The 508483-nt window shown below is 41.7% G+C and overlaps 10 protein-coding genes and 4 long non-coding RNA genes across 33 annotated transcripts; 7 read left to right on the top strand and 7 right to left on the bottom strand.

Moving 5' to 3' along the window:
• Nucleotides 1-20918: 20918 nt before the first annotated feature.
• On the top strand, nt 20919-31346 carry LOC308475944. Its single transcript, XR_013985566.1, has 3 exons — nt 20919-21019; nt 22783-22941; nt 30783-31346. It is a non-coding gene; the product is annotated as an uncharacterized lncRNA (long non-coding RNA).
• A 7089-nt stretch (nt 31347-38435) lies between these two features.
• AFF3 (ALF transcription elongation factor 3) lies at nt 38436-281554 on the top strand. Of its 8 annotated transcripts, XM_081002935.1 has the most exons (22): nt 38436-38929; nt 41610-41822; nt 90629-90749; nt 93955-94743; nt 155334-155378; nt 172804-172890; nt 187075-187114; nt 190611-190662; nt 213076-213127; nt 222330-222370; nt 254652-254817; nt 256406-257431; nt 259532-259656; nt 263503-263704; nt 264567-264694; nt 267712-267775; nt 269745-269881; nt 271227-271298; nt 276924-277017; nt 277423-277472; nt 278484-278698; nt 279964-281554. In XM_081002935.1, exons 3-22 carry the CDS (start codon nt 90651-90653, stop codon nt 280083-280085), a joined length of 3606 nt encoding a protein of 1201 aa, XP_080859061.1. In that variant the 5' UTR covers nt 38436-38929; nt 41610-41822; nt 90629-90650; the 3' UTR covers nt 280086-281554. The 8 variants fall into 8 exon arrangements, with proteins under 8 accessions (XP_080859061.1, XP_080859058.1, XP_080859059.1 ...); XM_081002932.1 differs by lacking the exons at nt 38436-38929; nt 41610-41822 and adding an exon at nt 42642-42721; XM_081002931.1 differs by lacking the exons at nt 38436-38929; nt 41610-41822 and adding an exon at nt 51233-51904 and having other exon boundaries at nt 222333-222370.
• Nucleotides 94103-200595, bottom strand: LOC308475955. 2 transcript variants are annotated; one of them, XR_013985578.1, is made up of 3 exons: nt 200510-200595; nt 129727-129814; nt 94103-94227 (listed from the first exon to the last, which is right to left on the bottom strand). It is a non-coding gene; the product is annotated as an uncharacterized lncRNA (long non-coding RNA). The 2 variants fall into 2 exon arrangements; XR_013985579.1 differs by lacking the exon at nt 94103-94227 and adding an exon at nt 102266-102354.
• Nucleotides 151464-166974, bottom strand: LOC308476005. Its single transcript, XR_013985633.1, has 2 exons — nt 166713-166974; nt 151464-151570 (listed from the first exon to the last, which is right to left on the bottom strand). It is a non-coding gene; the product is annotated as an uncharacterized lncRNA (long non-coding RNA).
• On the bottom strand, nt 219387-234131 carry LOC308475857 (uncharacterized protein). Its single transcript, XM_081003335.1, has 4 exons — nt 233716-234131; nt 220648-220874; nt 220102-220229; nt 219387-219833 (listed from the first exon to the last, which is right to left on the bottom strand). Exons 1-4 carry the CDS (start codon nt 233781-233783, stop codon nt 219807-219809), a joined length of 450 nt encoding a protein of 149 aa, XP_080859461.1. The 5' UTR covers nt 233784-234131; the 3' UTR covers nt 219387-219806.
• A 248-nt stretch (nt 281555-281802) lies between the features above and the next one.
• LOC308475932 lies at nt 281803-286842 on the bottom strand. The gene is made up of 2 exons (XR_013985554.1): nt 282585-286842; nt 281803-282435 (listed from the first exon to the last, which is right to left on the bottom strand). It is a non-coding gene; the product is annotated as an uncharacterized lncRNA (long non-coding RNA).
• Nucleotides 286843-290910: 4068 nt separating this feature from the next.
• Nucleotides 290911-340928, top strand: REV1 (REV1 DNA directed polymerase). 2 transcript variants are annotated; one of them, XM_081003644.1, is made up of 23 exons: nt 290911-291150; nt 298474-298537; nt 299205-299337; nt 301243-301411; nt 303520-303669; nt 303957-304645; nt 306105-306212; nt 307374-307487; nt 321304-321424; nt 322455-322583; nt 323510-323664; nt 324806-324925; nt 325457-325677; nt 327483-327655; nt 328983-329085; nt 332815-332962; nt 333185-333375; nt 335343-335576; nt 336096-336207; nt 336325-336539; nt 336718-336868; nt 338283-338385; nt 340286-340928. In XM_081003644.1, the coding sequence occupies exons 2-23, from the start codon at nt 298481-298483 to the stop codon at nt 340395-340397; spliced, it is 3708 nt and encodes a 1235-aa protein (XP_080859770.1). In that variant the 5' UTR covers nt 290911-291150; nt 298474-298480; the 3' UTR covers nt 340398-340928. The 2 variants fall into 2 exon arrangements, with proteins under 2 accessions (XP_080859770.1, XP_080859769.1); XM_081003643.1 differs by having other exon boundaries at nt 321301-321424.
• Nucleotides 340929-341857: 929 nt separating this feature from the next.
• On the bottom strand, nt 341858-372664 carry EIF5B (eukaryotic translation initiation factor 5B). The gene is made up of 24 exons (XM_081003645.1): nt 372486-372664; nt 363095-363220; nt 361939-362023; nt 360780-361440; nt 359662-359888; nt 359342-359492; nt 358220-358315; nt 357618-357704; nt 356384-356470; nt 355273-355571; nt 354340-354447; nt 354000-354110; nt 353111-353178; nt 352738-352879; nt 351522-351653; nt 350325-350507; nt 349597-349758; nt 348859-348990; nt 347733-347864; nt 347544-347620; nt 347290-347454; nt 345207-345345; nt 343663-343824; nt 341858-342636 (listed from the first exon to the last, which is right to left on the bottom strand). The coding sequence occupies exons 1-24, from the start codon at nt 372518-372520 to the stop codon at nt 342529-342531; spliced, it is 3675 nt and encodes a 1224-aa protein (XP_080859771.1). The 5' UTR covers nt 372521-372664; the 3' UTR covers nt 341858-342528.
• Nucleotides 372665-374008: 1344 nt separating this feature from the next.
• On the top strand, nt 374009-380397 carry TXNDC9 (thioredoxin domain containing 9). Its single transcript, XM_081003651.1, has 5 exons — nt 374009-374396; nt 376257-376466; nt 377416-377534; nt 377969-378223; nt 378777-380397. The coding sequence occupies exons 2-5, from the start codon at nt 376290-376292 to the stop codon at nt 378892-378894; spliced, it is 669 nt and encodes a 222-aa protein (XP_080859777.1). The 5' UTR covers nt 374009-374396; nt 376257-376289; the 3' UTR covers nt 378895-380397.
• Nucleotides 380398-382901: 2504 nt separating this feature from the next.
• MRPL30 (mitochondrial ribosomal protein L30) lies at nt 382902-387472 on the bottom strand. The gene is made up of 5 exons (XM_081003652.1): nt 387355-387472; nt 386405-386488; nt 384976-385122; nt 383182-383255; nt 382902-383081 (listed from the first exon to the last, which is right to left on the bottom strand). Exons 1-5 carry the CDS (start codon nt 387406-387408, stop codon nt 382946-382948), a joined length of 495 nt encoding a protein of 164 aa, XP_080859778.1. The 5' UTR covers nt 387409-387472; the 3' UTR covers nt 382902-382945.
• MITD1 (microtubule interacting and trafficking domain containing 1) lies at nt 387407-394613 on the top strand (the record flags this gene model as incomplete). 3 transcript variants are annotated; one of them, XM_081003646.1, is made up of 7 exons in its annotated part: nt 387585-387926; nt 389899-390000; nt 390120-390256; nt 390337-390423; nt 391623-391738; nt 392614-392674; nt 392761-394613. In XM_081003646.1, 7 exons carry the CDS (start codon nt 387806-387808, stop codon nt 392854-392856), a joined length of 720 nt encoding a protein of 239 aa, XP_080859772.1. In that variant the 3' UTR covers nt 392857-394613. The 3 variants fall into 3 exon arrangements, with proteins under 3 accessions (XP_080859774.1, XP_080859773.1, XP_080859772.1); XM_081003647.1 differs by lacking the exon at nt 390337-390423 and having other exon boundaries at nt 387579-387926; XM_081003648.1 differs by lacking the exons at nt 390337-390423; nt 391623-391738; nt 392614-392674; nt 392761-394613 and having other exon boundaries at nt 387407-387926; nt 389899-390015; nt 390120-390257.
• Nucleotides 394554-397444, bottom strand: LIPT1 (lipoyltransferase 1). 2 transcript variants are annotated; one of them, XM_081003650.1, is made up of 2 exons: nt 396807-397444; nt 394554-395843 (listed from the first exon to the last, which is right to left on the bottom strand). In XM_081003650.1, the coding sequence occupies exon 2, from the start codon at nt 395833-395835 to the stop codon at nt 394720-394722; it is 1116 nt and encodes a 371-aa protein (XP_080859776.1). In that variant the 5' UTR covers nt 395836-395843; nt 396807-397444; the 3' UTR covers nt 394554-394719. The 2 variants fall into 2 exon arrangements, with proteins under 2 accessions (XP_080859776.1, XP_080859775.1); XM_081003649.1 differs by having other exon boundaries at nt 394554-396069; nt 396807-397439.
• Nucleotides 397445-402004: 4560 nt separating this feature from the next.
• On the top strand, nt 402005-446529 carry TSGA10 (testis specific 10). 5 transcript variants are annotated; one of them, XM_081003822.1, is made up of 20 exons: nt 402008-402481; nt 408392-408508; nt 410810-411025; nt 412593-412658; nt 419118-419285; nt 420449-420604; nt 422049-422222; nt 422372-422449; nt 424253-424404; nt 424829-424944; nt 426880-427034; nt 428015-428070; nt 428341-428509; nt 430648-430758; nt 432273-432458; nt 433465-433674; nt 438000-438202; nt 438918-439022; nt 440396-440530; nt 441267-441416. In XM_081003822.1, the coding sequence occupies exons 1-20, from the start codon at nt 402422-402424 to the stop codon at nt 441394-441396; spliced, it is 2763 nt and encodes a 920-aa protein (XP_080859948.1). In that variant the 5' UTR covers nt 402008-402421; the 3' UTR covers nt 441397-441416. The 5 variants fall into 5 exon arrangements, 4 of the variants coding, with proteins under 4 accessions (XP_080859948.1, XP_080859950.1, XP_080859949.1 ...); XM_081003824.1 differs by lacking the exon at nt 441267-441416 and adding an exon at nt 443560-446529 and having other exon boundaries at nt 402009-402481; XM_081003823.1 differs by having other exon boundaries at nt 402009-402481; nt 419145-419285.
• A 2710-nt stretch (nt 446530-449239) lies between these two features.
• Nucleotides 449240-506208, top strand: CRACDL (CRACD like). Of its 4 annotated transcripts, none has more exons than XM_081003950.1 (11): nt 449240-449656; nt 474006-474082; nt 475052-475220; nt 480140-480275; nt 481083-481244; nt 481928-481996; nt 485778-486005; nt 487925-489569; nt 497640-497839; nt 500440-500587; nt 502552-506208. In XM_081003950.1, the coding sequence occupies exons 2-11, from the start codon at nt 474034-474036 to the stop codon at nt 502692-502694; spliced, it is 2949 nt and encodes a 982-aa protein (XP_080860076.1). In that variant the 5' UTR covers nt 449240-449656; nt 474006-474033; the 3' UTR covers nt 502695-506208. The 4 variants fall into 4 exon arrangements, with proteins under 4 accessions (XP_080860076.1, XP_080860075.1, XP_080860074.1 ...); XM_081003949.1 differs by lacking the exon at nt 449240-449656 and adding an exon at nt 449664-449883; XM_081003948.1 differs by lacking the exon at nt 449240-449656 and adding an exon at nt 465847-466172 and having other exon boundaries at nt 497643-497839.
• The last annotated feature ends 2275 nt before the right edge of the window (nt 506209-508483 follow it).

Here is a 508483-nt window from a genome sequence, read left to right as displayed (position 1 = left end):
ACTATTGCAATGTCCCTGTGATGACAATTGCCATGGAAAAGTAGAAAAGATGGTCTATCCTTCTTGAATGGGACCTGAGGTCCCCTACCTTTCAAGTGTCTCTGCACAACTGATACTAATGACCATGCAACAGGGGCTATTAGGTTCCATGCATACTGGGCCACCCCTATACAATTTTGCAGAGGCTTCTAATTATCATAAACCCAGCGCTATCAATAGGTGCTGGGACGCATTTGCTACTTCCTTGTGGTGTGTCCACGGCAGGGGTAGGCAACCTAAGGCCTGTGGGCTGGATGCGGCCCAATCACCTTCTCAATCTGGCCCGCGGACAGTCCGGGAATCGGCGTGTTTTTACATGAGTAGAATGTCCTTTTATTTAAAATGCATCTCTGTGTTATTTGTGGGGCATAGGAATTGGTTCATTTCCCCCCAAAAAAATATAGTCTGGCCCACCACCTGGTCTGAGGGATGGTGGACTGGCCCATGGCTGAAAAAGGTTGCTGATCCCTGGTCCACGGCGTCTGAGCATCATGTGGTTGGGAGGCTGGGTGCACATACATACAGATAAACTGCAATCACATAATCCTAATCTGAGAAAACTTGATTTATTTTGAAATGGTCAATGGATGTCTATGTAATTGGTCTAGTTCAGTGTTTCTGGATTATCTACTTTTGGGATTGGGATGACTGTAGTGGCAATCTGCCCATTCTTAACGGAAATGACTAATGTTCTAAGACGAAGGTTCAGGGCATGTGTAGTTACGTCAGAAGGCTCCACTCTTTTTCTCCTACTTGACACATTGTTGGCCTCTAATATGGCGAACTGAAGCAGAACAATTTCCTCCTCTTCAAATCAGAAACGTATTTAGAGCAGCAGCAGCAGCAGCATGCCCATATAGATGCTAGGTATTTTCAGAACAAATTGCTAAGGTTAGCATTTAAGGTAGCGGACCTATATTAACCAACCAGTGCAGCAAAGGTTTATGTGAGTGAGGATATTGATACCTCCTGCAAACTAGAAATCATGCAGTTTAATACCAAGGTCTCGCCTCAGCTCTGTGTTTAGCCAGATGTAACAAAAGTGAGAGGTTAAACGCAGTGCAACAGGCTTTGCTTTCTGCATACTCCCATGTCGAGGGATTACCACAAGGTAAAAAGTAGGTCTTGAAGTGTAACTGTGAGCCCAGGAGGGACCTGGGCTGGTCACTGCAGATTAAAGTCCATGAAAGCTTATGCCATAATAAACCTGTTTATTTTTAAAAAATGTTCCCCTATGCTGCTGCATCGCAACAAACCAACACAGTTTTATACTGCAGATTTGTGGTAAAAGTATTGGAGGTGAAAAAACTGGGGTAGAGCAGGGAATACAGTCATACCTTGGGATAAATGTGCTTCAAGTTAAGTATTTCCGGGTTGCGCTCCGCGGTGACCCGGAAGTAATGGAGCGCGTTATTTCTGGGGTTTGCCGCGCACGCGCATGCACAGATGGTCAAAATGACGTCATGCGCAGAAGTGGCAAAACACAACCGCAGACGTGGGTTGGGTTCGCTTCAGAATGCGAACGGGGCTCCAGAACAGATCCCGTTTGCATCCCGAGGTACCACTGTACTGATAAGATTAGGGCTTTTTTCAACTGGAACTCACCAGAACTCAGTTCTGGCACCTCAAGTGGGCACCATTGCCATTTTAAGAAAACAAGGGAGGCGTTCAATTGTGAGTTCTGGCACCTCTTTTTCTAGAAAAATTGCACTGAATAAGATAGAGGAAAGGTTATATGTACTGGTTGTGTGGCCGAGGCTTGTACATTTAAAGCACCCCCCCCCCCAAGAAACCTGGGAACTGTACTTTTTTTTTAAGGGTGCTGGGAATTGTAGCATGATGAGGCCTAAGCTGCAGCTCTCAGGGTTTATTATTTTTTTTTAGGGGAAGGGATGTGTTTTAAATGCATACAGTTTCTGTAACGGCTACCAATCATCACCAGGAAAAAACAAACTAAACATAATGGAGTGCGAAGAGGAAAATGGCATGGCAGTGTCAACTTTTCCCTTTTCTTGCGAGGAATCCTATTTGGAACCAGGTAATTTCCCTTAAAAAAAGGGGAAACGTTGACAGCTATGCTTCGCACACAAAGCTGTAAGATTTATTAGAGCTGAGGCCTGGCTTGGAACTGTGATCGTGCCTCTTGCTTGCCTGGCTAGAGAGAGGCGGCATGTGCGGGGCGTGAGCTTGGGTCCAAAAGCCTCCTGACCTTTGCGTGGCTGGAATGCATGCTACTGTGCAAAACTTACTGTACAGTACTTGCTATAGAACGGCCTCAAGGCCACGACCGTCAAAGCGGAGGAACTTTCGACGTGCGCGAAGGCTGCAGCGAAAGAAACATCTCGCAAGGCTGGCGATCTGGCGCAAACGCTTAAGAAACGCCGCTAGTCTGGAGAAGTTTTCTTCCCAGTTTAATTTGGGGGCGGAGTTTCCTTCTGCAGCCTCTGTTTGGAGCCCACGTCGGTCTGGAGAGGCGTTCATTTTACCCGGGGGCTGCCTGCCCGGTGTGAAGGGCTTAAGAGCCGCCTCGCTTTGCTTGTATGGCATGAGTCATTTGTCCCCGCCGGGGGAGCCGGCCTGCTTTCCCTCACGTAGGAAGGGTTGGAGAGGTTCCGGGAACACGAGCTGGCCGCGCACACGTCGGACGCGCAGCGAGGAAGGCAGGCAGAAAGTAAGAGAAGCAAAAAACAAAAACACCACCTGGGGGGCCCCGCCGAAGCAGGGAGACACACAAACACACACAGGATTTCTCGCTGGGGGTTTAGCTTAGGACGTCTTGTTCCCTTGCTTCGTTTGTTTGCCAGGAAGGATCTCACACACAAACCCGCCCGCCCCGTCTCTCAGTCGCGGTCCAATGTCTACAAAAGTGTCCATCACCTCACGCTGGAATTGGGAAAACAACTGGTAGGCAGCAAAGCGCGCGCTTCGATTCCAGAAAGCTCCCCTCTTATGGGGAAACGTCTGAAGAAGGGCAGCCTCCGACTCAGCAGGTGCGATGCGAGGCTGTGGATTTTAGATGTGCTAGTGGCCAGAGGTAATATCTCCTCCAGTTGACGAGTCCACAAATCGAAAGGGAAACCAGACTCAGGCTGCAAATTCTGTGTCATCTACATTAGGAATAAGCCTCGCTGAACTCGAGGAGACTTACCTCTGAGGGGACATGCGCATTTATTTATTTATTTATTTAATGAATTTATATACAGTGGTACCTCGGGTTAAGTACTTAATTCGTTCCAGAGGTCCATTCTTAACCTGAAACTGTTCTTAACCTGAAGCACCACTTTAGCTAATGGGGCCTCCTGCTGCTGCCGCACCGCCAGAGCACGATTTCTGTTCTCATCCTGAAGCAAAGTTCTTAACCTGAAGCACTATTTCTGGCTTAGTGGAGTGTGTAACCTGAAGCGTATCTAACCTGAAGCATATGTAACCCGAGGTACCACTGTACCACCTCAGGGCAGGTCTCAGGGCAGTCCACAGAATAAAATAAACATATAAAACCACAAAATACATAATAAAAATAAAAACAACAACCCATCGCCCCCAGACAAAAAAGCACGTTTTAAAAGGGTATATGTCTTTTTTTTTTAAAAAAAGGAAAGCGCATCAGTCATTAATTCAACAGGTAAGAGCTTTCCCCATAACAGATTCTGTGAGCTGGAAAAGATAACACCTGTTTAATTTCTGCCTGTCATAAAGCTATAGAATATACAAGAGTACTTGGGGTGGGGCATGACGACTACATACTACCCTCATTTTTTGTGACCAGGTGACGAGATAGAATTCAGGCATTTGTTGACTCGTCTCGTCCTGTCCTCTGCATTCTAACAACTGTCGCCGTAACTGAATTTGGAAACCTAGTGCCAAATATGTGAAAACAAGGATGGATGAAAACAGTTCAGTGGCAGCTAGCTATAGGGTGGGGAACCACCACCCCCAAGCTGTTACTGAACTCCAGCTTCCATCAACCCCGGCCAGCATGGTCACTGGCCAGGGATGATGGACATAGTAATCCGGCTCAGGAGCAGCAGTGCTGTGGAGCTGCTCTTCTGACACCTGCTTGGCTGCCCCTTATCACTTGAGGAGGTGAAATAATAATGGTTCCAAAATGTTGCAGCAACTCAACGAAGCATGGTTTGTGTGTGTGTGTGGTGGGTGAACTCTTGCAACCAAAAAGGTGAAAGGGAATCAAAACTCAAGAGCCAGTGCTGAAATAATAATAATAATTTAGTATTTATACCCCATCCATCTGGCTGCATTTCCCCAGTCACTTTGGGCAGCTCCCAGCAGAATATTTAAAACACAATAAAACCTAAAACATTAAAAGCTTCCCTAAATAGGGTTGCTTTCAGATGTCTTCTAAAAGTCAGATACAGTGGTACCTCAGGTTACAGACGCTTCAGGTTACAGACTCTGCTAACCCAGAAATAGTACTTCGGGTTAAGAACTTTGCTTCAGGATGAGAACAGAAATTGTGCTCCGGCGGCGTGGCGGCAGCGGGAGGCCCCATTAGCTAAAGTGGTACCTCAGGTTAAGAACAGTTTCAGGTTAAGAACGGGCCTTCGGAACGAATTAAGTTCTTAACCCAAGGTACCACTGTAGTTGTTTATTTCCTTGACATATGATGGGAGGGTGTTCCACAGGGTGGGTACCACTACCGAGAAGACCCTCTGCCTGGTTCCCTGTAACCTCACTTGCAGTGAGGGAACCACTAGAAGGCCCTCGGAGCTGGACCTCAGTGTCCGGGCTGAACAATGGGGGTGGAGACATTCCTTCAGGTATACTGAGTTGAGGCCGTTTAGGCCTTTAAACGGTTGTGGATTTACTGTAAGTCCGCCATTGTTGGTGCTGCTATTATTGAATCATTGATGGAGATTATTATTTCCTAAACCACATAATCATCACAGATGCACTGTACTTTTAAAGGAGGCATTTTCAAATACATCTTCCCTTAAAAAACAAAACAAAAGGAGAAGCTCACGTAATAACTACTAAATCAGAATTATATATGTGATTTACACAAGCTGTGCTGTAAGCCTTTAATGGCAGTTTCTCTTGTTTAGTTCTGTCAAGGTCTCTGGAATATTTTGCAATGAATCATGTATTTGCTTTGACAAAAGCTTGCCTAATAAGGATCTAAATAATGACACATGTGCAACTTAGCTTCAGCATACTGGAAAGGTTTCTACAGGCCCTGGGGTGTTGGTTCTGACTCATGCATGCCCTATCACATTACTTGGGGGGGACTATATTTCCCTGCCTACCAACTCCATGCCCACTTGACCTTTGGCCTTCATGGCTGATAACAGGATGGAGAGGGATTGACCAGCTTCTCTGGCAGGGAGTGATAATGAACCTCTCCTTGTGAGAGAGGGCAGCCCCAGCTATCCCAGAAGGCATCAGCCAGGAAGCTAGACAATAACTTTATTGACCCTCTTAAACAAGAACAGAACAGATTGCAGAAACTCCTGATGCCACACAGCTTAAGGTCTCCATCTGCACTATAATTCAAAGCAGTGTTACACCACTTCTGTCATGGCTTCTCCACAAAGAACCCTAGGAACTGTACTTTGTTGTGAGTGCTGAGAGTTGTCAGGAGACCCCTATTTCCCTCAGAGAGCTACAATTCTCAGAATTCTGTGGGAAGATTAACTGTTTTTGTCATTGGCATCCGTCTGCCTCAAGTGATAACGGGGAACTCAAATCACGTTTCAGCACCAAAGTGACCCCCTGGGGCGCAAGCCTGACTGTGTATGGAAGTCCTGGGCTGCCCAGATGACAAGACCCCACTCTCGGCCTTTCTGCTGTGACCCAAACAAAAGTAGAGCAACACGTTTGGCACCAGCTTGGCTGCAGGTGGTGTGCAAGGTGCTATCCAGCCATCTTAAGCACTCCACTCCAAATCCATGAATGGTTTACTCCCTAGTCTTTTCTCCCGGAGATATCCTGCAGGGCAGGATTAGCAACAGAGTTTTAACTTTCTTGCCTTCCCAAGTTAACAAACCCCACCTGCCCCTCACTTTCCTCTACAACTTGTCCAGAAACCACCTTCTTGACCATTGGACCTTGTATTGGTCTCATCCTCTCAACCTGCCAGAGCCTGTCTTTGCTTGCAGAGGAAGTCCCTAACTCACTGAGGGTTTGAGAGACATCGGCTACCCTCACCTGGTTTAACCGGGCAGTCAAAGCTGTTTCCCCGGGGTTTGACCTAGTCTCATGCTGTCAGCTTCTGGGAGCCACTGGTGAGAGGTGAGTGCAAGGTGGGGACCAAAGGTGGACAAGCTACCTCAGAAGAAGCATGACGTGCCCCCCCCCAGAGGTGCTACCCCTCCCCTAATACCCCCATACACCCCAGTTAACTGTTAATGGACTGGTGATTGTAGCTCTGTGAGGGGAATAGGGGAACCACTAGCATCACCCTTAGCAAATTGTAGCTCCCATGATTTGTTTGAGGGAAGCTATGGCTTGTTGAAAGTGGTACAATAAAAGCTTAAATGTATAGGGCAAATGGGTGCCTAAGTCCAGTGCCATCTAGTGACTAAGTAGTAGAATGACACTATCTGACTTGAAAGAGATGCTTGCCTAAGGGTGCTTCTAGGAACCCCTTGGACCCCAAGGATTCAGTTAATTATTGGCAGGTTGCAAATATCCTCTTCTTAGGTAAGGGGCTTGAGTAAGTGGAAGTTGGGCCGTTCCATGCTTTATTCCTCCTGAAGGTCTGGTTTCGGTACAGAAACTACACTTATGGATGACCTGTGTCAGGAGAAGACAGACACAGGCAGTGCAACTCCCCTACTCCTTTGAGCGCTTTTATTCTAGGTCTCATGGGTGGAACACAAGGGTGGGGCAGGCGGAAAGAGAATTTCTCTGGCTCGTTGTGGGAGCCTCTCTTCCCTGCTTTCTGTGCTCCCAATGAAAATCTCCCCACTTCCTGTAAATAAAGAAAAACCACAGATGTCGCTAAAGTAACACTGAGTTTTGCCCTCAGTGGGATTTACATATTGGTAAAGTTGGGATTGGGCTGTTAGCGCTTGCAGATGTAATTCTGTGGTTGCTCTTACTTCTTTAGTGATTACATGACAAGTAGAAATTGGTAAAGTTTTCCCTATCACTCTGTCTGCAAGCTAGGAAAATGCACCTGCTACTTTTTCTCCTTTCCACACAACTGTATAAGACGCTAGAAAACCCTGCCAGCAAAAATAAATACAGTGGTGCCTCTGGTTATGAACTTAATTCATTCCGGAAGTCTGTTCTTAACCTGAAACCGTTCTTAACCTGAGGTATCACTTTAGCTAATGAGCGCCTCCCGCTGCTGCCGCTGCACCACCGCCGCGCGATTTCTGTTCTCATCCTGGAGCAAAGTTCTTAACCCGAGGTACTACATCCAGGTTAGCGGAGTCTGTAACCTGAAGTGTTTGTAACCCAAGATGTTTGTAACCCAAGTTACCACTGTAAGCCCTATTCTTCCACCATCATCATTTAAAACATTCTGTGGTCACATCATCTATTCTCAGGCACCACCCCATTGGAGCCAATTCCTAGGGACCAAGGTCCCTTTGGTCCCCCAATAAAATATTTGAGGGGGCTGCCCCCACTCAAGTTGAGGGGCATTGCCATTCAAGTGGTGTGCATGCACTGTGTCATGTGATCAATTATGTAGGGCGGGCCTTACCTGCCCCTCCCCATATTTTATTCAAGTGGGCACCCCTGTACCATCCTAAGACCTGGATCACATGAAGCCAAGCTGAAATATATCTACCAATTTCACCCTGTGGTTTAAATTATGAAAATTGCTTATACTAACCATGTATGAAACAAACTGCTGTTTGAAGCCTCTAGTTACAGAGGCAGGCTTTTAAAAAAGTATCAGAAGCCATGTGAAATCTCTTGAACCACCATTTGATGAACTTCTAAAAAAAGAAAAGAAAAGAAAAAGAAGTGTGGAGGGGGACTTGTTTTCCTTTCCTCGTGAAATGGTAATGTGATATAGCCCCCCTGGTGGAGCATAAGAGTTTAAGTCCTTCATGCTCCAGATTTATAGTATTCAGCATAAGAGACATGACATGGCTGAGTGTCTGTCCCTTTCTATTTGGGGAGCAAGGGATTGCTTGCTATGAATATGTATTAATTCAGAATGTGGCAGCTAGACTGGTGACTGGGAGTTGCTGCCAAGACCATATAACATCGGTCCTAAAAGACCTATATTGGCTCCCAGTATGTTTCCGAGCACAATTCAAAGTGTTGGTGCTGACCTTGAAAGCTCTAAACGGCCTTGGCCCAGTATACCTGAAGGAGCGTCTCCACCCCCATCATTCAGCCCAGACGCTGAGGTCCAGCTCCAAGGGCCTTCTGGCGGTTCCCTCATTGCGAGATGTGAGGTTACAGGGAACCAGGCAGAGGGCCTTGTCAGTAGTGGCGCCCACCCTGTGGAACGCCCTCCCATCAGATATCAAGGAAATAAACAACTATCCGACTTTTAGAAGGCATCTGAAGGCAGCCCTGTTTAGGGAAGTTTTTAATATTTAAAGTTTTATTCTGTTTTTAATGTTCTGTTGAAAGCCGTCCAGAGTGGCCGAGGAAACCCAGCCAGATGGGTGGGGTAGAAATGTTGTTGTTGTTGTTGTTGTTGTTGTTATCCATGTGTTGTTTTGAGTGCAAAGTAGGTTATTCCAGTGGATAACCCTTTTTCTATCAGGAGTGCTGCATGAAGTAATGAAAAAGCCACCCTATGGAATGTTTATCATGTCACCCTAAGCCAAACCATGGCTTGGCAAGAATACAGGAGTGTGTGGGCTTCAGGAAGAAGGCTCTGCCCATTCCCCAGACTTGGGCATTTTGCTGTAGTGCTGCACTGAGATACTGGTAATCCATGGTTTGGCTTAGCATGCCATCCAAACCTGAGCTAATGGTTTAGCTCTCCCACACACAAAAATGAGCTAAAAACCTTGGGATAATTCTTGGCTATAGCTCATGGTTAGCAAGGAGAGAACTAAACCACATGCTTATGTTCAGACAACACACTAAGTCAAACTTTGCTCCAGGAAGAAGTGAAGCAGCTGCTATCTCCTCAGCTGAAGGAAGCGACTGTAGGTCATAATGTGTAGGAGTTTTTTTTGGAAATTGCACGGGGCGAAAAGATGGCTGCTCCCCTAGATACAACTTCAACCAATTTTAGGAAGCAGCAAATGATCTGTTTCTTTCAGCAAGCCTTTGAATGCAAAAGTTTGGATTTACAGATGGGTAATGTTTATTTAATGGCATTTAATTGTTTTATTGTGTTTTAATTTTATTGGTTTTTTCATGTGTGTAATCCTTCTGCTGAAGGGCAGGATTTAAGTTTTAAAAATGACACAATAAAAGAAAAACTGATTGGAAATCGAAGTATATCACACTTGCTGATTCATGCCTGTTCAGATACTTGTTAAATGTTCTGGTCATTTTGATCTCATTCAGCCTACCTTAAATCACAATGGGGGGAAAGGATAAGAACTGAAAAGCAATTTGTGCTTTGAAGAGTGCTATATAATGATCATCGCAGTTTCAAAAGGTTTGCCATACCAAGTACAGCTCAACAAGTCTATCCTTTTTTTGCCACAGTAATTTGCTTCAGAAATTAGCTGAATAAAAAGGCTGAAGTCTACTCACATATTATAGATAATGGACAGTAAGTATATGAACAAAAAACGGGTCCTGTCTTTCAGGATTGCAGGATATAAAGGCAGCATCAGTTAGGTACCAGCTTCCCAAATTACAATGTTTTTCCTTGTCATCTAACTAATATTTTTTCTAAAATTTTGTTAAGCATTCTGTTCTAACTGACATTATTAGAAGGCATTCTGTTATAGCTGAACACATTTTCAGGTATGAAGTTTTTAAATGTTGTTGTTGATGATGATGATGATGATTATTACTGTTTTGCTGTTTTATTTTAATTTAACTGCTTTGTTAGCCACCCTGGGTTCTTTTGGGATGAAGGCTGGTCTAGAAACTACGGTACCTCTCGTCCACATAGCTGAGAATTGTCTACACTTAAATATGTTGCTTAGGAAGCTATTGAGAACTGAAATGAAATAAATACACAAATGAGTCCAGAAAATCAACAATTCCCCCTGTGTGGACTGGGATAGACTTGTGTGCTTTGAAAAATAAAGCTGCTCTTCTGGGTGTCCCTCCATTTTTCTGTCCTTCTGAAAAGCAATGGGGCCTCTTTGGCACAGTTTCCTTTTCTTTCTATCAATATATGGGCATCAACATTATCCCAAGCCATCAGCATTACCCATAAAGCCCAATCCCATATGTGAGCCCTGACTGACAAGGCAAAGGAGATGTCAGGATGTCAGAAAACAATATTGACTGAGTTGTCCTTGAGCTCAAAGGAAGGTGTCTGCCCATCATTCTATGAGCAGATTGAGGGAGGGGGATAACATTTTAAGCGTGAATAAAACTTGCCTGAAGTTTAAATGCAGGAAGGGGTGAGGAGGGGAAAACCTGTTAACCAAATATTGGCAAATGCCAACTTAATTTTGAAGGCCCCCAAATGAAACAACAACACACAATATTCTAAAAGCGCCACAAGAGGTCACTACAATCACTAGGAATGGTTTGAGTGCAATTTAAACCTACTGCTGCAGAATCACGTTTTTTTCTTTGTAATAGAAGGGTGACAGAGAATCATTTTCCAAAATCAGTTGCTTTAACAGGAGCTTGGGCCTCACCTATCCTGTGGCGATGAACTGCTAGATAAAGATTCTTACACTGTTAAATTTGCCACAAGAAGTCTTGTATGTAAAAACATGCTCAGGCAGGCCGTTGTCTCCCCCGATACAATCACCTTTGCGAAGGAAGACATTTTAATTAAAAGGATTTACAAGGCCAGCCCTGTGGCCCAGCTGGTGACCGCTGAGAAAGTGCCGGTTTAAGAGGCCATAGCAAACTAGACTGTGCTCTGTAACCCAAAGTAACGTCCAATATCAAAAGACAGTAATGTATACCATCAAGACTTGATTAATGTGTTTTGGGATCCTAGTATATTTCTCAAAATTGGTCCTCCCTTTCCCTCAGAAGGAACACATTCAATAAGGTACCACAAAATAAGACTTGTGGTATCTTAAACAAAACTGAGAGTTTCTTTTGATTGGAGGGGTGGGTTGATGCCTTTCTAGCTGTTTTATTTGTTTTAGAGGGGGTAGGTGTGCCTGGAGTGTGTTTTTTGGGGGGAGTCATTTGAACCCCCCCCCCTTTTCTTCTATGCCATGGGTATTTGGTGAGGACCATGGGAGTTTTTTATATTTCCAATTGTGCCCCTAGCCGTGAAAAAGATTGAGACTCTTAATATAGATTAATAGGTGTAAGAGGAGCCTGGATTTTCATCATTTTTAGCCTGGGCTATAATGAAACATATTATATCCCCCAAAGAATCATGGGAGCCATAGTTTAAGGATGCTGAGGATTGTACCGGTAGTTCTGTGATGGCTACATTTCACATCCTGTGATTCTTTGGGGGAAGCCGTGCCCTTTAAATACGCTTTAAGTGTACAGTGTGCTTGCAGCCAAAATAAGCTTTTAATGTGAATTCAGTTCTGCAAGCATTACGATCACTAAACACTGCAACAATGCTGTTACGTAAGTGACGTGGGTTAGCAATGTAATATATAACAAACTTAACACTATTTCCCATTGTGTTTTAAACAGGTTTAACCATATGCACTTTCCAAAATGTAGCATTACTCATTTACATATACTAATTCAACTGTATGCCAATTTCACATTTTTCTATCATTGTCCAAACCCATCACCCAACACTTAAGTATTTGGATTGGAATGAGTAAACGTGTGATTCAGGCTATGGGCGCTGCCTCTAGGCCAGGGAGTGACTAACATTTTGCAGGCCAAGTGCAGAAGTGGGTGTGGCCAAGCAAAAAATTTATTAGCTTTCAAGCTGTTTCTAATCCTATCAAGCATTTGAAATAATTCAGTATCCATTGTTAAATTAATTGCTTCATTAATTAATTAAGAAAGGACAGACGAGGTATAAGCACCCCCTTCCCCCAAGCACAGGATTCTGTGTAGTAATTGTCCATCAAATCATTTATAATCATCATCAGTAATTTATCTCCAAGGTTTGCAGTGCCAAACGTCCCAAGGATGCTGATCAATGGCCACCTCATTCATCAATTAGCATCTGTGATAGGCTTGTATGGTAACCACCTACTGGCCCAAAGGCAGTAGTGTTTTTCAGGGGGAATTTGGAAGTGAGGACTAGTGTTCTTGAGTGCCAGACTGAAAACTATATAACAGAAACCAAGAAATAAAACCAGGTTTTGTTTCATCTTAACTGGAGTAGCCTACATACACAAGAGTATCTTAGTCCTACTGAAAGGAACAAAAAAGATGCACAGTTATCTGTGGAGATATTTTAGCATCTTTATATTGCTGCTGGCTTGCTAAGGTGAGAATTCTTATGCAGAAGATAACTAACTGGACTTTTTTAAAAAGGGGTTCTTCTACTTTTAACACTGGGAATGGCAGGAGTTGAAGAAGAGAGAGATCAGTGACTCTTCGTTTACCTCATGATTTCTGGTTAAGAGATTATGCAAACCAGAGAAGGGGTGTCCTCTGTGCTAGACAGAGATGAGCACGAGATTCCCCATGAGCCACTGAGGCAGGGAATCATTCTGTGTGAGCCCTTATCTGAGTAGCGGTGAGTGTGAAAAACTATGAATAGATCAAGACCAAGTAGCCTTCCTGATCATGTAAAGAAGCCTGCTGCCTGATAGGTGATTTACAGTGCTGTTGTACAATTAAAAGCACTGATAGGATATTTCTCTCTGTTCTCCTCCCAGAGCTACAATTACCAGAGTGGTATAAAATCAGTCTCCACAGGAAACTCTGGAAATTGTAGCTTTGTGAAGGGAATAGGGGCCTGTTTCACAACTTTCAGCATATTTAACAAACTATAGCTCCCTGAATTCTTGGGGCGGGGGGAGCCATGGCTGCTTGAAGTGTTATCATAGGACATTAAATAGATGGTGTGAATGTGGCTCAGGTCAGATTTAAAGATTGGGAACCATAAAAATGGAGAGCAGCAGCCTTGTAGTTGCCCAGAAACAGTTGGATTCAACCACTGTTTTCTTCCCCCACTGTAGTGCGATAGGGTGAGATATATTGTAGTTTTATTTAAATTCTAGTAATTACTTTTAAATTTGTTCCTATATCTGTAAATTGTGGTATGCAAACATTATGCAAATTGATTCCCTGTTTTGTCTTATCCTTTCAGTGAGGCAAATGTGCTTTCTTGGCAAAGCATAGCTGGCTGCCCTATACAAGACACAACGAAAGATGCATATGAAACTAGTGGAAAGTTTTGAAGACACTGCACAAGTTTAGAATGTTTTAATTGTTGCACAATTTAATTGTTGCACAATTCTCAAACTGCTTTGAGAATTCACCTTTTGCTGAAAGTGTGTAAGTTGTCTACATAAACAAACGACAAACCAACAAACCAGTACTAAAATATCAAAGGCACTCAGCAAGTTCAGTCAGTAAACAAAAAATTCAGTAAGGCTACTGTTTGTCAAAATATTATCTAAGAGACAACTTTTTCTCTTTTGCCTTGTATCATTAAGGGGAACACAGAATTGTTTGCTCGTTTTTTCATTTATGTCTCACCTTTCCTTCATGGAATTGAAGGTACTGTGCATGAATATCCTTCTCCCCATCTTATCCTCACAATGACCCTGTGGTATGTTAGGTTGAAAGACAGTGACTGGCCCAGAGGCCCCCAATGAGCTTCAGAGCCGAGTGGAGATACGAAATTTGGCCCTAGTCCAAAACTCTAACCACTACACCATGACAATGACAGCAATGATGATCACAGCCAGAGCAATGACTACTCTTCTCCTTGGGATGGCATATTATGCCCTTCGGATGAGCAGGGCCTGAGGAGCTGGTCTGTCTGGGGAGCCAGCGTGGTGTAGTGGTTAAGAGTGGTAGTCTCATAATCTGGGGAACCGGGTTCGCGTCCCCGCTCCTCCACATGCTGGGTGACCTTGGGCTAGTCACACTTCTCTGAAGTCTCTCAGCCCCACTCACCTCATAGAGTGTTTGTTGTGGGGGAGGAAGGGAAAGGAGAATGTTAGCCGCTTTGAGACTCCTTAGGGTAGTGATAAAGCGGGATATCAAATCCAAACTCCTCCTTCTCCTCCTCCTCCTCTTCTTCTTCTTCTTCTTCTTCTGTTTGCCCAGATGGGTGGGGTATAAATAATAAAAATTAAAATTGGTACTGTCTCCTGCACTGAGCTGAGCTAGTAGGCTTAGTCAGTCACTTGAACTGGGGCTTTTCCTCACTAGCCACGAACTTTAACCAAGAATGTAACACACCAGCCCACAGGATAACTTTCAGACAGGCATGACACAGATTTTGTATCACAGCAAATTTCAAAGCAAAAAAAGGCAGAGAAATTATGTTTGAGCATATTTTAATTGACACATTAGATTATATAGCATGCAAATAATATCTTTCAAAATAAAGGATGGCAGTCTATGTTAGGAACATCTGGTTCCACTGTGTTGCTCTCCACTAACCGATGTAAACAGCAGCATGTGCTATTCATAAACATCCTTCATCTTTCTTTATTTTCTGGATAAGTACATGCATAGCAAAGTGTGTCTTTGCATGTTCTGGAAGATGTTAAAACTGTTCACCTTACCAAAGTTTCTGAAAATAGTATACACCATGGACCTCAGAATTACAATGGCTAATTTCCCTCCCCAATTGACAAAGGATTGCATTTCATTGTAAATTAGTTTGCAACAAATGGAAGCCATCCACTAAATTAACCCAAGGACTCAACTGAGAAGTGGGATGTTTGGTGGATTTGTCTTTGTGGATACTTTTTTAGCACTCCCTTGTCCATTTTCAAATAGGAAGGAAAATTCAAGTACATTTTATCCTAACTTGCTAAATCTCTCCAGAATTTAGGGACATGTTATATGGTAAAGGGGTTGTAAAAATGACTGTAGAACAGCTGTGCCTTAAAAACAATTTCCAGAGGAATAGTCCTGTTAGTCTTGTGGCAACATAAAGACCAACAAATTAATTACGTTTAAACTCATCCTAGCTCAGCTATTGACTTCTAACCTAAAAGGAAATTTTATATGTAATCCCAGAAGTTATCCTAGAATCATAGAAACTCTATAAGAACAAGCTGGTTGACAGTGAGTGCCTGAATGTGAAGTTCAAATTAAATAGTTGCAGAAGGAGTCTGCATAGTTTATTTACACTGCAATATAGTGGAGCAATATACAGGGACGCGGGTGGTGCTGTGGGTAAAACCTCAGCACCTAGGATTTGCCGATCGCATGGTCGGCGGTTTGAATCCCCGCGGCGGGGTGAGCTCCCGTCGTTCGGTCCCAGCTCCTGCCCACCTAGCAGTTCGAAAGCACCCTTAAGTGCAAGTAGATAAATAGGTACCGCTTTATAGCGGGAAGGTAAACGGTATTTCCGTGTGCTGCGCTGGTGCCGGTTTGCCAGAGCAGCTTCGTCACGCTGGCCACGTGACCCGGAAGTGTCTGCGGACAGCGCTGGCTCCCGGCCTCTAGAGTGACCTGAGCGCACAACCCTAGAGTCTGTCAAGACTGGCCCGTACGGGCAGGGGTACCTTTACCTTTACCTTTATACTGGAGCCCTACTGAATTTACTAAAATAAAATGATGTGATAGCTGCTAACTTGGGCTGTTTTGAAAGGAGATTCGGCAGATTATGGAGGAGAAGGTGGTCAGCAGCGACTAATCACTATGGCCATATTACCATACCAGAATCGGGGGAAGTAGAGCTCTGAATACCAACTGCTGGGAACCATAAACAAGAGAGTACTATCACACTCATGTTCCTGCTTGTGGGAGGTTGCTTCTCAGGGGCACCAGTTGCCCACTAGGTTGCTAGACTAGATTATGGTTAATATCTCTAGCTGGAAATCAGAGGGAATTAAAAGAGCACATTTTTGCTTCTGTATCAGTGTTTCCCAAACTTGGGTCTCCAGCTGTTTTTGGACTACAGTTCCCATGATCCCTGACCACTGGTCCTGCTAGCTAGGGATGATTGCGTTGACATATGCAATGGTTTAAACTTTTTATATAGGCAGCAGCTTTAAAAAAAAATATGCAGTTGTTTTAATTATTCTTATATATGCAATTGTTATATATGTGTGTGTGTTTTTGTCGCCTTGTGAAATTGCTCTGAGATGCTTCATAGGAAGCAATCGAAAAGAGAAATAATTACGGATAGATGTGGGAGCAGGTAAATGATTTTTTAAAAAAGCTTTTCATGCTTCTGATGCACATAGTTTGTGAAGAGGCTTTAGAACATCCTATGGCAACAAACTACAGATACTCTTACTTTGAGAGTTGGCCTTAAAATAGCCTTACCAAATACCCAACGTATTACAGAGGCCAGAAGTGATTTGGCATTCTGCTTCCCATCCAGTCTCACAAACTGCATTAAAATTCACAAAGCTCTCTCGGCAGTTCCTTTCCTTTCCTTGTCTTCCATTGTTCTGCACTCAGCTTTGGTAGAGAAAGCATGGCTTAAATAAATAATAAACATTACCCATTTCTCCTTAATTACCAAGATCTGCTTCTTTTATCGACTCTTATAAACATGCTAGAAGCCTTTGTCCCCAGCATTGCTTAAGAAACAAACAAACAAAAAACCCAGTGCATTTTTAAAGTCCTTCTTAAAACAACTACCATTTTGATAGGTTTGGCACACCAGCTTGATTCAAAATGGCATCCAATTGTATCCAAACATAGATGAAAAGCTGCTCTTTGATCTCAGGAAACCTTTGTACAAGATTTGGTTGCAATATCCTAAAAGGTGTCCAAATGGACAAACAACTTTCCAAAATATATAGTAGGAAAGAAAAAAGAGTGAGGTGAGTAACAAAAAATGAGCAGCATACATGCCTACATGTCAAATGAGTGTTGCTGGGCACAGTTTTAAATTATAACTGTGCAGGAATTAAGCACCCCTGGGTGGTGGTTACTTGACTTGGCACAGTTTGCACAGTGTAACAATGATGCTGCCATTATCTTTTCAAAAGTGAAGCCATAGGAGCATTGTTCAGTCCGCAGCAAGAGTCCTTTATATTTCTGCTAATGTTTGGTTCACAGACAGGCAGTGAGTTGTTGGTGATCTGAATAAATCAGATGGGAATCTGTGCTGACGCTTTCCAGGAACTATGGATGTTACTGTCTCCGGACAATGTCTGTAGCTGGAATTGTGAAGGAATGGGACTTTCGGCCATTTTGTGTTTGGTTATCAGTTGTTTAGCTTCAGTTGTAAATTGGTTGCTTTTTGTTCTAGAGGCTCTTCTGCATAGGAAGGACAAGTGTTTGTGGGTGAAAGTTTTGCACAAGAGGGCGAAACAATCAGCCTAGGACACCTGGCATTTAAGGAGAAATAGAAATTCAGCTTAACCCAGGGGTCTACGGCTTCTGCCTGAGACAGAGAATACAAACGATACCCCTATGGCACTAAAATAATAATACTGTTATGTACTGAAGTTCTCACCCTGGGCCAGCAGGGGGATACTGTAGATCGTTTTCACTCAGGTCCACATATGCAAATAAGGAATTGAAAGTGACTTTCATTGATTGGATAGTTACAGAAAGTTGTTACTGTTGCGTTGTAGTGGAGCTGTATATAAGCAGGCTGGCTGAACCCTTCAGTTCAGTTCTGTTCTGGCCTGTGAATAAACAAGAGCTGTTTGAAGAATCACTGTGTCATCTGATATGTTCACCCACAACTTAACAAATACAATATAATCAGTTTTTTACAATTTGATCCCCTTTTATTGATTGTTCCCCTTCTGTGTTTCTAGCTCCCTGATACAGGACTCTTGGACTAGACTGGATTTCCTCTGTTGCTGAACCCTCAACTGTTTCCTTCTAATGTTGCTCCTAGATCATGTTTTGGACTCAGATTAGTTTCTTGTGCCTGGTCCTGGTTTATCTTTGACTTGGCATGCTTATCTTCTCCTACCATCGTTTGCCAATTGTGTATGGGATTCTGTGGCTTATGGCCTACCTGCCAGAACAGAACACTAGTTGACTGGGTATGTGATTTCAACTGTTTTCTTGTTTTACTATTGATTGACAGTTTGCATGTGTTTTATCAGTAGTGTAACCTGCTCTGGGATCATTTTATAATTAAAACCGGGTGGCAAATCTTATACATTATAAATAAATTAAATGTTGTTACTGCTAGCTGCCAGACTTGAAAATCTGTATGTGGGACAATAGTATAGCAAGGTTTCAGACTTTTTGGAAGAGCAGTAGAGTCTTTCTGTTGGAAGAACAGTAGAGTCTTTCTGTATTAGACAAAAGGCCTGGAATCATAGAATTGTAGAATTGGCAGGGACCCAGGGGTCATCTAGTCCAACCCCTGCAATGAAGGAATCTAGTTCCATATATTATTTCCCACAGTGTCTATGGGAAGCCCACAAGCAGAACATGTTGGCAATATTGAACGTGGTGTCTTATAGCAAAGTGAAGTTGAGGAAATTTCCATTTGTTTGAAATGCATTCCTATTCTGTGTGAGAATGTAGCCTTATGAGGCTTTGCCCTCGGGTGGGAAAAATATTGCACCCGGGAAAGGGAGATGGGAGTCAACAGACACTCAAGGAATAGTTTCGGAGAAAAAGCTTTTATTTCTACCATCCATGAACTGGTAGAAGGAGCAAGTGTGATAACTCACAAAAAGCATGCACGAGTTCACAGTCATATGCACAGAGTATATATTCCCCTTCTAGTTCCCTCCCCTTTCTCCTCCCTCAGGAGTCCTGCCTTGAGTTCCTCTGAGCATGAACAGAAAGCTGTCTTGGGACTATTGGACTCTTGGCACCCTTCCCAGGAAAGGGGAATGAGAGCGGTTCAGCATGTCCAAGAAGTTGCAACTAGAATGAGATAAGATTCGTTTCTCAGGCCTGCTTTGAACAGAGCCTATTCATTAGCTTTTTGAAGCCTCTTGTGCTGATAAAAGTAACGGTTTTTCCTATGTACCAGCATCTTGTGAGAATCCACAGAAAAGCTGTAGCTGTGGATTTTTAGAAGACAAAAGGAATTTTGAACAGTTTTGAGGCCTGGTTGGGGGGGGTGACTTCGGGCCTAGGTGGGGTCACCTGTCCTCACTTTCCTTCAAGAATACAGCAAGCAAGGCTCAGAATTGCGAAGACCAAGCTATGGTATACAGTGGTACCTCGGGTTAAGTACTTAATTCGTTCCGGAGGTCCGTTCTTAACCTGAAACTGTTCTTAACCTGAAGCACCACTTTAGCTAATGAGGCCTCCTGCTGTCACCGCACCGCCGGAGCACGATTTCTGTTCTCATCCTGAAGCAAAGTTCTTAACCTGAGGTAATATTTCTGGGTTAGCGGAGTCTGTAACCTGAAGCATATGTAACCTGAAGCATATGTAACCCGAGGTAACACTGTATATGTGCCTGCTGAATTGGTCTTCTCCTTCCTTGCTGTTTTTAAAATTTCTTTCTTTTCTGCCTGAGAATGGCTTCAGTAACTCAGGAAATAAATGATGCTATGCAGTGGCTAAGGTGAAAAAGGGAACCTGGACATCTTAGCTCAGTAAGCATGATAATGAGTCTACCAAGGAAGAACGCAATTTAAATCCTCACACGACTTCTACAGTAATGGTCATTAGTACTGAGTTTCCAGACTATTGCATACCCAAGATAGAGATAGAGTTACTGAAGTAACTCTTTTTCTCAACCTTCTGCTCTCACACGTAATAGGAAAAAATAGAGCAAAGAAATTTACGGACTTATATCCTCTACACACATAGGGATGTGTAACCGATACCAGAATTATGTGGATATCAGAAAATATTTGAGGAGCCACATAAGCAGTTTATAGCGGGGCAGCTAAACCTAAAATTGTATGAAACTAGTTGGCTCACTTTTATACTGGACCTTGCTAAATATTCTTTGGTATACCAGCAAGCAACAAATTACATAAATAAATTTAAAAAGCCTTTTTATTTAAAAATAAATAATTTTAAAAAGCCTTTCCTCCCAGGAGATCAAAATAGTATTCATTGTCCTCCCCTCCAGTTTATCCTCAGTTTAACCTCAGAAGGTTAGATTTTCGAACTCCCATTGAGCGTGTTTGCTGAGCAGGGATTTGAGTTATTCCAACACTCCAACCACTACATAATGCTGACTGTAATAGTAGTAGTAGTAGTAGTAGTAGTAATAATAATAATAATAATAATAATAATTTGTATTTATACCCCGCCCTCCCAAGCCAAAACTGGGCTCAGAGCAGCTAACATCAAATGTATGACACATTAACATAAAATCAGGCAATCAGTTAAAGAACATCCTAAAATCAGATCAGGATCAGAATAAAGTCCAATCAGATGGCAACCAGCAGATTAGGGTTGGGGACCTTAAATACTCACCAGGCCCAACTGTTTGTGCTGAACTTTTATGGGCCTGTGAGAAAAATTGGGAGGCCACTTTCATGCAAGTTCTTATGAAAGGGGAGGGGGAGTCAGACTGAACCCTGATCAAAGGCCTGTCGGAACAGCTCCATCTTACAGGCCTTGCGGAAAGATGTCAAATCCCTCAGGGCCCTGGTCTCTTGTGGCAGAGTGTTCCACCAGGCTGGGGCCATGGCCAGTCTAATCTCCTTGAGGCTCAGGACCTCCAAAACGTTATTATTTGCAGACCGTAAGGTCCTCTGTGGGGCATACCAGGAGAGGTAGTCCCATAGGTGCTGACTGTATGGGCAGAAGGATGACAACTGTGTACTTGTGCTTTAAATTTTGTACTTATCCTGCCGCAGGGCTATGGTAGCCAGCACATACCTTCTACAGTGCGGAATGGGCACCCAAATGATCACAGGACAACAAACACTATTGTGGTTGTCATTTCTGTATCCTACTTCCAACACATTCCAGTGATCGAGATGTAGGTATATTTTGGTGTGGGCAAACACCACAGGTTAGCAAATGGCAGTTCCAAATGGCTTTGGAAATCAAAGCCACATTAGCTGTTTCATCCATTAACCAAGCATGGCATGACCTCTTTTATTTCTGGGAAAGGCAAAGGATCAGCTTGTGACACCTGGAACACATGGTATTTCCAGATGTCATTTCCAACCAGTGATGGCTCCAGATTTTGGAGGGCCCTTGGGCCAGGACCCTCCCCCCCCCCCCCCATTCTGCCTCCTCGCTGCCATTAATCCACAGCTGCTGCTTCCATTCCTCCTAATTGTTTCTACCTGCTTGCTTGCCAGGCAGAGAGCCAATGAGCCAGCAGGCAATGGCATTAGCTGCTCCTTCTCACCGTAGCTATTATCTGGCTCAGGACGAGAAGTGGCTCAGCAAGCAGCTTGCAATGCTGAAGAGGAGGGGAAAGTCTCAAGTGCTGTTTATCCATAGACTCTGTGCTGGGGTGTGGGCTTTCAGCAGATGCCGGGGACCTTGTTTCTGACACTGGTAGAAGCTCCATCCCATGTCCTTAACAATCCCATGATGCTGCTTGACAGGTTTGTAGTAGTTCTCTCGTGAAAGAAACAGTGGATTTTGCAATGGATCTGACTTGGTATAAGTGAGTGAAGATCTACATCAGGAACAAAGGGGGGTGGAATAAAGATCTATATTGGGACCTGCTGCCTCTGAGGAAGCTGCCACCTGAGGCAGTCACCTCAGCTTGTCTGATGGCTGGGCCGGCTCCTTCCTTGAGCTTTGATGGTCCCCTCTGTCAAGGCTATTGCATGAGAATGGGTGTTTGTGGTTTGTCTGCGAAGCAGGAGAGGAATGAATTTGCAACAAACACTTTGTCCAAGGTCCCAGAATTAGGTACAAGTAGCCCTGCTGCTCTTTATAATAAAAGCTTTGGCTTTCCATAGTTTGGGGTTTTGCTTTTCCCCACTTTAAAACCATAGCTGCCTTGCTGTATTATCATAATTGTTTGCCTAATTCATTTAGAGGCTGACAAGTCAGCAGCAGAAGAAAATAAAGGCATTTGATACTATTGCCTCTTAAGATACTCTAAATGCTTAGGCCAGTGCTGACCTACATACTTCTAAATACAGAGTGGAGGATGTTTATCCTGGAAAATATTCTGACCCACTTTTGAACTACAATAATACCAACATGATTTGTGAAGAACTCGGCTTGTTCTTGGTTTTGCAGACAATTTGTTAAGATTTTTTTTAAAGTAGCAGTAAGGTAACAATATGAACTGTTCAAAAATAGTGAACCCTTTTTTTCTTTTAAAAATTGTTGAGTGCCAAAGTACTATTAAGACTTTTGATTCCCCTCCCCAAAGTTACTTACTACAGTGGTACCTTGGGTTAAGTACTTAATTCGTTCCGGAGGTCCACTCTTAATCTGAAACTGTTCTTAACCTGAAGCACCACTTTAGCTAATGGGGCCTCCTGCTGCCGCCGAGCCGCCGGAGCACGATTTCTGTTCTTATCCTGAAGTTCTTAACGCGAAGCGTATATAACCTGAAGCGTATATAACCCAAAGTACCACTGTATTAGAATAGAAAGTAGGGTAGTCAATGAACTGCCCTCCACGTCTTGTTGGACTACAGCTCCCATCAATTCTGCCCATTGGCCATGCTCGTTGGTGCTGATGGTAGTGGAAATTTGCCCTGATGCAGAGACTTTTTCCTTTGGTTATTGTTAAATTAAATTAAAGTCTTATTTTTTAATTTCACAGGGGTGATCATCCTGAAACATGCAAAAGAATAGCAGTCACATTACAAGAAGGAAATACATCTCTTTGTTACAATAAACACTCCTGTATAATCCTGAAAAATTAGTTGAAGGCCAGTTGTCTTGGTGAACATTTTACAGCACCAGGAACATCAAAGTCAAGGTAAGTAAGAACACTTACAACCAAAAGAAGAAGCAAAAGTTTCAGTAGTATAGCCTACAATACCCAGGCGAGTGATATAGTTTTAAAGGCAGGATGGAAAATGAATGGTTTAATCTGATCCAAATTCTGGTCAAGCTTTATTCCTTACAAAATTTGTTACATTAATGTAATATTTCTTCAAAGCAGGGAGACTGCTGGAGGAGACCTAAATACTGTTGTAAATGGCAGTTTGTGTTTATATTACTTTTTTATTTTTATAAAAGGCAGAATTCATATACGGTAGCTCTTTGGCCTTCTTGATGTATAGAGGCACCAGCGTCCAAGTTAGTATGATTACACATAAAACTCAGTTTAAAAATAAGCGGTTATCTCAAATAGATTATCTACTGGTATCTAGCGGTCTAAAAAGCACATATAATGCATACATATGTTGACCTTGAGGTTTGGCCCAAGCAGGCGTGATGATAGTGCAAGCATCTGATCTGGAACAAATTGAAAAAGAGACATAATAAAGAAGAAATTAAATAGCTGCCTTTGAAGCGAATTAATATGGGAGTTCTGATTAGTCAAGCAACACAATTTTTTTTTTAAAAGCTACAATCCTTGAAAGAGAAATCATTGTAAAGAAAATAGAGCAATTGGAGAAACTGCAAAATAAAAAGCCAAGTGACTGAATTCAAATTCAACTTATTGCAGCAATGAGTCATTCAGTAGTCCGGAGAAACTCCTAGAGCTCAAAAGGCACTGATGTGCTTGAAGCATACTTCTTGGGGGAAATGTAATGTGAGAGAATGGTAATAGTCCGAACAACGGAACAATAAATAATGTTGAGGATAGGATCACTGCCAGGACCTCCAGTCAAGCAGGCAAGAAGGAGGTAAGTTGTTAAGTTTCACTCACACAAAAAAACCCCCACAAAAATCTAGCTCTACAAAATATTGGACCTAAACCTGCCTCCACGTTTATCTTGGCCTCTTACTTGCCCTGATACATCTTGTGACTGCATCTGTAAGAGTCACAGCACCACTTAATATGGAGACATATTAGAGAGCACTTGAAACTTTGCAGCATACTTGCACTGCTGAAATAGGTCTTTGGAGACAGTAATGTTTTTGTGTCTGGTTGGCTGCAGTGGGAGAGAGGAAGTGGTTTCTGCCCAAGGGTGAGAGCCTGTTGGTGGGACCTGCTACTATCTCTTGGGTGAGAAACAGGAAGGAAGTCAGTGTACCCTACATTATGGGTGTATGTGACCTGATTGATGGTTTTTGTGGGCTGCAGGGTTAACTGACATTCTTATTATATTCATTGCCTAGCAGAAAACTTAATTGTAAATGTGAGTGCGCCTTTGTTTTTAAATTACAATACAAAAAGGCATCCTTGTAAGAGTTGATCCTAAACTCGTAGCACATGTTGAAAGAATTAAGATGAAGCATATTACAGATGAATTTTAAATGTGATTAATTTTTGTTCTTTCAGTTTTATATTACTTTACATTGCAACCGTAAGTTATTTTACAAGGGACGTGGGTGGCGCTGTGGTCTAAACCACTGAGCCTCTTGGGCTTGCCGATCAGAAGGTCGGCGGTTCGAATCCCCACGATGGGGTGAGCTCCTGTTGCTCTATCCAGCTTCTGCCAACCTAGCAGTTCAAAAGCACACCAGCGTGGGTAGATAAATAGGTACCACTGAGGGGGAAAAGTAAACAGCATTTCTGTGTCCTCCGGCACTCGTCATGGTGTTCCGTTGTGCCAGAAGCGGTTTAGTCATGCTGGGCACATGACCCAGAAAGCACTAGCTCCCTCAGCCTGAAAGTGAGATGAGTGCTGCAACCCCATATTCACCTTTGACTGGACTTAATCGTCAAGGGGTCCTTTACCTTTACCTATTTTACAAGTGGAAATTAACACGCACACACACACTTTTATAAAAAATGTGTGAATGGAATTGCCCTTTGGCTTTGTTGTACTGTACATTTCCAGCAAGTTATGGCAGAGGGGAAATTAACTTGGAGTATGGGTGGGAAATTAAATGATCCATGGTTGATTTCTAAAAGAAAATTGACACTGGGCATGAAGGATGATTTGAATCTTCAAACCATAGAATTGTAGAATTGGAAGGGACCACCAGTAGGGTTGCCATATTTCAAACAGTGAAAAGCTGTACAGAAAAGTTGTTGAGCTTTATGGGGGCAAAGTTGTTGTATTCTAGATATGTATGGCGACCCTAAGAAGAGGATCATCGTGTCCTTTATCTCCATAATTCAAGATGTATGACGTTTAATGGAACTGGCTTCATTCTTCTTCTTTGGCGATCACTCGTAGCCGATTAAGATTGTCTTCCATAAACACGGTTTTAACAATGAGTCCATAAGTGACTGTGGAGGCCAATTCTGAACCCACACGTCCTTCCACAGTGGGGACATTGGTTCCTGGCCGGGAGTTGATCACAGTGTGGATTTGCCAAGCGTGCCTTCCTCTTAGCACGTTTCTCCCTTGCGTTCTGAGTTTGAGTGTCTTCAAAGTCCATGACACCTTTGGTAAAGGCTGTTCTCCAACTGGAGCACTCACAGGCCAGTGTTTCCCAGTTGTCGGTGTATAACATTTTCAAATGGCTTCATCTTATGCTGGTGAAGATGTTTGCAGATAGATAGATAGATAGATAGATAGATAGATAGAGTAATACTATATTTTGGCTGATCTTCTGCTATTGTGTGTAGTATGTGTGTAAGAATAAGGTTCTAGTAGACTCAAAGTTGCAACTCAGCTTCTGCTTCTTTTCCAAGACAGAGGATGGCATTGTAGCACTGCTACAACACTCTTAAACTCTGCAAAGGCACCCCCAGAGTGAGATCTTCATTTGATAGTTCTGGGCGCACATTAACAGCTTGAGGTTTTGCATTTTGCTTTTCATCTCTTCGGTGAAACAGATGAATGGTATAATGGAAGTGCTTCCTAAGAGGAAGACATGAAATCCTTACATTTATAACAAAAAGTGTCATAAACCTCATTGTAATTCAAGCTTGAACTGTTCACCCTGTGCATGTCCAGAAACTCATTCTCTAATAGTAGATGCAATGATCTCTGGAGGAAGATTTTCCATCTGTTTCCTTATGATGCTAAGCTGTTAGTGGTGTTCATTATTTATTGCATTTACTGATTTACGTTAAGCTATGATTTTCCTCTTTTCTAGCATTAAGTATTCATCTCAGTAAAAATGGGATGTGCATGTTAATAAAGATTGATATTAAAAAGGGAGGGGGGAAGAGAAAATACTGCCTGTATTTGGGGTAAGATTCTTTTGTTCCATCTGTGAGGTTGGCAGTGAAACTCAGAGTCCTTGGCATTGGACAAACGGTTTAGGAGCAAGTGGCTTGATGATTTTGTCTAAACGTAACCACAATCATACTTTAATAAGACCGAAATTAATCATAAAGATGATTAGTATAGTGATAAATCAGCATGGACTGAATTGGCAATGTTTGCACAGATGTTCTCAATCTCATAAGTAGCACCACTAACTTTAAATAATGTTACTCGTGTAATAAACAGATGATCTATGAGTACTATGATTTCAGATGCAGGCAGTATAAGCCTGTGTTGCACGGCTTCATATTTCCACACTTCCTGAATTCAGTGTTAACAACCGCTTAGGTGTCACAAGCTAGTTGCAGAGGCTTCTTACATTACACAACAAGGAAATAGGAAAGATTGTTAGAAAAGGGGTCATCTGGGCTGTGAATTTGCATGACCCATCTCATTCGAAAGTGTTTTGGAGGAGGTGAATCTGAATTTCAAGATGAATTAGCCACCCAAAGCTGTGTTTGTTGGTACCAGTTTACAGAACTGTCTGTACTGAGACTCTCACAGTTCATTACCCATGTCAGTGAATGCATATACTTAAAGCGTTCCTCTGCTTGACCATTATCACATGGTTCACTTGGCAGTATTAAAATCCACTTTTCATCCTGTACCTGCAAATGAAAAACAAAACTTATAAATGTAGCCACTAGGATAGGTAGATAGATAGATAGATAGATAGATAGATAGATAGATGAATGGATGGAGACATATATATAGTAACATTTCACTGATATGATTGGCTGTAGCATTAAAAAAGGTATTTAATGCAAAAATGGCAATCTATATATTGTGGTGTCCTATGACCATGTTTTTCTCTCCACAAATAGAGCAGCACTAACTATATCCAAGTAGACAGCTAATGGCTAACAGGTCACATTCACACCATTCATTTAAACAGTGCTGTTTTTCTAGAAAAAGAGGTGCCAGAAGTCACCATGAACACCTCCCTCATTCTCTTAAAATGGCAATGGCAGCCACCTGAGAGGAACCGGAAATCGCCTGAGAGGTGTCAGAACAGAGTTCCTGTTCCTGTTCCTGTTTTTAGGAACAGAGTTCCTAAAAAAGCCCTGCATTTAAAGCACATTTAATACACATTTAAAGCACATTTAATACACATTTAACGCACATGGCTTCCTTCCAAAGTATCCTAGAAACTGTAGCTTGCTAAGGGTGCTGGGAATTGTAGCTCTGGGACAGTGTGATTTAGTTGTATTTTAGATGTGCTTTAACTACATAGTGTGGGTGTTAACTAACCTTAAAATGTGGATCAATACCCCAGGCTCTGTAAGATAAGATTAAAAGTAAAGGTAAAGGACCCCTGACAGTTATGTCCAGTCACGAACGACTCTGGGGTTGTGGCGCTCATCTCGCTTTACTGGCCAAGGGAGCTGACGTTTGTCCGCAGACAGTTTTTCCGGGTCATGTGGCCAGCATGACTAAGCTGCTTCTGGTGAAACCAGAGCAGCACATGGAAACGCTGTTTACCTTCCCGCCGGAGCGGGAAGGTATCTACTTGCACTTTGACATGCTTTCAAACTGCTAGATGTGGAAGACAGGAGTGCCTGGTGTGCTCTGGTCCATGGGGTCACGAAGAGTCGGACACGACTAAACAACAACAACAACAACAGGACTGAGCAATGGGACCGAACAACGGGAGCTCACCCCATTGCGGGGATTTGAACTGCCGACCTTGCAGTTTGCAAGCCATAGGCTCTGTGGTTTAGACCACAGCACCACCCACGTCCCGTGGTGTAATGTAATGTAATGTAATGTAATATAATGTAAGATTAGTCACATCAGTTAGCACTTAAATGGTCCCTCTTTTGGTTCTCACCTGTCCTAAAAGGCTCTTATGCTGCCCCAAGATTCTCTTGGAGAAATATGCAAAAAAAAACCATACAAATGAGAGATTGTTATCTCATTGCACTGCAGCTAAAGGAGCAGCTTTCATGTATGAAACATTATGTAAATTAACCGTAGCAAGTGCTCTAAGTATTAGTGACTGGCTCAATATAAATATTTGTGTTTTGTTAACAATAGAACAGAATAGTTTATCATGTTCTTGCTTGTAGTAGCTTTCTGATGTCATGGAGGATTTCAGATAAACTTGTTATAATTTTGATCCTGTGGTTGTTGTAATAGAAAAGTTGTTAAGATTAAAATCTCTGTCAATATGTACTACTGTGAGAGCCACGAGGATCAAAGCTTGATGAAGAATGAATACTTTTTTTTTTTAGCCAGACAAATGTAAAAATGATATCATTATACTCTGCTTTTTTTCTGGGGGGATGCAGGGTACGCATACCCCTAAACATTTTGTAAATCTAAGTTTTTGTTTTTTTTAAATGATATTTATTAAGATTTTCAAAAATACAGAAAGTGAAGATTAAAGTACATTCAAAGCCTTATTTTCATACATCCACTTTCCGGGACTCCCCCCTTCCCCCACCCCTACCATATTCCCCTTTCATATTGTTGGCTCCACAAGCTCTCAGTTCTAATTGAAACTTAATTTGTTTAGACCGTTATTCGAATTTAAAATTTATACACTCCTCATCAATACCCTTAATAAAAGACAAAAGTTCTCTCCCCAGGGCCCACCCCATTTTCATTCCACAATTTCCCTTTTTTTAATGATAAGGACACCCCACACAATAGAAATATAAGAAATAAGAAATAAAAAGTATAATAGATGAAAAAGAGCCAATTCAGAAAAAAAAGTTGACAAGCCTTTGGATTTTAGTTCTCCCCCCCCTGTCCCCGGTTTAATTTCCCCCTGACCACCAAACCATGTTATCTGCCTGGAATTCTTAAAGTCCATAAATCACCTATTTCCCCCAACTCCCTGCTGGCTTTTTCTTTTTATAGTTATTTTTTAAGACATTTAACTTCAAATCTTTAATAAAACTCCCCCCATTGTTCTTTCCAAGTTGTAGTCCAATTTCCTCTTGTTCCGCTGCTGAAACGTTCTAATTCAGAAGTTTAGTAACTCTGCAGGGATTATTGTTATTCAGGAACAAAAACTTGCGTTCAGTCCCTTCCTTTCTTCAATAGAAAATTCTATTGTCTCCTTTAGCTGAACACCCTGTAGACAAAATATTATTTCCGTTTTGCAGCTTTCCCAGAAGATAACCAGTCCTGTAAAATTCCAATGGTATTTTTCCACTTACGACCATCTTTGTAATGTCCCGAAACTCCTCTAGGGGGATTGTTGTAACTTTGTTTTCTCTAGTCCAAAAGTCCGATTGTTATCCATGTTTTCGCCATTTTGTATCCAAGTTTTAACGGGTTATAGCAAATTGTAACAAATTTAACCAGCAAAGTTCTCATAATAAAATCCTCTCTGCTTTCCGACTTTGACAGCTACTTTGACAGCTGTCAAAATCTCCGACTCTTTTCACCAGGCTCTCTCTTCAATCACCCCGGTTCCCGGGGGGGGGGTTACGTTTCCCTTCTCCCTCAATTCTTCCTCCAGCACAGTTCTTGTAGTTCCCCATCGTGGAATTCTTAGTTTTTATCAGCAATACAAATCTTTTTGGACCTTGGTTTCCCCATCCTTGTTTTGGAAGGTTTACAGTAGGGAGGGGGACTGACTTCCTTTTTGGATCCCCCCCCCGCTCGTGTCCAATCCGAAAAAAAATTCTTTTTTTCTCCTTTTGAACCCGGTTTCCAAATTACTCACGGGTTGTTGTTGAGAAGTCCGAATTTTCAATGGAAGAAGTCAGCGCTCTCCGCCGGATGGCATGCGGCTTCGCTCGGCAGGGATAGCAGAGGACTCAAAGCACCACGCTTCTCCCCGGCACCCGATCCGTAGCCTTTAAAAAGGCTCCTTCACGAGTCGGGAGGGCGCTAGCGGTGCCAGCCGAGTCTCCATGTCCACGGCCTCCGTGGCCGTGGTTTTTAAGGGTCCCCGCATCGCCGGTGCGGTAGGACCCAGCCCCTGCCGAGCAGGCTCCCTCCGGAGCTCGGAGGGAGTCCGCCATTCGGCGATGGCGCCAACCCGGAAGTCATTTTGTAAATCTAAGTTTGGCCTCATTGAGGGGCAGTATTTCAATATGAGTAGAATTTTTTTTAACAAAAAAAGCACTGAGTATACTAATCAAAGAAAATATTTGCTGTTAAAAGTTTGCCACATAGAAAAGTACTTGGAAATCATCTAGGTCAGTGTTTCTCAAACTTGGGTCTCTGAAAACAGGGAGACTACAACTCCCATCATCACTAGGTAGCAGGACCAGTGGTCAGGGATGATGGGAGTTGTAGTCCAAAAATAACTGGAGACCTAAGTTTGGGAAACACTGATCCAGACTGGATTTTCTGTGGCTCTCCAGATACTGTTGAACTCCAGTTCCCATCAGCTCTAGCCAGCACGGCAAATGGCTAAGGATGTTGGTAGTCGTAGTCCATCAACATCTGGAGGGTACCACGTTGGCGACCTCTCTTTTACTATACTGAGACTTGCCCATATCCATATCTGTCTCAACAGGTCCATGTACAGGGTGAGTCCTTTAAAAGAGGCCCCGTGAGTCGGCCAATTGGTGCCAAAGAGGGACAGAACTTTCTTTATGTATGCCACAACAGCAGCAAGAATACTTATTGCAAAGTATTGGAAGACACAAGACCTACCCACCTTGGAAGAATGGCAGATGAAGGTGATGGACTATATGGAATTGGCGGAAATGACTGGCAGAATCCGAGACCAGGGAGAAGAGTCGATGGAGGAAGATTGGAAAAAGTTCAAAGATTATTTACAGAAATATTGTAAAATTAATGAATGCTAGAATGTTGTTGGATAGAAACTAAGTGGTCTTTAGCTGAAAGGTTACAAGGGAATATGAAAAAAGGGTTTATTAATATGTAAAAACCTAAAATTACAATTTTTTTATGATTAATGATTAGGATATATAAAGAGGGGAGGGATTTGCTGAACGAAATAACTGAACTGGAATACAAAAAAGGAAGGTGTGAGGAGGTCCTGGAAATAAGCAAATGAAGGTCAAGTAATGGAAGGAATGAATTGTTTTTAAATATTTTTACTTTGTATTTTTTTCTTTTTTGTGTGTTTTGTAAAATTTTGAAAACTTTAATAAATATCTTATAAAAAGAAAAAGAAAAAAAGAGGCCCCGTGGATACAGAGTACACATGTTCCATGGGGCCTCTTTTAAAAGACTCACCCTGTATATTAATGAGCAAAGAAAACTCTAGCGCTAGTAGGCCTAGAAGCTCTGGGTTGATTCATGTGGGAAGAGGTGGTCCTTGAGGTATCAAGAGTCCTGAGGTCAACCCTCAAAGAGCTATCGGGTACAGCAGACAACCTTTCCACTTTCCTAGGCTTATAGGAAAAAACAGCTGAGGATGCCATGGGGTTTTCTGAATGGTATTGGGGGAGAAATCTGATCTCATCATTTAAAGGTGAACTTACTTAGGCACTTTCCAAAATAATATGCAAACTGAAACAGCCATCGTTTGGAATTTGCATGTTTCCGACTGTTGCAGTAACATTCTCTAACCAATTAATGTATACAAAACTACATATAATAGGGCAAAGTGTGTGTATAAATGCATGTATTAGCAGAAATAAAATACAGAAATGCATTATATATTAGGAAACATTGCTTTATGGCAGTGTGTTATACAGTGGTGCCTCGCAAGACGAAATTAATTCGTTCCGCGAGTTTTTTCGTCTAGCGAATTTTTCGTCTTGCGAAGCACAAAATCCCATAGGAATGCATTGAAATTCAATTAATGTGTTCCTATGGTCAAAAAAAGTCCAAACAAAGCCAAATTTGGTACAACAAGACTTTATTAAGTGCTCTTTAAAGTCACACATACTGTAAAGAGCATTTCAAAAACTGAAGGAACAATAAATTCAAAAATTGAAGGAACAATAAAAATCATAAAAATGCAGAAAAAAACCACACAAGCTTCCAGATTCTTGCAAACCCCTACTCAACTGTTCCCCCAGCCACCCACCACACAGAAATTCAAACCCAGATTTAAAAAAAACAAAAACAGCAGAGTGGCCCAATGGTCACAAAAAATCATAAAAATGCAGAAAAAAAACACACAAGCTTCCAGATTCTTGCAAACCCCTCCCCAACACCAAGTCCTTGAATTCCAAACACCCGAACCCAAAATCCAAAAACCCCCAAAAAAGTTTTAAAAGTTTAACTTACCAAATGGCTGCAAAAGAAGTTTTGGAAAAGCTTCAAAAATCGCCAAAGTCTTCAAAAACCTCAAAAAAGGCTACCACACCGCGTGCTATGAGTTGCTCCTCAAAGTCAAGTCGCAACTGCACCTCTTCAAGCAAAGGAAACAAACTTGCAAGACGTTTTCGTCTTGCAAAGCAAGCCCATAGGGAAATTCGTCTTGCGAAGCAGCTCAAAAACCGCAAAACCCTTTCGTCTAGCGAGTTTTTCGTCTTGCAAGGCATTCGTCTTGCGGGGCACCACTGTATTAGGCAAAATTGAATACAAATGTGTATATTAAGATGAATTTTAATGAGAACTTCAAATAAAATCTCAAGGTAATGTGGAAATGGGGAGAACCGAAGACTAGAAAAATAAGAAACTTAGAGAAACCAAAACTGGCAGATTCACTCATTTCCAGGTTTTCAAGAAACAGGCCCACAGGAAGGCTGCAGAGTGCAGACCACAGAGAGATGGTGTGTAAAATGAATGGAGCACCCATTGGCCACCTTGAAAGGGAAGCATAACAAAGAAACGTTGCACCCAACCTATTTCACCAATTTTTTCTTTTCCATTTCACAATTTTTGAATGCTATTTCTTTTCTCATAAATGGACGGAGAACGGCCAAGGAAAGAAATATTCACCGCAGTGCTACAAAATACAAATTCTTTAAAGGAAAGAAGAAAACACCCAGGTTCATAAACTATTGTGGGGGCATATTTCTATGGAAATCAACACTAAGCAGGGAAGTGAACTAATAAGAACTGAAACAGCTTCTTAAACAGTAGCACAGTTCATGTACTTCTGAATGGCGCAAGGCAATTTGCATCTGCTGTTTCTATTTTTCTGGATCCAAGTCACATGTGGCCTTATCCATAAAGATTTATTTACGCATTACTCTCACGGGAAGAAAAGTCTGCTACACTCCTGGTGCATCTTGGATTCCACAAATGTAATTTCCTTAGAAAAAGGCATATTTCACAGAAAGGAAGCCTTGAGGGGACAAAGAGCTTTATGTTATTACGAAGCCAGAAAAATACAGTAGAAGTATGAGCCAGGTAGTCACCACAACAAAGACAGTCTGTCATGAACTGTTTTTCCAGCTTCGCGAGGAAATGATCTGACTGACATATTAGATCAGGCTCCTTATAACTGAGTGGACTTGTGCTGGCTGTCTGATTTCAGACTCACACATTTTTAGCTTTCAGCAACGAGGCAGTCAAGTGAAGTGTCTTAACCACTTGATTGCAGTAACAAGATGGAATCTAGTGGGGTTCATTATGAGTTAACAACTCATGCATCACAAATTAACTCAGAGCATCTTTCTCTCTCCCCTTTTTGAACACCTGATAGTCTGGTGATCAAGTGACAACATTAACATGTTTTAGTGTGTCTTCCACTGACTGGTCATTAATGAGGTAAAAAAGTTAATTGCCATACAGTGAAACTATCCAGTAGCTGTTACTAATGGGAAAGATATAGTTGTACACATGAGTTTTGAGAACTAGTTTCAGCAGCCTTCCATCTCAGCTGTCACCAGGAGTGCTCTCAGTGATGGACTTTGGGGTCTTAAATTGCAGTGGCGCTTTGTGCAACATGCCAACTGCAACATTTGGCACCCGCCGCCTCTCACCTTCCAGTCTACTTCATAGTTGCAGCACCCCCAAGGCTCCAGGGCCAATGCAACCGAACCAGTCGTTCTCCCCTAAATCTACCTTTGGTGCTCTGCTAAGCATTGCTCCCACATAAGCCCCACAGGAAGGAATCAGGGAGAAATACTTGCTGCAGGGCATATCTAAGCATCTAGCAAAAATAAGGATTGCTTTTCAAATACTTCCTTATCCAACTTTTCAGATAAGTGGTAAAGGTACAGCTATCTTGCATATTTCAGGCAGCAATCCTAGCCCCACTCACCTGACTTTAAGCTCCACTGAATTCAATTCTGAGTAAGTATGGTTAGACTTCAGGTAAAAAGGTAAAGGACCCCTGGCAGTTAAGTCCAGTTGCAGACAACTCGGGGGTTACGGCACTCATCTCGCTTTACAGGCCATTTGTCCGCAGACAGTTTTTCCGGGTCATGTGGCCAGCATGACTAAGCCGCTTCTGGCGCAACATAACACCGAACCCAGAGCAGTACACAGAAACGCCGTTTACCTTCCCGCTGGAGCAGTACCTATTTATCTACTTGCACTTTGGGGGGTGCTTTCAAACTGCTAGGTTGGCAGGAGCTGGGACTGAGCAACAGGAGCTTACCCCGTTGTAGGGATTCGAACTGCCAACCTTCTGATCGGCAAATCCAAGAGGCTCAGTGGTTTAGACTACAGCGCCACCCACTTCTCTTTGGTTAGACTTCAGAGGTGAGCCAAAATTAATAAACTGGAATTCATCCCAATCTGATGCAGGTTTCTTTTCTAACACCTTTTACAGGTTAGATTGACCAAATCTATTTACCAAAAATAAAATTCGGAAAGCTTAACTTCAAAACGTTAAATGTGTGTGTATGTGTGTGCATACTGAAAATAAATAGCTCGCCCATATGCTATACAAAGCTAGTTCTTAAATACAATAATTTCAAAACTCAGCATGACAAGGATAGCTACCTGTGGCATCAAAGCAAGAAAACAATGCAAATCTGGCATTCTATCATCCAAGTAGACATTGGGGTGAAAATTACATTATTGCGGGGGAATGCAATGCACACAGTTATAAGAACTCAAAGTTAGCCTGTTTAAAAACTTGTTTAAAAGGTCCTCTTGTGTATACAAAGTAGATGCATTAGAATGCAAAGTATGGAATTTGAGCCCACAAACTTGGGGAGAGGAGGCATAAATATAAATTAGCTGTTTACTGCATAGATAATAATCAAAGCTAAATTCCAAACTAATGTTGAGCTAAAGTGGGAGAGGCATACAGAATGTGCCGCCGCCTTCTTTTGGACAAATATTTTGCCCCACTTTGCAAAAGCGTTCAGATGTGTTGGCAAGAGTCGTGAACAGCCCTCCCTTGCCAGGGCAACTAGGTCTGCACTCCTGGCCCCAGTTCTGTCATTCTTAGGCTGCAGCCCTGTGTACACATACCTGGGAGTAAGTCCCCACGGGGCATACTTCTGAGCAGACACGGGTAGCATTAAAGTGTTGGGGCAGGATGGGGATGCTGGTGTGGACACACACCCAGCTCCTCATCCCAAAGCAGTGCAGATGAACAATGCCCATATCCAGATGTGCCGCTGAATACAGATGACTTCTATCCCCACTTCGGAGGAATGTGTGTTTGAACACACATCAGAAATGATGCACATCCCCATTCACATTACAGTGGTACCTTGGTTTTAGAACAGCTTAGTTTATGAACAACTTGGATTAAGAACTCTGCAAACCCGGAAGTAGGTGTTTTGGTTTGTGAACTTTGCCTTGGAATAAGAACATGTTTCATAGAATCAAAGAGTTGGAAGAGACCACAAGTGCCATCGAGTCCAACCCCCTGCCAAGCAGGAAACACCATCAGAGCACTCCTGACATATGGTTGTCAAGCCTCTGCTTAAAGACCTCCAAAGGAGGAGACTCCACCACACTCCTTGGCAGCAAATTCCACTGTTGAACAGCTCTTACTGTCAGGAAGTTCTTCCTAATGTTTAGGTGGAATCTTCTTTCTTGTAGTTTGGATCCATTGCTCCGTGTCCGCTTCTCTGGAGCAGCAGAAAACAACCTTTCTCCCTCCTCTATGTGACATCCTTTTATATATTTGAACATGGCTATCATATCACCCCTTAACCTCCTCTTCTCCAGGCTAAACATGCCCAGCTCCCTTAGCCATTCCTCATAAGGCATCGTTTCCAGGCCTTTGACCATTTTGGTTGCCCTCCTCTGGACACGTTCCAGTTTGTCAGTGTCCTTCTTGAACTGTGGTGCCCAGGTGCTTCCTGTTGAGTGTGTTCCATTTGTAAATTGAGTCTCCCGCTGCTATGGGAAAGCACGCTTTGGTTTAAGAATGAACGGATTAAGTTTGTAAACCAAGGTACCACTGTATGTCCGAACTAGTCATGCAGACCTATGCACAACTAAGGCTCGATGGGCGCAAAAGGTGGGCGGGCAATGAAACTGTTAATTAACTTCTCAGTTAATTATTTCCGGTACTGATACAAGCTCTCTTCCCTGTGGTTTTTAGTGGCTTCCTCCAATAAGAGATCCAGGATATACAAGCTATTACAAGGAGAACGTTTTCAATCAGTTCCCCCCATCCCCATTTTTTACAAGACAATATAGAATTGATTGGTGTTTCTTCTTCTTTTATTTATGTTGACATAATAACTATTTCCTTCTCATTTCCTGCTGTCTCTTTTTTCCACCAGTCGTGATGGATGCAGTGCGAACAACATTTGCACAGTAGATTGCTAGCACTCAGCTCTCTTCTACAAATCTCTCTCCCAACTAGTAACTAGCTGATGATTGCAGGGGAAGCAAGTGTACCAGAACAATGAACACCAGGTTTGGAAATAAGAATTTGGCTGTTATAACAAAAATAGTCATTGTGAGTGTTAATCACCAAAATTGAATTTTACTGTGTACTGAACTGTTCACCAGTTTGACACCTTGAAATTGAACTAATCAATTTTTCGTGCAGGAACACCAGCTTCGAAATTGCAACCCTTAATATTCCCGGAATGGAAAGAAAAAAACACAAACCTCAGATTTTAAGACTGGATTATATTGTGTTTGATAGAGTTAGCATGGCCGTTCTACTGATGAATTTCTCCTCGACTTTCACACTGCATTAGAAGATGATGCGCACTTGATTTCTACAGTGCCAGTGCAAAATGTGGGTGGTTTTTTGTGTGTGTGGTCACAGTAGCTTAAAAAGTCTGTTAGGGGAAGCATTCTTTCCCTAGCTAATCAGTATTTTAAAAATAATATTATAAGTGGCCAATCTTCCTTTGTTAGGGAGATTCCTTGTTTATGGCCTAGGATGGGTGGTTAACAGTTTCTTCAACGGGAACTAGTGGCTGGGACATACAAAGAAATCTCTCTTGAATTTCTGGAATGGAAAAGCTGTAAGAATTGGGGTGGTGGGGGAGTGACACATCTCACCTGTAAGGGAAGTGACATGTGTATGTGGGAAGAAACAAGTGTTGAGGCAGATTTTTGAAGAGAGAGAGAGAGAGGGAGGGAAGGAGGGAGGGAACTGATGACAAGCAAGCTAGAGATTACAGGGAATGCATTAATGCATTTCACATCTCTGCTTTTAAAAAAATAAATAAATTGCAAGAGCAGGGCCATCCCACATAAGGAAGGTAATTAATCTTCCCCGATTGCGACAACAAATCACGCTGGTGCTGCTATTTGATATTGCACTGCCAGTTGATACTTCCCCTGAGGTAATTAGTGGCTGGGGCAGAAGGAATGTTGGGCTTTTTCATCAGGCATGCGCTGAGGAGGGAAGGTTAAACCGCCTCTCATGGTGTGGTCCCATTACTGATCACCCACCTCTCCGTCGCTATGCAGGCACCTTTATCCTAGGTTTGATCTGTAGCATCTTCAGTTAACACGGCTGAAGCAGAAGGGGACAGAAAGATTCCTCTGCTTGAGACTCCTTGAGAGCTGCTGCCAGCCAGAGTAGGCAATACTGGCTTCATACATACCACACATTTAAAGCACATCTCCACCCCCATCGTTCAGCCCGGACACTGAGATCCAGCGCCGAGGGCCTTCTGGCAGTTCCCTCATTGCGATAAGTGAGGTTACAGGGAACCAGACAGAGGGCCTTCTCGGTAGTGGCACCCACCCTGTGGAATGCCCTCCCATCAGATATGAAGGAAATAAGCAGCTATCCTATCTTTAAAAGACATCTGAAGGCAGCCCTGTTCAGGGAGGTTTTTAATATTTAATGCTGTACTGTTTTTAACACTTGATTGGGAGCCGCCCAGAGTAGCTGGGGAAACTCAGCCAGATGGGCGGGGTATAAATAATAAATTATTATTATCTCTCTTGCCCTCCACCAAGAATCCTTGGAATTCTAGTTTGTTAAGGGTCTGGGAATTGCAGCCTCAGTGAGGCATAAATTCTTTTTTTCAAGGGGGGGGGTGTGATTTAAATGTATAGTGTGTACACAGCCAAGGTTTAAGAGTCTTTGCTTTCCTATGATGTGGATATACTGCCTGCTAGAAGCATCTGCTGCTTGCTTCCCTTTATGTTCTCCTTGTATACTTGCAAAATAAAGCAAACATTACAAAAATGCCCAAAGTCCCCACAGCACTCTCTCTTCCAAAGGAACCACCCAGGCAGTGTTTCTTATCACTCAGGGAAGCAGGGAGCTCACAACAATATAAAACCTTACTTATCCATTATTAAACATTATTTTAGATAAATCATTGTCAACTTGAGCTAGTGATCTCTTCCAGATGTGAACGCTCCAGTGCATATCAATAGATGAAGCTACTCTGCGGAAAGGTACGTTTGCCAAAGAGCTTCCCTTTCCATGGTGGAAACCGTAGCAATCTGCATGAAATCTGTGTGTATCTGAAGTGAATAATGTGTATTAGTTAACTATATTCAGGTGACTATTCAGGTACTGTGCTGAGCAGCCTTATCCTAAATATTTATGCTGATACCTATCTGCTCTGATAGATTTGTTGCTAATCACCAATATATTTCCAAAACTTTTGTTAATTGGTTTGTGCAGGCAATCTTAGGATGAGGCCCTTTTTTGCTTTATTTGAATCAGGATAATATGGAAGTGTCCACACATCTCCCAGACTCTTATATACATATACAAACTGGGCTCTGTCTGAAAAATCATGGCTGGAAACCGAGGTTGTATGAGTGCAGCCCAGAAAAATCTGGTGGAAATTGCTGATCAGCTTTTTGATGGAGATTCTGAAGCAATGGGACTGAATCTAGTCTTCTGCTCTTTCTCCCAGAAAACTCATCATGAGTTTATAGCACTAGGCTGTACATACACAACTTAGTTGTTGAATTAGGTTGGACAATTGTGGATACACAACATCTTTTTCCAAACATAACTCCGTTCAGCTAAGGAAAAATATGCACAACTAGGAAAACATGCTTCCATCAACATGATTGGTGATATTATACATATATATATCTGAGAGAGAAAGAGAATAACGGCAAATATATTGAATAACAAAATGGAATTCAATTTTTATTTTCCAGACCACTCATAACATTTGACAGAGACTATGCAAGGTATTTGACTTGATTTTATAAAGCCCCCTCTGCATTATGAAACTGTCACAAAAATCCATTTAAGTCTCAGGTTTTAATATAGATTGGCTACATTTTCAGATAGCATTTGATATGGAATATTAGAAAGCAATGGAAACTGTCAAGAGAGTATTCTGATGGTCATAAATATATCATTACTATGATGACATACTGCTGAATAGTTTTAATTGTTTTTATGAACACATTTTCAAAGCCCTAGCAAGCAAGTAACTACTCTATTTGAACTTATAAAAATAATGTTCATTATTCACTCCTCCTTGTATCTTTAAAACTGGTCTTAAATCTGAGTTTTAGTGGTCCTCACTTTCAGACAATTGAAACTGGTCTGATTAACTCCAGATTTTATAACTATTCTGAGTTCCAGTTTTTAAAAAAGTTGTTATTTTTCTAGCTAATCAATATTTTAAAATATCAATAGAGGCCATGGAAGAATATCTGCATATATGAATTGCCAGGTTAAGAACTGTTGGCAAAATGTCAACATTCCCCTGGTTTTGGACAAATTATTGGTCATGTCTAATGTCTAAGCTTCATTTTAATGGGATATTCAAACACATGCTTAGCATTTACTGAAATCAGCCTAAAATTGTATGCAAATCCACTTGTAAGAGACTTTTTTTAAAACACCACAATGTAGCATCTTGCCCCATGTCCCATTACCACTGGGGAGTGTGCTGTTGTGCTCAGGTCCTTCTTTTGGGTTTCACATACATCTGGTTGACTACTATGATAAGGTAAAGGTAAAGGTAAAGGTAAATGACCCCTGGACAGTTAAGTCCAGTCAAAGGCGACCAAGGGGTGTGGCATTTGTCTTGATTCAGACTGAGGGAGCCAGCATTTGTCCACAGACAGCTTTCCAGGTCATGTGGCCAGCATCACTAAATTGCTTCTGGCACAACTGAACACCATGACGAGTGCCAGAGCACAAGGAAATGCCGTTTACCTTTCCACCTCAGTGGTACCTATTTATCTACTTACACTAGTGTGTTTTTGAACTGCTAGGTGGGCAGGAGCTGGGACGGAGCGATGGGAGCTCATCCCTGTTATGAGGATTCAAATCACTGACCTTCTTATTGGTAAACCCAAGAGGCTCAGTGGTTTAGACCACAGTGCTACCTGTATTCCCCTGCCACTATGATAACAGGATGTTGGAGCAGATGGGCTCTTGGCCTAATCCAGCAGGCTTTTTTATGTTAGTGTACTATTCGTGTAATTCATGTATGCCTGTGCGATCTTTGTTATTGACATTAACTAGTTGCAACAAACCATACTTCGTATCATGAGCATAAATAGTGGTGCAGGAAACCCAGAAATGTCTTTCTTTTCTTAAACTAGCCAGTGGTATGGCTCTGTTACTGTCATTCCAGGGTAACCGCAAGCTGTAATTTTAGTACAATATTCATGGGAATCCTGTTTTTTGATTGCTCATCTTTCCCACACTAATGTCCATTTCTTCAGCTTCTTCATATCCATTCTGGCATTTCACATTTTGTGGACCATTTATCAGTTCTGCTGTGAGCGAGCCAGAAAAAAAATGGGAAAATTCGATGAGAACTTCCCTAAGATAACTTCATTCATTTGCAAACTGGAGAAAAGAAGCAAGCGTAATAAAAAAATCTTGGTCAGCCATTGTCTCCAAAATAAACACACAGAAGTGTTGCCAAAGCAGCTTTCATATTGCTACATGAATTCTAGCCAGCTCATATGCAGCCATCTAATGCAGATTATTCCTGCCAGGAGCATAAATAATCTTAGCATGGTGTGTGTTTTGTAAGGGTCATTGCTGGGTTAGGGGGAGAACACACAAAAACATACCAAGTATGGTGGCAGATTTATAGAACCCCCTCTGGAACATCTCACGATATGCACTTTGTCCCCGCTACAGGTTTTGGAAGCATCCAGGGGGTAAAGGCCTCAATTAAGACAGTCACAGCCTGCTGCATTTTTAACTTCTAACAATGCTCGGGAAAACCATCTGGAAATAGTCTGGATATATATAAAGAAACATTTGAAAACTGCAGGATATGTGGGAGCCTGGCATCGCTGTAATTATATGGATGAAGAGGTGAACTAATCATCACCAAATTTTAAAGGAAAGGTGAGTATATTAATGGCTTTCTCTTCTCATATTTTAGTGACCATAAAATACACTTAAACTGGTTCAGTGATGGGAATCCCGAGTTTAAATAAAGGAATTCAGATGTACATGATCCCCATAACAACTGAATCATCCACTAGTTTAAGTGCATTTAAACAAACAACTGTTTACTGAACACCACAGTTTGATAGGATGTGTGAAGAAATTAAATGTAAACCTATGATGTGTGTGTGTGAGAGAGAGTGAGTGAGTGAGAGTGCATGGGGTATATGTGTTGTGCCTAAACTTTCAGGGAGTAAAGTAAAGGGACCCCTGACCATTAGGTCCAGTTGTGACTGACTCTGGGGTTGCGGCGCTCATCTCACTTTATTGGCCGAGGGAGCCGACGTACAGCTTCCGGGTCATGTGGCCAGCATGGTGAACCAGAGCAGTGCACAGAAATGCCGTTTACCTTCCCGCCGGAGCGGTACCTATTTATCTACTTGCACTTTGACATGCTTTCGAACTGCTAGGTTGGCAGGAGCAGGGACTGAGCAACAGGAGCTCACCCCATTGCAGGGATTCGAACCATCGACCTTCTGATCGGCAAGTCCTAGGCTCTGTGGTTTAACCCACAGCGCCACCCCCAAAATTGTAGCCAGCTAGTAGTGGGAAATAAACTCGGCCTGCAAAACTTCGTGCATTTCCACCAAAGTCCTCTTCCTCTTCCATCCTTCTGTTCTGGAATGTTGGGGAACCTTCTAGACTAGTATGGAAAAGTGCCTGTTTTGCATACAGAAGCTCCTTGGTTCAATACCTGGATAGATGCCTTCTGAAAACCTGGAGAACTGCTGCCAGTCAGTGTAGACAATTATGAGCTAGATGGCCCAATGTACTGACTCAGTAAGAGAGAAAGAAAGGTAATAGATTGATACAGAGCGAGAGAGAGCAAGAGAGCCATTGGAGACTAAAGGAAATGAAGGCTGCTTGCAAATGGGGTGACAACCATGATTAGACCTACATCTTAAAAGATAAGCTATACTTTGATGATGAAACCCCTAGCTCAATTAGTTTCTAAAGAGATGAACAGCATAATTAAACTCTGAAATCAAACAAGAAAGATGAACTAATTTTATATGGAGATTAGGTACAGTACTGAAAAACAGTGAACTGGAAATGTTACTGGAAATGTTGTATCATGTAGAACGTCCTGCTGTGAATTTTATCAGTTGTCTTTATTGCATCTGTAATCTTGCGATTGAATATTAAGTGGGTACTTCACGAAATGTTCAGCAACCTTTGTTTAGAAAATGCAGTGCAGCGCCGTTAACTCTCGTGAATTGAAAACGTATTCCTTTGCCACTCTGTCATCATCTCTGTCATTGTCTGCTGAAGAGCTTTTCACCGTGTGGTTATTTATGCCAGTTTCTCTGATGTTCTAAAACTGCTGTATAATATCCCAGTAAGTTGTTGCATTTCAGAATCTTATTAGGCCTTCACTTGCGGGCATTTTCTTTAAAAACCATAAACTTCAAAGAGAGGAGCTGAAATGCAACAGAAACAGTAATTTTGCTCTTATAACCAATATATCTCTGATTGCAGATCACAGTACACATCTGGCGCCTGTCATTTCCATAACAATGCAACCATTTGCAAGATATTTGATAGGGGTCAAAAAAGCATGTTGGTGCTAGCCACAGATAGCAAATTAAAATGGGCTATTTGTACCGCCCTGAAACCTCGGGGTATAGGGCGGTATATAAATTCAGTAAATATTAATAATAATAATAATAATAATAATATGCTGTGTTGGTTATTATATAAGAGAGAATTATTTGCACTGGAATGCAGGACAAGTACATATGCAGTGATCCTGCAAAGCTGATGTTATTAACCTGCTTCTGCAAAAAGCCCGCATTCATTTTGGAACTGGGGTGCATTGCTTTGGAGGTGGGGAGAAATGGCTCACATACAGTACATCATACTAGAGCAATGGTACTTTCCAAGTTGCAATAAGGTAGGGCTGCCATACGTCTGGAATTTCCCAGATATATCTGGAATACTGCAGTTGGAAGCAGTGTCCGGGTGGAAATTGCCCAAAAAACTTTGCCCCCCAAAAGCTCAGCAACTCTCTACCAACCCTATAATCAGGTAGATCACAAGTGGCAACTTAGATCAAGCCCTTGATGAGAACCAGCGAAGGCTTGAAATGAAGTTTTGCTAGTGCCTTCCAGTTTTAGCCAAATGATATATTAAACCAATTTGAGGTCACACATCTCGACAAAAAGAATGAAACATGACTTATCCATAGGAGGAAGAAGGCATATAAAAGAATGGCATCCACTATTCCCCAGGCATATCTATTGCCTTCCCTAATTTGTACAGTCATGTTTAACACTTCAGTAGACCCAGCTCATTGAAGCAAATCTATATGCAGGCACACTGTTTTAATCTTAGATTTAAAATAATCCTAATTAATTTCTTACCTCTCCGCCTCCAACATATCCACCTCTTGCCTCTTTAAAAATTAAGGTAAATATCACAATTTAAAAAAGAATAATTGCATTGAAACCAGAACAAAGACGGTAGGATATATTTTGAGTCACAAGCGAAAGCTAATAGATGGCTAGAATTTCCATCTTTTTACCATAATCCCTATAGATTGAATGTGATTCGTCTTATTTTTAAGTCATGCAGTGCAATCCTTTACATATCTACACAGTAGTAAGCCCCATTGAAGCTGCAAGCTTAAACGCACTATTGTAAACCATAGAGTTTGCTTCTGAGTAAACATCCATAGGATCGCACTGCGTACATTCATATACTGATGGACAGCTATTGTTGATAACATAGATGATCTGAAACACATTGCCCCCCTATTGTTGGTCAATAACTGTCAACAACAGCTGTTCATCAGTACAGGAATGAAGACACAAAAGCAAAATCCACTTTTTAAAAGTAAGGAAGATATAGAACTATTTCCTATATTCTTCTCTAAAGCAAGGGTATTCCTGTATTCTGAAAGCAAGCAGACTATTGATTTATGTCCTGCTGTATCAAGGTCCCTTAAAGCACTCGCAATAGCAGCAGAATATATAAATGGGCCCGCAAAAGAGGCCAAGGAACTACATACCTAGATTCTTGATCTCAACAGAAACTCATAATTATCAGACAAATGGTTCTTCTGCATACTATCTTAGGGAGTCAATCCCCATTTATCTAGCAACAGGATTCGCTCAAAATGCTGTAATCCGTTGCCCCAGAGTCATTGGTGGTAACATTGATCCACTCTTCTTTTAAAAAGAAAGCATGTTAACTAAGCAATCCTATGGAGGTGAGGGTGGGAGGGGAGTCTGTGGTGGAGGAACTGCTACTTCCTGAGTCCTGCCAGGTTTCTCCCCCCACCCACCCCATACAAGCTTTATGTCCCCTCCCATCAGTTTCAGTGAGAGGGAAAATAACTGCGCTTCAGCGTTTCTATAGTTCGTCTCCTTTGTTGGGGCCAGTGATGAGGGAATCAGAAGGCTTTAGATCCAGAGCCTTTCCAGTACAGTGGTACCTCGGGTTAAGTACTTAATTCGTACTGGAGGTCCGTTCTTAACCTGAAACTGTTCTTAACCTGAAGCACCACTTTAGCTAATGGGGCCTCCTGCTGCTGCCACGCTGCCGGAGCACGATTTCTGTTCTCATCCTGAACCAAAGTTCTTAACCTGAGGTACTATTTCTGGGTTAGCGGAGTCTGTAACCTGAAGCGTATGTAACCTGAAGCGTATGTAACCCGAGGTACCACTGTATGATCTTTTTCCGCCCATAAAATCCTTGAGAGTACCAAGGTCAAAGGATTGGCAATGGTCTCCTTAGGACAGGTCCAAGAAGAATGTGAATTGAGCTATGAAAGTACATTGCCTAAGCTCTGGTCTTCCAGTTCAGGTATAAAATGGAGAATGAAGTTCTAGTTTGGGTGAAGGTGTAGTGAGTTACAAAATCATGAGAAGATTATTAAATGTTGACATAAGAGATCACAAAACTGGCTCGGTTTGTAGAGTAATAAAGGGGTATCTAGAGGTTTATATATGTTCTGTATACTGTATATATTTAAAGTGTTACATTCCCCAAGCTTCAAACATGGTATCTGGCACAGAATTTTGCATGCAAAAATCTTTAGCTTTCAGGGTGGGGAATCAAGTTTCTAATCTTTAGGGTTGTAAGGGGGACCCGCAACCTCACATGGGTAATGTATTGCAGGTTCAGACACCAATCTTGAACTGGAAAGAACTTCTACAGGCTTGTGGGTGGAGTTTACATTTAATAACTCCTCCCACAATCATTTTCAGCCTACGTGACTCATTTGGCCACATCTTAAATACTCTTCTTTAATCCCTATTTGCCATATAACAACCAAAGCTGAGCTAGCAGAGCTGAATTTTGAATGGTTTGAATATCTAAATTCTGAACCTTAATTTTGGAAGCAGAGCAAATCATGCAAAATAAGCAGATATATGTACATTAAATTAAATTGCATGCTTTTAATTCCAGGCAAAGCCCAGAATACTAACAAACAGGAAAAAATAAGACAATGCATCTTTAATACAGATTAAAATACTGAAAGTCTAGTCTTATTTTTGCTAGTAATTGTGCTAGGTTACAACTTAGGATGTAGTCCCATGTTGCTACTCAGCTGCAGAAAAACAATGTGCCCAGATACAACCTCAGAAGCAGTTTATTTGACAATTGTAGGGCATGCTGGGATACTTATTTCCTTAGGAATGGAGAACTAGCAAAGCAATCTCAATGGAACATGCATCTCCGTGACCAAATCCCTTAATTACATCCAGTGAAATAGCACCTGTGGCAATTAACTTGTGTAACTCCAACATAGTAATTTTAATTGGCGGAGGAGGAAATGAACTACACTGAATGTGTTGTTTTACATGGTCATCCAGAAGTGAAAAAATCCAGCAGCACTGTTAATTATATGGACAGAGCAGTGCAAATGTGCTACCTTAGGCTTAGACAGAAGCATCTATTGTCTCCCATGGACAAGTTATCATAACAAAAGTTGAGTTGGACTCATAATTTACATCCTACTTAAATGAATTTATCTGTCTTTCAGCTCTAGATAAAGTTTATCTAATTCCATTTTGCCTTGGTGTATATTCATGAATTTCAAATACCTTTTACCTCATTCAAAAGAACCCTTTGCATATGCTTAAGGTGTGAATCGCTTAACCTGACTGTACAAACATGGCACACACAAAGAGCAGCATAACACTTTACAAATGTTAAATGTAACTAATACCTTGGTGGCTTTCAAAGGGTCTCCACACTTCTTTGTGTAACAAACTGCACTTCTGGGGCTAGTTTGCTTTACCACACTAATGAATGCTTAATCCCTTGAGTTCTCTCTTTGGGTTTGAAAATCAACATTAACTATTATCCTGTGTAATCGTGAACACAGGTGTCTGAGTGCCCATCAGTATGGAAGCAAAATGGGGCCACCCAAAAATGTGCAGTGCTTTTTCCATACTGTAAATTAAAATAAAATGAATTTCTTTAAATATATATATATACCTGAAAAGAGCCTCTGAACTTCTAAGTGTACATAAAGCTAGTGGTTGTTGAGTCTAGAGATTGAGAGTGAAAAAGAGAAATGATTGCTTCTAAACAGAGGGGCTATTATCACAAATGGGTCATTTAGACAACAACAACAACAACAACAACTTTATTATTTCATAGAATCATAGAGTTGGAAGAGACCACAAGGGCCATCGAGTCCAACCCCCTGCCCATCTGACTGGGTTGACCCAGCTACTCTGGACGGCTTCCAACATATATGAAAATATAATAAACCATTAAACATTTAAAAAACTTCCCTTTACAGGGTTGCATTTAGATGTCTTCTAAGGGTTGTACAGTTATTTATCTCCTTGACATCTGATGGGAGGGGTGTTCCACAGCGTGGGCACGACTACTGAGAATATCATAAATGGGTCATTAGCAACAGTTTACACCACCATCAGCAGCAACTAGATTTTCCATGGAATGGGTCAAGCTACATTAAATTCCATCACACTATAGTGTGGTGAAGAAACAGCCCAGAACAGTGTTCTGCAGACAGGGTACTGGTTCTCAGAGTTTCCTGTTTAGTTCTATGGAACAAAAGTAATGGTCTGTAGTATGGGTCAAAGTTGGAAGGGGGCAAAACTTGCTTCTTACTACAGACAATGGTATCAGTAGTGTTGGGAAGAAGCTTAACACACATAAACATACACACACACTCCCTAATAGGATGTGTTTCCTTCCTCACACTCCAGTTATGTCCTTGAGCATATGCCTTAGAAGCAAATAGTAGTCACCTATACCTATTGGAGAAAAGGAAAGAACTGAGGGTAGGGCCAGTGTTGTGGTAAGGTCAAAACCTGTTGCAGTATCTTAAGTGATGGATGAGAAGGTGAGAAATGGGTGAAAAGGTGGGTAGCAAAGTGAGGTTGGGGGACAGACAGAAATTCCCCATCTGTACCCTGATAGGTATTTAACCTGCCAAGAAATACAAAGAAATGGCTTCATCTGGAGCCTAAGGGTGTGTTCACATTGCCACTTTCTCTGCATTCGGTGCATTTTCACTGCTAACTTTCGAAACTGTGTTCACCCAACGTCAGTCACAATCCATACGGATCCTGTGGCTTCGTGACAAATTCTGCTACCTGATGTGTTTTGTCTCAAACAAGCTTCAATCCAATTAGGAAACTAGATGTGCAGTAATTGGTAATGTAAACACATCCCAACAGCCATTGCACAGGTGCAAATGAGCATGTAATCACAGGGGGGTGGCTGTGGAGGTTGCAGGGACACCAGAAAGGCTGTGTGTGTTCCTTGAAGACATCCCTGCCCCACTCTCTGATGTGAACAACACTGTGCAAATGGGGCAGTGAATGAGGAAGGCTGACCTTGCTGAGTTTCAACCCACTAATGGGAACATACCCTTATAGGCCCTTTCCCCCAGGTACTATTCCCTCAGGTGTTTAAGATCTTATCCAGGATATCAGGTTGGTTAAATAATCTGAGTTTGGTTAGATAAACGAGCTTTGTGTCTTTCTTTGTCTTTTTTTGTTGTTGCAGGAGTATCTTTCAAGGTCCTTACGTGAATTATCTGGGTCCACTGCTGCTTTATAAAAGTGCCTTTACACATTTATTGGAAGAGGGGAGCAGGGCTGGGTTGGCCACGCTGCTAATGCTCTCTCCCAAATTGCCTTTTCCCCTCCTGTGCTTTAGCCCATTGCACTCGCCAGGGTTAACGTTTGCATACATCAGTAGGGGCTGCTTGCCAGACTCTGATCATACATCACCATAAAATAGGGATGTGTGTTGACTTGTGTACCTTTGCCCTTTGGGTTGAACTCTGATGTTGGCTGATTCTCTCAGTGTAACCCCTCTGGCCTCTAGAAGACCTTTATACTTCTGGAAGGAATGAAAGAGAGAGACTGTAGAAATTATTATTGTGTAGAATGCACAGGAGACTAATAAAATAAGGTTGTGCAGACCCTGTTGCCTAAAAGGACCCTCAAGCATATGACAGGTTAAAGCTAATAGAGAAGGCATACGCACATTCATTTTACTCATTACCGGAAGATTCCATTGTGATATATAACATGACAGTCAGAGAGAGTATCTAGTTTAAAGTGTGCGCTGTGAAATGTGCTTGATAAATTAAGTTGCGTTTATGCTTGTTAGCGGCACTGAATAGTAACATGCAGGCTCACACAAAGGTAGATGGAAATGCTGCATATCAAATGTAAGTGTTAATCCTTCTGTTATGATCAGTCAAGATGACGACTTTAGAGATTCTTTCACAAGTGAAGCACCGCAAAGATGTTAATCCTTAATGCTGCAATGGCACATAGTATCACTGAACTCACTTGGGGCTGCTTTTGTAAATCTGCATAAAAGCAAAATCGACACCTAAGTGAGATAATTAAGAGGAGGCACTTTTTCATTTCCTTTTGCTGGAGGCAGGGGTGTACAACCTAGGGGGTCGGTTAGGTGAAACCCCTGCTAAGGGCACAGGCCAAGGGGGACGCAAAAAAATCATGCCCCTTCAGTCCAGCTCAGAGTTGCCCAGAGCCCACCCACTTGTCCACACATCAGACAGCAAGTGGTGGAGCAGAGCGGACCTGATCCCGATGGCTGTGCAGGAAATCACTGGCGGAGCATGGAAGTCGAGGAAAAGCAGACTTTTTGAGTTCTGCTCCATGGTCTCCTGGCTTCGGAGGCACTGATACAGCTCTTTGCCAAAGGTGCAAGGGAGCCAAGGTATGAACTTGAATGAAGTCCAGCTGGGGCCCTTGGAGGTAAGATAGCTTGTTAGCTTTGCAGTTTTATTTTGTAAGGATTTCAAGGTGTATGCTACAACCAGGCCTTTTTTTTTAAAGCCAGAAGTCACTGGAACCCAGTTCTGGCCCCTCTCAGGTGGACACCATTGCCATTATAAGAGAACAAGGAAGGCATTCGTGGTGAGTTCTGGCACCTTTTTCTAGAAAAATTGCATTTGGTACAACCGGGGGTTTGGTTTGATATATCCACTATTTTCACGGCTCCTTCGTCAGCTGTGATAACCATCTGCATAGTGGGAAACGGTTTGCTGTAAAGCATAGATTTGGAGTCGGGGTTGCGACCCCTCTGGACATTGTTGAGTTACAAATCCCATAATCTCTGGACCATTGCAACCAGGGCTGATGGGAGTAGGAGACCAACAACACCTGGAGGGCCACAGGTTCTCCATCCCAAATTGCTTCACCTGATCACAGTCAGGGGTATTTTAATTTGTAGCGGCTGCGTACTTTCTGACTCAACTGGGTTTACACATGTGACCATTCCTAAAATGCTGATTTGAGGAATGTATTGTATTATTAGGTGATTGGTTGCTATGGGACTATGGCACTTGGGAAAGGTGGGTTCTGAATGGCTGAGCTGAATATTAAATCCCTTTTTGTCTGTGTGTGATGCGTCAGGCGTCTATAGTCTCCTTAGCTTTTCAAAGCCTATTATTGCTCATTTATTTTAGAAAAGGGCAAATTGTTAGGCAGGAGATTCATTTTTATGGAAGTGGGATGTGCAGAAATCTGGAAATATTTGGACAGGGAGAGACGCCTGGAAGTAGACGCAATTACTCCTGACTGGTGCTTTCCCTCACCTCAGAAACAAAATAAAAAAAACCCACAACCCTTTCTCCTTGCTGAAGGAACCAAATGGCCCCTGTCTGAGACTTCTGCCTTATCCCCACGAGAAAGGAGTAGGTGCCTGTGGGGCGGCGGGGGAGGGGATATGGGCATATTTACATTATTATTCTGACAGAAAAGTGAGAGAGCTTCAAGTAAGCGGTGCTGATTTCTCCTGAGCATTTGTGGCATTGTTTTGCTATCACCTCTGGTTCTGAGCACACCGACGCGCAGCGGATTTCCGTTGCAGTTAAAGAAAAAGCGAGCGAGAAAAGAAAACCGCGAGGGTTGAAGCGCGGAAAGGAAACAAAGCGGGGACAGAGAGGAGAGAGAGAGAAGCAGAAACCGGGCTTCTCTTGTGTTTTTTTGTTTTGTCTGTGCGTTGTTTTTTTTTAAAACCACATGGCTCCTCCAGCGAGGAGCTAGCCGCTGAGGGCTGCTGCTGCTGCAGCGTTCCCAACGAGGGCGCCAGCTTGAGCGAGTCACACGCTGCACACATCCCCGCGCGCTGGAGAGCGAGAGGGCGAGAAGAGCGCGCGCAGGGGAAGGAAGGAAGCGGCCAGAGAGAGGCGGCTGAGGGGAAAGGCGCTCCCGAGGAGCGAGCAGCCGCTTGCGCGGGCCAGCGGTGGCGCTTCCCTGAGAGCGAGGCGGGGAGACGGTTTGCGGCCGCTGCGTCTCCTCCTCCTCCCTCCTCCTCTCTCAGGGAAGAGGGAGGGGCGCACGGAAGCCCCCCTTCTTCTCGCCCCTCGCCCACCCGCGGCGCTGCTAAGATGCACCTTGGGCGCTGCGCGGTTGCAGCTGAGCAGCGATGACATATCCTTCCTCCGACCTCACCATGGACAGCTTCGACCTGGCTCTCCTGCAGGAATGGGACCTGGACTCCCTCTGGTGAGGATGCCGTTTTAAACTTGGGTGTGCGCGCGTCTGTGTATGTGTGAAAATCGGTGTTGTTGAGGGGTGGCTGGGTGAGGGTAGATCCTCCATCTCACTTCTGCCCCAGAGTTTTAGGGGAGAGCAGGAGGCAGGGACTCTCCTTTCATGACGAAGCGCCACACCTGGAGGCAAATATTGATCATCATAATAAAAGGGTTCAGGGTATCCCATTCTTACCCTCTCCAATAATTTCCGCTTGTCTTTCCTTTTTGCAGGGAACCCCCCCCCCCTGCGCGCCCTTTCCATCCTTCAGAACTCACTTGGGTCTGTGCCTCATGTCGTCTCTTGTCTCTACACCCTGCAGATCCTGTCTCTTATCCTCTCCTTTCATTTTTGCATTTCAGTTCTGCTCTCCCCTGCCCTGCATCTTCTAAACCACAGCTCTACTAGCCTCCTCCTTCTCTCGCCTCCTTCATCGTGATTGTTTTGCTCACTGCACCCCTCTGCTTTCCCGCTCCCACCTTCTTCCTCACCTCAGTTTGGCTCTGCCTTTCACCATCCCAACTGCTGCCTCTCAGTCCATTCATTGCCCCCATTTTTTTTCTTTCTTAAGCCCTACCTGCCCTTTCAACCTCGACTGTTCCTTGTGCCCATTCCTGTAGAAATTACTGCATTTCCAAGAAGCATTTGGCAGCGGCCAGAAAGCATTTCTAGAAATATCGTTAATGACTCCAGGTGGAAAGCGCTTCTTCCTCTTCGCCACCTTCCAAAGCGCTTGCAGTCCAAAGTCCGGAATGGGTCCAGTAGTTGGCAGCTGATGCCATCTAGCATATGGATTATTGCTCCCTAATTTTTCAGTCTGCATTTGTATTACTAGTACAAGAGTACTTGTGTCAGCCATGAAGATGGTGTGTGTGGTACTACTTTGTGCCACTATCAAGTGCCACTTCAGACTGTGCTGGTTTTTCTGTTGTATACGGCCTTTACAGTTTAATCTTTTTTATATGTGCTTCAAAAGACAGTTAAGTACATGCACGAGTTGAAATGAATGGAAATGGTTGTACTATGTTATATCTACGTTCTGGGTTTTGTTAAGGCCCACAGGTTTGTGTGCACATTACAGCTAGTTGGTTCTTTTTTCTCAGTTCAGATCAAAGCTGGTTTTCGGGAAGACGCATCAAAACACAGGATAGATATGGATTGCAGCTAATGTCGTGGACACCACTTCTCAAACCAGTGGTGGGAAATGAACTGGATGTAGAGTAAAAGGCAGTGTGCTCACAGCCACAATGTGTGTTAGTTTAAATTTTTGGTCGTGTGTATCTTAAGTCACCCATTGCTTGCTACAGGAGAGTTCTGTTCCTTCCCTGCTTGTCCTTCCTTTCAAAGGATGCTGTTCTGGTGCTCCTGTTACGCTTCGTGGAGTGTAGGAATTTGTATGATGGTGGCTGGATGATGATGAGACTGACTTTCTGGAAGAAGGGAAACCTTTGTAGTCTTATCTTTTGTTGTACTGGTATGTTTAAGAGTTGTCGAGTGGCCAGACTAGGACCTTGGAGGCCAGGGTTCAAATCCTCACTTGGCTATGAAGCTTACAGGGTGACCTTGGGCCAGTCAACCAACTTTTAGCCTAAACTTAATTCACAAGGTTGTTGTGAGGATAATATGGAGAGAGGGAAAACCACATGCCACCTTGAACTCCTTGGAGGAAAGATGGGATAGAAATGCAATAACAAAATAAATATGCAGTAATTCATTTCCTTAATGGTACACGTGATCTACTTTCTGTTGATATAGAATGTATGTAGTATTTGGTGATGCGTTTCTTCCCATAGAACATATATCAAAATGATCTGGGCAAACAAGCCTGATAGTGAATTTTCCCTTTTAAAAAAATGATATTGTGATCATGGCATGCATGCTTGTTTAATGTTGGATCTTTTAAACCCAGACAATGGCTGCAATCCTGCACCAGTTATATAGAACTAAAGCATTTATTTCAGAAGAAAACCCCTTGAACTCCTTGGAATTTTAAACAGCAAATGTAATACACAATATGTTACTAGCCTGAAAAGTTAGTCATTATAGCTTTCCTGATGGAAATACTGTGGCTAACATTATGTGTGTTTTTCATTGAGAAATACCCATTCTTGACTTACTGCTAAGCTATAATGATTACTCCTAGATTGTTTTCTGTTTTAAAACTCTCAGATCCTTATAGACTGTAAAATTTAGAGGGGTTTTTTTACTCAACAAGAAGAGGAAGGGATAATAATATTCAGGTTGTATTGCTTTCTGTGGTCAGAAAGGTGAGGGGAGAAGAAAAATTGAGGTGGCAATTCTATATCCACTTACCTGGGAATGAGTCCCACTGAACTCATTGGGACTTATTTTTAAGTAGACATTCATATAGGACTGTACTGTTAATTTCCTTTACAGTGGAAATTGTGTTCTTTGCAGACTGTATTTACTATTGAAAGTAACATAACAAAACTAGTCAGGAGGCTAGTTGAACTCGGAAAGTATCTAAACATAATTTGCTAAGTAGTCTTGGGTATTATCTGTCAGTAATTCAAATTGTTTGATGGTTCTTATGGATTTAAAATGATGCTGGTTGCCTTATGTGAATATCACGTATCTGCCTAGACAGCAACCCAATGGTGACACTTAATAGGCTATTGCTCATGATTGGTCTGCAAGTGTATTCAAAATTAGAGTCTCTTTGTATTTCATCTAATGTCACTGATTTTTCATGCCTTGTGCCTATTGTACTCTTTCATATATCACATAAAATCTATTAGTTTCATGATCACTCATCAGGTTATAGGTCACGGCACTGAATCACCCTATTTTGAACTGATCACTTTATCTTAGCTTTTACCACAAAAACAGTCAACATAGATGCAATACAGAGGTGTATGGTGTGAGTTACTTGGTTTGTTGTGGCAAGGCCTAAAGATAATTTATATTCCGCACTCAATTCTAAAATTGTCCAATAGATATATACATATGGTGTGATTTACCCTTTTATTAGAATCATAGAGTTGGAAGGGACCTCAAGAATCATCTCTCTAATCTATAGGCAGCTGTCCCATTCGGGGACTGAATCTGCAACCTTGGCAATATCAGCACCGCACAGTTGGGCTTGGCTTAATTGCTGATATTATATAAGCAGCATTTTATCACAAAACAGGTATCTTGATCAATGGTTTCAAGACTGCATACGTCAGAATAGTGACATGATAGTAATAGTACTGTCAGTGGATATTGTCCAGTAGGGCTGGGCATCATATCATCCAAAACTGTTTTGAAGTCCATATCGTGATATCAGTTTGATACTTCTTGACCAGGCAATATATTGCGAATGTGTGTGTTTGTGCACTCTCTCTCTGCAAAAATCACGATGCAGGAAAAACCATGAAGCCAGCCAATGCCTCTAACGTAGCTCCATCGTTATTTCAGTCATCGCGATACGTCCCTATCACGATGTTTAGCTGGTGATATATTACAATGTTGAAAACCAGATGTTGCCCAGTGGAATCTCGATATAATAGGGGCGGAGAACCATTTTCCTACGAAAGGCCACTGACTTTACAGGAAAAATAATTTTTGGGTCTGCAGTTCATCATGGAGTGCACTAGAAGAGCCCCTTTGTCTCTGCTATCCATGTCTCATTCTTCTCTTTCTCTCTCTGTACCACCCCATGCCTATACGCCACATGAAATCAGGCTGAGACGACATGTGCCCATAAGTCACAAGTTCCCCACCCCAGCTTGAAAGCACAGATACTGATAACTTTGCAGTTTCACCACAGGGCAGTCTGCATTGAGAAGCACAGGCTTGTTTGTGATTGCAGGAAGTGCATACATGCAACACTGTCTTTCCCTCCCAATGGTGAGCAATCTCTTGTTATTGAAATTTACAGGATTCCTGCCTCCCAGGATGTGCTCCCTCACCAAGATAAACGACATGGATCTAATTTTAGGCTCAATGGCTTTGACAGACTTTTGTTGTTTTTTAAGCACAGTTGCTGTCCATCCCCAAATATAAGATGGGAAAATACACACTTAGGCGAAAGTCATTTTGTGGCAGAGGACAACACTCTTAATGTCTTAATTTTCTGTGTGGCAAGAGCAAGCCTTATTGTGCTTTGGAATGTATTTATGATTATTGGGTACTTAAGCTAATGACAGAAGAGCTTAGAGCATTAGACGACTGCTTCACTTAAAAAGGAAAGCTGTCCAAATAGCAACCTTTTATAGTGCTTTGTAGTCATGCGTTTATGGAATACGGTGCGATTCTATATACATCTACTCACGCACACAGCTTTATTGCGGTCCATAGATCCATGTCTACTCATAAGTAAACCCCATTGAGTTCAAACCCCCATTGAGTTCCAGGTGGGTGACTGTAGGATGGCCTCCTCAGTCATTAGAATTATTTCTGGCCTCGTTAACAGTAGTTAAAATGTGATGAGGGAAACTAATAGCAACTGAAGAATTTTCAGTGTTGGTACACGCCACACAGGGATCAACTACATGGATATCTTGTTATGTAGCATACATCAATATTATTGAACGTGTCCATAACATGCACCATATTGCTTGATGTTCAAAATGTTGCTGATCCCATAGCTAGATAACTCCCATAGATGGCATGTTATTTCCCTGATAGGTTGCCAGTTGCAGAGTATTATGTAAAAATGAATTGATGCTGAAATGGCTGTGTTTTCCAGTTCTGCACAATGCATAAGATGAATGTTGTATTCCCAGCTGTATTATAATGATTTTAGATGCCTTTCCTTTGAGGAAAATCTATACTCGTAGTTCACTGTTGGGTAATGATGTAGTTAACGCTAAGTAATTGTTACAGCAATAAAATGCTTTATGCATTTCCTGTATGCATTTTTTTAAAGTGTATAATGTACAGTTTGTTTACAGTTAATTCACCACATTCTGCATTGACACACAACTAATATCTTAGTTGAAAAAGCGCTTTTACTATTTGGTTGCATCTTAAGTACACTTTACTACAGTTGTGCAAGCGCTTTAGAGAGTTGTTGCAAATCAGATTGAAATTCCAGACAAAATTGGTTTGAGGTTCTAGACAGAAATGTAATAGAAGCCTTGCTGTCTGAAGATTCCCTCTTGAATAAGGCTGCTGGTGCTTCCAGATGAGGGCTTAATACTGTAAATAGCTTCTTCGGATATTGAAAATGGGTCATTGGCAACATGTTTTGTTTTTTAAAAAACTTAGTGGATTTTCTTCTGAAAGGGTGAACTTAAAGATTAAATGGGGAAAGGTACAGGCTGGCATTTTTGAGGCCTACATTGTCATGTGGAAGCTTGCCTGCGTGAGGAAAGGAGCAGCCAGCATGGTAGGATTCTTGCATACCACTGCCCTCCTGACAGCAGCCCTGCTGCCACTTATTGGAACAGTGCAGAGGCACGGCAGGGTGGCAGCATGGTTGGGTCTGTATGGGAGCCTCCTGCATGAGCACCAAACACCTGGAATGAACCAGAGGCGGTTTTAGGGCAGTGTGACTGGTTTCCCCACACACTGAAAATTGTAATGTTCAACTAAGTACTAGAACAATCCTTACTAGTGAGCAAGCTCCACTGAACTTGGTAGAAGCTGTGTTTCGAGAAAATATGGGAAAGAATTGGGCAGCATGTATTTCTTTCTGAGTACGGCTTCTATCTAATGGATGTTAGAAACCTCTTGAGATAATCTTCTGCAGTAAGTAAAACTTCGGAGCGTATGAAAGCAAACATTAAAATTTTCTTAAATTGCTTCACTCTTTGCTGTAATCTCTCCTGCTTGTAATAACAGTTAGGATGTTATCTGCATGAGGCTTTTCTTTTTCTGGAATGCACATCCAATTGGTGTTTACCATCTGCAGCTTAAGCAAACCTATGTTAGTCTTTTGCATGACAGGATATCACAGTGGGGCCAACTGTCTGGGTTGCACATTACAGCAAGCCAAGGTTTATCCTAGGCTAAAGCTCATCATTAGTGAGGAGAGAGCTTAATTATAAGCCCAGATTTGGAAAATAGGCTAAGCCAAAAATTGGCTCAGCTCAGCATGGTGTGGCAGTAAAAAAGGAAGAACAATGTGGCTGTGAGCAGGATTCTCTCCAGAAGCCCACACATTTGTGTTGTTCTAGTAAGCCATGGCTTTGATTACTGCGGCATGTGAACCAGGCCACTTTATTAATAGACTGCATTCATATGTACTAATGCTAAACCATAGTTTTGTGCTGTACACAAGCAGAGGGGTGTGCTCACTTCCATGCAACTGAAAGGAGGACCCCAGCAAGGTTAATTTCATTTCCCATGATTCCTGTCTTGTTCTTTCAAACAACCTAGGGGCTGTGGTTTAAAACAAACTATGTTGAGTCAAACAAGGCAGCTTCACAACCTGCGGTTTGAATTTTGCTTGCTTTGAAACTAACTAGAGTTTGGTTCAAACCATTGTCTCTGGTTTGTTCCTAAGGACAAACCAGGAATCATGGGAAATCAAACAAACTATGGCAAAGTACTCCTCCAAAGGAGAGGGTTGAGGAAGCATGCAAGTCCGACCGGCACTTCATTCAGTCTTCTTTTTGCTTGTGTGTGTGTAGTACTAAATTGTGGTTTGGTATTATATGCAAACATGGCCCTATATCAGTTAAAAACGCTTTCAGAGATAAGGACCATATTGTTGTGTGGTTTGAAATAATAAATGCCAAATCTCTTTCTCTCTCAGGGTCTTGTTTTTCACATTTTTGTTTTGATGTTCAAGCACTTAAATTGCTACATAGGAACCTCATGTTTAGATCTTCTCAGCACTCCCTTAAAGCTGCTTTAGATTTTATGCACAATGATGTGATATAATTCTGCAGCGCAAATCATACTTAAAATGTTCCTTCTATGCAAAAAAGTTCCCTGCTTAGAGTAAAATTGCACATCAGGGGAGCTTCATGGCCGAGCATGGATCTGAACCTGACTTTCAGGAAAGTGACTGTACCACCATATATGCATGTTTGAAACATAATGTTTGTGATCTATAATGTCAGACTCTTCCCACATGTGCAAAGTTAACCTTGGCTAAAATCAAGTGTAACAAAGTTGGGAGTGCTAATAACTAGTGAGTATTTGTGTGCATAGGTGGTGCATAGGTGGGAATATCATTAGTCCAAATGTAGAATATACCTTGCTCAATGTGCAAATCTGCTGTAAGAGAATTATAATGGCAGATGTGACACAAATGATCAGTGGCCCCACCAATCTTAGCCAGCCTTCTTACAACCAGTCCCAAGAAAGGCAATGCCTGTCACCTTTCTCATTCTTAGTGTTGCCTTTGAATAAGTCAGTAGGGAGGAGGACAAGACAAAATTAGTTGGCCCTGCCTGTCATTGGTTGTGGTTCCTCCTATCATTAGATCCAGCTGCACCTACTATTGCCTTCCCTTCCTTTTGTGCCCCCAGTACCAATGGGTACCACCCATCACTGCCAGTGATAGAAGGTTAAAATGAAAACACTTTGAGTGAGTTGGAAACATAACAAGAATTGCTCACTTTTATTAGACTTACATACATTTTTTGTGGTAGAAAACCCTGTTGAATATACAGGTTCTTATTTCTGAGTAAATATGCATAGGATCAGGTTGTTAAAAGTGAATCAATTTAATTATCGGCTTTGGAAGAGAACTTCATTGAAGGACAGGCTGAAGCTGCCATAGATTGCAAAAAACTAAAAATAAAAATGGCTTTGGGAGCTTTTACCAACTCCTGTTGCTCAGCTGTCCTGGCTACAGGAAGCTGCTTTTTCTGGCTGACAGTAATATTAAAATATTAAAAGCACTTTTTTTTCAATCAAACACAAGTGAAAAATTCTTTCATATTAGTAATGGACATCATATTTGCCAGTGAAATGAAAGATGTTGTTTTAATGCTGTTAATGACTATAAAGCAGGAAAAGCAATGTCTAGCATGCTTCCTTGAGGCTATTAATTATTTACTTCCATCCTAGATATTTCCACGAGACTTTGCATCTTACAGATGTCTTCCTTTCCCCACTTTGTTTCTGTAACGCACAAATATTTGTTATTTGTTATTATTGAAAGGGCAATGCAGACTCCCTACTGAAGTTTTTGCAATGAATTTCAAACTTTATTTTTTACGTTTACTTTTGCTGTTCAAACCACTTCCCCAAGTGCTTAGTCACAATGGCAGAACGTATTCCATAGACAAGCCTTTTTAAACATGCAGTATAAACTAAAAAATATATAATTTATCCCAAGCCACAAATAAATTAGTCAAATTTCAATTTATAGCTCAAATATATACACATTTCACACTATTTTAAAAAAATCTATTTGAAGTACATAATTGATTTGGTAAGTCGCAGTTCAATCCTAACCATGTCTACTCAGAATTAAGTCCTATTAAGTTAATGGAGTTCACTCCCAGGTAAGTGCGTTTAGGACTGCAGCTGCAGTTAATCATTTTAACAGAGCGATAAAAACAAAAATAGCCACATATGTGTATAGATTTGATTAACTTGCTCATTCTTAGCTTATTACCTAAGCAATAGCTGCTGCATATTTTCCATCTGCTGACACTGATTTTTTTTATATAAAAAAAACCCTTTAGAATTTAATATGAGAATGCCCTTCATATAGAAAGCTGTATTATATCATAGATAAAAAGCGACAGGGAATTCCCCCAATTTTTATTTGTTGAGGGTTAACACATTAACAAATAAAAATTGGGGGAATTCCCTGTCACTTTTTATCTATGATATTATACAGTTCATGATGGCTGGGAGTTTGTTAAGAGGGAGATAGTAAAAGCACAACTTCAGGCAATACCAATGAGACGGAAACATGGAAGGTGCCTAAAGAAGCCAGGGTGGCTATCTAAAGAACTTTTAACTGAGTTAAGATTAAAAAAGGATGTGTACAAAAAATGGAAAAGGGGGGAAACCACCAAAGAGGAATTCAAACAAATAGCCAGCACGTGTAGACACAAAGTCAGAAAAGCTAAAGCACAGAATGAACTCAGGCTTGCTAGAGAGGTTAAAAGCAACAAAAAGGGCTTTTATGGGTATGTTCGTAGCAAAAGGAAGAACAAAGAAACAGTGGGGTCACTCAGAGGAGAAGATGGTGAAATGCAAACAGGGGACACAGAAAGGGCTGAACTCCTCAATGCCTTCTTTGCCTCAGTCTTCTCCGATAAAGAAAACAATGCCCGACCTGAAGAATTTGGAGCAAATGATTCAGCAGAGGAAACACAGCCCAGAATAACTAAGGAGATAGTACAAGAATACTTGGCTAGTTTAGATGTATTCAAGTCTCCAGGGCCAGATGAACTGCATCCAAGAGTATTAAAAGAACTGGCAGATGTGATCTCAGAACCACTGGCAGTCATCTTTGAGAATTTCTGGAGAACAGGCGAAGTCCCGGCAGACTGGAGGAGGGCAAATGTTGTCCCTGTTTTCAAAAAGGGGGAAAGAGAGGACCCAAATAATTACCGCCCAGTCAGTCTGACATCAATACCAGGGAAGATTCTGAAGCAGATCATTAAGCAAACAGTCTGTGAGCACCTAGAAAGGAATGCTGTGATCACCAATAGTCAGCATGGATTTCTGAAAAATAAGTCATGTCAGACTAACCTGATCTCGTTTTTTGACAGAATTGCAAGCCTGGTAGATGAAGGGAACGCAGTGGATGTAGCCTACCTTGATTTCAGCAAGGCATTTGACAAGGTGTCCCATGATATTCTTGTAAAGAAGCTGGTAAAATGCGGTCTTGACTATGCTACCACTCAGTGGATTTGTAACTGGCTGACTGACCGAACCCAAAGGGTGCTCATCAATGGTTCCTCTTCATCCTGGAGAAGAGTGACTAGTGGGGTGCCACAGGGTTCTGTCTTGGGCCCGGTCTTATTCAACATCTTTATCAACGACTTGGATGATGGACTCAAGGGCATCCTGATCAAATTTGCAGATGACACCAAACTGGGAGGGGTGGCTAACACCCCAGAGGACAGGATCACACTTCAAAACGACCTTGACAGATTAGAGAACTGGGCCAAAACAAACAAGATGAATTTTAACAGGGAGAAATGTAAAGTATTGCACTTGGGCAAAAAAAATGAGAGGCACAAATACAAGATGGGTGACACCTGGCTTGAGAGCAGTACATGTGAAAAGGATCTAGGAGTCTTGGTTGACCACAAACTTGACATGAGCCAACAGTGTGACGCGGCAGCTAAAAAAGCCAATGCAATTCTGGGCTGCATCAATAGGAGTATAGCATCTAGATCAAGGGAAGTAATAGTGCCACTGTATTCTGCTCTGGTCAGACCTCACCTGGAGTACTGTGTCCAGTTCTGGGCAGCACAGTTCAAGAAGGACACTGACAAACTGGAACGTGTCCAGAGGAGGGCAACCAAAATGGTCAAAGGCCTGGAAACGATGCCTTATGAGGAACGGCTAAGGGAGCTGGGCATGTTTAGCCTGGAGAAGAGGAGGCTAAGGGGTGATATGATAGCGATGTTCAAATATATAAAAGGATGTCACATAGAGGAGGGAGAAAGGTTGTTTTCTGCTGCTCCAGAGAATCGGACACGGAGCGATGGATCCAAACTACAAGAAAGAAGATTCCACCTAAACATTAGGAAGAACTTCCTGATAGTAAGAGCTGTTTGACAGTGGAATTTGCTGCCAAGGAGTGTGGTGGAGTCTCCTTCTTTGGAGGTCTTTAAGCAGAGGCTTGACAACCATATGTCAGGAGTGCTCTGATGGTGTTTCCTGCTTGGCAGGGGGTTGGACTCGATGGCCCTTGTGGTCTCTTCCAACTCTATGATTCTATGGAAGCACAGAGCAGAAACAATATCCTGTATGCACAAATATTTCTGTAAGCAAGATATATTCCTAAGAAAACATTTTGATCTAAACCGTTCTTCTTTTGCTGCTCCACTAACTGGCCATTGCATGTAGCCTAGAAGGAACTGCAGGTAATTTTCAGCACCGAGAGGCACAAAACATCTATAGCTCCAGAATTTTGTATTACAGTAGCTGACTTTCTTTACATATTAGAACTAATAGAAGGTGATTCAAGTTTAAAAGCTAATTCTGATTTAATCTTGAAGGATACAGAATGTAAACCTTTCATATTAAATAGTTGAATGCCTTAAAGCAATCAGTTACATACCCAGAATTAACAGCAAAATCTTGAAAGAAAGAAGCACCTCTTATATATTTCCTGACTATCATGTCGTGTGTGAGAAAGAGAATGCAATTGCTTGCTTGCTTACAAATGCATTAGGTCAAGTCCTTAGTCTTGTGTTCACAGCAAACAGACACTAGGAAATCTATGTAATATAAATGTCTGGCTGTAGGAGATTCCATACAAGCTGATTACTAAATGACAGACTCATGATTCACAATGCACCAAATTCCTTTAATTATTTCGTAGTCTTATATCCCCTTGTTTTATGAAACAGTCAAATAAATGCTTCCGTCTTAATTGATAGTAAGGCAGAGCCTGCTGCCTAAGGATCTCTAAATTTCTTTTCAGAAATAAAACCATGGTGCAATTGAGGACATTCCTGATTTGGTTTTGTGAAGGTTTCCAATTTGTTGGACAGCTCTTAATTTAGCATTGGCAGACAGAGACTACTGCTGTCAGAATGTATTTTATTGACACTTTGTTAGCTGTGCTCTCTCCTGACCTTTGACGAAAAGCCACAGCTGCCATATCTCCTCCAGGCCCCAGTGAAAGAAAGGAAAGAAGGTATGCTTTTCTTTCTTGTTCTTAAAAGGGAAATGAACCAAAATAAGAAGCTTGTGAGTAATCAGAATTGTTACCGCACACAAGAAACTGAGGTTGTGTATACACAACATTTTATTCTAGAATCAGTGGAGACTGACTACTTGTTTTATTTATGTAACCCACGCACAGTCTGGATGCATTGCATATTTTTTGCCCGTGAAACTGGTTTTTGAGCAACCATTTTCATTCTGAAAATCATTGCAGTATGCATTAGCCCAGCAGAGTATCCATTTGAAAACATGAAAAGAGATACAGGCAGTCTTGGGAATGTGCATGTGTGTGGACACCTGGCCAATGACATTGTGGCTGTGTACATACCAAGACCACAATCACCGCTTCCTTCTTCATTCACCTGTGGCATGTGCAAGGAGCAAAAGGTGTGGGTAACAGACCCTCCAAGTGTCCCTATTTTATAAGGACAGTCCTGGATTTACAAAAGCCATCCCAGTTTCTGATTTGATCTTGGAATGTCCCACTTTTCCTTAGGGCATCCCCATGTTGGGCCATATGGTAGGGTGTCTCTAATTTCATCAGAGAAATGTTGGAGGGTATGGGATATCTTAATAAAGGGGAGAATTTTCAAATGCATATCAAGTAACCACACCCACCTTTGCGAAAAGCAGAATCTAGAATCAATCTACTTTGACAGTAGCATGTTGAGGATGAGCACGAACGATTCTGGGTTGTAATCTGAAGAGGCAAATGAGTTTCCATGTGATTTTCAGCATGTTTGTATCTGCTCTCTTGGTCAAACTCAGAGTATTGTGACCTGACCCCCATGTCTTCTCTATTCACACATGGGCATAGCCAAAATTTTTTTTGGGGGGGGGCAGCCAAAGTTGTTGAGCTTTCCTTGGGAAATCAAAGTCACAGGTAAAAATACCCCACGAACAGGACATTGCGGGGGGCAGGCTTCTGCTGGGGGGGGGTGTCAGGGCAGAATGTCAGATAATTGAGTACTTTCAATAATATTTGTGGATCTAACCTGCCCCCCTTGGTTATGCCCGTGTAAGCTAAAGGGACCCCTGGACCATTAGGTCCAGTCGTGACCGACTTTGGGGTTGCGGCGCTCATCTCGCTTTATTGGCCGTGGGAGCCGGCGTACAGCTTCTGGGTCATGTGGCCAGCATGACTAAGCCACTTCTGGCGAACCAGAGCAGCACACGGAAATGCCGTTTACCTTCCCACTGGAGCAGTACCTATTTATCTACTTGCACTTTGATGTGCTTTTGAACTGCTAGGTTGGCAGGAGCAGAGACCAAGGAACGGGAGCTCACCCCGTCGCAGGGATTCGAACCGCCAACCTTCTGATCGGCAAGTCCTAGGCTCTGTGGTTTACTCACAGCGCCACCTGCGTCCCGTATGCCCGTGTAGTCACATATAAAGTGGTGTTGTGGGAATCAAAAGGGGCCCTCAGGAAAAGTGCTTGGGGTGGCTGTGTACATGCTGGGAAAAGGGAGGCAGTAGCAGTACAGTTCAGCTCTCCTCTCCTGTGTTCATCTTTAGATGTAAAAACCAGACACCCCTCCCTTTTTTAACATGAATGACACAGACATGTTGCTGAGGCTTCAATCCTCTAGTTATCATGCAGCAAGCCCCACTGACCTCAGGGGGGTTTACTTCTGAGTAGGCATGGCTAGGACCTTACTGAAAAGCATCAGTCTTTATTACATGTCATAAAGGGGTACGTTGAATAGTCTGTCTTAGGAAACATGCCTAACACATAGTTTAGAGTGGAAATGCCTGGGATAATAACATAGGCAATGGTCTTTAGATTATGAAGTCTTCAGGGCACTTACATTTTTAATTAAATTCTTTAGTCAGTTAATTGTTTTTCTTTCAAATCATGTTTATATGTTTAAGATAAACATTACTGATTTAGTGCATATTATATGGGAGCATATTTAATCAAGATAATTTCCCTCACCTAATTAACACAAACACAGTATTTATTGTATCGAAAATAATCTTAAATATGTTGCCTGATCAAAAGATGTGTGAATTGTTTACTTTAATGCCATCAGCAGTCAACACCCTTTTCACAGGTGTCAAGTCTGATTAAAATCCAATTAAAATCTAAATTTTCAATCAGCAATTAATGAATTGCTTGATTAATAGATTAATTTAAACCCACTATTGCTTTCTGTGCTGCTTTAAACCTAGCCTGAAACAAGACATTCAAGGACCTTTGACAGTGAGGGAGGAAATGGAGTCTGGTATTGTGAATAAAAACTTCACTGCTTTATGAGGCTAGAACAATGTCGTTTCCTTTGGGAAATTAGTTTTCTCCCACATGTTGAAGAAGGACAAACAGAAAATTAAGGATGAGCTGCAGTAGATCAGAAATCACTTTCTACAGAACTCTGCACAAAGGAGCAAGTTCAAGATGTAGCCAGTTTATGGCGTCTTCAATAAACGCGTAATATTTAAATAGATAAGTAAGTGGTTTCTCAATAATCTTCCTTTAAAAACCCTCTAACCTCAACTGTTGCATTCTTCACTGTCTGAGTAACAGCTCCAACTTGCTTTACTATAGAGCAGGAGATTTTCAGTGCCCACCTCTTATTTTAATAGGTACACAACTAGTGAATGTCGGATCAGCTGATCATACATCTAAAACCACCTATGTAAGGAGTATCCAATGTACTACATTCCAGATGTTTTGCACTACAACTCCCATCAGCCCCCATCAGCATAGCCAATGGTCAGGGATGATGGGAGTTGTAGTCCCCATCTAGGCAGCACCAAGTTGGCTATTCCTCACCTGTATTCTCAGTCACAGCTAACACCACCAAGGGCTAGATCAAACATGATGTGATACAGGGCTCTAGTGCAACAATACTGCTTCTCCTCACTATGAGGGCTAGTTTATTTAAGACCAATCCTGCAGCAATACTTTCTCTCTGATGTGTGAGATTTCAATATGGGGTACTTTTCAAGCAAGAAACTCTCTCTTATCTGAAATATGAGATGGGATAATTGCATGACAAAACAGTACACTCCCCCCTCCCCCAAAGTACAGTGGTACCTTGGTTTAAGAACAGTACAGTTTAAGAATGATTTGGTTTACAAACTCCACCAAACCGGAAATAGTGTCTTGGTTTGAGAACTTTACCTCGGTCTAAGAACGGAATCCGAATGGTGGAAGGGCACTGGCAGCGGGAGGCCTCATTAGGGAAAGCACACCTCGGTTTAAGAACGGTTTTGGTTTAAGAACGGACTTCTGAAATGGATTAAGTTCGTAAACTGAGGTACCACTGTAACTAACTCCTTGAACCAGTTATGAGATGAAGACCACAAGGACCTATTTAGCACAGAACTCAGAGTGATGAATGGCTGCTTGTGCAGGCAATACTTGGAATAGATTAGATTAGATTAGATTAGATTAGATTAGATTAGATTAGATTTCTTTCCTGCTCTGTCCCAAGGCTTTTGGACATGTTATATAGCATTCTTATTTATCAAGAAAGTTTAAGTAAGCTAGACTGAGAGAGAGGAATTTGTCCAGGGATCTGCAAAACTGTGCAAAGGATTTAGCTTCCTTCCCCGTACTCAGAACTGGCTTTCTGCCTCCTGTACCACAAAAGCTATAGTTGGTTATAGCGACAGCGTGAAGCAATGGCTTATTTGGGCTGATTCTCATATATGTGGCATAGTTCCCTCTCACATCATTCCAAGGGGAGAATCTCCACAACCTGCTTAATAGTTAGTTTTCTACTATTCTGTATCCAGGGAGGCTCTGTGTTCAAACCAAAACCTGCCTATAATTTTGACATGGTTTGCATTTTTTGGTACAGAAAGTATTGGTTTAAAGTGTAGAGATGTTGTCTATTCTAAGTGATTCAAGAAGGTTCTGGAAGCTTCTCTGTGTGATACAAGCTGGTGCAAGCTGGAAGTTTCTACTCTGCCTAGAAAGGAGCAGAAGGTTCCTGACGTTTGGGTTATTCCTTCAGGAAAGCTAAGCTGGTTTAAACTGGTTCTGTTTCACTCAAGGTCATGCTGACTATAATGATAGGCCAGAAGGAGCCTGGGTCTCACTTTCTGTCTCTCCTTCTGGTGTAGTGTTCTGTACATAGTATGCTTAAGTGCTAAGGTTTTAGTCTTACTGTAAGTTTAAGTCTGCTGGATTTCTTATGGTCTGTGTTGATCATGAAGATGTATGAATTTGTGACCGTAAAGCTTGTTTACCTTCAGTAGTAAAAAAAAAGCTCTGCTGGATGAAGTTGATTGTCTTGGGTTTAATATTTTGAACCCTGCAATGTCTTTACTGTATATTTTTACTCTGCTAACTGTACGTTGGGTTCTGCTCTAGATCAGTATGGAGCAAAATCAATGACAAATTTTAGTTAGGTATGTAACTTTTTCCGGCTTCATATATAGTAAAGAAAATAGAATACGTGTGATAGACTGTATATCATGCAGCACATTCTTTTTTCTTTTTTTTTTAAATGATATTTATTAAGGTTTCCAAAACAAAAGTTACATATATAAAAAAAAAGAAAAATAGAAAAAAGAAAAAATACAAAATACAGAAAAAATAAAAAAGACTTAAAAAACAAATCAATCTTTCCATACCTTACATTTCATTTACTTGTTTCCCTGACCTCCTCACGCCTCCCTTTTTTTGTATTCCAGTTCAGTTACTTAATTCAGCAATTCCTTTCCCTCTTTGTTTTTATCTTAATCCTTTAACTTAATATATTATAGCTTTAGGTTCTCACCTGTTAACAATCCATTTTTACATACACCTTATAACATTGCTGCTAAAACCACTTAACTTCATTCTGACATCATTCTAACATTCATTAATTTTACAGTATTTCTGTAAATAGTCTTTAAATTTCTTCCAATCTTCTTCCACCGACTCTTCTCCCTGGTCTCGGATTCTGCCAGTCATTTCCGCCAATTCCATGTAGTCCATCACCTTCATCTGCCATTCTTCCAGAGTGGGTAGATCTTGTGTCTTCCAATACTTTGCAATAAGTATTCTTGCTGCTGTTGTGGCATACATAAAGAAAGTTCTGTCCTTCTTTGGCACCAATTGGCCGACCATGCCCAGGAGAAAGGCCTCTGGTTTCTTCAGAAAGGTATATTTAAATACCCTTTTCATTTCATTATAAATCATCTCCCAGAAAGCCTTAATCCTTGGGCACGTCCACCAAAGGTGAAAGAATGTATCTTCGGTTTCTTTACATTTCCAACATTTATTATCGGGCAAATGATAGATTTTTGCAAGCTTGACTGGTGTCATGTACCACCTGTATATCATTTTCATAATATTCTCTCTTAAGGCATTACATGCCGTAAACTTCATACCTGTGGTCCATAACTGTTCCCAGTCAGCCATCATTATGTTATGTCCAACATCTTGTGCCCATTTAATCATAGCAGATTTCACCGTTTCATAATAATAATAATAATAATAATAATAATTTATTATTTATACCCCGCCCATCTGGCTGGGTTTCCCCAGCCACTCTGGGCGGCTTCCAAAAGAATATTAAAATACTATGATACATCAAACATTAAAAGCTTCCCTAAACAGGGCTGCCTTCAGATGTCTTCTAAAAGTCTGGTAGTTGTTGTTCTCTTTGACATCTGGTGGGAGGGCGTTCCACAGGGAGGGCGCCACTACCGAGAAGGCCCTCTGCCTGGTTCCCTGTAACTTGGCTTCTCGCAGTGAGGGAACCGCCAGAAGGCCCTCGGTGCTGGACCTCAGTGTCCGGGTAGAACGATGGAGGTGGAGACGCTCCTTCAGGTATACTGGACCGAGGCCGTTTAGGGCTTTAAAGGTCAGCACCAACACTTTGAATTGTGCTCGGAAACGTACTGGGAGCCAATGTAGGTCTTTCAAGACCGGTGTTATATGGTCTCGGCGGCTGTTCCCAGTCACCAGTCTGGCTGCTGCATTCTGGATTAGTTGTAGTTTCCGGGTCACCTTCAAAGGTAGCCCCACGTAGAGCGCATTGCAGTAGTCCAAGCGGGAGATAACCAGAGCATGCACCACTCTGGCGAGGCAGTCCGCGGGCAGATAGGGTCTCAACCTACGTACCAGATGGAGCTGGTACACAGCTGCCCTGGACACGGATTTAACCTGTGCCTCCATGGACGGCTGTGAGTCCAAAATGACTCCCAGGCTGCGCACCTGGTCCTTCAGGGGCACGGTTACCCCATTCAGGACCAGGGAATCCCCCACACCTGCCCGCCTCCTGTCCCCCAGAAACAGTACTTCTGTCTTGTCAGGATTCAACCTCAATCTGTTTGCCGCCATCCATCCTCCAACCGCCTCCAGACACTCACACAGGACCTTCACCGCCTTCACTGGTTCTGATTTAAAGGAGAGGTAGAGCTGGGTGTCATCTGCATACTGATGAACACCCAGTCCAAACCCCCTGATGATCTCTCCCAGCGGCTTCATATAGATATTAAAAAGCATGGGGGAGAGGACAGAACCCTGAGGCACCCCACAAGTGAGAGCCCAAGGGTCTGAACACTCATCCCCCACCACCACTTTCTGAACACGGCCCAGGAGGAAGGAGCGGAACCACTGTATGACAGTGCCCCCAGCTCCCAGCCCCTCAAGACGGTCCAGAAGGATGTTATGGTCGATGGTATCAAACGCCGCTGAGAGATCCAGCAGAACTAGGAAACAGCTCTCACCTTTGTCCCTAGCCCGCCGGAGATCATCAACCAGTGCGACCAAGGCAGTTTCAGTCCCGTGATGAGGCCTGAATCCCGATTGGAAGGGATCCAAATGGTCCGCTTCTTCCAGGCGTGCCTGGAGTTGTTCAGCAACCACTCGCTCAATCACCTTGCCCAAGAATGGAAGATTTGAGACTGGGCGATAGTTGGCCATCGTGGCCGCATCTAAAGATGGTTTTTTAAGAAGCGGTTTAATAACCGCCTCTTTCAGCGGGTCTGGGAAGGCTCCCTCACAGAGGGAAGCATTCACCACCCCACGAAGCCCATCGCCCAGCCCTTCCCGGCTAGCTTTTATAAGCCAGGATGGGCAAGGATCAAGGAGACAGGTGGTTGGTTTCACTCGTCCAAGCAGCCTGTCCACATCCTCGGAGGTAACAGATTGGAATTGATCCCACACAATTTGACTAGACAGGACTCTAGCACTCCCCCGCCCCGGCCCTGCTCCCACGGTGGCGTCTACCTCTTCCCGAATCTGAGCGACTTTATCTGCAAAAAACTTTGCAAAATCATTGCAGGAGATCATGTGGCCCGTATTGGGCCCCGATGTAGCAGGTGGTTCCGCTAAATTGCGGACCACCTGAAAAAGTCTCCTGCTGCTGTTTTCTGCAGATGCAATAGAGGCGGCGAAGAAAGCCTTCTTCGCCGTCGCTACCGCCACTTGGTAGGCTCGACACTGAGCTCTAACCTGTGTCCGGTCAGCTTCAGAATGGTGAGCGGTGAGGGACTGTCGCTCAGCTCAACTGATCCCCAACATTGTCTTTCCCTTCATACTGGCGTCCGATGGAGTTCGGAGTCAGTTCTGTACCAGGCGGGGGGACAGATAGTCATAACCAATGCCTAAGCAACCACTCACAGATTTTGTATTTTAATAAAGTTGTGGCCAAAATAGTGCCAAAAACCAAAACTAAAATTACGTGTGAATTATTTCAAGGGGTGACTTGGGGACCTCCACACGCAACAAGTGCCATCTTTCAAAACAAGAAAAAAGTACTTGATTATTCATGGCCTTACTTTCATGGTTTTCACTCCTGTCAGCCTCTTCAATCACCTGTTCCAAATGAATAACAATAGTGTAATATAATTTAATAATAATACATGATGATTTAGCACAGATGAATAAATAATAACAATTCTGTTGGAAACATGGGGTTGAGGTTTTCTAAAATGGTGGTGTTCCAGCAGTCTTCTCAATTATCAGGAATGGTTTCTTACCCAACCCTCTTTTCTGAGCTAGGATCCTTTCCCTGGCTTTGATAGAAGCGTGATTCGCATGCTTGTTTATACAAGACCGAAAGAGAGCTGAAGAACAGTATTTTATGTTACTAGCTAGTTGTTTTCAAATGCTTTCTGTGCCAAAATTGTTTTCATCCAATTTATAGCTAAACATGTGGATCAAGCTTCTATTTACAGCCAAGAGAAAAACATGTTTATATATACTCTGGGATTTGTTACTCCCACTATGTTCATAGTAATGACGCCTATGCAATGGTTTTTAGGATCACAGCGTTGCAATTCTCTGTTTGTTTATTCATAAATAAGTCTTACAGTGCTCACTGGAGCTTGCTCAGTAACAAGTGTGCTTAGGTTTGTAACCTTAATTCTTTATACTATCTAATATTTTTCTCCAATCACAAAACCAATATTTCCATGAAGAGACAGCAGTTAATGATGACCAATGAATTATGGGCCACAATAAGCATTATATGAAGTTTTAACATTTAACCTCTGCTAAGTACATAACTTAACAGAGGTTAGTGGGCTATTGACCTAGCTCTAAATTGTATTACATGCATTTCAAGATTATGTATCTTTGCCTGTATGGATCTATATACACTATGATGTGTGAAACAGCTGAGAGTCTAATAGCAATATGAAGAAATAATTTGAAAAATGGACACTTTGCAGCTCAATGACTTTATGAAGATGTTCTGAGGAATTATAATTTAAAACTATATTATTATTAAGTTTGATTTTTTTTGCAGTTGCGGAGATTATGTAAAAACAGTTAAATATGAAGCTAATTGCAGGTATAACCTGACCAGCAGTTGATGTATCAACTGATATTAGATGGGAAATATAGATTACCATTTACCAAGTGGTCATTTACCATAGTGCGTATGTAACTACAAAGCACGAACAAATGGGTTGTCTCTACTATCCTGCTAAGTGATGATAGTGGTACAATTCTCACCACTTACCAGAGTGGCTTACTCAGTAGTGGCATGTATATGGTAGTAAATAACCACTTTACCATGTTGGTTTATTATCTTGCACCAAAGCTTTATTCCCAAGATCCTAATGTTTAGACCTGTTTTCTTCTAAGAAAGCTGGAGAAGCAACAGGGGAATTTAACACCTGGAGGTCGATATACTCTTATTCTCAGTAGTACTGCTTTCGCAGAATTACTTCTCTAATTAATACTTCATGGAATTATGTGCTATTGAAAGACGGCGTGTATTTTTAGATGCTTCTGCATCTTCTTGCTCACACATTCTTTTGAATCTGTGCTTTCCCGCATCTCCCCTAAGTTTTTTTTTTTTTTAAAAAAACCAAAAGTGTAAAAAGCCATCTTTCAAAGAGTTCTGATAAGTGCTTATTCTCAAGGGTAGCTTAATGGATGCAGAATGGATAAATCCACATGACAATCCACTTTAGAATATGGCATAGCTGGCATTCTCTCTCTTCAGATTCATTGGGAATACAGAAGTGCAGCAGATGAACTACTATATAGCTCAGGTCAGTGCACTGCACACAGCTTCACTGTGTCCTGAAAATGACCCTCTTACCGACAATCAAGATGCACTCCACTGCACATTGCCTCCTTAGATGAAGGCATTGCCCTACAGGATCTTAGTAGAATTTGTGAGGTAGTTCTGCAAGTCCTCCTTCCCATGAAATATAGCCCATGTGCAATAAATGTGGGGGGAAGACTTGCTATTGGGGGAGTCTTCAGTATGTCATATTTTTGTAAGTATGTTTTCTTCCATCTCTGTGAACAAATCCCTGTTGGAGTCCTTGATAATTGCTCATTTTGCCTCCCATATCACATTTACTAACTTAGCAGTATTTGCTACACAGTCTAATAGCAGAGTTTAACTTTTACACTAATAAGGTGTTATATTTCTCTCCGGTCTCCACAAATGACAGTTTGCAGCCTATGTGAAATAAAAAAATCATTTTTGCCTATTCTCTATTCTCCTATGAAAAGTCAGTTCCAGTGTCCACATTTCATAAATTCCTGACGTGTTAGAAATTAAACTAATAATAATCTAAAACTTCCTGTTACAACCAATAACCTTTGCACTGAAACCAGTTCAGCAGTTTTGATGTCTTGAAATATAATTTTTCATGAAAGACAGTGGTTTTTATCACAGACATGAACAAGCAAGTGACCTGGGGCATAAAATTGCTGCTCAGAAGAAGAGATATATTGCCACACAAAATGCCAAGATATCTACTTGCAACAATTACAACAATGATCATTTCACATCTTTTATGCAGACAGTTTTAATCTGCAAAAGGTTAAGCATGTGACAGTTACTTGTTCCTATGTACAGATTAGCTGAATAAGATTTAACCTTTAGAAGTTCTTAAGCAGCCACTGCTCAAAATTGGACAGTTTCATTGAAAGCCACCCAGATATAAGTGATCTAATGTTTAAATAGGAGACTCTAAAATCTTTTGATTTTCTTTTAGTTTTGCATGGTGATTATAACTTAGATTGGCTCGGTGTCCTTTTTAATTTGATTGTTATATGCCACAAGGCAAGATGCAAATAATTGAACAGCCTCATTCTTTCCTTTCAATAAGGCTCAAAGTCCCTGTTAAGTGGTGCTCTGAGCTTCTTTCTTTCAGTTTTTGGTTTTCACCCTTTAACCAAATGCAGTTTGAGGTGGGTTGTCTTCAACTGGTAGATAGGTTGCTCCCTGACCTTAGGAAAGTCACAACAGCAGCACTGCCACTGTGCTAATATATAGTATACAAAATTGAAGAAGTGAGGCCCCAAGTGCCTGTTTGAGCTAAATTTTGATTCTAGGTATGAAAAGGCCAGAGACTACTGTTTAGCAGCAGAAAGGCTCATGGAGATAGGCTGATTCATTATTTCAGTCTGATTTCTTTTTTCCCCCGGGCCAAAATTTGCCCCCTTTCCCCAAGCTGGATCTTAGACATGCAGTTTGGAGCATGGAGAAGGGGCAGTTGACTTCATGGATACTTCAGTCAAAGGAAGGGGTTTTTTTTGTTTTGTTTTTAATCCTACCCTTTTGCTGGTTTTCAACTTCCAATAGCACCTTTAAAGCTACTTTTCACTGAAACAAAAATCGAGGAAAAGTGCCGTTTGTGCCTCAGAACGTGCAGTTTGTGCCTCAGGAAAAAAAAAATGATGCTATCCTATTTCCCATTGTTTTAGATTGGCTTATAATTATTAATAGGAGAAACAAATCCTATGAGTAGATGAGTCATAAAAGGACAACAAATGTTCAAGCAAGTGTTCTTTCTAAAATGATCCGATTGGAATTTCTCTGAACTTTGAATGTGGAGAGGTCTCCCATGCTAGTCTATTGATGTAGCAGAAACATCCTGCAGTGCAGCCTCAGACATGCCCATTCAGAGGTAAGTCCCATTGAATTCAAAATGACTTTCACATACCACACTTAATTGGGAGTAAGCGCCATTGAACTCAATGGAACTTGCTTCTGAGTTAATATGGTTAAGACTGTACTTTAGGTATTATGGCACTTCAGAGCCTTACCAGCACAATCATATACCGAATTCCTACTGGTTTCAATGGGGCTTACTCCCAGGAGAGTCAGTATAACATTGCTGCCTTACAAATTATTTTGGTATAAGGTTTCATAGACCTCGTGCTTTGCCATATATATGGAATTTTGTTATCCAGAAATTTCCTCAGTCTACCTCCCACCCTAAGATCAGCAGATGGTGGCTAATAAATAATAATAATAACCTAGACATTAAATAAACAATAGAAACCTGTTATTAATGTATTAAAATTTATAAGCAGCTAGGGTGCAACCATAACCACACTTACACAGTACAAATATTATTTACACTAATAGATTTACAAACATTCCTTTCATACATTTTAAGGTTTCTTACAGTTTTTTGCCTAAATACACGGCAGTAAGAAACATAATGCTCTGATTATCTCTTTTAATATGCATGCAGGAGGTACATTGCATTAGATTCCTGTAACTGCATAGAAATAATTAAGTCTCTCTATTAATTGCGATTATCATCTATGTAAATATTATATGTAAATGAATTAAAATAAATGTTTGTCCATTAAATGAAACAAATTTGTGTTGTAAAAAAAAAAAGATGAAGCGTTTTATTCCTAGTTGCCCTTGCTATGCTCCCCCCTGCAGATAACGATATTTCAAATCTTGTTTCATAAATATGCATGTCATGTTCAAGATCCCATTTAAATGCATGCATGAGTAAGAAGCACTGAATTTGATTAACTTTATTAGCAATAAATAATGAAGTGTATTATTTTATGTTAACCCCTATCTAAGGGCAAAATACTGCAGACTCTTACATGTGTGTGAGTTGTGATTCGTTCCACCGATGCTAATATCATTACCCTATAAGTAAAGCTGTTTTAAATTTGAGTTAGCAAGCAGCACCTGTATTACAGAGCAGCTCTCAGATATCTTGCTATCTGGATAGGCAGTCATTTATATCCTTTAGAAAATGTATTTATAGCTTTGACTAATTGCTTCTTGGGACATGGAGCCTTTTACGTTCACACCCTTTGTTAAAACGCATCCAGAGGCAGGCTGAGCAGAACAATTTTTCAACTTTTTAGTGTCATTTTTATAGACAAATAACACTTGTAAATGATGGATAATAGCCAGCAAAATGCTGCGTTGTACAAAATGTGCATGAATTATGTTTGCTGCGAGACAGAAGGTTAACTTGCCCATGAACTAATTGGGCTGCTTTATGGTAAATGTGTACTGGTGTATGTCCATTATAAACAAGACTCTGACCAGCTGAAAGAGGATTTCTCCTTATCCTGGGAATTACTCATTATCTCATCCTTTTTTAACTGCCTGGTTCAAAAGTGGGTGGGGAGGGAGGTCTAATCATAATGTATCCTTAGGAATTACAACAAAGAGAACAGAGCAGCTGGAGCTTAATAATGTCACATATTAACACAACAAATTGGTGTCCCAGTTCTTCAGGCCCTGTGCCTTCAAAACCCTTGCTTACTTCAGAAGAAAAAGAATATACCAATGATTTGAAGGACTACCTGTGCTAGAGGGATATGTCTGCTATGTACTGGCTGTGGAGTGGTTGATTTCTGGCCAACCACCACCCAACATTTTGCTAATTTGCACTTTCTACATGCCCACCCATTTATTCACTCTGGATAGCCTGGAAAGGGAACACTTTGAAGGCTCTTCTCTGACACATGTTTGCACACCCCCATTTGGTGGGATTCCCGCTTTTTCAACCACCCAGGTTCACTATTAGAAGGAATATCAGTTTGGAAGCCAAGTAGGGCAACTCAAGACCAGGTAAAGACTCATAAAGGTTTAGGTGACTCCCTCCATTCACAGAAGTAATAAGGTTTGTACAACAAAAATGAAGATTTAAGTACCCCAAAACGGTCCAAGGACCTGTGAACATATAGAATATAGGGGCACAAAAAGTAAAGGTAGCCAAGTTGGCCCATCAGAAAAATGCCACGATTCATATTAGGGGCAATGCATTACTTTTTCAAATCCCCCACAGCTGCAGCTCACCACCCCACCTTATGCAATTTTCTGATGGGTCTGCCTGGCCCTTGGGAGTGACTTTGCAGTAGGCAACAGAGGGAAGATGCAGTATCAGATCCATCCAGAACTAGATTTGGATGAGACCTTTCTTGGAGCGGGATCCCATTACAAACACATTCTGGAGACACCATGTGGATTTAAAGCACCCTGAGATAAACCACTAAGATTATAAGCCAGGCCAGATGTCCCACTCAGGAGACATACACAACTGAGTGGACCTGATGTATCCTGACCAGCCTCACCTCCAGACAGTTCCACACCCCTCACAATCCCCCAGGAACCCCAGGCGAAGAGATGACAACAAAAACTAATCAAAGTCCAAAGCAGAGGGCATAGTGTGGAAAATCTCATTTCAGAGTCCTCTTCAGGAACTGGAATCCTTAGCCCAGGGGTCAGCAAGGTTTATCTTACCTGGGCCGGATCGGTCCCGTGGAGATCCCTCCGTGGGCCGGATCGCGCCCCCCCCCATGATTTTCAGCGTCGTGGAAGTGAGTCCCCGCACCGTGCTGCGCCGGTTTAGCACAAGTAGGCAGCTCAGTTTGGGGGCGTCTTGTGGGCCAGTCAAACAACCTCTGCAGGCCCTTTCCGGCCCATGGGCCTTAGGTTGCTGACCCCTGCCTTAGCCTAAGTATGAGTAGAATTGGGTCTCCATTATTTCACCAGGAAGAGTGAGGCAGCTCGGCTGTTTACAACAGTTGTTGTTTCAAGGTCATGATGTTTAAACCTCTTGAGTTACTGCCATTTGCCCTTCACCCTTGATCCCCAATTAACCCTTTTGGCACTGCTGGACAGCTCCTCTGGCCTTTAGCACTCTAGTCTCTAAACTAGCCTCTGATCCTAAATTATTATCGCTGACGTTGCTGGACAGCTCCCAAATCCTTCAACTGTTTGGTGTTGTGCCTTCTGGTTTTCACAAAACGTGGCTTGCCACTCGCCTACCTAGCCTGGAGTGGGGAGAGGTGTTTTGTGAGGAGAACCCTGCTCACAGTTTTCTAGCTACAGTACAAGCCATTCAGTGTTATAAGTAATGAAGAATTCGGAAACAGTTGCTACAGTTCAGCGGCATTTCATGCAAACCTCATGGTCTCTGCCATTTTCCAAAGGCACTGCAAGAGACACAAACAAGTTATATTTTCTCCCAGTTATTGAATCTGGCTTCTTTTTTCCTGGCTATTCCCCACCCCCACCCCCCAGTTAAGATTCTTTTCAGCAGTGCCATGTTCTCTAGTGTGTCTTTCCCCTTTCTTCCCTGGGCTTGGCATGCCTTTAATTTTTGAGAGTTATTGCATTATTAATCATTTTGGAACACACTGCTGTTTTAATATGCCATGATAGTTAGTGCTTCAAGATAAAATATAGGCTTTTAATGGTTTTACAAATAACATGCCAGTGCATTTGCATCTACTATATTGCTACTTTTAAATATGCAGTGATTTCCGCCCCCCTCCTCTGCCCCGTATAATGGAAATCACATAAACTAGATAGAAGTGATTAGCTAGCATGTGAGAGTGGTAACCTACTCTCGACAGAAGAAGCACATTTCATTGCCACAGAACCTGTGGTGCTCCTTCCATCATGATAATTTCAAAACTGCTTCAGAACAATCCCGGGCAGTGAGGGGAATAGATTGTGGCTTTGGGCAAGGTATATCATGCCTATGGCTAAGTAAGAGCAGCTGTTCATCTCCTTGGGCCCACATAGAATAGATAACCTCCTTCCCACCAGTCCTTGCAGGTTGTGCAGACTGTAGAGAAAACTGCTACTGTCAATCATACACATATGTCACCGTCGTGTTAAAAGCTATGCATTCTGCTAACTATTTTAAATTAATGTTGATGCTTCGGAGAGTGTGCATGATACTAGACGCTTTGCTTCAGTGCTGACAGGGCCATCTGCTGTGTATATGTGCCTGCCTTATTTTGGTTACCTCCTGCAATTACTGGAATTAGTTTAACATGAAATCCACTTGAGTTGGGAAGGAAATAATAACTTTCCTGGAGCTAATACCATCCAGATTGAAAGTGAACAGCATATGTCTCAGCCAAGCAAGCAGGTAAAATAGTTGAGTGGCAGGGCTGGCAATTTATACTCCATGCTTTTTACTGATTGACTTGAAAAGGCTGTGCCATTTTCTCTGTGATTTAAGCCTTTAGGACAGGCAGCAAAGTAAGGAATGGATTGGAGAGAGACTCAGATAGCAATCCTGTATGCATTTACCTAGGAGTAAGTTCTCTTGAATTCAGTGGGGCTTGCTTTTAAGTAAACATGTGGAAGGCTACACTCAGAGTTGTGAATTCAAAGAAATTGTGAATGATTGTGAATGATTACCATATTTTCCCATGTATAAGACTAGGTTTCCCCCCTAAGAAATAATGTCAAAAATTAGGGGGCATCTTATACACAGATAGTGCCGAAGGTGGACTGGCGATTGGTGGTTGCTGCAAAAATAGGGGGTGTCTTATACATGGGGGCGGAAAAATACGGTAACTGTGTCTGTAGCATCTTTGCCCTTTCTCTCAATAGAGAGCACATTACATAATGTTCCTATATTGGGAGCTGATGGAATGACCTCACAAGCCTCCATAATGGAGTGGAAGCTGCCCAGAGTGGCTGGGGAAACCCAGTCAGATGGGCAGGGTACAAATAATAAATTATTATTATTATTATTATTATTAGGTTTTAAGAAATACACAGAATATATTATTTTGACTAGGTTTGCTATCACAACATTTAAGGAAACCCTTGTTTGCATTCAGCTAGCTGTTATATGATGTTGAAATTGCAATTTACATGGGTTGATGAGTTTTAGTATGTTATAAAAGAAACATGCATTTTTAATAAATATGAATATTTTGGGTGTATGCTTAATCTCCAGTTGAAACAATTGGATTTTAAAGTGCTTAACAGGCTAGATCATAGACTTAGTTTACACTCTATGCAACCTCTATTACATTTGGTGCAAGCACCATCCAAAGCCCTGAGAAGTCTGATCCATGAAGAGTATTGATCAAATTTAATATATATTGGCCTACATTTTTAAAAGAATATTTCACTGAAGTTGCATTAATGTATCATACTAATTGACAACAACAACAACATGCCACCCATCTGTTTGGATTGCCTCAGCCACTCTGGGTAGCTCCCAACAAAATAATGAAAACACAATAAAACATCAACCATTAAAAACTACCCTGAACAGGGCTGCCTTCAGATGTCTTCTAAAAGTCAAATAGTTGTTTATCTGTTTGACAGCTGATGGGAGGGTTCCCTGTAGGGTTCACATCTCGTAGTGAGGGAACTGCCAGAAGGTCCTCAGAGCTGGACCTCAGTGTCTGGCCTCGATGATGGAGGTGGAGATGCTCCTTCAGGTATACAGGGCTGAGGTAATTTAGGGCTTTAAAGGTCAACATCAACACTTCGAATTGTGCTTGGAAACATACTGATAGCCAATGTAGGTCTTTCAGGACCAGTGTTATACGGTCTTGGCGGCTGCTCCCACTTACCAGTCTAGCTTCCGCATTTTGGATTTGTTGTAGTTTCCGAGTCCCCTTCAAATGTAGCCCGACGTAGAACACATTGTAGTAGTCCAATAACAATATACACAAGTACAGTAACAGTGTTTCTTTACTAATGGATTGTGACTTATTCTTTAAAGGAAAAATACTTTTGTCAAGCATTTCTGACTAAACAAAAACCTTTTGAACAATAAGGTTGCATGCCAATTACAGTATGAAAAATATTCAGATTTTTATTTTTTAATGCTCAAAATCATGCTAGTCTACTTAAGAACTTTCACTGCCTCTTATAGTATTAAATAGTAAAAATCATAATTTTCCCCTGAAAGACATTGGACTTCCCTTTTTAGGACACAAACTGTTAGTGCTCATTGAAATATATTATGTTTTGCTATGTTTCCAAAAATAATTGTGTGAGTTTGGGTAACATTTTGTTTAACCAGCTGGAAAACAATGAGGATTTTGTTTAGTAGTAGCCTTTACATTTGACTTGGATCAGAACTTAAAATTAATATGGGCTTTTCTCCATTTCCCTGATGATTGAAATACGGCACATGGTATTATTATGTTTCACAACTTCCTCTCACAATGTAAGTGGTTGGAACCCTTACCTTGTTAATGTTTAATGTTTCTTAAAGTGATATTTAAGCATACTTTTAATTAAATTTGACTCTTTTTCAAATTTAATTTCCTTCTTGGCAGGAACGTTGCTGTAAAATGCCATGCAGGTAATTTGAAGTGTGGCTTTCACTGCCTTGCAGTTGTACTTTTCCTTCCTCAAAATAACTGCATCAGATTCTGCTCCCATGATAACTGTTAAAAGGATCTTGAGCTGGAACTCTGTTGGAAAGTCAAATCACAATGGCACATGCATGTTGTCTTGCCTGTGATGCGATATTGTTTGTGCTTAGTGTGTGAAGGTTCATTTCTTTTAATAGTCAGTGCATTTAAGGAAATAGCACAAAAGACAGAACTGGGCTAGGTAGACCAATGGTCTTGTTAAGATGCAAGTTAACAAAATAACCCCCATGATGCTGTTTTGTTCTGACAAGGCATCACTTTGTCTGTTTGATTCTATTAATTCGCATACTATTTTTAAAAGCATGACCTCAGATTTCATTGTGCAAATGCAAAGCCATACCCTCCAACATTTCTCTCATGAGAATTGTTGTTGTTGTTTAGTCGTTTAGTTGTGTCCGACTCTTCGTGACCCCATGGACCAGAGCACACCAGGCACTCATGCCAGGCACTCATTAGAATAGGGATGTCCTATTCCATTGTTGTTGTTGTTATTATTATTATATCTCACCTATCTGACTGGCTTCCAACATACATTAAAACATAATAACACATTAAGCATAAAAAAGCTTCCCTAAATAGGGCTGCCTTCAGATGTCTTCTCATGGTTGTATAGTTACTTATCTCCTTGGCTTGGGGGAGGGATCGCGTAACTCACACCCTCCAACATTTCTCTGATGAAAATAGGGACGTCCTAAGGAAAAGCGGGACATTCCTGGATCAAATCAGAAACCAGAACGGCTTCTGTAAATCTGGGACTGTAGCCAGAAAATAGGGACACTTGGAGGGTCTGCAATGTGACTCTGCCATGCATCTCTAGAGCCAGTAAATGCCCACAGGTAATTAGATAAAAAAAAAAAGAAATAAACATGAGTTGTGAAGAAGTTAGTAGTGGCCACAAACTTGGATGGCTTTACAAGAGGATTGGACAGATTCACAGAGGATAAAGGCAATCAGTGTCTACTAGCCATGATGGCTTTGCTTTGCCTTCATGGTCAGAGGCAGTAATGTTTCTGAATATCAGTTGCTGGAAACCACAGGAGAGGGGAGTACAGTGGTATCTCAGGTTACAGACGCTTCAGGTTACAGACTCCACTAACCCAGAAATAGTACCTTGGGTTAAGAACTTTGCTTCAGGATGAGAACAGAAATCGCACAGCGGCAGCAGGAGGCCCCATAAGCTAAAGTGGTGCTTCAGGTTAAGAACAGTGTCAGGTTAAGAACGGACCTCCGGAACGAATTAAGTTCTTAACCCGAGGTACTACTGTATTCTTGTGCTCTGATCCTGCTTGCAGGTTTCCCACAGACATCCCACAGACAGCCTCTTCTTATATAGTTATGTCCTACTGAAAGTCAAACTAGAGCTAAATTTGTCGCTTACATGTAAATGCCATACAATATAGCGTTGATGCCTAAATGGTGTTTAGCGTGCTGTTGATTTTGAGTTTATAAATGCTGTAGTCTGATCTCTTTCTTGTTGGTGTAAAATGTTTTACACCAATATTTTACAAACTATTGTTAAAAAGGTTAAAGTATTGTTTTGGGTGCAAGTAATTTAAACACGAAGTGTGGAGGAGGCAGTATGGATTGTATCTAGTCAGCATATGCATTTATTAATGCCATGTGAGGAATTTTATGTAGCGAAGTGGCTCTGAAGTAACCCAGTGCCTTTTTTCGAAAGCAATGCACGTTTGATATTACATAAGATAAATGGGTTTTGCTAATTGAATCAAAGGATACACTTCCATACAAAAACAGATTATAAAACAAGGCTGGAAAATAAATATAATTTAAGTAAAGATGTCTTCTAATTAGTAATTGTTTTTGCTGTTAAACAAATTTTCAGTGGCAGAAAGTATCTTTTTCATTATAAACCTAATAATGGAGATTGTAATAATAGGTGTAAATTAACGTGGTGGGAAAACATTTACAGTGTAACATTCTAAATTAAATATGACATTAGCAAGTCTAATGTTTAAATGCTGTATAATTAACATTTGTTCAACTCCTGACAAATTAGAGCAATATAGACTTTAGATGACTTTATTTATGGCTCAGGATATTTTTCATGCCTGTTTCCTTTGATAAACACAGAGGCAAGTTTTATTTCTTTGCAGGATGCTGTAGCAAGACATGTGCTACACTGACAAAGGGGAAATCAAAATGCAGGAGAACTTAAATATTAACCAGAGGCATTTATTTTGCAAGTAGTATGTCATGATTGTTAAAAGATTTAGTAGCGTCATCACTGTAGCTGTTCATTGCTGTATTAGAAATAAAATACTGAGAATGGTTTATGCATAGCAGGTACAGAGGTAATAATATCCACTGTGCAATAAAATATTTGAATCCCCCTGTGTGCCTCCTCAGTGCATACATTGCTCCACTAAGTGCTTTGCATTGATGTTTGCGTCTGCAAATAAATATTACCAAAATGCTTTCTTTTTATAACAGCAGCTAATAGAAGATTGAAAGCCAGGCACAGAAGCAACGAAAAATTCCCAAACAAACAAAAAGCAGTTACAGATTTAATATGTGACAAAAGGATATCAAATTTTGCACATTAGAGTCCCATAAGGATCCATGCTAGACAGAAGGCTTAACAGAGATGGAGTAAAATATGGTCATCTGTTTTATCTGGAGGCATTATTTTTAATCAGGATAATGCAGGTGTTAGCTTGTACCTCAGCTGACCCGACGGAGGGGTTCTTAGGGCCTAGCTTTAGGCTCTGATTTTCTCTGGATGGGCCTTTCAGTCTGCCTCCCATCTCCAGTACACATCAATAGATATAATGGCAGCCCCAAATGACCTGCTGATTCTGAAGTGGGAATTTCAAGGGGCTTAAGCATTGTGAACTACCTAGGACTGGGGATTGTATGGAGGCTTCAGAGCGAAAGGGGGAAGGAGTTGGTTTTTGTTAGTTCCCCCTCGGTCTCTGCTGCAGAACCTCCTGCCACCCCACCAAATATTCTCTAGAGCAGCGGTTCTCAACCTGTGGGTCCCCAGATGTTGGACTACAACTCCCATGATCCCTGAGCTTTGGCCTTGCTAGCTAGGGGTGATGGAAGTTGTAGTTCAACAACATTTTGGGACCCACAGGTAGAGAAAGGCTGCTCTAGAGGGTTGGGGGACAATTAGCAACAACACAGGAGGTGGTGCAGTATGGGTTGCAAGTGTGAGAAGGAATTGGGAGAAATTGCTTGGGTTCAGCCAACCCAACACTCCTTATTACAGCTCAGCCAGTTCAGCCAAAGCTGGCTGAGCCAAGGTCAAGGTACCGTATTTTTCGCTCTATAGGACGCACTTTTTCCCCTTCAAAAATGAAGGGGAAATGTGTGTGCGTCCTATGGAGCGAAGACGCCATAGCCCTGCGACCCTCTCCCGGCTGGAGAGGTGACATGCGGCTGTGGCAGGAGCCTCTACAGCCACGCGTCACCTCTCCAGCCGGGAGAGCGCGCGGGGCTAAAGAAGCACCCAGCGACCCTCTCCCGGCTGGAGAGGTGACGCGCGGCTATAGAGGCTCCTGCCATAACCGCGCGTCACCTCTCCAGCCGGGAGAGCGCGTGCGGGGCTAAAGCAGCCCCCTGCGACCCTCTCCCGGCTGGAGAGGTGACGCGCGGCTGTGGCAGGAGCCTCTATAGCCGCGCGTCACCTCTCCAGCCGGGAGAGCGCATGTGGGGCTAAAGGTGCGTTTAAGGTGCGTTCAGGCGGCTACCTTGGAAGCCTGGAGAGCGAGAGGGGTCGGTGTGCACTGACCCCTCTCGCTCTCCAGGCTTCAGGTTCCTTTCGATCTGCTCTTTGGGGCTGGCGGGGGGAAGCCCACCACCAGCCCCAAAGAGCAGGTCAGGGAGCAGCGGAAAGGCGCAGCGGAGAGGCTCCTGCCATAGCCGCGCGTCACCACTCCAGCCGGGAGAGCGCGCGCGGGGCTAAAGAAGGTTAGGTCTATGACTCTGTCCATGGTTTGTGTACAAGAGGGAGAGGCAGATATTTATTAAGTAATAATAAAACATTTTAAAGGGAATGAAAATAAAATATTTTTTTCTTCTTCAGGTCTTCATTTCTGTAGGCAAAGCCATCAATTAAAATATCAACCTCTTAAGAACTCTGTGTACCTACACATTCACTAAGGATAGAACTCACGGTACAATTAAATATCCCACTAAGGGCACATCAAAATTAAGAGCACTTAATTGTATACAGCATTGAGCTGTATGGGTATGTAACATTTCAAACCCACGTTTGCTTTGCTTTCAAAGCATTTGTATGCAGTCTATAATACAGTAAATCTGTCACACAGAGTCTGCCCCATACCAAGAGCTTTTTAAGTCAAGCGAAACACAACACAGCATAATATGGACATCATTTTCTTGATTAACTTTGATGAACCTCCAGTCATTATCCATTATAGTAACAGTAAATTGGAAATGCTGCTTTGTTAGTGTTACTTGTATAGGCAGTTTTGATGAGTCATAGAATTTATGGCTACTGGCACTTGACATTGATAATGAAACGCCATATTTTGCCTTTCCTTGGAAATAAAATACGACATACAGCTGCAATTATGCATCCCTTGGTTTATGCAAGAGGATAGATAGTTCTGTGTCGTTGTTGCCTTTATAATTTTTTTACTCCAGAAGTAAATGAACGAAGTCCAACCATACAGGGCAGGACAAGCAGCCTCTATGCAAAAAAAAAAAGGGAAAGAAAAAAGACACAAGTCTGACACCAGGAAAGGCAATATTCACAAGACAGTGGGGATTATTTCAACTTCCCAGGACACATTACCAGCTTAAAACACAGAAGGTTGGGTGTTGTTTTTTTATCAGCTCAGATTGAAACTGGTTTGGAGAGAAAACACACCAAAATTCTCAAAAACAACAACACAGGATAGATACAGGATGGATTACGGCTCACATTGAATGTACATCACTTGCCAAACCAACATTGGGAGTCCATTGGATGAAGAGTAAATGTACACAGCTCTAGTGTGGCCATTCTAGAGCAAACTTCAAAGGGAGTCTGTAACATGAAACCACTGAATTACATCAAGAGGTTCAGCGCTATCACTTGTGGCCTGAACCAAGACTGGAGGATCATTAGCATGTGTTAATTGGCTTACTAGTGCCAGGGTGTCTGCATTACCAACTGTTTGTGAGTTGTCACTATTAATTAGGTACTTATCACCCTCTGTGCTTTTCTGCATTCCCTCTGACCTCAGTATTTTACAACCATCTCCCTCCCCACCCAAAAAACCCTCATTTATTTGTATACCCATAACTCGGGATGACACTTCATGCATTTTGATTTTAATTAGTTTTAAAATACCTGTTTTAGCTGAATTTCATTGATATTAGATAGATGATACATACGTACATACTGTACATACATACATGCATACATATATACCCACCCACACAAAATCGAGTGGTATATAAATTTTGATGCACAGAGAAAGAAAATGCACCTGATAGGCTGAACTGTAGTGCATGAAAGCTTATAACAAAATGAACTGGTTAGTCTTTAAGGTACTGCAAAGTGTTTATTGCTTTTGAGCCAAACTGATAACCCTTGAGTGTGCACATATCTGTGATTATAGAACCAGTGTTACAAACTGAGATATGAAAGCTAGGAGCTAGATGGCACCTTAAATCTAGGTTGTGGGCACCGCAATGGAGTGTCTAGGTGCACTTTTTTATAACAAGAATGCAAGCTGAAAATGAATGAACTGCAGCTAAAATCTTATGTTCATTTTTCACATGGTGTAGTCCTCATCTGAAGACATATTTCTCCTGCCCGTCCTCCTAATATTCTTATGAGGATACCTTCTCCAGTCCTCAGAGAGTGGCTGGAAGTGGGGAAGCAGAAAAGGTTCCTCCTTTCATTCCAGCAGTGGCAGTTTTAATCTGAAATCTTAGGTGCAGTACTGTACCCAGAGCTCAGAAACTGCTCGCATTAATGAAATTCCCTGTCGCGCCTAGAACAATGGGAGTTTCCAAAGCTGTATAGAACTACTACCCCCCCACCCCACCCAGGGCAAATTAAAATTGTATGAAGTGAACAAAATTACAGTTTTGTCTCTCTCCTTACCAAATGGGGTTGCTCAAGAGAGCCTGTGAATAGCCAGTTTTCTTTAAAGGAGAGCACACTAGAGACTCGAAATGCACAAATATACCCCTTTCTGTGCTTATTGACAGGTTGAAAGGGAGTGACAGGGAGCAGGAGCAGGCATAAGCAACACAGGTCCCATGGTGGGCTCAGCACAAAATATACCCATTAATGAATCCTAGGAGACATTCCAGGGTAGCAGAATCTTTGACCTTCATGACTCTCAAAGAAGCTGCCGCAAGTTCATTAAAGGAGGGGGGAGGAGGTGAAGCTGAGAGGGATTGGGAGACTCACTAGGGGTGTTAGAAAATTGCAAAATGGCCTTATGACATGAATTTGAATTTATTTGTTTTTTGTTTTGCATAGTAGAACTCCAGTTAAAACCTCTGAGGATTTATCCTCTTGTGATCTGTTGAGACAATTTAACCTCCTTCTAATCATGCCACTAAACAGGTTAGTTGTGTTGCTCAGAAACATTTCAAAAAAGGTTGCATCTTGAAAGTGTTGCGTCTTCTTGAATTATAAAATATTTGGGCGGGGGGAAACAGATAAAGAAAATATATCTGCTTTCCCAAGGTGAAGCTTGCAGGATTCATGCACCGAGTATTCAGATCGTTGGAACGTGTTTATTACCATCCTAGAGTAATTGTGAACACAATTAAAACCTTTTGTCCTCAATCTGGCTTCTGTCCCTGTGTAAGTGGCTGTTACCAGAAGACTCTGTGTGATTGTATTGATGTTTATATGGCCAGTTTTCATGGTTAGTACAAATCATAAAAGCTATGGAGGATGAAGCGTAAATGAATCCAGCTTCAGAATTGCTGGGAGCTAAAGTTTTAAAACTCATGCTGCAAAGTGAAAAATGAAATTTAACCAGGCATTTTGGTGAAGGAGAAGTAATTTATTGGATGTAAGATGAAAAGCTGTGAGAGTAAACATCAATCTCATCTTAGACACATGTCAGTGATTGATGTTTGCTCTGCACTGCAGCCTGGAGGTAAACTCTTTGAAACAGCATAGTAGGTACTTTATCTGTCTGAGGGAAAGAACACAGTTTGTTAAGTTGCTGCTTTTTTTTTTTTTTTTTGAGACCCTGCTACATCTTCATGTTCAATCAAAGGCAAAACAGTAAATCAGAGTAATTGCTTTGCCCTGTGGCATTTCTGTTTGTAAATGGAGGAAAAAATACTGCAGAACCCTCAAATTAACTTCTGTTTAAACTAGGTGAAAAGTCCAAAAAGTCACTTGCAGCCCAAGTATAGCATTTTATTAATCATGTCACCAGTCCATCAAAAGCTAGTGCTTTGTTTTTCTTGCACGGCAGCTGATGCTTTTGTTTCAAAATGCTTTTTAGCACTGAGGAATGTAAAGCTGTCACTTCTGGGAAATCATAACAAGCCATTAGCAACACAGACTTTATAAATAGTCATCATTTATTTATTTTTGTTTAGCTGAAAATGACAATGGTATGAATAAACTGGCCAGAAAAGGTGTTGGATATGACGATATAATGAGAAGCAAGTCTAATCTACAACTTACTAAGTGCTTGTGCTATTCAATAATATAATTACCCAACATTACTGCATTGATTAAAATGATTATTCATATGAATATATGAAGCTACCAAATACTGAAGCTTATTGATCCACCGAGCCCAGTACTGTATTGTCTACTACTTTGTGAGGCAGTAGATCAAAGAGAGAGGTCTTTCTCAGCCTTGTTACCCGGGGCTAAACTAAATGCTACCACTAAAATAAAATAATTACTTCCCAGGCTATTTCATTTGGCCAATATTGTGAAAGTACATTTCCGTTTCTGAGCACAATTCGAAGTGTTGGTGCTGACCTTTAAAGCCCTAAACGGTTTTGCCCCTGCATACCTGAAGGAGCAGCTCCGCCCTCATTGTTCAGCCTGGACACTGAGGTCCAGCTCTGAGGGCCTTCTGGCTGCTCCCTCACTGCAAGATGTGAGGTTACAGAGACTCATTTTCTGCACTGTGCAAAGCACTTCATAGACCAGCTGTCAGAATAAGGCAGTTTCACACCTTCATCTTGGTCAATCCTTTTATGAAGGGGCTGAATTCAGTGTAGCAGAACAGCATTCATGCATTTGTATTCACAACTTGCAGCCATCACAGCACGTTCATGACTTACTGTACTATGAATGTAGCCCCCACCAGCTCTGTGATGTCTTAGTGCACAGCTACAAGTCATATCAGCCCATATGTGGGAGACTAACAACAAGAATGTCTTGGTTGGGGTGGTTGTTTTCTTTCAATCCTCCAATTCTAGTTGGTTGGCAAAAAGGATAACAATTGTGGCTAGGCTAAAGTAGCTGATAGTTGCGTTTGTACTTTCATGACCACAGCTGATTAATGGAGATCAGAAGAAGGTGCATTACTGTGAAAATATCTGTGGTGTATAGCTTTAACAGCCCATTAGGGCTCATTAATGAAAAGAGAACTATAGAATCCAACTAGAGTGATTTCATTTTTAAGCAGCATTCTTGTCTAACACCCTAAGGCACTGAAGCCCTTTAGATTTTGCTGGACAACGGCTCCCATCATCCTTGACTATGCAGATTGAGACTGATCGGAGTTGGAGTCCAACAATAAAAGGGGAGGGAACACCCTGCTCTAAAGAGCTGTCATACAAGGAAATGTTTTCATCATTTCTATTTAACCATAGCTTTAATTATTGTGCACTTTAAAAAGGACCCTCCCTTTTTTTCTTTGTCAAAGATGCTTTGACACTTACCCTGTTTCATTTCACCTGTTCGACATAGGTCCCCTAAATATCTCATCCCTCCAGAAACTGGGTGAGTGTGTGTGTTTGTGTGTATGTGGACTTGAATTTCCTTATTGGAATGGCATCCATCACATTCCTGTTCTTGCTTCCTTTGTCACCTGTTTCCTAAGTCACCCTTCTCTATATTGTTATGGCCACCCAGGGTTTGTTGCCTTAATTCTAGTTTTCTGCTTTTCTTTTGGTGCAGTGTCTATGACCCTGACAGAAATATGCTGCGCAGGAAAGAATGGGAAAGGAGAAATCAGGAGACCCAGCACGAAGATGGCATATTTAATAACAGCTACTCCCTCTTCAGTGAGCCATACAAGGTATATATATATATTTCCCCCCAATTTTCCTCCCTGTTGTTTGATTGTTGCTCAAAGCAGGTAAGGCAGTTTAGGAGAACCCAATTCCCCAACTTAAAACAGAATAATCTATATTCAAAGTGTACCTTACAGATGCTTGTCTAACCTTTTTTTGAAAACCTCCAGAGAAAGCCAGATGACAGCTTATTCTATTGCTAACCCTGCCTTCAAAGTGGGGTGCTTAGAAATTTTTAATTTTGTAGTCTCTTCCATCTTACCATCTATGGACTTGTAAAGGGGGTCGCCTACTCCTTTATCCAAGTCATTCATGATAATATTGAATGTCACCATATCCGACAACCCAAAACTGTTGTTTGTTCTTGGGTAGAGCTGCTGGCTGTTAATGAACAAGCTAAGCCATGTTGTCTGGAAGTTGATGCCACCAGAACACAATGGCTGGTTGTGAGCCGAGTCAGAACCAGAGGATGTGGCTTGAGGTCCTTCATGCCGGAGTGAAAACAAAGCCTGGTCCTGCTTGGACACCTCACTTCAACTCACCTAACTGATGGGCCACCCGCCTGTGCTGCTCTCCCAGCTGAGCTTGCAATACTGCCTTTTGGTCTAATAATTGACTGGGATAGCCAGTGTGGTGTGCCTTAATGCTCAGGCGGTGCTGGCTGAGGCTGATGGGAGTTGCATCTCGAGGACACCATGTTGGCTACTCACATACTAGACTCATTTCCTTTCTCCTCCCCGCACTAAATACATTAGCTGCTCTGTGGTGGCAGGTCGTTCTAATCCAATAGTGGAGAATCTCTGGCTGTGGGCCTAATTAGGCCCATCAGCCGCACACATACCCCAACTTGACCCATGAGACTGTTTTGGCCAAGCCATTTCCACCACCTGCTCTCTAAACCTGATGTCATTTATGTCAGGTGCAGGGCAGGTAAATGCATGGCCGGGCCAAAGGGCGGGTGGCAGATACCACCAGCCAACTGCACCTGTGTGCAGAACTTTGCATGTGTCAGCAATCAGCTGATTGTCAAGGCAATCAGCACTATGTACAGCACTATGCAAAAATGGGTCACCTAATGTCATTCTGATGATGGCAGGTGACTGACAAGAAACACCCGGCCCCCCAAATCTATCAAATCTATATCAATATATTTCTTTTTAGGAAACCACATGAGGGATAGGTCATAAGTCTTGCTACAGTTCAAATTTATTAGCAAGATTTTCCTTGCCCACTCAACAAGTTATTTTATCAAAAGAGAGTAGGTTCTTCTAGGGTTTTATGTGTGTCCTAATAAAACTGTATTGTTTCCTAGTAACAACTGAGTTTTCTTCAAGTTGCTTGCCAATTAGTAATTTCAAATTACAGAGCACTGTAATAATTTCGTTCAGTAAAAGCAACCACATAAATTATTTTGTATGTCCTACTTTAATTGGTCATTAGCTATAGGCTGCAGGATATACTTTTTTGTAGTGTGCCATAATGAACTGGTCTCACAAAGCATGCATTAATATTGATGTCTCATTGAGTTTTAGATGTTTATTTTTCAAAGTACGTGAAAGGTGGAGCAGCGTTACATTCAAACGTGTTTCAAAAAAGTGTTTTAGACTTAGATCAGTACCTAGTTGTTGGCACCCGTCTGTATCAAGAGACAACAGAGTGTGCTTCCTGGGATGAAGTGAAACCACTGTGTTAGCAGCACCAAAGTAACATTACATGGTGCGCAAGCCTGGGCAGTGTGTATGGAGATCCTGGGGTGCCCAAACGACAAGATCCCCCTCTCAGCCTCGCTGCTGTGGTCCAAAGGAAACAGAGCAATACATTTAACCTTGGCTGCCAGAAGGAGGCATACAAGGCACCATCCCAACCATTTTAGGGACTTCACTCCAGATTTGCATAGGGTTTGCTCCTTAGCTTTTTCTTCTCCCAAAGATGTCCTGCAAGGCAGCAGAGGTTTAGGACCAGAGTTTCTCCTAGAGGGGCTACCTTCCCAGGTTGACAAGCCTTCTTGACCGTTGGACTCACTATTGACCTTGCCCGCTCAAATCTGCTGGAGCTTGTCATAACATGCAGTGGAAGTCCCTAGCTCACCAAGGTTTTGAGACCCATCAGCTACCCTCACCTGGTTTAGCTGGCCAGTCAAAGGCGCTGCTGGGGTGTGGCTGCTGTCACATGCTGACAGCTTCTGGGAGCTTGCAATGGTCAAACAGAAATATTCTAGCTCTAGTTACATTTCATGGAAATCACTCAGTATAGTTAACAATTGTCCATATGACATCACAATATTCTCAGAATTGTTGGAGAGGCTGTGGAAAAAGGAGTCACCTTTTTTCAATAATGGTGGGACTTCTCACAGGTATTAAGATTCTGGACAATGGTGGACCTAATATTTGACAACACTCAAATATCCCATTTCAAGTCCACTGCATATTTGTTTACTAAATCTTTGGGTTGATCAACTGAAAGGGTTCAACTTTCAGGAACTCTTGACATCGATGCTGGTGGCTGCCAGAACTTCAGTTGTCCTAAAATGGAAAACCTTACAGGACTTGTGACTCACACTGTGGTATAAAAATATGTGGAGTTTAGCACTAGCTGAAAATAACTCATAAATTACATTTTTTTCAAAGGCTCGTAGGATCCTGAAAAATATTATGCTGTTTGGTGGGATTTTGTCATATATATACCACAAATACATACACACAGGACTTCCTCTCAATGGTATAACAAGAAATGTGGCTTTCCTAATGGTATTAAATACTCTACTTTTACCTGATTTATCTCTTCCAATTATACTTTGCTGCTGTTTGTTTGTTTTTTATTTGTACTTCTACTATTTTTATTGTATTGCTTGGACTTCAATTAAAAAAAAAACCTTTTTTCTGCTTCCAATATGATATGCTTGGAAAAAATGTATTAAATACTAGTGATACATTTGTAATATGCATAATATATACTCTGAAGCTCATGTAGCTTTCCATGTTCAGAGTAAATTGAAAACCTTTTTGCGTCCTCACAAAACAAAACATTTAATGTGATTCTTCATTTAATGTGCTTCTGAACTGTTGCATATTCATGACGATTTCCTTTGCTATTCTTTAAGGTGCCACAAGATTCTTTGTTATTCTTGATGCTACAGACCAACATGGTGGCTGCTTTCGATTTTGTTACAGAATGATAATTTAAAATTATTCTTGCTCACTTGCTTTGCAGACTAACAAAGGGGACGAGCTCTCCAGCCGTATCCAGAATACCCTGGGCAACTACGATGAGATGAAAGAACTGCTGACAGATCGATCCAATCAAAGCCACCTTGTTGGTGTTCCAAAGCCGTGTATCTCACAAACGTCTGTGAACAAAGCTGAGGAACACTTCATTGCTGACGCAAAGCCCCACACTCACGCTTCTCCATCTTCCTTACCAGCGGCACTTTCTGGGCAGTTGAGCAAGAACACTGCGATGGGTTGGCAGAAGTCTGGGCACACTCTGGAGAACCAGCAAAGGGGAAGCAAACATAGACATGGATTGCCGGATGCACACAATAACGACTTTAAAACAGTTAGCCAAAAGAACAGTTTAGAAAAGATTACACATTATGCATCCAATCCCTCATCACCATCTCCGTCGAGTGTTGCCCAAGGTCCTTTATTGTCTTCGCTTGGGGACAACAGCAGAACACAACAGCAGCCGTCAAAGCTGAGCTTTGGTGGAGAAGGTGGAGCTCAGGCTCAGGAGAGGCCAGCTATGCATAGCAATGGACACTGTGTGCAGAACTTTCCTCCTTCCCTTGCTTCGAAGCCCAGTATAGTTCAGCAGAAACCAACAGCATATGTAAGGCCAATGGATGGTCAAGATCAGGCTCCTGAGGAGTCTCCAAGATTGAAGGTGCCAGCTGAAACTAGCCTGCTCTGCACCTCATATAGAGGAATGCCTTCTGCCAAAGCTGACTCAGCTAGGACCAAGTCAAAACTGACAAAATTTAATATTCCCAAACAAGAAGAGGTAAGTGCAACAGAGCTTTCCATGTGCTGTTGATGTCCTAGTTAATCCCTTTCAAAACACTGACATCCTACATTGACTTTTTTTCTCCTAGAAAGTATACTTTGCACTGCGTTTTGAGGGTATTAATTTTTACTCAGTCTGTAAGTGGCAAACTTACAGAAGGACTTAGAGTGGGGTGGGGAGGGATTCCAGGTCATTCTTCAAATTTGTGATTGTCTCAACTGCCTACTTGGCTAGTAAGATATCTACAGTTTTGGTTCCCATTTGGTCCACTCTCCTTTAGTGCTTAAATTGTATGATTTCCAGTGACTTGATTACTAATCCCAATTGAAAATGGATTTTAGTTGATTGACTATTTCTTTACACCTATGTAATGGTGGTCAATGAATAGCATTTAAAGTCTGAAATGGGACAGGGGTTGGCTGGTAAGAAGTCAGTGCCCTGGTTCAAAGGATATAGATATCTTTCTTTCTAATAGCGTCATTAGCATGTACAGATGATAGCTGGAGATGAACAGGTTCTGTCAGCACTCAAACAGCAAATTGTGGTTGCAGCTGGAGTGGCAATTGGCTCCAGCTATATGACTTAGAAATATTGGTACCGTCACAACAAATAGTGGGCTATTGTCCAAAGGCTGGAAGATTAATACTGTGATGTAAAACGGGAGCTTCATTGGGTCGTGGAGAAAGAAAACAAAAATGTATATGTCGTGTGTGTGCGTGCACAGGTTTGATTGGATGGATTTAGGGGATGGTGTATGTATCACAATGAAATGGTGTGGTCCCTAAAGAAACCATCCCTAGATCCATAGGTGTATGCCAGTCACCACCCAATCAACAATACACTTTATTTATTTCATAGACTCATAGAATTGTAGTGTTGGAAGGGACCATGAGGGGCTCAGACCCACAACTCTGAGATTAAGAGTCTCCTGGTCTATCAACTGAGCTATCCCAGGTTTTATATTCTTCATCATCATCATCATCATCACCATCATTATTTTAATTACTATTTTGTATACTGCTCTTCATCTGGAGATCACAGGACAGTTCACAATATAAAAATACAAAACAAGAACATAAAATGCATAATAAAAACAAGAACGGGAACAAACCAATAACCCTCCTCCCAATAGGATTATTGGAAATATATGTCGTTGTTTCTGTACAAAACAAGTTCCTCTTCCATTTTTCCTCTTGAGGTTTCCCTATCTACAGGCAATGAAATAGCACTTGAATGCAAATTATAGGCCATTATTTTTAAATATGCAGGAAAGGTTGATTTCCCATGCAGTTTAGTTCTTCATTTAATATTGTTAATCAGCTTTTGAAGGTTCTCAATATCAAGACATAAAGAGAATCTTAAAGTAATTTTTGCAGAAATTGTTTTAATGAGAATACCCTAGCTGTCCGTTATGTATAAAGGTATCAAGTGTTCGTTCAGGATTTAATTTTTAGGAGTCAGTTTCATCAGCATTAATCAGAATTCATATCCGACCTCCTGGACCTTTCAGAAATCATCCTACTTCTCAGTGTAAATGATAGCCTCTCATCTCAAGTGCTGCTGTTTCACATTTAGAATTTTATTGTAAGCGGCTTATGAATTATATTACTAGAATGATGAAGGTCTGAAGTGCTGAACAGAAACATCTTGCAGTATAAAATAGGCCATAGAGAGACAGTTGTTTCCAGTATAGCTCTTCTAAAATTATTTGCTAAAAATGCATCCATTCTCTTTTATCTTGAACTTATGATTCATGTATTGTTCTTGGTAGATTGAAAAGGCCAAGATCCAATGTCTGGACTCAAGACATGCACTAATTTCCCCCCTATGCCCTTGTATTTTTAGATATGTAAAGAATTGTACGGAACTTACCTACTAAGTAGCATTATGTTCAGTGGGTCATGTTCCCTCATAAGGCTGTTTAGGGCTGGAGAATTGAGGGGAAATTTATAAATGCACGTGTTAATTAGGTTGTACTCTTTATTTCATTAGGTCAACTTCCAGTGTGACAAATGAGGCTTTCCTTAGTCAGAAAATCTATGTAATTGTTCTTTTTCCCAGTGAACTTCAGTCATTTTGTGGCAGTTGCTGGCTTGGGAAACATTTTACAACCTATTTTTATTGATGAATTCCTTTTATAGTCCACATCAATTCATAATATAGACATCAACTGTCCAGTCCTATATATTAAAACTGGGGTCATATTTATTGGATCTTTTAATTCTGTGTTAATGTCTTTAGAATTTTGACTTTAAAATTAGAATATTACACATAAATAACTTGGTGATTAAATTGCATTAGTCTTTTTAAGAACTATTTTTTCCTGATTTTTTTTTATTGGAGTTATTTTTGTCATGGTTTTCCTATATGCAGTTTACACAAGGATTTATGAACAGTGCCAGTTTTAGGAACAGCAGCTATCACTTAAATGTATCCTAGGCAACAAACTCAAAAGTTCATATATCCAACCTTCCTATTTATTCTGTAGCCCTCTGTGCCCTCAGGTGACCATTCCTGAAGATTAGGGTATCCTTTGGAATGGCATGGGTAATGACACAGGAGCAAGGCTGTAACTGGAAAGTGGAATTGAAGTAAATGGGGAACACTTATCTTATGGGAGTAGAAGTTCCACCTGCTCATGCTATCATCAAGTTTGATCCAAGCCCAAGAAAGCATATCCCAAGCCAGGATTAGATATATTGGTTGTCAGGCTTGTTTGCTTTTCACAAAGCAAACATCCCAGAATACTCTATTACACGGGGGCAAGCCACATCTAGATAACTCATCTAGGTGAGTCTAAATAAGTCAGTAAGCAGGCAATAATTAAATCAGGCATATCCAAAGTCCATTTGGGGGGCCCAATCTGGCCCGCCGGTCGATTTAATCCAGCCCCTGTGGCAGTATATGTCCTGGGGTAAAATCCTTTAAAAAGCTCAACAACTTTGGTCGGCCCTCACGCATATTCACTTCATGAAATCCGGCCCTCTTTGAAAAAAGTTTGGGCACCCCTAAATTAAATCCTTGCCTAGTATGGTTGCTGTATGTTACCACTAACCATCAACAGTAACCACAATAAGGGGATTTCCCCACAAATATTTTTAAAGACAAAGCAAGGAACAAGACACAGAGACGAGCCAGTCAAAGGCACAGGCACCAGTTGGCAGAGGTAGCCCACCCCATTTAACTGCCTGAGGCAAATTGGAAAAGTGCCACCCCCCTCCCTAAGCCTTGCTTACCAGGGTTGCATGGCAACAGGGGTGGGCGAGGCACCAGCAGGAGCCCTGCCTTGTGGGATTCTGCCACCTGAGGTGGCTGCCTTAGTCCACTTCGTGGGCGAGCTGGCTCTGCCAGTTGGTCGTATGAATGCTTAATACCCACTGCCCTTCACAACCTTAGCAGGTCCTCCATTCCCTTGCTGACCTTTCGCTGTGAATGTGTAGCTATGCTACGCTCCTGCCAGCCAGTGTTGACAATTTCCTATTTTCCTATGTGCACATGAACGTCATCAGTAGGAACAGCAGCAGCAGCAGCAGAATCATGGGTCCATCCAGTGCTTTTTTTCTTTAAAAAAAAATGTTTAGGGGTACTCTCATTTTCCTACTCCTATTGAAATGCGGCCCCTCAATGAAGCCAAATTTAGATTCACAAAATGTTTAGGGGTATGCGTCCCCCCCAGAAAAAAAGCACTGGGTCCATCTGGTCGGAGCACTCTACTCTTTTCCCTTCACCATTATGGGATCATGTTCCTTTCCGTTGTAAAACTGAATGGAAATATCCTGACAATTTCTGCTTAATCAATTTTTGGGGAGCATGCCTCAGATTTCTGGGGTGTAACATACGCCATTTACCAGTTGTAATGTTTCATCACTTACCATCTCAAATCAGGTTATAGGCTGCCAGAATATATAAGCTGGATAATATGACATCCTAAATATTATTCCGAGTGGACATTTGTGACTACTGTGATAATATCAGTCCATAAACTATTTGTCCTCCTTGCGCAAAGTTATCATTTGTAGTTTAGAGTGCACTTTAGAAAACGAACCTTTACATTTAACTTCCAAAAGGAAACACAGACCAATTTCTAATACAGTTTTTAATTTTTGATAATTTCTTTTTTCACAAATGGTTCTTTGGAAGATACACTGTACATTTGCTCCTCTCTCCATGGTTTGCCACTCTATATTTTGAGGAACATAATTTGCAGTAGCAAAAGTCGGAGAACATGCTGAGCCTAGACATTTATTTGAAATGCCATATTATGTGAACCTGTTAATGTCAAGACATATCTTAGGAGTATCACATAAAACTGCTGACCTTTCCTCAGCTCTTGATTACTTTTTGTCTTTCTCAATTAAGGAACTGTTCAGAACCCAGTTCACTGTGTGACCCTGAGTATATAAATCTACACTGATAATTTCATGGCACTTGTACATTAGAAATTATGGCGCATCTATGGACATAACTTACTGCTCTACCTCAGTACATTGGACAGACTGTAAAACAGATGGAGCAGGAATTTCTCAGATATACTGCAGGAAAAAACACCCAGCTATATAAAGGAGAGTATGGTGAAGCTGTGACTCTCTGAAATAAGGGGCAAGCTAGATGATATGACAACACAACCCAGCTTGGATAACTCTGAATAGGAAGTACAGTGGTACCTCGGGTTAAGTACTTAATTCGTTCCGGTGGTCCGTTCTTAACCTGAAACTTTTTCTTAACCTGAAGCACCACTTTAGCAAATGGGGCCTCCTGCTGCCACCGCGCTACCAGAGCACGATTTCTGTTCTCATCCTGAAGCAAAGTTCTTAACCTGAGGTAATATTTCTGGGTTAGCGGAGTCTGTAACCTGAAGCGTATGTAACCTGAGGTACCACTGTATTAATTTAAATATCAGTTTATGCCAGTGGGAAGGGGTAGCTGCCAAAGCTTCCCCTCAAAATGCGCCCCCCCCCCCAGTATTTTTTCTACAGATTTGGGTTACTTATGGTCTTGGAGCCCAGTGAGAGCAAAACTCCTGTCCCCCAATGCTGTGCTTTAAATGGTTCTCACCCTCTTGGTGGTGATACAACATACTAATCTGCCACCACAATGTCTAGCATAGCTGTAGGCAGGGCCGGCCCAAGTCATTCTGCTTCCTGAGGAGGAGCAGCTGTTGGTGCCTTGCCCCCATGCTAAGGTCACATCCGCAATATACGGTTAGAACACGTTCATAGCACTTTTATAATCCCCAAAGAATCCTGGGGCTTGTAGTTTCCCCCTCATAGAGCTACAATTCCTAGCACTCTTAGCAAACTATGGTTCTCAGGATTTTTTGGCGTGGGGTATGCCAGTGGCGTAGCGTGGGTTGTCAGCACCCGGGGCAAGGCAAGTAATTTGCGCCCCCTAACCCGTGGATTTGCACCCCCTAACCCTAACCCCCAGATGTTGCGCCCGGTGCGACCGGCCCCCCCTGCACCCCCCACGCTACGCCACTGGGGTATGCTTTAAATGTATGGTGTGGCATAGTTACTGTGCATATTATCCAAGGCTACCCGAATTATTTTGGCACTTGAGGCACAAAATCTCATAAGCGCTTCTTTTCCTTCCTGGCAGTAAAAATACAACAATAGCAAATTAATTAAGCAATGTTTTGCTGCCCTTTCTTTACACCTAAAATGTGTTGCCTAAGGCAGCTGCCTCAATCTACCTAATGTTAAGGCCAGCAGCTCTGGCCCCCAAGACTGCTAGCTACAGATTTTGGAAAATTAATGAAGGAGAAAGTTCATCTACTCTCTTTCGATTTACAGTGGTTCTTTCCCCCCCCTCAGTGCAGACTGAGTACTGGTGCAGGGGGACTTGGACCAGCTAACTTAGTTCATATAAACTTTCCTACTGGTTTCAAGATTTCTCAAGCCTAGGCAGTCCCACTGCCTTAAAAAAAAAAAAAAAAAGCAGTGTCCCTCTCTCCTTCCTATTATTTTCTTAAAAAACATATTTTTATTAAATATTTCTTGGTTTACAAAAGTATGTGCAATGTCTCTTTTTTCAGGTTACATTTTCTACAGATCAGTTTCATCTGTTGATACAGGAAGAAAAGGGGGAAAGAGGTGGAGGTGGGGCATGGTGAGTGGGGGGGTCAGGTGGCAAAGTTTCTTTTCTACTTAATGTATGTGTGGCATTTTGTGTCAGCATCGCTTGTGCGGGTTCTCTTTACTATTTGCTTGTGTTTCTTGCAACAGAGGATATTGCGTCTGCACATGTCCACCGCGCCGGAAATCACTTCTGCGCATGCCCAGACGCTGAAAATCGTGCCTGCACAGAAGCAATTTTTGGCGTCTGGGCATGCGCAGAAGCGATTTCTGGAGCCACGGAACAGAGACCCCGCGCTGCACTGTGCCGGTTTAGCGCAGCGCGCAAGGACTCACCAAGTGGGCAGCTCGGTTCGGGGGCAGCTCATGGTCCAGTTAAGCGACCCTCATGGGCCCCTTCCGGCCCATGGGCCTTAGGTTGCCAACCTCTGGCCTAGGATGTGGTTGTTCGTTTGTGATTGGCTGTGGTGAACTTTGTTTTCATGTGTGATTGGGGTGGGTGGGTGTTTTTGAATCAGGTTAGCCATGTTGATTTGTATGCTGTTGGTGGATTCTTGTTGTTGTCTTGTTGGGCTGTGTATGTGATAAAGGGGAGCCATACCGGGGTGAAGGCGTCTTCTTCTATTTGTCCCCGTGTCAGTTTCAGTTTGTTGGTTGGTTTTTCTAATAAGGCTGTTTCCCATACTATTTGGTACCAGTGGTCCATGCTTACTCCTGACAGATCTCTCCAGTGTCTGGCTATGTTGTTTCTGGCTGCAGAGAGTAGGTGGGTTATGAGTTCTTTATGATGTGAGTGGGCATTATTATCTTGGAAGATGTTTAATAGGGCCAGTTCTGGGGTGACTTCTAATACTTGCTTAGTTATTTTGCATATTTCTTGTGATGATAATAATAAAATATTGTGTATATTAATAAATAATAACAATAATAATAATAATAATAATATTTCTTGTATGATTGTTGTGCAGAATAGTTGGATTTTGGGGCATTCCCACCACATGTGGAAGTATGTGCCTGTGGAGGTGCATCCTCTCCAGCACTTTGGTGAGGTTCCTGGGCGTATTAGCGCTAGTTTCCTTGGTGTTAGGTACCATCTGTAAGTGAGCTCTCTCCTTCCTATTAGAGGCACTATCTAGGACCTGTGGTAATCTGCCCAGAGCTGTGATTCCTAAACTTGGGTCTCCAGCTGTTGTTGGACTACAACTCCCGTCATCCCTAGCTAGCAGGACCAGTGGTCAGGGATGATGGGAATTGTTGTCCCAAAACAGCAGGAGATCCAAGTTTGGGAAATCCTGGAGAGTAGTAGCCTGTTGTACTATTCATGATCACCTCTGTATAGTCTGTCCAGCTACTGTAGCACTATGGTCTTGATAAATCAGCCATCAGAAAATTCTCACTGAGGTCTTAAGAAATGTTTGGTGACCTGTTTATGTCATTTTCCATTTGTTTGCCTTCCAGATTACGAACCACATTTACTATATCAATTGAGCTGCAGGTTTTTTCCTCTTGTCCTTGATTTGGATCATTGTTAATCCTACAGCAAATAAAAAAACATACGAATGCAGTTAGCGCAGCAGTTTTCTGCCACTTAATGCAAACAGTCTTATGATTGTTGCTTAAACAAGAGTAATAGTTCTTGGGATGCACATGTAATGAGTGGAGAATCACTTTGACTCCATGGGCCAGATACTTATCAGACCAAATTTGACGGGCGGGGACAGTTGCCAGCCTGACAAGCACCTGATGTTACAGGTGGTTTGGTGCTTGGAAATCCCAAAGTCAGTACTTCATATATGCACTTCCTGACTCGTGGTTTGTTGTGGACGTTGCTTAGTTTGTGCTACCTTATGGGAAGTAGTCTATTCACACTGCATCTCTTAAATGCACCTCCAAATACACATTCCATTCTAAGTAATGTGATGCATTATATTACTTTTAATAAATCACAAACTCGGGTGTGTTGACTCAGAGAACATGAAAATAAATGTGTTTGTCCTCCAGTTCTCCTGCCACTCCCTGCCACAAGTCCTTTAAACTGCTAGAGTAGGATTGGGGAAACTTTTTCAGCATGAGGGACAGATCCATGTCAGCGCCCTCCCCCATGGACCATTGTTGCAAAATTAAGGTAAATATTTAAATTAGTTTCTAAAAAAAAGATATTTGCACGAAGGAGGCTAAGCAATGTGGCAATCAAATTCCACCTCTCTTTTGTTATTCTGGTAGCGAACTGTAAAAAGTCCACATTTAAATATTTTTTTGAAGGCCCATGATTTCTAAAGGCCCAGTTTCCCTTGCTATTGTAAGGTCATGATTGTGGTGTTGTTTGTGCAACATGAACAAGTTAATTTGTAGTCAGAAACAGTGCAATTAAATTTCTGGCAATAAATTTTAAAGCTCTTTCAAATGTCACTGTGCTTCTAGGTGACTCCTGCTTTTAAATTTGAAGTCAACACGTAAGAACCTACTAAACCTTTCTCAATGATTCAGTTGTGTGCATAGCTGAATGGTTAATATGAAACTGGGGGAAATGACCACGTAAGATTATTTTAGTTTGTTCATCATTGTTGTTTGATAATTGTCCTAAAATTAATGGCAGCTACAGAGTATAAAAATTTGACTGAACCAAGTATAAATATAGTCAGCAATTTAGACTGTTCTGATTCAATATGAAAATGTATTTTGATAATAAGTGGATTCCTATCTAAATTCATGAGTTCCTTTCATGACACTTTGGGTTAAGCCTGAAATAGATTAATCTTTTTTTTCTGATAAACTTTTGTAAGCTGTGATTTCTCTGGTGACCACATTTAATTGGATATTAAATAAAGTGCTTATCTTTATACCAACACATTTTTACAGCTTTCGTTTTTCACCTGAGTCATATTTCTTCAGCTGAAGAACCAGAATATGTTTGATTTGAACCATTATCTGCTAAGACTAGAATTAAAATACGTTAAACATTGGTTTTAGGTATAGGTTTCAGGGTGTGTGGTGTTGTGTTTTTTTTTTTAAAAAATGAAGACAAATAAATAAATTACTTACAATTTAGATAAGGTTTCTGAGCGTTCAGAGGGCTTCATTTACATGATATAAATGTAATAATAAAATAAAATATCAGGAAGGCTTAGAATAGCCATGTAAGGTAGAACAGCACTAACTAACCTCTTGTTGTGGGCAACTCTGCTCTGAAGAGAGGCTTGTCTAAGATCACATGAGTTTGTAGCTGAGATTATATTTTATGCTGTTTTATATGTGTTATATGTGGTACTTTATTGCATATTTGATACGTGGCTTATAATATGCTTTCAAGATATTTCCCCCCCCTTGAAAAGCAGAATACAAATTTATTTAAAAAAATAAAACCAAGGCTTTACAACTCTTTTAGCACAGTTGCTATGCAATCCTACACCTATCTACTCAGAAGTAAGTCCTACAGGATCACATAAGGTTTATTCTCAGGTTAGGTGGGTGTAGGGTTGCAGCCTTATAGCCATTATACTTTTACCTCATACTAGATCTAGCTTCTCCGTGTTGAACAGAAAATGAAATTCACATTCTACTTTTCCAAATATGAGGGGTGTAAATTTGTTTCGTGTGGAGTCTGAATAACGAGAGGAATTGGGATGATTCTGAGTTGCCCTCCCCTAGTCAAAGCATGGTGTCAGTAATCCCCTGAGTTGGATCATGGCCCCCACAAATACTTACTCTGTTCTGTTGCTCTAAGTTTATTTACTGTATAGCTCTGTGTTTTCCTATATGTCTTCTTTTCTTTATGGACTTTGCAAAAATAAGCTTTGCTCCCCAAAAATCCTTTGAATCACTGAGGAGCTCTGGATTTAATCATTTATTTGCTAATACACAGCTGGGGGGGGGGGGGAATCCTACAGTGCTCTGATTTAATCAAAACAAAACAAAACAGTTCAGAATTCTGCCAGTAGTGTTCTAGAAAACCTCACATTCTAAGGCCTAGTGGAGGACACACAAAAGGCACCAAATAAGCTTGTGTGAACCTGCAAAGTTTTTTTTTTTAAATGTATAAGCGTTGGCTCATAGCTGTCAGCGTTTTCCTTTTTTTAAAGAGAAATTCCCTTATTTCAAATAGGATTCCTCGCAAGAAAGGGGAAAAGTTGACAGCTATGCATTGGCTACCTTTCTTTATAGCCATGTGAGGCACATGTGAAAGCTATAGCAATCCCAGCCATTGCTCAAGGCCAAGTGAAAGCTGGGAAAGGGGAGAGGCGGAGAGTTTGGCATTTTATTCATGGGAGTGGTGATGGAGGTTCACTTTCATTCTCCTCTTACTAAAGAAAAGCAATGGTAAGATTGCTGTGTAGTTGTAACCTTTAGTTCCTTTCACCTTCTCATACTGAAGACATTGTTTTCTGAAGCTGACAAAATTAAAGGTACCAGCAGCCAGGCTCTGGCTAGCAGTGACTATATAGTTTTGTGATGTACGTTGGTAGGAATCTTCCAGGCATGTAGCAGTGGACTTCAAAAACATTAACTAAGTAAGTACATAAATAAAGGTTCATTGTGGCATTATAAAAGCATCTGAAGACATCATCCTTAATTTGCTTGCCTAGTAGCAGGGTTTGTCATCTAAAGCTGTCCCAGTGTTTGCCTGGCCAGCAAGAGAACTTCTTAGAACATCTGATTTCTTCTGATTTGGGAACAAGGTGTAAAGGTTTTGTCCTATCAGTAGAGATGAATGGAATAGACTGCAGAGGCAATGTACAATCTGAACATAGAGTTTATGCGTTATATGTCTCTGAAAGGTCACAGTGCATCTAAAAAAGATGAAGATCAGCTCTACCAAAATAAGATGGAGCATCTTTCTAATAACAGCCTCTAAAACATACTTTCAACAACTTTCATTATGGATCTCCAAGTTTCCACACAAGCTTATCATTACTCATTTCTATTCCGCTATTCAGTGATGTGCACTTATCCTCTATAATACGCAAAATGTCTTACAATCTCACAAACCCACATTGTAAATGCCTTTCTCGGGTAACTCCAGGGACAGATGTATCTAACAATAATTGTATGCACAGACAGCGCAATTCTTTGCAAACTAGTTCTCATTAAAGTCTTGACATTAACCGTTTGCAGGTAATTATGCTTTACCACATTATTTAGTCTACAGGATGGCACTAATGATGCAGTAGCACTAATTACTTCCGTTGGTATTGTGCATGTACAGGGGTGAGATGGATAGCTATAGTGTCGGTTGGAGGCATGCAGATTTTCTCATGCAAACACCTGTCTGGGTTTTCTAATTGCCAGCACAGCTGCATAGATGATACAGTTTACACAAACACAGTTGTCTGTAGTGTGTATGTTGGACTTGATCATCTCTAAGTTTAGCCATCTCAGATCTACAAAAGACAAGATTATTATTTGACTATCGGGATCATATCCATCTTTAGAGAAATATGCTCTTTGATTATGTAATTGTATGTCATAATCTAGCATAGCTCGGGATTTCCCCAGGGGCGAAAGAAAAAGAAATAAGGTTCTGCCGCATTGCATGACCACCTTGAGATGATAAATTTGAGTTGGGGATGAGGGTCCATGGGCAGCACTATACCAAGGTCTCCCTGAAAGTTGTGGGGGCCACATCTTGGCTTGGTGTTCTGAGCTGGGCAGGAAGTGGGCGTGGGGAATTTCTCTGTAAATCCCTTTCAGGGTCGCATCCCTTCCTGGTTAGACTTAGGCTTTCAACAGCTTATGTCTGGAACATTAAAGGTAAAGGGACCCCTGACCATTAGGTCCAGTCGTGACCGACTCTGGGGTTGTGGCGCTCATCTCGCTTTATTGGCCAAGGGAGCCGGCGTACAGCTTCCAGGTCATGTGGCCAGCATGACTAAGCCGCTTCTGGCGAACCAGAGCAGCGCACAGAAATGCCGTTTACCTTCCCGCCGGAGCGGTGCCTATTTATCTACTTGCACTTTGACGTGCTTTCGAACTGCTAGGTGGGCAGGAGCAGGGACAAAGCAACGGGAGCTCACCCCGTCGCAGGGATTCGAACTGCCAACCTTCTGATCGGCAAGTCCTAGACTCTGTGGTTTAACCCACAGCGCCACCCACGTCCCGTCTGGAACATTAGTGGATCTTTTATTCTAGCCCACCCTTGAAGTGGATAGCACCAGAGAGATTTCTGAGAACTCCAGGACAGTTTCCTTTGGGCATGAATAACGCTAGATGAATAGATACAACTTTTTGCAGAAACCCTTTCCTGCTAAGGAGAACCTGATCCATTCCTTGGTTTACCCATGGATTTCGGGTCGTATGAACTGAATACAAGCAATACAAATTGCCTAAGCCTTGGTATTGCTGTTGGCAGCTGGCAGGGGTTTGGTGTTCCTCTATGTTGTTGTATGTAGAAGAAGAAGAGGAGTTTGGATTTGATATCCCGCTTTATCACTACCCGAAGGTGTCTCAAAGCGGCTAACATTCTCTTTTCCCTTCCTCCCCCATAACAAACACTCTGTGAGGTGAGTGGGGCTGAGAGACTTCAGAGAAGTGTGACTAGCCCAAGGTCACTCAGCAGCTGCATGTGAAGGAGCGGAGACGCGAACCCAGTTCCTCAGATTACGAGTCTACCACTCTTAATCATGACACCACACTGGCTCTCTGTATGCAAGGAGGTAAAGATGGTGTAGTAAGCCGTCATCTGGGAGGTATTTAAACCCCAGTTGTCAAGAGAAGAGGGTACCCAAAGGATAAGACAAATAAGAGAAGTGAGAGCAGTGGAAAAAACTGAACAGCAGAGGTTATCTGACGGAGGTGGGGAAGAAATGGTTAAGGATACGGGAAAAGGAACAAAAATTGAATGGGAGGGAATGGCAGTACAGTGGTACCGCAGGTTACAGATGCTTCAGGTTACAGACGCTTCAGGTTACAGACTCCACTAACCCAGAGATAGTACCTCGGGTTAAGAACTTTGCTTCAGGATGAGAACAGAAATCACGGACTTCCGGGTTAGCGCCATCGGCCAATGGCGGAGTTCCTCCGACCGGAGGAACTGGCTCCGTGGAAACTGGGTCTTCCCGCCGCGGCGAAGGTGGGGACCCGCTAGAAATCCCAGGTGGAGGAAGCCTGGGAACGTGGGGTTCGGCAGGGCACCAGGAGCGCCCCCCCCTACTCACCGGGAACCCCATTTTGGGGCTCCGGAGTGAAGTGGGGTGAGCGGCGCGGTGCTGCGAACTGATTGCTACTTTCATGGAGTAAAGCCGCACAGCCATTGCCGGAGAGCGCTGACTTTTTCCTGTGGACAATTGGATTTAAAACAAGTACCCGTGAGTAGAAACGGAAAATTGGATCAAGAAATATCTTAATTTGGCACCGAAGCGGGAAGGTTCAAAACAGGAAGTCCGCCTTCCGCTTTTTGTATATAGACTAAAGCAAAAACCTTGTAAGCTAAAGCCTGGAAAGTCGTTAAAAAAGTCTAAATTTCCTTCATTTATAACTACTGAAACCCCCTTGGAAGCAGGAGAAAAGGGGGGGGGGGGACTTTGTTTAACGCCTGCAGGAGAGGGAGTGAAGAAAGATAAGTTTCCACCGTCTCTAACCTGGGAACGGGGTGTCAGAGACAGAAATTGTTGGAGAGGTTCATTGACTGTGAATGGAATACTTTGACAGATAGCTAAAGAAGAGAAATAAACTGATTCCAATGTTGCCTTTTGCATTCTAAAGAAACAAAATATCTGAAAAATGAAAGTAATTTTCCTGTGTTGGACTTGCCTTAAAAAAATGGATACAAATAGAAATTGTCTCCTCTAGAGGGAGCTTGCTAAATTGTTGCTGCAGTCTATTTGAGGACTCTACAGCTGTGAGATTAAGATCGTGGGACCAGTCCTTTTTGACCTTGACTAAATATGAGCTGGGAGGAAGTTTTGGTGCTTGCTTTATGCAAGACAAGTGCCTTGTTGGAACAGATGCGTGAGAAGATGGATTTGATGAATGAGAAAATGGATTTGATGACTGTTGTGGTTAATAACTGTGGACAAACAGGGAATATTGATACAGAAACCATTCAGAGACCAACTCAGGAACCTGTACTGACTGGGCAAGTGCAGAAGATAATGGAGGAGGTTGTGGTTGCACCTCAAATAATAGAAATGGAGAGACCCGAGGCCCTACAGGAGCATAAGCCGCTGTCTTTGAAGATTGAAGTTGGAGTGGGCCAGGGGGAGTCTGGAGCTGAGGAGGTTCTTAACTTTGGAGAGACCTTGAAATATGCTTTTAAATATTTTTTGGATTACATTGATGACTGTGGGGAGTGGGACTGTGGGGAATGGGCTGGTTTGATGAAGGGAGACGGAGATAATTTAGGGTTGGAATCCCCCAGAGACCTACTCCTCAATGAGAAAGGAAAGAAATTAAGAAAGAGACCAACAAAAGACAAGGAAAAGGGCAAGTATAAACAAGAAGAAGAAGATCTGCAGAAGGGACATGGAAGAGACTTAAGGGCCTCGGACATAAGATTACCAGGTTGATGGACTAGATGGAATGGACAGTAAGGACTGACACGACCCGAGACCAGGAAGAAGAGACGTTGGATGAAGATTGGAAGAAAATTTATAAAGAAATTTTTCTTTTCTAGGGAATTAGCCTAAAATTAATGAATATTAGGGAAAATGTTGGAATGAAACTATATGACTCTAGTAGAAATGATATCAGGAGTTATGTATAATCGAGTATGAAGCTTTAAGCTCTAAAGTATTTTACGGTAAGATAAGGTTAAATAAATTAAGGTAATTTGAATAACAGAATATGGGGAAAAGATGGAAAGGTTTTGTTGAGTTAATTAATAGGTTAAATTGTTAAGATAAATTATTTAATAAAAATTGAGAAAGATGGAAAGAATTTGCTGAAATAACTAATCAAACTAGAATACAAAAAGGGAGGTGTGAGGAGGTCAATGAAACAAGCAAATGGAAGTTAAAGATATGTAATATGGGATTTGTGTCTTTTTCTTTCTTTCTTTCTTTTATCTTTTTGCTGTATAGTTGCATTGGTTTTTATGTTTTGCTTTTTTTCTTCTTTTTTATGTATTGTAGTGTTGTTTTTAATTTTTTCTTTTTTCCCCTGTAATTCTGAAACTATTAATAAATATTATTTTAAAAAAAGAGAGAACAGAAATCACGCAGCGGCGGCGCAGCGGTGGCAGCGGGAGGCCCCATTAGCTAAAGTGGTGCTTCAGGTTAAGAACAGTTTCAGGTTAAGAACAGATGTCCAGAACTAATTAAGTTCTTAATCTGAGGCACCACTGTACAGAACATAAGAAGAATCTCTCTCATTATACTTCTAAAAATTTATTAAATTTCTATTAAATGTGAGTTGATGTGATGGTGAAGATATCTGGGCTAGATCACTGTACTGAATTTCTATTGGTATTGTCAGATGTGCTTTGAAATATGTAAGATTCCGCAAATGTGTGAATTCAACTATGCTTGACGTACTTTAATATTTATCAAGCTGTTTAAGCACTTGCTTTTTTATTTTTTACAGTGTGATATTATATTTATGTTCTTGGTTTTAAAACAGTTATCCATCCTGAGCTTTTAGGAAAGGGCAAGAAATAAATAGGCTCTTCTTAACAACATCTGCATAATTAAAACAGCGATAAATTTTCTGAAGTTTGCAATTAAATTAAACGGCGATCAAATAAAATTGCATTCATGGGATGAAGAGTACATTCTGGTTAATGATTACCTTACGTAATTCAAGGTTCATTGCCTATTATTGATTGTACTTTATATTTTATAATCTGATCTTAATGAGCAAAACTAGAGGAATCACATGCAAAGTGTTAATGATGGTTTCACCCTTAAAGATCTTTAAGAGGAGAAAATGCAAATTTCTTTTGGTTACGTGGTTCAAGTTTTTCTGTATGCAAATATAACACATCTGTGTATTTACTTTACTGCAGACATAACTAGCAAGTGTTTAGTGATGAAATCTGTTCTTAATTATGATAGCAGATGTCAGAGTAGGAAGTTTCCCCCCTTTCTAATGCAAAGTCGCCTGATTTACTCATTTTCATATGCATTTGTTAGGGTTGCCAATGCAGGGAGAGAAGCCTTTATGAGAGACTTCAATTTGCTTTCTGTGTGAGAGCCTGTGCAAATGGACTAAATCTGCACAGCAGGGAAGTTTTATCTCCCTTCCTCATGCATTGCAAGCTGTTGTTTCTGCCCAGCCCAAGAAGAACATAAAGCTACTCAACAAATGAGTGAGCTGTTAAGTGCTCTAGTAAGTATTTTAGGCAGCGGTTCCTATAACTTTGCTGTGCCTTACTAAAGAAGTGCAAGCATGACGTCACCGTTCTGGGGTAAATGGCATTAGCAGGCTGGTCTTAAAAAGGTATTTGCAAATAGACATACTTTTTCTTGGATGCTTCGTTTTTACTGGGTTTTTGCTAAAACTACCAGCAGGATGGAAATGATTAGAGCCTTTTTATTGTTGTGAAGTAGAAAAGTTGCCTGACTCTCTCTTTGATTGGTTTGAATCATAAGGCTACTGAAGCTCTGTTTGTGTGTGTGCGCGCACACACACTTTCCTGTGTTCGTTTACAGAATCCTATATCCACTAACTGGAAATAAGTCCCGTTGAGTTTAATGGGATGCAGCCCAGTAACTTTCCTTTCCTTGAAGACACTCACATAACAGTTACAAGATCTTCTTAGTTACAAGATCTTCTTAGTTACAAGATCTTCATGGTCCAAAAGGTAAAGGTAAAGGGACCCCTGACCGTTAGGTCCAGTCGTGACCGACTCTGGGGTTGCAGCGCTCATCTCGCTTTACTGGCCGAGGGAGCTGGCGTACAGCTTCCGGGTCATGTGGCCAGCATGACTAAGCCACTTCTGGCGAATCAGAGCAGCGCACGGAAACGCCATTTACCTTCCCGCCAGAGCGGTACCTATTTATCTACTTGCACTGTGCTTTCGAACTGCTAGGTTGGCAGGAGCAGGGACCGAGCAACGGGAGCTCACCCCGTCGCAGGGATTTGAACCGCCGACCTTCTGATCGGCAAGTCCTAGGCTCTGTGGTTTAACCCACAGCGCCACCCGCGTCATGGTCCATACAGATATGCAAAAAAAGCATTGCAGCTTTGGAATCTTCAAGGCAGTATTTTCATTTAAAGTATGTTTATTTAATGGAGTTTAGAACAACCTTTGCCTTTATTGTAAAAAGAACTGTATTTTGTTACTTCAGTCCCTTGTGTACACTCACAACCAAAGTGAAAGTTTTAGTTGCAGGCATAAACCGTACAAACATAGAATCTCATTTTTTTAATTTATCAGATGCTTAAATTCTCTGTGAGTGGAAGTACCCTGATCATGCATGCTGCCTTTTGTTTATTATTTTAGGCATTGTGACACCACTTAAATAATTACCATACATTTCAGCACATTTTTATATTTGTGAAATACACACTGTTCACATTGCTTTATATACAAAAGGTGTAGTAGCTGTTATCATCCTGTCCTCAGTGCCTAATGCCGTGCTTAATGTAATTAATCTGCAGAAGTGCTGCTCTGTTTTATTGTGTCACTAAATTTGCTGACAATATAAGGTGTAAATTGATTATGGTAAGTGATAGCTTGCTGCTTACAAAATGTGCTTCAACTATAGAGCAAGGTGAACATACATATATACTTCAATAAAATGTAAACAAAAAGCTCACCCTTCTCTGGTTGCTGTAATTTTGAGGCACATTGATTTATACATTGTTTGGAAGTTCAGCGCTTAAAGAAAAAGTACACAAGGACCAGGACATATTCAACTGATAACTTCCAAAATAGGGTCCAAAACATCCACCCATCCACCCAGCTAGTGTAGTTTGTTATTTGGGGTTGGACAGTAGGCAGAACTAATTTTTGGTAGGCTTTACTCCTTGCATAGAGCTCTTAATCGTTCAATTATAAATTTAATTTAATATGTATTGGAAAGTGGTTTTCGTTTTGAAGTGCTTAATTAAAAAACTGTGCTGTGACTCCATGTGCATCTACATGCCCCCCCCCCACAACGAGCCTCAATAAACTTAATGAATGTCCAAGTAAGCAAGAATACAGATGATCAAGCCGTTGAAGAATCAATCTTGTATCTAAGTTATTGTGTCTTTAAGCGGACAGTGAATGTTTTGTTCATATTTCTGTGTTCACTTGTTTGTATTTGCAACCACACGTTGCCCGTATTTATTTTACTTAATGCTTTCTCTTTTCCCCATAGAATATTTTATTGGGAAAAAATTGATTAATTAATAGCGAATGCTCAAGAGCCATTCATCTTGTGAGTCTTTGGAATAGCAGCATTATGCTAAGAACAAAATTTATTTTGTAAACTTGTTACTCAGCTGTCTGCTATGAACTATCCTGGTATGTTGCCGGGAATCTCATTTGCATTTGATGGATCGAGTCATAACTGGGCACTTTCCTTTAGCATAAGCTTATAAAGGTTCTGGAATAAAGCTGGCGCATGTCCCATAAGTAGGCTGGGTCTTAAGTCACAGAGGCGACAGGATTGTCTGTACTGGTTCCTTTCCATACATTTATATGTAGATGTAGCTTTGTGGAGTGATGAAGGAGCTGGGAGACCAGGTTCAAACACTCCATGAAATTCAGTGGGTGACCTTGAGCCAGTCACCATCTCTCTGCCTAAACGGGTTGTTGTGTGGATAATACAGAGGGGGGAAAGCCATGCTTACCAACTGCATCTCTTTGGAAGAAGGGTAGGATATAAACTCAATAATAATCATATTCGTTAGGAATACAATCCTGTTGTTGCAGCCTGGTTGCACATAATGCTAAACAACATGGATAAGCATCCATGAGCTCAAGCTGCTTGCTGTCTTTCAAACAATTACTCTGCTTCTGGGTTGTATTCAACTACATCCTACTCAGAGTAGACCAATTGAAATTTATGAACCTAAGTTAGTTGTGTCCATTAACATCAGTGGCTTGACTTTGTTGTAGGACATGCATTAAATACCATCTATGCAAAAGAGCATATATGCAATGTATTGTTTTTAAAATATTAATAGATTTTGTAAGGAAAATTTCACCAGTCCAAATGGCCAAACAGACCATGCGCTGTGTGTGTGTGTGTGTGTGTGTGCGCGCGCACACACACACACACACACACACACACACACCATCACATGCTGGAGTGTGAGTTCCTATATAATCTTCATCTACCTCAGGGCTAGCCATCCAGAGGCTGGGAAGAAACAGGGGAAAGGCTGGCTAGGTGGACTCATTCTGTTAGCAGTTTTGCCACCAACTCAGTTTAATGTGGCCCATGTCTGGCATAGCTCAGTTAGTAGAGCATGAAATTCTTAATCTCAGGGTTGGGGGTTCGAGCCCCACTTTGGGCAGGGGGTTGGACTAAGATGACTCTTGTGGTCCCCTTCCAATGCAACAATTCTATGATTTCTATCTATTGTCTGTGTATTTTGGTATGTTATACTTGTAGGAATAACGAGGACGACGGGAGGTTGAGTGCAGGTGAGCTGTGCAAAAGCACACTGGCAAGCATGCTCCAAACAAGCTGCCGACTATCTCTGCAGAGGCTCCTTTTATTAGCAGAAGTCAACAATTGGAAACAGTAGTGAAACCACCCTGAACATGACGTATTTCCATCTAAGCACATTTCCAGCATTGGCAAATACACGTGTCAGCAGGTGTTTCCCTAAAATGTTTTCTCCAATACTTGATTATGTCTGCGTCCCCGGTCATGCTCCATCCAAGTGTTATGTCTAATAACCAAATCTGTGAGAGGACAAATGGTCAGGGGGAAAACCCTGTTTGCTAGCCAAGAAGGCAAAAGATCAGGGAGCGTGGGCGCAACGCTCCTTGGCACACTGTTGCGTGACTGGTGCGAAGTTTGCCTCAGCACAAGCGGAGCGACACCTCCACAATACTTTTGAAAACAGCCTCTGTTATGAAGGGAGGAGAGGACAGACAAGCTATGTTTGCCATATGGCATATAGACCAGCAAAGAAATTCTAGGTTTGACAGGACTGTCACTGGGCCTCCATGCCTGCATCCTTTTCCACTGTAGAGATTAACTTCCTTTGTCAAGAAAGGTTCATCTCAGCTCCTTTTAATGTAGAAAACACACCAGCCAGGCTTCCCATATTTGAAGAGGATTTCCCTTGAAAATAATTTAGCATGTGGTTTTTATCTTCAACAAATCTTGGCAGAAAGACAGCATTTCCCATTGCTGCTATCATCTTGCTTTATTTGAAAGCTTCTGTAACCTAACATGATCCATTTGATCCTTTAAACCTTCAAAGCATCTCCGTAAGGAAAGGGTCTTGCTTTTGAACATTGCACTGTGAATGGCACTACAAATAATTTGTTCTCTGTATAAGCTCACCAACTTCCCTCCTAAAAACCATAGTGCGTTTTTCTAGCTACAGAATGGCATTCTGTTCTTCTTTATTTATAATTTATTTTCATATATATCTTTCATATATTGTATACCCAAGTCTTTCTTGTGGAGGCTATAAGGCATTTATAGCAATGGAGCAAAGAAAATTTCATTTAATTTGAGATTCATCAATGAACAATTTATTAAACATAAGTAGAGTATTTCAGCTATGTCTTGATTGGCTGATTTTGTAGAATCATGCAGTATGTACAGATGACAGGTAATATGAGAATGTTTGTTTAACTTGATAATATTCTGACAATTTACTTATTGCTAGATTGGTTTATATTTACAATTCAAATGCATTGGTAATCGCTGGTCCTAGAAAATGGTGATTTTGAAAAAAATGCAACTTTTTAATGTGAAATCTGGTGTTTTGGGTTTTTCCTGTTATTCTTTGATCCAACTTTTAAAAAAAGTATGCAGTTACATTGAAATATCAGAAGATTAAGAGAGCAGAGCTCATGGGAGGAGAAATGATGTAATTTGCTATTTAATTTGTAAGTATGCAAAATGATGACATCATTGGCAACATAAGAAGAATACAGATAGCATCAAGGAAGGAATCATAATCATAGAAAGTAACTGCGGTGGTTACTGGTGCAGATAGCCAGCCTTGCCAGATGTTAGAAGAATTTACATTTGTGTAGCATCGCCCACTATCTCAGGATGGTTGCCTGCACCATTCTGCCAAGTGGGAAATAGGATTTTTCTGCATTAAGAAACAGAAGTGCTTGATTTTATGTAGCCACCCTCTTTATGGGCAAATGAACTTATCATGTTTGCATCTATATGTCTCTCTTACTGGCCCCTGACAACTAGGTGCAACTTCCACTATGCTGCTCTATTTAACTGATAAGATGGATTCCACACCATATGATGGTTTCTTTGCACATGTTCACTTGTTTTTATTTTAAAGATGTATACACCTGCCTTTCAACCAAAGTTCCCTAGACATAATGTAATAGAAGTATATGTAATATAGCATAATGGCAGCTTAGCCAGTTGTCAGCTTCCATGTTTGAAGGTGCAATATTCTCACCTGCAGGGTAGCTTTAAAGTCCTGATCAGCAACCAGTTTTTAGAAGGTGAGCCATTTCAATTGGGAGAGAAAAAGGAGCAGAAGTCCAAGCCTTTCCTCCTCTGGTAGCCTGGTAGTAAGCCTAGCCACCAGTTTGTTTTGCAAAACGGCTCAAAAAAGTGTCACCCCCATTCTCATCCCATTGGGCTAGTTTTGTACCTGTGTGGAGGTGGTTCACAAAGAAGTCCATCTTGGTTGGCCTACCACTCTCTTGGGATTCTATCATGTGCAAACGCTTAGCCATGTCAGTCTCGCTCCTGTCTGATCAGAGAACAGCTTCAGTGAGTTACCAGAAGCCCAAAACAAAAGTTTGCAGAACATTTGCAAACTATGGCCATTACACCAGTTTTACAAATAGATGACCTAATTCTATATGACCAAATTGTAGTGGAAAGGGGACGTTCTGTAGTTCAGAGGTTGCTCATGTGCTTTGCACGCACAAGATCTCATATTCAGTTCCTGATATGTCCAGGATAGCTGCTGCAAGGAAGTGTAGAGAAGACTGACTGGCCCAATGGACTGACTCTACAGAAAGGCAACTGCTTGTTAAAATTAGCAAAGTGCTTTGACGTCAGTGTGTTTGTGCAGCTTTGCAGGTGGAGATCTAAGCCTGAATCTCATCTCCAACCCCCAGAAGTTGTATATATAAACAGGATGGCGTGTTCTGATCTACAGTGCTTTTAAATGCTCACATTTCTCTGTTAAGTTTCTTTAATCTAATTTGCAGTGTTTGTTTAGGGATATAATTGTGTATCCAATACTTCGTGATCCTATCTATTTCATTCATACCTTTTTTTTAATAAAAGAAATCACATAAGCATTTTCAAATATTGTCAGTCAATGCAATTGCTTCATATGTCTGCTTTACAGAATACTATACTTTACTGCCCTTAAGTTCATTTTTAATTGGGGTGCAGAGCTTTGAACAAGTCAATTATTATTTTTTATAGTAAATGGTAATTAATGTTTCATTATATTTTATTAGGCTCATTTCATTCATCTGCATTGGAACTAATCCAGGCTTTTCTAAATATTGTACCTGTATTTGTATACATGGGTGTGAGAGAGGGAGAGAGAATATGAATGAATGCAGGCTTTGACTTGAAGCCAGAGAATTATGTGACTAGCTATGCGCACATTCCATAGATTTTTAGACTAAACCCAGCCAGGCTTATGTGTCATTGTCTTTTTATGTTTTTACATACACTGTATCACTGAGAAGAATTTCTAAAATTAACTCAACAATATACAAATGTATAAATAATAATAATAATAAAAATGTAGAAACTCCTTGGTGATGATTTGAGAAACGCATGAAACCATATAAAACCTGCTGGTGATATAATGCAGCCTGTTGTACTCTGGCCTACATGATACAAGGTTGTGTCCAGTTTCTCAGCTGAACTAAACACATGAACCAACTTGGTCTTTCAGCAGTGCATGAAGTAAAGGACATGTTTAGCTGAAATACTTAGAAAATACGAAGGTGACTTGATAGATACTTGGGGGGAGGGAGAGAGAGAGTAGAAGGCACAGATTCTTGACTGCGAGAAAAATGAAAGAAGACAACGTAAGATAAGCTTAAGTGAAGCAGAGACAGCAGGAAGGAAAAATAGAAAAGGAAAGACAAGAGATTTGGTTGTGAGCAGGATAAGCGAAGTCCTTCAATATAAAGACTAGGCTTTCCTTTCCTTTGCTGTTTTGTAGGATTGGGTAGGAGAAGGATGTGCTTTTAAAAAAATACTGCCCCATTTTCACAGGCATGTCTCTGATTATGTGCATCTACAGAGAATGACCGCTCTCTACATCAAATGGGGGGTGCCTTTTGCGTGGTCACGCGCAGCCCCCCAGGTCCCAGTGCGGCTCCTGGTAGTTCAGGATGGCTTCATCCTCCCCAGGCTGGATACCTGGAGGTCTCCGCCTACCTCAGCTAATCACCCAATCCCGCTTGGGGAGGCATTGCCAGGGGATCGGCCAGGTAAGGGGAGGGACCATCCTGCCCCCACAACAGAAGGTGAATCCTCCAGAGCTTCTCCCACCCTGCCCTCCCTCAGTTAAGTCTTCTTTTGCAGGTTAACCTCTTCTCCAGAGGTACGCATGCGCTGCTACGTCAGGGCCAGAAAGGAATTTTCCTGCTTTGGCAGGTTTTGCCTTTTCCGTAGCAAAACGTCACAGCTTTGGTGGTTTCAGGCCTTGGGCGGAATCCTTTAGTCTATCTTCCTAAATGAGGGGAGCATGAACCGGTGACCCCCCCCCCTTGCGGCGGTGATCCCAGGGTTCCCCGTTAAAGGGGTATTGAGGGGAGGCATTGGCCATATGCCGAGAGGTTGTCATTGCTCTCCCCTCCGGCAGCGAAACAGGGGGAGGGCTCTCTGCTTGAACTTATGTTCTCCAGAGCCAGCCCAATCCCCACACACTCTGGATAACCCTGATGTCTTCCAGATCCCCAGCTGGGGAGTGGGAAGGATAAACGCCCAATGCCTGAGCCAAGGTCTCCCTACATCTGAAATTTAATAAAATTGTGGCCAATTTTAATCCCATAGCACGTTGTCTTGAGGCATTATTCCGCACGGGTGTCGCCTGGGGTTGGGGGACTCTGCCTGTCCATGCAGCTAAATTTGGCAGTTGTATATGATGCACATTTCATTAAAAACACAAGGTCTGGCTTAAAAAAAAACCAAAAACAAAAACTTTTGACTGAAAGCTGTTTATCATTATTTTAAGAGCCTTCAGGGTACTAGACAATTATTTTTTTTCTACTTTAAAATGTCTCAATTGTGTCCCATGATCATTAAGACTTAATTTTTTGTATCTATAGCAAAAACTACTAATCATTCACTGATCTCCACTGAGCAGTAGTAGAAAAAGAAATGCTATTTTCGTATTCTGCACATCATGACTCTCATTAAAATCTCATAGAAATGATGAATTCTGATTGGGATACACAGATTATAAAATAAATATGTCTGAGTTTGTGTTTTTGGGCTTGTGCCCTGGCTCCCAATGGTAAACTTAGTCTATTAATGTCTGATGCTTTAAAGAAACACAAAAGCCCTCAGGCTAGTTTTGTATTGCAATATCTCAGAGTAGTGGCTGCATGTATTAATCAGAGCTTTCAAACGAAAGTAGTAAATTGTCCTTGATCTTCAGTAACTCGGGGCCAATGCATATAGCCACAAATGGGGCTTCTTATAAAAATCCATGCACACTTAAAAAAAACCCCATATGCCTGGATTAAATGTGCATGTAGAGGTAAAACCCGCTGTGTAAAGTGCGAGTATGGTATACTGTCTGTTTCACAATCATGTAATAACTAAGTGAAGTACCATTATGGAATGCATCATTATAATGTTAATGCTCATGCTATAGTTGTGAGAACATCACAGTGAAAGACCTGAAAGAAACATAAGAAGGACTGGTCTGCACAGCTTATTGTCTCACTGCCAGTGACAGACTGGGACTAAAAATCAGCCCCAGCGTATGAAACCCAGTGTGGCCCACATGGAAGAGGGTATGTGCTTGCTTTATTCTGCTGTGCAGGGTAGGGCTTGAACCAATGGCTTCATGTTACAAGAAAGGAGATTCCGACTAAACATACGGAAAAACTTTCTGACAGTAAGAGCTGTTTGACAATGCGCTAGCTAGCATACCATCAGTTCTTTGGAAAGTTGAACATGAAGGCAAGGCTTTAGGCAAGGGGTTGTCTGCACTATGGAGAACTCTTGTGGGAGGACTTCCAGAGTTTAGGAACTCCCTAGTGAGGCTGATCCTAGTGTAGGGTTGCCACCTAATATGGGGTTGTCCCTTATTTCAAGGAAAAATGCTGCAACCTTTAAGGGACGCAGTTTGTCCCTTATTTCTGCCTTGCTTTCTTCTTCTTCCCTCCTCTGCTGAGGTGAGCGCTGAGCTCAGCTCCTCCTTCCCTCACATCTCTACCAGCACTATTGCTTGTCCGCGTTCTCTGTCTTTGTCTGTCTCTGTCTGTCTGTCTCTCCTTTCCCTACCTTACTCCTCCATTATACTAAATCCAGTGAATGACGCAGAGGATAGCTGCAGAGGACGGCGAGAGTTTGGGGATGGGTTGTAGGGGCAGGGCTGAGAAAGAATGGAGTGACTTTGGAGGAGTCGGGGAGGGATTGCTTTGAAGTCATTTCTGCACGTAAGTGTCCAGCTGTATCAGACTAAAGCCCACTCTGGTCCAGTATGCTGATTCCCACAGCAGCCAGCCACAGCCAAAATCTTCCAAGTACCCAGAAAATAGGATCTTGTTGCCAGGATACCATAGTCCCACTGTTTTAGATCTTCAGCTTGGCTCAAACTAGCCCTGCTCCAAATCCCACCCCCTAGTTTTCGTTTCCATGAAAGAGGTGTTGTTTCTGTCTCTTTAGTGGAGAGCAGAAGAACTTCAAAGAAATTTTGCGGATTGGGTTGTGTGTGTGGTTCTGCTGCTGAGGTGGCCAAGCTGTCTTTTTTAATGGAAGAACTTGTATTTGTTTTAAATACTCTAAGGAGTATATTTAAATGCTCTAAGGCAGGGGTCGGCAAGGTTTACCTCGCCTGAGCCGGTTCACTCCAGCGGAGATCCCTCCGTGGGCCGGATTGCGCACCCGCCCACAATTTCCGGCGTCTGTGCAGATGTGATTTCCGGCGCCGCAGAAGCAAGTCCCTGCGCTGCGCTGGTTTAGCGCAGTGCGTGGGGACTCATCAAGCGGGTGGCTCAGTTTGGGGGTGGCTCAGGGGCCGGTTAAATGACCCCCATGGGCCGCTTGTAGCCCATGGGCCTTAGGATGGCAATCTCTTCTCTAAGGAGTGTGAGCCTAAAAATGCATAGAGTTGTATGTGTGCCTCAGAATCTTTTACATGCTGCGTTTGTAAATTGTGCCATTATTTCCTTTAAAAACTAGACACTCTGAAAACAATGCCCTGGGTTTTTTAAAAAAAAAAAGCCTTCTGAAAATATTATTTGTTTTTTGTATGCAACAAATGTGAGTGGAAGGCACTGTATGAGTGTGTATTAGGGCAATCCATAACGAATGTTAAATATAAAGGGAGAGGAATATAGCACTTGTGACAATTAATGTCAATACAGTTTGCAGATTGCTTGAAATGACATTATAGTGTTGCACATACTTATGCAGCACAGCTCTTTGAAACAAAGCCATTTTTCTGCTTTCTAATGAATGCTGTATTGTTGGTCTATCTGATCAACAGAAAACCACCGTAAATAGGACTCCTCAAAATTTTATCTGTTTTTACCCAGTGGAGGAAATCCTGTCTAATATAATTAGATACCTGCAGGCATGTCAGAAATAATTGAAACGTTTACGCTGAAGATCAATACATTCAAAATTTTGGCAGGAGAGTCTGCCACCTATATGACCCGAATATATTTTATATTTAAGACATTCAATTATATTTAGAAAGGTGCTGGGGTTTTTTAATTGATTGTCATTTTTTAAAAAACAGCAACAACAACACATCAACATGTGTATCATCCCACTGTATGTTTTAAAAGGCTCATGCAAGACACATAGATGTCTGACGAATAGTATTTAAATGGTGGAAGGGAAAATACGATTGAAAGTGTATGTGTCTTATTGTCTATCCAGGTAGGGCTGCTGACAGCATCTCAAATAGCTTTCCTGTCGCCATGTGGGAGGTGATGGTAGTAGAGGTGGTAATAATGATGATGATGTGAGAAAATGTGTGCGTAAACAGAATTAATGACAAGTGACAGGGCTGCTGCTTTCACTGAGACACAGATCTAAAAATGAACAGCACCTAACTATCAACACCCCCACCTTTCTACTGGTCAGAGATATCATCCTTTTGGGGAAAGATAGCCAGCGAGGTTAAAGCGATTTCATAGTGCCCTAAGTGTATTGAAAGCATCCATTATTTTGTCAATTGCGAAGTTAAAATTGGCCAGCTTAGTTACTTTACCTGACCTCGCTCCAACATTGTAACCTCCATATATATATATATATATATATATATATATATATATCTCACATCGGAGTTCAAAAATATTTCAAGATGAAATGAAATCATTAATTTGGATTTAAACGGAAAAGCTCAGGCAGATCTGGCTTCAACCAAGCAAAGAAAACAACAACATTGAGTTCCTTTCCAATATATATATGCTTTGTGTAAAGGCACCATTTTTGTTGAGAAATATTTGATATTGGAAACAAGTGGTGGGATTTCTCAGTCCATCATTAGTGTTTAAGTAGAAAGAGGCATGTGATTTTTCCACATAGGGGACACAATAGAAACAAAACAAAATCCATACAATTAAAAATAGTACACTGATCTCGATAGCCTAGCTTTCTGCAGAATACACCCATTGTTTATATGAGTCCTTCAGTATTTCCTAAACACATTGGGGCATTTTTCCATATGACTAATCAGATCTATTAATTCCAGTAGGTTTACTTGAGTACAACTTTGTTTAGCCAAACTTAGTACCTTGATTCTCAAACGCCTTGATTCTCAAACGCCTTGGTACTTGGAACCCAAACACTGCAAACCTGGAAGTAAGTGTTCCGGTTTGCGAACTTTTTTCGGAAGCTGAATGTGTTATGCTTCCGATTTGAGTGCCACACTTCCGTTTTGAGTGTTACACTGAGATCTGTCTATTTATTTTGCGCTTTTGTTTTCGCGGCTCTCTTTTTTTGTTTTTGTGACTGTGTGGAACCCAGTTCAGCTACTGATTGATTGTTTGTGTGACTGCAGTACATTGTTTATTGCTTTCATTTTATGGATCAATGGTCTCGTTAGATAGTAAAATTCATGTTAAATTGCTGTTTTAGGGGTTGTTTTTAAAAGTCTGGAACAAATTAATCCATTTTGCATTACTTTCTATGGGAAAGCGTGCCTTGGTTTTGGAACACTTTGGTTTTGGAATGGCCTTCTGGAACAGATTAAGTTTGAGAACCAAGGTACCACTGTAAGTTCAGACAGTAGTGTGTTAAATGGACCAATTGTATGGCTGGGGGTAAGGCTATAACCTGGATTTGACGCAGTCTTCTTCATGAGATGAGTGCTGATTCAAACCTGGATCTTCCCTGTCCTAGTCTGATACTCTAACCGCCAAACCACTCTGCCTGTATTTTATTATTGTAAGCCACTCTGAAAGTTCTGACGCTCATTTAAATTACGACTGAATCAATTTCCCCACTAAAATATAGATGAACAATCATGGGATGTGGCATCATTGTGATAGTATTTCCTCCTGTTCCACTTCACTGACTGACGCTTGCAGGAGACGTGAAATGCTAGCACCACGATGACATAAAAATTATTCCAACTACATGCTACTGGAAAGAGTTGGCGGTTGTGGGCAGTGGCATGGTCAGGGGTATGCATATATGTCTCTCCTATAACATGCTGTTTAGCCTCTTTTTTTCTGTGAAATGAAACATGATAGCATGTCAGGCTCCTTCATCTTGTTCCTGATATCCTTGCAAGACCACACATAAAACAGTCTCAAAATGAATTATATGCATAGATCACAATAGCTAGCCAAGATTCGGTGGCTCACGTCCAAATTAATTAGCATTCAGCTTGGGAAAAGCAAAACACACACACACACAAGATGGAATAATGTCCTCAAAATATTCTAACGAACAAACTCAGGCTGTGTACACATTTCTGTTTTAGTCTGGCTCCAGTGCGCTCCCAACCACTGGCTTTTGAATCTGTGCAGACACAACGTTACCTATGATGCAGAGCTGCCCTGTTTCTTGAAAAATACTGCCGCTTATTGCATTTTCCAGCAAACCAGTTTTAGTCTGGAAGAAAATCTTAAAGTGCATTCCCTTCGCAGTTAAGCAGGGGTTTGAACGATTGAGACAGCCATTGCTCGTGCGCAGATGGCAGTGCATGCACAGATGACAGTGTTATGAATTGGAGTTTGGGAGGGTTGAAAGGGCAGGTAAGGCAAACAGGTAACGGTGTATGGGGTGTTGGTAAGGGGTAGTACCTCTGGTGGGGGCGCATTATGCGCCCTCTGGAGTGGTTTGTCCGCCATTGGTCCCCTGCCTGCACTCAGCGTTACCACCAAGTACGAGGAAACAGAAACATGGCAAATTTCAAAATCACTGTAGTTTCCGTGTTTCCAAAATCCGTACTTCCATCTCCGGGCATTTGTTGTTTTTTTTGAAGTCAAGTAGGAAAGGGGTGTCATTTTGACTTTTTCCAGGTGTGAAAATGTTAGGCCATCTCTTGTCTTCAAATCCTTTGATTGGACAGATGGATCAGTCTTGAGCATTCTTTGAAAGTGTCCTCTTCATTGCAAGGCCTGAGGCAAAATTGCCTCTTTGTAGAGACTAAGGATGCAGCTATGTGGTGACACTGTATATCAATATAAGATATTGTGGTGGATAACTTATAGAAGAAGATGATGCAAAGAAGTTCTGAGAAATGGCTGAACAGCGTTCTTCCAAAGCATAGGGTTTTTCCAAAGCAAATATGCTTCCTTTTCTTCCCGTGAGAAGCAGTGTAGGATGTATAATAATAAGAGGGGAACAACAACAACAACAACTAGTGCTGTTTCTCCTTATTCCTCAGTGTCAGATACATCCTCACATTAACATCTTCCCTTGTAAGTGGTTTGTAGCTAGATTCTTAGGAAGAGGATGGAATATTTCTGCAAGAGGCAATGATCAATAATCGGCATTTATACTACTCAAAGCAAAACATAAGATGTACAAGGCACAAGCTAGAAGGTTAATACTGCCTAACTCATAAAGTATACTAAATTTATAGAGCCAAACATTCAGTAAGAAATATAGGACCTACCTAGATGAGACATAAGACATCTGTGATCAGATCTCCCAGTGTTTCTGGGGTTTGTCTTTCTTCCTTAAAAGCAGTGATGGGCTCTCTGACATGGCCCAGGAGTGAAGTACTAGGAGAAAGCCCCTTTAACACTTTTCTCCAATACGTGTTCCTGTTGTAAATGTTGAGTCTGGCAGGGTTGATATGGCCCTGGGAACATAAGAGCTTCCAGGCTACTCTAAAGCTTTGATGGAGCAAATGCTCACAGTTCTCCTAGGTGCTGCTCTCTGGACTTCTGTATCTTGCCACACACAAAAATGAACTTTCTACATGCACTCATTCATGAATCTTTGCATATCCCCAGTCATGTGTCTTCTACACAATTCATGCAACAGAATGAGCATGTCTATCCACGTTTTGTCTCTATATACATAAAAACTTCAAGGGGCCCAATTTAACCAATGAATCACACTAATGGAAGCCAGTGCAAGGTCTTCCACTAATGCATTGGGACCAGGGCCATCTTTAGCATATGCACCGCCAGGGTGCAAAGATCCGCCCAGCGCCCCAAAATTTAGTTTAGCCCCCAAATTAATTTTTGTTATGCTTATGTCACTATTATCAGCCCCTGCGCGGCTCCAAAAGGAGTTTGTGTGTGTGTGTTTTGTTTAAAACCTGCTTTTCTGAAGAAGACAAAGAACACACTAGGAGTTGGTATAAAGACTCCACACATGTGCTTACAGTTGTAGGGAGGTGTCTGAAAGATGAGATGGGCAGGCATTGTGCACATGCATGGGAGAGCCATCTCAGGCAGCCTTATTTCTAGAGGAGCTGGGAGGGCCCTTGCGAGTGTGCATATACGAGTTCCTCTTGGGAAGGTTCCGGAGGCTGTGCGTGAGATCAGTTGTGTCAAAGGTGCTGCTGACCCCGCTGCCACATAGCAGCTCAATACAATACGCTTAGGTGGCTTCAGCAGCGGGTGCCTGGCGCCCCCCAGAATTCGGCGCCCGGGTGCCCCGCACCCCTTGCACCCCTAGGTAAAGACGGCCCTGGTTGGGACTTTTCATCCCCTCTCCTCCCCTTGTGGGCCCCTGCCCCCCAATTGGCTGTGTGGGGACTGGAGAACCCCCAAAACAGCATGGGCGAAAGAAAGGGGAGATCATTCTGTCTGACAAGCTGACATCCTTGCCCTGACAGAGCAATATCCGTAGCACTTCATCAAATTCCTCCCGCAATTCTCTGCACATTTTCTAAAAATGGAAATCTATGGCAGATCCTGAACTATCAGGCCCAGTGATATCACTGAATTGTACTGAGTTGTATGTATCCAACACTTTGAAGCAGTGTTCCACTCATTTGATGATGCGTTCTCCCAGTATGCCCACAAAATGTGCTCCAGATGGTCGCTCAGCCATTTGAAGCAGATTTTGAGGGTGCAGGGGAGGCTGCAGGGGAGAGGAGAAGAGGAGAAAAATTCCACGGTGTAAAGCAGAAGTATTTTGTGTGACTGGGATGGCAATGTTTGATGCACTGTATCTTCTCCCCCAGCTGTAATCAATTATACATCCCCAACATTTCTTTGCAAGGCAGATTTTCCAAATGCAAGTTGGTTGTATTATGCAACAAGGTGGAGCAAGTCTGTAATGAAAAGCCAATGTAGAAACTGATCTGCAAATATGTAATTACCAAGATATTTCATAAAATGAAGGCTGTATGTTGTTAGACCTCAAGGCCTGTCAGAGAAGACTGTGGGACATGAAGACTCATGCAGTTGTCATTCCTTATGAAAGCCTTGAAAGTAGTGAGTTTCAAACTGGTACCAAGTAAGATTTATGTCTGAAAAGTTGTAAAACGCCACCTCACTTATGGCAAACAGGTCTCAGGGGGTATGAAGAGCTTTAGTCTCACTTAAGGATTATATGATTTGAGCTTAATAGTGTCTAGGATCCAAAGAAGGAATGTGTTTGCATAGGAAAAAACTAAATGCATGGCTGAAGTTTCACTTAAATGTTTTCTCCACAGTAATTCCACCTGACAAAGAGGCAAGTTACTGCAACAGTTTAAAAAATGAGGGCTTGAGTATCTCTGAAAACCGTTGCAGAGAAAAATGGGGGGGGGGGGGGGTTGCATTCATGATTTCCCCCCAGATGCTCTTATCCTTCCTTTGGATTCTCATTATTACATTAGAGTAATGTGCAATTCCATTGTGTTTAATAGAGTAGTGTAAATTAATTCCAGTATTTCTGGAATTTTAATAAGGAGACCACTGTCAGGTTTTATGCTACTTTAACATTCATTATTCAAAGTTTGAACCGTGGGTGGGATTTATCTGTTCTTTTGTTTTTAGTCTTCACTAGCTCAAAATGCTTTTTTTTTTTTGGTAAATATTTTCCTCCAAGCAAGCAAGCATTCTCGACTGCACACTCAGGGAGGTTATTTATTATGCTTAATGGCAGCTTATAGTAAGTCGTAAATTAAAGGAACAACTTATATGGTGTTTTTAGGTGTGCCAAGGGTATGCCATTTTGCTAATAATTTGTACTAATGTAAATTGTGAAGTGACATTTATGAACTGCGTTTGGCGTCATACATAAAACTCCGGCTAAATGTAGAAACATTGATCTGCTGTTTTATGAGCCAATACTTTTGTACAGGTCAGAGTAGTTTTTGCCCCGAGCCTTTACTAAGGCCAGAGTGTTAAGTTAATAAATGGAAGGTTTAAATTTTATAGACTAATCACTTGGAGTAATCAAAATTTGCTTTTCAGTAGCCGAGCGTGATGTTTACTATCTCCTCACTTTGTAGAAAACGTTGCGTTACGGCCTTGTAGCAATTATGCATTTTCTAAAGCTTTTGTGAATTTTTATCCCTACTTCAGCAAACGAAACACACAAGAGCCTAGGATGACCCTACTAGATCAGGCCAATAGCCCATCTAGTCCAAAATCCTGTTCTCACAGTGCTTATGGGAAGCCTGCAAGTTGAGCAGGACAGCAACAGCACACATAAATTGGTTCTGTATCTCCCTGAAAAGTGAGAAAGTATGCATCATGCTATGCGTTTAATATGTTGGAGTTGCATGAAAGGCATATAAACTGCAGACATGTAATATAACTATGGGCAAATATGAAAAGTATATGATATTTCTAAAGTTTTTCCTGGTTATAGAGGTGAAGTTGGAGAACAATTAGGTATCCCAAAAAGTTTTGAAAGCAGTGCTTTTTTTTCTGGGGGTACGCAAGGGTACGCACACCCCTAAACATTTTGTGAATCTAAGTTTGGCCTCATTGAGGGGCAGTATTTCAATATGAGTAGGAAAATGAGAGTACCCCTAAACATTTTTTAAAGAAAAAAAGCACTGTTTGAAAGTGTAAATCAGTTTTCTACATCTTCTCTCATATATTATATTATATATATCTGTAATCACCTGATCTCATTTCTATTTAATGTATCTTAAACTTAAATAGGGTTGCCATATTTCAAAAAGTAAAAACCAGGACACCCTCCCGGCAGATGTCAAAAAGTTAATAAAACGGGTTTTTCCAACCGGAACTGTCTGGAACGCAGTTCTGGCACCTCTCAGGTGGGTGCCATTGAGAACGAGGGAGGTATTCATGGTAAGTTCTGGCACCTATTTTTCTAGAAAAATAGAACTGTAAACAGCTATATAAATTTTCATAGATATTTGAAGCCTGTCCTGTTTTGGGAAGCTTTGCTTTGGGTTTTTTTCTTCTTTCCCTCTGTATTTTTGTTGGAAGCTGCCCAAAGTAGCTGGGGCAACCCAGTCAGATGAGCAGGGTATAAGAAATTTGTTGTTGTTGTTGTTGTTGGCAGGGATTTTTTTTCAGTTACAGCACCTGTCAGGTGGGCACCATTGCCATTGTAAGAGAACAAGAGAGGCATTTATGGTGAGTTTGGCACCTCCTTTTCTAGACAAATATCACTGAATTGATGATGATGATGCTGAAGAAGAAGAAGAATACATGTGGCATGGCATTCCACCTCCGCTGTTCCATCTAGGCAGCAGATTAGTTGATCCCTGAGCAAAGTAGGATTCCTCCCCACTCCACAATCCATGTTGTTTGGGTGAAAGGAGACTTTACTTACTCTACACTGCAGTTTCTGTAGGGTTAACATTTGTGATTGGTTTTCCTAACAAGACCAGCCCTACAGCAACAGTGGTGGCGGCGGGGGGAGTCAGCACAGGCTAAATGCCTTAAAAATAAATAAATATAAGGTCTTAACAATATATGGATGCATTGTAAGAGAAGGGGTTAATTGAGCCTCTCCAGGGAGGGAGTTTCAGAGTCTGGATGCCACAACTAAAAAGCCCCAGTCTTTCTTGGTCCCTCCTTCAGTAGTGGTGGAACCCAGAGCAACACTGATGGGAGGTTCATGTGAGAGCAAGAGGAGGCTCTTCATATACCCTGGTTCCAAACTGCTTAGGGCTTTGTGAAGAATACCCAGCCCTCATTAAATACAGATTATACAAACATGGAATAGTATGCTTGGCAAAACAGGCTCCTGAAATTGCTCTGGCTGCCACATTTTGACTCAGCAAATCACGTTTTATATAAAGGTTTGTTGGCAGAGTCTACACTTACCTGAAATGAAACATTTTCAAATTCCTGGTGAGTTTTTTTTTTGTAGCTTTACATCTTTGGTTTTATTCCAATGCCAATTTGAACAATCCTGCAGAAGCCAAATATGTACAAGTGTTTATAAACATGCCGTTATAAAATATTAGTGTCTTTTGTCTGTGTAAAGATAGGGAAACAAATTGAACGTTTATTGAGGGACCGGTCCACAAATTATTCTTTGGCAATAGAAATATGTTTTGTGACAAACCTAAATCAACTTAAAAAAAAAATCATAGAGGTAAAAATGGCAATGTATAGATGGTGCACATTCAGTATAAGGTGAAGCTTTTTTATGCTATGCATGAATGCCTTTGCTGAAAATGGGAAATCTAAACAGCTGCACTATTGTATTCAATTGCTGTCAAAAAATAATGATTTGCTGAGTCTAATAGATCACCATTTGGTCTTGGCAGCTGTTACTGGCAGGTTATACAGTACAGAATACATGCTGTGCATGCTATATTTCTGTCTTGCTGGGGTTTCTTACTATAAAGATAGTAAGATATGCAGCCAAATCAAAAGTTAATAGCATCGGACCAGGAGTTCTTAACCTGTGGGCCAGAAATATGCATAAAGAGGGATCATACGGTCCTTGTTTTTCCTTCATTTCATAGCTTTTAATAAAACATAATATGTTTCCAGCTCTTACGCTAGATCGCGAAAATGACCTTGAAAATTGTGAGCTGAATATATCTATGTGTGTGTGTGTATTGCAGCCGTGCTTCGTGAGATCGGCAGATAGCTTGAAAAAAGCTTTAAGCGACACATGCTGCTCCATTAGTTCCAATCAAAGCACTCTGGGCTTTTTTATTCTCTAGCCAAAGATTTTCACATTTCTCCGAATGAGTTTGCAGACTCTCATTGTGTGCCTCAAGAGGGGTGCAAACATGTGTCATGGGGCTTCTTCCAAATGGAAGAAAGGAGGCATTATCGAGGTTTTTTATATTATTATTATTATTATTATTATTATTATTATTATTATTATTATTTTATAATGTTTGAAAACATGATGCGTTTTCAAGTATGGTAAAGGGGGTGGGGACACACCACACACAGTACAATATTTCTTTTGTTCCTTGACCGTAGTTTTCAAATGGCGCTTCAGGGAACTCTGTGATTCCTCGGAAGCTTATCAGGGGTTCATTGGTGACAAGATCCAAAATGGAAGAAGAGCGTCCCTGAAAGACACTGCATGATAATGACAGGCGGTTCAGGTCACTAGACGGCACTGGGCTTAGTTGTATCTGGGTGAACTCAGGAGTTTCCTGCTGCTGTTCTGTTTATGTTGAAGAGCTGCAGTGGGGTGTTCCTCACCTGTACTTCCTAGTATGAAGGTCACTGCTGGTAGCCAAGTCAAGAGAGAGAGGTGGGAAGGAAGGCATAGCAGTAGGAACTTTGGATTGACTCAACTGCTGCACCTGCACCCACCTCCTTCCTTGCCACCTTGCCTCTCTCCCTCTATTACTGGTAGCAGCCTCCACACTGGGAAGCTTGGTGAGCATGTTACCCCACCCAATGCCATCCTGCCAGCCATTACTGGTTCTGTTCTAGCTCCTTGACCAGTGTGCCCTCTTAAGCCCTCCATGATGCTCAGCTTGCTTCTGTGCTAGGATGGGCAATAACGTCTCTGCTAGGTGAAGCTGCAGAGGAGTACTGCTGGCTGGCTGCATTCTAGGCCATTCTTTCCATCACACAGAGACCTGAGAGGCTTGGCTAGCACTTTGTAAGAGTACAGTGGTACCTCGGGTTACAGACACTTCAGGTTACAGACTCCACTAACCCAGAAATAGTACCTCCAGCGGCACGGCAGCAGCGGGAGGCCCCATTAGCTAAAGTGGTGCTTCAGGTTAAGAACAGTTTCAGGTTAAGAACAGACCTCTGGAACGAATTAAGTACTTAAGCCGAGGTACCACTGTATCCAATAACTGGCTTTCCCCAATAACCCTTAAAAAAAAAAATCGCAACATTCAGGGTTTGTGCCAGATATGAGAGATTCCCCAGTGGCTCCCCATGGGGGGGGGGGGAACATTTGAAAACATTTGTGTATGTATTTGTGTATTTGTGTATGTACATATGCTGTATGGAATCTTAAATGTTTATATTATTTTTCTTTTCTATTTTATATTGTACACCCACCCACCCACCCACCCACCAATGGAAGTTGATTGGAGTTCTGTTTGGTGACAAGCAACTAGCAAGCTTAATTAGGAATAATAAGGCTAAAGCTATGGGATGCAAATCGACCCAGTTACGTACTTACTTAGCCTGGATCCTTCAGCGCATGTGTTACTTTTTAAGGAGTTTGTAATTCTTTTTTAAAAAAACACCCTCATCCTTTTGCATCATCGGTGAGGATATCTGCCCCACAATTGTTATTGTTAGTATTTTAATTTGGGAACTCATTGAAGAGTTGCTTATCTCCTCTCTTTGCAAACTTCAGAATTGCCCATGTTCCTTTCATGGTAACATTCATCAAAAATTATGCTGCCTTCACCCCTTCTAAAATAACAGTGAAGATAAATGGATCGATTGACCCCAAGAGCAGTTTATTTATCCCTTTAGTCACACTTCAGTAGTAAAATCAATATTTCTCTGAAATATCTGATATTACAGTGGTTCCAGTAAATACTGACGCTCCTGAACTATGTGTGTGAGAGAACAGAAATTTATTATCAGGTTAGATATTTTAGTATCTATATTGATTTTTCTGTGAATGCTTGTGAAGTTTTTTATTTATCTGTATCTAAATGAGTGACATCTGCTGCTGTGTGGTGGTGGGGGGAGCCCCCCCCCCAGTAATCAAAGCCCTGTTGAAGGAAAAAGAAAACTCGTATCTAACAATCGTAGTAAAAAGTACCTTGTCAGGATTGTATGCTTATTTTGAAATGATGCACTGTTTAGTGGACTGTGTTTTCTCATAGTGCCCCCTTGTTGGATAAATGCGCAGCATGGTAGGTCCCCCCCCCCCCGCCCTTTTAATACAGATGTTGACACCACTTGATGTATAACTACTAAATTGTTTTGGAGTGCTGGGTGGCTAATGGCTTGCCGTATGGATGGAGCAAAGGGAACAGAACTGATAGAGAGAAGGGGCTGGAAGAGGGGTCATGTTTGCCTCTGTCTGTTTATGTATGTTTCTTAATTGAATATAATGATACCTGATAGAAAAACATTATCTCAAATCAAATCTTTCTACTGTAATCCACACATGCTTAAGCTTAAATGGAAATGGTGTGCATATATAGTGGGGGGAAATTGCAATGAAAGTTCTGCAACAGATTTGAGGTGGAATTGAGGCCCCTAATGAACCGCAGAGAAAAAAGATCTGGTGTAGTTGGTAGTGCTGGTGATGGTTCCTTCAGCTTGTTTACTTTCACTCCAATGCTTGTCTCATGCACGTGGTTATGTGCAGTTGCCAATTTGTAGCTTTAGACAACAATCCTCCAAACGTTTACATCAGAATAGCTCTATTGAAGTGTTGGATACCAGGTAGGCAGCCTGGATTGTGCCTTGATAGGATTGTAATCTGATAACAGTGTGGTTCATAGAACTACCCTCAAGGTTGTAGCTTGATGTTTGATTTTATCTAAAAGAATGGGAGCAGGTTACAAGTGATTTTAAAATACTCATACAGACAGACAGGCGGATAGATAGACCAGCTATTAAATATAGAATATATACAATGCTGGTGTGTCTCAAACCCTCGGTGAGTTAGGGACTTCCTCTGCATGCGAAGACAAGGCTCCGGCAGATTGAGCGTATGAGACCAATTTCAGCTCAGACTTTTCCGACATACCTAACTGAATCAAATGCACACCCATAGCTGGAGAGGTCTGAATTGCAGCCTAGATGTCTGTTATTGGCAGTCTGTTGGTGGCAGTAATGACAAATTAGAGATGGTTTTGGCTCTTCCCTATTCTGCTGGAACTTGGTATCGCTTCATAGTGGCACGAGTGTTTCAAAATATTTTATTTTGTGCCCTCTTGCCACAGTTCCTTCCCCCTACAATTGCGCCCCAAGTGACCTTATCCTTGGTCATCAAAATCAGCCAAAATGTTATTTTTTTAAAATATAGCTCTGGAAGAGGAAGCAGGGACCTGTTTGTGAAGAGCAGCCAGGTGGAAAGAGTAATCCTAACCTGTGCAGAGAGAAGGTGCATGCTTCCTTGTTTTAGGATCTGCATAGTGCTATTGGAGCTGAGAGTTTCCTTTCAGCTGCAGTGCTGTTAATTCCTTAGGAAGAAGAAAATCTGTGTAGAGAGGGCACTGCTGGCCGTTGCTGTTTCTTAAGAAACTCTTCCATCACCTATTCATACTGGTATCTCTTGTGTTCATTTCTTCCGCTGGAGATGGTGTATGGAAGCAGAGCATGACCAAACGATGGAGGTTAGGGAACTGACTTATTATACTACAAAATAACATACGCCAGGGGTGGCTAACCTTTGTCCCTCCAGATGTTGTTGGACTCCAACTTGGCAATAGAATTGAAATATTGCCCACATAATTGTGGAAATTGTTTGATCGTTTTTAAAGCCTGTAGCTTTTGTATTTTATCTCCAATCCAAATCTTCATTACTGTCATAGACCAGCATAAGGCAAAAGCACCTCCATACATAAATAAAACATGCTAGATAGGCAATAATACAACTGCAGAAATAGGGGGTACACATAATCATTCTCTCAGTTACGGTAGACCAACATAAGATAAAAACATATAAAACATGTAAATTAGACAGACAGTTTTAGACCCACTGTGTGGCACATACCCTCCTCTGACGTATGTCAATCATAGCAGCACAATATCTGGCAACTGAAAATGTTACATCAGGATTTATATCTTGGGGCAGTAAAGTGATATAGAATAACCCTCTGTGTCCTGGAAATTTGTGTATTATTGGAAGGATAAACCTAGCACATATGCTTGTGAAATACTAGCAGTGGAGAAAAAAAATGTCCATTTTTTTTCATTTTATCTTATTTTACATTGCTTGAATAGGTTTTGGCTCTTAAGTGGTTTATAGATTGGGGTTTTTTTTTTTAAAAAAAAGAAATAGCAATAACATCACCAACAACTCCCATCAGTCCTAACCAGCTTGGCCAGTGGATGATGGGAATTGTAGTCCAACAGCATCTGGAGGGCCACCCTTACTATAAGGCATGTGCTTCTTTTAGACAAAACAATCAGTACTATTAAACAGATGAGATATGCTTTAACAATACATGATCATATTTGGCTCTGTTTGCTGAAAACTTATAAGCAATGAAGTGTGCTGCTGCTTCCCTCCTTTCTTCTTGAAAATTGTCGTTAACACAAGGAGTAATGTTTTTAAGAGGTCAAAAGACACAATGCCGTGCCATCATTTTTATGACCGTCAAATTAATTTATTTATCCATTGCCTGCACCTAATGGAGATTGACTCTCCTGGTTCCCTGCTGTAATGATGTTCACTGAGTTGAAAATGAAGATGTTGGAGGATAAAAGTAGTGCTCTGACTGCTATTGATTAACTGTCTTGTTTGCTTCATTGTTCAGGCTTCATTAGCCTCTTGGGCAGAGAGGCACCCCAGTATAGCATCCCTGACACCTTGCTGAAAAGACGCAGGCTTTTAAAATGACAGCTTTACTTAAAATACAGTTTGATGTACAATTGTTGATGGCATAGACAAAGACAACACCTGATAAGTTAGAACAGAAATACAAACAAACAAATAACAACTCACTGAACTATACTCATATCAGCCTCATATCAACAATAGTCTGGAAAAAATGTTATTAGGTTATAGATATATTAACGGCAATAGTATTTTACGAAACACACACACACACCCAAAACAGCAGAAGAAATAGTAAAGGAAAATGTGGTATTTTAAGAGCTGGCCCAATACAGTGGTACCTCGGGTTACAGACGCTTCAGGTTACAGACTCTGCTAACCCAGAAATAGTACCTCAGGTTAAGAACTTTGCTTCAGGATGAGAACAGAAATCATGCGGCGGCAGCGGGAGGCCCCATATCTAAAGTGGTGCGTCAGGTTAAGAACAGTTTCAGGTTAAGAACGGACCTCCGGAACGAATTCAGTACGTAACCAGAGGTACCACTGTACTTTTGCTGTGCCTTCCCACCACGAGGGCCATCAGCTGAAAAAATATTGTGGTGCCATGCAGATACCAGTTCCTGCTCTCATCTATCCCATGCCCCCCCCCAACATTTTGGGAGGGCAGTTCAGGGCACCCAACCTTCACCCTGCTGACCCCATCCCTCGCCCCGTCTCTGGCTCACCCACTTGCCCTCTCCTTTCTCCTCCCCCATCCCACCTACCTTTCTCCAGTTGTTCGCCTCTGCAGCACCTGGCCTGCGCCATGTCGGGAGAAGCAGTGTGTGCCAGCCCAACCTTCTGGCAGGCTATGCCTAGCCTGCGCAGCTTCCCATCTTTTGGTCCCTCACCCTGGCGTGACCAGCACGGGGCACCAACATCGGGACATTCGGGACTGGGGACAGAAGCCTGTCATAATTGTTCATGTTGCAATGTTATGAAAGATGGAATCATCTTTTTTCTTTAACCACCATGTCATCTGGCAGTTCCCCTCTATCACTGACAATTCACTGCAAACCTCATGGTTTTGTGCTACACGTATTTGTAATCATGAGGTTCTCATGGTCTTCTTTGCATCATGGGCACAATTCAGAAGAAAGTAGGTATGCTTAAGAGCCATTGAAATCAATATGAGGCCCAAGGAGTGTTCAGGGGTGTGTGTGTGTCCCATTGATTTTATTATGATGTGCCCAGTAGCCTTACCATCATCCAGATTATGTTTGAGAAAGGGCTTTGTACATGGAATGATACATGCACATAAAGATGGGGAGGGAGGTTCCTGCCCCAATCAGAGTTCACCCGAATGTGAAAAATCTCTATGCACGTAAATTGCTTGTAGATACTAAAGGTAAAGGGACCCATGACCATTAGGTCCAGTCGTGGCCAACTCTGGGGTTGCGGTGCTCATCTCGCTTTATTGGCCAAGGGAGCCGGCGTACAGCTTCCGGGTCATGTGGCCAGCATGACTAAGCCGCTTCTGGCGAACCAGAGCAGTGCACGGAAACACTGTTTACCTTCCCGCCAGAGCGGTATCTATTTATCTACTTGCACTTTGACATGCTTACGAACTGCTAGGTTGGCAGGAGCAGGAACTGAGCAACAGGAGCTCACCCCGTTGCGGGTATTTGAACCGCTGACCTTCTGAACAGCAAGTCCTAGGCTCTGTGGTTTAACCCACAGCGCCACCCGCGTCCCCTTGTAGATACTATTCCACCATATTTGTTGGCAGATTCGGGGTGGGTAGCCTCCACAGCCACCTTCACACATTCCTTGAATGCATGAGTGGGTTCACTTAACCTCCCCAATGAGAGGTAAGCAGGCAGATGAAGCGTTAAGTCCCATGGATTTTATTGGAACTGAAAAACACAAAAACCTCCTTTGAATGGTCATTTTTCTGTATTTTTTCTTAAACATTTTGGAACAGCCATTGCATCTTTCTAACACATCTGATCAGAGGTGTACCAGAGCTCCCTTGTTCCATTGGCAAGGAACTGTATTGGTGCCCCAGGAGATGGGAGGGCGGGCAAGCAAGCTCCTAGTCACACCTAGCAAAAGCAGAGAGGTGTGATTTTTGCAGTCCCCGGAACTTGGTGGGGGCCAACCTGGACAACCCCTGGGGTTTGCCCCCACATCAGATACATGATAAATGCATTGAATTCCCACCCACTCTTCCCAGTCTGCCTCCAGATAAGATATTGTACATGTGTTTGTGTATAAATTCATGCATGCACATTAATTAAAGTTAAAATATGGAACTTACTTCTGTCCTTGTGATTAGAATGTGTAAATTTCATGGCAGCAGATAGTAAGAAAGCTTGAACTGGATTAATTTTTAATCCTCTCCCTCCCCCTTTAATAGTGGTGTTTGTTTTGTGGATAATCTATGTAGCTAGGTAAAATGGAGAAGCCCGAAACATCTGCTAATCCTTTCACAATCAGAATGGTTTTGTTTTTTTGTTTTTACCAAAGCAATGCCAGTTAAATGCAAATATGTATTTCAGGTCAAATACAAATTTCTGCGTATCATTATTTTCATTTTATAATTGCACTAAAAGCAACTGAGTAAGGCCTGGATTGTAAGCCTCCTTGGGAACAATATGTATGCTACCTTGAGTTCCATTATGAAAGAAAGGTGGGATATAAAAGTAAGCGCTATTGGCAAAACATTTGCATGGCCTGAACTGGGCCCATAAAATATACAAATGGTGAGGAGTTTGTTCAGCAGATGCAGAAATGGGGAAAAAATGCAGAAAAATGATTTAACACATACAAAGATGTTTTTGAATGAATCAGACTTTGCTATTTAATTTACATTTCGAGGGCTCATTAGGATGATGAATGACACTGGTGGAGAACAAAACATACTTCCGGAACAAAAGAAAATCTCTGTAGCCTAATAACATTTTATGCCAGCACTTACATTTGTCAGAAGTGGATGCTATTTATCCCTATGATTATTTAAAAATCATTTTTATTGTCCTTTGTTCTGTGTCCTCTTCTGGGAATTTTAATTCAGAGTTTTGACACCTGCTTATTAACTTGCCTGAAGTATGGAGTACAAAGGCTCGTGCTATATAAATAATTCTAACCAGCTATGTTTATATTACTGGCAGCTGTACACAAATTAGCTCAATTTGGATTTATTTCATCTCAAAATAAGAAAGCATTCCAGACAGTGTCACCTTTAACTCACTCATACACTATTGAGATGGCGAAGCGCTAATAAATTGCTTAATACCTGGGCCATGGGCTTGCAGAGACCTGCAAGAGTGTCTGATTGTCTGATTCTACCTCTCCCTCTCCCTCTCCCTCTCCCTCTCCCTCTCTCCCTCCCTCTCTCTCACACCCACACCTACACACCCCCTGCATACCCTCCAACATTCATCAGATGAAAATAGGGACATTTCTCACCCCCCACCACTGACCCTCTGCAACCCCCCCCCATTTTTTGTGACTGCAGACCATTCCCCATCAGAAGAAGAACAAGAAATAGGACACAGCACACACACCCTCCACCATCCATTAAAAAACCCCTTAATCCTGATTTATTTTATTCCTTGGCAGATTTGCAAAATAAAAGCACGCACCAATAAGAAATTGGCAGATTTGCAAAATAAAAGCATGCACCAATAAAAAAATTTTTTAGAAAGGGGCAAGTTTAGACACGGATGTACAAAAGCATTTTTTAAAATAAAAAGACTCCTTGCACTTCGCTTCACTCCGCTTTAAATATGGCAGCCCTAATTAAAACAAACACTGCTGCTCCCCATTGAGTGTATTTGAGTGTGTAACATTATATACCACATGATTGTAAGAAAGCCTCTCAGTTGTTTACAAAAATATAACGTAACACATTAGCATTATTGATTAAATAAATTTAAAAAAACCCCAGATTTTTAAAAACTAAAAGCTAAAAAAGCTAAAAGCTAAAAAGACATTAAAACACTTCTACATGCCTGGATAGGTTTGCCTAAACAAAAATGTCTTAAGCAGACAGCAAAAAGAATACAGCAAAGGAACCTGCCTTAGGTCAATAGGCAGGGAGTTCCAAAGTTAGTGCTGCCACACTAAGAGATTGAATCCTTACACATGTAGTATGAGTTTTATGTGGCAGCTGTAGCAGGGCCAGATCCGCAGATTGAAGCGGCTGAGTGGATATGTATGGGGTAAGGTGATCCTGCAAATAAACTGGACCCAAACTGTTAGGGTTGTGATTACATCTTAGAAAGTCAAAGACACCACAGAGAGAGTTGATAACCCTTAACCTGCTTAGAATTTATCCTACCTAATGTGGAAACTCTTCCCCATCTTGGATATTTTGGAGAGAGAAGCTGGTTGTGATGAATTACTGCGGAAGAGAAAGACAATCTATATGGTCTGCACATACTCGATGAGATTTGGAAACTTAAGTCCATTGCTGTGGATATATTTTAGTTGTGTTATACCTTTTAAATTCCACATTCACCCAACGCTTTCATATTCTGTCCAAATAGGGTGTCAGGTATTTTACCATTCATGACCCACCATGTCCCCCCCAAAGCTTTGTGCACACTTAAACAAATACATATATACTTATACATTTGTTTATAAACGCAAAGAGCATTTCACAACGTCATGCACATTCGAACTGCATCTGAAGATAAAATGTTAGTATGTTTGGGTGCATTACGCCTCATTATCTAATTGCTTCTTCAGTATTCTGCAAACGACCTGATGTTTCCATACAGTATAGCCACACAGTATAAATGTTGCATGTATACACATTTGTTTCCTGAGTTTCCTGCTGCCCCAAAATAGTTCTGTAGTTCCATCAGTGCATGAGTCAGAGCTCTGGAGGATGAAAGAAATCAGAAATTGCATTTGCATGTGGTAAGAAAATACTTCAGTGTAAGCTTTCCATAGAAGTGTGGAACAGCAAATGCCACACAGCTTTAGTTTATTCATTATGAAATGACGTGGAAGTGTTTGATCTTACACTTTTCCTTCCATAGTCAGTCCTGACTTTCTTTAACGAGTTTGGATGACAATACAAACAGCTACAGTGAAACAGCAAGACTGATTTTTCCCCAAGAGCAATTGTACTGCTTATTCGTAATGCAAGTTTGTTTCAATCTCTTTCTGCAGTGGTTGCTCTGACAGAGAGATCACAGGTTTAATTTTCTTTTCCAAATACATGAACAACCTCACACATGTCAGTGTATATTCCTATTCAATGTGTAAGATATCAATGAACAAATTCTGTTTTTACACACACACACACACACACACACACACACACACATTATACCCCCTTTTCAACATGGTGTAGCAATGTTTCTATGATTTATGCAGCTTGATGTGTAATATTTTCTATTAAGGTTAATCAATTAAGGGTCAAAGCCAATGCATAAATGAATAAATGTTGCAGTTCTTTTCCAAAAAGGGTTCTGCGTTGCACACTTGTATGCACGTGGAACCAGATATCATTGCATAGGATATTAGCCTTCATGTCTGTTTTTGTGAAGTTCTAAAGGCATTTACATATATTTTTTAATTTAAAAAAACAGCACTCCATATGAATATATTTGCTTTCATTTGTTGCTCATCTTCATCCCTTCTATCTTTCCTTCTTTGCCCCCACGGCCATTTCATCTGGTTGTGGCGAACCATGTGGATTTTATTCAAAGACATCAGGAGGCCACATTTGACATGGTGGCAACATAAACGCTTGTAAAGAAAAGCATACACAGCACCTCAGCCAATCGGATTAAAGAAAGTGAGGGCAAAAAGTAAGGCTAGGGAAATGAGAGTGAAGGAGGAGGAAAATGGGGTCGAAATGAAGCTGCAGCTGAGGATGTTGAACACCATCAAAATGCATATGATCATCAAGATTAGCTGAGGTTTCGTTCTTTGTTTTGCAGTAACTCTTGGGCTATGGAGACTGAGCCAATCTCAAAGTAGCTATTCAAATGTTTGGGGAAAGGGTCATAGCTCAGTGGTAGAAGATCTGCTTTGCAGGTACAGATAGGTAGCCGTGTTGGTCTGCCATAGTCAAAATAAAAAAATCCTTCCAGTAGCACCTTTAAGACCAACTAAGTTAGTTCTTGGTATGAGCTTTCGTGTGCAAGCACACTTCTTCAGATACACTGAAACAGAAGTTGCCAGATCCTTCTATATAGTGAGAAGGTGGGGAGGGGTATTACTCAGAAGGGTGGTGGGAATTGGAGATTGGCAGATAGCTGAGATGAGCCTGCTGACGACTCTTAACGACTGTAATAGGTCTTACAGGAAAAGGCAAGGGGTGAGAAGGTGAGAAATGGCTTAGTCATGTATAATGGGATAAGAATCCAATGTCTTTGTTCAAACCAGGTTTCTCCATGGTTTTAAGTTTGGTAATGAGTTGCAATTCAGCAGCTTCTCTTTCCAGTCTATTTCTGAAATTCCTTTGTAGTAAAACAGTTACTTTGAGATCTTGTATAGAATGTCCTGGGAGATTGAAGTGTTCTCCTACTGGTTTCTCTGTTTTGTGATTCTTGATGTCAGATTTATGTCCATTTATTCTTTGGCGTAAGGTTTGGCCTGTTTGTCCAATATAGAGAGCTGAAGGACACTGTTGGCATTTGATGCCATACACAATGTTAGATGATGAGCAATTGAATAGTCCCGAGATGGTATGTGTGATGTTGTTGGGGCCAGTAATGGTGTTGTCCGGGTGTATGTGGCAGCAAAGTTGGCATCTGGGTTTATTGCAGGCTCTGGTGCCAGTGTCCGTGTTAAGTCTGGTTGTAGTATTATTGTGGGTTAGGAGTTGTTTAAGATTGGGTGGCTGTCTGTAGGCAATGAAAGGTCTTCCTCCCAGAGCTTGAGAAAGAGAACTGTCATTGTCCAGGAGAGGTTGTAGATCTCTGATGATGCGTTGTACTGTTTTAACTTGGGAGCTGTATGTGATGACTAGAGGTGTTCTGTTATTTTCTTTTTTGGGTCTGTCTTGCAGCAAGTTCTCTCTGGGTATAAGTCTGGCTCTGTTGATCTGTTGTCTAACTTCATCTGCTGGGTATTTTAGTTCTGAAAAGGTTTGCTGTAGATCTCTTAGGTGAGAGTCTCTGTCTGTAGAATTGGAACAGATGCGGCTGTAACGTAGTGCCTGGCTATATACAATGGACTGTTTGGTATGTTTGGGATGGTAGCTAGAGGCATGTAGATATGTTTGTCGGTCAGTTGGTTTACGGTATAAGGTGGTGTCTATGCGCCCATCCTGTATTTTTATAGTAGTGTCCAAAAAATGTATTTCTTGCATAGATTGATTCATTGTAAGGTTGATTGTGGGGTGAAAATCATTAAATTTCTGGTGAAAGGTGTCCAGGGTCTGTTGACCATGTGTCCAGATGATAAAAATATCGTCAATGTATCGTAGGTACAAGAGAGGTTTGAGTGGGTAGGAGTTTAGGAAACGTTGTTCTAAATCTGCCATGAAGATGTTGGCATACTGTGGGGCCATGCGGGTGCCCATTGCTGTGCCGCTGATCTGAAGGAACAGGTCATCACCGAATTTGAAGTTGTTGTGGGTAAGGACAAATTGGCAGAGTTTGGTGGCAAGGTCCGCTGTGGTTTTATCTGAAATGGTGTTCCTTATAGCTTGTAAACCATCGTTGTGTGGGATGTTGGTATACAGAGATTCCACATCCATAGTAGCTAGTATAGTATTGTTGGGAAGATTATTTAAAGATTGTATTTTCCTCAGAAAATCTGTGGTGTCACGTACATAGCTGGGAGCACTGATGGCATATGGTTTCAGAACAGAGTCCATATAACCGGAGACACCCACTGTAATAGTGCCAATACCTGAAATGATGGGGCGTCCTGGATTTCCTGGTTTGTGTATTTTAGGTAGAAGATAGATTACAGTCGTTAAGAGTCGTCAGCAGGCTCATCTCAGCTATCTGCCAATCTCCAATTCCCACCACCCTTCTGAGTAATACCCCTCCCCACCTTCTCACTATATAGAAGGATCTGGCAACTTCTGTTTCAGTGTATCTGAAGAAGTGTGCTTGCACACGAAAGCTCATACCAAGAACTAACTTAGTTGGTCTTAAAGGTGCTACTGGAAGGATTTTTTTATTTTGACTATGGCAGACCAACACGGCTACCTATCTGTAACTGGAACCATGGAAGGCACCACATTGAGCCGCATGAAATGGAAGTCCATCAACCTCACCAAGAAACTTGCACAGGTACAGACTGATATCTTCTTTCTTACTAAATGCAAGAACCTGGACATTATACCCAAGGGTCTTAGAATTAAGAACCCTCTACAATCCACGTATCCCACTGAATATGCAAGAAAACTATGCAACACTTTCTCTAAGAAACTGCTCAAACATCTGATCAGCGTTCTCTACTCTAAACAGAAGCTAATAAAGGAGGAACTCCTTGTATTAGACAACTCTATCAGGAACCACCAAGCTTGGCAAGAGTTCCAAAAGGAAAAACAAAACATTTACTACTCTCAACTGGAGCTACTGAAAAAACAGAAAAACAAGAAACTCTCTAACCTTTCCAACCTACAGGCTACTAATCAAAACAAGATCAACAATATTGTCAATCTCTCACAGCAAGCACTCAGCCCAGCCGAGGAATCAGTCCTTTCACGTGGACTGTCATTCTGCCCTGCCAAATCCCCACACATGATTCAGTTCTACGGGGACTTGGAAGCATTTTTCCGCCGTTTACGCCTGAAGGAGTATTTTCAACACACACAACAACAAGACAAATCAGAACAAACAACAACTTCACAACACAACACCTCTCAACCCACTGGAGAACAACAACCACCCTCCCAACAGAACACTGACCACCAACTACCTCCGAAAAAGTGTTACACAAAAAGGGACTCCACATGGACCCCTCCTGATGGACGCAATACCACACTGGACTTGTACATTGACTGCTTCCGCCACAGAATCCAAACAGATGTGACCAGAAAACACCATCGCTTACAACAAAATCTAAACCATGCTGAAAGGAGAGCCATAGATAATCTCAGAAACAACCCAGACATTATAATTAAAGAAGCAGACAAAGGTGGAGCTGTCGTCATCATGAACAAAACTGACTACATTCAGGAGGCCCACAGACAACTTTCCAATACCGCCTTTTACACAAAATTGGACTCAGACCCCACACAAGAATACAAGAAAGAACTGAACAAGATTGTTAAGGAGCTACCCCCACACATCCAAGAACAGATCCTCACCAACACACCAACAGAACCTCGACCAGGAACTTTCTATCTTCTACCTAAAATACACAAACCAGGAAATCCAGGACGCCCCATCATTTCAGGTATTGGCACTATTACAGTGGGTGTCTCCGGTTATATGGACTCTGTTCTGAAACCATATGCCATCAGTGCTCCCAGCTATGTACGTGACACCACAGATTTTCTGAGGAAAATACAATCTTTAAATAATCTTCCCAACAATACTATACTAGCTACTATGGATGTGGAATCTCTGTATACCAACATCCCACACAACGATGGTTTACAAGCTATAAGGAACACCATTTCAGATAAAACCACAGCGGACCTTGCCACCAAACTCTGCCAATTTGTCCTTACCCACAACAACTTCAAATTCGGTGATGACCTGTTCCTTCAGATCAGCGGCACAGCAATGGGCACCCGCATGGCCCCACAGTATGCCAACATCTTCATGGCAGATTTAGAACAACGTTTCCTAAACTCCTACCCACTCAAACCTCTCTTGTACCTACGATACATTGACGATATTTTTATCATCTGGACACATGGTCAACAGACCCTGGACACCTTTCACCAGAAATTTAATGATTTTCACCCCACAATCAACCTTACAATGAATCAATCTATGCAAGAAATACATTTTTTGGACACTACTATAAAAATACAGGATGGGCGCATAGACACCACCTTATACCGTAAACCAACTGACCGACAAACATATCTACATGCCTCTAGCTACCATCCCAAACATACCAAACAGTCCATTGTATATAGCCAGGCACTACGTTACAGCCGCATCTGTTCCAATTCTACAGACAGAGACTCTCACCTAAGAGATCTACAGCAAACCTTTTCAGAACTAAAATACCCAGCAGATGAAGTTAGACAACAGATCAACAGAGCCAGACTTATACCCAGAGAGAACTTGCTGCAAGACAGACCCAAAAAAGAAAATAACAGAACACCTCTAGTCATCACATACAGCTCCCAAGTTAAAACAGTACAACGCATCATCAGAGATCTACAACCTCTCCTGGACAATGACAGTTCTCTTTCTCAAGCTCTGGGAGGAAGACCTTTCATTGCCTACAGACAGCCACCCAATCTTAAACAACTCCTAACCCACAATAATACTACAACCAGACTTAACACGGACACTGGCACCAGAGCCTGCAATAAACCCAGATGCCAACTTTGCTGCCACATACACCCGGACAACACCATTACTGGCCCCAACAACATCACACATACCATCTCGGGACTATTCAATTGCTCATCATCTAACATTGTGTATGGCATCAAATGCCAACAGTGTCCTTCAGCTCTCTATATTGGACAAACAGGCCAAACCTTACGCCAAAGAATAAATGGACATAAATCTGACATCAAGAATCACAAAACAGAGAAACCAGTAGGAGAACACTTCAATCTCCCAGGACATTCTATACAAGATCTCAAAGTAACTGTTTTACTACAAAGGAATTTCAGAAATAGACTGGAAAGAGAAGCTGCTGAATTGCAACTCATTACCAAACTTAAAACCATGGAGAAACCTGGTTTGAACAAAGACATTGGATTCTTATCCCATTATACATGACTAAGCCATTTCTCACCTTCTCACCCCTTGCCTTTTCCTGTAAGACCTATTACAGTCGTTAAGAGTCGTCAGCAGGCTCATCTCAGCTATCTGCCAATCTCCAATTCCCACCACCCTTCTGAGTAATACCCCTCCCCACCTTCTCACTATATAGAAGGATCTGGCAACTTCTGTTTCAGTGTATCTGAAGAAGTGTGCTTGCACACGAAAGCTCATACCAAGAACTAACTTAGTTGGTCTTAAAGGTGCTACTGGAAGGATTTTTTTATTCTGCTTTGCAGGCAAAAGGTTCCAGGTTCGATCTTCATGTTCTCCATGAAATCCTGGAATGCTGCTGTCAGTCATTGTAGATAGTACTGAGCTACATGGACCTATGGCAGGCATAGGCAAACTCCGGCCCTCCAGATGTTTGGGACTCCCATCATCCCTGACCACTGGTCCTGTTAGCTAGGGATGATGGGAATTGTAGTCCCAAACATCTGGAGGGCCAGAGTTTGCCTATGGTCTTACTCTGTATAAGGCAGCAGCATCCTATTTCCCAAGTGTGAGAAAATATTAAGCAAATATTCACCCCTACAAGTTCTTCCAATTCTCTAAACATATTACTTTTTTATTTATGCTTCTGCTTTGCTGTTCCCCCACCGCACACAAAAGAAACTCAAAGCAGCTAACAACAATACAGTACGCGCAACAATAAAACCAAACAAAATGCATTAAATAGCCACACCAAGTTTTGATTCCATTCAACCTAGGATTTGTTTCTTTTCTTCATTCAGATCCAAGTAGGGTCAAGGCCATTAAGAGGATTTGTGGACTAGCAGACATCAAATTAACACTCCCCCTCGCCAGAATGTAGAGTGGACCAGATGGATGTATCTACTCCCATTTCCAAGTAATTGGGCACTCACACTAAGCGTAATTAGTTTTCTTTCTTTAAGCCAAGGCGTTAAAAGCGAGTCACTACTTCCAGTGATGGCACATTAGTGGACACGCTATGGGCATTCTCTTGGCCTCCCAAAGTCACAAACTTGCCCATAAGCCCCCAATAAGACAGGTTCTGGCTAGGTGTCCAGATTCCTCTACTCAAAAGGGTGATTGACTACTTTAACCTGTTCCTGACCGGGCTCAGGAAAGACAACATTTGGTGCCCAGTTGAAGGGGTCTTCTAATTGATCAAACAACAAAATCCCCTACAGAGTAATGCTATCTAGTATGGCTTTCTTCCTTTACCTTATGTCTATACCATTCAGGCTGAACTGCAGGTCCCTGGATGCTTTGGTGAAAAGCTTTGGTCTCACTATTCACCATCCAGTGCTCAGCATGAGAGGGAAAGGAACTTCTAATTCCATTGTGCAGGCCAGCAGTGACAACTACAGAAACAGATATTTGGGAGCAGGTATCAGAAGGCCTTATCTCCAGCCTCCTTTGTGCGATGAACTCAAGCGCAGATCAGAGGGGGAGAGAGAGAGAGAGCATTGACTTTTTGTTCAGGTGTAAAAGTATTTAAGGTCAGCACCCCAAATAAATCTTATGTAATAGTTTATTTATTATGAATTCGTGGCCGTAGCCTAGGTCCATTCTTAATATTTCCAGATCGCTTTGGAAATATCTGTAGTCTTATCCGTGTTGCAGATTATGGACAATATTGATACGATTTCTCAAATGATTAGATTTTTCTTTATGTTCAGAGAACTCCATCTATTCAGTGATTTATGATTCATTTAATTAGAAAAGCTCTTACCGCTCAGGCAGAGTACAGGATTCTCCCCTCCCCCACCGCCATTCAAGCCCAAAGGTGCATTCATCGTAAAATAATAAAATTTGTTCTGTTCACTAAAACCTTTATAATTATTCAGTAATGATAGAACAAGAGCTGATTAATAGGTTATTAATTGTTATAACCTTTTAAACATATGAAGCGAACACTCTTAGGGGCTTTTTTTATAGCCACGGAGAAATGGGCTGAGGTCTTTTCCCCATCGTAGTAACTGATAAATGACTATGCTAGAATTTCCAGATATCCTTAATAGTGCATGAGCCAGGGTGAAAATTACTCCGAAACAGGATAATACTACCTGTGGCTTTTGGGGTTCTCGTTAATGGCAAGTATTCCATCATCAGGTAAATGTTCAGTGTTTTTCTAGCTTGGGGGAAAGGACAACGGCTTGTCTCCCCTTCCTGGCTTTTCCCGGATGCTCTCCTTCCATTATTCTATGTTCTTTCCCTCTCCTCGCATCCCACGCCCATTCCTCAACCTCCATAGGTATGCCACCTCTGGCACCTCTTCCCCACCCAGGCAGGTATGGTGGAAGCAGTTTCTATGGCCCATGGGAATTTCCCCATATTCAGACTGCAGTGATACCCACAGATTCTTGAAGTAGGTGATTCGTCAGTCCCCCATCCTCTTTGCCAACTGAAGAGGAGACCTGCAGAGCTTTCTGGCCTTAGCCTTAACTCCCTTTTTTTCTGCTGCATTCGTTCGTATAATTTTCATCTCAGTAGGACTGAATACCAATGATCATTTATAAACAGTTTTTCTCATTACGTTCATAGTTATGGCATTATTTTTTATAGCTCGCTAATTACAAACACACGAAACAGCAATGTTTGGTGTTAAATAATGTAAACAGCAATGTAATTCATTTTCACATTACATAGCTTTTATTGATTTATTGCTAATTTACTTTTTAAAAGGGGGTGGGGGTGGCTTCCTGGAATAAACTATCTATTTCAATATGTTGGGCTGTGTAGTACTAGCTGGTGTTTAGATTCACATTACAGTGTTGCGGAAAGGTCAATTGTTCCATAATGTCCTCTTTTGTTGTAAGTGTCATTCTGTTACAGAAAAACAACAACTATGCAAATAGGTTCTTGTCTTTTTCTGGAAGAAGAAAAAACAAGCTTGTTGAGTATATGCAGTTGCTATCCTATTCAGGCTTACTTTGGAGTAAGTTCCATTAAACACTAAACATCAAACCCTACCCCACCCCCCAGTGCAGTTTTTGAGGGGGTGTGGAATACTTCAGATGGGAAGAGTGAAATATGAAGTCCTGTTGTACAAGTGGAAATCTGTCCCACTTGTACACAGACACTCCTGGAGACAACCCTTTGGGACTTACTTCTTTCTGACTAAGCATTCATAGGATCACTGTTTCAGTGGCTTAGGGCTGTTGGTTTACACCAGGGGTCAGCAACCTAAAGCCCATGGGCCGGAAGTGGCTCACGGAGGTCATTTGACCGGCCCATGAGCCACCCTGAACTGAAGTGCCCACTCGCGCGCTGTGCTAAACTGGCGCAGCATGGCGTGGGGACTCGCTTCCACAGCGCCAGAAATCAAAATTGCGCACACGCTCCCTCACGCACACAGTCCGGCCCATGGGACCGATCCGGCCCAGGCAAGATAAACCTTGCCGACCCCTGGTTTACACTCTTCCATTTGTATGGAATTTTTAGAAGGTTTTTATTGGTTGTGTTTGTTGTAATTGGCTTTAGTTTTTATATTGTCTTTGTAAATTGCTTTGGGAAACTTTTTATGACGATAGCCACTATCCTCTGCATTTGCTCCACATTTATAATAGCACGATTGTTTAGTGTCGCAGCCCCTACACTTTGGAACTCCCTGCTTATTGAGATTAAGCAAGCCCTTTCACCGTACTCTTGTTGGCGCCTGCTAAAATCATTCTTGTTTAGACAAGACTATGCAGCTGCTTAGGAAATTGAGATCATTTTAATCTGTTTTAGTATTTTAAATTTTGTATGGTTGAGATTTTTTTAATTGATATTACAGTTTTATATTTTGAAAACCGCTTTGGCATTTTTTTAACAATCAAGCAGTTTATAAATTTTATTAAATAAATAAGCAAGTCCCACTGAAATAACTAAGAATTGCACTGGAAATCTCATTGGCCTTTTACAATGAGATGTTTGCATCATACTCTGTTACACAAACATGTGCACAATGTGCTTCTGTTCTGAACAGCTGCATCTTTGCAGGTTTTCTAGGAAAAAGTAAAACTTACTGGAAATGCGCACTAAAGTGCTGAAGAATTTTCATGAGGATTTTTTAAATTTCTGAGTAACCACAAGCACTGTATATGCTTAATGCTAACTTTTTAAATAAATCGTTCAAAACTGAAAGCTTCTGTTAAAAAGCTTCTGTTAAATTAAAATAATTTTAAAAATATTTTAAATTAAATAGAAACATAAAATTGGCGTGAAAATGCAAAGCACTAGTGGACCTTTGTTTTTATTAAGGCTGGGCACTAATATGCTGTGCAAATAGGTTTGTCTGCTACAAGGAGAAAAAGATCCAATTTCCTCTATGGAAACTTTCCAGAAAAAATAGGTATCTATTTCAAACAATTATTCATGCATTAATGCACTAATAAACATGTTGCAGCAGATAATGTACTATGCAAAATACATTTTCAAAGAAGCCCAGCTGGCTCTATTGGAAAGACAGTGTTTTTAGAGGCAAGGAACTAAGCCCTAGGTACTTTCGAGAATATCCTGCTTTTGCTGAGTGCAAGGAGTGCTGATAGGAATCCAACAGCATCTAGCAGGATGAGCTCTGCAATCTGCAGTAGCAGTTTTAATTATGAGCATTTTCCAGCAGCGTGGCAAGAGAATATGTTCAGCTCAACATCCATTTTAATAAATAAGAAAAGCATTAATATACTGTGACAAAGTATTGATTTTCTGCAATCAATCTTTCACAATAACAATAAAAGCCTTATATTTTATTAATAGAACTATACAGTTCCAGTCCATTACATCTCCTCTTGTTGTTTCTGGACTGCAGTGTGTGTTTTTTATACGAGCAAAATGTTAAAGAGTTATGAGGATGCCTGGCTAGAATGTCTAAAAAACATTTCACTGGAGGTGCCCAGGCATCTTTTATAAAGTGAAATATTATCAGTGCAGCTGTTTATAATTGATTACTCCAATGTTGCTGGAAAACTAGAGAGGGTTGAAGAGGTTTCATTTCCCCCGCTCCTAACCTTAAGAGGTTTCAATCACAGTGTAAAAATCCCAGGCCCTAGTAACAAGAAACAGACTGCACTCCAAAATCATCTCAGCGCTTGCATACGAACCTGTTTTCTTGTGGACATATTGAACACATGGACCATTGACAATTACTCTTCTATAATATCGTATTCAACTCTCTGAAGAGCTATTGTCTATATGTTAAATAAAACCTATGCACCTTTACCAGTGAGTAACAGTACGATCCTATGCAGTATAATGGATGTTGGGAGAAAAAATTCCCATACTTTCATATATTCTCTAATGGGGACTGAAGTGGCAGTGATTAACCAGGAATGAGACCTTGGGATCATAGTGGATAGCTCAGTGAAGATGTTCACACAATGCTCAGCAGCTGCAAAACAGGCAAATTTCATGTTAGGGATCATTAGAAAATGGACTGAGAATAACAACATTGCCATTATCATCATGCCATTATACGAAACGATGCTGAGAGCACACTTGCAATAAATATTGTATACAGTTCTGGTCGCTGTTGTAGAGCTGGAAAGGTTTCACAAACGGGCAACCAAATGACCAACAGGTTGGAGTCACTCCACCATGAATAAAGGTTACAACATTTAGGCTTTTTAGTTTAATGAAACAGGCAAGTAGAGGGTGACAAGATAGAGGTGTGCAAGATTATGCATGCAGTAGAACTTGAAGCCATCCAATGAAACTGAATGTTGGAAGATTCAGGACAGACAGCAGAAAGTACTGCATCAAACAATTAAATTATAGAATTTACACTCACAAGACATAGTGATGACCACCAACTTTGATGGCTTTAAAAGGGGATTGGACAAGTTCATGGAATATAAGCCTCTGTATGGCTACCAGCCACAATGGCTATGTTCTACTGCTGGAGGCAGTATGCCTCCAAATTTTAGTTGCTGGTCACCAAACCATGGGTGAGGGCTATTGCATTCCATCTTGCTTGTGGGCACACCATAAGCATCTGGTTGGCCATTGTGTAAACAGGAAAATGGAAGGTGGTTTTGGCTCCATTTAATAGGGCTCTTCTTATGTTCTTAGATCTGCTCAGAAGTAAGTCCCTTTGGGTTTGGGTTGAAGCCATCATCCTATACACACGTACTTGTGATTTAGTCCAATCCTATGCATACTTAATTGTAAGTCCCATCAAACTAAGTGGGACTTACCGTACTTCTAACTAGACAGATGTCAGACTCACTGCTTTCAAGATATCTTATTCTCTGGTAAATGCATAAATTCATTCTTAGTGTGATGTATCAGTGTGTAGTCACTGTGCATCTGTTATGTACTGAGTTGAATAGGATCCAAAATGCAGCAGTCTGATTGGTCCTAGAACAATAGGATTCAGAATGCAGCAGTCTGATTGGTCCTGGAACAATAGGATCCAGAATGCAGCAGTCTGATTGGTCCACAGGAGCCAGCCAATCCAACTCCAGGTGGAAGTGGATCCGCAACCTGATTGGCCTACAGGAGAATCCCAGAATTAGCCAATCACGTGGGGCCCATTGTGTAAATAATGTAAAGCAGACATTTTGGGGGAACTTCCATTCCTCACTACTCTGAGCTGAATAAAGAGCATGAAATCCACACTCGACTCCGAGTATATTTCGGCATCCTCCAGCATTATATAACATTTTTAGTCATATCTGTGAACACACAAATATGGAGTGAATTTGTACCACCTGAAAGCACTTTCTTTCCACGCCAGCATGCTATAGCAGAAGCTTTTATTTTATTTTTCAAGAGGAAGAAATCACAGGAACGGAAAAAAATGTGCTTGCTGGCATTTTCCATCCACAAAGCAGTAAAAGCCATTTTCCTCTGAGATTTCAGACAGTTTAGTATCTCTGAACATTCTGAACCTAGCTGAGAGAGCAGAACCTCTGCACTGATAAGCTTTTGAATGAATCTTATCTTGAGGTTCAGAGCAAAACTGCTGGGCAATAAATGGTCAGGGCTTGTGGGACTTGAGAGTAGCCTCCTCCCCTCCAATAAAACCAGGAGCACTTTCCTGCAAGCTCTGTAAAAGGCTGGCCAGGTAAAGGTCAATTAGAGGGGAAGACAGGAGCTCTCAGAAAACTGGGTCGTTTTAGAAGCCAGACTGTTATGTGATGCAGGACTTTTTGAAGCAAGAAGCCTTTCTTTAAAAAGTGAATGTCTTGCCCAAATGAGGAGGGGGTGGGGAGAAGGAACACTTACAGTACTGGTAGAACAAATGGAAGGCAAGTGAATTTTATTTTGAAGAAGGAAGATATTACTGGAAACATTAAGACAAACAACAACAATGTCTTTAAATACAGAAGAAAGAAGAAACCAACCAAGAAGATGGTTGGACCATTAGCCAACAAATGTGTGAAAACATTACTGAAGACTGTATTTTTTTTTGCGGCAGTCTTCATTATGAAAGATATTTGACAGACATTCATGCCTGAACTGCTTTTCCTGGATCTAATTGACAAATTAAAAATTAACAAGTTGCTGCTGGGTCTTGATGACATCCACCCCGGGGTTATTTAAGAACTCATATGTGAAGCTGTTGATCTAAAGTTATCAGCTGTTGTTGTTTCTCACATCTTTACAGGAAAGTGTTCTGGGCACCCAAAGACTTTTGGCTTGGGGAATATTTCAATACAGCAGTTGGAAAGTCCATGTAAATATGCAGTACATCAGAAAAGTGACAATATACAGTTCAGCAGCAAAATTCAAATTTCCCTGGGGTCATTGTCCTTCTGACTCAGGCAACTTCTGAAAAGCAGTGGCCCCAGCTCTAAAACACAATCCACCAAGATCCCACCAGAGATGGATGAGCATTATGTTACGTATAGTAATTTAAATCACTGAAATTGTAAATGCTTGTATGCACTACCATGTGTTTAAATTGGATTGGCTGGTAACTGAATTCTAGAGAGTTCTCTGGTACTTCTCATGTGATTGACTAACGTTGGTCACATGGGAGCTATCTAGCGAAGGAGAGACTCAGTTTTATAGGAAGCAAGATGACTGTGTTTTAGAATCCACTGTGAACACTGCTAAGTTGAATAGAGTGTTGGAGTGCTTCTTCTCTGCTCAAAAGAAAGAGAACAAAGCTGTAGGAGAAGGTAAAAGTGGAGATCTCTCATAGGAGCTGCAAAGCATGGCCTAACTGAGAAACAGAAGGCTGAGTGCTGAGCTTTGAAAAGGAGAGGAAAATATTTGTTTGGAAGTTAGAAGAAACTGTAAGCCCATGCCTGGATAAGCACTTGACTATAAATATTATGTTATAATTCATCTATAGCTATAAGTTTCTGCAAGTAAAGTTTTTGAATGTTAAAGTCTGGACATTGGTTTAATTTCCAAAGAAGAGTGTCAGTCCTATATCTGATTTGAGCTTCTTAGCTGTGATTATGCTATCCTTACTTCAACAGATTACACCCTTAATACAGTGTAATTTCAAACTGTATCTTACTCAGCTGTGTTGTACAATGTGTTTCCTCTTGGTGCAAGGTAATGTTGATGAACATTTAGGAAGAGGAGTATAATAGGTAAAATTATGTTTACAATTTACCGTTTTCTGTTTAGTAAAAGTTGTTCTGGCCTTTAATTCCACCTTCATTTTATTTTGTCATGAAAGGGACAATTTATTGAGAAATTATGTTCAACTGGAGTAAAGCATAGCAACAGTCACTTCATTTCAACAGGGTTTATACAGAAAAGGCTTCTGATGAATTATGGCCTTAGAGCCAGTGTGGTGTAGTGGTTAAGAGCAATGGACTCGTAATCTGGTGAAGCGGGTTTGATTCCCCGCTCTTCCACATGCAGCTGTGGGTGACCTTGGACCAGTCACACTTCTCTGAAGTCTCTCAGCCTCACTCACCTCACAGAGTGGTTGTTGTGGGGAAGGAGGGGGGAGGAGATTGCTGGCCGCTTTGAGACTCCTTAGGGTAGTGATAAAGTGGGATATCAAATCCAAACTCTTAGAGTTAAACTTCAGTTTTGGTGTTTTTTAACTGCATCAAGTACATTAAGCAATGATTCTAACTTACTGAAATGGGGACAAAATTAACATTGTTTAAAAAATTACTTAATTTACATTTTTGCAGACTCATCATTTCTCACTGTATATCTGTGTTACTCCTTGTTTACAGGACAATGGGGGAGGAGATGACAGCTGCGTTGAAGAAATTTTACGGGTAGGACTCTAGTTTATCCTTCTATTATTTATTAATGCTTAATCTGACTTGGTGCTTCCCAGGCATTCTATAACAAATACCAACAGTTTGAAATATAAAGACCAGAGAAAAGAGAAATCTATATGTTGCATGGGCAATATGATTAGTGTCATGATGTGGTTAGTCACTAGATGGCACTGGATTTAGTTGTATCTGCATGGTATCAGGAGTTTCCTGCTGCTGTTCTGTTGTCATTGGAGAGAGAATAATGTTCTCCTATAGCATCCTGGAGAGTCTTCCTTTACAATGATGTCATTGTAGGCTAGACAAACGAAAACAAGGCCCTAACATTGGTGTTTCATTTTCCTTAAAAGGAATGTGGGGAATTTATGGTATGTTCATTAACCTGAGAAAATGATTTATGTCTGTTGCTGCTCTAACTTCCTTCCACCAAATATCTCAAATCCAATTGTTACTGACAGGAAATGAAACCTTACACTTATAGGAGAATTATGGAAAGCTCACATTTTAATTATTTTCTTGTATAAGTTGCGAGCAAGATGCTTTCATTTCTCTTCAGTGCATTGTAATTGTTTGGCATTTATTGAATTCATATTGTTCTGGTACTCTCTTGCTTCCCCATCCCTCTTAAGTAATGAAGCAAAATATCAATAAATGGGAAAGTGAATACAGTGGTATCTTGGTTCCCAAACTTAATCTGTTCTGGAAGTCTGTTCCAAAACCAAGCGTTCTAAAACCAAGGCGTGCTTTCCCATAGAAAGTAATGCAAAATGGATTAATCCGTTCCAGACTTTTAAAAACAACCCCTAAAACAGCAATTTAACATGAATTTTACGATCTAACGAGACCATTGGTCCATAAAATGAAAGCAATAATCAATGTACTGTACTATAAAATAAATAAGACAGTATTGTAGATGATAAAAATTAAAATTATTTTTTTCCTTACATGCACTGATGATAGTCATTGTTTTGAAGGGGGGCTTTTATCCATTTCTACAGTCACACAATCAATCAGTAGCTGCACTGGGTTCCACTTAGTCACAAAAACAAGTCACAAAAACAAAGTCACAAGTCAGTCCCATAAAACGAAGAACAAGTCACAGTCAAAAAAAGAAAAAGCCACAAAAACAAAAATGCAAAAAAAATTAGCAAAAACAAAAGCTCCAAATATCACCTCTGTGTTGCATGGGTGCTTGGGATTCATCAGCCGACAGCTCAAGAGGAAGCCTCTGATTAGCAGTGGGGGACTTAATTTGCAAACGGAACACACTCAACAAGAAGCGGAACATGTTCAGCTTCCAGAGCAAAGCTCACAAACTGGAACACCTACTTCCGGGTTTGCAGCGTTCTGTTTCCAAGTTGTTCATAAACTAAGCTGTTCTAAAACCAAGGTACCACTGTGAGAAGTTTGGGAGGATAAGTACTGTATTTTTCGCTCCATAGGGCACACTGGACTATAGGGCGCACTTAGTTTTTAGGGGGGGGGGAATAAAGGGGGGGGAATTATTTTTTCCCCCCCAGCCCCAAAGAGCAAAGAAGCCAAGACTGTCTTGGCTTCGTTTTTAGCCGTGGGGTGCGGCTTATATTCGGGTGCAGCTTATATTTGGGCCAAAACGGTATATAGAAATAAAAAATAACAATAAGATAAAATCTCTTCTGAGCAGTATGGTGAAATATAATGCTGAAAGACATATGAATAAAGCCAGCAAATACAAATAAACAGAACTTTCAGCTTCTAAACAATAAGATTAAGCAACTTCTAGAAGCAATGGTAGAATACAATGTGTACTGAAAGACAGGAGAATCTGGTAAGTAGGGCAGTTTCTGACATCCAAATGACCTGTTTACAATATTAAGTCCCACTGTGGAAGCTCCTTTGGACACACATTCCATTTACACCTGCAATTCCTGGTGTAGCAAGTGATATACACAAAGAACCTGGTTTCCACATGTGGATCTCCTTAGTTACATTAGGTTGCATGTCTGGGAAAGCCTTGCAGCCAAATACAACAATCCTACTTCATTATAATTTTGAATCAAAAACTAAAAGTGAGACAAGGTCAGATATCTGAGAGCAGATGTTGAGTTAGTCAAAATAATTTACAAATATATTTCCTGAAACAGGAAGCAAGAGTGCAGTGTGGGCTAAACAAGATAGACTTCTAAAAATAGTTCTCAAATAATATAGCTAGAAGTTGCAAGAAAACATGATCTTTTCCGTTTTTCTTCCTCTTTACAATATGGAAGATCTGTTCTGGTCAGGATTCTTTCCATGTAGCTTGGTAAAAACTTGTTCTGCTTGAAAAGCACAAATATATTATTCTGCCCCTCTCAGTTTGTTCGTCTTTATTCCCTTAAAATTCCATTAAAGAAGTCTATTAAAATAAAAAAAAGTGTGCTCTTTGGAGACTTCATTTTTATTCTAGAAAATTGGGATCCTCCTGAGGTATAAATAAAGCCTGTGAGTGAATTCTGAGCATATTTTAAACTACCTAAGAGAAGATTAAGATGGCTGAAGTTCATTGACTCAGATTGTCAACAGTATGCTGCTAGCTGAAATGATTAATCGCTTTGATAGAAAACAGAAGTAAATTTATCAAAAGGGAAGAAAAATAAGCAGGAGGGACAGTGCTGACTATAGGGGCAAGTTGATTGGTTGTTTAATAATGCATAACAAAGTGTATGTCAGATTATAAGGAAATCACACGTAGCTGAAAGAAAATGAAATAGCATCATGGTAAGAAATATTTGTCTTATTTAAGCTAACCAGTGCAAGTTTTGAATCTGTTGAAATCAATGAAATTTCCTGACAAGTAAAGCCTTTTTAAAAAAAAAGTCACATGGGGCATAAAATGTCCCAAGAAGAAATCTATCTATCTATCTATCTATCTATCTATCTATCTAATCAGTAGGGGGCTTCTTTTCCTAGTACTGCAGTAAAATGTGACCCCATGATAGTTGTTTTTAAATAAGGCTGCTTTCCTGGATCAGTTTTTAAGTGCTACACTTCTGACATCACACTCATGGGTTTGTTCTGGGACAGTTAACTATCACAACATGCAGTGGAATTTGGCTAGGGTAGTAAAATGTCCTACCACCACCACCAATGTTGGTTCAAGGTTTCCTTGTGTTGGATGAGAACTGAAGTGCCAGGAAGTTACCTATATTGAAAATGCTGTCCATCAGTGTTAATTACCTAGATCAACTTCCCTAAGCTGGTTTTGAACAGCATATCCCCATATCCCAGGACAATCTTCTTTCAAAACTGAGTGATATGGTAGAGGGAACATTAGAGGGAATGTTTGTGATATGGTAGAGGAAAAAGGTCAAAAGACTCACAGGCAGGGCTTTTTTTCAGCCCAAACTCAGTTCTGGCACCTCTCAGGTGGGCGCCATTGCCATTATAAGAGAACAAGGGATGCGTTGATGCTGAGTTCTGCCACCTCTTTTTCCAGAAAAATAGCACTGCTCGCTGGAAATACCAAAAGCAGGGTCTGAATCCCAACCAGGTATTTTGCTATGGAAGTTCCATTAGCAAAAATAGCAGTGGAATTCGGTAACTTTCTGCTGCAGTTCTGTTTTGTTGATATGCCGTAAGGGCTGTTTTAAAATGTTAATTTATTGCTTTCTTAGTTAGCCACTTCCTTAAAATCAAAAGCTGAGTTCAAAAGTTTGAAATATATAAACACATTACAAAGTATAGTACACACATGCTCTGTGGAATTATCCACTTTGTTCTATATTAGAAGCCTTAGGTAGCGGTGTTTATGTACTGCAGTTCTTTTTGACTTGAAAATGTGTATATTTTGGGAGGGGGAAACTCATAGAAATCAGCACTTACTGTGTGTCAATTGGTCCTTTAATATTTTCTTAAATGATGTTTGACTTGCACTGTAATTTCCTAAGAAGATGGTATGTCTTGATGGAGTATTGAGCACTTAAGAAAACCTAGACCTTTTGTATCTGCCACTTATTTCCTGATTATCTTTCTGGAGGTCAGGCCCTTCATTTTGACACTTAATGAATAAAATGTCTACGTTGCAGGAAATGGGATAATGAATTGTGAAAAGACATAATCAGCAATGACTAAATAATTAAGGGAATTGAAATGTAGAGTCATCAGGGAATGCATTAATAATAACATGATTTTTCCATATGCTAAAAATGCTGCCTTAAAAAAAAAAAAATCAGTCATCACACATGCTCTGTGGCAAGAAGAAAGAAATTTAATAGGAACTGTAATTAGATGTTCTGCTTTTAACTGACTGAATAAAATATGAAATCATATAGAAAGTATATTTAGATACAAGCCAGAAAGTAAACTGATTATTATTCATAGTCCTGCTAATAGGAGCTCTAATTTATGCATCTAGTGGGAATCATGTTAAGCAATTAGGAAGCTGTGTCACACTTCACTTGCCTTTATGCATTTACATATTTATATATTTTTCAATAACATGATAACATTTCCCATCGTTTAGTCTGCAATCCTATAACCACTTACCTGGCAGCAAGCCCCATTGAACTCAACAGAACTTACATCTGAGAATGGGCTGTTAGTTGCCTTTATTGCAAGTACCTGCCTAGAATATTACTCTGACATTCTGTCTAATAAATATAGCTGCTGCACTTCCAAAGCTGTCTGATGTTCATGGGAAATAGCATCAAACATGCTTCTGGTTTGTTCTGTTTTTTCAAAGCCAACCTACTGCATTCCACTACACTTACGGAATGGGCACTGCACTCAACGCATGCTTGGCCTGGAACAGAGGAGGGAAACACAACAAGAAAAGACACAAATGGTGGGCATACCCTCAGTGCCCCTGGCAACACTTGTCAAAACCCACCAGTCAAGGACTGTGCTGGCAAACATGTCCACATGTCACCTTCATGTGGAGGGAGTCAATGACCTTACAATGGGCAGAATGACCCAACATACACCCCAGCATTATGCAGCATGCAAAACAATGCCACACTGATCCCTGCCTGCAAGCTCCAATAGCACAGCCAGCAATGATCCCACTACTGCCATGCTGAAGCTATCCCTACAGGCAGGTCGTACTCCTCACAGCCACCATTTTGAAGCACATAGAGCAAAGGGAGAAAGGAGAGTCCATTCAGCACATCACCTACATATCTCTCTGGGCAGAACGCCTGAAGAAGCCGCACATTAGCCTTCCTGGGACAACTGTTAAGGACTCTTGACAAGTAGCCAAAGGAAGGGACTAGAATGAGCAGTGAGAGCAGTCATAGACACAGACAGAGAGCAGCAACCTCCAGTGGCTCACCAAACAGGACATGAGGCTGGGGAGCAGCAGATAGGAGTTCAAGCCTCAGCAGAAGAAAAAAGGGGGCAGGATTTTTTATGCACAGTGTTTAGCATGAATTTTCTCCCTGTTTCTGACCCTTTAAGCTTTAAATATGAATGATATGAGGCCAAAGTGTTACAGCCCCATGCAGGGGATTCTTATAATTTGAGTTATGGTTTCCCAGTGTGGAGCTTATATACTGGTGTTTGTATGCTGGAAAGTGGGTCCTGAATTCTATCATATGCTTATGCTCTGTCCTGGTGAATTGAGCAGAGTGGTCTCTGACCCATGAGCAGCTTATTTTTAATGTTTTCCCTTCCGCTGAAGATAATGGATGGGGAATTATTTGCGCCATGTCTGAGGTGTTGTGCTAGCAACACAGACATGATCATGGATTGAAGGGGTGTAAGATACAGTTAAGGGCCAAGTCCAAGTATTGAAGATCTCTCGGTATGGCATGTGTGTAACCTGCTTCTATTCCTGCAAAACAGAATAATTCCAGAAAGTTAAAAAGTTTACTTTAGGTCTTTCTCCTGCCTCGCAAGCCACAGAAATCAGGTTCATGATTTCTTGGCCCCCTCACTATCTCTTGGCTCCAGGCTTGACGTTTTGGCTGCAGAGCATCTTTTATAATTAGGCTGGCAAAAATTTCTATTACCTTTCTCTGCTCACTCCAAGGTCTAATTGACAGCTGTTCCAGTCCCGCTCCCAGATGGCCAAGCCAACACCTTGAAGTTGAGCTGCCTCTGATATAATTTACTTCCACCTGTCACGTTAGGGAGCTTTCAGGCTAAAACAGAATTTATTCCCAGGAGCAGCACTTCTGACTTCCTTATATTAGTTACTCTGTAGACCCACTTTATTTTCCTCCCTCTCTCTATTCATTCAACTGTTGTCCTATAACATGTTGACCATTATATTAAGTTGTCTTTGCATATATATATTTAACAACCAGATTTTGAGGGCAAATGTGTGAGAGAAATTATTGTTTCGAACTTTTACTTATCAAGTCTGGAGACCTGATACTCATTACAGAATTTATTTCAGAAATGCTGGTATTCATTTATGGCTGTCTCTGTTGTCTCTGCACAACCCTTGTCTAATCATTAAATAAAATCGGTGTATTACTACGTTAGCAAAACAACAACACAACCCACATGATTGTTTAATAGGGTATGTTGCAGAAAATGGAGTGTTAAATGGTCTCACTAGATTTTTATTTTGTAAGAGTGCATTAGGAAGCTGCTTTGGTAGGGTGCTGCTTTCATATGTGGAAGAAATCACTTGCACTGTACATCATTTTTATATCTTGTTGCTAAGCAACATATCATAGTGCGAGTATTGCAAAGGTGTCTGCTTTCTCATTAAAAATGTTCATGTTGCTCTTTAATCTTGCTAAATTAGTACTGTTATTTGTATTATGTTGCCCCCTTTTGTGTCTGTTGATTGAGGTTTCCAGCCAATGGATTTTGAAGAAACCTATCAGGGTTTTATTAAGTTGCATTTGCATTTGTAACTTAGACCATATGTGTCCATGATACTCCCTTGTTTCTCAGTTCATCAGCCCTTGTTTTCAGACAGGGAATTGAACATTTGTGCTCACAGTCATAAAGGTAATTGGAATCATGGTCTAGGCTGTCATCTGGATCTCATTACATGTCATGGCAAGACTCCTACTGGCTTGGATCCAAAACAACAACAACAATAGCCATGCAAAACCCTGAGCGGATATAATATAGCCACTAGCTCTGCTCTGCAAAGCACTAACAGAAGAGTTTAACCAATGTCACAGTGAGTCAAGAGTTAAACAGCAGTGTGCAAAATATGGATGGCAAGCAAATATAGATGGGGAAAATGGAAACATAGAAGTGTGGCTCAGCTGAAAAAATAAAGGGCTTGAAAAAGATCCTTGGGTGATCCTCTGTGGAGTGGGGGGGAAAGGAAATGGGGTCTAGAGTTTATATGGTTTATATGGACCTGTGCAGAGACATTTAAGAACAGCCTGGTTGCATCATGAACATTCCAATAGGGATGCCACTTATATGTGTTTTTGTTAATGCTCCTGTTTCCCCAGAAGCTAACCAAGTCTTTGCGCAATATGGTTTTAGTATAAATCGGCAGCTTGTGACATTTTGCGAGAGCTTGTGCATTAAACTGTGCAATGCCTTGCGGTAGTATGTATCTTGAGACATTGTGCTAACAGGAGCTTCTTCTGGTTGGCACCTGGCTGTCTTGAGAGACAATGGAGTGTGCCTCTGGGGGTGAAGTCAAACCGCTGTGTTAGCAGCACCGACTGACCTCCCCAGGGTGCAAAAGCCTGGGCAGTGTGTATGGATGTCCTGGGCTGCCCAGACAACAAGATCCCACTCTTGGCCTCATTGATGTGGTCCAAAGTAAAGCAGAGCAATACATTTGGCACTAGCTTGGCTGCAGGAGTTGCTGGAAGGAGGCGTACAAGGTGACATCCATCCATCTTAGCAGGAGCACACAGCCAGATTTCAGCTCTTCCCATGCAAGGTTACTGTGCAAATTTGCAGGCAACCTTTCCATTTGCAGAAGAGGCCTTTGATTGGTAGAGGGGCACAGTTGGATTCAACCCACAGGTTTTCCCTGAGACATCTTTAGGAAGTAGCATTCTACTCTCTCCTAATCTGATATTGCAACAGTTCCTATTATTTTACAAAGCATCCTAATCTATAGGACCGATTTTACTATGGATTATTCTAAGCACATATATATTATATGTCGTTTCTGCGAATTAAGCAGCTGAATTTATTTTATATTTATGGTCTTCCATATGCACACTGCAGCAGTATAACATCTTATATTGTGTGCAAATGATTAAAAGGATAAAATCTTTACAAGATGCATAACTGCTTGAATTACTGCTCTCTTTTATATATTTTCACATGAAAATGTAAAGGCCAAAGGCATTTCCCCAATATAGTACCATTAAATCCATCATTAAACCTCTAGCTAAACACAGAAGAAATTTAATAGAGCACCTCAAGTACAGATGCTGATGCGATGGTGTTAATATTGTTGCAGATAAAAACATAATAAATATTGCATTGCCAAGATAGCATTAGTCATACTATTGATTATATAGACAAAACAAACAATATTATTGAGATTAATGACCACCGTATATTTATGTTAATGTGTTGATCTAGTCACTAGGATTGATACAAGGATCCTAAAACATTGCAATATTTTCAAACAGCAGAATGTTTATTCATTCTTTAAATAAATACATCATAAGGTTTTCTTATTTATTTATCTGTAAAAAACAGCACAAGGACATCTCCTTTCACTGCTGGTTGTTCTGAAAAAGGTTACAGCATGTAGTATTGGATATTGGTACAAGTTTTTAAAAACGTACTGAAATAAAAATACAACTTGATTATGAAACTACCTGTTTTAGACCATATTTTTTAATTGCAATAATTAAATTCCTGTTTTCTTACCACCACACCTTAATTTAGCCACATTTGTCTACAGTGCAGCAACCATGAATACTGTTCTTGTATGCTTTTTGATTTACAAACAGAATTTTTGTATGTTAGCCACTTAATTGCATTTTCATTGCATATGTAGGTCCATGCCATTTTACCTTACACATTATTTGAAAAATGCCAGCAAGAATTTTCTCATCCTCTGAAATGGTCATTGCGTTTGTAGATACACTCACTGCCTTTTCTTTCTGCCTGAGGAGTATCCAAGTGGCTCCGGTTGACAAGGAGATGTACTTCGATTAATGCTGTTGTCATCTGAATAGTTTCAATATCTATTTTATAGTCGCCCTAGTGGCACTTTACATAGATTAAATGTGAATTTCTTCTAGTGTCTGTCTAAGATAATCATGCACAGTAAGCATTATGAACCCTTCTTCAATCAGTAGAATGTTGTGGTTGCTATGCCAACAACTTGAGATCCAGCATGTACAACAGAGTGTAGAAAAAGTGGACGTCTGCCTAAGCCATAGCCTCCAGATCTTCTAATGTGGCCCTCCAGATGTTGCTTAACTCCCATACCCCCCAGCTGTTTGGGGTAATGGTAAGGGTTGAATGGAGCTATAGCCCAGCAACCTGTGAAATGCCACAGGTTAGCCAACTCTAACGTTCTAATGTTCACCCTACCGGGGATGGTGCCATCTGGGTCCACATTCTCCAGTGCTTCCTGAGATTGTCAGAGCCAGCACTCGGGAGATGGTTCAGAACACAAGAAGAGCCCTGATGAACCAGAACAAAGGCCCATCTAGTCCAGTATTCTGTTTTCACTGTGGCAAAACCAGAAGCCCCCCAAAAGCATGCAAGCATACCTATGATTCCTAGCAACGGGTATTCAGAAGCATCCTGGTGGTATAACATAGCCATCGAGGCTAGTTGTCTCTTCCTCTCACCTGTCAGCACTTAAGAGGATTCCGCAGATCATTTAGGAGAGAGATTGTCAGCCTAGACCAGACAGTCCCTGTCAGAATGATGAGCTAGGCACCATGGTGGGGAGATAACTCTCGGCCAGTTAAATCATGCTGGCTAGGCTGTGATGGAGAGGAACGCAGTGATGGGGTGAGGGTGCAATTTCCCTGCCCATCACAGTACTGAGCTAGGCTGTAATGCAAAGGAAAATAGCTGGAGGAGAGCTCATAACAAGGCACCGCAAGGGGACTTAGCATAGGGAAGATCATAGGAAGGGGTGATTTCTGTGTGTGCGCACTGTATGTGTAGTGCTCTGAGATAGGGTGCATTTGCATGCTCGTGTGTGTTGGTCATGCTCACTTTTTGGCTGCACCCATTGTGCCATGCAACCTCCAGATTAGGGTTTGCTGGCTCAATGTTCTACTTAAGCCAAGAAAGGTTAAGTACCATTGAGTCATCAGCCAGCCATTCTCTATGTGGCTAATGCTGAGATCAAGACTGAAATCCCATTTGGGACTAAGCCCTGATGAACTCATTGGGACTCACTTTTCAATAACATGCAAATAAGTGTTTATGTAGGAATTGTCCAGATATTCTCAGCAAAGTATAGGAAGCAGGATTAAAAAAGAAATTAAGATGAGGCTTTATAAAAGCCAAGCCATTCCCCCCCCCCAATAAAATTCCCTGCTTTCCGGTATTTTATTATTACCAACACATGTCTTGAACTATTACTTCTAAACATGCACTGCATGCATGGCGGAGGAGGACACTATGCATACAAATGCATCTCTGGAGTCTGGCATGGTACCCAGATGTCAGTGAATCGTCTTCACACAAAGATCTGGGGTTAAGGAGGGGCATGTGTCCAGAGGGGTCAGGAGAAGGTGAAATAATCCAAACTGGGCTTCCTGAGGATAAAAAGAAATCCATAAGACCGGGGGGGGGGGGGGGAGAAGTTGAAAAGGGACAAGAAGCCCAACTTGATGGGATTTCAAAGTGAGGTTAATTATAGAAAATAAAACTGATTGGAAAGGATCTGTACATTCTTTTAGGGTCAGCTGAAGGTTATAGTGGGCAGTTCCAGAACCCTGACGTGGATATTCTCCAATCCATGGTCAGTGTGCAGTGGAACCTCTGTTTTTGAACATAATCTGTTCCAGAAGTCTGTTTGACTTCCAAAATGTTCGAAAACCGAAAATCAAAGAGCTGTCAACAAAGTGAATGGTGAAAATGGAAAAATGCACCGTGGAAACCGTTCAACATCCAAGGTGTGTTCAAAATCCGAAGCATTCACTTCTGGGTTTTCGGCGTTCGGCTTCCAAAATGTTTGGCAGCCGAGGTGTTTGAAAACCGAGGTTCCACTGTATAAGGAGTCAGCAAGGCAGAAGCAAATGATTTTCTTGGTTTATTGGGCAAGGTGGTATGGTTTATTTGTGTAGGTCGATATCCTACAACATTCCTCTGGTGAAAATGGGGATGTCCTATATTTATTATATTATATTATATTATATTATATTATATTATATTATATTATATTATTTACTGTTGTGGAGGTGGGGGGATGATTAACAAAATCAATCCTCCTGGCAAAATTCCCTCACTCACCCAAGTTTAGGATATTCCACCATTCTTCAGCAGAGTTTCTTTTTCTTTGAGAAAAATAAGTGGCTCACATAAATGTAAACTAAGTTTTAATCATAAAACTGTAAGAAAATAACATAATGTCTGAGAGAAACTGAAACAACATCATGAGGCAAGTCTGAGGCAAGAAACAAGAACAGGCAGTTGGTCTCTCTTAACTGAAGTTCTTAACTGAACACACACGGAAGGGAGGGGCTGATTCCGGAGCAAGACACACAAGCCCCGCCCACCAGATACCATGCACTCTACTATTCAAATTAGGCCCCAGTGTTTTTCTTCCATCTAACTGGGTCCCCCCAGCCACTCTAGGAGGCTTCCAACATATATAAAAGCATAATAATAAAACATTAAAAAGCTTTCCTATACAGGGTTGCCTTCAGGTGTCTTCTAAAAGTTGTATAGTTACGTATCTCCTTGGCTTGGGGGTCACATAACTCCATATGCTCCAATGAAAAGAAGGATGTCCTACCATACCCTTTCCCATTTCTCTGATGAAAATAGTGACATTCTAAGGAAAAGTGGGACAATCTGGGATCAAATCAGGAACTGGGATGGCTTCTGTAAATCTAGGACTGTCTCTGGAACACAGGGACGCTTGAAGGATCTGCAGGTCTGGACAAACATGGGACATGGGCATAGCCAGGGTTTTTGTTGGGGGGGGCAGGACTTTGTTAGGGGGGCAGGACTTTTGTTAGTGGAGGGCAGAACCGATGTGATTGCTTAGTTAAGTATTTCTATTGCTCAGTTAAGTATTTCTATTCTATTGTTTTACTTGATTGGGGGAGGGCCGCTGCTCAATGCACCTAGTTGTATGTATGTTTTGAATAGTGTATCTTTGTAATTTGACTGAAGAATATTTCAAACTTTATTTCAAGTTAAACCACTTTGCCCAGGAGAGGTGGTATAGTGCTTAGAAACCTCAATAGTATGTTGAGGCTTTATTCATGATTGTAAAATGCTTTGAAATTGACAGATAAAAGACAACTCATGCTGTTAGTGCTAAGTATTAGTGCTTTAAAGGATGAAACAAAAGAGAGAGAGGGGCAATTACAGGTTTAATACTCTTGACTATGAACACAAGCACTATAGCATAACAATTGCATAACATGTTAAAAATAAATATTTATCTTCAAACATAAGCATAATTTAAAATAACCTGGCACTCTGTTTAAAAATGTTCAGTTTCCTGCAAACATATAGCAGCATAGAAAAGAAGAAGCCATGCGATGAAGCATAGGGAACGCTGTGTTGCTGTCACTTTGGAGAGCAAGTTGCTGATGTGTAGCTATACTTGGAAACACATGGAGTTGCTCCATTTCTAGCTCAGAAAACAGTTTCATTCCAAAGGAAGTTGTTTGTTGTGAGAGTAAATGAAGAGCGTGCCTTTTGTGTCATTGTAATGTGCCACCTGCTCCCCTTCGAGTCCCAAGTGGAAAGACCCAGTTTAAGAAGTTAGCAGCAACTCTACTTTCACGTCTTATCCAAGTCAAGACTACCTAGCTGGCCTAAATGATCAGCCAAGTATTTAAAAGTGCCTAGTTTGCAAGGGTTACTAAACAATTTCTAATTACAGGATCAGATACATAAATTGAAGACTAGTTGATTGCACTAGTACCGCTTATTCTGTAGGCAGAAAGACAACACAGGCTTAATTCACACTCTGTTACTGTGTGCAAAACCTTTATGTATCAGCGAAGAAGAATGTGTGAGAAGGAAAGTGTTTTTCCGCACACTAATATCCCAAGATGAGTTTACCATCTGGCACAGTGGATTTCAAGTCACCGAGAAGTCTTAAACACGAACACTCATAAAGATACTTTTAACAGAGCCATTTGCTGGTGTGTACTTTAAGTTCCATCAGTTTGATTCTAATCTTTTCCTTTTGTGCCCTTGCCATCTCTCTGTAAACCCCCCCACCCCGCACTTCTCATACTGGCCAAATTGATTGTTGTATTGTTACAGCAGGATGAAAATAATTTTAAGGAAGGAGTTTTCATATAGCGTTTTGAATTCTCTACAGATAACTACTGTACACTGAAAAGGTCCTGGCGATACCTTAATAGCAAATATAATCTGCCTTGTTCCATTATTTCAGTGTAGGTATGTTAAATGCCTTTATAAAAAATTGTATGAAGCTTATACGTAGCTGTACCAAATGTTACAGCCAAGCCTATAACACATACCTGTAGCATCAAGCTAAGAACAAATGGTGTAATAGAGAAGGAAAAACTATATTTCACTTCTGTACTTGACTATTGTGATGAACATGACCACAGTTTACTCCAAACTTCTGTTGTGTTTTTTTCATTTAACTAAGAAGAACTATTAAGACTGAAAAACTTGTAGCCCATGGTTACAATTTTGGCAGTTCCAACATTTTTGGGTAACGATACTATCACATAACAAAATAATGGAAGCTAAATTTCATGTGGATATCCTATTTGTGATAATTAATATGCATTCTTCAAAAGTCTTCATCTAAACCACACGTAAAACCTCATTCCAAATTGTAAGAGGTGATGAAATTGGCATATTTAGATGTGACAGCAAACCATGGTTTGATCTTGATTCATAAATGGCATCTTGTGCTTTAGTTGATAGGTGGCACATGCTAATAACCTATTTTTTCACATTTTGTTGTTGTTGTTAACCCAACTCCTTCATATTTCATCTGGTGGAGACTAAATGTTGCCATTTTATTTTAACACTAATAACTATATATTGAACTCTGCGCTGTACTTCTTATTTCAGCACTAAATGAATGCATGTAAAAGCACCCAGTGGCCCAGATCTAGAATGAAATTAATCCCAATATGACCTTGTTCAAATATTTTGGCACCAAAAATGTAAAGGCTACTGCAGATGCCTTATTTGCTGTTATACATGTAATGGTTCAACTTATTTAAATTTGTTTTTGCTTTATGGGCAACAGGTTGTGCTTTCATTTTATTGTACCTTTCAACCTAAAAAAAACATACCAAAAGACATCTCTGTTGCAGATATAAACAATGTCATATAAAATTTCTTCATTGTTACTAGATTTCCCCATTAATGTATGTTTTTAACTGTCTGCCAACCTGGAAACATTTTCTTGGCAGCTCTGGCTGATTTGGAAACACTTTTTCCATTCCTCTTCTGTCCGCATATATTCTGCCATCTGTCATGTTCTGGAAAACAGACAGTCTCATATCATGTTCTTTATGGTTTTTCACATTCTCTTTTATATTTGTTACTTGAAATTGGTCCAAGGTAATCTTCAGTGTATAGCAACTGCTTAGTTAGCAAAGTTTAATAATAGCATTCATGTTAGTATGCACTACATGTACTATTGTAGCTGCTGCCATCATCATCATCATCATCATTATTATTATTATTATTATTATTATTATTATTTATTTTATCTACAGAGACCTGGACCTGAATTATCTTAGCTCTTTTCCGCACAGTCCCTTTCCTCATTCCCAAGAGTTGTCCATTTATCTTCATTAGCCACTTGTTCCAGTCTGCTGTTAGTTTTATCCAGGAAACAAACTGTATTAGCTTTGCATAGCAATTCAGGAATTAGAATCCACAGTTCTTGGAGGAATAAGGCCAATGCACCAATAAAGATTGTACCTTGATTAATCAAATAATCTCAGTTTGCCTGAGCTGGGCCACTGTTCAGACAATTGTCTCATCACATAGCCCGCTGCTTTTGTTTAAGCACTTAGTTTCTAAATAGATACTGAGATGCAACAGAGGAACACGATCAATTCTTTTCCTTCTAATCTGTTTTAGGGGCAGGAGGAGATGGATTTATTATAAAAGTACCCTGCGTTCTAAGCCGCCCTGTGATCTTCGGATGAAGAGCAGTATATAAATTAAATTAAATAAATATGTAATTATTCTAGAAGGTACTTTAACCCAGTTGCTGAGCTCTTGGAAAACAGCTGTTTACATCAGGGATGGGAAGAAGACAGATTGGTATCTACTAGTAGACCTCTGGGTGATTTGCAACTAAAAGACTATTTTCTTCTTCGAAATTAGGCTAAATTCTAATTAAGAAAGCTTAGGAGAGAAAACCGGCAGGGGGATTTCTTTTGTATAAATGAGTGGCAAACACATTCCTGGTACTTAAAGCAATTCCTGCACTGGTTAGGCTTGTGCTCAGGGGTACTATACTCCTTAATTCACTTCAGTGTGACTTTGCCCCAAAGCAGCTGTATGGTACCTGCTGGTGTAAGTTGGTGGACATTGGGGTTCTAATAAAAAGCATAGCAGATTTTGGATGTACCATTCTTCATGAAAGTACAGTGGTGCCTCGCAAGACGAAATTAATCCGTTCCACGAGTCTCTTCGTCTTGCGGTTTTTTCGTCTTGCGAAGCACGGCTATTAACGGCTTAGCGGCTATTAACGGCTTAGCGGCTATTAACGGCTTAGTGGCTTTAAGAAAAAGGAAACAAACTCGCAAGAACTCGCAAGACGTTTCGTCTTGCGAAGCAAGCCCATAGGGAAATTCGTCTTGCGGAACGACTCAAAAAACGCAAAACCTTTTCGTCTAGCGAGTTTTTCGTCTTGCGAGGCATTCGTCTTGCGGGGCACCACTGTACTGAATGACTGACCCAGGAAGGTTAAGTCCTCTTGAAAATGAATGAGTCACATCCAGATTTTGTTGGATTACATCCCCCAGCCAGTAATCAAGAACTGATGGCGCGTGGTCCAGCAACTTATGGAGGTTTGTAAGTTCCCCAGCCCTACTCTAGAAAGATTTCCAAGGGCCAGGGAGATGTTGAGCATAGCATGTCCTGATTTACTTCTTATTACAATTAGAGGGAAGTGGGTGGTGCTGTGGTTTAAACCACTGAGCCTTGGGCTTGCCGATCAAAAGGTTAGCAGTTCGAGTCCCCGCGATGGGGTGAGCTCCTGTCACTCGGTTCCAGCTCCTGCCAACCTAGCAGTTTGAAAGCATGCCAAAAAGTTCAAGTAGATTAATAGATTAATTAACAAACGCTGGCTCCCTTGGCCTGTAAAGCGAGAGGAGCGCCACAACCCCAGAGTTGTTCACGACTGGACTTAACTGTCTGTGGTCCCTTTACCTTTTTACAATTAGAGGATTACCGGTAAATTAATAAATCTTAGGTCGAATCTGATCTCTCCCTGGGCAAAATCCTGGGGAAAAACAGAATCTGAACAAGGTCTGTGTTGAAAGGCTTTTACTGTGTGATTTTATAAATACCTGAAGATTACTTGCATCTTATTCTTTATCAGATGAGAGTTATAAGAAGAATTAGAAGATGAAGAATTTTACTAGAGATAAGTGAATGAGAAAACAGTTTAGATTGCAAGCTAAATGATTTTCTGATTTAAAGGCACCCACAGAGGTGACATGTGACTAATAAACTGTTTAACATTTGTAGCCCCCAATAAAATAAAAGGCTGCATCTTTTATTAGAAAATAAACTTTTTATCAAAGAGTGATTAAAGGTAACAGTCATAACTCACAATTTTTAAATAGTTTTTCCTCTGTTTATTATTTCAAGATTGTGTGTCAGGCTAATCAACTGACAAAATGCTGTTGCATATTTTACTGGAAATAATAATAATTAATAATAATAAATATTTTCCCCTGTACCCACAGGACTCAGGGCAGTTCACAGGATAAAATTACAATATAAAACAACAGAATACATAACCCAAATAAAAACAGAACCCCTCCCCCGGAAAAAAAACCAACATTTTAAAAGGGCATTGGATGACATGACAGTCACTCAAAGGCCTGGTTAAAGAGGAACATTTTTGTCTGGTGCCTAAAGGTGTATAATGAAGGCACCGGGCGAACCTCCCCGGGGAGAGCATTCCACAAGCGGGGAGCCACTGCAAAAAAAAAAGGCCCATTCTCATGTTGCCACGCCTTCTCAAACTCCACAGGAGTGTGAGATTCCAGGGGTCGAGGCATTTACCCAGGGTTTGTGTTTCCTTTGGAAATGAGGCACAGTGGAGACTGTGGTGTCTTTGTTATATATGGTTTATTAAATTATATTAAATATAATTTTGAAATCTCTTCTTTTTTTTAAGGAAATGACCCATTCATGGCCTCCGCCACTTTCTGCTATTCACACACCTGGCAAAGTGGAACAAAACAAGTTTCCTTTCACCAACAAGGTAATTAGCTTTATCTTTAACCTTTACCTTCCTGCATTCTAATGAGGAACCTGAGCTACATGGGCCATATCCAGCACAGTAGCTCCACTGGAACAATGGCTTTCTGTGTGCATAACAGTTTCCTGTTGGGGGAACCATGAGAACAGATTTGGGGGACATGTGAGGGGAGGAAAGAACGGAAGTCTTATTGTGCCTGTGGAATTACACATGCAGAGCATTGAATACAACCCTGTGTCTTAACTGTTTATATACCATCCGTGTTTCATCTCCTTTGGAGTTGAAGATTGAAAATATAACCAGAGAGCTGACCCGAATGTAGTATTTTGCATAGCTTTGCAACTTCAGATCTACAAATCAAGCCTTTGGAACATTTCAAACCTAGTTGTCGTGTGTGCATTTTCCTCCCCTCCTAACTTTAACTTGCATAAGACAATCTGCTTTTTATCAACATTCATTTAAAAATTATCCTCATGACTGGTTACCATAAATCTGCCAAACCTACACCATCATCTGCTGCTTCTACTCACCTCTTTGTAAATCTTCTGTCAAACCTCTGCCCTTTTTCTTTACTTCTGCTTTCTGTGTTATTGACTACTGCTACAGGCCAATGATTTTATCAGGTCTTGTGATTTGTAAAATATCAGCAGCACACTGTTGATTATAAATAAGTGTGTGGTTGTTTTTGTTTTTTAAAAAAAGTTGTGTTGTGAAGTTGTTGCCATTCCAAAGTTGTGTATCTGAAGTACAGGAAGAGAGGCAATGCCAGAATAAAACCCCTAGCAGCTTCATACACTGGAATAGCCAACCACATTGGTTCATAAAGGGGAATAGCAAGGTAGAGCAAGAAGTAGGATAAGCAGTTGTAACAATTAATTAGAAAGGAGATAGGAGCATTAAAGTGTTTCCTATATTTGTATTGATGTGGTAAATTAACCACACATCTCGAGAAAGCGGTAGTTTTTGCTCATTTGTGTTTAAAAATATAATCTTGATTATGTTAGCCCTCAGGCATTTTGAACTACTTTTAACCTGTACTTCAGCTAATTGCTAGTCTGACAGCTTGAAATTTACACTGTATTAAATAGGCAATTAAAATTCCACAGGCTGTCATGGCTGCAGCCAAGCTTATTTGATATCAGTCTAGAAATCAAAGCTAAATAACTGTCTGTAAAAATTTCATTTTATTCCTATGGAATATGCTGTATAACAATAAAGGAAATTTAATGTCAAGTAGACTTATTGGCTTCAATTCAGCTGGGGACTCACTGGTATGCCAGACATACCATTTGCACAGCTGGTTTTGTCTTCCAGATCGTTCTTCAGCCACCCCTATGCTGAATTGCTTTTTTAAACTTAGGGGTTGGTGGCAAATATAGTCCAAACCAGTGATTCGGTAAAAGAGAATACAGAAATAGGAAGCAGCAGAAACAGCAGTCCACAAAGCCTTGAAGATCAAGGCAACTGAATACAGGAGTGTGTATCCTCTAATCCCAGTGGCAAACTGAACATTTCCAGTATTGCTCAATTGGGGGCATAAAGTTTCAATTTGTGGTCATTGTTATAATACTGGAAAAGAGAGCTCTATTCCATGTTGCTTTGTTTCTATGTTCAAAGCTATACCATGGCACCTCGGTTCTCAAACTTAATTCATTTCGGAAGTCTATTTCAAAACCAAAGCGTTCCCAAACCAAGGCACGCTTTCCCATAGAAAGTGATGCAAAATGGATTAATCCATTCCAGACTTTTAAAAACAACCCCTAAAACAGCAATTTAACATGAATTTTACTATCTAATGAGACCATTGATCCATAAAATGAAAGCAATAATAAATGTAAATGTAAAGGTAAAGGTACCCCTGCCCATACGGGCCAGTCGTGTCTGACTCTAGGGTTGCGTGCTCATCTCGCTCTAGAGGCCGTGAGCCGGCGCCGTCCAAAGACACTTCCGGGTCACGTGGCCAGCGTGACGAAGCTGCAGCTGGCGAGCCAGCACCAGCGCAGCACACGGAAACGCCGTTACCTTCCCGCTATAAAGCGGTACCTATTTATCTACTTGCACTTAAGAGTGCTTTCGAACTGCTAGGTGGGCAGGAGCTGGGACCGAACGACGGGAGCTCACCCCGCCGCGGGGATTCGAACCGCCAACCATATGATCGGCAAGTCCTAGGCACTGAGGTTTTACCCACAGCGCCACCCGCGTCCCAATAATAAATGTACTGTACTATAAAATAAATAAGACAGTATTGTAGATGATAAAAAATAAAATTACTTTTTTTTCTTACGTGCACTGATACCTGCATACAGGATGTTTCCTTACACACAAATTTTTTTGTGTACAGTGGTACCTCGGGTTACAGACGCTTCAGGTTACAGACTTCGCTAACCCAGCAATAGTACCTCGGGTTAAAAACTTTGCTTCAGGATGAGAACAGAAATCACAAGGTGGTGGTGCGGCAGCGGGGGGAGGCCCCATTAGTAAAGTGGTGCTTCAGGTTAAGAACAGTTTCAGGTTAAGAACGGACCTCCAGGACGAATTAAGTTCTTAACCTGAGGTACCACTGTATATGTTTTATTTTTAATGGCTTTCTGTAGCTATATGGTATTATTTCATAATAAACATAATGAGCACAACTTTGCACCGTAGTTACATTATTTCAGTTATTTATTCAGACTTAGGCTCCATCTTTCCTTTGCTATGGAACCCAAGGCTGGATCTACACTAGCTATATCGTTCTAAAATGTCACAGGGCATACCGCTAAAAAAAAAAAAGTTTATTACCTTCATGTTGTTCCTCCATAACAGCAGTTTCCCTTACTGCCTGGTTCTTGGTTGCTCTGCAGCACCCTCTGGTGCCACATTTTAATAATGCATTATTAATGTTCTTAGCAAAACGTAATGTGACCCTTACATTTTGAAAATCATTCTTTAACTCTTTCTTAATGTTATAAACCATGAGTGTAGATCCTCTCCAAGGCTTCTAAAACTCCAGACAAACAAGTTTTTGTGTATGTGTATGTGTGTGTGAAATACAAAAAAGAAATACTAATAAAACCACTATAAGATTACATAAGTGATTCAGCAAACAACAGAACAGCAGATCAGCAAAACAGAAGAGTAAAAAAGAAACTCTCTTCAGCCAAATGCCTGGTGGGGGAAAAGTATCCTTGTTTCCTCTATCTCTCTGAGAGTTGACTCTATTTACAAAGGGAGATTGCTTTTTTATGGTGCCACAACTTTAAGGAAATGTCCTCTGCACATAAATTCACTCTGTAAACTTTGCCCTTCTATTTGAGGGACTTATTTTTGTTACTGCTTCAGTTGCTGTTGCACAGCAAAGACCACAAGGGGCAACCCTGCCATATCCCTCTACATGTTATCAGTCAGTATTGTATCCAATCCATTTGCCCGATAACTGCTATAGATTGTGTAAATTTGTGTATTTCAGTTCACTAGCCTTTTGCCATGTTCTGACTACCTAACAGTTGTACCAGACATCCGCACGCCAATCTATCCAAGGCTTTAGAAACGTCTCATGAGAATAAAGCTGCCAGTTTTGCTAATTTTCCTCCCACAGCTAATGATGTTTATTGCTGTCCACACTGACTCCCCTGGCTGGGGACATGGGGACATTACTCTAACTATCTTGACATTGACTTCTACATTTTAGTTGTCTACCTCTACGTTTCTGTTCTCCCTCTCTGATGTTTTCATCTGAGTCTCCCTTTGATATCTGAATTTGTACATGGCAAAAACGGCAAGCCCTTTGAGCTCCTGTCTAGTTAACTTGGGAACCCAAATGTGTGTGGTTGTATGAGTGATACTGTTCTCTGGAAAACCTGAAGAGAACTGATGTCTAGAGTGGCAGCCATTTTTAGTTTCGTTGTAGTAAGAAGTTTATCTGTGTCCTGCACTTCAGTCTACTGCGTCACTGCTTTGCAAAGTTTTCAGCAAAGATTACATGGTGTTAGAAGAGAAACTGAAAGTAAAGCAGCAAATGATAAAAAAGAAAAAATACCCAGCTAAACACTCCTGCAAAATGTTTGAAGAAAAGGCAGCCGAGAACTGGATAAGGTGGAGACTAGAGTTTGAATTGCACTCTCTTGTAAGTGGAGCAGATAAGGAAGATAAGAGAGACTTCAGTGAGTGCTTGTTCTTCGTGTGGCAGGTAAAGAAGCAACAGCAGTATTTGATCCCTTTCAGTTTGATGATGACAATGCGGATAAGAGAAGCATTCAGGTTTTGATTAATAAATGTGAAACATACTGCACGCAAAGAAGGAGGATTGCATATGAAAGGCACATATTTTTCACAATACTGAAAGTGAATGATAGAGTGAAATCCACAAGTCCACTTAAACAGCGTTAAATTAGTCCAACTCAAACCAGATTTACTGCTTGTTAGTCAATCAGGATATTTACATTGATATAGAAAAATAGGGGTGGTTGGCTTTTGCTGCTCAACTCCCCAAGGGACTGAGTCCCCATGTCCATGATCAGTCAGAGATGAATGGATGGAGACAGGATGAGGTGAAAGCAAGGCCGATCTTTATTTTTTTGTTGCAACAGAGTTCCCTCCCCTCCTAGTAAGGAGGCAAGAGAGACCCGGAACCAAGAAGAAACATCTGTTTTAAGGGTTTGCATTTTGGCATGGAGAAGGACATTGCCTCTACAAACAGTCAGAAATTACATCACACATAAGGTGGGGTTACTGTGGCTCAGGCAGGCCAAGGTGCGATATTCCTGAGGAAATGGCAAGTTTTACATAGTTCCAGACACAGTTTACACAAAAAAATAGCATTTGTAAGACAATCAGGATGCCGGTCAGATATCCCTCAATGCAGAGCATCTGGGCAAACAATGGCAATTAATACAAAGGAAGTTCCTAGATATAGGAGAGGAATCCCTTCAGGAACTTCCCCTGATTGCTATCTGCCTACATGTTCTCAGGCAAGGCGGATTAAGGAGGCAGAGGAAATAAGTCTTCAGGAGAGCCAAGAGGGTTTTTGGATTGCTCTCTTGTACTGTTTTATACGTGGTTTATATACTTATGTATGTGTGTTTACCTTGTGCAATTATCAACATTTATTCTATATTTGAGACCTTAGAATTCCTATAACAATATACTCAGTCAATAAAAACAGTAAAATAGATACATACAAAATATGTTATACTATACATTAATATAATTAAAATTATGCTACTACAGAAACTCTTTGACATATACTTATAGATATCATCTAAAACTGTAAACAAGTTCCATAAAGGCAATTTAACAATTCTGGCAGCTTTTGTACATCACATAATATGAATAGCCAATATGAATCTTATTTTACTTAAAGGAGAGTTATTTCTAATCCCAACAATAAGGGGCTTGAAATAGTGGATGCTCAGATCTAAATACAAAGGGTGTTCCAGTAAAAAAGAAAAGAAAGGTGTATCATGTCTTCTAACATCTGGCTGGGCAATGTCTGGCTACCCCATGCTGAACACCACAGCATCCCTCAGCCTCTGTCAACTGTCAGGCATTGTCTGCATTGGGTCAAAAGCCATGCCAACTCCCATGAACAACAAAAAGGCAAATATGGAGGCAATTTCCCAGGAAGGACTGCAAATGTTTGATAAATGTAATTGAAATTATGAGGGCGCTGAATTGGAATTTCAGTTAGTAGGTTTTGATGTCAGGCCGTATTGAATCTAAGAGCCACGATTAATTTAAATTTGCTACAAGGAGTAATGATGTAAAAGAAATAGGATCAGTGGGATGCTCATACATATTACAAAGTTGTGTCTCAGGGAGTTTCTTGCTTATAAAGAAAATATTCCATTAAAGGAAAACCCTATAGGTATCGCCCATGCTTCATACTTCCATCTTGGAATGTCCCAGTGGCTTTTAGTGACAAAGTTCAAAAGCAACTGGATTGCATGGAAAAATGTAAGGTGATAGTCAAGATGAAAAGGAGCCTTGTGTCAGCAAGCTGTATCCTCTGCCAGTTGCTGTGGCCCCAACGTCACACCAGGATCCACACGGACACCTGTGAATGTAATACCCAAGCCTAAGGTCTTTGGAATGTCAACTGGGAAAAAGAGTGTCAACACAGAGAATGGAGAGAGATGGAGAGAGAAAGGTCAATTGTAAAAATGTTGGGAGGAGAATTGTAGGAGGAACCGGGAGTGAAGAAGAGCAGCTGAGAAGAAAGACATAGGAAAGCACCAGAGTGGAAAAACCAAGCATAAAAAGGAAGAGGAAGGGACAGAAAGAACAGCCCTCAGATGGTGAGGAATAGCAAAACGCAGCAGCCCAAGGAACTGTGAAAGTGACTTTCACCATCCTGACAACACTGGGCTTGTAACCAGCCGTGGGTTAGGGCTTATTTGTCTTTTTCCTCTATATTTGCTAGTTAGTTAATGCTATGACATATTTAAAATGGTAAAGATTAGTATATGTACACCCACTCGCACCATTGACTAATGCGATTGCCAATCTGCCCTTCCTCATCACAGAACTCTGAGGCATTACGCCATCCCTCATTGCTGCCCCATTGGGTTCTGGTGGTCAAAGAGTGAATAACCCACCCGCTCCAACTACCACATTCACAGGACCATGCCCTGTGAAGGTGGAGGAGGGTATTAGAGACTTTTGGTAGACCATGCAGATTTTCATAAATTCCAGGTTGGGTGTGCTTACCACAAATTATTCCTTCCTTCAGAAAGCTTCACCACCTCTTCCAGTGGTGATTAGGCTGCCCTCAGCAGCCCAGCAGTATTCCCTTCTAATTGGGGACAAAATTCCCAGTGGGAATGATGTTGCACCTTAGGGATAAAAGCTGGCTACCCAATCCCAATAATGCCCCAGGGAATGGAGCTACATCATGGATATAGTGTTATTGTCATAGGATATGCTGTCTCAGGAGACGCGGGTAGCGCTGTGGGTTAAACCACAGAGCCTAGGACTTGCCAATCAGAAGGTCAGCGGTTCAAATCCCTGCGATGGGGTGAGCTCCCGTTGCACAACCTAGCACTTCGAAAGCATGTCAAAGCGCAAGTAGATAAATAGGTACCGCTCTGGCGGGAAGGTAAGCAGCGTTTCCATGCTTCTCTGGTTCGCCAGAAGCAGCTTAGTCATGCTGGCCACATGACCCGGAAGCTGTACGCTGGCTCCCTCGGCCAATAAAGTGAGATGAGCTCCACAATCCCAGAGTCGGTCACTACTGGACCTAATGGTCAGGGGTCCCTTTACCTTTACCTATACTGTCTCAGATTAGAAGGGACTACTACTGAGCTCCCAAGGACAGCATGGCTGCAGCTTGAAGTGGCTGCAACATTTTTTTTCCTTGTAAAAGTAGAAGAAATGGAAAACCCTGGGCCATCTCAGCATTAAAGGTAAGTTCACCGCCGACGCCCATTCCCTGCTCCATGTTTGAAAATTCACCTACCTCCCAATATTAACCTACTCTTCAGCAAATGTTTCCACTAATATAATTTCTGAAAATCGCTGGGCCAATACTTTGGACCAGCACTTAAAAGAAGCAGTTCTAAGAGAGCACACCTACTGTCAAATAAATCACCATAAAGTTGCCAGTTTCCAGAACTATTTCATCTATGCCAGTAGTGAATTTGGGAAAATCCTGCCGAATGACGTGAATGCTAGGCAGTGTACATTCAACACACCTTTGACAGGTTCAGACTTTTAAAAAATCAGTATCGCTTCAGAGCTATACCACAAGGTGACTCAAGGCAGACATTTTAGGGAGGATATTTTCCCATGAGGAAAGGTCAGGCAATAACATAACGTTTGGCTAGAAATGTTCCTAGAAGAAGAAGAAGAAGAAGAGTTTGGATTTGATATCCCGCCTTTCACTCCCCTTCAGGAGTCTCAAAGCGGCTAACATTCTCCTTTCCCTTCCTCCCCCACAACAAACACTCTGTGAGGTGAGTGGGGCTGAGAGACTTCAAAGAAGTGTGACTGGCCCAAGGTCACCCAGCAGCTGCATGTGGAGGAGCGGGGAAACGAACCCGGTTCCCCAGATTACGAGACTACCGCTCTTAACCACTACACCACACTGGCTCTCCTAGAAGGAGTTCCTAGACAGAGGGAGGAACCTGAAAATGAATAGAGAAAAATGCACACCTGACATTTCAGAAATAAAATACCAGGATATTTCTTACCCAAAGAAAGTCAAAACCAAATTGACGAGGAGCATTTTCTAGCTATTTCATCCACTTAAGAAATCATCTGTTTTGTTTCTGCTATTTTCAGTAGTGAAATTCTGGTAAAATTATTTTGGGTGGAAGAGAATCAGAGGGGCCAATGTCCCCACCTTGCTTGGAAGCTATGGTCTAAGGTGCTTTTTGAATTTTGGGAAATTCAGAATAGTTGCCACTATAAAAGTGGGGCTGTTTCATTTACTCTGAGGGCCACCCTTATAGGGGATAGCACCTGAATATCTACAGAAAAACACACTTTTACAGGATAAATGGATTGTTCTTCCTGTAGCAAATTTTATTTAGTAGACAACTGTTAAATACCCTTCTGAGTTACTGAAGCCAGCTTGTTGAAAATAGACTTTCACAATGTATATGCCAACCTTTTGTTAAACCTGAAATGGTAGGGAAATCTTGACGATATGGATGTCATAAAAAAGAATGGCTTATGAAAACTCAGAGAGGATTTATTTGATAGCAGACCCAAAGGGTTTAACAGGTACCACATGCCATCTTTTTGAGAGAGAATATCAGGGATTAACAGTGCAGTCTTCATCACATCTATTCAGAACTAAGGCCCACTGAGTTCAATGCTAATTATTGCCCAGTAAGGGCATTAAGATCAAGAAACGGAACTTAGTGTTGGTGGCACTGCTGTTGTGCAGTGCAGTTCCTGCTGAAATATGAAAGACTCCAACTGTATTGGCATTATCCCAGCTTCTGAAAATGCACTTGTTTACACAAGTGTTCCCTTGATATCTCGACCTGTTTTAATAACTGTGTTCTCTTAATGGGATTGTTTTAATTCATATTTTAATAATGGACTTTTATATTTTAATGTTTTAATCAGATTGCTTTATGGTTCAATCTGTTGATGCTGTATGTTTAATTATTCTGTATTTCAACAATATGCAAGCTGTTTGTATGATTTAGAAGCCATCTTGTCATTAAGCAGTATATAAGTTAATTACAGTGGTACCTCTGCTTACGAACTTAATTCATTCCGGAGGTCCGTTCTTAACCTGAAACAGTTCTTAACCTGAGGTACCACTTTAGCTAATGGGGCCTCCCACTGCCACCGCGCCACTGGTGCACAATTTCTGTTCTCATCCTGAGTAAAGTTCTTAACCCGAGGTACTACTTCCGGGTTAGTGGAGTCTGTAACCCGAAGTGTTTGGAACCCGAGGTAACACTGTATTATTATTTACTTCCAAGTACACATGCTAATGAATCATTGAAATAATTTGATGAAAAAAAGTTGTTTTGGTTCATGAAACCATTTTTCCTTGAATTACTAGGTCAATTCCATGTATGTTTGGCTGAAACACTGCAGCTTTAGATGCAACTAAAATAAAGAGCACAGCTCAAAGTCCTAGAAGAAAGATTTGATTTGACTGATGGATTTGATTTATTATATTTTTATGCTGCTTTTCATTCAAATGAATCCCAAAGTGGCTTGCAAACAACAAATAATAATAACCTAATAGAACATAACAGAATATCACCAATACAGCAGAAAGCATATGGAATAATTAGCAATTCATCGGTGAAACAATTACAATATATAAAACACTGTTAACAAAGCAGCAACTAAAAAATAAGTCAACACAGAGTCTCTCTCCTCTCACAGTTCTTCCTTTTGAAACATCTCCCTTAAGAACAAGGCCAAAATCCCAAAGATTTCTAGGAAAAGTCAGCTACCTAACAAAGTTTACACTCTCTAGAGAGGTTTGACCATTGTCGGTGTCAATGTGTTATGAGTTAAAAGGACCAGTAACAATTCAGTGAATGCCAAATAGGTAAAGGTAAAGGGACCCCTGACCATTAGGTCCAGTCGTGACCAACTCTGGGGTTGTGGCGCTCATCTCGCTTTATTGGCCGAGGGAGCTTCTGGGTCATGTGGCCAGCATGACCAAAAATTGCCAGAATGCCAAATATATAGGATTAAATTGTTATAGAAAGGCTAGCTTGTTGTACGTACCATCAAACGACTGACAGCTGTCTAACAAAACTATATTCAAATAGCAAATAGATTTCAAATGCCATAAATCTAGACGTACAATATGGTATTGGGCAAATCACTATATCTCATCCTTAATTTCATATCTGTGAAATGTGAACCACAGTAAACAGTGAGAAACTGTTACTGCTTTTGCAAATTTAGTGCTCTGAAGAGGAGGCAGAATTTAATATATCTTGCTTATTCTGTGACTCAGCCAACCAACAATGACAAGTTTACTTGAAATAGCTCATAATTTAGAATGCATGTCATTTAGAAAGCCGTTAATCCTTATTCTCTGTTAAAACCATACATATTTATGCTAATTAGCTTTATTGTTGCAGTTTATTTTGTTTGAAATATTCCAGAAGAACAGTAAAACTGCCTTTGAAAGTGGTACTTGCCATTGTTTATACTTAAGTGAAATGCCATTTTCAGGTGCTGAAGGAGTACTCTGAAGATTAGGAGACCATAAATAATACACAGCAATGCATTCTCAGAATCAGCAAGACACTTGCAAATATAAAACATTACACACTTTTATCACATATCTACTCTTTAAAAGTCTCATAATTGCTTTGAATTATTCAAAAGAAATTTGAGCTGACATACTTGGAAGACTTAGCACAATGTTTTGCCAAAATGATGAAGATGTTTCATAAAAACATCAAAACAGTTTCAAGTGTGGCGTAATTACACATCACTTTTGCTAAGTACGTGTATTTCCTGGTCTGCTGGAGACTAATATGAAGTTCAGCTGCACCGTTTAAGACTGTATTCGAACTTGCATAACTTTGGGTTGATGTTTATGTTATCCCTTCCTAGCTGCAGCAGCAGGAGAGGTGGGGCAACAGAACCTACTTTGTCCATTGGTTGGGACAAACTACCATTTGGCTTCTCCTCTTCCTGAACTGCCCCCACCCTGTAACAATTGCATCTAAGAAATAAACATTTATGTAACTACAAAAACAATTAGTTCCTGAATTTGCTTCTTTTTTTGTTCCCCCATCCTCTCTTCCTTTTGTTTGTCTATTAGAATGTAAGCCTGCAGACAAAGATGGTTCTGTGTTCCAATCTTGGAACAGCACCTAGAGAACTTTAAGCTGTTTGTAAATGATGACAATTATTATGGCTTTCCTAGGCAGTTGTGGGCAGTTCTATTCACTGTAGGTATGTTATTATTTGGTGTATTCTTATATGATCTTTCCCCCTCTTGTGAATAAATACTAAATACAGTGGTACCTCGGGTTACATACGCTTCAAGTTACATACGCTTTGGGTTACAGACTCCGCTAACCCAGAAATAGTACCTCGGGTTAAGAACTTTGCTTCAGGGTGAGAACAGAAATTGTGCTCCGGCGGCGCGGCAGCAGCAGGAGGCCCCATTAGCTAAAGTGGTGCTTCTGGTTAAGAACAGTTTCAGGTTAAGAACGGCCCTCCGGAACGAATTAAGTACTTAACCCGAGGTACCACTGTATGATATATCTGTAAGAGGAAAAACAGCAGATAAAAATTTAGAATACATGCCCTACTTGATGGCATCTGCAAAGAGATGAAGGGAGGAGCTGAGTGTGACCATTGATTCACACCATTTTATTCCATTGACCATGACATCTGTCTACATCACCTAACAGGAATGGGTGTGTGTTGGGTGGTGGTGCTCATTTTTAGGTGGGTTCATTTGATTCTGGAGGGTAAATCCCAGGTAGCACTGAGAGAACATTACACAAGTCCTTGGTCTTTGGCATATGAGACCCTGTAGGATTCTGTATTATCCTCAACATTTTCAACATAATAGATTGCTGGAGCTGATGTCATCAGTTTGCTGATGACACACAGTTCAGTCTCTAAACTTAGGGAGGGAGTGGAAACACCTGACCTATTGCTTGTCAGCTAAACAAGGTTGAATGAGTGAAAAAAACAACAACTTAAAGCTAATCCAGATAAGGATTTATGGCCTGTTCTGAAACTTTGCATACCCTGTGTGCAGGATTACACTTCCCCTGAAAGATCAGGCTCCTTGACCCAGCACTTATTTTGGAGGATCAGGTAGCAGGGAAGACAAGGATTGCTGTTTACCAGGTTCTCTAGCTATGCTCTTTCCTCACTTGCTTAGGCGTCTGTCGTTTTCATTCTATCTCCAGACTTCATTATAGTAAAGTGCTCTAATTCAGGATGCCCTTGGTGTTTGGAAAGTTTAGCTGGTACAGAATAGTGCTGCCCAAACTGATCACTCTAATGTTAATCAATCTGTGTGTGCTTTGTTTCTGGATTCAAGTTTTAAATAGTTAGGGATCAGGAGATCCAAGTAACTGCTTTATCCCACTCTGCCTCTTGGCCACCTTCCGCTTCAGCCTCGGAGTCTGAACTGCCCTCTGCCACAGTCTCTTCCTGCTCAGTAAACAGTTACCTCTTATGCTTCCGACACCATCTCCTCCGAGTCTGCTCCTCCTTCTCCCTCAGACCACTCACCATCATCCCATTACCACTTCCCTGGCTCTGAGTCTTCTTCCCCTTGGGTGTTCCCCAGCTGGTGCCTCCCACCGCTCTTCTGCATCTAACCATGACAATGCCCCATGTTCAGAAAATACTATTCTTAATAGAGGTGCTGCTTTGTATGCAAGAGGAACTGGTCTTTTAGTGTTGTGGTGCCAGTCCCCTGGAATCAGTTACCAACTGAAATTAAACAAGTGCTTAATGTTTTGATGAAATGATCTGCTTGGTGCTACACTGAATACAAGCTTGTGTCGATGTATTGCATTGTATAACTGCTCTAACTAGGTGAACAGATATATTATTCAGCAAGAGATAATTCATTGTTTTTAGTGAGCATTGTGGATTAACTGAATAAATTTATTGGTTTTGATTATTGGTTTTTTTCCCTGAGGGGTTATGTTGGTGATTAAAGATATCATTAATTGGATAGCCATGGGTTATAAAAAGATTAATTGTTTACAATTAATTTATAGTGATTTCATATTTTAAATTGTTTAAGATTAGATTGGAGATTAATTGTGCTGAGGGAATTAATGAGGAAGTTAATGGAAGATTATAAATTAAGCTATTAAAATTATAAACTGTTGATATATTATTTGAATTGTTTATAAAGATTCTCTGGTGGCCACTAAAGTGCTGTGAAGAACCTGCAGACACTGAGCAATGCCTGGGCAGTGACAATGGCCTTACTAGGCATGGTATAAGGCTTCCACAGTGGCATAGAGGTTGCTAGGCTAGCACTGTGTGAAAATGTGCAGCAGCAGCAGCAGCAGCAGCCAGTGAAATCTGTTGACAGCATTGCCCATGCCAAGTACTACTGCCGTGCCAATGGCTGAATGTCTGCACAATGCTGACTGGCTAAGCATCTCTACCATGTGATGCCCACCAGTAATGGCAATGAGCACTCCCTCACTTGCCACCCAGCTTACTCGCCACTGCACACATCTTACTGTCTCCATTGCTGCAAATATTGTCTGTATAAGCATGTGCTATGTTGTGTAACCTGGTACTTCCTTTCACTGTCTGGAGAAGGGGAAAGGTAACAGGCAGGGATCTGTGGCTGCGTTTGAACTGTATTGGATTTTGGATGCTTCCATTTTTACGTCAGCTGCTCTCCTTTTGCCACACCTGTCTCTTAGCAGCCTGACTGAATAGTTCTGAACAGCGGGTCAGAGAGAGGAGATTTCCTCCTGGTTGCCTCCTAGCCCACTTGGAAGAGGGTGCGGGTGGTAAAGGGCTCCAGAAGTAGCCAGAGGTTTACAAAAATGTGCCTTTCCTTTCCCCATCTTCCTGCCAGAGTGGCTGAAGCAGTGTCACAAGTCATCCCAATACATATACAGGAACCTGGGGGCTTCCATAAGTTGAGCTAAGCATTGAGATTTACAACAAACTGTGTTTGCTATTGTTAATACAAAGCATGTTCATTGCACTGCTTTATGTTTTTAATTTATCGATTAGTATAACTGATTCATCTCTTTGCTCTTTCAGGACTCCCAGCAGCATGTCTCTACGGGGCACAGCAATCAAAGTAAGAATAACTTTCACGTTGCAGCTGCATTTGATGGAAATTTTGCTCTTATAGGAACATAATAAATTAAATGAGGAAGAAGCAGTGAAAAAAACTATCCACTGCATATTTTGAATTGCAAAAATTGTGTATAGCCAAAATTACCATAAATCACCCCCTTCCCAGTCTGGTTGCAAGGTACTGCCACTTCTTCGCAACTCCTCCCTCAGTTCCTGCACCTTCCTTGAGTAGGATCTGGATTGGTGGAGGAGGGAGAGGGGGCCTTCCCGACTTATGTGTGTTGGTTGCTGGCTGTGGGGAGGGGAGGGGAGCCTCCTGGGGAGGCCTTTTCCGTGTCTCTGCCACCTTCCCCCCTTCTCCATATGCGTGCCAGCAACTAGCAACTGTGGAAGGAAGAGACGGAAGGAGGCAGGAGGCAACGAGAAAGGAAGGCAGAGAGATACAGAAAAGCCAAAATGAGTCCTTTCAGTTGTGGATGGGATCGTGGTAGCCTATTCTGCAGGAGCTGCAGCCAAGCACCTATAAGTGAATTTGTGCAAATTAAATGTGCATCAATTTTGAAAGCATCCTGTGATTAACATATAAGCTTGGATCCTAGGATAAGCTAACTTCAATAAGTTTTGGAAGAGAAGTTTCCCACCTGCAGCCACCTTCGACCCCTCCAGAAGTTCAGGAGGCTCTTTTGAACAAAGTCTGTGGGGGTCGCTAGAGGTCGGTGGCAGGTTGGAGGGGATGGAGAACTTCCCTTCTGTGAACTAAACTTACCTTAGCATCTAAGTCTGGTTTTCAGACCTAGATTCTTCACTCCCCCCCCCCCCGGGCACAGCCTGCCTCCCTGTTTACCTATGTCATGGAAGCTGAAATCCTAAACCTTTCTGCACCCACCATAACATGGAAACTTCCCTCTCTGTCCACCAGCAGAGAAACTCTTGCCCTAATGATGGCTTTGTTTCTTAATGGCTGCACTCAGCCAGCTTTGCCAGGCTGGTTTGACACCTTAGCATAGACGAAGTCCAGGAATTTCTGTGTCAGCCACAGCTCAAACAAATCTTCATTAATTCCAACTTTTGCTAATTCTACCAAAATCTATAATGATATTAAAGATGCATGGCCCTATCCTGTTCCCAACCTGAAAGCATCCTGTTCATAAGCTATATTGTGTTAGCTTCATGATCTGTTATGCAGCAGATAGCACTATTACAGAAGCTGTGTTTGAAGACGAAAAATGCTCTGTGCCAACAGATGAGCTTTGAGAAGAAGGGTTACCTACTGAGCAAGGAGAAATCTATCCAGAAGTGAAGATGTTAGAAGGCTTTTGGTGTAATATAGGGCAGCACTTTTCTAAGGGAAAGGTCGAGGATTAAAAGCGGTGTGGCGAAATGTAGTAGAGTGTGGTGCTTGTTAATTACCAGCCAGTGTTTGACACTGTTGGGAAGAACTAGCACTGAAGAAATAATGAAATGGTAAGGAGCGTGGGTTTCAGTAGCCATATAAGCAGCAACAGCAGGAAGTACTAAAGAGAAAACTGGAGATTAAGATGAGCCAACTGCTCTGAATACAACTTAAGGGAAGCATAACTTGAATAATTTGCTATATGAATAACTTGTTTGAAATCAGAATGTTTGCATAGCGCTGACAGTCATCTCCTGCATCAGATTGTGAAACATACTAATAATGGAAAGAGAAAATTGCCATGAAGAGGAGAGGGTTGTTGGTGCACATAGTAGTGTTCCCCCTGGCTGCTTACTGAATAACAGCACATTATTTTCTAACTCACACACACATCCTGCCACAATATGTGGAGACTGAAAATGTTTGCTTCTGTTTTCAACTAACCACAGTTGTCTTTATGTCCAAACTGGAAACTGCGGTTAGTTTAACAATAATTTATCTGAACGAGCTAGGATTATGAACTATTTTCTGAAGTTGGCTTGGCCAAGCTAACCATCATTAATATGAACCAGCTTGTCCCAGTTCAGACGTAATGACAAATGGTGGTTAATTTGAAGCAGGAAGTAAATGTTCTTGACTTGCTCCTTGTGGCCACACTGGAAGAAGAGTGGGGAGCACTCAAACCCAAGAACCAGCCATGCTAGTTTTTTAGCACTAAACTATGGTTTAGCACTGCATCCAAATGAGGCCATTGCAAGCAACAGCTAGTGTTTGAAGATGATAAATTAGAAATTTGGAGAAGTCAATATAGTTCCCTAAAACTCCCATTATTCCTAGCCAGTGATCAGGGATGATGGAAGTTGTAGCCCAAGAGCATATGGAAGGTACCACATTAGCTACCCCTGATATTGAATATCAAAATTATTTTACAAATTTGGAGAGATTCCAGCAGGCCCCTCCTTACTTGAGCATTCTAAGAAGGCAATAGTGTCTATGTTATAGACATAGATACAGGGCTCTGATGAGTGCATCCCATTTAGATTATTCTTTTTTCCCAGCAGTTAACATATAATTGCCTCTCTCCTGAAATTACTTTTTTATCTACAGTGCTTTCTGTACATTCTGCAATTATTAATGCAGTAGGGCTCCTAGCAATAAGCATTCCTCCTTTAGGAAAAATATAGATATTCTAAACAACAGAAGTTATACACAAAGACAACAAAGGTGTTGCTTTGCTATTTTATGCTAGTTCCCCCTTATTGAGGTTCATTTTTCCTTCTCCACTCCAAGAAGTAGTTCTCAGCCTGAATTTAAACATTTGATAATTCATCCAAAACAATATGCAGGCCAAAATACAGCCATTCTTTGAAATTACACTACTCCAAATTTCCATATATGAGGACAACATCTTCCCTAGATTAGTGATTTCTGACATATACATACCTTTCTGTGAACTATCCATAGAGGTAGTCATATTCGTTTGCTGCAGCAGCAAAAGCAAAGCAGAATCTCGTGTCACCAACAAATTTATTACGTTGTAAGCCTTTCTGATGGTTTCCAGTCTATGAAAGCTTATGCTATAACAAATTGGTTAGACTTTGGGAACACAGTATCCTTCATTGTCTTTATGGGAAGATTTTACCCCAAAAAAGGATTATTCCAAGGACAGAATCTCCCTTCTTGACCAATCAGAGCATTGTGGGTGACTCAGGCTTTGTATCACATGTTGATTTAAGAGCAGTCAATGAGGACATTAGATTTGAAGCTTTACTTCTAAGTGGTATGTTAATTCTTAAAGGCACATAGGGCAGGAAAAGAATAGCTAGGCAGAGATGCCTCCTAACTATTGCCATTTAGTGTGGCATGGGACTTAGTCATGACCAACCTAAGTCCCATTAATTTCTGAGCATGGTCTGGATCAAACTCAAGAGATTCTAAAAGGCAAAGCTATCACTAATTGCATTAATAAATTTCAACTATGTTCCCTATAGCTACATGTAGCCTTAAAAAATGTGATTATATGCATTCTGAAAAGCTGTTAACATAATGTACTGACCTCTCCAATTATGGATGATTAATATTCATTTCTTTTTCTTTTTCCAAGGAAAAGGTGATGTTGAATCAAAGAATCCAGAAAACAGTACATCACATACATCGTAAGTCAGTTTTATATTTGTGGCCAGAAATAATGGGTATAGTTTCATTTTCCTTGACAAAAGAATTGTATCCATTTGAGATTCTCTCTACTTTTAAAGGGCTGCTGTAAAATATGCTTTCAGCGATGAATTTTTCACTAATTGTCTAGTAAGCTTTAATATCCCTTGATTTCTAAAGAGCATACATAACAAAGAGAATGTATACTTTTTGAGTAAGGATGGTATAATTTCATAAAAAATTGAAAGGCTTCCTGAATGAAATCAGGAGCTTGACTCACTAGTTAAAACATATCATGTTGCATTTCGCCTTAGATGCACTGATGCAATTTTTAAACGCTGCATTCTGCAGCTTCACCTTTGAATTAAAGAAATCCATTTATACTTTCTTGTCTGTGGTCTCCCTCGATTAGTTGATGGTTTTGAATTAGCAAAAGTAGTGAAAAAGAAAAGAAAATGTATTTGTAATACATCAGTATTCACCATTCTAAGGTGAGAGCAGCTCCTTTTATTCGTTTTGTTTCAATATTAAAAAATATTCAACTCTTTCTACCACTATAAAACACCAAATCAACAAATAGACAGACTGAGGTTTCAAGGTTGGGGGGAAATCAAAGAAATCCTGGCTACATAAGTAAACTCAATTTAGGTCAAATGGTCAGAGTTAAGTCTCAACTTTTTACTTGTTTGAATGGGCAATTTTTCATGTAACAGTACAGACCTGTGAGTTTTAGAGTGCATCATGTCATTTATTGATACCCTTTGGTTCAGAGAGTGTTGTATCATGTAAAGGCACAGTGAGGGTGATTGGGTGCAGAATGTTCTTAATAACAGTAAAGCATGTAGGTACCTCCTCAAAACAAATCCAAAAAAATTAAAATTGACAAGAGTCTGGTAGCAAAATCTTTGTTACAGGATACGAGGGGTGAGTAATTCTTCCCACACATTCTATGACTAGTTCAAGGCAGAAGACCATGCAGGCTCAGAATCCCACAAGCTGAAATCATCCCCAGATGTTTCTAATGAACTGCAGCTCTCTGATTCAGTTATATGGCAAGTTCTCACCTGAATCACTGGGCCTCCATTCATGGCAACAAAGCCTATTCATGGCAACATAGCCTATTACAGCATCATCCCTATGCTCCTGGTTGATATGGAGCATAACAGCTCCTCCTGAATTGCAGAAATTAAGAAAAAGGAGGAGGCCAAAAAAGGAAAGAGAGATGGAGGCAGCTGGGTGGGCACCTCTTACTCCATGGTGCACACTTACCTTCTTTTTTTTTATTCACGGCCCTTTTAGGAAAGGAACTGAGGTTAGTGAGCTAAAACACACTTAGAAAAAATGGTTTGAAATTTCACTATTAAGTCAAATTTTCAAGTAGCTTGTTATCGGTTTACTAATGTCAAATAGGAGCCAGTGGCATTTCCCAAAGTGAGTGATCTGTTCACAGTTCCTTCGGTCCCAACAATAACAACAAAAATATGAAGGATTCTTATCTGCAAAAAAAGTCTATAAAGCATATGTATATAAAGTAATTGCTTAGTGACCTTATAAACTCAAAAGGAACAAGTTGATTTTGTTTCTGTAAATCTGAAACTCCATATACAAACTGAACATTCATAGGTACAATGGCAGTTAATTCATCCTTTCACTGGATTTATTGCTTCCATCGAACATTACTCTCACAGACAGGTTTATTACCCTCCTGAATCAGGCGGAGAGCCATTCATGAGTGGAACATTTACATTTAAGTCTTTCTGAAGGGAGGAAATCAACTCCCTCCTATCTGGATTACTCCATTACCAAAAACTAAAAAAAAAAGAAAAAAAGAAAACTAAATGTCATCGCTTCTGGCATCTATTTATCTCACAAAGTTCCAGGCAAGATAATAATAATAATAATAGAGTCTAGGAGTGCCTACTAGTCCTACAATGTACACTGAGACAATTGGCTCTTTTGGCCACAGTTTTTCCAGACTTCTGTTTTGAAAAACCACATCCAGAGGCACATAGGGATGAAGCAGAAAAGGAAATCACCGAAGTTTGTGTGTTCATCTGTGATCAGGAAAGGAAATCAGTCAATAAATACCATTGTTCGTGTTATTGTCTGCCTTGGCTCTCATACTCAGTACTTGGACTCTAGGCTCAGTAATTCATGAAGACTTTATTCCACAATTGAAACATAGTTCAAGATACAGGTAGCAGAATCAATTGTTCAGAAGTAGGGCTGTGAGCTACATGGCTAGGAACAAGCTAAGACAGTGTCTCAACACTTGACATGCCCCCTTTGCTCCCATTTTGAAGGGCACGGCAGGCACAACCTTTCTGAAGTTCTCAGCCCATACAATGAAACTGGGCAAGTCAACAGGCACCACTGGAAGTAGGGTGGGTCTGTTTCTGTCAGTGCATGTAATAGTGCATCCTTGGAGGCAGGGCCTGAATTTGCTTAGCCAGCTCACTATGCAACCCAGGTTCCCCCCAGGTTGTTTCAGCAACCTCAGTCTTAAGGTAGGGTAATGACTGACTTGCTCAGCTCCCCCTTCTCCACTGGGACGAATGGCAACATCTGGGTGGGGATGTCTCCTAACAGACTATCCGCAACCCCATTGCCAAGAGACTCAGTAATCTGCTTCCATTCTTCCTCTCCTTCTGATAAATCCTGCAAGGACTACCCCTCCTAGTCTGTCACTGTGGGGCTCATGACATTGTCATTAAAGAAAAAAGAAAAAGATCTGCAGTACATAATTCATGACTTTTTGGCAATAGTTCAGTGTTTCCTTTACAATGAAATGAATGTAGGCTACATAAATAATGACATATAACGGAAAATCTGGCAGAAACTGAACTGCAGCAGAACGGAAACACTGCAAATTTTGACAAAGTCAGAATGGGAACCACTGCCTTCTTACATCCCTAATAACACCAATGGCAGACTTTGGGCTCTCAAATTTCAATGGCGCCCTGTGCAATGGCAGAATTCAGCAGCACCCCTCTGCCAACCTCTCACACTCTTTTCTACAGCATTGTTGTGGTGCCCCCTCCAGTGCAGCCAAATCGGTTGCGCTACCCTAAAACCACCTCTGGTAGCACTGTAACTTTATGCCAGGTTTTGCTGCATTGCTTAAAGATGCTAAATAGATATAACTTTTCAATCTACCTGGTGTATGTAATGAAGTAGACTCTGTCCTATAAAAACTCATGCCTCAACAAGCCATTCCCTTGTTTTGAACTGCATCATCATCTTTTTTTTTTAAACTCAGGGGGTTGCCAGAAACAGTGTGGCACAGGTGTGTTGCGGTTTCAAGGAGAGAGACACCACGCAATTTGAAAATTGGATGTAAGGGAAACAGCTATTATTCTGAAGGTGCCACTATTGCACTAGATACAAGATGTTATGGCTGTCTTCAGGCATTGCAAACAGATGACAGCAACAGACACAGGAATTGCTCTTGTTCTGCTTTCATATAATGACTGGAACAGGAATTAATGTATCTTCTGAGCTGTAACGTCTGAGAGTAACAGATGTAGGTGGATCAAATATATATCTCCGCAGGGTAGATGCATGGGTCTCTCCTTTGAGCATCACACAGGAAGTGAAGGTCACTAGCGTGACCTCTTATCAACTAAACACTTGTTTCTTTCTTCTTTACATATAAAATTAGCTCCGTGATTGTATGGTGAACCAGCAAATGGATGTGTTTGATTTCTGCCTTGTTCACCTTAATTGTTGTGAGGAGCAGAGCCTATTTTAAGTGTATAATTAAAGAAAAACCCCAATGGCATACAACAAAGGAAATATATTTGTACGGTTTTTTCTTAAAAAAAAAATTATAACCTCTGGGGCTTCTTTTTCTTAGCATTTTTATACTGCATCAGTGATTCCTTGTAATATCTGCCTGTGGGAATTTCTCCCCACCCCCCACCTAGACAGCCTACCAAAAATGTACCAGTTTTATAATGAATGAAGTTAGTGTTTCTTAGAGTGATGGAGGTCTTGAAAATTGTGCTGGAAAAAGTCTGATATTTATCCTTAAACCAAATATCTGGCACAAAATGTACTAGCTTCATTGTACTGTTTCCACCTGTTTACTTTGAGCATGACTTGAGGAAAGCTAACCACCTACTGTCAAATATTATTGTGCTCACTTCAATGGCTAGAATTTTAAAGACAATGTCATGCATTTATTAATACCCATTTGGAAATCCACTCAAACATACACACATGCACAGCACAATAAACTACTTTTTACTTGGAAAATAAACACCTTTGGTAGCTTCCTCTACAGAGCATGCACACATCCTTAGAAAGGTCTGTTTCTTTCTATCGAAATAGTTAAATCTAACGATGTGTATCATATTGATGTTAGATATACTGTACATTCAAATGATTAAAAAATCACATAAAATAGGGCTGTGATACGTCCAGATTTTCATGAACATATATGGGATTTGCCTGTTGAAAATAGTGTCTGGGTGGAATTTCCTAAAATCACGAAATTCTCTGGGGAAATCCATGTTGGAAATTTCCTTTAAAATAGCTGGAAAACTTCATTTCTTTTGGAAACAACTTTGACCAAAACCTCAACCCCCCCCCCCAAAAAAAAACCTCAGCAACTTTGCCCAAAAACCTCTCCAGTTTTTAACTTTTAGAAATATGGTAACCCTACACAAATACTATTTGAGATATTTATCAGGGTGAATCAAAATATACTGTTTCCCACATCCCTATCTAGTACAGAATAGGTCCTAGGTGTCTTTTCTCGCAGACTTTTGCATGTGTTTTTCATATGACCAAAAAAATAAATAAAAAATCAATGGATGCTAAAAGTAGAAACTTTTTTTTAAAAAAAAAGTATTGGCGATTAACCCATTTGGAATATATTTTGCTTAGGTCAGCTCTGCAGTATAGTAGTTTATTACAGTAAGTGGTTTGTTGATTTGTACTTGGATGATACAGACACAGGAAGGCAATGTGAAATACTATAAATTAAATATTTAGAATGAGACAGGAAGATAAGATGATGTAAGTGTTGTGCAGAATTTTTAGAAGGCTAGAAAAAGATAAGGCAGTATAGTTTACTGTCTTTGCTTCTTTCTTTTGATGACTGTTTCTTTTCCAGAGGATGCAATCTTAATCAAAACCTTACTTAAAATATGTAAAGAAACAACAACCTATCTCTGAGATGAAAAAAAGTCTCAGGAAATAAATAGGTTTCTTTCTGAGGTTATAAATTGGTGCTGTGTACGTTGGAGTGCAAGGTGAAGGCAGAATCCATTTGGTTTTCTGGAACCAGCCCTTTTATCTCTGAACTGATGTTGGGAACAGAGAAAATGTAAATTCTGTACTGAAATTTCAACAAAAGGCAGTGGATGTTTCATAGGCAGAGGGTATTTGGGTTCTTTTAATTTCCACTCCTTTCCTGTACCTTATCAATCATTTGTAATACGCTTTGATGCCCTTCTCTGTCTACTGAATGATAATCATAATAATGTTTAGTATTTCCAGAATGTTTCTCCCCTCTACCCCATAGAACTCAAAAGTGTTCTGCATACCTTATATCAGTGGTCCCTTTGAAGGATGTTGATACTCTTTGTTATCGCTGTTGCTACATCCAAGTTACACATGGAAAAAGCTAAGGCTGGGAGGTGGCAACTTGTCAGATAGGGCAATCCTAGTAGTTCTGGCAAGCTGGCAGCTAATTCATGCCAGTGGAATGTTAAAGCAGTTTAGTCGGGATCCTATTTGCTCTTTGCAGCAAAGTCAAGAGGAAAACAGGAGCAGTACAAAAAGTAAAGAGCACATAGCAGCTCCCACTGTCACTCCTCCAGCAACCATAGCAAAATAGTTGGCTTCCACTGATCATGGAGTGTTGTGGTGGCAATGCACATACCATAGCGCAAGCCATGGAAGACACAAACTCATGCATAATAATGGGAACATACCTGTATGCATAAACAACCTGGCAGATGCAAGGACACCATGACACCCTCGCTAGTATCAAGAACAGTGGCACATGCAGCAAGTGCCTAGCAATCCATAGATTCCAGAGATTCCTGGACACGGGGTCTGGATCTCCCCTACTAGAAACCATCCTTTCGAGTGCAGAGTACGAAAGGAAAGACACTCCAGCAATTAGGCTCAGCTTTGTGTTTTGGGTGTGGACGTTCTGGCCTTGACTTCTGCTGGCATTTGCTCCCTACCAGTTGCCAACTGGCAGACTGCCTGCCCATCCATGGTGGTGGCTCCAAGGAGAACTCTTGGAGAGCCTACACAATGAACTGTCCTCACGAGTGCTTAGTGTATACACTGGGAGCAACATCATTATTGGTGGGAATAGGCCTGCCAGGCTGCTCCTCAGTAGCATGCCACGAGAGACACGGAGACAGCAATGAACAGTTGTCAGCAACTGCAGCAAACTGCCTGAACCTAGGTGTTCAGTAGGGATTGGTGATAACATGACTGAGAGGGGGGTGGCTTGTTCTCATGGCTTTGACTGCAAAGTAGGGGGTGGGAGTTAAACAGTAAAAGGAGCACATAGGGAACAAAACTTGTGATAGCCTCAACCCAACCACCCACCCCTCTGTAGTATGCTGTTCTAAGTTTCCCAGCCTGGTTCTGATACTGATAGTGAACTGTGGAAGGCACAACATTCTTAAAGCTGATTTTGGTTTTAATATTCTAGGGCACCAAACATTTGAGATGCAAATCAATGTAGAAGTACTCCCATTTTCGTACTACTGGGAATCTGTTTATTGGAAGACATACTTTAGTCTTACCACAATATGTTTGGGCTATTTAACACATCATTCCAATAAAACAGAAAATTGCTGAAAAGTTGCAGGTGTGATTTGTAATCCAAATTTACAAATTAAAATTGCTCCTTCCTTCTTGCATCTCCAAATAGATTTAAAGTTACGTTAGTTTAAACAATTTGTCTGTAACTGTAAACTTTTCAAAATCCTTTTTGGTTTACCTCTCTATTCTCAGCTAATGTTGGTTAAGAAATTCTGTAATTTGAGTCAATAGAGAATTAATAGTTTTAAGAAGGATAGAAATGTGTTGGACAGAAGGCAGAATAACAAGAGAATGAATTCTGGCATTTGTCCAATTCAAATAACTAGCACTTTGCAGGGGCGGGCAAACTTAGGACTGAGGTCATAATATGAAAAAAGTCTGTTTCACAGACTTTTTACGTTGAATATGATCCAGGGTTTTGGTTGTGTGTGTGTTTAATGCAGATCCTATTAACATTTGAACACTGAAGCTCATCCAGGCAGGAGAGATTTTATAACATTATCATTTGCTTTTTTTGCTTTTTAACTGCAAAGATTTTCAGTGACAGCTTCTCCAACTTTACTTTTAACTTGGTTTTTGAGAGTCAGTCCATGGGATCTAAATAAACTTCATTGTACAGAATGTGTATTTTATATGCTCATCAATTTTTATATTAGTCTATTTCTTTAAATTTACAAAAAGCAAGGAAATAGAAATAGAAATTTTAACCACTATATAATCATGTTATTTCGTTATGATCAGCTAATAATTTTGAATTTTAAGTATTTTTCACTTAAGTTAATGCATTTTAACAGACTAATTTTTATATCTAACAAGGCAAACTACTACATTACATTGCATCAAGATCTGGTCTTGGATTTGACAGAAGCTATTTATTTTTAATTGTGGTACATATAACTACTTGCATCGGTTAGGATGTTGTTGCAAGCAAATATAGTAGCCTTTGATTTTATAAGCCATAACTGGAGTCTCCGTTCTTCAGGGTAAGAGTGTTTCCAAATTATCGTTACAAATTGTAGATCCTGTATTAAACATGAGCCTTGGCTCTAAGTATTTATTTTGGTTTGGTATATTATGCATGCATGCAGTTCAGTTTATGATTTCTAAACTCTTGTTCAATTCTCCCATTGAAACTAGTGGGGCTTAATAGGAGTTAACTGTAGCTAGACAATGCCCACATTTTGAATGTGTTTCTTTTTTTGCAGAGTTTTGAAACTCAATTAGTGTCTCAAAGTGAACAAATTAATCAGACTAGAAATTGATTGAAGATTTCTTTCCTGCATAAGTTTTTTAAAAGGTGTGTTACAAACTAAGCACAAACTGCATAATATATTCCAGAAGTAAGAGCAAATATTTTCATAAACAAATGGTGGGTTCTCTTGGTATCCTTTTTAAAACTGTACTTAATAATTTTGCTGTTTTAAAAAAGGATACCAATAGACTTTTCCAGATGTTATTATTGTTGTTCTTTTTTAATTCAGTTTCCAGACAGGAATTCTTTTCTTTATGATTCAGGTGCTATGAGTTATATTCAGTCGACGATAGCAAAGCAAGTGGGAAGCAAAATATTATAGGACTGAATCCAACTGCTGAGCAATCTCTTGCCAAGTGATTGATGAAACTTTTGTCATTGATTCTTTTTGTCAAGATTCATTGCATCATAAATTAAATTGTATATCCACTAAATATGGGTTCTGAGATAAATTAAGGGCTCAGAATAGCTTGGTGTGTTTTTTCGTACAGTTATGCAGGATCTGTATAATATGCAACTATGAACAAAATACTTTTGTTCTTTTTCTAGTCATATAAGGTTCATGGAAAAGAACGTCAGTTTTAGACACAGGAAACCTAGTTCTAAACATGGGCACACAGCAGTAAATAAATGTTGTTATTAATTAAATATTTCAACAGATAAAATTTAGGCTGCAGGTTTTAGTATTACTCCACCAGGTCATTTCTTAGGATAGAGAGGTGGTCTCATCATAAGACACTACTACTACTACTACTACTACTACTACTTATTCTTATTCTTATTATTACTACTATTGTTTTATTTATTTGCTATCCATCTGACTGGATTGCGCCAGCCACTCTGTGCGACTCTCAATAAAATATTAAAAACACAATAAAACATCTACCATTAAAAACTTCCCTGTACAGGGCTGCATTCAGATGTCTTCTAAAAGTCAGATCGTTGTTTATTTCCTTGACATCTGATGGAAGGGTGTTCCACTACCAAGAAGGCCCTCTGCCTGGTTCCCTGTAACTTCACATCTTGCAGTGAGGGAACCGCCAGAAGGCCCTTGGACCTGGACCTCAGTGCCCAGTCTGGACAATGGAGGTGGAGATGCTCCTTCAGGTATACTGGGCCGAGGCCGTTCAGGGCTTTAAAAGTTAGCACCAACACTTTAAACTGTTCATAATTGTACTGGGAGCCAATGCAGATCCTTTAGGACCAGTGTTATATGGTCCTGGCTGCTGCTCACGTCACCAGTCTAGCTGCTGCATTCTGGATTAGTTGTAGTTTCCAAGTCACCTTCAAAGGTAGCTTCACATAGAGTGCATTGCAATAGTTCAAGCAGGAGATAACCAGAGCATGTACCACTCTGGTGAAAAAGAGCCATACACTCTACTCCCATGCAGAATGGAGCTTTCAGCTATGCATTACCCACATATATTAAACCTAGAAGTGATACTTGAGGAAATATACAGTTAAAAATCTTTGCATATGCTCTAACTAGAGGAAGAGATGTTCATTCTTTCCCTCATTCTTCCAGCACATGCTGAATACCAGAATACCAAGGAGTTTACCCCATTCACTGAAACGACAGAGATACTTTCTCAAGCACATTGAATATTGCATATCCAGTTGCAAAGCAAAGTACCACATTTATCTCTGCTATAAAGTAGCTGTAGAAATGGTTGCTGTGGGAAAATATAACAATGAGAATCCACCTGGAATCACTTCAGGCCAGGGCTAAGCCATATGTTTTCACAGTACAATTAAAAGCAGAGATTTTAGGATGCTGATTCCATCCAGTCTTTTAATCTTACCTGTTCTGGAGCTGTTTGCCAGTCTTTTACAGTCACTGCTTCCTTCCTTATCCATTTACTTCCCCTTCCTTCCTCACAGATCTCAGCCTATCAGGGACCATATATAGGATGCTCTAATGTTATGAAACTGGTCAGCTTTTGTGATGTCAGTAAAGGCAGGGAAACCCATTTTGAGTGAAGGACGTGCTTCCTATTTGGTCACGTGGACAATTCTAGCCAATCAGGAATTGTTATACAAGCCTAAGTCTTTTGCAACAAACCCATAAAATGCCCCAAAGGGGTTTCTTATGATGATGTTGATGGCTTTAACAAATCAGGGGCTCTCTTTCTACTTCAGACATTACATTTTCCAATTTGGATGCCAGTCAGGTATACCTTATATTTCATAAAGTGAGAACTGAGTAGTATAGTAATTAGAAGTATGAGTACCAATGGACCCAATGCAATTTGTTTGCATGTAAACATGCATAGGATTTGTGCTATTAAATTCCTCTAGGGATAATTTTAAAAACTAAAGTTATTGATTCAAGTTGTGGGAAAACCTATTTCTGGTCAAGGCATTGCTTTTAGTTTCAGAAATGGTGTTTGGCAGGATATGTTACTACATGTGAAGTCTGTTGTATAGGACATGATGTTTGGTAAATTGTTTTTTCAGCTATTCCACGCTATTGGTGCATAACGCCAAGGTTGCAGGTTCTGTCCCCATATGGGACAGGGTTCCTTTCAACTCTACATTTCTATGATGAAGTTGTGGAATGCCTTCTTTTTAAAAAGGTGCTCCAGTGAATAATAAGCTATGAGTCTAGTAGTATTTGATTTCCAACGTTTTGCTATTGCTCTGTATGGCGTGCTATGGCAACTGCTAATTGTTTAAAGCTTCGCCTTCCATTCCATGTTTTATTATGACATTCCCTTTTAAACCATATTTTTTATTATATGCTGCTTCTACATGGAATGCCCAGTGGGCTTTCACCCAAGTTTTTCTATTTTTCTATTTCATTTAAACAATGTATTTTATTTAAAAACTTTACACCGTGGTTTGTAAGTGGTGTACAATGAGGTTGCAAAAGAGATGTGAAATCAGATAAAATTAACCATAGAATCGGGGGGGGGGGATGACTTAAAATGCCTGCTGAAATTTTAAAAAGGCTTCATCAAGTGCTGGAACTTTAACAGGGAGTGGCCTTGTCTACTCTCAGCCAGGAGAATTGGGTCCTCAATACTGAACACATGGCTCCTGCTGGCTATGAGCTGAGCCATGAGGGACTGCCGACAGTGACGCTCAGAAAGACCTTAGTGATCAGGCAGGGATATAAGGAATCAGGAAGTCCTTGAGGTTTCCTGGACCAGATTTTGGACCGGGTCCAAGGATAGCACCACATAGAACACAATGCAATAATAAGTCTTGAGATTAGCAGTGCATGAATCACTGTGGTTAGGTTAGCCCTTTCCAAGAATGGCCATAGTTGATAATATACCAGCCAAAAGACACTCCAGCCAGTAAGTCTACCTGAGCCTCCAGCGATAAAGATGAGTACAGGAGCACCCCTGAGCTATGAACCTGCTCTTTCAGAGAGAGTTCAGTGCCATCCAGAACAGGCAGCTTGGCCAGTCTTCCAGACACAGGAACTTCCAGCCTCCTCCACCTTCCCATTGTTCAAACTCCACCTATTCATCCTCATTTGACACACAGCTTTACATATTTTATTTTTGAAAGGGTGAGTTGCCTTCCAACCATCATTCAGTGTGTTGAACATGTGCTCACATTATTCTAGAAAAAAAGGGAAGAAAAAGAATGAGTCAATTATTCAATTGCCCTAATCTAGAAAATGAGCTTCCTGTGGATGCGTTGAGGGATAAGAGCTTACATTTGAACACATATCCACATTCTGATTTTGTTCTGTGAACTGCCTTGAGACTTCCAGGTGGTATATAAATTAAATCAATCAATCAATCAATCAATCAATCAATCAATTCAGGGCTGACAGACTGTGTGTAAATACTGCTGAGTCAAGATGTAAATAGAAGAAGTGCACAGCTTACATAAATATCATTTCAAAAGAAGGGGGTGACAGACACTCAGAAGGCAAAGGTTTGACCAACAGACCACATACTCAATTCTCTAAAGTGCAAAGATACACATACAAGTTTTATTTTACAGCACTGTGGCCAAGTAGAGCACCTGGTAGGTGATCAGAACACATGACATCACTCAAAGCTGTGTCCCACATGAATGCAATGGAAACATTACAAGCAAGGAGAAAGAATTAATGTGCCAAATTGGAGCAGAATTCCAAGGAGGTGGATTCCTGAGGTAGACAGCAGGATATCCATAATGCACATGGTAGGCATTACAAACATGTGGTATTTTTAACATCTAAGGTCAATACATTTTCACTGGAAAACTTTTAAGTTTGTGTGAGCTACTTAATTGTTTTGCTGTGTGTTGGGTGATGAAGTCTATAGGCTTCTTTCTTCGCACTTACCTGAATTTTGTGGTGCAGTTTTCCAACAATATGTTCACAAAAACGTATGTACTGTATTAGGGGAAAGTGTGCATAAAAATAACAACAAAACAAGATAGAAAAATTCATTGCATTAGGGGAAATTGCTTGCAAAAAAAAATGTGTAGACAAGTCAGTTGCATATAAATGTGTATAGTTAGGAGAAAATCACACCAAAATGCTGAAGAATTTTCATAAGGATTATAAATAAGACACAAAAGATTGCTGCAGAAATGTGGAAAACTGGCTTTAAGACTGGAAGCTGAGAGAACCAAAATTGGCAGATTCTTCCACCCTTGTGGGTGACCAAGCCCAAAACACTTTCTCTGCTTCTTTAGTTTGTAGCCAAGTCCAGAGCCATGAGTAAAGACTCAGGTATGTGCTTGTGCAAACAGGTGGTCAGTTTCCAAAAGGTGGCAGTCCAGGACAGGCGAGGCAAAGCACAAGAGTCCCTTCACTTTAGTGATGAGTTGCTCAGGGGAAAGAACCAAGAGTTGCAGAGGGCAAGGCAAGCCTCTGTTGGCTCCCCTAAACAGCAGGTTTCTCTGATCTGAAGTTAAAGATCCTGACATCATTACATGTGATGTTAACTATAAATCAGGTTCAAGACCATGGCACATAGGGAGGTAAGATGACCTTTTACTATGAACCTCAGTTCCAGGGAAAATCTCACTGAAAGGCTGCTATTTGTTGTATGAAATCACATAGTAGGAAATTGGTTTTCTTGTAACAAAGTTTTCTGTTTCGTCAACTAATAATGTAGAATAAATGCATCATATGGATATTTTTCAGCTGTTAACTTTTACTGATTGCATAATGTATAATCACTCATGTTTTTCAAAGAACCACTTATTTACAGCAGAAAAAATAGCACATATAAAACTCAAAACTAGTGATTTTTTTACTTTCTTTTATAACTAATTAGGCTGAAGTACAGCACATAACCAATTAAACATAAGAATTTCACAGAATCAATATCTTGTTTTAAATGTCAGCTAATTAGCTTGTTTATTGCAGTCTCTTGATGCAGCAACTATAACATTACCTCTGAAATGTATCATACAGAATTAATTGGTTGTTTAGAAAACTCTCTAAATGAATTTGCTTGAATCAAGAATCTTTAACAGGATGTTCACAATGACCTCAGTGCTTAAACCCTTTCATAGGGGAGGGGTTCAATTAAGATCTGATTAAAGAGCCACAGTTTTAAATCTGACGAATTAATGAATTGATCCTTCAAATTAATGAGTCTTTTTGGCCCTAACACAAACTGAATAAAACTTGAGCTTTAGGTCTTAATCTGAAATACTATTTTTAATGTATATAATATCCATGGTGTTTTCCAGAGAAAAAGCAAATCCCTTTCTTAAAGGTACCACAGAACCTGCTCTTTTTCATCATTCCAACAGCAAAGCCCCTGATTTATGCTCAGATCATCTCCTGCCCAGACTTCTACATCTCTCTCTCTCATCCCCCATCCTCTTTTGTCTGATCTCTCTTCAAACACAGCTGCTAAAACCATTATATTTTGATTGCATCATGCTTCTTTTAAGATTATTCCACAGACTCTCCTCATCCCTTTCATTCAGCACAAACACCTTGTTCCTGGTCTCAAGAATCTCAACAGATATGCCTCACACTATTTTTCGGCTGTTATCTTTTTCAATTCATCTTTGCCTGGGACCTTTGTTCTTCTGATTTGTTTGACAAGATTTATATACTGCTTAATTGACAAAAAGCCTCTGAGCAGTTTTCCTACGTTATAATCTCTGAGGATGTCCCACATTATTCAGCCAGCCACATCTAATATCAAAAGCTGTCCCCCTAAACTGTGCCAAATTTCTCAAAGGCCTACAAAATTTCTCTTGACTTCTCTTTTGCCCTGTTCATAAACTCTACAACTTATTCCAGCAAACATATTGTGCCTTTCCCCTCTCATTTCCTGTTTTAACTCCCTCCCCCAATAATTCTACACCAGTGTTCTCCAACCTGATGCCCTCCAGATGCTTTCTATTACAGCTACCAGCATCCACAACCATTTGCCATGCTGGCAGGGGCTAATGGGAGCTGCAATGAAATAAAATATGAGCATCAAGTTGGGAAATGTTGCCCTATGCTATAGACTTTTTGGAATAGGAATAGTTCTGTCTCTTATTTTGCTATGAGACGCACTATGGGGTTGGATCCAGACTAACTCATTTGTGTTCAGTTCCCATTGAAATAAATCAGGTGTAAATCACCATGCTGACCTAACCTGTTGAATTCAGCAGGACCCAAGTTCAACAGGAACTTAGTATGGATACAGCCCCATGGATATTCTACAAATGATATGTAGTACTCTATATAACTGTTCAGATCTCTTAATTTTGCTTTGCCATATCCAAGGTAAAAGTGTAAACCCGTCAAAATAGCTGAGGAAGCAAATTATTTTGAGGAAAGAAAGAGAAAGGCTTTGCAATTAACTTGACAGGAAGGGGGATACTGCACTTTCAGCAAGCTGGTAGGCAATTTGTAGAGTGTTAACACCACGGAAATAATATATCACCACATATTACGCCGTTTATGTTTAAAAATTAAGTAATATTTTCAAAAGGCAGCAGCAGGCTGTTACCAGAAATTGAAGGAGTATAAACTTACCAAAATAGCTGTTAATCACTAGCAACCAGAATGGACTCAATGGAATCGTAGGAAGCAAGATGTGACTAGGTAAACTGAGTAGCTCCCTTGGACACTTTATTGCTTAAACCTGTTTCTTCCTGCTGTGGTAAGTGATTAGTCCTGAAACTTTGGCAGGCTCCTTGACTGATGGGAATGTTTAGGCCAGTGCAGAGAAATAATCTTCTGGTAAGTGACCATCGTTCTTTCATTTTCATACATGCTCTCATTTTTATGTGGCCTCTTTGATCCTAAAGTGGGATTATGTTGTAGATCTCTTTCAAGCTTTGGACAGTAAACCTGTCATATTTAAGAAATTATTTTGCACTATCTACCACCAAGGATGTAGACAAGTGTTGTGGAACTGTATTATAATTATTTTGTCCTTTTTAGCAATGTTTTGAGAAAGGTTGGGTTCTATTTTGTTTCTTTTTAGAAAGTTTCTGCACTGAGGCCTTACTTGGTTTTAGTTGAGAGCCAGTGTGATGTAGTGGTTAACAGTGGTAGACTTGTAATCTGGTGAACCGGGTTCGCGACTCTGCCCCTCCACATGCAGCTGCTGGGTGACCTTGGGCTAGTCACACTTCTTTGAAGTCTCTCAGCCTCACTCACCTCATAGAGTGTTTGTTGTGGGGGAGGAAGGGAAAGGAGATTGTTAGCCGCTTTGAGACTCCTTCGGGTAGTGATAAAGTGGGATAGATTGAGGGCACAAGGAGAAGGGGACGACAGAGGATGAGATGGTTGGACAGTGTTCTCGAAGCTACCAGCATGAGTTTGACCAAACTGCGGGAGGCAGTGGAAGACAGGAGTGCCTGGCGTGCTCTGGTCCATGGGATCACGAAGAGTCAGACATGACTAAACAACAACAACATCAAATCCAAACTCTTCTTCTTTAAGATCACATGCTGGGTGAGAGCGGTACACAGTGAAAACTACAGTGGAGATGCAAATTTTGTTGAAAGTTGTTGTTGTTTAATCATTCTCCTCCCACTCCAAACCCCAGCACAGAAATGGAAGTGTTAAATTGCCAGGACTTCTGAACCCTTAGTAAAGATCCAGAGTCCCTGGCAAGCTACTATTTCAAGGAATCTTTATGCTGGGAATTTCCTGGTGGTAAGGCTTTGGGGCCTAAGGAGAACCCTGGACAACTGACCATCCTGTTGTTAATGCGACAAAAAGTGGTTGCAGAGCAAACCACGGGCCCCCTCTATATGCTGGGCAAGCGGGTGGGATCCATTTCCCAGGCAGAAAGCCTAGGGAACTATCCCCCGGGCTTCCCCGTCAGATCTTGGCAGGCAAGGTGAACACAGTCCCACAATAAGGCCCACCAGAGAAGGTGAACAGATTTTTGGAGCAGCTCAGAATGCAAGGGTTTTCCCTTCAAAACAACAACAACAAAATTGGCAATGCCCAGAAAGCCAGCCCTTTCACCAGCCATTTATCCTTCCCCTTCTCCCACCTCTTTACCTAAACTTACCAAGTTGTGAGGACAGAAGAAAGCAAAGACAAGGAAAGGGCTGGTGAAAACCAAGTGCTGTTTCTAAGCTGCTCCTCATTTTTCAGTGAAGATCTCTGAATCAACTTAGAGCCTGTGTTATTACGGCCGAGAAGTCTGGGAAGTGTAGCTGGTAGGTGAGTTGGGATAAATTAAAAACTACACTTTCTAGAATCAGGAATGGGATCCTAAAAGTTGAAGTGGAGAAATCCCTCCCCCCAGTTTTGAAAACCCTGAGGCATTTCGAGACAAGCCAATATTCAGAGGGGAGGAAGTCTAGCTCAACCCATTTCTGAAATCCCAGCTCCATCGCTAATTTCATATTCTGATAATGTGTCTACTCGGTCAGAGCTTGACTACACAGTCTACTCACCACATGAAAAGCAGCTCTGTGCAGCCAACCTCTGCCTGTAGAAAATTCTGAAGGCTCCTGGGGTTGGGGAGGGATAGGTAAATGCACGTTAAGTGGAAACCACTGTTGGCCTCTTTTCCTGCTCCCCCCCCCCCACCTCTGCTTCCGCGTAATGGTGGGTCATATTCCCAGTTTCTTTCCAACTCCCAGGGGACAATTAGTTCCAACAGCTTCTTCTTCCTGTGTGCTTGAGTGTGTGTGATTTCTGTCACCTCCAGCTTTCTCTGCCTGTTAGTGGAGTAGTCTCAGAATTCCCAACATGCACAACCTCTCACAAAGTAGGACTTTTCTGACATAGAGAGTGTAACATGTAGGCAGGCTCTTATTCAGCGTTGCATTTCAAAACACAGTCAATACATTGGATATAATCAACATGACAGGAATGTAACAGTTCATTTACCAACCCTTAATGGCTTGGAAAGGAAAAGCAGAACTGTGAAGATGGATTCTACCCAGGTGGAAAATTGCAGCTATTTATTTCTCTTTACTGAGATTGCTAATTTTGTTACAGTGGATTGCAGCTTAGTTTTTCAACAATTTTGCTTTTATGTTTGGTAATTAAATCTTGCATTGCTATATTTACTTTACAGCAATGTCAATGTGGTGGGCTATACCATGTCTGTACTATTTTAATTAGCATTTGCAGTATTCATTTGTGGTTTTTAGTACTGGAATTTAGGAATACAAATATGTGCTTTAACTTACTATTCTGTACTATTTTATGTGCCATCATTTTATGTACTAATAAGAAACTCAGTTCTCCAGTCCTTGCATAACCAAAGTAGAACCATCCAGAAACTCAAGTTAAGAGGTATAAATAAGGGAGCAATCCTGAGCACAAGAAGCTGTTGTAAAGCTAGCCAGGGTAAATTAAACCATCATAAAGTTACACCAGATTCACATTCCATTCAGCAGCAGGGCTACTGCTGCTTCTCAGCAGAGGGAAAACAAGCCTTTAAAATATTGTTCTATGCCAGGTAACACAATCCAGTTAAACTGGTTTAGGATCCATTCCAGTCTAAGTCCCACTGCATCCTAAGATGCTCATCTCACTGGATCTTGCCATAGAATTGCCCCCTAAGGCTTCCAGGGGTAAACAAACAAACTGGAGGTGTGGAATGGAGCCACTAACTGGATTCCTGAACACACGCCCTCACACTGCAACACTCTGTTGCAGGTCACCCACTCTTTCTTCGTCTGCCTTTCTTACGTATCCAAAACAGCAAGAGGAGAGACACCAGCATATTTGAAGGACCCTTGGTGAAAGAGCAAAACAAGCAACCAAACTCACCTGCAATCCACACTGAAACCCTTTTCATTTGTGGCCCATCACTGTACTAGTATTATTGGCAAATGCTGTTGCCATTCATGAGGCATAATGTGGAATGCAGAATTGTATCTCCCTTTTTAAATAATGCCATCCCATGGGAAACACTGGCCTGCGAGTGCTTCAACTGGAAAACAGCCTTTACTAAAGGTGCTGCGGACTGTGAAGAAGTACAAACTCAGGACGGAAAGGAGAAATGAGCTAAGAGGAAGGCACGTTTGGCAAACCACTCACCATGATCAGCACCCGCCCGGAAACTTATGTCCCCACTGTAGAAGGACGTGTGGATTCAGAATTGGCCTCCACAGTCACTTACGGACTCACTGTTAAGACCGTGTTCATGGAAGACAATCTTACTCGGCTAGGAGTGATCGACAAAGAAAGAAGAAAGAAGAATATTGCTTATAATGCCATGCCGCTGCAAAGTGTTATAAAAAAAAGTGGGAGGGTCTTAATTCACATGGGAAGTAGGAGGATTTTTAAAAATACAGTGCTACCTCGGGTTAAGAACTTAATTCATTCTGGAGGTCCATTCTTAACCTGAAACTGTTCTTAACATGAGGTACCACTTTAGCTAATGGGGCCTCCCGCTGCCGCCGCCCCGCCGCATGATTTCTGTTCTCATCCTGAAGCAAAGATCGTAACCCGAAGTACTATTTCTGGGTTAGCGGAGTCCGTAACCTGAAGTGTCTGTAACCCGAGGTACCACTGTATAACAAAAAGTCATGAGCACCTGTATACAGTCAGTGAACCCAGGATGATGATCTACTGATGCAGCTGGTGGAATGGAATGGAGTATCCTGTAGAATGGCATGGCTGGAAGAACTGAATAGGAATACTCCATGTCAGCATTTGCTGCAGGCCCCACTTGTACTCTAATGCACAATAGAAGGTTTCTAGAGACATCCTAGTGGGCTCCACTGAAATATTTGCAAATTGCGTTTTGGTTTTTTTAATCGTTCACCTTCCTATGCAGGGGCAGAAGAACGGGGTGGGTGGGTGCAGTCCACCCTGGGTGTCACCGCTGAGGGGAGTGACATTTGGTGCACCACCCGCCCATGACTCCCAAGCCTACCCCGAGCCGTCGGGGGAAAGGGCGGAGCTGCCCCAACTTGACGGCGGCCTTCCCCCTTCGTTTTGACAGCTCAGGGGAGGCTTGGGAGTCGCGGGTGGGTGGTGTGCCATTGCCCCCGCTCCTGGTCTGCTTCCTGGGGGGGGAGCCTCCTCCAAGCTGTCAAAAGGAAGAGGGAAGGGAGGAAGGCATGCTGGCAAAGCAGCAGAGCTCCCTCCCCTCCCCCCCCCCCGCCCGCCCAGGAAACAGCCTGCCATGGGCGGCTCGTTCCACCTCCCATGGGCCACTTGCTCCTCCCCCTGGGATGCTCACTGCTGGTGGCGCCCCACCGGGACACTCATCGCACCGCCTGGGATGCTCCCCCCAACCCAGGTGCACAGCATGGGTTCCAGAGCAGCTAGCTCCGCCTCTGTTCCTATGTTAGCAACAATCTTCTGGGTTTTTTTCTGTTTCCTTCTAAACAAATAAGTGTTGTGGTTTTCAAAAACACAGCAGCAAAATTGTACATTAGATTTTTAGCATGTGGAACAGTTTCAGTGATAGAGTTGCCACAACAGCTTGTTTAAAATGGCAGCTTCGTTGATACTGTGTTAGCAGATTGTCCTAAATGAAATTCATGCTTTGGATGTAGATATGCATTAGGCAAGGTTAACCATCTGTTATGTGATGGGAAGAGGATAAGAGCAGTAAATTTCACTTCATTAACACTGATTGAAACATGTGTCCACCCATTATTCATGAAGTATTTATGTTTTGATAGTTAGATATCTTTTATCTGTGTGTTTCAATAGATTAATCTTAGCACATATTTTTCAGAGGTATGCCTTTTCCTGGAGTTTGCAGTAGATGGTTCATTTTGCACAAATAAAAAAACCAGACTCTGCATGTTTTCCAGTCAATATTTATTGATGTTAGCTGATTTGACTGACAGTCAGAATGCATGCAAATTCTCTCAAAGAATAATGGGATCCCAACTAATGGGATATTCCTTTGAACTGATTTATTATTATTATTAAAGAAACACATGACCCAGTTTGCCACCTGTTTGTGATTCTAGGAGAATTACAAATATTATCACTTACCCTCTGTTTTCTATTTTCAATTCATGCCAAGCAGCTTCATAGGAATTCTGGTACTTGTCTGCTGCTTCAAGTTTAATAGATTTTATTTCACCTTTCAAATAAAAATATACCAGATCAGGGTCAAGCATTCTTAAGAAGCCTGGGATAACAAAAAGGTCTTTGTCTGGCGCTGAGAATATGACAGTGCAGATGCCAGGTACGCTTTCCTGAGGAGAACATTCCAGAAACATGATTCTGTCACTCAGAAGGCTCTCTACCCAGTCATCAAGCCAATACCTCAAGCAGTTAACTTTGGTTAAGCACCAAGAGGAGATACACTTCAAAATACTTGGGAGCACAGGAAGCACATGACTACTGTGTAGTTAGACACTTTGAGGACCCCTGATGCTGTGTGAAGTGTTAATTGCCTCCAAGTTGGATTGTGACAGAGTCACACTTCTGGACTTAAGAGATAAATGATAGCAGTGACCAAAAAAATTGACTTCATGCAGAGTTGTCAAGCATTGTACTTTTTTCTTGTCTGTTATGTGAATTTCTACTAAGTAGAAATTATATTTCCTAGCCACTACTTTGCATACCATTTGGGGTAAATTTGCAGTGTTGAGGTCTGATTGCTATTCAAGTGTAACAGCATTTCCCCTCTCCTCAGTGGAAGCAAGTCTCATTGATGAATCTTTAGCACGCAGCGAACTTTTTCTAGTTGCTTCTGGTGTCCACAGGATGGCACTCTGTCGTGATCCTAGTGGAGATAGGGCCTGTGTAGAAAGCAGAGTGACACAGGCCTGGAAAGAAGGGAATAATATGTCCAGCACAGTGTTAGAAACTGAGATATGAAAACTTAGGTGCTAAATGGCACCTTAAACCTAAGTTATGGGCGCCACAACGGAATGTCTAGGCGCGCTTTTTTACAACAAGAATACAAAGCTGAAAATGAATGAACTGCAGCTAAAATCTTACGCTTGTTTTAATCTGAAATCTTAAGTGCAGTACTGCTCCCAGAGGTCCGAAAAATTCTTGTATTAATGAAATTACCTGTCGCAAAATGCGCCTAGAACAATGGGACTTTCAAATGCTGGTCCAGCAGCCTCAGAAGTAGGATCGCAGCTCTCCCAAATGACAACATAGTTTGTTGCCTTTCAATGATGCTCTGGGGGAATTTCACTTTTCATCCAGACAGTACAGCTGCTGAAATGGGAATGGGAGGAACTTCACACACAATCCTTTACACACCTGTCTCCAGTCTCAAAACAGGGGTTGTAGGAGGGGCCACTAGAGCAGCTTGTGTGTGTTGAGTGGGATCTCTGCATATTGTGGAGGAGCGCTTCAGGTTTCTGCTTTGTTCTTGTTTCTATACTGGCTTTTGATGATGTTTCTGTAAGTCGCTTTGAGTCACTTTTGTGGGGGGAAAGAGAGACCTATAAGTATCACTATGGATGATGATTTATACATTAGAAAAGGTGAAAAACCCTTCCCTCACAGATTCCTGAGCCAGTCAGGAGAAGCACTGCATGAACCGATAGCCTGGCTCCTGCGTGAGACAACCAGCTGTTTCCTTGGGCAACTCATGCGATCAGTTCCCCCACACCCCATGCTATTTTGCCTGATATGCTAGCCCTGCCAGGTAGCATCCTCGCAGGCCTCATACTCCCGCCTCTTCCTCTGCTTCCCTCCAATATTGATCCTTCCCTCTAATATACTTGGCAGTGGCACCCATCGCGTTTCTGTTCCCGGAAAGACCTGCCTCCCTTTGTACAGGAAAGCTGAGTGAACAGACGGTAGGTTGGTTGGTTGGTTGGTGTTATTGACCAGGCCTTGGCCTGGTGAAACCAGGATCTGGGTGCCCTCCACCACCCACGCGGTGTCATCCTTGAAGCCAGATCCATGTGTGCATTTGGTCCGATTCACCAACGTTCTTCTTACATCATAGTGCCACATAATTAAGAGGCTTTTATTATCTAAACTATATCTGAATTTTTTATTGGACTTAAATGTAGGTCATTTGTTGTTTTCTCTTTCCAGGATGTTAGAAGATGACCTCAAGTTGAGCAGTGATGAAGAGGAGAACGACCAGGTAACAAAACTAAAGGTTTTTATTAATATAAAAATTGCATGATCTAATGATAGAGGTATGCTGACAATGTCATAACTCATTTAAATATTTCATAAGAAACATTTCATACAAAGCTGAGGATCAAGTTAATAATGTGTATAGAATTATAGCTCTTGGATGGTATCCAGTGGTGGTGCAACTAGAAGGCAGCTGACCTTTCCCTTCTCCCCGCTCATAAGACTTTCTCCTGGGAGTCAGGGCAGTCCTCTGAGCAGTGATGGCTGTGTCATATAGGGCTGAAGTAAAATGGGGGAATTGTCCTAAATCTAGTGAAGAGGTTTTGCTCCAGCCATGGCTGTACTGGCTGCAGTGGATGGGAGTTGTCATCCAAAACAAGTGGAGGGCAACCAGTTGTTAAAGTGTTAAAGTGCTAAAGAGGAAATGATATTTCCTCATAGCCTCTGCCTCTCTTTCATCCTAGAAATAAAAGCACTGTAGGATGTCCCATGGGAACAAGCCCAGACAGTAACATGGGATTTTCCAATGAAAGTGTATGGCTACAAGAGCAGAGATTGTGTGGTAGCATGAAAATGCTCTCAATGTGTTACGTTAAATAAATAAGCTTAAGAGTTAGAGAAGAAGCTATGAAGGGGGAGGAAGAGGAGAACAAAGTTGAGCTGATCATGTGTCAAGAAGCTTGCTGTAATTAATTAGCCACACACATTAGATAGATCCTTAATTTTAATTACCTAAATGTATTTTCCTCCTTTGCTCCTCATCATTTATCGAGTTAAAATCATAGTTAAAATTTTATAGGCAGTGATCAGAAGAGCTAATGTGGGGATAGAAATTTTTCCTGCTTGCCTATTTAATTCCACCGACTTTGGAGAAGAACTTACCTTTTTGATCCCCAATCAATATCTGAAGAGCTCACAATTAGCAGACCGCTTGGTAGTTAACATAAATCTGCAAGTTAAAACGACCCAATTCCCTTTGATTTATAATACATAGAGCAATAATTCTGCCATCATCCTTTCAGAAAATGTCTGAAGCTTTGTGTCATGGAGATGTTAAAATCATACTTAAGATTGTTCAGTTGTCATGATTATTGCCTCTTGGTTCCCCTGAAGTGTGGAATGACACATGAAATATCCATATTTCGATTCTCTGTTCTTCAGTATAGAGGTCACTGGGCCGTTTAAATCAGTCTTGGGTGTATTATATTAAACAGTGATTGCTAACTATTATGCAAATATCCCTCCTTCCTTTCCTTCCTCCTTTCTACTTTGCTTCCTATCATTTTAGGATAGAACATTTTATAGAAGAAAGTAGAACTCTATAGGGAAGAAGTAAGCCACTGAAGCCAGTTGTGGAATTCATGTCAATCAGTGTTAAAAGAATTTGACTGACTAGTTTACATATGTGGAAAAATAATCTAACTTATTTTTACAACCTCAGGCTTGTAGGCAGTTTCCCCACCCTTCTGCAGGATCAGGTTGGTTGCCACTGAGGTTTTGTGGCTGTGAAAATTTATTGCCCACAGAGCCAATCCATCTGCATTCAGCAGCTTAGTCTGAATAAATAGAGCCATTGTGCTTGTCTGGAATATGTAACCAAAGTTCATCCAGTCTGTTTGCCTCTCACATCTCCTGAGGTTCATAAACGGCAACACCCTGGTATGTACTCTTGGCCTCTGCCAAAGAAATTGTGAAATTGTATAAATAGAAGCTAAAGAAGCAACCAAAATCCATCTTTAGAGACATGGCTTCAAAATGGAACTCTGGCTGTGAGTGAAAGAAAAAGAACTTTGTTGTAGTACTTTTCAAGTAGTAGCACTCTCTCTCTCACACACACACTTAGTAAGTATGTGCTAAAATATTATGATGAATTCAGATTACTTGAACAATCATACCAGGTAGGACTATACCTAGCATTTTCGCTCCAAGACTAAATAGCAGCTTCAGTGGGGCAGTGTTTTGTGGGAGCTGGGACTACAGTTAACCCCCACTTCCCCATATGTCAGCCCATCTTCCACTCCTGTTCATGCGCACACATGAGTGCTACTTAAAAGTTTTTAAACTTGTGTATCATCATCAAATGACATGTTTAACATAAGCAATACCATTAACTTGTTTTAATAAAATATAGTCGAAACCTTTCAGGGGACATTAAAGTTACTCTGCCACCTAAACCTTAGCCTTCCCTAAGGGCACGCTGATATAACTCCCAAGCTAAAATATTTTAAATCTCAGCATTCCAAGCCCAGATTAGCTATGACAGTTTTCATTAATAGTGTCCTAGTAGTAATGCATCTAAAATTGGCTAACAATATTTTAATAGAAGATGGTTTAATGATTACGTTTAATGATTTCAGCAGCCATTGCCCTTTACAGCAGATGCTCATTATTTTTAAAAAGCCGCCTTCTATGTATTGCTGTATGTCTGTGCCTGAAAGAAATGGTGCAGAGACCAGCTCTGTAGTACTGTGTGTACAACACAAAGAGACTTGATTTGAATGTGCTTAATAGAGATAAGGTCAAGTGTATATTCCACAGCGATGCGCTGAGAGTTCTATGCTTGTCATAAATTATGTAAAGTAAGCACTTGGATGGCGTTAGAAAGGGAAGGGAATGTGGGCAGGAGCAGAGAGGGTTCGCCAGGAAGGGTTGCTGTTGCACAAGCTCGTTCATCTCTGTGAGCTCAGTGAATTTAGCATTGCTTGTGCAATTACATTGTTTGGTAGGTGACACCCAAAGGCAAGGTGGAAGCACAGAAATGGTTATGCAGAACATAAGATGACCTGCTTCCCTGATGATTCTGTAGTCTGCACTGAACCTCCTTCTTTCAACATGTCCTCCTTTCCATTAGTAGACACCACCTGAGGACATATTCAGTCCAAAGTTTGGGATAGTGCTGCTTCAGTGCACAAAACTAAATGTGCCTCCCCCATCTCAAGTTTTAGGCAAGCTATCAAAACTGTGTGTGTGTGTGTCTGTCTGTCTGTCTATCATCTACCTATTTTTTTCCTCTTGCTATCCACTGCCTTGCAAAACGCTATATAAATATGGTGTGCAGTCCCTAAGGTGGTTGGATGGTGTCTTGTACACCTCCTTCTGGCAACTCCTGCAGCCAAGCTGGTGCCAAATGTATTGTTTTACTTTCCTTTGGACCACATCAGTGAGGCTGAGCAGGGGGCCTTATTGTCTTGGCAGCCCAGGACTTCCATACACACTGCCCAGGCTTGTGCCCCGGGGAGGTCACTTTGGTGCTGCTAACACAGCAAAAACAATAGAGGAGGCAGCAGTTACAAATTACTGGTGTCTGCAGCCACAGCAGGCCCTGTGATTCCCCAGTGGTTTGACTTCACACCCCCCCGAGGCGCACTCCATTGTCTCTCGAGAAACACCACCACCACCACAACAAACATCATCATCAACAACAACATATATTATTGAAGAATAAAATACATGCAATAATAAAAAGGAATATCATCATTTTTATAATGAACTAAGTTGATCATACATACACTTCAAACACCAATGACACCTTCTCCTCCCATTTATCATTTTTCCATTCAGGGCCATCTTTTCTTAAACTTACTCTCCCCCCCCCCCCCTTTTAAATGCCTAGCTTTTGAAACACTTGTCTTCCACATTCACTGACTAAGCAGAGGCTGTTTCATTCTGCCCTTGCTTTTATTGTATGTCAATCGTTTATATCATAAGCCACTTTGTAAGCCAGATTCTGTAATATGGAACGTACTGGAGAGATGCTCATTGTGTCCATTACCATAGTTGTGGCCAGGTTACAGCAGTAGTGTAGCCTGTTTACTACCCAGCAAGTACAAGAAATAAGTCGCATTGATTGTTCTTCCCAACTATGAATTATCCCAGCCTATAATTAGGGTCCAGTCCATTTTCTCCTCTACATCAATAACTGGCGGACACCTCTCCCATCATATAGTTCTTCTTTATTGTTAAAAAGGAGTTAGTAAAGTTGTTAAATTGTAACATAGGTTTAAATGCCTGCAGATTCAAAGCTTAATGCAGCATATAGTATCTGGCTTCAGTATTAGCATTTTTCAAATTTCTCTGACCATTGTAAGGCACAGGTCATCTCTTCCTCAGCTTCCTTTCAGCTTGTTCCATACATTGTTGTACTCTAATTACATTGAAGTTGCTCACTTTTCACTCCCAATTACAATGGAGGCATTCAGTTTCCCCTTTGATTTCCTTTCACCAACAGATTGCAACTCATGGCAGTTTGGGGGTAGTTTGTTTTACCGACACTGAAACCTAAATATTTGCTGATTATTTCCCCAACCTCTGACTTGTTGCAATAAAAGCTGGAGATAGAAGATGCAATCTCAAGAGAATGAGAACCACAAAATTATTACTGCTGTTAGAATACTTGTGTTGTCTCATGGACTTGAAGTACAGCTGGAACTTTTCCAGAGTGATTAATAGGCTGAGGGGAAATCAATCGACCTAGTGCTGAATGAATCTATATCCACTAATGGAGGGCTGGGGGAAGAGATGGACAAAATCTTGTATCTTACAATTTATGGCAAGTGAGGTATCGAAGCTGAGCAATTCACCTGAAATTCTTCGCTCTGTATTCCCGACCATCAATGGTCCCCCCTCCCCCTCTCCTGCTTCTATCACAGCAGTATTGTTAAAATCCACTTGAGCAGAATCTCAACCCTTCTTTGTGTACAGTAGCAAGTTTCCTGAAATAACTGTATTGATTTCAAATAAAGATAAGGAGCTATAAACACAGCTTCAGGGGAACAGTTTTAGGTCAAATACCTGGGCTCAACATTCCTTATTTGCAACACACACACACGGTGTTCCCTGAATTTCTGGTTCTTATCTGTGAGCATTGTTGCTTATGTAGCTAGAAAAGCATCACCTGCCACAACAGGGGAGACAGGAGAAGACCCAAAGGTTTGCAAGAGTGCAAAAAGCCCGGGGGTGGGTGGATAGGAACTAAGCCAGAATGATAAACCAATGGGGACTTAATGTGCTTAGTGGCCCTGGAATGCTGTGCTGACTGACTCTGCGGGTGGCGGAAACAGAAAATGGGAAATGGGATGGAATATAATGAAGGAGCAAATGGCAAATTAAATGAAACAGTCAAACAGGAGTACGCCATGTTGTTGCAGATCCCGTTTGCTAGAATATACAGTGGTACCTCGGGTTAAGTACTTAATTTGTTCCGGAGGTCAGTTCTTAACCTGAAACTGTTCTTAACCTGAAGCACCACTTTAGCTAATGGGGCCTCCTACTGCTGCCGCACCGCCTGAGCATGATTTCTGTTCTCATCCTGAAGCAAAGCTCTTAACCTGAAGCACTATTCCTGGGTTACCGGAGTCTGTATCCTGAAGCGTATGTAACCTGAGGTACCACTGTAATGTGTGCAAGGGTGCCATTGCTGTTCTGGTTTTTGGACAACCCAGTGTTGCCCTTTGTTTTTAATAGTCACGAAGGAGATATAGATTGTGCTGTGGTAGCTACAGCAGCAACCAATACTTAGCAAATTGGAACTTGGGAAGTGACCTTATACATCCAGCTCAGTAGTGTCTGTATGCTGACTAGCGGCAGCTTTCTGGGGTTCCAGCCCTACCTGGAAATGCTGGGACCTTCTCCTTGCAAACCTGGTGCTCTGCCACTGATCTATGGCCCTTCCACAAACCCAGTCTGACTCTTTCTCCAGAGAAACAGGGGAGCATCCCCACCCCCCTGTTTTTTAATAGAAACGCCACCATGGTATTTTGTAGCCTGTAGAAAAAAATATATTTCCCAGCTTGTTTTCACATCCTTTTCCTGCATATATTGGGAAACCTAAAGATTGGGGGTCAAATGCAGCCCACCTGGTACCTCTATCTGTCCCTGCAGAACACTGAGCAGACCATGCTTTCTCTGCAAGCCACACTCCTTATTAACCCTTCTCTGGGGACCCCTCTAGTGGTTTTATCTGTCTGGAGTCTATCATTGAAGTGGATGGAGGATGGAGAGTCATGTGTGTCTTATCACGCCCACCAGAAGTATTCAGGTCCTGGAAGGATGTGCATGAGGGAATGTGGTGCTCAAGCTGAAAAATGTTTGCTGTAGGTCTTTGGTTTTTTAAAAAAAATAGTTGTCCACTGATAAATTGTCAAAACAGAAATAGTCAATATGAAATTTCGAGAAGTGGCATTAACACCATTTAAATAAATAAAACATCAACACAAAGCAAGAAGTTGACAAATAAACTAATATTGTCTGACAAGGGTGATTATAGTAAAACAGATGTTTATGTAACATTTAGAGGGGCCAAAATATTTTCAAAAGCTGCTAATTAACTGGCACAGAGGAGGGAAGTGCATCAGTTAAACTTTAATAAGCAATCAGCTTGTAACTTAAAAATGAATCTGCACTGAGCATAATTTTCAGGGATTAGGTGACTCACTTGTCACATCTGAGCCCCACAGCCGACAGAGCAGCTCAGGCAATGAAGGGGAAAGAGTTGTGCTGGTGACAGAGCCCTGTGCACCACAACACACTTTCTGCAGGGATGTTTTCTTACACTTCTCTTTTTCGGTTTAAAATGTATTTTCAATGCATGCAGCAAGTACATATTACAAATGATAGGAACTCATAGTACACACACTACTGAAGTGAAAAACTCGAGTCGACTTGAGTTCTGGAGTGTATGTTTTTCAATGTTGCATCTTTGTACCAAAAACCTGTGCAAGTTAAAAAGAATTAGTATAGCAACATGGAAGAAAATGAGTTGGCAGGAGATTACTTTTCTATGCAGCCTAATTTTTATTTGATAATTGTCTTTGATAATTTTCTGTCAAATTAGTTGCGCTGCCATAGGCTCTGTGCAAAAGTTCCTTAATATAGTCTTACTCAGTGACACTAGGCTTTGTTGTATTTGGGCGGAGTCAGGAGTTATCTGTGGCTGTTCTGCTCTTGTTTTGGAGAGGTAATATATTCTTGTCTACCAACCTTCCTGAATGGTATGTCATCTGAGCTTTCCATGATCATGACATAGTCTGAAGCAATTTTTCCAAGTTCTTCACTTCTGGCATCTTGCCCATGTGAGAGATTCATCTGCTCTCTTCCTTGCGTGAGCTCTGGTTTTTTAAAAGGAGCACACAAGGCAGAGTTAAGGGTACACTATTTTTACACTTTTCAACATATAGTTATATCACCTGTTGGTTATCATCATATATATGTATGTGATAATCTTCTGGTTAATTTCAGAGATTACTCCAGGGTAATGGAATTTGAACCGGAACAAAAGACTTGTACCTGACACAAGCTTTTAGAGATTCAAACAGACATTCTGAGAGTACATAATTTCTTAATTTCACTATCAGATCTCGGGGGGGGGGGGCATCTTTACTAGGGTCATAGAGTTAATTATTACTTATGAGCAAATAAATACAAAGAAGAAGAGGAGATGTGGCAGATCTGCTTATCAAATTTGGGAAACCTGTTCTATTTGGACCCATTTCAGGTCTGTAGTTAAATGGTTCTGAAAAGACCTACCAATATCAGCTTGTTGTTGATGATGATGCTGATGAAAGAGGCAGATGCACCTCCCCAGGAAGGGCATTCCACAAACTGGGAACCACCACTGAGAAGACCCTGTTATGTCCCAACAGTGGCACCAGTTTGAAAAATCATGGAATAAAGTGTTAGAATTAATGAAATAATTGCAGGGTGGGTCATGCAGCGCATCACTCACGGCAAGCAGGAAAGATGAAGAAGTCCCACTGAAAAACAAAGAACCATTACTTTCCATTGTAACCAGGATTTCTCTCTACAAAGATAAGGTTTCTGACTTGCTAAAGTCCCCTCACATGGAGATAGTGGGACATGCAAGGTAGAATTATGAATTAACAATATGCAGAACCATTGTTCTGTGCTGTGAATGAAATTGTACCTAAGTAGACCATCAACAAAGTCTTGCACCAGAGAGACCCATATTCAAACTTCTGCTCAGCCTTAAAACTCAGCTTGGTCAGGATAAAATGGGAGGGGGATAACCATATGTGCCACCTCGTGCTTCTTGAATGTAATAAAATATAGTCCAGTAAGCACACAAGTTATGTGGGGGCTACATTCCATGGATCGCACCTAAAACAAAAAACGTGTATAGTCAAAACACTTTGGGTGCAATGGCAGGTGAGATTGCCAAAGTCTTTTTTTCCTGGGTGCCCGCCCCCTTGCCATTCCCCCCACCCATAAATAAAATACTAAATTGCCAACCATGTAAAACTGAATGCACACAAGCTTACTGTACATAAATATAGCAAGGGGCTACTCTATTTATAAAGATCTTACACAACTTTGGGTGTAAAGTAATAACCATTGATTTAATGGTACAGTTGTTTGTACGAACTCTTTATTCCAAAGAGTGTTGGCAGAAATCCAGAATGTATGAGATTAAAGCCAAGGCCAAGATTGTAGCCAAGACGATCGTAATATTAGGTATATTCAGTTAGTCACTGAAAACGAAGCCATCCATGTCAGTACTTTCCATGAGACTCATGTCAGCAAATGGACAATAACTGAATTGGAAGCTAGTTTGCTGATAAAAATGGAGCGTCCTGTTAAATTCGTAAGGCTATGATTTTTTCCCCTCCACAATTTAACGTACTAGCAAGATCTGGATTCCCCACCACCACCACCACCTTCAGCAGGCAATGACTGAGAGGTAAAGCATCAATGGAACATTCATCTGCTTTTGCAGCACAGTCAGAACTTGCCAACAGTGTATCACAACGATGTCTTAGAAAGCCTGCAGCAGTTCTTGCATAGTTTGCTAAACGTACAATTCTGTAACTAACAACAGATGATTCCAGAGACCCAAATATGTGCTGTCTGTTTTGCAGAAGAATGGAAGGGGACTAATGGTAAATGAGATGGTGGGAAGGAAGGGAATTATTTCCTGCAAGGTTTTGGGGGTTTTTTTAAAGTCATTTGAATAGAATCGTATGGATGGAAAGATCTGTGCTTTAACCATTTTGGGGGCTTTATAGCATACTTAGCAAAGTGTTATTACATCTTGTAGATCAGAAATATCCATATTACTGCAACTTGTTAATACTTTAAAATTTGGACACGTGATAGGAACGTGTGTGACATGTGTTTTTTTTTTAAGTGTTGATTGAGCTCCTGTTTTAAAAGTCAGCATATAAAATAAACATCTCTGCCCTTCCTTCCAGCAGGCAGCACAGAGATCTGCTCTCCGGGTTCTATCCGACAGGTACATTTTGTCATTTTTATGAACTATAAATTGCTTTATGAAACGCTGAGCCCTATTTATTGTGGCATATAACTCATAATCGGATTTTGTCCCCAAAGTATCTCTGAACTGGGATGCTAAACATTTTTGCATGCTTGGATTTGTCATGCATGCGTGGAGTTTATTGCTGCTGGGGAAAAAATCATAGTCTTACTGTATTTCATATGGAGTATGCAGAATCCCTTGTTGTGGCATGAAATGAGAGATATGAAACTGCATGAATGATGCAGTAAATTCTGAGCTTTAACATTTTTTAAGACGTATCTAGGCTCATTTCTCAGCGATAAGTACACCATTTATTTCAAGATGTTCTCCTTTTCCCTTTTCCTTTTTTCCCCCTTTCCCTTTTCCTGGGGAATTTTTTCTAGATTTGATGCCCTTATAAAACAATGTCTGTTATTCACATTGGTCTGAGGTTTTTCTTCTCTCTCTCTTTAATTTATTGGCAGTTCTTCACATTTGCATAGACAACAATACTTACGTTAACTAATTACTCAGACTTTACTTGTGCAAAACATCTACTGAAATATATGAAATGTTCTGTCATTTTCCTGAGTAGGGAAGGTATACAGGAATGAGGTTATAAGCCACGCAGTGTAGCTTTACCTTAAAGAACTTTTAATGAAAATTGATTGCTTGGAAGTGCAAAGGCTGCCTTTTAACACAGTCTTGATTTTATGTAAGTTTTAGGGAAGAAGGAATGTTGGTTTTGGAAGGTACATTTTACAGCACCTCTTTTTAAAAACAAAACAAAAACAGCCTACTAGATTTATATTTACCCACAAATGAGATACTGTGTCATGCAGGCTGACACAAAGCAAATTCTTCCATGCCTTCTTGGCAGGCATCTCAGCCCTTCTGGCCCAGACTCCCCCGCCTCCCTGAGAATAAGCAGTAATTGACTTTGTAAGGCAGCTCAGTCAACTGCTTCTCCAGAGCAGAACCTGCCACTTAGGATGAATTATACGTTGTGCATGGGTGAATAACATTTCTTTATGGTCTGAGGCTGAGACCATCAAAACTATCCCACCTCCACTGACAAGCCCTGTTCTGTTTAAAGTGTGTGTGTGTATGTGTGTGTGAGAGAGAGAGTGTGTGTGTTGAAACAGCAGGAAAAATAACTTGTCTTTGCAAACTTATCAAAAGATTGAATGCTTCAAGCTGTGTTAGCCAATCTTGCAAAGGGAAAAGGGTGCTGGGAGACAAAGGAACACAAACATTTGTGATAAATATATGTGATGTAGAACAGGAAGAAAAGACGCAATCATAACTGAATGTATGGAAGGCAAGTTCCATTTGCTCCCTGGTTTTGTATATTCTCCAATAGAATCAGAAGCACAGAATTATCTAAAAGTCCTTCATTCACCACCATCTAGAAAAACCAAACATCTGCTGCTGGGTGGTGACACCAGAAGGATCTGTAGTATGGTGTCACCAATAAACACAATCCAGATAAGAGGTTTTTCATTGGAGTGGCCCAATTGATCTAGGAGGAAATGGGCTGCCTGTTCTTAACACGCTCTAAAGCAGAGTTGAGGGACCTCAGATCTGGAGGCTAAAGGCAGCCCTCTTGGTATCTCTGCCTGAGCCTTGAGCCTTTCTCCAGGCCATGCCCTGTCCTTAGCCACATCCTCTCTTCCCAAGCCACACCCCTCAATCACCCTTATTTTGCATCTCTTTGAGTAGTTCCTCCTGGAATGCATCCTTAGATTCAGATAATGCTGCTTGCTTGTCTGGATGGATGGTTGTGTGAACATAGAAACCAGGAAACATTTACATTGGTTCCACCACCCATGTTTGCCTCTGGTCGCACCCAACAGTGGGTCAGTGCACAGAAGGAAAAGAGGCCCCTGGGTTGAAAATTTCCCCCACTACTGCTCCATGAAATCAGTTGCCAAGACTAAAGGTCTCTGCCTCCCCACAGCTGTCTATGCCTCCTCCTCTCCAGGGCTTTCCCCAAGCAATTGGAGACTGCGCCTGCATGCAGCCAATCTCTCTTCTGCCCTTTTCATGCCTTTCCTGGTTCTGGGAGACAAGGGGGAGGGGATCTTGCAGCAACAGGGGAGGAGACACCTGTGATTCTTCACCAGCCTCTTGCCCTCCCTCCTCCCACTCAGCAGCTTCAGCTTCTCGATTTTTCTCTGCCACAGACTGTCCCAGCTCACTAAGCCCTTTTGCCCCTTCAGCTTCTGGCACCTCCTCATCCACACATTAGGCATAGCATGGATGTCTGCAAGTGGAAAAACTGCATATCTAGATCCCCAGGCCCTGGAACCCTGTACAATCTGCATGTGTTGGCTTTCTCCCTAAATAGTTCCTTGTGTGGATGGGGGGGGGGGCTGGGGGAAGCTATGTTTTGTCAGTGGTGGGGCTAGCAGCACGGCCCTGCAGCCCCTTTAATTGTGTGGACCCCTTTTGCATGTGTCATGCATGAAGAAGGCTTGCGTTTCTAAAGATTCAACAGGAGCTCAGAGCACCAGTACTTTGAATTGTTTACTACTGTGGGCTCTTACAAGTTTGCTGTCATATGAAGATTTAATTATTATGCACTCTCATCTTTTGCCTGTTTATTTCCCTTGGTTCAGGGAAACCCACGTAGGCAGTCCAGAACTCATATATGTGAACCAGAGGAGGCTGTTGGCACCCAGGAATGACCTCTCAGTATTTTAGTGAGACGACAGACATAGCATCTCCTGGTGTGTGAAATATGCAAAGTACCATGGGGAGGAAGAGGGTAGATGTGTGTGGAATATGAATTGCTTCAGCATATGATTAACCTCACTGGCTATGTAGTAAATAGAAGATAACTGTGATCAAAAATGAATTTGTGCAATTTATCAAGCTGAGCAACTGTGCATTTTGCAGTGAGGCAGGAAGTCAATTCCAAAATCTAGGGCAAATAGAGCAATAGGAAATTGCAGGGACTAAGAAGTTAATCATACCTTTTGACTGCTTTCATCGTTTTTGAAAGACAGAGTCAGTAGAGTCTTCACAGGAATGCTTTGCAGCAACTGATCAGAAAATAATTCTTTCAGCAAGTCCTTAAATACCATTTGTGATCACTCAGAACTCAATAGACTTTCTCACTTAATGCCCTTTGATGAGTTTGATTTTTTTAAAAATGTGTATGAATTATAAAGGAGTAGACCTCAAAAATATTTACAAGAAAAACAAACATTCAGTGAGTAGAATCTAGAAGCCCTAAATTATTATTTGATGAAATAAATTGTATATAGAACAATATTAGAAAGATCATCTTAGAAACCACTGTATGCCTTTGACCCTTTGAAATTTGTTGAAGTTACTCATACTCTGTAAATAACAAAAGGATATAAAAATTAATACCCTGATACTATACATTTAAGCTAATGTGCATTCATGTTACGTCAGAGCAGTAACATTTTCTGTAGTGGTTGTTGTTGGTACCTTAAGTGTAAGGCTTTAACCTAGCGCAGCAAGTATTGGGAACAAGCTGTAAACGCATTGTCAAACAGTTGCTGTGAATGCCTGACTCATGTGCAGGGGAAACCATCTGGTTTGTTAATGAAGAAAAATATTTCTGTTTTATTGTTTGTTTTTGACACTTGAATATTGCATTGCCTTTGGGCGGTGAGAAAGCAATAAGACACAAATTATTTTCAACTTTTGTAATGGCTCCAAGTAGCTGTAACTCCATCTGTTGATGAGGGCAGCTCTTCCATTAGACTGGAGAAACTATCACCACAAGGAACAAAGAACAAAGATGGAAGAGGAAGGGTGTATTACAAATTGTGCATCGCATGCTGTTGCCGTTCAGATCAGAACCAGCTTGTGTCCTGCAGAAAGTGGCGTCATATGCTGACTCCGATGTCGCCAATGTTATGTGAATTCTGACAGCCTTTGATAGAGTTCTTCATCAAGTGATTGCATTAGTTCCTCACACATTCATGTCTCCAGCATCATGTCAGCTGGATCTGAATCCCTGGATAAGCTCCATTTCACTTCAGAACTGAGAAAATTTGGAACTATTCCAGTGTTAAAATTAACATGTGGAAAGTGGGTCCTGCAGATTTGTAGCCCTGCATCTTTTTGGAATGGCACCACTAAAAATAGAACTTTGTGAATGAGGCATACAGATAATCGCTTGTGATGGGGTAACTAATATGATTTTTAAAATAAAATAAAATAAGGAAGTGCCTTTAAGGCTGCAAGGAGCAGATTCCTTTCAGTATAATGGAACCAGGGCTTTTTTAAAGCCAGAACTCTTCAGAACTCAGGTAGGCACCATTACCATTCTAAGAGAATGAGGGAGGTGTTCATGGTGAATTCCGGCACCTCTTTTTCTAGAAAAATAGCACTGAGAGGGACTGTACTTTGAGATGGATGTTTAACTGTACTTTCAGTTGGTGTCTGTTTTGTGTATAATCATTTGTAAGTCTGTCCCACCTTTTTTGACATTAATCTGCATGTTTTAAAAAACCATAAACATTATTTTTTAAACTTGCATTTTACCCAAAAATACAAATGTCAAACACATTTTGATACTTCTTTTGAGCCAACAACTGTATCACAAAATCGTGTACATTTTGTCCCAAAATACACAGGTTACATGAATTTTAATATTTGCACATCGTTTTTGAGCCAAGAAATTGTGAAACCTGGGGGATAACAATTCCCGTCTGTCTGGGAAGTGTGAATGAGGCTGGTTTGCTTCAAAATGTGGACTGACTGAATCCTTTAGCATCCTTAACTACAATCGGATATTAAACTAGGTTTCAGTTGGGGACAGAGCTAGTCCTGCCATTGCAGCAAGTCATCATTTTTTTACTGCTCTTAGACCCCACCCTTCCTCCAACTGAATTCCAGAGCTGATAGCAACGGTCTTAAAACACGATACAAATATCATAAAGCAGTAATTATCATCAAAAAAGGAACAGCCTTTAAAACGCCAATGCAGTGAACGAAAGCCTGGCAAAATAAGTTCATTTTAAGTTTATGCCTGAGCATCAGCAGTGTGTGAGACAACCAGATTCAGAAAGGAGTTCCGTAACTGGAGAGCCACCACCATAAAGTCTCTGCCTTATGCTGCCACTCTATGGCTTCACCCATCGATGGCACCACAAGCAGGGCACCTCCTTGCAAATCTTAAATCTTGGGCCAGATGATATCAGGGGAGGTGTTCCTTCAAGTACTCATGTCCCAGGCTATATAGGACCTTGTACAAATGTTCCAACACCTTTGAATTAGGCAGTACTATACAATCCCAACTTGCTGCCCCGTGTAACCAGTCACTCTGCACTAGGGCTGTTCCATGTAGAGAGGCAATCCCTCTTAATGGGACTACACCCTTTCAGGGGAAGTTAGATGCAGCACATCCAAACTTCACAGGGAGTGATCCATCCATGTTAATGGGGTAATAATACCCACCACCACCAGTTCACAACCCATCCACTTTGTTCTAACTTCAGAAGAAAGCATTTGCTCATGTTTGTGTCGGTAGACATTTTAAAAGTATTATTTTGAAATGTCCTGCAGCGACATGCAATAAATGTTTATCTTATTGAATTGTGCCCAGAAAACAATAGGAAGTCAAGTGCTGGAACTTATTCAGCCTCTTCAACTCAGCTATACCAATTTCTATATTATTTTATATGAAGGAAAAATCTCTATAGGCTCTAGAGCCTTCAGATATTGGGATTTTTCTTGTTGAGAAGCATTTCCCCTGTTCCATTGGGAAGTCCTTTTAGGGACATCTATATATGTTGGATTAAGTATGGGTCTGTCAATAGTCTTTACTAGATCACAATTGTTTTCCTGAAAGTTACAGCTAACCCGTTTGTTTTAAATGTGGCAATGCAAAATTACATCAGATAGGGTGTTTTGTAGTTGTATTTCTGGTGTTATTTAAACATTACCCATGCATTATTCAGCATGGTTTTCATTTTTCATGCTTTTGTGGAAAGAAACAATTGAACTTTGAAGAGGTTGGGTTTTACTGCACAAATTACTTTGTTTCCTACACCAGAATGCTTTTCATCTCTGTGGAAGTATTTAATTTTCCTATTCATGCAAACATATGTGCACCAACATGGGATTCATAAATTATACTTCCTCCTCATTGACTGGCACAATAAGCCTTAATTTTTTTTTTATAAATGAACAGATAGTCTGTCAAAATATTTATTGTAAACAATCCTGGAGGATTGTTATCAGGAACGTCATCAAGAGATGCAAATTGAATCAGACACTTCCTGGTTGTCATTAACAAATATTTCCTTTTGCCAGGACAGGGGGTGATACGCAGTTGGGGGAGGAAGAATTAGTTCCCTCTCAAGAAGTGGGATGGCTCTTCTATATAGCTGCATAAAGGGTTATTTCTTGAATTGCCATGTAATCCTGCCCTTTATTTATTCTGCTTCCTACTCTTTTAAACGCACAATAGGGGGAGTAGGAGGAACTGTGATGTTTATTACAGCTGCCTTAATGGTGCTGCCTTTTACAATCCCCATGGTGAATCTTATTTCCAAGGCTTCCTTTTCCACTTTCCTTCATTTCCAAATGTTTTGCTCCTTTGGCTGTTTTTCAGATTTTCTTAAGGTAAGTGCTTTCCTCTTCTTCCACCACCACCTCCTCCTCCTCCTCCTCCTCCTCCTCCTCCTCCTCCACTCCTACCCTGATTCTCTCTCCAACATAATGCACTCGTAATCTGTTCCGCAGAATGCTTCTCATGCAACCTTGAAACCCTACGAACTCTTAGGTCTTACACACACACACAAAAAGTCCAGCTTTAAACAAATAAACTAGCCTATTTCATGGTGTTTAGCTCTCTGGAACAAGTCAGCCTTCTGTTGAAAGGTTAATGTGCCCTGCATGGCTAGCACACTCTGACCTATTCTTCCCCACACATATCTTTATAAGTGGCTCTGTGAATACGGAGCACAATGTAGCCAAAGTTGAGCACTATTTATTTTCATTTATTTCATTAAGCACATCAAGGGCAGACTTTGGTCATTCAAATTGCAGTGACACCCTGTGGGAAGCTAAAATTCAGCACCCCACCTCTCACCTTCTGTTCTGCTCAATTCACTACGTCATAGTTGCAATGCCCTGTTGCACCCCCTCGGCTCAGCGCCCAGTGTGGCAAAACCAGCCACGCTGCCCTAAATCTGCCTCTGAGAACAGGTTTAATGCTGCAATCCTATGCATGTATAAAGTAAGTCTCATTAGCACTGCAGACTAAATCAATGGAACTTAATACAGTCGTACCTTGGTTTTCAAACAGCTTAGTTCCCGAACGTTTTGGCTCCCAAACATCGCAAACCCAGAAGTGACTGTTCAGGTTTGTGAACTATTTTTGGAAGCCAGACATCTGATGGGGCTTCCACGGCTTCTGATTGGCTGCAGGAGCTTCCTGCACTTTGATTTTCAAATGTTTTGGAAGTCGAACGGACTTCTGGAACGGATTCCGTTCGACTTCCAAGGTACGACTGTAGTGCTCAGTTTTGCTTGAATCATGCCTTACTACTTACTACTTGCTTGAGCCAACCATAGCATTATCTGGTTTTCCTCTACAGAGCTGAAAATTTATTCTGTTTCTTGATCTGCAAAATATCCTCCACTGGGTGGTTAGTGTATGTCCAGATTCTAAAATAGCTATACTGCTCAGTTTGCAGTGCAATGTCTGTGTAGTCTAGATAAGAGTAGGCAATTAGCCTTGCGAATCATTTCAGATTATTATTACAGATTTTCAGAGGCAGCTTCATATTCAAAGTAAAAATGTGCCACCATCACCTATAGATTGAAGAGACCTTTATTTGTAATGAGGAATAGGCAGATCAGTCTATTTCTGGTCAGTATCAGTTTTGTATGTGTTCACTTCTATATTGTGTCCACATTAATCTGTTTAAAAAACAAACAAAAACTCCCTACAAAAAAATTGTATTTAGGTGCATTTTAATTTATATTTATATGCACATTTTAGCTCAATATGCATATGTCTAAATGTATTTTGTCCTAAAATACGTATTTTGTCATGGATTCTGGTATGTTTTTTGAGCCAAGAACTATACCACAAATCCGAGGGATAATTACATTCTAATCCGTACTTTAGTTTGAAAGGCTTGGATCAAGTCAGTTCACATTGGAATTCACAGGAGCCAAATTTCTCAAGCATCCCTACTTGTAACCAGTCATCATGCATATACAGTGGTACCTCGGGTTATGTACTTAATTTGTTCCGGAGGTCCGTTCTTAACCTGAAACTGTTCTTAACCTGAAGCACCACTTTAGCTAATGGGGCCTCCAGCTGCCGCCGCACCGCCAGAGCACGATTTCTGTTCTCATCCTGAAGCAAAGTTCTTAACCCGAGGTACTATTTCTGGGTTAGCGGAGTCTGTAACCTGAAGCGTATGTAACCTGAAGCGTATGTATCCCGAGGTACCACCATAATTCATACAGCTAATCAGAAAGTCATCTAAGCCATAAAATTTAATGCACGCTGAAAGCCATAGTATCCAGCCATACTATCAACCCCAACTCCTAACTTCTACTTCATTAAATAAGGGGTAGAAGTGTCTGTGAATTTCAATGCCCCTTGTTTCTCATTTTTCCAATCTTAGTTCTCCACGTTTGGCAGCAATTTGTGATTTTTAAAAAATAAAAATAAAAACCCTCATGAAAATTTATTGGCATTTTAGAGTGAATTTCTCCTAATAAGCACTTTTTTTATATATGCAGTGTTGACTAATGCACTCAAATAAAGTTTGCTCTGTTTAGATAAATTGGGCTGCTGATCTGTTGAACTTGGCTTTCTGATTCACCTGCTTCAACATCCAAGCAGCCCAACTGATTTGTGGGCCATCCAAGCGGGCACTCGCCTATTTCTATTTCTGACACCACCCCAATGGTTCCCAGTTGGCTTTCAGACACCACTGTGGCAAGCCCCATTTCCTCCTGGCTCATCTACATGACAAAGATAACAAGTTGCAGCATATCCATAGCTGTCAAGCGTCCCTTATTTGGCGGGACAGTCCCTTATCCCAGCACCATGTCCCGCTGCTGTCCCTTATTGATGATGTCCCTTAAATAAGCTACTGAAGGTAATGGGGCCCTTTCTATGTCCAGCTGTGCTTTGTCAACAACAAATTGTTGCTGTTTTTTGTGTTGAATGTATGCTATATGGTAATTTATGGACCTAATAGGTATCTAAAGCCATTTGCACGCAACAAAATATGAATTTATCAAAGTAATTGCTGATCCCTTATTTTGGCTGCTGATCCCTTATTTTCGAGACTGCTGGTCCCTTATTTTCAAATCTGTAAGTTGACAGCTATGAGCATATCATTCCTGAACATGGGAATGTGCAGGCCTTGCCCAAATACCAGATTCTCTCTCTCTTTCTTTCTTTCTTTCTTTCTTTCTTTCTTTCTTTCTTTCTAGAATTGGCAAGCCTAGCAACAAAATGCTATGACTCTTAGGAGGAAAAAGAAGTAAATCTCCTTAGGAAAACGTAGCAGTCCTATCCAGAACTTTCTGTGTTGTGAACTGACACGTTGTGATTTATGCCCTTGGAGGTTTCATGCTAAGGAAACGATATATTTCAATAATGTGAAACCTTCTCTTACCTGCTAGTGATGAGAATTCCTGCTCTGCTTCCTGTGCCTCATTTGACAAGGCCAAAGAGAGCTTTAAAAAAAAAAGGGGGGGGGGGACTTTTATAGCTGCCAGTGATCAATGGCATGGCAACATCCAGCATTAACAAATGCCAGTTGAAATTCTCCTCATCTCTAAATCATGGATTTACCGGTTCAATAAATATGCCATTTAAAGTCCCCCTTTTATAGTAATGATATTTCATTGTATTAATAATTCACAACAATTAATAGGATGGGTTGTGTAGCGACTTTTATGATGCAATTGCAATTAGAGGAATGCCCACCATAGTTCAGAATTATTTTAATTATTATGGATAATTAGTCAGCTTTAATTTTTGCATTTGTGGGCCTCTTATGGCTTCTCAAATTGCTCCTTTGCTATCACCTCTTGGTAATTGTTCCTAACAGAGGGAGAATTAGACTAAGCAGGAGTAAGTAATGCATGTTCCTGTGTGAGAATGGCTCATCTTTAATTATCTGCAGTTGGAAGGCTTAGGTTCTAATTCATGAGCAGCATCGCTAAGAATGGCTGCATGGGGTCATTAGTTTGTTATGAAATTTCATACCTGATTTCAGGGGGGTAAATTTTTGGTTCAATGTAGAAGTGAAGGTGGCGGATCTTGGGGTCTCAAAATTCAGCTGCACCCTCTGTGACACCAAAATTTGGCCTCCTCTCCATTCTAAATACAGTGGTACCTCGGTTTTCAAGCGTACAGTGGTACCTCGGGTTAAGTACTTAATTTGTTCCGGAGATCCGTACTTAACCTGAAACTTTTCTTAACCTGAAGCACCACTTTAGCTAATGGGACCTCCTGCTGCCACCGCGCCGCCGGAGCACAATTTTTGTTCTCATCCTGAAGCAAAGTTCTTAACCTGAGGTAATATTTCTGGGTTAGCGGAGTCTGTAACCTGAAGCGTATGTAACCTGAGGTACCACTGTAATCCGTTCCAGAAGACCGTTCGACTTCCGAAACATTCGAAAACCGAAACTCAATAGTCAACAGCTAGGCTTCAGGGTCTTGCACTCAGCGGAAGCCGTGTTTCCTGTTCGACTTCCGAAACATTCGAAAACTGAGGTACCACTGTAATAGGTGTGGTTCCCCTTCGGTGCCCCTGAGACTCCATGCCCAGTGCAACCAAACTGGCTGTGTTCCCCTAAATCCACCTCTGTGGTAGTTGTATAAGTTACCGGGAGCTTACATCTGAAATATAGTTTCAAAAAGGACAGAACAGTCTCAATGGCATCCTGCTAGGGGCAAGATGGAAATCATATAGTGTGTGTGTGTGTGTGTGTGTGTGTTTTCTCCAAGCCAGAGACATGGATTCAAAAGCATTGTTTATTTCAAATTCTCCAGATTGATTGATTGATTGATTGATTGATTGATTGATTTATTTATTTATTTTTGCTGAAACAGAAATTAAAAAGATGAAAATGACTTCAAAAAATTGTTATGCCACAGAACTAGAACAGGACTAAATATGGTCTAATCCCATTAACTTCATCGGGATTTAAAGGTATCTAGAGCCAAGAACCGAAGGTCGGATGGATACCTAGCCCCAATATCTAACACGGGTCCTGCTTACTAAATAACAATTATAGTATAATTTATCTTGTGAAAGGCAAATGCCAAAGGTCCAAACTACATGTTTCTGTTTTCCTCAGAAATAAAATACCTGGGAAGTTTCCCTCCTTCCCACTGTGTGCCTGAGGCACTCTGGTGTTCGGTGAACATTGGGAACATGTGCACTGCCAGGGCAACATATAGCTCTTCTCCAAAATATTCAATCTATGAAGGAACAGAGGAATGCGAATGAAAAACTGGTTTACCAAAGATTACTCTTAGATAGTGTGTTGGCCAAAAGGTTTACTTGTAGAAAGCATGGTAAAGCTATCGGAACCCATAAAAATCTGCTTTCAGTTAGTTAAAAGTGCTTAAGACAGTTGAGCTATATCATTGTTTTATCGTCCTCTGGAAGTTAGCTCAAAAGTAATGAGCATGTTTCATATCTGTGTTTGAAGCCACAGTTCTTTGGTCAGGTTCAGTCTGTGTGGCTTGACAGACACATTGAATGCACAGGCTTAGAGCCAAGCAGTGCAGCTGCATATAACATTAGTCTGACTGCTGTTTCCTTGCTGCAAAGCATCTTCAAGCGGGGGCAAATAATAATTTCCCCACCTGCTCCTTCACCTCTTGAAAGTTCCCCACTAAGGTAAAAGCAGCTTGTGAGATTCAAGGGGAAAGGGAGGTTAAGAATTACGCAGTTCAGTTCCATTTCTCTACAACCTATCACCCACTCCTAAGAAGCAGGGCTCATAAAAAAAGCAGTTGCCAGGTTAACATTGTATGTACCCGCACTATGTTTTACAATTTTGCCCTAAATTATTATTATTATTATTATTATTATTATTATTATTATTAGTTCTTGCAGTTTAAATAGACTGATCTGCTATGTCGAGATATCTCTACCCTAGCATACTGATAAACATTCATGTCTCCCATTGAATAAAATCCTGGTTCTTTGAGTCTAGCACCTTGCAGTTGGGGGCCTCTGCTTCTGCCTGTCCTAAGAACAAAACATGACACAAAAGATTGTTACCAGGTCTCTCTACCTTTTTAAAACAGACACACACAAAGCTCCAATTTTTATTGGAGCATCAGCACTGGGGAAAGAGGTATATAACCTAGTTCTGTGCAAAAGTAGCCTCCCAAAATTTTCAGAAGGGAAAATTGGGAAAGGGAAGAATTTTGCTATTGTACTATTTAAAAAAATGTTCCAGGACACTTCTTCATAGCAAGAGAGGATGGATTCCATCTTCTAATGAGAGGGCAGTTGGAGAGAGATTAAATCCAAATACCTTGAAATCACAATCTGGATTAATAAAGCTCTCAAAATACACAAACTGCAGTTTATTTCGCAGTCTCTTGTTGCTTTGGTTATGATTCTTATATGATGAACAAATGTGCCATTGTGTCTTTTTAAATGAAATAAGAGATCTATCTTAAAATCTTTAAACTACTGCTTCAGGATGAATTAGGAGATCATTGATACTTACAGACAGGTTTCTATTGTGGGATGGTGCTCCTTAAGTGTGCAAGGGTAGTTTTTGTTTTTGTTTACAAAATCCACACAATGCTGTTGGCACCAAAATACCAGGTTGCATTTTACCTTCTCTTAAGGTTAAAAAACCAAAAGCAACTTTGTGGCCAGTAAGCTGTTTGCAATATTGTCAACGACCCATTTGCTAAGGGTTGGCCCTACTGTTAGGCAAAGCGGGGCAACTGCCTCAGGCTGCAGATGCTGAGGGACAACAATGGTAGCTCGCTGACTGTTTCTCTGGAGCCCCCGTTCATTCCCTTCTATTGGAGGATAGAGCTATTTGCCTGTTCTGCACCCACCAAAACTAGCTAGCTACCTAACCATGCACTGGAGGATGCTATGCAAAGTAGGATTCAACTGTCAGTCCTGTCAGCTTCTGCATGTGGAAAGTCCTTCACCTTGGGCAGAAAAATATATTGAGCCACCACTACATTTGCAATTTAAGCTCCTGTCTGAAAGCACCCCATGTCACTCAGAGATACAAAACTCAGAGTATAGTGGTACCTCAGGGTAAGAACTTAATTTGTTCTGGAAGTCCGTTCTTAACCTGAGGTACCACTTTAGCTTAATGGGGCCTCCCGCTGCCGCCGCGCCACCGGAGCGCGATTTCTGTTCTCATCCTGAAGCAAAGTTCTTAACCTGAGGTACTATTTCTGGGTTAGCGGAGTTTGTAACCTAAAGCGTCTGTAACCTGAAGTGTCTGTAACCCAAGGTACCACTGTAAATGGTCTCTACTGGGGCCTAAGCAAACATGTCTAACAACTGGCATGTGGGTTCAATAGCATGCAAGTTTCTCCTCTGTCCATGTCCATAGGACCTGAGTGCTTCCTTCCCTTACTCCTTCTGGAGTGCAAAGCATGACGATAAGAAAAGGGTGCACTCAAATGTCCATCTCTCCTTCTAGTCTGGCTCCTACAAAATCTTCATGGCTGGCTGCTATGCCTTGCAAACATTTTTGCACCTCTGGTGGCAGTGCTCTGATCATTGCATCTTTTACTTATTTACATTTATCCTTCTCAGTTCAAAGCCCCCCCCCTTTTTTTTTTATTCCGCCATAATATTCATGGCTACCTTTGAACCACAGCAGATAACATTAGGTTGCATGCCTGGGGTGTTTGTTACCTGTTTATGTACATTACTTGATACAATCTGCTTTAATGATGAACCACGGTATCCTTCACATTACCTACTTCAGTCATCACCTCATTGATTGCTAGTTCTTTAACAAGGTTGTGCAAATCATTTAATGTAACAGAATCAGAATCAAGTTCATACACAAGATCACCCCTTCCCGTTTTCTCTCAGTTAATCCAGAGTAACTACAAACACCATCAATATATATACAGTGGTACCTCGGGTTCAGTACTTAATTCGTTCCGCAGGTCCGTTCTTAACCTGAAACTGTTCTTAACCTGAAGCACCACTTTAGCTAATGGGGCCGCCTGCTGCTGCTATGCCGCCGGAGCACGATTTCTGTTCTCATCCTGAAGCAAAGTTCTTAACCCGAGGTACTGTTTCTGGGTTAGCGGAGTTTGTAACCTGAAGTGTATGTAACCTGAAGCGTATGTAACCCGAGGTATCACTGTACACACACACACACACACACACACACACACCGAGTGGTACCTCGGGTTACAGAGGCTTCAGGTTACAGATGCTTCAGGTTCAGGTTATAGACTCCGCTAACGCAGAAATAGTACCTCGGGTTAAGAACTTTGCTTCAGGATGAGAACAGAAATTGTGCGGCGGCAGCGGGACGCCCCATTAGCTAAAGTGGTATCTCAGGTTAAGAACAGTTTCAGGTTAAGAACGGACCTCCAGAACGAATTAAGTTCTTAACCCAAGGTACCACTGTACACACACACACACACACACACACACACACACACTGCTTTTTAAAAAAAAATGTTTAGGGGTACTCTCATTGTCCTACACATATTGAAAGATTCACAAAATGTTTAGGGGTATGTGTCCCTCTGCCCCCCCCCAAAAGCACTGTGTGTGTGTGTGTGTGTTTTTTTGTGTGTGTGTGTGTTTGTGTGTGTGTGTGTGTGTGTGTGTGTGTGTGTAAGTGTAAAACTATTCCCACATGAAAATACATTGAAGGATGGGGATAAATTCACACTTGAGAGTACAGAGGGAAGTTAAAATGTGTTGGTGGTTAGCCTAGCTCCATTACATTATCCTGAGCGTGTGCCCTGAGTCTTTATGCAGTACACATATAATGATCTTCCCAAAATAGCAATTGTAGCTCTCACATTACATCTGGAGATGCAGATATAATTTATGGGAATGCACCTGTGTCTTTGAAGCGGAAAGTGAGAAGTAGCCTTGGGCATGCTGTCTTCAGCGGCTTCTGAGTAATTAGAAGATAATTATTGGATATGACATCTTTTACTTTGTTGTTTTTGTCCAGGTTTTCTTTTAAAAGAAATTGGCACATTTATATTTTAAGTAGCTTCGAACCAATGCCGTCACAACATCAAGCCATATTAGAACATGTGAATTGTCAAAGCAATCTTTTCAGAACTTAATCAGCAAACACCATGGTTTATTAGCATGCTTTCCCTGCATGTTCCCACCCTCCCCCCTGTATTACTAGCTATGCAAGATGCAAATGAAGTATCACACATGGCTTATTCTGAACATCACACTGTAATTAAGTTTGCAGATGGCCGAAAAATAAACAGTGCTTATTCATATAAGACCAATATTGGAAGAGACTTCAAGAGACTGCAAATAATTTCAAATGGATTGGAAGTTTATCCAGAGTTTCTCTAGTGCTAGTATTACTTAACATATGGGCCCTAGATTTCCCTCACAAGGAACCTCCCTAGAGCCCATGTTGCCAGGATTGATACGGGTAGTTATGTCAGGTTCTTACAAGTTAATCACCCATACACAGCCCCTACCTAGGGCTTCATTTGTCCCCCATATCAAATGTGTCCTGGTTTTCGTGTGCCAGTTCATTAGTTACAAATGGGAAATGTGATGGATGCAGTGTGTGTTTGTTTGTTTGTTTGCTTCCTTGCTTTTTAAAAGGTGCTGAGACTCAAGCATGTCTGAAAATCACATTGCCTGCTTTCAAAGGCTATACCGTAATAACAAGAGGTGTATGGAGTACAGTGGTACCTCAGGTTACATACGCTTCAGGTTACAGACTCCGCTAACCCAGAAATAGTGCTTCAGGTTAAGAACTTTGCTTCAGGATGAGAACAGAAATCGTGCTTTGGCGGCGCAGCAGCAGCAGGAGGCCCCATTAGCTAAAGTGGTGCTTCAGGTTAAGTACAGACCTCCGGAACGAATTAAGTACTTAACCCACTGTAATGCAAAACAGGACTAAGAGCTCCTTTATCTTAAATATTTGTGAAGAAGAGAGAACTTCAACAAGTCACGCTTTCCCCCCCTCAGCCCTGGTATGGCAAACTTCGTCTGTCAAAATTCTCTTTTCTACACAACTCCTAAAGGTGCATGAGCTATATTCTCATTTGCATCTGGCTAGGCTAGTGAGGAAGGGGCAGGTAGTGGCTGGTGACAGTAGTGACTGGAGAGCAGAGTGGTGCTGCTGCTTTACCTGCCTTTCCAATGCTAACATCACTGCCGATAACCCAAGATGGCGAGGGGCAATGTTATGTACTGAAGTTCTCACCCTGGGCCAGCAGGGGGATACTGTAGATCGTTTTCACTCAGGTCCACATATGCAAATAAGGGATTGAAGGTGACGTTCAGTGATTGGATAGTTACAGAAAATGGTTACTGTTGCGTTCTAGTGGAGCTCTATATAAGCAGGCTGGTTCTGTTCAGTTCTGTTCTGGCCTGTGAATAAACAAGAGCTATTTGAAGAATTGCTGTGTCGTCTGATATGTTCACCCACAACTTAAGAGGCAAGGCAGCAGAAAGGTCAGTGCGATGTGGCTGCAGTGGCAGGAGTGTCAGACTAACTCCACTGCTGCATATGCACCATAGCCACGTCCCCGCTACCTTGCTCTTTCCCCCTTTCAGTTACCAACAGCAAGCTCCACATTGGTAAGCTAAGTAAGTAATACCACCCCAGCCCATTCTGCCCTGCTGACCGCTACTGGCTAGGAATCTATGATTATTTCAAATCTTCCTGAGGTGAGCATGATGCAGTTTTTGCCCCAAGAAACTACTGATTGTTGCCGTTTTTAAAGAGCACTATTATATTGCTGTTTACAGACCAGTTGTCATACTGATCCTAGGATGAGAACAACAAATGTGTCAACATAATGTGTCAGCATAAGTACATTTAAAGCATGCTTTTGCCAAAAAAAATCCTGAGAACTGTAGTTGACTCCCCACAGAGCTACAGTTGCTAGCATGCTCAGCAAACTACAGTTCCCAGGATTCATTGGGAGGGGAGTCATGTGCTTCAAATGTGCCTTATATGCATAGTGTGTACGCAACCTTACAACACTGAACACAGTTTGACTTACTTGAGGAATATGCTGTGGGCTGGGCTGTTAAATTTGCAAGGCCTTCAATCTCTCTCTCTCTCTCTCTCTCTCTCTCTCTCTCTCTCTCTCTCACACACACACACACACACACACCCCTTGGAAGAAATGTCCAGTTCACCACTGTCTAGCTGTTTCTTTTCCTATTTGAATATCCACTTCCTGTGGAAGCTGGGAAAGAAATTTACTTTTCCAGGCCGATCCTATAAAGAGTTAACTTGCACAGAGCGGGCAGTCTAGCTGCTGAAACTCAGCTGATGCAAGGTCAACGGCAAACACAACCAAGAAAGTCAGAGTTGCTTTATTTTTCTTGTGAGCAGGTCAAATAAAACACTGCTGATGTTCCATTTATCTGGTGTGACAAGCAAACACTTGGCAGCCATTGCAAGCGCACACTGGAATCTGGCACCAGTCTCCTGGCCCAGCTGTCAGCCTGCTGACTAATCACTTCATCCTGAAGTTAATGCAGCTCTAGGTTTTTAACACTCTTTCATCTCACATACCCAGGCGCTCAGTCCTTGGAGAGAGCTATTTACTCTGGTAATGCAGTTATTAATTATAATTTCCCCCCCCCTCCGTTTTTGGCAGTAGGCTACTTGCATTAATTCTTTTCTTCAGTGTTTCTCTAATGTTTACAATCGTCGTTGCAGGTGGGGAGTTATTTTGACACTGCTTCTTCAACTTATCAGCAAGCTGTAATGGAAAGCTCCAAAAAAATATTAGATTGGATTTCCTTAGCTTTGTGTGTATGAGAGAGAGAGAGCGTGCGGGAGAGAGAGAGAGAGAGAGAGAGCTTGTTAAGGTTTTATTTTTAGCATTGTGCTCAGGGATTTAATTAATTAATTATTTATTTTAGCTAGCATAATATTGTAGCAATTAGACTCTTAAGCACTATGCAGCACGCACCTGGTTTTTGTTTGGAAGGCTATTTTGCCTTAGGTTTGCATTATTGGATGGTACTTGCAGTTCTGTCAGCATAAATAGCATCTCTCTCCCAAGGACAGAGTTTAAGATGTAGGTGTAGCCTGCAAACTCTCTCTTTTTTTGGCAGCAGCCGCTTCAATTGTTGTGCTCGTAAAGGTGGCACTGTAAATATACTATTATTGGGGGAAATGTTATAGCAGAACGATGCCATGTAGCCCAGTCTTAAATATTTTCTGGTATAAGACCCTTTTCCCACCCACCACCCACTTCTACTGAGTTCGACCGAGTAGGAACTGGAGAATAAACCTTTTCTGTAGGGACATCCCAGTTGTGAAATGCCCTCTCTCTGCCTCTGTACAGTGGTACCTCGGGTTACATGCTGTCAGGGGTTCAGGAGCAGAGGCAAGGGCAAGGGAGGAAACAGAGAGCGAGGGGGAGGAGGCAGAAGAAAAGATGAGTGATGACGACGACCCGAGATCTCCGAGTCTTTCCAGTGAATCAGAAGATTCACAGAAAGGAGCACCAGTGGCCAGGGCAAGGGGGGAGCCTAGGGGGACACCCCAGGAAGATAGAGCCAGAGGGGACTCAGAGGGGAGCAGTTGGAAATTGGGACCAGCGTCACCGCCAGAGAGCAGGGAAGAGGAAGGGCGCCAGGGATCAAGCGCTGGCAGCTCACAACAGGGGGGAGGGCACGAGTCAGGAGTGGCCACACCTCCATCGGGGAGCGAAGAAACGGTCAGACGGAAGGTGGAAGGTTGGGCGCGCGCGCCAAGTTCAAATGCACAGGAAAGTGGCGCAGTAGGCAGCCCGGAAAGGGAGCCAGGTCCTAAAGCCCGCCGAAAGGAGGGAGAAGAGTCAGGGGGGTCAGCGTCAGCGTCAGAGGAATCCCGGAAGGAAGAGACCCCGGGGGGCAGAGGGACCCAGAGAAGAACAGTCAGGCGGAAAAGGTGGAGCAAGGCTAGGATATTAAGTTGGTGTACAAGGGGCGGAGACTCAGATGGAGCTTCGCCGATCTAACCATTAGACGTAGGGTTGCACGCAGCAGCTTGAGAATGGAAACTGTAACTCAATAAAGACTTTTATTTAATGATCGCTGGCTAGCGTGATCCTCTGTGAGCTAGGATCTGGAAGCAACTCTGACAGTAAGCTCCATCTCCTTATAATTGTGGGCATCTACAGCCTCGCGGAGAGGAGAGAAAGCGGGTGCCTACTAGCGAGCTCACGAACGGCAGACAACATGACGGCCGAACAGCAGATAGCAGAACTCAGAGAAGCAGTGTCGCGACTGAATGCCGAGGCTCTTGCATCCAGGAAGAGAGAGGAGGACGCAGCTGCCGCCTACAGGGATCTCCAGGTCAGGTTGGAAGTGCTTACGAAGCAAGGGCAAGTGACACCCAAACCGGAGGGGATTGGGTTGGGGAGACGAACAGGCGGTCTGGTCTCTCACTTCGATGGGAATTTGCAACAGTACCCCAACTTTAGAGCAGATGTAATGTGTGCACTGCAACTGCTGAACAAAGACTTTAGAGATGAGCAAGAGAAGGTGGGATTCATCATGTCCCATTTGCATGGAGATGCTAAAGCATGGCTGCGCAATTTGTGGAGAGATAAGGATCCGGCGCTCCAAAATGCGGATGCCTTTATTAAAGCGATGGATGGGTGCTTTTTATCAAGCATTGACGTGGATCTTGCTCGGCAGCAGATACATGGACTGAAGCAAGGGAGGGCCAGCGTAAGGCAGTACCATGCCCGCTTTTTCGCTTTGGTCAGTGCTCTGGAATGGGACAGAGATTCGGCTCCTGTAAGAGACCTGTTTTGGGAGGGATTGCACGGCTCGGTTAAAGATGAAATTGCGAGAGGGGAGAGACCCCGGACCACGCAGGAGATCGTTCAGAGGGCGCTGGCGGTGGGGGTGCGGCTGGAAGAACGTCCGTGGAGCAGTGGCGAAGGGCGTGGAGGGCGCGAACCAGCCAGGGGCTCCTCATTCCTTCCCAGAGAAGCAGCGCGTGCGCAATCCACGCCTCCGCCAGGAGGAGGAGCGGAACCTATGGAGGTTGGAGGTGCAAGGGCTCAGTCAGCAGCCAGAGCCCTAGCACCGGCAGCAGTGAAAGCGAAGCCTCCTAGAGGGAACAGGAAGTGTTACATCTGCGATGATCCACAGCATATGGCGAAAGAGTGTCCCCAGAGGCTCCACAAGCACACTGCAGCCTCAGCAATGGTAACTGCAGCAACGCAGCAAGGACAACCACAGCAGGGAAACGACGGAGTCTGGTTGGAGGAAGAGGCACTGGGGCCCAGCCAGACGTGTCAGTGAAGCAGTCCCCAGAGATTTTACAGCCCATGGATCCCCTCCCGCCCAAACCGGTAGTGAGGCTCACCGCGTCGCTCCAGCTGCCCAATGGAATCACCATGGACGTGCCAATCACCATTGACTCCGGAAGCAATGCGGACTTTATAGGGCAGGACTTTGTCGACCGGCACGCTATACAGTTGCTGCCTGCCACGCTGCCCCTGCAGGTTGTCACGGTGGATGGCAGGGAGCTGCTAGGGGGGCAAGTGGTGAAGCAGACGCCACCAATGGTGATGCGACTTGGGAATCACAGGGAACTCATCAGCTTCAATGTCACTCAACTATCGGACACGCCCATTGTATTGGGCATGAGTTGGCTGGACAAGCACAGCCCGACGCTGGCTTGGTACCAGAGGCAGCTGACCTTCGGCTCTTCCTTTTGCGCTGAACACTGCATCGTGCCCAGGCAGGAAGGAGGGGAAGAGGAGTCACAGCTGCAGCTAGGCACGCTGCAAGCGGTTCCCCACAAGTACGCAGAATTTTTGGAGGTTTTCTGCGAGAAGGAGGCAGACAGGCTACCCCCCCACAGACCATATGACTGCAAAATTGACCTGCTGCCGGGGGCGGCGCTGCCCAAAGGGAAGCTGTATTCCATGTCTGAGGACGAACTGCAGGAACTCAAAGAGTTCATAGATCATAATTTGGAGCGCGGTTTCATCCGAGAGTCCAAGGCAGCGGGGGGCAGTCCGGTATTCTTTGTTAAGAAGCGGGACACACCCCAAAAAAGACTTGTAGTGGACTTTCGCATCTTGAACAGTGTGACCAAGCCATCGGACTTCCCCATGCCCCGAATCGACGACCTCCTCGCAAAGGTACGGAAGGGCAGAGTGTTCACCAAGTTGGACCTGCGAGGGGCATACAACCTCATTCGCATGCGGGAAGGAGATGAGTGGAAGACAGCCATGTTCACGCCCCTGGGCACCTACGAATATAGAGTTATGCCTTTTGGATTGCAAAATGGCTCCCACGTTTTTCAAGCTTTCATGCATCACGTGTTGGCGGGGCTCCTCTACAAGACGTGCGTCTGTTTCTTGGATGACATCCTGATCTTTTCGGAATCGCAGCAGGAGCATGACAGACACGTCAAGGAAGTGCTGAGCAGGCTACAGCAACATAGGCTTTACGCCAAGCTGGAGAAGTGCCAATTCGACGTGACGGAGGTGGATTTCCTGGGCTACAAGTTGTCTGATAAAGGGCTCGCCATGGACAGCGCCAAGGTCCGAGCAGTGTTGGATTGGAAAAGCCCACGCAACCGGAAGGAGGTCCAACGGTTTGTCGGCTTCGCGAACTTCTATCGCAAGTTTATCAAAGGCTTTGCGATGCAGACAGCGGCCATCACGGACACGCTCAGCTCCAAGAAAAAGAAGTTCATCTGGACAGAGCAGGCGGAGCAGTCCTTTCAGGCACTCAAGCGTCTCTTCGCGTCGGAAGAGCAGCTGCTTCATGTCAACCCCAGCAGGCCGATGAGGGTGGAGACAGACGCTTCGGACAGAGCCGTGGGAGCAGTCCTGCTGCAGAAAGACCCGCAGGGGGTTTGGAGGCCGGGAGCGTTTTACTCAAGGAAGCTCAGCAAGTCCGAAAAGAACTACACCATCTGGGACAGGGAGTTGCTGGCCATTCATGCAGCGTTCAAAGCGTGGAGGCACTTCCTGATCGGCGCCAAGCACACGGTGCAGGTCTGCACGGACCACAAGAATCTAGAGCACTGGCGCACGGCACAGTTCCTGAACCAGAGGCAGATACGTTGGGCTGAGTTCTTTGCGAATTTCGACTTCCGAATAGAGTATGTCCCGGGGGACACCAACATCATGGCGGATGCTCTCTCCCGTAAGCCACAGTATCTGGAGGAGGCAACGCCAGCGGCCGCCATGCACATCTTCGCACCGACAGTGTGGGCGTGCGCGGCGGCAACAGTTGACCTGGATGCGGTGCGACGAGCGTTGCAGGATGACTCCTTCGCGCAAGCAAAGATGGCAGAGGTGCACAGGGGCACGGCAGCGACCGACGAGTTCCAGCTGCGAGATGGTTTGCTCATCCGTAAAGGGGCCATCTACGTGCCGGGAGACGAACTTCGCGCCAAGGTACTGCAGCAGCTGCACGACGCGCCCACTGCCGGGCACTTTGGCAAGGAGAAGACGGTGGAATTAGTAGCCAGAGACTTCTGGTGGCCCGGAATGAGAGGGGAAGTCGCGGACTACGTGGCGAGGTGTGACACCTGCCAGAGGTCCAAACCAGTGCACAGACCGCCGGCCGGACTGCTGGAACCGCTGCAAACTCCGTTCGAACCATGGGAGAGAGTGGCCCTGGACTTTGTCACGGATCTGCCCAGCTCGAGGGGCAAGACGGCTGTGCTGGTGGTGGTGGATTTGTTCTCCAAGATGGCACATTTCATTCCGTGTGCGAAGGTGGCCACGGCGGAACAAACCGCCAAACTGTTCATAGACCACGTGTTCAAGGTTCACGGTCTGCCGCGGTCTATTCTGTCCGACCGAGGGCGACAGTTCATCTCGAACTTCTGGCAGAGGCTGATGGGCTTCCTGAACGTCAAGATCAACCTGGCGTCGGCTAGACACCCGCAGACCAACGGGCAAGCGGAGCGGGTCAATGCCATCATGCAGCAGTACCTGAGATGTTATGCGAATCAACAGCCTGCGACGTGGGTGGATTACCTGCCTCTCGCCGAGTTCGCCTACAACAACACGAAGCACGTGTCCACGGGGGTCACGCCGTTCTTCGCCATCAACGGGAGGCACCCTAGAACCTTCCCGGGACTGGAAAGAATGGGGGAGGGGGAGCCGCAGACAGCAGATGCGTTCGCGTCGGAGTTGCAGGAGGTCCACGATCAGCTGCGGCGGCACCTGGAGCTGGCTAAACACGCATACAAGGTACAAGCGGACAAACACAGAAGGGTTGGCGAAGAGATCCATGTGGGAGACTGGGTCTGGTTAGCAGCCCACGCAGTGCCGGCCAGGTCGTTGGCGAAGAAGAAACTAGGGCATAAACAACTGGGGCCCTACCAAGTCGAAGAACAGGTCAACCCGGTGGCTTTCAGGCTGGCTCTTCCGGAGGGTTCCAGAATGCATCCGGTGTTCCACAGATCGGTGCTCACTCCCTACAAGGCACCTCACAGGTTTCAGGAACCAGGAACGGCACCGGGTCCGCTCCGAGAGAGAACCGGGCAAGGGGGAGTGGCACAGGAGGAGCGCATCAACGAAGTCACGGAGATTTTGGACTCCAGATGGGGGGAAGAGGGGGTAGAATACCTTCTCGCCAAGGAGGGCACCCCGGCCAGTGCCAACAGCTGGGTGCCGGGCTACGCTTTAGACGAACCTCTGCTCAAAGAAGAGTTTCATGCCCTCTTCCCACATAGGCCAATGCCAGCAGACTTTTTCGACGACTGGCTTTTCACGCCCACGCTTTCAGCCAGCACGTTCCGGGGGTTCGACTCGGACGAGGAACCGACACGAGACGCCCGTTCCCCGGAGGGGTCACCCTCGGGATCTGCTTCAGAACCCTCGTATTGGTGGGATGATCGACCAGAGGAGCAGTTCCGCAGAAGGTGGCTGGAGGGTCCAGGACGAGCAACGTCTCCAGAAGGCAACGAGGGAGAGACGGACATGGACGTTTTCGGGGACGACCCGGGTTTCGAGCACGGCGGCACAGAGATGGAAGCGGAGGTGACCGTCGTCAACGAGAGCAGGGAGGAAGAACCGGAAGACTTCGGATGGCGGCCCGCCACGGGAAGCGAACTGTATCCGACATTCGTCCCCCTGACACGGCAGCACCCAGATCCCGCACCGGAAGGAGGGGAGGGGGGAAGAGGGGGCTTCGAGGGGGGGATGGATGTCAGGGGTTCAGGAGCAGAGGCAAGGGCAAGGGAGGAAACAGAGAGCGAGGGGGAGGAGGCAGAAGAAAAGATGAGTGATGACGACGACCCGAGATCTCTGAGTCTTTCCAGTGAATCAGAAGATTCACAGAAAGGAGCACCAGTGGCCAGGGCAAGGGGGGAGCCTAGGGGGACACCCCAGGAAGATAGAGCCAGAGGGGACTCAGAGGGGAGCAGTTGGAAATCGGGACCAGCGTCACCGCCAGAGAGCAGGGAAGAGGAAGGGCGCCAGGGATCAAGCGCTGGCAGCTCACAACAGGGGGGAGGGCACGAGTCAGGAGTGGCCACACCTCCATCGGGGAGCGAAGAAACGGTCAGACGGAAGGTGGAAGGTTGGGCGCGCGCGCCAAGTTCAAATGCACAGGAAAGTGGCGCAGTAGGCAGCCCGGAAAGGGAGCCAGGTCCTAAAGCCCGCCGAAAGGAGGGAGAAGAGTCAGGGGGGTCAGCGTCAGCGTCAGAGGAATCCCGGAAGGAAGAGACCCCGGGGGGCAGAGGGACCCAGAGAAGAACAGTCAGGCGGAAAAGGTGGAGCAAGGCTAGGATATTAAGTTGGTGTACAAGGGGCGGAGACTCAGATGGAGCTTCGCCGATCTAACCATTAGACGTAGGGTTGCACGCAGCAGCTTGAGAATGGAAACTGTAACTCAATAAAGACTTTTATTTAATGATCGCTGGCTAGCGTGATCCTCTGTGAGCTAGGATCTGGAAGCAACTCTGACACATGCGCTTCAGGTTACATACGCTTCTGGTTACACACTCCACTAACGCAGAAATAGTGCTTCAGGTTAAGAACTTTGCTTCAGTATAAGAGTAGAAATCGGGCTCTGGCGGCACGGCAGCAGCAGGAGGCCCCATTAGCTAAAGTGGTGCTTCAGGTTAAGAACAGTTTCAGGTTAAGAACGGACCTCCAGAACGAATTAAGTACTTAACCTGAGGTACCACTGTATACCCAATGCCTGCAATTCTTGTTTTTATTATTAATTCAATTTTTACCCTGTCCTTCCTCTCAGAGGAGCCCAGGGTGGTCATACTAGCTACAGAAGTACCACAGCATAATTTAAACATTTACAAAAAATTAAAGCAACTAAAAGTACATTGTTGGTATATATACAGCAGTTTCCAAGCTCATGGCTTTCTGGTGCCAAGCATTCCAGTTCCTTGTATTTTTATCCACCCCATGCTTTTGGCGATGTATGGCTGCTGTTTATGGACACTTCTGTTAGTATTTTATCCAGATTCTTTGCTTTCCATGGCTCTGGTTTGAAATGTGGTTTATTTGATTATGTATTTTACATTTTTATTTAAAAAGATTGTAAGGCACCACGGACATTTTATGGAGAGGCAGGGTATAAATGAAATTTCCAGAGCTCTCACTCATCAGGGCTCCCATTTTTAGTATAATTTCCAATTCCGGTAAGGTTGAAAAATATTCTTGTTTCCTCAAGACTTCAGAAGATGCCCAAGAAAATTGGCAGGAAACAAAAGTAATATTTAGTTACCTGGTTCACTCTAGGACATTCGTTTTCGGGATAGTACCTCTAAATTCCACAAGAACCAGGGCTCTTTCACCCCTTCAATAGGAATTTTGACACATGGTGCTTCTCACAGTGCTGTGTGAGAGAAAAGTTTGTATGCTGAAATCCTGTTGTCTTCTTTTGCTCACCCCTGACTATTAAAGTTCAAGTGCATTTGTTCAAAGGAGCCTGGCAGGCCATAGAATGCATAATGTTTCAAAATCTAAATGACACTTTTAGTCATCTGACTTTCAGTGAAAGCAATTGGGAAGTAAGAGTTTTAAAATCTGATCATCACCACCACCATAGGATTCAGGTTTATCTGCCACACGGGCACAATCCTTTCTTGTCTTGGCACTAGGGATGGAGGAGAAATTTTTTATTTTGTTCACGTTTTAATGAAAAAAAAACTCCTTAATTCACGCAGTTCAGTCCAATGTGCAAAATGAAACATGATCACCATTCAAATTTTGCACTTGTCCAACTTTTGTGAAGCAGTTCTCTGACTGAACATGGTGAACCAAAACTGTATTATGTTAGGGGAAATTCCATGGAAAAATATTTATATTAGTCAAAACAGCATACAAACATGTGCATATTAGGGAGAAATTCACACTAAAAATGCTGGTGTATTTTTGTTAAGGATTTATTTATTTATTTATTTGAAACTCCCAAAATTGCTGCATAAATGTGGAGTGCTGGATTTAGGACTGGAACAACGAGAAACTGAGGGAAACCAAAATCATCCCTCCTTTGAACTTATGATCAAACGAGGGCCAGAAAATGGAGCTGCAAAGAATTGTGAGGATGCATGAAGAGAAATTAAAACCATGCTGTTGGGTCCTTTGGGGCAGTTATTCCTCCCATCGGATACATTATGCCATAAGTAAACTATAAGGTCAGTGAAGCACTCCTTTCTGATTTGGGTAATGACTTTTTTTCTGTCCAATCTGCAGAGGGATGTCATTTAAGTTCTTAGTTCTGAGTGGGGTGAAAGGGACTTGTCACCTTCTGTGACAGGTATGGGAGATAATGTGGGAGTTACGGTTTGGTGAGCACCCTGAGGCCCCCTTGAAGGGGGAGGATGTATCTAGAACAGGGGTCAGCAAACTTTTTCAGCAGGGGGCCAGTCCATTTTTCCTCAGACCTTGTGGGGGGGTGGACTATATTTTGAAAAGGAAGAAGAATGAATTCCTATGCCCCACAAATAACCCAGAGATGCATTTACATAAAAGCACACATTCTATTCATGTAAAAACACCAGGCAGGCCCCACAAATAACCCAGAGATGCATTTTAAATAAAAGGACACATTCTACTCAGGTAAAAACATGCTGATTCCCGGACCATCCGTGAGCCGGATTTAGAAGGCGATTGGGCCGGATCCGGCCCCTGGGCCTTAGTTTGCCTACCCATGATGTAGAACATGCATGCCTTCAGGGCTGTGGGACTCAGTGGCACAGTTAAGGAGCACCTTTGGGGCCTACCTGTAACATCTGACTGGAGTTGTTGAGCTCCAGAAAGGGATGGAGCATTAATGCCTCCCCAGTCACCTGAAAGGGTGGGGCATCATCATCATCATTTATTATTTATACCCCGCCATCTGGCTGGGCTTCCCCAGCCACTCTGGGAAGCTCCCAACAGAATATTAATAAAAATAATAAAGCGATAAAACATCTACCATTAAAAACTTCCCTAAACAGGGCTGCATTCAGATGTCTTCTAAAAGTCAGATAGTTGTTTATTTCCTTGACATCTGATGGGAGGGCGTTCCACAGGGCGGGTGCCACTACCGAGAAGGCCCTCTGCCTGGTTCCCTGTAACCTCACTTCTTGCAGTGAGGGAACCAGCAGAAGACCCTCGGGCAGAACAGTAGGGGGTAGAGGATGGGCTACTCCTGGTCATTGGCAGTGTTGGCTCACCCACAGTTTTTGTTATTCATTAGATTTCACACCTTGTTCCCCTATACAGATTGAAATGTTTAAATAAATGTGGCCCAGTTCACCCAACCTTCTGTATCTTGCCTTATTTTCCTGTGTGGCAAGGGCACTGGTTTCCAGGGCTTGGGCACTATGTCCCCGTCCCCCCGGTCTTTTTTTTGGGGGGGGGGAAGGGGCCAGTCCCCCTCAATGTTCAGAGCCCCCCTCCCCAGCAACATCAGGACATCATGCAGCTATGCGCCAGGCCCCTCAATGCTCTGGAGAAAGTGGCGCCTCCGCTGTGTGGTCACAAGGTGCAAATGAACTAGGAAAAAAGAAAAAAGTGTAACACTGTGAGGGAAAATAAAGCTCCTATATCCACTGGGAAATTAGATGAAATGCATGAATAGTCTGTGTTAGTTTTCTTAAATTGGATGTAGGGATGCTAAAAGATGGATCTCATTGGGCAAGAGGAATTTGGCTGTCAAAAGGTCAGTGCCGTTTTGTGTAACTCACACTGAGGCAGAATATGACAGCATCGCTTAATAAGCCCTCTGTATCTGATTCCAGTGAGAACTCGGCTGCATTCAGTTTTGAGGGGTCCTCCTATCAGAAAAATATGAGCCAATTGTATGTTTAGAAAAGGGCAATAAATATTAACCACAGCCAAAAGATATTGACTTTGGAGAAAAGACATGAAGATCTGGACATGTATAGTTAGGCTTGAGCGATAACAAGAAAGGCAGCGATCGAAAGTACATTTTCTCCCAAGCTCTTTGAAATAAATGAGACAGGTAAATGTGTTTAGGATTGGTGTGTTAAGAGTCATAGCACTTTTCAGATTTGAAAGGTTTCAGTGCTAGCCAGGCAAAGATTTAGGATTGTGGGATAACTGTGTATGGAAATAGACTAAAGATAATAAATTATGTGAAGGTACTGGTGCTAAGCATGAGGGGCATCGCCTGCCAATGATATGTTTTAAACTATTGAGCATTTTCCCCTGGATAAGGTAGGGAGAATGTATTTTTGTCTGAGTAATTTGAAAGCAGTACAGATTATGTGCTAGTCTGTGTAAAAGACTCTTCAACTGCACAGGAAATCAATCGAAAAACTTAAGTGGTCACTTCCTTTCAGACACTCAGGACGATAGCAGTGCATTGAAATATTAAGTCATTGATCATATACACTTTCAAAACATAAAGTTCAAGTAATTTGACTGAGGAAGAATTAATCATGAACTGTAATTAAATGTACAGTATATCCAAGCACTTACAGAGCTATAATGTTGTCATTGGCGGATTATAACTAAATACTTGTGACTAATGAAATCACATTGATTTAATGAATTTGAAAGGGAGGGAATCTAAATTCGCAATCCTAGATGCTTGGAAGGCGAGCGACTTGTCATTCTGTTTGTGAAAGAACTCTGCTATGCAGCTTGGGGCAATACCCTCAGGGCCACCCCCACTGTGCCCTGCCCCCACCTGCTTTTCCTTGCTACCACCAGGTGCTTGCTGCCTCCTCCTGCTTTCCCACCACTGCAACCTTGCATCCCTCCACAGCCATGCTTCCCCGCTGCTGCGGCCCACCCACAGCCTCATTGCCATGCCAATACCACAGCCAACCTGCTGTTGCTCCACGTCTGAATCCTGAGAAGTTGGAGTTGCTGTGGGTTGGTGGTTCCTTGGTCCTGGAATTAGCTGAGTGACCTGTTCTGGAGAGGGTTGCACTTCCCTGAAGGAGCATAGCCTGGGTGTTCTCATTGATTCCACCTTATTGGAGGCATGAGTGGCTGCAGTGTGGCAGAATGCTGCAGCTGGCAAGCAAAGCCCAGGCAAATAAGACTTGTAATAGGGCTTTGGTGGTTGTGGGACCTCAGTTGTGGGATAGTTTCCCCCCTAAAGTTAGCCGGATGATGGCAATGGCTAGTTTATAGTGACATATGGAAACATTCCTCTTCTGCCAGGCGTTCTGAATCTTCAGTACAGTGGTACCTCAGGTTACAGATGGATCAGGTTACAGACGCTTCAGGTTAGAAGAAGAAGAAGAGTTTGGATTTGATATCCCGCTTTATCACTACCGGAAGGAGTCTCAAAGCGGCTAACATTCTCCTTTCCCTTCCTCCCCCACAACAAACACTCTGTGAGGTGAGTGGGGCTGAGAGACTTCAAAGAAGTGTGACTAGCCCAAGGTCACCCAGCAGCTGCATGTGGAGGAGCGGGGAAGTGAACCCGGTTCACCAGATTACAAGACTACCGCTCTTAAACACTATACCACACTGACAGACTCCGCTAACCCAGAAATAGTACCTTAGGTTAAGAACTTTGCTTCAGAATGAGAACAGAAATAGCACCGCCGCGGCGCAGCGGAAGGCCCCATTAGCTAAAGTGGTACCTCGGGTTAAGAACAGTTTCAGGTTAAGAACGGAGCTCCAGAACGAATTAAGTTTGTAACCCGAGGTACCACTGTTCTGGCTTATTTACTGAGAGGGACCAAAGGAGGGATGTTGTATACAGAATTGAACCGTGAATTTCAGGTGCCTTGTTTTTGTGTCATTTTGTATGTTGCGACCTGCCCTGTGATCATTTTGTGATGAAGTTCAGAAACCTTAGCTGGCGCAGTATTCAACAGCCAGGTAGCTTTGAGCATCTAACACCAATCTTGGTCCAACTGCCTTAGCTGCCAGTTAGTTTCTGGGCCCAATTCAAAGTGCTGGTTTTGACCTATAAAGCCTTAAATGGCTCAGGACTGCAATTCCTCAGAGACCACCTATCCTCATATGAACCAGCCCGGACCCGGTGATCTTCATCTGAGGCCCTTATTCATGTGCAACCTCCAGAGGGTGGCAACATGAGAAGTGCCTTTTCTGCAGTGGCTCCCTGTTTGTGGAATGTTCTCCCCCGGGAGGTTCTCCTGGCCCCCTGTTGCATATCTGTAGGTTCCAGGCAAAAACATTCCTCTTCTCCCAGGTCTTTGACTAATTAAACAACCTATGGCCTTTTAAACACTTTGTGTGCATGGTGTGTGTGTTATTGTTTTGTTTGTTACTATGTCACATATTTTTGTCTTTTTATGCTGCAAACCGCCCTGTGATCCTTGGTTGTAGAGCGGTATAAAAATTTAATAAATAGATGTCTGTGTTTGCTGGGCAGCTGCATAAGCATTTTCTAATTCATGGTAGAGCATGTATTTTGCAGGTTCAATCCCTGGTATCTCTGGTTAGGGCTGTGAAAGACTCCAGCCTCAAACCCTGGGAAATTGCCACCACTAGGTGTCAACAAGACTAGATGGACCCTTTGGCTTGACTCGCTTGTTGTGTCACGAATTGCAGTCTTACCTGGCAGATGGCAGGTAGCTGCCACCATTGAGCATAGTAGAAATGGGGCTTTGCTGAAGTGGGTAGCTGGTTTTGGACTGGGAAGCCATGAACGTGCCCACCAGCAACAGACTGGGTTAAAATGCAATTGTTGGCAAGGAAGGACAACTCCTCATCAAAGTGGGAAAGAGGTTAAAATAATCAAGCATGCCCCAGCAGCAGCAACTGGACTTACCAGACTAGTCTGATGAACACCAGTAGCACAGGTGCAGAAGCAGGTTGTTGTCTCATTATCAATACGAACAGAGCAAGTGATTTGAGGGCGATTGTGCCAATAGAGCTGGGCAATATATAGATATATCGCCCCAAACCAGTTTGAAGTCCTTATCGTGATAGCGGTTTCATAGTTTTTGACCTGACAATATATTGCGAATCATGGTGTGTGTGTGTGTGTGTGTGTGTGTGTGTGTGCACGTGCGCGATGCAAAAATGACAATGTAGGGAAAACCATGAAGCCAGCCGATGCCTCTACATAGCTCCATCTTTATTTCAGACATTGTGATATATCAGGATATCACGATTCTTAGCTGGTCATATATTGTGAAGTTAAAAACCAGATATCACCCAGCCCTGCCGTTCACCTCTACATAGTTCCGTCCTTATTTCAGATGTCATGATATATCAGTATATTGCAATGTTTAGCTGGTGATATATCACAATGTTGAAAACCAGATATCGCCCTGCCCTTGTGTCCAACATCGGAGTATTCAGAGCCTAGTTATTTGTGGAACTTGTTGGTATCAGTAATGAACACACACATTGTTTCCCTCCTTTCCCTCTTTTTGCAAGCTCTACGTTTTCCTCTGTCCTGCTGACGTGATGTGGAAAGTTGCATGGTAGATGCTGCACCTTAATTTAAATGCGACCACCATTGCTAAACTTCCTTCTGGACAAATTCTTCCAACAGGCCTCTGATTGCCAACATGTGCATTAGTGTGAATCCTGCAAAAACAGAAGTTCTTTTTATAGGGTATAATAGACATGTGCCTTGATTTACGTTCTCTCTCTCCCTCTCTCTCTCCCTCTCTCTCCCCCCCGCATTCCCTCCCACCCTTTATTTGGATCTGGCAGCACCACTGTGCAACAGTCCAGCTGCAGGATCTCGGGGATCACCAGCAAGTGCTCGAGCAGCAGCAGCTCCAGTGAATCTGAGAGCAGTTCAGAATCCGACTCAGAGAGTGAAAGCAGTTCTACGGAGAGCGACAGCAAGAAGCCCTCTCATTACTCCAGCCCAGAGGTAAGGAGTTCTGCATCTTTCACTCCCATTGAAACATAATGAGCAAGAAGTTAAGTTTCCGAATCAGTGGAACCTTTGTCCCAAGTCATGTGTTTAGTTAGGATCAAGGAGGTTTTATGCAGTGCTTTTTTTTAAAAAAAAAGGTGCCAGATCTCACCATGAAGTTGTTACCGTAAGTGCCACACCTTTAACACACTTTTTACATGGGGGGTGGCAGTGGTGAAGGTGCCAGTACTGCAGAAAAAAGCACGGGTTTTATGTGGCATCTTGGTGGGTGACTTCCCCATGCCTTAAGTGTGGCATTTTGTGCAGTTGAGGAATTGTGAAAAAAACGCTGTTAAAAAATCCTTTCCAGCCCTGTTGGAAACACAAGGCAGCCTTGAGCCACTAAGCCTATGAGACTAAAATAAAAGAATGCATATGCTTTAATGCAAATTTCAGGGCATGGCTGAGCACTGTGCATGTTTAGCAGTATGTCCTATATGAAGTATGAACGCAATATATCTTATATTTCAAGCACACAACCCCAAGCTTACTACATTGGCAAACACCACTCCTGTAGTGTTTCACTCCTGTGACAAAAGGACCACTCCCCCATGTTCCTGGTCCACTACACCACTGTTCCTAGTATACTTGCAGCTTCTAAACCTCAGTTTTATTCATTCATCTAAAACATTTATATACTGCCTTGTATGAATGACCTTAAGGCCATTTAGGGAAAAAAATGAAAAGCAAGTAGCAATACCAGCAAAGCAAACAGCAGATAATAGCTGGGATAAAATAATATATGGTGCACTCCAGACACCACTGAACTACAGCTCCCAATATCCCTGTTTTAGTTTTTGTCCAGAAAACCTGGACAACGCACCTTGCTCTGAAAACTTTCCTGGGAAGCAAGTCCCATTGAACTCAGTGGGGGCCATTTCTGAATAGGCATTGTGGGATTGTGCTGTTGAAAGAGATTTAAAAAATAGTTATTAAATATTCACAGTAAACGCAGGAATACTTCCTTTGGATGGGGCTTTGTGTTCTTGTTTCTGAATAAGATTGAAGAGTAACATCTGTTCAACCTTGCAACTCCGCCTGAATTCAGTGGTTCACGCTTGTTTCTAAGGTCATTTGTTTCTGTTGGTAGTGGAGGAACACCATTAATCAATGCCTACGCTATACTAATAAAAGTCATTAACTGTACATGTTGTCTTTCATATGGTTTCCTCCCTTTTCTATTCTGAGAGGAGCCCGAGTCAGTTCTGGACAAACTTAGGAAGGGTAGTTCTCTTTATGGAATCTCCATGTACAAAGGGGGTGCACTTGTGAATATTAGATGCTGGTATTCAAGCCAGGAGACCATCCCCATCATGTTTTGCTTGTGAGTGATTGAGAAATCTGGCTGCCACTGTAGGAAATGAAGTGATGGATAGTCTATTATGATAATAGAATAGCCATACTTTTTAGTTAAATAATATTTTTATTTACTGGCCATGAGAAGAATAACCAGTTCCTTAAGAGTATAAAAGCACTGTAAAGTCTCTATTGTATAAGCTGGAGTGTTATGAAATGTTTGGAGTTTCAAACTTTATTTTCCTAGCCTGAACAGCCATCGTCAAACAAGTGGCAGCTGGATAAATGGTTAAATAAGGTTACTTCACACAAAGCACCTATTCTGAACCAAAACGGACTGGAGCTCTTTCAGTGTTACAGCAAAGGGAAAGATGAAGGGCAAGACTGTGAACATTTACCTCCCATTTGCCAAACCGGTCTCAGAGATAAAGAGGTTAAGAATCCCAGCAAGGAGGACCTGAGGCCTAGGACAGCTAACAAAGCCCCGGGGCATAAAGGAGGGAAGCAGAAATCGCCTCCTTCAGCTGCTGCCATTTCTGGAGATAGTGGTCCTCTGAGGAGGACAGCCTGCAAAAAACAGCCAAGAAGGACAGAGAGGACCTCTGGTGGTGATATCTTAAATGGCCATGCAGCTGATGATCTTGACTTGAACCAAGTACATTTGGAAAATAATAGCACATGTGAACAACCTAAAACCAGGCCTTGCAACAACAAAGTAGAGCACAGGAAGGAAACACGTGCTGCCTGCGAAAAGAGGCGGACAAGGGGGTCAGGTAAAACAGCACCCAAATCCAAGGAATTTATTGAGACAGATTCTTCGTCTTCAACGTCCTCAGATACAGATTCTCAGTCGGAACAAGAGGATTATCCTTTACACAAGCCTCAGACTGTGACCTCAGCATCAGCTGGAAATGACCAGAAGCTGAAGGACCCTGGGAGTAATAATACCAACAAAGCAAACAGCAGTTGCAGTGCCTTTGGTTCAGTTAACACCAGGACTAGTAACGATATAGCAAAGGAACTGGAAGAGCAGTTTTACACCCTGGTTCCATTCGGTCGGAACGAGCTCCTATCTCCCCTGAAAGACACAGACGAAGTGAAAGCACTTTGGGTCAAAATTGATTTGACTCTTTTGACCAGAATTCCACAGCACTTACCTGAGGAGCCACTGCAAATTAATGCTGGAGTTAAAGAAGCAATCAGTATGCAGCACAACATTGTTACTGATCTGCCGGCAGAAAAGGTCATCCCCAAATCTAGAAGGAAACGCAAGGTAGGCTCCTTAGATTTGTTGTTAATTTTTAAAGGGCTAAAGGGAAGTGCTTGGTTGCATCTAAAGTGTATGCCTGTACAGTGGTACCTCAGGTTAAGTACTTAATTCGTTCTGGAGGGCCGTACTTAACCTGAAACTGTTCTTAACCTGAAGCACCACTTTAGCTAATGGGGCCTCCTGCTGCCGCCGCGCCGCCGGAGCACGATTTCTGTTCTCATCCTGAAGCAAAGTTCTTAACCTGAAGCACTATTTCTGGGTTAGTGGAGTCTGTAACCTGAAGCGTATGTAACCTGAGGTACCACTGTATAAGTTTCCTGGGTTGTATCCAGTGCTATGTGAGCAGAGTTCTACCTGCACAACAGGACATCCATTTCCTCCTCTCCTCTCACCCCGTCATTCTCACAGTCGGCTCCAGAGGGTCCCCCAACCCTCTGGAGCTGATTTTGATGGTGTGAGGGGGATAGAAGGGACAAGAGAGGACATTCCATTGCATTCATGGAAGTCTGTTGTGCCAACACAGCTGTAGCATTGGGTCTACAGCCCTTATCCTTCAGTCACTATAGTGGCTCACAGCATATCCAAGGGTGGTGGAGGTGAAATTTAGTCAGTTCACATTTTGCAAACCTACCATATTTCAAAACCAAAATGTGAATTGAAGCACAGCTGTCCTTTGAAATTTGTCCTCCTCCAAATTCTGGAATGCAGTTCTTAAGCAAAAAAAAAAAGTTATTTTTAAAAAAGTACATATCATGAGTAATTGTGCACAGAAAAGAACATATTAGTGAAAACATTGTACAAAAATTGCTTGCAAAAAAGTACACATTAGAAGGAAAATGCCTCAAAATGTGTACAAACTTTGTGGGGCCTTAAAAAGAAAAAGCAGCAAACTGAAGCAGGCATGAGGTAAACTGAAGTTAAGGTTGGAAAAATGATAAAGTAAGAGAAACCAAAATTGACAGATTCATCCATTCCTGTCTCTCTCTGGAAATGTAAATAAGATTCCATGTATTTTAGGAGAAACCCCTAAATGATCCCCAAAAACTTTGAAAGTTATAAAGAGATTATAATTTATTTATTTTTAAAGTAATGCAGATGAGGCCTACATTTCTGTTTAAAGGTAAAAGTAAAGGGACCCCTGACCATTAGATCCAGTCGTGGCCAACTCTGGGGTTGCGGCGCTCATCTCGCTTTATTGGCTGAGGGAGCCGCCGTGCAGCTTCCGGGTCATGTGGCCAGCATGACTAAGCCGCTTCTGGCGAACCAGAGCAGCGCATGGACATGCCGTTTACCTTCCCGCTGGAGCGGTACCTATTTATCTACTTGCGCTTTGACGTGCTTTCGAACTGCTAGGTTGGCAGGAGCAGGGACTGAGCAACGGGAGCTCACCCCGTCGTGGGGATTCGAACCGCCGACCTTCTGATCGGCAAGCCCTAGGCTCTGTGGTTTAACCCACAACGCCACCCGAGTCCCTTACACATTTTTGTTTAGCATACAGTTAATTTCTAACTTGACCCTAAAGTTAGAGTACCCATCTGATCAGGATCACCCAGCTTATTGGGGTAGCGCCATGTACCCACCTTCTCTAGGACAGTGTTGCTCCCACTTGCTAGGATGGGAAGGGGAGGCTGGCAGCAGTGTTGGGCCTTGTCAGGTCCCCCTGCCAACAGGACCCCAACATTTATCACATACATACCTGATTTTCCCCAAAAGTCCTATATGCACTGGTGATTTGTTATGTGTTGGGGAGCAGTGATGCCACACTCATTGGGGCAGGAATGAGGCAGAGTGAAATGGCACTAAGGACAGAGAAGCTCCAGGTTGGCAGGAGTCAATGTCAAGGAGCACTATAGAAAGTAAACAATGTGCCCTTTAACTAATATAAATAAACAAATGTTGACGCAGAAGGAGTTGTTATGTTCCTAATTGTGAATAACTGACATTGCTTAATACTTAATATATGTGTACACACACACACACATGCATGCATTCTACCAAAATATAAAATTTGTAAGCACTACAGTGTTCAATAAATAGTAATAATCAACATCTATACTATTACCTGCACAATTCGATATATGATGGAGCCTTTTCTTCCCGTAGTATGAAAATGAGGAAGAAAACAGGGAGAGCAAGAAGATTCACACTGAGCAAGAGTGCTCTTCACATTTACTTGCTTCGGCCCAAGTTGCTTCTGCACCAAATAATTGCAATATGATTAAAAACAGGTATGTGTTTCTTGTGTTAGATGAGATTTGGTCTTTTAAAATTCAGTGTAAATGATACTTGGTATCTAAAGGGAAATGATTTTGCATATTGCTGCAATTTACTGTCAAAATGTGTTAACTTCTACTTACAATTACTGGATTTCGTTCAAAATATTTATTTGTTGTTACGGCATATGAAAAAATCTTAGCATTGTAAATATCTGCAGCAAAAAAGGGGGCATGTTAAACTGATTATTTAAAACTGCCACTTGGCTTGAACCTTCAGGGTAGGACAGGATGCAATCATTTAAAACAATTTTTAGAGGTGTGGTATGCTGATACCTTCATCTCGATTCTCAGTGGCAGCGGTATAGTGATGCCAGCCTAGCCCGCGCAACCAAGCAGAGCAGGGCCACAATGAACCGCCTGCCTGCCTGTTCAGGGGGAGCTTGACCAGCTGGCTCTTTGCAGGTGGAGAGGAGCACCAGGTTGGGCTCCGCTGAGGTCGCCTGTGTGGGGGTGCCTGGTTTGCACCCCCTCAAAAATTGTGTACCCAGGGCCACAACCCCCCTGGCACTTCCACACACGTACTATGCCTCTGTCAGTGGCACTCATCACCTGAGACTGCTATTCGAATGTAGTTGGATTCCTGTAGATGTCAATTTAAATGATCTATTGTGAAACTTTTTTAGCATGGTTGAAGTTGCAGTTCACACTGGTGCTACAAGAGAACCAGAATTATTCAGTGGCAAATTTATGTGGGAAGTGGCCATCGCTCAACAGTAGAGCACTTTATATGCATGCAGATAGTCCCAACTTCTCCAGCTAAAAATAGCAGGTGCTGGGAAACATTTCTGCCCGACGCCTAGGACAGTCACTTTGAGACAGATAGTACTGGGCTGAGTGATCCAGTGGCCTGACTCTGTTTAAGGCAGATTCATATGTTGATATACTTCTATTAGGGATTGGGCTTCGTGGGGTTTATTTATGGGAATTCATTGCAGGACTTGTTGGTTCCTCTGTGGCCTGTTCCTCCCTAAGGCAGACAGGCATTTGCACAGGCTGCTTGTGTTGATGTCATCAGCATATGCCATTGTCTAGGTGCCTCTGTCCATATTGTGTATAAATTAAGAGAAGGTGACAAAATGACGCTGGCATGGCGCTAGAGAATTGTGTTTGCTGTCACAAGTGGTGTTATGGCCATTAGGGAACAGTTAACTCAGCTGCGATACTGCATGACTTGTACAATTAGGACTGCGCTTATCTCAAATGATGTGCAAGGAAGATTTGCATTTCTCAATGAAAAATATTTCTTCTGTGACGGGGAAAATGATTTTTCCCATGACAGAGGTAGTTCCTTGAGGGATTTTGGGAGAAAACGCTACTTAATAGACATTTTGCTTGTACAGATGATGTAATTTGAAGTTCACTATCTCGAAAATTAAAGCCTTTAAAAAAAAAGTAAAAATCCAGAATGTTACAGAAATGAAAAACCATATTATAAACTCAGAGCTAGCAGACTGTTCAGTCCACAGTCTTACCCTGCCATGTTGTCTTCCAGCTAGACTATTATGTTTTATGGGTATTTCTTACCTCTTTATAGATGCAATAGAGCACAATATGTGCTTAATCTAGTCAGGAAAAAATATGGGGCAAAATATACTTCGTTTTATAGCACTGTTTTAGTGTTCTAAGTTAATTTAGCAGTTCCTCTCTCTGTTCATTAATTTATCTTATTAGTCTTTAAAATCTGGAAGCACCATGCTTCATAATTTAGAAGCCTTTTTTATAGGTTATCACCCAGCATTTAGCCTACTCCAACGTGGACATGTGTAAAAGGTAAAACCGTGCTTCCGAAACAGTGCTCTGCTGCTAGTTTAAAATGCAAACATTTTAATATGCACTTTCCCTCCTCTTGTAAATGTGCACTTTTTGTGAGGAGCACAAAGAGCTTCAGTATGGCTGCCTCACCTGCAGCAGTGCTATCATCCCATTGTGTTACCGAAGGATGAGCCTTGGGAGCCCTTCCAAGTCTACAGTTCTATGATTCTATGAAATGCTCCTTGCTTTCAACTTTTAAAAAACCAGTACTTAATTTATGCCCTTTTATGTCACACCTCCTTCATGGAGCTCAGGGTGGTGCACCTAGTCCCTCCTCACCCTCATTTTAACCTCACGATTACCCTGTGGGATAGGTTAGGCTGAAAGAGAGCAACTGGCCTAAGGCCATGCAGATTGCATCATGACTTAGCAGGGATTCTATCCCAGTCCTAGTCTAACACACTAATGCAGGTGTAGCTCACATGGTACCCTCCACTATTGTCCACGCAGGCTGGGACTGATAGGAGCTGTAGTTCAACAAGGTTTGTAGGACACGGCATCACTACTCCTGCCTTAACCATTATACAGCAATAGCTCTTACAGCGCAATGAATCTTCACTTCAAAGTAGGTCTCACCGAGTTCAGTGGGGGTTACTCCTAGGTAAATGGGTACAGGATTTCAGTCTTAACCATTTTCTTATAAATAAAATGATAGAAAGCCCTCAGCTTTTAAAAATACATATTTAAATAAGCATTTATGTGTGAAATGTTGTGCCGATTTTTTATTTTTAGTGGCACAGACAGGAAATAAACTGATTTCTCTATTCCTAACACAATATTAATGTCGAACACTTGTGTTCTGGTCTTTTGGTTCTGCCACTAAATAATGTTACTCTGGGTCAGAATGTCTAGGCCACAATGTGGCTGTGAAACAGAAACAAATGATAAAAATTATTGTCTGTTGAACTTTGCTCTAGGAGCAATAAGTAACAGCATACTGCAGAATGCCGGAATGGTTTGATTTTGTGGAGAAAGCTGCACTTAGAGCATTGTAGTGCATATTTATCAATTTCCTTCTTTGTGCTCTTTTGGCTTTTTGCTCTTTACCAGCTCCATGAGCCTATATTTCGCTCTCCTCAAACCCTGAATCAAATTAAGTTAACAGCACTATCAGAACCTGGTCAGCAAGTTCAGAGAAATTTCAGCCACTTAGAAGCACATTTCTCCGTTTCAGCCAACATGAGGTTTATCAGCCTGACTTATGAAGTGTCACCTGTGATTGCAAAATTGTACTCCATAACCTAAACCTACTCTTAAAAGCTTCATCTTATTTTCCAACCATTTTTTAAAACAATATCTAGCAACTCTTCATTTCTGTTATAAGTACTTGGATAGATACTGTAATGGTTCTAGGGGTTGCTTGTGTGTAAGCCGGTGTAAACACATGGGTGGGTTGCCTGAGTGAACCTTTTCTGTCCGGACAGCCACTCACCCGTGGCTGTCTCAATCGCTGGCAGACTCCGTCAGTGGGCGTTTCTTAAACTTCTTCCAGCAAAGAAGCTCTTTGACGCCTAGTCTCCTCCTACTCTCTCTGCGCGAAAGCCTTCTGCTCAAGGAGGGCGTAGGCAGCGGAGGACCCCTACTCTCCCCGCTGGTCCCCGGCAAGGAGTCATGTCGCCGCTTTCCCCATCTTCCCCCCCTTCTCCACTGGTGCTACGCTGATTCTCTTCCCCAGAAGATGGGCTGCCTCTCGCAATCCCGGGACGCTCTCTGGAATCCCTCTGGATTTTGCTCTCTCCCTCCGGCACTGATGGCAGTTCCCTGACAGATACTAACCACCGAATTGTAGTTTGCTTCTAGAGTAAAAGAGAACAACGATCTAGAGCTTTGCTCCTCATGCTGCAAAAGTTGTTTCCAGATGAAACATTGGTCAGCAGAGTTCATCCTTCCAGTAATCTGAAACTGATAGTGTTCATAATATATAAAATGTTTATTTCCTCCCAAGTGGCATTTGTGACCATCCATTACTGTAATTTCCATTTCCAGCTTGGCAACACCAATAAATAAAAATGAGAAAATGCTTCGATCGCCTGTTTCACCCATCTCTGATGCATCAAAACACAAATTCTCTGGTGATGATCTAACTTCTTCTAGCAAGCCTCAGGGTGGCAACCTGTTATCTTCCATATCCTCAATAAAAAAACACAAGAATGAGATTCGATCCCACTTGCACCAAGGAGATTTCAATGTAAGTTTTGATAACAACGTATTTACCATAATAAGAGCATCTGTTGCTTTAGAAACCTGCCCATCTACTTTTGGTCTGTGAGTCTCATTTCTGTCTGAGGTATGGCCGTATTTGGGACGGTGTGAGAGAGCCTTCTCAGTGGCAGTGCAGAGTGTGCAAGCAAAATGCAGCTGGCCTCCCTCCTAGTGTTCTGATGCCGTGCAACCTAAAAACTTGTTGCAATAGCAAGCCTTTGGTCTTATGAGTTGCTTAACTTAGTGCTTCCGTCACATTCATTTTTGTTAATTTCTATCCGCTAGTTATCTGTGTATTTTATTGTTTTTCAAAATGTGATTCTGCGTAATCCTTGTTGTTGTTTAGCCATTTGGGGTGTTTTGACTTGAAATGAAAAGCCGATGTATAAATCTGGAAAATAAGCACACATTTGAATAGCAAGATTAGCAGCAATGTTGTGTGCATAATTATGCATGTGCAGCCCAAGCCTATGCACAAGAGGATGAAGGCATACGAGGTTGCTCTCCATTTTCCAGTTCAGCAGCTTCCCCTTGAATCATCCTAGCCACTTCTTAATCAAGGAGCAGTTAAAAATCACTCTTCTTCATTCAGTGAAACAAACATTCCTATGTGTTTTCATATTAGACTGCAGTGTTTATTAACCTATGGAAAAAAACTTGCTGTCTGTTAAAATGTTGCCCCAACTAATCAGGCAGCAGATTTTTTTTAAGGTTTCATAAAAATAATTAACCTTTTTATTACAAAAAATCTGCTGCATGCTTAATTTATAGTTAAGAATACTTTAAAAGGGGAAAAAACGAGTGGATTTATAACTGATTTCTGATTGCCTCCTTTACTATTTCTTCAGAAAGCAATGTACATCAATTCAGAAAATTCTGTACTCTGTAGCAAGGCACAGTGCCAAAAGGAGCCCTGGTCACCTGTATCTATTATGCACAAAGACTGTAGAAGAACAAAGCTTATCTTTAATGATGGGTGAGTAGAGGTGGGGGGTTTCCTCTAGAGATTCATGTTTCATTCCCTCTATTTCTGATGTTCAGGCTGCGAGTGTTGCTGCTTTTGTGAAGGGAAGGTGGTAATTACATACTTTCTCTGTAATAAGAAAACTCAGTTCTCCTCCAGTTGTTTGTCTACAGCAGTTCCACTGCCACCATTCAATCTCCCTTCTGAACTTTCCATTCTGAACCCTAAGCTCACCAGTAACCCAGTAACTGTGGGGTACTGGCGTGGTTCACAGCACAGCCATATACAGATACTCTGCTTAATAAAAGTATCTACATTTCTCTATTAAAAGTTTGCTCTTGCCTGTTATTACTAGCTCTCTAGCTTCATAATTTTTTTTGTTCATTTAATAAATGTATTGCTAATTTGATGGTTCGTAACTGAATATGTGGACTAGCGCCATTGAAAAGCATTGTTTTTGATTCAACATTGGATAATACAACAGTCCTGCCTATGGTGATGAGACACCATACTTTCTTTTGTCACCAGGTGCTAAACACTTCTGTGTGAACTCATCCTAAGACTTCCATACTCAGGGCATGACCTGAATCAGCTGAGGACCAGTTTTATTGTGTTTTAATATATGCACTATAGTCTGCTGTGATGGGGGTTTGTTTTAATGAGTCTCTCTAAATAACGTCAGGATGTGCATTTCTCCATATTTATTGAAAATAAGTTTGTTTATGCTGTTTATTAAGATTTTATTAGTGTTTTTAATGAACCCTTGTAAAATTCTATTCTGCAGTGAAATATAAGATATGGCCCGTGTAAATTGACAAGAAAACACAACAGCTTTGTGAAATTAAATATGTCGGGAGAAAAGCGAGTATTTGAATGAAGCTAACAATTACATTTTTATATTAGAATTTAAGCTGCAGTGCGCTCAGTAAATACATAGGATTGACTTCAGGATATATTTGTTTCTCTGCATACTTGTATTTTTATTTAAATAAATACTTTTGTATATCCAAAAAAAACCTCCCTGCTGCATGAATTTAATTCCCCTACCCATCTATCTGCATAATTTATAACAAATTGCATTTGGTACACAAGACAGCCTAAAACCAGTTATTTTAGAATAATTCAAAGTGAATACTGCTGCCATACCAACTTATATGTGTCTGACTGTCTGTAGAAGATAGCAAGTAGTAGAAATGCTTTATTCCTTGCTGTCTTGGAGCAATGTTTTAGAGGAATTGGTAGCAATACAGCTAAAAGTACCTCTTTATGGATAGGCAGTAAATTGTTTGATAATTTCAGCCTCGATTAACCTCGGATATTGTGTGGAGATTGCCCTTGTTAAAGTGAGTACAAAGTTTTAGAGCTTTTTTGTGGAGAGATCATTCAACATGTGTAGTCTGACCTGTCATTGTTCATAATACCAATTATAAATACTAATTGGAAACATTTTGAGCCAATACGTTTTTGTCCCCGGGAAGTTTTTAATTATACTACACAGGAATGAAGGGCCTCTTCTGTTTGTTTGATTTAAAACGTATTTTGCAAAGTTATGATTATTGCTGTGATTAGCTCTTTTAAGGGTTCAAACTAGAAATTATTCTTAAAGCAAATAACCTATTAACAGTTATTCCTTAAAGAGGCAATGTCTGCAGTCGTTTTTGGAGACTCAAAACCTCATTCTGTGGCCTGCTGATCTGGTATAATAGTTTACAGAATTGGGCTTGTTTTGCATATTAATAGCTACTATCTTCCCACTAAAGGGATATTGCAAGAAATCAAATGGGGTGCTCGCTTCCTGTTCAGTTTCTTATGAGTAAGTCCAAATCAAACACGACTCTACTCACAGGCTTGTGTGAGCAGACCCTCCTTGAATTAAACCACAAGCACCCTTCACCACCATCTCTCTCTTTCATTATTCCAGGGACCCAGTTACTTCCCTTGAAACCCTTCGGGCAGAAAAAGGAGACAGCTGGTGGTAAAGGCACTCTGCAGCTGGTAGCCAGGTTCCCGGTGGAGTATTTTCCACCAGAGATGGCATTGGGACTACAGATTCCAGCAGTCCTGGTGGAAAAGGATAACACTGCTGTCAATTTCTGCCAGCCAGAAGGCTATCTGAGCCTTTTCTTAGACCAATGTCTTGGATTTCTGGCGCTGTAGATAGGACAAGCAGCCAACTTTTCTTCACTTGCATCTACCATAATTTCCAGCAGCCATTTCCAACACTCAAATGGACTATAAGATAGTGGCTGGGAGAGATGGGGAAGCCATGCTTGCTTGACCTCCTGGCAGGTGAGTCATTGGGAGAGCAGGAGGGGAAGGCGGCAGGGAGGTTGGCTCTGTGCAGAGACACTGGTGGAGCGGTTACAATGTTCCTGCCAGCGCATTTGCACAGTGCTGACCTCCCTGCACCTTGCCCCTCCCACTCTCCCTCCCAGTAAGCAGAACTGACCCATCTGCGGGGAGGTCAGGTAAGCACCTCTGCCTCAGCCCACCATCCTCTGCTGGTAAGATTGCTTGCCAGTTGGCAGTCTAGAGATCTGCATTGTTCCTTTCTCCTTACCATAAACAACATAACAGTGGCTTCCTCTCCTGGTTTTTCCTGTTGTCCACCCCTTACATTCATCTTCTTTGTGCCATATTTTGAAGCCCAGGTTGTTACAGCGGGGGAGGGGGGTACTTCCCTTGTACTGTATATTTAACTATGGATCTCTTAGTTACAATCTAGAAATTCTATGGTGTCAGGAAACCACAGGTACATTTTTTACATCTTACACTGAGGAATAAGAATTGAATACTTTAAAAAAAACCACCTTAGATTTACTTACATGTTGTTTTTAGGGCTTATTCCATAGTGTCATGTTTGATACTCCAATCGAAATTTGAGAATGCATGAAATGCATTTTATCAGCATGTATTTGTTTCTTTTGAAATAAACCATTAAGGACTTTTCTTTTAAACAGATATAGCTGAAAAAAAGAATATTCAACGAATCTAGTAACTCAAATCACTTATGCTGTGTTGCATTCTAGGCCACACAATGTGGAACACTTTATGCAAGAAGCTAAAAGGAAGAAGCATAAAGCGGATGCGATGGTAAGAACAAGTCAGTTTTTGACACGTTATTTCAGAATATCTGTGTAATGCAACTTCTTCATCAAGGAAAGTTAAGTAGTGGTGATTTAAAGAAAAAGAAAAAGATGATAACTAGCTTTATTAGTAAGGAATGTTATGTGTGTAGTTCAGCATGCCTTAAAGAAATCTGAGATTAATTAGTTGATACATTCTTGGATAAATTAAAATTTGAGTTTTCAATTTTCGTTTAGAAAGTGTCTTATTGGCGTATCCGTGCATTTTCAAAAAACTTTTTATTTCGTTTTTTATTTTTTATAGTTCTTGCTATGTAGGCAAGCCTGTCCAGACATGTAGAACGTTGGCATGTGTTTAATCTGGTTTTTAATGCATGGTTAGTTTTTTAAGTCGTCGTTTTCAACTGTTGTGATAACCGTATTGTTCTTTTCGTAAACCAGTTTGGGGGCTCCATTACAATCCAGTGGTGTGTGTGGGTGTGGGTGTATATATATATATATATATCTTGTGCAAAATAAAATAATGAATAGTTATTTTTTAGTATTATATTTATAGGATTATAGCCATTACTGTCCTTCCATTCACAAAAAGCTCTTTGATCCAGTGGAGGCTTCTGTGAACAGACGGAAGAGGGCCTTGGTTGGTTGGTTGGTTGGTTGGTTGGTTTGCATCCAAATTTCATTTTTCTCTGCAGCCCACTGGACCCTCTTCAATCTGTTATTGAAGACTGGGGAACCCTCTGCATCAGCATAGGAGGTAGCATGGGGTGGGAGGGTCTGTGGTCGAAAGGGAGAATTTATGAAAATCACATCCCTTCCTATTCACAGAAGCCTCTGATGGATCAAATAACCTCCTGTGATTGGAAGGACAGCACTGGATACAACCCATTGAATATATGCACCTGTATTATGCTTAATCCTCATCTGTTGATCTCAGTGGACCTTGGTTCCAACAGTGGTCAGCAAGGGTAGGCAGGGCAGACTCGTGCGCCTGGCTTCATGACATCAGGTTTCATTGTTGCTTGCCAGGAGTGGAAGGGAGCTTGCTGATAATGGCTTCAGAACCAAAACACATAGCATTGCCTTTTGCTAGATGGTTTCCACAAAAATTATAGGTTTTAATTTAACTAGTCTGATGTTTTTATATAACGTTAAATGAAACCATTTTGTTCATAATTATCCATTGGAATAAAGCAGAGGCTTCAATTTGTTTTTTTATTTGTTTTTATTTGGAGGTTTTGTTTTGTTTTGCTATATACTGCCAATTTTACAAACACATAAATGCACACAAGTGAGATATATGTGTGTGCGCACACTTGTGCATATATTAGCCCTGCTTAAATTCTGTCCATTAAATTTCCTTTTTCTTCTCAGTCTTTTGCTTAGTTCTGTTTTAACTTTTATTTATTTACCTTGAAATTACGCTGCTATCTATAACATTTTCATAGTGAAGTACATGCTTGAAAACAACAAAAGAAAACTAATTAACTAACAGCTAAGCATATGGCAGTAAAAGAGCAGCAATATCTAAAAACAGCAAAGAGTAGACAGCACCGTGATTAGGAGCAAACAGTTCACAGAAGTTCTCTGAAAGAGGAAGGCCTTCAGCCACTCCAAGAAGGAGCGGAGCCATGTGAAGTCCTTTTGGAAGAAAATTCCAGAGCATCAGGGTGGCAACTGAAAATGTCCTGCTCTTTGTGGAAGCTAATCTAGCTGGAATCTGGAATCTGGTGCAGGACCTTCTCAAAAGGTGTTATGGCAGAGGGGAGGCTCACTTCGGAAGGGACATTCCTTGAGATAATCATGAGCCAGCCCATACAGGACAATTGCTCTCCCAGGCTTAATATTTTATTTTAAAAGCATAACTAACCCTGGTTTTAATTTCAGTGTGCAGTTAAACCCTCAACTTGTATCAGCTCTAGGATGTGTATATTATGCTCTCCATTTGTCGTGATTGCTGGGTTTCTTGTCTTCAGGTGGAGAAATTTGGCAAGGCGTTAAATTATGCTGAAGCTGCACTATCCTTTATTGAATGTGGGAATGCTATGGAACAAGGACCCATGGAATCCAAATCCCCCTACACAATGTATTCAGAAACAGTTGAACTTATTAGGTAAGATTGAGTAGGATATTCTGACCGTTGATTAGATCCTTTGCCATGGATATATCTGAATACTTCTAAATATGGACAGCAATTGTAAGTAGTGAAATAGTAATAAGGTGGCAATTCACTATAAGATCACTGAAGATTGCAGTCCTGTGCACACTTACCTAGCAGTAAACCCCACTGAATTCAATGGGGCTTCCTCTAAGTAGATACGTATAGGATAGCACTGTCAGGAAGCTTTTTAATTGCTAGGTCTAATCCTCCCTAAGTTACATTGTCATCGGAAAGAATCACTGTACATAGCGGTTATGAAGTTTGTTCAGGCACCTTTTGATTTTTAGAGAGATTTCTTCGCTCAATGTGATTTTGTACCCTGCCAGAAAGAAGTTGCACCAAAGATGCATTAAACTGGTGCTGTAAATTTAGACTTTACTAATAGGAGACATGATGTCCTTACACTCGTGTTTTTCTGCCTGCTTGGTGAGGGAGACAATTCAGAGAGAATTTTGCAAAAGGGGGGGGGGGAATGCAAAGCCACCCTTAGTCTCTTCAGAAATTGCACCAATGCCCAAATTTAACTGCAATATTGTGTGCACACCCCAGCTTGTGGAATTCATTTTGTTGAGATTCTTCCAGTACAGGTGCAATGATCAATTTAAAGGAGGGGCTGGAAATGTGCCTTCCACACACTCAAAAGCTTGTGACTTGGTGCTAAGAGTTTTTAGAAGACCCATATATCTCTTACAGATCTAGACTTCTCAGAGGTTTCTGGGAAGAGGGATTAATCATTAAACTAGTCTGAGAATTCCAGCTCTGGGAGGTGAATAGTGGTCTTCTAACACCTCTCAGAATCCTTAACCAACTTCGTTTCCCATGGTTCTTTGCAAGAAGCCATGGCTGTTTAAAGTGGTATGATACTGATTTAAATGCAGAGTGCAGATGAATAGCTATTTAAAGGCATTATTGTGCTGGACTAAAACTAGGCAGGCACATGGCCCCAGTGGCATTGAAAGGAATTGCTACTTAAAAGAGGAGGTTGGAACATATTGATGGTGGAAGAAGAAGAAGAAGAAGAAGAAGAAGAAGAAGAAGAAGAAGAAGAAAATGTGACATGCTAAGGCTGTAATCTGGTATAGAGGTAGCTAGCAGTAAGTCCCATTGAATGTAATGGGCCTTGCTTCTGAGAAGAATTCATAGAATTTTCTGCAATATGATACACAGAATTGTGCTGTAAATCATCAAGTGCCATAAATCAGCCCAGCTCCATTATTATTGGACACTTATTATAAACATGCTTTTCCATTAATGCATGTTGACCTTATTTACTGTCCTTGTTTTTGCTCTTTTGAAGGTACGCTGTGAGGCTAAAACCCCACTCAGGCCCTAATGCTATTCCGGAAGAAAAACAGTTAACGACATTATGGTTAGTAAATTGCTATTTATTTGAAAGACTTGCTTTATTCTGTGACTCAGTTCCTGCTTCTTCCATTTATAATCTCATAAGTTATATTCAATGGTCAGGAAATTAAAAATTGCAGCCTACATTTTCTTTTGACTGCAATATTATATTATATTCCCTTAGTCCTAACACTTTTTAAACTAGCATGTGAACTGAAGGGAAAGCTAGACTAAAATAAGATACAGGCTACAGGGACACAGGTGGCTAAACCACTGAGTGTCTTGGGCTTGCCGATCAGAAGGTTGGCGGTTCAAATCCCCATGATGGGGTGAGCTCCAGTTGCTCTGTCCCAGCTCCTGCCAACCTAGCAGTTCGAAAGCATGGTAGTGCAAGTAGATAATTAGGTATGACTGTGACAGGAAGGTAAATGGTGTTTCTGTCCGCTCTGTTTTCCGGCACGGTGTTGCGTTGCACCAGAAATGGTTTAGTAATGTTGACCACATGACCCAGAAAGCTCTCTGTGGACAAATGCCGGCTCCCTCAGCCTGAAAGCGAGATGAGTGCCACAACCCCATAGTTGCCTTTTACTGGACTTAACCATCCAGGGGTCCTTTACCTTTTACCTTATAGCTAATACTATGCATAAAATAAAATAAAAACCAAGCCCAAACCAATGCATACCTAGTTGGTGGGGGGGGGGGGGAATCAAAACCTTAAGAACTTCTTATGAGCATACCCAAGTCCTGCTCCACATACCAGCCTCTCCCATGAAGAAGTTGTTTACTGGGAAGCAAGGTTCCTCCCCAAGCCTACCTAGGCCTCTAAAGAAAAGGGCAGATGGACCCTGACACCCTCTCCACAAGTGGCCATTCACCAGTGGGAAGGATGCATACAAGAGTTTCTCCAGAGGATGGAGAGAAGAATCCCACTACACGGCAGTCCTAATGGAAGCCTCTCAATATGAAAACAGTCCCCTGTATGTGATCTTTCTGATCCACTAAATAGAGAGGTGTGTCTGGTTGCACATTTGTTTCTGAATAGCAGTGCTTGTTGTTGTTTAGTCGTTTAGTCGTGTCCGACTCTTCGGGACCCCATGACACGCCAGGCACTCCTGTCTTCCACTACCTCCCACAGTTTGGTCAAACTCATGTTAGTAGCTTTGAGAACACTGTCCAACCATCTCATCCTCTGTCGTCCCCTTCTCCTTGTGCCCTCCATCTTTCCCAACATCAGGGTCTTTTCCAGGGAGTCTTCTCTTCTCATGAGGTGGCCAAAGTATTGGAGCCTCAGCTTCAGGATCTGTCCTTCCAGTGAGCACTCAGGGCTGATTTCCTTAAGAATGGATAGGTTTGATCTTCTTGCAGTCCATGGGACTCTCAAGAGTCTCCTCCAGCACCATAATTCAAAAGCGATCAGCCTTCTTTATGGCCCAGTTCCCACTTCCATACATCACTACTGGGGAAACCATAGCTCATACAGTGCTTATACAACCCTCATTGCATTTTCTGGATGCTTCTGTTTATATGGATACGAATGTGCAGCTCCATCCAAGGCATGTGTAGGTACCAGAGCGGGATCAGGGCCAGCAACAGAGACCTGCATGTGTAAGCAGTTTTGCACACTTTGCCCAGTATGGAAGTGCCTTTCGACGCACACCTGCAGCATAATGTTCCATCTGAGCCCTGTTGAACTGGATAGGACTTCATTTTTCATCTTAATAGGAATGCTCACCCACTGCTGATATACATGACGGATTGCTCTGAACTGCAGCTGGCGCAGGGCCACTGTTCTTAAAGTTCTGGTGGCTTCTCAGCCTGTGATTTTACTATAATTTCAAAATGCATTTTATCATGGTTTGGTTCATAGTTGATGTAAATTCTATTTAACATTTATACTGAAAATCAAGATCCGGACAGATATTCCGCCCTTCTGCTCTGCAGGAGTTTTTTTGTTTTGTTCTGTTTTTTGCTTTCCTTAGTTTATTTTAAAATAAACTTCCAGATAAAATTACGTTGAGTAATGTAGCTTTAAAGATAATACAATTTTCCTTTGCTAGCACCTTTGGTGGAGAAAATTAATTGCTAGGAATTTTGTTTTAGTGACCTTGTGGGGGGTTTTTGCGGTGGGGGGTGGGGAGAGAGACTGGAGATTGTAAACAGTTCCATAGAGCTAGCAGCAGCACACCAGCAAGTGGGACTTAATCCAAATGCAAAAAAGGTACTGCATCTCATTAAAAAGAAAGGTCAAACAGAGGGAAAGTGGAGGGAGGGTTCTCTCTTAGCAGCACTGAATAACAACTCCTAACTCACGGCTTGCCACATATTGGATGAGTTGCTTTCATTTGCATATTCACTGTACCTGGGAAGGTTACAGGGTGAGAGTAATGACTTCAGGACTATAATTCTATTGTGCTGCCTGGATTCATACAAAGCAAGCTGGGCAGAATGCCATGGAACTACAGTTATACACATAACCAGGGCCACCTATTTCATCTCCTAAGCAGAGGCTACCCTCTAGTGGAGATGAAAGTCACATAGCAGTTCTTACAAGAAAAATAAAATGTTAAAATGCATCCCATTCAGGGTATCTCCAGTATTTCATTGGGTGGGGGAGTTGTTCAAAAGCATACCTGAACGTTAGATTTAGTACAGCTAAAATAGATGAGAGGGTTCTGCAAATTCTTTTTTTTAAAAAAAGACACTGATTTTCAGGGTTTAGAAGATGACTGGGAAATGCCTTGAAAAGTGGGGGATGAGAACCAATACCCGATAAGTACCAGATATAATCTACCCCACACGTAATCTTTGTGCAAAGCGTATCTGTGTTATTGGACTCCTCATCAGAGGAGGACCAAGCCCTGAGTCGGGCTCCTTCTGGGTGCAAGGATCTACAATGAGGAAGCTGAGGAGGGCCTTCTACACCTAGGGTGAGTCCAGCCTGAGGAAAAGGCAGTGTCTTAAACACCAGATGCAAACCTGGCCCACCTGGAGAAGTAGTTGGCTATAGGCAAGCGTTTTTGGGGAGTTAGACCCTCCTCTCAAGGAGATGCATGGAAAGAAATGAGTTGACTGGCATCAGCTGAGGTTGGGGTGTGGTTCCACTAAGGTAAAGGTAAAGGGACCCCTGACCATTAGGTCTAGTAGTGGCCAACTCTGGGGTTACAGCACTCATCTCGCTTTATTGGCCGAGGGAGCCGGCGTACAGCTTCCGGGTCATGTGGCCAGCATGACTAAGCCGCTTCTGGCGAACCAGAGCAGTGCACGGAAATGCCGTTTACCTTCCCGCTGGAACGGTACCTATTTATCTACTTGCACTTTGACGTGCTTTCAAACTGCTAGGTTGGCAGGAGCAGGGACCGAGCAACGGGAGCTCACCCTGTCATGGGGATTCGAACTGCCAACCTTCTGATCGGCAAGTTCTAGGCTCTGTGGTTTAACTCACATCGCCACCTGCCTTAGTTTGTACTTAATGCATCTATCCACAAGACTGCAATTGACCATTTCCCTCCACTTTTTGGCTACAATTTTTAAACAAAACCAGGGTTCACAAACCTACTTGGATTAAACATTAAGCTGATGTTAGGTGTTCCATGGCACTGTAACCAGTTAGGCCTGTTGAAATAGATCTAATAAATATTCCAGTCTCTGAATCTGATTCTTGAGGAGGAGTGTGAACAGGCCAAAACAGTCCAATACCAGCAAATGGTAAAATTTGCTAGAGGCAATCAGAAGGATTGTCTAAATAGAGCAAGTACTGAGCAAATAACATAAATGAATCACGAGCTACTGTCTTTTAGAGTTATGTGAGCAGAATTTACAGACCTAGACTTCTAGATCTAGACCTCTCCATCACAAGCAAAGATTCCAAAGCTTCACTGCAGATTGTCTTTAAACGCATTACAAAAATGTTGTAAATGTAAATCAACACACCGTTCTTCAACAACTAGCAATGCAGTCCAGTTTTCTTACTTGTCAGTATATTATTGACTGCATGGTTGTCGCATTTTTAATGCAGATTTTTCTGTCCAAAAATGTGGGGTGCAATGATTATGCGGTGAAATATGGAGCTGCCCATCTGCCTCCCTGCACAGTGGACGCGGGTCCTCACACCTTGGCAGACACTTCGCTCCAAGCAGTCCCGGCCTTGCACAGCCAGGCGCTGCCTGAGTCGATTGTAGCAAGAAGTGAGAGTGGGGGCGAGAGTGAGCTAACAGAGATCAGGTGCCCAGTGACGCCATGCCTGGGGCACCAGCAAGAGGGGCAGAGGGTGGAGCTGGGGGCAGTTGATGGCAAATATTATTATTATTATTATTATTATTATTATTATTATTATTATTTCTACCCCTGCCCATCTGGCAGAGTTTCCCCAGCCACTCTGGGCGGCTTCCAATCAAGTCTTAAAAACATTACAGCATTAAATATTAAAAACTTCCCTAAACAGGGCTGCCTTCAGGTGTCTTTTTAAGATAAGATAGCTGCTTATTTCCTTCACATATGAAAGGAGGGCGTTCTACAGGGCGGGCGGCACTACCGAGAAGGCCCTCTGTCTGGTTCCCTGTAACCTCACTTCTTGCAATGAGGGAACTGCAGAAGGCCCTTGGCACTGGATCTCAGTGTCCGGGCTGAACGATGGGGGTGGAGACGCTCCTTCAGGTATACAGGACCGAGGCCGTTTATGCACATTAAGCACATCTTTTACACTTATTCCAACTCCCTCCTAGAGAGACAGACAGTGCTTGTTCAGGGTATGCTAAGATTAATAACCTGAGAGACATATGCTACCATCTCTTGATATCCTCATTCATGTCCAGTAACTCCTTGGTTCCTGCAAGATGTGACAGCTGACTGGCAGCAGGAGGGAGGGACAAGTGCCAAAATAACCTGGGACATTAAGATCCCACAGATGGCAAGAGCCAGTGCCGCTAATAGGATTTACAAGCCTCAGAACATATGTGAGTAAATCAGTTAGGACTCTGGTTTACACAGTCATGGTGTGGCACAAAAGACCAGGAATGACATCTAAGGGGCATTTACATAAACATACTTGCAGTATTGCCTTATCTGGCTATAAACATGAATCACGCACCCAGAAACATAAGGCATTTGAACAAAGGCAATTGAAAGAAGATAAACCGGGTCTCCATTTTTTTGTAAAACAGGCAACGCCTTCCATGGTGGTAGAGGGAGTAATAGGAGCTTGTGCCAGGCTCAGAGAAGCTGTGCTTGAGCACAGCCCGGCCTGTAGTGTTTTTAGAGAATGGCTCTGAAGAGAGCTGAAGGAATTTAATGAATAGATGAAATGTGTTAGGAGGTGATAGTTTTTGCAGAGACCTGAAGATGATAGGATGGTGCAATCACTGCTTGAGAAGTGCACCCTTATTTTATTTTCTGTCCAAATGTGTTTTGCAGACTTGTTTCCTATAGGGCTTCAACAACTTTCAGCTCCTGATTGCCCAGAGAAGAGAGCAGAACAAAAGAAATAAGCACACACAGCACAAGCATTGATGGCTCTGTTGTGTTATCTCCATCTCCTTTCCAAACTATTGTTTGTCAGCGTTAATAAGTAATCCTTATCCTAGAATGTTTTCTAGCTTGGTGATTAAAACTGAAGTGATGTTTTTGAAACTTTCTCTCTCTCCTTTCCTTATAGTTACCGCTGCCTGGCAATTCTATATTGGAGAATGTTTCGACTCAAAAGAGACCATGCTGTAAAATATTCAAAAGCACTTATTGAGTATTTCAAGGTACTTTCTTGTCTTGGGAAAACCTTAATATGGGGGGGTGGCATTATTGCTCCTGAATACTGGAAACAATACTGGCCACTTTTCTGAACACTTTGATTTGTAAATAAAATTTGAGGTGTATATCATAGGGAGATGTGTGGTTGCCATTGACATGGCAGCTGCCCCCCCCAATTAAGTAAATCAATAAAAATACTTAGCTAACTGAGGTTCTGCCCCTTCCCAACATGAAGTCTGCCCCCCCCCCCCCGCAATTCTACAATTCTATATGATTCTGTGATTGGACTTAGTTCTGAGTAATGTATAGGATTATGCTGTAAAATGTTCTTCCTTTTCCTCTGCGCTGTGTCTTGTTGGCACTCATTACAAACCCTTTAGTTACTTGCAATATATTTTCCCCCTCTGCAGAATTCATCTAAAGTTGCTCAAGTACCGTCTCCCTGGAGTGCCAGTGGAAAGTAAGTTCATTGCTCCACTATCCTATGCTAAGATTTCATTCAGCCATCTACGCACAGCTAAAAGTTTTGAATACTAGCAACTTAGGGGTGCTGTTTATAAAGAAACTGTAACAATTGCAGTGGGCTTTGATCAGATGAACAGGCTTTATTTAAAATAAAATAAAAAGTAACCTGAAAGGGTTTTGAGACTGCTTCGCTCATTGCATGGCAACAAGCCTGAATTTCCTACAAAGGGTACGTACATTCTTATTTTGATTCTCCCAAAGGGTGTACCTAGGATCCATGCATTTTTGAAAACCTATTTGTCACATTCATGCTTTATATTTGTTTGCATTCAGTTTTAAGAATCTTTAACTGTGCACCTAAATAGTAATGCGTGAAATAGCCTTGCTTTGCTTCTGCGTCACTGAACCCTCCAGCCAGCATCATTATTGCTTTCTTTCTGGGCCCTCTATAAATTGTAGAGGAAGAGCTGCAAGAGCTGTTTTCTCTGCCTTGCTGGGGGTTTGCTGTATTCTGAAACAACATAACCACAAATACCAGGAAGAACTTGCAACCCTTAAAAAAAGTATTGGGGAAGAATAATGAAGCTTGTTGTAAGGAAGGACAGGATGTGGAAGTCGATAGGTCAGGGGAATACTAGCCTGGGTGAACTTGAAACCATTTATGTTTACTGGTATCCTGTGGTGGCTGGTGTCCATTGTAACTGGTAGGGCAAGAAGTCAGGGAGCCCAAACAGTAGTCATACCAACAACAGGCAAAGCTTGTTTGTTTTAACCCCATCCTCTTGCCTGTTGAGTTCTGCAAGTACAACATGGAGACCGTGGAGGAGGAGGAGGATGTCAGCCATTGCCACCCGCTTTTAAGTCTGAATAAGGCAGGCTGGTGGGGGCTGGCTGAGGGCACACTGAGACTAGTGGGGCCATACCATAATGGACCAGCTTCCACCGCTGGTATCTTGAGTATATGTACACAGTTTTTAATATCCTTCAATAAACTTTGGTTTTGCAGGTATACGGGAACACCCTCTCCAGTTTCACCCAGCCCATCTCCTGTGAGTTCTGTAGGGTCCCAGGGAAGCACTAGAGCCCCCTCCCCCTCCTCCATCATCAGCATTCCACAACGGATTCACCAGATGGCAGCCAATCACGTCAGCATCACCAACAGCATCTTGCACAGTTACGACTACTGGGAGATGGCTGACAATCTTGCCAAGGAAAACCAAGGTAGGTGTTTGAAAATCACTAAAATTGGCCAGGATTGTTGACAAGCCGTTTTGACCCATGCTTGAGTCTAGGTGTTTTGGGTCTTGGACTTAGATCCATGAACCTGCTGATGAAGCAGGATTGGGCACCAGCTCATTCTGCCACTTATCCTGATGCTCCTTCCCACCTCTCTGACTTGCCACTGGCGTCACAGAATAAGGAAGAAAGGGCCTGTTTTTCTTTCAACTAACAGTGACCAGAGTCCCAAACCAGGCCTCATTGAAATGGATCCAAGAACAACTTGGAGTTGACTGGTCACCACTCTCTCAATCACCTTTGTTGATAAAAGGGTATGTTAACCACTGATCAGTGGATAACATTACAGTGGTACCTCTGGTTACGTACTTAATTCGTTCCGGAGGTCCGTTCTTAACCTGAAACTGTTCTTAACCTGAAGCACCACTTTAGCTAATGGGGCCTCCCGCTGCTGCCGTGCCACCGCCGCGTGATTTCTGTTTCCATCCTGAAGCAAAGTTCTTAACCCGAGGTATTATTTCTGGGTTAGCGGAGTCTGTAACTTGAAGTGTACGTAACCCGAGGTACCACTGTATATGGGTCCAAGCTTGGTTTCTTCAGGAGCAGCTGAATTATAATTTCTTTTTCAAAAGCTGGAACTGCTCATTCAAGAGGCATTTACAAACTTATGGACCCAGAGAAGACATCCCCTTCCTGCTAGAGCAAGGGTGGAGCATTCAGGTGTCCAGACTCTACCAGTCATCTTGCCCACACCCTTTGGCTCCAATAACTGAAAATCATTCAACAAAATTAGACCATTAGTGGACACCTGCACTAATGACACTATGCCAACTGGAGCCCACATGGTGATAGATGTGGGTGAATTGTATCTCAGAATTGTATGCTGCAGCCTGTTACGAACTCCTGTTTCAGCACTTTCAATGGGGCTTAGTCACTCACAACTAACTTTAGCTGATTCAGGGCTGTTTTGCAAACCAGGAAACAAGTAACCATTCTTCTTTTGCCCAAAAATCAATGAACCGTTAAGAAAGAAAAGGCTGGGGAACCAACCTTATTGTTTTTATATTAAATCGTTCAGTGGTGGAAAGCTTGCAGTAAAGGCATTAGACGCCTCAAACAAACCCTTTAACCATGAATTAAATTGTGCCTACGTTACCAATATATTATGTGCATTAATTAGAAATTTTAAAAATGCCTATCATGCAACCAGGAGTAATCAGTATTGGTTTTTCTAATGTTTTATTCCCTAGATTTCTTTAATGATTTGGATGTACTGATGGGACCTGTCACCTTGCACAGCAGTATGGAACACCTGGTACAATACACCCAACAAGGACTCCACTGGATAAAAAGCAGTGCTCAGTTGTCATAATAACTGTGGCATTCATCTGGACACTAGACTCTCCCACAGACAATTCAGTTATTCTAGACACTGTGCTACAGAAATACGCAACCACAGCATTGCTTCAAACAAATGTGAACCTTTCTTTAACATGGAACAATTTTTTTCCAGAGTACAGAAATAGGTGTGTATGTATATTATGCAATGTTTGTCTCTTCCGATGCATTATACTTTAATAGTCTCCAAATATCACTTCTTTACAGATGAAAATTAACATAGGTGTTTTAGAACAAACCCTCTCACATATATACAAACACACACACACACACACACACACACACACACACACACATAAACACACTCCTCCAATAGAAAACTATGGCTTGATTTATCCAGGTATAATAAACATTACATCTTATTCAGAAAAGTCTTTTCTATGTGATATTAAGTGTGTTCATAAATCTCTGCTTAGCTTTTCTGAAAAGATGTGGTTTCGTAAACTAGGCCAAGTGCAGTTTCATAGGCAGATTTGCTCTATCATAAACTATCTTTATTCTGTGATTTACATTTTAACAGAGATGACCAATTTTTGTTCCTTGAGAGCTCTTCTGTTTGCCAGACAATAGTCTGGATACCAGTTTGCATGGAAATGGACATTCATCCCTCCCCGCCAGGGCCAGCCCCTCATGAGGCAGGGTCCACCTGACGCAGCAGATCCTGATGTTGATCTTTCTTCTCTTCCCCCACCTTTGTTCCTGATGTAGATCTACCCTGACCCCCTTCTTCCCTTGTGTGGGGGGCACTGGGGACACCATTTGGGGATCTGCCTCAAGTGCCAAAATATCTTGGACCTGCCCTGCTCCCATGAGCCTTATGAATGGTTAGGCTCCATATACGTTAGCATTTAGCAGTAAGGGTTTCCTGGTTACAGAACATCTGCACTCAGACACAACCGCATATACAGTAAACATGCGTAATCACAATGATGCTGTATTAAAGTGTGAAACATGTTTATTACTTAGCAATCTGAAAATGGCTTCCTTCTTTTTTGAATGAAACTTAGGATGAACTTTTTATCATACCTTGATTCGAATATTGTGGGGTCATTAGTGGCCAGATCAAGTCCACAAGCTTCTAATTGGCTACCCTTGTGATTTACATAGAACAATATTCAGTTCATGAGGCCTGCTATGTTTTGTGGCTAAAAAACCCAAAAAAACTAGATTACATGTAGAATGTAATATTTGGTTTTTAAATGATATTTGTTTTCAGAAAGCCATTTATACATATGCATATACTATACTAGGGAACAGTCTTTAAAACTTGGTAGAGGGAGGTGGAATAATGAAATAGAATGTAAAGGTATTGGGGAAAATATTATTTCTTTATCAACAGCGACGTTTCAAAACAAATTGCAGCTGATTCCACCAATAATGCTGCAAAACCAGTGCATAAACGTACACACATTCTGATAAACATTTTAGCAATGTAGCATATTAGCAATTTTTTTCTAGTTCCAATTTAATTACATTCAATTCTGTTTATGTGCAAAGCTTGGTTTGCTGCCTTCTGTACTAAAAATAATCTGTTATTTTCTTCTATACCTGTGCTTTTTATTATTCCATATTTATAAATTCTCTTCAGTGCCTGCTGACCAAGAAAACAAATCTAGCAATAATCAGATTCAATTTCAGTCAGAGACAACTGTCTTGTCCTTTTGATAGATTATTCTTTTTTTTAAAATGAAAACAAGAAAGTGTCTTGTGGAGCCTTTAAATATTAACAAATGTATTGTGGCACAAACTTTCATGGGCCAGAGTCCATTTTGTCAGATGCATGGAATGCTCACCTGAATACAGTAGACAAATATACACACATACAATATATACACATACACACAATGGGTACAGAAAAAGGAAGAATTCCCTCTCACCCACCCAGTGATCAGGAAGTGATGCAGTATAAGAATCTCACTATGATTCTGAGGACCTTATTTAATAATTTCATTTTTGTTTTTGATCAATCTTAATTGTTCAGCATTTATATCCTGGAATGTTCAATACTTATTTTGCATCCCATTCTGAATCACATAATACGTTTAGTCATTCCATTAACATTAGTTAGATTACTCAGTGCTGACTTCGGAAAAATGAATTTATAATTCAGTTGATACTGAATGTGATACTTGAGCAGGGCCTCAGTTTTTTTAAAAAATAACATACATACAACATACATACAAATGAAGCCAGAGCTTCGTTTACTGATTTTGGCATTGCAGTTTTCAGTATTAAAGATGCAAGACAATTTTCAAACTAAACAACTCATCTCTTCAGAAGTGAACATTGCCAACAAATTAAGGGTGCAATCCTAAACACACTTTCTAGGGAGTAAGCACAATTGAACACTGTGTGGTTTGTTTCCAGGTAAACACGCACATGACTGCTCTGTAAGTTCCTGTAACATTCACGAGTATCGCCTGTATGTACATACCATAGTTTTTCAGACTGATAAAATTACTGTTTTCAGAACCATTTAAGGGAGTGTTGACCCTGAAGATGCCGCAAATAAATATTTTGGCATTATAGTATGTAAAAAGATAGGAAATACAACAGAGGTAATGCTAACTGTTGAATACTGGGGCAGGCAGATGGGTGGTGGAAATAAAAGAAATGGAACGAATAGGTTACAAACACAGTTAATGTCCCTATAATCTGTGTGAGGCAGCTATCACAGAATAAGGGACAAGTTCCTGAGCCCCAAAACACTGATAAGAAGGGTTTAAAACAATGGGTGCTTACTATGACAACAAGTCAATTATTGCATATTTATTTTTGTTTGCATGTTCTTTGCTTATGAAATACATGGGAGTGCTATGAACATATACCCATGCATCAAAAGTTCCTACTCAGGATGCCGGTATTTTCCCCACCTCAAGCATCCTAGAGTCCATCTGGATAAGTACAATATATTCCTAGAAATTCTACAGGATTTTTAGGGGGTTTTGTTTGCCCATTAGCATGCAGCGGTGTGCAACTACTGTAAGAACTTACTAAGGCACCACATCTGCCTTGCATGGGATCAAAGTAAGAACACAAATAGGTGTAGATAATTTATAAAAGTGATCAGTTTAAAGAAGAAGAAATGCCTTACATACTAAGAGACCAGTATTCTAGGTTCATATAATTTCTGAGCAGAGTCTTTGATTACTTATACTGGTGCAATCCCAGTAATGCCCATGGACTTCTTCACTATATGGATTTATGAGCAATGAGATGACACCAATTTAAATTAGCAATTAATTTCTGGTGTGTAAAGCTTGAAATAGTTTGCCTTTGGAGCTATACATTAGCATTCAGATGTAAATTTCCACCAATTATACAGGATTTTTATATAGCCAGATTTTTATTTTTTTAATGAGAGCAAATACTCAGCCCTTAAAGGTAAAGGGACCCCTGACCATTAGGTCCAGTCGTGGCCGACTCTGGGGTTGCAGCACTCATCTCGGTTTACTGGCCGAGGGAGCCGGCATACAGCTTCTGGGTCATGTGACTAGCATGACTAAGCCACTTCTGGCGAACCAGAGCAGCACATGGAAATGCCGTTTACCTTCCCGCCGGAGTGGTACCTATTTACTTGCACTTTGATGTGCTTTCAAACTGCTAGGTTGGCAGGAGCAGGGACTAAGCAACAGGAGCTCACCCCGTCGCAGGGATTCAAACCGCCGACCTTCTGATCGGCAAGCCCTAGGCTCTGGTTTAACCCACAGCACCACCCACCTTAGTTTGTACTTAATGCATCTATCCACAAGACTGCAATTGACCATTTCCCTCCACTTTTTGGCTACAATTTTTAAACAAAACCAGGGTTCACAAACCTACTTGGATTAAACATGTCTCTCTCTGCTAGTGGAAAGGAACTTTGGTGCTGATGGACACGTGTGGTCACTAGAACGCTAGTTCAGCCAGGAGAACTGAGCAACACCTTTGCCCAGTCCAACCTGTTCTGTGTGTTTAGGATTGTGGTCTAAATGATCAATAGTAGCAAACAATCACAACTGGATTTCACAAAATCATCATCTTCTCTTCTTTTTTGCGCAACCAAAAATCATTTTAACAAAATCTTGTTAAATAATAATTATATTTCAACCCACAATTTTCTGAGAAGCCATTGCTCTAGTCCATATCATAATCTAAGACAAGGTGACATTTTATTTCTGCACATCTTCTTAACATAGAAGATAAAACTGTTGGAAAAAATTATCTTTACAAGTGGAACACCCACAGACTATTTTGTGTGGTGAGGTAACCATTTGCTCTATGGTCAATCTCAGTGTTGCACATCTAGCCATGTGAGATCATGGCCACCTGTTGCATCATGTGATGAGGAAAAATTTACTAAGTCCCTGCTACCAGTGGGAAATGAGGGCAAGATAGATGCCTAGCCATTTGGTTTCCCATAAGCCAAATCCTGTGTGGTGATAGGTTTCTATGAACAGTACATCTTGGGCAGCCTGCTGGTAGGTGTTGTTGTTTTTTTAATTGCCTTTTTTATTTCTGCATTCCCATATTTACTTATTTTGTCCCTTTGCAAATCACTTTTATATTAACTTGAACAAGTAACATTACTACATGCAAGCTTTCCAAGTTGTATTTCAAGTATCCATCACATGACTAGCAGTTGTATGAAGCGGCCACAAATACAGGTGTTTGTCTGATGCAGGTTCACTCAAGATGCTCATGTAGGCCCACCAATCCTTTGGCAAGTGCTTGCCATGGGTAAATATCACTTGAACCTGGTGGTCACAGATATGGCTGGCCAGAATTCACATTTTTCCAGAGGCCACAATTGCAGGCATTGTGGCCAATTACGTATCGGACAGCCCACCTGGTAATATGTTAGCATTAGCCATCAGTTGCAAATGTGCCCTAGATTATACTCATTCATTTTTGTGTATGTCAGAGGGGGCAGTTTCCACTATACAGTATCGGCAACCTTTAGGAAATTCCTGCTAGGACTTAATGTTGTCATGTTATAATGATCTGTTTCCATTCCTCTCGCACTCCTTAACATAGAACTCAATTAGTCCATAGTTGCAGGGGTTTTTTCTCTTGGTGCCAGCATTGTTTTGAAAAAAACAGGAAAGGCGACAGAGTGCTATCTATAAGTCTGGCACCTTTCTGCTCACATTTACATGGTCTCAATACAGTTCTTCGGTGTATGTCATTACAATGGCATGTTTTTATTGTTTACACTCACTGAGCAACTTAAGAAACGGAAGTATTCTGTACAGTAATTTATGCTCTAAAGTGTGTGTGTGTGTGTATGTATATATGTATGTATGTATATGTATATATATATATATATTGAAAGGTTTGAAGTTATTAATTTATTGAATTAGTTGGCATTTCCTCCCCAGTCTCCAAGGGTGCGTCAGAAAGGAACAGCAATATCAAGAAGCCCAGGGAATTGCCTTTTGGTCTGTCTAGCTCACTCTCATTTTCACTGACAGCCGGCAGCTCTCCAGGATTTTAGACAAGGGGGTCTCTCCCAGTCCTAATTGGAAATATCAGGAACTGAAATCTGGACCTACTGCATTCTGAGTTATGACTCTCTCCCCAGCTCTATGTCATGGGCAACTTTCTTCGACCTAACTTTCCAAAACACCCTTGTAGTTGCAGATAACTTTCTTCTTAGACAATACTAATCTGAGGCTATGGCTGCTGCATTTTGATCACTTTGCGGTGAATTATTTATGCCAAACCTATTATCAATTTAATTAGAAGTAGCAATGTCAGAGTGTCAATCCATAGCGAATTAGGAAGGGAAGGGAGTAATATTAATTCTTTATAACTACAAAACATACATGATACATGACAAGAACGAACTGCAAAGTGCTTTTCCATTTTGCCTCTTTGAGACCAAAAACAGGAAGCCAATCAAAATACTAAGCTCATCTGCAGCAAGTCTGTCTCAATTCCTTCCTCAAGGAATATAGCTGAAGCTGAAATGATGCATCCATTGGTGTGTCTATTTGTTGATGATAATGAATACAGGTGTGTTCTTAACCTTGAGGGGTTAATTCACATGCTGTTTGTACCAGTGTATATTCACGTCATTAGAACTGCATCAATGTGAGTGGTTTGTCATTTCCTGAGAGTTTTGTCTCAGCCAAGCATGTGACTGATGGAGTGAATAGCGTGCTTATGTACTATTTGAACTTGATGGTCTCCCAAATTTTGTAATAGGAATTGCAGGATGTGCAAGCAACGTCTGTATTATTCTGCCTCCTAGAGTATCAAACTACTTGACATAGCTCAGCAGATGACATTTATTCAATGCCATATTTGCAAATAAAATATTAAATCCGTTGGCCCCACTTCATGATAAAGAAAATAATGTGAGAGGTTTGTTTGTTTATAGCTCTTTTACATAGTTAAAGTTCATGTGTATAAAGTGATGAAATATTATTGACAAATTGTTTTGCTGTTTGGAGATTTTGCTGTTTCTACCATTCATACAAAACTCATGTAGCACAGTTCCTGGAATGGTGAAAAACCCTACTGTAATGTTACAGAATGAGCCTTAAGGATTTGTTTTTGTTTTGTTTTTTAAAAAAGCACTTTTATATTATAAATATTAATTCATCGATAAGATTACTTTTTTAATGTGAAAATAAACCATGAACTCGACACCTTTAACATCTCAATTTTGTCTCATCTGAGTCATTTTGGGAAACGTATAAAGCTGCCATTATTGTAGCAGTACATGTTTCTAAACCATAGGGCCAATCCTCACTCCAGATGAGGATGAAGGGATCTCAAATTATTTTGCATGAAAGAGAAACTGTCCTGTTCTGGGGGAGCTCAGAGCTCACAGGAGAAGCCCTTGCAATGTCCCATCAAGGAAGGAATTCAAAGTGCAAGTAGATAAATAGGTACCACTCTGGCGGGAAGGTAAACGGCGTTTCCGTGCGCTGCTCTGGTTCGCCAGAAGTGGCTTAGTCATGCTGGCCACATGACCTGGAAGCTGTACGCCGGCTCCCTCGGCCAATAAAGCGAGATAAGCACCGCAACCCCGAGTCGGCCACGACTGGACCTAATGGTTAGGGGTCCCTTTACCTTTACTACCCAACTGCTGGTGCAATATGAGAGAATGCAGAGACACGTACATGTAGCTATACTTTAAAAACAAAATTAAATTGGTGCACCAGTGTGAAACGGCTCCTAAAAATAAGATTTAAAAACATGCAGGAAGTTATCTGTTCCTGCCCTTGCATTTTAATAGCAGATATTTTCCCTTGTCATGATTACATTCTGCCATATGGACAGACAATATTTTAACAGGGCAAATAATGCTATTTTAATAGTTGTGTGGAGCCACAATTTTAATCTGACTTCCAGCTGATTGTAGTACAGTTAATGCCACAGCTGAGTTAAATAGTTTTAGAATGCAGGCAGCTGTCATATATTATTACACTTCAGTTTCATCCTTCTGAAGGGACAGTGGCAGCTGTAGGCACCAGCCATAACCAGGCAAGGAAGCTGTTTGTTGTAGGGATGTTGTGGTCAAGGGATGATGGCAATGTGGAGCTTTAAGGCTGTGCTCAAGTATAAGGGCCATCAAGAACGGAGCAAAATGTCCCTCAGTGGGACGACTTCTGTGAGTGGACCCTGGCAAGCATCCTGGTTGTAGTGTCAATACTACGAGCTGCATTTAAAGAGGTATTTATTCCATAAAGTTTATATACATCTTGATCGTAGAAAACTTCAAGGTGGTTTTACAAAGAGGATAAAACAATAAAATCAGTAAGAACAAACTTGAGGGTGGAGGGAAATCTAAATTTGCCCTAGATTTTTTTTTACTTTTGCAAAGCTCAGTGGCATCTTTAAATAGTCTTGACACTTTCTCTAGTAAATCACTGTACTGGGGCACATGTGTGCCTGTTATCATATTACACAATGAAAGAGATTGGGGGTAACTTTATTTGATTATTTAATTTCTATAAAGTTTAATATATTAAAAACATCACTATAAGCCCCCTACAAAAAACTGAAGCAGCAACAGATAAAATATTACAAATATACAAAGTTACATACAAAAATATTACTTTAATACAAAGTCACATCTCTCTCTCCCCATTGATTTCCCTTCTGACACACCCTCCCTTTCAACCTCTGGGTTTTCATGGTTTTGAAACCATTTCATACTTTAAAAATCAGAGTGTTGGTTTTGTTTTTGCTTCCTGGTTTTCTATGTACTTGCTCCCTGCAGCTCCTCTTTTTGCCCACTAGGTGTCAGTCAAAGGCAGCTGCATTTCAGAGGAGGCCTCTTCATCCTTTATTTTCCACCCCTGACAGCAACAGCGTGTTAAACATAGATTATCCTTGCACTTTAATCCCCAAATGTATCCCCGTCTCGGCTAAGCCTCTGTAGCAGACAGCAGCTAGGAATGTCCTGTAATGAATGATACTGATAAAAGCAGGTACAGTGCGGCAGCGCGGGAGACGTCTGGCGTTGCATGCAAACTCTGCGGGCTGTGCCTGCAATGCAGCCCTGTCTTGTATGAGAGATGCGATCAGACTGATTTCAACATTATACACACAGCCAGAGTTAATGTGATCTTGTCTATAACGTTCGGCTGCCTATGCAAAACCGTTTGGTTACAAGGTAATCGATCTTTCACTTATATGCAGAGCAGTCTCCTCCGTGCAAGTTCTCTTGAGGCGATTGTTACAAAGGGAGAGGAATCCAGATATTTATTTACATAGACAGAGTCGCTAAATGTACGTTGGCTTATTTTACTAAGATTTTGTTGTTCTGTCTCTTGTATGCTAGCATTTGTAGAAAGCAGTGTTTTGTGTGTGCTGACACACAAGATCCGGAGCAGATGTCGTTTTCTGTGTACACACACAAATATGTAGAAACAGCTGTGCATTGCTTCACACACGTTTTCATCCATCTGTTGCAATCGCCCTGGAGCAATGAGTTATGTAGTTTTTTGTGGGCTTTGTGTGGTCCAATAATAAACCAAAGACATTAAAATTAAATTGGCAAAGCTGGAATTTGATTCTATGGAGGCACTCAAAAGCAATTAAGTTACCCATGAGTCAAGGGCAGAAGAAAAACTCTTAAAGGGCTTACACTGAATATCAGAAAAATAAATGCACACAGAAAATAAACTGTTTAAAAGAATATTGTTATACCCCCCCCCCCCCATTTCCACAAGTGGTGCAAGATTTCAGCGGTTGCAGATGCTTTGTCCAGGGTGTGAGTTTCCTTTAGGACAATGAGACACAGTGGAGACTGTGGTGTCTTTATGATACATGGTTTATTTACACATATATACAGCCTGAATCCAACAGAGGAATGTCCAGCAATACAGTCCAATAGGTTCTGGCCTCTCCCATAGACACAACATTGGATTCAAAACAAATAGCATCCTGCTTTTCTTGGCTGTCTCTCTCTAACCTATTGCTTAGTAACTGCTCCTTAACTCCGAGAACAGGGCAATATATAAATTCAATAAACAACAACTCCACTTTAGGTTCCATGATGGAGGACAGCCAAGGTGGGATATAAATACAGTACAAATTACTGAACAAAAAAACAAACAAACATGCTAGTGTGGATGCAGACCAACTACATTTACTTTGCCGGATGAGCAATCAACAAGTTGCCAGTTGCACAGTTTGCATTTATTTATTTGTGCAAGGGGTTTATGGATCGTTTTTCAGGTGGACACCACTAAGTGTTTTTACCACAGATTATGACAAGATTTGGGGTTGTTTTTTTATTTATTAAAAGAAAGTTAAGATAAAACAAGGGCAACAGTTTGCTTAGAAATAAGAGATATCCAGAAGCCCCTGCGGTGCAGGTCAGGGGGGCGCGGCTGGGGGGCGGCAGGTCTCTCTTATTTTCTGATCCCTTCGAGGAAAGGCGGTCCTTCAGAAGCTTAATGTCGGATATATAGCGATACGTAAGTAAAAAAAAAAGGGAAAACCCAGTGTCTGTGTGCATCTTCATGTACGCTTGGAAAACGCCATGCGTATGAAAGTCAGCACCGTGCGTGCGTCTCTTTGTGTGCAAAGTGGCTTCGCTGCACTTGCTGCACGTTCTTACGAGCGCTTATAGACGAGTTGCGACACTTGCCGCCGAATACGTGCTTAAGCACGAAAAAAACCTGCCTAATTTAAAACACGCCGCGCCAGGGACCTTTGCGCGCGCCGTTAAGAAGTGCCGACACAACGCCTGGATCGGCGGCGACGCCACATGCCGAGCTTCCATTCGCAGCAGCAGCAGTTCCAGGTCTGCCTGCGCGCGTGGATCTATAGTAACCTTGTCTATATATAGCTTCCCTCCGCGCGGCGTCAGGGCTATCCTGTCAGCTCCCTCCCGCCGCCGCCTCCTTGTTTGTTGTGTATGAACGAGGAGCCGCGCTTCTCTCCTCTCGCCGCCTCTCCTGTAGGGGGCGCTAGAGTACCTCGTCTGCTTCCTCTTCCCTCAGAGGACACTCAGGCAGCCCCGCAGCGCCAGGCGTGAGGTAAAAAGAGCTAGTAAGAAGCAGAGGGAAAGAGTGGGGGGGGGATGGCGCACGCGCGCTCTCACTCTCTCTTCCCCAGACGTCACGTGATAATGAAAAGCCTTCTCCCCCTCCCCTCCCCTCCCTTTTCCATTTATTTATTTCTCTCTCTGTCTCTTTCCCCGTTGGCCACGCGACTGCTTCAGGCCACCAGGGGGCGCCGCCTCAGGGCAGGACTGTCTGATTGGTTGGCTGCGGCGAACGAGCGCTGTTGATCAAGCAAGGAGGGAGGGGGGCGAAAGAGAGAGAGAGAGGGAAAAGGCCCAACGGCGGCGGCGGCGGCGGTTGGCGGCGCGAGACTCTTTGAGCGCGCCGTGCGTGACGCGGCGTTCCGAGAGGGAAGGTCGGAGGAGGAGCGACGGCGAGGTGAAGGCGCAGGCGAGGCGAAGTGTGTGAGGAGAAACTGCTGCTGCTGCTCTCGCTGCGGCGGCGGCGGGCGGCGTGAGCTGGGGACGCGATGTGAGGTTTCCACACGGCCCGGCAGGGCAGGAGGCGACGCCCGGCGGGCGGGCAAAGGTGAGAGAGGCTGTGGACGAGGTTGGCCCGCCGCCTTCGCGCACAACTGCCTGCCTATCCCGGTGCGGAAGCGGCGCTTGTTGTGTCTGAAGCGGCAGCGGGGGAGGCCCCCATGTGGCGCGTACACACGGCGCAGGCAGACACGAGGGTTTCCTGACCCTGCAAGTCTCAAGGAGGAGGCGGGCGAGGGACCAAAGCTTGGGCAGGCCTGCGGGCGGGCAGGCGGGCCTCCCTCCTGGCTGGCAAGCGGGGCTTAGGTTGCTCGCTTCTCCTAAGGGGAGAGGGCGGTCGGCTGTTTTAAGTCAGCGAAGCCTCGGCCTCCTCGAAGGCGCCAACCCGGTTGACGCCGCCGCAGCCGCCGCCGCTGCCCTTAGTTCCGGATCAGCGTCGTTGGCAAGCCGAGCACGTCCTGGGAACCATGGCGGTGCCTGGCAGCTTTTTCCCATCACTGCAGCTGCCTTGCTGGTGGCTGCACAGCTCGCACTCGGCGTGAGGAAGTGGGGATGCCCGGGGTTTATCTACTGACACGGAAGGAGATGCTGTTTATTCCGTGCTCCTTCCTCTGCGTCTTCAGGCGCCCGTGCCCATTGCAAAACTAAGACGCCGGCTACTCAGGCTCGGGGTTTAAAAGAAAAAGGGGAAAGCGGGTAGAAAAGAAAGAGCGGTGCCGCATGAAGGCTGGCGCGAGTTAGACGCAACAGGATTTCACAGCTGGGTTGCGATAAGAAACATGTTTCCAGTTGCTTGTGGAGGACAGGGACGAAGACAGTTGCTCAGATGGGATCTTTTCTTATTTCTTTGAGGGTATATATTGTTCAAGCAGCCGTCATTCATCGTTACGTGTATTCGACAGCTACCCAGTTTGCACGTTTCAGTCCCATAATTCTTGCAAGGGAGGATGGAATTGCTTGCCCTAATAATACTGCCCTAGAGGTTCAGAACAAAAGGTCAAATAGAAGTCTTCGTACATATCTTTATATGCTTAATCACTAGTGAACACCAGAGGCTGTAGTTAGATAAGATCCTTATAACAGCTTCGTTAAACTAAAGATAATTAAACACACCTAGTCTCTGAAGACCTTTCATTTGCTATCTTGTCTCTTGTGTGACATTAACTTTTTTTCTGACATTGGCCTTTTATTCTGTCTCTGTAAGGCTAGTTTTACCTGCTGATTGATTGAACATTGCAGATCATTACTAGTGGGGGTAGCATTAGAAAGACCACATAATAAAAATATCTTTTTACTTATAAAACCAAAAAAAAACACTATTTTTTTCTTAATGGCTGTTCTGAAGCTTCTCGTTCACAGGGCAAAACCATTCTGCCTTTTGGTAGTATGTATGCTTTGGATTATGTGTTGAGTCAGAAGAAAGACACTAACTTGGGGAATGTCCCACTGAATAATGTGGGCCTGAGATCTGAGCCTTGGTCATAACTTGACCTTCCGCTAACCCAATGAAACCTGGAAATTTAATAGGAAGAATTGCCCCAGCATTGGGTATTGGTATACCTAGCTGAAAATCTACCTGAAGTACATCTTTAGGCCTATATGTTATAATTAAATCATGTGGTTAGCTTTTTATGGAAAATTGAGGCAACTTGATGATCAAGTTTGGTTGGACCATACCCTTAACTTTCAAAGTAATTTCCTTCCAAGACATGTTATTTATTTATTTTTGTTTGTGGGTTTTTTACATACATCTCAAGGTGATGCACAGACATACAGTAAAAACAGCTAAAATATTTTTTAAAACAGAGATTTCTGCAGAGTCACAATTGGACCCATGCCAGTCCCAAAACCTATTCCCGCCCCTGTGAGTCCACTCTCACAGGCTGACTTGACTTGCAAGTATCTGTTTTATGTTTATTGAAATATCAGCTAGTCATGATGGCTGTGTGCCAGCTCAAAAATTGGAATACTGGTTCCCAGGAAGCACAAGTGGGGACAGTACTGTTGTATTCAAGTCTTGTTTGCAGGTTTTCCGTAGGCATCTCATTTGACCGCTGTGAAAACAGGATGCTGGACTAGGTCAGTCTTGGTCTGATTTAACAGGGTTCTTAGATTCTAATGCTCTGTATGTTTATTATTACTTTCTCTCTAGAAAGCTTGTTGGTGTCTCTTGTATCTTTCTCTTACATCAAGTATGTCAGCTTATATTATGGATGGATATTTTGTATTATTATTACAGTTGTATCTTGGATCTCGAACAGAATGCATTCCGGGAGTCCGTTCGACTCCCGAAACCATTTGAAAACAAAAGCACAGCTTCCGATTGGCTGCAGGAGTGTCCTACAGCCAATTGGAAGCTGCGCCGGATGTTCGGCTTCCGAAAATCGTTCAAAAACCAGAATACGCACTCCTGGTTTTCGATCGATCGGGAGCCGAAATGTACAAGTTCCAAGGTGTTCAGCAACCAAGGTACAACTGTATTGTACTATTAGTACAAGTCTGTCATGCCCTTTGGCTAGAATAAGAAACTTAAGAACTGCACTGAACTTTCTTTCTAACTAGGGAACTTTGATAGTCTGGATTGGGCTGATCATTGGAGGCAGGGGGTACAATTGTGTATGTACAGTATTGCTTAGTAGCAGAGAACATCTAAGCATGTATTGTTCATAATTTACTGTGGGTGAGAGTTTACCCTACTTCAATACAAGCCATCGTGACTTACTAGAACAAAATAAAATCATAAGCACATCAAAAAAATTGCACAATCAAGAACAGCACCATAAAAGTTTTTTTAAGTGAATAAAGCATTCTTGATGCAACTGCTATAGCAGACAAATTGTGTTTTGGACAGCTTTGCCTTTGACCTTCAGGGCTTCACTGATGGAAGTGGATTGAAGGGCTGAACTGACTGGAAGCAATTCCACATTTTTGTAGTCACCAACTACCACTGGATCTTCACCATGCATAAGATGAACTTAAACAGTCATAGTTGGTGCTAAGTCATAATTAAGCATTATGTCTACACAATGCTTCCTTGGTTTTAAAGCAAGCCAACTTCACACCATGAATTATGAAGCTAGTTTGTTAAACTAATCAGAGTTCATTGTAAACCATGATCTCTGATCTTGAGACACAACAAGCTGAGCTTTAGGGAAAGCAAGACTTAACTTAGTTGTTGCAGCTAAGAGAGGGATAGTGGAATGTGTGAGACTGAGGTTCAGTTGGATTCATTCCAGGTTGTACATACCAAACCATGTTTAAACCATGGTGTGAAATCAGTCACAGTATTTTAAAGATGCTAACTGAACTCTTCGTTAGCTTTCTATCTAGAAGAACTCACAACACAGATCTGAGTTCTCCTTGTTAATTAATAAGCTGTCAGTATACATAATTATTCACTAAAGTTGACACATCCATATACTGTAGTATAGAATGCTTGTAAAAGTTACACTTGGAATCTCCGCAAGTTGACATAATTAGTCCTTTAATTTTTAGGGAAGGAAAATTGTTTATAATGGATACTTCTGTTAACAAATACTCATGTCTCTGGAAATCATGTTTTCACATTTTGCTTCCATATCCAAAAGCAAACTCTGGCTCAGCAACTTTTCAAGCACAGAATCTGTGCTGTATCTTGGGTGTCATCCCAGCCCTTATGTGGATACCCTATGTGTGATTGCTGTGCCTTGTTTTCATGGCCAGATCATCTGTGCTTTGCATGGTTACTTGTCTCAGGCTTTTCACACCATGCATTTCTAGTGCAGTTTTGTATTTAACAACTTGTGGGTTGCCATGGGTGACAAGGAATTCTGTACAGGTGAATGAGTGGGCTGGAGGAGAAGTAATTGTTTACTCCATCCATTCTGGCTGTAGAGTAAAGGAAGCCCCTGCCTTTGTGGCCAACACCAAGGCATAGCAGGCTTGTGGAAGAAAGACCTGGGTTGGATTGCATTCTGTTAAATATATTTAGTCAGTGTTTGAAACTCCCATTGTTCTAGGTGCATTTTGCGACAGGGAGACTGGAGAAGATACTTTCTTAAGAATATTAGGGGAGTTGGCAGGGGAAAGACTAGACCCTGTGAAAAATGAACATAATATTTTCGCTGCAGTTCATTCATTTTCAGCTTTGTATTCTTGTTATAAAAAAGCACGCTTAGACATTCCGTTGTTGTGCCCATAACCTAGGCCTAAGGTGCCATTTAGCTCTTAGCTTTCATATCTCAGTTTCTAACACTGCATTTAGTTCCCATAGAAATAAAGAGGACCTACATTGGTAAAGACTTACATTGATTTCATTGATAAGTACAGCTAAGTTAGCCTGGGTATAATCCAATATATGGTATAAAATTAAAGCACAGAATTTTAATTTGCTTTTTATAAATAGCCCCACACTACAATTTAAATTTCTGTTTAAGAAACAGTGCAGAAGAGTTAATGGTGGCAGTTTCTACCTGTTCTTTTAAAGAGTGCAAACACTCTATGGATATTGTTTCTACTCCTCCTTTTAAAGAGCATTAGTTTAACCTATGTGACTTCAAAGATTGAAATAACATTATACTGATACACATGGGGATTTTTTGAACCCCTTGATTATCTTTGTGGTAGTCCCAAACACCGTATGTCTTGTGTATCTGTTAGGTTAATCTTCACAGAATTGTGTGGGAGTGGCTACACAAGTGGAACTAATTGACATAAGATTCTCCCTAATAGGAGGTCCTAGAGAAGGTGCTCTCCATTTCCACACAAAGCAAATAGTTGCAGAATGCATAGAAAATGTAGGATAGCTTATAACCATTCTACTGAATGGCAATTTCAAAACACCAAAAGAATGCTATACCAATAATATGAAGATGAAAACACTAACCCAAAAATGCATCTGCAGAAGACGGTGACTATACCTTATAGTTTGTGTGTACACACTCTGAATATGGGGTAGAAGTGCCTAAATAGATTTTGAAGATAAATGTGTGGCTTCCTACTTGAGAAAATCGGATAGGAATATGACCAATCAATGTAGAAAGTAAAATAAATTCATATTTGTGCTGCTTGTACTTGGGTAGTAAAATATCAAAAATAAGGCAGCAGATTCAGAGGTGTTTCCCAATGTGTAACTGTTCAGAGCCCATCTGCTTCTGCAACTGCTTTCTAAAAATGAACTGTCTGTAAGAATAGAGCCATGAAAGCATGCCTGTTTGGCTGAAGAACTGTAGACACTTCCAAATCTCAACGTTGAAGATGAGTATTCTGTGCTTTGGTATTTTGTTTTAAGACTTTAGAAGCTCTTTTCCCCCAAGAGAGCTAGGAAGGGACAAAGGTAGTCAGGCTAGGATGAAGGAGATCTAGTTTCAAATCCCTTTGGTCTCACCTGCTCCTCAAGCAGGTTTATTCAAAGGAGTTGAATAAATAAGAATTGTGCATACTTTGAATTGTGCTTCAAATTATTGATGGCATCCAGCAGTAAAGAATTCAACCTAAGAATAACAAAACACTATACTTGTTATCTAGAACGCAGAATAGCAAAATGATGGTCCTGGGATGGAACAGGGGTCTCCAATGCATCCTGTATTGTGGTAGTAAAGTAACAAAGAATGCCATTGTGTTCTTAATTTATGTCTATGCTACTCAAATTACCTTTCAGGGTTGGGGGTGTAATATCAGGCAGGTTGTGGCAGGACTGATGCAATTACTTCCTTGTTTGGATCCCCTGGAGGAAATAATAATTGACCATTTTCCAACTTGTTATCAGAAGGCATGATGTTTGATTTACAGTGAAGTGTTAAGGAGATGAGGTAACTTTCACCCACTAGAGTACTGCTGGGTAATGTATCTGGAATCCTGAGGCAGGGTATTTACCAGTCCTACTTACCCCCCCCCCCCAAGTTTAACTTGCCTTAGTGAGTATTCTACTGCCCTCTGGCAATGCAGTGGCCCCTGGGCATGCTTCAACCTTGGAGCTTGAGGAGGGGAGCATATATTGTCTCTAAACCTGAGCTGAGCTTTAGACGTTCTCAGTGCAACTCTAGGCACAATCCCCTTCCTAAACCCATGTTGGAAAGAAACCTGAGATCCATTTTGGTTCAGTCTTTCTGAAGTGGTTTGAGCACTTCAGAACTGCAGAGCCAATGCAAACACAAGCCTCCCTGTCTGGCTTCAAGTTGGAGAGGGTGTCTGAGGCTTGTTTCCACACATTGCAGTTTGAAGAACAATGTGTCAACCCACCCCTCTTTTTCCAAGCTTAGTGTTGTGGGGAGGAGCAATGGGTTGTTTTTGAATTTCCAAGGTGCAGTGTGTGAGGTCAGGAGGGAGGGAGCAGCAGTGTCCTGGCAACCATACATTTTGAGTTGGCTGCCCAAAATGTATGGATTCCTACCTTTTGTTGTGCTTTCTGACTGTTGGGGTGTGTGCTAATGCTCTTCTCTCGAAAGTTCTCCATCACTGAGTTCCCACTTTTGTGCTCTGTGTTCTAAAGATATGGAACTAAATCTGGCATGGCTAACTTCTTTTGGACCAAGATCCACATTGACAGTCATCCTTCTGAGGGCAACATGCCAGTGGTGGTGTGGCCAATATACACACACAATGCAACAAGTGCATACACTCACCACACATGCAGTCGTGCAGCACTCTCCCTCTCTTGTGTCACACACTGCACACACATGCAGTCAAACACTATACATAAGCTGTCACAGCTGCCGAAGCAGACATACAGTTAACACACATGCATGCCGCCAGACTTTCATTCAACATTTGCAGCTCTCTGGAAACGCTCCTTTTTTTCTTTGACACTCAGCATTCTGTGCAAAGTAAATGGCAGCATTTTAACCTACTTCAGTGCTACGCTGGAGGAAAACCCGCCTTTTACTCTGAAACAGCAGACAGAGGGCTTATCTCTGATATCCGCACTGTGGTTCTTAGCACTGCAATGAGGCTACATCATTTTAGCCCAGTAATAGGCCCTGATTCAGCAAGCCAAGCCACAGGAAGTTGTCTGCCAGCGTCCAAGCACCATCTCCTAATCTCAAGAGGGGGAAAAAAATCCCTCTGACACTGCATCTAATTTGTCCTAAATGTCACAATGTCAACTGCTATTTTGGTTTGTACAGCTAGGTGAGAGGTTATTTGAAAGATTGGGCCAGAATATAGGCAAATAACACCTAGGGTTCAATATAGACTTAAGTTGTGCAATATTAGGTTAAAGATTTCTAAAGTGTTTGCATACATGTGAGTTTATATTTTGTGGTAAGAGAATGGATACATCAGGTGTGCTGTTTAAAGTCTTCCCAATGTAAATATTTGTAGCTCCTACACCTCAATTTGAAATTATATAATAGTAATACTGACAATATTTGTTTGTTTTTTTCTCCTTAAATAGCTTCACTATGAAGGAAGGTGGATGGAGAAAAAGAGCCAGTGACAGAGATGGCTGGGGAGGATGGGTATGTTCAAATCTAAAATTATAAACATAACATTTTAGAGTGTTAGCTTGCTTTTTACTAGTGTTTATAGGTAGCTTTAACATAACTATTTTATTTCTATAATAATAGCCATACCGTTTTCATCTCTGACTTATGCAAAGAGTAATGGATGTTTAGATAATACTATCCAGTTCATATGGGACATTGGCTAGAAAAATTGCCTATGATATATTTTTTTTCTTGTGCTTATGCAGAACATTCAGGTTTTTGTAGGTGCTTAGTAGTGAGTTGGCTGTGATTTTGACCCTGCTAAGGATTATTAGTTGCATTATATTTGTATTATTATGTAATACAATATATTATAATACATAGTATATTATTATAGTATATTGTAATACATATATTGTAATATATCTATTACATACATGTATTAAATATATATATTATTTAACACTCCCTTGAGATCCAATGTTGAAAAGTGGTATTAAAATAGTCTAATAATAAAATAAATAAATAATGTTTATGTGGTTATTCCATTAAAAAGTTTTTCACAACTATATCTTCAAGCCAAAACCAAACTGATATTAAATAGTTTTAAAGGCTAGCAAACCTTTTGACTCATTTCCATAGTTAGACACAAAAAAGGTGAATGTATCTCTATCTAAAGTCTGTTTTATTTATACTCCAGGGAGGATATATGCCTGCCAAAGTCCAGAAACTGGACGATCAGTTCCGTTCAGAGGCAGCTATGCAACACCAAAAAGATGGAACTTCATCTGGTATCTTTAATGGAGTTGCCATCTATGTCAATGGCTTTACAGGTGATAGCTTTCATTCTTTCAAAATATTCATTCAAATGCCTTTTTAAGAAAAATTAGGATGAGGCAAAGTTGATGAAGGAGCTATATTGTGTGGAAGTCACAAAGCAATTTATGTATCATTCTCCTTCTGGCCATAACTTTCTATAGTCTTGTTTTTGAGGGGAGCCGTCTAGACTACTTTTGGCCTGGTGAAGCTCCCCTAGCAAACTAAAAATGCTTCAAAATACACAAAGTAATACTTTATGTGGATTTCACAAGAAGCATTTCTAATGCAAGATTTAAATGAGTAATTGAAGTGTATAATTTTTCTAAAATTAGTATTACACACCCACTTCCCCCCCACCCCCAGTATTCTGTATGTAGGCTGCTTTGCCCTCCACTAGGGCTGGAAATATCAAGAAATATCAACAACCTCAGATATGCAGATGACACAACCTTGATGGCAGAAAGTGAGGAGGAATTAAAGAACCTTTTAATGAGGGTGAAAGAGAAGAGCGCAAAATATGGTTTGAAGCTCAACATCAAAAAAACGAAGATCATGGCCACTGGGCCCATCACCTCCTGGCAAATAGAAGGGGAAGAAATGGAGGCAGTTACTTTCTTGGGCTCCATGATCACGGCAGATGGTGACAGCAGTCACGAAATTAAAAGACACCTGCTCCTTGGGAGAAAGGCGATGGCAAACCTAGACAGCATCTTAAAAAGCAGAGACATCACCCTGCCAACAAAGGTCCGCATAGTTAAAGCCATGGTTTTCCCAGTAGTGATGTATGGAAGTGAGAGCTTGGACCATAAAGAAGGCTGATCGCCGAATAATAATAATAATAATAATAATAATAATAATAATAATAATAATTTATTTATACCCCGCCTATCTGGCTGGGCCTCCCCAGCCACTCTGGGCGGCTTCCATAGAAACCAAAAATACACTAAAATATCACACATTAAAAACTTCCCTGAACAGGGCTGCCTTAAGATGTCTTCTGAATGTCAGGTAGTTGTTTATCACTTTGACATCTGCTGGAAGGGCGTTCCACAGGGCGGGCGCCACTACCGAGAAGGCCCTCTGCCTGGTTCCCTGTAGCTTTGCTTCTCGCAATGAGGGAACCGCCAGAAGGCCCTCGGCGCTGGACCTCAGCGTCCGGGCAGAAGGATGGGTGTGGAGACACTCCTTCAGGTATACTGGACCAAGGCCGTTAGGGCTTTAAAGGTCAGCACCAACACTTTGAATTGTGCTCGGAAAGAATTGATGCTTTTGAATTATGGTGCTGGAGGAGACTCTTTAGAGTCCCATGGACTGCAAGAAGATCAGACCTATCCATTCTTAAGGAAATTAGCCCTGAGTGCTCACTGGAAGAACAGATCGTGAAGCTGAGGCTCCAATACTTTGGCCACCTCATGAGAAGAGGAGACTCCCTGGAAAAGACCCTGATGCTGGGAAAGATGGAGGGCACAAGGAGAAGGGGACGACAAAGGACGAGATGGTTGGACAGTGTTCTCGAAGCTACAAACATGAGTCTGACCAAACTGCGGGAGACAGTGGAAGACAGGAGTGCCTGGCGTGCTCTGGTCCATGGGGTCACGAAGAGTTGGACACGACTAAACGACTAAACAACAACAAGGGCTGGAAACCTTAGGCTGCAATCCTATTCTAACTTTCCTGGGAGTAAGAAGTGGAACTTACTTCTGAGTAGATGTGTGATTAGGATTGCTGTTGTTGTTTGATGAAAGGTTGGCTGCACTGGTTTTAGATCTTAATTTTACGTTACCGTGTTAAGATGCTAAAGAACATTGTGATCCTCTCTGAGACTGTTTTTGCAGTGAAGGGCAGAATATAAATTCTGAAATTATTTAATTTATTTAACATTAAGTACTTACCCATGTATTTTCATAAATCTGTTACAGATCCATCAGCTGATGAACTGAGGCGGCTAATGATGTTGCATGGAGGACAATATCATGTATACTATTCTAGATCCAAAACAACACACATTATTGCAACAAATCTTCCAAATGCCAAAATAAAAGAACTCAAAAGGGAAAAAGTAGTCCGACCAGAATGGATAATAGATAGGTAAATATTATTGGAGAATTATATCCAGGCTTGATAACATTGTTTAAGTTAAGGATAGGAAACTAGGAGCCCTACAGGTGCCATTGGATTCCAGCTTAAATCAGCCCTGACCGTTGGCTGTGCTGGCTGAGGTTTATGAGAGTTGGAATCTACCAACATATGGAGGACTACAGGTTTAAGTGTTCCAAATGTGAACAAATTTGAAAAGACAAAACAAAACTGCATTCTGAAATATTATTTAATGTGTGTTAAATGTTTTTAAAAATATGTGATTATCCTATAAATCTATGATGGATGGATCAAATTTTGTGGGAATTGAGTGCAAAATATTGAAGAGGCAGACTGTTGAGTGCTTGGTAAATAAATTTCTGACTAAAATAAGCCTACAGTAATGGTTTTGATTAATAAAATTACGATCAACAGGATTGTTGATTAAAGTGAATGTTATAAATTTAAAGAAAAATTTCTTTCTGATAAGCACTCAGTGTGCAACTAACTGTTCTCTGATTTAATGATGTATTGTTAATTCAGGGCTGGAGATAAAAAGCAAAATCAAACACTATTTTATCTTACTGGGCATATAGTTACGTATTTCTTTATACAAAAAGGTTTAAAAGAATGGAAATATAAATAATAGCTTTAATGAAAACTTAGAATCTCTCATAATACAGTCATACCTCGGGTTACAGACGCTTCAGGTTGCGCGTTTTCGGGTTGCGCACCATGCCGAACCTGGAAGTACTGGAACGGGTTACTTCCAGGTTTCGGCGCATGCACAGAAGTGTCGAATTGCGACCCGCGCATGTGCAGACATGGCGCTGCGGGTTGTGAACGTGCCTCCCACACGGATCATGTTCGCAACCCGAGCGTCCACTGTATTAGGATTTATAAATAATGAAGTAAATTATTCCTTATTTATACCTTGTTATACCTTACATGTGTTCAACTTTATTGCATTATTTTGTATTCTTTAGATAGTAGCAATTATTTTACTGACATCTCATTTGAATTTTACTGAACATATTGGGAAAACAAATGACCTGCACTTGAGACTATCCCCATTGTAACAGCTAAGATTACGCTACTCCCTTAGAAACCTGGTCACATAAGTGCTAACAAGTTATGTTCTTTTAATTGGGTAATGTGATCTTACTGTAGTTTTCTTAATTGCAGCATATATTGGCTTTTGAACCATTGCCAAACTTCTTGTTAGTGTACAGATTGAAGCTGGGTGGGAAATACACCATCAAGAATTAAGTTTCAGTATTGCTATGATTTGGCAGTGCATTTCCCTAGACCATGCATAATTATATTCCTTTTCTGCATAACAGGGACTTGGTTGCGTTTATCACATCATAAACCCTCAGAGAATACTCTAGCATTGCAGGTGGGAATTGTGGAAGAAGCTGCATTCAACTCCACAACCCCAAATATAAGTCTTGCTCAAACAGTAATATTTCACTTAAATAATTATATACAATTATAAGAACTGAAGTAACTGACAGAGTAGCAGAGGTGCATGCCAATGGTAGGCAGAGTGAGAGGGGGAAATCACATGGGAATAGATTGAAGTGCATGAAGCAACAGATGTGAGCTTTAACTTTGTACAATAGGCTATATTTCAATTGTGCAGTGGCTGCAGGCTTATGTCCTGCTTCCAATTGATCAAAGAGGCGTTATAACAGCTCAGGGACCTATTCCAGCCAGGCAAAAAGTACTTGAGGGCACAAAGCAGAGCCAGTGAAGAACATGACCTGAAAAAATCTTGCGGGCTGGATATGGAGACTAGAAGGCCACATTTGGCTCCCAGACCTGAGGGTTCCCAACATTGCCTTAAATTTGTAAAACCTTTCCAGTTTAATAAGTTCTGTTTTCTGTATAAAATAATGGGACAATAAAGTGTCTAGAAATAAGACAATCAAGCTAGTAAAGTAGAAATATACAAGTGCAATCAACAGCTTCTCTCCCCAGCATTAAATACATTAATGAAAGTAAGTGCTGTTCAACTGGGGGGTATATCCCACTACTTTAAGAACAAGATAAAAACTACATAGAGTCAGAATTTGTTATGACTTCTCTGATCAATTAAACTCTCATCTTCTTTACAGCATAAAGGCTGGACGGCTCCTTTCATACATTCCATATCAGCTTTATGCAAAACAGTCAAGTTTTCAAAAAGGCCTCTGTTTTAATACCATATGCAAACCTGAAGAACCTATTGCAGGTCCTAGCAATATCTCTGTGGAGTTCAACAGGGTGTAAGTAATTATCTTGAATTACAAATTCAGATTATGTTAGATGATCATCTCGGATCATTCATGTTAATGCTGTTTATGCAGCTCTTAGAAGATCTCTAGGCATATTTCAAACTACTCTTTAAAACTTAGTGGACTAAGTTTATGAAACAATTCTGTCAACTTGTTATTAAAACCAGTGTGTGTATGGGGGGGGGGCATTCAAAGTACAATAGAGGGGGAGAGTTTAGTGGTAAATGTTTTTAATTGATATTTTTTCCTAATTTCTGTATTATACCATCTTTTTTTAGAAATTGTCTAGTAAAGAAGTATGACGTAGAGAATGAAATCAAAGCCAATGGAACGTGTAAACTGAACATGGAAGATGAGACTGAAGATGCCGGAGTCTTGGATTTGGAGCAAGCCTTTTCTGCTAGCAAGCAGAACGGAATTCATTATAGAGACAGCATTTCCATTTTCAATGGACACACTCATAGTTCCAACAGTGCCTTAAAGACACAGGATAGCTTGGTGCACTCTGGCAACAATGTTGCAAGCAGACTGTCTCCAGCTCCTGTGCAGGAGGAGGAAAGGAGAGACTTTAGAGACTGCTCTATGCAGCATTTTCAACAAAGCAACAAAAACACTGAACTTTTACGAATTTCGCATAGGACTATGAGTAACTCACCTTGTTCATCTTTGCACAGTAATATTAAAAGAAACGGTGCTCATCACTCTACAGTTCAGGGGCCTTCAAGCACAAAAAGCACCACGGTACCTTCTCCTAGTAAGGTAGATTCACCTCTGTCCAAACCTCCTAACTGCAGTTTCATTTCTGACTTTTACTCTCGTTCAAGATTGCATCATATAGCTACTTGGAAGAGTGAATTTACAGATTTTGTCAATACACTGCAGAAACAGAACAATGCTATCTTCCCAGGAAGAGAAAAGTTAAAAAAACTGAAAGCAGGGCAATCTATAATTAACAAAACTGACTCGGGTAGGTACTTTTTAAAAAGCCATTCACTCTTGTTCTTAACTTAAATGGGTTATGTTTTGACATTGAAATTTCTGTGTAAGCTAGTGATGGGCAGTATGGACCTCCAAGATAATTTGATGAGACTATAAAGTTCAGCATTCCAATTGTGCTACAGTTAAGGTTGGTTGCTTATGAGCAGTCTCAGGATTGTGGGAACTGGAGTACATGCCATGCCAAAAGGTATTAGCTGCTCTTTTTCCGACTTAGTCACAACATTATTTGTTGCCTGCATTTCACTGTTAATGCACAGTGTATGTATCAAATTCACTTGTCGGGGGGGAAATGGCTAAGGGCTCATCCAGACTTCCTTTGTGTTGTGCTTTTAGAGGCAGAGGTCCACACTTTAAAAGTCTTATGTCTGAGTAGTTTTGTTTGTTTTGATCCCATTGCTTTCACCTGGAAATCCTGTGTTTTATAGCTGAATTGGCAAACGGCAATTCACATCATTTCCTCCGATTCAGTGGTAAAATGCAGATTTTACTGGGGGAAATGCCAGGACGAAAAACCCCAAAACGCTCGGATATGGAGCTTTAAAACCTGTGTTACTAGGGGACAGGACAAAAGGAAATCTGGATGAGCCCTTAGTAGAGCTTCTTTATAAATCTCTTGTTTAGAATGTTAGGCTTTGTAGGGAATACCATATTATACTGTGGTGTTGGAGGATAAAATATATATCATTAGGTTTCTAATTTGAAAATGACATCTCACTGTATTCACACTTCTGTTGCAATACAAATGATTAAGAATGTGTATAAACTGTCTACTATTATTGCTACTCTTTTGGCCAGTATTGGAAATGTGCACTGTACTTAGTACGAGTTAGGAAAATGGACAACTAGGCAGGGTGCTGGTAGCTTTTAGCCCATGATTGCTGGCATGTGCTGTGGTGGCATATTTAATTACATTGAGAAAGAAGAGCAATAATGTTAATCAGTTCTTCCAGATTTGGTCTGAAAATGTCAAGCGCTAGGAAAAGCCGGTAGTATAGAGCAGTAGTTACAAAGTTATTGTGGCCAAGTATTTGAGTAGATGTGTACAACAGACTCCTGAAATTGTATTGATTGTAGTGAAGAACAATATATGCAAAAATGAAATGGTACCTTTGGAAACTTTTAAAACTGGGAACTACGTAGCATTCTGCATGTTTTAAGGACAGTTAAATGGTTGCAACTTTGTCATGCTGGCCACATGGAAGCTCTCTGCGGACAAACGCCGGCTCCCTCAGCCAGTAAAGTGAGATGAGCGCACAACCCCAGAGTCGGTCACGACTGGACCTAATGGTCAGGGGTACCTTTAAAAAAAATAAAAATGGTTGCAAACAAAGAGTGGGGTGGTAAATTCTAGATTAATAGGAGCATAATAGGAATAAAAAAATTGTTCAGTGTGGTTTAAACTTTCCATTTGCGTACCATTATAATAGATTATACAACCACCTTGAGCTCAACCAAGCATCAAAGCTGTATAATGCATGTGGATATGGACTGCTTCTTTGTATCAGTGGGTATCCGAGATAGACCTGATCTAAAAGGTTAGTATTCATTCCTCTTTGCACTTTGCAGCTTTTTATCTACCAGGTGGAAATGTACTGTTAAATGCACACCTGTTGGCATGAGTAAACTTTTAAACAGAAAACCTACATATTGGTGGTACTGTACTTGCAAATATCTCTAGATTTGTCATTCATTTATCTGCATCCATGGAACACAGTGAAGAGTTCTCCTTTCCTCCTAGCAGTTAAAGAAGAGATCACATGTCTGTAGTGCTGGGGTTGCCAATGCACAACCTGTGGTGGTAGTGGTTGTCTTGATTCCAGCAAAACCTTTAAGCCTCCCATCCCCTCTTCTCTCTCCATCATGAGGCAGTGAGAGTGTGTGCCTTCGTGTCCCTATAAAAGTACATAGAACTGGAGGAGGAAGTTGTAAGAGTGATGTTCTTTCCCACTTCATCTTTCAGCTATGTATGCTTTTCAGGATTGGTACCTGAGCAGTTGAATAAGAAGTGGAGTGACTGAAAAGATAAGGAGGAAAAGCTATCGGAGGGTTTGAGGGAAAGAAAAAGGAGCAGCTAGGAGGAGACAGGGAGGGAGAAAGTTGTGTACTACTTTTGAGAGAGAGAATGGAAAAGAAATTAAGAAAGAGAAGGCACATACATTTAATTGCACACACATGCAAAATCGGATCCAGTAAAAAACATCCTCCTGAAATTGAATAATCATTTCACAGGTTTCCCTCCCCCAACTACTGTCAAATCAGATTACATCTGTCTTTATAGACTGAACCAAAAAGTTGTGGATTCAGCCCTGTTCAGCACTGCCATAGCACAAAAATGTGTGTCCTAACTTTTACAGACTACTCTCAAAATCACTATCCTGTGTGTAGAACTTGTGTTACTAATAAAAATAAAAAAAATCCTTCCAGTAGCACCTTTAAGACCAACTAAGTTAGTTCTTGGTATGAGCTTTCGTGTGCAAGCACACTTCTTCAGATACTTGCACACGAAAGCTCATACCAAGAACTAACTTAGTTGGTCTTAAAGGTGCTACTGGAAGGATTTTTTTTATTTTGACTATGGCAGACCAACACGGCTACCTATCTGTAACTTGTGTTACTAAGTAATTTGCAGTAGTGCTCATAGATCTTTTGCAAAAAGTGCAGTGCAATTTGACTTACAACTGTATTATGTCTCACAGGCAAACCGGTTGCTGTTACGAGTAACAGAGGATCAGGAAAATCACTGCTTCGTCCTGGTGCAAATCCCCAGCTGGAATGGCAATATTATCAGAATAAATTGAATGGCAAAGCAGGTACAAAACTGCAATTTGTTGAAATTGCAAAATAAATAAGTATCATAGGATCGTCACTTATAACAATCCAAAGTTAGTTCTGTAGTGCTGTGGTGGTATCTTGCTAGTTAAAATAACTTTATATAAATTTAGCTGAAAATGCCTGGCATTGCCTGGAAATTCCGAGAAACAAAAAACAGAGGTGTATAAATGGATAGTGTAATTTGTTAATTTTAGGGCTCTGCACAGCCCCAACCTAACCCAAGGAACACCTGACCCTGATCTGGTCCTGATACTTAATTAGGTTTTTAATAAACCCTATACAATCAAGAGAGGGATGTGGGAAAGAGACTCTGTGTATTCTTTCTCTCTCCTTATGACTGTGCTGCAGAGAGCAGGAGGGTTCGGGCCTACTGGGTGCTGCTTCACCAATGCGTTCCCTGAGTGAAATGTGCTAATGAAGCAGATCCCTGCAACCAGCAAGACTGCATCTTTGTTATGCAATTCCTGCAGTGTGACTGCATGTGCCAGGCCTGTTTTGCCTCCCCATTCTGCCACACACACCCCTACTCCACACATCATGGCCCGCTGTCAGTGTTGGCTCTATGTGGTTTGGGTCCTAGCTGATCCCCCCTGCTGCCGCCACTACCTACAATGTCTCCGCCTCCCAGTGATCTGCCAGTGGTTCCTGCAGTATGGGAAGCAGCTTCCTAAGCTTGACTCACCTTGGCCAGATTTATTCCTGCATCAGCCGTTGCCATCTCCATTGGGGCCATAACCAGTGATGAGAGACTGGCTGACCCCCCTCCCCACTGGCCCAACATTCAGGGAGGTAGCCACTTATTCTGTCCTCCTGCTCCCAGTTCCTGGAGCTCGGTCTCCTCTTCCTGCCTTCCAAACCTTTGTAGTCTCAGCCACTCCATTTTCAGTCCTGTTGGTGTTTGCTTCCCCAGCATGCTCCCTGCGTGTAACATGCTGGCAAAGCAGACCACTGTAGCTAGCAAGTTTGTACCCCCCCCCATCATCTTGTTTCAAACAATGTCCAGCATCCAAACATAGACCAAAAATAGCTCCTCCACTTTGGGAACCGTCATGCCAAATTTGGGTGGCAATATTTCAAGAGGAATCTGAATGCATAGAGAACAGACAGGTAGACGAACCATTTTCCAAAATATATAATAGATGGGGCAAAAAATTTTGGAATACTATGTACAGTTTGGATTGCCCCATCTAAACAAAGAATGTATTACAACTGGCGAAGGAGCAGCGAAGATGAACAAAGGAATGTGACCAATGCAAATGGAACTTTTTAGTTTTAAGACTGCAGTGGGGAAAAGGGAAGAAAAACTTTAATGGTGTGAAGGGATAGAAAGGTTTTTCTCCCTCGTTATATTAGGACTCGGGTCACTCAATGAAATAGACTGGCAGTAGATGTAGCACAGGCAAGTACCTAACTTTATAAATTTATTTATGGACATTGTTGGCCAAAGATATTGTGGTAGTTAACAGAGGATTAGATGATGGGTCTGTCATTGGCTTTTAACTAGGACAGATAAATGGTTCTAGGCAGAATACCAGGTTTTAGGGGCAAATGGTTGGGGATAATTGTAGTCTTCCATGCCCTGCTTTGTGGGCTTGCTAGAAGAATGGGGCTGACTATGTTGAAAACAGGATGCTGGATTAGATGGATCTGATCTAGCATGGCTGCTATTATTTTTCCGAGCCACGTTGTCCGAATACTGTTTTTCCTCCTCCTTTTGTTGGATCATACTTCTATGATCCCAAGGAAGCCACAATTTTTCCTAAACTTTTAGTAAGGCTTGAGCAGTTTGCTTTTTTAACTTGGGCCCCCCTTGCCCCTCCTGACTGAATTTTTAAAAAGACCTGTAGCAGGGCTGCATAGGAAGCAAAATATGGAGTTGCAGGTGCAGCTGCTGCTGCTGCTGCCTTGTCTCTTTCCCTCTTTTTTCTGATTGGTTTCCCTATGAACCTAGAGACATTGTGCATAGAGAAAGAAAGGAGGAGGGTGGGGTAGCTGTAGCCCTGGGGCTTTGCTTACCTCTGAAACTCCTTAGAAAATATAGATAAGAAGGACTCCACTGCTGCCTAGTAAGGTCAAGGAACAAAAAAGTTACATTGAGTTTTGTTTTTAATGGGTGTTTGTGCATATGTGTTAGGCATTTTTGTTTGGAGAGTGTTTTGCCTGCTTTTTGTTTTAGTGTCTGCTTCTTGTTTTAGTGTGTTTATGTGATTACTATTCTTTTTCTTTGTTTGGAGGGATATACGTAGCTGGGGTGTATGTTGTGCCTGTGGATATTTGTGTTATGCAATGTTGCTCTGAACACCACTAGCTTTCCTGCTGTGAAGTTGATATTTTTCTTCTTTTTTTGTAAATAAATTTTATTGGTTTTACAATTTCAACTTCAACAATTATTTTCCATCAAGTAAAATTGAAGATACAAAATATCCAACATAAAAAATAAAAAGTGAAATAAAAGTAAAGAGAAGCAAAGAAAGAGAAAGAAGAAGAAAAAAGAAAAGATCTTTTTGGAGGTTCTCTTTAACCTCCTGACTTCCCTCCATTTCCTTTCCTGGTTCACTGAATATATACCTGTCAGGGAACTGCCATCGGAAGGAAGGGAGGTGAAGGGGCTCACACAGGTTGGGAGAGACTCAGCAGCTGAAGAAGGAACCAGTAGGGGGAGAGGAGGTGAGCGGAGGGAAAGTGAGCTGGAGGGATGGCTCAGAGACACTTCTAGCGAAAACAGTGGGGAGGTTTCAGGACCTCCTGTAGGGACACCCACTCCTCGCCGGAAACTGTCACGCAGAGAGTCCAGAAGACGTGTTTCCGTTAAGGAGCTTTTATGTTGGAAGCGATTCCGAAAGCAACCACTGTCGGAATCTGCTAGTGACTAGAGGAGCCATGTCTGAGGGGCTCCGTCACAGACAGAGGTTTGTGGACTTGAACAAACTCTGAGGGGATACGATTTTACGCACAAGCAGCTCATCATCCCATCACAGCATTCCGACAGTCTTTGAAAGCAGCTTGTGCAGGAGAAGGCATCATGAGCAACCCAGCCGGAACCGGAGAAGCAGGAGCTGGAGCGGGTCCAAGCCTGGAAGAAAGGTACCGGGTGTTGGAGGTCCAGCTAGCGCTGCAGACGGCGAGGCTTGAGGAGAGGAGGGCTCAGGATGCAGACAAAAAGGGGAAAGCCACCCAGCTCGCCAGAAAGGTACCAGGATTGGTGCACAAGTTTGGGGGGGAGCCCAAAGACTATCATGGCTTTCGGACAGAGATGCAATATGCCCTCAATCTGCAGTTTGATGAATTCCCTGACGAGGAATCACGAGTGGCTTTCGTGATTGGGCATCTTGAAAAGGGGGCGAGAGACTGGGTTAGACCCCTGATGGCAGAGAATAGTGACGTCCTAAAGGACACGATGAAGTTCTTTCGCGCCATGGATCTGATGTTTTCCAGCGATATTGAACAGGGAGTGGTGCGCAGACAGTTAATGGCTTGCAAACAGGGGAGCCGATCTGTCCGTGAGTACTGGACTGAGTTCACCATGCTGGTTCACAGATTGGGGTGGGACTTATCGGCGGAACCCATTCAAATGCTATTTGAAGAAGGGCTTTCTTCGGCTGTGAAAGACGAACTTTCCCGGGGCCCCAGGGCGGATTCTATGGACCAGCTGACCAAATCTGCGCTGACCATAGGAGCGCGCCAGGAGGCGAGAGCATTGGAGAGGCGGGAAGGGAAGGGGGAACGTTGGAAGGAGTTCCGCATTCCAGACATTCCAGAGCCAACTTTCCCGCCGGCAGAGCCGATGGAAATCGGAACAGCGCGTGCGCGCGCGCAGTTTCAAAGCCCAGTGAGGGGGGAAAGAAGGAGGGAAAAGGCGCCCGGAAATGCTATCTCTGCCAACAGCCAGGTCACTTTGCCAGAGTCTGCCCCCAGAGGAAGGAATGGCAAGGGATGGTGGGAGCTGTGGAGGGAAGGGGGGAAGAAATACCGGAGCAAGTAAAAGCCAACGCCTGGCTGCCACCGTCGGGGCACAGCAGCCAGGCCAAAGAGCAGTGAAAGTGCCCACGCCAGAACCTCCTAAACCCGCCCTAGTGATAGAAGTGGCGCTAGAGCTGCCAAACGGACACCCTCTAAAGATAAAGGCGCTGTTGGACTCAGGCAGCTCCTGCAATTTCATGAGCAAAGAGTTTGCAGCTGAACACCAGATACAGACGATCCCTTTAAGCAACCCCCTGCAGGTGACCACGATCGATGGCAGGGAGCTGTTGGGAGGAGAAGTCAGCTTGCAGACCGTCCCAATGATAATGAAGGTGGCAAGGCACACCGAACTGATAGCGTTTAATGTGGCCACCTTGGGAGGAGCTCCCATTATATTGGGGATGAGCTGGCTAGCGTTACATGATCCGCTGGTGGGCTGGCATCAGAGAGTGGTTTCTTTTGGTTCAGCACATTGCTTAGAACACTGCAAAGAGGGAAAGGGTTTGGCAGGGGCCCAAGCCACCCTAGCAGGGACTGAAGTAACGGAGAAAGTGAAGGTACCACGACAATACGCAGATCTCCGCGACGTCTTCAGCGAAAGGGAAGCTGACCAACTACCCCCGCATAGACTCTTTGACTGTCAAATCAATTTACTCCCTGGGGCACAGCTCCCTGTAGGCAAGCTGTACGCCATGTCAGACAGAGAGATGCAGGAGCTAAGGGCGTTCATTGACAAGAACCTGAAGAGAGGGTTCATCAGAGAGTCCAGGGCGGTGGGGGGCAGCCCAGTGTTTTTTGTGGATAAAAAAAACACGGACAAGCCGAGGCTGGTGTGTGATTTCAGGGCCTTAAACGCAGTGTCAGAACCAGTGGCCTTCCCTATGCCCAGAATTGACGACATTTTGACAAGGGTGCGGAAGGGAAAGATTTTCACAAAGCTGGACCTAAGGGGGGCGTACAACCTGATACGAATAAGGAAGGGGGATGAATGGAAAACCACCATGTTCACCCCTTTAGGGGCATTTGAATATCTCGTTATGCCCTTCGGCCTACAAGCAGGCTCCGCGTGCTTTCAATCGTTTATGAACCACGTCCTGGGGCCTTTGCTTTACAAGAATTGTGTGGCCTTCTTAGACGACGTGTTGGTGTATTCTGAGAATGAGGAGCAGCATGTGAGAGACGTCAGAGAAGTGTTGAGCAGGCTGCAAGCCAACCAGCTGTGGGTGAAACTGGAGAAGTGTCAGTTTCATACCAAGGAGGTGGAATTCCTGGGGTATCGCCTGTCAGACAAGGGATTGGCCATGGATCCCGGCAAGGTCCAGGCGGTGCTGAAATGGAAAACACCCAAAACAAGGAAGGATGTGCAGAGGTTCCTAGGATTTGGGAACTTCTATCGTAAGTTCATCCGAAACTTTGCCCACCTGACGGCGCCCATTACGGACTGTCTCAGCAGTAAGAAGAAGTTCGTTTGGACTGAGGAGGCGGAGCGAGCATTTGAGGAACTAAAAAGGGCCTTCGCCTCGGAACAACAACTCCTGCATGTGGATTTACAAAAACCGATGAGAGTGGAAACTGACGCATCAGACAGAGCTATTGGGGCGGTGCTTCTGCAGCCAGGGAAGGAGGAGTCAGAGTGGAGACCGTGTGCCTTTTTTTCGCGAAAGCTGAACAAATCCGAGAGGAACTACACGGTGTATGACCGAGAACTACTAGCCATTCATGAGGCGTTCCGGAGATGGAGGCACCTGCTAATTGGCGCACAACATAAGGTGCAAGTGTGCACTGACCACAAGAACCTAGAGTATTGGAGGACGGCACGAGTGCTCAACCAACGGCAAGTGAGATGGGCCCAGGAGTTCTCCAAATTTAACTTTGAGATTTGTTACGTGCCAGGCCCAGAGAACATTAGGGCGGACGCTCTCTCACGCAAACCTGAATATTTGGAGGGGGAGGGAGCACCCGAAGAGAGACATGTCATTCCAGAGGACCGCTGGGTGTGTGGGGCGGCATTGGTGGGACAAAGAGAACTGGTAGAGGAAACAGAGAATGATGAATACGCCCAGAATAAGCTCAGAGGTCTTAGGGGTGAGGGAGAGGAACCAGGGGGTTTCGAGGAAAGAAATGGAGCTTTGTATTACAAAGGGGCATTGTATATCCCTGAAGGAGACTTAAGGGGGAGGGTACTCAAGCAGTTGCACGACAGCCCCACGGCGGGGCATTTTGGACAACACAAAACCATGTGGTTGGTCACCAGGGAATTTTGGTGGCCTAAGGTGAGGGAAGATGTACGGGAGTATGTAAGAGGGTGCGAGCAATGCCAGCGAGCCAAAGGGGAGAGGCGGGCGCCGGCGGGGCTATTAGAACCCTTACCAACCCCAGAACGACCTTGGGAGGCAGTGTCGATAGATTTTATGACTGATCTGCCGAAGTCCAAGGGGAAAACAGCCATCATGGTGGTGGTAGACCTACTAACAAAGATGTGCCACTTTGTAGCCTGCTCGCATGCAGTCACGGCGGAAGAGACAGCGAAGTTATTTGTAGAACACATTTTTAGGTTGCACGGGGTGCCATTGAGGGTGGTCTCAGACCGAGGAAAACAATTTACTTCCAGGTTCTGGAGGAAGCTCATGAGCTTACTGCAGGTGGAGGTCAACTTTTCGACTGCCCGGCACCCTGAAACCAACGGGCAGGCGGAAAGAGCAAACGGTGTCCTCCAGCAATACCTGAGGTGTTATGTCAATGACAGAGAGAATGACTGGGTAGAAAAGTTGGCGCTGGCGGAATTTGCCTACAACAATGCCGAGAATGTGTCCACAGGGATGAGCCCCTTCTTGGCTAATTATGGGTGTCATCCCAGGGCTTTCCCAGGGGGAGAAGGGGAGAGATGGAGCGTCCCGGCAGCCGAGCATTTTGTAGAAGAAATGGAAGCAATCCATCGTCAGCTCCAACTCAACTTAGAAAGGGCGAAGGAAGAATACAAGAGGCAGGCAGACAAGAACCGAAGGGAAGGTGAAACCATAAGGGTGGGAGATAGGGTGTGGCTGTCAACCCAAGGGTTGCCGTTCAAAGGAGGTTGTAAGAAATTAAGACCCAGGAGATTGGGTCCCTTTGAGGTCATTCAACAGGTCAACCCAGTGGCTTTCAGGCTCCGGTTACCCAACCACATGAAACTGCACCCAGTATTTCACAGGTCGTTACTGTCACCGTATGAGGGGGGACGAGAAGGGATGGCCACTCGGGGACCGGTCATAGAAGAAAGAGAATGCAGCAGCCATGTGGCAGAAATCCTCGACGCCAGGTGGAAGGGGGATCAGGTGGAGTATTTGGTAGCGTGGGAAGGAGAACCGGAGTCAGAAAACACTTGGGTAATGGCAGAAGATATCAATGACGAGGTATTGATAGAAACGTTCCATCAAAGGTTCCCAAGGAAACCTCAGCCTGTGGAGAGGTTCCGGAGGGAATACTTTGGGACCACCGATGAGGAGGAGGAGTTGGAAGGATTCCCGGACTCGGAAGGGGAAGGGGAGATGGACTCTGAGGAGGAGGAGTACTTCGAGACCAGGAACCGCAACAGGTGGAGAGAAGTGTTCGAGACATCGGAAGATGAAGGAAGTTCATTCCGGGGTTTTGCCTCCTCACCACCCGTAGAGGAGGGGGCGAGAGGGGGTGAAGGGGGCCCTGGAGGGGAGGTGGATGTCAGGGAACTGCCATCGGAAGGAAGGGAGGTGAAGGGGCTCACACAGGTTGGGAGAGACTCAGCAGCTGAAGAAGGAACCAGTAGGGGGAGAGGAGGTGAGCGGAGGGAAAGTGAGCTGGAGGGATGGCTCAGAGACACTTCTAGCGAAAACAGTGGGGAGGTTTCAGGACCTCCTGTAGGGACACCCACTCCTCGCCGGAAACTGTCACGCAGAGAGTCCAGAAGACGTGTTTCCGTTAAGGAGCTTTTATGTTGGAAGCGATTCCGAAAGCAACCACTGTCGGAATCTGCTAGTGACTAGAGGAGCCATGTCTGAGGGGCTCCGTCACAGACAGAGGTTTGTGGACTTGAACAAACTCTGAGGGGATACGATTTTACGCACAAGCAGCTCATCATCCCATCACAATACCTTTTCTGCATAATTTACATAAACCTCTTTTTCTTCTCCTTATTGTTTTATCCTAAATGCATGCCATCAAATTTTGCCATTTCAATTCAAATTTCCTTCCATAAATTTTATCTCAACTTAACTACTTGCAAATGTTTAGTCAAAGCCTGCTAGTGTTTCTACTTGTTTACAATATTTTTATACATATACAATAAATGCTTCCCATTCTTTTTTAAATTTCTCATTGTCATTGTCTCTGAGCTTTTCCGTAAGTTTTGCCATTTCTGCATAGTCCATCATTTTCATTTGCCATTCTTCTATTGTTGGTATCTTGTCTTCCTTCCACCCTTGAGATATGTAGGATCTGGGCTGCTGCTGTTGCATACATAAAAAGTTTCTGAAGTTGATATTTTTTCTGGTGATCATGGCAGTTTCTCAGATTTCCAAATTTAGCCCCAGCAGAAAATGGTTGAGGGTGCCTGATTTAAGTGGACTGTAATCCTTTAGTCAAGAATAGATATTGTTAGATATGGTTTCCTGAATTTTGTTTTGCGATGTTGCTTTATTCCTAGATTGTCTTGTCCAGTGCAAGACATCTAAGATCTTCCAGTTCTTTAATACATTGAAAGGTACTTTAAAAAAGCCCTGATTCTAAAGTATCATGTAGCATAGCTGTTTTAATAGTGCATTCCACAGTGAAATGTTAGCACAGGATACTGGCAATAAAATGTATGTTCATTTATCCTATTTATTTCCTGCTTTACAGGTAAGATTGGTTTCTCACTTAGAATGATAAAAAATCCATCCCAAACATAGTGTAAGTTATTAATCCTAAATTGATATGTATGTATTTCTTTCGGCCTCTGATAGCATGCCTCGGGTTTCAGATCTGGTTTTGCCCCCAAAGGGAGGAGGCAAAATGAGATTGAGGTGGTCCTGGAGCCTGGCTGATCTAACAGATGGGACAACTCACAAATGCAGCCCTTCTGTTCATCTGCTAATGGGCCGCAGGAGTCTGATACAATGTGTCACTACATATGTCACATTTGTTCCAGTATTGTGTCCTTTAGATACTCAAACAGACATTCCTAAGTATTTTTCAATGTAAATACTTTAATTACAATCAGCATCAGTAGCACTGTGTCAAGTCAGAATTACTTCTAGATTTAGCTTCTGCTATTGGAGATCAGATAGATAACAATATTGAGATTTGTCATAAATACTACAGATTGTGGAGTGGAAAGTAGAGTGGAAAGTAAGGTAATGGGAAGAACTACAGTTATAGAAGTTGTTCTGCTTTCATGTTTTTCACATTTTTCAGAATATTCAGAGATAATGTTTTCCATTCATAGTACTGTGCCATAGTACTAGCTGCCTTGACAGTCCATTTAGGGCTGATAAATGGGATAAAACACCTCAATAAAACAAGGGCATTCATATAGCTATAGTTTGTCAATGCATAGTATATTGACAACACAAGATGCAATCTTTTAACACTTGTTGTAAATAACACTAAAAGAGTGTGCTTACTTTAAACATTTCAGGCATATGTGGAAATGTAGTAGAATTTACACTCAGGTTTTTAAGTTACTTTGTTCTTCTGTATCCTTAACATGCACAATAAATAGCATGAGAGAGGCTTCTAGTGTTTATATGAAAAACGATTATTAAAGTTTGATTTGTACCTCTGTGGGAACTTTAGAGACTTGTGTGGACCTTCAAGCTACTCTTGCTCTCTAAGATTGGATAGTTTCTCCGCCCTCTGGTGGCATTATAGTACCTTTATGGAGACTGCTGTTGTTGTTGTTGTTGTCGTCATAGTTTACTGTGATGTATGTAAGAGCAATTATTATACTCTGGTTTCTGGTACAACATGGTGTAGTTGCTACTGTGCCATAACAAATCCTAGTCTCCTATGCATCCCCATTTTTCCTTTCCTTTACCCATCTTGCTGACAAGAATGAGTTTAGTCACGTGAGCCACAGAACTTGCTTTGTCTTAATAATGCAGGAACACTGCAGCAGTGTACATCTTGCTATAGCAGTATTCACTGTGATGAGGATTGAAGGTGCCATTCTTACCATTATGCCTATCACTTCTTGGACCTTGCGTAACATAGTGTTGTCTTGCAATGCATGCTGATTTAAGTTTTACAAATTCATACAAGGCTTCGCTTTCCAAGAATGTTGGAATAAAAACAGTGTAGAGTGCCTTTCCATTGCATGGTGGAGAAGAGAACCAGGCTTCTCAAATCACTCCCATTATTCCTTACCTTGGCAAAAGTATGCTTCTTGACATAACCCACATGATTTTTTAAACTTTGTTGGTAGGTAATTAGATTTTTATATTTATGCATATTTTGAATTTTTGTATTTCTCAGTGATTTTTCTACTTTCATTTTTCAGCAGTATGTTGACCTGTGGCTAATTTGATAAACAAATGCAATGAGTAGCATGCTGACTCTTCAAGAGTTATTTCCTATATAAATAATTTTAATCTAATGTTTTATTTAAAAGCGGCACATAGGTTTTTAAAAATACAGAAAAAATACATGTACTTTTCTGTAGGAATGATCATGGAAATGTCTGCTATATATAAATTATCCCATATGATAGGTATTGAAACATAATAAAAGCTTTGGATGTGTGTGTATAAATTATTTTTTAACCTACTGGTAAATTCTGTTCTTGTAATCCATGTACAAATTCTAAATAACACCCATCTATGATTTGGAACAAATTCTAATTTCAGTTTATTACATATGACTAACCATGTCATTTGTTCATACCTCCCATTCTCCATGCTGTGTTCTGCTCTTGGCTTATCAATGATCCCTGAGACAGTTACTTTAAGGATCTGTGAATGTTAGTTTGACAAGAAATAGGTGCTTTTTCAACATCAGCCCCATCTTTTACAAAGTTCCTGTTCGTTGAAGGTTCCTGCTTTTATTGTCACTCTTACTGGACAAACGTTTCCAAGCAGTTGAATCTTGGGCCTCTTAAAAACCAGTCTTTAATTTTATCCATCCACAATTGTGTTGCTTTGATTTGCTATCATTCTTGTTCTGTATCTCCTTGAGAGCAGGTAATGATTGTTCTATTGATAGAACTTATCTGACCCAAAGAGATAGGGAAATCAGCACACAGAGCCAATGGGTTAGGTTCCTTTCCTCATCTGCCAGCATTCTCAAGATATGAATATTTTTAGCCTTCCTTTCCCTAAATCCCAGTTTCTTCAATTTTCATTCTAAAGAGCAACAATTTTTTTATCATCACGTGAGATACAGATTTATTCTCAGCGATTTCTTTTTCACAGACTTGGGTCCTGGCCTCTGATTTCTCCATCCGTTGCTCCACATTCACCATGCGCCTGTCTAGTTTTCCAACTTTTGATGAGAGGTTCTCTACCTTGCATTCCAGTGAGGACAATGTGTCTTGCATTGCCCTGAATTTACATGAAGTGACCATCAGCTTAAGGGGGGATCTACTGTGCTGCACTGTGGAGAAGCCCATCGAACTCATGAAGATAGACAAGATGATGACCTCTCATGCCAGGGCGGAAGAGCAAATGGACTAAAGACATTGTTCTTGTTTGGGGCATAATTTGCTCTAATTTGCAGTTGCAGATATGTTGGGTAACTTGAATGAGCCCATCAATACAACAATGCTAAACTGTCAAGATAGTAGCCTATTCATGTTCTGTCTCTCACATCTTTCATCCTCTACATTCTTTGCCCTGTAAAGACTACATCATAATTCATTTCAAACTCAGATTGTGGCACAATTCAGCAGTAATGAAGAATGCACCAGTTTGGAGAAATAACTCTTAATGTTCAATGTAGTAGACTGCAGAAACGAAAGCCAAATCCAAGTTACTTACCTCTTCTTTCAAAGTAAGCATTAGTGTACTAGGGTAGGTCTCTAGCTGTACTTTGTGATCTCTGTGTACAACAGAGACTTAGCATGTTCTTGTACACTGTAACTCATTCCCGTATGTTTTGCTCATAGTTAGTACGTGGTTAGTTTGTTAGGGGCACTTCTTTAACATAAATTTGCCTGGCTCGGACTTAAAAGCTTGTTTCTTGTTTGGTAATCTCAAATGGCCATATATTTTGGACAAATAATGAGCAAAAGAAATTCTAGACGTAGAGGGAGGTTGTTGACCATCAAATGAGAGAAGCTTGTAGGGTTTTTTCTGTTTAAATAGTGTGCTTGAATGAACTACATATTGCATATGTTATTCCCATTTTCTTTTTATTTGTACTGCTTTAATAACAGGTAACTATTTTCAGACAAGGAATAGTCATTGCATTGAATTTAAGTATCTCTGTAAATATGCTTAAAGGATTAGACAAGATGGGTAGGAGAAAATCTTATTTTATAGCAAAGTTAAAAGGAGATTTCATAGATGAAGTGTAACTTCGGTCATAAAATCTTCCATATTTGCTATGTTTAAATCCAAACTTTAACAAGTTCACATAGCTGCTTTTCCCTTTGTAACTGTGGTAGCACTTTTCCAATTCCCCACAGAATAAATTTGTGGGAAATGAGTTCTTTGAAAAGTGCAGTAAGTGTACATGTGTGCATGGCTCTCTTTCTACCATGAAAAAAAGTTGCCACTCTGCAGGGTTGGTTGAGGAGCCAAGCATAAGTTGTATGCTTTCACAAGGGCCTTTCTACTTGGATTTCACCAAGATCAGCAGGCAAAGGAGAAACATTTAGATAGAACCCTCATAAGTAATAACAGCAAGGCGTTGCTGAGGGACATTTTTGCTTTAGAAAATCTTCTCATAAGATTTTCACAATTGTAGCTCATGAAACCAATTTGTAGACCAAAAACCAAAGCCTTCCATTTTGGGCTCTACATTCCAATCTTCTTTCTGTTTGGGTCGTTAGCTTACACCTTTGTGTGGGATATTGGGGGGGGGGGGGGCCCTACTGTGAATTTATGAGAAGTGAAACTTGAATTGTTACTATTTTTAGTTATCACTCTGGAATGCAGACATAAAATCTTTAGATTGCTAGATAATAACAATTGGAAATCTATTTTAATAAATTATCAAATCCATATTAGGGCAATACTTTTATTTGGCTGACGAAAGTCTCACAAAATAGCATGAAAGCTTTTGAGTACTTCAGAACTCTTTATTAGGCTGGATGATAAACTCCACATTTTGGGTTTGGGGTGGGGGAAGCAAGAGAAGGAAAAACAAATGAGTTGATGTTGAAGGCATGTTGCCTGCATACGATCAGTCTCAAGATGAAATTGGGAAGGAGACAGCAGACATTCAAATAAAACTGTTTGTGTGCTATTCAGGTATCAGGTTTCTCAAAGGCCTCCCAAGAACAAGAAGGTTTAATAATGGCTAGTCCCCCATTTGGAACCACAACAACTGGCGGTTACCCAAGTTTGTTTCCATCCATAGGCTCCTTACCAGGTAGAAAACAGAAATGGAAAGAAACTAGGCAGTCTGTATGTTGGCAACACAGTTGCACCCTTCCCACCTTAGTGCTTAGTCTACCATATAGTCTGTTGAAGAGTTATGGAAAACTCAAAAGCTTAAACACAATTTTGTGGTATTTTGGTAATAAAGTTAATTCCTTAATATGCATTGTGGTTATTAATTTTTGTAGGCCAACACTGCTACCCTTACTTTAATAAAATAACTTTAAATATTGTATTAACTTCTTATGAAAGTAATTTATTTTTAACCATTAACTACAATATAGCTAAAATATTTCTCAAGCAGGAGCAAGTGAACTGGACTCACCAGATGAAGATAATCCAGAGTCTACGCAAGTGAATGGAATTGACTTGGAAATCTCTGTGCCATCAATGGCTGAAATTGCATCTTGCAGTTATGAAGCCAGGTAAGAGGAAACTATTTCCTGTTAGTGAGTTGTGAATTGCAGCTTTTCCTCTCATTTTCCTATGTAGATGTCCACCTCACATGTTCAGGACAAGAGAAGAAAGAGGATGAGAGAACAGCTCTCATGCTACAGCTCTTCAAAGAGAGCATATGTATCCTCATTCCCTCGCTAAAATGCCCTTCCCCAAGGCAGACAATTATTTTCCTGGGTTTTCATTTTCAAGTTGCTCCCTAAAACATACTTGTTCACTGTGATTTATCTCTATGGAACCCGCCCTGCTTTTCAGTAACTCTGAAGTTATACATATGGGGTTAGGCTCCAGCTAGTGCACCAGGTTAGTTGAATAGCAGGGGTTTGTGCCTGTGCCTCACTTCTGTGTTGTCCCTGGATGATAGTTCGTCAAATGGAATGTCATTGCCACCTAGCATCCAAAGGTGGGGAATGCACACAAAGTCTAGGAAGTAAGCATTCCCTTGAAGACCTTAACTCCAATTTATTTCCTGTCTTCAGCCAAGGCAATTTTCCTCAGTCTTAGTTTCTGTTTTTGTCCCTGATCTCCAAAAATACATCTTAATTGCCTGGCTGGAGAATAGCGAGAGGAGTGTGTGTGTATGTGTAAAGAAGCCTACTGTAAAAGAGGCAAAATTTCCATTTGTTGCACCACACTCTTCTGCTTCTAAATTGTATGGTGTATTGTGCTGACCAGACCACTGTGAGATTTGGTTCCAGGCTAGTTGCCAGAAGCATTGTACATTCCTTATATAAAGTCAATGTGGAAAAAAGTCAAGTTCTAACTCGTGACAGTAAATGGTCTGATAGATTGTTGTTAGGATTTCACCACCATTATCAGCAATTTCTTGGGCATCTGGTCTCACATTTACATACATTGACTTTTGTAATGTATCAGTAATCTGCTTCTTTGAGGGCACTTTATTATCTCCAGGTGCAAGAACAGTGAAAAATTCCAAATCCGTAGTTGTTTTAACTTTATAGACTGTTGACATTAAACCAATATTATGGTTGTTTTTAGGCAAGTTGGTATAAAGAATGGAATGTTCTTTGGACAAGCAAGACGATTGTGTCCAAATCTTCATGCTGTGCCCTATGACTTTCAGGCATACAAAGAAGTTGCACAAAGCATGTATGAAACCCTGGCAAGGTAAAACAAGTATTGGGAAATTAATTATTTTTCTTTTTGATGTGGTTTCAGGTGCTCCTGCAGACATTTCATTAACATGTCTTTCTGTTTTAATTTAAGAGAAATCTGTGAGTTTGCCTTTAGACTGTTACTTGTAATGCTACATGCTTTGGAAACAAAACCTTCAATGGGGGGGATTCTTTAGAGGTTGCACACCAGAGTATTTTTAAAATAGGATTTTCAAGATCAGTTTGATTCAGCATTGGCTGACCAGGTAAAGAATTCCCAGTGGAATTGGAGAACCTGGTTCATATTTGAATGTTATATTAAAAAATAGTGTTTACCTGGAATTCTAAGAGCTAAACTTAGACCTGGCTTGATACCTCATTTCTTATTCAGTTGTTTGGCCCATTCACCTTAAAAATGTAGTGTTTGAAGCTACTTCACACACTAAAAACTGAGTGTGGGTGAGGTGAACTTTCTCCCCTTCTCATGAGGTGGAGAGAAGTTCATAATATGGCAGGGTACCGGGAAGTTAAGGGTGGATGGTTCAGTTCCCCACATTTGCTTTCCCCTTTTGGGTAAAAAGAAGAACTCATTTCCCCACTTGTTTATCTGAGCAGAGGCATCGTGTTTCCATCTCATCTAGACTGGTCCTAATGCATCAGATTTTCTGTTGATGTACCCTTTAAATATTACTTTGAGTTAATGAAACGATGGTGTCAAATGCTTGGAATAAGACTATAGTAAAACTTCTCGAGCTCACACTGTACTAACAAGAATTTAGTCCTAAGAAGGAAAGTAGTATTACCTATGAATTTTCTAGTGCACAGTTATATATTTAGGTTCCACAGAACTAGAAGATAAGACAGTTGGGGAGATTTTATTTGTCCCGTGTTTGGTGAACTGTTGCTGCTGTTTCACTTCCTTTTACTTTGTGTTGATAGCTATACTCATAACATTGAAGCAGTCAGTTGTGATGAAGCACTAGTTGACATCACTGAAATCATTGCAGAAACCAGATTGACAGCAGAAGAATTAGCAAGTGTTATCCGTTCTGAAATAAAAGCCAAGACCAAGTGTCCTGCTTCCATTGGAATAGGTTAGTTCATGGTTTATACTAAAAAAAAAAAAATCTAAACAATGTTAAGATGGGTTTAAATGTCAACTTAATACAAATGTGCATTTATTACAAATGTTTGCCTGGGCTTTAGATGAGGGTTAATCCAGCTATATTGATGTATTAAGCTAATCTACTGATTTGTAATGTATTTTGTCCTTACTTTATGAATGTAATTTTATTGCTGGTTTTATCTTGTTCATCACCATAATATTTTTCTTAATATTGACATTATAGAAACTTCTGCAGATAAAATAATGACATTATCATTAATGCACACCTTAATATACACACATCCTTATCACTTTTCACATCCTACATTGAATGTATGGATGGATACAGCAGAATCATTTCCCTGCTTCAGGCCTTCCATGCTCTCAGCTTGACATGCTTGTGGATCCTGTACACTGGATTCAGAACACTGGAAAACCAGACGGACACTTGGATGTCACTAGTGGAGTTGGAGTACAGAATTCCATTCATCCCTCCCCATGCAACCACCTCCACATTTTAGTGCAGTATGCATAAATTCTTCATATTCTCCTGTAGCTGCTACTGACATTCATAAGAACATAAGAATCATCTTGGATTAGACCAAATGCACTTGTAGTCCAGCATCCTGCTCTCACAGTGGCCAATCAGATGCTTATAGGAAGTCCGCATATGGGACCTGAGTGCCACAGCAATCTCCCTACTTGTGAATCCCATCAACTGGTATTCAGAGGCATGCTGCCTCTGGCACTGGGGGTAGTAATAGCTGTCATGGCTAGTATCCATTTATAGTATTATCCTCCATGAATTTGTCTAAACCTCTTTTAAAGCCGCCCAAGTACCACTACATTATGTGGTAGCAAATTCTATAGGCAAACCATGTGCAGTGTGAAGAAAGGCTCTCATTTACCAAAGGAAATTGCATAGCTAGTGTTTATAGCAAAAAAAACATCACATGTGTCCTGGCTGGTGCTGTAACTGCCTTCCTGTGTTCACAAGTCTGAGGGCATAAATTTTGAGATCCACCTTCCTCCTCCTCTTCTCCAGGATGGTGATATACCAAAGTGTGAATTAATATTTTTAATAACAATTTGGAATTTATTCAGCTACATTCTATTTGTCATTTTTTTAGGTTCAAACATTTTGCTGGCTAGAATGGCAACGCGCCGAGCAAAACCAGATGGACAATATCACTTAAAGCCAGAAGAAGTGGATGATTTTATCAGAAGCCAGCTTACTAGCTATCTTCCAGGTAAATTTATGCTAGTATAATCACTCCCAGTTTTGTATAAAGAGTCATAGTTCTCTCAGCTCCCCTCCCAAGACTTTGCCCTGTGGAACACAACTCTGAAAGTGATTATCCCTTACTAAATTGCTATAAGCATTTGATTTATGATCATGCTGGGTGAGAAATGCATACAACACTCTCCAAAGCTTGAGAGTGGCTGTGGCTTAAAACATTTTCATTTTGAGCAATTTATCTCTTATAAAATGTACAAGCAAGGCAAAAGAACACATTTGTACCCTTTGAATATGTCAACATTCAGGTGTTTTACAGTCTCTAGTGGTGTTTTTACTTAAAGCTCAGAATTATTTTAGATCCTGTAATATGTGGTGTTTCTAGTTGCTTGCTGAAATGTGAATGCTAGAATTTGGCATCACTGTTGCTTGTTGTACTAATAGTTTCTGGGCACTCATAAATATTAATACACGTTGGTTTTCTTAAGTGAATTACATTTCCCAGTTGTAGACTTCAAAAGTAAAAATGTATTTATTTTTTCAGGAGTTGGTAGGACAATGGAATCCAAGTTGTCATCTTTGGGTATAAAAACTTGTGGAGATCTGCAGTGTGTCACAATGTCAAAGCTTCAGAAAGAATTTGGCCCCAAAACAGGACAAATGCTCTACAGATTCTGCCGTGGTTTGGATGATAGGCCGGTTCAAAGAGAGAAAGAGAGAAAATCTGTTTCAGCTGAGATAAACTATGGTATAAGATTTACCCAGGTAAAAATAATCATAACCTTTGTGCAGTAATAAGTCAGTATCTTAAAATAACTTGTCTGTAATGTAGCTATTTAGCTGCATTTTTTCTATGTTTAATTCTTGTCCGTAGCTCAGTGGTAGAGCATCTCCTTCACGTGCAGAAGGTCCCAGGTTCAAACCCCTGCTTCTTCAGCTATAGTTAGAAGAGATCCCTTTCTGAAATCCTGCAGCCCCACTGCCAATCATTGTTGATAATACTGAACTAAATGGAGTGGTCTGATAACCTCCCTGTGTTCCTAATGCTGAAATGTGTGACCTTTAGGCAGATAGCATATTATTTCACTTGACCATAAGTAGTGTATAACAGTGATTTTCAAATAATGTTTGGGATTTCTTGCATGACCATTAGAGAGTTCTTGTCAACAATAGCTGAGTACACTCGCTGTAATGCGTAGCTGTAGGAGAAATGTTGGGTGTGTACTAAGGTGCACTCTTTGCTCATGCAGGGCCCTGGGCGCATCCGCCAAATTTCACCCTCACTCTATGTAAGGGTGTGTTGCTCTGTTTAAGTTAATGCAGAAGGTAGGAAGTTTGAAAGCATGTACAGTTGACCAAGTGAGTCAACTAATATGTTTTATAAAAAATGAATGCAAAGGGTCAGTGCTCTTCCATTCTGTCTATGCAAGCATTTCAGCCCACCAGATGAAAATATCTCCCCTCTCTTGGGTACTTTTCTGGGAATTCTAGCAACACCTGCCCCAAGCCAATTTTGGGGCATGGGTGGAAAGCCCCATTGCACAAGCAGAAGTCACCAAATTGGTGACACCAAACTGGGAGGGGTGGCTAACACCCCAGAGGACAGGATCACACTTCAAAACGACCTTGACAGATTAGAGAACTGGGCCAAAACAAACAAGATGAATTTTAACAGGGAGAAATGTAAAGTATTGCACTTGGGCAAAAAAAATGAGAGGCACAAATACAAGATGGGGGACACCTGGCTTGAGAGCAGTACATGTGAAAAGGATCTAGGAGTCTTGGTTGACCACAAACTTGACATGAGCCAACAGTGTGACGCGGCAGCTAAAAAAGCCAATGCAATTCTGGGCTGCATCAATAGGAGTATAGCATCTAGATCAAGGGAAGTAATAGTGCCACTGTATTCTGCTCTGGTCAGACCTCACCTGGAGTACTGTGTCCAGTTCTGGGCACCACAGTTCAAGAAGGACACTGACAAACTGGAACGTGTCCAGAGGAGGGCAACCAAAATGGTCAAAGGCCTGGAAACGATGCCTTATGAGGAACGGCTAAGGGAGCTGGGCATGTTTAGCCTGGAGAAGAGGAGGTTAAGGGGTGATATGATAGCCATGTTCAAATATATAAAAGGATGTCACATAGAGGAGGGAGAAAGGTTGTTTTCTGCTGCTCCAGAGAAGCGGACACGGAGCAATGGATCCAAACTACAAGAAAGAAGATTCCACCTAAACATTAGGAAGAACTTCCTGACAGTAAGAGCTGTTCGACAGTGGAATTTGCTGCCAAGGAGTGTGGTGGAGTCTCCTTCTTTGGAGGTCTTTAAGCAGAGGCTTGACAACCATATGTCAGGAGTGCTTTGATTGTGTTTCCTGCTTGGCAGGGGGTTGGACTCGATGGCCCTTGTGGTCTCTTCCAACTCTATGATTCTAAGATTCTAAGTCTGTTGGCGCAGCTTGTTTTGTGAATCCTTCCTATGGTTTATAAATATTCTGGATTAATTCTGTCAGTACAACTTTCAGTATTAGACTGTTCCCCCTTACTTTTTTACAACCCATTTTATCTATTTCTAGCCAAAAGAAGCAGAAGCTTTCCTTTTGAGTCTTTCAGAAGAGATCCAACGTAGATTGGAAGCTGCTGGTATGAAAGGCAAACGATTAACTCTCAAAATTATGGCCAGAAAAGCTGGGGCCCCAATAGAACCTGCAAAATTTGGAGGCCATGGAATTTGTGACAGTATTGCCAGGTAAACAATTTTTCAAATAATTATAGACCTAGTTCTGTAAAGTACTGGTAATGTGAACTTGAACATAATCTTTCTTGGTGTTATATCCTAGACTTCTAAGCAGGTACTTTTTCTTTTTTAGTGCATGAGAATCTAATACATTTTACCTATCTGTTTCTGATTTGCTTCAGTGAATGGCATAACAGATGAACATTTTTGTGGGATATACAAGATGCCTTGTAAAAATTAAATTGCTAGTTAATTGTGGACAATAAACTGACTAAAACAACCTACTCTGCTGATCTTCTCTTTTGTCATGTTCTACAGCCTTTCCATGACAGGAGCCTATAAAACATTGTCATCATAGTATAAGCATTTAGGGGACGACTGTAGTTCCCTATCCTGGTTACAAATCTAAGCTTTATGCAGTTTTCTTACTTCTAAAAATGGTTCAATGACTTACATACTGGTTTTCCTTCAGTCAGCAAGCATGGTACATAGGGTTTAGGCTCTTTGGACTAAGGAACACATTCTGAATTTTCAGAGAATGCTGAGCGCTCCAGTCAAAAAAGGCTGCCATGGAGGCATGACATGACATGACAAAAATGGCTCCTGTGGAAGGGGGCAGGGCATAACATAAAATTAGAGTATAATCATTGCTAATTTTCTGCCCATAATCTCGTGCTTAACATGGGGACTTAACTGTGTCCTGCTGTTCCCAGTTGTGAAGATAGTTTTTTAATGGCACAAGAGCCCTCTTTTCCCCAGTGCCAATCCTAAACCAAAGCATAGGTTGCCATCCTTTACCTACTTCTTGGGAGCAAGCCCCATTAAACATAAAGAGTCTTACTTCTGAAGTAGACATGTATATTAGTACTACTGTATGCTGTAAGTTAACTATACAGTGAATTCTTAATAAATTCCTGGACATCAGCAGAAGGCATGTCTAAGTCTCTTTGCAAACGTTTAACAATATAAAAACGTAAAACGAAACAATAACATCATACAAAATTAAAAACAAGTTAAAAGCAAAAATAAATTAAAAACAAGTGAAACACTGTTTGCAGAAGTATTTACTCTTGCCTATGTTGAACCTCCTACCATTGGATGCTTTAGAGTTCTTTTTCTCTTCCACTCATAATAGTAAAACTCTATAATTGCACAATCCACACCATGCATAAGTTTATAAAACCTCTATCATATCCCCCTTACCTTTGTTTCCCATGGTTGATAGATCATTAGCAACTAGTATTTGCAGGCATGCTGATTCTGGAGTAGTGTATAGCTATTGCAAGTAGTAGCCATTGATCAGGAACTTAATGCATTTTAAAATGTGTGTTCTTTGTAGGACTGTGACTCTCGACCATGCAACAAATAGTGCCAAAGTGATTGGTAAAGAAATGTTGAACATGTTTCACACGATGAAGTTGAATATTTCTGATATGAGAGGGGTAAGTGTTAAATCACTGAAATTGCCAAGCTCCTACACACACACACACACACACACACACACACACACTCTTCTGCAAAAGTATTTACTATTATTTAAGCTCAATTTTCCCCTTCATGGATCACTGCCTTGCCGTGGCGAAGGGGCTTGAATAACTCGGAGAAGCTATGAGCTATGCCGTGCAGGGCCACCCAAGATGGACAGGTCATAGTGGAGAGTTTTGACCAAACGTGATCCACCTGGAGCAGGAACCGGCAAGCCACTCCAGTATCCCTGCCAAGAAAACTCCATGGACAAAGACAACAGGCATATAAAAGTTATGACGCTGGAAGATGAGCCCCTCAGGTTGGAAGGCGTCCAACTTGCTACTGAGGAAGAGCGGAGGACAAGTACCAGTAGATTCAGAGCTGATGAAGCGGCTGGGCCAAAGCCGAAAGGACGCTCAGTTGCGGATATGCCTGGAAGCGAAAGGAAAGTCCAATGCTGGAAAGAAAAATATTGCATAGGAACCTGGAATGTAAGAACCATGAACCTGGGTAAGTTGGATGTGGTCAAAAATGAGATGGCAAGAATAAATATTGACATCCTGGGCATCAGTTAACTAAAATGGACGAGAATGGGCGAATTCAGTTCGGATGACCATCACATCTACTACTGTGGGCAAGAATCCCGTAAAAGAAATGGAGTGGCCATCATAGTCAACAAAAGAGTGGCAAAAGCTGTACTGGGATGCAGTATCAAAAATGATAGAATGATCTCGATACGAATCCAAAGCAGACCTTTTAACATCACAGTAATCCAAGTTTATGCACCAACCACTGGTGCTGAAGAAACTGAAATTGACCAATTCTATGAAGACTTACAACACCTTATAGAAATGACACCAAAGAAGGATGTTCTTCTCATTATAGGGGATTGGAATGCTAAAGTAGGGAGTCAAGAGATAAAAGGAACAACTGGCAAGTTTGGCCTTGGAGTTCAAAACGAAGCAGGGCAAATGCTAATAGAGTTCTGCCAAGAGAACAAACTGGTCATCACAAACACGCTTTTCCAACAACACAAGAGACGACTCTACACATGGACATCACCAGATGGGCAGCATCGAAATCAGATTGATTATATTCTCTGCAGCCAAAGATGAAGAAGCTCTATACAGTCAGCAAAAACAAGACCTGGAGCAGACTGTGGCTCAGATCATCAGCTTCTTATAGCAAAATTCAAGCTTAAATTGAAGAAGGTAGGAAAAACCACTGGGCCGGTAAGATACAATCTAAGTCAAATCACAGTGGAAGTGAGGAACAGGTTTAAGGATTTAGATTTGGTGGACAGAGTGCCTGAAGAACTATGGATGGAGGCTCGTAACATTATACAAGAGGCAGCAACTAAAACCATCCCAATGAAAAGGAAATGAAAGAAAGCAAAGTGGCTGTCCAACGAGGCCTTAGAAATAGCGGGGGAGAGAAGGCAAGCAAAATGCGAGGGAGATAGTGAAAGATACAGGAAATTGAATGCAGATTTCCAAAAAATAGCAAGGAGAGACAAGAAGGCCTTCTTAAACGAGCAATGCAAAGAAATAGAGGAAAACAATAGAATGGGAAAAACCAGAGATCTGTTCAAGAAAATTGGAGATATGAAAGGAACATTTCCTACAAAGATTTCCATAATAAAAGACAAAAGTGGAAAGGACCTAACAGAAGCAGAAGACATCAAGAAGAGGTGGCAAGAATACACAGAGGAACTATACCAGAAAGAACTGGATGTCTCGTACACCCCAGGTAGTGTGGTTGCTGACCTTGAGCCAGACATCCTGGAGAGTGAAGTCAAATGGGCCTTAGAAAGCATTGCTAATAACAAGGCCAGTGGAAGTGATGATATTCCAGCTGAACTATTTAAAATTTTAAAAGATGATGCTGTTAAGGTGCTACACTCAATATGCCAGCAAATTTGGAAAACTCAGCAGTGGCCAGAGGATTGGAGAAGATCAGTCTACATCCCAATCCCAAAGAAGGGAAGTGCCAAAGAATGCTCCAACTACCGCACAATTGCACTCATTTCACACGCTAGCAAGGTTATGCTTAAGCAGTATGTGGACCGAGAACTCCCAGAAGTGCAAGCTGGATTTAGAAGAGGCAGAGGAACCAGAGACCAAATTGCAAACTTGCGCTGGATTATGGAGAAAGCTAGAGAGTTCCAGAAAGACATCTACTTCTGCTTCATTGACTATGCAAAAGCCTTTGACTGTGTCGACCACAGCAAACTATGGCAAGTTCTTAAAGAAATGGGAGTGCCTGATCACCTCATCTGTCTCCTGAGAAATCTCTATGTGGGACAAGAAGCTACAGTTAGAACTGGATATGGAACAACTGATTGGTTCAAAATTGGGAAAGGAGTACGGCAAGGCTGTATATTGTCCCCCTGCTTATTTAATTTATATGCAGAATTCATCATGCGAAAGGCTGGGCTGGATGATTCCCAAGCCGGAATTAAGATCGCCGGAAGAAACATCAACAACCTCAGATATGCAGATGACACAACCTTGATGGCAGAAAGTGAGGAGGAATTAAAGAACCTTTTAATGAGGGTGAAAGAGGTGAGCGCAAAATATGGTCTGAAGCTCAACATAAGAAAAACGAAGATCATGGCCACTGGTCCCATCACCTCCTGGCAAATAGAAGGGGAAGAAATGGAGGCAGTGAGAGATTTTACTTTCTTGGGCTCCATGATCACTGCAGATGGTGACAGCAGTCACAAAATTAAAAGACACCTGCTTCTTGGGAGAAAAGCAATGACAAACCTAGACAGCATCTTAAAAAGCAGAGACATCACCTTACCAACAAAGGTCCGCATAGTTAAAGCCATGGTTTTCCCAGTAGTGATGTATGGAAGTGAGAGCTTGGACCATAAAGAAGGCTGATCGCCGAAGAATTGATGCTTTTGAATTATGGTGCTGGAGGAGACTCTTGAGAGTCCCATGGACTGCAAGAAGATCAAACATATCCATTCTTAAGGAAATCAGCCCTGAGTGCTCACTGGAACGACAGATCGTGAAGCTGAGGCTCCAATACTTTGGCCACCTCATGAGAAGAGAAGACTCTCTGGAAAAGACCCTGATGCTGGGAAAGATGGAGGGCACAAGGAGAAGGGGACGACAGAGGACGAGATGGTTGGACAGTGTTCTCGAAGCTACAAACATGAGTCTGACCAAACTGCGGGAGGCAGTGGAAGACAGGAGTGCCTGGCATGCTCTGGTCCATGGGGTCACGAAGAGTCGGACACGACTAAACAACAACAACAAAGCTCAATTTTTCCATTAAGGTTACAGTATAAGCAGGGTGATAAAATTACAAATCAACGTCATTGAAAACAGATCAGGTTAGTACTTTGGTTTGAATTAAAATGTCACTTGAAGTGTTTGAGAGACTGGACAGTGACAGTCCAAATATTTTTATTTAAATGGAGATATCAACTCTTGAGTAAAATCACAAAGACTTCTTGAAAATAACCTGTTTTGAAAGACCAGTATCTCCATTTTTAGACTTCGTTGAGCTTATTATACTTATGTTTGGTTCTTCTTGGTCACCATAAACAGAAAGCTATCGTGTATACTGCTTACTTATTATATTATAAGAATTTAAATACTCTCCTATAAGTAATGTTTAAAATATTAGCTACATAATTTGTTGAAAATGGTTTCTGTTTAGAAACAATGTGCCCTTTTGTTGCTTTTTAGGTTGGAATTCAAGTACATCAGTTAGTTCCAGCTAATAAAACAACTTCAGCTGTACATTCTGGATTTTTACCTGGTGGAGCTAATTCCATCATTGATCTTCTGCAAGTCCCAAAAGCAATAAAAAACTCAGAACAGCAGCACAAGGAAGGTCAGTAAATGGAAATTGTGCTTCCTTTCTCACAGCTTCTTATTGACTGTTTTACACATTTTTGTTTGTAAACATTTTTCTTATTGATAACTTCTTTGTATTTCATTAATAACTTGTAATTTTGCAATAATAGAAAGTAAAACAGAGCAGTCAGGCTCCTTTAATTGTATGTGCTAAGTATTTCTGAACAGTTAAACTTTTTTCTTTTTTCTGCATTCATAGTATTTGTGGCTGCTGTGGATGTTGAAATATCTTCCACATCAAAAGCATGTACAATTCCAGCGTCTCTGACATCTAATGCCAATCGTGTTGCCAACAAATCTGAGCCTGTAGTCAGTCTGAATGGTTTGCACACACCTATCAGTATAAAATCAAGACTTAATTTAAGTATTGAGGTACCATCACCTTCCCAGGTAAAATTTTCTTTCTGGTAAGAACAATGTAAAGAAAGGTCTGAAGTTTTTCTTGCTCTTTCTTAATACAAAGCAAATAATGGATATGATCCATATTTTTATTCTGTTCCCACCCAGTGTGTGATACTTTGCATGAGTCTTTGGAATGCCTCAAGCAATAGATGTGAACACATTACTACATTTAAAGTGCAGTCCCATACATGTCTACTTGGGAGTAAACATTTTTAAAGGTTAATGGGATTTACTGCCATGCGAAAGAATATAGAATTGTACCCATTAGCATTTCTGTTGGGCAGACTGGTTTTGAACTAGAGTTAATATTCCATTTTAAGGGGGAATCTAGTGGCCGAGTTTTGCTTCATATTTGATGGTAATCTGATCAAAACACGGCTCTGTTTGGGGAAAACTATGGGATCATAGGAGCTTTGATGCATACTGGGTGGCACTGACAGAGCTCAACCTTTTGGAGAGAATGATCAGACATGACCTATATTGAGAGAACCTTAGAATTTTATTTTGGGCTGTTTTTCACAGATTATTAGAAAGAAAGGTTGTACAGTACCTCCTTCATACTGCAAAATGTGTATTGCTAAGGTATGGGAACAGTTAGTTTTCCCCAGTGTAGTTTCCCCAATGTAGTTGAAATCTGTAGGGAAGCTTATGAGATATTAAACTTGTGGAGAAGCTATATTTTTCTTCAGACAATACCGTAATAATTTCGTAATCATTATCCTTTGGATTAAATCTGGCCCAGTTTGGACAATCATAGCTTAATAAGCTGGGATATAAAAGATACGCTTGTTCACACATGCAGCGCCTTTGTTTCTCCCTTTGCAGCTTTCCTGAATGCAGTTAGTCACTAATTAGCCACGGGTTCCTGTTTTGTCTGAACCAGGCTATCATGGCTATTGGCTTTGAAAAAGTCAGGATCCTAAAACATGGTTTATGTTGGTTTAGGATCCTGATTTGGGAAACTATGGTCAACACTTCTGGCTTAATTGCAGCTTGTGCAAACGGAGGAATGAAGGAGCTATGTCTAAATTGGTTAATTTAACTTTTTGTTAGATATATTGTATGGAAAATATATTGTAACAATGATAAAATATTAATTTAAAAGTACAGTATATAAAATCCTGCAAGAGAATATATGCAAAACACATGTTCTTGGATGGATAAGTTGTTTGCAGTTGTTAATGGCTTCTGTATGGGTTTTTGCTGTGCAGATAGCTTTTTGGTCACTAGCATATGAGAGAGCTGTCCCTTTAAGCTGTCCCTGCGTCTTGGCTGTATCAGCACAACAGTGCATAGAATGTGGTATAGCTCCACCTAGGCATTGATTGTATGAACAATATGCTAGTGTAGAATGCTCCATGGGAAGTGATCCATAAATGAAATATGCATCCCATGTTGGAAAACAAGCCCCCTCAGGAGAGCCAGGCCCCCCTCGCAGGTTCCCGGAGCTTGTTTACCGGTGATCTGCCCTGGCTGCAATCCCCCGCAGTCCAGGAGATCTAGATAGGCGACATTTCCCAGCATGGAAAATGCACACCCCATTGCTCTCATATCGTAACATCCCATACAAACTCTTTCATTAATTTTGATTAGAACACAAATAACTAGTACAGGGGAAGAAACAGCTTCTTCAGTTATGCCTTTTGTATCTGTGCAATTAAGCAAGCACAGAATAATACAATGGTACCTCTACTTGCGTTCACCTCTGGTTACGTATCCTTCGGGATACGTACGTAGCAAACCTGGAAGTATTTTTCCGGGTTTCGCCCCGCATGCATGCGCAGAAGCAGCCCCTCCAGTTGAGAATTCCTTGGGATGCGACCGGAGCTCTGAAACGGATCCCGTTCACAACCAGAGGTACCACTGTACATAATCTCCCTCTCCTCCTTGCAGATGTGTGTGTTTAAAAGTCATTTCTTCTGAAACTGAAAGATGAATGTTGTTTTTGTTCATAGCTGGATCAGTCTGTTTTGGAAGCACTCCCACCTGATCTTCGAGATCAAATAGAGCAAATGTATTCTCTTCAGCAAGCAGAGACGTGCGATAGTAGCAAGAAGGAGCCTGTGAATGGATACAATACTAGTTTTCCTCCACAGCCTGTTGGGGCAGTTCTCTTACAAATACCAGATGTCAAAGAACCAAGCAATGATACCGGAATAAATGTAATAGCACTGCCAGCATTTTCACAGGTGAATGACAGTATGTGTTTGATAACACACTAGTAGACCTTTGCATTTAGTAATAAAGTATTTGCTCAGGGATTATAGATTTCTAGTTTCCCTGCTCTGAAGAAATTTGTACTGTCTAAAGTTACAAACAGCACAGTGCTTTTTATAATTTAGACTGATGTTTTATTATAAACATTGAGTATTACAGTGGTACCTCGTGTTACGTAGCGTCCCCCTTACGAATGCTGCAGGTTACACGCTCCACTAACCCGGAAGTAGATGCCCTTTGTTGCGACCTTTGCCCCAGGATGCAAGCGGAAGTCGCGCTCTGGTGGCGCTGCAGCAGCGGGAGGTGCCATTAGTGAAAGTGCGCCTCATGTTACGAGAGGTTTCCTGTTACGTGCGGACCTCCAGAACAGATTAAGTACGTAACAAGAGGTCCCACGGTAATCCATTTCATAAATGAGACAAAAGTCAGAAATGTAAACATCAATGTTATACACCATTGGTATGACCACAGATGGATGTTTCCTTGCTTAGGTGGACCCTGAAGTTTTTGCTGCACTACCATCAGAGTTGCAGGAAGAGCTGAGACAGGCATATGATCAAAGACAGAAACCTATAGGGGCAGTTTTCCAGCAAAGTACCACTGGTAAGTCTGTAGTAGAACTTTGTCAAATAATGTTCACTGTAATTGAAATAACTGAGTGAGGATCATCTCTTTAGTCATTATGTGCTCAATAACTCTCACTCCTTTTATTCCCATTAGCAAAGAATCCTTTGCCGAACTTGAAGCCTGTTACGAGAAACAAGAAAAGAAGTAGGAAAAAAAACCAGGTCAGCCCAGTAAAAAAGAACCACAGTCCTTTAAAAAACAAGCTCTTTGGGAGTCCTGCAAAAAGTATGGCAATTTCTGTTGGGAGCCCACAAAAATTAATAGATGACTTCTTGAAGCAGGAAGGAGGAATCACTGACAACTCTCAGGTAACTTTATCACAAATAAATACAGCATTCAAATATTTTTAAGCTAATGTTTTATTGTTTGCTTGTATTGTCATGAGGTTTTTAGTGCTTGAGCTGCTTTTTTAAGGTTTGGAGTTGGGAATACAGAAGAAAAAAATCCACATGTGCAGTACTACTTGTGTATTTTGTTCATAAACAGGTGGAATTGGCACAAACCACAGCAAATACTTCCACCCCATCCGTTTCACAGCCACTATTGTATGGCGCTACTAAGGCCCCTAATCTAGCTGGAGCTGTTGAATTCAATGATGTAAAAGCCTTACTCAAAGAATGGATTACAACCATAGCAGGTAAGCTTGTAGTTATTTCATTGAATTGTGTTTTTATGGAAATATTTCCAATGAAAGAAATAGAATTATCATTTAAAAGTCTGAACTGGAAGGCTTTGTCTCTCTACTGGATACCACTAATTGCCATTTGACAGACATCACTGCGTATTAGGGACCCCTATTTCTTTCCTTTCAAATACAGTGATACCTCGGTTTTTGAATGTCTCCATTGACAAACATTTCAGTTTTTGAACACTGTAAACCTGGAAGTAAATGCTTCGGTTTTTGAACACGCACGCCTTGGAAATCAAACATGCCACGCGGCTTCCTTATTGTTTTCCGTATTGAGTTTTTGGTTTTCGAACATTTCAGAACTCAAACGGTCTTCTGGAACGGATTACGTTCGAAAACCAAGGTACCACTGTATAATTTTATTTCCATCATCTTACTGGGGAAAAGTAAGTAATACTTTAGCAGTAATAAGCATGTGCAGCCTTATTCTCTTTGTTGCTTGGCAAAAGATGGGCTCTCACGTAACTCTTCTGTAGTGTTCCAAGGGCATTCACATTTCTGAAAGCATCATTTGGGCCATGGTATCTCCTAAAACATTGGTTTCAAATTGCATAATGATCAGATATTACAGACTTGAGATGGTTACTATTTGTAGGAAGCAGTGGCTCCGCAAGTGTCTGATAAATCCTACAATCATCAACAGCTCAAGATTAATAATAGGTAAAAATTTCCATATTGATCTGTGGATAAAGATAGTTTGTCAGGAGTACAGGTGCAGTCTTAATGCCGTGTTCACACCAAAAGCCAGACAGTTCATGATCTAAAGATGAGTTTGCCTGAGGATTGAAGGAGGTTTCACTGAACAACCTTCTCCAAGAAGGGAAAGGTAGAGACAGAACTTTACTTGGCTAGGGAATCTTCATACAAGGAGGGCTTTAGTTGCCGCAGCAGCAGCCTCCAAATAATAGCAGATTATAAATGTGTGCGTCACACTACCCTTCCTGACTGAAAGCACATTTATTCCTGACCACATCTACTCAAAGGCAAGTCCTGTTGAATTAATCGGTGCTTACTCCTAGGTATGTGGGGTTAGGATTGTATTTAATAGCCCTATATGAACACACTAGACCCCATGCATTGACTAAAGGAAAAGGAACTACCAGTTGTTATTCAGATGAGCTCCAGGGAGGGGAAGATCATCCTGGCCTGAACTGGATGGCATCCCTCAAATAGCTCACTTTGTCCTAGCTGGAAAATTGACCTCCCTTTTCTTACTTTTTACCTCCACTTCCCTTACTTTGTGGGTCTTTTGTAGTATGTAAGGCTAGTGGCAGGACCTGTGTATGTCTCTCTTATTATTGTGAGCCACAGTACCACAAGCAGGGTAAAAATGCATTAAATTTTTGTCCATTTCATTTCACAGATCCCATGGAGGAAGACATCCTACAAGTTGTGAAGTACTGTACTGATTTGATAGAAGAAAAGGATTTAGAAAAGTTGGATCTGGTCATCAAATATATGAAAAGGTAGCTTAATTTTGGGTCTTACCAATTCACATTTTGTTATAGAACTTTCTTTATCCATCTAAAAAGGCAATTATGAAAGCTTGATGGGGGAAAAAAGTGTTAATTCTCATTCTACTCATTCTGTTCATTTTCCCAACTAAAGGTCTTTCCATGCGCTTATTGGGTTTTTTGTTGCAAAGAATTTGGGCATTTGTTCTCATTGTAGCATTTGTTTGTGGCTATTGAGTTTTCCAGTGTCACGCTGCCATGGTAGATATGTTCATCAGAACATCAGCAATGCCATGTCCTTTGTGAACTTTTTGCCTTAAGTTTGAGTTGTAAACAGACAAATACTTCTGACACTCTCTAAAAATGCCATTGAAACTAGTTCTTCTCCCCTCCTCCCCAGCATTTTGAAAGCAGCCATGGACACCCAAGCACCTTCCTCTTCTGTAGCAAAGGGAGGTTCAGAGGGTTCCCAGTTGGCAGCAGCTGAGTTGGGGCACTGCTGCACTGCAGTGGCAAAGGAAGTGCACTCATACGTTCTTGTATAGGCTTGCCATTTAGTGCTTCTTTCTGCAGCAAGAGAGATTTCCATCTGCCAACCTATCATGGCTGATTCCCATTGGGACTGGGAAGGTAGGGACCCCAACAGTAGGTGGATCTAGAATCATTGACAGGCAGAACTATAGCCAACGACAGGTGGAGCCAGGTAATGTTTGTCCCCATAGCTCTTGCCCTGCATGGGCAACACTGAGACTGAGGAGGAAGCCAATAGGCAGTGCTGCCCTATGGACTAGTAAGAAAGAAGACAAGCAGGTGGGGGGTGGCTGAGGGCAGACTGAGGTTGGCTGGGCCATTCCCCAGTAGCCCTAATGAACCACCCTCCACTGTTGCCAACCATTCAAAACAAACAAACAAACATAGTCAGTGAAAGAAGTTGAACCCCTCATGCAAAGCCCTACCAAATAAGAAGTGGGTGCCTTTGTGTTCCTTCTGTTTGTTTTTTAAAATTTATACTATTCCCCTCCCTTTGGGGACAGTAAGACAGAAATGAACTCCAAGGCTAGTATAGTTCACTCTCTGGGAGGCTTTTCGGGGTGCCTGTGTTGGGACTAGGAAGACATTGGGTCCTTCGGATTCAAGCTTTCTCCTGGCACATCCCTTTCCACTGTAGTGAGGTGGCAATCTGGCATTGGATCATCCTCTGAAGGCAGAGCACTTTGTCTTGACTCTCTGGGAAGGGAGAGCAAGTGCTTGCTTTGCCCATGAATCATCCTCCAAGAGACCATAGGATTTCTGGATTGTATTTATGGTTGTTTCAGTGGTATTCAGTTCTGTATGTGCATGTGCATTTTTCATTTGAGGGGAATTTCAGCGTGCACTGGTGGGGAGGAATAGAATGCTCTATCTAATCTTGGTAGACAATAGACTGAAGTTGGTGCTACAGTTAGGAAGGAAAAATGGGTAATGTCACCCTACCTCATGGCTGTGAACCAACCAAGCACAGCCAGGCTCCCCACTAGAGGTGAGGGAACAGACCAGGAGATAGGCAGAAAGACTTCAACTTCTGATACTTACCATTAGCCAACCAGAGCTTGAGCAGCTCAGCCCTGGGAAAATCTATCTGGGTGGTGGGATCTGCAGCTGCTCCTTCCCCGAGCAGCTCCTTAGTGCAAAATAGCATTGTAAACTGGGTTTGAAGCCACATCATGCTATTCTTGCTTCAGTTACTCATTTCTTTTCTGTGAAATGGCTGCATTTATTGCCCATGGGAGTCTTAGACGTTTCCAAATAGATACTGGGCCCCAAAAGGTTGGTGGCTGTTGGCTATTGCACCTTCTCCCCTCTTTGCAAAGCTATGAAAATGTGTGGTGGTAATGATCAGTCTCTAAGAGTAGACATGTTTTCCCCCCTACAGGCTAATGCAGCAGTCCGTGGAATCGGTTTGGAACATGGCGTTTGACTTCATTCTTGACAACGTTCAAGTGGTTTTGCAACAAACTTATGGAAGCACATTGAAAGTTATCTGAACTGATTTTATAGGAAGGATGTGGTGAGAGCCTGGAGCCCTCTGGTAGCTGTGCCATAAGTGCTTGTGAGGTATTTGCAAAGTGCATGATAGTAAAGCTACGTTTTTATAAGTTGACTTTTTTTTAAAGAAGAAAGTGTTTTGTACATTTCCTTTCAAGAAAGTGCCAAAATTTGTCAGTATTGCATGTAAATAACTGTGTTCAAATTCTTTTATTGTAGTATAGAATCTATTTACAAAATGTTGGTTTATAAAAGTTTTATGGATTTTTACAGTGAAGTGTTTACAGTTGTTTAATAAAGAACTGTATGTAATTTGTACAGATTCTATTGTCTTAGTGCTCCAGTTCTATTAGAGGTAACTCTCTGAGAAGTTTTTCAAGGAACTGTTAACTCAATGATGCGATAAAATAGCATTAATGTTTAAACATTTATATATTCCACTTCTATCCATTCAAGCTTACAGACACCATACAGTGGCAAACATACCTGTTTAAAGTGGTGGTATGACAGAAATACAGTTCTTTTAAAAATACTCTTTCATCCTCATAACCTTTTTCCAAAGTTTGCTTGTTTGCATAGTGACTTTAGGAGCAGACAAGGAGTTTCTAGGTGTTGCTTCTACTGTGTTGACTAAAAGCAGTGCTCGCTTCCAGTTCCATGTAAGTATAGGATAAATTCCAGCAAATTTCAACATCCTAATGATCACAGCTTATTTCGTTTTATTTTGTGATTCTGCTATTAAAAGCCCAGTGAAATATTTGAAGGCTGCATGTGAAAGAGGCTAAAGATATGCAGTGAGATATGGCACAGTGTTCTTTAACACAGTTGTATCCACTGTGGTGCCCTCCCATTATCCCAGACTTACTGGCTGTGTTGTTGTGGAAAGGATGCTGTTGGCTTACCTGTACCTTGCTTCATTGTCCTGTCTGACTAGTAGATATTGGGGGCCAGTGAGGAACTGGGAAGTAGGGACCGAAGTGGGAAGTTCTACCTTCCCTTCCACTCACCCATGAGTGGCTGCATCCCTGCAGTTACAAGGGTGAGGGGACAACACATGGTTGAATGTTTGCAACTAGATAACCAAGAAGGGTTAGGGGGTTTGTGGGTATGTTTAGTTCCTTAGTTGCATGTAGGATCCCGTCAAGATCTGCCTTCCATGTCGTATGTAACTTCAGCAGTGCTGCTCACATGACATGGGATCCTCTCTAGCTTGCACCATCCTAAAGGTGATTTAGATTGTGATTATGTACACACTTACCCAATAATAAGTCCCCCTGAATCAGTGGCTATAAATACTGGATTGCAGTGTTAATCTACTAGTCCCCTTACCAGATACTGCAAACAGCTCTACAAGAACTGTTCAGTTAAGACAAGACTGCAGCAGTCATATCTAGTATCAATTAAGTTGCAGCTGAATGAATTATTAGGATCAGCCACTGGTAACAATTTAACTTGACAGTTATACATGTTGCATGCTGTGCTGCCTTTATTAGAAGGTAATTTAACAGGATAATGTCCATTTTCCTTTATTTTGCAGGTCAACATTATTACAGTTTGACAAACTGTGCAAGCAAAGGCAGCCAACTATGCTTTACATCATTGTTTCACACAAAGCAAACACAGATACCCAATTACCTAATTTTTCTACCTTAAAAAATTCCTATAGGCACAAAGCAGAAGAATGTTGAAAAATCAAGGGGCAAAAAGAGGTATGCATAAATAAACAATTCTTACATCAAAAAAATTCCAAGAATCACAACCTCTGCAGGAATTTGGTCAATCAAATACTGCAGCACTGATCTTACCAAGTATAAAAGTGAAAGTTGAGTTCTGTCATAAAAAATTATTATTTTTTTATTTCAGATGAGAGATCTGGGAAGGCCAAACTTTAAAACAGTAGCCAGTATAAAGGGGAGGACAGTGGGGGCACAGGCACATTGGAGCCACAGGGACATGTAAATTGACCACTGTCAAACCAGTGAAAGTTACTTGGTTTCTCATGGAAAACATTTTATCCACCTATTTCCCCCCAGATGTTAATCAACAGCACATTCATTATAATCTGCTGTTGGTGATTTTTGTAATAGGAATTGTGGGTTTATGCTAGCTTGCCCATTGCTTAAAAGAACTTCATATGATTTCAAATACTTTCTTTAGCTCCACAATAAGCTGCCAGTCAGACTTTTGCATTTCATCTCTGAACCAGTTTTTCAGGGCATCAATGGACTGACGACTAATCTGCAGATAGAACACAAAATACACATTGTGATAACACAAATGAATAAGCAAGTGCAAATTAACTTTGCTAACTAGGCAGATTTGAGCAAACCACTTTTAGTACTCGGACATGCCTGATCATATGTGAGCTACTTAAGGTCAGATAAGTCCTGGTAGCACATAAATGAGATGTTTTGTGCAACTACATCCTTCTGGACAGAACAGACAAGCAAGAATCAACTATGCTGCATATTTACAGTAGCATATATGCTAAATACAATCAATGGTTTACCATCAATATTTAATAAATACATATCTCATCATGAAAAGATGTGTTTATCCTAAAACAGGGGATAACAAGACAGCTAACAATTTGAAACTCATAATATTCAGAATTACATAACTAGAGGCTGACAAGCAGCAAACTCAAAACACCAAAGACACTTTGATATGCAGTGCCTCATTCTGTATCCTCTGCTGTTTTTGAATCTGTCCCAGGACAGCTTTGCCACAGCCAAAGAAGAGGGTATCCTAAGATCACCACAACTCTTCTGATGGAAGGATGTAAAGGTTATGGAAGCTCTAGCCCTCTAGCTAATGCTGCACTGCAACTCGCGTTACCTACCTCTAAACTTCTATAACAATTTCATCAGTGTAAAACTGCAGGTGGATTGAATGTTGGCTTGATTCTCTAATCTGTTTAGCCATACTGAGAATGCCATAAATAAGCACTCTGGGGTGCATGTCACTGGTACAAACTTGTGTGCTCATTCCGCATGTCCATGAAACTAAGCTTATGTAACTAAACACGCTTACAAGGACAACACTCTACTTCAAAAGAAAAAGCCAATTGTTAAGAGCACAATAAAAGAGTGCACTGAAGCATGATTTACCATGGCTAGCGCATTCCTTTTCAGGAAAGGGAGCAGCTGGTGCACCACCAGAAGCTGCTAAACGCACACACAGGGTTGCTCCTTGATGTCCACAACATGTGACTGAGTCTTTCGAAGAATGCGAGCCCATCCCACCCACAACATAAGCACCTACCTTGCTGACAAGTATATCTGTTGCTTCAAAGTGGCGCCCAAACATTTTAGGTGCTTCACCAGGAATAGGTTCTATTTTCACGCAGACTTCTTGACCTTTTTTTGCAACATCCACTTGTTTGTGATTTATTTCAATACTTGTAACTATTCCAATATCAATGAACTGCAACAGAAACACAGGACATTTTAGAGCTCTTAAGTTTTATTAGCAACCCAACTAATTTATAGAAACACACAGCTAGGAGGATTAGAGTAGACACAGTAAATAAACTTGGCTGCTGCTAGAAATCTATATACAATCATAACAAATCAATATGCCAATCTTCTATTGGCTCATCTACTAGCATAATATGAATGAGATTCTACAATAGAAGATTACAATATGGATTCTTACATTACCTTCCAGAACTAAGGGAGCCATAGCAATATTACCAAGACCATAATGGAGACTCCTGTACAAAGGTTCCTACTCACACCAGTATTAATCACTTTCCTGAGGATTGCTGCTGGCAAGGGGGACTCCTCCCAGGCTTGAGTCACCTTGTGGCCTGCTACACCTACCAGGCCTTGTTTCTAGGAGTACATGGATGGAATTCAACATGGCATATGATGAATGTTCTATATGTGCAAGCATTTTCGCTTGCCAGTTGGAACATACCTGTCTGCTTTGAGCCAGGGGGAGGAGAGGGGCAGAAAGCCCCTTTTACACAAGTAGAATTCCATGTTTTGGGGCTTTTGCTGACTGAGTTTGTCAAGTGAAAACTACCCTATAATCTCTACATTTATACCACAATGCAAGTTCAAGAACACAGCTCCTAAGTTGTTTAAGGCTACTACAGCTATGACTGTATTTAAGAGATACAATTCTAAACTGCCGCATACAAGTTTTCTCTCTATTGTGCATAAAAAACGCTGTTTTATTATGTAATACTGATTATGATTTAAAACAGAGTTGGGTAATCTGTGGACCTCAGACATAGTGAAACACCCACCACCACTGGCAAAGCGGTCTGGGCTGAAAACATTTTAGTCAATAGGTGGTCAGTTTTAGATTAGGCAAGTTGTTAAGTCGGTATTTGAATTGGCTCCATTACTCATGCATTTAATTATTTCAGAAAATATTTAGGTCTTGTCAAATTTAAGATTCACAACTGCAGGGCTAAGTTAGATCTAGGGACATGTAAGCATGAAGGAAACATTTGTTACGCAGCCCAAACTTACACTTTAGTCTAGCCTACATTCACTGCACTGCTTGCTGTTCGTTTTCTCTACTGCTAACGCTGGAAGGTTACTATGCACAACCCTTGCTCCTGGCAGAAATGGGAAATATGCTGATCATGCTGGCTGGGGCTGATGGGCGTTGTTAGTGTAATAACATTTGGAGGGACACAGATCACCCATTCCTGCTTTATAGTTATTCCATATGGTAAGTTAAGACTATACTAATATTAAGAGAGGCAGAGTAAAGAGAGCAAATATCCTGACTCTGGCCAGTACACAGCCTGCCATCTGTTAAGACTCAGTTTAAGAAAACAGAATACTCACATTTTTGCTAGGTACACACATGGGCGTTCCTTGTTTTACCTGACCTGCTTCCACAATGACTCCCATCACTATAGGATCTCGAGAATTAAAAATAAACTGAGGAAGTATTTTCATCTTACAAGGAAATACTGCTATATGCCTATAGGGGGGAAAAACAACAGGTTTTGGTAAACACAAGTAAAACATGGATACAGATAACTTTTTAAAGTAGTAGCCATGATGTACATGTAAAAACGTGGTAAGCTGCTCTTATTAGCCCATAAGGCATCCATTCTACACATTATATCGGCACCTGGTATATGCAAGAATCCTCCTTAACACTTGGCAGGGTACTAAACAACCAGGTATCTTACGTTGTTCAACTGTATGGGTTACCTGTAATCTTTTACAAAGTGCTAAGGAGGAGAATTTTACCACCTTCTGTGTGCCAAATGATTGCAGACAGCCACCCACTATGGTTAGTCATTCTACAAATCAGCCCTTGCTTCAAAGTTTATTTTGATTATGAAAAAGCTCCATACATAAATCAGACTCATGGAGTTAGAAGAGTTCCTGAGGGTCATCTAGTCCAACCCCCTGCCATGCAGGAATATGCAGCCGTCCCATAAGGGGATCAAACCTGCAACCTTGGAGTTATCAGCACCATGCTCTGACCAACTGAGCTATCCAGCAGGAGTCTGTGTATACTTTTTGCTGGACTGGGAAGTGGATCCAATTGCACAACCAATGCACATCTCAGTAATGCGTACAGTGGTACCTTGGGTTAAAAAAACCTCAGGTTACAAACACTTTGGGTTATAGACTCCGCTAACCCCGAAGTAGTACCTCAGGTTAAGAACTTTACCTCAGGATGAGAACAGAAATCGCGCACCGGGGGCATCGAGAGGCCCCATTAGCTAAAGTGGTACCTCAGGTTAAGAATGGTTTCAGGTTAAGAACGTACCTCTAGAATGAACTAAGTTCGTAACCAGAGGAACCACTGTATTGGTACTCTATTGTTTTCAGTGGGATGTGCATCTTTGTCATAGTATAGCTAGTCATGAGCAGGTATCTTTTTTAATGATCAACAAGACCTGGATTGCAGTAGGTGAGTGAACAATAATAGTTTTAGGAGTATGTGGGCACCTGGTGCTGGAGTTAGTAGCCTAAGTTACAACACACAGCAACTAGCTGTAACAAGATCACTTGTCCCTCACACAGCTGAGTGCGCCAGCAAAAAAATTCTGACACAACTCCAGCGAATAAGATGCCCCTATTTTTGGGGACTCAAATTTAAGAAAATGGGGGGAGATGGCCCAGAGTTGTTGAGCTTTTCTCGGGGGGGGGAATGCCGAAAACCACTAACCCAAATTACAAAAGCTGACAATCACTTGCGTTGCCGAACTCATGCCTCTGCACCATCACAAATAGCAGATGGGAAACGCACGCTCAACCGCCGAAGCAGCAGCAAATCCAGAGCAACACTTGCCGCAGCAACCAGTCACCCACCAAATTTCCGCAGCACCAGCCAATCCAAAGCAGCACTTTACGCAACCACCAATCACCCACAAAATCACAGCTGACAAGCTCCTGATCGTGGCTGCTACCAATCACCCGTCCCCCCCGCACTATCCGTGTATAAGACGTCCCCGATTTTTGAACATTATTTTACAGTAAAAAAAAGCTCGTCTTATACACTGAAAAGTTCGGTATTTATTTACTCAAATTGTATACCAAAACACCCAGGGTAAAATGCTATTTATTACGGTTCAGAATTTTAATTTTTCTTGCATTAGAGATCTTAATAACTTAATGTATATGTTCAAGTACTTATATCATTGACAGACCTCCCTGGTGGTTTTCTGCACTTTTTTGCCAGCTGCAGTTCCTTACAACATGGCAAACTGCTCCTTTCTAAGCACTAGTAGGCATACAGAAACTCCATGCATAGTTCTTTGAATCCTGTCCTATATACAGTTGGTCCCTAGCTTTAAAAAAAGTAGCTCAGAAAATGACTTGGAAAATTCTTCAGTTTCAGATACTAACAAGCCCTTCACGTACATCTTGCAACATAGCAAAAAATAAACACAAGAATGCTACTTACTTGAATTCTTCCTGCTTCTGTTTTTTATAGTCTTGTCTATACTTTGTGAAAGCATCAAATAAGTGATAAATAATTTCTGCACTAAAGATTCTAACTCCTAAACTATCAGCCATTTCCTGAGCATCTCGTTCAATCCTCACATCAAATGCCAAGATTACTGCATACCTAGGAGACAAAATATAAGGTTGATGAGGAAGACAGGAATTTGATTATACAAATAGTAACAGTAATGTATATTTTAAAAAGCTACATACTGAGGATCATGTTCCAACATAACCGATGCCTTCATAACATCCTTTCTATGGACAGGGCCTATATTAATGCCAGCATACTGTCAGGAAATGGGAGGAAAAGTCCGATTAATCTCTGTTTTCAATTCCATAATATGCTCCAATTCAGAGCACAGCAATTTAAGACTGTAAAGTAGAAAATTGGATACTTACTGGCACTTCTGATGTTTTCAGAAATTCAAGTAAGGCTTCCAAAGAACCCAGAGTAGATGCCTGCACATAAACACCTTTCTCTTCTAACTTTATGGCATTCAGCGTTTGTTTCAATTCGTGTATTAATTCATCCTTTTAATGTAAAAAAATAGCACATCTTAAGAGATCTCACTTATCTTAGCTTGTCAAGTTTCACAGATCATCTGGACAGTACAAGTAGAATTCCAATATCTTCATCAGCCCTATGTGGCACAACGTACAATATAACTATGTATAGCTTATATCTCAAACATGATTTATAGCTTCAGATCTGCTGATCACAGCACTGGAAGTTAAAGCTTTCTTCATGCCTTGAAGTGGCAGTATATGAAGCAAACCCTTAACAGCTAAGCCTACCACATCACTGCAAAAAAGGTTTAGACAGAAATGCCACAAATCAAACTCCAAGTCATCCCTCTCAATCCCTGGAGCAGACAGTTCACTGCCCACGCTTAGTAGTTATCACTGTGTCCCAGGAAAGAACAGATGGTCAGAAGCAAGTGGGGAAACTCCAGAAGTACAATAAATGAATTCAAGTAGCTTTGGTGAGTTTGAAAGCAGATAATTTTAAACACGCATGTTCACGGCCTGCAAGAGCATGCTGCAATACCTAAAAGTTCAGCACGGATTCCAGTTTAATTCTTGCACGATTCTAAAGGATGCAGAATCGCATCTGAGGTATACAAGTTTTTTAATTCTACGTAGAACCTGAATAGTTAATAGCTTACCCAAGAAGATGGAGCAGCATGTACCTTATAGCAATCTACTTTTCAAAACACAGGTATTCCGTCTATTAAGAACAATCATTACTTCTCATAAGGCATGACCCTGCCTGCATGTTCATAAACTAAAGCTGGCTCAACAACGTTTCTGTCCGGATTTTCCCTATTACTGGCTTATTTTACTTTTACTCTTTGAATCAAAGAGGTATGCTTTCTTCTACCTGGAAATAAAAGTCTGACTTCTCCCCTTGAAAAAGTTGTTATTCTGATGATGAAGCTCCAAGCAGCATAGTCCTCATGCAGCCTAATCTCACACTGAGATTTCCTAGCTATTTCCATTCTGAGAGAGATCATGTATGCCTAACCTTAAGAACCGGAATTTCATCTTCTTTGTAAGCTACAAGCAGAGGTAAACCAGCCAATGTTTTCTCCAAATCCTTTCCAAGAATCTTCACTCCTTGAGCAGCAGCAACTTCTTTGTGTTTTTCATACTGATTCTAAGGAGAGATAAAGATGTACAATGTAACTCTGTATAGCTTATATCTCAGATATTATTTCCAGCTTCAGATTTGTGGATCATAGCTTCGAAAGCTCAAGGCCCGAAAAAAGCTTTAAGTTGTGGCCTTGTGGCAGAAAAAATATTACAATGCTGCACTTAGATATGACCATTAAAGCAAATATATATGGAGTGTATTGCTATGAGAATGGTTTTGTATTAAATTACATATTTTATATTCATATAAATATCATACCACAAACTCAAAAGGCCTACAACATTACAACAGTTGTGTATATACTCTCAATTTGTATGCCTTATTCTGCCCTCAGAATTTAAGGGTGTTATTTTTGCTAACAGCAGTACATTGGCAAACCACATGACTAAAAATGGATAAAATAACAGGAGGCCATTGAACACAAAAGCTCCACCTCCCTTCAATGGTCCTGATCCTGCAAAGGGCAATTTCTGTGAAGAAATAATAGTGTTATTTTGTATTATTTTCCAGAAAGGTGAGGGAGAGCGTGAACTGCCAAGCATTTCTGCTGAATAGCGTTAGGCATCAGTAGTTAATTTGAGAATGTGTTTCCACACGCTGCTTGCCTACCTTCACTCGAAGTTCTTTCATAGGTGGAGGTAACAGAAGGCCTCTTATCTGCGTTACAATGGGACCTTCTACTCCAGGAACTATAATGGTATCTCCTTCTCTCAAGCGACCATTAATCAAAATGACATCTATTGTGGTACCCATACCAGGAAGTGCTTTGACCTAAGAGACAGAAGACAGTCAAATCATTTCTCTCCAAAGGCCACAAGCAGAAAGCCTTGCACAGGCACACACATCATGTTCCAAAAAATTGTCTTTCAAATTTTCCTCCTTTGTTGATTTTCTCAGTAATCTGCCTTTCATCTCCTCACTTTAGATGACAGTGAGTCAAACAACTTTTCTCCTAGGAAGAAAAAAAATCTCTGTCAACTCCCCACCCCGCTGCCCCAGATCTCAGACTCCCAACTTACATCAACTCTGTCTGCTTTGCTTCTCCAACCCCACAGAAGCGCTCTTCTCTCCCTGCTATCTGTTTCCTTCCCCCTCCTGGCAGAAAAGGCTTCTGCAAGGTGTACACTCCTACACTCATAAAGCTCTCTTCTTTGCCTGCTCAGGCAGGGAGGAGACCAAATGTAAATTTGGTGGCAGGGTTGCAACATGGGCACCTGTGCCAGATGCATGAAAGGGCTCTGAGGGTTTCATCTATTGCCCATGGACTGCAGGTTATCCACATGCAACAAAAAGAATGTTTCCTTTCAATCCAGATCAAAAGATGCATATCAAATTACCTCCATAACTTGGGCTCTCAGCTCTTCACAGTGTGCCAGTCTCTTGTTTAACATGTTTTGCGTCAATTCAACAAGAAGAGCTATTAGACTTCCCATGCCATCCCCAGTGTGAGCAGAGGTAGGAACCAGAGAGACAAATGTGCGGGGATCTTTATTTTCATAGTACAAGGCAGCATTCAGGCCCTAAAACCACAAGCACAGCATTAGGGGAAGGAGCAAGAGGCAAAGAAGTTAGTATAGAAAGGTGTGATAGGAATCTGGTACAAATAAAAGGGCAGGAAAACACTGAACACTATTAGACCAAATATCAAACTTCTATTAGAAATTTTTAAATAAATATTATACTGTATGAGAAAGAGTATAAACACCAGGTAGCATCTATATAAAAATACCCTGAACCCGCTTCCAGAACACATATGACATGATGCAGCTACCTCTCTTTCTTCAAATCCCCTCTCAAAATTCATCTTCTCCCTGAAACCCTTCCTTACTGACCAATATTTTTCTCCAACCACATATAATCAGGGTGAAACAACCTCACTCCCCCCCCCACCAGATGCTGCCAATTTGAGAGAGGAAAGCCAGTCCTTGACAAGTGAGAGGAATCCAATCTTTCCTCCAAACTCAGGAGCGATATGGGATGTGTGATTTGCCCTGCTCCCTCCCTAGCTCCAGAGTCTAAGATTTGTTTGGGCTCTGTGCTTGCCACGCTTAAATGGAGAGCCATAACAATCCTTTATCTCTGGGCAGGAGTGGGGAGATGGAAGCATATCAGCTTGCCTCCACTCTGGACAGTTCCTCCAAGTGCCCCCTCAGGTGCAGAAGAAGAGAAGGCAAAAGACCACCTTCTCCTCCTGGAGACAGAGGGTAAGAAACGTGGACTTGCCTCTGCACCCAATAGGTACCCTCCAGCAGGTGCCAATGTAAAAGCACATGCTTCAGTCTCTCATCTCCAGAAAGAAGCTTGGAGGAGAATCCTTCTCTCCAGCTCCAAGCATAGAGCTGGAAAAAAGAGAAGAAGATATTCTGCTAACCTCATGCCACACTTGTGAGGCACAACAGATGGTCTTGGGAGAGTCAATACATTTTTGGTTGGCTAATAAGGCAGCAGCAAAAATTTGGGAGCCTTTGCATGACTCCCCACTACCAAAATACATTTTAAATACTAACGGAAGCAATGATAGTAATTCAGCTGACCTGCTGTGCAAACTCCACTATGATAGCTTTTGCACGTTCCTCAAATTCGTCCTTTGTGTTTTTTTTCTGCTTCTTCAAAGTGGCAGCTACATCTGTGTCGGGACTCTTTTTCCAGTCATATAACCTATCAATCTTGAAAATCAGATCAGAATCAGAACCAGAAATGTCTCTGTGATTGATTGATTGATTGATTGATTGATTGATTGATTGAATGAATGTTACGCTACTCAGTAGGAGCCATGCAAGTCAACAGCAACTGTAGGAAATCTACAAGCAAATGTCATTATTATTTATACCTCACCTTTTTCCCTACCAGGGACTCAAGGTGACTTACAGATAAAAATAAGAGACAAAATAAACATTTATGAAGTATCTAGAGGAGTCATATCACCCCAGAGAGCCATCTGCCCCTAAATGCACAGCTTCCTTGCACATACAGGGTTCCCCCCTTTTTTAAATGAAGAAAGCTGCTCTTTCCAAGCAAAGAAATGTCAATGTGAATCAGATCCATCCATTGGAAGTCATGGAAATGCTATTCAAGATGGGTAATTTCAATGAAACTCTCATGCCTGGAAACAATTACATAATAATTTTATTATTTATATCCTGCCCATCTGACTGGGTTACCCCAGCCACTGAGTGACTTCTGACATACATAAAAACACAATAAAACATTACACAATAACCTCTAGGTTCCTATGCATCCTAGTTGCAAGATTTGAAGGGTGGGAGACCTCTGCCCCTAAAAAGCATTATTTTCAATACAGTATTTTCAAGTGGCAAGCTTCACAACAGGAGTGAAGTGAGGATGAAAGCTCTTCCCTTTCTAAAATTCAAGGATAAACTTGCAAAGCAAGCAGACTTAACAGGATTTGCTCCTGAAGGAGAGTCCCTTGATAGAACAAACATTTAGCACTCAATTGGCATAAATATTTTTAAATAGTAAAAGACACACACATTTAAAAAAAAACCCAAAAAGGCATTTGGAAATGGCCATTAGGCCCGATGCCTGAACATTAGCCTGAGCAACAGTTGCTGGGGAACAGCAGAAGGAGTGGTATATTGCATTCATGTCCTGCCTGGGGACTTCCCAGAGGCATCTAGTTTGCCACTGTTGAAAGTAAGAGGTTGGACTAGCTAGGCCTTTGGACAGATCTAGCAGGGCTCTTCTTACGATCTTATGGCAGAATCAGTAAGATTGTAAAAGTCATCTTACCTTGTTGAGTGCCACAATAAATGGGCATTTTTTAGACTTCAGCAGGTTTATGGATTCAATGGTCTGGGGCTCCAAACCATGCATGATATCAACTACAAGAATTGCAATATCACATAGTGAGCTTCCTCGATTTCGGAGATTGCTGCAACATTGAGGAGGAAAGGTACACTCAATAAGTAAGGGCAAAAGATAGAGAGAATTGCCAGGAACAGGTAGCTGTTCTAAAGCAAATTCTATCCTGTAGAAGTGTTTGGCAAAACTATTAGAAATGAAAACAAAAGGCACACAGAACATTATCTAACTAATTTCTACTTGTATAGATGTATTCAAACATTATATGGTAAACTCCCAGATATAAATATTGCAAACTTACCTGAAAGACTCATGTCCTGGAGTATCAATGATCAGCATTCCTGGAATCTTGACCGTCTCTCTGTCAAACTAACATTACGAAATATTGGCTACCTTGAAACTTATGCAAACCAAAGCTTTGATAGTGTATATATCCTAAGCAATAATTTTGAACTTTAGCCATGGTTTCTTACATAATCTATGTAAGAAATCCATCCACAATCTACATAATCATAGTACTTAAAAAAAACAAAACTTGCATCATTAAGTTTTCATTAACTTGATGCAGCTCCTCTTCTAGAGCAGAGACTAACAGCTTTCAGTGCAAGGTGCTGCAATGGAAATAGCATAGGACAGGCATGGCCAAACTTGGCTCTCCAGATGTTTTGGGACTACAATTCCCATCATCCCTGACCACTGGTCCTGTTAGTTAAGGATGATGGAAGTTGTAATCCCAAAACATCTGGAAGGCCAAGTTTGACCATGCCTGGCATAGGAGGACAAGGCCTTGCCCCCATTTGAGCTTTCTAGCTAGACTTGTGGCGCAACAGTATGTGAGCACAGGAGGCAAGATAATATCTGAAACCTACTGCCTTTCTAAATAGCTATGGATCTGAGAAGCCCCCACTAACATAGGAGGCAACTCCAGCTCACAAGAATGATGGGCAACAAAGTAGCCAACCATGAACCTCAACTTTAAGGCACTGATGTTGCAAATGTAGATGTTTTCAGCCAATAAAGGTTTTTTTCAAAATAGGTCCATTCTAAATAAAGGACAAACAAACGTAAACTCAAACTGCGCCAGCTTCCAACAAGAGATGTGGAGAAAAGGAGAGGTCGCTAGAAATAATATAATTCAATGGTTCCTTCTCAAAGCACATCAACGGAGTTCTGAGAAAGATCTTACTTACAGTCTTCACCATCTTTGCTTGTTCATTAATGGCCTCAAGGGGGACATTAGTTGCACCAATCTGCTGAGTGATGCCTCCCGCTTCGCTGTCTTGGACATGGGTATGGCGGAGCTGCATGAAACAAAAAAAAGCAGAATAATTGGGGGGGGGAGCAAGAATGACGACTTGGATGAGCTGATTAATATATGCTTTGAAAGGGCACAGGTGACAGTTTTGAATCAAGCAATTTTAAGTGGTCACAAGTTACTACAAAATTTCAGGCTTAAGTAGAAGCAGGCAGTTAAATTGTTAGCTAACTAGCAGAAAGCTTGCAATTTTGTGAAACCCACCTGCGCCTTACCTTATCTAGAATTTTAGTCTTCCCTGTATCTACATGTCCAAGTACACAAATAACAGGTGCTCGTAGTATCTCAGTATTCACATTTTTACTGTTTTCAATACGACGTTTCTAGAATTAAGAACAAACAATGTCAACTAAAGTCAAAAGGAAAAAGAAATGAAGACAGTTAAACAGGAAAGCAACTCAATTTTGAGTGTTCAAAATTATGCCGAAGAGTCCTTACCCCTAACTCAAACATATAATTGTAAACAGAGAAAAAAGCATTAAACACTGTTTCCAGCTAAATACTTGTTCCTAGTTAGCACATTAAGCAGACATTTACAGTTTACCTGATTGCAGGACATCTACACCAAAAGGCAGTAATCCTAGGCTGAAACTTAGAATCCTCAAGGTCATGGTGAAAAAAAACATGGAAATCTGCTTTTGCCAGTTCCCAACAGAAGCTCTTAACAGCAGCCTTGGTTTACTGGGACACCTGGTTTTATTTCCATATGGCCATATACACAACTGGGTAATTTGACCCTGTCTAATGTTATAGAAGCAAAGTAGCTACATGTAGCCTGTCCCATTGTCTCTGGCCAATGTGGCCACAGACTTGAGGAAGATTACATCTTGGACAACTTAATGAAGCCTATTCTAAAAAAATACATGATAAACTAGTGAGTGCAATTTATCTGGGCAAAGGTGCACCCTGGAAACTCAACAGAAGCTACAAAGTTCCACAATTTTGACATTTGCTTTCAGCAGTAAACGCTTCCTTCTCCTTAACAATTTGTGCAAGATTGCGTATCCTCACCAAAGAAGCAAAGGCATGGAAAAGGTTTCAAAGGAACACTGAAGTAAGCAAGAGAGAGAGCGAGAGAGCAATAAAGGGAGCATCTTTTGTTCAGAACGAATCGTATTAACTACATGAGAAAGACTGTGACCAAATACCTCAATTCGCCGTTTAGCTTTATCATAGGAACGTTCTTCTTTAGTGCGATCATCATCTGAATCATCTTCTGAATCAGAGCTTAGTTCTTTACTTAGCTTTTTCTCTGCAGATTGTTTTCCAGCAGCTTGAGGCTCAGATTCCCTTTCATCTGAAGTCTTCTCATCTTCTTCACCTTCACTTCCTTCACTTTCTCCGTCTTCATACTCTTCACTCTCATCTTCTTCGTCATCGCCGTCTCCATCTCCATCGTCGTCCACATCATTTTGCTCCTTGACTTCAATGCGGACAGTTTTTCTCTCTGATGACAGGAGATGCGAATTTTAAAAGGCTACTTCTACCTGGGTTCTGTTCTGATACAGCTACCTGTGTACAGAACTGCATTTCCACATATTACAATGCAAAACAGACAGACCTGCACTGAATTGCAGTCCTATTTCCCTTGACCGGCAAAATCAATAAGGGAGGTATAGGTGTTTCAAAAAGTGAAACTGTGGCTTACCCCATTATTGACTTTATATATATATATATATATATATATATATATATATATATATATATTCATTCATTCATTCTGAAGAATTTATTGTTCAAAACATAAACATGGTAAGCTTTTGACCCAACTTTTCCCCAAGTCCTCCTTGTCCACAGTCATACTGCTAAGTGAATTCATTTAAACCAGCCTGTCTCAACCTGTGGGTCCCCAGATGTTGTTGAACTACAACTCCCATCACCTCTAGCTAGCAAGGCCAGAGCTCAGGGATGATGGGAGTTGTAGTCCAACAACATCTGGGGACCCACAGGTTGAGAACCGCTGATTAAACGAACAAGGAAGGTTGGTTTCAAACTTATTTTTATTGGCTGACTGATAGGACCACACACTTCATGTTTTTAGTGCGTGGGGCACTACAGAGATAGTGGCTGAAAACCCTGTAAACCCAATAACCAAGCGGATCACGCAACAGTTTAAAGGACTTGGTGGAGCCGAAGTATGTACATATTGTGCTTGTTCACTCATTTCAACTCTGTGAGAGAAGTGCTATGCTTTCAACAAAAAGAAGCAGAGGTCTCAGGCCTAGGTGGTGGTCCATTGCTTTTCCAAAAGACACTTACCCTTCTCTCTCTCTTCGTCGCTGACCATGGCTTCCCAGTCATCTAATCCTGTATCTTCAGGCTCCTCTTCCTCCCTTTCTTCTGAAACTAAAAAGCAACTGGTTTCATAATAGGTTTTATTATTATTTTAGGATAATGTATCAATATGTTTACAGAGGAGGTATGGGGCTGGACAGCTACTTGAATTAGCCAGATGTTCTATCATTGGCTTAATATAAACACTGAGTACCCTCAACAGACGTACCAACTTGCCCCTCATGATTTAGGGGGCCAGCACACATGCCACACAACGTGCTGATGTGTCACACGCATGACATGCAACTTGCACGTGTGACGTGAGCATGTCACTGTGGAATCTTGAGGGCGTGGCCCAGATGGTGCCCCTGACCCTCAAAGTTGGCTCCCAAAGCTGGTTTAACTGGCCTGACATTAGGTTTAAGAAAAAGAATTATTATTATTATTATTTTTAGAAGTCTGGTTCTATGCTTTAGGATCAAGGATTCTCAAACTGTGGTCTGGGTGCCACCAAAGGCCAACAAGCTTCATTCAGGTGGTATGTGGTTACACAGCCTGTCTGTGGATTTGTGGTTGAAGAGAAGAGATGGCACATATGCCACATGAAATATTTATATTGATATCTAATTGTATATTCATTGTTGGTGTTTTAAATTAAATAATGTTTTATTGTATTGTGATTTTAATTCTATGGGCCTACTGTCACCTAGTAGCATCATTTCATCATGTAGCCTCAGTGGGAGATGGGACACAGGGCTCGTCCAATCAGCCAAAACACCAGTTCCATCAGGCAACTCTCTGCCTCTGAACTGTTTCTATGGCTGCTGGTCATTGTAAGAGCTACTATTTAAGAACTGGTGAATGAGCTTGCTTTTTTCCTCTCCCCTACCTGTCCCATTTCTCTTGCCTGCTGTGCTTTTTCGACTGTAAGCCTGAAGGCAGGGCCTCTTGTTTTAATTAGTAGTATGTAAGCCACCCAGAGAGCCATTTTGACTGAAATGTGGGGTTCAAATGCTCTAAATAAATAAATAAAATATAAATTTAAATCATGTGGCCTCTAGCTCAGTGCTTTACAATTTCTACAACATGGGGGCGGGGGGAATCATTAAGTGGCTTGCTACAACTCTCAGCAATTTTCAACTGGTCCATGAGCAAGGGGAAAGTTTGGGAATTACTGCTTTAGATGAAAGCAACATGGAATACCTGATTTAATACTGACCTGGATTTGCTGGAAGAATGATCTCTTCTTTTACTGGTGTAACTGGTTCTACAGCTTCTTCAGTTGGGGAAGTCAACTCTATAATTTCTAAAATTACAAGAGAAAATTACTACAGCTTTGCTGTAGTAAGAAGGCCAACCACAAAGATGCGTTGTATTTGCCCAGAACAAAACTACTGCAACTGTAAGTACATTACTGGTCCTGCAAAATTCATCTCTCAAAATAAATACACTGTAATTAAAGGCCTCTTGACTCTTACTAGCATACAATTCCTCCCAGTCTTCAGTGTATACAATACTGAGAAAAGAACCAATCACTGCCAGTCTAACATGAAGTTTTGGGGAATTCGGTTGATAAAGTCTTGTTAACAAAGTCTGATTAGAGAAAATTCAGGGTTCTTGATACAAATTCTTTTTTTAAAAGTCAGCCAAGAATTCCACTGGCTTTTAAATATGCAGTCCCAAAGATACACAGGAATACCAGTTTTCTCTGTGATACCATAAAGGGGAGGGTGCTTCAAAACATAGTAGACAGGAAGGGCTGACATTGTTTGCCTTTTTTAATCTTTATTTTTAAAAGTACTGCAGAAACAATATTCTTACCTTCTTTGTTTTCCTGCTGCTGTTGCTTCTTTTTCTTTTTGTCTTCATATATTGGCCTTTTCTTTGGCACAGAATCTTTGGATGGCACCTCAACACCTGCCAAGTAGCAACAAAAACATTTATTTTTATTATTACTAAAATTTAATGTAACACTGAAATGCAATCCATTTGGTGACCTGCAGCTGGATTTGTGAATGAACACAGGATAATGCAGGGGAATAATAGAATCATAGAGTTGGAAGGGACCCCTAGGGTCATCTAGTCCAACCCCCTGCAATGCAGTAATCTCAAGTAGAGCAGTTAACATTGTGCCCTCCAGAAGTTGTTGAACTAGAATCATCCCTGGTTGTTGACCAGGGACATTGATTACACACTGGGTAAATGTTTGAACATCTTGACCCAAACAAGCCTTGGCACTGATTGAGTTAAGGGAAGTAACTGAGGGCTCCCAAGCCTTCAAGCTGTTTGCAGGGGATAAGAAATTTGTCACAGGATAATGAGCAAGGTGTTTCCCACACTATGTCCATGCCACAACAGAATAAAGAGCCTCAGAAAACATTTCTAAATAATTATGGTTTCAAACCCTAATTGGCTTTCATAGGTCAGCTCTTCTGCAAAGACACTCAAGACAAGTCAACATCATCATTTTTTAATGAACCATTTTTTTCTGCAGTCCACCTCCACTAAAGGACTCTGGAGACTTTTTATGCAAATAACTTAATTTGCTAGTTTTAAAGTAATAATACTAAGGTGGGTGCTTTTAAAATATTTCAGTTGTTATGACTTACAGATGTGCAGCTTAAGTCAAAGCATGTTTATTCAGAAGTCAGTCCTACTTAGTTCAATAAAAGTTAGCTCCAAGGGTGCATAGGACTGCAGTGTCAGGAAGCTAGTATCTTATAAAAGAGGACTGAAATTGGGTGGTTTGGAGTTTGCATTTACTTCTAAATAAAGACTCCTGCTCATGTTTAACTCTCTTCTCCAGATGCCAAAAACAAAATTGCAGATAAGAGCCCATTGTTTAATTCCTCCTCAGCTTCCAAAAACTGGCAAAGACTCTACAGCATTTTTGTCTACATACAGGAAAGTAGTTAGAAGGTTAGTGTGCATCGCAATCCTTACCCTGAGCTTGCAGTAGTTTAAGAGTAGCCTCTGCTCTGGCTCTAGCTTCTTTCTGAGATTTAGTTAAAAGCTTCCCCTCCTTCTTCAATCGCTCTTTTCTCTCCTTTTCTTTTTGTTTCTTCCTTTCCTTTCTTTCTTGCTCCAAGCGTTCCTATAAAGAAGCAAATATTCATACACAATGCTTTCCAGAACGCATAGAATAGCCATTCCTTGGCAGCAGGCTCCCCTTTAACTGGGCTGCAATCTCCTTTCAAAGTCAAAAGCATACAGGTGCGGGCCTCCATTATCCTTTCCCCTTCCTATATGAATACAAGCAGTACCTCTTCTTGACGCTTGGCTTCCAGCTCTTCCAGTCGTTTTATCCGTTCCTCTTCCTCCCTCTTTGCCCTTTCCTCTTCCTCTTTCAGCTTAGCCAAGGCTTCTTGCATTGCTTTAACTGTGGCCTTACTTGGACCTTTTTTCTTCTCTTTTTCTTTTTCTTCTTTCTCCCCTTTCTTTTTCTTTTTATCTTTCTCTTTCTTCTTTTTCTCTCCTTCATTGTCATCGCCTAAACAAGAAAGTCAGTTATCCATTTGCAGAATTTAAAAACAAAGAAAACTAAAGAGAAAATCGACAAAATGTAGGGGTGCCACTGACCCTTTAGGAGCATGAAAAGCCCTCTGCATGCATTCTAGGCTCTCGGGGTCCCTCCAGACTGTCACAATTTTGTGAAGGGATTCAAGCACATACTGGAAATTTAGGTTTGTGTAAAGTGTATTAAAGTGCTCTGAAGTGCACAGTAAATCCACTTTAAAATAAGAAACAGACTTTTTGCCATTTGGAAAGTGATGGGAAGGCAAGATGTGTGGGACAAACTAATGATTAATGGGAAGACATGTTAGCACCCCACAAGCAAATCAAGATGAATGCTCATTTATAACTAACCCAGAACGAATGACCTCAATAAGCCCAAACACAGGCTAACCACCACATAGGTTTTGTGCAAGCAAATCTAGATGAATGCAAAGAACAGACTGTCTGGAGGAGCTCTCAATGTTTGGTCTTCCCCAAACAGACTGTCTTTGGCAGTTTCTGAAATTCCTAAGTACTAGCGATGATATAGTTTTCAACACAGGGGACGTATGAAAAGGGCCCCCACTCAGAAACCTTGCTCACCACATGCATAAAGAACTGCATATATTATATTCAGCAAAATGCTTTAGAATCACATTAGTTAAGAAAATCAGGGCCACAAATCAGCTAGTGTTTTCAGGGCATCAATACGACTTCTAGAGTCTCCAAATAAAATCAGGCAATGAATTTTCCTACTACAAAGCCAGCTTAAAGCGAAACAAAAAAGATCACCAATTAGTGAACAAGGAAACTGATTCAGGTGTTCTGGCATTCATCTTGAAATTCCTACAAACTTGTTCCTCACATTCTCACAAATATGACCTACCTTCTGCTACTACTGAAGCTTCTCCTTTTTCCACAGTGGCAGATTCTGATACCAGATCTGAAGTGGTTCCTTTTTCAGCCTTCTTTGAAGCCTCCTTCTGCTTTGCCTGTTCTTTATTGGCTTCCAGATCTTCTTTCTCCTTCTGTTTCCTCAATTTGGCCTTTTCCTCTTCACGCTTTTTTTTCTCACGCTCTTTCTTCTCTGCCTTCTTCTGAGCCACTGTTTTTATTTTGAATGAAGAGTCCACCTCTTCATCACCACTTTCAGCCTCAGTGGCTGGTTTTGCCTTCTGGCTTTTCTTCTGCCCTTTTTTCGATTCCGAGCCTTCGTCCAATTCATCACCGCTCTCGCCAGATGACGCAGCTTGTGTACGCTCTTTGCTTTTCCTGATAATGATAACTTCATCATCTTCGGAAAGTTCCTGTTTCCTATTTGATTTTTGAGGTTTTCCTTTCTTTTTCTTAAGCAATGCATCAAAGTCATCATTGTCATCATCACTGCCAGAGGGAGCTTCCTTTGGGGGCCTGGGGGCCTTCTTTGACTTTTTATCCTTATCCTCCATTTCTTCACTGTCATCATCATCTAAGTTGGAACTTTTGTTCTTTCCTTTCTTTTTTTTATCTTGTTTTGAACAGCTAAATTCTTCACTGTCATTCTCTGTCTAGCAAATAAATAAATAAATAAATAAATCATTTTAAAGTTAGAACATTCTCAACAGAAAATAGAAGAATTGTACAGTACTTGAGCATAATACATTTGCAGCAACCAGATTCTCTGGTTGCAGATTAAACTACAAAAAACACTCATGACAAAAATCACCAGATTTTAGGGAACAAAAATATATGTGCGTCAAGTGCCTTTTGGAAAGCCAGTTACACAACCTTGTGATTTATTTATTTTTAAATAGATAGATGACTCCTCAATGCAGCCCTTATAGAATCTGCTCTTTAGTGGAATGTTTGTATGAAGTTAATGTATTTTTTTGAAAGGAGACCTGCACAATGACAGGCAGTTTTCCAAATGCAAAAGTTCTTCTCTGGACAGTACCAAATGCTTCTTTCTCTTCACCCTCAAAAAAAAAAAATCACAATTTGCTTTGGCTGGGGCTTTCAGCTGTAGTGCAACACTTTGAATGCATCCTCCCCCCCAAGACACTTACCTTTATTGCAACTGGTTCTCTCTCAGCTTTCCCTCCTTGCATCTCCAGAGACAGCTCTTCCAACTCTTTTGAAATATCATCTTCACTACAATAAGAACAATTATACATGTTTCAAGTATTGCTTACTTACAAATAATCTAGGTTCAATAACTGGATGAGTCTAGTGACTATAGTACTGCTGCCTTGTTTTCTGGATTTCCACACTTTTCTGTCTTTTATATTCTAGTAGAGGCTCATGTGTATTTGAGCAGGGCGTTATTTCTCTTGCATACTTCTTACTACTTACTCCAAGGCATTTCACATAAAGCAAACGGCAGGAGATGCGTGGGCCAACTTGCCAGCAGGCTATTGGTGGGTAAGGCAATTTTGTCCTCCTGGTGCCAAGCAGACAAATCCATGCTGTGGCTCAATTGGGTGATACATACATTTATCAGTAGCCTGATACCATACATGTATTTCCCTCAGTAGAGGCCGGGCATCAACACTGAAAGTGTCAATAAACAGCATGGTGATGGGAGGGGGAGAACAGTGTTTCTCCCCACCTACTCACTCAAACTATTACTAACAATATTATAGCATGGGCTTGGCTCCTGGAGGGAACTCTTCAGGAATATATACCTGCAAAACATATTTGTCTACATTAGTGGTTCCCAATTGGGGATCCGCTTAACCCACCCAAGGGGTTCTTGGCACATACCTGTCAACTGTCTGAGACACCCTGTTTGGGAGGGGCGTGCTCTCAAGTGAGAACATGGTGCCCCAAAATGCACACGGTTGCAGCCAGACACGCATCTCACGCAAGATTGCAGCACCCCAAAACACACATTTTTGTGCACTGTGCCTTTGCACAGGTCACATGACTCGCACAGGATTGCAGCCAGAAGACGTGCATCCCGCTTTTGCACCGGCACACGTTGGAAGGTATGGTGGCACTACAGTATTCACATAACAAAAACTACCACAGAGTTTTCAAAAGTAGGGAGTCCATGACTTGGCTTTTGAAAAACAGGAGTCTGCAGTACTTAGCCAATTGGGGGCCACTGGTCTAAACAGTTCTTCAGTCAGATAAGGATAAGCATAGAGTCAGAAGCCTCCTTTTGTACTCCTGCAATCTTTGTTGGATTAGAGCTACCAGATACAGATTTTGCAAACTTACTCAAAATCTGGTTTCTTCTTTTCCTTTTTCTTCTTGGCCTTAGACTTCTGAGGCTCTTGTTCTTTGGCAGCACCTGCACCCTCTATTTCGGCTGCAAGTGCATCAAGGTCAATGTCATCCTTGGCACTAGAATTAAAAAACAACTTTTACTAAAAAGTGAAACAAATTAATACTTAACATTAAGAGAACGTTAAGTATTTTAATATCAAAAAGTTGCATTGTAAAAAAGATATTCAACTAGATTTAGGTAGTAATTTGTACTGTTTGATGAGATTACAGCAGAGTGAGTAACTACTATCAAATAGCTATTAATACAGCATAAGCAACTTGGAGGAAAAGGGGTGTTTAAGCAAAATACAATTTAACTAAAACTACCACACTCTGAAATGAAACTATTTGTTCAGTAAGAATTTCAACACCTTCAAAACATAATACCAACCACATCTAAATACGTTTACATTAATAGAAGATTAGCACCACACTGCATCATGAGAATTATTTCAAGTAAAGCAAGGAAATAGATACAACACCTTCCTCTATCCAGCCAGAATGTGAAGAGTTGCTAGCTCTCGTACTTATAAGGATACTATGCTGTTGCAAGCTATTGAGTCAGAAAATTGGGAATGCCCTTTCAGAGGAATTTAGCCTGAAGAAGTGTCTTCCACCAGCACAGCAGACAGGGAATAGAACAAGTCAGCAAGCCTCAGCTTTAGGCAAACTAGACATTAAATCATTGTTTTTACAAACAGAAGGGTGTACAGCACACTAGAGCATACATCTAGTGGTATTGGTAGTAGAAGTTCACAAGTTTATTGTCCTAGCCACCATGACAAACATGTAGCAATAAAATAATACATAACATACACAGTATGCATAATATAAACCAGCATCTATGATGCAAGAGGGAGAAATTGCCAGAAACAACAACTCAAATCCAGCTTGATTTCAGATTAAGCCTCAATCACCACAGCAATATACAATAATAATAATAATAATAATAATAATAATAATAATAATACATTTTATTTATATCCCGCCCTCCCCAGCCGAAGCCAGGCTCAGGGCGGCTAACAACAATCAAATAATCAAACAATCAAATAATCCAACATTCTAAAACATTTCATTATAAAAATTAATTAAAATCAAATTAATGGCAACCGTTAAGCAAAGTTCTGTGCAGGTTGCCAGAGGAGGGAGTCAGGCTGGGCCCTGACCAAAGGCCTGGTGGAACAACTCAGTCTTGCAGGCCTTGCGGAAAGATGTCAGGTCTTGTGACAGAGCGTTCCACCAGATTGGAGCCGCAGCCGAGAAAGCCCTGGCTCTAGTTGAGGCCAGCCCAACCTCTCTGAGGCCTGGGACCTTCAGGATGTTTTTATTTGCAGACCGTAGGTTCCTCTGTGGGGCATACCAGGAGAGGCGGTCCCGTAGGTACGAGGGTCCTAGGCTGTATAGGGCTTTAAAGGTTAAAACCAGCACCTTAAACCTGATCCTGTACTCCACCGGGAGCCAGTGCAGCTGGTATAGTACCGGATGAATGTGATCTCGCAGCGAAGACCCCATAAGGAGTCTCGCCGCGGCATTCTGCACCCGCTGGAGTTTCTGGGTCAGTCTCAAGGGCAGCCCCACGTAGAGCGAGTTACAATAATCCAGTCTGGAGGTGACCGTCGCGTGGATCACAGTGGTTAGGTCAGGGCAAGAGAGATAAGGGGCCAACTGCTTAGCTTGGCAGAGATGAAAAAATGCCGCCTTTGTTATAGCTGTAATCTGCGCCTCCATAGAGAGGGAGGTATCGAAGATTACACCCAAACTCTTAACGGACAGTGCTGGCACTAATTGCACCCCCGCAAGAGATGGGAGTTGCCCCCCCCAATCCCATAACGTCCCGTCCCAGCCAGAGGACCTCTGTCTTCGAAGGATTTAACTTCAACCGGCTTCCACGTAACCATCCAGCCACAGCTTCCAAACATCTGGTCAGTGTGTCTGGGGCCGAGTCAGGATGGCCATCCATTAACAGATAGAGCTGGGTGTCATCAGCATACTGATGGCAACCCAGCCCAAAACTCCATACAAGCTGGGCGAGGGGGCGCATAAAGATGTTAAAAAGCATCGGGAAGAGTATCGCACCCTGAGGCACTCCACACACCAAGGAGTGGCGCGATGACAATTCCCCCCAAGCGCCACCCTCTGTCCCCGACCAGAGAGAAACAAGTGCAGCCATTGAAGGACTGTGCCCTGGATCCCCACGTCGGCAAGGCGGTGGTCCAGGAGTTCGTGATCGACCATGTCGAAGGCTGCTGACAGGTCTAGAAGAATCAGCAGCCCCGACCCGCCTCGATCCAGCTGCCTGCGGAGATCATCTGTTAGGGCGACCAGAGCCGTCTCGGTCCCATGACCAGTGCGGAAGCCGTACTGGAATGGATCCAGAGCCAATGTTTCATCCAGAAACCTATCATATAGCAATTTTATCTAACTCTTTCCCCCCTTTTTTGTGGCCAGCGCATAGAGGGCCACTCTCTGTGTTACAAAGCTATTATTGTCACTCAAAAGAAACTGAACCATTTCTGCTGGGTTGTTATCTGCTTGCTTGCGTGAACAAAGGCTACATAAAGTGATATCCTGGATCTCTATTTAAGGGGCAGGCTAACAGATAATGAGTGATGTCTTCCATCAGACGTTGACCACTAATACACAGTCTGTCTGTATGCAGGACCTTGTAGCGACCATCCAAGTGAGCATCACTTGGAAATGCACCTCAATAAAGGCACATGTACCAGCAGTGTGTAAAGATTTATTAAACCTTCCTGAATGGCAAACAGTCTTCTGTAATGAGATAAAGGCCCTTATTTCCTTCCAGAAATCAAATAAAGCTCCAGGAGAAGATATGCTTCCACATGAGCCCTATAGTTATCAAATAAGGCCTGAGTCCTATGGCAATTTGCAGGAAGACATCAAGGTATGGAGATTTTCTCATAAAAAGTTGGTGTGAGCTCATCAGACGATTAATATATAGTGTCTCTTGAATATCGTTGTTCAGTCTGTGAAATCATTTGTCTTTTTACACCCTGGATTTCTCCACAAACTCTTGCAGATGCGGTTGTTTGTATGCATTTGAGAAATAAATAAATAAATATTTATTTATTATACCTCATCCATCTGGCTGGGAATAGGGTCACTGATACTGGAAAGTGGTCACTTTCTGTTCATTCTAATACTTCAGAAGTGAATAATGAAGGAGATACTATAATGTGATTGATAGCACTTCCAGCAAGTTTGTTCAAATAAGTATATTGACCCTTATCTGCCTACAGGACTCCCATGAAGAATATAAAATTTATGTTGGAATAACAATTCCAACAATTTCAGACCCTGTGTGTTATATTTCTTGTCCATGGAACAATGTGAGGTTGGGAAAATATCTTCCAAGGTAGAAAGAGACCCTCTGCAGTTGTTCCAAGTTGGGCATACATCTGTTTTTACTGTCCTATCTTTTATAAGAGTCAGGGAAAGTGGGAAGAGTCGTATTTATGGGTAAATTCCTGTTCTGATGCAACATCATGTAATAACTAACACTTTGTGTTGGTTTATTATACAACAATCAATGGCAGAGTTACACTTTAACTCAATTGTGTTCGGCAAATAAAAGACCCAGTTTAAATTGGATGCCAGGTATGTGCTGTTTTTAAAAGAAAAATCCAAACGGAATTCCACAAACATAGTATTACATTCCCAACATGGGAATAGGCAGGGATCAAACCCACGACCTAGGCGTTATCAGCACCATGCTCTTAACCAACTGAACTAGGACATTTCAGAGAAGGCCTATGCAATGGTCAAGTTTTGACTACCCCACCCCCTTTTCTAAGGTCCAGAATGGAAGAAAAAATAGGAAAACGTTGTACTTGGTGCTGGAGTACTTTCAAAAGCTGCACAGTAACTCAAAGCTCCAAGAATCCATCAAGCTGACTGGGGACGGGGTAAGCACAAAGGCCTTAGTAACTTGTTGCAACACAATCTCCAACTCACTGCCTACTCAGCGTCCTCCATTTTCTATATCATGTAAAAGAAAATAGTCCATGACTGGAAGTACATGTAAGAAGATTGCTAACAGATAAAAGAATGAAAAGCCTTTCAATTTGTGTGTATCTTCAGTTTCCTAGAATCTACACAGACCTGACTATTGCGCTTGATGGATGCCAGAAAACTGGCTATGTGAACAAATTATAAACTGTAGATTAGGACTTAAATTATGTTAATAATTTAAAGTGGGGGATGTACTATTTACATGACAATACCGTATACTGGTTCAGGCTTACTGGTTTTGTCTGCAGTTACTATACCATTGATTTATTTGAAACGTGTGTATCGCCTATATCTATATAGCTATATAAAACACAAAGCAGCTCAGGGCTCAACAAAGCAACAAGAACAAAATTAAAAATAGTACAGCAGCAAACACAAAATAAGGTGAAATCAAAACCAGTTATTGTTGTGTCAAAGGCTCTGCTAACAGAATGCTATCATGACCTGTCTCCTTAAACTTAAGCGAAACCAGGCAAGTCTCTCTAGGGAGCAAGTTCTGAAGGTTAGGCTCCACTGAGTCAAAGAAGGCTCTGTCTCTTGTAGTCACCCATCAGACCAATGCAGTTGTTGCAATACCAAAGTGTTATGCAGCATATACCGAACTATCGTTGCCACAACATTCTGGCACATTCATGTACTCAGCACTGCAGTAGACTCGGGAAGTCATTAAAGAAGAATTAGGCATCCTTTTTTCTCTCATGGGCCAGATTCCTTTGAGGATAATCTGCTGAGGGCTGCATATTGGCAATGGGCAAAGCCAGAGAAGATGATGGGCACAGTCAGGAGAAAAAGAGTTATGGGTTAACTAATCTAGAACAAAAACTACAATGCTTTAAATGGAGGACCTTGGCTGCACTAGAAACTGACTGGCAGACAGTTAAATCAGTTGGGATTGTTTTTCCAGGAATGGCCACACTGGCATCTCCTTCGAAGCGGCAAGGCCCACTCCATATCAAAATGGGACATTCAACACCTGCACAATTTCTATTGTGTCAGTTGTTTCTTCCCAGCATTGTTAATGTCACCCCATCTTTACCCACATATTGCAAAAACTGAAAACTGTCTCAGCAAATGCAACAGAAAGAGATTGTGGGGACAACCAGAACACTATTTGCCACTAAATCAACATGTTTTGTCATGTTTTTAATATTCTGTTGGGAGCCAAACAGAGTGGCTGGGGAAACCCAGCCAGATGGGCGTGGTATAAAAAATAAATTATTATTATTATTATTCTCTCCAAACAGTGGCCAACACATTATTAATTATTATTATTGTTCTTTGTATACTGCCTTTCATCCAAAGATCACAGGGTGGTTCACAACATAAAAATACAAAATGAAAACACATAATACATAATAAAACAAAAACAAACCAATATCCTGCCAAAAATATTTACAAGGCCATAAAATGTTAATCAACCAAAGGCCTGGTTATAGAGAATCACTTTTGCCTGGCACCTGATGATAGGTAATGAAGGTGCCAAGTGAGTCCCCTTGGAGAGAGCATTCCACAGTGAGCCACTGAAGAAAAGGGCCATTCTCATGTTGTCACCCGCAAGACCCCTTGCAGAGGAAGCACATGAAGAAAGGCCTCAGATGATGACTGCAGGGTCTGTATTGGTTCATATGGGGAAAGGCAGTCCTCAGGGTGGATAAAAATAAATCTTTGTTTGTTTGTTTTTAATTTTTTTTTACAGAAATTGGAAAAAAAATTTAGATCAGATATTTTTATTTAAATTGGATTTTTTAAAAAAATTAAATGCTTTTGGAGGAAAAAAATTTCTAAAAATAGTTTTCTATTTAAGTTACATTATAGTCCAAAGGCTATTCGGTAAATAAGCATTTGTTTTTAATTATGTAGCACGAGGCTTTATATGCAATGTTTAAATTTTTTGGTAAATGAATTCCATTAATCCATTCACAATGTCATGCTCTTCCAGAGGTTTCTGTAAGATTATTTGGGGCAGTTTTTCTAACAAGAAGATATTATCACAGATGCTTGTTTTTGCAGTTCTCTAAAGTGTGAATTTGTGTCTGCAGAGGTAACATGCCTTTTCTTCACAGGAAATTTTTTATAAAATAAACATACAGAGTTGAGGAAAAAACCTTAATTCCATTCTTCTTTTGCAAATTTATATACACAGAATCAACCCCTTGCCTCTTAAATGCTAAATTTCAAGAGGTTCAATGAACAGATTGTTTCGAGTTGAATAGATCTGCACAAGTAGCTAAGTGTGAAGAAGTGAAAATGGAAGTGCGACCTTGTGAGCAGAATATTCCACAAGTCTTGGGATCTTTGTGTAATAATTGTGCAACTCAGACTTGAGGCAAGCATATCAGGGCTGGCAACCTCTTGCCAGCATATCAGGGCTGGCAACCTCTTCCCAATCCCACTGTATTCCAACAACTGCACTAACAGTTAACTGTACAGAATAGGCACCTGAATATAGAAGAAGAAGAAGAAGAGGAGGAGGGGGAGGAGGAGGAGGAGGAGGGGGAGGAGGGGGAGGAGGAGGAGGAGGAGGAGGAGTTTGGATTTGATATCCCGCTTTATCACTACCGGAAGGAGTCTCAAAGCGGCTAACATTCTCCTTTCCCTTCCTCCCCCACAACAAACACTCTGTGAGGTGAGTGGGGCTGAGAGACTTCAGATAAGTGTGACTAGCCCAAGGTCACCCAGCAGTTGCATGTGGAGGAGTGGAGACGTGAACCCGGTTCACTAGATTACGAGTCCACCGCTCTTAGCCACTACACCACCCAAAGAGGTAGGGGTGGAAATAGTAACTGGAATGTGTAAGCCCTTTGCGAGACCTTGAAGTGCTTGCCAGTCAACTAATAAGAGTTCACTGGTTCCAGGACCTTCTTCCCAGTTGTAAATATTAAGATTATACCAGAAAGAATGAGTCTTTCTGTAAAAAAATGATTTAAATCAAGTCTTACTGACAAGTGATTTAAATTGATTTGATTTAAATCAAATCCACCCTGGCAGTCCTTGAGTTTTTGCGGTCCTGAACCATTTAAGGCTTTATAGGTCAAAAACAGCACTTTGAATTGGGCTCGGAAATGAATTGGCAGCCAGTGCAGTTGGGTCAAGATCTGTGTAATATGCTCAAACCATCTTGCCCTTGTTGGCAGCCTGGCCACCAATTCTGCTGCAGCTGGAGTTTCCAAACCATCTTCACAAGCAGCCCTATATATAACACATTGCAGTAATCTAACCTAGGGGTTACCAGAGCATAGATGACAGAAGTTAGGTTATCCTTGTCCAGATAGGGGCACAGCTGGGTCACCAGCTGAAGCTGATGGAAGACACACTGCACTACTGAAGCCACCTGAGCCTCAAGTGACAGGAATGGATCCAAATGTACCCAAAAAAACGCTATAAAAATTATATTTTTAAAAAATAATAATTAGCAAGTTTATCTACTTTTTATACTAATGGCTTCTGATGATCTGATCTGCATTGCAATATAGAAGGATGTTTCAATGTGAATTCTTATCGATAGTGTAGCATAAACAAAGATGTTCAGATCAAATGTGTTTTCTTATCTCTGATCCTCTTTTCTTTTACTTATATTTATTTATATTTATCATGGAGGGAGTATCAGAGCATATGGCCTTAAATGAAGAAAATTAACTGAGTGCTCCACTACACCCCTCTTTTGTCTTCCATACCCTTTTGGATCTTACAGGCTACAGCTCAAGGCATAAAACCGTAGTGGATAAAAACAGAATGACTAATGGAGAAGGGAAGGGACCTCAAAGAAACTACTGCCTGATAAAATTCAATTCAGAAGCACTGGTGATTCCCTCCCACCCCTTGCTCTCCCCAGTTCCTCCACTTATGGAAAGTCCACAAGCAGCCTGTGAGGACACTAGCCATCTTCCACTCATGCTCCCCAGCTGATGGTATTCATATCATACTACCTCCAATACTGGATGCAATGTAGCCATCATCCTGTATTCTCCATCAATTTGGTATATTTGTGGCTACTGTTTAAATAAAAACTAGGCATTTGCACTTTATTTCAAAAACATACTGAACAGCAAAGTTTCATATGCTAAATTATACATATAATTGTTTCATGTTCTTCAAGCACTGAGCAAAGGCTTAGGTACAACAAACAAGCAAAAACTGCACACATTTCATTTTCTTCCTAATGTCATTTCCATCCAATTTCCTTCTATACTTCAGAATCTATAGTGTGATTAATTAATTAATTAATTGTATACACTGCTCAGCATCAAATTGGCTGAGCAGAAACCAGTTAACCATGTTATTTTTAAAAACTGTTCCATTACAGTCTGTTTTTGCACATTAAGCACTTCACATCGTCCTACCTTCAAATTTTAGCTGCCCCGCCCATTCTCTCAACTTCTCCCATCACACTCCCATACACACTATGCAAACCTGTCCCAAAATTTTTCTTTCACAATGCAGTATATTGACTCTGGGCATTTGCCTTGGCCACCTGTCTGAAAAACCTAGCAGGTTCAAAATTAAAGCCACAAATTTGTAACCAAAGGGAATAAAAGCTTTATCTGACCAACGGGCTTGCTCATTTAGGGTACTTTAAACTTGCAAGAAGATCCTGTCCCCTGACACTGGCGTATCACAAAGCTCCTCCATTCGGGAATGGCGTTTTTGGACAAGAGCCTTCCCCAGCAATACTATTAACACCTGGGTCACTGCAAAAAAAACAACCGTCGGGGTTCCTCTGCAGTTGGCCACGATTACCTCCGACACCAACACAACGCGGACACACCAGAAGAAATTGCGGGAGCTGCGAGCCCCACACGCTCACTGCACCAGATTTTCCGGATGGCTGTGCAGCTGAGTCAAGCCTCCATTTGCAAACCTTGGGCCTCTCCGCCGGCTTTGCAGCAGAGGTGGGTCGAGTAGCGCTTAATAAAGCAACTTGCCCGAGAAAAGGAAATTTTTACGGCGGGAGAAAAACAGGAGACGGGAGCGCGCCTCGAAATAACTGCGGGAAATAAACCCCGAGTTAGCGACTGACAGCGCAGGAAGGGGCTGGAGTCCCCAAAGGGCGCCCGCCGGAGAGGAGGTTCCCCCGCCCGAGGGCGCTGGGCGACACCGGCCCCCTCAAGCCACCACGGCCCTCCAGGGAAAGGGAAAGGAGCGAGTGGCCGAGGCCCTGAAAGAACCACGAGCTCCCCTGAACCCCGCCGAGGAATGCGGGGAAACGTCCCCTCAGGGAAGCCTGACTCCCTCAGCGGCCGGGAATAAGAGCGAGGAACCCCACGACCTCCCCACGGCCCTCCTCCCTCGGCCATGAACCCCGTCAAGTTACCTCTCCTCGCTCTTGCTTTTCTGCTTCTTGCCCATGGCTGCGCTCGCAACTGCCTCTCAGGCGCCTTTTCCTTGCGCAGGGCCCAGCCAGCCACATCCACACGCGCCCGGGCACATATGGTGAGAGGGAGGCCAATACGACACCACGGAGCAGGCAGCCGCTGACGCGCGCAAGCGCCGTTCGTCCTCCGACCCGGCGCGCCGCGGAAGCGTAGAAGAACGTGCGCCCGGCAGTGAGGGAGGGGGCCCCCGGTTGCAGGCGCCTCCTCCGGTCGGAGGGGGAACTGCAGCGGGAAGAGCGGCTTTTATTTAAGTGAAATAAATAATACGCGTCTCAGTGCGCGGACGGAGCTAAGCCGCTTTGGGTCATAGAGTTGTAGAGATGGAAGGAACAGGGAGGGTTATCTAGTCCCATGCCCTGCAATGAAGGAATATTTTGCCCGACGTGGGGCTCGAACCCACGATTTAGTCTCGTGCTCTACTGAGCCCCGGGGTGCGTGGATGAGAGACACCTTGGAACTCTGTAGACGCTGTCTGAAGTCCCAGAAGGAAAGCGAGAGGCGAGCTACACGTAAAGAATGCAAATTTTGAACAGCAGGCAATGTGAAATTGTGGAACTAATAGGAACGAGTTCGAATACATCGGTAGGAGTCAGACCATGGTTTCTTCCATCTGGGACCCTCTGAACCTTAAAACCAGCTGAGAACTGTGTCTTTCCGTACCGAAGAAGCAGGAATTGAAATCCGAATTCCCCCTCCCCCCCCCGCAGACGTGTAGAAAGAGGAAAGCCGCTTCCATATGAATATAGCAAAAGCTTAGCCCTCAGATGCAGAGTTCATGAAGTGATGAGAGGAGGAAAGATGCGTGTAAAAGGGATGGGGGTGACATTCAGCTCCTATCACTGGACACGTTCGAAATAGTATTTTAAAACGAATTAAGCTCCGCCGCCTTTGTGCCTTTCTATATTGCTTGCATGGTCTCATTTTTAATTCATTTCTCATGCTGCAGCTAACTTTAAAATAAAAAACCCGAACAGGAAACAGCAGACACTCACAGAAATCGCTATATATTTATTATATAACGTTATCATGTATGCAGGTTGTTTTTTTAAAATGACTGCCCGAGGCTATATTAACTGGGAAGCAAGTGCCTCTGAGCTTAGTGAAACTGGGGTTTATAACCAGATAAACAGGGCTGCACCTTATAACTTCTGACATGTTTAAACAATGGACCAATAAAGCGACCGCAGCATAGCGTGCCTAGGCATCAGCAGCCCCTTCCAACTCAGTTAAGGCTTATTTTATTTACTAGATTTCTGAATAGACCTGCGCGGGGATTGCACTGGTAACAACCCACTCGCTTCCGCGTTTACTCAGAAATAAGACCCACTTATGATTCATCGGCTTTATTGCCTAGTAAGCAACCATTCCGCTCTGCACCTAGGAGAGCCACGCCTTTCCAGAGCCCAGCCGGAAGCGCAAGGCATTCTGGGCCTTGTAGTTTGTGGCGCTCACGGCACTGCTGCGACTATACCGGTAGCAGTTTCCGCGGTGCCGTGAAATTCTGGCCTAGGTAGTTCCCCCTCAGTCCAGAAATCGTTGCTTCGTGGGGCAGTAACAGCCGGTGTGGCCTTCCCTCGACAAAAACAACCGTCTCCGAGCGTTACCATAGCGACTGATCCCAATTTTAAAAACCCGAAAAGCCACTGAGTGAACGTGCTTCAAGCGATGACGTGCTGCGCATACGTAACAACGGCCGAGGACTCTGACGATTAATGCTTGCGCCAACAATAGAGATTCCGGGTGCCTCACACTCCCTTAAGACGCAGGCGTACGCGGCCGGCCGGTAGCGGAGTCCGTGGAGAGGCCTGGGAGGGTGTTTTTCGGGCGCTAATTTGCCTCAGGCTTCCGCAGTGAGTATAAGAGCGGGACAATAAAGACCCGTTTGTGTTTACACGCGCAGTACGTGTGGGTGCGGCGGTTGCGTTCCTTCCAAGTCCCGCACTGGGAGTGAGATCTGTGCAGCCCCCCCCCCCCCCGAGCAGGCCTTGCTATTCTGTGGGTGGGCGTATCTTTCTGAGTTGCCAGGGCCTCCCCACCCCCCACCCCTTCGAAGGATTTCTCATGGCAAAAGCATTCAGTTGGCCCTGCCTGTCCCGTGGCTGCCTTTCTGTGTTAGGGAAAGCAGCAGGGGGTCATAGAATCTTGGAAGGGACCCCAAAGGCCATCTAGTCCAATCCCTTTGCAATGCAGGAATTTCAGCTAAAGCATCCATGACAGATGGCCACCCACACACTGCCTAAAAAAGCCTCCCAAGGAAGGCGAGTCCACCGCCACCTCTCGTGGGAGTCTGTTCCACTGCTCAACAGCTCTTACTTTTAGAAAGTCCCCCGCCCCCCGATCTTTAGTCGGAATCTCCTTTCTTGCAACTTGAAGCCTCTGGTTCAACTCCTACCCTCCAGAGCAGGAGAAAACTAGCATGCTGTCTCCTCCATGTGACAGCCCTTAAGATATTTGAAGATGGCTATCATATCTCCTCTCAGTCTCTTTTCCAGGCTAAACATACCCAGCTCCTTCAAGCACTCCTCGTAAAGCTTAGTTTCCAGACCCTTGATCATCTTAGTTGCCCTCCTATGCACATGTCAGCTTGTCAACATTCTTCTTAAATTGTGGTGCCCAGCATTGGACACGGTATTCCAGGTGTGGTCTAAGGCAGAATAGAGTGGCATTATTACTTCCCTTTATCTGGACACTATCCTTCTGTTGATGCAGCCTAGAGACATAGTCAAGGGGAGTGGCCTTTGTCCTGACTGCATTGCACTCTCTGTAAACTAATTTTGAGCCAGGGGGCGCCAACTTGGATGAAATATTGGGGAGGGGAGAAAGTAAGCCCCGCCCCACCCCACATAATTGATCACATGACACAACACACACACACACACACACACACACACACTATTTGAATGGCAATGCCCATCAACTTGGGGAGGGGGTTGTCCCCTATGACCTAGGCGTTGGCTCCTATGTATTAAGCAGACTTTGTTGTTGATCTTATGTAAGTAGCTCCGGATCCCTGTTTAGCTGAGGAGTGGGGTAAAAATGTTTCAAAGCAGTAAAATAAAACTTGCTGCTGCGAAATGGGCAGGTGCCTAGAGACAATGCATTTCTGTAATGGCTAATAAAGTCGAGGTTTCTACAGTGCAATGTAGCAAGTCTTATTAGTCAGCAATATATTATGTCCATTTCAAAGCAAAGTAGCATCAAAGTTCAATTGGTTTGCTTTCAACTTTGCATATTACTAATACGGACATAGTTTTATGGAGCATATAAGGATACAAACATTTTGTGAGCCCATCTGTCACTTTCAACGGAAGAACTACAAATGGGGAAAACAACCCAGAAATGGGTTAAAAGGAGGAAAGCAGAATAGGCTGTACAGTACTGTCCTGTTTCTTCATCCCTCTTCAGCAGAGTGGGTCAAGACAAAACTGCCAAAGATGCTAGAAGAGACTGTATACAAATGTTTAAATGCTAATTCCTTGAGTCTCCGAGCTGAGATAGGTGAAGTGGAATATTTGGTCTCAAAAGGATAGCACTGATATTGTGGACATAACAGAAACCTCGTGGAATGAAGAGAATCGGGGACATGGTTATCGCTGGACATAAAAGGACAACCTGGAGGTGGTGTTGCTGTAGGTCATAAATGCATGAAAAGTGGAGCTTTGATATCGTATTGCATCCGAGTCTGATTTAAAATCTACTCTGTTTTACAGGTTTAATGCGTGTGCCACTTATTTAGGAGGAAAATGTCATCTGAAATGTTTTCAAAAGTTCTGGAGGCTCAATTGCTTCAGACAACAAAGATTGTAGAAGAACAACTTGATGCTGAGATTAAAAAACTAGACAATGTGGATGATGATGAATTAGAAATCCTAAAGCAAAGAAGGCTTGAAGGCTTGAAGAAAGCCCAGCAACAGAAACAGGTAAGTTTCTTGTAGTGGTGTTAACTGTTTAATATTAGTTGTTGTTTTAATAGCTGTATCAAATTCACTAACTTGGCAACAGCCCTATAAGATACACCACTATTTCCCTACTGCAGATGAGAATGAGGCTGATAGAATACTAGCTTGCCTAAAGCTGCAAAGTGAGATTTGAAGTAGCTCACACTCATGCAGTCCAATCCCACTCATGCTCCACTCCAGAAGAATTAAATGTTATAAATATTGTGTTCTTTATTTTTGTTTTTTATATGGTAAACTGTCCTGTGAGCCTCGGAAAAAGGGTGGTATGGAAATTTAATTAATTAATTAATAATCCTGCTGAAATCAGTGGGATTCATTCTGCAGTAGATGTTCATTGGATTGTAGCCTTACCACTCTTTGCATATTTAATCTATCTGAAGTCTTTAACGTGAGTTCAGTGGAATAAGTAAATATGAATAGGATTGCCTTAGTTGTAATCCTATGTATATACTTATTTGGGAAGAAGCTCCATTGAACTCCCTAGGAATTGCATCTAAGTAAATATTCACTGGATGGATATGTGTGTTTGTCACTATGTTACACAGCTTGTAGAAACTTCCATCACATCCATTGGTGTGACACTGGACAATTATAAATGTTAACGTCACCATCTGATATATTAAAAATATATTATATAAGGTTAGGAATTGGCAAAGAAGCTGATGTTTAAAGTTTTCTAATATTTGCACAATATTTGCATGAGCAGGTACTATATGTCAGTAGGGCTAGAAACTGTCTTTGGCCATAAAACTGAATTTTTCAGACTTGATGGTATTTGTAATTACAGAATAACTGGTGGAATTATGAATATTCCTGATGCTACATAACATTTCAGGGGATGCTTTACCTCTTATGACAACACAAAAATACTTAACTTCAAATGTCTAACATTTTATATTCTTATAAACAGGAATGGCTTTCAAATGGACATGGGGAATATGTGGAAATCCCCAGTGAGAGAGATTTTTTTGAACAAGTGAAAAGGAGCAATAAAGTCGTCTGCCATTTTTACAGAGATACAAGTTTCAGGTATACTAAACTCCTTAGTACACAAATACTTACCAAAATAGGTTGACTGTCAAATAGCAGAAGATTTGTTTAGAAAATTCCATGATTATTTGTTGTATCTTGAGTATAGTTGGCTGTGCAGATTAATACTTGAAATATTGATTATAGCCTCGACATGGCTGCTAAAGTCTTTAGAGACAGCATTGTCCTTCAGATCCACTGCTTTATATTTTTACATCCACTCCCTAGTATCAAGGGCAAAGGGAATGGGAAATTTGGTAAATCTACCTTTTGAGTTAAACATTTAATAACTTATATGCTAACATTATGACCATTGTAATAACAAACTTACTGACAGGTCAAATACGTATGTTGTTATAATAAATTACCGTACTCATTTGCGATTTCTACATTTCATCACTGTAAAGCACTTTGTTTTATTTTCTGTTCCTCAGATGCCTGATATTAGATAAGCATCTAACAGTACTGGCAAAAAAGCACATTGAGACCAGGTTTATCAAATTAAATGCTGAAAAAGCTCCGTTCCTGTGTGAGAGACTTCGCATCAAAGTAATTCCCACACTAGCACTTGTAAAAGATGGCAAAACACAGGATTACGTGGTTGGTTTTACTGATCTTGGTAATACAGATGACTTCACCACAGAGACCTTAGAGTGGCGATTAGGTTGTGCAGATATAATCAACTACAGGTAAATGAAATTATCTCCTTTTTTGTTTCTTAATGTAGCTGGTGCAATATTAAAGGTACTTAAAGCATGGAAAATCAAGAAGGGAATCTTTCTGGCAAGGCAACAAAATAATTCTAAACACTGAGTATTGATCGTTATATTGTTGGGGAAAGTTTCTTTCTCTGTACACTGACCATTTTTAAGGGATTTTTTAAAATAATGAACTGGTGTTGCTGCCTTCCTTTAACTGTGAAGCAGCAAGAAATTGTGGAAGGTATTTCTGAACATGTAATACACTTGGTAGGTTACACCTTTAATTCACAAAGAATGAGCTAAGTCCCGGCTCTTTTTTGTAATTATGTACTAGTGAAAGATTCAGGAAGCAGAATATGTGTCCCCTCTGCTGTAACAGTGAGAGAACTACTCTGCTTCAAGCAGTTGTACTCGCAAGATAACAGAATCTGGCATTGCGTTTTGCAAGACTTATACTATAAAATGCAGGTGTTGCCTTGGTGGTGTTTTTAAAAAATATCGATTCACATACAGTATTGAAATAACTTTTTCCCCCTTTTAGTGGCAACTTGATGGACCCCCCTTTCCAGAGCCAAAAGAAGTTTGGGACCACTTTCACAAAGTTGGATAAGAAAACAATCAGAGGAAAGAAATATGATTCAGATTCTGATGATGATTAGATATCATGATTCAGATGTTTATAAATCATCTTTTCTTTGAAGCTTGATACATTTCTAGGAATGTTTTATAAAGCTGTTTGTTTTCAGTACATTTGCATATAATGCTCATTTTCTAAAACTGTTTTATACAACTCATGAAAAGAAACTGAATATTTTTTTCCCCTCGGGGTGACATTTCTAGGTGAAAAATCTGAGCTCTTTTGAACTGCGTCACATGAGACATGACTTTAAAGCATTTTGTTAATTATAAAAATAGTCCCTTTAAACTACATTTTTAGTACTTCATTTGCCATTGGAAATATTAATGAAGGACTTCTGTCAAGAATTGTTATAAAACCATTCCAGAAGTAGTGCATTAATAAAACTGTTGCTTGTCTGATAATGCCATGCGTATGGCATGGTATTCCCTAAGTTAACATTGCACTGCATATTATGAAACCATCTTAGCCTCTTTAAAAGAATTAAGTCTACCAGTTGTGTACACTGCATGTTAAAGCTGAATCAGCAGGTAATAGCACATGGCAAAACTATATTGAACTGGAATACAGGCTAGATTTTTTTATTTAAAAAAATCAGAGTGAAAATTGGTGTTTGCTTTTCCTCTTGATGTGAATGCAGTTTAATACAATTTCTTGCACTGTTGTTCTTCAGTAATAGGCATATTTTCCAAGAGAATCTCTTTCGTTTGGGAATACTAAAATTCCCTTGGGAATCTGTGACAGTCTAGCTCCTAGGTAGGTGAATGAGCTTTTCCTTTGTACTTGTAAATCCCCATAGTTGCCAAAAAGTTTAAGTATATCTACATTTTGGGGGTGTTGAGATAAAGCCCAGTCGGTTTAGGAAAGAAGAGAACCTTGCCTGTGAATCTCTACTTGTGGCAAATAAAGAGTCAACTCATTTGAAAGAAAATGGCTTTCTCTTCTGTCAGAGGGAAGCGAGCAATGTTGCAGCATGCTACTGAATCAGCATGAAGTCACCAGTGTTGTTAGTTGTGTGCACAGGTCTTGGTTCAGTAGCGGCTTTCTCTGTTTTTCCTTTTGAGGGAGGTGAGGAAACTGCCTCTGTGAGGGGTGAGTGGGCATATTGAATATCCACCATTAACAGGCACACCTTATATCAGTGGAATGCACAGCTGTGCCCCAACATTACTTGCTTCTCTCTGCGGATAGAAGTAATGGACAAGCTATTTCTAGAAGTTATAAAAGAAGCATTTATTACAAAGATCCAAAAGGATGGGGTAATGAGAAGGATATATCTAACATGGGTTGAAGGCAGGTAAAAGGGGGGGGAAGGGTTTCAGTGTAGTGTTTTGAGTCTACTGGATAGGCATAGTTGGTAGGCAGAGTCTCTGTGTCCCAGCAAATTCTGGGTATTGTCTGCCACAAGAGGTGTAAAACCGATCTGGCTCTTTTGCACAGTAGTTCAGCAATATTGTTCTCTTAACTAAGTGAGTTGGTTTTTTTTAACATTTATGTAAATGAAAATAAAATTATTTGAATTCTATGTGCTAAGTGCCTGTGTATGTTTTTGCTCAGCCTGCTTTATTCCTTGGAGTGTTGCTAAGCTTTTTCCACTGAGGCACACTAGTACGCTACAGAAAGCACCGGGGGGGGGGGGGGGTGTCTGAATTTTTCAAGCCGCTATGCTCAATATGTTCACAGAAATAGGGCTGCAGCAATACTGAATGGGGTCTTCCTGATCCAAATGGCATAAGGAAAGCACCAGCCCTGTTTCTGATATATGGACAGTGATGACACTCAGGACCGGGTAAGGACAGATGATTTCTTGATGAAGCCTACACTACAACTGACAGGTACCGGACACTGCCACATCCAAAATATCACAGTCCCATCCTCAAGCCCTGACTGGCCCCTTCCAAAGTTGCAAGAAGGATGTCTGACTCCTGCATGTTTCTGTGGAGGAAGCATTAAGAAATGATAACTGCACACCAACAATGCAATCCGAAGTGGTTACCGGTTCTGCTGCGTGTGAAGTGTAGAATGGTTTTGGAGTGAATGCAGGAATGATAAGAAATTACATTTTTAAGCTGCCTGTCATTTCCTCAATGCAAGTTCCTCTGAACCCTGTAGATGTTCTAAGGCAGAGGGGGGTAAAACTAATGACCCAAACTACTAGCAATCACCAGCCTGGCTTGGCTTGTTAACATGATCTTAACTCAGGGGTTGTGTTTGGCAGTTTAATTCCCCCCACCTTAATGAATTCTAACACTTATTGGACCCAGGAATTTGGGGGGTGTTGCACTTCATGAACTCGTAACAGTATTGACTATTTGCTGAGGTCACATCTTGCTTGAAGATTGCAAAAGCAATTCACTTTTTCAGATGAGTTACAATATTGATAGATTACACATGGAAAACACTCAAGCAGGTCATCACAAAGATAACCAAATGCTCGAGTCTCTACTCACTGCTTTTATTTTTAGTCATCATGGCTATTGCAGTCCTCTCCAACTGGTACCCTCCAGCTGTTTTGCACTACAACTCCCATCAGCCCCAGCCAACAGACATTGGAGAAGTTTGAGCTAACGTGTCGCTCTCTTTTATATATTTATTTTAAATATCTTTGTCAGGGGCTAACAAATGACAATGAACTCTTTTACAAGTTTTAGAAAGTGTTTCCTTTCATCTACTCTAAAGTTAATGCTAATCACTTTACTGATCACGAGATGTAACACTGAAAAACTCATTAATTACACACCACCTAATTTCATCTCTTGCCTTGTCTCCATACTGCCATTTGTGTACACCAAAAAGCACCAGCTGGTTTGAAGGCAGATGTGCCAACATCTGTTAATTATTTAAGTTGCTATTTTGCCTGGTGATATTTCCAGGGAAAGGGATAGTCTATTGATTAATACCAAACTTGGCTTTTTTTTACTCTAGCACAGAGCACACTTCAGCAAGTTTCTATTCTACAATGGATGATGGAGTCATCATTGCTCCCAAGCTGTTTCAGCCCATTTAGACTGTTTTTGTGTATAAAACATTAGCGCAAAAGAATCTTTTCAGCCGTAACGTGTGCACATTATATTGCTCAGAAGCTTCCAGTCATTCTCCTCACGCTCCTGCTGCTGCCACCATGAGGGAGGAAATAAACCTGAGGCAGGCCTTTGTGTTGCATGCAAACCAACACTCATGATTTGTTTTCCTCAAACGACAATGGCGAAGCCAAGAACCAACCTTGGCTTCCATTCTTGGCTTATGAAACAGAAAGCCAGCCTCTGGTTTGTTTCCTTGCCGGTACAGCAACAGCAACAAGGACTTATATGAACCTTAGCATGCACTGAAGTCACTCATTTTATTTCTGCCTAAATCAGGAATAATGAATACATTCCATATTTCAAACAGTGTATTAGACAAACTGTTACAGGGAACCAAGTTTCTTCAGGAGTTTATAAAGAAGTCCTCATTGAAAATAAAAATGAAGAGAGTTTGTCCATGCATTGAGTTTCTCCTACAGTATACTGCTGGATAGTACTGGGTTGGTTTAGTGTACACTTTCTATTAAACATAGAATAATGAGGTGGTCATGCTTTAGGCTACAATCCAAGTCCCCTTTATGTTCAGAGCTTGGTAGTGGGACAACCATCATGCTCTGCTGCTGCTTGCCTGAGGTTCAGTTTGGCCGGCGTCCCAGTGAGGTGCATCTAAAATGAGAATCCCAAAAAGAAACAAAGCAGAAGCAAAAAAGGGGGGGAGGCAAGAGAGGCTTTTAACCACCCTACAAATTTCAGACTCCATTGGTGGTTCTTCAGGGAGTTGCTTAGACAAGTCATTGTGGAAAATTGATCGCTGGCGGTAGAAATGTTTGAGACCTACTATGGTGCTTCCAATAGGCAAACAGTGGAAAAAGGAATTACATACACATACAGTCACGCTTGATGAAATGCTTGTATAATCAGCATTAGTACTAGCCACGTATGATTAATCAGTCAAATAAAGCCTTGACACAGTACAAGGGATGGGTAGATGAGCTCCCCAATCAAATTTCAGTTTAAAATTACATTTATTGTACAGAATGCCACTACACATTACAAAGCATCAATCTTTTTCTGTTCCGGTTCTTTTAGACGACGGCGAATTATTAGTTCACCTGCACAGTTAATAAAAGTGTCAGACATTTCTTCTTCAGATGGAATTCCATGGGGTAGCTTTAATGGCTTTATGCTGTAGGAGCGGAGGAGGAAGCAGGAGAAGAGACAAAATACATTAGTGCTGCTCTACAAAAGCCATTTTAAAATGCTTTTGTCAAGAAGAGTTAACTAACCTTATTAGATGTTTAATCACTTTCAGTTTTTCATTCACAGAAGGGATGTTTTTATGCACTCTTAGCTCATACCTCTGTAGATAAGCAGATTTTATAGAAAAGTTCAGTTTCACAGAAAAGTTCAGTTTCAAACACATGATTGCATACACACACACAGAGCTTGCAGTACTAGTTGCAGCAAGTGTGCTATTCTTAAAATATAACTATGACAATCCTGCATTACTTAAGGGGTAGCCAATGTGATACTCTGAAGATCATCTCATTGGACTCCAGTTTCCATCAGCTCCAGCAAGACTAGCCAGAGGTCATGGATAACAGGTGTTATCCTTGATAACAACATCTGGTTAGCATTACATTGGCTGTTATTGCATTACTTGGTGATTTATATTATTCACATATATTGTCCTTCATTCTGTGAGAGCCTAAAGAGGTGAATTCATCCATGAAGGTTTAATAAAAATACAGAAGGTGGTATCCAGTGTTAGCAATACTCAGAGTAGGAGCACTGAAAGAAATACGCAAATCCATTAATTTCAAAGGGTCTACCCTGAGTATCACTAATACTGGATAGCACCCTATGCCAATGAAAGGTATAGTTTAAGAACCAAAGATTAATACAGGGGGAAATACCAATATTATACTTCATCTCTTCTTGTCATCCTCTAATAAAAAAAATAATGGTTCAGGGGAAAATACATATAGTATAATTCATTCCTTTTTAGCTCACACGTATTTTAGTACAGGATCATTTCTGCTAAAGTTCATGGAACACTGTATATGTGCTACCATATTTAGAATGTCAAAATTGTGATAAATAGCAACCACTTAGATAAAGGAGTGAACTAAGATGAATTAGCTGACTGCTAAAAATTCTGATTGGATCTCTACACACCTCAGCAAGAGAGAACAACACTCAAAACCAGGCTTTCATGTGTATATTCCTTTACTAATCAGGGACAAGCTTCCAACTGCGGCTGCTTATATGCACTGCGGTAAGACATCCAGATGCAAAGCATCTACTTGTCTTGCATGGCAGAATGTGAATGTATGTTCCCACATGCTCTCAGGCAACTGGTTGCACAACAAAATATACCTAGTATGGCTTTGAAACTGCTTTTTCATGGATATCTAACAAGTGATTTACAAGCTGAGAACAGGATAATGATGCATAAATAATGATACACAGACATGGAATGCCTCAGCTGGGTTTTTGGAAAGTTGCTAGGCAACCTCCACCCCACTCTCCCAGGTAGTTCCAGCTGCCCACCCCCGACCCAAAGATAAACAGAAGCTGCTATGAGTGCACTTCTGGGCTCCCCTCTCCTCCCAATGTAGAAGATTGCACTGCTGTAGCATGTCAGAGCAGGCATTAGGGAGCCATTGGTGAGAGTTCCTATCTCATTCTGCTCTGCTCAGGAAAGTTTGGCTGGTACCTTTGTTATATACTGAATATAACCTGAATATAAAGGCAAACAGATATCAAACCCATTTTTAACGATTTACCATTAACTAATGTGGATCTTCTACAAGAAACTGCAAAGGGACTCGGCAGATCATTGAATTTAATACCTTGCCCTTGCCCTGAGCTGAAGTTGTTCTACTCTTATCTCTGAAAGACTGCAAACTTGTGCACATTTACCAAGGAGCAAGTCTAATCTAATATAGTGGGACTTATATCTGAATAAACATGTGTAGGATTAGGCTGTATGTTTTAATGCCAGAGAGAGATAATTATTTACTGGGCTTTCCCCCATGCAACAGAGCGTCCCCACAAAATGCTAATGTATTTTATACTTTTTCCAATCCAAGAGATCTGATTATCTCTTTTTCCCAATAAGGACGCCTTCTTCCACTTCTGACTCTGGTCACAAGGTGCAGTTTATGGGGCTGCTGTGGATCACCCCCATATTTTTCATGATCACCAGGCCGCGGCTGAAATACCTAAAATAAATTCAACAAAAGCAGGTTTCAGTAATACAGTTATCAGTAGCTGAATAGTATACTATATCAGTAGTTGTAAAAAGGTAATTTGTAGCAAAGTAGTTGAAGATAGCAGAGGAATAAGTCTGTATCAATTCTTTTTTTTAGCAAAATGATACTGTACTAAAATATGTGTGTACTAAAAAGGAATGAATTATACTATTTGTATTTTTCCCTGAACCATTTATTTTTTATTAGAGGATGACAAGAAGAGATGAAGCATAATATTGGTATTTTCCACTCTATTGATTTTTGGTTCTTAAACTATCCCTTTCATTGGTATATGGTGCTATCCAGTATTAGTGATACTCAGAGTAGACCCTTTGAAATCAATGGACTTGAGTATTTCTTTCAGTGCTCCTATTCTGAGTATCACTAACATTGGACACTCCTTCATTGCAGGTTTCTAAAGAGAGGCTGGGCGGCCATCTGCCAGCGATTCTTCAGCTCTGATTCCTGCACTGCACAGAGTTGAACTTGATGACCTTTGGGATCTCTTCCAACTCTACAATTCTGTGATTCTATGTGTAGCACATTTACATTTAAATTCTATGTACTGTACACTTACCTGGGGGTTAAGCCCCACTGAATATAATGAAACTTACTTCTGAGTAACATGCATATAAATGAATTGTAAACAGTAGAACACGGACCTGAAGATTTTTTTTACAAGAGAGTTTGATATGTGAATATATGTGGTAAGGCAGACATACTGGTCAATGTTTCTTGGAATATCTCATATAATATTTGTAGGACATTTTACAATTTAGCTTTGAGATGCTTCCTCCCAAAAGGTATGAGATGCTAACTATCTGTAGCTCCACTGTACAGTGGTACCTCGGTTTACCAACTTCATCTGTTCTGGAAGTCTGTTCTTAAACCAAAACCATTCTTAAACCAAGGCACGCTTTCCCTTATGAGGCCTCCCGCCGCCAGTGCCCTTCCACCATTTGGATTCTGATCTTAGACTGAGGTAAAGTTCGCAAACCGGGACACTACCTCCAGTTTTGCGGAGTTCGTAAACCAAATTGTTCGTAAACAGGACAATTATTGAACCGAGGTACCACTGTAGTGTTTACTTTTCTCTCTTCTTATCCTTTCGCTTATTCTATTTGTCCTTTTTTGAGGTCTGTAACTGCTTTCACTACTTATGTAACAAAATGAAAATAGACGTATTTTATGAAAATAAATAAATGAAAGAAAATGAGATACTAATTCCGCACCCCCACAACACAAAGCTTACCGATTCGGGAATTCTTGACCTTGTAAATTTCTGCCTGATCCACACCCTCCAGGTGATTGGTTCCACTTTGTTTTTTGCTAGACTCTGGAGCAGGAAGGAAAGACAATTCTTTATTGTATAGGCTAACTACAAGTTATAATCTACTAATTCCTTTATTTATTTATTTTTGTTCTTCAAGTGCACTTCCAATACTAACCCTAATAGCAAGCAAATCGACAATTATTGACATTATTATTAGACGCTAGTATGACATTTTTTGTTTCTTGTTTCCTTTTTTTAAAAAAGTCAGGTTATCAAACATTTTTTTTTCTTACAATGCAATATGATGAAGCAGCCCAGTTAACTGGTTAAAAAAACCAGTTAATGAAATGAGAGGTCATATGGGGTCAAAAGTCGTGTCCCATATACATATATATTTGGATAGCGTTCTCCCTGGAGAGAGCAGGAAGAGAAATGACACCTTGTAGATGTTCAGAAGCACAGCCGTGCTAATTACTACCAACATTTTCCAAAATCAAAACCTGACATTGGCACCATCAAATGGGGGGGGGGGGCTAAATGGCGGCCGCCAACACCAAGGAATACGGAAAACCTGAAGCATTCATAGAATCATAGAACTGGAAGGGATCTCGGAGTTCCATCTAGCCCAGGGGTCAGCAACCTTTTTCAGCCATGGGCAGGTCCACTGTCCCTCAGACCATGCGGTGAGCCGGACTATTTTTTTTTGGGGGGGGGGGGGAATGAACGAAATCCTATACACCACAAATCACCCAGAGATGCATTTTAAATAAAAGGACACATTCTACTTTTAGGTTGCCTCCCCATGTTCTAGCCCAACCGCCTGCAATGCAGGAATCTTCACTAAATAACAAACCACGGGGCCAAAGTGCGGTTATCGTCGCGCAGGACAGCACAATAGGTCCCCCCCCCCCTTTCCCCGCGTCCCTCACCTGCCAGGCAGCAAAAGGGTTCCCGCCCGCAACTCTACCCAGCAACGCCGCCATGTTGAAACCCCGCCACCGGCCTCACTCCCCCAGCGTTCTAAGCGAGGCAAGGACGTCGCTCGGCTCGACCAATCAACGTCAGCGCCGCGTCCTCGTCCTCGTCCTCCTCCTCCTCCTCCTCCTCCTCTCTAGGAAGCGGATGCGTCCGAAGGGAAAGGAAAGTCTAGGAAGATCGCATCTCTACGGGCGCGCTCTTCCGCCCGCTGGGCGCGCTACCTTTCGGTTTCCAGTTCTCAGGAATCACGTGACAGGCGGCGGGAGTGGAATCCTGCTAGGTACAGGTTTGCTTGGGTCGCCTTGGGGACTGGTGTCTCCCGGAGGCTTGCCCCTCTCCCCCCGTACGGCGGCGAATCGCCCTGCTAAGCGAGGACCCCGACGCCGTGCTTTCCCAGCGGCCATGGAAGACCCGGCGGTGCTGGTGCTGAAGCGGGCGGTGGAGCTGGACTCGGCTTCTCGCTTCCAGGAGTCCCTTGTTTGCTATCAGGAAGGGATTGACCTCCTGATGCGGGTCCTCAAAGGTGAGGCTTTTTCTTCCTCCCCGTCGCTCCCTGCAGGTGGATTTCCCTGTTAGGTGCGGTCTGAAGGCAGAGGAGCGCGGCAAAGTCCTGGGTGCGCTTAGAGCAAGTCCCTTGGGAACCTGTGTGACTTCCGAGGAGATGCGTATAGGATCGTGGAGCTCATTATCTCTTTAAATAAAGCAAGTCATCCTGCGCTGTTTGTAAATGTGTATCTGAAGAAGTGTGCATGCACACGAAAGCTCATACCAGTAACTAACTTAGTTGGTGCTACTGGAAGGTATTTTTTATTTTATTTATTTTGTTTTGTTTAGGAACACCCTGCTTACGAAATAATATGTAGATTTTTAATTTTTACAAATACTTATTATCAAGTTTATAGACCGCCCTATACCCGCAGGTCTTCTTTCTCATTTTATTTTTCATTTATACTTTTCACTAATTTTACAATCATTTTGCCATTTCAAAACTTGACTTCCTTCCCCCTCTTTCTGGGTTCCTTAATTTGTTTTTAATATCTTCTGCGTAGCCAAATTAACTTAATTTACTCATTCATCTTCTTTACATATATACTCTTATAAAACTTGAGGTTGTTACAATAATCGTTCCAATGTTTTTATCTGTTTATAATTTATCTATAAATATTCAATAAACCGTTTCCATTCTTTTATAAAAGATTAGTTATCTTGATTCCTTATTCTTCTGGTAAGTTTCACCATTTCTGCATATTCCGTAAGTTTTTGTATTCATTCTTCTATACCTGCAGGTTTAGGGAGGTTACAGGGAAGCTTTTAATGTTTAATGAGTTATTGTATTTTAATATTCTGTTGGAAGCCGCCCAGAGTGGCTGGGGAAACCCAGCCAGATGGGCGGGGTATAAATAATATAAAAATATTATTGTTGTTATTAAAATCACAATATAAAAACACAAAATACATAATCAAAATAAAAACAACCCAATAACCCCCATCCACTCCAACACATTTTAAAATGGCATTGGATGCCAATCAGCCAAAGGCCTGGTTAAAGAGGGACAAGAAGCCACTGCCGAAAAGGCCCATTCTTGTGTTGCCACCCTCCAGACCTCTTTTGGAGGAGGCACACAAAATAGGGTCACAGATGATCTCAGAGTCTGGGTAGGTTCATCTGGAAAGAGGTGGTCCTTGAGGTATTGCGGTCCTGAGCCATTTAAGGCTTTATTGGTCAAAACCGGCACTTTGAATTGGGCCCGGTAGATTATGCTACCTTAAAGGTAAAGGGACCCCTGACCATTAGGTCCAGTCATGACCAACTCTGGGATTGCGGCACTCATCTCACTTTATTGGCCGAGGGAGTCGCGTACAGCTTCCGGGTCATGTGGCCAGCATGACTAAGCCGCTTCTGGTGAACCAGAGCTGCACACAGAAACGCTGTTTACCTTCCCACCAGAGCACTTGTGCTTTCGAACTGCTAGGTTGGCAGGAGCAGGGACCGAGCAACGGGAGCTCACCCCGTCGCGGGGATTCGAACCACCGACCTTCTGATCGGCAAGTCCTAGGCTCTGTGGTTTAACCCACAGCACCCCCCGCGTCCCTATGCTACCTTAGATGCTACAATAAGCCTATCTTCCCAGTAAGTTATTATGGCAGACATATCCTCCACAAAATTAGATAATTCTTAAGGGAATTCAAAGGTATCCATAACCCTTTAGTCCATGGTCCTTTAAAAGGGTGAAGAAGATGATCAGGGGCCTGGAAACCAAGCCTTATGAAGAACGGTTGAGGGAAATGGATATGTTTAATCTGGGAAAGAGAAGACAATGATATCCATCTTCAAATATCTAAAGGGCTTGTCATGAGAGTTGGGTACTGGTCAGTTCCCCTGTTGCGTGCATGCAGGTCTAAAATTTAAAGTGAAAGGAAGGGAATTGATGAACTATTTTTTTCATTGTTTTTCTGCATCTTGTATTCTGTAATTTCTGTATTCTGTATTTCAGCAACAAAAGATCAGAAGAAAAAGGCTCATTACAGAGACAAAATAACAAGTTACATGGACAGGGCAGAAGAGATTAAGAAATATATTGAGAAAGAGAAAGAAGGTATGAAGCTGTAATGTAAGTTTCATTATTATGGCTGTGGAATTATATATTGTATTCTTTGTTTCATTCGAAAATGCCATACTGCATTTTTTCAAACTGAAAAGTTTTCTTCTTTTTAGATGGAAAATACCACAAACAAATTAAAATAGAAGAAAATTCAAAAGGTTTCAGCTATGAAAAGCTGTTCCAAGAATATCTTAATGAAACTGTTACAGAGGTTTGGGTTGAGGACCCTTATATTAGGCAAGTCCATCAGGTAAGACATGGTTGATTTATACACTCAAAACGATTTCTTCCTTTCCATCTAAAAAATTAATCTTATTTACTTATTTACAGTTGTACAACTTCTTAAGATTCTGTGAAATGCTTGTTAAAGGACCATGCAAAGTGAAAACTATACATCTTCTTACATCTCATGATGAAGTAAGTATTTTACCCTGACTGCAATCCACTTACTTGGATTGTGTCCCAAGGAATTCAGTGATACTTGCTTCTGAGTAGATCATGATGATAATGATGATAACAGCAACAGCTAGACCACCAGCTCCCCAAACACACTTAAATATGATATGCATAGGGTTGCAGTGTTGTCCATATAAAGTTGTACTTACTGAAGTTAAGCAGTGACTGTAATTGCCATGGCAAAAGTAAAAAAAGGATTTGCTTTTGTCCATGAATTTTTCAGTTAACATTTTGCTAGCAGTAATATATTCTGGATTCAGAATGAGTCTGAAATTAATATGCTATCTTTTTTCTTTCTGAGGATACCGGTCTATTTCTGACAGATATCTTCAACAACTCAGTAGTGAGGGAAACAAGATGGAAAAGAATGCTATATTTTGAACCTAAAAGTAGACACTTTTTGTACTGGGGAGGTTTTAGGGTAATAGGAGGCTTATGAATAGCCACTCATCAAATTACCTGTGTTTACTAACAATAGGGAAATAAGAGGTTTTTATTAATTAGAAGAGAATGTTAATTAGAAGAAAATTATGTTGTGAACCGCCCTGAAATCTGTGGATGAAGAGCGGTATACAAATTTAAATAATAGTAATTAAATTTAGGTAATTTATACTGAATTAGAAGATTGCTTGATATTGTCTATTGATTAGCCAGACTCTCAAATGTTTCAAGTGGTTTCTCAGCCTTCCTGGAGATGTGAAAAATTGAACCTGGGGTGATATTCATGCAAAACATGTTTTTTACAACAAGGTGGTTCTCCTTTCAAGCCATCAGTGTGCTACAAATGACATAATTTAACTGTGTTTGGAGAGCTGGTAGTCGAGTTTTTAAAAAACGTGTGAATATGGACTTCATCGCAAGTCTTAGTTTGAATCCATAGTTAGAAGTGTGTGTAGGTGGGGCTTGGTTTGGTGTGTGGTGTTTTCATCTTTTGTCCTATGACATCTAGCCTCTTAACTTTTACTATCTACCAAACATACACATTCCATTTCGTTAGATACTTTGCAGGAATTATGTTTAACGTTAAATTTGAGTATCTGCATTGGTAAAAGTGAAAATATTGAAGAGGCTTATTCATTCTGAGAAATACGACCAATATGAATTTACAGTATGTCGGCCATTATCTTTATTTGATTTGTAAAGCAAACAAATCTTTACAGGGCAATGAAAAGAGTCAACAAATGACTACCCTGGAAGAGATACAACAATCCCTGAAAGATTTTGGTGTTATTCTGGATGTATCATACTCTCCGTCAATACACGATCGAGAAATTAGGTTGGTGACATGTGAATAAAATGTTCCACATTGATTGTCTAAGATACAGGTGGTGATAATCAACTAAATCATAATGATAGTATATCCACTGAAATCAATTGATAACATTTATTCCAGCAGCTCAACCCTGAGAATGACTAACATTGGCTATCACCCATATAATTGATTACTAAGACTTTTATCCTAATTCCACTTACCTGGAAGTAAGCCCCGCTGAATGCAGTGGGGTTTACATTTGAGTAAACATGGTTGGAATTGCAACCTAAGTTTATCTTCAAACCTTAAGAGTTGTCAGTTCAGGTTCTGGAAACTTGTTAACTTTTAAGAGTATTTAGCAGTGGTGTCTCCTGCCAACTGTTCAAATTACTACTTGTCCCCCTGCCTGCCTGCTGTTGAACAAAAATGACTACAGCAAGTCAAATGATGGGAAGAGCAGTCAAAATATTTACATGCACACCCATGGTTAATATATATTTAACAGGTAACTGTTCGTTTCAACTTTGCATGCCATGGAGAGGCAAAGATGGCCTACTTCATATATTCTCCACCCCCCTCCCCCTTAGGCTTCTATTGGAGTGTCTGCTTCATGTGAAATGGTATTTGTATGGGAAAGGGCTGACACTTGCATCACTCCTCCATGTTGCAAATTAAGACCATGCCCTGCTATGAACATCGTTGTTAACTCAATTGGAACAACTTGAAAGTTGCAGAGATTGAAATTGCCAACTATCATCTGTTCTTTGCTCATTGTGCTTCCTGAGCTTTTTACATATTAAGAGTGCTGTGAAATTATTTTCTTTCTCTTGTTAACCTTACATATGTCTAGTTTCTATATTTTTGAGGAAGCACTTCTCTTTTTTGCATTTAACACACAGATTCAACAATGGATGGATGATTAAAATTGGAAGAGGCCTTGATTATTTTAAGAAACCACAGGTGGGAACTGAATAGAAAAATATAAATTTTAAAATGAATTTGAACTGCTGAATGGCTTAATTGGTAGAATAATTTGTTTTCCACAGGGTCGTTTTTGCCTTGGATACTGCGATTTTGATTTGAGACCATGTCATGAAACTACAGTGGACATCTTTCACACTAAACATACAAAGAAAACATGACCCTAAGTACCCAAACCAACCAGTCTCACTGGTGTGTTTGTTTTTTGAGCAAGAGCTACTTTATTCCACTACATCCACTATGAATTTTTGTAAAGTAAACTGATTGTATTTTTTTTTATTAATTTAAAAAATCTGCACATCAGCCTGATAGCTTATCTAAACAAAATGACATGTTTACCCCAGAGTAATGAACTGTCAGTGAAGACCACAATTCTGATTTGCTTCCTTGTGCTGGGCTATCAGATTTGCTTCCCATACCATGTGGAAGGACCCTCTAAAAAGCCTCTGAAGTAAAACATTTGACAACTGCATTTGTCTCTTAACAGCTACAATTCAGAAAAACCTGATTGGTGCACAGGAAAGAATTGTGCATATAGCTGGAAGATTTATAGAAGTTTTCCCTACAGCCATTTGCACTACATATAGATTTAAATTTTAAAGTGAGAAGTTGGTTGCTTCTTCACCATGTGGTAGAAGTGTCAAAGAAACCCTCTGACAGCATTTTCCTCTTATTTTCACTGGGCTGGAGTCAGACTAAATTAGTTTTCCTTTAGTCCCATACATAGCCATAGGACAAGTTAATCATGACTAACTTAAACTTGGCTAATTTCAGTTAAACTAAAGATGTAACTAGCTTAGTCTGGATACACCCCATATTAACCTCAGGGACCACTCACAAGTTAAACAGGGATGCTGATGGTTCCCAAGCTGTATTTCAAGAATCACTGAACTAAGCAAGTAGCAAAAATCTTCCAAACTCAGATATTATAGGCATCTTAAATATCTGAAAAAGCAGCTAACTTCCTTGGGGATCAAAACTGGTAAGATGGTACAGCTATGCATAATAAAGCTGTCCACTTAATATGCTCAAGGAATTTGGAACCGTACAGGGAGCTTTTGCCTTATATGCCAATTTACTGAAGAAACAGAATTCTGGGGGGGAGTTATGCAGCTTCTGTCACAATAACAGGCTGATGTCACCACGCAACAATGGAGTTTCCCGCATTAGGGGAACCCCACACTGGCATAATACGGACACGTACGTTTTTATCTTTCACTATGGATTACTTTTGAGGAGAGGCAGAACTCTTGTAAAGGAAAGCAGCCCAGACAGACACAGGCTTCGACATTCTAGAATCAGCACAGCAAGATTGAGCACTATGCCAATCTGTCAACAATGGGAGAAGGCAAGAACATTCCTGTGAACCTCCATTAAATGGTGGCCTCTTGGTTAATCCCTATGTTCTAGGTCTCTCTTTTAAAGCCACCTCCTAATAAACGGCTAGGAAGTATTTGGTCACCAAAGTCTTACATACATTTACATTGGCAATTGACTTAAGTAGAAGTTGTTTTCAAGTAAATGGGCTTAGGCTCTCAAGCTAACGATGCCTAGCATGACTCCTCTATTTCACGCATGCCATGTCTTACTAGAACTGGGAATTCAGAAGGCATAAATTGACCTTAAAATTCTTGTCTTGAATGTCTAGGTACATGTTTTTAATGCTATACTATGCTATGTTTCTTTCTACCAGTATTTTTATTTTGTTTTATACTGTTTGCAAGCCGTTGTGTGATCCATTTGGGCAAGTCTGTAGGATGCTAAATAAATATGTAAATAAGAAATAAATATGTAAATTTTAAAAGAGAAGACTTCTATGGACTGGTGATAACCATTTTAAAAAACAAAACTGACTTGATTAACAAGTTTGTATTTTTAAATTTTCTTTATGTTTTAATAAAAAGTGAATTTGTTTACATTCAGCAGTCTATTACTTCACTATTAAATCTCACGTTCAGCCAAGTCCTTAAAACCCTCTGCTAGAATAAGACTGTATTGATAAAGGATTGATTATCAGGAATCAACTACATTAGAGATACTATATTCTCACACAAGAGATTCCACTTGCCGTGTATCTTATAATCTGTGCATGTTCTCATCAAAGCAGCTGCTACTGCAGTGGTTTCCTTTGGACAGAATTTGCTGCCAACAAGATGGTTTTTCAGTTCATCACACATGATTGGTGGCAACCAGAAAGGAGGCACATCAATGTTGCAAGTTTCAATCTTTCCATTTTTTACATCCACATTTATCTTCATTTCAAGGCAAGATTGTTCATCAACTACATTAAAGGATGTGCTAATACTGAACTTTGGTGTTTTGCCATATAGCCAATCCCAGGATTGCAGTTCTTTTGCTTTGTTATTAATTCCAGGGAATTCTGTTTCATCAGCTGGATTTATTTCAACAATATGGTTATCAATTTGGTGGTATGCAGCATATTCTTCTGCAATGGCATCAATGAGCATCTCACAAGTTAAAGTAGGCTCTTCTTCAAAGAGATTTTTCACTAAGGCAGGTACACTTGGCGTGGCATTGCTTTTTATCCCATTGTAAGGACTTTTGAGCACAGTTGATAAAATAAATTTATCAGCACTGCAGAGCAAGGTGCAGTGGTGATAAGCAGCAGTCCTTCCTAATTTGGCAGCCGTTCCTGAGATTTTAAAAATTCCATTTAACAAGAGGTCGTATCTCTCTGTAGCCTCCACATCTAATTGGGGCCGCAGGGCTTTCAATGCTCCAACCACTAGTTTTAAATTTTCCATTCTTTTGTACATCTTCCTATTTGTAAAGAAAGTGAGATTGATGTTGCCAGGATCATGGTAAACTGTTCCTCCCCCACTTTTTCTTCTAGCTAGTTTTATACCATTCTGTCTCATGAATCTGAGGTTACATTCCTGCCAAGGATTCTGATGTCTACCAATCACTACAGTAGAAGAATTTCTCCAAAGGAAAAGAATGTGTCTGTTTTCAAAATTCATATTATCATGGATCCAATCTTCTAAAGCTAAATTCTGATAAACATCCTGGGAAACAGACTGCAGGATCAGTCCTCTCGTTGCACATTTGAAGCCAGCAGCTGGAACTTTGAGGACACAGTGTAACTGGAAGCATTTCCTCAGAGATGACCGGATTATCATGTTTTAGTCTAACAAAACAATCAAAACAGCATAGGGTGATACACGTTTTGCATAGTCCATTTCAAAACCCTTTCAAAATATGTCTGTGTTTCATTGGAAAATCTTTTAAAACAATTCTGTTGAATCAGATTTTTTAAAAGACTTATTTCTCCTTTCTGACAAGTAGATAATAGAGTATTATATGACTGAATAATATGCAGAAATTGCCTATTCCAGTTGTGTTTTATCGACCACCTAAGGAAAAAACACAGAATTCATTGTTTACCCTCAAATAGCTCGTATGAGAGGCTATAAAAGATTTGCTAGGGTAATTTGTGGCTTTACATTAATCATTTTAATCCTTTGAAATACCAAAAAGGGATTATTAGTTATTAGGCCTTAAGCTACAAAGGAAACAATACATTTCCTCCCACTCTCATTAATTTCACAACCCAGCAATATATGCCAAACGTGAAGGTCTCAAGGCTGGCGGAAAGCGGATTTTCAGCACTCAACTTTTGATATACCACAGGTTTCCACTCCCTGTATTGGGATAGCCCCAAGAATAAAGCGTGCGTGGCAAACGTTTTCAATTTTGCGCTGCACCGCAACCACCCTGGGCAAATTGCAGCAGTTGCTTCTGTGCTCAGAGACTATATTTTTGCAGGTTCTGATGGAGACCAAGGCCAGGCTGTGCACCCGAATAAGCTTTGTTCCACGCTGGCAGGCCTGGCAATGGAGATAGAAAAGGCACATTCCGCGACCCACCCGCCCGAATTAAACTGAATGCAACCTTGCTAGAACAAAAAAGCAAACCCCCGTCGGGCTACATGGGGCTCTGCGTATGGGACCGCCGCCCAAAGGCACCGGATCCTCTCAAGGACACCTTGCCCACCTCCCGCGGGGCGCCATCACGAAGATGGGAAGAGCATGGCAAGAGAAGCCCCTTCCAGCTTCTCCCAGCGCGCCCCGATACCCGTCGCCCTACTTACTGGGGATCAGCTCCCTTTGCCCACGCGGGAAGCGCGTTAAGTAGCCAGGCGGTGGCCATAGATCTAGAAATCAGGAGCAACGCGCGCAGATCTACATAGATCCAAGAAATAGTGAAGAGTCGCACACTGTCTGGATCGGGTTGCTCCCCTTCAAAAAATGCGCGTCTGTTTCTAAAGGAACTTTCGCCACAGCTGGTACCTTTGGGCGGACACTCTGCTGCGCAACAGCTACTCCGAAGTCCTTGATTTCGCCATTTGTTTTCCACTGAGCAACACACATCCTTGTCAGAAGGTCCCGGAAGTTGCTTATACAGTACAGGATTAGAGAGACTATGGTTTTTGTCCAAATATAGTCGCACAAAATTCCTTCCGGGTGCGCACAATAGAACCCGTCCGTGAGTTCCTATCAGGAGTGCTCACTTCTTACCGGCAAAAAAGTGGCATATTTCAAACAGTGAAAATCCGGACAGAAAGGTTGCTTTTGGCACAGTGGTTCAGCTTTTTACCTTTTTGTCCAATATTGCAAATCGCAACAAAGCTGTTTTGGAGCTATTTTTATGGAGGGACTGCCGACACGGGCTGCCACACGTCCGTACTTTCCCGGACATTTAGATGCATTCCGACCGGACACTGTTACAGAATGCAGTACTGTACTGTATTGCTTTCCGACCACTGTTGTTCGCTCCCTTGCAGCTGTTTCCATGGCAGTTAACGGCATTTTTCTTATTAGCGGGCAGAGGGGCGGGAGTAGATGCTGTGGAAGAGCATGGAAGATCACGGATATTTGCAGAGAAAGGCTGTCATTTGCATCGGTACTGTAATGGTTTTGCCATTCTCTGTTGCCCTGAAGCAGGCAAACCAGCCCGACAACATGAGAATCCGTATCCAAAGATTTGGCTCTTAAGCTCTGTTTTTGTTTATTTTTTTTCTGAATATAAAATAGCAAAGTCTTATACCATAAATATAAATTGGCATTTTAACAAATGTCATTGAACATCCGTTATTTCCAAACCATCATTTTCTTTAACAAACTTTTGAGAACCGACGACATTATTAGAGCTAGCTTCTGAGGGAGTGCCTACATTATTTTGTATCCCTTCTGGTATATTTTTTCCTGTGTTTTGGAAAAAGCCAGTCATAGGTCCTAAACTGATTTCCTCAGTGTTTTGAAATAAATGGTCATTTGCGCTTGGAGTTCCAATATTTGTGTCATTCTGTATTATAGATACTGGTGTCTTCGTTTTACCACAACAGTTCCCCATGGTGTAGTTACTATGCAGATATCAGAAACAATGCAAAGTCGGTGATGGTGGTCTTCAGGGAGACTGCTGCATAAACCCTATGCAAAAAACCCCAACAAAATACTATTAGAATAACTGAAGAAATTCCATTAACTAACGTGTGATTCTGCAACTATGCATTTTGCTTCTGGAAGTAATATTAAGATGCAGGAAATTTAACATTCATTCTATTTAAATGAATAAACACAAAGAATATGGCCCCTAATACACACCAAAAAAACCCCCACTGAAAGTGCAGGACAAATGAACAATATAAGTAACAGTGGTTGTTATTAATGGAAATAGCAATACAATATGTATTAACAGCAGGGTTTTCATTCAACTGGAACTCACCAGAACTTAGTACTGTACCTCTCAGGTAGGTGCCATTGCCATTATAAGAGAACAAGGGAGACGTTCATGGTGTGTTCCAGCACCTCTTTTTCTATAAAAATAACACTGGTTAACAGTACTATAATTCAAAAAGTCCATTTGGGAACTTCTGTGCTTTGGTGTGGTTTAGGAGTTTGACTATGGGTATGGGTGCGCAACCCAAGCTTGTGCAGAATTTAGGCAGTATGAACAAAGAGAACCAGCCATTATTCGTTAAACATATCAATAACACAGCCCATTGTGTAAGTTGATAAGCAAGGTTATAAACATACTATAGTTGACAATGGGATGTAGACTCAGTTGCCTGTGAGAATAGAGTACATCACACTAAATGTACTTCTTGTCTTCCATACAATTTTGGATGAGGCTCTAGGGTATGAATGGAACCTCATTATATTTTACCTGAAGCATCACATATCCAAGGCAAAGTTACCTTTGGTATCTCTCTGTAATTTCAGCTCTGGGCTTCTCACATTGTATAGTAATCCTGGGATGGTGAACCACAATCCTGGAGGCAGAGGCATCTTGCCCATAGAGGCAAGTGGCATGAGGCACCAGGACGCCAAGTACTGGAGGGCCCCAGGGAAGAGGCAGAGGCTGGACACGGCGCCTCCCGGCATCAGCTGACTGCCGTCGCTCGCCTTCACCATGCTGTGCTGAAGCAGCACTGTCCCCGGAGCCTCCACCTGCCATGGCCACCGTCAAGGAGTTTGGCTGTATTGCCTTTAAGGCATGGCAGCCATACAATTTCATAATTTTATACTATTGTGATCTCCTTGTATCATCTGAATATTTAGTAAGTAAAATACTATTCTATGCCTAAGTTGGTCTTGGTATTTTCAGAAACAAGCCACTCTGGGCGGCTTCCAACCAAATATTAAAATACAGTAATACATCAAACACTAAAAGCTTCCCTAAACAGGGCTGCCTTCAGATGTCTTCTAAAAGTCTGGTAGTTGTTGTTCTCTTTGACATCTGGTGGGAGGGTGTTCCAACAGGGCGGGTGCCACTACTGAAAAGGCCCTCTGCCTGGTTCCCTGTAACCTCGCTTCTCGCAGTGAGGGAACCGCCAGAAGGCCCTTGGTGCTGGACCTCAGTGTCCAGGTAGAACGATGGGGGTGGAGACGCTCCTTCAGATATACTGGACGGAGGCCACTTAGGGCTTTAAAGGTCAGCACCAACACTTTGAATTGTGCTTGGAAACGTACTGGGAGCCAATGTAGGTCTTTCAAGACCAGTGTTATGTGGTCTTGGCGGCCGCTCCCAGTCACCATCTAGCTGCCGCATATATATAAATAAATACTACTATTCATATACTATAATATCCAGCAACTCAGTCAATTGTTTTCACTGAAAGAAGGCATCAGTTTATCGCTTTGTTAGTATCATTTTAATTATTTGCTTAGATGACCACTTTGTTTGTTTCCACATTCTATAGCACAACTATAGACTATCCTTATTTCTGTCATGAAATGAGCCAATTATCACGTTCTTGTTAACACCCCCCCCCCCGTTGTATCACTCTTTGTGAAGTGCTTCTTTAAGGAGGATAATTTCCCCTCAATTCAGCTGATACCTTTTATCTACAAAGCATGTTGCTATTCTCCTATATGTTTCTAGAATCTGTTAGCTGCTCTACAGATGAAAACCAACTTTTGATTATCTGAATCCATGTATAAAACATGTTGTTTAGTATATATTTGATATCACTTCACCTCTCAGCCTGTAAGATACTATGTCTATAAAATGTTACTTAATTTATAAAAATATTTAAAAGTACAAAACTATGTCCATAGTATTGCTGTTTAATGTGCCTTGAAATTACACATTACTGTGCAATGTGACATGAAATCCAGCCTCTATTTGTGAGGTAAATGCCACAGAGCACCTCATTTTTTTATTGTATCTGAGAGCAGTAAGAGCAAACTGTAATTGCTACTAACCTGTCAGAGATAAGCATCAAGAATGCAAGATAACTTGGGGGCGTTATGGAAACAGAGTTAATCTATTTTCTCCATTATTTCATGAGCAGATTGCTGGTACTCGAAGCCAATCCCCAATGAGCATGTTCTCTCTAAACTGAGTTATATGTTTATATGAGATACTTTGTGTTGACTAGCAGCAAGGAGAGTCTCCTGGATACAAATTCCCTCTGCTAAAACCTACAGGATGTGGAAAGGCATGAAGCATATTTCTCATCTTCCTTCAGCCAACTGTTCTGCAGAACCCAAGAAGGAACTTTAATGATTTTAAAGTGCTTATTATTTACCAGTAAGTGGGATCCACAACAAAATGTTGCAGGATGGAATTCTCCTCTACAGCTGTCCATCTAATTGGGTGTGCCTTCTGCTGGAACTCTGCTGCCCCTTTCCCTCAGTTTTCTGTTTCCATCCACCTGCCAATATGCTGAGCATGATAGTAAGTCCTCATTAGGCTCAGGGGAGGGGTTGCCACCCTTAAGTTTTTTCTTTTCTTAAAAGTTGTTCTTTTTATGTGTATTTGCAAACCTGTTGGTTACCTAAAGCGTGCTAATACCTCCCTCTTGTTTGTGGGTGGTGCTGTTTTGGCTGCATCAAGAGAGTGGCACTTGGATAAATGAGTCTACTGTTAAGAAAGTCACCTGAAGCAGTGGCGTAGCGTGGGTTGTCAGCAAGGCAAGTAATTTGCGCCCCCTAACCCGTGGATTTTAGCACTTGAGCAGATAGCTGCGAGTGCGAGCGCGCCCCCCCCCAGATGTTGCGCCCGGTGCGGCCGGCCCCCCTGCACCCCCCACGCTACGCCACTGACCTGAACGAAATGTTGCAGTGCTGTATTGGCTGAAAAAACAAAAGTTATAATCATAGAGAAGACTCCTTATTCCAACCCGAGTCTTAATTCATGTGCATTAAAAAAAAAGTGCACCCAAGTTTGCTTTTACAGTACCTTCCTCTTTGTGCATAGGTGCTGCCATTTTGGTTACATTGTGACAGGCACACAGGCAGCCCTAAAGTTCAGAGATAACATATAAACTGATAGTGGCATCTTTGGAAACCACCCTAAATCTTGCGCTGTCTCTGCGTGTCCTTAATTTCCCTGAAATAATAATTAAAAAAAAGAAATACTAAGGGCTAAAGAAAAAATAATAGCAGACATAGGGCACTAGGGCTCGTGCGACATCCCTGCGAGCCCTAGTGGCAGTGCCCAAGAACCTGTCCCCCCCCCACCCCACCCCTCCTACGCCCCCGCGATAGAACTGTAGGCGCCTCACGCCCTTCCTTCCAACAAGGCGGTCCCCCCCCCACCTCCCGGCGCCCGCGCGAACGCCGCGCGGCGTTTGGGGCGCGAGCAGCGGTTGACGCGGCCGGACGGAGTGCGCCGCGCGCGGGGGCGCCAGATGAAGGGGGCGGGGTTAACAAGAGGAGCGCGCCCCTTGCCCGGTTTTGTCTAACAGGTAGAGAGAGAGCCGGAGGGGAGGGGGGAGCGTCGCGGCGCCGTTGCCAAGGAGACGCCGCGAGGGGCCAGGGAGGGACGTTCATTGTGCCAAGCGGGTGGGGGAGTTAACAAGCGCTCAGGGCGTCCTGAGGAGAATAATCAGAGGGGGTCTTGAGAGAGACGCGGACATTAACTCCCCACCCCCACCCCCACCCCGGCAATTATTAGTTATTTTTTTGCTGTGGGGGCGGGCATGACAGCTGCCTGGCTGTCACACACCCCTTCCTCACTAGGTGAACCCGCCCGTCACGCGCCCCACGCCGCGCGGCCGTTGAGGTGAAGCAGGAGGCGGGGGATTGTTGCCTCCGAGGCGTCGTCGCTTACGCTGGCCGCTCATTGGTCCGCCGGGATTGAGAGGGAAAAGGAGGCGAAGGAGCGGGCGAGGCTGAGGAAGCTGAGTGGAGGAGCGACCGAGTGAGAGAGAGAGAGTGGGGGGAAAGGCAGGAATATTAGCTTAGTTTAGCTGCCGTCATGAGCTCTAGGAAATACCCCGGGCCCGGGCGCAGGAGGAGAAGAGAAATTCTTTCCAAGGTACAGAGAGCGTACATGGTACATGGGCGTAGCCGGGGGGGGGGAGAGAGAAAGGCAGCTGCTTCCCCCCCCCCAAAATAACATTTTTTTTAAAAAAGTAGAAATTGTAGAAAGATTTTGATAGATTTTTCTCAGCGCTTTGGGGCGTGGGGTCAAAAGAAAGTAATTTAAAAACCGAGCTCCGTCGGTTAGAGAGCATGGCGCTGGATCATGCCAAAGTTTCATGGGTTCGATCCCTGTATGGGACTGGGCAGCCGCCTATTCCTGCATTGCAGGTGGGTGGACCCTCAGGGGGACCCTTCCAACTCTGCAAATCCCATAATCATACCATACATTTGATTATGGAATCTGCTAGGCAGAGCCGAACGGATGATGAGGGCAGGTGGGTTGTCCTGCCCCAACGCCAACATAAATCATGGCTACGGCCATGGCCACCAAGGAAATAGGAAGACACCCCAGTTGCATGCCAGGCAGGCTGCAGAGAAATGAGGTTTTATGTAGGTGCGCTCACGGCGGCTAAGTCTGAGCAGTTGTGTTTGCTTGAAGGAGGTGGTGGTGTCTTTTACTTGTAAGCATGGGTAGCTGCAATCCTGAAAAACCCACACTGTGGAATAGATGGGTTTTCAGCTGTCCACTGCACACCCGCAAAAAAGGTTGCAGAGTAGAATGAAAGAAAATCCACAAGCCCAGTATGCCCCTAGTATTATCTATGGGAAATACATCAGCCATTTCCTCTCCTTCCCTTAGGGTTATTTCTAAAGTTATATTTTAAATATATAAAATAAAAGTTTAAGAAGTTTCTGGTGTAGCAGCTACCCCTGAGTGTGCCTAGCCGTTAAGTCCTCAACCAAAACAAACTCTACTGTCATGGTGACCGCTAGCCTTACATGGTGTCAAGTAGGCATGGCTTGACACCTCCAGGTGCCTTTTTGCTTTTGCACAGAATTAATCCAGAGTCAGTTTCATTCAGCAAACCTACTAAGCATGTAACTGTGATCGCAAATACAAGGGGGAGAATTCCAGTTTATTTTAGAAAGCAGATGCTTCCTTCTCTTAACACTAAATCATCTAGCTCAGTAAACATATAATCATGGAGAGCATATATAAGTGATAGGTGTTTATCTGGTATTTTTAAAATATTCCTTTAAACACAAAATTTACTGAAATTCTAGCATTGCTTTTTCAAAGTCATTATCAGACTTTTATGTTTTACTAGAAAAATCAGTGTGAATAAGCTTTGAGTTCTGTGATTTTGTTTTAAAGGTGTGTGTTAATATAAAAAGGGGAGTGTATGAGATTGGGATTCAGCACTATTTGCTGAGGCTTTCCAGTGTATGATTGCCTGCCCTTTAGATTTGATAGTCATCTTCAAATATCTAAAGGGCTATCAGAGGATGGATCAAGCTTGTTTTCTCCTGCTCTGGAGGCTAGGACCTGAACCAATGAATTCAGGTTACAAGAAGAGATTCCAACTAAACATCAGGAAGAACTTCCAGGCAGTAAGAGCTCTTCAACAGTGGAATGGACTCCCTTAGGAGGTTGTGAACTCTCCTTCATTGGAGGTTTTTAAGGAGAGGTTGGATGACCATCAGTCATGTATGATCTAGTTGAGATTCCAGCATTGCAGGGGGTTAGACTAGATGGGGACCCTTTCAGCTCTACCTATGATTCTATATAGGATTCTATATAAGGCTTCTCTGCTACTGAAAATGTTGGTGCTTGCTATTATTGTAGTACAAGTAGATTAAAAATAAAAACCTTGTGAACATTGGCATGGCCGGGGGGGGGGGGCTGCTGCCTCCCAATCAAGTAAATAAATAAAATTACTTAACTAAAAATAAAATTGTAGAAGGATTTTGACAGATTTTCTGAGCATTTGTGGTCAAAAGAAAGTAATTTAAAACAACAGCTGTTGAGACATTTTATTCTGAATCTGTTAGACAGAGTCATATGGAGAATAATGACAGGTGAGTGTCATATGGAGAATAATGACAGGTGGGTGTCCTGCCTCTATTAACATAAATCTGAGCTACACCCATGCTTGTGAACTGTTATAGAAGTAGGACTAAGCTCAACATTTAAGATGGCCCTAGTTATTAATTCCCAATGTACACATTGGGGAGATTAATTCAGTGGTACTTACTTCCCAGTAAACATAGGATTTGGTTGCCTAGGCATTACCCTAACAAGGGATGTGGGTGGTGCTGTGGTATAAACCACTGAGCCTCTGGGGCTTGCTGATCAGAAGGTCGGCGGTTTGAATCCCCGCAACGGGGTGAGCTCCCGTTGCTCCACTAGTGCAAGCAGAAGCAGTATAGTCATGCTGACCATGTGACCGGAAAGCTGTCTGTGGACAAACGCCAGCTCCCTCGGCCTTTGAGTGAGATGAGCACCACAACCCCATTGTCGCCTTTGACTGGACTTAACCATCCAGGGGTCCTTTACAGTTACCTTTTACCTAACAAGTCTTTTTAAAAAATGTAATCTGCTATTAATAAATAATAAGTCACTTACCAGACAATTTACAATATTTTTATCCACGTTTATCCAAGCTTTCAAAAGCTATAGAATACTTTTTCTGTTGTATAATGCAGTCATAAGCACATGTACTAGGGACTTATGCCCCATCAAGGAGGAGATCAGTAATCTCAGATCTTAACATGATATATTGTGGTAATTCATCTAATTAATGTCTAATTAATGTTACTTATCATTTATCATAAAACATATCTTTATAGATTGAAGTATTTTATGTATTATGAATAATGTCATCTTTAGGCACAGAGGAAATAAAAGCAGATATAATGGCAAAACTACTATGGGCACTTACATGGGAGTATCACAGATTCATAGGGCTGGAGGAGGCTTTATAGGCAATCTAGTCTATCCCCCTGCTTGATGCAGGAAATCCAGAGCTGCTTCATCCTGGAAATATGGTTGTCCAGCCTCTGCTTGAAGACCTCCAGCAAGAAGCAGCCAACCACCCCTGTAGGTAATTGGTTGCATTGTTTAACTGCTATTACCATCACAAATTTTCTCCTAGAAATCTTGTCTCAAGTCTCATATACGGTAAGCAACATGCATATGCCTAATTAATGTAGAAAGGGGTTAACACCATAGCACACGCATCCGCAAACTCGGTCCTTCAGCTGTTTTGGGACTACAGTTCCCATCATCCCTGACCACTGGTCCTGTTAGCTAGGGATGGTGTATGGAAAATTCTGGCTGATGTATGGAAAAGCACATGTACCGAACCTTTGAAGAGTTTGTAAGTAAACCAGTTTTTAACTTACCAAATGTGTGGTGTTTTCCTTTGCTGGGAGAAGAGGGAAATATTGAAATTCACTTGGAAGGACATATTTTAAGGGTATGACAGCCTCTATAGTTCCATGCTTCACTTTGCTTCATATTTTGTGGCTTTAAATCTCCTTGCATTGTCTCACAAAGAGTAGTTGCTCCAAACTCGGATCTTGGCATCCAGGATTTGCACCAACAAATTTAACTTAAGCCTTTTAGATCTAGTCCTAATCTCTGGGACAAAAGAAAACAGGGTGCTCCAGACTTGGGTGATTTATTAGCACCCAATTATTGCTATACTGCTGTAGCTTGTAAATGGAATAGCAACTCTGTTTCCAGACTTCAGGAATCAAAATAACATTCTGTAGCCAGGTGGCCAGTCCCCTTTCACCCAGTCCCAGATGTTAGGGGTGGGGATATTATATTGGACCATATGAGTGGAAAGTTTTAAATAATTCCTCTCCCTCGTTTTGCTCCTAATTATTATTGCCTTGCCCCAATTTGGGGTGGGGGTGGGGGAAAGGATAAGATATAGTAAATGCAACACTATGTGGAAAGGAAGGGTTAAAGTAGACTCTCAGGGAGGACAGATGGACCATAGAGAAGGAAATGCCTAGAGCAATCTATCTAGGTTATAACTGAGCCTGCAAACCATTGTACAATAGTCCATCTAAACCTGAGGAAATTATACAGCTGTCCCTTTGTGTTTTTTAAAAAAGTTGGATTTTCTGAGCTTTGAAGAAAATGAGAGCTGATCAGGGAGCAGAATGCTTTGTTCACAACATTATACAGATGCCCTGTAAAAAGTGAGTGAATGAAGTGTGGTTATTCCACAATAAATATCCAGAGTGGAAGCAGCCCTGGCCTTTTCCTTATTTTTTCTTTTGGTAACATAGTTTTTATTCATTTTCATCTTTAAACTTTAATATGGTTGCATTGAGATATATGTTTATTTACATAAGAGCATATTATATGCATCAATTACATAAAAAAACTCAGATAAAAGTTTCTGAATGTATTAAAGTTGTGTCAAGGTGTATATACCAAAATTATTACAAATATTACATATATGAACTGATGTAAAGTATAAGTAAAATGTATTTTGTATCAGTAACAATTAGGATTTGTAGTAATCTATAGGAAGGAGGGACGCGGGTGGCGCTGTGGGTTAAACCACAGAGCCTAGGGCTTACCGACCAGAAGGTCGGCAGCTCGAATCCCCCAGACGACGGAGTGAGCTCCTGTTGCTTGGTCCCTGCTCCTGCCAACCTAGCAGTTCGAAAGCACATCAAAGTGCAAGTAGATAAATAGGTACCACTCCGGCGGGAAGGTAAACGGCGTTTCCTTGCGCTGCTCTGGTTTGCCAGAAGCGGCTTAGTCATGCTGGCCACATGACCCGGAAGCTCCCTCGGCCTATAGAGCGAGATGAGCGCCGCAACCCCAGAGTCGTCCGCGACTGGACCTAATGGTCAGGGGTCCCTTTACCTTTATAGGAAGGAGGGGAAGAAAATAGAATAAAATATGTATTTCATGCACACCACACTGTGCTCTAAACTATGGATACTGCTCTACCATATGCTTCATTATTTGTATAATTATTGTATAATTGTATAATTATTTGTATATTATTTGTATATTATTTGTATAATTTGTATAACCATCACACCAGACTGCATAAAATTGTCTTGTTTCTTTGGCCTCTTTGTACTTTTAATTTTTGTGTCAGTTTTTCCAGTAACGCTATTTGCCAAATTGCATTATACCATTGGTCCATAGTTAATAATTGCAGTGATTTCCATATCTTGGCAATAGCTGTTCTTGCAGCAGTTAATAGTTGTGTTGTGAGTTCTTTGTTTGTAATTTGCAATATATTGTGACAAGTTAATTGTGGTGTCCTGGAGACTGTCTGCCTTGCAATCAGAGATATTTCTGTAAATGCATTCTTTCTATAACTTCTATTTTTGGACACTCCCACCACATGTGCTGATATGTCCCTATAGTGGGACATCCTCTCCAACATATGGGAGAACCATTCGGTTTTATATAGGCTAGGCATCAAGGTATTAAGTACCAGTTGTACACCATTTTAAGGGCTGTTTCTCTGGATGTTGCCGATATGCATTTTTATGGCACTTTTGTCCACAATCTGTACCTTGCGTCTTCTTCAATTTCTAAACCCAAATTTAGTTCCCACCACCTCAAATTTTGCTGAGGAAAAAGTTGAACCTCTATAATAGATAGATTTCCACAAAGATATGAACCATTTTGTGAATATATTTTCTTTCACTGTTATTTTTCCATATTTCGTCTCCTGTCTTATGACTTCGTCTTTAACCTATAAATTTGTTGATGAACCATAAATGAGCACACTTTGACTGTGGTTTCCCAGCCAGCCCTGATCCCATCCAATTATATTGCCATCTAAGCCTGTTGAACGTAGTGGACTTTACTTTCAGTTAAATATATACGTACTGGTTTGGGCTTCAGCTATATTTACAATATAATACCTTATGACAATAACATTCAAAACTTGCATTTTTTCAGCCGAATGCAGAAATAGACTATCACAAAACAGGACTGTTCTTTAAACAGTTTTTGCTTCTTTCCCCCCAGAGGTTGACAACAAGAGAAGAGCTTGTGTTAGGTTGTCCATTTTCTGAAAGTGAGAGAGCTTCAAAATCAGAAGACAGCATTAGGAAAGACAAAATCATCCAACAACTGCAATCAGAGGTTCTGTCATATTTTTCTGAAATTTTGGCTATTTGTAACAACTAAACTAGACCATAAACATAACATTTTGCTGTGAAAAATGGATTTGTCCTCTTATTAGAAATGTTGGGACAAAATAATGGCATGGGATCAATGGTTACATTATAATGACTATATAATAGTAGTTAATCAACCTGTTGTGGCATTTTACCATGACAATATCCGTGTGTACTAATGGGCCTTCCCAATGCAAAACCCTATAGGTTTAGCTCATTTGTTTACTGGAGGTATATGGAGAGTAATTACAGTACTTAGCTGCATCAGAACTACTTGGCTTTTATCAGTCTTGATTCAGACCTGACAAAACTAGGTTGATGGATTCTTTAGAAATGGATGAATATTGTGTTTGCCAGATTTGATATCATTTCATTGATCAGAAGAGCATATGCTGATCACAAGACTATTCATTAGCTGCAAAGGGCAAACATAATCCATATTCCTTTTATATAGCATATAACAAATATTTATTGAATACATAAATTGTTTGGACTGTGGCAGGAATCCACCCAGCACTCATGGGAAAATGTGGCATGATCTCTTAGAGTTATCAAATGAAACTTTAACGCATGGCATGATAAAAGTCTGTAATTTTATCAGGACAAGTTACTTGTAGTTTACTGTTGTAGCAATTGTTTTCTCAAAATTTATCTTCTGTACTATGAAAATAAATAAAAACAGTATTTAAAAAAAGACTGCTCATTTGCTTAAAGGCTACAATATTAGCAGCGGCAGTAGGCAGAAGATTATTGAATTAAAGTGTATTTTATAGGGCTGGTTTGCATGACATGCTAAGCCAAACTTGATTTTAGTGAGACATGTGAGCATGCTGGTTTTGGGGTGGGGGCTTGCAGCTGCTTTGTTCCCCCCTGATCTTTTTTGCTGCCATGCTGCACTTAAGTAAGCCATAATTTGACTTACCATGTCCAAACCAGGGCTCATAGTTAAGCTTTCTCTTCACTAGCCATGAACTGTAACCAAAGTTTATTCTTGTTTACAGCTTGTTGTTAGCAAGGAGAGTGTTTAACCATGAGCCCTGGTTCAGACAAAAGCAAACCTTGGTTAAGCTTGATACAACAATGAAAAGATCAGGGAAGAGCAAAACAGCTGTGAGCTCCTCTCTAGGAGCTTGCATACTAGCACAGTCTCACGAGGATTAGTATGTCATGCAAGACAGTATTATAACCTTGCTAGTATTACTGGACAGATTTTATTCTAGTATGCCCCCACCATGTGAAAGCCATAGATCCTGGATTTTATTTCATTCTTCAGGCTCTATTGTATGTTTTACATGGAACATTGTTATCATTCAAGATCCTTAGAAACAAAGTTGCTGCATAATTAGGCACGTTCCATGAGCTGCATTATATGTTCTAGCTTTCTAACCTTAGAATTAAGACACTGAATTTGACATACATTCATCATAGGCAGATTTTAAAAGCTTCATTGTCATTCAGGTTCCAGGTGAAAAACAACAATTTCCATACAGCTGGAGGCCCTACTGGGCATGATGAGGGCAGGTTGCAACATGAGTTCCCCTTGCCCCCATGAGCTTGCCTGTAGTCTTGGAGCCCTTCTGGAAGATGAGGCAAAGTGATTTGGTGGGAAGAACATGGGAGCTGGGTTTGACTTTCACTTCTGGACTAATTATTTTGCAATTTAAATAACACATCATTCCTCTGCTTTATATTAAATCAGTGGTGTGACCCAGCTTTTATAGGCTGGTCACTTTGGCCTTAAAAGTTCTCATTATCTAACCATTATCAGATTTTCTAAACAATTCAGCATATCACTTTTGAAGCACGCCTGAAGTGTTGGTGCTTGTATGGTTTTTCTGTCTCTCTTAGTCTAGCTTACCACTGGGCTGCTTCACACATGACAGTTTTCTTTTACTGATGTTAAAAAACGCTTCTTTATATACTGTTCCTATTGAAACTTGGTTCATTGAGGCACCATCCAAAGGATTTTGACAGCTGATGAGTTTATAAGGAGTCACAGAGTTAGAGATAATCTAAGATGTTTGGGGCCTGAGCTCTCCAGGACTAAAGCTGGAGTGCCACTTAGTATGTGTGAAATGTATTCCTTTAGTCATGCGTAAGTTCAGCCAGCCATTTCCATGTAGGAACAAGCAGTTTCAATGTACCTTAACCATGGTCAGCTGCTCAGGAGCCCTTTACACTTAGTATGTGATATGAACTAATGTTTTGCTGCCAAGACTTAAGATGTAGGAGAAGTGAAACCATTTTGTTCTTTTTGACTTACAAGGTTGAAGAACTGCGAACAAAAAATATTGAGTTGGAGAAGTATGTTACAAAAATACTTGATAGTAAGAAAGAAGTAACAACTCAAGTGGGCGACTTGGCAAGTAAGAATGAATATCTCTGTAAAGAACTCGCTCATGTAGACAAGTTAGCAGAACAGCTGGAAAAAGAAAAAGAATTTGTATTGGATAGTGCAGACCAGGAAATTGCAGAAGCCAAGGTACTTGAATTAATAATAAAAATTTTATACATGCAATGCTTTTATAGTTTGTTCTTTTTGAGAATTAGTTTCACAATTACAGGAGAAATTTCCATTTCTGGATGCTCATGTAGTTTTAAGAGTTTGCATATGTGAAATACTGGAATTGTAACCAATTGGAAGAGCTGTAGCTCAGTGAATGAGCATCTGGTTTGGATGCAGAAATTCCCAGATTCAGTCCCCAGCATCTCCAAGTAGAACTGGCAAAGACTTCTGTCTGAAATCATGTAGAGTTGCTATCAGTCAGTGCAACAATACTGAATTGGATGGATCAAAGGTCTATCTCAGAATAAGACAGTTTCCTATGTTCCTCTCAGTGTTCCAATAATTTTACAACACACACACACACACGCAAACACACACACACAATGTTGACCAAGTAAAGAGATACAGGTGTAGGTCAAAAAATACTGTGGACATTTAGCCTTGTAATGGTGTAGAGCAGAAGAGGGTAAACTTGCAGGCGCCGCTATTGAAACTGTGATATCCATCAGCTGGAGTCTGATATAAAGGGCATATACTTAGACTTAAAGAATTCTGAGCACATGAATTTGTTTTGAGTAATACTTTTATAGTATCAGAACTCAACTCACAGTCCTTCAACATAAAAATCCACTCCTGGTTACCCTAAGCTTTCTTCATTCCAACTGGATAATTTAGGAGGGATTCATTGTGTTGCTGTTATTGTTAAACAATCAGGAGTCAAAAATCCTTACCAATCTATAGCGTGTTCGAAAAGTAACTATACACCTATTAGATAATGTAACTCAGTAGGTGTCTGGTTACTTTTTGAACACCCTGTGCTTCAAATCACCCAGAGATTTATCAGTAGATCCTGATTTACCTTGTGCCCAACTCTGAGCTGCCCTCCCTGCCCCAAAGAGAGGTGCCTCCTCACACTGCCCCAAAGGAGCCTGGGAAGAGGATGTCCCCAGCTTTAGTGGCCCAGTGGAGACTGGCCAAAGGTGAACATGAGGCCAGCACCTTATCTTGGGTGGTAGCCGCAGGTGCTGGTGGGGCTGCATGGTAGAAAAGCTCTTCAGCACCGGGCACTCAGCTCCCAGGCAGGCCTTGCACACAGCAAGCACAAGAAAGGCCAGCACAGCACCTGCCTGCCTGGCTTCCCTCACCCATTTACATGCTTACTCTGAGGCCACCTCAGCTCCTGTCAACCAGCACTCCCTGGCCAGCCCCAGAGGCACCATTTGCTTGCAGAGTTTGTAGCCAGGGCTGCTACAACAAACAGCTGAGTAAGCCTTTGGGAGGCAGGACACAAGAGGACATCAGAGGAGGGAGGGAAGGAACGAGGGACGGAGGCCAGTGTTGCCTGCAGCACCCCTGAGTGCCACAGCACACTGGTTGAAAACCACTCTGCTAACTGACTGGCACCTCAGCTCTACTGAGTTTGTCATTTTCAGCTCATCTTAAATGAGTTATCCAAATGCATTATTAGTCAGTGAAAAATATTTGCCAAATGCTCTATTTTCAGTTGTCTAACTAATCACATTTTTCTTTCTTTTCATTTTAGTCTCAGATTAAATGCCAACAAAATACTATACGGAAATTGGAACATAAAATCAGCGCCCTTAGCTCTGTAAGTTACATATCTTTATTTTTGCTGATGAAACCTCGTATCATATGTACATTGCAAAAAGCATTTGCGCAGATTAGTACAACTGATACGTCTTTTATAAGATATTTAAATGCATAATTGTAGTGTTAAGAATACATAACATTCAAAATGCCCCTTATTCTGCATTTTATGTCTTTTCAGTGAGATTTCTCTTTCTTCAGCATTAACAGTGGTTTGACCTCCCTGCATGTCTGTAACACAGAAAGCAATGGGCACAGTTCTTTCAAATTCTGCTTGCATCTCTGTGCACCTGGGAAGACATTGGGGATGCAAGCTGAACATGGTCATTACTGCACCCTTTCCTAACAACCCTTAGGTGTGTGGAGTTGGTGGGTGGGCTTAATTATTGCCTAAGACGTACTCTCTTCAAGTACAGAAATTCAAGGCGTAATCTGTTTATAAGGACACCTTTTTCCTAGAGCCTCTTTCCTTAGAAATCTCATCTACCTGTCAGAATGGTTTGGGTGTGCCGTTTCACACTTACCTTCTTTTCACTTGCAGAGTGTACTATGTGCACCTGCACCCAAGCTAGGAAGCTCTGTGTATTTTTTTTCTGTCTAGCAGAAAGATTGGCAAAAGATCCCTATTTTTCATCCATACCCTGCTTTATAAAAGACAAAGAAGGAAAGAGGAGGCAGGTGGCGAAACCAGTCTTCTTCTCTCACTTAAGTTGTCAGCTATGACATTTGTTCAGTGGTGCCCGTAGGCATTCATAGCCACATGCATGCTAGGTTCTCCCACTCTTCCCAGCCTTTATTGTGAGATCTGCTTCATACAACCAACTCTATTTGTTTTGACAGAAACAGCTTTAATGATTTTATAATACGGTAAATTCAGAAAATCTGAAACATAATGTGATGGGACGATGAGCTGCTTGTGTGTAAAATCCAAGTCCCTCAGAGTTTGGTCAAGTTTGCAAACCTCTGTCTGTAACGGAGCCCCTTAAACATGGCTCCGTCAGTCGCTGGCAGATTCCGACAGTGGTTGCTTTCGGAATCGCTTCCAACATAAAAGCTCCTTAACGGAAACACGTCTTCTGGACTCTCTGCGTGACAGTTTCCGGCGAGGAGTGGGTGTCCCTACAGGAGGTCCTGAAACCTCCCCACTGTTTTCGCTGGAAGTGACTCTGAGCCATCCCTCCAGCTCACTTTCCCTCAGCTCAGCTCCTCTCCCCCTACTGGTTCCCTCTTCAGCTGCTGAGTCTCTCCCAACCTGTGTGAGCCCTTTCACTTCCCTTCCTTCCGATGGCAGTTCCCTGACATCCACCTCCCCTCCAGGGCCCCCTTCATCCCCTCTCGCCCCCTCCTCTACGGGCGGTGAGGAGGCAAAACCCCGGAATGAACTTCCTTCATCTTCCGATGTCTCGAACACTTCTCTCCACCTGTTGCGGTTCCTGGTCTCGAAGTACTCCTCCTCCTCAGAGTCCATCTCCCCTTCCCCTTCCGAGTCCGAGAATCCTTCCAACTCCTCCTCCTCATCGGTGGTCCCAAAGTATTCCCTCCGGAACCTCTCCACAGGCTGAGGTTTCCTTGGGAACCTTTGATGGAACATTTCTATCAATACCTCGTCATTGATATCTTCTGCCATTACCCAAGTGTTTTCTGACTCCGGTTCTCCTTCCCACGCTACCAAATACTCCACCTGATCCCCCTTCCACCTGGCGTCGAGGATTTCTGCCACATGGCTGCTGCATTCCCTTTCTTCTATGACCGGTCCCCGAGTGGCCATCCCTTCTCGTCCCCCCTCATACGGTGACAGTAACGACCTGTGAAATACTGGGTGCAGTTTCATGTGGTTGGGTAACCGGAGCCTGAAAGCCACTGGGTTGACCTGTTGAATGACCTCAAAGGGACCCAATCTCCTGGGTCTTAATTTCTTACAACCTCCTTTGAACGGCAACCCTTGGGTTGACAGCCACACCCTATCTCCCACCCTTATGGTTTCACCTTCCCTTCGGTTCTTGTCTGCCTGCCTCTTGTATTCTTCCTTCGCCCTTTCTAAGTTGAGTTGGAGCTGACGATGGATTGCTTCCATTTCTTCTACAAAATGCTCGGCTGCCGGGACGCTCCATCTCTCCCCTTCTCCCCCTGGGAAAGCCCTGGGATGACACCCATAATTAGCCAAGAAGGGGCTCATCCCTGTGGACACATTCTCGGCATTGTTGTAGGCAAATTCCGCCAGCGCCAACTTTTCTACCCAGTCATTCTCTCTGTCATTGACATAACACCTCAGGTATTGCTGGAGGACACCGTTTGCTCTTTCCGCCTGCCCGTTGGTTTCAGGGTGCCGGGCAGTCGAAAAGTTGACCTCCACCTGCAGTAAGCTCATGAGCTTCCTCCAGAACCTGGAAGTAAATTGTTTTCCTCGGTCTGAGACCACCCTCAATGGCACCCCGTGCAACCTAAAAATGTGTTCTACAAATAACTTCGCTGTCTCTTCCGCCGTGACTGCATGCGAGCAGGCTACAAAGTGGCACATCTTTGTTAGTAGGTCTACCACCACCATGATGGCTGTTTTCCCCTTGGACTTCGGCAGATCAGTCATAAAATCTATCGACACTGCCTCCCAAGGTCGTTCTGGGGTTGGTAAGGGTTCTAATAGTCCCGCCGGTGCCCGCCTCTCCCCTTTGGCTCGCTGGCATTGCTCACACCCTCTTACATACTCCCGTACATCTTCCCTCACCTTAGGCCACCAAAATTCCCTGGTGACCAACCACATGGTTTTGTGTTGTCCAAAATGCCCCGCCGTGGGGCTGTCGTGCAACTGCTTGAGTACCCTCCCCCTTAAGTCTCCTTCAGGGATATACAGTGCCCCTTTGTAATACAAAGCTCCATTTCTTTCCTCGAAACCCCCTGGTTCCTCTCCCTCACCCCTAAGACCTCTGAGCTTATTCTGGGCGTATTCATCATTCTCTGTTTCCTCTACCAGTTCTCTTTGTCCCACCAATGCCGCCCCACACACCCAGCGGTCCTCTGGAATGACATGTCTCTCTTCGGGTGCTCCCTCCCCCTCCAAATATTCAGGTTTGCGTGAGAGAGCGTCCGCCCTAATGTTCTCTGGGCCTGGCACGTAACAAATCTCAAAGTTAAATTTGGAGAACTCCTGGGCCCATCTCACTTGCCGTTGGTTGAGCACTCGTGCCGTCCTCCAATACTCTAGGTTCTTGTGGTCAGTGCACACTTGCACCTTATGTTGTGCGCCAATTAGCAGGTGCCTCCATCTCCGGAACGCCTCATGAATGGCTAGTAGTTCTCGGTCATACACCGTGTAGTTCCTCTCGGATTTGTTCAGCTTTCGCGAAAAAAAGGCACACGGTCTCCACTCTGACTCCTCCTTCCCTGGCTGCAGAAGCACCGCCCCAATCGCTCTGTCTGATGCGTCAGTTTCCACTCTCATCGGTTTTTGTAAATCCACATGCAGGAGTTGTTGTTCCGAGGCGAAGGCCCTTTTTAGTTCCTCAAATGCTCGCTCCGCCTCCTCAGTCCAAACGAACTTCTTCTTACTGCTGAGACAGTCCGTAATGGGCGCCGTCAGGTGGGCAAAGTTTCGGATGAACTTACGATAGAAGTTCCCAAATCCTAGGAACCTCTGCACATCCTTCCTTGTTTTGGGTGTTTTCCATTCCAGCACCGCCTGGACCTTGCCGGGATCCATGGCCAATCCCTTGTCTGACAGGCGATACCCCAGGAATTCCACCTCCTTGGTATGAAACTGACACTTCTCCAGTTTCACCCACAGCTGGTTGGCTTGCAGCCTGCTCAACACTTCTCTGACGTCTCTCACATGCTGCTCCTCATTCTCAGAATACACCAACACGTCGTCTAAGAAGGCCACACAATTCTTGTAAAGCAAAGGCCCCAGGACGTGGTTCATAAGCGATTGAAAGCATGCGGAGCCTGCTTGTAGGCCGAAGGGCATAACTAAATATTCAAATGCCCCTAAAGGGGTGAACATGGTGGTTTTCCATTCATCCCCCTTCCTTATTCGTATCAGGTTGTACGCCCCCCTTAGGTCCAGCTTTGTGAAAATCTTTCCCTTCCGCACCCTTGTCAAAATGTCGTCAATCCTGGGCATAGGGAAAGCCACTGGTTCTGACACTGCATTTAAGGCCCTGAAGTCACACACCAGCGTCGGCTTGTTCGTGTTTTTTTTATCCACAAAAAACACTGGGCTGCCCCCCACCGCCCTGGACTCTCTGATGAACCCTCTCTTCAGGTTCTTGTCAATCTTAGCTCCTGCATCTCTCTGTCTGACATGGCGTACAGCTTGCCTACAGGGAGCTGTGCCCCAGGGAGTAAATTGATTTGACAGTCAAAGGGTCTATGCGGAGGTAGTTGGTCAGCTTCCCTTTCGCTGAAGACGTCGCGGAGATCTGCGTATTGTCGTGGTACCTTCACGTTCTCCGTTACTTCAGTCCCTGCTAGGGTGGCTTGGGCCCCTGCCAAACCCTTTCCCTCCTTGCAGTGTTCTAAGCAATGTGCTGAACCAAAAGAAACCACTCTCTGATGCCAGCCCACCAGCGGATCATGTAACGCTAGCCAGCTCATCCCCAATATAATGGGAGCTCCTCCCAAGGTGGCCACATTAAACGCTATCAGTTCGGTGTGCCTTGCCACCTTCATTATCATTGGGACGGTCTGCAAGCTGACTTCTCCTCCCAACAGCTCCCTGCCATCGATCGTGGTCACCTGCAGGGGGTTGCTTAAAGGGATCGTCTGTATCTGGTGTTCAGCTGCAAACTCTTTGCTCATGAAATTGCAGGAGCTGCCTGAGTCCAACAGCGCCTTTATCTTTAGAGGGTGTCCGTTTGGCAGCTCTAGCGCCACTTCTATCACTAGGGCGGGTTTAGGAGGTTCTGGCGTGGGCACTTTCACTGCTCTTTGGCCTGGCTGCTGTGCCCCGACGGTGGCAGCCAGGCGTTGGCTTTTACTTGCTCCGGTATTTCTTCCTCTCTTCCCTCCACAGCTCCTACCATCCCTTGCCATTCCTTCCTCTGGGGGCAGACTCTGGCAAAGTGACCTGGCTGTTGGCAGAGATAGCATTTCCGGGCGCCTTTTCCCTCCTTCTTTCCCCCCTCACTGGGCTTTGAAACTGCGCGCGCGCTGTTCCGATTTCCATCGGCTCTGCCGGCGGGAAAGTTGGCTCTGGAATGTCTGGAATGCGGAACTCCTTCCAACGTTCCCCCTTCCCTTCCCGCCTCTCCAATGCTCTCGCCTCCTGGCGCGCTCCTATGGTCAGCGCTGATTTGGTCAGCTGGTCCATAGACTCTGCCCTGGGCGCCCGGGAAAGTTCGTCTTTCACAGCCGAAGAAAGCCCTTCTTCAAAGAGCATTTGAATGGGTTCCGCCGATAGATCCCACCCCAATTTATGGATCAACATGGTGAACTCAGTCCAGTACTCACGGACAGATCGGCTCCCCTGTTTGCAAGCCATTAACTGTCTGTGCACCACTCCCTGTTCAATATCGCTGGAAAACATCAGATCCATGGCGCGAAAGAACTTCATCGTGTCCTTTAGGACGTCACTATTCGCTGCCATCAGGGGTCTAACCCAGTCTCTCGCCCCCTTTTCAAGATGCCCAATCACGAAAGCCACTCGTGATTCCTCGTCAGGGAATTCATCAAACTGCAGATTGAGGGCATATTGCATCTCTGTCCGAAAGCCATGATAGTCTTTGGGCTCCCCCCCAAACTTCTGCACCAATCCTGGTACCTTTCTGGCGAGCTGGGTGTCTTTCCCCTTTTTGTCTGCATCCTGAGCCCTCCTCTCCTCAAGCCTCGCCGTCTGCAGCGCTAGCTGGACCTCCAACACCCGGTACCTTTCTTCCAGGCTTGGACCCGCTCTAGCTCCTGCTTCTCCGGTTCCGGCTGGGTTGCTCATGATGCCTTCTCCTGCACAAGCTGCTCACGGAGACTGTCGGAATGCTGTGATGGGACGATGAGCTGCTTGTGTGTAAAATCCAAGTCCCTCAGAGTTTGGTCAAGTTTGCAAACCTCTGTCTGTAACGGAGCCCCTTAAACATGGCTCCGTCAGTCGCTGGCAGATTCCGACAGTGGTTGCTTTCGGAATCGCTTCCAACATAAAAGCTCCTTAACGGAAACACGTCTTCTGGACTCTCTGCGTGACAGTTTCCGGCGAGGAGTGGGTGTCCCTACAGGAGGTCCTGAAACCTCCCCACTGTTTTCGCTGGAAGTGTCTCTGAGCCATCCCTCCAGCTCACTTTCCCTCAGCTCAGCTCCTCTCCCCCTACTGGTTCCCTCTTCAGCTGCTGAGTCTCTCCCAACCTGTGTGAGCCCTTTCACTTCCCTTCCTTCTGATGGCAGTTCCCTGACACATAATAAATCTTGCTTCTGTAGAAATATGTCTTAGTTGGAAAAGTATGTTTATAGTAATAATTGTTTTCACTTTGGCACTTAAAAGTCTTCCTCAAACATTGAACTATCACAGGAGAAGCGTCCCTCAAGGCTTGACAATTCTATCAAGTCAGCAGAAGAAGACAGATATCAGCTGAAGAAAATGCTTCGAAATACATCAAGTCCTAGGCGCAGCTCCTCTCATTCTGTTTCAAAGGAGCTTTCCCCCATCCGGGTATATTTTTCAACTTTCATAAAGTATAGATTTGTGCATTTTTTCAGCTGATTTTGATTACTTGGCACTATTAATATGCTAGCGAGGGACTGAAGTAAATTAATCAGACTACCTAAATCCTGTTGAAGTCAGTAAGATTTAAGCAGCTTTACAATGCAGTTCTGTGCTTTTCTACTCAGAAGCAGGCCCAATGAGTTCAATGGAACTTGCCTCCTGATAAGTTAGAATTTCAGCCTAATACATACAAAACACAGGTTGCATTTTCTGGTATGCATGCTATCTGGTTGCTGCATACTGCTGTTTGGATTGCAAGGACTAATTGATGATGGATTGGTAGATGGATGGTTCTGTCATTGGGAAGATGTTGTACTACATTATTTTTTGTCGTTTCTAACTTTGTGATATGTACCTACATTTATACTATTTTTCAAGGTATCTGTCAACTTAAATCTTTATTTAGACTCATTACAATAGAATTAATCATATTCTACATAAGGTAAAGGTAAAGGTACCCCTGCCCGTATGGGCCAGTCGTGTCCGACTCTAGGGTTGTGCGCCCATCTCGCTTAAGAGGCCGGGGGCCAGCGCTGTCCGAAGACACTTCCGGGTCACGTGGCCTGCGTGACAAGCTGCATCTGGCGAGCCAGCGCAGCACACGGAAACGCCATTTACCTTCCCGCCGGAGCGGTCCCTATTTATCTACTTGCACCTGGGGGTGCTTTCGAACTGCTAGGTTGGCAGGCGCTGGGACCGAGCAACGGGAGCGCACCCCGCCGCGGGGATTCGAACCACCGACCTGACGATCGGCAAGTCCTAGGCACTGAGGTTTTACCCACAGCGCCACCTGCGTCCCTTACACATTCTACATAGTATCTAACAAAAAGCATTTCAGAATAGTTAATTGTGCACAGATTAATATGAACTGAAGAGGCAGAATGATATCCAATGGTTAGTCATAGAGTAGATTAATTGAATTCAGTAGACTTAAAGTCATTGATTAAGACTTAGTTGGATATCACCCACCATCTTCCTGAATAATTTAAAACTGGATAATCCAATCAAATTCTAAAGTTTGTGATTTATGGATGTTAATGATTGATTGATTGATTGATAAATCAAAAGCAGTAGAAAAGGAAATCAGCTTCTCTTCATTAACTGTTTAGGGATGTAAATCTGATCCAGAATTTCAGCAAATGTTGAGAGACCGTGATGAATATAAGACAATGCTGGAAAGATATGAACGTCACATGGCAGAAGTTCAAGGCAACATCAAGGTTCTCACAGCAGAAAGAGACAAAGTTATTCAACTTTATGATCAGGTAATCTTTACAGGCATATGGAATATTCTGGTAAGAACAATTTCTGACAAAATATAAAATCTTAAAGTGTTTGGGAGCTGTTTACCTTAAGATTGTCTTAGGAGGCATTGTTGAAGGTTTGTCGTCCTCAGGATTTATGATGTAAAGGGACCCCTGACCATTAGGTCCAGTCGTGGCTGACTCTGAGGTTACGGCACTCATCTCACTTTATTGGCCAAGGGAGCCGACGTATAGCTTCCAGGTCATGTGGCCAGCATGACTAAGCTGCTCCCGGCAAACCAGAGCAGTGCACGGAAACGCCGTTTACCTTCCTGCCGGAGCGGTACCTATTTATCTACTTGCACTTTGACGTGCTTTCGAACTGCTAGGTTGGCAGGAGCAGAGACCGAGCAACGGGAGCTCACCCCGTTGCGGGGATTCAAACCGGCGACCTTCTGATCGGCAAGTCCTAGGCTCAGTGGTTTAACCCACAGCGCCACCCGTGTCCCGATTTATGATGTGCAAGTACTTAAAATGTGGGCTCCTACTTTTGGCACATAAACTCTGGAATTTCTCTTTCTGGACGGATATAGGACTGCCTTATTGTAGACTTAAACAGTTTGTTAAAATATTTTTGTTTTTCTAGGCTTCCTGCACTTAGATTTCAATTTATTTTCTGTTTTGTTTGTATAGCCTGATTTTATATGCAGAGAGATTTATGATTTGGATTTTTAAAATATTTCCCTCTTTTCTTTTTTGTACTATTATAATTTATTATTGTATCCTGCTTGTACATTTACATTGGGAAGAAAAGTTTTGAAATTTTGAAGAGAATGAATGAATGAATAGATGTTATCTCTTCTTTTGGGATCCATCATGGAAAGTAATGTGAGCAGCAGCTAGTGGGAAGGGGTGGTGCCACAGACCTGACCTAGTAGCACTGCTGCTGCCATGTAGCAGGATGAGGTGGAGGAGGGTGGTAGTGACGACAGGGTGGTTCAAATATAGTGTCAGGTATGCTGGATTGGCGCTGCTGGTGTGCCTAAACCACCATAACTGAATTGATACTTTGCCTTACCTCTTCACCATCCTGATACACAGCAGTAATCCTGCTGCCAGGATAGTTCCACGGTGACACTCTTCCCTGCCGGCTGCTCCTATACAAACTATTAAGAACATGGAAAGAACACTGATGAATTAGATCAAGGATTGATTTATTCCAGGATCACGTTTCCACAGTGCCAGCCTGATGCCTCTGGATAGCTCCCAACCTAAGCAGGTTTTAATAACAACAGGCCGTCTCTGTTGCTTGGGCTATTTGTGGATGTGACATTATGGGTTGTATTCACTTTGTATATATCTGCTGAAGTAAGTTGGGTCCAGTTTTGTCTTTGGTAGGCTAGTTACAATTTAAGTTGTCTTGAATTGGACAAATCTGCATCTGAGTTTTAATTTTGAATGATAGGCCCAGGAAGAAATAAGTCAACTGCGAAAAGAAGCTATGAAAGTCCCGAAAGCATCCAAAACTGCGATGACTGCACAGGCTGTTTTGAGGCGTGTGGAAACAGAAAGGGATGCAGCTATTTCTGATTTCCGAAGGATGTCCACTGAACGAGATAGCTTGAGAGAGAGGTTAAAGGTTTGACTTTTTATCCAAATTCGTTTGTGCCACATCTGTTCAACATAAGAAATTGCCAAGACCGTTGTGTAGTATCTAATCTAATCTAATCTAATAGATTAAATGTTATTATACTAAGTGTATTTGATTTATGTTTTTGTTTGATATAGATTGCTCAAGAGACTGCATTTAATGAAAAAGCTCACCTGGAACAGAGAGTTGAGGAACTGGAGTTAAATGTTCAGAGTGTAAGGGAAAATGTTTCCTTATTTTAAAGATATGGTAGATATAACATTAAACAAGTGGTTAGAAGCCAGTAAGGACAGAGATATTGAAAAGATACATTGAATGATTTTTTTGTATAAATATACAACTCTTACTACATTATTCAAGAAACATGCAATTATTTGTATGCATTTCTTATTTTTCTATTTAGTAATCTATACAGAGCTTTATTTGTTTGTTTGTTTATTTATATCTTGCCTTTCTCCCAGTGCAGGAGTCAGATCCAAGGTGGCTCACAACATGCATTAAATACAGATACAGCTAAAAAGCACACCAAACAGTTATAAGTATAAATAAATTAATAAATAAGTTACCATATTAAAAACACCATTGAATTGAAACAGCTTAACCATTTAAAAACCCAACAACAAGAGGAGGAGAAAATATGCATTTCATACCATTAAATGACCCTGCCACAATAGTTGCAAAAGGCCTATCTAAACAAAAAAAGCCTGCCTGCCAGCGAAAGGAGAGAGAGGACAAAACTAACCTCCCATGGACTAGAGTTCCACAATATGAGAGCAGCCACCAAAAAGGCCCTCTCCCATGTCCCCACCAAATGTGCCTGTGAGGGTGGCAAACGGAGAGAAAGGTGTCCCCTGAAGATTTCAAAACCTAGTCAGGCTTATCTAGGGAAATAGCCTGGACCCAAGGTGTATAGGGCTTTATAGCTCATGACCAACATTTCAGTTGTGCCCAGAAACAGGCCAGTAGCCAGTGGGCTTATTGTAACAAAGAGTTTCGATTCTCACTGTAACCTGTAACCTTTATTAAAGGGAAATATATTCTTAAGGAATTAGTCCTAGAAACTGTAGTATATAAGATACAGTCTTACTGGAAAAGAAAATAGGAGACTGCTTTGCTCTCCATTCAGGGTTATCTCCAGGGTTTTGTGTGCTTTGGCAACAGAGCATCAGTACTTCCAATTTGTCCATTAAAGAACTGCCTAATTTTCAGCTAGTCAGGTCCTTGCTCTGCTATGCATCGTGTTACATTTGGCTGTCTTGATTAAGATAATGCAATCAGTTGAGGTGGACAAGGTGCTGGTGGCAATGCATCTGACCACATGCGCCTTGGACCCCTGTCCCTCCTGGCTTATTAAATCTAGCAGACTGGTTGGGTCCCTAGTGTGGTTAATTCTTTGCTGCATTGGAGGGGGGCTCTGCTGCGTCATCCAAGTCTTTTCTCTGGCTTGGCAGTCGATAGCAGACCCCCACAGTAAGGTCACTGTTTTTTCTTTCTGTTACAATCTTTACCCATATACTCTCAGTCTGCTTTCCATGTTCCAAGTCATGGATTTCTTCACAGGTATACACATCCTTTACATATAATGCTACTCTTCCTCCCTTCCTGCTTGGTCTATTCCTTTAAAACAGGTTACACCCCTCAGTTTCTACATTCCAAGTCATGGGTTTCATCCCACCAGGTTTCAATAATGCCTACCAGGTCATACTTGCAATCCTGAATTAAAAGCTCCAATTCATCTTGCTTGTCTCCCATACTCTGTGCATTTGTGTGAAGACAACTTCTTTGGAGGCTTTTAAGCAGAGGTTGGATGGTCGTCGGTCATGGATGCTTTAGCTGAGATTCCTGCATTGCAAGGGGTTGGACTCGATGACCCTTGGGTTCCTTCCAACTCTACGATTCTATAATTCTATAAAAAGTCTGAAAAGACAACATAAATAATTCCTAGGTAAAAGCATATGTTAATTGAAGTAGTTGGATGTTATATAAAGTAATAATTCCTTGTCACTTTAATGTCTCAGCTTGACAATGAGCGATTAGATCAAACATCAAAGATGGCTTTAATGAAGGAGACAATCGAGTCTCTAGAAATGGAGATGAAAATATTGGCAAAAAGAGCAGTAGATTTTGAAAGTGAGCTAAGCAGGCAAAAAGCAACTAATGCTTCACTGAGGTAACTGAAATATGTGTTGAATCAAATATTTTATGTTTCAAAGTTTGTGTCTGTTGACTGGCTATAATTTTAAGTTTTTGAGATACGAAGTAGACTTATTAATGGGATATAAATAATAATGTAGTTTAAAAGGATGGTGATATACTGTATGTTCTACTTTGGCAATAGCTTCTCTTTAGTTAAGTTGGCTTATTTCATACACTAATTCTAAATTACCTGATACCTGATTTGCACTGACTTCTCTTTGAAGAGTTCCGTAGCTTGTGCTTAGCTTTTATTAACTGTTAATTACGCGTTCACAAAATCCCCTTGCTCTATAGTCACTAGCTATTAATTAGTTGCCATTTATCATGAGATCCCTTTTAGTGTTAGTGCAAAGTTTGTGTGAAAAGATAAATTTAAATTGCCCTTTGTTAATTTTTAGCATTATGAATGAAAAAATGGAGCATAACATTGCAGAGGCCCAACGACAACTCTCAAAGAAAAAATATGAATTACAGCTCATTCAAGATAAAATTACGTGTCTAGATGAAAAAAATGGTAAGTTTCAAATGCCAACCTTTGAGTCATTTTTAAAATATATTTTATACAGGATTATTTATTGGACCATTGCAATGTGATTTTATGTGGGTCTACCCTTGAAGCTGGTGCAGAATTATGCAGCCTGGTTATCAGGTGCTGGCTATTGACAAAATATAACACCCATATTGTGATAGTTGCATTTGGCTAGCAGTATGCTACCAAACTATCTTCAAAGTCTTACTATTAAGTATATTAAGCCTAAACACCTGCGGCTTAAAATCTTACCTTACTCCTTATACCCCTGCCTGACTTTTGCAACCTGCCTCTGAGAAATGTCTGATGGTGCCTGATAGTGTCAGACTATCCTTAAGAAGAATTGTGCATTTGGCACTTGGGTTATGAAACTCTACCTAGTAAAATCAAGTTGGCATTGTTTGTAATTAGCTGAAAGTGCCAAATTAAGACTTGGTTATTTCAGCAAGCCTATTTATGAAAACAATTTCCTGTTTTTATAACCTTGTTGAGTGACTCATATTTGTAATCCGGCATTTCTGTTTCTTGAATGTATTCTGCTTGATTTCATTTGTTATGTCATTTTAGTTTTAATTGTGATTCTGCAGACCACATTTTTATGAGTTTTGGGCATAGAAATGAATTATTAATAACAATGACTGGGGCCAGAGACTGGCAAGTCTACAAGTCAACTAATCCATATGGATGATATTTTACATCTATTTTGTGCCAAGTTTCTGCCTAAGTTCTGTGATTATTTAGTCAGGAATATCTGTTTCTATGACTTTAGTACCAGTGAATATGTACTTTTTTATATAGGAAGTATCTGAATAATAAATAATATTTAATATTTAAATCAGTGATTTAAATTTGCTGCTTTGCTCACCGAGGTCATGATTGAAATCTCCTTGATCCAAGCACTTTATATTACTGTGAAAACAGTAACAAAACTGCATCCCACAAGCCTTAGGCACAGAGAGGTGTATTTTGCATAGAAAAGGGGTAGCCAATGAGGTGCCCTCCATATAATTTTGGACTATGATTTCCCATAAGCCATGGTCACCATGGCAGTGGTCAGGAATGATGGAAATTTTAGTCTTACAAAAACTGGAACATACCTCATTGGCTACCCACAGCCTGTGTCATTACAAGAATGTGACGCAAAGTATAGAGCCCCAAAATGCTGCTACAGAAAAGTTCAATTTTCTTGGCTACTTGGGCCAAGTTTGACAATTAAGGACACATCCATGTGATGGTGTTTGTGCTGTATTTATATAAAGTTATTTAGAAGCATTTGAAAATTATTGGAAAATATGGCAATAATAGTGCTACACATGTATAGTGGATTTTAAGTGTTATATTCTGTGGCAAGTGGTGAGTAACTAGACCAGTTTCCCCCATTGTTCACTTCCTCCCCAGGCCTGGGCATGAGAGGTGAGGGAGGTTCAGTGCTATCATTGTGGATAGAATGAGCACGATAGATTTTTTAAAAATCGCACTATATGTAACTTAGCAATGTCAGGTTGTCTTGTGATTAACTCTTCTTTTTGTGAATGGTCACTTTTACTAAGGAAATTGTGACTGTCCATTGTATTTCATTTTCTTCTGACCTCATTATTTCCAGTTTCTCCCCGCCTCCCCGCCCCCAATCATGTACATACACCAACAACTCAGGATAAAATGAAGTGGACTGTACTCCACAAAATCTTATGCTGCAATAAATTGTTGGCCTTTAAGATGTCACAAGACTGTTCATTGTTTTTTTCTGCAAGACTATCTTAGCTAAAAGTTTGCAGTTTGGCCAGAATGTAGGGGGAGTGGAACTTGTACATGCATAATAAATATTTGTATGCTCATCAGAGTTGTTGCTTGATCACAGCCTATTTACCAAAGGTTATTTTAAATTGATAAAATAATGAAATTTTATTATAATATTTCCAGAAAAGCTTTCAAAACAAAATCTTGTTCAACAAGAAGATATTTGTACACTCAATGACACAATAACTGAACTTGATACAGAAAAGGATTCTTTACATGAGCTTCTGGAAGAGAAAGCAGATAAAGTTGCCTCCCTTGAAGAAAGCTTGGCCCTTAAAGTAAGTTTGATATGTAAATGTTTAGATATTTAAGATTCATCACATTTAGAATTTTTTTGTGCTTGTGCAGGAAGGAGACTTCATATTTGGCATGTAGCTTTTGAAAGTACACATTACAGGCATATTGGACAAAGTAAATGATACAAGCATGAGTTGTGCTAGTGATGGAAAATTGACATTTCTGTGGATTATTTTTGAGTAATTCTGTTTTAATATGCAAATACGTGGATTAGTAGGGTTAAAACATTCTGCTTATTCAAATTGGTGCTTTTTAGATTTAGTTTAAACATACACCTTTCAATACTACTAATAATTTGATTATGACTTTTAAGTATACAGTTTCAAATATAGAATGAGGAACTTTACTACCATTTAGAAAACTGTTAAAATGCTATAATTTTTTTGCAAATAACTTTCTACCCTGTACATGCTGTTTGTAGGTCTTGCAGTCAGAGACTCTGTAACCACTATGTTGTATATGTTGAGATTCTAATAGCAACTTTAGGGGGCATTTTGATTGAGGAAACCATGTCACGTGAAAGGGTTAATCCCACCCCCTTCCAGCACCACAGTTCAGAGATTTCTGAGACTTTTGCTGCAAAGTTTGCATGTGCCATGATATTAAATCTCTACTATATTTATTTTGCTGTTCTGGCAGCCTAACATTGCAATCAAATGCATGTCTACTTAGAACTAAGCCCCACTGAGCTCAATGAGACTTATTCCCAAGCAAGTGTGTATAGGATTGCAGTCAAAATGTTAAAAACCTGTGGAGTGCAAGCTTATGTACAATTACTCAGAAGTAAATCCTGCTCTGTTCATTGGAGTTTACTTTCATATAAGGATGATTAGAATTGCAGCCTTAATCTTATAAAATATTACTGAACAAAAGAAACTGACATGAAAAAACAAACTATTTCCTGTTTTGTTCATCTCTTTTTTACTAACTGAGGAAAAATACATTTTTATTTATTTTCAAGGAAAAGACCATTTCAGATTTGAAGTGCCTACTTTCTGATATGGAGAAATCAACAAAGTAAGACATAAACTCTGGATTTTGTTCTTTCTTTTAAAGTTATTTTTACTTAACTTGAACTATTCTGTTAGAATTAACAGATATAAATTAATCTATTCTGTATTTATAATATTAGACATATTCAATATTTTAAAAATGTTTTATTAAATAAACATAATTATTGGTATACTTCTATCTAAAAACATTTGATGAAGGGACATTTTCATGCCCTTGTTTTGCAATAACATTTTTATGTAAAATGTATTTTGCATTTTATAATTTACTGCCCAGGCATTCTACTGAAGCACTCTGTAGGTGTGAACAGGATATTACCAAACTACATCAGCTTTTGGATGAATCTAATAATGAACTTGCTCAGACTAGCGAAGAGAAAGAAGGATTAATTCGGGAGAATGATAATCTACAAAAACAGCTTTATAGCTTTAAGGAGGAGAATCAGGTATATGTTGGCAGATTTGAATACAACTCATATTTACCTTTCCACTATTAACCAGGAACTGTTTTGTAACTAACTAGGGAGGACAGGAGTGCCTGGTGTGCTCTGGTCCATGGGGGTCACGAAGAGACTAAACGACTAACCAACAGCAGGGAGGATATTGTTCCACACTGTCCTCAATCTCTGAGCAGTGCAAGATTCTAGGGCAGGGGTGTCAAACTCAAATTCATCAGGGGCCGCATCAGCAGTTTGGTCACCCTCAAAGGGCCGGTTGTATCTGTAGGACTATGTGTCCACTCTTTATTATCATAAATTATTGTCACTGCATTCAATTATTACTGTTTTTTGTAATAATGTAAGTAATAACTTACAGTACAGGAGAGAAGGGTTCAGGCAGCCGTTGGATCTGTCACATCACAGGATGGCATGCGCTCAATGTAAAAACAAGTGGAGGTTTCCTGAATGCATGTAAAGTGGAGGTTTCCTGTGTAGAACGGCCGGCGCCGCTAGAGGGCAGACGTTCTCTGGCTTGTAGGCTGCCACGCATGCGCTGAAGAGGCGGCTTTCTTGTGTAAAAAAAAAAAAAAAAAGCGAGAATAAAAGGTGAAGGCTGGCGGCCGGCGGCAGCTACACGGGCCACATGACGAGGTCTGGCGGGCCGGATTCGGCCCGCGAGCCTTGTGTTTGACACCCGTGTTCTAGGGAGTTCCAGGGTTTGTGTTTCTTTTAAGAAAATTAGGCACAGGTGTCTTTATGATATATGGTTTGTTTACAGATATATACAACCTGAGCCTATGATGGAGGGGTTCCCAGCATCACTCTGGGTCTTGCTTCCTCCATAGGCACAGCCCTGGATTCAAACGAGCATCAGCCATGGTGCCCTCTGCCTCTGTCTCCAGCTCGCTGCTTTACTACCACATTACATCACAGCCCTAACTCCACACTTCTTCTTGCTTTAGCTTTTGAGCAGGGGTTACAACCATTTGTCATTCCACACAGAGTCCCTTTGATCCTCTATAGTCTTTGAATCCCCGCGACGGGGTGAGCTCCCATTGCTTGATCCCAGCTGCTGCCAACCTAGCAGTTCGAAAGCACATCAAAGTGCAAGTAGATATATAGGTACCGCTCTGGCGGGAAGGTAAACGGCGTTTCTGTGTGCTGCTCTGGTTTCGCCAGAAGCGGCTTAGTCATGCTGGCCACATGACCTGGAAAAACTGTCTGCAGACAAATGTAGGCTCCCTTGGCCAGTAAAGTGAGATGAGCGCCGCAACCCCAGAGTTGTTCGTGACTGGACTTAATGGTCAGGGGTCCTTTACCTTTCTTTTAGTCTTCTTAATAGCCTATCACCCCAGGTGATTTCCTCACAAGGAAGTTAGCCTAGCTTAATTAGCCCTTAGCATTTTACTTAATTTAAGGATTAGCAGAGACTAGCAGGCAGTTTAATTTACAGGGTCTGGCTTAATACACTGTGGCTTAATACACACAGGTCTTGCACTCAGTTTTAACACTCCAAAACACTGATTAAATTCTAATACCTGGACCCTGGAATTTAGGGTGTCTAGTATCCACAAACTCATAACACTATGTTCTCTGGAGGTGGTTAACATGTCATCATATGGGTTATGCTGCTCTCTTGCTGCTGAAGACAGGAAACACAGACTGGTCTTTATCTGTTGGTCACACCCCCATCATCTCAGTCAGTTTCTTGTCTTCTCCATGGACATGTGGGGGAGGGCAGCCCACCCATGAGCAAGGTGCTCAGGTGGTAGGTGCCTGCCTCATAGAGCAGTAGATCCCAGTGTAGAGTTTTATTCCCCCCTTGTTGCTGACATGGACCTTCACTCACCTCTTCTTCCCTGCCAGGGAGGAGGGCATCATTTTGTGGTTCTCCTCAGATGCCAAAATATCTTGGGCCAGCCCTGTTGTGCACACATGTGTGTTGCTTCAGGCTTGTTCTGCTAACTCTAAATTTTATTTAGAATTTTGTTTCATCTTGAAGGTTCGTATTTCTCCTTTTATATATAGGAATGCATCTTTAATTGTAACACTTTACGACACCTAATCCTACTTCTAAAATGTAGTCAAACCTGAAAAGAGTATGAAATGCTTGCCTAAAACAATGTTTCACATTTCTTTGACAGATTCTGCATCACAAACTCAGTGAATGTCAGAATGAACTTGATAATCTGAAGGCGAAAACTGAAGATTGGCATACAGATATTTCCAGACTGAAGAGCATGCTGAAATCTAAAGTAAATGTATACTTTGAAAAGCTGCAAGTTTTCTAAACCATGCAATGTCTAATGGGGTGCTTCCTGTCAAGGAGAATATTCCTATGTCTACATTCTAATGATTTGAAAGGTTTTACTGAGCCTTCAGAGAGTGCTGTGCAAAATGCTGCAGGAGAGCTGACAGTTTTGTTGGGTCATTCACAGTGACCCTTGTAAAGCATTCTGCAAGATATCAAGACCCTTGCAAAGCCCTATGCAAAATACTATGTTGCTGAGCAATTTGCAAGGGCCCTGCAAAGCACTCCTCCTGAGGCAAAAAAGGGTTGTTTGATGTCATTGTGACATCAGGGTATTGTTAGGTAGGCTACCCCAACCAGATGTCATTTGCCCGCAAGGGGTGGGGGAGATAACAAATTTGCCCATTAGACCATTCACCACCCCTGCTCTAAAAAATGATTCCACTCAGCCAGTACTGGGAAACTACATTACTTTTATAGTCTATGTTCCATGGATTGCAAAAGCTTTGCAGCCATACTAGCTTTTGATTAAGATCTCAAATAGGTCAAAAGTTTGTAGAAGGAAGGAGAAGCTTTCCATCAGCATTAATCTGTACTGACACGTGTGCAAAAGGCAAAAAGAATTTGATAATCCCAGTAGAAGAAGGCATGCAAGGTCAACACACATCTGAGCTGCCTTACTGTTATTTAAGGCCTCAATTCAAAATGCATTGCATGCTGAAAAATGCTTGCATGCAGTTTCAAAATTCATGAGACTATTTTTTTGTATTTTTACTAAACACAAAAGTTTACTGAGGCATTTCCTCATCTGCTTTGATTTTCTTGCAGCAGATCTTACAGAGGAAGGAGCTGCAGTGGTATACTTGGAACAACATCAGAGCCCTTCCCCTTCCCCACTATACAGCTGGTGCTTGCCCATCTGTCTTGTTCCCTTCCCCTTCCCAAATTGGTCATGGGTATGTTGTACAAGTTGAGCAGTACCTGTATGGCAGGTCCATCTTTCTACAGTGAAGTTCAGATGTCCACTAGTCCTGCAAACCCACCATACAACTGGACTGAAGTGAATATAGTTTACTAAGGGCCAGTTCACTTTTTTTCATCCATTTATATTGTAAAGTGTAGCAGTAGAGAGCCATGTGCTCTCTTTCCAATTGTCTAACAATATGGGGTGTACGCAACCAGTTCCCATGACCTTTCACTCAAAAAAGTTGTGGAAGGATTGCAGCATTCAGGTGATTATATATACAAATGATAGAATATATGCACTGTAACACAGGTTGTGTTTTCTATGCTCTAGGACAGGGGTAGCCAATGTGGTGCCCTCCAGATGTTTTTGACTAGAACTCCCATGATCACTGGGTGTTACCTATGCTGCTGGGAGTTGTAATCGAATACATCTGTTGGACACCACTATGGCTCCTGCTCTGTGGTTATGCAAGCTAATTTTCTGTCCCACTATGCATGGCATATGTAAACTGGCCTCAAATTTCAAAAATGAAACCAAATTTTGAATTTCAGGAAAAGGAGAATCAAGATCTTTTGGATAACTACCATAGGGCCAATGAGCAAGCAGAAAAGTGGGAATCCAAGTTCCAACAAATGGAAGCAAATTGTAGCTCTGTCCAACTGGAGCTCCTCAGTGCAGAATCTGAGAGCCGCAGACTAAAAGAACGAACAGAGGCTCTTGAAACAGAGATTGGGCACGTAAGTTGGAAAAGCCTCAGCAATCCATTTTTACAATTTCATTTTCATTTAATAGCTGGGCAGTAGAGCTTTTTCATTTCCATTCAGCACTTTCGCCCTTGTTCTTCATCTCCATTGGGAGTGTTAAGGGATAAAGTTTATTGTGAGACATATGTCTCAGTTATGTGGGCTACAATAGGTACTTTCAGAAAGCACATTTGTTGTAAAGGGAAGAGGTCTTCCACTCACCATCATTCACTGACCCTATTTGCACACCATGCTAAACCAAATCATGGCTTAGTGTGGCCAAGCAAATGTGGGTTCCCAGAGAGATCACAGCCACTTTGCTTCTCCTCCAGTTCTGCTTCCACCATATTGCTTTAAGCTAAACCACAGATCACCAGTTGATGGCAATAGCTACCATTGACCTTACTTAGATTGTTGCACATTCTGACCTTTTTGAGACTGTTTGGGATAAGTATGTGGTGTGAGCCCTTGTTTTTCTGTAAATGTATGAATTCTACACTTTTACCAAGCTGAGAGTTCAGTATTCTAAGTACCAATATTCCAGGTACCATTATGTATCTTAAGATGGTTCCTGTACACAATGTGGTTGGTAAGAAATAATATGTATGTTTTTGTTTTCTAAAGTTAATAATTCTATCTTCTCCCCACCCCCAGCTCTGAAATCTGATTTTGCAGCCAAAAATCAAAATTTTGAAGATTAGACACTTTTATTTTAATTCAGTTATTTTAATCCAATTATTTTAATAATTGATATAAATGAAATGTAGCTGCATCTAGTGTTTCCTGGTTTGTTCACAAGATATTTATTTTACATTCTGCTTACAGTTAACAATTTTATTTTAAATTCACTTCAGAAACTCTTAGAAGTTATGTATTCAAAAAAGATAAGGTATCATTATTTAACTAAAACTGTAATTGATCTTCCCTAAAGTTATTAGGCATTGTTCTGGTACATTTCTATCAAAATGTTAATTGTCTTCATCAACACATGTTTTCACAGCAATTAGCAGCCGAAAAAGCCCACAAGTCACAGATTTCTACATTAGGTAAGTCTCTTTTGAAAATGGAGGAGGAACTCCATGACGTGCAACTGGAGAAAGTTTCTGTACTGTCAGAGTTGGCATCTACTCGGGAACTCTGCATAAAATTGGACACTAGCAAAGAGTTATTAGCCCGGCAACTAAGCAACACAACACAGGAAGTAGAACGGGTAAGTATAATCTAATCTACACATTGTTTAGAGCAAACAGGAAAGGCAGAAAACATAAGTTGGAATGCCTTTTAATATCATCTTGAATGAAATTCTCACAATACAGCAACCTTTATGTTATGTACGTTTGCATAAATACAAACATAAGAAGAGCCCTGCTGGATTACACCAAAGGCCCTTCTGATACAGCATCCTGTTCTCCCAATGGCCAAACTAGAAGCCTATGAAAGGCCCCTAAGCAGGACCTGAATGCAACAGCTCTTTCCCCACTTAAGAATCCCAGCAACTGGCATTCAGAGGCATATTGCCTCCAATAGCGGTGGAAGACTATAGGAGCCATTGATTGTCTTATCTGCCATGAATTTGTCTAATCCTCTTTTAAAGTGATCCAGATTTGTGGCCATCATAGTTTAACTGTGAAGTAAGTTTAATAATAACAATAATTAATCATATTTTTTATATCCCTGCCCATCTGGCTGGGTTTCTCCAGCCACACTGGGCGGCTTCCAGCACATACTGTATAAAAACATAAAACGTCAAACATTAAAAACTTCCTGATACAAAGCTCCCTTCAGATATCTTCTAAAAGTTGTGTAGTTCTTTATCTTTTTGACATCTGATGGGAGGATATTCCACAGGGAGATCACCGCTGCTGAGAAAGCCCTCCACCTTGTGGGGTCCCCAGTTCCAGGGGTTCCTGGTTTTATATGTTTTTATGTATACATGTACAGTGGTACCTTGGGATAGGAACTTAATTTGTTCCGGAGGTCCGTTCTTAACCTGAAACTGTTCTTAACCTGAAGCACCATTTTAGCTAATGGGGCCTCCCGCTGCCGTGGCGCCGCAGGGGCACGATTTCTGTTCTCATCCTGAAGCAAAGTTCTTAACCTGAGATACTATTTCTGGGTTAGCGGAGTCTGTAACCTGAAGCATCTGTAACCTGAAGCGTATGTAACCCAAGGTACCACTGTACTGTAGACTGTTGTAACTGAACCTTAGCATAAGATGCAAGTTACCTGTATATCAACATCAACAGTGTTCTCCTTTGTCTATTTTTGGTACAAGACTTCAATATCTGAGTAAAAAAGGGGTTGGGGTGAGCTGTGAGTGCGTGGGTCAGGTGTAAAGGGAGAAGGCATTGGATAAGTTGAGGGAGAGTTGGCGCATGGAGCGAGCAGCCCCATCTATAATATCACCATCCATTTTTCCTAGGGATTCACGCAGGAGGCATCCAGAAAACAGTGACTTTATTTTCCCCGCCAACTTCCCTAAGAAGGCAGAGTTACATGGTACCAAAATGACTGCATAAGCCAGCTCCTTAGATTACACCTCCAGTTCCTTCCCTCCCTAGTACTTCAAAGCTCCTGCTTCTTATTTTCTTACATTTACCTTGGCTCCTTGTTCCTTTTTTTACTTTCTCTTTATGAATTTGGTCAGTTTTCTTTCTCCTCTCTCTTATTCTCCCCCCAGGGTTTTTCCTATGGGGGGAAGGGGAAGTGAGCTCTTAGAAGAGACAACCCATGTCCTGGCTAACAAAAGAAAAAAGGCCAGCTATCACTCCCTCAGATCTACTTGCCACCAAGCCACCTGCAGTAGAAGAAGCTAGTACCTTTCTCTGGAGCACTTACAGCCACAATTCTGATTTCTAACCTGGCTTTTCCAGTGCTGTCTAGGCTAAGGTGCCTATTGATGAGGGAGAGTGCTGGGGAGCAATGGAGTTTGGCTGGGATTTTAGCCAGCCCGTTAAGTCTTTTGATGCTTTCCCTTTAGGCTGGGATAAGTTTCAGTGTTTCTTCTATCAGCTAAAGCTTTGCCAGGGTAGCAGTTTTTGGCAGGAAAATGGCAGCCACTTAAAATTAGGTTTTATGCATGAAACCTCCACTCCACCATCTTGGATAGAGAATTTGATAGCCCTCCTTTCATCTGGCCAGTAGAGGGCAGAATCCCTCCCCCTTCAACCTAGACCTTCTGGACTTGGTGTGCTTTTACAAACTGGCCACTTGGCTCCCACTCATTTGACAACCTCCCTCATCCAGGCAATGGTGCTCCTTCATTCCCTCCTAAAGGCCCGACTAGCTCTTCTCAGCTCAGCAGCTTCTTACTCAATAATGCGGCCCTTTACCATCACTACTTAGGCCTGGCTAGCACGTCTGGGTTCAGCAGCCGTCCACCCAACACAGCCTTTTTCTTCTTCTAGTCTGGCTGTTAGGATCAAAGGCTTATTAAGGGTCCATCTCCAGATATGCCTCACTCTCCCCTTGTACAACTGCTCAGAGATATTATTGAGGCTTACATCAATCAGCATTTTGCTGTAGCCCTACATCCATCTTGCTCTGGGAAAAGGGACAAATTTTAAGTCACCATACCTCAAATTTGTTTGCTTCCCCTTCCGAGGATTTAAGCCATTCTGAAAAGACTTTAAAAGTCTAAAAAGACTTTTTTGCATGGCTACAATTGTAAGAAATTGAACAAATATCTGCATTGCATTTTTTGGTGTTCCTCAGAGGAATCATTGGAGGTCTTGTCTGACCTGCAAACTCTTCAGGACAGCTGGTGGCTAAACATGCCAGGAGGGGTCCTGGATCCTGTATTTCCCCTGGGTTAGTGTCACTTCTTCATCATAGGACCTCTCCCCAGGGCAACCAATCCTCTGATCTCTCCCTGATTTGGCTTAGCTTAGGTAAGTAATACTGTTTTCTGGGTGCCTCCTGGATGCATCGCTGGGAACAGAATGTTGGTCACTTTCCAGTTCTTTCATGGGGTGTGCAGGAGGCATCCAGACGCACCCTTTGTCAGGTGACTGAGTATGGGCCTGGGCTCCAGCATCTAATTTGTGCCATGTCTATTTGGAGGGGTTACTTTTTACTTTTCTTTTCTAGGCTCTCTTTATTTTGCTCACAAGTGCTTCTCTGATGGCTCTTTCTCCAACTCGAATATGGTTGAAACTGGAGATGGAGTCTTAGGAGTTGAATGATGCAATCGTTTTGGTATCATGTGACCCCACCTGTCCTAGGGCAGCGGGTAGTATTAATCCACAGTTTACTGGATTCCCCCTGCATGCCCCCAGAAAGAATGTTCATGGTAAGTGACCAACATTCCATTCTATGCATCATGTAGATTACTTGGCATAGATGCATGCCAAGTTTCTACGGTGATAAATGCACACCAGAACTTTCTGAAATGGCACTTTTAACCCTCTGTCAACAAGTGGAAATCAAATGTACCCTGATAAAACTGGGGGGAAATGTAATTTTTTTTTGGTCAGTTTTCCACAATTCCATGTTCAAGTCAGTTCTCAACTATGTCAATGTGCAAATTGCCATGTGGTGTTTCAGGTCTCCTCTCCTTCATTTAATTAAAAATAAATGTTTTTACTCTCAGTGCCAAGTCTACTCCTGTTAGAATGACAGGGGTTTTTTTTAAGCACTTAAGATGCTTGGAAGTGACCACAAAGTGGAAAAACAGTATTATTTTTCCATAATCAACTAATCAGTCACTTCTGTTAACATCACCACAAAAAGTATCAGGGGTCAGAAGTGCTCCTCATTTTTTGCAAAAATTATTTATTACCCTGATTTTTAAAAATATTTTTCCAGTTAGAACCTTGTCTGTGAATCTTGGTGCCCACCCCACATCGTAGTTATCATTTTTGTGCAAAACTTACAGATCTGGCTTTGGGGGCTACTGCAACCCCAATGGCATCTGCAAATCTTTGTAAGAAACCAGCGCACTCACCTCAATTGGTGGTAAGACTTAATGGCAACTCTCAGTCAAAGACCTGTGCCTGGAATATGAATGAACTCTGAATATGCATATCCTGCCCCATCTGTATGCCCTATGTGCAGAATAATATTTCTCACTGAAGACCATCTCCTTATCTAGCATGTAAGAAAACATTCAGGCAGACTCTGCTCTCATGGAGCTTTGTATGTAAATTGGGGCTCTGCAGAGCTTCAGATTATGCCCTCTAAAGTTTAACTGGGGCATACAGTTATATAATTCTCTATTCAGGAGTGGGAAAGAGAAGAAAATCAATACAACCTAGCCAGAGTTAAACATATTTAAGCCACACTGATTTAAGTGTATGAAAATAAAATGGGAGCTAAAAGTACTTAAAAATATGTTCGTTTTTGTACCATATTTTTGAATTGACAGATAGGGAATTGCAGTTACTGACTATTAGGTGCATATTTTACATCTAGGAAGATGATATGGGGAAGAAGAGTGCTAATGGAATTTAGTTTACAATTTGAAGTGTAATTCATCAGTTTCTAATATATTGCATATTAGGGAAAATGAAGAAATTTAACCTTTTTGGCTTTCAGCTGCAAAATGAATGGGAATCATCTCACTCTGAAACCGAACTCCTCAAAAAACAACTCACTAATGAAAGAATTTCAATTAAAAACCTAGAAACATTGTTAGCATCCAACCGTGAAAAGGAATATCAATCTCAGATGATAAGCCAAGAAAAAGATTCTGAAATTCAGCTTCTTAAAGAGCAGCTTTCGCTGGCTGAAAACAAGATGTAAGTTAGTAACTGGTAGAAACAACACAGTTCTTCTAGATTTGAAACCACTATATTAATTTTGTTAGTATGCCCATCTTTCTACTAAGTGGGAAAGATTCTTTGGTGATAAAGAAAGAGAGCACTGATAGGGAGTAGTAGCCACCTACACAAGGAATTCTTGGAAAAGAAGGCAGCCTGAAAAATGGAAGAAAATTATTTTTGTGATTGGAGCAGGTTGCAAGTTATAAAATTTCCCCTCCCTCCCAAATCCTGGACTAATCATGATTCTACCCCCATTGCCCTGTGAAAGTAACTGCTGTTTGTGTGATTAGGAAATCGGCACAGAAAGTGTTACAAACATTTGTGCATGCTTTTTGTTTATATGTCTAGGTGTGGATATATTTCTGTTCAGTGTTGTTTGAAATTTTAAGCACTGAATATATTCAATTCCTTTTGAGAGCCGAAATATCCCATAATTTTTTTGTTTTGTTTTTACCCTTCTCCAACTTGTTTTTTATACTGAATACACTGAACGCTATTCTTGAAAAGCTAATTGTATTGGGGTTTATGGTCAAACATGAGAGCGAATCCATTGAAATCATTGAGACTTGGTTATGATTACTCTGTGGGTCTACTTTATACTTGTTTAAGTCTGAATTCAACCCATTGTTTATTTTACAGTATTTGAATAATTGCATCCATTCAGTTCAAATGATACTTTTGTCTGTTATAGTGCTACCCAGAGTCGAGATTTTTCACAGCTCAAAAATACAGTAACTCAATTGGAGTCTGAGTTAGATATCACCAAAAGGCAGCTGGGTACAGAACGCTTTGAAAGGCAAGTGTATGATCACATATTTAGTCTTCTGTTATTTTTCCAAATAAGATCACATGCAATCATGCTAATTTAAAAAGAGCCATGTACATATTTTCTAAAAGCATCTTAGCAGTAATCTTATATTCACTGGAACTAAAGCTGTAATTGAAAGCATATTTATTAGGGAGCCTAGGGCTTGCCAATCGGAAGGTCAGCGGTTCGAATCCCTGCGACAGGGTGAGCTCCCGTTGCTCGGTCCCAGCTCCTGCCAACCTATCAGTTCGAAAGCACATCAAAGTGCAAGTAGATAAATAGGTACTATTCTGGCGGGAAGGTAAACAGCGTTTCCGTGCGTTGCTTTGGTTTTGCCAGAAGCGGCTTAGTCATGCTGGCTACATGACCCGGAAAAACTGTCTGCGGACAAACGTCGGCTCCCTCGGCCAGTAAAGCGAGATGAGCGTCGCAACCCCGGAGTCGTTCACTACTGGACTTAACTATCAGGGGTCCTTTAACCTTACCTACGGTCCCTTTAATGGCCTACTGCACTGTGTTCCAGAATAAGCTTGCAGCAAACATATGTATCGTTTTGCATTTTAAAAGGTCCACTGACTTAAATCACCTCAATGCAGGAAATGTGATAGATGCAAAGTGGACAAAAAAATCCTAAAGTTTGGCCAACTAACATTTCCTTCCTAATCCTGGAACAGATGAAGCTCTCTACATCATCAGATTGAGGAGTGATAGGATGGCAGCCTGTCTGCATTGCCAGCCAGTGCTAAATCCTTCCCATTCACCTCTTGAGTGAACATGCCTAGACCTGCATGTAGGCCCACTTGAACAGAGCTTCAGTTTGCCAGTGTGGTGAATGGTTACCCAAATGGACAATTAGAGAAGATGAGGTGATATTTGAGGACAGACCACAACTCAGCGGTAGAGCATGTGTTTGAATGTAGAAGGTCCTAGAGAACGCAGAGAGCCACTGCCAGAGTAGACAGTACTAAGCTAGATGGACAGAATAATTTTAACTGATATAAAGTAGTTTTCTATTTTTCTACACAGGTGGCAACCATTTTAGGCGTGTCCAATTGATGTGCAATTGCTAGAGCACGGGTCTTTTTGGACCCAGAAGAGGGCATAACAGGGGCAGGGGCACCTATGCGCACTCCGTCGATGCACACGGAGGCTGGGAACGGAACCCCGGTACAAAATGGTCGCCATCTGTACTTTTACACCCAAAGCCTGTGCTGGCCTTCCTCCTGGCTTTGTGGAACGATCTGTCTCATTCCCCATCTTTCAGCGTTATAGTCTGTCTGAAGAACAATCTTGGTGAGAATCTTTACCTTTTAGCTTGTTGTATTTACCCCATCTTCAGATAAATTACCCTTTTGTTTTAGAGAGCGTGCTGTCCAAGAGCTTCGCCGCCAGAGTCTGGGAGCTCCATACCAATTAACTTCTACAATAAGGACATCATCACCTGAACGTTCTCGGCACCGGTCTTCTGACAAGTCTCTGGACAGATCTTCGGAATGGTGAGAACATTACTTCACTTAGTAGTGATATGAGATCTTAGCTCTGAAATAATGCGCTTTTTATTCTGTTTATATGTCCTGCACAGTTGTAGAGTTCAGGAACAAATTTGTTTGGGCATCAATATAAAGTCTTTTCTCCTCACTCATAAGATAATGATTGTATTCCCATGAACAAAGGCCACACACACCCCAGAAACCATGCTCTTGTTCATTATAGATGTTTCAAAGAAGTGTTTAGAAGTAAAATGGGAATGAGTGATACTTCCTCACTCTTGACTTCCAGATCACCCGAGGGTGGAGATGCTAACTTTTCCTGTGGGGAGATAAGTATTCTGTTTTTCCCAAGTTCTGTACTGTCATCACTGATGTTTTCAGACAGTAACTGTTACTGATTTGTAGATCACCCTTGCTATGTCTACATTCATTCTTGAACCTTTGCTTCCAGGATGATTGAGCATGACTACCGTTGCCCCTTTCCTTAGTTCATGATGTGTTGGTTGTTAAGCATGCAGTAGGCCTGAGATGAGGAGTAGTGTAATGGTTGTTGATATCATAAAGGCACTGATGCCTCGTTACACCTGGGAAAGGTCATTTTCTTTCCCTGTGCAGTTCATAAGGGGTAAAAGCATTTGCAGTGTTCCCTACTATGTGAAACATTGGAGGTTCCCCCAAAAGTCTTCTCCCTTCCCCTCCTCCTCAGTTTTTTGACAGTATCTTTCCCATTCATATCAACTAGTCAGCTCAAGAGAGGAAGGCAGACGGATGAACTCGCAGATGTGTGTGACGTTAGTACGGAAGATACCCTAGAAGATAAAATCTGTTTGAAATGTCTTTCTTTGGGGATACAGCATTATACATATGAATAAAAGTGTTTATACAATCTAAAGTGCACATGGTTTCAATCCTTCATTTTTCACTAACAAGTCTCCCCACCGGTGTAATTTCGGTGTACATGAATCCAAGCCACCTCTACTTTAATCACATTGTCTTACACACCTTATTTAATTTTACTCTGTAAAATTAATCACCACTACTGTTCTTTTGTGGGTCATATGATGGCTACAGGGAAAAACAAGTCCATGTAAACTGCACAGCCTGTGTAGAACTTACTATGTAAACTTCATCCTCAAGTTAGTAGGGATCAGTGTATAATAGCCAGTTGCCATGGTAGCCTTTTGAGCAGTTGAGATTGGCTGTCTGTGCCAAAGCTTCCTTATCACATTTGTGCACAAAATTCCTGTTAATGTATTTTCACATTAGATGTGTATGTTTAAATAAAAGCAGCACTGTGCTCTTATAGAATATTTAACAAGATGCCTCACTGTTCCTACTCTGTACCTAACCTTTAGCAGAAAAATTGTCTGTGCACATACTATAGGCCAGGGTAAGGGGTTATCTTACCAGATGAGTAGAGTTGGTTCTCTTTAACATACCATACTAAAGAACTGCAAGGAAAAAAAGGCCATTTTAGAATTTGTATAAAACCAGAAATATATACAGTAGCATTAACTCCATTCATATTACTGTATTTTTTGCCCTATAGGATGCACTTTTCCCCCTCCAAAAATGAAGGGGAAATCTGGGTGTGTCCTATGGGGCGAATGCAGGCTTTCGCTGAACCCTGGAGAGCGAGAGGGGTCGGTGCGCACCAACCCCTCTCGCTTTCCAGGCTTCAGGAAGACATCCGCAGCCTAGGCAGCCCTGCAGGAGTTCCCGCAGGGCTGTCTAGGCTGCAAATAGCAGCCTGCTTCCCGGAGCGCCGGGCGCTCTGAAAGCAGAGCGCCTGGCGCTTCGGGAACACATCCGCAGCGTGGGGAGACCTGCAGGAGTTCCCGCAGGGCTGTCTAGGCTGCGGATAGCAGCCTGCTTCCCGGAGCGCCAGGCACGCTGAAAGCAGAGCGCCCGGCGCTTCGGGAACGCATCCACAGCCTAGGCAGCCCTGCGGGAGGTCCCGCAGGGCTGTCTAGGCTGCGGATAGCATCCTGCCGCCCGGCGCGAGGGGCGCCCTGAAGCAGAGCACCCCTCGCGCTGGGCAGACATCCGCAGCGTGGGGAGCCCTGCAGGAGCGCCCGGCGCTTCGGGAACGCATCCACAGCCTAGGCAGCCCTGCGGGAGGTCCCGCAGGGCTGTCTAGGCTGCGGATAGCAGCCTGACGCCCGGCGCGAGGGGCGCCCTGAAGCAGAGCGCCCCTCGCGCCAGGCAGACATCGGCCAGCCCCACGAGCTCGGGGGACAGCAGGGAGGCGCAGCGCCGCCATCCCGCTGTTCCTCGACCTGGTTCAGTTTCCCCGACCTGGTTTTGGGGGGGAAATAAAGGGGAAAATTTTTTCCTTTATTTCCCCCCCAAAAAACTAGGTGCGTCCTATGGGATGGAGTGTCCTATGGGACGAAAAATACAGTATATATAAAGCAGGAGATGGGGGTCTTAACACACCAGTAAATTTCTTGGGAGTGAGGAACTCAACATTCCTCCATAGGGTTCCTCACACTTCACTAACTATCCCAGACACTTTTCTGTTGGTCCTGATACTGAAAGTGAGTCAGGAACACAGAAAAGTGGCTGGAGTAACAGTTTACTTGAATGATTATCTTACCCTATATGTGCCCACTCGAATATTTCATATTTTCTATTGAATATTTTGAATCATTTTATGTAAACTGTTTAAAGGTTGGCAAATTAAACAGTATATAAATATTGTTAAATATACATTTGGGTTTGTGGGGATTGTTTTGTCAGAGCTTATTTTGATGATAAGTGAAGGACCAGGCTGAGAACTACAATATACGAAAAGTTCTTGTGAGATAATTTAAACAAATGAAGAAGTGAGCAATGAAAGAGGCTAGGTTTTGTAAGGGAATTGAGTTATAAATGCATGGTGATTTTTAGCATGATTGTTTTTTAAAAATAGTTTATTAAGGGCCTTATAATTGAAACCAAGGAAAATAACTTACACATATTACTTGATTTGAGGGGCAACTGCCATTACGTACTGGATAATGCTAAACACCACAATTTTCCATCTTTTATAGGGATTCTATTTTGAAGAACTTCTAACTGAAGAAGATAATGAAAAAAAAGTCTGATATCTATTATAGAAATGCAAATTCCAAATTGAACTCAGGGTTTGCTAAAACGATTGTTTTAATCCAATTGATGGTGGATAAGGTTCAAAATACTTCTTAAAAGAAGGAGTGTGCACGCACAAATATTTTATTTTAGCCACTGGAATATAAGTTTTAATATGCTGTTTTATGCAACCAATATCCACTCTTAGTACATGAAACTGAAAAGAAATGTGAAGATGACTTCAGCTGCGTGCTGTCAAAGAAACATTATTAATGAACCTATCAATGTAAAGATGAAAACAGAAAACAGTTTATCCTTTCTTTTATCTGTTGTAGCTTGATTGTATGCCGGCTATGTTATGAAACATTTTTACTTCAGGAGGAAAGACATTTTAAAGATGAATTATATTTAATATATGTGGTTTAATTTTGAATACAAATCTGATGTTAAATTAATTAGTGCTTGGATCCTAACTTCCATTCTGTGAACAGCATTCACATTCACTGAACAGAGCTCTACAACCTCCTTACAGAAAATCTGGTTCTGGAGATTGCGGGACCCTTAGGAAATGGGTCAGATATAGTATGGCAGGGCTGCAGATGGAGGGGGAGTTTATGGAAATCACACTCATCCCTTGTGTGAAGAGAAAAGTAACTTAGGATTCAGTCCAAAGTATCAAGAAGCAATTTGTTTTTAAAGTTAAACAAACAACCGTCTACTTATAGAAATAATAGTGTCAGCTCCTATTTCATATATATCCATTAACAGCGATGTGCTGGCTCTGCAGCTATATAACCCATTCTAAGCATTAAGTATTTTGAGGAGACAGCAGGTCTTCATCAGGCTGTAACTGGGTAACCTGTTTAAATTCTGAATAATGTCACAGTGTCTAAGAAAGTGTATTTGTAATGGCCATTAAATATATCATTTGTAAATAATAAAAACCCCATTAACACTTGTTTTAATTTGCAGTTGACAAAAATGCATACTGACAATAACACATATTCAGCTATGAAAATTACATTATTTAAAGTACAGACATTGTAAATGTTATTTAACACTATAAAACATTCATTTAATAAGAATTGTTCCAATTTTTCCTTATTAGAAGCCACTTGTTTTATTATAATGAAACACAATTCCTTATTCAGTGCATCTGAAAAAGATAGTTTTCAGTAGTCCTTTCTTTTGTATATTAAGCCAATTTCTAATTATGTTTCATCTAAGTGCTTGCTTGTTTTTTGAGATGATGGACATAAAATGATTAAGCCCTTTACAGTATTGTTTCCATCTCCAAAAGCTTTACAGAACTTTAAATCCTAAAAATGTATTGAAACCTCCCTCACCCCATCATTTTAAAGCTACATATGCAAGTATGTGTAACAAGATGGATTTATAAACTTTATATAGAAATATATTAATTCTGAAAAACTTCCCCAGCAGCTTTATTATTCAACACATTTCATTCCTTCCTACCAGTTACGACTCAGGGGAAAGTCAAATTTTAATTTTAATTGTAAAATGTTCCTTGCAAGCACATAACAAAGAAAAATTAAAGCTGGTGTTTATAGAATTGTAAGGGCATGCCCAAAGATTCCAGTTTGACCCCTCAATTCAAAAACCTATCTTTGTAGTACCACTTAAGCAACAAAATTGCTTTATCATAGTGCTTTTGAGATTCCTTCTGACTTTACTAAAATATTACCTTTCTAGACCCTATAGGTTTCCTGCTTCTGTGCAACTGATCTTACTTTGTAATATGTGAAACTGAATCCTTGTTCTAAAATTGTCATCACTTTAAAGGGGAAAGGAAAAGGAAGAGCCAAAAGATATCAAATAACTCCTTTCTAGAGAGGTAACAATTCTCACTCTTCTTATAATCCTTTGGGTGAAGAACCAGTGAACTGAGAATTCATCATTCCTTGCTAATCTTAGTGATGATGTTTTCATTTATCAGTCTTCTCGCAATCCAAAAAGGAAACAGATGTGTCGTTGTATTCAAATCAGTGCTGAACCAATGGTTTCCTCCACTTCTGTTATTCTGAGCATTATATTACTTGCCTTTGCTTAATTCTCTGAATGTTGTAAGAATGACATTTATTCTATAAGATAAATTCATAAAATTTGGACACTGTTTGTAACAGACTTCATTGTATATACCTGTGCAAATGAATGCGTGAATCAAACCTAAGGTAAGATTCTTTGTTATCAAAACTTCTCTCACCACTTTTTTTATCAGCATAAAGGTGCCAGGTTTGACACTAAATATGGGGAAAAAACCTTTTTCTAAGAGTCAATATTTACAAGGCAGAATATACAAAGGTCAATATGAGCAACTTGCAAGTATATGTATGACCAAGGTGTTAATTGCTATAATCCCCTCCCCACAAACTAACTTCTCCCAATACTTCTTTGGCACTGAAAGAAGTGAATCAGATAGCATGTGTGTGCATACAAGAAAACTTGATTTCTGTATAACTCTGTTTTTATTTAGTGTAATTACATTGGCATTTAAGTGCAACTAGTTCCCCCCCTCAAAAAGGTAGAAAAGTTTGCTGATCAGTATGGCATGATGACAACGACATTGTCTTTGGAGTCTTCCTATGAAATAATAAATTCAATGTAATACTGGCCTGGTTCACACATAACAGGAAACCATGGTTTCTTACCATATGAACAAGCTGCAGTAAGCCTTGGACTTAAGTGCTACTCCTCTCTCAATATATTTTCAGATTCTGATTTGTTCTCACTGACAAGTTTAAACAAACCACTTACCCAACTTTGGACAAAACGAGGCTAGAGAAGCTGCACAATTCTATGGGATAACTCATGGTTAATTCAGTATTACCTGTAAATCAGACCATGGGTCTTTTTCGGCAGGTTTACAATTCCCTGGTTTCTTTTAAAACAAATAAATAAATTGTACAACTCCCCAGTGTTGTTGTTTTAATTGGTGGGGAAAAGCTTTCTTGTTGAGTTCACAGAGTGCAATTTCTACAGTTGTATTATATGCAGTCTTACGGACGAACGTAATTATTGTACTAGTCTGAAACAATTAGTACACCCACTGAATCAACTGAGCCTTACAAATGCTACTATTAGACCACATCACTTGATAACTAAAAGCTTTTCAAAACTGATTACTTAATTGGGAATATAAAGGTGAAACAAAGGTAAACAAACTATTGTCTTCTTTATGTAATTGTGTGGGTGTGGTTAACATGGTACAGGAAAGTTTGTTCTTTCCCACATGGTGCAGCTAAGAAAACAGAGAGTGTATCAGTCATTGCACATTGTTCTCTAACCTCCCCCCCCCTCCAAATTCAGAAACAAACCTGAGCTGTGCAGAATTGTATTAGAAATCTGGCCAACATTCTGCATCCTCCTCAGTGCCTTGGACCTAGTGTTCTTCGGGAGAATTGGGGGTCTGGAAAGGAATGGAGGCAACAAGCAACAACACAGTGCAGAATATTCAGAAGGGAAATCGCCAAAACTGTCCTTTTCTTTTTCAAACCGCAAACAGGGGAATCATATTTTAAATTAGTCCACTCACTATAAAACAGTGGTTCCCAACCTTTTTTGGGCCATGCCCCACCTAAGCATCTTTAAAATCCTGATGCCACCCCCGTGACATATAATTCTTATTCAAAAAGTGAACTCCACGTGGAGGAAGCCTAAAAGGCTATTCACTGTTAATAACTCATTATCTAATTGATCCCCTTAAAAATCAAATTGCCCCCCCCATGGGGTGTGTTGCCCATGTTGGGAACCATGGCTATAAAACAAACACATTTGTTTTATTTGAGATGTGTGTTTTCAGAATCCACGCTATTCCGGTGACCGTAATTGGTTTGTTTTTAATAATTTCTAAATGTTATATTGTTCATAACCTACCCTGGGACCTGGTGAAGGGCAAGTAGTGTTGGTATTGATGATGATTTTAACAACAACAAACACCACCACTACTCCCTTAAGAGGAATATCTCTTCTGAGAGGTAAGATGTAGGGCACACAGATAATGAAAATCTCCCCTCCCAGTCTGAATGTGACCACCTCAGTATATACTTTATTCTGCAAGACTTGCTCAAATAAAATATTTTTTCCATTTTTTATTTTCGTAGATGATGTGTCTATGCAAATTACAGTGGTACCTCAGGTTAAGTACTTAATTCGTTCCGGAGGTCCGTACTTAACCTGAAACTGTTCTTAATCTGAAGCACCACTTTAGCTAATGGGGCCTCCTGCTGCTGCCGCGTCGCCGGAGCACGATTTCTGTTCTCATCCTGAAGCAAAGTTCTTAACCTGAAGCACTATTTCTGTGTTAGCAGAGTCTGTAACCTGAAGCGTATGTAACCTAAAGCATATGTAACCCGAGGTACCACTGTAAATGTTTATTTTCATAAACTGATTTGATGAACCTATAAAGCGCCACTTTTGCTGCCAAATGTCTTCACTAGACATAGCTATATTGTTAGAAGAATAATTCTATATTGTCAGTAGAATAATATATGAGAGAAATGTGATGGTATTTTAACAACTACGATTTGGGGTGATAACCGAATATGTTTTCTAATTCACTATATATCCCAAACCTGACAGCAATAGTCCAAATTAAATATATTCAGTCACTCATATCCTCACATTAGGCAAACCCACTACAGTAGTTAAGATAAAATGTGAGGGCATCCACCTGCCATCTGCATACTCTGAGTAGACCTGCTGAAATTAGTAAAGAAATTTATTACAATTGATATACCCTGAGTATGATTAACACTGAATATCAAAAAATTTTCATTTGAGGATCTTTGGCAGTTAAACAGGACTTCTCTTAACACTCTTCTAAGACTTTTGTTTGTGTGGAACTTTCAACTTGTTTTCCTTTGCCTGAAACAGAATTCCCACATCCGGCTGCTTTGATCAGCGTCGTCACCAGGTAAATAAAGCTCTTACTGCACACGGAAATGGAATTTTCCTTCTTTCAGAACTGTTCTACGATTCCACACTCAACTTTAATCTTCCTTGGACACTGCTCTCTCTGCAGCTCAGCGGCAGAGCCCATACTTTGCGTGCATAAAGTCCCAGCTCAAAATCCTGGCTGGCTGAGTTAGAAATACTCGGGAGTAGAAGGACGGACCTCTGCCGTTTTATAAGTATTTTCTTCTTCCAAAAGACAGTAACCGTCGCTTGCTCTCGCAGCGAAAAGCGTGACTGCAAAGTAGCAAGTTGATGGGCAAGAACAATTTCTTATGCCAGGACAAACATGGTAGCTTCTGAGGTGGCAAGTCGTTGTCTTCCCATTTATTTTCAAATCGATCGATTTTATTCATGTTTAGGTCAGCAGAACTATACAACCAAGAACCTCGCAACATACTGGTGGTCATCACAACCTCCTACAAGAATAAAAGTTATGCAACTCTGGTTAATGGAAGATAACCCTCCCATGTCTTACTTTTGACCTGAAAACTACCCACACGCAGCTCAGGTAAAACACCTGTTCGCTGGCTGGGTTCATATTCCAAAAACCACTGTATTCGGTGGCGAAGGTGGGAATTCCTTTGAACTGAAATCGAAGAACCTGACAAACGGAGGTTGCCACCCGAGGACATGGGAGCAAACGTAACGGGACTTGCTTCCGAGTAGACCGGGGAGCCAAGTGACCGACTACACTCTCCCGCCAAACGAGAGGCGCGGCGGGCAGCTGGAGCCCAGTCCCAGCTTTCCCCGCGCTTTATCCGCTTTCTTGAGGCTTTTCCTGCCATGGGCGGCAACGCAGGGAGGAGGAGCGGCGAGGCCAGGTTGCGTTGCCTTGCAGGGTCGGTCCCAGGGCAGGCGGGGCTGCTTAAAGCGAGCCTCGGGCACGCTCGCTCCCTTCCCGGCTCTAGCCAGAGCCAATGAGCCGCTCCTCGAGCGCCTGGCTCGCCTCGCTGGCAGCGCCGCCCGGGGCAACACACTCCGCCTCCTCAAGGTGCCTGGGAGGCTCCCTTCCCGCCTCCAGTTGCAGCCGGTTCGCCCGCTGACTGGAGAGACCCCGCGTTGCTGGCGTGCGTGTGAAGCAGCAAGGTGGGTGGCTGGAGGGCCGGGTAGCGTTGCAGTTCAGGGAGTTAGTTGCTAAGGGCGAGTTTCCGCGGAGTTGCAAGCAGCGCACCTGCCTTGCCCTGGCGCGCGGTTCACCTTTCAGCGCCGCCATAGGCGAGCAGGCCAGGAGTTTTTAAACCTCTTCGGCTTCCTCTTCCGCGCGGCCCAGTCCTCTCCGCGTTTAGTTCAGTCAGTAAGGGCTTAACTTTCAGGTAAGTGCTGGGACCTGCTTTCCTGCAACCTGCGCTATTCTTAGCTGTGAATGGCCTCTGGGATAACAGCCCTGTGAGAGCACCATAGGATGCTTCCTTATCCTCTTGCTAGAAATTGAAACGGGTTTTTCGTTTGTATGCTTGAGATCCCTTAGCCTGGGTTAGTTATCCTGGAACTACCTTCTTGTGTTCACTATCTCAGTGGTTAAATAATAATAATAATAATAATAATAATAATAAATTTTATTATATGTACCTTGCCCATCTCAATGGGTTGCCCCAGCCACTCTCGGTAGCTTCCAACATATATAAAAACATAATAATATGCTGTATTACACATTTAAAGATTTCCCTATACAGTGGTACCTCAGGTTACATACGCTTCAAGTTACATACGCTTCAGGTTACAGACTCCGCTAACCCAGAAATAGTGCTTCAGGTTAAGAACTTTGCTTCAGGATGAGAACAGAAATCGGGCTCCGGCGGCACGGCAGCAGCAGGAGGCCCCATTAGCTAAAGTGGTACCTCAGGTTAAGAACAGTTTCAGGTTAAGTATGGACCTCCGGAACGAATTAAGTACTTAACCTGAGGTACCACTGTACAGTTGGAAGGGGCGATTCTCCTTTTCATTTCCAGCAAAAGATAAGCAGGTTAGAGTTTCCTTTTTCCCTTTTTCATTGTGTAGATGGAACCAAACACCAGTCATGGAAGATCATATCTCTTTGGGCTAGTTAAATGGTTTTTATTTTCATATAATAATAACCAGGGATTATTAGAACTTTAGTAGAAGGCTGTGAAGAAACATGCATGGAAGGGTGTTTTAACACCACGTTTTACTACTTCTGATCCATGTTGATAGTCAGTTAATCAGTGGTAACTAATCTGCATAAAAGTTAGTCCTATTCCTATCTGCTCAGAGTAAGTCCCGCTGAATTCAGTAGGGATTACTTTGAGGTAAATGTGTATAGGATTGCATCCTAAATGATAGTAAATACACATTCTGACTGTAACTGTTATTACGGATTAATCCCAAATAGAAGAGGAGGTGCCACCCTCATCCTTATTGATGGAGCTGATCCACTTTTGCATGTAGCACAAGAAAGATGAAAAACCTTTACATCTTGACCCTAAGCAAGTCCCGCTATATGTATGGTATCATGAAAAACTCCTCCATGTATTTATAAGAATAACGTTTTTAACTAGAAGTCATTTGCTGTTTGGTCAAAAGCTATGACTTCATTGACCATTTTTAACTGTTAGACCTGCTTGGAATTATTATGACACAGGACTAGTAATCCAGTTCTGTACCCATTTTGGAAGTAAGGTTCATTGAGGTACGAATTACAGATATACATCTTCGCAAAGTGTTAGAAGGTCGTGCAACAATCTTTATTAAACTACATTTTATTTATACAGCTATGACAGTACTTATAAGAATATATATATTAAGTATGTATGCAGGAGAATCTTCATTATTTCAATCTTAATGTCCAAATTAAATTTGTATACCACAGATTCATGATCAGCATCATTGCAGAGTAGCTATTTAGTAACAGCTTTATGAAATCAATGGGATTTAAGGCTGCAATCCTAGCCCCACTTAATCTGGGAGTAGGCCTCACTGAACTCAGTAGGGCCTACTTCTGGGGACCGTGCTGTTTATGTGTTTTAAAGTTTGCAACTCTAATAGCAGTTCCATTTATGTAAATCTCTCACTGAGTATTTTGGAAGCTGCCTCCTTTTCCCTGTCGATGTGTGAGGTTTCGGTATAGGTGGATGCTCACGTTCTTTAAACAAGTCAACATTCTGTTACCATTTCGGTTTACATTTTTCATCACAGTATTTCATTCCTTGAACTCTTGTTCCCTAAACTCTTGTACCAGAACAAAACATCAAAACATTTTAAGCTGATAGTATAGAGCACCCAAGATACCGACAAAGCTTAAGATTTCAGTTGCTCTAGTTTCCATGCAGGTTAACCCATCTGAATGGGCAGAGGCAGCGCATCTGTATGTGCAAAGAAATGCTTATGTAGATCTGATTCCTCCGCAGAATAAAATTGGGTCAATTCATTTGTTTATTGCACTGTGTTATTTACATAACACATATGTGGCTAAATGTATGTGCAGTGAATACGGTCAACTCCCGATTTGTGCAGGAGTTGAGTTTTGAGTCATCGTCCATCCCCTTTTCCGGCCATGTCTGGGTTGCCATGATGTGCGTGGTCACACGTCAGTTGGATGCGTGTAAATCGGTCATTTCCCATGCATGCCAAATTCATATAAGAAGCGGACCTTAGAGTTCATTTGATACATTTAATATATAACTGGACAGCTTTATTTGGTATGTTATGCATGGGCATAGCCAGGATATTTTTTTAGATGGGGCATGCTTTATGTTAGGAGGGGCAGAACTGAGTTATCTGTGACACAATTGGTCAGTTAAGTATTTTTATTTACTTACTTGATTGAGGGTGGGCAGTTGCCCCCGCCCCCCTAGCTATGCCCATGATGTTATTGATTATCAAATTTGCACTGTATTCAAGCATTCATTAAATCAGGAGTGGGGAATCTGTGACCTCCAGCTGTTGTTGGACTCCAACTCCCATCAGTGCCAGCCGACATAGTCAGTAGGTGGGAAGGATTGGAGCTATAGTCCAGCAAGAACTCGAGGTTCACAGGTTCCCCATCCCCACATTATGCTTAAGCAAGATGTGCATAAGACTAAGTTGTACAAAAGTGTTAAAATGTTTTGGATTTGATTTATTTTAACTTCTTGAGGCCTGAATGTAATATACATTCGAAAGCTAAATCTCCATATACAGAATTCTCCTCCTAAGGTTCAGCACTTCTTAGCAAGTGGTGTCTTTGCTTATGAGCTGCAGTGCAAAGTTGTGTGTTATGTTTTCTGTTGCATAGATTGTGAACAAAGTAATCCACAGATGTTCTGAGGAAATATAATGATGCAATTCAATTGCCCTATCCAAATATTTATCTCACAACTCATTGGGTTGCAGATTGTTTCCACTTATAACCACCTGAAATCTCCAACTTGTTTTGCATTTATGCAAATTCTCGAGTAGAACTCTCAATCAGCAGTTTTCACAGGGCAAAGATTAGGAGAAAAAACAGGACATTCTTATATTTGTTTGCCTTCTAGCTGTGTAATCATTGAAGAAAAGACGGCATGGTAGGCTTATCATGGGAGGGGGGAAAGTACTTTTATCCTGATCTGGCACAGAAACAGGAATGTTGCTTCCTTGTTTTGCTGGCAGATTAGTTTTTTACAGTGTCTTGTTTTAAACACAAACTATCAGCACAATTCAAAGTGCTGGTGCTGACCTTTAAAGCCCTAAACTGCCTCGGTCCAGTATACCTGCAGGAGCGTCTCCACCCCCATCGTTCTGCCCGGACACTGAGGTCCAGCGCTGAGGGCCTTCTGGCGGTTCCCTCGCTGCAAGAAGCCAAGTTACAGGGAACCAGGCAGAGGGCCTTCTCAGTAGTGGCACCCGCCCTATGGAACGCCCTCCCACCAGATGTCAAAGAGAAAAACAACTACAAGGCTTTTAGAAGAGATCTGAAGGCAGCCCTGTTTAGTGAAGCTTTTAATGTTTAATAGACTATTGTATTTTAATATTCTGTTAAAAGCTGCCCAGAGTGGCTGGGGAAACCCAGCCAGATGGGCGGGGTATAAATAATAAATTATTATTATTATTATTATTATCAGTTGTTTTCTTTGTAAAGAGAAATATTTTTCAAATGAATTGATCTTTCTCAGAGGCTCTTCAGGTCAAGTAGCTTATCTCCTTACTGTAATTTCTAATTTTTCCCTTTTGGTTTATACTGATTGTTTATACCTGGGCTTCTTTGTATGTTTATATATATTTGTTAGTTTCTTGATAACAATATTCAGTGAGCAAATATAATAGCTTAACAACATTTTTCAATACAAACACACACCGAGGTAACACAATTGCAGCCCTGAACATATCCACTGACATAAAGGCATAAGTAATTTCATAAGGCTAAAACATACGTCCAGCTGACAGAGATTAAATCCTTTTAGTACTAAATTAATTGCAACATTAAAACGATATAATCCTAAAATACTGGGTGAATAGTAGAGGCTTTCCTTAGTTCTGGGGGTTGGACTAGATGACCCTTGGGGTCCCTTCCAACTCTACTGTTCTGTGATTCTGTTTAAAAAAAATACTATCTGTAGGTGCTAGGCAGACTTCTTGGGGTAAAGGGGGAGACATTCTGTACCTGAATTGTCTTGATGCTGCAAGATAATTCAGAGGCGGATTCACTTAGCACTTTGGAATACAGGACTGATCAAGAGAATAATGCACCTCCAATTATTAGATATTTCTTGAATAGCATAATTAGGGAATGCAACCTCATGCTGAGGTGGTTCTTTGAATCGGGGAGGGAATGACTGGGAATTGACCACTCTGTGTTTTCTTCTGGCATGTTTTGTGCTCATCTGATAAATGCACTATCCTGAACTTTTAGAAATGGGATAATTATGTTAGAAGTCCCCAACATGGCATTTTTGCACTCCCGTGCATACAACCAGCTTAAAGGCCAAACCACACATTACTTTTCTAAAACTAAATAACCAAAATAACCCTTTTAGATAGCATAATAGAAATGCGTTCTCAGTTGCTGTGCATGTCCCAGCGGCTAGGTTTTCTCTTTAGCAGTTGTGGAAACAGCTGTTGGAAAGGAATCACGCCTCCACTTTTGCGTTTACTGCAGGGAAACCCATCTATTTAAATGTTTATATGCCATTAATAACAAGCACTGTACATTTATTTTGCCATTTAAATTTAAGTACTTTTTGTACAGTACAGTACTTGACTTTAAAATGATGTAAATGGCTCTTAGGTATTCAGTACCGAACAATTAACCAAAGGCACTTAATTACAAGGCACCTGTATAATTGTTCATCATCTCAGTGAAACCACTGGTAGTAAACTGTCATGCTGGTACCCTCAGCCTTATTTTAAAAATAACAGTATTCCGGAATACATACTGGGGAGTGGAGGTTAATTTAGAACAGGACATGCCTGTTTAAGGCCACAAAATAAAAATGCCTTAAGCAATCATTGGTGCTTTACAGCTTCCTAATTTCAGTCCTTTGGGCATGCTGAGGATGTATCAGGGACACGATTGCTAGTTTTCCTTAGAAAATGGCTTATGCACTGAGTATTATTTTCCTTTTAGTAAGGGCCAGGGTATGAGAGTAAGTAAACCCAGCTGATTCAGTCCCTAGTGTTTGATCTATTATTATCCTAGCTTGAAAATTGCACAACTGAACACTTCAAATAATTCATGTTTCAGAGCAGTAATGTTAGGCTGGATGACCTAATATCAGTTGATTTTTCAAGCTATCAGGTAGTTATTATTATTATTTTATTATTTATACCCCACCCATCTGGCTGGGTTGCCCCAGCCACTCTGGGCGGCTTCCAACACATAGAAACATAATAAAACATCAGACATTAATTTTTTTTCGATACAGGGCTACCTTCAGGTGTCTTCTAAAAGTTGTGTAGTTCTTTATCTCCTTGACATCTGATGGGAGGGCGTTCCACAGGTAGGGCACCACTACTGAGAAGGCCCTCTGCCTGGTTCCCTGTAACTTCACTTTTCACAGCAAGGGAACCACTAGAAGGCCATTTGAGCTGGACCTCAGTGTCTGGACTGAACAATGGGGATGGAGATGCTCCTTCAGGTACTCCTAAGGCCAGTGCAGCAGGGGTGAAGTGGGGTGGGGTGGAATGGCAATTTGAATAGTAGTTAAGTGAACTGCAAATACGAAACATTCATTGATAACTTACTGTACTTTCAGCAGTTTTTATCTTTTTTAAAAATCTAGATCTGCTCCCGTTCACACATTAGCAATAATAAAATAAAACAGCTCAGATGTGCTCCAGTTCTCCTAAAATATCTCCTCGCAGCAAACTTCTCTAAAGGGAAAGTGACTGTCCAGACAAGTTGAGACTTTGCCTAGCTGCCTCTTGCCATACTAGAGTTCAAAATTACGTAGTGTCAAAACGAAGGAGAGGCTGCTTCACGGTGGGGCAGGGGAACTTAGCGTGCTGTGACATAGGGAACATTTGCTATTATTTGTTATACACATTAAAGCACCTAATGTTTTCTGTGTTCTGTACAGATACTAAAAGATAAGGCTATCTGTAACCTGCAATAGGAAAGGAATGGTGGAGGGGGCAGGTTCACCTTCAGTGGCTGATGGAAGGGGCCAGGCTGGGCCCCCATTTGCCACGATGCTTTTCCTGGTATGTAGTGATTAAGTGCAGGCTCCCAGTGGCTCTTGGTCTCTCTGCAAGTGACAGAGGCCCCAGTGTGCCTCCCTTCAGCAAGGTAACTGGCAGTTGGTGCAGAGTGCATGTTGCCTACCTTTGACTAAGACAGGTTATATGGCCAACTTTTCATATAATTGTAGAGTTGGAAGGGACCCAAGGGTCATCTAGTCCAACCCCCTGCAATGCAGGAATCTCAGCTGAAACATCCATCACAGATGGCCATCCAGCTCTGCTTAAAAACCTCCAATGAATGAGAGTCCACAACCTTTCTATAGAGATGACTGATCATACAAATCTGTAGTTTTTGGCTTACAGGTTCAGTATCGAAGCAAGATTGATATCTCAGTTAGGTCTCACAGAATTGCCCTTTGAATACTATAGAACTAGGTTCGCTCAAGGGACTCATTTACTTAAGGGGCAAAGTCATTCCATGCATGTCCTTTGTTTAAAGCTTATGTGTTACCCTTAACTGGAGACATTTCAGAACGACCTAAAAAAATTAAAAATCACATAACCTTCTTTTCTCCTTGTGTGGAGGAACAAGACGTACATAAGTTAATAGCTTACTTACCACTTACTTGCCTTTGGATTGCAAACACTTCCAATGAGATTTCCTTCTGTTTCATTGTAAGTAGGAGATAAAAAGGTTCAAATAATCACCCTGATAGCTCTATGCTTTTTTGCCACAATAAACTAATATAACAATGCACTGTAAACCTACATGATCAGCTTACTAAGCTTGAAAATTTGTGAAGCTGTTTTAACTGTTTATAAATGAATTGTCCTCCTTTTTCAGGGGAGAGTAAGTTTGAATAAATAAATATTCTTTATTTATTTAAAGTGTTTTAAGCTGTTTCTAATGCTGTGCCCTTACAAAGTGATATGCTGAGGAGTGAGAGACAAGGTACAATTAGTCACAGCAGAACAGATGTGCAGATTAATGTGAGAAATTGCCGTGATGACACAAACTATTTATGGCATGACAGAGATGTTGCTTGTGTTGTGACCACAATCCAGATAAACTGGAATTCTTTCATAATAAATCAACTTAGATGCCTCAACATCACGGGGAAATAGGTAACATGCTTGTGTTCAGGGGTAGCCTATTGAAGTATCTTGTCCTTGGAGCTGAGTAGCCAATCTATACATTATGCAGAATAAGGTGACAGGATTCTGGGCAATGCCAATGAAGACTACAGGTGGAGGACTCAGTAAAACCCTACATCTGTTGCTCCTCCACTTAAAATATGGCATCTGTACATACTAAGTTACTGAATCGCTGAGAAATGTTCAACTTCTTTCTAATGTACCAGATTTCATGCAAGGACAGTCAGAAGTATGTTTCTCACCCTTTTACAGTCCAGAATGCTACCATCTCATCCTGCATAATGCATAGAGAAGCTGTTGGACCCCTGTTGCCACTATTGTTTATCCTAGTAATAGAAATGTTAACTAGAGAAATACAAAAAATAATAACGATGAAACAACAGGAATTAAGGTTGGGCAGAGAGAGTACAAAGTGGAAACCTTTGCGGACAACGTTGATGTTGGAAAATCCAATGGAAAGCGTCCCAAGGACCAGGGCCATCTTTAGCAGATGCGGCACCGGGGTGCAAATATCCACCCAGCGCCCCCAAATTACCACGGATGGGGGGGCGAAGCTGTGCACTGCCAGCCATGGAGAGGGGCGCAACTCTCCCCCATGCCGCTGCAGGAGAGCAATCGCTGCAGAGGCTTGGGAGGGAAGCTGCGCGTCCACCAGCCATATGGTTGATGGGGCACAGCTGGCGGGTGTGCAGGGAAAGGGGAAGCCACCGGCAAAGCCGCACAGCTCCCCCACTCACTGGGGCACCCCTGAGAGGCCGTCGCCCTGGCGCAACACACCACTAAGCCCAATGGTAAAAATGGCTCTGCCAAGGACAATACAAACTATAACAAAAATTGGCAACTTAGCCGCATTCTATATAAATAAGAAAAAAACAAAAATGATAGCTAAAAATCTAGACGCACAGGCAAAAGAAAGACTTGAGAATATTACGGGAATTAAAATGGAAAACAATTAAATATTTGGGGATATGGATATCAGCTAAGAACTTAAACATTTTCTGGGATAACTATGTTAAAATCTGGAACGAAATAAAAAAAGATGTAGGAAAATGGACTAGAATGAACCTTTCTTTGTTAGGAAGAAAGCCTTTCTTTTGTTAGGCAGTCAAAATGAATGTTTTGCCCAATATGATCTTTTTATTTCAAACAGTGCCAGTGATAAATAGCCCAAACAGTGGAAGAAAAACTTGACCAACTTGATTTGGTGGGGTGGGGGGAGAATTCCAAATTACGCAAGTTTAAAATCTGACAGATGTAAGAGGGGGCTTTGCACTTCTGAAGACTTTCAGTCTCAGGAGTGAAAGAAGTGAGCTTATTCACAGGAATGCATACTGACCAGGTGAGCAGCTGTATCCCTCAATAAATTATATACTAAGTGCCCCCCCCTTAATCTTTCCCCTGAAGTGCCTTCAGAATTATCATAGAAGCACAAGGCTTCAGGTCATATGCATAGCCCTTTAAGCCTAAATGCTATCTGCTTATTGGTGAAGTTTCACATGCAAAATTGTTTCTCTTGTATAGCTCACAATTGGAGAAAGTTTGTCTGCTACACTTGAGCATGCAAGGATCTAGTCTAATTGAGCCCTATATCTGAACAGAGATTTTGGGTGCAAATATATGAGACCTGAAGAAATCTATCATGTAAAAAAACAGCCACACGGATGAGAATTAGACCAGGGCTCGTTTGTTTTTATCTTTTTGTCTTAGTGCAAATGCATTACAGTATTATGTAATTTTGTTTATGAACTATTGGTATGGAATTCAGAGGATAGGTTAGACATTTTTCAGGGCCATGTCATAGAAGAGTGGGTATAGTAGTGGAAAAACATTGGAAAAATAATTTGTCGCTGCAGATTTATTTGCATCCATGAGACTGATTTGAACTCTATACAGTGGTACCTCGCAAGACGAATGCCTCTCAAGACGAAAAACTCGCAAGACGAAAGAGTTTTTTGTTTTTTGAGTTGCTTCGCGAGACGAATTTCCCTATGGGCTTGCTTCGCAAGACGGAAACGTCTTGCAAGTTTGTTTCCTTTTTCTTAAAACCGTTACAGTAATACAGGGTGCATTGCTTGAAGAGGTGCAGTTGCGACTTGACTTCGGGGAGCAACTCATAGCACGCGGTGTGGTAGCCTTTTTTGAGGTTTTTGAAGATTTTTTTGAAAAAATTGAAATCGTGCTTCGCAAGACGAAAAAACTCGCAAGACGAAAAAACTCGCAGAACGAATTAATTTCGTCTTGCGAGGCACCACTGTACTAGGATTTCTTCCAATACCATATTATTTTTGAACTCTGCTTTCATTATGGCTTTTTGTGTATGATTATTTTATATTGTGTCTTTTTTTTAATTCTTGTAAGTCACTTTTGTTCCTTTTAGATTAAAAACCTGGGATATAAATCATAACAAACTGTCCCAGGTGCGGCTTCTAAATTTATGTTTTTGTGGAAAGTATGTGAGAAAGGATGGGTATAATTATTTTCTCCATAACACTTAGTAATTGAGTTATCAAGAAACCCTATTTCTGTCTCACTATCTCCATGAATAATTCAATACGTTGCACTATTTGCATTGGATAAATTACAGTTACTCTGTCTGTAAAAACACACACATGATTATCTGCTTTTATGAGGAACCCTTTTCTCATTTTAGTGAGAAGAAGTATATTCTATTAAATTTCAGTTTAAGATCTTCCCTATTATAGCACTAGAATGATGGAATCTTTTAATCAGGCAGCTTGTCTTTGGCAGCTTTTCAGTGCTATTCTTGTGGCAATTGAGAAGCTATTCTTTATTTCCAAGTCTGAATAACAATGGGCTAGAGCGAAAATGGCGGTGTTGCTTGGTTACATTTCATCGCTTGGGAATCAATGCTCCACATGGCTGGATCCAAACTCCAAGGAGATTTCTCAATAATTTATTAGTGATATGTGAGTGAGTAATGTCATATCTTAATTACTGTAGAAGTATCTTTCCAATTCACTGTGCCAATAAAAGGGTGCCCCCCCCCCCCCCCCGTAAAAGTGTCTGTTTTGGTTCAATGTCACTTGCCTTACATTTTACTTGTTCACACTTTGGAGCTCCAAGTTTTAATGATACTTTTCTTCGGTTGAGGATTCAGGGCTGACATGTGCTATGTAATATATTACTTTAGCACTTGTTGAAAGAATGTAATTCACATCGGACTCCAATGCTAAGGTTTTCTGCTCAGCTATCTGAACTTCTGAGGCCGTAGAAAGAACTAGGATTACAGTGGTACCTCGGGTTAAGTACTTAATTCGTTCTGGAGGTCCATTCTTAAACTGAGACTGTTCTTAACCTGAAGCACCACTTTAGCTAATGGGGCCTCCTGCTGCTGCCGCGCCGCTGGAGCACAATTTCTGTTCTCATTCTGAAGCAAAGTTCTATAATAATAATTTTTTATTTCTTAACCCGAGGTACTATTTCTGGGTTAGCGGAGTCTGTAACCTGAAGCGTATGTAACCCGAGGTACCACTGTGTAATGTTGTGTCAAGACATTATTCTCATGTGCAAGCAGAAACATCAGAATTGATGAAAAGAAGAAGTCGTTTTAGCAGTGTGTGTGTGTGGTTGTGTGTGAGAAGCACTGTAATGATGGACTGTATAGTCTCTATATCATTTCAAGGAATTTCTTGTGTTTTTTCTTCACTTGAATTCCACAGATTCCAGGAGATATACTTCTGTTTCTAAGCAAGTGAGTTTGACGGTCTAGTCGCAATGCTCTTATTTTTAAATCTGTTCAATTAAAAGTTAATTGAGCAAGTTCAAAGTTAATAAGTGCACTCTGATACTACAGGGATAGTGGTTTGTTTTGCTCCAAACACACCAAAATGATAACCTAAGGTTCTTGACTTTCTGATCATGATTTATTTCCCTTAAAGTAGGTGGCTGGTGTGATTGGCAAATTTCAGACATTACAGTAAACTGTAGTTAAAGGTTTGCTATACATGAGCCAATGTGTTTAGGATGGGGGTCAGCAGGTACAAATCCCTGTGTCAAATCTGCCCCCTGCCCTTGCCAATACAGAAGCAAGAGAAGGGCAGAGAGGGAGAGACATTTCTGAAATTATTTGGGTACCAACAGGGGTGAAGGAAGGCGTCGTGACACCTGGGGCGGGCATCATGACGTAGGGTGCATGTGCGGTGCATGCGCCGTACGTAGTGACGTTGCACATGCGCTGTATAGCGGTTTGCCGCCAGCGCCGTACAGATGGTGCCGGGATCCCTCCGGCGCCACTACAGCTGCGAACTGAGGATCCTTAATTCATGGCTGCAGCCATGAGCAGAGGATCCTGGTGCCGGCAGCAAACTGCTATACAGTGCATGGGTGGCGGCGCTACGTACAGCGCATGCGTGCGACACCACACATGTGCTGTACTTAGTGGTTTGCTGCCAGCGCCAGGATCCTCTGCTCGCGGCTATAGCCACTAACAGAGGATCTTCCAAAGGCGGCTGCGGCGGCTCGATGGCTGCTCGCGCCACCGTGAGCCCCCACGGGGTGACTTCTTGTCACCCCCGCAGGCATGGAACCCGGGGCGTACCACCCCCCCCATGCTCCCTGTTGCGATGCCATTGGGTACTAACAAGTAACTTTGGGTAGTGGGAGTTGTGGCCTTTTTCACAGATTCGCCTTCCATCAAAAGCAGTTGCTGATGACAGATTTAGGGAAAAGGCACACAAAAACAATAAAACTGTTAAAAAAATAAGTGCAAACATTTAATCCTAGTGGAATTTCCCCCTAATTTAGTTCTTTTTCAAATTGACAGAACAAATCCCTGCGTGATACCTGTTGTTTTTTCTTTGCACAAAGCCTGTTATTAAGTCTGTAATTTCGTTTTGAGGCTCCTACGTTATTTTTCAGGATATGTACAAGGGTTTATATATCCTTTATTTCCAAGGAACTGGGAAGACTGTATAAGCTTCCTGGGCAACATCCTCTACTCTAAGAATTCAGGTCAGGAACTCCCTCCCTGTTTCCTAGCAACTCATAGTGGTGCTTTCTCCTTTGACTGTGAAATCATTCAGAGGCAGAAACCGGGATCATTTGCAGGGCCCAAGGCAATATTGTGCATACACTTGAGACAGCACAGTAGCATAGCATGACGTCTGACTTTCTGAAAAGGCTGTGCCTCTTAGCTGTGCCTCTTAACTTGAATGGACTCAACATTACAGTACTTTGGAACCCTTTCCTGTGAACTTGAAAGTACTAGCCTTTTGCTTTTATTCCTCCTCAGTTGATTGGCAACTGAGGAATGCTTGTAGCCCTTCATGTTTTACTGAATCTGACAAAACAAAATACTTATGCAGGTAAGCAGTTGGAGAGAAAGTGCTGCTATTGATTTAACTGTAGGATAACTTTGTAATGTGTTAATGGATTTCTTGTTTATGCAGGCAAATAACACTGAGCGGTGCAAACATTGTTCTGTTGTATTTAGTTTCATCAGGTGGTCCGTCACTTTTGTTGCGCCCATATTGCAGAAAACAACCTTCATTCTGGTTATAGGATATGTTTAGTGAAAAATAGCTAGCGTTCAGTGCTAAGCAGTTTTCATTCCCTCCACAGGAAGTGTTACATTGGGGGTTACAACAGTGTATTTGGTGTTTCGCAATTCTGTAATTATTTGCTCCAGTGATCGACATGAATTTCTGTTCTTTTAAGAATACTTTGAATTAACTGCTTTTCAGCTTCATCTAGCTTATTTACTTTATGATTAATGGAATACAGACTGTTCTTATGTTTGCTTTTTTTTTAGTTTACAAGTATTTAATAATTGCCAAAAATGTATTAAATACAGCCTTAAAACTTTTGTTGTTGATATCCAAAATGAATGCTCATCTAGATGATTAGTCCTATGACACCCTCAAACTACTTTAGCCTTTGCAGGGTGGTTTCATAAGGGAAAGTAGTGCGGTAGATAGCCCACTGGTAGTAGAATGACATTTCTGCAAGGTTTTAGCTTTGCCAAGTTAGAAGAGCGTTCCTCACTACGGGGAAAATTGCAAGCTTGGGGACTTATCTGCTAGAGAGAATGAGTATGTTGTGAGCACAGAATATGAGAAAGAAAAGGGAAAAGTTTTCTTTAAACTGCTGTATGATCGTACGTATACTTTTTGGTGCTAACGTGGAAAGGGGTCTACCTCTGAAAGGGTACACACCCACCTACCCCAGAGTGGATTAGGTTGGCTTTTGTACTGCATGTCAAGGTCAAGGGTGCCCACGACACCTTCTCTCTGCTTGTGTGGACTGCTGTCATGGAGCTGACATCAGCCTGTTTGTTTAACCCCTCATTGATATGTTTTGACCTAGTCCTTTCATCTATGCATATTTTTATTGTTAAATTGTTTAAAGAAATTTCATAAGAAGCGAGTCATAGTGAGAATGAAATAAATTAAATGATTTTAACTCTGCTCTTCAGCCAAAAAGACTTGCAGAACACTTATGTGGGGGGGTGTGCTCAAGTCCATGGGCCAAATTCGGCTTGCCAAGCCGTTTTGGACAAACCATGGCCACTTTCCCCCATGTGCTGTGAATAAAAGGGAGATTAACAGCGAGCACTTGCTGCACAGCAATGGGAAAAGGGGCAGCATTTTAAAAGCACAATCTTTTGATGCAAATAATAATCGGGAGCACAGGTTCTTTCTTTGAGTTACCAGTTTGAATTCAAGCTGGAGATGCAAAAGATCTCACTCTGCAGGGGCTTGCTTGCAAGCACTGCTCGGTGGTTTTAGCAAGCCCTGCTGAGATACCTTGCACCATGGAGTTCCTTAGTGCAAATGATCCTTGCTCAAACCAAAGCAAGACTTCCGCAAGCCAAGTGATTGATGGGCAGTATCATGCTGCTGTTGCTGTAGTAGTAGTTCCCTTTGGAAGAGGACCTGGAGTCCAGGCTCTCTGACAGTGGGGATCCCCTGCCCTCTCCTCAGCAAGACCAGAACTGTGAGGCAGAGATGAGAGTACCTAAAGAGCGCCAGCTCATGAAGTTGTATGACGGGGCAATGACTAAACACAGCAGTAAGGGATGAGATGGTGCTGTGGTCTAAACCACTGAGCCTCTTGGGCTTGCCAATCACAAGGTCAGCAGTTCGAATCTGCATGACGGGGTGAGCTCCCGTTGCTTTGTCCCAGCTCCTGCCAACCTAGCAGTTTGAAAGCATCCCAATGTGAGTATATAAATAGATACTGCTGTGGCAGGAAGGTAAATGGCGTTTCTGTGTGCTCTGGCTTCCGTCATGGTGTCCCATTGCTCCAGAAGCGGTTTAGTTACGCTGGCCACATGACCCAGAAAGCTGTCTGTAGACAAACGCCAGCTCCCTCGGCCTGAAAGCGAGATGAGTGCCACAATCCCATAGTCGCCTGACTGGACTTAACCATCCAGGGGTCCTTTACCGTTTTACCTTTAAATACCACAATGCCTGTCTGAGAGCCAGGCTCTCCTCAGTAGCTTGTGAGGCGGGCTGCTTTTCATGAGTAGACCTGTGCCTTGTTAGCCCAGATGACTGGCAGCTGTGCAGATGGTGGGGCTCAGAAGATCTTGTATAAAAGTTACCAGTCTCTGCTGAAGAGTTGCTGGATCAATACCTGTTCATCAGCTTTGGCACCCACCTTGATCTTCATACTGAATTTCCCTGACCCTGAATTGTGTCTTGACCTGACTTACCTCTTACTGCTCTGAGTCCTGACCTTGGACCCGGGGTATCACTTTCTGCTTTGAACCTTGGCTGTGGATTGTGACCTAACCTTTTGCACCTAGATACACCCGGTGGAAAACACCCACAACCTGGTGCCACTGGGGGTTCTGGAAAGAGGGCAGGTGGGGTGGCCCTGCCCGCTTGTTGAAGTGGTGCACAGGGACTGGGGAATTGCAAAAGCCATACTGGTAAGCAAATCCTGTTCCCTACCCCTGGTTTACAGCAATCAGTGAGGTAGTCCCTGTCGTCAAGATTAGCATTTTTGCCATCAGGGTTACAGCCTAACAGAAATGGCACAAAAGGAAAAAAGGATTAGGAGGGAGGATGAAAGAAAGAAAAAGCAAACTCAGGGATTTCTTCTTAATTACAACGTTCTTAAAGTGTTCTTTTTAGAAGGGAGTGGCAAAGCAAGCTCCCTGCAGCTTTTCCTCCTTTGGCTGATAGATGGGCCAGGTTGCTCTCTCCCTTGCCATAATGTTCTTTCTCAGAGTTGTTATTTTATGTGCAGCAACTTTTGCTCAGGTACGTTGAGGAGAAGGAATGACTGGTCAACTAGCTTAAGACCATTATATAGCTATGCACCCTGTCTTCTGTGCAATCTCAGGATTTAGATCCCCCCCCCCATTTATTATTGTTAGTTTGTGGACTTCCCCAAGTGTGCTGTTAACATTATCCGGTTACGTCAAAGGCTCCTGTGATTCCAAATTACCGCCACAGGATGAAATTGTGTTGCATCTCTGTATGATCGTCAGATCTGGCACTGCATCATTCCAATCGGCCGCTATGTCAAGTGCCACTGGTTTGATCAATCACTTTGAGGAGAGATGCAGCAGGATAGCCTCTGTTCAGCGGAGACCACGTCCAGGGTTTCTGCATGAGCTATTGTTGTAGGTTTGCTGCTTTCCAAGAATCTAAGAAGCTGTATTATACCATTGGTTGATCTAGCTCAGTTTATTTGCATTGACAGGCAGTAAGTCTCTAGGGTTTCAGATTGGTTTCTTTCTCAGCCCTATCCTGGAGGTACCTGGAACCTTCTGTATGCAAGCAGGCATCCCATCACTGAGCTTTACAGCTTTCTCCCACGAATCAGCATGTACCCCCTTATCAGTGACTCTTCTGGAAACTGCAGATTGGTTTCACTCAAGGTGGGTAATTCTGACCTCTACACCCTCTGAAATTACCCAGCTGTGTAAGAATGAGGCATAATTCCAATTTTTAATTCAGAAAAAAATCATATATGCTGTCAAACATTTGTACAGTACTTCAGTAAAACAGGGAACATTGTGTTTAAATAGTGCGTGAGAGTCTCTGGCAATGTGATCCGTTTTAGGTCTGATGCTCTGCTTATGCCTCTGGCAGTCTGCTACACACATAAGATGACTATTGTGTCAGCTCCTGCTATATGCAGTGATATATGCTCACCATAAACACCTCCCTTGTTCTCTTTTAACGGCAATGGTGTCCACCTGAGAGATGTCAGAACTGATCTCCTGCTGAAAAAAAAAAACCCTGGCTATATATGTGTATATTCTTCAGAAGTGGAAATGGCGACATAATGTTCAAAGAAGTTTAAAAACGCATAATGATGGACCATCGAAGAAGTTAAAAGTGGGTAGTAATGCATGCCGATAACAAAAAAGAGTTTAAAAAATACTGTGTAGGACCATGCAGTACTGCCATTTTAAAAACGGCCTTTAGATTTGGCTTGACTGTTAACGACTGATACTCATTCATCGGCAGGGAAGACCAGTTCAGAATGCAGGTCACACCTACCTGCCAGGGTGGAGGCTGAGACCTGTATTCTATCTGAGAGCATCTTGTGTGTCAAGAGAAAGAAAGAAAAACCTGGTAGTTTTGAATTTCAGAAGAGGAGAAAGGAGCCTTTGAACTTGCTGGAAAAGGTTGATGAGACTTTCTGGCTGCCCCCATTTTGCTTATAGGAGGATAACTGTGATGCTAGACTGATCTTGCATGAATAGCAACAGCAGTTTTCCCACTCAGCACACCTTTCTCACAACGGTACAACCTGTACTCTTGGAAATAAAAAAAGGTTTGTTACAAAGAGCACCATAAACGCACCTAACTCTTTTCACAAGAGGACTGAACTTTAAAATGCATCCTTTGTTGTTATCTGCCATTCTGCTTCCTGCTGATCTCTCCTTCGGCTGCCTGTATATTTAGAAATTCACTGTTGGGTTGTTTATTTTTCCCCTTGCTGCTTGTTTTCCTACACTTATGGTTAGCTAACTTTCATGAATATGAGAAAATGCTATTGGGTGTAGTCCTGTAAATCTTACGAGGTATGCCTAAATCCCATTCATATCCATATGTGTTTAAGTCCCGGTGGTTTCAATGGGACTTAGGTGTGTCTTAAGTTTTCTATGAATTGCACCACTCTTTGTTTTCTTTAAATATAGGGTGAATAGGGAAAGGAAATGGCTTCAAACATAATATACAGGTGCAATGAAGGAAATACCGCACTTCCACGAAAAATGGGGTATGGTGCCCTTTTAAAAAGCGTTCATAAAAGGTACACCTGTTAGTTTTTAGGATAATTACATAGAACTCCTTCTAAACTGAAATATTTATACCAACAATAATTGAGCTAGATTTAAAAATATCAGAGAGCTTTTTGTCTCTAAAATACATTCTTTTTTCATGTTCAATTCCTGAGTTTAAAAAATATGTATACAGTAAGCCTGCAACTTATATGGGGATAACATTCCAGGGATTGTGCCTAAAGCCAAAGTCACATATAGTCAAAATACATTGGGTTCAGTGGTGGGTGGGATTGCCAAAATCTTTTTTCCTGGATGCCCATCCTCTTTCTGCCCCCCCCCTTTTTGTTTTCAATTATTTTGCCAAGCACGTACATCTGAATGCACACAAGTTAAATGTGCATAAGTTGCAGACTTACTGTATAGACTGAATTAGAGTGAATATGTTAGTTTAAAACAGTCACTGATAATGTTATTATCACAGTCTCTGTACTTTCTGCATTTCATTTTTCTCTGGCCTTATTTCATAACACTTCATGCATCTGATGAAGTGGACTCTAGTCTGTAGAGGCATATGCAGAAATAAATTTGTTGGTCTTTAAGGTGCCACAAGGCTAGTTTAATTTTCAAACTTGCTATCACTTGTTTACCTTGAATATAAGTGGTTTTGGTTTCTGTTGAAGGATGGGGAAAGGTTTAGGGTTTTTGTGTGTGTGTGTCCTAGAATATGGTCCACAAGCTGTATTCAGGGGCTAAAGCAGTCAAGAGTTGTTTCTGAGAGGGAATGAAGCAGGTGGAAGAAGTGATGCAACACAAAAACGTTTGATGCATCTTTTCGCAGAGAGTTACAGGTTAATAAGCTCTGGGTTGTTCTGCTTTGCATTAGATCCTCGGGGAGTTGGTGAGATGAGGGAATGTGTTTACCACATAGTGGTTATTGTTAAAGTTAGTGGACTGTGCTGCCTGGGGAGATTTCAGTGGGCTCGGATCTTACTACCTGTGTTTCCACTTCCTAGATCGTGAGTGTCTGTGTGTCTATAGTATTGGGGCACAGACGCTTGTTAGGCTTTAGGAAAAAACCCACACACGCTGGGGACAGTGTGCTCTCTCTCTAAGTTCCATTTCAGACTGTTGCTCTGTGCTGTTGCACACTTGATTTCTTACTCCTTTCCTGTTGCAACCTATTGTTAAGATGACTAAGGAGGTTCAGCACTAGAGCTGCATACATTTCTTCCTTCTGCCAGAGCATTCCATGTGACTGTGGGGTCAAACTTTCTACAGAGGGGGCAAGCAAAGTTGTGGCAATCAAGATGCTGAGGTGAGGCGAGAAATGGATTCATGGCAGAATATTGATGAACTGCAACGCTTCAGATATTCTGATATTCCATGCTACTCTAACGCATGTCTTTCCACCAAGCCCCAAATACCCTGCAAGTAGAACATAGTAATTTGCTACTTTTCCTGTAAAATTGTGGAAGTAGTTGTTCAGTGTTTGTGACGCAGAAATCTCAGAGTAATAGTGTATTCTCTGCTCTTTCTTCCTTGATTTTCTTATTTTAAGATCTAATTAACGTAACCTTTAAAATCTCTTTAAAAATGAAAAAATGTTCAAGGTCATGATGTGTAATACCTACCTTGCCATGCAAGGGAGACTTCTGCCTTCTGGTGTAGAGTTATCCCAAGCCTGTAACTTTGTAGTGTACGGAAACATGGGAAAAGAAAATAATTTGAAATATTGACGTAAGTGCCCTCTAAATACAATGAATTAGATCCAGACCAGCTGTTATGCAAACAGAAAGGTTCGTTCCTTTCTCGGAAGCAATTTGGATGTAGTGAAGACTCCTGCAATTGGCAGTAGGCGATGGGGAGGATAATTTACACTGATTTTCCCTTCCTTCTGCAGCCTTCACTGGTGCCAATTCCGGGGGGCTGTGGTTGCTTCGGCTCCCACAATAATATATTTGTGGGGGCCACTGCCCCAAGTCAATGGACAAAAGGGAATCTATTCCCCACTGTCCCCATTTCTTCATGTGAGGGAGGAGGAGCCGCCATATCTACCTCTGCCGGCTCCTCCTCTTCCTCCTCCTCCTGGTCCTTACATTGTGGGCACCCACAATCGTTGGCATGAGATGGCATCTATGACAGCTTCCGTTGCCACCTCCTGCAGTTTTCCAGAGTTCTCCCCTATCTCTGGAGTCAATTTCTAAGGTCTGCAAGGGAAGAATAGGTGAAAACACAAGTGTCCAGTTTGTGGAGTTCTGCTCCATGCAACTCTGTGTCCAACCCATTCTTTGTGGGAAATCCCTACCGAGGGGAGGTTTTGTAGAAGGTAGGGGACTTATTTTAGAGTAAACATTGTGTAGGATTGCATTATGAAAGTGTGGGGTAGAGGGGACCAAGAGATGGTTGGAGGAAACCAGATACCATAGCATTGCTGTGGCCAAACGGGATGGAATTTGTCAGCAATCTGAGCTTTACAGAACAACTTGGGCAAGTGAGCTGAGAAGGTCCTGGTTGGATCTTACCTCTATTCCTCCCCTGCTCCTTAGTAAAACCTGCCCTGCCTGTGTAAATTAAATCAATTTAGTCACTGTCAAGATGTTGAGCTAGGTGGAACATTTTTCTGACTCTCATTGCAATTATTCGTTCTAAGAGATGTTTACCAAATCATAAGACATCCATTCTGTATCTTTGGTTCTCCTTTGTTTCCGTTATTTATAACAGTGTCCTTTATAAGCCCCTGTGGAGCTGCTAGTAAGACAGACATAGGTTTCTGATATGCAGGAACTGCTGAGTCAGGCTTGACTGTGCCCCTCTAGGAAGCAAAGCTCTCTTGCAGAGCCAGACTGACTTAAGATGTGCACATGTAGCCTTTGAAATGCACAGGGCTCGTTTCTTCACGGTGCACTTCTGTATATAGCCAATAGCAGTTTGTACACACCTTCACGCAATGACATCATCTAAAGCAGCAGCTGCTATCTGTGTTGTCTGCGTGGGAATGTTGAGCCAGAAGAATGGGAGATGGCAAAAGAGGACCAAAGAGGAAGATGGCTGCATAGCTAGCCCTTTTATAGGGTCTGCTAGGGTCACACCCATCTACCTGCTCACACATGGGGAGGAGGCTCCAGAGAAGATACGATAGGAAGTCCCCCCTGTCTGGAGCAACATTCCCCTGTGTGTCCACTCTAGGCAACAGGAAATGTTGTATTTGACTGCTTCAGTGATGATACATCCCACAGTCTGCACACACAGGTGGGCATGCTTTCGAACTAGTACGCAGCTGTGCTCTTTATTCGCCTCCCCTCAATTGGTGTTTCCACAGTCTTTCAAAAGAGTGTGGTTGTAAACTTGTATGTCGACATACTGTAAACAGAGGACCTATATTTCGGTATACAGAAGCAGCTAAGTTACCGCACCGCTTCCTCTTTTGCCTATTTCATTCATAGGCAAGTTAAGCCTGGTTAGGGGGAGTGGAACACACCTACAACATGAGTTGGTCTGCCCCAATAGGTGGCAGTGACCTGACAGTGTGTTGTTATCTGTGTACACATGTGCTTGAGAAGCACATTCTTGGCATACAACAGATTAGAACCGTTCCAGCAGAATGCCCTTTCGACTGACAAATAGCGTGTGACAGCGACGGGAGTGGCATTGTGTGCACAGCAACCCGAAAATGTGCCTGCATCCCGCACTTGAATGCACATGATCATGCAGTGTGTACACACCCATAGATTGTAAGCCTGTGGGCAGGGACTGTTTAAAAAAAAAACCCAACTTTGTAAGCTGCTCTGGGAGCCTTTTTTGACTATGGAAACAGAAACAAAGGTGGAAGACTAATTGGTGCTCTCCTCTTGTCCCTCAGAAAAGTTGGTGGGATCTTTCCAGGGTGTGTTTAGGAGATACTTCTGATATGGTAATGCACATCTTCTTGAGCATTTGTAAGAATTAATTTTGAGGACCAACCCAATGGTTTATGCTAACTAGGGTTTCCATCTTAACCCATCTTTCAAATAAGAATTTGAACTGGGTTTGCAAACCAAGGCTATGAGGAAACCTAACTACCAATTGCCTTGGTTAATAGTGATAGAGATGTAAACCTTCATTGGAATTTAGGGCTATGGATGAAGGGAGGAGTGGCAATTAATGCACAAGGTGGAAGGGGCTGGGGGAAGGTGAACTTGAAGATCCAGAGCCCACTCTTGATAAACTTAAGAGCATGAGGAGTTAGTATTAACTCTGCACTGTTCTTTGTTACAGGCCTTGAAAGCCAGGTCAGTTGCACAATTGCTGTTACTCACCTTGAGTCTTTTATAACAGAGAATAAATCTAAGCAAACAATTCATTTCTGCAGAAGTAATACAGAAGGGAGTATTCTGTTTGTGATCTTTACTCATCAAGGAGGGGTGGACATACCTAAATGCATAGGATCTAATTTGTTTTCATAACTTAGCAAGTGCTGACCTTTCACTTTATTTATTTATATCAAGCCTGTTTGTGCTCTAGCCTGGGGAACATATTGGCCATTAGCTGAATCAGAAAGCTAAATAGGAAATGTACCTTTTTTAAATGGGTTCAAGCAGAACCAAAATAAGTATTCTTCCAAAGTCTTGTTTTAAACATACCCTTTTAAGATTATCAAATACATAATCCATTAAAACTTGAAGGGGGAATAGTATGAGAACCTTTCACACAGAGAATAATTTTTTACTATATTAAAGTGTCAACAGTCAATTTAATCATGCTTCCTAAAAGTTACCCTAAGTGAGCAGGTCTTGCAGTGTTTCAGGGTGACTTAAGGTGGGGCAAATTGCAGTAGTTTAACCTCATGGTGAAGAAATATAGAAAATACCATCATCTCATATGTAAAGAGAGGAAGCCTTTTCACCAGGTGGAGCTCGTGGAAAGTGTCACTGACCATTTCATCCCAGCTTCCTGCTTCTACACCAGTTTGCATTATTAGGTTGCATGAACATCGCTGCAGACTCGCAATCAAGGAGAAGAAACCATAGAAACAGCAGTAGAGTTATCTGCAGGCAGAAGGTCCCAGATTTAATCCCTTACCTGGAATAGACACATCCAGGTAAGGCTGGGAATGTACCCTGTCTAAAATTCTGAAGAGCCACTGTGAGTTGGAGTGGAAAATACTGAATTAGATGAGCTCATGGTCTGAAAGGAGCTTTCAAAAGTGATACTGCTTACTTGTAGAGCAGCAGGAAGCTGAACCCTGTTTCTGATTAAAGTTGTAGTCTTGGAAGGCGTTTATTTTAATCTTGTTAAAGTTCATCTCTGCTTGCTTGCTTCTAACATTTTACCATCAAATATACACAGTGATTGCAAGACCTTGTTTGTTCTAAAATCCTGTTGGGTAGGAAGGCAAACAGGATGGACTGTGAGGTGAAGCCAACTTGAAGGTCCCAGGAAGGTGATGAGCTGTCATGCTCCAGGTGGTGTCCTCAGGGACCAGGGTTTCAGACCTAGAAGATAAAAAGCATTCTGGCAAAACATTTGCCCAAGAGAACAGGGTTTAAGATGCTGTATAGTCTCAACAAGCCAAGGTCAAACACATGGAATCTGTCTCTGTCCAAAACATGACCCAGAGGTTAAGTCAGGTGATGGTCCAAATTCAGTAGCACAGGCAAAGTACAACACAGAGCAGAGACCTGTGTTGCCTCTGGCAACTGAAAGGCTGGCTCAAGTGGAGCCTCCTAGACAACACCCAAATTCCACCTGCAGGTAGCAGAGGAATTCCAGGGAGTGCTTACTCATGAGTGGACACCTTACTCACAAGCTGCAAAATGTAGATGCATGCTATGTTATTGTTCTTCAGCCTGGACCCAGGCCTTTTGACACCTATGTTCTCAAGGACTGAAGGGTGGCTGCACTACATCATCTGATGGCTTGAAGGGGTCTTCAGGAGGGCTCCCACCAAGGTGATCCTAAGCCTTGGTTCCATGAGAACCTGCTTAGTCCTCAAGGTCATTGATCAACAGAGCATCTGGTTCATACACCAAGGACTCAGCATCTGACACCTGGTCAGAGCTAGGCATGGCACAAACAGATGTCCGACATTACCCAGTGTGGTCTGCTTGTCAGGGACAAGCAGAACCATTCAAGCATGGTTCTGCAAACTACTACAAGATCTTGTGCTCAATCACCATTGATTTCATGGTCAACAATATCAGAGGATTAATAATTAAATCTTGAAAAGGGCCTTGCATCAATCAGGTGAAGCTGCCTATGTGGGTCTATCTTCTAGGTCAAAATCTTCAAGGTGTGACGCTGTCAGTGCCACCCAAACTAACTATCATCTACACAGTATGATCGTTTGTAATTGTTTCCCTGACCATCAGGATAGGAATGATGGAATCTTCAACTCAACAACTGGAGGACCAAAACTTTCGCACCCCACCTTAGATCCAATATCAAACAAGTCTAGATAATATTCTGATGATAATATATATATTTCCCTTTTTCATTTAGTGACTGCTTTACCAGTTCCACAAGGGTCATGGATATCAAATTCCCAGAGGCTGAAGGATCTGGCGAGGAAGGTTCAGGTAAAAGGCCTATTTTCATGTTACGTTTGAGAGAACCTTTTTTATTACAGAAAAAAATTAAGTTTTTCTCTTTGGCTTTTGTTCTCTAGAGCTGTCATCTAGTTTAATCAGCGAATATTTGTTGAAAGTTTGCATGATTAATCAATTCATTGGTCAAATCAATTTATTGGTCAAATAAAACAAACATTTTAAATCAGCAGTGAGGAACCTCTGGCCTGCATGTGAAATTAGGTCTGGCAGGGGTCCTAAATGGAAATAGTAAAATAGCCCTCTTTGGGAGTTCCTGCAAAAGCTTTTAGAATTTGCTTCATATGGCGAAAGACCCATTTGTATCCGAAGGTGGATGGCCTGAAAACATTTTCTTGATTAAGCTTCCTTTCTGCGGCATTTAGCTTAGCATTACACTTCAGTATTATTGCTTGATGCTTGTTTTAACATGGAAAGTGCCACTTGGTAACATAATTACCATTCAGAATATCAGTATGCGGGTTTTCCACCTCAGCAAGCTATTTCTGTGTTTTTAAATTACTCACGTCATTTGGTAACAAGGCCGCCCTGCTCTTCAGTGATTAGTGAAGAGAGACATTGAGTTTCCGGACTGTAATTTAATTCTGTTCCCTGCATCTACCATTTAACACTGAGTTTATACTTCACAGTCTTATTACATTAAATGTTAATAGGATATTGGCAGCGACTAGAGAGTAGTCTTTCTTGCAAGTCTTCCCCCCCCCTTTAATGTACCTTATATCCTCACAATTCGTTTACACCAGTACAGTAAGAGTATTACGTTGGGATCAGTGTGGATACAAATATCTGTACATTCAATTGGCGGAAAAAGACAACTGAAGCTGAGGCGGTGGGGGGGGGGGCGGGAGGAGATTGCCTTCTTGATGACATGTGTGGATGAATAAATAATAACAACACTGCCTAAAAATAATTACGACTCCCTTAATATTTATTCCCTCCCAGGAAAGAAGAAGTCTAAGTTTAAATCTATCAAAAAGTTCTTCGGGAAAAGAAAACGGAAAGAGACGTTATCACCTACAGGAAGTGGTAGTCTGAAACAATGCCAGTCTGCAAGTGACGTCACAGCTTCACAGTCTATGCATATAGATTACGATTCTGAAGATGAGCTTGAGTAAGTCTCTATAAACTTATCTTTAGCTTTTTCACAAAACAACGAATTTCCTTTTGGAAAACCCAGGTAACTTTTCATAGATTAACCCCTGCAAGAGACCCTTTGTTGCATCCTTCCTTTGAGAATATTGGGGATGCTGCAAATAAATTTCAGAAAGGGGGGGAAGGCTGCAATCGCATGCCACAGGAAGTCTTTTCTGCTTATTGCATGCTTAGCTCCTCCCTGCTTCAGTAAACCAGGATGCTAAGCCAATGTTTGCTTTTGGCTTATGAATAATATTTTATTTCTACTACCCCCCCCCCCAGGTGAGTGGGGGAGAGCGAAGTGGGTATAATTGGCTCATACTTGATGATTTATGGCTTACTGTAAAATAAGAGTGTCACAGTGACATAGCTGAACTGGAGAGCTCTCTTAATGGCTATGGACAAATTATTATATCTCAGTCTAACATATCTTACGGTTCCAGTTACAGATGGGTAGCCGTGTTGGTCTGCCATAGTCGAAGTAAAAAAATTCCTTCCTGTAGCACCTTAAAGACCAACTAAGTTAGTTCTTGGTATAAGCTTTCGTGTGCATGCACACTTCTTCAGATACACTGAAACAGAAGTTACCAGATCCTTCTATATAGAAATAGACTGGAAAGAGAAGCTGCTGAATTACAACTCATTACCAAACTTAAAACAATGGAGAAACCTGGTCTGAACAGAGACATCGGATTCTTATCTCATTATACATGACTAAGCCATTTCTCACCTTCTCACCCCTTGCCTTTTCCTGTAAGACCTATTACAGTCGTTAAGAGTCGTCAACAGGCTCATCTCAGCTATCTGCCAATCTCCGATTCCCACCACCCTTCTAAGTAATACCCCTCCCCACCTTCTCAATATATAGAAGGATCTGGTAACTTCTGTTTCAGTGTATCTGAAGAAGTGTGCATGCACACGAAAGCTTATACCAAGAACTAACTTAGTTGGTCTTTAAGGTGCTACAGGAAGGAATTTTTTTACATATCTTACGGTGCCATTGGAAAGAAAAAATTATGTATATTTTTGATGCCATAACTTAAGAGATTGTATCAAAATCTTTACAAATAGTTATATTATTTAAATCAGACTCTCTCTTCCCCCCTAGCCAAAGAAAGCTTTCCTTTTCTACCTGTAAAAATGTTAGGCTGGAACTTTTCTCCTTGGCATTTAGTTTTCTCTCTGAAAGGAATTTTTATTATGCATTCAGTCACATGGTCCTCTCTGTGAGATGCCAAGTAGAGCCACCCAGACACAGGTTTATCTCCTCTATAAGATCTAAACCTCAGAGTTCCAGTGTACAAAGGGAAGGAAAAGGGAGCTATCAGGAGAAGGTTATAAACTACTCTCTGACTAACCAGGGAAGAAATCTTAGGACTGTGCTGTCTAGTAGTCTTAAAATGTGTTGAATGGTTCTTAAAACATATTGAAAACATTATTTTTAACAATTGTACTGTGTTACCACTTTGGTGTTTGGTGCCCTGGGCTGCTTTGATAGGAAGGGCAGGATTGAAAATCAGTCAAATAAATTAATAAAATTGCAATGAAGAGAGTGACTCAGTATGTGGCTGCTATGAAAAAAAAGTCAAATTTCTTGTTGGGGATTTTGTTATTATCACAATTCCCTGGTATATAGCTGTAACGTGGTTGCGCCCAGTGCATCACTGCATCTTAAAAAGGGTATCATAAAGCTGGAAAAGTGGTAGAAAGTGGCAAGCAAAAGATTAAAGCGGCTAGAGCGTCTATCCTACAAGAAAAGGTTATAGTATCTGAAGGCAGGGCTTAGCTTAGAAAAGGGCGGGCTAAAGTTGGGGACGTGATAAGAGGTATGTAAGATTATGCATTATTTGGAAAAAGTGCATAGGGATAACCTCTTTAATAATAATACTAGGAGGTTGGGATGTAGGTTCAGGTGACAGATTCAGGACAGACAAAAAGAGGTACTGCTTTGCGCTGGCCATAGGTGAACTTCCATAAGATGTAGCAATGGCCACCAACCTGGGTGGTTTTAAAAGAGGAATTGATTATTGTTGGCTTCTAGTCATGGTGACTGGATTATGTTTGCATCAAAGGTTGAATGCCTCCAAATACTAGTTGCTGGGGAACTATAAACAGAAAGAGTGCTTTTAATGACTGTATCCTGCTTGTGAGTTCCCTATAGGCATCTGGTTGGGCAGTTTGGGAACAGAAGGCCGGGCTAGATAGGCATTGGTCTTGACCCAGCAGGGCTTTCCTTATTTGCCTATGGTGGGCTACAGAAATGTCTGTTTTCAAGTAAGATCGAAGGCCCAAATCATATGACCTAATAATAATAAAGAGAACAAGAGTGCAGATGAGCGGAATCTTTTGCCTGCTCCACTGAGCTGCCAGAGCACTTGCATATGAAATTAGAGATCATAGTATTAAGGTTGGAGGGTATGATTGCCATGCATGTTGAGCCCCTAGCATTGCTGTTTAGGAATTGTGAGCTGTGAATAAATACCTGCAGTCCTTTCTGGTGCTAATGAAGATTGCGTTACACAAGGCTCCCACTAGGGGTTGCCAAACCACAACATCAAAAAGCCCTTGGTACTCTGAATGGCTTTGTTTACCGTTGGCTTGTAGGAAACCTGTGACATCCCAAAGCAGCAGTATTGAAAATGCTTTCTTGTTAAATGTATAGAAAAGGCCATAATTGTAATCATTCACAAAAATCAATACTGCGTCTCCAGTTTTTAAATCCTCCAAGTACTACAAAGAAGCTGTAATTAGAGTTATTAAAGTTAATTTGAAGTTCTGCCCTTGGGTAGAGGAATTTTCAGGGAAGCTGAGACTAGCAAAACATCTTAGAGAGCCCCATCATTCCTAGGACATCGCTGCATTTTGTGAAAAGTGAAATTCAAAGCCAGCGTGGAAGTTTCATCTCAGGTGAGGCCAAAGGAGTTTTGCCAAGCCAAGCAAAACATTCCAGGGTGGTTCTGCATGTCCTGGAGAATTTTCTGTGCAAATTCTTTGCATTTCGGAGAAGGCATTCTTTCTTTGATTAAGCTGCTCTCCAGTGATCTCAAATACACTGAACTTGCACAGGATTTTTTTTCTTCCTTATATAGCAGATCTTCCTTTCCCACCTATTGTTTCACTGAACATATTTTTAGCCATCATTGAGAGGAAAGTGACTGTTCCCATGCCCATTTATATTTTGTGTCCATCCATTTCAATAGCATCTTCATTTAATGTAGGAGCATTTAATCTAGTTCTTAATTTTGAGGAACCTTAACACAAACTAGTTTATGTCCTCAGCTGAAGCATAGAGATAAGTGCTTAGTTGTCTTGGGCGTTATCCTGGGCAGCATTGCATAGCCAAATTGCTGCCCAGTTCTTTTATCTTCTACCTGTGTGGAACATAAAAAAGGTAAAGGTAAAGGGACCCCTGACCATTAGGTCCAGTCGTGGCCGACTCTGGGGTTGTGGCACTCATCTCGCTTTATTGGCCGAGGGAGCCGGCGTACAGCTTCTGGGTCATGTGGTCAGCATGACTAAGCCGCTTCTGGCGAACCAGAGCAGTGCACGGAAATGCCGTTTACCTTCCCGCCGGAGCGGTACCTATTTATCTACTTGCACTTTGATGTGCTTTCGAACTGCTAGACTGAGCAACGGGAGCTCACCCCATTGTGGGGATTCGAACCACCGACCTTCTGATCGGCAAGCCCTAGGCTCTGTGGTTTAACCCACAGCAGCACCCTCGTCCCTGTGTGGAAAATACATACTTATTAAAGAGCAAGACCTTGCTTCTGGTGTTCCAAGTGTCCTTGCATAAGACTTCTAAAGAAAGTTACATTTGTGCTATGCTTTTGTTATTGTTCCATCAGTACAAGCATTTCAGCTTGCTGGAGGGACTGATCCTCACTCTCCTCCCCTGACATGCTGTTCTCCTAACCCCCACAAACCTATTTCAGGAACATGCGGGGGGGAGGGGGGAAACCTCAATGTACAAGTGGAAGTCCTTGTGTAGGGCTTCCACAGATAGGAGTCATTAGCTAAATCCCACCCCCAATTTCTCTGCAACAGATGTGATTGCTAAGTGGGAAGACATTTATGTCATGTAAAAAATGATCACTTGCAAAGCAGAGGCTATGAGGAATGAAAATCAGCAGCATAATCTCAGGTGCTACAAAACTTCTGAATGGGCTTGGCTGTAGGAAGGAAGGAAGTGATGGTGGAGAAGGGCCATAGCTCATTGCTAGAGAGCACCTGCTTTGAGAGCAAAAGGTCCCAGGTGGTGCTGGGAGAGACATCTTCCTGGAATGCTATAGAGAGCTGCTGCCGGTCAGTGCTGACTGTACTGAACTAGATGGACCAATGGCCTGACTTGGTATAAGGTGGTTTCTTGTGTACCTAACTACTAAGGAAGGATGGCAATGTGTGCCCTGTGTCTCAAGCACAAGAAGGCTTGACAATATAGTACCTATACAATGAATTCTAGTAGGGACATTGCTTTCTGAAACAGCTGCAAGCCATAATTGGAGATTTGCACCCAGAATCCCTTTCAGTGCCGCAAGATAGACTGGATTTCAAGTCTGGGTTCTCCTGTTGTTTTACAGGCATTCGCAGTGAATGAATGCAGAGTTATTCTCCAGTACTTTTGCTCCTCAAGGTCCTAGGTCACACCTCTTGGGTTTGTCCCACTGTATTTGCATCCCTTTCCAGCTGGTTTTCGAAAGGAATTGGCTGTCCCTATATGATTGTGGGATATACTTGCAGCTGGGCAGTTTTTCTTTGGCTGCTCCTCTTAGGCTGTTTGTTAACACTGCTACTCAATTTAACATATGGAATATGCTTCATTTTTAAAAAAGCTGTTTTATGAAGGCCAAACATTGACACACATGCATTTTTCGTTTGTGTTCTGTATTCTCCTAGGATGCACGAAGGTATTATGGGAAGCAGAGCCTTGTCGCATGAGAGCATTTTCATTCCTGAGACTGCACAAGAACCAACTAGACCAATCCGAGTATTTTCTCAGGAAAATGTTTCCGATCGGATTAGGGCTTTGCAGGTAATGTGAAATATATGCAATAATGTTGACTCTCTTCTCTCTCTCTCTCTCTCTCTCTCTCTCTCTCTCTCTCTCTCTCTCTCCCTCCCCCCCCCCCGCCTCCCACCAGCAGTTGTAACTGTAACTCTGGATTTGCTTCTGTATGATAGTAACATACTGTACATTTAAATTAAATATTCTCAATATAAATCAAGGATGGGAAACCTTTTCCCCCTCAAGGACAACATTCCTTTGGGAGTGGTTGGGGGCATCCTCTTTTCTCTCTCCCCTGCCCCATATTTCCCCGTAATAATATCCTGCACAGAGTTCACATCATAAAATGGGAGTAGAACAACTTAACCTACATTCAAAAATCCGCATTGTAATACCATTATCTGTAATATAATATAATATAATATTACATACTGTAATACCATTATCAGACAAACCTAATTATTTGGTTGACTTAATAAAGGTATTTCCCTACTGTAGATTTTTGAATATTTCTTATTCACAACTACCTTTTGCTGCTTCTTGCTTTTTATTCAAACAAACAAAATAAAACATCAAGCTAAAAGTAATAATAAAAAAACAGTCACAAGAGTTTATGACCTTTTGCTCTTTTAAAAAAATAAAAAATCCTCCTATGTTAGTGATTTGCTATGTCTAAGGGAAAGAAGGGCGCTGTGATTATGAGAACTTCTGGCTGGCTCATTTCTTCCATACAAGCAGATGCCTGTTCATGTGGACAAAAATAATTATTGCATGTTCCAGCCATTCAGTAATGGAGAAAATACATTGAAACATGCTTGAAATTTGTCCTTGTAGTTGAAACTCCAACAGAATTGGAAATTAAGGGCCTCGTCGCCATTTGGAACGTCTTCAAAAAGAGTGGATGATACTGGGATGAGTTCAGAAGATGATGGATTACCTAGAAGTCCACCAGAAACGTCTTTACTACAGGAAATGTTAAATTCCAGTACAGCAAAGGTAGGATAAGTCAAGCATGCCATTTTCAGAATATTATTTTGAATGCGGTCATTTGTTTCATTTTGCCTTTCTGGTTGAAATTACCTTGCAATAACCTGCACACCGCCGTCATCCTGATAGAAGAAGCATTTGTAACAAAGATAGATAACAAAGATAGATAACCAAGTGTTTGGAAACATTACACAGCACCTGGTATTGTCAAGGGCAAGTTATTTTGAAGAGGGGGAAAAAGTGCATGCATAGACTTGAATGGAAGCACCAGAAGGTTTAAACAATATAATGAGTATTTTGGGGATATCTTTATTTATTGCAACATATTCTTCTAGAAATGTTTTGGTCTTTTTTTTTTTTTTTTTTACTGCAACAGTGGCAGAGGAATTGCAAAAATTATCAAGAAAGATTTTGACTGATCTCAGCCTTTGTCTCTTCCCCTCCCCACCCTCGTAGAAGCATACTAATGTCATCACCTTTCCATAAAAATGAAAACACAAAACACCTCCCACCATCTTTATATTTTTCAGGATTCCAACTAATTCTTAGAACTGCATAGATTCTCTTCTTGCAACTTATATTTTCTCTAGTCCGTTTTGTGGTTTGTAAAGCGTGTAACCTGTGTGTGTGTCTCAGTGTCTCATCTCATTTTGTCACCTATCACTGAATCTTTTCCTCATTCCACCCCACAGTTCTCTGACTCGCACAAGCATCTTAGCTCTTTGAGTTTAGCTGGAACAGGCAGTGAAGAAGAAGAACAGGTAACAATAATGACTGGCGTTTAATTATGCATGTGTGTTTTTGTGTATCCAAAGCAACTGTTGGGTTCCTGAATCTCTGTAGCAAGGTTGCTATCCTTTAAGGGCTAATGGGCACACTGAAATGTTCAGAAAGTGCCCAGGGCGCCCGCCACAAAATGGCTGCCTTGGTGGCGTGGCATAATACAAAATGGCTACCACACCTATAAGAACAGAAAAACAGGTGATTCTGCAGAATGATGTGAACATGCTCCCCCGTCAGTGAGTGGAAAATGTACATATACCAGCCACTTCTGGACTCACTCACTGTTAAAAGTTATTTGCTTGTCTCCTCAGTTCAGAATGGAAAGGAGGGTGGTTGTCAAATCCTGGCATCTGGTGAAATGAGAGCATGTTTAAGGAGTTGTGTTCAGTCACACATTGTGGATTCTTTAGATACCTTTTGTGGGTGCCATTGAAAATACTGGCAGGCACATGGAGTAGGGGGTTGAATCATTCTTCTCTAAAAGGTATTAATGAAGGATATTCATTTACCTTATGCATAGCAGTTTCAGCAACTGCATTATAGATACTGGAAAGTTAATTTACGTTTCATTGATTTTCATACTTTTGGTTTTCAAGCACCATTGAATTCAGCCTCCAGGAAGAGATGGAATTGGGCAGGAAGTTGATCAGATACTACTTTTCAATACAAAAGCAAGTCAATGCAGGGGAGTCTTAGGCTCTCAGACACCCTCCTGCTGACTTGTCTTCAAATTTTACATTTGAACAGATCTAAACAGCAGTTAAGCAGCGTGCACAAGGTCATGTGTTTGGTTGTGCAGAACAAGAGTCCCCTTATTCCTTTCTTAACTGTTCAGGTGCTGTTCTTAGATCACATCCATGCATTTCAAGCACATTTAACACACAACTAAACACACGGCTTCTTCCCCCAAATAATCCTGGGAACTGTACTTTGTCAAGGGTGCTGGGAATGGTAGTTCTGTGAGGGGTGAACTACAGTTCCTATAATTCTTTGGAAAAAGCCATGTGTTCTAAATGTTCTAAATGTAACCCTAGTTAGGGATAATAATAATAATAATAATAATAATAATAATAATAATAATAATATTTATACCCCGCCCATCTGGCTGAGTCTCCCCAGCCACTCTGGGCGGCTCCCAATCAAGTATTAAAAACAATACAGCGTTAAATATTAAAAACTTCCCTGAAGAGGGCTGCCTTCAGATGTCTTTTAAAGATAGGATAGCTACTTATTTCCTTCACATCTGAAGGGAGGGTGTTCCACAGGGTGGGCGCCACTACTGATCCAAACTGATCCATTGCTGATTATGACTGTTGGTTTTTGTGCCTGGGAGACTTGAATTTTCATCAGTCCCTCATCCAGCCCAACATGAGCAGGGATAATTGGAGCCAATGTTCCCACCCACAAACCTGCGATCTTTGAGTAGGAGTTGATAGGTGCCCTTCAATCAGCAACACACATAGGCAGCAGATTGAAGAGCGTTTTAGCAGTCCCTTGAAGAGTTCCATTTACTCACTGAGCTGAGGAAGAGCCAGAGACATCAAGGCACATGAGAGCTGGAGGGGAGAGTGCAAAGTAGTGAGAGGTGTGTTTTTTCCCTGGAGACGAGGAAAAAAGGAAATTAAAACACATCAAGAAAAGGTCGTTTAGAAATTAAGTTATTTTAAAGTGGCTTCCGAGGATAACACTTAGTAGCATTCTCCCTCGCTGCTCCATATTCATCCTGAAGAGCATTGGTCCAGGATGCTACGTTTGCGAATCTGAACTTCAAACCTGCTTTGACCGTAGGGCAGTAAACAAGCCATTTGTGCTAGTTTCCAAATAGGGGCATTGCAAAAGAGAATGAGCTTCACAGAGACATAACTGTGGATATTTTCACCCATGCAAGTGAAGTGCATATCGAACGTACATCACTCTGCAGACCAAGTTTCTGTAACACCTCCAATGTAGCTATTTTCAGTAGGGGTTGTTTACCCAATAATCAGTGAGAATTTGCCATGATATGAAATACTGAGTGTTGCATATGCTTATATGAGTCAACCCACCGGCAGAAGATAAGACTAGACCAGTTGAAATGATAAGTAGGTGCTGATTGGAAAGTGGCCCAGAAATGCAGTAGTTCCTCCTGCTTTTGAGGCCTGATGGCTCGTCTTGACTGCTTCCTTCTCCCTAATTTTCACAGTACCTCAGTGCTTTAGAATCTCTTGCAGAGCATGTTGTATGTGTATGAAATGTGTTTATATATAATGGAACATGCATCTCTCTTCGTCTGGGCATGATTATGCACAATAAGACAACCTTGAGATGTTTCTAAAGGTTCCAAAGGGAATACAAAACATAAAAGACGGAAATGTTTGACAGCTTATAGGTGCTGAGTTGTAAGCTGGAAGTGTGCTCAAACAATTCCAGTTCTAGACTCTTCTATACTGCTGGAAGAGACCTGAAAGTCCTGGGTGGAAAAAAGATTAAAACTGACATGCAGCTGACATTGTATATTTCTGTTATGCTGCAAGGAGAAAGGAGAGAATAAAGTTTACCAAGCCAGAGATGCGCATGAGTAAAGAAAGGCCATTCTGTATTTTATCTTTTGCAAACAGAAAATAATTTGAAATTAGTTCATAAGGGAGGGAGGAATACTGTGCCTCTCATCTCTGATGCTGCTTTTCCTAAAAGGAGACATTGGTTTTAATAATAATAATTTATTATTTGTGCCCCTCCCATTTGACTGGCTTGCCTCAGCCACTCTGGGCGGCTTCCAGCATATATAAAAACAGTAAAACATTAAACCTTAAGCTTGCGGGGGGTGGGGTCGCATAACTACATTGTGCAGTTTAAAACATTTCTCATCTTCAAAGAGTCCTAGGAACTTTTGTTAACATCTCATAGAGCTACAATTCCCAGCACCCTTTACAAATTTCAGTTCCCAGGATTCTCGGGGGCAGAGGAATGTGCTGTTGTGTACAGAGCCCTAGCTTTACAGAGGCATTTTTTTCTGTATAATAGACTTTAGTGTAGGACAAGTGAAACCAAATACAGAATAACACATTGTGGAATGCTCCAATTCCGTTCCAACTCCAGTTTTCTTTCATTTTTTTCGCCGTCTTCACCTGAAAATCAGTTTGCATTTTGTGCCCGCTGAGCACAATCAGATCTTGTCCTCCTTGGGATTCCTCCCTTGAAGTGATTTTGCACTTGATAAATCTCCTCCTTGTTTGTGGATGGTGCCACTCAAGCCGCAACTTGGCTTTTTAGCATATAGGATCGCATGGTCTGAAGGGACTTGATGACAACTTTGCTGAAGCTAAGCAAGTCTGGGTCTCTTTAGTCCCAAGATGGAAGACTCTGTGGGAGCCCTATGTGTGCTTCCATGGAAGAAAGGCAGGATATTAATTCAATAGGCAGCAATTCAGAAGCACTGGGGATGGAACTCGGAGCAGAACCTGGATTCTCAGTATAAGTGCTCTTCATTTTTGTTGTTGCCTGAAATGAAATGACGGTGGTATTGATACTGCCTCTATTAAATCTGTACACTGCATTATGGTCCCAGCAGTGTTGGCAGTGTTGGCAAAATTGCTGTTTACATCATTTTCCTATGTGCTACAGTATGCTAGAGAGTGATTCCAACACTGAATAAATGTGTATTTAAAAATTCCTTAGAAACTTTCAAGTTTTATTGTATGTTTAAATTGTGCTCGTTTTAAAAAATAAAACCTGACTCTTCCCCTCCCTCTCTTCTGTCATTCTGGGCTTCTCCTTTAGGTCACACCAAGTCCTTTGAGATCCTCTTCTGTGGAAAGCCAGCTATTCCCCAGGCAGCCAAGTGCTAAAATTATATCTCTGCAGACATCTGACTGCAATCTCTCTCCTCCTGCTGATTTCGATACTCCAGCCGAGTTTTCTTCTTGCTTGGATAATTCAGCTGCTAAGCACAAGCTTTTAGTGAAACCACGGAACCAAAGATCCAGTAGAACAAGACGACCTGCTTCGGTAATAAACCAAAAAAAGAGAGATACATTTAAAAACCATTTAAAAACATATGTTCTTTGTCCGCATTGCTATGCTTCCTTATCAGTTGTGCTTGGTGAGACCTGCATGTGTGCACATTTAATTCCCCAGAGAACAAGGGACAACAGGATAGTAGAACCAGTTTTAGCAGCAATAACAAAGGAAGTGGAGAGAATAATCAAAGGGACCCACTTTTAAAAGTTGCCTTTCCTCTTATCGCCTCTTCGTGAGTCCAGAATTATTTATTGTAGCTGGAAATTACTATTGGGTCACTTTTTTTAAAAAAGAGTGAATGCTGGCATTCATTCTAAATGTGGAACACACACATTTCCTGCCTTGGCAGCAGTTACTTCAAGAATGTAGTGAATGTGTGAAGCCACTTACACCACCCTTAAGATGTAACCAAGGTTCTACATTGAAGGGCAAGAGCCCTACACATATAGAGCAGGCTTCCTGCTACAAACATGCTCCTGGCCCTGCTGTTACCTGCACACAGGTGTAAATCACATGAAGAGGAGCTCCTGAATAGGGCTAGACATAACAAATTGAAAACTAGTTTAATTCCCCACCCCCCTTATTATTTTCTACTGTGACATCTCTGATATCTCTTCATATGTCAAGATGTCCACCGGTATTTCTGGGTCCTTTTCTTTCACTATAATTTCTGGCATGGGAGCCTGCAGTGCAGATTCTTCTGATCCTACTTGGGTCATGATTAGAAGTTTCAGGATTGTGTGTGGGAGGAGTTCACTTCATGGCCCCTCCCCTTGCCAGCATTGGTCCAGTTTCTAGGAGGTAGTGGCCAGACACCATGATGTACCCCAGCAGGTAGGACTCTGTGGTTAAATGTGCTCCTTTTACAGCTCAGCCCTATACCTATCAACTTGGAAGTATGGTACAATGCAAGGCCACCTCCTCTGTAATTCTTCCCCCCCTCCCAGGTGGAGTAAAGGTAAATTGTAAAAAATAAGTGTGTTTCTCTCTGCTCCGTTAGGCTTTCAGTATAGTTGTTAGGTCTTTAAATATCAGATATTTTAGTTTGCTTGGGAGTCTTCTGCCATTTGCACTGAAATGCATCCATCTGCCCTCCTTTTTAAGTCTTATTTTGTATGTGCGTATTCCCACCCCCATTTTTCCTTAAGGGTTTCTGGTGATTGCTTTTCATGGCCAGTTTGGTTTGAGAAAAATATTAGCAGCCAGTGGCCAAAAAGCTATTGTACCTCTAGAATGCAAAGTCTTGCTTTTAAACCATCCACATCCAAACTGTCAGTTATCACAGTTGGCTGTGGTTAAACAGATGGATAAATACTAGAACTACAGGAAGATGCGTAATCTGTGTATTTTGTCAACATCATCCTGTGAAGATTTATATCAAAAACATCTCACATAAAAATAAATATCTTACGATCTTTCAGGAAGCTTTTTTCCTATTTTGAAAGAGAAAATAAAGATCAAGTGTAAAAGAGAGAGAGAGAGATTGTCACAGCTTATAAAAAAAGCCAGCTAAAATTGCAGCTTCATTGATGTTTTCTTCTTATTTAACAGCAGCACAAACAAAACCATTTGAGGAAAAGGAAAATCATTATTAAGAACTATGAAATGATGAAACTTATGTTCATGTATACATGTTTTCATTACTTTTGTTTGCCCCATGTATTTAGTTGTTAGAGTATTTATAGCTCACTATATTCCCTTTTATTCCTATCGCATAATGATTTTTAATGCATAGGAATAACAGAAATTGATGTATAGTACACTTAAATATACTGCAGGGAGTTGTCCTCTTTTGGGGGGAGCACTTGGGGGAACATTAATGATTCTGCCATCTTGACAGCAGGTAAATAAAATAAAGTTGTGATGTGCTGAACATATGATAAAAATCTTCCATTTCTCACTTGTAGAGGAACCTATCAGAATTTCAGAATGACTTGAGCTGCACACCTGAAGAAGACAAAAATGAAAGGAATGAGATGCTAGCTGAACTAACCTGTGAAGGTGATAGTTCCAACCATAAGAAGCCAACAGAGACCGCAGATTTAGCAAATTCAGTGTACTCCCAGCAACTTGAAATGTCAAAAGATCTTCAGCATAATTTGAGTCACCAAAATGAAAAAACCCGCACTCTGCACACCACTTCTGAATCACATATGCTTCTCTGTGAAAATAAGCCAGAGGGCTGCCAAAATACACAAGAAATATCACACACCGTATTGTCATTGTTTCTTCAGAAGAAAGTAGATACAGCTGCCCTAAATCTTATTGCAAACCAAGAATCACAAAGGGAGAGAGAGCACTCTGAAACACTAAAGATTTCCTCTTGCAGTTTATTAAATAGCACATCACTTAATATTTTAAATCAGGAAAATAAACAGACTTATGGTGTGCAATCTAAATATGGCATGCTGTCTGATAAGAATGTCTCAACCAAAGATGATGTGATCCCAACGCTAGGTGGAAGAGAAAAAAATACATTCAAAGATGCCAAGGCACTTTTGGAAGACATTTCTAACAAGGGAACTATAAATGCATCTCCTTCACTGCCTAGCACCATCAGTCTTATATCAAAAAATTCATCCCACATCACAGAATTACCATATTCTGAGAGCAATAGTATTTCCCAAACTTCTTGCACGGTCCCATCACCACAAACAGACCAACCTCCTCCTTTGAACCTAGAAAAAGTAAAACCAATTCAGGTGCTATCTGTATTCGATAAAGAAAACAGTCACCCAGCAATACCTGCTGTGTTGATTTTAGGAGGGAAAGAATCCAGTGATCAAAGCACTGCAAGAAAATTCTCTGTCTCGTCAGCTTGGGGAAGGTCAAGGGCTAGCAGCTTGAACATGAAGGACACTTTAGTGTATGAAAATCTACCACCCATGCAGATCTTGCAGGCTAAAATTAAAAACTCTTCAAGAAACGAGAAGGTAAAAGAGGATACAGAGGTTAACTCCTGCCAAGAGAGAAAAGGCTGCACTAGCAAGTGGGCCTCCTCATCAGAGTTGGAATCAGAAACCTCTGGGAGATCATCAGACAGAATGGAAGCTAGTCCACCGCCCCAGGTCATGGCTTCAAAACCAGTGCTGAGTAATTTTTCCACTGCTCTTCCACAGCAGTCAAGTACTGCCGAGTCGAGTTGTGAAGAAAAAAATCCCTTCCAAGTCAAGCTTAGATCCACATCTTTATCACTGAAATATAGAAACAGCTCTTTGCAGGAATCAAAGGAGGCTAAAAGATACAGTGCGGAGTTTAATGTGGAAAAAGAGGGACTACCTTTGACATCCCTAAAAAGCGAAAAAGCAGAGGCTAAAAAAACAAGTGATGTAAATGCCACTAGCTTTTTAACTGAAAGCCTCAAAGCTAAATCAAAGGCCTCTGAACAGGGTAGCACAAAACCTCCATTGCCAAGGAAACCTATTTTGCAACACTACTTTATTGCTGGCACTAGCACAAACATAGAAAAGCAGGAAAAGGTAACCAAATATCCTGAGTTGAAAAATGAAGGCAAAGATTTGGAGACGAAACCAAGCCCACCCGAAGTGCCTGGTAAGAATACTCTTTCTTGAGATTTTTGTGTGCCTAAAGAAGGGGTGGGGAACTGGATCACTGTGTTTGCCCAAAATGGTTCAGGCCGATTTCAGAGGCTTGCCAGGCCTGATTAGGACCCCAGGTCAGAAGTTTCACACCTCTGCCCTGAATATATTTAAACTGCAATATCTTTTTTAAAAATTACTGCAAAATCACTTTTACAGCAACAAAACAAACCGTAAAGTAACCATACATTTTTTTACAGCGTGCCAGAAAAGGATAAATCTCCTACAGCTCCATCAGCAGTCTGCAAAGCTCAGTAGCTTGTGTTTTATACTGTTATCATTAATACATGCATTAGTATGTACACTGTGTTGTTTGTTATGTTTCTGTGTTGTAAACTGCCCTATGGGCTTTTCACAAAGGGAGGTACATAAATTTCTTATCTACCTGTTTTGGTGGGGAGAGACCTGACCAGACTAAGCAAAGCCCCAATGCGCCTCCAGCTCACAAGGAGACTTCCCCCGGAGCCGAAAGGTGACATCCTCTACAGGCTCAAGAGAGGGTCTCCTCGTGTGTCGGATGTGCAGCAGGGCTTTGCTGAGGCTCTTCAGCCTCCCAGCTAACAGCTGACATGTTGGTAAAGCTGTGCCTCAGCTGAGCAAGCCCCCAGAGCGGGCGCAGTTGGGCTCTGGGATGGGTCTTCTGAGGGAGGTGTATCCTGGCACCTTTTTCTCTAGGAAAAAAAAGCACTGATTTCACTTGTGAGAAAAATGGAGCAGCCAATGTCTGATATAGGTATGCCAGTACTGTGGTACCTCGGGTTAAGTACTTAATTCGTTCCGGCGGTCCGTACTTAACCTGAAACTGTTCTTAACCTGAAGCACCACTTTAGCTAATGGGGCCTTCTGCTGCCGCTGCGCTGCCAGAGCACGATTTCTGTTCTCATCCTGAAGCAAAGTTCTTAACCTGAAGCACTATTTCTGGGTTAGTGGAGTCTGTAACCTGAAGCGTATGTAACCTGAAGCGCATGTAACCCGAGGTACCACTGTACTCCAGTTTTTCTGTTTATTATTATTTTTATAACCTTGAGACTAACTGGCAGGTTTCTTGTTTATATAGCTCCATTAATTTGCATCATACTTTACAAGGTGGAGTTGGACAAATGGGAGAGAACAGATGGAGAACAGGCATATAGGAGGGAGACACTTGGGTAGCCAGGGATTAACGTGGATTAATGTTGCCCCAGCAAGGAACAAGCTGAAACAGAGCCCCTATATAGCAATAGAGGCAGTAAAAAGTAAAGGTAAAGGACCCCTGGACAGTTAAGTCCAGTCAAAGGCAACTATGGGGTTGTGGTGCTCATCTCACTTTCAGGCCCAGGGAGCTGGTGTTTGTCTGCAGACAGCTTTCCAGGTCATGTGGCCAGCATGACTAAACTGCTTCTGGTGCAATGGAACACTGTGACAGCAACCAGAGCTCACGGCAACTCCATTTACCTTCCCACCGCAGTGGTACCTATTTATCTACCCACGCTGGTGTGCTTTTGAACTGCTAGGTTGGCAGGAGCTGGAACAGAGCAGCGGGAGCTCACATCGTCGCAGGGATTCAAACCGCTGACCTTCTGATCGGCAAGCCCAAGTAGCTCAGTGGTTTAGACCACAGCGCCACCTGCATCCCATTAGAAGCAGTAGCATCAGTTTAAGCCTAATTGTTATCACCACCTGGGCTGCGAGATGCTCCTTGCCTTAAATTGCATAGTTGTCTTCAGTAATCTGCTGCGATGGAGGAGTGGAGGAGCCTCAGGTCTTTCGAAGTCTTCTTTCAAAGTGTCCACTGAGTTAGAGGAAAGCAGTCCCACATCTTCAGGTTGGGCAGGGGGCAGCGGAACTGGCCCAGGAGGTTAATCTGGGAGCACTTATGGGGCTGCCTTTGCTTGTCCTTCCCCTCCTGCTTCAGAGTGCCCACTCTCAATCTCTGAAGATGAGAAATCCAACTCCAGCATCATGACATTATCCTAGCAACCATGGTAACTCTCACTGGCAGTACCCCTTTTTTAGATGTTCCTTAGCATGGACAGTAAATGTATTTATTTAAGCATATTTCTGCAAAGCCTTTCTGAAAACAGTTCATGTGTCTTGCCTTTCAGAACATTGGTCTATTTAACGAGTTCCCAAATTCAGTCTCTATGTTGGGGAATCTTTATTTCCCATTTTTCCAAACTTAAATTTTGTTCCCTGCGTGCCAGTGGTCAGGAATGGTAGAATTTGTAGCACAACAACATTGGGATGGCTACAGGTTAGCCAACCCTGTTTGAGATTAATCATGGTGCTGTCTCACTGTCACAAGACCAGTTTTATAAGGAGGCAGTTTTGTACTGATGTCATTACACTTCGTAACTGAGACTCTAATAAGTGCTCATAGATGAGGTGGAAAATCCATTTGACTTTCCAAGCATTTGCAAATCTGGTGTGCCCCATATCTATCTGCCCATCTAACTGCAACAGTGGTGCTCTGTTTGTGCATTTGAAGATGTACCGAGTGCCAGCTGGCAACAGCCCTACAAACCAGAATTTCCTACATTTCAGTGGTCTGGAGGGATATGTAACTAATACTGTGAAAACTCTGTATGAGTAAAACTGTTCATACACCGATTTTATAATGTTCCTTTAACTTCTCTTGATGAAATATGTTTTGATTTGCAATTGTAAGCTGTCTTGTAAATGAATAAGTAATTATTATTTTTATTTTTTACCTCAAGGTTAACTCCACAGGGTCTTATAACTGCGGTGTGTGCTGCATAGTGACCGTATATTTTGTAGTGCTTGGGCATTACCTGTAGGCTAAAGACTGATCCTCAAGATGAATAGTGTTGCAACATGCTCATTTATCCTCAGTCAGTAGATCATGAGGCGCTTAATCTCAGCGTCGTGGGTTCGAGCCCCACGTTTGGCAAAAGATTCCTGCTTTGCAGCGGGTTGGATAAGATGACATTTGTGGTCCCTTCCAACTCTTCCAATTCTATGATTCTATAACGTTTAGCATATATATGCTGCTTTAGTGGTGCAAATGGGTCATAAATATGTCTTTAACTCCGGTGCCTCTTTACTTGAGTGACAGTGCTGGAAATGGATAGACTTCACATGCAATAGAACGGATTAATCCGTTTTGCATTCCTTTCTATGGGAAAGTGTGCCTTGGTTTTGGAACGCTTTGGTTTTGGAACGGAATTTCCAGAACAGATTAAGTTTGAGAACCAAGGTATTTATTCGTTTACTTGTTTGCTATCATTGCTCTCTCTTTCATTTCTGCTTCTAATTCACACACACACACACCCCGGCCTAATCGGCAACACTCCGTGTCCACCTCTGTCTTAAACCAAATCCAACTTCATGCATGAAAACTGCAGGATATATAGGCGCGTTTTCCAAACGAGACTTTCTGCAACCTTTGGAGAAGATGCATTTCTCCCTGTTCTGTTGGTGGAGAGAATGGTACCTACATTGCCTGAGACAGCCCCAGTAGAGCCTGGCTTGGCAGTGATGCCACTTGAACGGGAAGTTCTGGGGAATGGGTCAGGAGCAAACGTCAACCAGGTGCAAATTGGAGTGGCGACTGCACCTCATTTTTGTTATTATTCTTAAAATTTATATACCGCCCTATACCCACAGGTCTCAGGGATAAAATCACAATATGAAAACAAAAAATGCATCATCAAAATAAAAACAAGAACAACCCAATAACCCCACCCAAATTATCAGAGAGGGAAAACAGCATTTTAAATACACAATATTTGTAATAAAAAAGATAAAAATAAGCACCCATCAAGTATCATCAAGGAGTAGATCAAAAGATCAATTTAACTGTCTTTCAAACCAAAACATTGGTGTGTGTGTGTCCCAATTGTAACCATTCATAGAAGCTCTTTGATCCAGTGGAGGCTTCCATGAAGGGGCACCTGGCAATTAAATAGGGACCCGATCCAGGAGAAGGACCAGTTCAAGTTCCACCTTTCCCCACCCACACAATCTTTGTGTGCAGCTTCCCAACCATCTTGTGTGTTTTGGACTGTTTTAAGGAACCAGGAATTTTTCCCAGACCTTTGACTTTTCGTTTCAGAAGATTTGGAATATTGGCTACCCCGTAGCAAAATGATTGTCTGGAATGAAGGTTTGCAGAGTAGCTCTGCCACAGCTGACCAGACACAGCCAAGAACACAATGTGACTGGCTGTTGATGTTCACATCCGGGTAGCTAATGGCATTATGAGCAACGCCATTGGATTGGATTACTCAGCACAAAGCTAGCAAGGTTGGCTAGCTTGTGCTACTATCAGCAGTCAATACAGGCTGACAATAACATCACATTCTAGTGAGTACCTGCATGGGAGAATACATAATCACCATTCTGATACTAGTCTCTTTATTTTTCACTCCTTCCTAATTTTTAACATTAGATTTGCCTTGTCCTCTGCTTGGATTGCAATGAGACTTCATTCGTCCTAGGAAAATTGTTCTTGCACAGTCTGCTCTGAACTTTCTACCGCTCAGGAAGAGGGGGAAACTGTGGCTGAAAATAACCCTATCCAAATTTATTTAGCAACATGACATTTAGTAGCTCATCTGTATAAGTGAAATGCAGATGATGTAAACAATGGCATCATTTTTACAGCTTCTCCCTCTCAAAGCATTTGCATCCATTCCAATAATTGGGTGGTTCCCCCCCTTTCTTTTTTTAAAAATGTCCTTGGAATACTGCCACACGGCTTGTTTTAAAACTGAAGATTCATAGATGTGTAGAACAGAATATTTTTCAAAATCCAGGTATAATATTTAAAAAGGAACCTAATGAATACTAGCTGAAGAAATAAATAATAAGAATGATAGCAGCCTCTCCAAATGTATTTCTTTCTGTCAGTCTCTCTCTTTGGGAGGAAATGTACCAATGATGTAAAGCAGAAAATCCCCACATGATAAAAAATAATAATACCAAGCTGGATCAACACATTGCTGCTTGCTAATGATATCCCAAAATCTTCTGCTTGAGGTGAGCTGCTCTATCCTGCCTAATGGAAGGTGAATTCTGATTTATTGTGTGCAGATCTTTTGTTAGTAATCCCAGAACAAAACAGAACATTTATTCAGTTTACTGCTTCTCTTTGTAGCTATAATGGACAGAAGCAGCAATCAGACTATGAAAAGAGTTGGCTTCAGGACTCTGGGTCCCACCCTGATTTATGACATCCTCAGCGTTTTGTGTTGTCAGAGTGAGTCATAAATGCTCGCTTGACTGCCACATGAATGGTTCTTATTTTTCAGCCATTCAAGGTGATCTAGCATCAGGCCTACGAATAGATAACAAGCAGTTATTCTGAGTGCAGCCATTCCTGTCTGTGGTATGTGTGGCTCTCAGGCTTCTCAGAAGGCCAAACAATATTAGGTTCAAACTACCTGAGATGGCGGGACGCGGGTGGCGCTGTGGGTTAAACCACAGAGCCTAGGACTTGCCAATCAGAAGGTTGACAGTTTGAATCCCCGCGATGGGGAGAGCTCCCGTTGCTCAGACACTGCTCCTGCCAACCTAGCAGTTTGAAAGCACGTCAAAGTGCAAGTAGATAAATAGGTACCGCTCCAGCAGGAAGGTAAACGGCGTTTCGGTGCGCTGCTCTGGTTCGCCAGAAGCGACTTAGTCATGCTGGCCACATGACCCGGAAGCTGTACGCCGGCTCCCTCGGCCAATAAAGCGAGATGAGCGCCGCAACCCCAGAGTTGGCCACGACTGGACCTAATGGTCAGGGGTCCCTTTACCTTTTACCTGAGATGACAAGGTATGCCTGTGTGTTTAACCAGGAGCTGCCTACATTGCATACAAATGTTTATTTCATTCTTCTGGTTGTTGTTGTTTTGCATTGGACATTCTAACATTCTTCCTGTTGGTGGTCTTGTTTCTGCCTTGAATTCCTTCAATGTTAGGCTCATCCACACTTGTCCTTGTCCCATGCCTAGAAGGCACACAGGTCTGAGCAATTTCCCACTTGCCCCGTGCTTTCTAGGCATGGATCCAAGCAGTTTTGCCTTCATTGCGCTTCTTTCCCCAGGAAAACCTGCTCTTTAATGCTAAATCACAAGACATCAGAGATGTCGCAATCGGCCAAAAACTCCATTGCTGTATGATCCTGCTGAGTGCTAAATATCGGGTTTCCCCTGGGGAACGCAACAGGCCAAACACAGGTGTGGACAAGCTCTTCATCCCAAATGCTGCTGCTCATTTGCTGTTTTCTGTTTCTCAACCTCTCCTCTCCCCTCCCTTTCCCCACTCCTCTCCAACCCCATTTGCCTCTGTTTTTCCCTTTCTGCTCTTGGTCACTTGAGTACCACCTCCTTGATATTTGAGGCTGCAATGCTTGACAAACCTACCTAGGAGAAAGGACAGTTAAACTCAGTGGGACTGACTTCTGAGTAGACATGTACAGGGTTGCACTGTGAACTCTCTGGCTCTATTTGTACATCCTTGCCCCTGTTTAGATCGCATCAGTTTACCCCTTCTTCCTTTTTTAACTTTCCTTCCCATTCTTCTCTAAAGTGCCTCATCTTTGCATATTTCACATATTATATAATCTGCCCTGCACCTAGAGTTCCACAGAGAGGGCCCAACAAACATTTTAAAACCACGATATATAAAATCAAGTCAAAACAAATCTTTAATCATTGTGGCAGCAGCGGAGAAATAAAAATACAGCCAACAGATAAAATCATTAGAGTTTGCCTTCCCCTTCCCCAGTGACCTGCACAGAAAGGTCCAACTTCACCTACCTTAGAAAAGACAGTTTATGTTGGAGACTGATGTAACTCAGAGCTGGGGCCATTCCATAAATGTGGAGCCAGGGCAATTGTAAGCCTGCATGCAAGGACTGCATTTTGTTTTGCTTTGTCTTTATATGCATAGTTTATTGGTTTTTAAGTTTGGACTGCAATCTATTTTTAATTATTGTACACAGTGCTATTTTTCTAGAAAAAGAGGTGCCGAAACTCACTGTGAACACCTCCCTTGTTCTCTTATAATGGCAATGGTGCCCACCTGAGAGGGGCCAGAACTCAGTTCCAAAAAAAAAAGGGGGGGGGGGAAGAAGCTGCTCTGATTGTACAGCACCCAGCATATCTAACCACTTTGTTACTAATAAGTAATAGCAGGTGTATGCACATCTACAATAAAGGTAACTTCAGAAGTCGCAGAAGAGCAGTTGGTGGGCATAAATCAGGCTTCCTCAAACTCGGCCCTCCAAATGTTTTTGGCCTACAACTCCCATGATCCCTAGCTAGCAGGTCCAGTGGTCAGGGATGATGGGAATCGTAACCTCAATACATCTGGAGGGTTGAGTTTGAGGAAGCCTGGCATAAACAAATGAAGCAAATACCGTGTAAAGAAGAGATGGCTGTTGTAAGCATTATTGAAGGTTCATCAGCTTCTTCCTATCTGAGCTGAGTTGCAGGAAGCATGGCAGAGTGAGACTGGGAAACTTATTGTGGATGTATTGCAGGCATCTTCCTGCATGCAGGACAAGCACGGAAGGAAGCATCCATGGCTCTTGTGTTGATCCAAAAAGCCCCAGACAGCTTGGGTCTTGGATACCTTAAGGACTGCCTGAGGCTTTATAATCCCCATTCAGTCATTAAGATTGTCCAAAGGAGTGCTTGTTGTTCACTACCAGCATGTCACTGAACCTCCCTAAAGTGATTTGGGGTAGTGTGCAAGATAACAGTTCTGCACTAGCTTCACTCCTTCTGACTGTATATAACATGGGTTTCATGTAACCCAGGCAACTATAGTCACGCCATATCCATTCCTCTATCAGAGTCTGCAGGAGAGAAGCAGGACAAAGGTCAAGTTCAGAAATCCGAAGCTGACAATATTACAGTTTTAGAGCAGTTTTCTGGGGTGTGTATTTGTAGAGGTTTCTCCCTAGTGGCTGGCCATCTCTTCGGTTCACAAGGAAAGCTTTGCTTTCTTTAACACTAAGACCGACTTTCCTTCTCCAGTAACAACAGACTGAGTTTCCCTCTCCAATACCTTTCTTCCCAAATTATCTCAGCAGAGAAAAGTGTGCCTTCTCCTGTGATTGCTGCAGCAGACACTGCAAGAGGAACTGAAAGCCAGACAGTGCCAGCCTGGATTACCATAGCAAAACAAAAGCAGAGGGTCATGGAGCAAGAGCTTAGCAAAGAAGATAAACTGGTGGCTGCGGATAAGGCAGACGCAGAAAAACAAATACAAGAGAAGGAGCGAATGGAGGTAATACAGGTCATCCCTGCTTGTGACCTGCATGTGACATTGAATTGGGGCTCTTTGCTTTAACCTGCTTCTGCAAGGTATCTTGTAATCAAGGTTGGCAGGTATTCACCAACTCTGCTATTGCATGCAAATGTTCAGCAAACGTAAAAGCGGGTAGATAACGTAAGTTCTGAGCTACACGGGGCTGTCCGTGTTGGAATTCACAAAGAATTAATTCCTCAAGCACCCTTAGACTTTGTTCTCCTTTTCCCACACCCACACACTTTTTTTGTATTTTTAAGTGAGATATGCGTGTGGTGGAGTTTTAATTCTGTAAAGGGCAAGTGCTCACCTGATGCACCTTTTTTTTCTTCTATAGCAAATATCCCAGTGACATTTGAGCCCTTTTTGTAATCAACCCTATTCTTCCTTTTGCAAAGGTGGGCTTCCCTCTTCAACAGTGGAGCTCCTATCTCCGATGGGAGCTTTTTCTTTAAGGAGCGTTGCAGTGTTTCCTTTAGCCTTCCGTTTCTTTATACAATTAAAACAACCAGGAAGAGCTCAGCATCATGGGAGAAGTTACTGTAATGACTGCAGCAAATGTCTGTATGCAACTGCCCTAAAGATACCTTTTTAATCTGCAGTGCATTACTACAGAATATAAATGTTGCAATACCAACAGCAGAAGGCAGCAGTTTTCAAATGAGGCATTCATTCTGACCAGTTCATCTCCCTTTGTTCAATTTGCAACTGTGGTAAACCAGAACACCGTTCTCCATTTCAGTTCTGAGCGTGTCTTGAAAGCTCAGCTGATGGAATACTTAGTTGCAGGAGTGTGTGCTTTTCCTTCTAAAAACATCTATGGGTTTTAATCTGCCAGTAGGGAGAAGGGAAGTCATGTATGGCATCCATGTTTGATGATTTACACTGAAAGTATATTTACAGGCTTAAAGACTCATGTAGAGATAAATGTTATGTCACCCTAAAAAACACGTTACATTTTTCCTGTAACCTATAAACCTTGGTGAGGACTTGAATCAGAATGAGAAATTTGGCCTCCAGTACTCAAAATCAATTATTTCTGGTATTGAGATAAACCAGTATATGGAAAAAATGAACTAAGACACAAAAAGCATCTCTGATGTCAATGTCAACATTGGAATCAAAATCTAGAACTGCAGCAGTGATTCTGCTGTAGTTTTTCTTCTGTGGACATTACTTGTCTCACTGTCTTCTGTGGTAAAATTATATAACTAACATAGTTAATTGCATAAATCATTATGTTATTCCAGCTCAGTCATTTCAGTGCAAAGAAATACTATGCAAATGGATGGTGGTGGAACATAACCAATTGCAGTTTTTTGCAGACTGAAATGACTGCAAATGCCAATTATATTCGCTGGATTCTGTTTTGATCATGGGACAAATAAATGAGCTTTGGCAATTTCTGCCTACACAAAGCATGAGTTGGTAGTGCTAATTTTTAACATAGACATTCACCCTATTCACCCTATGTAATATTCCTTACATTTAGCTTTCTTGATAAAACTAATGTTTTTGTGTTGTGATCCTGAATTAAGCAGCATTTTTAGATTGCGGAAGCCGGGAAAACCCACTAGTGTTGTGAATTCTATGGTTTTATTTCTTTGTGCTAAATGTTGGTTTTGGGTCAGATCCCAGGCCAAAGTAAACTTTGTTCAGATGAGTAATACTTGGAAGAAAGAAAGTCAGTTACGTTCCATTGTGTAGGACATTTCCAAAGGATAGTGTGCAGAAAAACTTCCATTTTTGGTTTGCAAAATTTCCTGTAGATTGTCCAATGTAGATTTGGTCTTACAGGAAGCTGAGTCAAAAAGCAATTGTTATTTCCACATTGTGGTCATACCTTTCGAACCACCCTGACTGTGTGTCTCTGACAGAGAAATAAGTATGTATTATCAGCATACAGTAGTACCATCCTGTGAATAAAACTAGCTTAGAGCAGGGTTCCCCAAACTTGGGTCTCCAGCTGTTTTTGGACTACAACTCCCATCATCCCTAGCTAGCAGGACCAGTGGTCAGGGATGATGGGAATTGTAGATCTGGAGAACCAAGTATTGGAAACCCTGGAGCCATTGAGGAAGACACCCTGAGGCTGCTTTTGGCTTAAAACAGCATTGGAGCAAAAGATAAATCCACTGGTGTGTCATATTTTAAAAGCGCAGGGGCCACTGCTGCATAGCCATAGCTCCCTATTGTCCATGGGAAGCTGTTTGCTGCCAGTTTTGGCTTGCGCTTGCCCTCATTATCAAAAGAGGCCTTGAATAATTTGCTGTGGCTGCAACAGCTCATCTCCAAGTGCTTCTAATTGCATAATTCAAAATCCCCCAAACAGTTTTCCAGTCTGTAGACTATGAAATGTTTATGGAGTGTTTACAGCTCAGATGGCATAAATAGGGCAAGTGTGTGTGACATAAGACCACATTATTCTATTGTTGAGCAGGGAGCCATGTCTGCTGCTGAGTTTCTTGTGTTCTGTCAAATCCCTACTGTGGTTCTCTTTCCCACTGAATTATTTAGAACAACACTATCCTATGGTGTGTGTGGTATTCTCTCTCTCACCCCCCCTTTTTTTTATTTAGGATGTTCTGAGGCAACAGACAGATTTCACGCGAAACACATCCTTGCCTTTCCCACCCGCAGCTTCTTCTGAAGAACAGAGAAAAGAAACTAAGTCAGATATGCAGGAATCTTTGCCAGGAGGCAGCTTGCTGTCACACCATAACCCTGGTATGAAAACAAGACGCTAAAATTCTGACATAGACCCAGGCTGTAAAGTATTTTCCATCACACAAACAACGTTCCCAGTTTTTATTAAGGGTTCACAAGATTGGGCATTTCTGCAACTTCTTCCTGAAGGCATGCTGCTGGTTTTATTTATTTAAAGAATTTATAAACTGTACACCTTTCACAAATACCATGGTAGTGCCCAAAAAAAGAAATTAAAAATGAAATACAAGGTTACAACAACAAGATTGAATCAAATCTATCTGTAAAACCGGCATAAACCATGTCTGACAATGCTACCTGAAAAAGCATGGCTGAATTTTAAAAAGTCTCAAGGAGGCATTCAAAGGAATACAGGTGCCACTCTATTTTCCAGGGGGAATGCATTCCAAATTGTGGGTGCTACCATGCTAATAACTCTGCCCAAGTATTCATTAAGCAAACTTCCAAGGTGTGTTGCACCCTCAAGATGTCTTCACTAGATGATGTAGGGGTTTAAGTAGGAGGAGGTGGGAAAAGCCAGTCTCTCGAGTAAACAGCTCCTAGGCGGTTTAGGACTTTATATACTGTACTAAAACCTTAAACCTGTAGTTCTGATTTCACATGCTATTAGTGGGACTGAGGGCATCCTCTCCACATCTTACGTTTTTCAACCACACATCTAAAAACAGGACATACAGATGTGATGAGCATTCTAGCAGGTGTATATCTGCTTACCCAAATTTCGGGTGGGCAGCAGTTGTGGCCCTGCCCAGCACCCCGGGCCAGAAAGAGTCTTTTCACCCTTGTGGCCGGACATTGGGCTCTTCCTCAGCTGGCCACGGGAGGTTGGTGGGATTGCCCACCAAAACGTGAATCTATGTGGCCAACGAGAGCGTCAGTGGAGGGCGGGACCTGGGCAGCAGACCGGAGTGAACAAGTCTTCACTCTGATCTGTCTCTGGAGGATGAAAGCCAACTGTGGCAAGGGGTCAGCAGTTCAGTTAGTGGAAGAGCAACCCACCCTATATGCTGTTCTTTAGGCACCATGTTAAGAAGATCTTGCTGTGGATCAAAATGGTCACCTTATTCAGGGCTGGGAAGGAACTTGCCTGGGAAAAAAAAAAAAGGGCCCGTTGGGTGCCTTCTTCATATCAGTCATCACAACTTTCAGTGGATAAGGCATTGGGTGGAATCCTTAGTCTGTTTCCCGGGTGTGGGGCATCACTTCGACTTAACCTGGTGTGATATTGCTGGGTACCCCGGTAAAGGGGTCTGAGTGGAAGTTTCTGTCCTGAAGCCAAAGGAAGAGCAGGCAGGCCATAGAACTTCCAGTAGCAGCCTGAGGAGTTGAGTTGTGCCTTGAAGTGGTCCCATAACCCAGGCATGATTCTGTCCAAGCTTCAGCCTGCAGCCGGGAGGCTGATACAATGTGCACACCCAATGCCTAAGCCAAAGCCTACTTAAAATCTTTAATCAATGAAATTGTGGCCAATTTTTAATCCCAGAAAGCTGTTGTGTCAAGTTTGTTCCACCTGTCCTCACCTCATGCTCCCGTCCACACTTTGTGCAAGTCTGCAAAGGCTGCCTTGTCGGAGATTGACTCTGATTCCAACATATATACTTCAGCAAGGGCAGGAAAAGTTCCAGGTTTGCTTCTGTGCCCTACATCAAACATGCTGACTGAACGCTTTCTGTAGCATGAACAATAAAATGATCCCTACAAATGATGCATATGATGAATTGGGCACTTTAAATTTAGTTCAGGTGTGTGCTACAGAATAACCTTTATCGCAGCAAATTTAAAAGTGTTATTAGTAGGTTATTCATCATGGGTTAGGATTCTTAAAAAGATTTTTCAGCATCGCCTAATGGCACTTCATACCATAATGGTTAATTAAGCTGATAGGGCAAAAAAAATCCTACTTGTTATTCTTGAGCATGACACTGCTATTAAGTAAGTAAGCGATATTTTTGTTTTCCACACAGTTCAGTCTTCAGTGCTGATTGAAAGAGAAGATATAAAGCCACTTAAGAAGGTCAGTCATTCTTCCCCAGAACAACCTTCATGGATGGAACTTGCCAAAAAGAAATCTCAAGCTTGGAGCGACATGCCTCAGAGGATAAAATAGAGTGTGCATTTTTATGCATAATAGTTGTTCTAGATTTTTTTTTTATTGGGCTATGTTAATTGAACAGATAGTTAATCATGAAATCTATTATGTTGGCCACACATTTGTATTCTTAACCCACTGTGTAGCAGTGAAGATTCTGCTAGAAAGCTAATGCTGGGCTCTTTGTTTTTTGCTTGGAAAAATAATCTGTTGCAGATGATGTTGCTTATCTTACATCTTCTTTGTTTCTTTCCCCTCTGCAAAATGGTTTGTGATGGATAAGCTTTGGAATATTTACTAACTATTGGTTTACCATTGTTTTGTTACCTTGTAACTAATCTTCCTATCAAAGTTCTTCCTCCCACTTTTTTTGAGTTTTGAAACTAAATTCTTCCGCAGAAACACACATGTAAAACAAATGATGTTAGGTTGATAGATTAACAGAAAATTAAAAAATGGTAGCATTGTGGTGTAAACATGGAAATAGACTGGAATGCTAATTTATTCTCTGGACTGATTCAGTCACTACTACTCTCTCCCCACTCCCCAAACCTCTGCACACTTTTGGGTCAGGATCAGAACCAAGCATTAGACGTATGTGCTACTTGACAATACCTAAGAAAGTCATGACTCCACTAGAAGAACCCTCATTTATTTGAACTCCAAATAGGTAGCATAGTTACAGGAAAAGGGAGAATCGGTATTCAAAAATTCAAGATCTCCTGTTGCAGTTGTTGATGTAGTGAGGATTGGAAGAAAGAGCACACATGCTTGATTTTGCCACATCTAGTTGACTAGTGGGCATTCAGTAGCGTCTGAACAGCCCCATGATTTCAATTCCTAAACTGAGCTGACAAGGAATTTATATCCGGGATGAGGGATATGTTGCCCTTCCAGATGTTGCTGGCTGGGAACTCCCATCATCCCAGATCATGGGCCATACCTGCTGGGGTTGGCCAATGGGGAGTTGGACTCCCAACGACATGTAGAGGTCCACAGGTTCCCTTCTCCTGATCTACATCTATGTCAAAAATTAGACCAGGCACCCCCAAACTCGGCCCTCCAGCTGTTTTGGGACTACAGTTCCCATCATCCCTGACCACTGGCCCTGTTAGGTGGGGATGATGGGAGTTGTAGTCCCAAAACAGCTGGAGGGCCAAGTTTGGGGATGCCTGAATTAGACACTGCTTTTACCTCCTTTTCGTAACCGTATCCTTTTCTAATCTAGTAGCTCCGTTGCTGCTCTTACACTTTGGAGAAACGACCTCATCCATGATATTGAAGGCTGGTCATAATGCCTGCCGGAGTTTGCACATTTTAAAGTTATGCACAGCTGTAAAAAAGAAAAGCCAATTTCACACAGATGTATAATATCACAACAGAAAATTCAAGACAAAACTAGCTGATGCTACTTACTTTCTTATCTGCACAGTTGGGGTAATCAGCCCGTGAATAAATGCATAGCCGTTGGATTCAGGGTCAGAGGGGGAAAAAGACCAAACTTCAGTCCCTAGTAAGGAGATAGTTGGCAAGCTTTGTTTATCTAACAAAGGAGAAAATATTACTTTGTCCTTCATTGTACACTGATAATCCAAAATTGCCTGGATGAGTGGCCTTTATTCTGCCCTCTTTTTGCATGCATGTTCAATATACATTTTCAGTTATGTTACAGATGATCACTAGGATTTTGTTAGCATGTGATGTAATGCTGGATATATATTTTTTCCTGCTGCTGTTACTTTAGGTGCCTTTTGATGTGTAATAAAATGGATACCATGTAAAACATCTTTCCACAGCAACAAAAATAACCATTGGATTTTATACATAAGGTACAGCCTTAGCACCTTCCATATTCTTGAAGGTGTGGTATCAGTTAAACTGAATTTATTGAGTATCTTGCAGTATTGCAGAAAGGCACTAGATAGGTGGCAGAGTTCATGCTTTGTTTGTGCAAGGCTCAATAGTCACTTGGGCAGCAATCCTGGTTCTCTCATGTGGCAAACAGAGGCTCAGGCCTTATCTATGTATGTACACCAAGCACCTTAGATAAGCCACCCACGTAATTCTGAAAACATGGTGTATGTCTGTGGGTTTTATTACCACCTTTCGCCTAACCTGCTTTAACTCCCAAGGTAGTGTGCCATGCATGGAGTGTTTACAAATGTTTTCAGTATGTCTCAAGTCCATGATTTTGGGGTTGAGCATCCTAAACAGGAAAGCCCACTCAAAGTGCATGCTTCTTGTGATCATCAGCAATATTCTTATTACATGCCACCGAAAGAGGGACCAGGGATGCAAATGGTAAATTATCAGAAAGCAATAGGAGTACATAATTCCAAGAATGTGGCTGTGTGCATACTGCATTCCACAGAAAGCTTCCACTTTAAAAAAACAAAACAAAAAACCTAACCCAAATTCCCTGTGAATATCTGAACCCTGGGGAACTGTGGCTTTGTGTAAACTACGGCTAGTGAGAACTCCTAGAAATCATGGTTTGATCCAGGCTTGTTCTCACTAGCTGTACTTTAAACAAAGCCAGAGTTTCCTAAGTTCAGACATGCTTTTGGTCTCCTCCTCCTAGCATGTGAAAGAGGATGGAGTGTGTGAGCCTGAAGTTTGTCCAGGTTCATTTGTGTAGTGGGAAACCATGGTTTACTATTATGTTCGCACCGAGCCCTAGACTTTTCAACATTTTAAATGCATATTTAAAGATGCCTTTGCTTTTGGAAATTGTTCAGATATTGACCTATAGTTGAGCTTTATTCCAAAGTACTAGGACAATGTTGATACTATGTTACTTTTTGCATATCCTATGTCAGCCAAATTTTGGCAAACAGGACATACAGTACTAATCTATATATTTGCAGTGAATAGAATGGCTTGCTTTCTATATCTACTACAAGGAAAAACCTTGCAAGGAATTTTAAACTGCATTTTAGTTTAGGAGCACTGCAGTGGACTATCTACCATGTTCTGTTGTTTAATGCACATGCATTTTCTATCACATCTTCTAAAGAAATGCAAGGCAGAGGTCAGTCATAAGCTATGTCTACAAAGCAAGTAACTGCTACTTAAATCGCAATAAAAATAATGAAAGTCAAATGCTAAAGGGTCCGTCCCCCCCCCCCCCCGAGCAGAAATGATGTACTCTGTATTAACTACAGCATATGGAGTAAAATGCAAGGCTAATTTTAGACGGAGAACACTTCTGGTTTAAAATAGTTTTGTAATATGTAAACTTAACTGTGAGTTGTGTTTTTTAAAAACATTGTAAATCTTGCTTCGATTTTTATGACTTGCACTATTTCTAATTTTTGCTTCTCCGTGTAATGTTAACTACCTTAACTTTACATCTCTGCAATGTGCTGCACATGCTGAGCATGTTTACATGGTAGTAAATCCTAGTAAGTCGCATGGGACTTACTCACTAGTAATCCATGTTTAGGATTGCAGCCTTAGGTTTTTTTTTAATGTCGACTAAATTATTTTTATTGTTTTGTATAGAGAACTACAATAAACTCTTGAGTCCAGAGTATCTTGTTGGACATTACTGACTGTGTAATGTGTTAACACATGCTGGACACTATCCATGGGGATGTTAGAAGCTGCCTTACACAGAGTGAATGTCTGTGGGACAAGTGTATATGTGGAGGAGCCCTGAAACTAAGGAGAAGACAGCTAGCAGGCAGTGAAACTCCCTTGATCTGCTTTGCTTCCCCTCTCCATGATGCAATCATAGCCAGGGACCGTTGCAAATAATGGATATAAAATGGCGCTGTGTTCTACCAGCTGCTGAACAAGCTCCAGTGGAGAAAACCCTGTGTCAGAAACATTGCAGAAAAGTATTTTGTACCTCCTCTTGCCTTGGCCTTGCAGAGTTTTGAAATCCATGGTGCTGGATAGCCATCCTGAGTATTGCTAAATTCGGATATTTGGTTTGCAAGGGTGACAGAGGACAAAAAAAGGTTGGGATGTACACTAACTAGGCTGTCAGGGTTATTAACCAAACAGCCCATAGAGCACTGTGAGATTTCCTTCTGAGTAAACATGCATAAGGTTTCACTTTAAATGTAGCGTTCCCCATCAGATTGAAGTGAATGTAGCCACTGGGCAAAATCTTAACATGGCATCTATGAAGAAGTCTAGACTTGCCAAATAAGACAGCCTGTCAAGAGTCTAGGCAGGTCTACTCAGAAGTAATTCCATTGCACGTGCTTGGATACTCCCAACTATGTGTGCATAGGATTGCAGCTTTAGCAATACAAAAACATTTTGCTTGAATGCTTGCACCCAGAGTTTCTTACAAGTCATTAGTGAGGGGCAAATTGTGAGATTCTACAACGTGAACGTTTTGTTGCTCTCTGATTTATAAATGTTCCTTGAATGTTTTCGGTTAAGCAAGGTTTCTGTTATTCTCTACTTATATATATATAAGTATATATATATTTAAAAGTGGTATGATTGCTGAGGTCCCTTACACAGCCACTTTTGTTATAGGATCTTTCAATGTCTACATTTTGTTTGGATTTTCCACTTCTCTGTGTATATTGGCTCGGTGCCCAGAACACCTATCTGTGAATTGCTCTCAAACAGCTTAAGTGGATGTCATCCAGGAAAATCTTACTATTTCCTCTTTTCAGCAACAACGATCCAAAGAAGTAGTGTTTCAATAAGTTCTGTGGAAACTTTATTTGGGGCAATTCAAATAAGGAACCTAAATGTCTTCGTTTCGTTTTGCAATATCTGTCTTCCTTGCCACATTCTGCTCTTATTACTAGAGGCAAGAGTAATTAACTTTCCCTTTTTTGTACATTCTTTTGTTTTGTTACAGATACTTTATCAATCTTATATTATGCACTGCACATTTAGCAACCTAAATGATTGATGTTCTCCGAGGCTCTTGAAACCATCCTTGTACTATAGCCTTTGACTATAAAAACAATAGGCATTATCAATTGAGAAACCAGCTACATCCTAGAAATTCATCATCACTGCTATTATCTATGCCCATTTCAAAATGAGTGTCCTTTAAGGGATTATTTAATGAAGGCCAATGCAAGTGAGAGAAAACACATGAGCTATTAACTTGAGAAGAATCTCGGACCACTTAGTACAGTAAACAGTGGGCTACTTTTCTTGGGATTGTTCAAAGTGCTGAAAAGAGAACTAAAATAGACACCGCTCAAACGCTCATTATCTATGTATCAACATAGCATGAAAAGGAGGAGTATGCAGTTCAAAAAAGCCATCCATTTATTCAGAAGCCATGTTTGGTTTTGCAAGAACACAGTGCAGTGAAATCACTGGGATGTCTTTGGAGTACCCATGATATTCCCATTGTTGATGGCATAATTCTTGCTCTAATGTCCATGTTTTTACAACAACAATAGAGTTCTGTGGCATTTTACAGGCAAACAAATATATTAAAGCATAAATATTCATAGTAGAAGACTCTAACTTCCTTGCATGTTTGATGTTGGCTCTGATGAAATAGGCTCATTTTCTTCATTTTTAACATTTTCATTTAGGTGATTTATATGCCACTTTATGTTTGCTTGGTTTTTTTAAATCCCTCATCCTGAAGTGGTTTTAAAGTTCCTAAAAATGTAAGTCAAAAGACGATGCAATAAAACAAAAATATAGATTTTAGAGCAGTAGCAAGATAGCAATTAGGTAAAATATCCCATCAAATATGCAATCATGTATTTGTAGGTAATAGCTGTACCCTCACTTCTGCTGCTATTTCCCCTGTTCAAATTCATACCAGAAGGTGGTAGAAAGTTGCACACTCATCCCTGGAGGCCACC

This window comes from Podarcis pityusensis, assembly GCF_964106645.2.
Source record: "Podarcis pityusensis genome assembly, chromosome: 4".
Lineage (NCBI taxonomy): Eukaryota > Metazoa > Chordata > Lepidosauria > Squamata > Lacertidae > Podarcis > Podarcis pityusensis.
This window is presented reverse-complemented; position numbering and strand designations above follow the sequence as displayed.

Bases quoted from the DNA above. Each gene is read 5' to 3' on its own strand.
- AFF3 (XM_081002930.1), top strand. From the start codon at position 51,825: ATGACATATCCTTCCTCCGACCTCACCATGGACAGCTTCGACCTGGCT. The intron at 172,891-187,074 runs GTAATTAGCTTT...TTGCTCTTTCAG, and splicing joins AGTTTCCTTTCACCAACAAG to GACTCCCAGCAGCATGTCTC. The intron at 222,371-254,651 runs GTACATTTTGTC...TGGATCTGGCAG, and splicing joins CTCCGGGTTCTATCCGACAG to CACCACTGTGCAACAGTCCA.
- LOC308475857 (XM_081003335.1), bottom strand. From the start codon at position 233,783: ATGTTCCCAATGTTCACCGAACACCAGAGTGCCTCAGGCACACAGTGG. The intron at 220,875-233,715 runs GTATTTTATTTC...TTTGTTTTTCAG, and splicing joins GAAGGAGGGAAACTTCCCAG to TGGGACTTCTTCATCTTTCC. The intron at 219,834-220,101 runs GTTGGTAGACAA...TAACTTGCACAG, and splicing joins ATGACATACCATTCAGGAAG to GTTTTTGGTACAAAGATGCA.
- REV1 (XM_081003643.1), top strand. From the start codon at position 298,481: ATGAAGGAAGGTGGATGGAGAAAAAGAGCCAGTGACAGAGATGGCTGG. The intron at 322,584-323,509 runs GTAAAACAAGTA...TTGTGTTGATAG, and splicing joins ATGTATGAAACCCTGGCAAG to CTATACTCATAACATTGAAG. The intron at 336,208-336,324 runs GTAAGTCTGTAG...TATTCCCATTAG, and splicing joins TTTCCAGCAAAGTACCACTG to CAAAGAATCCTTTGCCGAAC.
- EIF5B (XM_081003645.1), bottom strand. From the start codon at position 372,520: ATGGGCAAGAAGCAGAAAAGCAAGAGCGAGGAGAG. The intron at 352,880-353,110 runs GTAAGTTTGCAA...TCAATGTTGCAG, and splicing joins CCAGGACATGAGTCTTTCAG to CAATCTCCGAAATCGAGGAA. The intron at 351,654-352,737 runs GTAAGATGACTT...CTGATTTTCAAG, and splicing joins TTATTGTGGCACTCAACAAG to ATTGATAGGTTATATGACTG.
- TXNDC9 (XM_081003651.1), top strand. From the start codon at position 376,290: ATGTCATCTGAAATGTTTTCAAAAGTTCTGGAGGCTCAATTGCTTCAG. The intron at 377,535-377,968 runs GTATACTAAACT...TCTGTTCCTCAG, and splicing joins TACAGAGATACAAGTTTCAG to ATGCCTGATATTAGATAAGC. The intron at 378,224-378,776 runs GTAAATGAAATT...TCCCCCTTTTAG, and splicing joins GCAGATATAATCAACTACAG to TGGCAACTTGATGGACCCCC.
- MRPL30 (XM_081003652.1), bottom strand. From the start codon at position 387,408: ATGGCGGCGTTGCTGGGTAGAGTTGCGGGCGGGAACCCTTTTGCTGCC. The intron at 386,489-387,354 runs GTGAGGGACGCG...TTCCTGCTCCAG, and splicing joins ACCCTTTTGCTGCCTGGCAG to AGTCTAGCAAAAAACAAAGT. The intron at 385,123-386,404 runs GTAAGCTTTGTG...AATTTATTTTAG, and splicing joins GGTCAAGAATTCCCGAATCG to GTATTTCAGCCGCGGCCTGG.
- LIPT1 (XM_081003650.1), bottom strand. From the start codon at position 395,835: ATGATAATCCGGTCATCTCTGAGGAAATGCTTCCAGTTACACTGTGTC.
- TSGA10 (XM_081003822.1), top strand. From the start codon at position 402,422: ATGAGCTCTAGGAAATACCCCGGGCCCGGGCGCAGGAGGAGAAGAGAA. The intron at 411,026-412,592 runs GTACTTGAATTA...TTTTCATTTTAG, and splicing joins AGGAAATTGCAGAAGCCAAG to TCTCAGATTAAATGCCAACA. The intron at 433,675-437,999 runs GTAAGTATAATC...TTTGGCTTTCAG, and splicing joins CAACACAGGAAGTAGAACGG to CTGCAAAATGAATGGGAATC.
- CRACDL (XM_081003947.1), top strand. From the start codon at position 466,066: ATGCAAGCAGGCATCCCATCACTGAGCTTTACAGCTTTCTCCCACGAA. The intron at 466,173-474,005 runs GTGGGTAATTCT...TTTTTCATTTAG, and splicing joins GCAGATTGGTTTCACTCAAG to TGACTGCTTTACCAGTTCCA. The intron at 500,588-502,551 runs GTATGAAAACAA...TTTTCCACACAG, and splicing joins GCTGTCACACCATAACCCTG to TTCAGTCTTCAGTGCTGATT.